General features: G+C 43.8%; 1 protein-coding gene across 1 annotated transcript; it reads right to left on the reverse strand.

Annotated features, from left to right (window-relative positions):
* Window positions 1-2,090: 2,090 nt before the first annotated feature.
* On the reverse strand, window positions 2,091-269,603 carry LOC126335382 (transforming growth factor-beta-induced protein ig-h3). Its single transcript, XM_049998601.1, has 7 exons — window positions 269,265-269,603; window positions 35,296-35,496; window positions 26,599-26,904; window positions 20,788-20,997; window positions 18,315-18,602; window positions 8,585-8,788; window positions 2,091-3,122 (listed from the first exon to the last, which is right to left on the reverse strand). Exons 1-7 carry the CDS (start codon window positions 269,461-269,463, stop codon window positions 2,731-2,733), a joined length of 1,800 nt encoding a protein of 599 aa, XP_049854558.1. The 5' UTR covers window positions 269,464-269,603; the 3' UTR covers window positions 2,091-2,730.
* Window positions 269,604-576,716: the final 307,113 nt, after the last annotated feature.

The raw sequence follows: 576,716 nt of genomic DNA on the forward strand, positions 1-576,716 counted from the left end.
CTGGAACAGATTCGTTTGCCACGAAGGCCTAGGTTGTAGGGAAGGGACATGTGACCCACATTTCAAGTAAGCTAAGCAAAATATCTCAGGAACACAATATTACTGTCATGTAGCAGAAAACTCACACCACCTATGTTTCTATAATCCATCAGTGTTTTAATACTACAGACACCTGCCCATAACACAACCTTTCTGACATAGGTAATAATTGAATTATATATTAAAAACAAAGAGTCCAAGACTTACCAAGCGGGAAAGTGCCGGAAGACAGGCGCACACACACACACACACACACACACACACACACACACACACACACACAAACACACACACACACACACACACACACATAATATGTCTTTCCGCTCCCTTTCCGCTCCCGGGATTGGAATGACTCCTTACCCTCTCCCTTAAAACCCACATCTTTCCTTTTCCTTCCCTCTTTCCTGACGAAGCAGCTGCCGGTTGCGAAAGCTCGAAATTTTGTGTGTGTGTGTGTGTGTGTGTGTGTGTGTGTGTGTGTGTGTGTGTGTGTGTGTGTGTGTTATTTTATTGTGCCTGTCTGCCGGCGCTTTCCCGCTTGGTAAGTCTTGGAATCTTTGTTTTTAATATATTTTTCCCATGTGGAAGTTTCTTTCTATTTTATTTACATAATTAATAATTGAATTACTGAGATATGGGAAATTTTTCCGTTTAATTTTAATGTTAAGACACAGATACCCCAAATCAGAATAACATGTTTGTGGGGTATAGACTGGCTGGTTCTAGTTACCCCAGATTTTAAGGTAAATGGGTCAATATGAATAGAATTTTTTTTTATTTGTATTTTTCCTTACCTCTAACATTCAGAGAGCTTTTCAAATGGAGCGTTTCAAATAGAAAATTTCATTCTGTAGAAAAAACTATTTTAAAGGTTATCTTTAATAAAACAAACAGTAGGATTTAAATAAAAAGGATTAAGTTCATTGGTGTAAAATTGTGACCCAGTTACCCCACACTTTCTTAACTATTATCTTTCCAAGCTAATTATCTTTCCAGCTATCTGATAAAGAGTCTAATAGGACTACTTATCTATGTCTCCCTTCCAAATTTCAAAAAATAATTTATGAGCACTTAGATTTTTTGTGGACGGGTTGGTGTACTTTAGGTCTAAGTGTAACAGTGTGCTGAAGCTGAAGGCTTGGCTATGCTGCTTTTGAACACATGGAGGAAGAGCCAGTATAGTCTTATCTGCAAATATTCATCAGTTTGTTTTCTTTTCCAAACTTTTCATTTTACTGTTGGTGTAGCCATTTCATTCTTGTGCTTTGATCAATGTTTGCTTTCTTTGAAAGTGAAGCTTATGAGTTAAGTATATATTTACAAATTTAATTAGACATTACATCTATAAGTTTCTTAATCCAACCTTTTTCACCAAGGATTCTACATTTGCAGAAATGGCTTTAATACCGATTTCAGTTTACTTGCAAATCTTTTTGGAGGCACTTACAGTAATTCAGCTGTAAGATCCCATAAATAACTGTCCTCTAAAATGCATACAACTGATGTTGGCATTTCTAGTTTTGACAAATTATTTTTCAAGGCTGCACTAGCAATTATATTTTTCTGTATCTTTGGGAAACTTATGATACTGGTAGCTTAATATTACTACTTTTAATATTTTTTATTATAGTTTTAACACACAGCCATAGCATGTTAGGCATCGTTAGTGCAAAACAGAATTAGGAAACACAACAAGAAAGTAAAGAACAGCATACAAAATTTACTTTCTTCAACACACAAAAGTGCAAGAGCTGAACTTTATCAATGACAAAGTATACACAATGGATAAAACTGTCAATTCTGCCAATACCTTGTTCCCTTCCCCATATGAACTACCACTCACTAAACAATATACTGTAGTAATTTATGCTTATTTTGTGTAAAATTGACTTTGTTTGATTTTCTTTGAAGTATGAAGTAAGAAGTCCTATGCAATAGGTGGGATGAAGCATTATTTGTCAGTAAAAATTTTTTAAGAGCATAAGTGCAGTAGAATAATTGTACTCTTGGAAATGGTTTGAGGAGAGTTTTAAATAAATAAATTATGGTTTATTAAAAACTGTATATATTTAAATCTTAAATAGTTTAAATATTTTAAAATCAGTACATTTTGTAGAATAGACATCAATAAATTATATGTAATACATTATTTTGGACGATTTTTTTTTACAAAAGAAATTATGTAGTATTGTATCTGCTTGATAAAATGCCATTGAAAATATCTATGATGCACATATTCTTTGTATAAATGATGATTCAGATCAGAAATGAGAAATGAGTGTTTATGACATTAGATTGCTGGCTAATCTGAAGTATGGGATAAAGTAACAATGATATGCTAATATATGTATTGTTGACACTTATTACTTACACTTATATTTAACTATCTCTATATGGATATATTTGTTTCCTGTGCAGTTTAGAACAGTTCCATTTACATCATACTGGACACATTTTCTATTCAGTCAACGTACGTCACTTCAGTCTATCAGCCACATGGCTACGTTCTCCCCAAAATGAAAGGGAACATTCATTCATTGCAAACTGTCCTGTTTATCCATTCTTCAGTACAAATGTTACAACTAATTCGTTGTTTGATGCACTCAAGACATGACACTGGTATCTCAGTTATAACCCAAATTTGTACTTAAAGTCTCAGTACATGCCACAACTGTGTTTCCTACATATTTAGTGTTGTGGTTCAGCTGAACTTTTGTTTTGCAGTGACACACTTCCACTAGTAGTTGCATCACTGTTCAAAGTATTCTTCAGACTAGAACCCATTTCAGTATCCAGCAAATCATTACTTTCTGATGTGGCAGGTGTGTCTAACTCTTCCAATAAAATGTCAGTGAGATTTCCATTCTCTTCCACTAACTCACTGGGAACACTTTCAACATCTGTGGAATATTCTGTAGTTGATGTGACTGTTACATCATCAGTAGTTGTTGACAAATCTGTTGTTGTAGGAATATCAGCTTTTGTTAGGAACAGCACATGGTCAATGTAGTACATTGTTCCCAAATTGTAAACAAATACTTCACTTTCCACAATATTTGCATCATTCACAGTGATGTTATCTGCAATAAAAAGATTTAAGTGTATTTCAAAAACATTGCTTTGAGTAATGTAGTACAACAATAATGAAACATGATAGCTGACAAAGAAAGGGCATATAACTACAAATAGTGTACTGAAGTTCCACAAAAATGGAAATGTGTTGATAAATGAGATATGTAATAGGTAGTTACCAAAAACCAAGTGCAAAAAATGTCCAAAAAATGCAATTGAGCAAAGGGCAGTGGGGCATTCATTCAGTATTATCTTCTTTCAGTAGCAAAGATCCACCTGACATCCTGGACTACCAAAATAAGTAGATATTAAAATAAAATTGATATATGAGTTTATTCTACTGACAGACTACTAAGAAATACATGTATTTATAAATACATGGAGAGTGACTCAAAATTTAGTAGTTTGTTTAATGGGCTATTTTGGTATGCAAACACCATGTGGAGAAATTTTTATTTTTCTTCTCAGTTACACAAAAAGAACTTTTCCCAGTGTACTACTTTGCAAACATGAACAGCATTTCCAATTTTTTTTGATTAATATTCATTCTATTTTTTCACATTTTAGTTTATGTAATACAGATATTAATTTTAAATTCATTAAGGCTCTACCTTATAATAAACTTTGAAGAATCTAACAAATAATTCAAGTAGGTACCTATAAGGTAGGTAGTACTTTGAACTCTCTCACTGGCTCAGCCATTAGACAATCATATTAAAAAAATACATTAACTTCATTGGTTAGAAGATCAGTTTTTTGTATACCAATCAATAGCTCCTTGCTGATTACTTGTACACCTTTCATTATTTATATTCTATCCAGGACTTTTCCCTGCCACTTTATCTTGCTTTTAGAAACTTAAAAATATATTTCAGTGGCTTCTCTACCTGATATGATCATGGCTGAAGTTTCTTTCAAGATATCAAACAATATTGTCCTTAGAGAAGATCAGAATGTGAACACACACACACACACACACACACACACACACACACACACACACACACACACACACACACACGAATACTATGTGCTGCAAAAACTGTTAATTAATCACCAGCCTTATTGGCTTTGTACTATTAGTTATCTAATTTTTGTATGTATTCTGTTGTACATTAAATAAACATTCTAGGCACGAGAGAATCTTTTGTACAAACATTAAGTAACTATGAAAGTTTTAAAATTAAAGTAAAAACTTTGCAAACAGCAAATTAAAGAGAAAATATTGTGCTGCCAAGAATGGAATAATGTGAAATTATGTGTACTTGGCATAAAACTGAACAAAAACTATACATCTTATCTTGTTAGTCATTGTGCATGTCAGAGTGCTGTGTTGAAATAGTTTTGTTACTTTAACTACATATATTGCACTGAATACTATCTCTGGACTCTTAAACCAGCAGCTGGATTATTATTAACTTTCAAAGAAAAATAGGCCAAAAGACTAAGATCATAAATACATATGATGGCACAAAAGTGAATATTTCTTCTTGCTGGTACCACAGTCTATTCTAAATATGAAAATGTTTCATTCATCAGTTCAAGTAGTTGTATCCAACACATCTAGTACATCCTTTACCACAACAAAAATTAAATTAGTAATAACAAACAGACTGCCAAAATCTTCAATTAATATTTTCAATGTGTGTCTTAACAGATAGGCTGCAGATCAGACCTGCAAGAAGTGATGGACATTCTGAAACAGGAAGCTCCAGTTACTTTTTGATGAAATAATGTTACCTCCTACAACCACCAGAGAACAAAAGAACAGCACTGTCTTATTAAAAATTAAACAAGCTACTGAAACACTGCTACAGTAAAATGTGTAGAATACTGAGCTACATACTCAACTCAGCAGTGTGCCAAGGTATATTCTCAGAGAGTATGAAATATGCTACAGTAAATTCTCTTCAAATAAGGGGAGATATCTTACATGTGAGTAATTACAAACTAATTTAACTTCTTACAGAGTTTTCAAAAGTATTTGAAAAGTAGATACATGTTAGAATTGTCAAAGATCTTGAAGCATTCAGTATTTTAAGTCAAAGAGAATTAGGTTTCCAAAAGTATATAATGACTAAACGGGTAACATCCACATTTGTGGAAGTTATCTTTTAGTCCCCAAACAATAACAGTTCACCAGTGGATATCTTCTGTGATCTGACTAAAGCACTGGACTGTATGGGTCACCAATTGCTATTAGAGAAAACACACTAGACTGGCATTAGGTGCCCATTAGTTGACATGTTAAAATTCTATCTTACTAAAAAGAAGCAGAAAGTGATTTTGGGAGCTTCTGATTGCAGATTGAGAGTATGTGTCACATCAGACTGGGGTGTTAGTGATCACAGAGTCCTGCAGGGTTCACTCTGCATCCTTTACTGTTTCTGATTTGTGTTAATGATCTTCCTGCAGCTGTGAATATCATTGAGTGGAAATTTACCTCATTTGCAGAAGGCATGAGCATTGTAATGTAAAATTGCCAAACAGTCACCAACAATAATGTATCTAACATCTTTACTCAAGTTAATATCAATTCCCTTTATGCCAACATAATTTTCAGGCAGCTCTTAGATCATGTCACAAAAACCCAGAGGAATAATAAGACACCTGCAGTTTTAGAGAGTTGATAGTGCAAAGTCCCTGGGCACTCAGACTGCAAACTAGAACATCATATCCATTAAACTGTGAGGAGATTGAGCTCAGCAGCTCTTAAATTAAGAATCCTCCCACATATTGGAAACCAAACAATTTATAGGCAGCTTATTTTGCTCGTGTGCACCCTGTCATGTCATATGGATTTATCTTCGCGCGGGGGGGGGGACTCTCCTCTCATTCAGAAAATCATTGGTCAGGATAGAGTGATTAGTGTCATCTGTATATCTGTAGAGTAAGTTCAAGAACCTCCCTTTGTAAATTATAAAGGGCAGTCAAATGAAAATGAGACAGATGGAAAAAGTAAGTAAACTATTTATTATTTCAAGACATCACTATAACTGTTAACACATTTATCCCAGTGTGAGACAAGATGGTGAAAGCCTTTATGAGAAAATGTTTGCAGTTGCCTAGAACCAGGATTACAACCAAGCATGAACCTCTTCATCTGAAGCAAATTGATGGCCATAAATGTCCTTCAGGGCTCCAAAAATATGGAAGTCATATGGGGAGAGTGAGACTGTATGGAGGAGTGTAAGGGCTTCCCAGCAGAACTTCTGCTGCATGCTCAAAACATCCTTGGCAAAATGTGTGCCATCATTTTGTTGGCAGGTTGTTTTGACTATGCTGAAGAAGCTTCACTGGGAAGCCCTTACATATCCTCCACACCAGTCTTATCTCTCCCAGTGCTATTTCCACATTTTTGGAGACCCAAAAAAAAGATACTCGTGTCCATCGATTTGCTTTGGATAAAGTGGTACACTGCTGTGTTGAATCATTGTTCCACAGACAACTACAATCTTTTTCCAGGAAGGTACTGTCTCATAGTGGGATAAATGTGATAACATTTATGGTGATTTATTTTGAAATAGTAAATTGTTTACTTTTTTCCAATGTTCTCATTTTCATTTTACTTCTCCCTTATATTTATCTAACTAGTAGCATTCGCAACTATTTCAACATATCTTTCTCTAATATATTTTATAACACAGTATTCCACTCTTTTTGAAAACTCTGCATTTCCAATGTGTGACACTACGCATAGAAATGACAAACACATTGTCAATTAAGAACTCTGTCCCTGGTGCCGAGAGGTGCTTAGTATGCCAGTGCAAAAATTATCAGTCTTCTTCCATTTGATCACAAAAAATTCAGAAATAGTTAACCCCTTTTCACAACTAAACTACATCATTTTCTTTCGAATCACTGAATCTACTCTGCTGATGAATTTGTGAATAAGAGCCTATTAGATAAAACATAGGGAAAAAACTTCACAATTTTCAAATGTTAACACAAGTGTTCCATGTAGGTTAGGTTATTCTCTTTCAGTCATTGTGTAGTGACAGTTGTTGTTGTTGTTGTCATCAGTCCTGAGACTGGTTTGATGCAGCTCTCCATGCTACTCTATCCTGTGCAAGCTGCTTCATCTCCCAGTACCTACTGCAACCCACATCCTTCTGAATCTGCTTAGTGTACTCATCTCTCGGTCTCCCTCTACGATTTTTACCCTCCACGCTGCCCTCCAATGCTAAATTTGTGATCCCTTCATGCCTCAAAACATGTCCTACCAACCGATCCCTTCTTCTAGTCAAGTTGTGCCACAAACTTCTCTTCTCCCCAATCCTATTCAATACGTCCTCATTAGTTACGTGATCTATCCACCTTATCTTCAGTATTCTTCTGTAGCACCACATTTCGAAAGCTTCTATTCTCTTCTTGTCCAAACTAGTTATCGTCCATGTTTCACTTCCATGCATGGCTACACTCCAAACAAATACTTTCAGAAACGACTTCCTTATACATAAATCTATATTCGATGTTAACAAATTTCTCTTCTTCAGAAACGCTTTCCTTGCCATTGCCAGTCTTCATTTTATATCCTCTCTACTTCGACCATCATCAGTTATTTTACTTCCTAAATAGCAAAACTCCTTTACTACTTTAAGTGTCTCATTTCCTAATCTAATTCCCTCAGCATCACCCGATTTAATTTGACTACATTCCATTATCCTCGTTTTGCTTTTGTTAATGTTCATCTTATATCCTCCTTTCAAAACACTGTCCATTCCGTTCAACTGCTCTTCCAAGTCCTTTGCCGTCTCTGACAGAATTACAATGTCGTCGGCGAACCTCAAAGTTTTTAATTCGTCTCCATGAATTTTAATACCTACTCCAAATTTTTCTTTTGTTTCCTTTACTGCTTGCTCAGTATACAGATTGAATAACATCGGGGAGAGGCTACAACCCTGTCTCACTCCTTTCCCAACCACTGCTTCCCTTTCATGCCCCTCGACTCTTATTACTGCCATCTGGTTTCTGTACAAATTATAAATAGCCTTTCGCTCCCTGTATTTTACCCCTGCCACCTTTAGAATTTGAAAAAGAGTATTCCAGTCAACATTGTCAAAAGCTTTCTCTAAGTCTACAAATGCTAGAAACGTAGGTTTGCCTTTTCTTAATCTTTCTTCTAAGATAAGTCGTAAGGTCAGTATTGCCTCACGTGTTCCAACATTTCGACGGAATCCAAACTGATCCTCCCCGAGGTCTGCATCTACCAGTTTTTCCATTCGTCTGTAAAGAATTCGCGTTAGTATTTTGCAGCCGTGGCTTATTAAACTGATAGTTCGGTAATTTTCACATCTGTCAGCACAGTGACAGTATGTCTTTTTATTGTATATGTACTGCTGAAATGATTTGGGCCATAGTATGGCAACAACTATCCCTGTTCTAAACAAATAATTATTGAAGAGTGAAGATGAGAATGATCTGTTGTTTTATTTGTTATACTATAGTATTTTTAATATGCACAATTTACCTTCATGTCTTCTGATGTGCAGTGTCTTATTCCCCAACGTAAGGAACTGTTTACCATCAGTGAGATCTCTTTTGTAAAGTCTGCCCTTTACGAAGTGATTGAGCAGAACCTGAAATCCATCTCCAGTTGAAAGGTAGTTGTTTGGCATTTTATCAATTCCCAGACGTTCAAATGCTTCATCAGTTGGTACAAAGAATGTGTATCCTGAAAAAATAAATAAAATTTTCATGCACTGATAACTGAAAATTTTCACTTATTTTGATTTCAGTTTTTTGTGTTATTCATGCATTTGAGGCATCTGTTCTGTAGTGGCAAATATTTAGTACATCAAGAAATCTGTACCTGGACACCTGAAACAATAATGTCCTACAGAATGAGATTTTCACTCTGCAGTGGAGTGTGCGCTGATATGAAACTTACTGACAGATAAAAACTGTGTGCCCGACCGAGACTTGAACTCCTTTCTTTCAGGAGTGCTAGTTCTGCAAGTTTCGCAGGAGAGCTTCTGTAAAGTTTGGAAGGTAGGAGACGAGGTACTTGCAGAAGTAAAGCTGTGAGTACTGGGCGTGAGTCATGCTTCGGTAGCTCAGTTGGTAGAGCACTTGCCCGCGAAAGGCAAAGATCCCGAGTTCGAGTCTCGGTCGGGCACACAGTTTTAATCTGCCAGGAAGTTTCAGTAATGTCATACCTAATTTCCATAAACATTCATTTAAAAAAAATAGATTAAAAAGTAAACCTCAAAATATTTCTGACAGAAGCAGCACTTGTTTAAGTGGGAACAATTCAATGTTGATTGCACTGAAGCATTGTATGTAGTTTCCTTTACAGTTGTGACATACTTTCTCCAGGACCATTTTATGTAGGTTTAAAGAAAGCTTCGTTTCATCAGACCAAGTGGAAATACTGTCTTGAGCCAGTCACCTTTTCTCCATCATCCATCTAACAATAATCTTTCAGATATATTCAGCTGCATCTTCTATTTTCAAGATCTCTGGCGTGATTAGAGTGAGCTGTATTTCACCCAAATGGATTTTCTTGAACCTGTGCTGACCTGCTGAGGAAAGATACTTTTGTCTCTTCTTCTGTTCCTTTAATATCTCCTTAGATCCTGCAACATCCTGTACATTTGTTTTTAATGCATTTTTGTAAATAGGAGTGAATTCATCTTTTGCAGTTATGTGGAAAAAGTGCGAAATACCAGGGCATCCAGATGAATGAGAAGCTGCGATGGCACCCAAACATGAATAAATAAACCAAAAATTTCAGTTGTGGCTATTTTCTGCTGTAATTGTCACACGGTGTTGGCCCTTGGACAAAACTGTTAGCACACGAACACCCAATACAGTCAAATGGAATAATTATCTGTGACAGTGCCACTAAAGTCAGAAACTATTTATTTGGCTGAAATTTGCTGCAACAGTAATGCATTAAATCCAAAAATTAACATTCTGCTCAAGTCTTTTCAGTGACCTAAGGATTCCTATATTCAAGTTCAAATACATTTTCTTGTCCTCTAATGGTATCAGCTACGGTTTTCTATAGAACTTTTTGTTCATGTGTAAAATGTTTTATAGGTTACCAGCATGAAAATAAAAAAGTACCTCACTATAGTCAAGATGGCATAAGAAGGTCCCCAACAGCTTGCAGTGCTGAAACATCCTGGCAGATTAAAACTGTGTGCTGGACTGAGACTCGAACTCAGGACCTTTGCCTTTCACGGGCAAGTGCTCTACCACTTGCCCGCTAAAGGTAAAGGTCTCGAGTTCGAGTCTCGGTCTGGCACACAGTTTTAATCTGCCAGGAAGTTTCATATCAGTACACACTTCGCTGCAGAGTGAAAATCTCATTCTACCTTGCAATGCTGTTGCAAACTTTCACCTATGAAGTACTAATGCCTGCAGGCAAAGGCAGCAGCCATCTTAGAGATCTGTGACAACACTGCAGCATTGCCATAAACACATTTACTAACTTGTGTTACGTTATTGTTAATGTAGGCCAGAAAAGCTGCTGCATGCAGCCACTGCAACTGTCAGGGATCAACTTACACCAAATAAACTATAGTCAATAGTTCTATAATTTAGTTTTATGTACAAGTTGAAAACAGCATTGGAGTTTTGTTAGATGAAGAGCAGTGGCATTTTTCAAAGTTTCTGCTTTTCTGCTAATACCAGCATATACATTAAATTAGTAAGATGGACAAGAAAGAAGTCTATCACCCAATGGCACTACACACAGCTGAGCACAATGAGCAACAAGCTCAATTTCAGTTGCCGTTTCACAACCTGGGCCATCTGGATCCTCCTCTCCATCACCAATTTGTCTGAACTACACAGATGGGAATTATCCCTACAACTCATCCTTCACTCCTGTAACCCTGCTGATCTCAATCTCTTAACTGAATGCCTACATATTCCCCACCCAAATGTATCCCCTTCCTCTGTCCAATCACCTCTACCCAATTCATGTCTCCACATCACTTTCATCATGCACTTCTTATCACTTGCTGCAGTATCTGGGCATCACATAACTAGCATGTACACCTGCCACCCCTTCCTCCCACATTCCTAGCCAGCAAACCATTTCCACCCTTTGAGCCACTAACTACTGACCCCCAACCCCCCCTCCTGCCTTTCCCACCATCTACCCTCAATATCCAACCTGATAACCCACACCCCAACCACTCCACCCACCAAACTACAATTATAATGTAGTGTTGTCCAGCCAGCACTATGTAAGGGCATACGTATGTGCGTGCACATGCATTTTTACTCTAGAGAAAGCAATGATTCCCAAAAGCTACCAAGTTTTCTCTCACTTTTTTGTGTGCCTGTCAATGATTCAACACTGTGGTACTTGGTGAGAAGTCTCCTTCACTTCTGAAATGTACAACCTTGATGATTTGGTGTGTTTAAATAGAAATTAAGTTGAAATGTAGATTTTCACTACACTGTCCAGCCATCTAGTACCTGATTGGCCCTTCCTTCTGGTGGAACACAATCTGACTTTCATTAATCATTTCGACATCCTGTCATCTGTCATTCTCTCCATATGTCCTGATCTACGAGGGTCGGTCAAAAAGTAATGCCTCCCATTTTTTTTCTACTTAAAAAAATTAAGTTAAGTGAAAAATTTGAATTTGGCGCCATTTCTCAAACCTTCTTCTGCAATCCACTGCAGTAGTAACTATCTGTGTCAACAGGTGGCAGCACAGCAGAAGTTTGTAAGATGGCCGACATCGATGTTCGTTTGAGACAGCGTTGTGTGATTGAATTCTTGAATGCAGAAGGTGAAACGCCCATACGCATTCATGAAAGACTGAAGAAGGTGTACGGTGTTGTGACAGTGGATGTCAGCACTGTTAGACGATGGGTTCGTCGTTGTAAGGAAGCTGAAGGGCAAACACCGTTGACTGACGAAAAGCGGAGCGGCACGCCGGTGAGTGCAGTGACTCCACACAACATTCAGCAAGTTGATGACATCATTCGTGGTGACCGTCGGGTGACTGCAGATGAAGTGTGTCGCATTATTTCTCTTAGTAAAGACAGTGTGATCACGATTATTAAACAATTGGGGTACTCAAAAGTTTGTGCACGGTGGGTTCCAAGAATGTTAACCGATCAGAATAAAGAGGCAAGGAAAACAATACCTCCCAACACTTGCAGCGCTTCCGTTTGGAGGGAGATGAGTTTCTGAAAAAAATTGTGACCAGGGACGAAACATGGGTGCATTTTTTTGAACCCGAATCAAAGAGGCAGTCAATGGAGTGGCGTCAAACAAGCTCGCCGAGGAAGAAAAAATTCAAAACTGTGCGATCGGCAGGGAAAGTTATGGCAACAGTTTTCTGGGATACAGAGGGTGTGATTCTGGTTGATTTTTTGGAGCAGGGATGCACAATAAATTCTGTTCAATACGTCACAACCCTCAAAAAACTTAAAGCACGTCTTCAGCGAGTTCGCCCAACAAAATCAATGGCAGATGTTCTTCTTTTGCATGACAATGCAAGACCACACACCAGTCGTCACACCTCTGACGAGATTGTCAAAATTGGATGGGAAGTTTTGCCTCATCCCCCATACAGCTCTGACCTGGCACCATCAGACTTCCATCTGTTCGGGCCACTAAAAGAAGCTCATCGTGGGATTCATTTTGAAGATGAGGAGGCCGTCAAAACATCCGTGCATCAATGGCTTAGGAAGCAGAGCTGTGATTTTTACCGTGCTGGGATACATGCCCTTGTTCAAAGATGGACCAAAACTGTAGAGATGGGCGGAGATTACATTGAAAAATGACAAAATGATCCTCAATGTTGTGGTTTTCAACCTATGTAATTGCATTTAAATTTCCTGACAATCAAACGTAGATAAAAAAATAGGAGGCATTACTTTTTGACTGACCCTCGTACATATTCTTTGAGATTTAATAAATTTCGCTATATCTTTCACTTGTATAAGCTGCCTTAGTTCATTATTTTACCTTTCTCTCCAATCCTCTGCCTCTCTCATACACCAATAAATTTTTTGCAGGGTTTTCCTTTCAAATACAGTTAGGTGGTTCATGGTGTGGGTTCCTGTAGTCATGTCCTAGTTCATGAACCGCGGGCAACATATGAGTGGCCAAGTAAGTGGTCCCAACAGTCAGGATACCATTACTTTGGAATAAGGCAGGGCATCTCGGACATATTCTGAGTCGTGGCCACCTTTGTGCTCATACGGCAAAGACTACCAAATTCACCGGTTAGTCCCTCAACCGTTAGGGGTAATACTCAATGGGACTCGGGGCAAGTAAGGCTAACAACCTGCTTCCCTGGTACTTTAAATATGATGCTGGCAACAATCAGAGCAAAGTGCCTCAGACCTTTGGAGGTGACGGAGTCCCACCTCTAACTGACTAACCAGGGACTCCTAAGGTACGACTTGGCAAACAAATGGTAATGAGATGGGGAGCTATTAATATCAATGGGGGCTACTCTGGGAAGAAGGTAGAGCTGGCAGAGGCTGCAAGTAAGATGGGACTAGACGTTTTAGCTGTTAGTGACATTCGGGTAAGGGGTGAGAAAGAAGAGGAAGTGGGAGAATACAAGGTCTACCTGTCAGGAGTCAAAGCAGGAATAGCACAATGGGGTGTAGGGCTTTACATCAGGAAAGAAATGGATCCCAGCGTAGTTGCAATAAGGTATGTAAACGAATGACTGATGTGGATAGATTTGACAGTGTCTAGCAAGAAAATTAGGATTGTGTCAGTATATTCACATTGTGAAGGGACAGATCAAGATAAGATGGATAGTTTTTATGAGGCACTCAGTGATGTAGTTGTTAGAGTAAAGGACAATTACAGTGTTCTGCTCATGGGTGATTTTAACTCCAGGATTGGAAATCGAACAGAAGGGTATGAAAAGGTTATGGGTAAATTTGGAGAGGATATGGAGGCCAACAGGAATGGGAAACAATTCTTGGATTTCTGTGCCAGTAGTGGCTTAGTAATCACAAACTCCTTTTTTAAACATAAGAACATTCAGCGGTATACTTGGGAAGGCAGGGGAACCAGATCTGTCATTGACTATATAATAACAGAACAGGAATTCAGGAAGGCTGTGAGGGACATACGTGTATTCAGGAGATTCTTTGATGAGACTGATCATTATTTAATCTGCAGCGAAATTGGGATCGTGAGGCCGAAGGTGCAGGAGGTCAGGTCCATATGTAGGAGGATAAGAGTGGAGAAACTTCAGGATAAGGAAATCAGGCACAAGTACATAGCAGCGATCTCAGAAAGGTACCAGTTAGTTGAATGTAGTCAATTACAGTCAGTGGAAAAGGAATGGACAAGGTACAGGGACACAATACTAGAAGTGGCTGAAGAATGTCTTGGAACATTAGTGTGTAAAAGTAGGATGAAGCAAACAGCTTGGTGGAATGACACAGTCAAGGCAGCCTGTAAAAGGAAAAAGAAGCCATATCAAAAATGGCTACATACTAGAACTCAGGTAGACAGAGAAAGTTATGTTGAAGAAAGAAACAAAGCTAAACAGATAATTGCAGCATCCAAGAAGAAATCTTGGGAAGACTTTGGAAACAGGTTGGAGACCTTGGGTCAACCTGCTGGAAAACCATTCTGGAGTGTAATTAGCAGTCTTTGAAAGGGGGGTAAGAAGGAAATGACAAGTATTTTGGACAGGTCAGGAAAACTGCTGGTGAATCCTGTGGATGCCTTGGGCAGATGGAGGGAATATTTTGAAGAGTTGCTCAATGTAGGTGAAAATACGATCAGTAATGTTTCAGATTTTGAGGTAGGAAGGGATAGGAATCATGATGGAAATAGGATCACATTTAAGGAAGTGGAGAAAATGGTCAATAGAATGCAGTGCAATAAATCAGCTGGGGTGGATGAAATTAAGTCGGAACTCATCAAATACAGTAGAATGTCAGGTCTTCTGAAATGGCCTGGGAGTCGGGACAGGTTCCACCAGACTGGACAAAAGCAGTAATCACACCAATCTATAAACATGGAAACAGGAAAGATTGTAACAGCTACAGAGGTAGCTCTTTAATAAGTGTTGTGGGTAAAATCTTCTCAGGTATTGTTGAAAGGAAAGTGAGAGTATTAGTTGAGGACCAATTGGATGAAAATCAGTGTGGGTTTAGCCTCTTAGAGGTTGTCAGGACCAGATCTTTAGCTTACAGCAAATAATGGAGAAGTGTTACTAGTGGAACAGGGAATTGTATCTATGCTTCATAGATCTAGAAAAGGCATATGACCGGGTTCCTAGGAGGAAGTTATTGTCTGTTCTATGAGATTATGGAATAGGAGACAAACTTGTGCAAGCAATTAAAGGTCTTTACATTGATAGTCAGGCAGCAGTTAGAGTTGATGGTAAATTGAGTTCATGGTTCAGAGTAGTTTCAGGGGTAAGACAAGGCTGCAACCTGTCTCCAGTGTTGTTCATACTATTTATGGATCACTTGTCGAAAGCAATAGACTGGCTGAGTGAGATTAAGATTTGTGAACACAAAATAAGCAGTCTTGCATATGCGGACGACTTAGTTGTGATGGCAGATTCGATTGAAAGTTTGCAAAGTAATATTTCAGAGCTAGATCACAAATGTAAGGACTATGGTATGAAGATTAGCATTTCCAAAACGAAAGTAATGTCAGTGGGAAAGAAATATAAACGGATTGAGTGCCAAATAGGAGGAACAAAGTTATAACAGGTGGATGGTTTCAAGTACTTAGGATGTGTGTTCTCACAGGATGGCAACATGGTGAAAGAACTGGAAGCAAGGTGTAGCAAAGCTAATGCAGTGAGCACTCAGCTACGATCTACTCTCTTCTGCATGAAGGAAGTCAGTACCAAGACTAAGTTATCTGTGCACCGTTCAATCTTTCGACCAACTTTGTTGTATGGGAGCGAAAGCTGGGTGGATTCACATTACCTTATCAACAAGGTTGAGGTTACGGATATGAAAGTAGCTAAGATGACTGCAGGTACTAGTAGATGGGAACAATGGCAGGAGGGTGTCCACAATGAGGAAATCAAAGAAAAACTAGGAATGAATTCTACAGATGTAGCGGTCAGGGCGAACAGGCTTAGATGGTGGGGTCATGTTACACACATGGGAGAAACAAGGTTACTCAAGAGACTCATGGGTTCAGCAGTAGAGGGTAGGAGGAGTCGGGGCAGACCAAGGAGAAGGTACCTGGATTCGGTTATGAATGATTTTGAAGTAATAGTTTTAACATCAGAAGAGACACCAATGTTAGCACTGAATAGGGGATCGTGGAGGAATTTTATAAGGGGGCTATGCTCCAGACTGAACGCTGAAAGGCATAATCAGTCTTAAATGATGATGATGATGATGATGATGATGATGATGATGATGATGATACAGTTAGGTTGCTCATATTTGCTTTTGTCATTGTCCACATTTCTGACTCATATACAATAACTGGTTGCACAAGAGAACAGTTTACTTTTTTGGCTTTTCTTGTAATCAGAGAAATCTTGAACAACTAAGTTTGTGGAACAGACTGTTTCTTGCTTGTATCCTTTCTTTAATAAACTATCTCTTAATATTATGACTGTTTAAGAGTACACCTAAATAATGGAAGCAGTTGACAGCTTTAAAACGTTTATTACATGGCTTCAAGCCATACGGTGGTGAACTTGTCTGAGAAATGGACATTACCATGTTTTTGGTCTTGTCCTCATACTTTAAGTCCACTTTTTGCTCCTTTTGCTTACACTGTTTTAGTAGCTTTTATCATTATTGTTCCTCTCTTGTCTGTCTTCTGTGTCAGACTATGCAATGCTAAGTTGAACAGGACTGCACAGAGAGCACCACCCTGTTTCACTTCGTCTATAAAGTTAAAGCTCTTGGAACCTTTTTTGACAATTACTTTTGCCTTTTTGTCCTTTATTGTTAACTTTACTAATCTTCTTAGCTTGTCAGAGACACCCAGTTTTTTATTACTTTATACAATGCTGACCTATTGACACTGTGAAGCACTTGCTTAGAATCAACAAACAGGAAGTGGAGATCTGGTCAGAACTACTACTATTTTGGCAGGGAACCACACTGGTATTCTCTCTTTCTTATTTATAGAGCACATTATTCCAATTTTCCAGTCCTCGTGCATACGTTATTTAGTAGTGCATGTATTTAAGATATTTGAGGATGACTCCCAGCTATTTTTTGTTTATATATCACTGATTCCACCTCCTGCATTGTTGGTCTGTTCCCTTCTTCTCTTCCATCTTCGCTTACCTCTTTATTCTCCTCCTGTTCTTGTAGATTTCTTGATACCTGGTATGAGTTTGTACTAAGCGCATCATCAAAATATGCTGCCCTTCTCTGCAGTATTTTTTGATCATTTCTGATCATCTTACAATTTCTATTTTTACAAGAATTTGCTGTTGGTGGAAAATTTCCAGACTTAATTTTCATGTTTCATTCTGTTCCTTGGAATTTTGTATTCAGCCATTCCTTTTTCTTTTTCTTGCATACCCTATGGGCATTAGACATTAATTTAAAAAAAGTGTGAGATTTAAAGACTGTCAAGAAATGTAGTCAATTGTAAGCGTCTATACATAGGTGTCAGTGTTCATGCCAGCCAGCTAGTACGAGTTAGGTTGCAATTCATTACATTGCTATTTTATGATCCTATGACTGGGATACCCTCTTCCATTGAGTTGAAAATGCCTCCCAGGACACAAACTGTGCACATGTTTGCTATGTTTAACTCCCACAGTACTGGTTTCCTAAGAGCGATTCATGCAAAAGATCTGAGCTGATTACAGCTTCAGGTGTATCATATCATATCCCCTGTTTCTGCCTGGATGTCAAACAACAACCACTGGTTGAGCAAGGTAAGTGTAGCCTGGTACCTCTGTCTCTGTTTCAATATCATAATAAGAGCAGCTGTTTAGCTCTGAAATGTGTTTGGAACAACAGGGGACTGTTCTACAACTACTTGTTCAGCACAATTAGCAGCTGTCATAAATCTGGTCAACACATGGCAATAAAGTTTCCAGCAGTCCAGGAACAGCAATCATCTCCTCTAAGATCCTACAACAGTGAGAATCCCTAGCAGTATTTACTGATGAGAGCCAGAAGGGAGCTTGCAGTGACAAAAATAAATAATTAAGCACATTAATAAACTAGATGCTGAATTATTATTATTATTATTATTATTATTATTATTATTAGCCTCTAATGTTATAAAATGACATTACCTGAACCAGTGATGTGTGGAGCCAGATCAGCCAAATTTACAAATCTGGTAATGTGTGTAAATTGCTCTTTTTCCTCCAGTGCAAGAAATGCATGTGACAAAAACTGGGAGCCAAACCATGGGAAGGCAAGGAGAGGTGGTGTTTCTTTATCCCTATTTTCCATGTGAAGTCGCTGCACTACTCCATCATTAACAAATAAAACTTCTCCAATGAACATTATATTTCCACCAGACACAGGAGTATCGCCATTTACAATAGCTGCTCCATTCACAGAAAGTCCAGAATTTGCTGAAAGAAAGTAAATCATATGTAAATATCATAATATACATTAACAAATTGCTGACATACATAATGTCTCTCTCTCTCTCTCTCTCTCTCTCTCTCTCTCTCTTTCTCTCAGGGAACAATTAACACTAGCTGTACATCAGCTTAAGAAATGAAAGTCATCTGTACCAGAATGCATGAAGCCAGAAGTGGTTAAGCACTGGAGGGCAAGACTGCACCTTACTTGGCAAATATGTTGCAATGGATGACAACATATCAATGGAAATAAGCAAAGGTCCTCACCCTTAAGAAAGGGTGTGGTAAGGATTCCACATTGGTGATGTCCTACCAAACAACATGCATTTTGATTAACCTGGAAAAGTGCAAGAGAAATTGCTGACCAAGAGACTGAAGTAGCTAAGGGAAGAGAGGGGGGGTTCAATGAAAATTATTATGAGTTTCAGGAAGAGAAATTGATGGAAGTGTGATCAATAAAGCATTGAATATTATAAAAGATACAACATATATGTACATTGAGGGAGCATGTGTACTCTGTACACTGGTGGGAGTCACAGGTGCATTTGGTAATCCACAGTGGCCTGCCTCATTCTCACAGCTGTGTGGCTTGCAACAGTTTAAGGTACTGTTTCAGGAATGGCCAAGTCAGACTTAATTTCACAGGTAATATTATATGGTCCACTAAATATTTGGTCATAGACCATACATAGCATATCTGAAAAGGATTAAACAATGAAACAGTGGGTGTGACTACAGACAGCTTGGATCAACAGAGCATATCACCACCGTGTGCAATGCACAGATATATAAAAAAAAATGAAAAAGTGTATCTTTGGGAACAAAGAAATTGATGAAAGAATATTTTCAGATATGTTCAACAATATGAGCCAGAAAGTGTAATCACAGTAGTTAGAATTTTATGTCAGAGACACGTGGAAACAATCCAGATGGAACTCAGCTGATGTTACAAGAATAAAAGAGAGAGGGGAGACAGAATGAACTGACATAACGGGGCAGAAGAGCAGCTGAAGAACAAGGAAACAAGGAAGGATCAGTATAGATAATAGAATGCTAATATGAGTGCAACAAATGCAATCTAAGAAATTTGTGGCGTATGCATGAAGTCACAGGAGCAGAACAAATAATAGACTAAATTATTTTCAAGGTTAAGAGAATCTAGTGATGGATGTTGACAAAAAGTATTTTTTTGATCCAGCATTACTTGCATATCCCAGGAAATCTTGTGTGGTGTAAATTGTCAGAATTCCTTCAAAAGATAACCTTAAGTTACTCAAAGAACAGAGTTCCCATGCAAGATTGCTCTAGGTTTAGATATAGTATCAATTTAGATTAATATAAACAATTTATAATGTGCCTCTTCAAGTGAATAACCAATACAGTTTGCCACAGTTTATCTAACAGCAGAGAATTAATTCTAAAATTACAATATAGCATTCTTTTACTTTAGTAGTTAGCAAGATTTGCCATAGCCACTCATTAGAAAACATTTCATGTGCACATGTAATTCCTTGCTTTTTATTAACAGTAATTAGGAGTAAGACAAATTATTTGACAGTGTATTGTATAAATGTTGAGAGATCTCATATACTGGCAATGATATGTATGAGAGTAAGTTTAACAGATTACTGTATCATCTTATCATTCACCTGCATTTTAACTGCCTTTGAAGTGATCAAACTGGCATGCACTGCAGTAAAGCTAAATGGATGAATCATTATTGCATTTAGTGGTAACTGGTGCATTTTTTAGTAGTTTTGTAAGATTTGTTGGCTACATTAATCATCTAACAACAGGTGGTTCCTAAGTAGTGACTGTTAAATTTGCTATGAAACATTTTTATAAGACCACAGTAGAATCAGCTAAGAGGTTACAATCCTTATACTTCTTCATGGTAGTGGCAAACAAAGTTTCTCTTACATTAATTCATGTAGAGGCCAATGTCAGTGACCATGATGCTGCTGCAACATAAGTGAAAGGATGAATAAAATGGCTTTGGCAAGGAGAAATTCCTACAATATGTAGTTTATTTTTAAACAATTGTATAATTACAAACATCATTTTCATAAGTATTATTTGTAAAAAGTGTTACCAAAAGTGATACATTTATAAACTAGTTGTTTGTAAAAAAAATGAATAAAGAAGGAAGAAGAAAGAAAAATAATTTACTTACGTTCTTTAGAAAAGTGAATTTCACGCCCTCCCAATGTTACTGCCGTTTGCCCATCTTTTATCTTATTTTGACGTAGGTTCCCTTTCACAAAGTGGTTGATCATGATACTTTCTGTGAATTCTGGCACAGAGAAGGGATAAAACCCCCAGTCAATAGGATGCCACCTTTGGAAAGCATTGTCGATTGGCACAAACACTGTGTACTCTTCACCTGTAATGGACAGTGTGTTAAGAACAACTGACATGTGTATTTACAAATTATTACTCGTAATTATGATTTATGCAAAAACTGCCATTTTGTTGACTGTATGTAAGACACAAAACAATGAAATTTAAATACTGATGGACTATAAAACGATTTGTGCACTACTTCCTTTACTTAGTATCATAGCAATATTATTATTTCTGTGTGATGTGGGTCTTACTTTCTAGACCAAGTGCAGAACAGGCCTAGTGACTGACAAATTCCCAATATTTGTGAGCTACATACACAAGACAACAATGAATAAAAGCTTAGTAATATTCCTATTATGATTGGTTGATTGGATGATCAAAGGGACCACACTACTAGGTTATCAGTCCTTTTCTCCTCAGACAGACAGGTCTACATGACCATAGATCAGACAAGGTCTACCACAAAAACTGAGGGGAAGAAAACCCCAAGGTCTACCAATGGTCAATGAAGGCTAGACAAGGAACAAAAAAGAAGAAAGAGGGGATATAGGAAGAAAGGCAGGCAAGGTGCCCCATCTAGGAAGCAGCTGAAAGCCCCAAGAAGTAGAATGCAATGATGAGATATACATCCCCTACTTGCAGGCCTCCCCCCCCCTTTCCACCCCTGCCCATCACATACCAGAGGTAACCCACTCAGAAACTGCTTAGGAAAGACTGGCAACACATACAGGGAAAGAGAAGCACAGATAGATGTAAGATGAACAAACTGAACAGACCATCCGAGAGAGGCAAGAAGAGTAAAAGAGCAGACAGGGTGAGGTGGAGCTGGGTCACCAAGACAGTTGCAGCCTGGTCTGGGCAGAGGAGGTTAGTTAGTTAGTGTTTAACGTACTGTCGACAACGAGGTCATTAGAGACGGAGCGCAAGCTCGGATTAGGGAAGGATTGGGAAGGAAATCGGCAGTGCCCTTTTGACGAAACCATCCCGGCATTTGCCTGAAACGATTTAGGGAAATCACGGAAAACCTGAATCAGGATGGCCGGAGACGGGATTGAACCGTCGTCCTCCCGAATGCGAGTCCAGTGTGCTAACCACTGCGCCACCTCGCTCGGTGCAGAGGAGGTACCAGAGTGTTGTGCCAACCCCTCAGTGGGCTGGCAAGATGAAGTGGGCCTCCATTAAAGAGAGTGTTAAAAGCCCCATCATGAATGAAATGTAATACTAAGTCAGCCACTGAGGCATCACCTCATAAAACTAGGAGCAGCAACTCTGGGAGATAAGACTCCACTAGAGGATGGCTGAGTTGTGACAGTTTACAAAATGTTAACCACCACCATACAAGAAGCACAATGACAGTCGAGTGGGTCCTTGTGAAGGATGAGATGACCATGGGTCAGCCAAGTATGACCGATGTGGAGCCAGCAATATCCCTGGTGTCCACAAAGGGCCTGGGTCCACTTTGCTGGAAACAAAGTCTCCTGAAGGGCAAAGCAGGAGGCCATGAAGGGACCAACGAGGCAGATTATGCCCTATGGTCACATGCTGCCAATAGTTGAGGGGTTATGGCATCAACACACACAGGTTATGGGTTCCATTATGTGGTATGATCCAGGGTCTCAGAAGGTCCATGAATTGAAATAGCAAATTAGCTCAGCTGTTTTAAGTGTGTGTGATTCTTATGCTCTGTGTACACCACTCCTTCACAGTCCAGATAATCTGACCAATGTATGACATGCCACACCTGCAAAGGCATGTGACAGACACCTGCCTTACACAGAACAAAATAGTCATTAGTAGAACCTATAAGGACCATAATCTTAGGTGGAGGTCAGAGACCACATTTCCCATGTGTATTTTCACAAAATATAACCAATCTTGTTGGAAATAATTTCTGCAGAAAGGCTGTAGACCTTGGTGCCAACTCTATTATCATGACTCACCCTGTGCACGATTAGTTAATAGCGCAACACATGTACGATTTGTTTTTCACTATATCTATCCTGACGAAAGGTGACTTAACTGAACATTGAACATGCTGGGAGAAATACAGGTAATTGCTGCTGTTGTTTTACACCCATACTTTTTCAGTGATGGACACTAAGCAGACATGCTGTCTATTTTTCCGAAAACCATTTCGGTAGTCCTTTAATGTTCTCAATATAGGAGGGTGAGTCTTTGCAATCTTATACAAGAGAGTCCTTTGTATACTGTGACTAGTAGGTAAATTCCACTAATTCCTACAGTGCCGTGTATCTTCTCTATTGTGTTTAGAGACAAAGATTGATTCCTTCCATTCACCAGCACTTTCTCATCTCACCTAATTTTAAGAATAGGATGAAACATTAACTTCATTATTGCATATTTCAGCAGTTTCACTGGTATTCTTTCAGTTCTAGCCACTTTGTGGTTTTTCAGTTTCTTCAGACTGCTCGTAACTACTTTGTGTATTGGGTTATGTATGTATGTATGTATGTATGTATGTATGTATGTAGATGTAGATGTAGACGATTTATACGTAACAAGAGCAACAGCAGGCCTGGTATTGGTTTCTGTTGCACACCTGCAATGATTTTACCTTTTGTGAAGGTTTCATTGTGAACACTTCCTGAGTTTCTCAATGCAACAGTCTGCATCGTTTTATCGTTGCAGTCACGAACGACTACAGCCGAGTTATGCTTGCCCTGCACAACTACGTCATGCGTTCTCTGACAGCCAATGAGCGTTCAGCAGTGTTCTGACAAGGGAACCTCCCCATTGCACCCCCCTCAGATTTAGTTATAAGTTGGCACAGTGGATAGGCCTTGAAAAACCGAACACAGATCAATCAAGAAAACACGAAGAAGTTGTATGGAAATATGAAAAAAATAAGCAAAATGTACTAACTGAGGTTGGTTAGTTAGTTAGTTAGTTATATTACTTGTTCCATGGATCATGAACACGATTCTTTCGTAATGATGTGGAACGTGTCAAAGTACACAAGATTCATTTATCCCAAATAATCATTGTTAGTCTTATATACGGTACAATTGTTAATGCTTACTGTATTTCTTTGGCCTATGTCTAAAAATTCATCTATGGAGTAGAAGGAGTTGTCATTCAGGAATTCCCTTAACTTACTTTTGAATGCCGATTGGTTGCTGTCAGACTTTTGATATTGTTTGGCAATTGACCAAAAATCTTTGTGGCAGTATAATTCACCCCCTTTTGTGCCAATGTCAAATTCAATGAACGGTAGTGAAGGTCACCCTGTCTCCTAGTATTGTAGCTGTGGACTGTGCTATTAATTCTGAAGTGATCTGGGTTACTAACAACAAATTTCATTAGGCTGTATATATATTGTGAAGCTACTGGCAATATCCCTAATTCTTTAAATAATTGTCTACAAGATGATCTTGGATGAGCCCCAGACATTATTCTGATAACACGTTTTTGTGCAATAAATACCTTCTTTCTTAGTGATGAATTGCCCCAAAAGATGATTCCGTAAGAAAGCAACGAATGAAAATATGCATGGTAAGCTAACTTACTGATGTGCTTGTCTCCAAAATTTGCAGTGACACTAATAGCATAGGTAGCTGAGCTCAATCGTTTCAGTAGATTGTCAATGTGTCTTCCAGTTTAAATTCTGATCAATACAGACACCCAGAAATTTTGAACAATCTGCTTTAGCTAAAGATTTTCCCCCACACTCTATATTTATTTCCAGTGTTATGCCTTTCCCTGTACTGAACTGTATGTACAGTGGTTTTTCAAAGTTCAATGAAAGTCCATTTGCGGAAAACCACCTAATAACTCTTTGAAAAACATTATTTGCATTTTCCTCAGCTGATTCTTGCTTTTAGGCTTGATTACAATACTTGTGTCATCTGCAAAGAGAACCAAGTTTGCATCTTCATGAATATAATTAGGAAAGTCATTAACATATATTAAAAACAATAAAGGTCCAAGACAGAACCCTGTGGTACCCCATTCTTGATACATCCCCAGTCTGAATAATCTGATGCCCTTTGTGTACTATGTGGGTTTACTGTTTCAACCTTCTGCATTCTACCAGTTAAATATGAAGTGAACCATCTGTGTACTGAACCATTCATTCCATAGTACTTCAGCTTATCTAAGAGGATTTCATGATCCACAGAATCAAAAGCCTTAGGAGTCCATGGGCAAGATAGGCAACATCAAGGATGTTGTTATGTGAGCAGCTGCGCAAGGAGAGGTCCTTGGTTCAAGTCTTGCCTCGAGTAAAAAGTTTATTATTTTATTTTCGCAAAGTTATGATCTGTCTGTTCGTTCATTGACGCCTTTGTTCACTGTAATAAGTTTAGTGTCTGTGTTTTGCGACCGCACCGCAAAAGAGTGCGATTAGTAGACGGAAGGACGTGCCTCTCCAATCAGAACCGAAAACATTTGATCGCAAGGTCATAAGTCAACCGATTCCTCCACAGGAAAACAACGTCTGATATATTCTATACGACAATGGCGACAGCATGCGAGTCACATGACAGGAATATGTTGTCGACCCACCTATCTTGTACACTTGGCGAATGGGTAAAAACATTCTTCTACCTTGCCCTATTTAGGTTTTCTTGTGGATGTGATAATCACTCCCAGAAAGTGATGAAAACATAAGAGTTTCTCACATAAACTGCAACAAATGAATGCAACAGTTTCACAGTCGCACAGTTTTCCCTCTGTTCTGTCAAAACATATGTTTTTAACGTTTTCAAATTTTTCCGTTTAGGTGTAGCGTCCGCATACTACGGCGCAATTACCTCGCATCGGAGGAGATAATAATTGTCTGAAAATAAAAAATTAAACTTCTCACTCGAGAGTAGACTTGAACCAACGACCTCTCGTTCCGCAACTGCTCACGCTAACCACGGGACCACGGCGCTCCTGAGCTCACATTACCCTTGATGTTGCACATATTGCGCACGGACTACTCAGTTTGTATATTTTGCTTATTTTTTCATAGTCCCACACAACTACTTCCTGTTTTCTCGATCGATCTGTGTTCAGTTTTTCATGGCCTATCCACTGTGCCAACTTATAACTAAATCTGAGGGGGGTGCGATGGGGAGGTTCCCTTGTGAGCGTTCTGCTATGAATGCTGTATGCAATACGACCATGTAATGTGATCATAGCGAGTTATTTAGAGAATTTTTGTTCCACTTGTTGCGAGTTGTCATGTCTGTTGGTGGTGGTAAGCGGCAGATTCTACACACGCAAGCGAGAAACAATCTGCGGGAAACACGCTTTCATCAAGCGCAAAGCACGTTTATGCGCGTACCGCAGCAGTCACTTCGTACCGACAGCATTGCCATCTCTGTACGTTTTCTCGACCATCACAAACCGCCATCGTTCGTGGAGCGGAGTATAGTTGGATATGAAAATCAGTTACCAACAGGATCTCTCATACATCTGTAGGAGAATGCTGCAAACTGCACAATCAAATGCTTTATCTAAGTCACAGAAAATACTAGTTGGCAATATTCCCTCGCTTAAAGTTTGTAGAATACGCTTCAGGAACTGAAAAAAAAAAAAGAATATATGGAGGGAGCTTTGAAATTCAAACCGAAATTAATGAATAATATGATTTTGAGATACGTGTGATTTGGTTCTCGCACACTGCACTTACCTTCTTTGAGCAGCTGGGAGACGTTGGAGCGCGAGAGGAAGTCCCTGAAGACACGGACGCCGCTCTTGAGGAAGGAAAGCACGTGGCTGACGTTCTCGAGGAAGGTGGAGTTGGCGTCGTGGCCGGGCGCCGGCGCAGTGGGGGCTGCCGGGGGCGCCGTCACCTTGACGAGCGACTGCGCCGCTGGCGGCGCCGCCTCCGCCTCCAGATCTTCAGGGAACAGGTAGCCGTCCACCACCACCAGGATCCCGCCGGGCACGTCCACGCGCTCCAGCACCACTCGCGCGCCGTTCGCGTACTGGGTGCCTGTGTACAGTTACTTTACATTAATCCTACTCCATGGCTCCCGTCCGGAATCTAATCAAGATGTACATTTCATCCACATCCAATGGAAGGAAATGACCTATCGCAATGGAAGACTGTCGTCTTACAGCCCTAATGTTAATTATAGAAGAAGATAGCGAACCAAGTTCTTTACTACATATGTATGTGGTGTGTTTTTTCGGACATGGTCACAGCAATAGACATCCCTTCCCCCCACTCCCCCCCCCCCCCCCCCCACACACACACACACTGAAAAGCCAAAGGAACTTGCCTAATATCGTATAGGGCCCCCACGCGCACGCCCAAGTGCCGCAACACGACGTGGCATGGACTAACGTCTGAAGTAGTGCAGGAGGGAATCGACAGCTTGTGGATGACATCGGAAGTTCACTGAGGCTTTTTGCAGATGATGCTGTGGTGTATCGAGAGGTTGTAACAATGGAAAATTGTACTGAAATGCTGGAGGATCTGCAGCGAATTGACGCATGGTGCAGGGATTGGCAATTCAATCTCAATGTAGACAAGTGTAATGTGCTGCAAATACATAGATAGATCCCTTATCATTTAGCTACAAAATAGCGGGTCAGCAACTGGAAGCAGTTAATTCCATAAATTATCTGGGAGTACGCATTAGGAGTGATTTAAAATGGAATGATTAAATAAAGTTGATCGTCGGTAAAGCAGATGCCAGACTGAGATTCACTGGAAGAATCCTAAGGAAATGCAATCCGAAAACAAAGAAAGTAGTTTACAGAACGCTTGTTCGCCCACTGCTTGAATACTGCTCAGCAGGTTGGGGTCCGTACCAGATAGAGTTGATAGAAGAGAGAGAGAGAAGATCTAACGGAGAGCAGCGCGCTTCGTTACAGGATCATTTAGTAATCGCGAAAGCGTTACGGAGATGATAAACTCCAGTGGAAGACTGCAGGAGGGACGCTAAGTAGCTCGGTACGGGTTTTTGTTAAAGTTTCGAGAACATACCTTCACCGAGGAGTCAAGCAGTATATTGGTCCATCCTACATATATCCCGCAAAGAGACAATGATAAGATCAGAGAGATTACAGCCCACACAGAGGCATACCGACAATCTTTCTTCCCACGAACAATACGAGACTGGAATAGAAGGGAGAACCGATAGAGGTACTCAAGATACACACCGCCACAAACCGTCAGGTGGCTTGCGGAGTATGGGTGTAGATGTAGATAATGTTCATGTCCAGAGAGTTCAGTGGCCAGCGGAAGTGTTTAAACCCAGAAGAATTTTCCTGGAGCAATTCTGGACGTGTGAGGTGTCGCATTCTCCTGCTGGAATTTCCAAAGTCCGTCGGAATGCACAATGGACATGAATGGATGCAGGTGATCAGACAGGAAGCTCACGAACGTGACACCTGTCAGAGTCTTATCTAGACTGGTCAGGGGTCCCTTATCACTCCCACTGCACACGCCCTATACCATTACAGAACCTCCTCCAGCTAGAACAATGCCCTGCTGACATGCAGGGTGCATGGATTCGTGAGTTTGTCACCATATACATACACGTCCATCCGCTCGATAAAATTTGAAACGAGGCTCGTCCGATTAGGCAACGTGTTTCTAGTCACCAACATTCCAATGTCGGTGTTGACGGGCTCAGGCGAGGCATAAGACTGTGTCATGCAGTCATCAAGGGTACATGAGTGGTTCTTCGCCTCCGAATGCCTACATTGGTAATGGTTCGTTGAATGGTTCGCAAGCTCACAGTTGTTGATGGCCCAGCAATGAAATCTGCAGAAGTCTTTCTGCAACAGATGGCAGGCTGTGACAGAGAGCAGTTCTGTGCTCTGCTAGCTGGTGATGTTTTCAGAAGATACGTAGTCACTATCACAGCAAAATGACAGATGCTTCAAACATCTCAAGCACCTTCGCAACTTCAGGAAATATATGAGAGACAATTGTGCAACTGAACAGCTTTATCCTTTGGCTACAGACAGCAATGGATTTTGGCAATAACCGATTAATGATTCCAGCCCAAATGACGTTTCGTTAATTATATGAAACGGTTTGTTTCTGGTGACTAATATCCTGTGGCTTGTGACTGTTTCTCTTAACCTTGTTAACACATTTGATTGCCCTCCTATTGTTAATGATGAAACCTTATGGATGCATTTCTATGACTGCTTAACACTGCAAGAATGTAGTTTTAATGGCAACAGACTTTTAAAACATTTGTGTCGTGAACGCCATTTTGGAGAATTTTATTTTTGTGTGGCTTATAAATGTATCTCAGGGAAATTTTGAGACCATTTTGCTCTTCATATTACAGCTTGAAATACGTAAAAGGAATGAAGAATCACCTGAAAAAAAAAACAAAGTCTTCACGGAACAGATAACTAAATATTGATCAGTCTTTTTTGTTTTTAGTGAGTAAAAAACAACTAGGGTCACAAGCGCCCCTGTCAGAACTGTAATATACGAAGACAAAGAGAGGAGATAAAAACGACTACACGTTAATCCCAACCGATGGAAGAAGACAGCTAAAAACAGGGACGTGGAGAAAGGTCTATAAAATACGCCACACAGAAACGGAGGTCCTGAACTAAAGACTAAATGTCGGATAAAATATAAAACGCGGTCGACAGCCCGCTCGTCGTTCGCTGAAATGGCCGATAACTCAGACGGCAAACACGACAGAGAACGTAAGTGATTAAAAAAGGGGCATTCCGTCAAGAAATGGCGGACCATCAATGGTTGAGCGCAATGAGCCCAAAGTGGTGGGGGAACACCACGTAACAATTGTCGATGGGTAAAAAGACAGTGCCCTATACAATTGAAATGATCTCACTGCAAGAGGATCGAGAGGTGATCGTTCAAGCCACTGGGGAGGACCAGTGGTGACGCCAAAATGACACCAGCTGCTGACAGACGGCAACGCAGACATCATCGGAGGTGACTTAAGAAATAGCGGGTTGAGGTACGAGGGCTGCAGCCTTGGCAGCAGCATCGGCTGTCTCGTTTCCTGTCAGACCGACGTGACCAGGAAACCACATGAAAGTAACAGAGGCTCCATCAAGACTGAGCAAGTGACAACTTTCCTGGACTTCTTGCACTAAGAGATGGACAGTGTACAGCAGACGGCCTGTGTCGACGCATGTACTGAGTGGCCTGATGCAGGGCAAAGAGCGCTGCTGTAAGTACTAAGCAGTGTTTCGGAGGCTGATACCAATAAACGTTGGTGCCAATGACAAAGGCACACCACGGTGAGTCCGAGAACCACCACTGTACACAAAGGCACTATCGCGAAGTTCCGTGCGAAGGTCGTGAAACTGAAGGCAATAGAGCGAATGAAGGCCAAGGTGAACACGGACCGCCGCACGAAGCCAATGTGGTGAAGTGTTCAGAACCCATCGGGAAAGTGGCAGGTAGCTGCCGGATCAAGAGGTAAAAGCGAACTCCAGGAGGTAACAGAGAAGAGGGAGTCGCCCCATACTGGTGATCAAAGGAGTCATAAGACGGGTGACAATGAATGGCAGACAGTCGGCGAGTTTATCTGCTGAGAAGAAAGTCACGGCGGTAGGACAGCAGTAGTTTGCCAGCTTTCGCATACAGACTCTCAACCGGAAGTAACAGGCGCCAGTGGTCAAACGGATGCCACGATGGTGGATAGTATTGTGACGGCGCAAGAGGGACGGACGGGCAGATGTATAAACGAAATACCCATAGTCTAGTTTCGAACAGGCAAGGGACTGATACAAATGGAGGATGGTTCGATCTGTTCCCCAGGAAGTACCACTGAGGAGTCGTAGGATATTGATGGACCGCATACAGCGGGCCATCAAGTAAGACACTTGGGAGGACCAAGAAAGTTCTACCGAGTATGAGCCCCAGGAATTTCTTAGTTTCAGCGAACGGAAGAGCAACAGGCCTAAGATGAACAGACGCTGGAAGAAACCAACTGCGCCGCCAAAAATTAATGCAAACTGTTTTGTCAGTGGGGAAATGAAAGCCATTGTTGATTGTCTATGAGTAAAGACGATCGAGACAGGGCTGAAGACGCCGCTCAATGAGACAGGCCCTTTAAGAACTGCAATAGATGGCATAATAGTCAAGGAAAACTGAGCTGAAGATGTCAGGTGGGAGAAGGCCACAATGGGGTTACTGGCCAAAGAGGACGACGCTCAGGACGGAAGGCTGAGGCACACCGTTTTCCTGAAGAAAGGTGTCCGACAAGGCAGAACCGACATGTACAATGAAAACTCGGTCTTTTAAAAATTCCTGAAGGAAACGAGGCATGCAGCCATGGATGTCCCCATGTAGAGACTACGGAGGATACCACTCTTCCAGCATATGTCGTAGAATTTCGCCGAACTGAAAACTGGGATTCATGACTTTGGTGGACAAAGTAACGACATAGTCAACTCTAGAACGGCGCGCTCGAAATTCACACTGTGCAGTGGTTAGTTAAATGTGAGACTCGAGCCTCCATACCATCCGGGCATGAATCATGTATTCCGTCACTTTGCAACCACAGCTGGTGAGAGCATTCCATCACTTTGCAACCATAGTTGGTGAAAGAAATGGGGCGGTAGCTAGAAGGAAGGTGTTTGTCCTTACCAGGCTTAGGTAGGGATATGACAGTGGCTTCACGCCAGCGTCTGGGAAACGTGCCCTCTGCCCAGATGCGGTCGTGCATATGAAGGAGAAAGTGCTTGCCCAGAAGAGAAAGGTGCTGCAACATCTGAATGAGAACATCTCTGGCCATGGGGCGGAGGATCTGGATGAAGTGAGAGCTTTATCTAGCTCCCTCATAGTAAAGGCGGCACCGTAACACTCATGGTACTGAGAAGTGAGGGGTATCACCTGAGCCGCCTCCGCTCATTGCCCGTGGAATAAGGCAGGGTGATAGTGGGAGGAACTCGAAATCTCCGCAAAATGACTGTCAAAGATGTTGGATATAACAATACGGTTCACCAAGACATCGTCTGCTACTGCCAGGCCGGAAATTGGGGACTGGATCTTGGTCCCAGTGAGACATTGGAGGTTGACTCACACGATGGATGAGGGAGTGGAACTGTTATAAGAACTAGTGAATGAAATCCGGCTAGATTTTTTGCTATTCCGAAGAACGCGACGACATTGTGCATGCAACTGTTTACAATGAATGCAGTGTGCCATTGTAGGGTGACTGTTTAAAACGTGGAGAGCATATCTCCGCGTGCGAACTGCGTCGCAGCACGCCTCAGTCCACCAAGGGACTGGGACACGCCGATGTAAAGAGGAAGTGCGAGGAATGGAACATTCTGCGGCGGAAAGAATAACGTTTCCAAGATATTCTACTTGGTCACACAATTGGGGAAATGTTCGTCGATGGTCGCCTGGAGGTGTAAAATCTCCAGTCGACCAATTGGGTATGCATGTAGGTGAGGTAGGAATCAGCAGACGAATAGCTCACAGGAAATGGTCGCTCGAGTAATTGTCAGTGAGAAGGGACCCCTCGAGACGACGGGCAAGCTGAACATTGCAGAAGGATAGGTCCAAATGGGAATACTTGTGCGTGGAGTCTGAAACGAACGTGGGTGCTCCATTGTTAAGGCTCATTGAGAAGGTCAGCCAAGGGAGCGCCTCTGACAGGTTCTGGGAGAACCCGAAAGGGGATGGTGGTCATTAAAGACATTGAGCAGTAGAAAGAAGTGAGGTAGCTGCCAAATAAGCTGGAGGAAGTCTGCCCTGGTGACATCGAATGATGGTACAAAGGGTAACGATCAAGTGAGGAAGGAAAAGGTGAACTGCAACAGCTTGAAGGCGTGTAGTCAGGGAGATGGTCTGACTATGAACGTCATACCATATAAGCAGCGTGAGGACAGACATGCAGCACTGAAGGCTGGGGTGCCACGGTAGTCAAGCACGAACCCCCAAAGAGTGGCGAGCCCCCTGGGTAGTACTTCCAGCAGTGCTAGTCCTGAAGTTTCACAGGAGAACTTCTGTGAAGTCTGGAAGGCAGGGGAAAGGGTACTGGCACAAGTAAAGCTGTGAGGATGGATCGTGAGTCATGCTTGACTGGATCAGTTGGTAGAGCACTTCCCGGACTCGAGTCTTGGACGACACGAATTTTAATCTGCTAGCAATTTCTACAGTCCAGATTCTGGACATAATCCCATGTGGTATTGCGGTTGTGGAATGATGATAGGCATTGGACATATGAAGAGGGATACAAAGAACTCCAGTGACTAAGCAACTGATCATGTACACAGAGTGTGAAAATCATCCACTCGTATCCAAACTGAGTACAAGGAGGACTGACGCAATGTTTTTATCAAAAGCTAGGACCAGAAACATTACTGAGTCTCCCAAGCACAGACGTGTCCATCACTATCAACGTAGGTCGACTGTTTATGTCAAAAATAGACGGGGCAGTGGAGAAAACGTCAGAAAGATAACGAACATTCAAAGATTCTTGAACTATCTCCGAGGTGTATTTTTGTACTTCTCATTAATTTATTCAGATGGAGTCGGGCCTGGTCTTCTAGCAGTAAAGCACTTGACTGGAAACCAAGAGGGTCGTGGGATCGAATCCCTGTCGGACCACTGATTTTTCAGTTTGTGATTTACCCTAGCTTCCATCTCTCAGTGGTGTGTGGAGTCGCCAGAAACGACAAATGGTTGGGACTTGACATTAAGCTTGAGGTTCCTGTCCCCGAATGAATAACTACGGTAGGTTAGGGAGATGGAAGTCGCCGAAGTCGCGTCCAAATGAAAGACGACCAGGCCAGTGAGGCACACGAAATAATAAAAATAATAAAGAATACTCCAGAAGACATGACAATGCAGCAAAAATAATACATCAACAACTTGCCATATAAAATAATCTAATCAAACAACACGTTTCCACATACAAGTATGCATCACAAAATGTACTGAAGAATGATAAATACAAATTCTACTGGAACAGACCCAATATAACAGATAAAAGAACACCACTTAACAAACCTGACGTCATACTCACCAATAAAAAGAAGAAATTAACACAACAAATCGAAATATCCATAAGTAATACAACAAATATACAGAAGAAACCAGGGGAAGAAATTGAAAAATACATCCAACTGGCTGAGGAAGTCAAGGGAGATGTGGCATCAGGATAAAGTTGACATTATATGAATTATACTATCAACTACAAAAGTCATACCACACAATATCAACCAGTACATCAACGCAATACAGCTACATCCAAACGTATATATACAACTACAGAAACCTGTAATTATTTATACATGTTCCATTATCCTAAAGTTCGTAAATGCAATGTAACATATACAGTAGAGTTAAAAGGAAGTCACGCTTGATCAAGGTCCGCGTCACTTTCCATTTTTGACCAGACATAACGTCTGAGAAAAGAAAGAATAATAATATCAGGCGAGTTTTCTATATTTGTCCCTGATGATTTGAAATACGGAAGCATCCCATTCCGCCCGTCTGCTTTGACCCGTGACGTCACAAATATGGCAGAAACGACCATAAACCACGATTCCAATATGGCGCATATAGAGTCGGTACGGACACATGAGGACGAAAATACATCGAAAAACAAACATACACTTTCCACAAAAAGCCTAATGACACTAACGGGACAAGCTCGGGAAATGGGGTGTTTTTGGGTGGGGGCAAACTAAATATAAACAAATTTAGACACACACCCCAATACAAAACCACACAAAACGACGAAAAAACCGACATCACAAAACTCCCAAAATACCACTAAACACAATATCATCTGGAATCGGACACTTTCCTTGACGTATATAGCTCAACAGCAGCTCCCGATCCCATAAATTAGGATCAAATACTTCCCTTGGCCTATATAGCTCAAAAACATCTCCCGATACCAATACCAACATGCACAGCCACACATTGGGATCGAACACTTCCCTTGACTTGCGCACTGTTAATTTCATCCGAAATATCCATTCCCGAACAGTAACAACAACCGATTACTTTTAGTAAAATTACCACACAATGTACAGCGAACAACACTAAATTAACCTTCACACAAAATCGTTAACTCGCTGAAATTTAGTATGATTCCACTGCAAACACAACCAACACTAACAGCTCGGGATAATAAGCAAAAGCAAACTGAGCCCATTACACCACACAAACGAAAACCTTGAACATACCACCAGAGAGCACAACAAGCCACGACATAAACAAACACGCCACACCCACAAACCAAACTCCGCGCCGTCATGACGTCACACACGACAACAGCCTTACGTAACGGGTCAAAGCCGACGCGTGGGATCGGACGCTTCTGTCGACCCTGGAATACCTCTTTTTGGCGGATCTCTAATTCAACCTGAGGAGATTTTTTTGTGAGTGATGGAAACTGCGGAGACTTACCGTTGATCCTGCGCACGTGGATGGTCCTGCCGCCGAGCGCGGTCACGTGGATCGCAGAGCTGAGACTGAGCTCGAGCCGCACGCCCAGCACGATGTGGTCCAGCAGGAGACGCTTCAGCTGCGCCGGCTGCGACAGCAGGCGCTCCGCCGCCGGCTGAGTGTCGTTGTTGTTCAGCGGGGTGAAGATGGTGAACGGCTCCTCTGGAACAGCAACAGAGCCGCCTGTCAGCCGAGCGTCACACCAGTCACTGCTGCAGGCTCTCACAGCTAATCACGGGGACAAGTCTTAAGTAAACGTTTTTTACTGCTTCGTAGCTGTTGCATTGACAGAACAATGACATTGTTCTTTGTGGTGATTCCGGGCTAGATTTCGCAAAACTGGTGCTGCCATACTGACTATGAGGTCGCTCTGCGACAAGTGTCATGCCAAGTATTTTGGGGCGCCTATACTGAAAATCCCGATGTGTCTCCTGGATGCAGAGTATGTCACAACCACTCCGCTGGCAAGGAATAATATCGTACGGATACTAAGGGAAATTAACTGGGGCAAACAACCAGCCGCTATCTGGACTCCTGCGTTGTGCTATTCTGCGGGCGAATGTGCAGTGCTTGTCTGACATAATTCTTGACATGCTGGGCAGGTGGACACTGTTCTGAATGAGACGTGTCGCATAATCACTGGATGCCTGAGCCAAACTAATTTGGAGGAGCTGCATGTACCAGCAGGCATAACTCCGCCTGACATGAAGTGTGAAGCAGGTACCCAAGCAAAAGGAGTAGAGGTTTGACCTCTGATACTCACCCACTGTTTGGTATCTCGCTAGTGGACCCTAAACCTGTGAATGTGGGGAGGAGCAGATATTGTTTCACCAACCCAATCGCCATTTGTGAAGGTCATTATACACCGAAGATGATTAATTCTGGCCGTTAATGCCTTGAACGTAGTCTGTATCTGGGCGAATTTTTTTTAATATTTGTTAATTCGTCTACCCTTAAATGTATTTACGAGTGTTTACTCAGGTACAGATACTTACAACTGTATGCCAACTCTTATGCCTTGGACTTGGTCCAGTTGTTGGTTAAATTTATTTAATTACTGTCATGTTTCTCTGTTTCCATGTTTAAATGCATTAATGCCTAAAGGTCAATTCTCACTTGTGTGTAAGTGTTAAGTTTTTCGTTAACTTCCTTGTAACTGATACCTCTGACACGAATTGAAGACATGGGGGCGTGTAGCCAAATGTGAGATGAGATGTCATCCCTGCCTCCCTCCACAAAAAAAGTTTGAAGCGTTTATGTTCTTACATCATTAATTTCCAAACTTGACGACTAACTTTCGCAGAATAAAATAGCGTTAAAATTTAAGAGTTTCGAAGAGAAATTAGAAGTTACGCTAAAAAAGGACACTTCATTTGCTCAAGTGATGGCTCGCCCACGTGAATGGGCTCAACGCCGGACAGTTCATGCCTAACTTCAACTAGATGCGTGACCTAGCTAAGTATTATCGAATTCTTCACTGCAATAAATACTCCGCTACTATTGGCGATTAACCTATCCTTACTGCAGGTAATCCAAACTGAACTTAGGATTTCGTTAGTATTCACTTCCGGTTTCAACCAACGTTTTGTTCCTAATATTAGCTGGGCCTTAGAATCTTCAATAAGCGATACTAATTCTGGGTTCTTTCCGTGGAAGCTCCTGCAATTAACTAACATCATATTAACCGTTCCTAAATCCTAGCTTCGAGGACGAGCATTCTCTGAAAATATTGTGGCTGATTTAACTTCGATTTCGGCAGGCAATCCGTCTCTAATCCCAAGAGGAGTTTTCTCTAATATTTATCTATATGTGCGTGCCTCACAACTCCGCTACTCTTGTAGCCGCTTCCTGCGTGTGGCGCACACCTGACCTTTTTGGGGGTCACCAGATAGCGGACGTTGAGAAATTCCATCCGATACCTTCACCGAGTCGTCTGAGCCTCTGATTTAGACCTTTCACTCTGCCCGAAACCAGAGGACCATGATCAACCCTGGGTACAATGCTACAAATACTCAGCTTAGTCTGACCACGTTCTTTGTTAGTTGTCTTCACCAAACCAGCCATCCGCCGATAGGAACTGAGGATGGACTCATAACCCAATCAGCAGGCGTCTTTCGTGCCACTATTTGCAGGGGGTTGCACCCAGTGCAGACTATAGTCGCTGGGATGGCCCCTTCTACGTCACGGAAAGGGACCACCCGGCATACATACCGAGTCTACACGGCCATTCCTTCCCGTCCTGCGTTTTATTTCCCTAAGGGGCTCCATTACACTCCTAACGCTGGCGCTCTCAATGGTTAGCAAACCTGCCCTATTCACTTATCCGGTCTGGACAGGAAAATAGGACGCTGGCCCAACACAAGTGGCATCCCATCGTGGCTCACAAGTGTTATCAACACTGGGTAGCACCTCGTCGTAGTTGTTGAAGCCTAACGACCAGCCGTGCAACCCGCTCCTTTTTCTGTCTTCCGCCCAGTGACACACGAATCCACCACTGTCTGCCATTCACTCTCGAGTGAAGACGAAGCAGTCAGATAGTGCGTATTAGAAGATACAGCGATAACCCGGTCACCTGGGTCGTCAGCTGAGCCCTGTTACCGTCGTTGCCTCGAGCAGTAGCCAGAAGAATGTCGACCGTGGCCAACTCAGCCTCCAGCTGTTTATGGACAGCAGCCAATTTCCCTGGTGCCTGCTCATAACAAACACGGTCCCTATCCATACCGCACTGTCTAAATAAACGCTGAATAGTATCTCAAAAATGCAAACAAAATGTTGGGAGTAACTGAGGAAGTACAAACAGAACCTTGCAAAAAGAGATAATTACCCGACTGTGGCGCTACTGAGGCAAAATAGTGAATAGCGGCAATTACTGAGAAAACTCCAACCCACAATGAAAGCTTGCAAAAGGTTTGGTTTGCTTTAGGGTGACGCCCTAAAAAACAATCCAGTACACTAATAATATTGGTTTTGAGCAGCGCGAGGACGCACCGTACAGTCCTGAACTAGCTACTAGTTGTTTTCAAAAAGTAGTCCGATGGAGGAACACCTGAGTGCATCCAAGTATTTGTGGAAAATGTGGTTTTGGAGGTGGTGCAAGAGTGAGTGTTTGTGGTGCCATAAAACTGCTTCGAAAACACATTTAGGAAGCGTATCAAGAGGCGGACCAAGTGCCTGGTGCAGGCCTGAACAAGATTTGCTCTCAAAGACTGCACTCCAGTGTACCCAGCACCGCTGCTAACCCCTCCACGCCGGCCTTAGTGGCCGAGCGATTCTAGGCGCTTCAGTCTGTAACCGCGCGATCGCTACGTCGCAGGTTCGAATCCTGCCTCGGGCATGTATGTGTGTGATGTCCTTAGGTTAGTTAGGTTTACGTAGTTCTAGGGGACTGATGACAACAGAAGTTAAGTCCCATAGTGCTCAGAGCCATTTGAACCATAACCGCTCCACTGTAATGTTCCGAGCATCCGTGTGCGACGGAGCAAGCTTACGAAAACGTGTTTGCAGCACAGTGCAACTGCTTATAAGGAGTGAATACTGCAGCATACTTCTGTAAGCAGGAATTTATGAAGTATGTTTATTTTCAAATTTTTATTTTACTGTCAATGCTTTTATTACTTAGATAAGTAGTATATTACATAGTGCTAATATATGTCCGCCCCTGGTAGCTGAGTGGTCAGCGCGACGGAATGTCATACCTATCGGCCCGGGTTCGATTCCCGGTTGGGTTGGAGATTTTCTCCGCTCAGGGACTGGGTGTTGTGTTGTCCTTATCATTTCATCCCCATCGACACGTAAGTCACCGAAGTGGCTTCTACTCGAAAGACTTGCACCAGGCGAACGGTATACCCGACGGAAGGCCCTAACCACACGGCATTTACATTTACAGTGTTAATATGGTGAGTAGCTTTACATACAGGCATTTAACTTTAAGTTATGATGCTTATATATTTAAACCCACTTCTATTTCAGAATACATAATATATCTGGAACTATGGTTCGTAATAGAGTCAAACACGGGGACTTAAGCAGATTAAGATCTGTTAAACCCGGAAGTTGTTGGGACTAAGTCACTTTCATAACAGAAAAAAGAAAGAAAACCGTTCGCTCACGTGTTGAACCAAACTTCGAAATAACTTCAATTGTCTGTCTGTGCAGTCCATGATATTGCTCTTAGAGTAGCATTTTATCATAGTCTTGTAAATTCCTGGATTGCACAAACAGACCGCTGAGCTGAGTGTTTTACTGTACATGTCAGCTCAGGTTTGAAGTAATGAGGTACATTAGCAGCCAAATGCGAGAATGATGTGAAAAATCGAATTCCGTCTTCAGTTGTGCAACGTCTTGGAATCTCCTCGAGAGTTGATGGTGAAATGTTTCAATTGCTGAAACATAGCTATGTCTGGTCCACAAGGAACTGTCACGAGTTACGGGAAATGTTCCACGTTATGAGCCTCAACCTAGTCTTTCTGTAGGATTACTATTTAGTTTGATAGCATCAATCTTGACCGCTTTGTCTGTTACCAGATGATTCTCTCTTTCCATTAATACAGACAGTTCAGATATTGTGTGATGCCAAGGATAAAAGATTTTGTCACGACTCTACTTATCCTTAATTCAGTTTATCTGATGGCCGCTTTCCGTACAGCTAGCAGTTGCTGTCGTTCGTCAGACAAGTGCATCATATCGTCTCTTTGGCTGGTGTTGTAATGACGTTCGAAAAAGAATTTTTCCATCTCATAACAGTGCGATGGCATAGTAAGCACTTTGCAAGGCTCATTAAGAACCGAACGATGTGGCTTTTCCACTTTATTGGCAAGTGCGTATTTCCAATGCAGACCATTAATCTAACGCAAGTAGTGTTGCTAGAAAACTGCTTGGTTTCTGCCAAGACGACTGTCTCCTTAGCGGTTTCCGGGTGCAGCCTTCATTTTCCAGTTCCTCTTCGCCCCTGAGCTCCATCCACCACAGAACTCTGAGCGCTAGGCTAGGCAGGAGCACAGTGCTCGCGCTCACGGAGCACGGTTTGGCCAGGCCTGGCATGGAGGTTGTAAGACGTTCTTTAGAGTAATTACGTTACTTGAAAAGTTGCTTCCACAACAAAAGTTAATTTAAAAATGTGTCTAGTTTTTTGCTTCCTTTGCTGCTAATCGAAACATTGAGTGTATTTCATGAAGTTCTGGAAAGTCTTTCCAAGTTTGGCCAACCTGTTTGCAGGCAGAGGCAATCTGAAAGCAATTAAACCTAGGATTTGTACGATTGTGTGAGGGTCACTCACAAAGATATGCACAACTTTTTTTTCGAAAATGACACTTTTGTTCTACATCTTTGCTGTTCACAGCAATCACAGAAAGATTCTTCCAGTTGGTATTCAAATTTAATTCCATCTGCTTCTGCAAGTCGCGCTGTTGCAACACTTCGTCAAAATGGCTGCTGCACCTGTTCGTGTGTAGCAGTGTGCTGTTTTAGAGTTCCTGTATTGTGAGAATGCGACAGTAGAACAAGCATTGCCAGAGATGAAAGAAGTGGTAAGAGAGAAAAATCCTACGAATGTTTAGAGATGGAACCTGAGTAGTCTGGCATTTAATACTATGCCACAGCCACACCCTCCAACCTTACAATGGTCTGGCCTGCCAGTGATAGGGAGACCTACATTTTAACGTAAACTCCAAACCATGATGGAAATCAAATTAGTAGCAGATGGATAAAGCAGCCTACATCAAAAATGAGCAAGCACCACTTGAAAGTTAATTTCTAGATTGTATACTGTGTAACAGGAAGATAGCGATTTTTCTCCGTACATTATTTGGTACCATTGCACGTCGTTGTTGCACACTCATTTTGCACCTACCTACCCACTGACAAATTTCTCTAATCAAAATGTTTATTTTTCATTAATTTTGAACTGTAATGAGGCGACGGTACAGGCGAGGATCGAATATGTGTGTGTGTGTGTGTGTGTGTGTGTGTGTGTGTGTGTGTGTGTGTGTGTGTGTGTTAATTACTATACTGGTTAGAGGCCTAATCAAGCAATCCAATTTTATTGGAATAGCAACTATCATAAGAGAAGTATTAGTAAACGAGCATTAAGCAAGTAATCAGATTAATCATAAAACTGACTACACCAAATTAAACGACGAGATCCCGTTATTCCACAACCAATAACTTAGTCCAATGAAATCCGTATTTTCGGGGTATAAATTACTAGGGCTACATTTGGCATATTTATTGGTGCGTCAGTGCACCGCAGTTATAGCAAGCGGACACGAGCAGCTGTAACGGGACGGGACTGATTGCTGCCGACCCAATTATAGATGCGAATAGAGGCCGTTTGTGGCAACGTCTGAACTACTAGTTTCTGCATCTTCCGTTGTCATGGTGACTGTCTGCAGGTTCAATATAGGATCATACGGCTGAAATACATGAAGAGAGATGATCAGCTCACCACACAGCATGTATGTCCGAAGGAACAGGTACGGCTGCGACTCAGCATACATGCATGTCCGAAGAAAATTTGCATCCTAGTTCGGAACAACACAGGCACTGCAATATCGTATTTATCCCCCGTCACCGGGTAATCGACTTTCATGTAAAATGATTCCCCTGTACGGGAATATACAAAACGGTTGCATGAGTACAGGTTGTAGGCACATGGTTGACAACATATGGAAGTTTGGGTTTAGCCGTAAGTCGTGTACGGATAGCGAAATAGTAAGACGACCGCTTGCGATAAACAGGAAATTGAGTTCGAGTCCTGGTCAGGCACAAATTTTCACTGTAGTCACTCCATTATACAGATGATGGCAGTCCATATTCGCAATTGCGAATAAATTTCATGTACAGTACATCTGGAGGTTGTACTTTTATGTAGGAGTTACAGTTCTTGCATCCACGTAGCAGAAAATCTTCAAAATGGCTCTGAGCACTATGGGACTCAACATCTGAGGTCACCACTCCCCTAGACTTAGAACTACTTAAAACTAACTAACATACGGACATCATCACACACATCCATGCCCGAGGCGGGATTCGAACCTGCGACAGTAGCAGTCGCGCGGTTCCGGACTATAGCGCCTAGAACCGCTCGGCCACCGCGGCCGGCTTAATGCATTTCGCTCAACCTTATTTGTTTTTAACATTTCTTGGTTAGCTTTTGATGCAAAGAAGCAATCGTTCTTAAGTGATTCAATATCCTCTTCTGATGTGCCCATAACAGTCTATAATTCTAGAGAATTTTGCAAATCAATGAATAAATTACGGCAGTGATGTGAATGGGATTCCAAAAATATCTAAACTCGTACCTCAGTACCGAACACCTGGCAACCCAGGCGAGGGTCGCAGCTAGACATTCTTGAAACAAGTTATTCTCTGAGTCTTAAAAGAGGCGTCATTGGTGTCTATTACGAACACACATAGAAACTACAATTCTATACGTAGAATTTAACGGGCTACTAAGCGTTTTATTTTGGAATAACACGAATCTTAGTCGGAATGACTAACTTCTGTCGCCGAACAAAAAACGGATAGACTTAAATATACAAATAACCTAGAATAATGCAAGTTTAAGTTTCGCAATGTGGGACTCAATTCCTTCGATGCGTGCATTAAGCTAAGGAAAAATTAAATGTAGGAATTGAAAAGGTCTGAAGATACATCTATGTAACATATGCAATGTAGTTCCATTCACTTCTTAACATTACTGTCTTTTTTTTAAATAGCTACTTTAAGTTTCAAAATTTAGTTCCATGTGTTTTAATGTAACGTAATCGTTAAAATTCAATTTTATGCAATTCTTGTATACAAAATTCACACAATTATCTACTATGGATTAATCAAGAAGACACGTTTATTGTGATTCTACAAATATAAAATCGTGTCAGTGGTGGTTAAGGATAGGGATTACTGACGTCTGAAGCTGGTTCCTGATAATCACTTTAGCTTTTGAACTGTGTCTACTTGTCGAAAAGGTATTTAAGTAAATAAGCAGTGCGGAGAATGTGTCGACACCACGTGCAATGTTGTGGCCACATTTTCGACAACGTCGGATAAATTGTTTCCATCCCTCCGTCACACTGCACTTCGAAAAAGAAAGTGTCTTTTCGACTTTTAAAATAATTTTCTCCAGACCCTTAGCAGACATCGGAACAATGCCCTTTTTCACACCTCTTAGAAGTCACAGCTGCAAAATACTAACCCAATTTCTGAAGATGGCAGGGGTAAAATACAGGGAGCGAAAGGCTACTTACAATTTGTACAGAAACCAGAAGGCAGTTATGAGAGTCGAGGGGCATGAAAGGGAAGCAGTGGTTGGGAAGGGAGTGAGACAGGGTTGTAGCCTCTACCCGATGTTATTCAATCTGTATATTGAGCAAGCAGTAAAGGAAACAAAAGAAAAATTCGGAGTAGGTATTAAAATCCATGGAGAAGAAATAAAAACTTTGAGGTTCGCCAATGACATTGCAATTCTGTCAGAGGCAGCAAAGGACTTGGAAGAGCAGTTGAACGGAATGGACAGTGTCTTGAGAGGAGTATATAAGATGAACATCAACAAAAGCAAAACGAGGATAATGGAATGTAGTAGAATTAAGTCGGGTGATGCTGAGGGAATTAGATTCGGAAATGAGACACTTAAAGTAGTAAATGAGTTTTGCTATCTGGGGAGCAAAATAGCTGATGATGGTCGAAGTAGAGAGGATATAAAATGTAGACTGGCAATGGCAAGGAAAGAGTTTATGAAGAAGAGGAATTTGTTAACATTGAGTATAGATTTAAGTGTCAGGAAGTTGTTTCTGGAAGTATTTGTATCTAGTGTAGCCATGTATGGAAGTGAAACATGGACGATAAATAGTATGGACAAGAAGAGAATACAAGTTTTCTAAACGTGGAGCTACAGAAGAATGCTGAAGATTAGATGGGTAGATCACGTAACTGAATAGAATAGGGAAGAACAGGAGTTTGTGGCACAACTTGACACGAAGAAGGGACCGGTTGGTAGGGCATGTACTGAGGCATCAAGGGATCACAAATTTAGCATTGGAGGGCAGCGTGGAGGGTAAAAATCGTAGAGGGAACTCAAGAGATGAATACACTAAGCAGATTCAGAAGGATGTAGGCTGCAGTAAGTACTGGGAGATGAAGCTTGCACAGAATAGAGTAGCATGGAGAGCTGCATCAAACCAGTCACAGGACTGAAGACAACAACAACAACAACAACAACAGGTGTTTGTAACTTCCACAGGGCTACTGTTGCACAGTCGCCGTTCTTGTACAAGAGCTATACAAGAAGCGCGCGATCTTTCTTCGAGACAGCCATGCTGGACGTCTCGTACCCACACTGAGGAAGAGTTGACTGGTGCGCGTCTGTTGGTGTGCATATTCTAACGCTTACAGCGCCATGTATTGATCAAATTTTCCAGAGCAGTGGTTCTCTTTCTACAGCGTTTTGGAACTGGAAATTTGATGGACAATGCGGAGGTCAAATTTTTAGCTTTTTACATGTACTAAATTATTTGCAATATGGCCATAACTACAACAGTGGATTGTACAAATAAGCAATTTTACATCGAAAGGCAACAATGATGTCATTCACAAAATTTTGCATCACTGAACCCCAGCTATGAGAAGTAACTCATTTTGTTAGGAACTGAGTGTCTTCTTTTCGTCTCTCTCTCTCTCTCTCTCTCTCTCTCTCTCTCTCTCTCTCTCTCTCTCTCTCTCTCTCTCTCTCTCTCTCCCCCTCCCTCTCCCCCTCTCCCCCCCGCTCTCTCTCCCCCTCATGAAAGCCACCTGGGCGCAGTGAAACCCGGTTTCCGCGTCGACACCTCGCAGTGCACTGCCCGCAGCGGCGCCACCGCATTCCGGGCGATGACACACGGCCGGCCCTGGACCCGATTTCCTTCCCAGGAATCGGCTGACTAAGTGAACGCAGTCGCGACCGGACTGCCTTCGCGTTCCCACGAAAGGCGCACGTCGACCGCAGGTTTCTCCCGCTACTGGACGTGATCAAATCGAAAACAACCACAGAGCAGGGCTTCTCGGTTCCCAGCCGGAAGCAGCGCGCAGCATCAAGCGATAAACGGCGCTGACGTTTCGGTTCCTTCGAGCCAGTTACGTCGTCAAATGGTTCTGAGCACTATGGGACTTAACATTTGAGGTCATCAGTCCCCTAGAACTTAGAACTACTTAAACCTAACTAACCTAAGGACATTACACAAATCCATGCCCGAGGCAGGATGCAAACCTGCGGCCGTAGCGGTCGCGCGGTTCCAGACTGAAGCGCCTAGAACCCTCGGCCACACCGGCAGTTACGCCGTCAGGGCAGTCCTAAATACAGTTTCGGTAATAGCGTAATTCGCCGTCTATTTTCCCACTACAGGAACGATTGATTCCAAGCACTAAAGTTTCTTCTGAAAAATTGTCTTCACCTTGCAATTCTCGTTGTGTGGTGTGCCTACTCTAAGACCTTCGGTACACACACCATCAGATTATTTGACTTGTCACTCTATGTCTCGTGGTCTTATCGTGGCGTGTTTATCTTCTGCCGTTAGGTCAGACGATAGAAGTGCCACTTGCACGCTTAGAGTAGCAGATTGACTGAACAACTTTAAACAGAACTTTATTAATTTTCAAACATTTATTAAAATAATAACAAGCATAAAAATAACTAAACTTGGTTCTACGTTAGCAGCAATCTCATTGGCTGCGTCACATATTAATACGCGGATCGGCGAAAGCAGAATTTGGTCCGTCTATAAGGCAGCGCCATCTCAGTGTGGAGACGGACGAGCGCTGCGCCTGCGCTGTTGTGCTTAGCGGGGCGCGCTCTATTGGGAAAGATGTGTACGCGCTGACTACGCAGAACTATGTACACAACATGGTGTATATGGGCAGGCGCTTCATAACATCTGAATTTTCTTCTTCTTTATTTGTAGTGAAAACAGCAACGTCATACTATCTGGAACGGCGTGTTGGAAGCCACATGAGATCTGCAGATTACTGAAGACCCCTACACACGCACCAACCGACCGACCGATAAATTTGACGTGTGTAGGCGCTTTGGCCACCGAACGACCAAGTTTTCTTGTCGGGATGACTGTCGCGTAGGACTACCCAACAGACAACACCCCACCATTCCACCCACTTAACTGTGCTCTATGGCAAACCGCCCGGCAGAAGTTGGTCTTGTCACTCAGCACATGACTGTGCGAGCCGGACGAAACTTAGAGTTTCAGGAAAAATCTGAAGACTCAAAATGCTTGTGGGACACGTCGTGCGAGGAGTACAGCAATAGAGAAGTAAGAAACGAAGCACTTGTTTCATTTTTAACAAATGCATAATCGTTTCATGTGACGTACGGATCAGAAATATAGACAGTCAGTGAGCATTTGTTTATAAAATATACTTGCTTCATTGTTGTAAGTGTCGAAGTCCAGCCTATAACCAAGTCCTCTGCCAAGAAGACCAAACTTGTTTTCCTATTTTTTCAGTTCTAACAGTTTCTAAATTCATTTCTTATGCATCTGCTTTATTTATTAGATGATGTAGGCCCCCACATCTACAGTCTTCTAATTTAAAATGAGTTTTTTAAACTTACAGGTGCATTTAACATACTACATACATAAATTAATAAACCGTACAAGAAGATCTTTTGCTTGTTTTATTTTGCTTTACCATGATTTATTTCCTCTGGCAACTATAAATCACACTTCAGGTTTCAGGAAGCATTTCAGATAATTATGGAGCTACAACAGCACTGAATTTAACGTCCTCTCAAGTGCTGCCAGTGGCTAGAAACTGCAGTGTAGCTAACAGCCTCTCCTCGCAGCTTACAACCTCTCATGACTTTTTTCGTTAAGAATCATTTTATAACATTCAGCGCCTCCGAAATGCGTGTTTCGTCCATTCTTAGATAATTACGAAAAACATCGGCTCCTAGCTTCTTGCGTAACAGGGCTTGGGTGAATTGATTTCTTTGCATTAGCCACTTCCTTGCCCACAGATTTCTCTCGACTTTTCTTGGCCTTGTTGCCTCTAAAACAGCTAATGCAAACCCCAGTTATTATTTCTGTGTAAATCCAAGAAGGTTCTCGCAGAGTAAACTCAACGAACTTACGATAAATCACCACAACAAGGCAGCGCCGTAATAGCCGAGTGCAGTCAGTCGTGACATGTGTAGGCTGACAAAATTGGTCGGTCGACCGGTCGGTAAATTGGGAGTGTAGGGGCTGTCAGGTCACTAACTCAACGTTTTAGGGTTCAATCCTGAGACAGAGCTAGCATTTTTCTGTACCTTCTCTCTTCTTTGACAATGATTCGTTTATGCGGAAAATATTTATTTGCACTGTTGTTTGGAATCCACTTTGAAACCGTAGCACTACTTATATTTAGCTGAGTGAGTCCGTTCTGAAATCTGAGAAACGTAAATGCATAAAAACTCCAATAGTACGGTGTCTACAAAAAGTGCTGTTACACTCACCTTTCAATGGGCAATGTAACCGATTGTACCTGTTATTCTATTTGAACACCGCAGTGCCTTAGTCAACTCACCCCAAATTGTTGAGATAGCTCATTTCTGGGCTAAGAACATTCTTTAGGACTGCACAGATTCGCTTTAAAGCATTACTTCATTTCTGCATATTTTAAAAATATTGCAAGAAAATTCTGCGCATAAAAATGTACGAAATGCATACCATTCCAGTGTCTTTGATTTTCCATGACAACTAAAAAAAAGTTAAATCGCATGTGTAGTTTTTGTGAGAAACACACACTACGCTACCATGTCGTATCGACGGCACTACATTGCTCTGCAGCCAACGTGGTCTTGTTGGCAATAAAAGAGTGAGCTATGAGAAGCTGAACACTGTAGGACTGAACGTTCAAACATTAGTCAGTTATAAGAGGATACCCGTGCAGAAATATATATACTTCTGTGCAAAGCATTGTTTCGGTGTAAATTTGCGCACTAAATGTTTTTGAGCCCTTAAATTGCCCTGTCTCTCGAGAAACGGAAGGGAGTGCACGTCTTTTGATAGCTCTTGGCTCTTTAGACCTAAGTATAATCTGGCTGCGAAGGTGGGAAGGGAGTTTACGTAAAATCACAAGAAGCGCTATTTGTGAAAAATTCCAGTCACGCAATTAACTGGACACTGTCCAAACGTTCAAGAATATTTAACCCTTAGAGTCTCGACAAAACGAAAAAATAGAATTTTAAAATTTATCACATAATTATTATTATAGTAAGAAACAAATACAAGAAGAAAATGATAAAAGTAAACTATAAGTTGTTTTAAAGAGGTGGTTTCACCTTTATCCACTGAGAAATACAGTATTTAATTACCCATCATTTCGTATGATATATCTGAAAGCAAATTCGCATTTTTCCTCGAGAAAATCTCACTTCTCGAAACTTCCATGAACTCACAATATCTAAAACTAATTATAGTCCTACATAAAAAGGAAAAATTGGTCTAAATTTTAATAAACTTTGTATCACAACTACTTACTGTCCTTGTGTTTTCATTTCGATAATACTAATAAAAGCAGTAGTATAAAGTCAAATTTACGTTCAATAACTTAGATATACTTACTTTCAATGAACTCAGTACGGGCACAATCTCCTAAAATCACGTAGAACGATCTCCGCGCCGACTGTTACTTTGAAAGCTGTAACTACCTGCTGTAGTGCAGCATCTAGAAGTACCTCGAAATGTCTGTAGAAGTATCTGTATTGCAGTACCATCGGTGGTTTCATGCAAAAGGCACTGATACTTGAAAAAACAAATTAAAATAAATGGCGGTTTCAAGCAGAAACCACTGCTGCTCTAAGGGTTAAAGTAGTGGAAGACATTAAAGAGCAAAACTGTTCATACATCGGACTGACGTCGCAGGAGCATGCAGTCCAACTTTCCACACTAACCCACCATCGAAGCGCGACGACACTGCAGCCTAGAGCGTATTCAGGTGCATGTCAACTGCGATCCGATGTAGTTGACCATCAACAAGAGAGTAGATGTTTCCGGTAACGCTCCTACACACGCACCAACAGACCGACCGTCCGACAGAATTTCGATGTGTGTAGGCGTTTTGACCGACCGACCGACCGACGAACAATCCTTGTGAAGATGTCGGGCGGGTAAGACAGAGTGCGAGGAGGACGCAAGTTAAGAAGAGAATTTCAGGAGAAAATTAAAAACTGCAGATGTTTGTGGAACACGTCGTGTGAGTACAGCAATAAAGATCCAAGAAATGAAGTACTTTTTTTTCATTTTTAACGAATCCGAAATAGTTTCCTGTGGCATACAAAGAGAATAAAAGTCCATCAACATTCTGTATTCCTTTTTTATGTTTTATTTCCGACACTCATCGGAAATGAAATCTAGAAATCGAAATGTCGACATACAACTGACGTTAATTCGCAAAATGTACTTGCTTCATTGTCATAAGTTTTAAAACTGCCCAGCCAGTATCCAAGTCCTCTGCTGTAAAGAGAAAATTGTGGGATTTTTTAAATGTCTAACAGTTACTAAATGCTTCTTCGTTATGTACCGGCTGATCAAAAAGTCAGTATAAATTTGAAAACGTAATAAACCACGGAATAATGTAGATAGAGAGTTAAAAATTGACACACATCTACATCTACATGACTACATCTACATGACTACTCTGAAATTCACATTTAAGTGCTTGGCAGAGGGAACCACAATCATACTATCTCTCTACTATTCCACTCCCGAACAGCGAGCGGGAAAAACGAACACCTAAACCTTTCTGTTCGAGCTCTGATTTCTCTTAATTTATTTTGATGATCATTCCTACCTATGTAGGATGGGCTCAACAAAATATCTTCGCATTCGGAAGAGAAAGTTGGTGACTGAAATTTCGTAAAAAGGTCTCGCCGCGACGAAAAACGTCAATGCTGTAATGACTTCCATCCCAACTCGTGTATCATATCTGCCACACTCTCTCCCCTATAACGTGATAATACAAAACGAGCTGCCCTTTTTTGCACCCTTTCGATGTCCTCCGTCAATCCCACCTGGTAAGGATCCCACACCGCGCAGCAATATTCTAACAGAGGACGAACGAGTGTAGTGTAAGCTGTCTCTTTAGTGGACTTGTTGCATCTTCTAAGTGTCCTGCCAATGAAACGCAACCTTTGGCTCGCCTTCCCGACAATATTATCTATGTGGTCCTTCCAACTGAAGTTGTTCGTAATTTTAACACCCAGGTACTTAGTTGAATTGACAGCCTTGAGAATTGTACTATTTATCGAGTAATCGAATTCCAACGGATTTCTTTTGGAACTCATGTGGATCATCTCACACTTTTCGTTATTTAGCGTCAACTGCCACCTGACACACCATACAGCAATCTTTTCTAAATCGCTTTGCAACTGATACTGGTCTTCGGATGACCTTACTAGACGGTAAATTACAGCATCATCTACGAACAGTCTAAGAGAACTGCTCAGATTGTCACCCAGGTCATTTATATAGATCAGGAACAGTAGAGGTCCCAGGACGCTTCCCTGGGGAACACCTGATATCACTTCAGTTTTACTCGATGATTTGCCGTCTATTACTACTAACTGCGACCTTCCTGACAGGAAATCACGAATCCAGTCGCACAACTGAGACGATACCCCATAGCTCCACAGCTTGATTAGAAGTCGCTTGTGAGGAACGGTGTCAAAAGCTTTCCGGAAATCTAGAAATACGGAATCAACTTGAGATCCCCTGTCGATAGCGGCCATTACTTCGTGCGAATAAAGAGCTAGCTGCGATGCACAAGAGCGATGTTTTCTGAAGCCATGCTGATTACGTGTCAATAGATCGTTCCCTTCGAGGTGATTCATAATGTTTGAATACAGTATATGCTCCAAAACCCTACAGCAAACCGACGTCAATGATATAGGTCTGTAGTTAAATGGATTACTCCTACTACCCTTCTTGAACACTGGTGCGACCTGCGCAATTTTCCAATCTGTAGGTACAGAATTATCGGTGAGCGAGCGGTTGTATATGAGTGCTAAGTAGGGAGCTATAGTATCAGCGTAATCTGAAAGGAACCTAATCGGTATACAATCTGGACCTGAAGACTTGCCCGTATCAAGCGATTTGAGTTGCTTCGCAACCCCTAAGGTATCTACTTCTAAGAGACTCATGCTAGCAGATGTTCGTGTTTCAAATTCACCCCTGGTGAAGGAATTTCGGAAAACTGCGTTCAATAACTCCGCTTTAGCGGCACAGTCGTCGATAACAGTACCATCGGCACTGCGCACCGAAGGTATTGACTGCGTCTTGCCGCTTTTGTACTTTACATACGACCAGAATTTCTTCGGATTTTCTACCAAATTTCGAGACAATGTTTCGTTGTGGAACCTATTAAAGGCATCTCGCATCGAAGTACGTGCCAAATTTCGCGCGTCTGTAAATTTTAGCCCATCTTCGGGATATCGCGTTCTTCTGAACTTCGCATGCTTTTTCCGTTGCCTCTGCAACAGCGTTCGGACCTTTTTTGTGTACCACATACTTAGAATGACATGGGTTTTTATTAGAACCACCCCATATTGCCAGACACGTGAAAGATCTCTTGCGAGCGTCGTTTGGTGATGATCGTGTGCTCAGCCGCCACTTTCGTCATGCTTGGCCTCCCAGGTCCCCAGACCTCAGTTTGTGCGATTATTGGCTTTGGGGTTACCTGAAGTCGCAATTGTATCGTGATCGACCGACATCTCTAGGGGTGCTGAAAGACAACATCCGACGCCAATGCCTCACCATAACTCTGGACATGCTTTTCAGTGCTGTTCACAACATTATCCCTCGACTACAGCTATTGTTGAGGAATGATGGTGGACATATTGAGAATTTCCTGAAAATAACATCATATTTGCTTTGTCTTACTTTGTTATGCTTATTATTGCTATTCTGATCAGATGAAGCGCTATCTGTCAGACATTTTTTGAACTTTTGTATTTGTTTGGTTCTAATAAAACCCCGCATCATTCCAAGTATGTGTGTCAATTTGTATCTCTCTATCTAGATTATTCCGTGATTTATTCAGTTTTCAAATTTATACTGACTTTTTGATCACCCGGTATTTCTTGTTATATTTTTAGATGATGTGCGCCACCACCATGTGTGGTCTTTCTTCTTCGAATCTGAAATGGGTTTCTCAAATTTACATGCCATCTCTTATGTTACATACATAAATAAATTAATAACGTTTACATGAACATCTTCCGTTTTACTTATTTTGCCTTACCATGATCTATTTCCTCAGTGAACTGTAAATCATGTTACAGGTTCCAGGAATCATTTTAACTGATAATTATGGGAATGCAACAGCACTGAATTTGAGATCCTCTTAGCTTATGCCAGTGGCTAGAAGTCATAACGTAACTAACAACCTCTCTCATGACCATATTCTCTTACGTTAAGAATGGTCTGATGATGTTGAGCACCTTCAAAATGTTTGATTCATTCATTCGTAGATAATTATGAAAATGTCGGATCCATCTGATTATGTAACAGAATATGAGTAAATTTCTCTCCTTGCAGTAGCTACGTCTTTACCCACATTCTTCTCTTTGCTTTTGGCCTTGTTAACTCTAAAACAGCCAAGGAAAACCCCTGTTTTTGTTTCTGTGTAAAGCCAAGCGCAATCTCGTATTACATAAACGCAATGAACTCAAGATAAACAAAGCAAATGACTGGAAGAGGCTGTAATAGCTTAGTGCACTGGCTCAGGACTTGTGTAGACTGCCACGAAATTGGTCGGTCGGTAGGCCGATTAATTGGTGCGTGAGTAGGGACCTATAGATGGCGCAAGCTATCAAGTGCCAACACCGAAGCTTCAGACTTCCGTATATGAGGTTATGCTGAGATGTGTACAGTTTGCCGCATGGTGTAACCAGTGGCTCCTAAAAATCAATCCTTCCAAGACCTAGGCAATCATTGTAGGTCGTACCACTCGCTCCTTCCGGCTCCTGGATTTCTCCCTTACCGTCTGCACCCGTCCTGTCCGACTCACCCCCACCCTCACATACCTTGGCCTCACCATTGGATGTCACCTCACCTGGATCCCTCATCTCCGCTCCATCCAATCCAAAGCCCACAACCGCCTCTGACTCCTCAAACTCCTCTCTGGCCAGACATGGGGGTTGCACCCCTCTACCATCCTCCACACCTACAAATCCTTAATCTGTCCCATCCTCTGTTATGCCAGTCGTGCCTGGACGTCTGCTCCCCCCCCCCCCCCCAAATTCTATAAGTCCCTCGAGATCCTTGAGCGTCATGCACTCCGCCTCGCCTTCCATATAAGCCTCCCGTCCCCCACGCGGATCCTCTATGACCTCATTCCGTTCCCCCATCTGCTCCTCTTCCTCGAACATATCCGCATACTCTACATCTCCAGCCGCCTTGATCCCCCTCACCCCTAGTTGCTCCTCTCCTCCCGCATCCCCATCCCATGCCACATTTTCACTGTTGTGTCCCCTCTATGCTCCATCTCTCCACTCTTCATCTCCTTTCCCAAGGTGGCTTCCATCAACTTCCCCTCCCGGATGATGCCCTCTCTCCCTCCATTTATCCCTGCTATCAACTCTGGTCCTCACCCCCCCTCCTTTCCTCCGTCCTTTTCCTGGGCTCCCTCTCCCCCCTTCCATCCTCTTTCTTCCCCACCTACCCTCTCTCTGCTCCTCTTCTCTCCCTCGAGTCCTTTTGGATTTCCCTCCTCTGCCTTTTCCCATTCCCTCTCGCGTCTGCCCTGCCCCTCCCCCCCTTATGAGTCCTCTCCCTCCTTTGGTTCCCCACCCTTTCGTTTTTCCTCTCCTCCCTCCTTGTTTTCCCCCCTCATCTGTCCAGGTCCACCCACCATCTGCCCTTGGCTATGGTGTGTGCTCCTTGTGCCGACATTTTAGTGCAGTGTTTACAGTGAGTGTTCAGTGTTGTGTGTCTTTTCTGAAGTGTTGCGAATGGACATCATACTGTCACTGGGTGTGATTTTTTATATCTCTTGCGAACAGCAACCAGACTGTCGCCATGTTTTTTTAATTGTCTGTCTACTATGTTACCATGTCTGCTTCCTGTGTATTTTATTCGCTTTGCCAACCCTTTGCTTTATGTTTTAACTTTCCACACTTTCCCGCCGTTTTTACAATTTAAGTCACCGTTTTATCGCCTGCTTTTATCGTTTCTCATCTCCTTTCTTACGTTTTAAGAAGTATGTAGGCTGCAGAGCAGCGTAATAAGCTGCTACCAGCCCGCCTCCTTCCGAGGGAATCGAAATACAATAAAGGAAAAAAAAAATGTGTACAGTTCAGTGCCAGCGAGTATGTAGCCTCACGAAGTCGTTCAATAATACCTAGTTACCGAGTATAAAATACTAATGGGGAGTTAAATGTGATAATCATTGCGTGCGGCGTCCCCTTTTTAGGCCCTAATAGTAAACTGAGTTCATCCATAAGAAAGAAATTGTACTGGTGACTGAGCGCGAGACCATTGCCCGCCGTCGGGTGGCCGCTACTGCGGAGGAGTAGCCAGATGTATTTCTTGCGCATTACTTTAAAGCTTATTAGAGCCTCCGCTGGCGTGAAGAAGACAAATGGTGACGCCAGAACGCTAATCCAGCGGAAAAGAACTTCTCGGTAATTAGCAGCCGAGGCAGAAGCGATGGCAAGCAAGTAGTTCAGGAGGAAAATTTGTCTTGCAGAGACACGGCAGATATTCGCGCATTTTCGCAAGAGTGCTCCTTCGGCTGGGGAGGGAGAGAGCGATGGACACCCTCTGTTGAAATTAACGGTTATTGTGTTTCTTTCTCGTTCAGCTTTTTGCGAAGATGTTGCCATATAACGTTATGAAATTGACAACAGAAAAAATGCATAACAATACTTCACACCAAAAGTCAACGTGCTTCTTGACACATTAAAGACAGAAACCGTATATAAAGGCTGTGTGTGACAGCATGTGGTGGATATAGTCCTGTTAGGCGCCTCACAATATACGCGCCCATAAAACTGAAAATTTCGTAAATTAAAGTCAGTGATAGCTGTTAATATACAGTGTGTGAGGTCATAATCCACAAGCCGTTACAGAACTTTATAACCAACTCCGGCCACACAAAAAACAATGCAGCGGCAACTAATACCTTAAGAGTAAAAGCCGTGTTTCTCGTATTGCGACAACGTTTTAGTAGTAGTAGTATATTTACTTCCATCCACCGCACGACGTGAGACCCACGTTAGATAACAGTAGGAAGCATTATGGGCGGACTCTGAATTGAACTACTTAATGTTACACCGTGTCACACACACAAAGCGCAAGTGAAAGAACAGGAAATACGCTCCACTGGCTGATATTTTTGAACAGCAAACAATAAGTTGCTAATTAAGTTACTAATTAACATTTTTCTGCTACATAGTTTAGTAGGTTTACGGTAGAGACCGCAAGTGGGAGGTAAATAATCAACTACATGATAAGACACGAAACTATGTAAGGGTTGTGACAGCCTTATTATCATCATCTGTGTGGTACTACGTTAAACGAGAGAGGAAAAGAGAATTCGGGAACTGACATAATTGCTTAACAGGGTTTTCAGGACTAATACATACCAGTTAGCAGCTACATTTACACCTAACGTACTTTGTCTGTTATTTTAAATTCATTACAGCTTGCGAATAGCAAATTTTATCGTTAATGTTTTGTCTCTCTATCGCTTAGCTTTATCTTCGAGAATGAAGAGAAACTTAAATACATTTTGTAGTTAATTATTTTGACGTTTAACTTTCTTTCCTCTCAACAGAATGGACAGAGGAGAACGTGTGTGGTGATACAAACTGCACTTGGACAAAAACGAGCAAATCGTTACCTTGCTACGAAAGCCATCTCTAAGCAGAATATTAAAAAACCGTGAACGTCTAAGTCAGCGCTACAGTGGATTTCTTACATGGCTCGTGTGTGTGTGTGTGTGTGTGTGTGTGTGTGTGTGTGTGTGGGTGGGTGTGTGAGTGAGGGAGAGAGAGAGGGGGGGGGGCACAGAATAGAGAGACAAAGAGACAAACACAAATATTTCCAGCACAGGATCTTCATGGGGCTCTCCAACGCCTACGCAGAGAGCCTACTACACAAACTGCTTCGATGCTTTAATTAAGCAACTGAGCGGGGAAATATAATTCATTGTGGCATCGTACAGTTAATTTGCGTAAGCGACGTCCTCTCTCTGCAGCAGTTTCACTTAACACTAATTGAGCGTAAGCTATGTAATTATAGCAATATAGTCTGAATAAAGTGAAATAGGAGTGTCACAGTTTCCGCCACCACTTCTGCTGACATGTCTGCATGATGTCTAGACAGCTGCTTGTGAAAATCGGAGAGACAGTAGCGTCACATTAAAACGGTGAGAATTATATACTGAAATCTCATGAAGTTGCATTGGAAACGTCATGGTTCACGTGGTCGCGAAGCGTCGCTCTTTGTCCTATCTAAGTACAGGGGGAAAATACAATTAGTGAAAGGAGATCTCACAGACATGTAATGCGTTCTCCTGTTCCCTTACAATGGCACACTCCGCACCGGAATTACCGGAAGTTGCGATTCTACCCATCCGCTTTGACATACGACGTCTTCAGAATGGATGACATTTTTTCAAAAGTATACAATACGACGACCGTGAAGTCTCTCATTACGCAGATGACTGGGTGTCATCAAAATGGTGACATTGGGCTGAGCAACGGTTGGGAATTTGTACGGGCGCTGATGACAGCGCAGTTGAGCGCCACACAAACCAATCATCATCATCATCATCGTCATCATCATCATCTCATCACGCCGACAAACAAACATAAGTAACACGCGAAATATTGAACACCAGCAATACAATGAAACTAACGGGACAACCGCAGGAACTTGAGGGTTTCAGGCGGGGACACACTAAATATACGACAATAAGAATAACACCACTCAAAAACAAATATTAGCCTAACCCAAAAACGCACACGAAATTCTCATCATTCAGTACATCCATAAAATACAAAAACGAAAACCGTTGGTGTCGTAAATTTTGCTTGATCTACATAGCTCAAACGGAACCCTCGACACCAGGACCTCACAAAAAACTGGAAAACCTAGTGTCGCAAATTTCGCTTGACCCGCCATACCTACCATTATAAACTACTGTTCAGTCATCAACAACAGCCAAAAATTCATAAAATACTGAAACACTACCCCAACATAAATTTCGATGCCCTCATCTCAAAGAAAATTAAGCACATAAACAAATACAAAAACCTGTTATATACAGGGTAGAGAAAAATTGTGCCACGAAATTTAAACCCTGGATAGCTGACACCAGTATGAACCAAAATTACTAATTTTGTGTAGGTCGACAACGCGCCATTTTTAAACTACAGAAAATTGGCGCCATGCCCTTCGGTTGGCCGTGGGATATATATATTGTGTGTGTGTATCCACCTTTGCCCCCCCCCCCCCCCACACACACACACACTAAAAAAAAAACATAATAAAAATTACTGAAATCCACTGGAAACATCACCACATATAAGAAAGAGTCTCTAGTTTGGGAAGCTGGGACTTCGCTCCATTTCCTAAATTCCACGCATTACAGACACTTCACACATTCCGCCGACACTAGAGAAATTTACTTATAGCAGCAACCAAACGAACGACAGGTTAATACCATCGTAAGATACGTAACTATTAAAATAACTCACTGCCAAAACAAAAAAAACAAGCTCGCAAAATACCGAGTAACACACAGCACTAAGACCAGTGCCACACTAACATTACTCACAAACGACTTATAAACACACAAATGCCACACTAAACACTGCTTAAATTTTAAATTAAAATCCGACATAAGAAGTCGCCTTCGTTCTGCCAACGGTAGGGTGGGGGAGCAGACAGAGGTTCAGGGCACTCACTTGCCCCTTAGGGTGAGTAACTGCCCCTATAAGGCGGATGTATCAGCAATGATCAATGGCATGAGGATGCAGAAGACAATGGATAACACTGCTTTAAAGACGTACAAGATGCATCCATAAAACAAGTGGCATGTAATTCGACAAGTATCACGAAGATCTCTCCGTTAGCAAAACGTTCCGCTTTAGTCTCCTATTCGGATCTCCGGGAGGGGACTGCCAAGCGGGAGGTGACCCTGAGAAAAATATGAAATAACCAACGAAAGGATAAAATTCTACAAGTCAGAAGGCGGAGTCTCAGAAGTTTGAACGTGGCAGGAGAGCTAGAAAATCTGAAAAGGAAAGGTGCAAAGGCTCGATCTAGATATAGTGGGAGTCAGTAAAGTGAAATGGAAAGAAGATAAGGATTTATGGTCAGACGAATATACTGTAGTTTAAACAGAAAGCATTCAGCAGACGATGGGATAGTGGGAAAAGGATTCGTTTCAAATAGGAAAGTAAGGGAGGGAGCGAGCTACTCTGAACAGATCAGTGATAGGATTGTACCCATCAGATTCGACAGAAAACCAACGCCGAAACCGAAAGTGCAAGTATAAACGCCGACGTCGCAAGCAGAAGATAAAGAGACAGAGAAAATGTATGAGGATACTGAGCGCGTCCTTCAGTATGTAAAGGGAAATGGAAATTTAGTAATCATAGCAAACTGGAACGCGACTATAAGGGAAGTAACACAAGAAAGGTTTACGGGAGAATATGGGCTTGGCAGAAGGAATGAGAAAGGATGTGGACTAACTGAGTTCTGCAATAAATTTTAGATATGTTCTACAATAAATTTCAGATGGTAATAACGAACACTCTGGTCAAGATCACAAGAAGAAGATATGTACTGGAAAAGAACCGGAGACGCGGGAAGTTTCCAGCTGGATCACATCATGGCCAGACAGAGATTCCGAAATGAGATACTGGATTATAAGGTATACTCATGTGCAGATATAGACTCAGAAGACAATTTAGTAATGATAAAGAGTAAGCTGAAGTTTAAGAGAAGCGTCCAGAATAGTAAGTGTAGATTGGAAGTAGGATACTGAAGTAGTGAGGAAGGATGGCATGAGTTTGAAGTTCGCTAATGATTTGGATACTGCGTTGAGCAACGCCAGAGTAAGCAGTTAGGCTGAAGGGGAGTGGGAATGTTTAAAAAGCATTGTCACAGATGTTGGAGAGAGAAACATAGGCGCGAGGAAGAAACCTTGGGTAACAGAAGAATTACTTTAGCTGATCGATGAAAGAAGGAAATGCTAAAACGTTCAGGGAAAGACAGGAATACAGCTATATAAATCCCTTTGAAATTAAATAAACAGGAACTGCAAGGCAGATAAGGCGATATGGATTCTCGAAGAACGTGAACAAACTGAAAAAGAAATGGCTGTCGACAAGACTCCCTCAACGTTTACAAAAGTCAAAACAGCCTTCTGTGAAATGAAATGCAAGGTTAGTAACTTTAAGAGTGCAATGGGAATTCCACTATAAAATTAGGACGAGAGAGCGATTAGGTGGAAAGAGTACATTGAAGGCCTTTGTGAGTGAGAGCACTTGTCTGATGGCGTCACAGAATAAGAAATGGATTCGATATGGAAGGCATGTGGTATCCAGTATTTAAAATGCTCTGGAAGACTTGAGATCAAATAAAGCAGAAGGCATAGACAACATTCCATCGAAGTTTCTAAAATCATTGGGGGAAGTGGCACCAAACGATTGTTCAAGTTGGTGTGTAAAATCTATGACACTGGCTAAGTTCCATCAAACTTTTAGAAAAACATCATCGACACAATTCCCAAGAGGGCAAGGCAAAACAGGCGCGGAAACTGTCCCACGATCAGCTTAACAACTCATGTATCCCAGCTGCTACCAAGAATAATATACAGGTCAATGAAAAGAAAACTGATGATCTGTTAGATGACGATCAGTTTGGCTTTAGTAAAGGAAAAGGTACCAGAGCGGCAGTACTGACGTTGTGCTTGGTAATGGAAGCAAGACCGAGGAAAGATCAAGACATGCTTATAGCATTTGTCGGCATGGATAATCGTTCGATAACGTAAAAAATGGTGCAAGATATTCGAAATTCTGAGAAAAGTAGAAGTAAGCTATAGGGAAACTGGATAATATACAGCACGTAAACGGACCACGAGGAGACAATACGACTGGAAGACTAAGAACGAAGTCCTCAGATTTAGAAGGATGGAAGGCAGAGATGCAATCTTTCGCCACTGCCGTTCAATCTATACATTGAGAAAACAATGAAGGAAATGAAAGAAACGTTCAAGAGCGAGAGTGAAACTCAGCGTGATAGAACATCAGTGGTGAGTTTCGCTTGCCACTTTTCAATCTTGAGTGAAAGTGAAAGAAGGATTGTTGAATGGAATGAACGTCTAACGAATACAGAACATGGACTAAGAGTAAATCGGAGAAAAACAAAAATTATGAGAAGTAGCAGCAATGGGAACAGAGAGAATCTTAACATCGGAGTTGGTGGTCACGAAGTAAACAAAGTTAAGTAATTATGCTACCCATGACAGACGAAGGAAGGATTAAAAAAGCAAACTAGCGCAGACAAAGTGAACATTCCTGGACAAGAGAAGTCTACTGGTATGAAACATAGACCTTAATCTGAATAAGAAATTTCAGAGAACGTACGTCTGGAACACAGATTGTATGATATTGAACCCGGCGTGACGTTACATTTGAGATGTGTTACGACCTGTGGCTCTACCCTTCATTCGATACCTGCGAAACCGTACAATTCAGCAGGATAATGCACGACCGCATGTTGCAGGTCCTGTACGGGCATTTCAGGATACAGAAAATGTTCGACTGCTGCCCTAGCCGTGCGTTCTCCAGATCTCTCACCGATTGAAAACGTCTAGTCAATGGTGGCCGAGTAACTGGCTCGTTACAATACGCCAGTCACTACTCTTGATGAACTGTGGTATCGTGTTGACGCTGCATGGGCAGCTGCACCTGTACGCGCCATCCAAGCTCTGTTTGACTCAATGCCTAGGCGTATCAAGGCCGTTATTACGGCCAGAGGTGGTTGTTCTGGGTAGTGATTTTTCAGGATCTATGCACCCAAATTGCGTGAAAATGTAATCACACGTCAGTACTAGTATAATATATTTGTGCAATTTATCATCTGCATTTCTTCTTGGTGTAGCAATTTTAACGGCCAGTAGTGTATTACAAACCCCTCTGCCGTGTCTCGTGGAGTGAGTGCACATCGCTGATTGAATTAGTGACCTTAGTGACCACAATGTCGTTATAGTCAGACTGAATACCGTCACAGCGAAATACAGTAAAAATAAACGCAGTTTATATCTGTAAAGGGTGGTCAAAAAGTTTCCATTCGAAGGCCGTATTGTCCAGGATCTCTATGCCAGTTAGCAAAATCGCCGTGAGCATTGAGGAAATCATCCCGCGCCGCACCAGGTCGAAGATATCCGTTTGGCAAAACACCGTGTCCTTCTGCGCGAGGAAGTACGTAGCTGCCTGCTGCACATCCTCGTGCTACAGGCGGCATCGACCCTTCATGGCCTTTGTTAAGGGACCGAAAGCATGATAATCGCAAGGAGAGACATCACGAATTAAGGGCGAGTGTTCGAGTGTCTCGCACCTGAGTTGGAGCAACTTCTACGTTACGACATTTGCCACATGGGGCCGTGCTTTATCATGAACTTTGAACAACATTCCACTTCGACAGACGTGCTGCCCCATACACATTCTTTGTTCAACGTTGGCTGTCTGCTGGTGTTTGTCCTTCGGCAGCCATTAAAAGAATAGCAGCATGTTGGTCCTGTTCGGACAGGTTTAGTAATAACGTCGTCCTACTTCGCATGTCAGCATCTAGCACACGCACGTCGGAAAGACGCGAATGTCATACCTATCTCTATCTTACATATCGGTGCTTATATATCCGCATCAGTATCGCGAAACGTTTCATATATGCTGCAGCAGCCTCCTCAAACAGAAACTTTTTGATCGACCCTTATACTTACAAAAGCATATAAAGACACCTGCCCCCTTCCTAAGAGACAGTCCCTATTCGTTTCAAACTATGTAAGCATAGACCAGACGTGGCTTAAATTCAAAGAATTAGTATTGACCGCAGTTCAGAAGCGTTTCGATGAACCTTCTATCAAGCACTTACGTGAGAGTCTTCTATACCACGAAATCTCAAACGCTTCGTTTCTTTTGTTTCGCGGCAGCAATGTCGCCGTACCATAAACCGCAATCGCGATAGGCACAATCCGACCTTTATCAAAGTCGGAAACGTGATGGTACGCGTTTCTCCTCCTTACACGAGGCATCTCAACAACGTTTCACCAGGCAATGCCGGTCAACTGCTGTTTATGTATGGCCGGCCGCGGTGGTCTCGCGGTTCTAGGGGCGCAGTCCGGAACCGTGCGACTGCTACGGTCGCAGGTTTGAATCCTGCCTCGGGCATGGATGTGTCTGATGTCCTTAGGTTAGTTAGGTTTAAGTAGTTCTAAGTTCTAGGGGACTAATGACCACAACAGTTGAGTCCCATAGTACTCAGAGCCATTTGAACCTTTTTTTTTTTTGTGTGGCCGTTACCGGCCCGAACCTTGTGTGAATGCTCTGCAAAGCTAGTCACTTGCATATCACAGCATCTTCTTCCTGTCGGTTAAATTTCGCGTCTGTACCACGTCATCTTCGTGGTGTAGCAATCTTAATGGCCAGTAGTGTACTAGTGGGCTCCCTGCAACAGTGTGTGTCATCCCTCACCACTGGTCGGAGACTAGCAGCAGCTGGACTAGAGAACTATCGCCCCATTAGTAGACTGCCGTTCACATCACAACACAAACTGCTGTGTTTGGAGCACTACCATGACCAGGAAACATCGACTGCTCGTGGATGGCGTGGCACGTGTTCAGCTATGAACCACAGCTTGACTGCCCTCGGCAAGTATGACGGCGACGTGGAGAGAGGTGCCATTCTTCCAGTCTTTTCGTGGGATCGTGGGTTGAGAGCCATTGGGTAATGGTGGCTGCTAGTGTCTGAGGGAAATGACTGCATAGCGGCGAATCACGTACGCCTTTCTCATGCGACAGCATCGCGATGCCAACAGGTCAGTGTTCGTCCAAGCGTGCCATGTGTCTCTCTGAACTGTCCGCGTGATGTTGAAATACTTCCGTGGCCAGCAAGATCCCCAGATCTGTCGCCAAAAGAAGTTGCACCTCCGTGTCCTTCACAGTAATCGCTGAAAATCTAACGCTGTTTACGCACTTTATATACTCGGGCAGGCATGATAACCACAGTAATGTACTTTGATCGCCGTTCTACCTGTCACAGAGAATTGCTATACTTATCATTTACATAGTAGCGTGAGCGAAATTTCACTGACATCCCACCATGTCTTCTTGATGCTTCATTTTTTCGTCATATGTTGCATCGCCTGTTGCTGTTTTGAAGAACCATTTCGCTAGTCACCTGAAGAGATGAAGAAAACTGGGGAAATTTAAGTAAGAGCGATTAGACGGTAAATCGAACTCCGCTATTCGTGAATATCTGTTCCGACTGTAACCCCCCTCCTCGTCCCCCCATCTCTATCTTTCCATATAGTGTATTTGCTGAAGCCTATCGCAGAACTCTGCAAGCCTTTCTCCTCTGTCGTTTCTTTCCTGTGTGACCCTGACGAAACCTGCCCCGCACTGACGTACGAATGTGAATTATAGTATGACGTCACTGCACTCCTGTTCAATTAATCACTGCGACGAATGGCACTGCCAATAAAAAGAAATATATACTTCTCAAATTGTGCTAACTATTGTTATCTAATATTAAATAGGAAACAATTTCCTGATGCTCCACATACTAGTATTTACTTGAATTCAAACCAGTTTTCGGCTTTTACGCCGTCGTCAGGTGACAGCTCATCCTCAGGTTCAAGAAAGAGCTCCACCTTTACTGACCTAGACGTTTCTTCCTTCTCAAAATTGGCACAAAGTATTTCTCTTGTAACATCAATAGCAGAATGAGTTGCAGTAGTAGAAGCAGCAGTAGTAGTAGAAGGAGGAGGAGGACAAGGAGGAAGAGGAGGAGAGGAACAATAAGAAGCAGAAGATGACTAAGATAGAGAAGATGGATAAGCAGCAGAAGACTATGAAGAAGCAGAAGCAGGAGATGGCGAAGAAGCGGAAGATGGCGAAGAAGTGGAAGATGGCGAAGAAGCGGAAGATGGCGAAGAAGCTGAAGATGGCGAAGAAGCTGAAGATGGCGAAGAAGCGGAAGATGACAATGAAGTACAAGATGACGAAGAAGTAGAGGATGACAATAAGTAGGACTAGGAAGAGAATGAAAGGCAATTGGAGAAGGCGGAGGGGGATGGACGAAGAGGAGGCATCAATGTTTTACGTCCTATTTACATGGTAGTCGTTAGAGACAGAGCACTATCTAAGCTGGACTAGAATGTTGCAACAGTCGGTCGTGCTAAAACAATCATCTAGGCGTTTGTCTGAGTTGATCTTAGGGAAACAAATAAAAACGTAAATCAGGCGAGCGTCGTGGTCGTATTTGAGGCTGCTCTCCTCTTATAGCAACACAGTTTTGTCATCAGTTGCAGCTGGTAAACGAACTGTGAAATAAAACTTCAGATTCAAACCATCTACACAGGCAGTCTCTTTTTGTGGCACTAATATTGCATGGAGAACTGGAATGACACTCTGTAAGGATATCAAATGATTGAGATTTTTTAATGCTGATAACCACAGTTCTCACACCAGAATTCTTATTCGACGGTAAATAATCAAAACAGAGTCTTCAATGTCACTACTGCTCGTGGGAGTGATCTTGTCTCACAAAACAACTATGGCATGAAGGGCTCACCTCAGAAAAAATGATTACCTTGTAAATGTAACAGACATCGAGACAATGCAAATAAATGTAAATTAGAAACAGCGAAAGAAAGAGAATGGCACTATTTAGCACACACTGATCGCTCTACGTTTACAATACCTGCTCTTTAGTTCTCTTCCGAATTTGTTACAGATTTATCGGCCTTTTCTCGCATCTTATTTCCTAAACAACTATGTCTTCCAAAGCTCTACTTGAATTCTTCTTCGATTCATTAATAAAGTCCACTATAAATCTATTAAATCAAAAAATTTTAGAGGTTATGACAAAATGTGAAACAAGTTAATTAAAGTGTGTGCTTCTTAGTTTACTAACATACTACGTTATTTTATTACCAATCATTTATTACACGGCCATGGGTTCGAGTTCCGGTCGGGGCACACACTTTCAACTGTCCCCGTGGACTTATATCAACGCCTGTATGCAGCTAGAGGTATTCATTTCACTGTAATATATCCTTTTGTACAAGCATTACCGTTTTTATTTGCTCATTAGTCTTGCACTGTAAACGCAAGATTAAATACTTGTCCAAACAAAATGATCTTCGTGACTGCTTAGTCGATCTCTCCGTGTCACTGTCCAAGTACACTGCCTAACGAAGAGAGTGAAGCCTCCTGAATGGGAGGAGGAAAAGGAATGAAACTTAACAAGATGAGAGAGTTTGTGATGCTATTTCCATGATTAAAAAATCGAGTCAAATTTACAAACTGCTCGGCAGCATGAGTCTACTTATCAGTATGGTTTTGCACACTTATTGGCATGGATGCATGAACTGATTCGGTTGGTAAGGCTGTTATATAGCCGTTGTATCCTCTACTAAGCCAAGATGGCCCACGGCTGTTGTCAACTGGTCCCTCATATCCTGAATACGATGCTGGGACGGAGTCGTCGTTAGAACTGGTCCCACACGTGTTCTAACAGAGGCAAATCTGGGGTTCTTGCTGGTCACAGGGGTACTTCAGTATCTCTCAGACAGTTGATGGAGACACGTGCCATGTGCGGACGAGCACCGTGCTGTTGAAAAACGCCACCGCGATTCCGTTGCGTGAGAAGTAATACGTGAAGGCGCGGAACATCCGTGACGTCTCATTGTACCGTCTGAGTTTACTCAGTCACTGTCATCCGTGATCTGAAGTGCTACACGGTGACTCCCCTCACAAAGATGCCAGGAGAGACTGTCCAAAACATCGGAAGTGTGAAAGCCTCCGCACGTAGCCGTCATAGTCGCCGACGATTGTCACTTGGGGTAATGGAGAACCACGTTTAGTCGGTCAGCACAATGCGGTGCCATCATCAACCGTCCATGCTTCCCGGTCACTCCACCGCTCCGACCGTAGCCGGTTGTGCTACGATGCTAGCAGTAGTCTGCACTTGGGATGGTACTTCCTTTGTCCGGCTGCTGCTAGTCTGCAGCCAATGTGACGAGATAACAGAGAATGCTGCAGGAAGTCCATTACTTTGTTCTCGGATTCCTAGTGCAAATGTGAAGGGATCACGATGTGCCTGGAGCACAATACAGCGGTCCTTCTGTTTGGTTGTACAGGAAACTCGAGCTCCAGTGCTGATTCCTCACGTTCCCCTGCAGTCCAAAATCACGCCAATGTCACATCCGGGAGTCCCTCAAATCTTGATACTGCACGATTCGACCACCCGGCCAATTGGAGACCCGCACTGTGGCCAGTTTCAAGCTCTAGCAGGTGCTGATAACGCTGTCTCACACGAGTACGCTGCATCACAGTAATCGATCAACTTCTGACGGTGTTTATACCCCTTATACAGGGTGGTCCATTGATCGTCACTGGGCCAAATATCTCACGAAATAAGCGTCAAACGAAAAAACTACATAGAACGAAACTTGTCTAGCTTGAAGGGGGAAACCAGATGGCGCTATGGTTGGCCCGCTAGATGGCGCTGCCATAGGTCAAACGGATATCAGCTGCATTTTTCAAAATAGGAAGCCCCATTTTTATTACATATTCGTGTAGTACGTAATGAAATATGAATGTTTTAGTTGGACCACTTTTTTCGCTTTGTGACAGAAGGCGCTGTAATAGTCATTAATATAGGGCTCACAATTTTAGACAAACAGTTGGTAACAGTTGTTTTTTTTAAATTTAAATACAGATCGTAGGTACGTTTGAACATTTTATTTCGGTTGTTCCAATGTGATACTTGTACCTTTGTAAACTTATCATTTCTGAGAACGCATGCTGTTACAGCGTGATTACCTGTAAATACCACATTACTGCGATAAATATTCAAAATGATGTCCGACACCCTCAATGCATTTTGCAATACGTGTAACGACATTCCTCTCAACAGCGAGTAGTTCGCCTCCCGTAAAGTTCGCAAATGCATTGACAATGGACCGACGCATGTTGTCAGGCTTTGTCGGTGGATCACGATAGCAAATATCCTTCAACTTTCTCCACAGAAAGAAATCCGGGGACGTCAGATACGGTGAACGTGCGGGCCATGGTAAGGTACTTCGACGACCAATCCACCTGTCATGAAATATGCTATTCCATACCGCTTCAACCGCACGCGAGTTTCGTGACGGACATCCATCATGTTGGAAGTACATCGCCATTCTGTCATGCAGTGAAACATCTTGTAGTAACATCGGTAGAACATTACGCAGGAAATCAACATACATTGCACCATTTAGATTGCCATTGATAATATGGTGGACAATTATCCTTCCTCCCATAATGATGCACCATACATTAACCCGCCAAGGTCGCTGATCTTCCACTTGTCGCAGCCATCGCGGATTTTCCATTGTCCAATAGTGCATATTATGCCGGTTTACGCTACCGCTGTTGGTGAATGACGCTTCGTCGCTAAATAGAACGCGTGCAAAAAATCTGTCATCGTCCCGTAATTTCGCTTGTGCCCAGTGGCAGAACTGTACACGACGTTCAAAGTCGTCGCCATGCAATTCCTGGTGCATAGAAATATGGTACGGGTGCAATCGATGTCGATGTAGCATTCTCAACACCGACGTTTTTGAGATTCCCGATTCTTGCGCAATTTGTCTGCTACTGATGTGCGGATTAGCCGCGACGGCAGCTGAAACACCTACTTGGGCATCATCATTTGTTGCACGTCGTGGTTGACGTTTCACATGTGGCTGAACACTTCCTGTTTCCTTAAATAACGTAACTACCTGGCGAACGGTCCGGACACTTGGATGATGTCGTCCAGGATACCGAGCAGCATAAATAGCACACGCCCGTTGGGCATTTTGATGACAATAGCCATACATCAATACGATATCGACTTTTTCCGTTATTGGTAAACGGTCCATTTTAACATGGGTAATATATCACGAAGCAAATACCGTCCGCACTGGAGGAATGCTACGTGATACCACGTACTTATACGTTTGTGACTATTACAGCCCCATCTATCACAAAGCAAATAAACTAGTCCAACTAAAACTTTCATTTTTTTTACGTACTACACGAATATGTAATACGAGGTGCATTCAAGTTCTAAGGCCTCCGATTATTTTTCTAAGTAACTACTCACCTGAAATCGATGAAACTGGCGTAACTTCTCGACGTAATCGCCCTGCAGACGTACACATTTTTCACAACGCTGACGCCATGATTCCATGGTAGCGGCGAAGGCTTCTTTAGCTGAGGCAATAGCAGCAAGGCTGGTGAATGTGCGGCCACGGAGAGTATCTTTCATTGTTGGAAAAAGCCAAAAGTCACTAGGAGCCAGGTCAGGTGAGCAGGGAGCATGAGGAATCACTTCAAAGTTGTTATCACGAAGAAACTGTTGCGAAACGTTAGCTCGATGTGCGGGTGCGTTGTCTAGGTGAAACAGCACACGCGCAGCCCTTCCCGGACGTTTTTGTTGCAGTGCAGGAAGGAATTTGTTGTTCAAAACATTTTCGTAGGATGCACCTGTTACCGTAGTGCCCTTTGGTACGCAAGGGTAAGGATTACGCCCTCGCTGTCCCAGAACATGGACACCATCATTTTTTCAGCACTGGCGGTTACCCAAAATTTTTTTGGTGGTGGTGAATCTGTGTGCTTCCATAGAGCTGATGGGCCCTTTGTTTCTGGATTGAAAAATGGCATCCACGTCTCGTCCATTGTCAAAACCGACGAAAAGAAAGTCCCATTCATGCTGTCGTTGCGCGTCAACATTGCTTGGCAACATACCACACGGGCAGCCAAGTGGTCGTCCGTCAGCATTCGTGGCACCCACCTGGATGACACTTTTCACATTTTCAGGTCGTCATGCAAGATTGTGTGCACAGAACCCACAGAAATGCCAACTCTGGAGGCGATCTGTTCAACAGTCACTCGGCGATCCCCCAAAACAGTTCTCTCCACTTTCTCGATCATGTCGCCAGACCGGCTTGTGCGAGCCCGAGGTTGTTTCGGCTTGTTGTCACACAATGTTCTGCCTTCATTAAACAGTCGCACCCACGAACGCACTTTCGGGACATCCATAACTCCATCACCACATGTCTCCTTCAACTGTCGATGAATTTCAGTTGGTTTCACACGACACAAATTAAGAAAACGAATGATTGCACACTGTTCAAGTAAGGAAAACGTCGCCATTTTAAGTATTTAAAACAGTTCTGATTCTCGTCGCTGGCGGTAAAATTCCATCTGCCGTACGGTGCTGCCATCTCTGGGACGTATTGACAATGAACGCGGCCTCATTTTAAAACAATGCGCATGTTTCTACCTCTTTCCAGTCCGGAGAAAAAAAAAATCGGAGGCCTTAGAACTTGAATGCACCTCGTAAAAATTGGGGGTTCCTATTAAAAAAAAAAAAAAAAAAAAAAAAAAAAAAAAAAAAAAAAAAAAAACGCGGTTGTGATCCGTTTGACCTATGGCAGCGTCATCTAGCGGGCCAACCATAGCGCCATCTGGTTTCCCCCTTCAAGCTAGACGAGTTTCGGTGTTTGTAAGTTTTTCGGTTGATGCTTATTTCGTGAGATATTTGGCCCAGTGACTATCAATGGACCACCCTGTATACGTCTGGCAAGTAGACTAAACACGATCACCACTAATGCACTCTAGTTGTCGTTCTATCTGTCAGAGAGAATTGTACCTGCCGATAATGTGTACCTGTTCGAAGCCACATTGTAATTTGACCATGTTTTCTGCGTGCTCCACTTTTTTTGCATTCAGTGCGGATGTCTTGATAGCGATTTATCGGAGTGAGCTGCTGCTCATTGCTGTTTCGCCAGTAAGTGTCCCGGTAGTTGTTTTCGGGAGGAGACACTACGGTTAGGAGGTCAGAGTGCGAGACGAGACCTTGGCCTCAGACCGCTGCCTGGAACGGTGAGATGCGTGCAGAGCCGTGTGGGTGCGGGAGGGGAGGGTGGGGGAACGTGCGACCCGAATCCGCGCCAACTCTCACTTGTCTCCGCGGGCGCCCAGACGTGGCCGCCGCCTCTGTTCTCCGGTTACCGGCCTCACAGCGCCCTCGAAGTCTCCACGCCCTGCTGCGGACGACAGATCGCCCTTTTCTTTGCGCACTCGAGCCCGATTGACAAACAATCATATATGTGCTATGAAATATCCGTCTTATATTCTTTAGAATGATACTTCCCGAGCTTTCTCTTGTGAATCGAACATGCACTCGCAAGGTAAAAAAAGACAAGCTTTCCACTCACTAGCCGAAACATTCTGAATAGCACGAAAACAATACAGCAGACGATTCTGAGTAAAATGGATTCGACAAGTCCTCAGCACGTTTGCGCAGGTACGTGGCACCAGACGTTTACACACAGATCACACCCCTGTGGTCGGTGAACGCGGAGATGCTGTCTGATAGATAGCTCCCAGATACGTGCCTTCGGTTTCAGATCAGGCGAATATGGTGCGCAAGATATCACCCAGAGTTAACTACGAAGTTCCCCAAACCACTGTAGCACGATTCCGGTCTTGTGACACAGACGGTTATACTGTTGAAAGATGCCATCGCCACCTGCGGCGACGCGGTTCCTTCCGTCCCTTTACGACGGACCTGCACCTACCTGTGAACATTGTCTCAGAATATCAGTAGGAAAGCCGAGTGAAACCTTCGACGTGAACCGCGCTGCAATTTAAGTCACTAATCTACGTTTCGGGAGAAAGTTTTCACACAAATGAAAGTTTGGAAATTTTGTCCTCAATTAATATATTCTGAAGAAGTATCACTGCCAAGCCCGTGCTAGTCTTAACACAGTCACTCATAACCCCTTTCACTCACGTTAGCAAGTTTATGGTGTTGCATTTCCCGAAAACGTAATAGCTACAAAAATACTGATTGTTTTTGATTGATAATGCTCGCCAAATATTAAGTCTATCGGTACCAAATGCAGTCACAGCTTTTAGCCACCGACCTGCTCAATACGCCACGTGGAATACATGTCTTTTCTAGTCACAAAATTCACTTAAAAATTCCGAAATTTCTACACACACATCGGAATAATTATGCTGTCACTTTCCAACACTTTTGATGTGTGAAACACTGCTAGATCCGGCAACTTATCGTTTCCATCGGAACTACTACTACACACGTCCGATCTGTTTCATGGCTAGGCTTCCACTCTTCTCTAGACTACTCTAAGTCTTCTCTACCAGCAGAGAAAGGCGCACGAAGAATATTGCTTTACCATTGGTCAGTTCACTCGACAGCCAATAGCAAAACAACATTCTCCATCGTCAAATCGCGCTTTTCATCAATAGCCAATCGCAAAATAGTAAACCTAACGACTGCACTTTTTACCGACGTAATTATCTAATATGGTGACATTTCGCTTATGCATAAAGTTATTTACTATTGTTATTTATGCCTGAATTAACATTCCTTTTACCATAAACTTACTTTACAAATCTGTTCTACAAAAATCCCCTTTGTCCATATCCATACTTCTTCTAAATGTTCCCACACTAAATCCTACTACATATCTCGTTAAACAATTATCTTCGTATTAACCTTAAATCACACTCACACATCATTCATACTGCTGATACATAAACTACATGCCCGTCCAGTCTCGCATCACCATCTGTCACTATCCAGCTCTCAGACACATCTCCCACTTAAGCGCCTGTAAGGCAGGATCGTTATACGGCGCTACGCCTCACACCGAGGAGGACATCAAGAATGAAGGAATCCAAGTTGATTACAACAACGTCCACATAATCCACAGTTGTCATGGCGCGTTCAGTTATTGCCCCAGGTCCCATGCAAGTTCAGGTAAATATCTCCCATAAGGTAATACTGCATGGTGAGGTGTATGTTTCGAAAAGCGGTTCGTCTGGATAACAACGTATCCGACACACGATTATCGACCAGCTGCGACAAGAAATGTACATCCGACCAGGTGACTCTTTTCTATCGATGCATCGTCCAATCTCAATAATTCCGTGCCCAGTGCAATTGCTATTGCCTGTGTCGTTGAGTCAACAATGCAGAACACAAGGGTCACAGGCTGCGGGGTTCCTTTGCTACGCTCAACGGTGTACTCCCTAAACATTTGAGCCTGCACCAGTATTCTATTATGTCGTACGTTCTGACATATATCGCCGCATATCCTGCTTTACAGAGTAGGAAAGCACGTTCTGTGATCAGACGCCTACGTCCAACACCTTATCGTATACTCCGTGGTTTAACGGTCCATCAACCATTTTCCATACTAAAAAAAAAATGGTTCATTAAGGGACTTAACAGCTGATGTCATCAGTCCCCTAAAACGTAGAACTATTTAAACTTAACCAACCTAAGGCCAGCACACACATCCATGCCCGAGGCAGGATTCGAACCTGAGACCGTAGCGATCGCGAGGTTCCAGACTGAAACTCCTAGAACCGCTTGGCTACACAGGCCGGCTCAAAGTCGCTCGTGTCAGCGGAATTACCAAAAACGGCCCATATAGTCGTTACTTTATTCTATATCCCTCTCCGCTCTGCTTATCGGGTTGTTCAATAATTCAGTGCCCAATATGATAAATCTTACGACGGAGCTAGCGACAAATATATTTCGCTAAGCAAGCAGATGTCGGAAACATACACTGGGTCTTTGCATCAAACGTCTAAGGGTGATACATAACGTCATTGGGAACAACTTTTGCTAGACACAAAATGCAGCTGACTCTTCCCAAAGGCGCTAGACGTTTCTCTGTATTCGCCAGCTCTGGGATGAAGAGATTTCACCGAATTAGCGGGCTCTACTAACCACGTGTGCTACATACTGTCTGCCTCAGTAAACTGATACAATGATTTTCAACAAGAAAATCGTAAGAATGGATATCTATAAGCAGAGAAAGATATTTTTGAAGCTAATGAAGGACTTCAGTTTTGCCCGGCCTACCGCCTTTCACGCAGAACAGATGACTGGATCATAAGCAACACACATTGCATGTGAACGCCATAGAGTGACTACGCCCTACAGCTCATTTATCGCTGACGTTTCAAGTTTACCTGTTCAAAATTAAATCCTGCCGAACTATACGTTTGCGTACTGGCTGTGTGTATCTTCAGCAGTAAGCACATGGCGGAAATTTGAGTTTAATGACTTTCGCATGTTCCGAGCAATCGTTTGTTTCACATGTAGCAGTAGTTAGTGTACTCCAAATGCATACCATATGTTGCGAAGTTTGCGAATGTCCTATTACCTAGATCGTCTAAAATCACTCACAGGAGGTTAAATTGCAGCTTAGTTCTCCTCTATAGTCAAAGTAAACTGCTCTGTCCATGTTTTTAGACTAGCTTTTGCATTTCAGTTCTGGCCTACATTTTAGCAGTAAATGTACGCCGTTCAGCGCAAGCAAATTTACAGTTACCACGAAGTATCTCCTCCTTTTTTACTACCATAAAAACTGGTAATATCTTATGTATTAGATACCTGAATCAGTATTGCAGAAGCCACTGTTTGGTGTAAGGTAAATGTGAAATAGTACAGCGTCCCCAGTTTTATCTCCTTTTCATTACATTTGGGAATAGCTCGCGGAAATAACGTCTTGTGGTGCAGGCCTGTCTTAGTCTGAGTTTCGGTAATTTTATAAGCATGGTCATTACGTGAGACATATGATCAAGAAACTGATAATATTATTCACGCTGAGAAGTTTGTCAATTTAATAACAAGAATGTTTTGCGAAACAAACTCGAATAAAAATACTATCCCATAGCATCACCATCTAAATGTATGGGCTGTGTTTACATGGAATGGGCTGAGTCTTCAGTTCCAAAAAAAATGGTTCAAATGGCTCTAAGCACTATGGGACTTAACATCTGAGGTCATAAGTCCCCTAGACTTAGAATTACTTAAACCTAACTAACCTAAGGACATCACACACATCCATGCCCGAGGCAGGATTCGAACCTGCGACCGTAACAGCAGCGCGGTTCCGGACTGAAGCGCCTAGAACCGCTCGGCCACAGCGGCCGGCAGTCTTCCGTCCCAAATGAACCGATCATTGACTGGAAATGATTATGTTCGACTACCTGGAGACCATTTGCACTGAGGGACTTCATGGTCCCAAACGACGACAAAATTTTTATGCATGACAATGCGCAATGTCTCCGATCCACAGTTGTTCGCGACTGGTTTGAAGAACAGTCTGGACAATTTGAGCGAATAACTTGGCCACCCAGACCGCCCAACACGAATCTCATCGAACATTTATGGGACATAATCGAGAGGTCAGTTGTGCACAAAATCCTGCACCGGCAACACTTCCGGAATTATGGACGGCTATAGAGGTAGGACCAACAGAATGAAATGAAGATTTCGCTGAGCAGTGGATGTGGACTAAGAGCAAACGAAAGAATGACGGAGCAAATTTAGCATTAATAATGGGGAGATCGTAGTAGACGAAGTCAAAGACTTCTGCTATCCTGGGAACAAAGTAACGCGTGACGGACGAAACAAACAGAATATCTACATCTACATATATACTCCGCTAGCTACCAAGCCGTGTGCGGCGGAGGGCACTATTCGAGTTTAAGCCACATCCCCCCCCCCCCCCCCCATTCCACTCGCGGAACGCACGAGGAAAAACGACTGTCTGAACGCCTCAGTACGAGGTCTAATTTCCCTTATCTTTGAATGGTGATCATTGCGCGATTTGAAAGTTGGTGGTAATAATATATGCTCTACAACCTGGGTGAAGATCGGATTTCGGAATTTAGTGAGCAGCCCCTTCCGTTTAACGCGCCGTCTATCTGCAAGTGTGTCCCATTTGAAACTTTGTATGAGATCTGTAACGCTCTGGCGATGGCTAAATGTATCAGTCACGAATCATGCCTCTCTTCTTTGGACCTTCTCAATCTCTTGAATCAGACTCAACTGGTGAGGGTCTCATACAGACAGACAATACTCCAAGACCGGACGAACTAACGTATTGTAAGCTATTTCCTTGGTTAAAGGACTGCATCGCTTCAGGATTCTACCAATAAACCACAATCTAGAGTTCGCCTTACCCGTTACTTTGTAATCTGATCATTCCACTTGAGATTATTTCGAATCGTCACACCCAGCTACTTGACGGATGTTACCGCTTCCAAAGACTGGGCATTTATTTTGTACGCGTACATTAATGGGGATTTTTCGCTTTGTTATACACACTTCCTAATATTGAGAGATAACTGCCAGTCATTACACCACGCATTAATTTTCTGCAAATCCTCACTGATTTGTTCACAACTTTAGTGTGATACTACGTTCCTGCAGACTACAGCGTCATCGGCAAACAGTCTAATGACGCTGTCAATATCATCAACCAGATCGTTTATGTAAATCGTAAAAAGCAGCGCACCTATTACGCTGCCCTGGGGCACACCTGAAGTTACGCTTGTTTCTGTTGAAGCCATCCTGTTCAGGACGACATACTGCTCCCTGTCTGTTAGAAAACTTTCTATCCAACCGCATATGTCATCGGACAGGCCGTAGGCGCACACTTTTTTGAGAAAGCGATTGTGCGGAACTGAGTCTAACGCCATTCGCAAGTCGAGGAATATGTCATCAACCTGGGAGCCGGTATCTAGAGCTTGTTGCATATCATGCACAAAGAGGACCAGCTGTGTCTCGCATGGCCGCTGTTTCCTAAAACCGTGCTGGTTTCTGCAGATGAGCTGCTCAGAGTCTAGAAAGGTCATTATGTCTGAACACAAAATATGTTCCATGATTCTACAACAAACCGATGTCAGTGAAATTGGCCGGTAATTATGTGCATCCGATTTTCTACCCTTTTTATAGATTGCTAAGACCAGGGCTTTCTTCCAGTTCCGTGGATCTTTCCGCTGTTCCATTGATCTCTAGCAGACAATGGATACGAATGGTGCTGCATTTGTAGCATAGTCAACATATAATCTTACGGGGATACCGTCTGGGCCAGATGCCTTCCTGGCGTCTAAGGATCTTAACTGTTTTACAGACCCAGATATGAGATGCAGACTAGTACAAGCGAAGGTCGTATTTCTCTTTAAAGGAAGTCGACTAATATATAGGCATTAAATCGAAGAATAACGTTTCGAGCATGAACGTCTGGAGCACAGCGTTGTACGGAAGTGAATCATGGGCTGTAAGAAAACCTGAATATTTGAGGAGCGTTTTAAATGTGATTTTACAGAAGGATGCTGAAAATGAAGCGTACTGATAAAAGAAAAAATGAGGATGTTATCTGTGGAGTCGGGGAAGAAAGATGTGGAAAAAACAGACTAAATGAGTGGTAGGACATGTGTACTAGAGGAAGCCGCAGAGAGTAAAAAAAAATGTGGGGAAAGACAGGGATTGGAATGCATCCAACAAATATTCGAAAACTTTGGGCGCAAGTGCTATGTGAGGTGAAGCTATCAGCACAGGAGAGGAAGTTGTGTTGTGCTGCTTCAAACCAGTCATAAGACGGATAACTCTCCTACAAAAAAAGGAGAGAACACTGATGTCTTCCACAACTTTGCGTTCTCCGGACAGCCGCGGTGGTCTCGCGGTTCTATGCGCGCAGTCCGGAACCGTGCGACTGCTACGGTCGCAGGTTCGAATCCTGCCTCGGGCATGGATGTGTGTGATGTCCTTAGGTTAGTTAGGTTTAAGTAGTTCTAAGTTCTAGGGGACTGATGACCACAGCAGTTGAGTCCCATAGTGCTCAGAGCCGTTCTCCGGACAATACAATGCATGGAAGCGCCCCCGCTCCCCCCCCCCCCCCCCCCCCTCCGTGTCCGCACGGCTGTCCAAGACTAATTATTATACGGCCCCGTGGCCGCTCTCTGCAGCAGTAAATTTCATCTGCGTTGCTGCAGCTAAGCAAACTCATCCCACCAGAAAGAGCCGAGCTACGAAGATTTCCCAGAGGTTCCTGCATTTTTCATTTCGATCCTTCTTGGTGAGCTGATTATGTACTGTAATTACTTAAGAGTCCTCCTCAGAACACTCAACAAGTGTAGTAGACGAATTAGGTAGCTGATTCAAATGGCGATGATCATCTGGGCAACAGCTTGGGAAATACTCAGAGACCGGTCAGTTCCAGGCTACATAATAACTTAGGAGGCAATAAACGGGACACTGGCAGCTGACGGAAGTCAATCGATTTTGACATGTTTACTGAAGTCCAGTGATGATGTACTTGATAAAGCGGTTGGTGCCATAGCCGGAAAAAGAGCGGGAAGAATATGAAATGGAATTATAAACTAGAAAGGGAAAAGAGATGGCATGTGTAGTTCCAAATCGCTGCGCGGAGTAGCTGCGCCTTCTATGGGCATCTTATCACGGTCCACGCGACGTCCCTCGTCGGAGGTTCAAGTCCTCCCTCGGGCATGGGTGTGCGTGTGTCGTCCTAAGCGTAAGTTAGTTTAAGTTAGAGTAAGTAGTGCGTAGGCTTAGGGATCGACGACCTCGGCAGTTTGGTCTCATAAGTTGTTACCACAAATTTCCAAAGTCTCAAATCAACATCCTGGGTTAACGCACAAATACTGCGTAGTACCGAATGGAGGAAGAGAATAGAATGTTTTTGGCGATTCGTGTGACTGACAGAGACATGTAGTTTGGAAACTCTCTTGATTTATTTACCACAATCGATGTCCTACTACACACTTCTCCACTAGTGATATATCTCTGATAATCACGCTGCCAACAGGACGATACGCTTGTAAGTAGGCTGTTTAGGTTTTTATATTGGTAACGTCACGTAGCGCTCTGTATGAAAATCACTGGCTGTGCTGTGTGCAGTCTGCGGCTGGGTGGCATTGTTGTAATATTCGCTATTGTAGTGTTGGGCTGTTGGTTGTTAACAGCGCGTACCGTTGCGCAGTTGGAGGTGAGCCGCCAGCAGTGGTGGATGTGGGGAAGTGAGATGGCGGATTTTTGAGAACGGATGATCTGGACGTGTGCCCATCAGAAACAGTACATTTGTAAGAATGAATGTCATGAACTGATATATATATATATTATGAATTTTGAACACTATTAATGTAAATACATTGTTTGTTCTCTATCAAAATCTTTCATTTGCTAACTATGCCTATCAGTAGTTAGTGCCTTCAGTAGTTTGAATCTTTTATTTAGCTGGCAGTAGTGGTGCTCGCTGTATTGCAGTAGTTCAAGTAACGAAGAATTTTGTGAGGTAAGTGATTTGTGAAACGTATAGGTTATTGTCAGTCAGGGCCATTCTTCTGTAGGGGTTATTGAAAGTCAGATTGCGTTGCGCTAAAAAATATTATGTGTCAGTTTAGTGTTGATCAGAATAGGTAAAGAGCGAAATGTCTGAGTACGTTCAGTTTTGCTCACCTGTTTGAAAATCAAATAATGTAAGAGATTTATCAGCACAGTAATTCAATAAATTTTCTAAGGGGACGTTACAAGCTATAATCTTCCTCCTTTCTTTCGCTAAGCTAGATGTTGCTTTGTTAGTTTTTCGTATATAACACCCGATGCTTCAAACAGATTCGTTCGGTTACACAAGAGTATATCTTCATGAATGAAGATAGAAGGCCGGCCGGGGTGGCCGAGCTGTTCTAGGCGCTACAGTCTGGAACCACACGACCGCTACGGTCGAAGGTTCGAATCTTGCCTCGGGCATGGATGTGTGTAACGTCCTTAGGTTCGTTAGGTTTAAGCAGTTCTAAGTTCAAGGGGACTAATGACCTCAGCAGTTAAGTCCCCTAGTGTTCAGAGCTATTTGAACCATTTCAAGATAGAAGCTTAGAGTAAATTTTAACTTAACGTGGGATTGCAGAGTTTTGATTTTCACAAAGAGCGACCGATTTTACAAGGGTATATCTTTCACATGCATATACACAGACCTTGGGATACTTTTTATAATTACTTCTGAAAACATTGTGGCAAATTAACAGCGATCTGATAGATAATTAAAATACTTATCAGTCTTGACTGCAAGTTTATTAAAAACTGAAAATCACACCTCATATGGTAACCGGTTTCGATGTGATCAACAATCATCTTCGGACCATGCCTCATTGGGTAGTGAGCATGGTAAACGGCGGAGAATTGGTAAATTTGGATTTGTCCTCCGACACGTACCAATGCTCCGCTGTTAACTATGCTCATCATCCAGTGAGACATGATTGGCAGAATCGAAACTGGTAACCATATGACGTGTGATTTTTAATTTTTTATAAATCCTTGCGATCAATACTGATGAGTACTTTAATTTTTCGTAATTACGCTGAGGTTGATGTTTCACAAATGTTCAATGTGCCCTCCACCAGACGTATGATGTACATCCACACAATACGATTAGTGCAATGCTACTGCAAGCATGTTTGGAGGTACTATCGTGCTGTTCGACGTAGCAGTTTACCCGAAATTATTGGGAGTTTACCCGAAGGTATTGGGTGGTGGGGAACATAGACGGAATCGTCCAGAAACCCTATAAGAAAATCTCACCGTAAGATAAAGCGACCTTGGAGGCCAAGGGTGCAATGCGAGACCCTTACGGGCTTTTCATCGAAGGGGTGCAGTGCTGTACTGTACTGTCGACAAAAATCTCACCACACAGTTTTAACAGAAGTGCACCTGCCAGCGTTCTGCATTCAAGAGTGTGGAGTTGACATCTGTTTTAATGAGAATAAATAACAAGGAAGTGAAGGAACTACACAGAATACCCTCCGTGCTGGTCTCTATGTGTATGTTTGTTGTAAACTTGATTTGGGAGTAGACAGTACTGGTACTTTAGCTGAAGGTAACGTTAGATAACAGCAGTAGTAGTGGGATGTACAGCTGCTTCACTGCCTGGCCTTGAGAGTTTTAATGAAAGACATGTTACTGTGTATATGACATGTCACTTCTCAGAGTTTGCGAACAGAGATGTGCGAAAGTCTACGTATACTAGTGAAAATGCGCTTATCTTGTGCTGACTGGTGATGTAAAATTTTACTATCGCTATTAATAAAATAATTCACCTACCTATACCACGAATTAATAAAAAAGACTGGTCAGTATATTCAGTTGTTGCGCGCAGTCTGTGTTGGCATATCAGGGTACATAACGATGACTTTCAACGCCAAGCGTTTTCTGTATGAAATAAGGGCATAGTGCTCTGTGAAACTGATAACTACTGCATTAAGAGCAAAGCAAAGGTAGGTACACACTAAAAGTGTTCTGTGTCTCTCCTCCACTACTTCTTCCTCTTTGCCTTTTTCCTGCTTGTACAGGGTCGCCTACACATGTAGATCATTAAATACAGAGCACAAGGCCGGATTAAGGATGGATGGGGAAGGAAATTAGCTGTGTTCTTTCAAAAGAAACACACAGGAATTTGCCTTAAGCGATTTAGGAAGATAATGGAAAACCTAACTCTGGATAGTCGGACTGTGGTTTGAACAGACGTCTTGTCGAATGTGAACCCAGCCTCATAACCACTGCGCCACTCCTCTCGGTCGTTTCCGTGCGGCATTGTGGCGCAGTTTTTGTGACGGACGAAAAAAAAAAAAGAGAAAAGACCAAACAAAACAGAAAGAGATAGGGAGAAGTAGGAGGAGGAGGTGGTGAGGGGGGGGGGGGAGGAGAGAAGAAAAAGAAGAAGGAAGGGAACGGATTGGTGGGGATGGAGTTGGTAGGGCGTGGGCACCTTGTGGAGATTCCAATTGGTTTGTGTTGAGCAGCAGTTATGTAAGACCTACTTTGTTTCTTGTTTTCGACTACTAGATGGAGCCACTCTCGATATCCTGAATGAACAAACTACGAAACAGGGGCGATTCTGAAAGTCGGGGGGGGGGGGGGGGGGGCTAATGGGGGGAGGAGGGAGGCGGTTTGGAGAATGGAATATGGCTTAACAAAAGGAGAGTTGGAGTCCTCTCCCGACAAACTGATAAAATTTGGTGTTGCTGAAAGCAGTTTTTGGCAACTGTTTTGAAGTTCAGGGTAAAAAATGTGTATTAATAAATAATAAGGCGCATATTTTAAGTTAAATGATATTTATTGGTTTAGGTAGTAAGCTATTTGCCGCTCTTATTCTTTTGTTAAAATGTGTTTGAAATATATTGAACCTATATTGCTACACAATTGTAAAAAAAAAGATTGAATCTGTTAGAGTAATATATTCGCTGATTTCTGAAGTCATTTTATCCAGTGTAATATGATACTCCATGGGAGGGGGGGGGGGGGGGTCGGCTATAGCCCTCATAGGCCCCCCTTGCCACCACCCCTGCTACGAAAATGGAAAGAGTATGGTATTTTAATTTGTCATTTTACTTGCCACAGTTTTGCTTTGATCGGGAGCAAAACATAGAGAAAGCAATCTCCTTATAATTTTCTGTTTACTTGTGTTCACAATCCTGTAATATTTTAGAAATGACATTTTCCAGCCGGAATGCTCTTAAATATACTCACGACAGAGGTTTCGGCCTACTATACCATTCTCAAGTGACAGCTCACTATGAAGTGCGTCACTGCATTGTCGTTTCTTTTACGAGGATACTGTCGTCGTGTCAACCATGTTTACATACTCCATATGCATAGCAGGACAGGAGTCTCCGTCGTTTATGTAAAAGGACGTAGCACTTGTGACACCTGACAAGGAATAACGGAGGCCCCTGTCTTGTTATGCTTATGGAATATGTAAATATAGATGACACGAGGACAGTGTGCCCTTAGAAGGAACGACCAGGGATTGGCATACTTCATAGTGAATTCTCACTTTAGAATGACAAAACTGTCTGAAAGCGCTTTCGTGGTGAATAAATACATTTACAAACAATCGGGCTGGAAACACTCACGTCTAAAATCACGTTGTTGCGAGCGAGGCGGCTTAGCGCTGTGTGTTGCTCCATTTTTTGAATCGTACCGCACAAAAAAGGATACTGCTGAAATGTGTAACTTTTCCTTCAATGAAATTCACCTCGAACTCAAAATGGAGAGATGGAGGCGCGGGGGAGGGGGGGGGGGGGGGTGAAAGTGATCCCGCATAGTCTATGTTTGTCCTGGGTGTCAGTAATCCTACCTACGGTTCGACTGCTAGTGATGTTCGACAATAATCGATGGTTCTTCGTCATTTAAACGCATCTTTTTTCGTTTTGTTTTGAACATGCCATATGACGTCACCAACATCTGCGACTTGTTAAACGTGGTGGTGAGGAGCAATATGTACATGGTGTTTCCAAACTACACCCACAAAATTCGAGGGGATGTAGAAGGTGTCTTGAGGAACACAACGCTACACAGCGCCGGGTTACAGGCGCCTGCGCCTTTATACGTACTGTATGAACATATTGCGTGAGTCTGTGATGGTGTTACAAACTTTTAGGTGGAGAATGATAAATGTATCAAGCTGAAATAAGGGACTCTGGTCTGGAAACGAACAAGTCGAATCTTACAAGCGAAAACAGTTCTGGTACTTCTAAAAGTGGAATACATGCACAGGTACTGCTGTTACTTAGACAGTAGGGTAGTCAACTTTCAAAGGTGGTAGTATGGACCAAAACCAGAAAAACATGGCCTCTAAGATACATACCTTAAGATCTGTGAGCACTTGCTCAACAGAGGAGATGTATTTCACGGCAGCGAAGATGAACAAATGCTCATAGCATGTGAGGTATGCATTTTCCAGTCAATGTATTCTAGACACTTTTTTTCTTGTTTTGGTCCATAGTGCAACCTCTGCAAGTTGCCCACCACACCGTCTGAGCAACAACGACATCGGTACGTGTATTCCATGTCGGAGGACTTAGAAAGATTTTCGCTTATAACTTTCGACACTTTCGTTTCCGGATCAGGGTCTCTTACCTCAGATTGATATATTTATTGATTTATGGAGTGAACGTTATTAGCAAAAGAAACTAATTATTTCAAAACTGGAACGGAAGTTGACCTACCATCACGCTCAGTTATTATTCGAAAGAGTGCTATCTAGATCTTAAACAAGATCTATTAGAACTTACATTTACCGAGAAGGAATACACATGAAACTCAAAACTGCGTTTCCTACCAAGAAATGGAACTGTACAATAAACTGTCACAGGTGATCAAAGAAATTTCTAAAACAAACGTATTCAAAAAGTCAATTAAAATCTACCTGTTAAGCAATTCATTATATGCATTGAAGGGTTACTCAGATTTCTCAGAGTAGGGATTTGGTAAAAAAATGTAGCACAAATAAGTAATAAGAACTATAATAATATATCTGTCGTTCCACATAACACTTTCACACTACATTTTTCCTTCTGTTTTTATCTCCTAGAAAAACTTACTCTGAAAAGTAAACAGTATATAACACTAACAGCTTATACTCTTTCCGAGCTCAACATCTTGCTCGTTACAAAGTGAACGCTGACTCACTTTTTCAGGCTAGCGAAGGAGAAGCCACTGAGAATGAGAACTGAATTATAAACATTGAAATTACAAAATAACTTTTTAGTAAAACAGTATTGTACTCTAAGGACCACCCGATTGAGGTAGCGTTGTTTCAAGTAGATTGCCCTTGTTTTCGGGCATTTCGTGGCTACAATCTTCATCCAGTCATGCTGATTTAGGTTCTCCATGATTTTCCTAAATTACTGCAGGCAAATACCGGCATGATTCCCAGAACAAGGCCACAGCCGTCCATCTGTCCCATCCTTGCCACACTAGCCCTGCAAGTATGTAAATATCTTTATAAGTGTATAACTTTATTTTTGTCGATGTTAAATTGCAATACCTAAATAATATCCGGTATCCTTGTAAATTGATCCACGGTTAAATAAAATTACTACTCCCCACTCCTGTTACTAATACTGAGTATGGAATCACATATCGGTACTACCAAAAAGACACCTGTGCTTCAAGTATTTGAGCTGTATAACAACTTTTCAAAGGCTGCTCTCAAAACCATGTTACGCTCTCTGACAACAGCGTAGTACAGTGTACGAGAAATTTTTCTCATAACTGTTGTCTTCACAATCAGAGGAGAAAACATGGAATATGGTGATCGTAATTGTTGGTGTACTTATTGATTAATAAGTACGATATTATATGTATCTGTATGTTGTTTTTTGCGCCACTCTAGAAATCCGCAATTTAACATCGATGTTTTGCGGTCGATTATTAACGGCCATCAACGTTCAGACGTCGATGACGAAATGGAAATCTGGGTGGATGGTTTGCCAACATCGCACATCTCAGTTTCAGCAATGCACCTACGTAAAGCAGAAAAATACAAGTCGTCAATGACGATTGCTTTGTAATAAAAAGAGCCACATTAGGGGCAACGATAACAGTAGTCATTCGCTTAAGAAAAGGCGGGAATCGTAAAGATAACAAGGTAACAAACAACAACGAAGGAATCGACTGTAGAGATATGGCAGAAAAGCTTTATCCTATTAAGTGAGCTCTCATGTGGAACGCTTTAGTGCAGAGTAGAACACTCTTCATTCCATTATCAAGGATTTTGCATTTCCATACTGGGAGATACTTTCAACTCTTTGCCAAAGAAATTGAATCCCCTGACTTGTGGCTTCGTTGGTTGTCGGAGGAAGTCGGCCTCGTCAGGGATATGAATACCATCGAGGAACCGAGTCGGTGAACTTTATGGACTCGGAATAGGAGGCGTAAAGTTGGGCACTCACTCACGGGGGAAAGAAGCTCACGATTTGTCACCAGTGATTACTGCCGGAGTAGCTCGTTCGCTGGAGCGCCGCGAGCAGCGCTGTGATCGCGGGACGCCGGAATATCAGCGGCACTGTTTTCTTTACGGCGGCGATCCCCCCGCCCTAATTCTGTCCATAAACTCGGGGGAATTCCCGCCCCGTCGGGATTGGCTCCGATTTCGCGAAACGGCAGAAGCCTCTCGCAAATAAGACCGCGGCGGTGGCTGGGAGGAGGAAGTGGGTTAGAAGCGCGGGTTGTTGCCGTGGAAACGGCAGCCCAGCGCAGAAGCACGCCCTGGAATACGACCCGGCAACCCGGCAAGTGTCTGCACGCCTCCTGCTCATCAGGGCCCCCTCCGCTCCACGAGCCGTGTTTGGGCGCCTCTTATCTCGGGAATTTACGTCGCGTATTTTGCCCACTGTTTCATTAGCGGTTTGGAGCTCTCCCAAAGTTGTTGGCGGGATTGAGGAACAAGAAATGTCTTTAATTATTACCTCTAGGGCTATAGGCGCTGCAACAGCAAGATCTTTTTGTTATGTTGGCAGAAGAGCCAACACCGTGTTACTAGTGGAGGCCGAAATGCACGCGTTTTAGCTCACGCAGGCTGGCGTGAGGAGGGAAGAACTATACTGACGTGAGGTCTGGAACATGACAAGGAATTAGAATGCAAAAAGCGGACGTAATTAGTTTGATACTTAACTTTAATCCATTAATGATGAACGTCGCTCTTGACGGTACATGATTCACAATATTATCTGTTCAGAAGACATAGTAACTGAAGATGGCGTCTTGCTAGGCCGTAGCAAATGACGTAGCTGAAGGCTATGCTAAACTGTCGTCTCTGCAATTGAGAGCGTATGTAGACAGTGAACCATCGCTTGCAAAGTCGGCTGTACAACTGGGGCGAGTGCTAGGGAGTATCTAGACTAGACCTGCCGTGTGGCGACGCTCGGTCTGCAATCACTGACAGTGGTGACACGCGGGTCCGACGTATACTAACGGACCTCGGCCGATTTAAAGGCTACCACCAAGCAAGTGTGGTGCCTGGCGGTGACACCACACTTTTGATTAACTTCTGAGGTCATCAGTCGCCCTAGAACTTAGAACGAATTAAACCTAACTAACCTAAGGACATCACACACACCATGCCCGAGGCAGGATTCGAACCTGCGACCGTAGCGGTCGTTCGGCTCCAGACTGTAGCGCCTAGAACCGCACGGCCACTCCAGCTGACGGACGAGTATCTCCAACAATCAAAATATTATGTTGGTGCATAACATCCTAGCGTTTTAATTTTGCATGCCGATGTTTTGTGACGTTCAGAAGTGATTAAAACAAGTCATTCTGTCAACAAAGTGTCCAGTGCACTTCCTCATCACTCGTAGACGTTATCCGGCATATCTGTACCATACTGGGCAGAGATTAAAATCTGGTTATAAATATAGGATGCGAGAAGAAACTCTTGATCATGTAATGTTCCAGTTTGCCAAACAAGTGGTCACTTTGATGAGGAACGCGTAAAACACAAGAAGTATATCATACATAATTACAGACATGTGGGTGACATCTAAGAATTTAGCAGTGCTAATGATAGGAGAAAAGGATCCACGATAAAGGTATGCGGCAAGGCTCTCCTCATTATTCCACATCGCTTGACCCAAGTGTGTCAACGACTGCCTTTTCTCGCTATATGATTGAGTCCATTTGGTTCATCGGTGGTTACCCACGCGGGATTAGCAGAGCGGTCTGTGGCGCTGCAATCATGGACTGTGCGGTTGGTCCCGGCGGAGGTTCGAGTCCTCCCTCGGGCATGGGTGTGTTTTTGTCCTTAGGATAATTTAGGTTAAGTAGTGTGTAAGCTTAGGGACCGATGACCTTAGCAGTTAGGTCCCATAAGATTTCACACACATTTGAACATTTTTGTTCATCGGTGGTTGCGTTTACTTCATCCTGCATTTCCTTCTCTCCTGTATTTGTCTACTCTCCAAGACACAAATAACGAAGCACCACGAACGGAAATCGGTAGATGTGATGTACATGTGGTCTGATGTACGTCTCACTAAATGATACCGAGCGAAGTGGCGCAGTAGCTAGCACACTGGATTCGCATTCGGGAGGACGTCGGTTCAATCCCGCGTCCGGCCATCTTGATTTAGGTTTTCCGCGATTTCCTTAGATCACTTCAGGCAAATGCCGGGATGGTTCCTTTGCAGGGTCACGGTCGATTTCCTTCCCCACCGTTCCCTAATCCGAGGTTGTGCTCCGTCTCTAATGACCTCTTGTCGACGGGACGTGAAACACTGATCTCCTCTTCCACTAAATGATACGTATGTCTGGAGGCCACTATGACGTTAGTAAAAACTAGAATTATTTTATGTGCTTGTACAGTCCATATTGCAACTCATTGCGCAATAAATTCTACATGGTGTCCATTCCACGATCGCACTCTGTCATCTGAGGGAAAAAAGAAAACAGGCTAACGTTAATCGTCGCACAATCACGGAAAGGAATTTCTAGTTAGTCAGACACCGAAAACTAATTTATACGAGAAGACGGCGTTATAGATTCAAGATATAGAAGACATACTTAAACATACTATTCTCAATGCAGTTACAACGGTGGAGTACTATTGGGATCAGATGTTCCTATTAATAAAGAAAGAATTATTTATCACTTATCACGGCATTGTCTCCTTCAATGATAACAGAGATTCCACACAGAGTTACCAAGTCGAATAGATTCTGTTGGTTCCTGAATAGAAGTACTTTTATTTATTTTCGCCTTAGACGTTAATTAGTTTGTAACTGCCGCAAGTCCGTCGATTTAACCCTTCTCGATAAACGCGCAGAGTAATTTATTTCCTGGAAAATATGCTCGAGGGAGAAATGTCGCCCAGGGATCTTATCGGAAAGTCATTAATTGTAAAGAAAGAATTGGCCAGGAATCTCTGCTACAGAAGAAGCTGAGTAATGTGCATCGTATTCTGGCTTCCAAGGTTTTTTATCTTTTCTAACTGAACAAGAAGCAGAGACTTCCAGTGTTCTAACTTTTCTTTTTATGTTCTCGCACCCTTTTCGCCTATAATCGGAACGTCTGAAGGAAAGTATTGGAGAAATCGGAAGCTGAGCTTACTTCGACATTTACGCAGTCATTATGAAAGTTGTTTTCCTTCGTTAACGGGGAGAAATATCGACGTGCAACCCGCAGAACTACTTTGGCACTGTCAGAGGGTATTTTGGGGATGAGTGGAGGAAGACGCTGCCAACATGAGAAGTGTGACGTAAATTTTACGCACCGAACACTCAGAGACGTGTAAAGTTACTGAACGTTTAAATGGTTTACGTGATCTAAGCTGAAAGCTCCTTCAAGAATGATTTGTGACTTGCACTTTCGATGGACAACCACTGCTTCATGACTATTTTTTGTATAAAATATTCGAACAACAAGATGAATACTGCCTGCAGCTTTGGTACTAAAGTTCTTATTGCAAGAGAGTATGGTCAGTGTTAAAGAGAATTATAACCCAACACGGTAGATGTGCACATTTTTTACCCTTATGGGGTAGGCAACCATCCTCGGCTTGTGAATGCGGGTAATCACAGACAATCAGAAACACCACAGGAGAATGCCCCACAAGATCATACGATGACAGACCAGAAGACTTCCTGCTGGCGACTGCAATGTCGATAGATTACGTAAATGCTCTAGATGTTTGTAAGATTTTACATTACAAATATTGTGCTCTACACTCTATTTTTGCCACTGTGTCAAGAGGCCATGCGATAAGGAAATTGTTCAAATGGCTCTGAGCACTATGCGATTTAACTTCTGAGGTCATCAGTCGCCTAGAACTTAGAACTAATTAAACCTAACTAACCTAAGGACACTACACACATTCATGCCCGAGGCAGGACTCGAACCTGCGACCGCAGCGGTCGCTCGGCTCCAGACTGTAGCGCCTAGAACCGCACGGCCACTCGGGCCGGCACAAGTAAATAAGCCAAGTTTGATTACATTGATTTCCAAAAGCACCCATGATCCGAAGACTAGGGAAATGGGCAGTAACGGCAAGCAATAAAATGAAGTCGAACATGTTTGGGCTACCGTGAGATGACCATTTCGGAGACCTAACAACTGCTTTTGTGCCGTTCCTTTCGTCTGTGACTCAGAGCTACTGTAGCATCGCACCAAGCCCCATTTGCCACCGTGGCCAGAAGTCGTACACTCTTTATGTTAGAAGCCCGATTATTGCTTTTATTATTTTATTTTAACTTTTTCATTTATGTACCCACTTCCGTAGAGTGTTACTACACGAATGTTTCTTATCAAATTAGGCGATACACGAGTGTTATGTTAATTATAAAATTATAACTGGATTAGCACGGTAAATGTCACACATTTATGTATAATACATGTGTGTACGGTATGCTGAGTGGCTACGATCTTTTTAAATTCCCATCTTCTGATATTTTATTCACATGTTTATTTTTCAGGAAGATTTGTTGCATTCCCTTAGATGAAAAGGATCACAGAAACGTTCGAATCACAGATATTCGGAACACCACAAGCACCACGGGAAGACATAGTGGTATTTCTTCGTATGATTGTCACTAGGGAAAGAAACGTCGTTAACATTGTTGAATATTTTGCAATTTTGTAATAATTTTGCCGCAAACCATGCATAACGGATCACTTTTCCGAAAACTGCCACTTGCAGTTGATTATGGATCATGATACACTACAGGAATTTCAGCGAAAAGAATTTCAATTATCTTCTCATCGCCGGCCGCGGTGGTCTCGCGGTTCTAGGCGCGCAGTCAGGAACCACGCGACTGCTACGGTCGCAGGTTCGAATCCTGCCTCGGGCATGGATGTGTGTGATGTTCTTAGGTTAGTTAGGTTTCAGTAGTTCTAAGTTCTAGGGGTATGATGACCACAGCAGTTGAGTCCCATAGTGCTCAGAGCCATTTGATCCATATCTTCTCATCCTTTTCTTTAATTTATTCATCGGACATTGTCAATAGCCTGTTTGTATGTTGGCAGCGCTATAGACTGTGTTAATATCGCTGACAGCACTCTGATCCCTCGGCAAGAGATTCTGTGGTTGGACGGACTAGCAGTTAATGTATGGATATGATATTCTTAGTTGAGACTCTGTGTGGTAGGACATGCATTGTAAAGTGAGATGAAATGGTATGTTTATAAGAAAATACGCAAGGAAATGTATGATGGTGGATGTTTGGCTGATAATATTTGGGGAGTGGAATTATTGACAACTATATAATTTTTGGAACTGGATGTCACAATAAGGTAAAATTTTCTAAATATATTGTTTGCTCTTCATCAAAATCTTTCTTTCGCTAACCATATGCCTCCTAGTAGTTACAGTCTATAGTAGTTGGAATCTTTTTATGTAGCTGGCTGTAGTTGCGACTTGCTGTAATTGCTGTAGTTCGTGTTGTGAAGATCTTCTGTGAGGTAAGTGACTTGTGAAAAAGAATGGGGTTTGCACTGTTGGGATTCGTGACTGAAACGTGTTTAGGCAATTAAGAGTTGGAGGTAGTTTCATACTTCTTCAATTTCATTTTTTTTATTTGTATTATTGTTAGGATCTCTTGTAATTCAGGGCGATTCTTATGTGTTAATTATTGGAAGCCATGTTGTCAATGTATAGCAGTCAGATTGCGTTGGGCTTGTATATTGCGAATAACTAATAGGTTAAGTCTGAGTTGTCTTTGTCAGGGAAACTTCTGTAGGTCAGTGTTTGATAATAAATAATTAAAGAGGAAGTTTCAACATAACAATTAGTAGACGAATAAGGACAACGGTCTATGAATATACACTGGAAAATATTCGTGTAGTAATGTTCTACAGACATAGGTATATACGTGAAAAACAAAAATCAAAGCAATAATCGGATTTCGAACACGTGGCACGAAATCAACCACGGTGCTACCTCTGCGTCTGAGATTAACGCGCGTCAAAAGTCACATAAGGTACCCGGAAAGTACCTTTAAAGCTTTGACAATTGTTTTCTCAGAGCGGTCGAGTATCTACGGATAAGCCGAGACGGTGTTTGCTTATTTTGACACCTTTGCACTGAGCGAAGTTTCTGGAAAATCTGTTCTCGTTAGCAAAGTGCGGCGCGCAGGACAAGTTACGCGACTTACTGCTCCACAAATTTAATCGGAAACGTTTACTCTCTACCTGGATTAACTGCCTCCTCTACCACTCCATTCAGTCAATCTAACTATGGTTACTAGCCTCGCTGTGACCAATGAGATGGGGTTAATATTCTCACCATCCCAAAGTAAATAATTGAAAGCCTTGTAGCAATACAACCACCTTCAGAAGGATCCCCAGATCCAGCTACTGGATTGGAATATGTATACTGTTAACAATTTATTGAGCACCTCCATCTGGCTCGTAGCCACTACTTCTGATAATCTCAACAACAAAATTGCAATGGTGTTCAGAATTTTATGTTTGCAATGATCGCGGTATTAACAGAACCATTAAGAGAAGAGTACATCGGCGACATAGCTGGAAGTACCAGTACAGATGACAGCGAAAAGTTTGACAGAACACAGCAGTTGGAGTATTGTCATGGCGTCAGAAGTGTTAACGAAGTAGCTAATGAAAATCAGACGGCGGGGTCGAAGGCTACAGGCTTTAAAGCACAGTTTCATATTGAGGGTTATTTTCTCCGATCCTGTAAACGGCCTATGCACACAGTTACAGTCTACGTTTTAACATAGAATGAAAACAATTGTGCATTTTTTTACATACAAAAGAGGGCAAAGCATACAAGTAACGAGAAGCATAGTAAAAAGGTAGATTTGAACCCCATGCCTCAAGCTTAGTACTATTGCGTTTACCTATGTAGCTTCAAGTGCACCGTGTAATTAATTATTATCAAACAACCGGAAATGAAGTTTATTGGAGGTCAGTAGGTATTTTACTGCCTGAATGAATAATAAAGAGCAGAAAGAGAAAGTAGGATGTTAAAGTACAAAGACAATATGCAGAGCAAGTGGAAAGAGAGGCAAGAAGGGAAACAGCAGGGGACTTCCATGCAGCAGCGCTGCCCAGTCGCTACTGGTATACTCGTTATTCTTTCGTATTAGTGTTCCTTTTAATACACATCGATAAAAATAATAAAAAAAATGATTCAAATGACTCTGAGCACTACGGGACATAACATCTATGGTCATCAGTCTCCTAGAACTTAGAACTACTTAAACCTAACTATCCTAAGGACATCACACAACACCCAGTCATCACGAGGCAGAGAAAATCCCTGACCCCGACAGGAATCGAACCCGGGCGCGGGAAGCGAGAACGCACCCGCACGACCACGAGCTGCGGACTAAAAATAATATCGTAGTAGGCTAATTTGGGATCGCTCTATCCAATGGACACATACGCTACTGGCCATTAAAACTGCTACACCAAAAATAAATGCAGATGATAAACGGGTATTCATTGGACAAATGTATTATACTAGAACTGACATGTGATTACATTTTCACGCAATTTGGGTTCATAGATCCTGAGAAATCAGTACCCAGAACAACCACCTCTGGCCGTAATAACGGCCTTGATAAGCCTCGGCATTGAGACAAACAGAGCTTGGATGGCGTGTACAGGTACAGCTGCCAATGCAGCTTCAACACGACACCACAGTTCATCAAGAGTAGTGACTGGCGTATTGTGACGAACCAGTTGCTCAGCCACCATTGACCAGACGTTTTCAATTGGTGAGAGATCTGGAGAATGTGCTGGCCAGGACAGCAGTCGAACATTTTCTGTATCCAGAAAAGCCCGTATAGGACCTGTAACATGCGGTCCTGCATTATCCCGCTGAAATGTAGGGTTTTGCAGGGATCTAATGAAGAGTAGAGCCGTGGGTCGTAACACATCTGAAATGTAACGTCCACTGTTCAAAGTGCCGTCCAAGTGAACAACAGGTGACCGAGACGTGTAACCAATAGCAGACCATACCATCACGCCAGGTAATACGCCAGTATGGTGATGACGAATGTACGCTTCCAATGTGCGTTCACCGCGATGTCGCCAAACATGGATGCGACCATCACGATGCTGTAAACAGAATCTGGATTCATCCGAAAAAATGACGTTTTGCCATTCGTGCTCCCAGGTTCGCCGTTGAGTACGCCATCGCAGGTGCTCCTGACTGTGAAGCAGCGTCGAGGGTAACCGCAGACATGATCTCCGAGTTGCTAGTCCATGCTGCTGCAAACATCGTCGAACTGTTCGTGCAGATGGTTGTTGTCTTGCAAACTTCCCCATCTGTTGACTCAGGGACCGAGACATGGGTGCAAGATCCGTTACAGCCATGCGGATAAGATGCCTGTCATCTCGACTGCTAGTGATACGAGACCGTTGGGATCCAGCACGGCGTTCCATACTACCCTCCTGAATCCACCGATTTCATATTCTGCTAACAGTCATTGGATCTCGACCAACGCGAGCAGCAAATTCGCGATACGATAAGCCGCAATCGCGATAGGCTACAATCCGCCCTTTATCCAAGTCGGAAACGTGACGTTACGCATTTCTCCTTCTTACACGAGGCATCGCAACAACGTTTCACCAGGCAACGCCGGTCAACTGCTGTTTGAGTATGAGAAATCGTTTGGAAACTTTCCACATGTCAGCACGTTGTAGGTGTCGCCATGGGCGCTAACCTTATGTGAACGCTCTGAAAACCTAATCATTTGCATATCACAGCATCTTCTTCATGTCGGTTAGATTTCGCGTCTGTAGCACGTCTCTTCGTGGTGTTGCAATTTTAATGGCCAGTAGTGTACTATTCCGCTTTAAAATAATTTTATTTGTAATGGGAGACAGACAGATGCTTCCCGTCGACACTGGACGTCGCATGAAAGATGTGATGAGCAGTATTTATTCCGGCTGACTCCAGATACACAAAGGAGAAACGAAATTTCAAAAATCTGCCGCAACATCAGACATCGCCTGACGACTCTTAGAGAGGATATCCGGCATGTATAGCACATGAGCGAGCCTGATGTCCACACTAGACATGTTTGCTAACAGCTTTCGAAGGCTTTTCGAGGAACTAAGCTGCTGTCATCGATGTTGGGGGCACTCGCTTTTCAAGGCCAGCGGTGACAGGACTTGTCACTTTGCGTCCCCGCCGTGACCTTCCTCACGCTTCCCGGAGATAGCACGAGTGCCGTGTGATTAAGTGACGCAGCAGTGTGCTGTGCTTTCCCGCTGTTTTAGCGTGTTCTCATGGCGTGTTGAAAGCCTAACTGGTGCACGTTGCATAAGCACCTGAGTCACACATTCCTCGTGAGTAATGCGATCTCTCCCACGGACGAGGAAACGTTAATATGCAGGAACTTGTAAGGTGTGACGCGGAACTGTGTTACGACCGGCGCCTGTCCTTAATGCGCAGTCTGCTCAGGTAAGGATTACAGCGTGCAATAGCGTAATGTCAATCAACAGCCCCGCCATTGCACCAGTGATGCAAGTGAAGCAGCAAGATGAAATCGTAAGTGATTAACTGCCATATAAAAGCCTTTCACATCATTTTCGTAACATGTAACTGATGCAGATCTATCTGCATCCTATACAGGCTGTGGTATCATACATAGTCAACCACAAGGAATAAAGCCAGCAGAAGACATCACTGATTTCGATTTCTAACCATACACTGGCCACTCACCTCCTCCCCCCGAATACCACACCAGTCTTTACAGTAACAAACAATGGACAAAGAGTTCTGGATTAATCTAGTTTAAGACTATTGCTTTTTAAGTAACACTTCTCTGTATGTATGTATAAACGCCTGAAGATGAACAGAACATGTTCGAAACGTGTTGTATTATGTTAGATTAAACATAAAATAAAAAAGTGACTGGTAGTAGAAATTAGAAATCAATAACGTTAGTGCATCCTCACAGAATGTTTCACGTAACATGTTTTTGTCTGTAACTTACAAAATACACTCTAAGAACGAATCAAGATGAAGAGCTTCGCAAATTGAGCAAGTAAATACGAGGGTCGGTCAAAAAGTAATGCCTCCCATTTTTTTTTCTACTTAAAAAAATTAAGTTAAGTGAAAAATTTGAATTTGGCGCCATTCCTCAAACCTTCTTCTGCAATCCACTGCAGTAGTAACTTTCTGTGTCAACAGGTGGCAGCACAGCAGAAGTTTGTAAGATGGCCCACATCGATGTTCGTTTGAGACAGCGTTGTGTGATTGAATTCATGAATGCAGAAGGTGAAACGCCCATACGCATTCATGAAAGACTGAAGAAGGTGTATGGTGTTGTGACAGTGGATGTCAGCACTGTTAGACGATGGGTTCGTCGTTGTAAGGAAGCTGAAGGGCAAACACCGTTGACTGACGAAAAGCGGAGCGGCAGGCCGGTGAGTGCATTGACTCCACACAACATTCAGCAAGTTGATGACATCATTCGTGGTGACCGTCGGGTGACTGCAGATGAAGTGTGTCGCATTATTTCTCTTAGTAAAGGCAGTGTGATCACGATTATTAAACAATTGGGGTACTCAAAAGTTTGTGCACGGTGGGTTCCAAGAAGGTTAACCGATCAGAATAAAGAGGCAAGGAAAACAATACCTCCCAACACTTGCAGCGCTTCCGTTTGGAGGGAGATGAGTTTCTGAAAAAAATTGTGACCGGGGACGAAACATGGGTGCATTTTTTTGAACCCGAATCAAAGAGGCAGTCAATGGAGTGGCGTCACACAAGCTCGCCGAGGAAGAAAAAATTCAAAACTGTGCGATCGGCAGGGAAAGTTATGGCAACAGTTTTCTGGGATACAGAGGGTGTGATTCTGGTTGATTTTTTGGAGCAGGGATGCACAATAAATTCTGTTCAATACGTCACAACCCTCAAAAAACTTAAAGCACGTCTTCAGCGAGTTCGCCCAACAAAATCAATGGCAGATGTTCTTCTTTTGCATGACAATGCAAGACCACACACCAGTCGTCACACCTCTGACGAGATTGTCAAAATTGGATGGGAAGTTTTGCCTCATCCCCCATACAGCCCTGACCTGGCACCATCAGACTTCCATCTGTTCGGGCCACTAAAAGAAGCTCATCGTGGGATTCATTTTGAAGATGAGGAGGCCGTCAAAACATCCGTGCATCAATGGCTTAGGAAGCAGAGCTGTGATTTTTACCGTGCTGGGATACATGCCCTTGTTCAAAGATGGACCAAAACTGTAGAGATGGGCGGAGATTACATTGAAAAATGACAAAATGATCCTCAATGTTGTGGTTTTCAACCTATGTAATTGCATTTAAATTTCCTGACAATTAAACGTAGAAAAAAAAATAGTAGGCATTACTTTTTGACTGACCCTCGTAACATACTGGGCTACCTCTGGCCCACATGCAAGTAGTTATTCCGTTTGGCGTTGATTGACACAGTTGTTGGATGTCCTCCTAAAGGATATCGTGCAAAATTCTGTTTAATTGGCCCGTCAGAGCGTCAATATCCCCAGCTGGTTACAGGGCCCTACCCACAGTGCTCAAACGTCCTCAACTGGGGAGAGGTCCGGCGATTTTGCTGGCCAACGTAGGGTTTGGTAAGCACAAAGACAAGCAGTAGAAACATTCGCCGTATGTAAATTGGGCACGATTTTGTTGAAATGTGAGTCCAGGATGGCTTGCTGAGATGGGCAACAAAACAGGGGGTAGAATACTGTATACGTATCACTGTGTTGTAACGGTGCCGCGGTTGCCGACCAAAGGAGCCTTGCTGTGAAGTGAAACGGTACACCGCACCATCAGTCACCTGCAACACAGGCCAACGGCGGAAAAACTTTTTTGCTGAAAATACCTTATTTTATGTTTTTAGGGATGTTGTTGTTGTGGTCTTCAGTCCTGAGACTGGTCTGATGCATCTCTCCATGCTACTCTATCCTGTGCAACCTTCATCATCTCCCAGTACCTACTGCAGCCTACATTCTTCTGAATCTGCTTAGTGTATTCATCTCTTGGTCTCCCTTTACGATTTTTACCCTCCATGTTGCCCTCCTATACTAAACTGGTGATCCCTTGATGCCTCAGAACATGTCCTACCAACCAATCCCTTCTTCTGGTCAAGTTGTGCCGCAAACTCCTCTTCTTCCCAATTCTGTTCAATACCTCCTCATTAGTTATGTGTTCTACCCATCTAATCTTCAGCAGTCTTCTGTAGCACCACATTTCGAAAGCTTCTATTCTCTTCTTGTCCAAACAATTTACCGTCCATGTTTCACTTCCATACAAATACTTTCAGAAACGACTTCCTGACATTTAAATCTATACTCGATGTTAACAAATTTCTCTTCTTCAGAAACGCTTTCCTTGCCATTGCCAGTCTACATTTTATATCCTCTCTACTTCGGCCATTATGAGTTATTTTGCTCCCCAAATAGCAAAACTGCTTTACTACTTTAAGTGTCTCATTTCCTAATCTAATTCCCGCAGCATCACCCGACTTAATTCGACTACATTCCATTATCTTCGTTTTGATTTTATTGATGTTCATCTTATATGCTCCTTTCAAGACACTATCCATTCCGTTCAACTGCTCTTCCAAGTCCTTTGCTGTCTCTAACAGAATTACAGTGTCATCGGCGAACCTCAATGTTTTTATTTCTTCTCCATGGATTTTAATACCTACTCCGAATTTTTCTTTTGTTTCCTTCACTGCTTGCTCAATATACAGATTGAATAACACCAGGGAGAGGGTACAACCCGAGGGTGGGAAATCCAACTACGATACTTAAAAAAACTGTCACCCACCATTTCTTCACATTTTACAGTTAAATTTATTAAATTAAATTATTTTTAAAGAGTTTAACAGCTTTTAAATGGTTAAAATAATTTAAAAACGAGGTGTAATGAATGTAGATGACGCTGGTAGCACTGCTGAAAATCATTTGCTGGCCAAAAAGGTCTATTCTATTTCTGTGTTAACAGATGGTGTTTTGTTTACTGTCAACCTAACCTCACTTTCCCATTTCCTGTACATGTGCTCAGTGCAAAATCTAATCGTGGTTGGAAAAATTCTGCTGACAGTTTTTGTTATATCTGTGGTGAATTTGTGATTAAAAACCACCAAAGAAACATTACAGACTTTGTGAAAAAGGTTTATCTATTATACTTTGAACCTAAACTTGGTGATCAAGATAAATCGTGGACGCCACGTAAGGTATGTTATGTGTGTGTTGAACATCTGAGAAAATAGTCCAAAAAGGAGAAAAAAGCCTTTAGATTTGCTGTTCCTATGATATGGAGAGAGCCATAAAATCATTCTGATGATTGCTACTTTTGCAGTGTTGATATTACTGGACATAATTCGAAAAACAAGGTCATAAGCTACCCTAACCTTCTGTCCGCCATCCAACAAGTAGGGCATGGTGTAGATTTGCCGGTTCCTGAACCACCAGATGATTTAAATTCTATTCCAACAAAAGTATTTTCTGATGTACATTCTGATTTAGATGAACCAGATGATGATGAATTCCATTGTAATACAGGAAGTCTAGAGCCCAAATTGTTTACTCAGACCGAGATTAACGATTTGGTTAGGGATCTGGTCTTAACGAAAGAAAAGGCTAAATTGCTTGGCTCTAAATTAATAGAAAAGAACTTATTGGCAGTTAGAACCAGCATATACATGTATAGAAAGAGATAGCAGCAATTTTACAAGTTTTTTTCAGCAAGAAGGTGATTTAGTGTACTGCTCAGACATTCAGCTTCGATGGAAAAAGAGAAAGAAAATACAAACCAATTCTAGCTGACAAGTGAAACCTCTGTTAACACATATCATTGTTTTAAGTAGCTTACTGTAAATACAAACCATGCTTATGTTGTATCAAAGCGTTTCATCAATTTCCCCATTTACCGTATAGCATAGGATTTTTATACTATATAACAAAAAGCATATTGCTCGAAAACTATGGGTGATACAAAAAAACTAAAGCTACATTTGGATTCAACTCATAAAAATCTACAAAGATCAGCTATGAAAGTAAAAAAAAAGTTCAAAAAACTTTTTTCGTTGGCCTGTGAATCTGGCAAATAATTTTCTTCATGGCTGGTTTGCAGATGGCATGATGTCAAAAAAACGACGTAGTGCAGCACTAAATCCGATACAGTTCAGTTACCGATGTAATTTTAAGGTGAGTGTCTAAATAAAACAAAGCGAATTGCACATATCGTAATTTGTAGACCTACAGCAGTTAAATTATTATAAATGTGATACTGTACTTTACAGAAATAAAAATTTGACCCACATAAGAAGACACATTGGTGTCGAAACATGTCTGGGAAAATATAAAAATAAACTAATTGTGTTTGCATATGGCTGATTTTCAAAACAACCCAGTTTTTAAATCGCAAACACGGAAGAACGAAAAGAGGAGCTTCAAACCTTAGTAAAAAGACTAGCCCATAGCATGTATCTTTACACGACCAGGCAGAAGGCAGGTCGAAATATACGAGGGTCGGAACATTTAATAGTGGAAACTATTTATCAAAATAGATACGTGTTTCAAAGTTTTACTGATCTTCGGAGTAGTCACCAACACTGTGTATAGCCCGTTGTCAGCGATGTGGAAGTCGTAGGATACTCTTAGCAGTGCCGTTGTGTTGACAGTCCGTGCGGCGCGGTCTATTGCCCGACGAATTTGATGCAGTTCTGAAGCGAATGACGTGAAGTGTTTCCTTCAGTTTAGAAATCGAGTTGAGCTCACAAGGACTTAAGTTAGGGGAGTACAATAGGTGGTATAGCACTTAGCAGCCCCATCAGTCGAACAAATCAGTAACAGCTTGCACTGACGTGCTTGAGCATTGTCCTGCAAAATGATGGTCAGGTCCTGCAGAAAGTGTCATCCCTTCTGTCTCTAAGCTGATCGTAGGTTGTGTTCCAAAATTGAACAGCATAGAGACAGAAGTGATGACACTTTCTGCAGGACCGGACCATCATTTTGCAGGACAATACTCAAGCACGCCAGTGCAAGCTGTTACTGATTTGTTTGACTGATGGGGCTGCTAAGTGCTATACCACCTATTGTACTCCCCCTAACTTAAGCCCTCGTAAGTTCAACTCGATTTCTCAACTGAAGGAAACACTTCACTTCACGGCATCGATTCAGAACTGCTTCAAATTCGGCGGGCAATAGACCGCGCCGCACGAACTGTCAACACAACTGGCACTGCTAAGAGTATCCTACAATCACTGGCAACGGGTTATACACAATACTGGTGACTACTTTTAAGGCCAGTAAAACTTTGAAACACGTATCTATTTTGTACGAGCCGTAAATAAACAGTTGCTACTATTAAAGTTCCAACCCTCGTACATACAAACGAGGTTCTAGCTGCCTACATACAAACGAGGTTCTAGCTGCCACGAGTACCAACGTCGAATAAACGTGGCATACGTATCCAACGAGTACGTTGAAATGTTGCTGATGATCGGCGAATCGAAACGCGATGACAATGACTCAGCTACTGGTCGAAGAGCTGCACCAGCCATTACGTTCTCACCTGCTGAGCAACGACTTAGAGAAAAAAGTAACTTGAGACAGCGTGGCGATAACTGCACGAAGACCAGAAGACGTGAGAATATGAAAGTGTTACTTTTTTTTATCTGCAATACATCACGTCCTCATGTCAGCTAACGAGAAATTGGTGAAGTTACTGGTATGTTTTTGGCGAATAGTGCACGATCACAAGTTTTACCTGTAATAACTGTCACCGACAAAGGAGCTGCACGTAAACGGCTTCAGTTAGATAAGTACTTTCCGCGAAATGGCCAGCGTTGAGCTGGCAGAGAGGAAGACCAACCTAGGGGCGTCTTAAACACCATTTCTCGACTTGATCTTTACGTAATTTGCAGATATCCGTCTAAAACTAGTAGTCTACAGATATAGCGTTGGCTAATGCTGAGATTAGTGGACGTTTTTATTTTGTGCCACGTCATGCAACTGCGAATATGTGGGCTGAAATTTTTATTATGGTCGATGCAAGTGGCTGGGTTGCTTCTAAAAGAAAGCCTCTTGAAAAAGTTTGCACTAAAACCCATCTTCCGCTCTTAGATTTTAGTTCCCCCCCCCCCCCCCCTCCCCGCATCCAAAAAAGCACTCAGTGTTGTAAGTGAGGTATTTGGTATTTGTTATGGAATATCTACAATCGGACTGGAGATCTGGCTACAGCGTATTACACTAGCCAGTTATCAAGAGACACAAAGACCACTTGATGTGTATCACATGTGATTATTATAGGAGCATCATTGTCTGTGCTCTGTTTTTATTACATGTGAGACAATGTCGTGAGCGACCGCAAACTTTCCATTGCTACCGAGCGAGGTAGCGTAGTGATTAAGAAGCTGGTTATGTATTCGGAAAGAATTGAGTTCAGATGTTTATCTGCTCATCAAGAGTTTTTCTTATAATCTACCTAAATGTTTGCAGACGAGTGATGGGCTTATTTCTTCAAGGAGCCGGTCACTATTTTCTTTCCATCAGTGGGAAATGAGTTTGATCTTGATCTCTAATGATGTCAACTTAAACGATGTTCTGACGCTTAGTAATAAATATAAACCGTTAATGATGTGATATTATCTAATAAATACAAAAACGAAAAAAGTATGTCTCCTATCCGACTTCCTCCCTTCCTTGAATAAAATTACAATATGGCAAAACTCTCGGTTCCGTGGGATTCACACCAAATGCGACTAACAGAGACTATTGAACGAATATAAAGAATGGTAGCCCGAAAGGTCGCAGGTCTGCTTGACCCACTGCAGAGCGTCACTGAGATTCTGACGAATCTTAACTACAGGGTGGTTATAATTAAAATGCAGTTATTCACGGAGGTGTAGTGAGGGCTATAAGTATCGTACAGCAGCTAAACCAGGTAAAAATGCTAATTCGTTATTCCGGAACCGATTTATGCTGGAATAAATTAGTTCCAATTTTGGCCAACAGGTGAAAATCTGGCTCTGTGAATGCAAGAAAGACGTACAGAAATGTTTCCGCATGTAATAGATGAGGGAAAGGGACGTGGACAAAAAAGGTTAAACAAATGTGGAAGGCATAATGTTGATTTTTATTATTAACCATCTTGCATGAAAACAGTGGTTTCCACACATTTGTGTCTTCCAAAGCAGGAAGTACAAGCTGTACAAGGGGGTCTCAGTGCAGACGTCACAGTACACATGACAAGCCATTTGGGTGTATTCTCCTCAAAGACGAACGGCCCGAGAGTAAAGGTGCTTGGCAATCCACAATACACGGTCACGTACGGCAAGTGCAATAACTCTTCGTGCGCAATATGTGCTTCAACAGTGATCCGAATCCGGCAGTTCAATGTATTTACTGCACTCTGTAGTGTAAAATGTGCTTCGTCGCTCCATTGAATATTGCCCGCCTACGTGTCACTAGCTTCGATACCTGCCAGAAAACGAAGAACAAATTTGGAACATGTGCGGATCATGAGTTTTCGGTTGCTGCACCGTCTGGATTTTGTACGGATGCCAGTGTAATATAGACCGCAAAACTTTCCGTGCTGTTGGCCATGCGATAGACAGTTCTGGTGATACTGCACGAGCACTAGCATTTCCCGGGGCTTGTGTTGCATGATCAGTTATAGCAACAACCACCTCGTCAATAACTTCCAACGGGTAGGATGCCTTCCTCTTCCACGTGCCACACCAAGCTCACTCGTGGTTTCGAATTTCACTATCATCTTCTTTGAACCATTTAATGGCATCGGGCCTCTTCTCTGGCCTTTCAGTCTGCGATACTCTCTCAATGCAGCACTATAACTGCTTGTCGTTCATCTACATTTACATCGACATAATTACTCTGCAATTCACATTTAAGTGCTTGGAAGAGGCTTCATCGAACCACAATCATACTATCTCTCTACCATTCCACTCCCGGACAGCGCGCGGGGAAAACGAACACCTAAACCTTTCTGTTTGAGCTCTGATTTCTCTTATTTTATTTTGATGATCATTCCTACCTATGTAGGTTGGGCTCAACAAAATGTTTTCGCATTCGGAAGAGAACGTTGGTGACTGAAATTTCGTAAATAGATCTCGCCGCGACGAAAAACGTCTTTGCTTTAATGACTTCCATCCCAACTCGCGTATCATATCTGCCACACTCTCTCCCCTATAACGTGATAATACAAAACGAGCTGCCCTTTTTTGCACCCTTTCGATGTCCTCCGTCAGTCCCACCTGGTAAGGATCCCACACCGCGTAGCAATATTCTAACAGAGGACGAACGAGTGTAGTGTAAGAGGATTTGTTGCATCTTCTAAGTGTCCTGCCAATGAAACGCAACCTTTGGCTCGCCTTCCCCACAATATTATCTATGTGATCTTTCCAACTGAAGTTGTTCGTAATTTTTACACCCAGGTACTTAGTTGAATTGAGAGCCTTGAGAATTGTACTATTTATCGAGTAATCGAATTCCAACGGATTTCTTTTGGAACTCATGTGGATCACCTCACACTTTTCGTTATTCTTAAATTGCTTTGCAACTCATACTGGTCTTCGGATGACCTTACTAGACGGTAAATTACAGCATCATCTGTGAACAACCTAAGAGAATTGCTCAGATTGTCACTCAGGTCATTTATATAGATCGGAACAGCAGAGGTCCCAGGACGGTTCCCTGGGGAACACCTGATATCACTTCACTTTTACTCGATGATTTTCCATCTATTACTACGAACTGCGACCTTTCTGACAGGAAATCACAATCCAGTCGCACAACTGAGACGATACCCCGTAGGCCCGCAGCTTGATTAGAAGTCGCTTGTGAGGAACGGTGTCAAAAGCTTTCCGGAAGTCTAGAAATACGGAATCAACTTGAGATCCCCTGTCGATAGCGGCCATTACTTCGTGCGAATAAAGAGCTAGCTGCGTTGCACAAGAACAATGTTTATGCTCCAAAACCCTACTGCAAATGATGTAGGTCTGTAGTTCGATGGGTTACTCCTACTACCCTTCTTAAACACATCAAAGAGCTTCTCTGACAGAGCATGGTCTCTCTTCTAATGACAGAGTGGATGTCATACCGTCACACAAACAGTGTACAGCGCCACATTTGCTCCTGTTGTTTTTTTTTTTTTTTTTTTCCAGCGCAAGTTGCTTCTGCATCGCCGCATTTGCATACACACCAAGTTTAACTGTCATACAATAATTACAGCCTACACTGGCCCTGCGTGTGTAGCTGTACTTTAATTATAATCACTCGGTAGTAAATACTTTAAGAGATACAAGCTACCCAACGAAAACATACTTACAAAGTTTCAAGATCGAGCATTAAGTGAGAAATCCAGGAATACACTACAACTTCTACATATCGTTCACGTAGGTACCGGGAATACATAGGTAGCTTAATTGCAGCGCGCATAGAGTGGTTCAAGCAATCATTCTTACTGCGCTACATATGCGAATCGATCGGGACGAAACCTTAATCCGTTGTATAATGGGAAGTACTCTGTCTCACGCACTTCTCAATGGTTGCAGAGTATATGTGTAAATGTACGCGTAGATATTGTACATTTTCAGTGAAAATATTTCAACAATATGGCAAATGTGATGCACAAGGAATTTGTAATGTCTCGAAGAACCGGAGGGATATCCTAAAAGAGCAGTTTTTTGTGAAGTTTTCTTCAACGGTAAGTCTGATTCCTTCGCGTACACTTGGTTTGTTCACCGCCTTCAATTATGAAATTGTTTGCTGACAGCTTTTGCTGTCTGCTGACAAGATTAGTGCTAGCGTTGAAGTAAAACGAAAAGTATACTAGCCTCTAGGAAACACATAGATATTCCGCTTCTTTCTGCTGCTAAATAACTACTCTTCTCTTTCCCCTTGTTCGCTACGCTCGTGGCTATGATGGACAGAGTGGCACATGTTTGTTTTCCTGTCCACCTTGTCATCCGTCTTTGGCCCAAACTTCCATCCATTAATCTTGTTTTCCCATTTGCGTTATCTTTGCTTGGGGCACGTGACACGAAAGATGCATTCGCCTTACCACGATGCCCCTGTCTGTGTGAGCGAGCGCCAGATAGAGGCGGTGGGAAGAGAACGGACAAAGTAGGCAGAGTTCGCAGTGAAATTTTTAGGCTGTTAGTAAAACTCTTTGCAGTTTATCTGTCTGCTCAAATTACAATACACCGCGTAGTAGGGAAAACTTGAATTTCCTTAGTTTTCGCCGCAGACTCCATATTTAACAAATAATGATAGGGTGTCATTTTATGATCAAAATTATTTGATACATTAAAACAGTCTACATCTTTACTTTAAAGACTGTTGTTCAAAGAAAATTGCAGCGATTAACCATTATTTTAGTTTTATTGCTGGCCGAAGTGGCCGTATGGTTCTAGGCGCTGCAGTCTGGAACAGCGAGACTGCTACGGTCGCAGGTTCGAATCCTGCCTCGGGCATGGATGTGTGTGATGTCCTTAGGTTGGTTAGGTTTAACTAGTTCTAGGGGACTGATGACCTCAGAAGTTGAGCCCCATAGTGCTCAGAGCCATTTGAACCAGTTTTCTTATAACGGTTTCCTCAGATTTATGAAATATTATATAAACTGGAGAAGGAGGGGGAGAAAGGAAAGTAAATGGAAGGAACTAATGAGATCAACTTATAATTATTCTTCTCTGGTTTATAACGGAAGTTTTCTCTAAGTCTTTCGGAGAGAAGTATTATTATAACGACGAGCCTTTGAAATACAGAAACCGACACTCATTAGCCTAATGGGGTGAGGCTAGATTGTCCATCTGATGCGAAAGCTGGAAAGATAAGAAATAGGTTAGGATAAAATAGCTACAAACATTTTAGTAAACATGAATATTTAATTTCAACGAGTGTATTGTCCTAAAATCTAAAACCATGAAAAAATACTGCGCCTCTTAATTACAGCGTGGGCCCACCAGACGACAAGAAAAGAGAAAGTATGTGAAAGAAACTAGTATAATTTGTTTCACAGATTACGTTTAAGTTCTACAACGTAGTATCATTCCATTTGAGGAATTGTCGATTGTCTAATCAATTAAAAAAAGAGGAGTATTAGAAGCTGCATCGGGGCTTTATGCGGAATCAGCGGCAACGAGTGAAAATGTGTGCCTGACCAGGACTCGAACCTGGGACCTCCTGCTTATTAAGCACAGCACTACCCGGACACTGTCTTAATCAAAGTGTATAGACTATCCAGGCACGCTGCCCGGCTCACCCACAATCCCACCTAGCGCCACCTATCCATAATCCCTGTCCATTTCCCATTAGAGGTCGAACGTAAATGAAATGTGCATCCCCACTGAAGGTTGTGGATTCATTGACCATCGAAGTGAATGAATTATACGAATGTGTGGTGTTTTTTTTTTTTTTTTTTTTTTTTTTTTTGGACATGTCCGAAAGAACAGACACCACACATTCACATAAATTATGAAACAGCGGAAGGTTTCAGTTGGATAATTTAACAAAGTTATAAATACCTAAATTCGTGTATTTCTTTACACTATGGAACAACTTGGAAAGTGTAGACCACAAGATGTTCCTTTGTAGCGTACGAAAAGATGTGGTGTAGTAATAGAGTTACTAAACTCGTATTCGGCTGAGGGCAGTTCAAAGTCCCGGTACGGCCTTTCAGATTTAGATTGTGGCTCCTTGGAAAGTGCACGTCCGATTCCCTCTTCCTCGTCCCTCATCAGCCCCAGCTTGTGCTCCGCCCATAATGAAACATCGTCGACGACACGTTAAATCCAAATCTTCTTCCTTTTGCGATTGCTCTGCTCTAATATTATACTCAGTCACTGAAGGGACTCTAATTTGCCTTCTGTTGGGTATTCCGAAATCTTGCGTGTTCGATCTTAGAGAATCTATCAACGAAGACATTTCATCACTTCCATAATTTGTCGCACTGATTTTCTTTGTACATATCCAGTATACTGTACTGATTGAGGGTGATATTGATGTCAGAGACTCTTGAAATCTTGCGCTTGTTTTATTGTTATTCTCAGTCACTTCATGGTGTCATTCTGTTAGACTGTGTCTGATACCTTTAGTCTAACGTTACTCCGTTCGTCTATTTGATAACGTCGTTCTACAATAGAGCCCACATCCAATGTCAATATAATGGAACATTCTAGATTCTACAAAACTTCCTCTTACGTTTTCGTAAGGAGGCCATTGCTTCTCGGAGGATCTACCACATTTCCATAATTTCTAACACGGTTTTTTTTATATGCTTTGTATTCTTTATGTACTTCGTGCAAATTGTTTGTATTTAACAGTGGAAACGTGGCGGTAGATCCGAATTTAGTGGTGAGTAATAAAAAAGGTCGTAGTAAAATATTAGTAAACTAAACTACACAACAAACTAACTTCTATACAAAACTATACGTTCTTTAATACTTTGCACAGAACTCATCAATGGAAGCGCGCTCATTGTAAACGTATATGTGATCTTATTACTGGAAATGAAAGCTACAGTTAACTCCATAACGGTATAAAGTTGTTAATTCTGCAGTGATCTTGAAGGTTACATATGTAATCCACTTGTAGAAATTAAAAACAAAATCTGTGTAGTTTAGTAGAGATTGTTGACCGAGCGCCGGTTTCGTGGAGTTGTGTTTCAGGAGTTTCACAAAAACGGCACTCTACCTTTGTAATCCACCCAACCAATTAGCATAAAAGAGTATTTTTGGAACAGTTTTTTCTCAGTGAATTTTCCACTTTGATTGTTAGGATATGTTTATTATATTGAACAAGTATTGTTTTCGAAAGCATACGTCGTGGCTGCAGGAGAGACGAAGAAGATATTCCTGAGTCCAATTCTAGCGATAAAACACGTTCTGGAATTCATTTTGTGTTACTTACAGCATTATTTGTTAGCTTGATGATGAAGTGCCCATCATTTCAAAAATGGCTCTGAGCATTATGGGACTTAACTTCTGAGTCCATCAGTCCCCTAGGACTTAGAACTACTGAAATTCAACTACCCTAAGGACATCACACACATCCATGCCCGAGGCAGGATTCGAACTTGCGACCGTAGCGGTCGCACGGGGTGCCAGACTGTAGCGCCTAGAACCGCTCGGCCACTCGGGCCGGCACCCATCATTTCGTTAACGGTCATAGTTACTATGACATGTGCAAGTACGACATAGCGCGAAATTCGAAACAGATTGTAATGAAAAATAGGGGTCGCTATGATTTTGTGTTTCATGTATATTACATAATATTTTGCTGCGTACGAAAGTTAGCTAACATATTGAATGGAATTTTTTTTTATACATCTAGTTCGAGGTCTATCTGACGCCAATCCCGAGAAAACTGATTTTATGTAGCTCATTCATTTGTGATCATACGTGTCAGCGATCAAGTCAAATCGAGTTATCCATAATATTCCTTGCATCTCATGAACAGCTTAAGATACTGAAACAACAGCACGCAAGAGGAGAGTATTTTCCCATATGGCAATTATGCACAACTTCCTTATCTAGCCCATTATTTCAGTAACTACAGACTTTCTACATGAAAGAATGTAATTTTTAAGGACCAACTATAGCTGGTGAAAGTAGAAATGCTGTGGGTTTTTGAAGAATGTAAGTGAATACATTACTTGTTTATTTTTATGCTGAGGACGTGATTTTTCATGGCGGGCCATGGCCCATAGAACACAGGCCGGTGTGAGGTGGAGCGTACACCATTAAGTTAAGTCGTGGTTTTGACTTTGTACATATGTACTGTTTGTGTTTTCCTTTTTTTCATTTATAAATGTATAGCTATGGTGTTCTTTTAATCATTGACATAGGTCTTCTTAGGCACTTGTGGGTTTTATTGTTGTTCTGAAGAAGATGTAGGTATCTACGCCGAAACCTAGGTCAACACTAGCTGCTTTTTTCGCAATCGAGGCGTGTTTTTAGATTTTTAATATAGTAACCAACGATTGCTGACGCGCCGCGATGTTGAAGGTTCTTTTTCATGAGCTATTGACCTTACTTGTCTTCAGTTCCTCAGTTAATAAACTTACTGAAACACTGTTTCCGAATTATGCCGCAATTGCATCTGGACAACCTGTCAGTGAGGCGACATTGTGTACACTCCGCTTTCTTTGGGAAAAGAAGCAAATATTAACAAGGCAGCAAGACAACTATAAGTTTTACTCGAAATCCGCCACTCCTAATGTTTCTCAAATAAGTTACAAGTGGTTAAAAAGTCGGGCGAAAATAAAACGCTGCTTTTGTTGAGTTTTCAGCAGAATCCTTTTTAGATATTACCGAAAACAGAGGTGACAGAGTATCTTTTTGGATGGTCGCCATGCAAATCTGTGGAGATGATGTGTGATGAGGTCCCATACTCAGAGGAGCGTAGGGGACGATGCAGGAAACCCGCACCGCCGTACTAGGCAAGGTATTAGCGGTTTGTCGTTGCCTTCCTCCGACCGTAATGGGGATGAATGATGATGATGATGATGATGATGATGAAGACGACGACACAACAACAACCAGTCATCTCGAGCCAGGGAAAATCTCTGACCCCGCCGGGAATCGAACCAGGGACCCCGTGCGCGGGAAGCGAGAACGCTAACCGCAAGACCACGAACTTCGGACAGTGTGTGGACAGGCCCTGCTTAATATTTAAAAAATGTATGAGCGTAGACTTCAGTTTAGTACCGCACTTCCCCTGCAGCTCTCGACATTTCCCCGAGAACACTGGCAACCTGTACACAATCCCCATCACTACTGCACATTTTATTCTGTGTGGACTTTATTAAGGCCTGAACGCATTGTAAGTCCTACAGATAGTGACAGTTGCAGACTATGTTGTGCAGTACACGGTCGTTTGGCGCGCCACCTATCTGATGAGAAGGGTCATCATCCTTGGAAAGTGTTCCAACCATACGTCCATACGACATTTTTTTCTTCCTCGTCTCTGAGGAATCTTTTCCTGCAGTTTGTACCAATTTAGCGAAATCACCCTGTATAATTTGAAAAAAAAAGTAATGCGGTCATTGTGTAAACATTTATGTGTGTTTCTGTGATAGAAAAAGCGGCACCAGATTTACATTTTCCGTGGGAAATACAATAAAAGCTATTCCCATTTCACTCAGAGCGCGGATTATACCTTAGCCTGGCACGCCTTCCTGCTAAGCTACAGTGCTCAATGCTTTCCGCTACGTGAACAGGTTTTCTAACTATCTCCTGCGACCGTAGTAATTCCAGAGGTACTGAGTTAGTGTGGCGTGAACAGAAAATCGATTCTAGAGAACTCAAGAATTACAGAGCGAAGAGGTTCAGCGTGGCTGCAAAACCCAGCAAGCCATTAGCAGAACTCAGGCCGCAGTTCTTAATTCAATAAAGACAGCTTTCAGTCCGCGGTTGCAGAAGAAGCGTTACTCGACAGCGACAGGATGCGATTCGCCGCGCGGCGAGTTGTTTGGGATTGGCGCGCTCGTTTTTTGTCGCAGGCCGTTTGCACGCAGTGCGCCGGGCGCGCTTTCCCTGGGGCTCAGAGTTTCCAGAGGCGTAAGTAACGCCTGTCGACTGCAGCGGCTTCCTGAATCAATGCCAGCCGCTGGCGAGGAGTTGGCCGGGCAGCCGGCTGGAAGCCCCAGCCGTGCTCGCGACGTCCGCACCGGCTCCGCTCTGCTCCTTAACGGCTAACCACTCTACTGCACCGCCCCACCGCTGGGCTTACTGTCACCAACACCCCACTTGATACTGTCTCAGGGACGCAACCGACCAATACACACGCCAACAAAAGTATTCCATCACTCCGAAATGTCGTTCACGTGCGTTGCTACTGTGACTTTCCTGCACCGATCGAAAAGTCACCTCTGACGTTGTTTGTAAACATACACACAGTCATCACGAGACCTACCTAAGCCCGGCCGCCGTGGCCGAGCGGTTCTAGGCGCTTCAGTCCGGAACCGCGCGACTGCTACGGTCGCAGGTTCGAATCCTCCAGCCCGCATCTCGTGGTAGCGTTCTCGCTTCCCACGCCCGGGTTCCCGGGTTCGATTCCCGGCGGGGTCAGGGATTTTCTCTACCTCGTGATGGCTGGGTGTTGTGTGATGTCCTTAGGTTAGTTAGGTTTAAGTAGTTCTAAGTTCTAGGGGACTGATGACCTTAGGTTTAAGTAGTTCTAAGTTCTAGGGGACTGATGACCATAGATGTTAAGTCCCATAGTGCTCAGAGCCATTTGAACCATTTTCGAATCCTCCCTCGGGCATGGATGTGTGGGATCTCCTTAGGTTGGTTAGGTTTAAGTAGTTCTAAGTTTATGATACTGATGACCTCAGATGTTAAGTTTCATCGTCCTTAGAGTCATCTGAACCTACGTACAGGTAGAAAGCCACACTCGAATGGACTCCGGCTTTTCAGTTGAAAGTACCAGATGTACCGGTATGAAATGAGCGTTTTTTTGTGAAAATGAAACACTAATTTTGAATTGAAAAGTACTGACCATTTGCTTTCTATACATTTTGACCACCTTTCTGGCAATTTTTGGACACCACACCAATAGAAATGTTCGTCTTTTGGAGCAAGCCAATCAGACACCTAACTTTCGACTTCTTCGTAAGAATCGAAGTGTTCCTCAGCCAATGCGTGTCCCATTGATGAAAACAAATGCTAGTCGTAAGGGGCCAAGTCTGGCGAATACGGCGGGTGGGGTAGCAGCACCCAGCCAAGTGTTTTGATTCTATCCTGAACCAGTTTTGCTTTGTGTGCAATTGCATTGTCGTGTAAAAACATTACTTTGCCATGTCTTCTGGACCACTCTGGTCTTTTTTCGATCAATGCATAGTTCAAATTGATCATTTGTTGTCTGTAGCGATTGGTATTCACAGTTTCACCGGGTTTTGGAAGCTATGATACACCACACCTTTCTGATCCCACCAAACACAGAGCATTGTCTTCTTGAGGAATCGATCTGGTTTTGCAGTCGATGTTGATGGTTGTCCCAGATTAACCCATGATTTTTCCCGTTCAGGATTCTTAAAAACATCGATTTTTCATCGCCAGTAACAATTCGATGCAAAATTGATTTTCTTCCATCTCTTTGAAGCGAAATTTGGCAAATGGTTTTTCGTTTTTCCATCTGTCTTTCATTCAATTCATGTGGCACCCATTTTCCACGCTCAGAAATTGTTTGTTGTGCAACATTTAGCATTTCTGCCATTTGCTTCTGACTCAAAGTATCATTTTCATCCAATATTGCTTGCATTTCGGCATCTTCGAACTTTTTTGGTGGTAAATACATGCTGTCGGGAGGGCGTTGGCGGTATGTTGCTTGTTGGCGTGACTCAGGCCTCTCTTCCGATAGGCGCTCTTGATCCAGTATCTACTATCGATATTCGTGGCACATCTTTGCCGACCGGTGTGCTGGCGACAGCTTATGCCAGCACATCCTGATAATCAGAGACAACATGCTTGGAGGCAACCTGCGTAATATGGAATTCATCCAACACAGTTTCCACATGTGCAGCAACATGGCGGTGGAGTGATGTTTTAGGGTGGCATAAAATGAGGTCACCTTACTCCTCTCTTGGTTGTTCAGGGCATTCTCACTGTTCTACGCTGCCGAAAGATTTTGCAACCAATAGTGGGACTGTATGGTCAACGTTTTTATGTCAGTTTCACCTTGATAGATGATAACTCGCGTACTCATCGTGCTGTTCTAGTGAAAATGTTCCTTCAGCATGCTAGAATCACCAGAAAGGAGTGGCCTACCTGTTCGACGGACATGGGCCTATCGAACACGAGTGTTATAAAACTTCCTGGCAGATTAAAACTGTGTGCCGGACCGAGACTCAAACACGGGACCTTTACCTTTCGCGGGCAAGTGCTCTACCAAAGTGCGTGGTATAGATCGAGACGAGCTCTCGACGCCGAACGCGGGGTAGTCGCGGGCATGGATGTGTGTGTTGTCCTTAGCGTACGTTAGTTTAAGTAGTGTGTAACTCTAGTGACCGATGACCTCAGAAGTTTGGTCCCACACGAACGTACCACAAATTTACAAATTTCCGTGATCGTGACTTACAGAATGTCACCTCTGAGGAGTGGGTCTCCTTGAACTAGGACTGTCTTTTGGATCTCATGAATGGTATGCCACGACTGATACAAGCCAACATCCAAGCAAGAGGAAGCTCCAGCACGTGTTGAAGTTGCTAAAGCGTAGTGTGAACCTCCCCACTCTCTCCCCTCCCCCTTCCCCAACCCATTGGAAATGCCGGTCGATGTGGCCAAGCGGTTCCAGGCGCTTCAGTCTGGAACCGCGCAAATGGCTCTGAGCACTATGGGACTTAACTCCTGAGGTTAACAGTCCCATAGAACTTAGAACTACTTAAGCCTAACTAACCTAAGGCCATCACATGCCCGAGGCAGGATTCGAACCACCGTAGCAGTCGCGCGGTTCCGGACTGAAGAGCCTAGAACCACTCGGCCACTCCGGCGGGCCATGTTTTTCTTTCCCATCATCTTGTACAGGAGTTTGGTTACTGTCCTAGTGGGCTGGCGACCGTTAATTATTTCCTTTTCGTTCATTAGTGTAACTTTTCGATTCATGATCAGTGGTACCCTTTTTCTGTCCGGTGGTGTTCGTGAGTGAAAGCACAAAATAATTGTAATTTTTCCAAATTACAGCCCTGTTCGGTGTAATTACTTTTAATTTTAGTAGACTTTTCCGTCGGAAGGGTCGGTTGTACGGTTTCCTCCTACTTATCGGTATCAATTCTTCGGGAAAAATAGCCTTATACAATTAGAAAATATCCATTAGGCATACACGCGATACACGATCATATTTTATATCGCAAGCTGGATAGGCCGATTATTAAGAGGGAAGTTACAGCAGGACGCCGATTTGAGCCGGCTGCAGTGACCTAGCGGTTCTAGGCGATATAGTCTGAAACCGCGCGACTGCTACGGTCGCGACTCGGCCAGGAATGTGTGTGATGTCCTTAAGTTAGTTAGGTTTAAGTAGTTCTAAGTTCTACGGGACTGTTGACCTCAGATGTTAAGTCCCATAGTGCTCAGAGCCAGTTGAACGCCGGTTTGAGCTGTTGTCCTCCCGAATGCGACTGCTAACCACTGCGACGCCTCGCGCGGTGCCGTCGACTTGTAGGGCCAGGAGAATATGGGAACTCCCTCGGAGTCTTGAGCGACGAGAGGCAGCCCCCATCATCGTGTGAAAGCACAGTAGATGTACTGCAGGGACGTAAAAGAAGTGTATCGAGCAATATGCCAGGAGAAGGGAGTGAAGGGCGGTGTGTACCGCCGGCCCCGGCGGCCCGCGTCGTGGGTGCCGTCGACCCTCGGCGGCCCTGCGGCGTCCCGGCCGCCCGGCTGGCGTCGTTTTGCTTGCAGCGTGGCTAAGAATAGCGCGGCCCGGCGCCTCTGGCTGCTGGCTGCTGCTGCAGCGCGCGGTGCACCGCCGAGGCGCCCACACCCTGTCAATGCCCTATCGCGGGCTATCGACCTGCCTCCGCTCCGCCACGGCGGCCCTGAGGCCGTCAGCGCCGAATGCCGGCCGCGGCTTTCACCCCGCGGCTTTCACGCCATCGAAGGTGAAAGCTGTTCCCCGCCCTAGGGCCACTCAGGTCTGTGCGGGCGGCGTAGGTGCAGCGGCCTCAGACACTGCACCACGAAGGGCTCCTGGGAGCCTGCGCCGTGAGAGATGGTCGGGTTGGAGTTGGGTTGTTTGGGGGAAGAGACCAAACAGCGAGGTCATCGGTCTCATCGGATTAGGGAAGGACGGGGAAGGAAGTCGGCCGTGCCCTTTCAAAGGAACCATCCCGGCATTTGCCTGGAGCGATTTAGGGAAATCACGGAAAACCTAAATCAGGATGGTCGGACGCGGGATTGAACCGTCGTCCTCCCGGATGCGAGTCCAGTGTGAGAGGTGGTCGATGCGGGACAAATGGGTGAGAGAATGTATAAACGCTTCTTTTTCATATCGGGCGAAAGTGATGTCGTGCACCTCTCCTGCATTGAAGAGCCAAAGAAACTGGTACACTTGCCTAATATCGTGTAGGGCCCCCGCGAGCACGCATAAGTGCCATACCACGACGCCGCACTGACTCGACTAATGTCTGAAGTAGTGTTGGAGGGAACTGACACCATGAATCCTGCAGGGCTGTCCATAAGAACCTAAGAGTACGGCGGGCTGCAGATCTTTTCTGAACAGCACATTACAAGCCATCTCAGATATTCTCAGTAATGGTCATGTCGGAGGAAAAAATGGTTCAAATGGCTCTGAGCACTATGGAACTTAACATCTGAGGTCATCAGTCCCCTAGAACTTAGAACTACTTAAACCTAACTAACCTAAGGACATCACACACATCCATGCCCGAGGCAGGATTCGGGCCTGCGAAGCGCCTAGAACCGCTCGGCCACCACGTCCGGCTCATGTCAGGGGCGTTTGGTGGCCAGCGGAATTGTTTAAAATCAGAGGAGTGTTCTTGGAGCTACGCTGTTGCAATTATGGATGTGTGGGGTGTCGCAGTGTCCTGCTGGAATTGCCCAAGCCCGTCGGAATGCACAATGGACACGAATGGATGCAGGTGATCAGACGGGATGCTTACGTACGTGCCACCTGTCAGAGTCGTATCTAGACATATCAGGAGTCCCATATCACTCCAAACACACACGACCCACACCATTGACCGGCCGGAGTGGCCGAGCGGTTCTAGGCGCTACCGTCTGGAACCGCGCTGCTGCTGCAGTCGCAGGTTCGAATCCTGCCTCGGGCATGGATATTTGTGATGTCCCTAGTTAAGTTAGGTTTAAGAGTTCTAAGTCCTAGGGGACTGATGAGCTCAGCAGTTAAGTCCAATAGTGCTGAGGAGGGCCCAAATTGCTGCAGATTCGAATGGCGTTCCACCAGCAAGTGTCAGTGCGCGAAACATAACATTAAAAGAAACATAATTGATATGGGCTTTCGGAGCCGAAGACCCCCTCATGTGTACAGTTGATGACTGGACGACACAAAGCACGCCTCTCCTCGGCCCGTCAACGCCAACGCTGGACTGTTGATGACTGGAAACATAGTGCCTGGTCGGAAGAGTCTCACACATACATTCGAACGTGCGACCGTAGCGGTCGCGCAGTTCCTGACGGAAGCGCCTAGAACCGCTCGGCCACACTGGCCGGCCGCCTGGCTGTACCAGTTTCTTTGGCGCTTCAGTGTAGGAATGTGAATCCCCTCAGAAACTAATAAATCAAGCCGCACATTCTCATGATGAGTATATTAATACAAGCAGGCAGTATCAGAGAAAACAGTGGACTAAAAAGGCAACAAAACAGTTTCCTACGTCTAAGCAACCCTACTAAAACTCTCTCGTCCAGACTTACGTTTCGAATAATTAATTTCAATATGGGTACGATATTCATGTAGTTTACTACTCTATATAATCTTGTAATTACGTGTATTTAATTGAAGTACCTTTCTTCCAGAAACAGTTGACCACGGCAGTCGACAACGGCCAATTGCAATCGCGCATTAAAAACATGTGACGTTACGCCAGTGTGCGGAAGCACGCGAAAGCGGAATATTCCTGTAGTCAGGAGTGATCCAGGGTGTGGATCGGACATTCGAAGAAGCTACAATCCCCCCTTGAAACTGAATGACATCTGGATTTCGATGCTCAAGAAGGTGTATACCAGTCTTCCACCATGGAATGACAGCAACAACGATCCCAACTGAAAATGTCCTGCGCAGACGGGGACGAAACGTTGGATTTTAGGGTGAAATCCATTCGACCACGAAATAATAGCCCGGAACATTTTATTAATTATGTCCCACTGATATAAATCGGTGCCCACCGGTAGCTGATGTCGTATGCTTCTCATATTAGCAGCACAACTTTTTTGCAAAACGGGTTTTATTTTAAGACTCATCATAATACCTCAAAAATCTGTGATGCTAAGTGAACGAATGCATAGTATATGCGCAGCAAGTTCCAGGTAGACATATAAGAAATCAGGGCACTAAATATTTAAAAAAAGATCAGAGCCTATTGTACAGCTTCTTCCTAAACGGCTAGCTATAACTTCGATCTTTATAGACGATGAATACATACTGGAAAGATTAAAGAGAAAAATTGTAGATTCGTTATTTAGGAAATTGTTCCGATACTGAAAGTAAACTCTTCTTGGTTGTTAGGCCACGTCGTCTTTCTTCTATGCGATCGACGTTTCGCCGCGCGGGATTAGCCGAGCGGTCTGAGGCGCTGCAGTGACGGACTGTGCGTCTCGTCCCGGCGGAGGTTCGAGTTCTCCCTCGGGCATGGGTGCGGTTGTCCTTAGGATAATTTAGATTAAGTAGTGTGTAAGCTTGGGAACTGATAACCTTAGCAGTTAAGTCCCATAAGATTTAACACATATTTGAACTTTTTTCGATCGACGTTTCGGCCCTTCTGCTAGGATTCTCCTCAGGATCTTGTGATGCCTACGGTTAGCTCAACACTGATGAAGCCGTGTCGCGTGAAATTCCTGTGCCTACTGTTGGTAGTCCATCGTCAGCGGCGAGGAAGGGAGTCCTGCCGCGCTTATGCTGGAGAAGAGTTATTGGTTAACCCAGCTTCTTCAGCACAAACGTGGGGAAACAGTCTTTTTATCCACTGATGATGGCTCACAAATAGTAGCAAAGACATTTTACCCCGTATCCACAGTTCTTCGGCATAACCGCAGGAAAACTCCATTCCTTAAGAAAACGGGACACTAGCAGTGTCCAGCTAAGCGTTGAAACCAGAAGATCCTGAGGAAGATCCCAACAAAGGGGTCGAAACGTCGATCGTGTTGACGAAATATGATGCGGCCTAACAACCCAGAAGATTTTACCTTCAGTGACAAGGGCCAGGAAGTTAGGAAGTTCTGTAGACTTGTATGTCCCGGCACTGCCTAGCGAGGCTGAGCAATCGTGGGAAAGAAAGAATCGTACAGAAGAGATCAAAGGTTCAGCCTCCTAATTGGAAAGGGTCTTCCTACGTGAAATTCGCCACTCTCTTCAAGTTGTCTGGGAGTTACGTCTTAAGTGCATCTCTTGAACGCTGGAAACTGAGATGGGCATGTGCATATGTTGTATGACGAGGAAAGAAGGAAGAGAGAGAAACCCGACGCAGCACAATCCCTGCTTCTCGCAAACAGCACCAAGGGCACCATCCGAATAGACGTCTTATGTAACGTCCCCTTAGATAAATTATGAATGACTGTGCTAGTAAACTTCTACTTTATTTGATTTTCAAACAGCTGAGCACAACTCGACCTACTCTAATAGTTTTCTCTTTGCTTATTCTGATCATCACTAAACTGACACACAATATTTTTAGGGCAACGCAGTCTGACTTTCAAAACTCCCTACAAAAGAATGGCCCTGACTAAGAAAATCTATACCTTTCATGAATCACTTACCTCACAAAAATCTTCGTTACTCAGCGAGCGCCAAAAGTGCCAGCTAAATAAAAGATTCTTACTACTGAAGGCACTAACTACTGTTAGGCATAGTAAGCAAACAAACGAATTTGATAGAGAACAAACAATGCATTTATCTTAATAATGTTCTATATATATATATCAACCTCTAAAAACTCAGGCATCTCTCCACACCCACCACTGCTGGCGGCTCACCTCCAAGTGCCCAACGCTACGCGCTGTTCACTTCCAAATGCCTAACACTACACTAGCGAATATTCCAACGATGCCAACCACCCACAGACTGTACACAGCACAGTCAGTGATTTTCATACAGAGCACTACGTTACCAACATAAAAACCTAAACAGCCTACTTACAGCCTCCATCCAACGAACGCATCAGCAACAACAGAGTCATGTGACCACGCTCCATGTGACACCGCCGGCCGCTGTAGCCGAGCGGTTCGAGGCGCTTTAGTCCGGAACCGAGCTGCTGCTACGCTCTCAGGTTCGAATCCTGCCTCGGGCATGGATGTGTGTGCTGTCCTTAGGTTAGTTAGGTTTACATAGTTCTAAGGCTAGGGGACTGATGACATCAGATGTTAAGTCCCATAGTGCTTAGAGCCATTTGAACCATGTGACACTGTGGAGATATTTGCCGCTTCATTCGGGACACTAACGCAGACTCTGGTAATCATGAACTTTTCACAACCACCTCTCTTCCTCGCGGTGGCCAAATACTGGTGGCCGAGCACCACCGCAAATGCGTGCATTGGTGTGGAGACGCATATCACACAACTGAAACATGCGTGCACAGTGTACACACCTCAGTTCCAGGCACCTACGCTTAACAGATACACTTGAGTAACACCTCTAGTACACCGCTTACAAATGGACCGATATGCGCAGAAGAAGGAAACCGTTTCCGCCGAAGCGGCTTAACCACCCTCGGGATCACCAAGCCACCAACACCATGCGCATCTTTCTTTCCTTCTTCTTTCTTTAAATATCCATTTTGTTCGAAATCGTTTCTACTGTGATGTAACTTGGTCTTAGGACATACGTACTAGGCGCATTCGATGGTTTGCGCTGTGATTATCGAGTTACTAGCCTACCTACAGCTCGCTTGTCAAAAATTCCAGCGAACTACATTGTTGTGCTACTGTATCATCTTCACTTATCTCAGTGGGGGCAATCTGATCTTCAGTGTTTGAAGTATGCACTCCTCTACCAGTAAAAGTGTCTAGCTGATGGGATGGGTGAGTTGAACGGCATTTAAATTGTATTCCTGTAGTAATAATAATCAGTAAGTTTTGAAGCAGTTCTTGACTCATACCCTTTGGTATGTGCAGCAGCTCTGCGATACTGGCTCCACACATGGTCTGAAATTTGTAATGTTTGGCTGAAACCGGTATCAGAATAAGTAAATACTAGTTGCATTCTATACTGAATATTTTTTTATTATACCAATAATAATCAGTCATTCACTATGAATAAAATAATCTCGGGCTTCTAGTCTCTTCAAGTGGTTAAAATGCCACGAGTTCTCGGCCAAGTACATCTTCGCTATTGTCAAGTGGTATGACTGCCGATAGGCTGCTGGTACGTACTTACGTACATTAGCTGCCGGCTATGACGTCAATGGTGCCCACGGCATCGCTATATATAGGCATTCATTCACTCTGCGTTTCATGCACCCGCTTCAGTCTTGCGATTGGTGGACCCCCGTCACGATGATCTGCAGGCCGCTCACTCTATTAAGTGTGTTGTTGCTGATTTTTATTTCGATGATTTCTTTAATTACACAGTTCTAGAAGCGATTAGAGCCAGCCACGACAGAGGTTTCGTCAAATTTTATCCAGCAACCATTTTACAGAGCATAGCGTAGGCGAGAAAACGTCTCATCTATTGATCTGCAGTACGCACTGTTTATACTACCTAAGACTGAACACACTCGCAAGGCATCCCGTAGACTCCAGGTGTTCTGCGCCCGTTGCATCTTTAATTGGCCTCAGTTACTGCCTGATATTTGTCGGAGGCCTGCAGATCGTTTTGATTGTGTGTCTTTCCAGCAACCGGCTTATCTTGCCCAACAAGGAGCCACAGAACGGCAAAAATGATAGTTTCTTTTCCTGCTCCTCGTCGGTGGTCTTATTTTGATTCTTGCTTCAGATAACTTCATTTATTTGACTATCGTTGTAGCCATTATTGCAGATGACCTTTCGTGGATGGTTCAGCTCTTGGGGCAGCTTATCGGCGACTGATATCGTTCTCGTACTGATATTTGTCACATGTGTGACGTGTGGTGGTGACAGATAGTGTACGTAGGTTTTGTCTAGACGCTGTGGGCCAAGCCATCCATTTCGTTTCCGGCGAACGACTACGTCGAGGCGCACAATGCATCACCTTTATCTACTTTCATGGTTAACTGGACTTTACTGTACATGTTGTTGAAATGTTCAAGGACTCGTTACGTATTGCACGTCCCTAGTGCCAAATGGCGAAACAGCTAGGCATTAAAGGAGCCACGTGTAAGGCAATGTCCTCCAGTTCTCAATAAAGAGGTTTGCAAAAGGTGGAACTAACTGGCTTTCCCATAAGCTGAACCATCTACGCACGGTTTTCTGCAACAGACGCTGTAAAGATCGCCAAATAAATGACGTGATCTCAAGCAAGAATCGAAAGACCACTGACGAGGAGCAAGTAAAGAAACTTGGTTTTTACTGTCCTGCGTTTCCGTGTCGAGAAGTTAAGCTGCGTACCGAAAAAGACACAAAATCAAGTCGATCTTCAGGCCCCTGACAACATTCTGGCAATTACTGAGAGCAGTTAAAGACCCGCTGGGTCTCGAAACGCCTGGGGTCTACAAAATCTCTTGCAAGTGTGGCCAGTCTTACGTCGGACAAATAGTGCGTCCTGTAGAACAACGCAGGAAGCAGCATGAGAATTTTTATCGCTTCCGCTACCCCGAAAAATCTGCTTTAGCTGATCATGCTCTTGGAAACGGTCACTGGATCAAATCTGACGAAACCTGTTTTGTGGCTCGTTATGATGGCTTGTGGGACTGTATAACTAAAGAAGCGATCGGAACAGGAATCACCGATAATGTTCTTACACTACTGGCCATTAAAATTGCTACGCCAAGAAGAAATGCAGATGATAAACGGGTATTCATCGGACAAATATATTATACCAGAACTGACATTTGATTACATTTTCACGCAATTTGGGTGCATACAACAATCACATCTGGCCGTAATAACGGCCTTGATACGCCTCAGCATTGAGTCAAACAGAGCTTGGATGGCGTGCACAGGTACAGCTGCCCATGCAGCTTCAACACGATACCACAGTTCGTCAAGAGTAGTGACTGGCGTATTGTGACGAGCCAGTTGCTCAACCACCATTCACCAGACGTTTTCAGTTGGTGAGAGATCTGGAGAATGTGCTGGCGAGGGCAGCAGTTGAACGTTTTCTGTATCCAGAAAGGCCCGTACAGGACCTGCAACATGCGGTCGTGCGTTATCCTACTGAAATGTAGAGTTTCGCAGGGATCGAATGAAGGGTAGAGCCACGGGTCGTAACACATCTGAAATCTAACGTCCACTATTCAACGTGCCGTCAATGCGAACAAGAGGTGACCGAGACGTGTAACCAATGGCACCCCATACCGTCACGTCGGGTGATACGCCAGTATGGCGATGACGAATACACGCTTGCAATGTGCGTTCACCGCGATGTCGCCAAACATGGATTCGACCATCATGGTGCTATAAACAGAACCCGGATTCATCCGAAAAAGTGACGTATTGCCATTCGTGCACCCAGGTTCGTCGTTGAGTACACCATCGCAGGCGCTCCTGTCTGTGATGCAGCGTCATGGGTAACCACAGCCACGGTCTCTGAGCTGATAGTCCATGCTGCTGCAAACGTCGTCGAACTGTTCGTGCAGATGGTTGTTGTCTTGCAAACGCCCCCATCTGTTGACTCAGCGATCGAGACGCGGCTGTAAGATCCGTTACAGCCATGCCGTTAAGATGCCTGTCATCTCGACTGCTAGTGACACGAGGCCGTTGGGATCCAGCACGGCGTTCCGTATTACCCTCCTGAACCCACCGATTCCATATTCTGCTAACAATAATTGGATCTCGACCAACGCGAGCAGCAATGTCGCGATACGATAAACCGCAATCGCGATAGGCTACAAGCCGACCTTTATCATAGTCGGGAACGTGATGGTACGCATTGCTCCTCCTTACACTAGGCATCACAACAACGTTTCACCAGGCAACGCTGGTCAACTGCTGTTTGTGTACGAGAAATCGGTTGGAAACTTTCCTGATGTCAGCACGTTGTAGGTGTCGCCACCGGCGCCAACCTTGTGTGAATGCTCTGAGGCGCGTATCATTTGCATATCACAGCATCTTCTTCCCGTCGGCTAAATTTCGCGTCTGTAGCACGTCATCTTCGTGGTGTAGCAATTTTAATGGCCAGTAGTGTAACAGAGAGAGCGGCCTGCAGATCAGCGCGGCGGGGGTTGAAGCGGGCGCATAGAACACAGAGTCAACGTAAGCCTATATATGAGCATGGCGTGAGGACGAGGCCCACGGGAAAGACAGGTCGCGGCACGCACGTCACGAAGGCACGCCTACCCAGCTCGGCAGACTAAACGCGTTTCTAACTCTGTTACCTCGCAGCTGGACGTGTACGTAGTAACGAGAATTCCATCTTCTGCTGGAATCCGCTATTATGTAGTCATTCTGATTAACAAAATGGTTCAAATGGCTCTGAGCACAAGGGGACTTAACATCTATGGTCATCAGTCCCGTAGAACTTAGAACTACTTAAACCTAAGTAACCCAAGGACAACACACAACACTCAGCCACCACGAGGCAGAGAAAATCCCTGACCCCGCCGGGAATCGAACCCGGGAACCCGGACGTGGGAAGCGAGAACGCTACCGCACGACCACGAGATGCGGCCTCTGATTAACAGTACTAGAACAAAATGTAATTTTAGATCAACACTCGACATAAATTGTATAACGGCTTGTTGACAGCGATTAGTCTGTTATGCTTAACAGTCCTCATTTCATACAAGAAGTGGCGCCTTATGCAAGTGGTAATCATTTTAGAATGATTTTAATTTTATTCTCCACCAATACAGCTGTAAAAAATGTTCAAATGTGTGTGAAATCTTATGGGACTTAACTGCTAAGGTCATCAGTCCCTAAGCTTACACACTACTTAGCCTAAATTATCCTAAGGACAAACACACACGCACACCCATGGCCGAGGCAGGACTCGAACGTCCGCCGGCACCAGCCGTATAGTCCATGACTGAAGCGCCTGCGCCTGAGGTCGCTCGGCTAATCCCGCACGGCATTACAGCCGTAACAAATTGTAAGTAGGCCTATGGACTTTCGATCATCGTGGGACTAAGAACAGTGAGACTCCACAATGGCGGATTCTAGCAGAAGATGCAATTCTCGTTTGTACGTACACAACTAGTTACGAGTTAACAGGTGTAGAAACGTAGTTTGTCTGCCGAGGCCGGAAGATGGGGCCGAGCGGTTCTAGGCGCTACAGTCTGGAGCCGTGCGACCGCTACGGTCGCAGGTTCGAATCCTACCTCGGGCATGGATGTGTGTGATGTCCTTAGGTTAGTTAGGTTTAAGTAGTTCTAAGTTTTAGGGGACTGATGACCTCAGAAGTTAAGTCTCATAGTGCTCAGAGCCAACTGAATTGTCTGCCGAGCTGAGCGAGCGGGCTCAGGCCTACGTTCGTGACGTACGCGCTGCGGTCTGTCTTTCTCACAGGCTTCGCGTGAGCACCAGTGACGTCACAGCAGGCAGCTAATGGCATATAATGACGTACGAACAGCCCATCGGCACCCGCTCAGCGCTCCAAAGAGACCAGTGTGTTCCGGTAAGGGGGTAACTAATATTTTGTGCGACAATCTTAAGGTCCAAAGAAGAGCTGCGCGTTTCGTCGCAGGGTTATTTGGTAAGCGTAATAGCGTTACGAAGATGTTTAGCAAACTCGAGTGACAGACTCTGCAAGAGAGGCGCTCTGCATCGCGGTGTAGCTTGCTGCCCAGGTTTCGAGAGGGTGCGTTTGTGGATGAGGTATCGAATATATTGCTTCCTCCTACTTATACCTACCGAGGAGATCGCGAATGTAAAATTAGAGAGATTCGAGCGCGCAGTCGTTCTTCCCGCGAACCATACATGACTGAAACAGGAAAGGGAGGTAATGACAATGGCAAGTAAAGTGCCCTCCGCCACACACCGTTGGGTGGGTTCTGGAATATAAATGTAGATGTAGATGAAATGGGAGCCGCGGTTTGAGGACCACTTCTTGCTTCCTGTCTGCCCTCCACGAGAAGATTTGGATTTGTACTCTGTTAACGCCCAACCAAATTAACATGTATTCCTGCCACATCTGTTGGCTATTAATTTTGAATTTTATGTAATTCAGATGGTTCAGAAACACGAGAAATTTTAAATTTTCTATAGGAACACGTGGACCGTTGTTGGCGCTGAGTAACATTTGGACATGCTACCTGTCATTAGTTAACATGGATGTAGTAGTACTTTTGCCATCAAAGCTTTTTATGAAAGCAATTGACAGCGTGAAAACTGCACGTAGAGTGTGCCTCCATTACTTTAATTTAAGGCACCACTATATCGTTCCAGAAACAGATGTAATGAATCCGTGGATACGTAATTTTGTGGAAACAGGTTCACGATGAAAAAGAAACGCTGAGGCCTTGATTGAACGGTTCCTCCAGACAGTTTTGGAAGCTGTTCGAACTGGCGTGATAAGAAAACTACATCGTTCAATCCGTCGTCATGCATCGTCTTTATAGTCGCATAGTTCAAACGTTCGAAAAGTATTACAACAGGACTTACGCTATCGTTCATACAAGTTGCAGATAGTTCAAGAAACATAGATATCACCTAATTCCACAACAATTCTGTGAACGGAAACTTTTAAAGACCAACGCGACAATGAGTTTGTTAACAACTGACCAATGTCGTACGAATCGTATTTCCATCGTAATGGATTAGGTAATAAACAAAATTTTCGTTATGAGCACAAGAAAATCCCACTGTGCAACACCGAAGTTACCGTGTGACGCGGTGTTTGATCGTATGGCAAAACAAGTTTTATCTTTGAGGACAAGAACGGCCTAGCTACTACATTCACATCGTATCGGTAAGTCGACATGCTCGAAACCGTTTTTGCGCAAAAACTGTACACATGCCCACTAATTATTGATAACGGCTGGTTTTAGCGAGACGTATCAACCCCCCACACACAGCAAGAATATCGATGGCTGCTGTACCCCAATGGCTTGTCAACGGTATAATTTCGAGAAACGGTGACATTCCACCGCCTCACAGATGTCCCGGTTTGTCAGTGTGCGTTTTCTTTTTTTGTGTCACCTCAAAAGCAAACTGTATCGCTGTCGATCTTCTGCAACAGAAGAACTGAAAGCTATGATCCGAGAAGCATTTGCCGAAATTCCTATTGAAATGTTACTCCGAACCAAGCACAGTTTATCTAAAAGACTGCAGGAATGTTGATACATAAACGGAGCTCACTGGCAAGATGTCATCTTCAAGAAATAAATGAATTTTATGTATTCTTAAATTACAAATTGTTATTATTACATTTACATAAATACACTACTGGCCATTAAAATTGCTACACCACGAAGATGAAGTGCTAAAGACGCGAAATTTAACCGACAGGAAGACGATGCTGTGATACGCAAATGATTAGCTTTTCAGAGCATTCACACAAGGTTGGCGCCGGTGGCGACACCTACAACGTGCTGACATCAGGAAAGTTTCCAACCGATTTCTCATACACAAACAGCATTTGACCGGCGTTGCCTGGTGAAACATTGTTGTGATGTAAGGAGGAGAAATGCGTACCATCACGTTTCCGACATTGATAAAGGTCGGATTGTAGCCTATCGCGATTGAGGGTTATCATATCGCGACATTGCTGCTCGCGTTGGCTGAGATCCAATTACTGTTAGCAGAATAGGGAATCAGTGAGTTCAGGAGGTTAATACGGAACGCCGTGCTGGATCCGAACGGCCTCGTATTACTAGCAATCGAGATGACAGGCATCTTATCGGCATGGCTGTAACGGATCGGGCAGCCACGTCTCCATCCCTGAGTCAACATATGGGAACGTTTGCAAAACAACAACAATCTGCGCCAACAGTTGGACGACATTTGCAGCAGCATGGTCTATCAGCTCGGAGACAATGGCTGCGGTTACCCTTGACGCTACATCACAGACAGTAGCGTCTGCGATGGTGTACTCAACGACGAACCTGGGTGCACGAATGGCAAAACGTCGTTTTTTCGGATGAATCCGGGTTCTGTTTAGAGCATCATGATGGTCGCATCCGTGTTTGGCGACACAGCGGTAAACGCACATTGGATGCGTGTATTCGTCATCGCCATACTGACATATCACCCGGCGTGATAGTATGGGATGCCATTGGTTACACGTCTCGGTCACCTCTTGTTCGCATAGACGGCAATTGGAACAGTGGACGTTACATTTCAGATGTGTTACGACCCGTGGCTCTACCGTTCATTCGATCCCTGCGAAAACCTACATTTCAGCAGGATAATGCACGACCGTATGTTGGAGGTCCTGTACGGGTCTTTCTGGACACAGAAAATGTTCGACTGCTGCCCTGGCCAGCACATTCTCCAGATCTCTCACCAATTTTAAACGTCTGGTCAATGGTGGCCGAGCAACTGGCTTGTCACAATGCGCCAGTCACAACGCTTGATGAACTGTAGTATCGTGTTGTAGCTGCATGGGCAGCTGTACCTGTACACGCCATCCAAGCTCCGTTTGACTCAATGCCGAGGCGTATCAAGGCCGTTATTACGGCTAGAGGTGGTTGTTCTGGGTACTGATTTGTCAGGATCTATGCACCCAAATTGCGTTAAAATTTAATCGCATGTCGGTTCCAGTATAATATATTTGTCCACTGAATACACGTTTATCATCTGCATTTCTTCTTGGTGTAGCAATTTTAATGGCCAGTAGTGTAGGAATGCAAATATTAGTTTCTTCAAAATCGTGTCTCTCCCAAAGTTCATGACCGATTTTCCTGAACTTTTGACACAACGTAGCATTCTAATACATGCGTGCCTTTAGGTACCTTTTTATTTAATACATCATTTATATATACTTTCTGAGATTTTTATAACAGCGTTTCCCTATCATCAAATTTATAAAAATTATATATTACATGTATTGAAAAAGAAGGTATGTAAAAACAAGCCTATTGCAATGCAACTTTGACTCGAAATTTCAAAGCATTCGGTCAAAAATTTTCGGGATTTTGGGATTAGATACTTTTACAATTTTTATGTAAATACAAAAGTAGATAATCGTTTCTTCAAAATCTCAGATCTCCGACAGTTGTTCACGGATTGCTTTGGAATTCTCACAAAACATTGTATCCGAATATTCGCTTCTTTTTATATACCTACTGGTACTCCATCTGGAGTATATGCGATTTAAAGGGAAACGTTGTTAAAATTTAAATGTTGGTTTGTTCAAAATCGTTAATCTGAGAAAGTTCGCGACCAACAACTTTGAACCTTTGACACAACGCTGAATTCTATTACAGGTGTGTACGCAGTTCTTCAATATATGATGTATAATAACATATATGTAAGTTTTTGAGATTTTTTTTGTAGCCATGTTTCCCTATTACTAAATTTATGAAAATTTATGTACCACATGTAATTAAAAAAAGATAAATAAAAACACACAGGTATATCAATGGAATGTTGTGTTAAAATTTAAGAGCAGTCGGTCAAAAACTTTCGGAGATTTGCGATTATGTATATCTACATTTTCTATATAAGTATAAACGTAGACATTCGTTTCGACAAAATCTCAAATCCCCAAAAATTCTTTATGATTTGCTTTGAAATTTTGACAACTGGTAAACGAGCGTTTTCATCTGTTTATTTTTTGAATATGTGAAATACATTAATTGACATAAATTTAATAAATGGCTCTAAGCAGTAAGGGACTTAACATCTGAAGTCATCATTCCCCTAGACTTATAAATTACGTCAACCTAACTAACCTAAAGACATAACACACATCCATGCCCGAGGCAGGATTCGAACCTGCGACAGTACCAGTCGCGCGGTTCCGGACTGAATCTCCAAGAACCGCTCGGCCACCGCGGCCGGCTTTAATAACAAGGGAACGATATAAAACATACAATAGTGACACGCTCTTAACAAACAGGAAAGTTGTAATAACAGCTTATTGATATATGATAAGAATACCACTAGGAAAGTTGTAATAACAGCTTATTGATATATGATAAGAATACCACTACAAAATCTGATTTTGCAGTAACTATAAATAAGGCCGAAGGGCAGAGAGAAATTTGAAAGGAGAAGGACAGATTGATGGGAGGATATGGACACCGGGAAGAAGGAGATGGACAGAGAGGGAAGACAGGAGGAGATGGGGGGAGACAGGGAGGGTGGGGGACAGAGAGAGAGAGAGAGAGAGAGAGAGAGAGAGAGAGAGAGAGAGAGAGAGAGAGAGAGAGAGAGAGCGAAAGGCGATGGCCACAAAAGTGGGTGGAGGGGATGATGAACTGTGCGAGGGGAAAAGAGAGGGGCAGGAGAAGATGGACAGTTAGGGGGGAAGGAAGAGGGGACAGAAAAAGAAACGGAATCCAGACTAGTCCAGCAGAGAAGAGCAAAGTTTTCATCACAGTCTAAGCCGGCCGGTGTAGCCGAGCGGTTCTAGGCGCTTCAGTCTGGAACCGCGCGACCGCTACGGTCGCAGGTTCGAATCTTGCCTCGGGCATGGACGTGTAACCAGTGGCACCCCATACAATTACGCCAGGTGATACGCCAGTATGGGAATGACGAATATACGCTTCTAATGTGCGATCACCGCGATGTCGCTAAACACGGATGCGGCCATCATGATGCTGTAAGCAGAACATGAATCGTCCGAAAAAATAACGTTTTACCATTCGTGCACCCATGTTCGTCGTCGAGTACACCATCGCAGACGATCCTGTCTGTGATGCAATGTCAAGGGTAAACGCAGCCATGGTCTGCGAGCTGATAGTCCATGCTGCTACAAACTTCGCCGAACTGTTCGTGCAGATGGTTGTTGTCTTGCAAACTCCCCCATCTGTTGACTCAAGGGGTCGAGATGTGGCTGCACGATCCGTTACAGCCATGCGGATAAGATGCCCGTCATCTCGACTGCTAGTGATACGAGTCCGTTGGGATCCAGCACGGCGTTCCGTATTACCCTTCTGAACCCACCGATTCCATATTCTGCTAACAATCATTGGATCTCGACCAACGCGACCAGCAATGTCGCCACACGATTAACCGCAATCGCGATGGGCTACAAGCCGACCTTTATCAAAGTCGGAAACATGATGGTATGCATTTCTCCTCTTTACACGAGGCATCACAACAATGTTTCACCAGGCAAGGCCAGTCAACAGCTGTTTGTGTATGAGAAATCGGTTGGAAACTTTCCTCATGTGAGCACGTTGTAGGTGTCACCACCGGCGCCAACCTTGTGTGAATGCTCTGGAGAGCTAATCATTTGCGTATCACAGCATCTTCTTCCTGTCGGTTAGATTTCACGTCTGTAGCACGTCATCTTCGTGGTGTAGCAATTTAATGGCCAGTAGTGTAATATATATTTTTTGGGACGTTACCAGGGGGAGGGAGATGCGGCAGTGAGTGCGTGTGGTGTGGTGTGTGAGACCGTGGCTGAGGCTGCAGTTAGCGCCGTATCGATCAGCGGGCCGCAAGCGACGCCGGCGGCCACCGTGCAGCGGCGAGCCCAGCTTTGACGTCGCGGACCTCCTGCCGGGCGCCGGGCAGCCGCCGTCTCGGCCGCCGCAGCTCCACGCCCACAGCATCCCGACAGCCCGTAGCACCGCAACGCACAGTGTTTGACTGCCCCGAGTGCAGCACTTCAGGAGCTGTGACTTTACGACCGAAAACAGTCTGCGGCTGTGTTTACACATCACTTATATCTTCCCATCGATTAACGCAGACTTACAGAAGGCATATACGATGGACATCGTAGGTTTATCGGCTAAGACACAAGCGGCGCAACTACGCCACGTGACCCCCAGCCGACCAAGTCTGGGAAACGGCGATGCAACTGGCGGCAGACCAAGCGGATGTGAGTTTTCTTTTGGCTGCGGACTCAAATCACCGCCAGCCGCGCGACGCAACCGTTTCCTCTCAATGCATCTGGACTGTGATTTTGGTTCAAATGACTCTGAGCACTATGGGACTTAACTTCTAAGGTCATCAGTCCCTTGGAACTTAGAACTACTTAAACCTACCTAACCTAAGGACATCACACACATCCATGCCCGAGGCGGGATTCGAACCTGCGACCGTAGCGGTCGCGCGCTGCCAGACTGTAGCGCCTAGAACCGCTCGGCCACTCTGGCCTGTATAGTAGACGAAGTTGAGACTCATATGTCTCAAGGAAAATTTTGTTATGTGAGATCTATGGATCACCTATGCATGGGGGTTCGGGCAGGATTTTCCCATTACGTACAAAACTGGCATGCTATTCCAGTACCGTAGAAACTCAGATTTAAATAGGGGAAGATAGGCTGAAGGTGTGAATTGAAGTTTAAGTTAGGGAGGGCACTGGACTATGGTTGTCCGTGCTACTTTCTTACTTACACTGCTAAGGTGGTGTAATGGCTAACACATCCGCCTAGCAAGCTGGAGACCCGAGCTCAAGTCCCGGCAATGGCACAAATTTTAATTCATTTCTTCAACTTCTATCATTCCGAAACTTCCTGGCAGATTAAAACTGTGTACCGGACCGAGACTCGAACTCGGAACCTTTGCCTTTCGCTGGCAAGTGATCTACCATCTAAGCTACCCAAGCAGGACTCACGACACACACCTCCTCACAGCTTTAATTCCGCCAGTACCTTGTCTCCTACCTTCCAATTTTCACAGAAGCTCTCCTGCACACCTCTTGGAACCATTAAAGTGTCAATTTTGCACTGTACGTTTCACAATTTACCATTAAAGCCGGAGGAGAACAATGAGCAAATTGTGGGACGCAGTAACCAAGTACAATCACACTTCAGAAGAAGAAATTACAGCAGAACCTGTCTCACTGTTAGCCACAGGCTGGGGGATGTTTCCAGAATGAAATTGTCACCCTGCAGCGGAGTGTGAGCTGATATGAAACTTCTATCATTATTGTAGATAAAGCTGTAACTCACGTGTCTCAAGGAATATTTAATGATATGAGAACTTTAATTTTTCTCAGATACAAGGATCCGGCGACTTAAGTTGATTGTCAGTAAATACCGGAACCATTAAAGCGTCAATTTTGCACTGTAGGTTTCACAATTTACCATTCAAGCCGGAGGAGAACAATGAGCAAATTGTGGGACGCAATAACGATGTACCATTACACTTCGGAAGAAGAGATCAGAGCAGCACTTGTCTCAGTGTTGCTTTGAGCGACGCACAAGATAAAATATTTCGGCAGGGAAATTGGCTGTTGGCGATGCTACGCGTGTCCGGAATTAACCTAAATCGTCACGAATTACGAACCGTATTAAAAAATGCAGAAAGGCACTTGGGGATACACGCAACAGCAGTCTGCACGAAAGTGTCAGTGACGCTTCATTCACTACAGACGTATAAAAAAAATTATTTCGTCTCGAGCATAAAAAGAAACTCAGAGGCTCACTAATGGTGCCCTTACTTGCTTATTGTGATTTTATTCTTCAAGGACTTTCGTATGACTACTCACGCTGGCTGGAAGCGGTGTTGAACGTTATGTGCGATACCTTCGTGACGTTCGCTATTTCAACCATAGCATTCCTGTCTACGAACGCTTGTCATGGCTACGTGCCGGTAAGTTTTAAGATTATCACACCACTGTTAGCTCTACCATCTTCTCGGTCGTTGCGGTCCCTTTTATTTATCTTCATCTCTTATACTACAATTGAACAGTACAAAGAATTAAAATCCTGGCTATACGACAACATTACGTAACCATACTCTCAAAATCATTTTCCTTGTCAAGTGCCCGACTTTGTAGCGACCTTCCTCCAAATAACAGAGAAATTAAACTATTTTCAACCTTCAAAAGACAGATAATGGTCCAGCTATCACAATAGCTATCTCTTCCATGTACTTAACTGCAGGCTACTCTCGTCCAATCCAAACTCCCTTCGCCCCCCCCCCCTCCTGCTGTCTACAGTGTTCCCTATTGAGTCTATTGTCGCCGTCATTTCAGTCTCCTCCTTCTTCGTCTTCTCTTCTGTTTCTGATGGTGCTAAACACTACTTCGATTTTGTATTGTTACTCTTAACCCCTTTATTATTATTATTATTATTATTATTATTATTACTATTGATGCCAATTATTTTTAGCACTGTCTGTTATAATTTTTTAGGTAATTATAATTGTTCTCATAATAACTTCTCAGGCGTAGATAATTGAACCAGGTGTATGCAACGTCTTTCAGCATTGTTGTTCCTCGTCTGATGTAAGAGAGAGGCTTACGGCCTTAATCTAGTCAGGCGAAATAAACATTAAATAAATATTTGTATAGCAATTTGTATTGTCGGAAATAAAATGAGGGAGCACTTTGGCTACGACATGGGGCTCATGAACAGAGCAATGTGGATCAGAGTCCCTTCTCTCCATTCTGATTTTCTGTATCTATTCGGACGAATGCTGCGTTTATTCCTTGAATAGGGCACGGTCGTTTCGCCCCAGTTAAGCTATTTTTACATACCCAATATGACTTCGTCGCAGAAGACGCTTTCATCTTGAAGTCCTTGTCCCGAATCTCTTGTTGTGCTAAGGCGGTTCAGCATGCGAATGAATAGCTGCACTTTGCTAGCATAGTTGCAGTATCTTTAACTTGGGAGAGACCTAGCAGACATCTGAACTAACTGGGAAAAAAATTTCCCTATATGAGGATACCACCGCCGGTCTGAGCGGCACGCTGATTTTTCGATTTATTTCTATCTTGCCAGCTTCGCAAACCAACATCAGCCAGAACTCATTAGTGCAACCTCACGTGTGACCACTGACATTTTCTTGCAGCTGTGTGAATTTCTACGGTGTGCATTTTGTGCAGGCAGTACTTTGGAACTAGAACTTATGTACAGGTTCACCTCGGTAGCTGCGCGGTCAACCTGGCGGACTGCTAAATAAAGGGGCCAAGGTTTGATTCCACGCCGAGTCGGAAATTTTTCTCTGGTCGGGGACTAGACGTTGTATTATCCTAAAGTTCGTATCGTGCGACTGACATTACTATTGAGATGTTTCTATCGTGATTAAAAAAAATGGTCCACTCTTAACGTAAAATTTGACAGCACTATCCTCCTGTACCTCCAAATTCTGACGATTTCTCTACACCAGGCCTTTTAACTGATGTAAGTCACTAAATGAGTGGTTATCTCTGATTTTCTTTCATAGGTCTGTTTTCAAGTTTCAGTTCAATCTGACATCCAAACGTTCAAGTAGCATTTGAAAAATGTTTTATAAATTTTTGTACACTCTCTTTTGCAGCTGAGCTGCAGTCTCTTACAAATGAAGCAAAATGCTGGGAGGAGGAGGAGGAGGAGGAGGAGGAGGAGACTTGCGTTTAACGTTCCGTCGACGACGGCGTCATTAGAGACGGAGCACAAGCTCTGGTTAGGGAAGGCCGAAGAAAGAAAGTGACCGTGGCATTTTGAAGGAACCATCCTGGCATTTGCCTTAAGCGATTTAGGAAAATCACGGAAAACCTAAACGAGGATGGCCGGACACGGACTTGAACCGACATCCTCCGAAATATGAGTCCCCTCACTGTCACGCTACTAGATGTCCTGCATAAGTTTCAGGCTGCGTAATCAATTTATTTCATGTGCTCTTCTATGTTTCTAAGTGCTAGTTAACGGGATGATAACATATGATTGGTTAACTAAAAATTTTGCCGGAAAGCATGTTGCGGTATTGTACCGCTGTTAGGAAAAATAGACACAGCGGGTGCGTTTGAGACCTGATCGAGTAGCGAAAGGGGGTAAAAAATTTCACTGTGAGCTTCCGTATGCATAAAAGGTTGGCTAAAGTCACGGATTTATTTAAAGTTCTTCTGTGCGTTTCAGTCTTTAGTCCACGGTCATTGACGATGTGAAGTACAACTAATATGAGAGGTTAACATTGATAATCATTGTTAATAAAAATAAAGAAGTTGGGGTCATCGTAAGTCCTAAGGAAGACTTTTAAGAAAACAAATTACGACCAAGTATGGAACTGGAAAACTCACAAAACTCTTTAAGAAAAAAAGAAAGAGTTTCTATGGGCCCTTCAAAACAAAGGTCCAGGAGACAAGAGCCAAATTAAGCGGCTGAAAGAACTAATGAAGAATGTAGCAGAAATTAACGTCAGACTGGAGGCAGTAAACAAGAGAATAGTTCACAAGAATACCATCCATGAAATAAACAGGGTTGTGTGCGTCCTCTGGTTTGGTATTCATTTGGCTCATCTCACTGGAGTCTGTAATGAATTATCATCAACAGGCTTGGACTGATGAAGATTTAAGATGAAAAATACGCGCATTTGTTCATGGCTTTATGATATTTACTGTTTTACCTCAGTTTTTAGGACCACTTTCGTGCTTTTGAATGGTCGAACAAATATTGACAAGCAAAGGTTGGCAGAGATTCGTGCGTCTGTGAAAGGATCTAGGCGAGAAGTATACTACTACCACCGTCATACCTTAGCAAAAGATCAGGCAGAGAAACCGAGAAAGTTCTGGTCCCATGTAAAATTGCTAAGCGAGTCTAAAGATTCAACTGAGTCCCCTGTTTACTAATCTAGTGTGGCAGTTGAAGATAGCAAAACGAAAGCCGAAGTTTAAAATTTCGCGTTCAAGGACTCGTTCGCACACAAGAATCGTATAAACGTCCCAATATATGACCACCGGACAAACTCCAGCAAAGATGACTTAGCAATGAGCATACCTGGAGCAGTGAAACAGCCGAAAGATTTGATAATGGTTAAATCACGATATCTGAATGAAATCCCAATTCGGCTTAGTAATGAGTATTCTACGGCGCTGGCCACTTACGAAGCTCTCATTTATCACGACTTTCTCACCCAGCGCGACAGTAAAAGAGGATAGGTGAATCCCATATATAAGAAGGGTGAAACAACGGACCCGCAAAATTTCAGACCAATATCCCCAACTTCTGTTAGCTGCAGGATCGTTGAACATATTCCCAGTTCGAATATAACAAATTTTCTTGAGACTGAGAGGTCTGCGTCCACGAATCAGCATGGTTTTAGCAAGCATCACTCATACGAAATTCAGCTTTGCTTTTTCTCACACAATACAGTGCGAGCTATGGAGAAAGGGCACATTTCTAGACTTCAGGAAAGCACTTGACACTGCGCTCCATTGCAGGCTGTTAACGAAAGTACAAGCATATGGAATAAGTTCCTAGATACGGGAGTGGCTCGAAGACTTCTCAAGTAATAGAACCCAGTATCTTTCCCTCGTCGGCGAGTGTTCATCAGAGACAAGGGTATTGTCAGGTGTGCTTCAGAGAACTGTGACAGGACGGCTGTTTTTCTCTATGTAAATAAATGATTTGGCGGACTGGGTGGGCAGCAATCTGTAGTTGTATGCTGATGTTGCTGCGATGTATAAAAAGGTGTCGCAGTTGAGTGAGTGCAGGAATGTGCAAAATGACTCAGACCAAAATTTCTAGTTGGTTTGATGAATGGCTGCTAGCCCTAAATGTGGAAAAATGTAAGTTAAAGCGGGTGAGTAGAAAAAACAAACCTCTAATGCTCGTATACACCTTTAGTAGTGTACTGCTTGACACAGTCATGTTGTTTAACTATCCGAGCGTAGCGCTGCAAAGCGATATGAAATGGAACGAGCATGTGAAGACTGTGGTACGGAAGGCGAATAGTCGACTTCGGTTTATTGGAAAAACTTTGGGAAAGTATGGTTCATCTGAGTGTTTGGGATCCGTAACAGGTAGGCCTGCTAGATTAGTTACCGGCCGGGGTGGCAGAGCGGTTCTAGACTCTACAGTCTGGAGCCGCGCGGCCGCTATGGTTGCAGGTTCGAATCCTACCTCGGGCATGGATGTGTGTGATGTCCTTAGGTTAGTTAGGTTTAAGTACTTCTAAGTTCTAGGGGACTGATGACCTCAGATGTTAAGTCCCATAGTGCTCAGAGCCATTTGAAACGGTAGGTTCGAAAAACGCGGATTTGTTACGGGGGTGAGTCTTGAACTCAAATGGGTATCCGTGGAGGGAAGCCGACGTTATTTCCGAGGAACATTATTGACAAAATTTAGAGAACCGGCATTTGAAGCTGACTGTCTAATGATTCTACTGCCGTGAACAAAATTACGCCTAAGGACCACGAAGATAAGATATGAGAAATTAGGGGTCACACAGAGGCATATAGACAGTCATTTCTCTCTCACTTTATTTGAAAGTGGAACAGGAAAGGGAATGAATAGTAGTGGTACAGGGTACACTCCGCTACGTACCGTACGGTAGCTTGCGGGGTATCTATGTGCATGTAGGAATAGGTGTTGTAGAAATTGTACATCTGATTTTCAGCATAAGAATCACATCGCCAACCGGTTACAAATGACTTTACTACACTGACCTAGGTTTTGACACCTGGAAGGATGTCTTCATCAGAATGAAGTTTTAAGAAACTGTAGAATTACGTGGCTAGAAAGTAATGGTCAAAGTTTCGAGCAGATATGCTCAAGTCAAAAATTAAAGTTAAACAAATTCAAGCCTTCGATACGTCTGCTCGAAACTTTGACTACAGCTACCTAGGAGTGAAATCTTACGGTTTGATAAAATTTCATTATGATGAAGACATCCTTAGAGGTGTCGAAAAGTAGGTCAAAGTACCCAACAGTTATTTGCAAAGTGCTGGATGTGTGATTCCCATGCTGAAACTTATATACGCTTGGTGAGAGAGAGCTATGTTTGAAACTGGTGTACGTCTGACGTCAACAAATACTATATTTTATATGACGAACCGTCCTCCAGGTCATGCTGGTAATACGAGGGTACTTCAGAAAGTAAATTACACATTGTTATAGCAAGACAGTTTCACTGAACGCTGCACTACGCATCAAAATGACACATGAAAATGAACATAACTACCAAGTCCCTGTAAACAAAAGTCGGAACGTTCTAACAAGCGCTCAATTCCTCGACGACAGAAATCCGCTACATGGTCACGGACCCATGAGAGAACAGCTGTGTAAAAATCCTCATCATCAGTAAATCTTTCAGGCAAATTTTTCTTTCCTGCCTGCCGAAAAGATTTCTTGGACAGTCGTCTGTGGTCGATATCGATGGCCTTTCTCCCAGATCAGCTCCGCCCACATCTTTTCGGTCTTTGTAAAATTATTGGCAAAATTTCGATACTGCTGGATGTGATACTGCATTTGGTCCATGCAGCACCAGAATTTTTCACGGTGAATCTGTGTCCAATTTAGACGTATTGCCTACAAGAATCGTGTTGTCCCGCGTTCTTCAATTTTGGAGTACGTTCCAGCCATTTCACTCGCTCACTTTCACGCACCTGTTATTCGTGTTGCAGCAGAGTTGTGTCTGCAGGAAACCGGGAATCTGTACTCCGTTCTAACAAGGCGCCACTCAGTTTGCGTGATAGTCTCGTGGGACGACACGTGTACCTTACCTTCTGAAGTCCCTACGTGCTTATTCATTTGATGGTGGTAAGATCGAAATTAATCGAAAGCAATGATTCTTAATTTAACAGTTTTTGTCTATTTTAAGATGTCTTTTCTGGAAACAGAGTTTCAGAGGCCGAGAACACTGCAAGAAGACGACAGTTATATAGTCGCAATATCTTACAGATGCTCATTGTGAAAAAAATGAAGAAATACTAAAGTGAATGCAAGAAGAGATACAAGGAATGAGAAATGTTTATCGTAATTCATAGTTGGAACAAAATTTTATAAAGTCTATCGGTTTCTCATTCCATCTTAACGAAACACTGTCTGTATGGGCCAGTGAAGTGAAAGGGTGTACCGGTTGTATTGTGACAACCGGTAGTGTCGCCCAAGCCGGGCAGGGCTTCACAGAGTATCCAGACGAAGTGTGTCTCTCAACGTCCTGTCTTGGTATTCTTTCCTTTTTTCCTCGCTGTTATAGTGTGGCAACAGACCATCTTTTATTGAGACAGCGGAAGATCCTTGGTAAGCAGGACAACATTGATCCACATAGCCTTCTCTACGGAGGATTGAACAGCGTTCTGTATTCGAGGTGTAGGTAAGCTTTCTAAGGCAACAAAATTTTCTCGAGGATCCCCCTCATCGAGCACGATTGGTACCTTGTCATATCACAGTATCAAGTGCCTAAAAAAGCCAAATTAAGAGTCTTTTTATACGTTTCCTATTTTTGGTACTTACAAAAAACATTGACATATTCATTATTGAAGAAATATTGAGCTTAAAACCGCTCATGCAGGAAGGGGCCAAAACAAAAAATCTGTTATCATACCAAATATATTTAATATATTTTTTATTCTAATAGCATCTTGCGGACCACCTGTTGGGAACCACTGCTCTAAGGGATAAGGCCCTGAAATAAAACCTTGGCAAGTGTCTATCCCATGAGGTGGCAGCCCCACAATTCGGAGGGCTGTGGGCCGACAACCCGCCCCCCTCCCCCTCCGCCCCCCCACAAACACACACAAAACTCAGATGACACAGCTAAGGAGAAATAACCGGATGGGTCCTAAGAATATGACATTTGGGCTGGAAAAAAAAAACTGATTTTATATTCGCCGATTACAGACAATCAGAGTAAATGTGAAACATGACAGATGTACCACGTAAGAAATTTGTTGTTTTTAGACTAGACTATGAACGTTTATGCCATTCTGGCGAACACCGTACTAAATGAATAAAAGGCGTACTTCAAACATTTACACCATTTGTGGTCATAAGAAACGTATAAGTGATCGATGCGTCTAAACTGAAACATTCTACTCAGACCCTGATAGACAGTTTCTTCCCTTTCTGTTTAGTCTATCGGACCATGGTTTCCATCGTTGCTCTACAGCTTGAGAATCACCGTGTGGTCGTGTCACTCGCCGGGTGCCAGAGCGATAGCTACGGGGCGGGAAGGCTGTTTCTTTCAGAGCCTCGATACCTTGGCGGTATTCCAAAAGCGGCCACTTCGATCTGCAGGCAGGCGCCTCGTCACCAGAAGAGCGGACCTGCGCTTGACCCTGATCGAGAGCGAAAGGTCGATGCTCCAGGCAGGCAGGCGGGCCCTCGGGCTGCGCCGGCGCCGGAAATGCCTTCGTATGCCGAGACCGCAGTGTGCCAACGGCAGCGCTAGCGGTACGCCGTGACGTAGCCGCGCCGGGCTCCGCTAAACCACCACAAACATTTCCTCCACACAGGGGAAATACTGTACTGCGGGGGCTCGCAAACTTTTCCACTGACGGAACACTTTCAGAATCCTGGAACTTTGATTAAACACCTTGTTTACTTTTAAGGCTAAAATTTTGTTTAAAAAATGACTAAGCGCGAGTAGGATTCACGCACCGAGGGTTCCGTAAAATCTTAATTGCGAGAAAGAAAATGGCTCTAAGCAGTATGGGACCTAACATCTGAGGTCATCAGTTCCCTAGACTTCGAATTACGTAAACATCACTAACCATATGCATGCCCGAAGCAGTATTCGAACCTGCTACCGTAGCAGCCGCGTGGTTCCGGACTGAAGCGTCTAGAGCCGCTCGGCCTCAGCTGCCGGCAAAAAACGTAATTACGTACACAGAGTGAACATTAATAAAACCGACAAACTGCAGGGCCAGATTCATGATGGAGAGAAGAAAGCTCTACGAAAATGTGTCCCGAAATGCATCGTCACGATAGATGGCGCTGGCGAATTATTCTGACCACGAGTCGTGTTTGTAGCCGGCACATGACGGTTATACGGACTAATGAGGCCAGTTCTGGTAAAGGTTGCTTCGTCGTTAAACAGGACCGATAACAGAAATCCCATGATTGTGATGGTCTGGCGCAAAACCCATCGACAAAGCCCTTCCCATAGAGAGAATAATACTTGCACTAGTTGCAGGTGATATACACTATTGGCCATTAAAATTGCGACACCACGAAGAAATGCAGATGATAAACGGGTATTCAGTGGACTAATATATTATACTAGAAGGACATGTGATTACTTTTCCACGCTATTTGGGTGCGTACCCACAGCAACCACCTCTGGCCGTAATAACGGCCTTGATACGCCTGGGCATTGAGTGAAACAGAGCTTGGATGGCGTGTACAGGTACAGCTGCCCATGCAGCTTCAACACGATACCACAGTTCATCAAGAGTAGTGACTGGCATATTGTGACGAGCCAGTTGCTCGGCCACCATAGACCAGACGTTTTCAGTTGGTGAGAGATCTGGAGAATGTGCTGGCCAGGGCAGCAGTCTAACATTCTCTGTATCCAGAAAGGCCCGTACAGGACCTGCAACATGCGGTCGTGCATTATCCTGCTGAAATGTAGGGTTTCGCAGGGATCGAATGAAGGGTAGAGCCACGGGTCGTAACACATCTGAAATGTAACGTCCACCGTTCAAAGTGCCGTCAATGCGAACAAAAGGTGAGCGAGACGTGTAACCAATGGCACCCCATACCATCACGTCGGGTGATACGCCAGTATGGCGATGACGGATACACGCTCCAATGTGCGTTCACCACGATGTCGCCAAACACGGATGCGACCATCATGATGCTGTAAACAGAACCTGGATTCATCCGAAAAAACGACGTTTTGCCATTCGTGCGCCCAGGTTCGTCGTTGAGTACACCATCGCAGGCGCTCCTGTGTGTGATGCAGCGTCACGGGTAACCGCAGCCATGGTCTCCGAGCTGATAGTCCATGCTGCTGCAAACGTCGTCGAACTGTTCGTGCAGATAGTTGTTGTCTTGCAAATGTCCCCATCTGTTGACTCAGGGATGAAGACGTGGCTGCACGATCCGTTACAGCCATGCGGATAAGATGCCTCTCGTCTCGACTGCTAGTGATACGAGGCCGTTGGGATCCAGTACGGAGTTCCGTATTACCCTCCTGAACCCACCGATTCCATATTCTGCTAAGAGTCATTGGATCTCGACTAACGTGAGCAGCAATGTCGCGATACGATAAACCGCAATCACGATAGGCTACAATCCGACCTTCATCGAAGTCTGAAACGTGATGGTATGCATTTCTCATCCTTACACGAGGCATCACAGCAACGTTTCACCAGGCAACGCTGGTCAACTGCTGTTTGTGTATGAGAAATCGGTTGGAAATTTTCCTCATGTGAGCACGTTGTAGGTGTCGCCACCGGCGCCAACCTTGTGTGAATGCTCTGAAAAGCTAATCATTTGCATATCACAGCATCTCCTTCCTGTCGGTTATATTTCACGTCTGTAGCACGTCATCTTCGTGGCGTAGCAATTTTTATGGCCAGTTGTGTAGCAGTGGTTGCCATGTAGGATGTGCATACTCGTACTTACACTATGTTAGCCCCGTCCTCCAAATCTGGCGTAAGCATAGTCTGCCGCCTACATGATCTTTTGACTTTCTGAAAGGATCCATCGTCACAAAACGCTCAAAAAGGACATGCAGTGTCTGATGTGTTGGTGTCTATGACAGTAGTTGTTCTGGTATGGTTATGCTGCCTCTCGACCGTTTCCATCTGTTTGGCCGTACCCAGACACCAACCCTGCTTTTTCCCAACATGAATACCGAACCATTCTGCTGCTTACAGTACAGTGCGTCAATGACACAGCCTGCGACACACAAGGATCACGTGGCATGCGATCAGAAGAACTGTCATTCGTCAGCGACATATACAATAGCAACAATGCATTTCTGGACACAAGTTTATAGGACGCTTTTTTCTCCATTTCCAGTCAGGAATCCGTCTCTGCAGTTGTTCGGTTTTATTAATGTTCACCCCGTATATGTAGTTCATCCACCCTGTGAATAGAGAATCTTAACAATTTTTCCCTGTTATCGATACTGGCAAGATATTAGTCCGGGGAATTCCATGGCAGCATCAGAACCGAGAGAGGTGGTTAGCACACTGGACTCACATTGGGGAGGACGATAGTTCAAACCCGCTTCCCGCCATCCTGATTTAGGTTTTCAGTGATTTAGGTAAATCTCTACATGCAAATTCCGGGATGGTTCCTTTCAAAGGGCACAGTCGACTTCCTTCCCCATCCTTCCCTAATTCTGTAGGACCGATGATCACGTAGTTTTGTCCCCTCCCCCGAATCAACCAACCAACAGCATCAGAACCTCTACATTAGTTCGACTAGCCCGGACATACAAAGAGAGGCGAGCAGGGAACTTCATTTCATACATGTGGAGGGAGAAGATTTAATAAATCATTTTATTCAGTTGCTAAAACATGATTATGACTTGCATTTCATTTTTGCATGCAGTATGCTTCTGACAGATGAAAGCGATATATGGTCAAATGACAAAATTATTTTTATGTTATATGATTACAGTATAACAAGTTTTGTTTTTTTAATCTATTTGTACTGTAAAAATGGCGTGTGACCGTCGGGTAGGCCGTTCGTCTGGTGCAAGTCTTCGATTTGACGCCACGTCGGCGACTTCCGCGTCGATGGGGATGAAATGATGATTGATGATGATTAGGACAACACAACCCCCAGTCCGTGAGCGGAGAAAATTTCAGACCCAGCCGGGAATCGAACCCGGGCCCTTAGGACTGACATTCTGTCGCGTTGAACATTTTTAATTTTTTTTTAAATCTCATTTTGTTCGTTTACGCTCGTTGCATATGCACGGGGCGAACGTCGTCAGACCTCCGTTTAAGTTCGTCATTCATCCATGAACCCAGTTTTTTTTTTTTATTATTATTACAGACGGCTGTTAACCCTCTGACCGAACACGCTGAGCTACCGTGCCGGCTTACCATTCAGCTACCGGGGACGGACTATTTGTACTGTGATACCTTGCTTCTTGATGTATTTTATGATTCTAGATCAACTGAAAGTGCCCTATAGGTTTCCTTGAGTGAGTTTGCGGCTTTCAAAACATGTGAATCAAATGTCCCAATCTATAGACTGCACTGACTTAGAAGATTTTTTTTTTTTACACCGCTAAGGGATCATTAACTTTCATATGTGACATAAATCTGAACTTACAGAGAAAAAGGAGTCTTAAAAGACAGACAGACAGACAGACAGATGAAAAATTACAAAAAATATTTTCTGTGTGATATAGCTAAAAATCTGCGATTTTTAAATTTTTTCCTTTACAGTGAAACCTTGCTTAGCTTAAAAATTCAAGATTCTAAGTCAACAGGAAGCGCCCTTTAGGTTTTGATGAGTGAGTTTTCGAGTATCAAAATATGTCACATAAATAGCTGTATTTTTAGATTTAAGAGCTTAAAATTTTTACTCCTTTAGGGGTCAACAGACCTGAATATGTGACATAAATTTGAACCGGATACGTTTACCCGTTCCGTAGAAACATGATCCTTAACAGTGGGACAGACAGACAGACAGACGGACAACAAACTGATCCTATAAGGGTGCCATTTCTACATATTGAGGCAAGAAACCCTAAAAATAAAAAACAACTTGTTTTATTCAGTGATTGCTTCAATTTTCGATCATAAGTAATAACACAGAAATCATAATAAAATTTTAAAAAATTAGTATCGTCAAAATCTCGAAAGAAAACGCCATGTTTTTTCACGGGCAACTTATTTACTTCCAAGTGTCCCATGGAACACAGACTCCCAAACCCTGCTTTACAGCAAGGAAGAATTATCTATTCTAGCGTCATTATTCATCTGGTATTGGTCCAACTACAAAGAACGTAGATTGCAATTCGGTTAAGATTCCAGTGGAAGGCAGAAGATAGTATCTTATTCACGACAGGAGCGCTATCAATAGGAGCAGGAACACTTTTGGATGTACTACATTTCTACCATAGTTCCTTTTTAAATGTAAATAACATGGTGAATGACATTAAATGTAATTTCATACTTGTAGGTTGGGAAATGTAAAAATCTTTTTATTGTCGATGTCGGTGATTTTTCTTTTACCAATTATATTATTTCCTGGCGACTTATTTATCAAGTATCATCTGTTCTTTATTTTTCTCATATTTTGTAATGTTTGAGTGTTACGTTGAAAATATACCTATCAATTTACGTAGATTCAAAGCTTAATATTTCTCGAATACTCGTCGGTTTTGGTAAGATATGATGCGCAAAAATGACGCCTAATGCTACGTAGTTGAATAAAACTAAATTGGCATAAAATTAGTTGGGAATAGGATATTTTCGTCTAGCGTCACACCAAGGGCATTAATTATTTACTTGGAGAATGGACAAATACTTGAAAGTTGTATGAGAACTTCAAGCACGAGAAAAAAGTGAAGACCTACTGTCACTGTTAAATAACTATCAACTACTAACATTAGTGCACTTAGATACTGGTGCCCTTAGGTTCTCGAAATTCTTACACGGAATGAGGAAAATTTCGAATCATGCGATATTTCATTAAATCAGTCGATTTCCCTTTCCGTCATTAAAACCACCGAGTACGGACTATTTTCTCGTTATGTCCTTTCTTATTACAAATGACGTAATACAGATAGGAGGAAAGGTAATCTCGGAAAACAATCAAAGGAAAGTCACGCGCACGAGATTCCAGTCATAGCTTACTATGAGAATCATCAGTGCAAAATTACATAAGTTAGATTTTAGAACCCACCATCGTTCGTATTCTTTATTGATAGTTTTATTGGCGTGATTTATATATCGCAGGAGAAAATCTAAGTGTGCACGTAGGAGTTCCCAAATTTTCAGGGAGTGCTTTGATGGAACAGTTACGGTAATGGAATCGCGTTCTGTACGAGTTGGTCCAGATGTTCCTAAATCGCTTTAGATAAATGCCAGAATGAATCCTAGGACACTGACACAGTCGATTTCCGTTCTCATCCTTGTACAATCCTGGTTCGTGATCTGTCTCTACCCGCCTTTTCGCCGACGCAAAGCTATCACTATATTATCGCGTATAGCTCGTTCACTTCAAAATTTTAAAAATTGTGTCAGAGTTCTTCATATGGTAAATCCCTCACTTCCTTTCTATTTCAGACGTGATGGGCTGAAAATCTCCTTCGTCTTCTTTCCTATTGCCTTCTTCTGTTCGTCTACGGGGTCGGCATTGTTATTCACCGATTTTGGCCGGCTCACCGGCCCACGTTGTTAATCCGCGAGGTGGATCGCTTGGCTCGTAAATATCTGGACTATTTCAGCGTTCCGAGATTATCGTTGAAACAAAGTCTGGATAAACCAGAGCTAATATGCAGCGTGAACCCAACTCCACTGACCATATTTCGGAGCTTGTCGAGGGATACTTTCTGAGTATGAGGCATATTCAGAAAGTTAAGTGTACTGTGATCTTTTGTTTTCTGAGGGTTGGCAACACAGTTGTAGCGGGAAGGGGGGTGGGGTGGGGGGAATCCCCTGACCAGAGCGAGCATCGTAGGGACACAGTAGTATGCAAACTCACTTTGTAGTAACCTGTTGCACGAAAAATGTCAGTAAGAAATCCCGCCAAATGTGAGACACGTGCTGTAATCCGCTTCCTACACAACGGGGGAAAAATCGAGGAAACTGTTCGACAAAGAACGGCGATTTACAGTGGGTGAAATTTCTGCGATGTTTACACAACTCTCCAGAACTCTCTTTTTTGAGGTATTAACAGAAAGGCTGGGATACCAGAAACTGTGCGTAAGACGGGAGCACAAGAAAAATATTGTCAATAGCGCTCGCAAGATTCTTGTGCAACATGAATGTGAAGGTGAGGATTTTCTCAGCTGTGTTGTCACTGGAGTGGCTCATTACGCGCCTAAGCCAAAAAGAAAAGACAGGTCTCACGGTAGCGTCACACCAATTCCCCATCTGCCGAAGGATTCAAAACAAGAAAAATCGTGGTCTTCATGTTTTTGGACCGAGAAGGCATCATTTGGTAGAATTTCTGCCTTGGGAGGGGGCGGGGGGGGGGGGGGCGAGGAGGGAATGATATTGTGGGACCCAGAAGAGTCTCAAAAGGAGCATTCACAACAAAAGGAGGGGAATACTGACGAGAGGAGCGTACTTGTGGCACGACAACACCCGTACACATATAGCCTTTGTCACTAAGGGGCTCATGGACTCATTTATTTGGTATGTTTTGAACGATGCCCCCCGTTTTCCCCTGACCTGACGTCTTCAGATTACCATCTTTTCACCTTCCTGACGGTACGCATCAACGGAATTAAATTTTCTACCGACAAGCAGGTGCAGAAAGTGGTTCTGAAGTGGGGGAAGGAGCTGGCGGGAGAGTTCTCCACGCGGAGCTGTATATAATAATTAAGTGATAATAGTTATCGGATTAATAATTCAGTATTCTCACATCCTGACATACTGTTACAGGTTTCCGAAGTCTCCAGCAAATAATGATAGATCTTTGACGAACCAGTGAATGAGGCTGTGGGGTGAGTAAGTCACAGAATATTCAGACGAGAAAGAGTTAGTTGTTTCCCATAATTACAACTATTTTAGTATTCTACTACCGCACAACTGATGATTGAGCAGTGGAATGTGTACTACACTCATACTCATAAATTATGGATAATTGCAGAATGTGGTGCCACACGACGTGGCACTACACAAAACTGTTGCTAATGGCATAGGCACATAGGGAACACACACAACACAGATCTGTAAGTCCACAGAATTGGTGATAAGCTGAGAAAACCGTCCCGAAACACATGTGCTACAAAACGCCACTGTTTCCTGCGCATGTATCCCGACATCAGTATGGGATAGGATCACAATGCACACGTACACAGGCCGCACAACGGATTGGCATACTCTGGATCAGGTGGTCGAGCAACTGCTGGGGTATAGCCTCCCTTTCTTGCACCAATGCCTGTCGGAGCTCCTGAAGTGTCGTAGGGGTTTGAAGACGTGCAGCGATTCGTCGACCGAGAGCATCCTAGACGTGCTCGATGGGGTTTAGGTCTGGAGAACAGGCAGGACACTCAATTCACCTGGTATCTTCTGTTTCAAGGCACTCCTCCACGATGTTAGCTTGGTGGGGCCGTGCGTTATCATCCATCAGGAGGGAGGTGTGACCCACTGCACCCCTGAAAAGGCGCACATACTAGTGCAAAATGACGTCCCGATGCACCTGACCTGTTACATTCCTCTGACAAAGTCATGCAGGGGTGTACGTGAACCAATTATAATCCCACTCCACACCATCAAACCACGACCAAGTCCCTTTCAAGGACATTAAGGGGTTGGTATCTGGTTCCTGGTTCGCGCCAGATGAAAATCTGGCGAGAATCACTGTTCAGACTATACCTGGGCTCGTCCGTGAACATAACCTGGGACCACTGTTCCAATGACCATGTACTGTGTTCTTGACACCAGGTTTCACGAGCTCTCCTGTGACCAGGGATCAGTGGAATGCACCTTGCAGGTGTCTGGGCGAATAAACCACGTCTGTTCAGTCGTCTGTAGACTGTGTCTGGAGACAACTGTTCCAGTGGCTGCGATAAGGTCCCGAGCAAGGCTACCTGAGTACTCCATGACCGTTTGAGGGCTCTGATGGTGAGATACTGGTCTTCTTGTGGTGTTGTACAGTGTGGACGTCCCGTACTGTAGCGCCTGGACACGTTTCCTGTCTGCTGGAATCGTTGCCATAATCACACTTTGTGGCACAAGGGGAGCCCGTGCTACTATCTGCTGTGTTTGACCAGCCTCCAGTGGCCCTAGTATTCTACCCCTCATAATGTCATCAATATGTGTTGTTTGAGCCATTTTAACACAGTTACCATTACCACGTCTGAAAACGTTTGCACACTTAAGCTCTGCACCGTACTCTGACATGCACGAACACACCTCTGCGTATGTGGACTGCTGCCAGCGCTACCGTGCGACGACCGCAGGTCAAATGCACCGCATGGTCGTACCCCTAGGTGATTTAAACCCCCAAACCGTCCACCAGAGCATTTTTTCACCATGAATGAGCATTATCCTTAATTTATGAGCATGAGTGTATTTTAAAACTTCCTAGCTGATTAAAACTATGTGCTGTCAGATGGGACACGAACCTGGAACCTGGAGCTTCTGTGAAGTTTGGAAAGTATGTGAGAGGTCTTATAGTTGCGAGGCTATGCTCACGGGTCTTTTATTATTATTATTATTATTGTTGTTGTTGTTTGAATAGCTCAGTCGGTGACAGAATTACACACAAAAGAAAGGCTTCCACGTTAAAGCTAATAAAAAGCAATCTAAATTTATGCACACAATTTTTCCTGCCTATTTATACGTCTTGTAAATAGTCGACATATAAATACGAGCTAGGACCCTTGAGCTTCTTTACAACTTAACCTGTGCAGCTACAATTGCAAAAAATTTGATGCCTTCATACTATCACTGGCAGAACAACTTACAGTTGAAAATGGTGTCTTACGAAAGTATTCTCCGCCATTGGGTTCTTGACCATTTGTCTCTGTAGCATCGTACCTGTAACAGAAAGAACAGATTTCAATTGTTTGTTGTCTTTTTTTTTGACATCGGTGAATGGTTTGTGACAAAACAATCGTATTAACGAGATTAGACTTTGGTAAATTTCTAAAATATTGGGAAAATACAAACGCTCTTCAAAGGAGAGCGCATTCAAAGCACCCGTCCCACACGTCCTAGAATATTGCTCGAACTTTTTGGACCCACATCAGATGTAACACTCTCTCTCTCTCTCTCTCTCTCTCTCTGTGTGTGTGTGTGTGCGTGTGTGTGTGTGTGTGTGTGTGTGTGTGTGTGTGTGTGTGTGTGTGTGTGTGCGCGCGCGTTTGGACCTTACGGATGCTCAACGCCTAGATTATCAGCGCCCAGGTAGAACTAGCAGGTGGCATAGAAGACAGCAGCAGTAGTCGCAGACTTGTCTGAGGAGCGCCACCGAAATGCCGAAAAACTTGAACTGACAGACGCTACAAGATAGATTCCATCTATCCCGCGAAAGCCTACTGACAGTTTTCAGATTCAGTGTAAAGTGACGAATCTAGGATTATGCTACATCCCTTTATGTATCCTACACGTGGAACAGCGAACACAATATCTGACTAATTACAGCGCTCACAGAGGCGTTTAAGAAAACATTCAACACGCGAATGGAATGAAAAGAAACTCTGGTAAGTGTTACAATGAAAAATAACCTCCACCACGCACTCCACGGTGGTATGCAGATCGTGGATGCAGAAGTAAGTGCACAATAAATTCGTGGACCCACCGATTTGACGTTTCAGCTCAGAAATAATGAAACTTCCCCGAGATCTGCGCTTTTACACGAGCCAGATCCCAGATCAAGTAACATGTGATCTGGGCCCAGCAAAAAATCAACATCTCACTTGCAACATTTCTCCTAGAATTTTTCACATATTATCTAGATTTAATCTAGTCTTCTAAGGGCACTTAAATAAAACAAAAGTTTTTATTCCGGTGAGGTATCGCCGTAGCGATGAATCTCTACTCTGCGAAGAGCAGAAGCTTACTGGGCGGAGGAAAATTCGTTAGGACGAAATTAAGCACGTAACGAAGGCAAATTCGGTTACTTGTGATCCAGTTGTTTTTTGTTTGTCTGTGAGAAGCTAATGGATGGCGTCAGGCGTCTGCTTTAAGTGGTGCGTGTGAAGGTAAGCTCACGTTGACACGCCTCCGTACACTGTGTCTGATAATTTCATCTTTTAGGTGATAGATCGAGTCAATAACGACAGTATTAAAAAGTTGAGTAAGCTGAGCTATAAGCAAAACGGTGGCACAGTTAAAGAATAATAGAATTTGTTATGAGGATGTGGCCGAGCGGTTCTAGGCGCTTCAGTCTGTAACCGCGCGATCGCTACGGTCGCAGGTTCGAATCCTGCCTCGGGCATGGATGTGTGTGATGTCCTTAGGCTAGTTAGGTTTAAGTAGTTCTGATGACCTCAGATGTTAAGTCCCACAGTGCTCAGAGCCATTTTTTGTTATGAGGAAAATACCGAGAAAAGTAAACTACTTCTGTCACGAATAACTTCATCCCGTTACATATATGCATGCCACGTACCTATGCGGAAGTGCTAAAGCGCGGAATAGATTGATAATTATTTTGGTAGCGGATACTGTAGAGAACAGTTGAAAATATTTGGAAGGACGTTGTGTTAAGCAAGTTTTTATAGAGTACGATCTGCCTTTTATAAAGGTAAGCTACTTTATCATTAACCATCATTTGCTCATGGAGATAAGGTGGCTCACGAAGTGAGAAATAGACAATATTTGCATTTATTGTGTCTGAAGACAGTTTTTCTTAGGCAGAAATAACGCTGTGCGTTTCTCGGTCTGGCAAAGATAGTACACCACGTGGTTCGAACAGAAACAGGTTTTGAGAAACTACTTCACTACCCAAATTTCCAAAATATAGGTTTACAGTACACGGAATACAGAGAGAAGGATAAATTACAAAGACGAAGAGCGGTTATCAGATTTCCTCTAGAATAATCTCTAAGAAAACTGGTTTGGTTAGAAAGCTGATTTTATGATATGTGATATGGTCAAACAATAGGCAGCCTTTACACCAAGTCTTTCTTTATCGCCAGAGCACTACGTTTTCGTTAAATGGAATCATTTCTGAGCGTCAATAGCTTGTCTTAAATGGGCTACAAACGCGGTTCTAGGCGCTACAGTCTGGAACCGCGCGACCGCTACGGTCGCAGGTTCGAATCCTGCCTCGGGCATGGATGTGTGTGATGTCCTTAGGTTAGTTAGGTTTAAGCAGTTCTAAGTTGTAGGGGACTGATGACCTCAGAAGTTAAGTCCCATAGTGCTCAGAGCCATTTGATTTTGATTTGGGCTACAAACGATTAAATAACTAATGTCTGTAAATCGAACTAACAAAACTAACAAAGAAATATTATATTAAAATCCTCTGATAAAAGACAGAGGGGGGAAAAAATAATGAAATCTGAAGTCAAAGAAGAAAATGTTTATTGCTCACAAAATCTCATAGCCCAAAAATAATTGTGCAAGTGAACATGGCAGCGTCAGTACGAGCGTTATGAAGTCCAAGTTAGTGTTGTTAGTAAAATACCTGAAGTTTGGAAAAGATTAAAGAAGTATATGAAATAGCGAATTAAAATATACAGTACAATAAAATAATTAAATAATTTGTGTATAAAAATTAAGTGACCATGAACGTAAAATCGTTCAGTTAATATCAGTCTAAAACAAAAATATCATTTACAACAACTGAAAGTAATGTTACACAAGTATATTTATTAAAATTAGAGTCATGTGGTACAGAATAAGGAGTACATTATACGTAAAAAGGATATATATGTTGCAGTCTTCGTACAATTCACTTCATACACATGAAAATTACGTCGAAACTGACAGAAGGCACTAGGCAGCAATTTTTGCAATACTACGAACAATACATGGAAATACGAACTATGCGAAAACTGCACGGGTTTTGACAGTGTAGAACTAGACTTCAAGATGGGCTGGGTACCAGACAGCGAGGTCATCGGTCTCATTGGATTAGGGAAGGACGGGGAAGGAAGTCGGCCGTGTCCTTTCAAAGGAACCATCCCGTCATTTGCCTGGTGCGATTTAGGGAAATCACGAAAAACCTAAATCAGGATGGCCCGACAGACTTTAAGACTAGCAATGAAACTCCGATCAAAGAAAGAAGAAGAAAAAAGGTACTTGTGGGACGCATGGGAATTTTTTTCTCCGATTCATTGTCTAATTGTGAAGAAAGTACCCAATGTCATACGTTATCAGTAATCTCTATATTTCAAATCAGTTACATATTCCTTCCATGTTACTTCCAATATATACATAAAACTAGTATTTGCTTAGAAGCTGTCACAATGCACGTGTCGGTTCAATGTTACATGGCACAGGTGTACACGTTATTGAACTGCTACAAATCAACATAGATTTCGCAACTTCTCGCTAAAAACTCGTAATCATATTTCAGATTAGTTAGAGTGCGTGGGAGTCGTACACAAAGCTCCCTGAAAATGTTAGCCTGGTGCAGCATTAATTTTGAACTAATTGCGGGCGGAATATTCTGAACAGGACATATTAGTACGCAGCATAGAAGGCCGTTTACCGTCAGGCTCTGCGGCGACATTAACGCTCCGTATCGCAAATGCTGCTAACCGTAAACGTTTGCAACGTACTGCCGTAGTAATGCTGAAGTTTAGGGGGCAAGCTGAGATCGAGTCGCAGAATTGGAGACATCAGAAATCGGGAACTCATTTACAGCTCCAGTATTACGACTTCGATTAAGGCTATACAACTCGTCAGTCGTAAACTGATATGATCGTATGAAACTCAGATCTCGTATATATGAACGTTCCAGACGCCTATATATACGACGGTGGGGGAATTGCGTGTTCATTGTTTTGTAATCGGGTGGAGCCATTCCTTGCTGTAGTTTAGTAACTGGTTACGTAGCTGCGGAATATCCGATCAGATGTGCGTCTCTTCTGAAGCTTTCGTGTGATGAGAGTTCAACATAACGTTCGAGATAGTAACTCAACATAGTAAATCAACGTATCACTCTACAATGCGGAACGTAGAGCCGGCAAAAGCGGGAATTTAACAGCCACGTGCCTGCTTCCAACGTACAACCACGATTCAGTTCGAAGTACAGCCAGCTGTTACCTCGCAGTGCAATCAAGGAACGTGATGCGAAACGCCTTAGTTTGGAGTCCCGCCGGCTTCTTCTTAACTTCATTAAATTTAATGACAGTGTGAGACGTAGCCAGGTGAGAGAGCTCGTCTTGCTTCTACTCCTTAAATAAATAATAGTTTTTTTATCTTACACATGTAATACGTATACCGTATGTACACAACATTGCAAATCTCTTATCCACCCAGTGACAATAGTACAACATTTAATTGAAAGAAGTGCTAATAATTTACGTCGAATTTCAATACTGCTGAAAATTTTTTGTTTTAAGATATACATTGCTTATTTTGTTTTCTAAAATGTTTCAGTCTCAAACTGTAATTCTTTAAAGGGTTCAGTATTACAATTTAGTAGCTCTGATTTCTCTGTTTCTAAAAATGTATTCTTTTACTAAAATAACTTATTAGTTTTTTAATTATTCAAATTAGGAACTTTCACTCTCAGGAAAATTCGTGGCAAATTTTGGGAATCCTCGTGCGTACTAAAACTTCCCCGTTAATAAAACAGAACCTATTGTTTCGTCATTTTTAGTTATACAGCTTCTAGTTCTTTGCCTATTGTGTCTTTGTATTTTGTTTTTGTCATACGTTAATCACCAACACGAAAAAAACCTGTATTTCAACATTTTATTTTTTCTATACTACGTGTCTCTCTCAACAAGGGTCGCTTACGAAACATGAGTCAGTTGGGGCAAGGATTCATTACGTAGACAGCATGTAGTTCTCCTAAGTTGTGACCAAACAGTTTTAGTTACCATGCGTCAGTCCGTGTCTGGTACTGCAACGTTAAATTCTGTGTAATTCAGTGCTTACAATTAATAAAATGTTTGGGGATACTACGCCGTGGTCGAATTCATTCCACTTTAAAACTCAACGTTTCTTCTCCATCTGCAGAGGACATTTTCAAGAGCGATCGTAGCTTCATTGAATGTCCGATTCACACCCTGGCTCGCTACTATAGCAGGGTGTGAATCGGACATTCAAAGAAGCTACGATCCCCCTTGAAAATGTCCTCTGCAGATGGGGACAAAACGTTGAGTTTTAAGATAAAATCCGTTCGCCCACGGCACAACAGTCCGGACATTTTATTAATTGTGACATTTCCGGCCGTGAGAGTTTACATTTTACAATTCAGTGCTTGTTAGTTAAAAGTGAGAACGCCCATGTCAGTCACTAACTGTCAACCACTTGAAACTCTTTTTATTTACTGTATCTTACTAATAGAGTTGAAGCGTTGAGGGTACTACTTTTCACAAGGTTGATCATCGAAATGAAACTTAGTGTCAATCAGTGTGAGGAGATCGAAATATAATACCTGCAGTGTTGTAAACATCATTCAACACGTGCTTATCAAATCTAGTCATCGCAGGAGGACGATCAGGCAGAAATGCCAAAGGATTTATAAGATAAAAAATCATGTCGGTCACACTACGAAAACATTCAAACATAATGTTAAAGCTCAGTAAGTCGATGGAGCGCAAATTATGGCAGCAGGCACACGAAGCTGAACGGAATGGGACCCAAGTATCAAACCAAAATATAAAGCAAAAATAAATATCTCTATGACGACTTGTAGAAAAGCGACACTAGGCAGCAATTTTTACGATGTTATGAACATTGCATTGAAATACCAACTGTGCGAAAGGTGACAGGTTCTGACGGCGTAGAACTGTACTTCAAGACTAGCTAGGAAACTCTGATAAAGAAACGATACTGTTTGTCTATCTAATATGCTATTGAAGGAAGTGCCAAATAAAAGGAGTCATCATCTGCAAACAGGGTGACAGTTACAAAAAAGACAAACTACGTTACGTTCTTGCCCAAAAATTAGCATTAATACCAAGAGTGTCGCGAATTCGCATCATACCAATGCTGTGCTAATGACTGAAACGTTTTGAACGTCAGTAACTGTAGACGCTGATTCTTCATGAAGCTAGCAACGCTTCTGACAAGTGCTGCATTCTCCTGAGTGTTTCTGGTACCTCTAAAGCACTATGATTTTTGATTTTTATCTTACATCCAGAAATTTATTCAGACATTAAGGAATTAAAGCAGTCAATGGCTTAACAAGGAGTGTCAAAGGAAAGTACTGGTCAGTGTTTAATACGTAGCGCATTAGTGCATATACAGGGTGTTAGAAAAAGGTACGGCCAAACTTTCAGGAAACATTCCTCATACACAAAGAAAGAAAATATGTTATGCGGACATGTGTCCGGAAACGCTTACTTTCCATGTTAGAGCTCATTTTATTACTTATCTTCAAATCACATTAATCATGGAATGGAAACACACAGCAACAGAACGTACCAGCGTGACTTCAAACACTTTGTTACAGGAAATGTTCAAAATGTCCTCAGTTAACGAGGTTACATGCATCCACCCACAGTCGCATGGAATCCCTGATGCGCTGATGCAGCCCTGGAGAATGGCGTATTGTATCACAGCCGTCCACAATACGAGCACTAAGAGTCTCTACATTTGGTATCGGGGTTGAGTAAACAAGAGCTTTCAAATGCCCCCATAAATGAAAGTCAAGAGGGTTGAGGTCAGGAGAGCGTGGAGGCCACGGAATTGGTCCGCCTCTACCAATCCATCGGTCACCGAATCTGTTGTTGAGAATCGTACGAACACTACGACTGAAATGTGCAGGAGCTCCTTCGTGCATGAACCACATCTTGTGTCGTACTTGTAAAGGCACACGTTATAGCAGCACAGGTAGAGTATCCCGTATGAAATCATTATAACGTGCTCCACTGAGCGTAGGTGGAAGAACATGGGGCCCAATCGAGACATCGCCAACAATGCCTGCCCAAACGTTCACAGAAAATCTGTGTCGATGACGTGATTGCACAATTGCGTGCGGATTCTCGTCAGCCCACACATGTTGATTGTGAAAATTTACAATTTGATCACGTTGGAATGAAGCCTCATCCGTAAAGAGAAAATTTGCACAGAAATGAGGATTGACACATTGTTGGACACATTCGCAGAAGTGTACCCGTGGAGGCCAATCAGCTACTGATAGTGCCTGCACACGCTGTACGTGGTACGGAAACAACTGGTTCTCCCATAGCACTCTCCGTACAGTGACATGGTCAACGTTAACTTGTACAGCAGCAACTTCTCTGACGCTGACATTTGGGTTATCGTCAACTGCATGAAGAATTGCCTCGTCCATTGCAGGTGTCCTCGTTGTTCTAGGTCTTCCCCAGTCGCAAGTCATAGGCTGGAATGTTCCGTGCTCCCTAAGACGCCGATCAATTGCTTCGAACGTCTTCCTGTCGGGACACCTTCGTTCTGGAAATCTGTCTCGATACAAACGTACCGCTATTGCCCCGTGCTAAACCATACATCAAATGGGCATCTGCCAACACCGCATTTGTAAACATTGCACTGACTGCAAAACCACGTTCGTGATGAACACTGCCCTGTTGATGCTACGTACTGATGTGCTTGATGCTAGTACTGTAGAGCAATGAGTTGCATGTCAACACAAGCACCGAAGTCAACATTACCTTCCTTCAATTGGGCCAACAGGCGGTGAATCGAGGAAGTACAGTACATACTGACGAAACTAAAATGAGCTGTAACATGGAAATTAAGCGTTTCCGGACACATGTCCACATAACATCTTTTCTTTATTTGTGTGTGAGGAATGTTCCCTGAACCTTTTTGTAACACCCTGTATGTGTAGGGTGCAACAGCGCTCCACATGCAACAACACTAGAGTACGCGATCTTACTTCTTCCCACCCCGTCTCTCGCGCCAAACCTCGACGGCGGTGCCACCCCGGTCGTATCTTCAGTTCACTACGCTGGATTACACCTTACAAGCTGGTTACCCTGTTACTTATCATACCCCAGCCCCTCCTCTTTGATCGTCGATCCGTCCGTGCAAAAAATAGTAAAATGACCTGTTTCTACCTATCTGTATAGGAAGATGAAATCTGAGAACATAATGAAACTTGGAAATGATATCTGCATGTTTAATTCCTTATGAAAGGATATCAATAGTCGGACGTTGTGGCCGAGCGGTTCTAGGCGCTTCTGTCCGGAACCGCGCTGCTGCTACGGTCGCAGGTTCGAATCCTGCCTCGGGCATGGATGTGTGTGATGTCCTTTGGTTTAAGTAGTTCTAAGTCTAGGGGACTGATAACCTCAGACGTTGAGTCCCACAATGCTTAGAGCCATTTGAACCATTTTCTGGATACCAATAAACACTTGATTCTGTGGATGTGTGTGATGTCCTTTGGTTTAAGTAGTTCTAAGTCTAGGGGACTGATAACCTCAGACGTTGAGTCCCACAATGCTTAGAGCCATTTGAACCATTTTTTGGATACCAATAAACACTTGATTCTGCGGATGTGTGTGATGTCCTTTGGTTTAAGTAGTTCTAAGTCTAGGGGACTGATAACCTCAGACGTTTGAGTCCCACAATGCTTAGAACCGTTTGAACCATTTTTGGATACCAGTAAACACTTGATTCTGTGGATGTGTGTGATGTCCTTTGGTTTAAGTAGTTCTAAGTCTAGGGGACTGATAACCTCAGACGTTGAGTCCCACAATGCTTAGAGCAATTTGAACCATTTTTTGGATACCAATAAACACTTGATTCTTCAAAGAATCGAACTCCCATATTCGAACTCGTGTTTATTTTACATTTGAGTTAATGTGTTAAATGGTGACCTTAAGTACGTAAGCTAGAAACACCACAAGAAAGGTTTGAAATTATACACAAAGTTCGTTGGAAGTCGCCAACTGCCCTCATTTTCAAATACTGGTTCAATATGCAACTTTCTGGCAAATTAAAACTGTGTGTCAGCCCGAGACTCAGGCTCGGGACCTTTGCGTTACATGGGCAAGTGCAATTCCGACTATACTGCCCAAGCACGGCTCACGACCCTTCCCTACTCCTTTACTTCCGTCAAGACCTCATCACCTACCTTCCAAACTTCACAGAAGCTCCCCTGCGAAACTTTTTAAGACTAGCACTCTTGGCAGGAAGGATACTGCCGAGACATGGCTTTACCATTGCCTGGAGGATGTTTCCGGACTGAAATTTTCAATCTGCAACTGAATGTGCCCTAACATGAAACTTCCTGGCAGATTAAAACTGTGTGCTGGGACGGGACTCACACTCGGGACTTTCACCTTTCGCGGGCAAGTGTCCCATTTCATTATGGAAACATACCCCAGGCTGTGGTTAAGCCAAGTCTACGCAACAGCCTTTCCGCCAGGAGTGCAGGTCTTGTTAGGAGACGAGGTGTGGCGGAAGTAAAGCTGTAAGGACGGATCGTGATCGTGTTTGGGTTGCTCAGTCGGAAGAACACTTCCTCGCGAAAGGCAAAGATACGAAGTTCGACGCGGTTCTAGGCGCTCAGTCCGGAATCGCGCGACTGCTACGGTCGCAGGTTCGAGTCCTGCCTCGGGCATGGATGTGTGTGATGTGCTTAGGTTAGTTAGGTTTAAGCAGTTCTAAGTTCTAGGGGACTGATGACCACAGATGTTAAGTCCCATAGTGCTCAGAGCCATTTGAACCATTTTTTTGAACCAAGTTCGAGTCTCGGTCCAGCGCACAGTTTTAATCTGTCATCAAATTTCATTTAGGGCACACTCCGCCGCAAAGTGAAAATTTCATATTGCATCAGCATACTGTGCGTGTATGCGTGCTGTGAGTTATGCTTCCTTCAGTATTGAAAACCAAATTTTTGATGGTCCTGGAAGCCATTAGATAGCCAATTGGCAACTGGGACGGGGTCACCATGCACTGGGTTGGTCGTTTAACAATGTTTACGTAGTTTCAATTGTTTCCACTGTTTCCCACAAGATTCAGCGCAACTGTGTTCGCCCTATAAATCCAGCACTAATGACAATCACTTTCGACTAGTTTTGCTTACCGGCGCCTCTCCACTATTACCGCAGCGGCTTGGGGGGCCTTATCACACTTTTTTGTTTGAGTTAGTAAATAATGTGTGAACCTAAATGGGTTACATTGCTTCAGACACTCGAGAGCTATACTAATTTTTACATATCCGTCTCTACTCATCTTCATTCCTTCACCTAGAGGTGCTAGTGGTCTATTAATCCCACAGGTTTCTCCCGTTCAGACAGTAAATCATATGAGTAGCAAGTTTGATTGAAATAGCTCTAGGGTTTTCAAAGTTACGCTTTGATATGCATATACTCAGCAACATAAATCTATTAGATGAACTTTATAGTTAAACTGAGGACCATACGCCCTTAGTGTAGTGCGTGAACTTTTTAATGAGTCGAGATCCCTAAATATTTTTTGCAGTGCATGCATTTTTCACGTAATGAAGTAGAATCAAGATATAGCATCACCAGTTTTTGACTGTTAACGGCATAGATTCTTACGTGCAGTGAATCGTCTACATCGTCGTCCGGGAAGATATCAGACATGATAGATGGTCTGCTGTAATGGTACCTTCCGTTCCTACCACAGATCCCATCGAAGCCCATTTCAGCCCCCCCCCCCCTCCCTCCGCTCAGCAACATACTGCTCCCACCACCATCGTGCGTTCGTGGCGTTGTGTATGTTTGGAACAGCTGTGGATCTGTTTGATGGCCTATCAGGACACGACCATCGACCTGATGTAACAGGAAACGTGATTAATCCGATCAGGTGACAAGTTTATATAGATCCACGGTCCAGTTTCGGTGACTCCGGGACTACTGCAATCGTAATTGACGACGTCATAGGGTCAAGATGGCAACACATAGTGATCACCTGTTGCGGAGTAACATGTTCAACAATCTGCGTTCAACAGTGTGTTCCGAAACTCTTAAAGCGGGCACAAGCATTGTATTCGATCTTCAGATCTGCCACAGCTCGCCGCTTGTGCGCAGCTTGTGGTCTAGTCGCTAACATTGCTACCTCTGGATCACGGGGTCCCGGGTTCGATTCCCGGCCTGGTTGGGGATTTTCTCCACCCGGGGACTGGGTGTTTGTGTTGCCCTCATCATACCATCATCATTCATGAAAGTGGCTAAATTGGATGGTTTAGAGATTGGGAATGTGTACGGGCGCTGATGACCGCGCAGTTGAGCTCCCCGCAAACCAAACATCATCATCAGATCGCCGCTTGTCCTGCTATACAGAACGAGTAACCTGCACACTTTGCGATGAGGCGCAGACGGTCGTTGTTTAGTTGTTTAGCGGTTAAGGGACTAAACAGTGAGATCATCAGTCGCGAGACGTGGACGTCCAATAGTTTGTCGCCCACTAGTGGTTTCACCACCCTTCAATCACTTTCCATAGACAAAAAAAGTGTTCAAATGTGTGTGAAATCTTATGGGACTTAACTGCTAAAGTCATTAGTCCCTACGCTTACACACTACTTAACCTAAACTATCCTAAGGGCAAACACACAGACAGATGCCCGAGGGAGGACTCGAATCTCCATCGGGACCAGTCGCACAGTCCACGACTGCAGCGCCTCAGACCGCTCGGCTAATCCCGGCGGCTTCCATAGGCACGACAGAAATACGCTTCCAGCCTACCAGCTTCTGCCTTTCCAAGATGCTATTCACAGCTCCCCTCCGTCATAGTCACTTATGTCCGTGGATTTCCCCACTTGCGTCCCGTATCATCTCTAGAATGATTCTCCATTGAGGTAGGCGACCTGTGTTCAGAGGGCCCATCTTAAGGAGATAATAGGAAAAAAATGACATTTCTGTGTGCGGTTTTATTTACACTAGTTAAATGAAAATACTATCACTGACACAATGAACGTAATATTTGTACTGCATCTTACGGAATGTGCTGAGACTGACGGCCATCACTCTTAATGCAAGCAAGATATCTGCGAACAAGATCCTGGAAAATATCCCTGATACGTTTCGAATCACATCACAAGCAGTGAAAATTCTGGTACGTAATTCCATCTCCGTATCCACTGGGGTCTCTTACACGAGGTCATAATCAAGGGGATTTAGATCAGGTGTCCTGGCAGGCCATTGAACAGGACCTCCGCTTCCAATTCAGCGAACAGGAAATACTGTAGCGGTACTGGCTCCATCGTATCGCACTGTACGTCTATCAGTAGCACAGGGTAGTGAATGGGTCTGTCATTGATTCACAGCACGCTCTGTCATGGGACAATGTAAATGCGCCACAACAGAGCAACCTTACGGACAAGTAAAGTAAACAAAACCTGCGCCATGACGTCCTGGTAATCAGGCTCGTCCCTCTTGTTTCCCTGCAGGAAATAATGTACATGTAAATAAAGAGCACATTACGTGTAAACATTTACGCATGTAGGTTGCAAATAAGGAGGAAAACAACAATGCTAGACAAAGCGGTAACAACTTTACTTTCATATCTTCTTAAACTGGCTTCTCCGCCCCCATGTTTCCCTGTCTCAAATTGATCAGATCGCATGACGTGACAACGCCAGGCGGCGGTCATCAATCTCGCGGTGGGCAGAGATCATTATGAAAATGGTTCAAATGGCTCTGAGCACTATGGGACTTAACATCTATGGCCATCAGTCCCCTAGAACTTAGAACTACTTAAACCCAACTAACTTAAGGACAAAACACAACACCCAGCCATCACGAAGCAGAGAAAATCCCTGACCCCGCCGGGAATCGAACCCGGGAACCCGGGCGCGGGAAGCGAGAACGCTACCGCACGACCACAAGATGCGGGCAGATCATAATGTTTCGGCTCATCAATATACACTACTGGCCATTAAAATTGCTACACCAAGAAAAAATGCAGATGATAAACAGGTATTCATTGAGCAAATATATTATACTAAGACTGACATGTGATTACATTTTCACGCAAATTGGGTGCATACATCCTCAGAAATCAGTACCCAGAACAACCACATCTGACCGTAATAACGGCCTTGATACGTCTGGGCATTGAGTCAAACTGAGCTTGGATGGCGTGTACAGGTACAGCTGTCCATGCAGCTTCAAAAATGGTTCAAATGGCTCTCAGCACTATGGGACTTAACTGCTGAGGTCATCAGTCCCCTAGAACTCAGAACTACTTAAACCTAACTAACCTAAGGATATTACACACATCCATGCCCGAGGCAGGATTCGAACCTGCGACCGTAGCTGTCACGCGGTTTCAGACTGAAGCACCTAGAACCGCTCGGCCACTCTGGCCGGCCATGCAGCTTCAACACGATACCACAGTTCATCAAGAGTAGTGACTGGCGTACTGTAACGAGCCAGTTGATCGTCCACCATTGACCAGACGTTTTCAACTGGTGAGAGATCTGGAGAATGTGCTGGCCAGGGCAGCAGTCGAACATTTTCTGTGTTCAGAAAGGCCCATACAGGACCTCCAACGTGCGGTCGTGCATTATCCTGCTGAAATGTAGGGTTTCGCAGGGATCGAATGAAGGGTAGAGCCACGGGTTGTAGCACATCTGAAATATAACGCCCGTTGTTCAAAGTGCCGTCAATGCGAACACGCCGGGTAATACGCCGGTATGGCGATGACGAATACACGCTCCATTGTGTGTTCACCGCGTTGTCGCCAAACACGTATGCGACCATCATGATGCTGTAAACAGAACCTGGATTCATCCGAAAAATGACGTTTTGCCATTCGTGCACCCAGGTTTGTCGTTAAGTGCACCTTCGCAGGCGCTCCTGTCTGTGATGTAGCGTCAATGGTAACCTGAGCCATGGTCTCCGAGATGATAGTCCCTGCTGCTGAAAACGTCTTCGAACTATTCGTTCAGATTGTTGTTGTATTGCAAACGTCCCCATCTGTTGACTCAGGGATCGAGAGGTGGCTGCACGATCCGTTACAGCAATGTAGATAAGATGCCTGCCATCTCGACTGCTAGTGATACCAGGCCGTTGGGATCCAGCATGGCGTTCCGTATTACCCTCCTGAACCCACCGATCATTGGATCTCGACCAACGCGAGCAACAGTGTTGCGATACGATAAACCGCAATCGCGATAAGGTACTATCCGACCTTTATCAAAGTCGGAAACGTGATGGTACGCATTTCTCCTCCTTCAACGACGCATCACAACAACGTTTCACCAGGTAATGTCGGTTAACTGACTTTTGTGTATGAGAAATCAGTTGGAAACATTCCTCATGTCAGCACTTTGTAGGTGTTGACACCGGCGCCAAAGCTTGCGTGAATGCTCTGAAAAGCTAATCATTTCCATATCATAGCATCTTATTCCTGTCGGTTAAATTTCGCGCCTGTAGCACGTTATCTTCGTGGTGAAGCAATCTTAATGGTCAGTAGTGTATTTTGCGAAGTATTCAATCTTCTGCCATAGACCAGTGGTGCACTGTTGCAGAACAGCTTCCGCCTCATGTATTAGCAATGTGGGTCAGTGAAGTGGGCGTTTTGAAGGAGGGCACCGGGTGGTGCCTGAATAGTTTGGTGATGACAAGTGTTCAAATGGTTCAAATTGCTCTGAGCTGTTTAGGACTTAACATGTGAGGTCATCAGTCCCCTAGAACTTAGAACTACTTAAACCTAAGTAACCTAAGGGCATCACACACATCCATGCCCGAGGCAGGATTCGAACCTGCGACCGGAGCAGTGGCGCGGTTCCGGACTGAAGCGCCTAGAACCGCTCGGCCACCGGTGCCGGCAATGACAAGTGTAAGGAGCAACGCCGGGAGCGACGAATGTGGCAGGGGGTCGGTGGGAAGCCTCGCGTTCGGAGTCATTGACTCTGGCAGCCGGAGCTGCGGCCGCGTCAGCTGGGCGCTGGGGCGCCGTGCGCGTGCCGGCACCTCCCCCTTGGAATCGGCGAGTCTCCAGCCCGTAACGGCACACGCGCCGCAAAGACTCAGCCACCGCCGCTGCGACGGCCGAGTCGCCGCTAATCTGATAAATCGTTTGTATACAGGGTGAATCCCCTATCCCCCATCATCATTTAATCATACAGTAAAGCTGCCTGCCCTCGGGAAAAATTACGGCCGTAGTTTCCCCTTGCTTTCAGCCGTTCGCAGTACCAGCACAGCAAGGCCGTTTTGGTTATTGTTACAAGGCCAGATCAGTCAATCATCCAGACTGTTTCCCCTGCAACTACTGAAAAGGCTGCTGCCCCTCTTCAGGAACCACACGTTTGTCTGGCCTCTCAACAGATACCCTTCCGTTGTGGTTGAACCTACGGTACGGCTATCTGTATCGCTGAGGCACGAAAGCCTCCCCACCAACGGCAAGGTCCATGGTTCATGGAGGGGGGGGGGGGGTAATTTTATCGTATAGTTACAAATTATCAAGTATATTGTGGCGCTAGCAGACTGTCACCCTTGTATTATGCACCACTCATAAAAGTAACTGAAATGGCGGTCATACTATCCACAGAAAACTAACCGAAGGACAAATTTCCCAAGAGAAACGGTAATTACAGGATCATCTTACAATGATGTAACAATGTGTTTTAAATGGTTTCCCTCTGCCTGGAGCTACTTGTTAACCCACGCTTAGTATCTGCCTCTTCAGTTAGTTCTCGACGTTATTGTGTCGTATAAAGTTCTGTGCCTTTCAGGTTATGAATGCCTCCATAGTGGTTCAATGAATACCGCCCCTCGCATAATAATATGAGGTCTGTTCGGTTTGCAAGTAAATACGTTTTCTATGGTAGTATGAGTGCTATTTCAGTTATTTTCGTGAGTGGCTCATAGTACATGTATGACAGCTAATTAGCACCACGATACATTTGATAACGAGCAAATTTACGCTTTACATGAAAGAGAGTGGCTTTCACTTCAGAACTAGAATTGTTTTTACACATATGATCTGACTGTTGTACATTCTATATAAAAAATGCACCCCTCTACTAGTGTGTGTTCTGATTTCCGATAGTTTCACGCATTTGATTGGTTAATATCACACGTCGTACATTTTGAAGATTCTGTTAGATGTCTTTTATGTGTTACTTTATTGATGCCAACCAGTCTGTGAACACGTTCTGTTATAGTGTGGTTTGTGTGCACATTTAAGTCTTCATTTCCTTTTATGTTACATTCTGTTCAGTTAACCACCTTTTCAGGTCTTTCTTTGTATATGTTGTAATATCTTGTGTTATACCCAGATGTGCACTCCATTTTATACCTGTTAAAGTCGAAATGTGCAAGGGCCTGAAGGTGGCACCAGTGAAGTGCTGAAACTGGTAGCTTAAACAAAAATAAGTAAGAATTGACTGAAACACGGCTGTTGTTCGATTTTTCTTCTGCCTGTAGATAACCACCTCATTTCTTATCAGTACACTTCATTTTCAGCATCCTTCTTTGACACCACATCTCAAATGCTTCGACTCTCTTCTTTTCTAGTTTCCCACAGTCAATGAATCACTTTCAGTAGTGCCCCCAGACGAACATTAGTAGAAATTTCTTCTTCAAATTAAGGTCTATGGTCAGCAAAGCAGCTCTGAAATCTCTACCACCCCTGCAACGAAATAAAGGCTCCTTGCAAAATGGTGATGGTGATGGTGATGTTGATGTTAGTTTGTGGGACGCTCAACATCATGATCATCAGCGCCCGTGCAAGTTTCCAATCTTTCCAGTTCCAATCTCGCTACTCCCAGAATGATGATGAGATAATGAGGACAACACAAACAGCCAGTCTCAGGGCGTAGAAATTCCCCGACCCGGCCGGGTATCGATCCCGGGACCCCGTGATCCAGAGATAGCAGCGCTAGGCACTAGACCACGAGCTGCGGACTGCAGAATGATGCAAAACCCCTTTGCACTAGAGAATAACAACAAGGTAAGCCTGCCGTGAATCCTTGATCACCCAGGAATCAGTGGCAATGAAAAAGATGGTAGTTTGGCCAGGACAGGAGCGACGACACCATTTGATGGAGCGGAACGTGTCCTGACTATCACTAAGGCTATGGTTAAATCAGAACTACGAAGCTGGATCAGAAGGCAGCGTGCAGAATATTGGATAATGATCCAAAAATATGGCATTATGAGGTTAATTTTATCGCTAAACTCATTTCTGCTACTCCTCATTACTTCCGTCTTTCTCTCGCTGTTACCAAAAATGTTCAAATGTGTGTGGAATCTTATGGGACTTAACTGCTAAGGTCATCAGTCCCTAAGCTTACACTCAACCTAAATTATCCTAAGAACACACACACACACACACACACACACACACACACACACACACACACATGCCCGAGGGAGGACTCGAACCTCCACCAGGATCAGCCGCTCAGTCCACGACCGCTGTTACCGGGCAGTCTTCAGTATAATATACTACGTTCTATTACCCATATGTTCATCGAGTCAATCACATATCTGCGAAGACATTCCGTGTGATGGTGGCTTAGTAGCTGATTAAAGGGTACAGTGCCTAAGGCTTTTAGGAAAGGTAGGAAGGCAGAAGCTGTCTGTTCAGGTTTATCTATAGTTTACGAAAAGCTGTGTGTGAATGATGCCATCAGTCCTCCAGACGAGTAGTTTGTCCCAAATCCGAGCTCATTCTTTGAGAGAACCTTGTTTTACACCAGGAACGCCTCAATGTTTCAGCTCGTGGCTAAAAACGCATCACTACGTTGCAGGAACTGCAGGAGGCAGGACGTAAATTTTGGTCAATACCGATACCTTTTTGAGTGGACATCCCAGAAGGGACTGAACCAACTGGACTGTGAATTGCACGTTCACTGATGAAAAAATTGCCGAGTAACAGCTGGAGGAGAGAGAGCCATACTAGGCCCATTAAGAATGGGAAAGCTTATCAGTTCAGGTTAAATACAGCTCCATGTTTAAAGAAATCATGCCCGGCGTCGTATTCTCCATAGCCTTCACAATTGCTGGGTGTCTTATGTGCAACAGGAGTTTCGAGCAGTGCTATCTGCAACAGGCCACGTGAGATTCTGTACAAGTTTTGATTCGTCGCAAGTTATTATTGTAGTACCTAATTTTCGGTTTTCAGACTTTTCCTTGTGTTTAGGATCATAGATTCCCTTACCACATTGTGATATACGACAGCGATATCTGCAATAATTACGTTGGCTTGACATTTTGTCAATGACAGACTGCTATTTGTTGTATCTTTCTGACTGATGACACTCATTCGCCGCGTTGGTAGCCCACTCCTTTCGTGAACAGAGCTCTACTGTAACAGAACACATCACAGACCGACTCAGTTCCTGCCCGTCAATACCTCTAAAATTAATCTCCGCCCGAACAGGCCATGAAGGTCCAACGATACAGGTGGGGTGCACTTCTGAGGCAAACTGAGGAGTTACTTCATTGAGAAGTAACGGCTCCGGTTTCGTAACCTGATATACGTACGGGAGAGCCGTGTGCTGACCACATACCCCTCCATATACGCATCCAATGACGCCTGTGGAGTGAGGATGACACGGCGGCCGGTCGGTACCGTTGAGTCAGTACTTCTCTTAATTTTCCAAACCCTGGAGCAGCCTCACGGGAGTTTGATTACCTACAGGTCCCTGTGGCGGGAATTAATTGCAAGGTCAAATTTTATACCGAAACTTTATCTGTGACCCGAATTACAGTTACCATTTTTCTCTGAAATATGATAAAAAAAGAAATTTTAAATCGCTAGCAATAACTCTGTTTCATAAGCTGATATCAAGTGCACCGTGCCTGTTTTTGATTCACGACTACATCATTTATTGTTGAAATATTGCAGTACAGCGTAACAGCTGCAATGAATGACTGTACACCTTTGTCTTTAACAACAAACCGTAATTTATTGCATTGCGTCAGCTCTGCCTTATTTTAACCCATTTGAAAGCTGTAACAGCACATGTGGCTTGACCTAGAACATACATAATGATGTACACGTTAACGGGAAGTGGACGAAAACCACCCTTTTTTAAATAAATTTCATCACGTTGTACTTCATCCCCCGGAGCGTGGGGGAGGAACAAGAAGATAAAACGCGCGTTCTCCTTTATTAAATATTCATTCATGCTCCCGGCGATTAAAAGAGAATTTTCGAATTCGCTCTGCGCTCTTTTTAATTAATACACTAGTCCATATAGCAAAAAAGAAGGGAAAAACAACGCGTATTTAATTACGGCGACCCGCCCCGTAGGGAACGGTTAGCGACGCTAAAGTTCGTCAGAAGCCATTAAACTCCAGAATTAATTTAAGGTGCGCAGCTGATGCAAAGCAGGGAACGTGCCGCTACGCTGGCTGAGTCGGGCGCAGGCAACTCGGCAGGAGCAGCTGGCGGCGGAGAAGACGAAACCGGCGCGAAGTGACGGCCTCCGGAAGTTCTACTCTGACATGCCAAATAAATGATGATCTGCATTTTTACACCTAAGGAGATATTGCCAAAAACGGAATAAGACTATTCGCATTGCTAAATACTAAGCTCACTGGGCAAAAAACATTAGCCATTTCCTTAGAAGAGCAAACTGGTGACTTTGGAGAGGTGCAGCGTATTTGCAACATAGCACACCACCGATACGGGTATACACGGTAAGATAATAAAAAAGGAAAAGGAACAGCGCACCACGAAGGAATTATCTCAATAGGACAGAAATTGGTATATGTGATGTACATGTGCCGACAAACATATAGTTACTATTACAGAACCACTGGATAATGTATTCAAGAGAAAGAAACTACAAATTGAACAAGTCATTAACGCGTTGGTTGACCTCTGGCTCTTATACAAGCAGTTTTTCAGCCTCGCATTGATTGAAACAGATGTTTGTCACTAAATCAGAACAGTAAATTATCATAAATAAATATGGAAGACACATGACCCGCCAGGGTAGCCGAGAGCGCTAACGCGCTGCTTCCTGGACTCGGGTAGGCAAGCCGGCCCCGGATCGAATCCGCCCAGCGGATTAACGACGACGGCCGGTGTGCCGGCCAGCCTGAATGTGGTTTTTAGGCGGTTTTCCACATCCTACTAGGTGAATACCGGGCTGGTCCCCACGTCCCGCCTCAGTTACACGACTCTCAAGACATTTGAAACACATTCACACTATTTCACGATTTACACTAAACGCAGACAGCTGGGGTACACTACTTCGGTCCCGGGGGGTATGGTATGGCGGCAGGAAGGGTATCCGGCCACCCCTTAACATTAACCATGCCAATTCTGTACTTAACCCAGCAGACCCTGCGCTCAATGCAGGATAAAAGCAGTAGCAAAAGAAAGAAAGAATTGACTGAAAGAGTTGTTGGAGGTTCTACTGAGGGATATAGAGCCAAATTCTGTTCAACTGGCGTGTTAGATCGTAAAAATTCCAGGGTGGTTGGAAGGCCCTCCCACAATGCTCCAAACGCTCTCATTTAGGGAGAAATCCACTACCATGCTGGGCGAGGTAGTGTTTGGCAAACACGAAGACAGGCAGTAGAAACCCTGGTCGTGGGTGGGCGGGCATTATCTTGCTGACATGTAAGGCCATGTTGGCTTGACAGATGGGCAACAAAACGAGGCGTACAATGTCGTCTACGTATCACTGTGTTGTAAGGGCGCCGCACATGACAACCAAAGGGGTCCTGATATGAAAAGAGATGGCACCCCAGACCAACACTCCTGGTTGTCGGGCTGTATGGGAGGCGTCGGTGAGGTTGGTATCCCACGCCTGTTCAGGGCGTCTCCACACACGTCTTCACCTGTCGTCTGGGCTCAGTTCGAAGCGAAACTCATCACTAAAGACAATTCTACTCAAATCGACTAGATTCTAGACGATCTAGAGAGGAATGGTGCTTCCGGAGTATTCTCAGCTTTCCTCGTGCTATACAGGTGTTTTGTACGTCTTGCACCGCCGAAAGGAAAGTAGTAGATTCCCCTTCCCGATATGGATCGCAGTAACATCAGTGACAAATCGGGAACTGTTTCACAAAGAAACACTCGGCCCAATAAAGATGTCACATTCCTATGACACTACGTCGGACAATTTGAAGCTTTCCGGCACTTTAAACCCGTGTGCCTGACCGAGATTCAAATACAGAACTACCAGTTCACACTGCCTCAATTCTGCAAGTGTATCTCTCCTTCTTTCGAAGCTTCACAGAAACTCTCAAGCATACCTAACTGAACAGCACTCCTGGACTAAGGATACTGCGAAGCTCAGCAAGTAAATCAACTGCCCGCGAAAGGCTAATTTAGGGTTAGAGCTCCGATGAGACACACAGGTTTACTCTGCCAGAAAGTTTCAAAAGGGGGCACACTCTGCTGAAGAATGAAAAATTTACTCTCTTCACACAGTATTGTTTGATTGTCAATTTCAGCAGCTATCAGGGGCAAATCACTAGCGACTAGAGGTCTCCCTGTTTCTACGGATTCACAACTAGGAGGCAGAGCGATTAATAAACAGTGGAACAGTGAACAGGTGGTGTACACTCGACTCTCACTTTTCGGTTTGAAGGATACGCCGAACTGAAACAATATTTGTTCGACGTGGGAATCTCCAGCATATTACTATTTAAATCCAGAGGATCACTGCAACTACATTACTAACGTAATTACGATAGGAAGACTGGTACTTAGCATTCCAGCGACAGCAAGGTCATTCGAGATGATTCATAATTCGGACTAAGTGCTGATGTTAAAAAGTAAGCCATGAGCAGAAGGCGCGATTTTTAAGAATATCCACTACTACCATTTAGCCATTTATTTTTATGACCCACATATAAATAAACTGCGCTCATAAGAAAAACCAAATTTTGCAGGCATGTCATTATTTTAATGTATTTCCGTCGCTCTATTGTGATACTTCGTGGAGCTGGCGCATTTGTTTGATGGCTGGCAGTACTCAAGAGTTGACAAAATTGTCCTTCAGAGGACATGTGCAGGGTGATCCATTTTCCCCTTTGGCAACAAGGATGACGAAAAAGTAGTGCATCGGTCATTGTTCATGGAGAAACTGACAGTCCATGTCATACGTTGTATTTTACAGCGAGCTGTTCTGAGCTCCTTTGTCAAATTTATTTAAAGAAGTTCCAGACATGCGAGCGAATGATGTAGCTGAATACGAGAGGTATCTGTCGAGAGATAGGATGGTGTTTATTTGTTGACTGTTAATATTAATGGGGGATGAAGCATGGTTGGTTGCTTGATTTGAGAGAGGGGAACAAACAGTGAGGCCATCGGTCCCATCAGATTAAGGAATAATAGGGAAGGAAGTCGGCAGCGCCCTTTCAGAGGAACCATCCCGTCATTTGCCTGAAGCGATTTAGGGAAATCACCGAAAATGTAAATCAGGACGGCCAGATGTGGGTTTGAACCGTCGTCCTCCAGAATACGAAACCAGTCTGCTAGGATGAAGCTTAATAGTATCATGTAAATACCGCCAAAAACAATATTTTTCGGGGAAAGTCGCAATAAAACAAATTAGTGCAAAATTACGCATATTTTGTCCCAGGTGTGTAATCGATTTTAACATCGAGCTTGCATTGTTAGGGTGGTGGAAGGCCGAAATGCAGACATTGTTACGTGTTAGAAGTTTAAATGGAAATTACAACGTGACTGGATAGTTGGCCCATTTGATCTCCTAGGACGGATTTTGCGTGGAAGAAATTATGTACTTTTGCCTGTTGGATTTCCACCATCATTTCATGAAGGGTGCTATCATTTCATGAAGGGTGCTAATACGAGAAGTGGAATTCAGTGCGAAGGTTTACATTTTGCTGGCAAGAAGCAATAAACGCAATGCAACAGCCAGCAGATGCGCCGAGGAGCAATCTCAGTTGCGTAAGAAATGTTCACAAAACATGCTAGTTTTCTCTTGAAATACAATTATCAGATACTATTTTTGAGAGTCACTCTGAAAGCTAAGAACGTTAGATGATACTTTATCTACAGCAGCACAGTAAGTATATATCAACATTTTATAGTTATTTATACCAATGTGCGAATAGATGATATTACATCGCTGCCATCTGTTTGCCATGATTCATAATGTGACGATTTGAAGTCACGGTCAGCACTGATTACAGACGCTAAACTGTTTAGCATTAGCAAATATCTGCGCCCGACATTCATCTTTTTTCGACAGCCGCTTTTTATGTAAATTCTGTGATCTGTATGAAACCGTCTCCTGATTTTACCTTCCATTAAGCACTGACAATGTGTTTATGTTGTTCGCGTTTAAGGAAAAGTTACACTGGTTCGTTTTAAACTCTTTAGTCGAACATCCAAAGATGATAAACAATTGGTGAGATAAGTAAATGCAGTTTGACATACAGTCAAATCGCTTGCTGATGGAGCCTGGGCAGAGAAGATATTAAACTTTAATGTGAAAATAGTAGTATCACGGTAGTGTGTTGCCATACATATTGCGAAGTAGACGTAGTGAGTACATACTAAATTTTCTGTAATTTCCAAGAATGATTGCCTATCGAAATCGGGGGGCCAAACGATACATATCGAACGTGCGATCGTATTTCAATCATGCGACTCCGGTGGCGGGTGTTGTGATCAATTATTTGTGATCGTCATTTTTGTCTGTTTCTCGTTGTTCCCGTAGTTGCTCTAAATTACATACCTCCGCGAATTATTTATGAGTTGCTAGGGAAACCAGACGATGTATGTCGTTAGTGAGTGGGATGTCTGGTGTTCTTGATGTTTCTTTGGCGGATTCTCTCACATGGAAAAATGTAATTCCATGTTTATTCAGTGTAGAAAATTGTTTGACTTTTTGTCGCAAATATGGAGTACTATCGTACGAGGAAAGAAGGGACTGTGTAGACTGTGTTGGTGTGAAGTGTGCAAAACTTCGTAAGAATAATTTCGATGTTGGAGTACCGTTACAATTTCATTGCGGACAGTGCGGAAAACGAACGAGTATACATGGTTCGACTCTTCCAAATTATCCATCCAGACCACCGTAATGGACTTTAACATGACAACACCGACGTCGAGTAAGGTAAGTCGTCTCCTTCGCAATTACAAGTGTTTTTTCAACGCACTTCTTTTGTCATAGCTGTAGTGACCACCGTAAACATACACATAACGACCGCCACCAGAGTTGCATGATCGATTTATGATCGCGCGTTCGATATGTACCGTTTGGACCCCGCGACTTCGATAGGCAATCATTCTTGGAAATTATCAAATTTTCTTACTTTGATATAATTCTTGAACAATAATGTTTTTAAGAAATGACTGTGATATATAATTGCCGCATTTAACTATTACAATAACCTATTAAAACAATGTAAAAGTCATTGGAATAGGTATCTGCATTCGGCTGAAGATCTCCCATTCAGTGTTCAGGCTCCAAGTATATTAACCTTATTTTACGAAAACATAATTGACGGATTTCTGTGTTGACTTGGATACTTTTTGGTGGATGTAATAATTTAAAAGATTCACTTACTCTGAAGTTTAGGTGTGCTTTCTCTTCTGTGTATAAATTAGTCTCTTGAGGTGATTGTAAGTGTAGCTCAGTTAAAAGTACGGTACTATATTTTTTTAGTACATTCAAATTACTTTGATTTCAGACTAGTCTGAATTCTTTGCATAATAGTTTTCCGTGCATGCTTGTTGATCACATTAGATACTGAATAACTTAAACGTGAAACTGGCTGATATGAAAGTGTTTTGTGGTGACCATATTTTTTATGCATTTTTATTCTGCAAGTATATTACCGATTACAGCAGTAGTGGTGTTTGGAAAACAGTAGCTATCTAGCTTTTAGCTTTCCGTTTTACGCAAACCCCCAAACATTTTAAAACTGATTTCTTTCTTTCATAATATTGAAAGCTATCGTGCCATTTCATCGTCAGCGACTATTAACAGTAAATTAACATTCGAGTTAAATTGCAAGGGTTTCGCTGGTACGATGCGTAAATCTCACAACTGTAAAAAAAAAAAAAGCGCAGGTGACGTCTGTATATAAGAAGGGTAGAAGGACGGATCCTCAAAATTACAGACCAATATCCTTAACATCTGTTTCTTGCAGGATTCTCGAACATATTCTCAGCCGGCCGCGGTGGTCTCGCGGTTAAGGCGCTCAGTCCGGAACCACGTGACTGCTACGGTCGCAGGTTCGAATCCTGCCTCGGGCAGGGATGTGTGTGATGTCCTTAGGTTAGTTAGGTTTAAGTAGTTCTAAGTTCTAGGGGACTGATGACCACAGATGTTAAGTCCCATAGTGCTCAGAGCCATTTGAACCATATTCTCAGTTCGAATATAATGAATTTTCTTGAGACAGAGAAGTTGCTGTCCATGCATCAGCACGGCTTTAGAAAGCATCGCTGCTGCGAAACGCAACTCGCCCTTTTTTCACATGATATCTTGCGAACCATTGATGAAGGGTATCAGACGGATGCCATATTCCTTGACTTCCGGAAAGCGTTAGACTCGGTGCCCCACTGCAGACTCCTAACTAAGGTACGAGCATATGCGATTGGTCCCCAAATATGTGAGTGGCTCGAAGATTTCTTAAGTAATAGAACCGAATACGTTGTCCTCGGTGGTGAGTGTTCATCGGAGGTGAGGGTATCATCCGGAGTGCCCCAGCGAAGTGTGGTAGGTCCGCTGTTGTTTTCTATCTACATAAATGATCTTTTGGATAGGGTGGATAGCAATGTGCGGCTGCTTGCTGGTGATGCTGTGGTGTACGGGAAAGTGTCGTCGTTGAGTGACTGTAGGAGGATACAAGATGACTTGGACAGTATCTGTGATTGGTGTAAAGAATGGCAGTTAACTCTAAATATAGATAAATGTAAATTAATGCAGATGAATAGGACAAAGAATCCTGTAATGTTTGAATACTCCATTAGTAGTGTTGCGCTTGACACAGTCAGGTCGATTAAATATTTGGGCGTAACATTGCAGAGCGATATGAAGTGGGACAAGCATGTAATGGCAGTTGTGGGGAAGGCGTATAGTCGTCTTCGGTTCATTGGTAGAATTTTGGGAAGATGTGGTTCATCTGTAAAGGAGACGCTTATAAACCACTAATACGACCTATTCTTGAGTATTGCTCGAGCGTTTGGGATCCCTATCATGTCGGATTGAGGGAGGACATAGTAGCAATTCAGAGGCGAGCTGCTAAATTTGTTACTGGTAGGTTTGATCATCACGCGAGTGTGACGGAAATGCTTTGGAAACTCGGGTGGGAGTCTCTAGAGGAAAGGAGGCGTTCTTTTCGTGAATCGCTACTGAGGACATTTAGAGAACCAGCATTTGATGCTGACTGCAGTACAATTTTACTGCCGCCAACTTACATTTCGCGGAATGACCACAAAGATAAAATAAGAGAAATTAGGGCTCGTACAGAGGGATATAGGCAGTCATTTTTCCCTCGTTCTGTTTGGGAGTGGAACAGGGAGAGAAGATGCTAGTTGTGGTAGTAGGTACCCTCCGCCACGTACCGTATGGTGGATTGCGGAGTATGTATGTAGATGTAGAACTAGCTAAAATAAGCACCATGCTGTTCCAATAAATGTTCGTGAAAAAAAGTCCACATCAGATCAAAATGGCTCTGAGCACTATGGGACTTAACTTCTGTGGTCATCAGTCCCCTAGAACGTAGAACTACTTAAACCTAACTAACCTAAGGCCATCACACACTTCAGATCCAGACGAGTTTCTGTGTGAGCTGATCTTGCTGCAGGTGACTGTAAGACGACTTTCTGAAAATTTTTTAATTTTTTCGACTACCTCCACTTTACAAATGATGTGTATTTACAGGTATTTAATATTTTTACGCGCCTTAGAATATAGGGCAGTTTTATGTTGATGTTGGCTGCAGGCAGAGGAAAGTGTGAAACAAAGAAATGCATAACGCGACACTGGCTTTGCTGTCTGCTTTGTGTCAGGTTTAGAAACTGTCAATCACGTGTGCCCATCGAACATGAGATACAGCGACTTGTTTTCCGTGGCACTTCTGCGATGAAAGAGGGCAGGAAACCACAGCCGGTGATAAAACAAGGCCATGAAACGAAAGCTTGCGGTAGGCTGCTGATAAAACGTCCAGCGTCTGGCGGCTCAGATGTTGACTCAACGTGCACAGGGAAACGAACAATGATTTCTATTTACAAGGCGCAGTTGCTGGGTCTATTTTTTCAGAACTTGTGTTTGTAAGCTGTGAACTGAAGTATCCTCAGCTACAACAAATGTATAAATGTGTTCCTGACTACTGGGCATATCGAGGAATCTGAGTAGCACCATGAGCTATACTGCCTCCGTCGGGTGGTGTGATAATGTCGGCTCAATTTTTGCCGAAGTATACTGTCCTCCACATTCCACTACCCAAAAAAATTGAGCACCAGGTTATTCAAAAAGAATGGTGCCCAGGTAGACCTTATTTATTATTTATTGAAATAACGTACACTATTTACGGTGGTGTCCATGTCCGTCTACGTACATACTCCGAAAGCCACCGTATGGTGCGTGGCGGAGGAGGGAAAGACGACTATCTATATGCCTCCGTATGAGCCCTAATCTCTTTATTCTTATCTGCAAGGTCCTTACACGAAATTTACGTTGGCGGCAGCAGATTCGTTATGCAGTCAGTTTCAAATGCCGGTTCTCTAAATTCTCTCAATAGTGCTCCTCGAAAAGCACGTCGCCTTCTTTCTAATGATTCCCATTTGAGTTCCCGAAGCAAATCTGTGGCAGTTGTGCGTTTTTCGAACCTACCGGTAAGAAATTTAACAACCCGCCTCTGAAATACTTCCATGTCTTTCTTTAATTAGACTTGGTACAGATCCCAAACCGTTTAAAAGTCCGGCACACAGTTTTAATCTGCCAGGAAGTTTCATATCAGCGCACACTCCGCTGCAGAGTGAAAATCTCATTCTGGCGTTTAAAAGTATTCAACAATATGTCGCATTAGTGTCTTATGAGGTATGCCACCTCCTTTACAGACGAGACACACTTCCATAACATTCTGCCAATAAAAAGAAGTCGACCATTCGCCTTTCGTACTACTTACATGCGCTTTGCCACGATTCGCGCGGCACCCCCCCCCCCCCCCCCCCCCGTCCCCCGTCGGAAGTTAGATATTTTTATTCCAGTCTTTGATCACAATAGCAATTGTTTAGACGATAGCTGGTTTCAGTCCGTAATAACCATCCTCAGACCTTCTTTACACCATGTCCTAAACTGATAAAGCCATAGTGGCATCGTCAAAACATATAAATATAATCAGCACAGTATCGTCACATATGTCTAAAATAAAGTGTATCAGCACAGCATCGTCACTTAGATCTAAAATAAGGTGTATTTTAGATCTATCTGACGATGCTGTGCTGATTATATGTTTTGGCGATGCCATTATGGCCTTATCACTTTAGGACTTGGTGTAAAAAAGATCTGAGGATGGTCATTGCGAACTGACACCGGTCATCTCTAAACAATTGATATTGTGATCAAAGACTGGAATAAGAAACATTTGACAGTATTGAACCACTGTTTGTATACGCGACCATGTCGCAGTTGATGAGATTAAGTAGTGTGTAGGCCTAGGACCGATGACCTGAACAGTTTGGTCCCACAGAACTTACCACAAAATTCCAATTTTGCAAATGTTACGTCTGCTTTGTCAAGCACCACAGTACAAATACTGTAATCGAAAATTATAGGTTTAGTTTACCTACTCATCTGCATTAATTTACATTTTTCTACGTTCAGAGATAACTGCCATTCATCACGCTAACTAGAAATTTTGCATAAGTCATCTTGTACCTCCCACAGTCACTCAACTTCGATACCTAACCCTACACCACAGTATCATCAGCAAACAACCGCAGATTGCTGCCCACCCTGTCCGCCAAATCATTTATGTATAGAGAGAACATCAGTGGTCCTATCACACTTCCCTGGGGCGCTCCTGACGATACCTTTGTCTCTGATGAACACTCGTCGTCGTGGACAACATACTGGGTTCTGTTACTTAAGAAGTCTTCGACCGACTCACGTACCTGGGAACCTATTCCGTATGCTTGTACCTTCGTTAACAGCTGGCTGTTGGCATCGTTTCAAATGCTGTACGGAAATCTAAGAGTAAGGATTCCGCCTCTTGCCCTTCATTCATTGTTCACGGGATCTCATGTGAGAACAGGGCAAGCTGAGTTTCCCATGAGCGATGCTTTCTAAAACCGCGTTGATCTGTGGACATAAAACTCTTCCGTCTCAGAAAAATTATTATACTCGAACTCCCAATACGTCTGCAACAAACCTATATTAGAGTTACTGGCGTGTAATTCTGTGGGCCCGTTCTTTTACCGTTCGTATATATAGGAGTAACTTGCACTTGTTCCAGTGGCTTGGGTCTTAACACTGCGCGATATGTAGCTTTGTAAGGCGCCGCTGCCGTAGAGTAGTCTTTGGCAACCGAACTGAGACTCCATTAATACTTCCATTGAGTTTGTCATCTACAATTTTTTGCATATGTAGTTCGCGCTGTTACGGTTGTATGTAAAGCACAATGTGTAAGGGAATTACCACGGGAATAGATTAAACTAAGAGTGCAGACACAGTTTCGAGATCAATTTAGTAAGCCCCCTTCCTCCGCTCCATGGAAGGCCATCTGCCGTTGTGGGTTCAAATGGTTCAAATGGCTCTGAGCACGATGCGACTTAACTTCTGAGGTCATCAGTCGCCTAGAACTTGGAACTACTTGAACCTAACTAACCTAAGGACATCAAACATATCCATGCCCGAGGCAGGATTCGAACCTGCGACCGTAGCGGTCGCTCGGCTCCAGACTGTAGCGCCTAGAACCGCAAGGCCACTCCGGCCGGCTGCCGTTGTGGGTATATGTAGTTTTTTTAAATGTATTTCAGTGCATGTACGATACTGTAAGGTTCCCTCTATCTGTACGTATTTTCTTCCAGAGTCTGAAGATAATCCTTAAGTATTGAAACCGGCCACTCCAAATAAAATAAATTTGGGATCAAGACTGTTTTTAACTATATATTTAATTATATTATATAAGATCGCTGATAATGTTTTGAACATTTTTATTATTGAGCGTGTCTGGGATGCCTTGCAACGTGGTGTTCAGAAGCGATCTCCACCCCCTCGTATTCTTACGGATTTATAGAGAGCCCTGCAGGATTTATGGTGTCAGTTCCCTCCAGCACTACTTCAGACATCAGTCGACCCTATTCACGTCGTGTTGCGGCATATCTGCGTGCTCGCGGGGACCCTGCACGATATCAGGCAAGTGTACTAGTTCCTTTGGCTCTTCAGTGCACATTCTCCAGCATTAAATGACATGAGACTTCTAGCATTATGAAACCAGTGTCTTGCCTATCGCCAATAGTGACATGGGGCAGACTAATCTAGCATGTAAATGGAAGAAAGCAAGGAAGGCGGCTTGCAACCTTTCACCGTGTTTGTTGTGGGTTATGCTATCACTGGCTCGCTCTTGTCAATTTCGCCGTCATGGCGTGGCCCGTGTAAACACTTGTGATCCGGAAACGTACTGCCGTAAACATTGCCGGGCAATAGTGGTCGGTATTTGTGCCCATCATGTTGCCACAGTTGATGCGGCCGACGATGTTGAGTGACAATATTGCTGGGCTATACTGTTGGCAATATGAAATTTCTCTGGCCCGTGTGAACGCCCCTTCAGACTGCGTAACGCAGTGCAGGAGCATTAGCGAGCGCCAGCAGCCTGGGGGTAAAGTGGGCCACACGGCCGGTAAGCCCGTCAGCCGGCCATTGCGAGCCGCGGGCCTGCGGGCTACGCGCTGATACCGTATGCCGGGCGGCGGAGTCTGCGCCACGGCCTCCCTGCAAACGGCCGCATTGCCGGCTTTGTCCGCGTGTCCGGTCCGCCGGTTTCGTACACCGCTGGCCGTCCCCAAGGACGGGACGGCTGCGTTAGCAGTAAACAATAGCGTAATGGCCCGGATTGACGGTTCGCTTCTGGAGGGGTATCAGTCTGTTAGTCTCTTCTCGTATTACCAGATCCAATACGCAGAAAATCGGGACTTAACCCTAGCAATAACAACGCATTTTCAGTAACTTCTGTAACCAAGAAGGGTGGTTAGGGCGTACTTGCGTCCACCCAAAAGAGATTATAAAAAAAAAAAATTCGTTAATTGTTATTACACGCGACATGCTTGTAAGGAGTTACGTGTAAGTAGGATCTTGACAGTCATGTCTGCTACTATGACTTAACATTTTGGATTAGCCGGCCGCTGTGGCCGAGTGATTCTAGGCGCTTTAGACCGGAACCGCGCTGCTGCTATGATCGCAGGTTCGAATCCTGCCTCGGGCATGGATGTGTGTGAGATCCTTAGGTTAGTTAGGTTTAAGTAGTTCTAAGTTCCAGGAGACTGATGACCACAGATGTTATGTCCCATAGTGCTCAGATCCATTAGACCCATTTTTGGATAAAAAACTGGACTAAAAAATTTGAAACACGCAGAGAATCTGATGGAAGACTTCATTAAAAACAACAAATAGTTTTCCAAAATTTTGAAGTATAGCGTGTCCTGACTAGATTACGTTCTTTTAAGAGATTAAATACTGATGAGATAAAAAAAATCGGCGGGATAAGGACCTAAAAGTACCTATTTTTTCTAAAAAAAAGACGCAAAATTTCAATGATCAGATAAATATTTCCATCGGGTTAGGGAAGGATGGGGAATGAAGTCGGCCGTGCCGTTTCAAAGGAACCATGCCGGCATATGATTGAAGCGATTTAGTGAAATGACAGAAAATCTAAAGCAGGATGGCCGGATGCGGATTTGAACCGTCCTCCCGAATACGGATCCAACGTGCTAACCACTGCGCCACTACCCTAGGTATGACTTCCGTACACGTCAGTGCAAATAAAGATTACGCAGTGGCTTTCTCATTCAGAAGTCGAATTTGAATGGCTCTGAGCACTATGGGACTTAACATCTATGGTCATCAGTCCCCTAGAACTTAGAACTACTTAAGCCTATCTAACCTAAGGACGTCACACAACACCCAGCCATCACGAGGCAGAGAAAATCCCTGACCCCGCCGGGAATCGAACCCGGGAACCCGAGCGTGGGAAGCGAGAACGCTACCGCACGACCACGAGATGAAGGCGAATTTGAATGCCTGTTGTTTGTGACGAGGGCGTGTTATGTGTCGTCTAAAAAGTAGAAACGTCTGCCAGCATGTCTCGGAATTCAATAACGATTTTCTCGTGGCCTATCGAAGTGGCATTTTATCGTTCCGCGTAATTCTTACTCTTAGTGATACATATCTCGCGGCTGTCATTCTACAGTACTGGCCATTAAAATTGCTACACCACGAAAATGACGCGCTACAGACGCGAAATTTAACCGACAAGAAGAAGATGCTGTGATATGAAAATGATTAGCTTTTCAGAGCATTCACACAAGGCACGAAAATGACGCGCTACAGACGCGAAATTTAACCGACAAGAAGAAGATGCTGTGATATGAAAATGATTAGCTTTTCAGAGCATTCACACAAGGCTGGCGCCGGTGGCGACACCTAAAGCGTACTGACATGAGGAATGTTTCCAACCGATTTCTCATACACAAAAAGCAGTTGACTGGCGTTGCCTGGTGAAACGTTGTTGTGATGCCTCGTGTAAGGAGCATAAATGCGTACCATCACGTTTCTGACTTTAATAAAGGTCGGATTGTAGCCTATCGCGGCTACGGTTTATCGTATCTCCACATTGCTGGTCGCGTTGGTCGAGATCCAACGACTGTTAGCAAAATATGGAATCGGTGGGTTCAGGAGGGTAATACGGAACGCACTGCTGGATCCCAGCGGCCTCGTATCACTTGCAGTCGAGATGACAGGCATCTTATCCGCATGGCTGTAACGGATCGTGCAGCCACGTCTCGATTCCTGAGTCAACAGATGGGGCTGTTTGTAAGACAAGAACCATCTGCACGAACAGTACGACGACGTTTGCAGCAGCATGGAATATCAGCTCGGAGACCATGCTGCTATTACCCTTGATGCTGCATGACAGACAGGAGCGCCTGCGATGGTGTACCCAACGACGAACCTGGGTGCACGAATGTCAAAACCTCACTTTTTTGGATGAAGGCAGGTTCTGTTTACAGCATCATGATGGTCGCATCCGTGTTTGACAAAATCGCGGCGAACACGCATTGCAAGCGTGTATTCGTCATCGCCATACTGGCGTATCACTCGGCGTGGTTACAGGTCTCGGTCACCTCTTGTTCGCATTGACGGCACTTTGAATAGTGGACGATACATTTCAGATGTGTTACGACCCGTGGCTCTACCATTCATTCGATCCCTGCGATTTCAGAAGGAAAATGCACGACCACATGTTGCAGGTCCTGTACAGGCCTTTCTGGATGCAGAAAATGTTCGACTGATGTCCTAGCCAGCACATTCTCTAGATCCCTCACCAACTGAAAACGTTTGGTCAATGGTGGCCGAGCAACTGGCTCGTCACAATACGCCAGTCACTGCTCCTGATGAACTGTGGTATCGTGTTGAGGCTGCACGAGCAGCTGTACCTGTGCACGTCATCCAAGCTCTGTTTGACTAAATGCCCAGGCGTATCGAGGCCGTTATTACGGCCAGAGGCGGTTGTTCTGGGTACTGGTTTCTCAGGATCTATGCACCCAAATTGCGTGAAAATGTAATCACATGTCAGTTCTAGTATAATATATTGGTCCAACGAATACCCGTTTATCATCTGCATTTCTTCTTGGTATAGCAAGATAAGGTGGATAGATCACGTAACTAATGAGGAGGTATTGAATAGGATTGGGGAGAAGAGAGTGGCACAACTTGACTAGAAGAAGGGATCGGTTGGTAGGACATGTTTTGAGGCATCAAGGGATCACAAATTTAGCATTGGAGGGCAGTGTGGAGGGTAAAAATCGTAGAGGGAGACCGAGAGATGAGTACACTAAGCAGATTCAGAAGGATGTAGGTTGCAGTAGGTACTGGGAGATGAAGAAGCTTGCACAGGATAGAGTAGCATGGAGAGCTGCATCAAACCAGTCTCAGGACTGAAGACCACAACAACAACAACAATAGCAATTTTTATGGCCAGTAGTGTAAGACGTTTACATCATCCTGAATCTGATCCACCGAGCCTCCTTTCCGACCACTCGTGCAGGCACCTCTACAGGGGCGGACACTTGTTTGCGAGGAAGTGGAACCTGTTGCACGATGATTAAACTGAAGCCGCCGAAGGGCCGGGGGAGTGTCCCTTGCTGCGAGGACAGGTAGTTTCCGTGGGAGGAGCCAGCGCCGTGCAATTGCCGGAGCCGCGGAGCGCACGCGCCTCCGGAATAACACCGGAACACAGCTCGGCCACAGCGCAGCCGTACTCGTAAATCAATATTGCCGCCATTGACACAAAGGCCGGCGGCGACGCCCAGCCAGCCAGCGCGCCGTCCCAGGACGCCCGTCCGTCTCCACCGGCAGCTGGAGCAGCAAGTGTTTCATACACCCCGCGCAACAGAACTGAAGTATCACGTTTTCGAAATATCGTAATTCTCACCCACTGCGACGCTTAAGTTTGAAATTTGGCTCAAAGATGCATATAATCTACTGGTATAAACGCATAGCGGCCTGCGACACCACCCTCAGGCTCTAGCACGCTTCAAACAGGAAAGTATCGACACACGCGAAAAAAAAAGACCAAAAATTCATATGAGGCATAAGGTGGGTTAATGATATATCATTGGCACCAGATTTCTCCACAATTCTGCCCAGCGCCACTGTGGGCGGTCGCCGTACCCGCTCTTACCCACAGTTTACCCATTCATTTGACGCCTCTGCAATGGAGGTTAGAACTGCGACGCACAACGTTGAAATCACGCAGATTTCTTATGAGTGGTCGAAGAAAATATTTCAGACTCACCACCGCTCTTAATCTGCAGGAAAGGCCTTAGAGGGGAGGCATAAACGACCTATATGAAACCACCCCTTTCCCTGGGGCATTTTGCGTTCGAGTCCGACATTTCGCAGTGCAATGGAGAAGATGTTCTTGACAGCCTATTACACTGCCGGCAACCTCGTAAGTTTCAACCCTTCTCTAAGAATATTTTTGCGCTGCATCTCCATAAAGCGCGATCTGACACTTTTGGAGCTCAGCACAACCAGAGTTTGCCGGCCTGAGTGGCCGAGTGGCTCTAGGCGCTACTGTCTGGAACCGCGCGACCGCTACGGTCGCAGATTCGAATCAAGCCTCGGGCATGGATGTGTGTGATGTCCTTAGGTTAGTTAGGTTTAAGTAGTCCTAACTTCTACGGAATGATGACCTCAGAAGTTAAGTCCCATAGTGCTCAGAGCCATTTTTTTGAACAACTACATTTTTGCTCTTATGTACAGGATGGAACCACTAGCGATTGTTCAACATTATTCGCAGAAATTTGAACGTGACCCGAAGTAGCAAAAGGCTATTTTGCATTTTTATCACTCCTATTTCGAGTCCTCCAGTGGCGTGATCATAGGGGGAAGACGGCGAGGAGGGGGGAGGGGGGGGGGGGGTGCGACATTGACACATGAGCGAATATAACGGCAAAGGGTCCTTTTAAGACCTCTGAGTCCGGCGAAACCTCACCCACCTGACTTTGTTGGATACCTTAGAAATGTAACTGTACAGACAGGGTGGGACAAGACTGCCAGGCACCTGCGCTGTTGGCCTTCCGCCACTGTGTTACTGTTCTTGCGCCTGATTGTAGGCCATCTCGAATAGGCGAGTGTCGACGGGGTTGCCGATCTGCAAGCGCCTAGGACTTAGTCTGGGGTTCTGCCTGTACAGGTGTTGTGGTCTCCAGTCCAAATGCTGGTTTGATGGAGCTCTCCATGGTACCCTATACTGTCTAAGCCTCTTCATTTCCGAATAACTACTGCAATCTATATCTTTCTGAATTTGCATACTGTATTCATCTCTTGGTTTCCCTATATGATTTTTACCCTTCACGCTTTCCTCCAGTCCTAAATTGGTGATCCGTTGATGCCTCAGAACGTGTCCTACCAACCGATCCCTTCTTCTAGTCACGTTGTGCCACAAGTTCCTCTTTTTCCCAATTCTGTTCCGTACCTCCTCAGTAGTTACGTTCTTCTGTAGCGTCACATTTCAAAAGTTTCTATTCTCTTCTTGTCTGCACTGTTTGTCGTCCATGTTTCACATCTATACATGGATACACTCCACACAAATACATACAGAAACGACTTCCTGACATTTAAATTTACAAATTTCTCTTCTTCAGAAATGCTTTCCTTGCCATTGCCAGTCAACATTTTATATCCTCTCTACTTCGACCATCATCAGTTATTTAGCTGTCCAAATAGCAAAACTCATCCACTACGTTAAGTGTCCCATTTCCCAATCTAACTGCTTTAGCATTACCTGATTTAATTCGACTACATTCCATTATCCTCGTTTTGCTTTTGTTGATGTTCATCTTGTATCCTTCTTTCAAGACACTGTCCATTCCATTCAACTGCTCTTCCAGGTCCTTTTCTGTCTCTGACAGAATTACAATGTCATCGGCGAACATCAAAGTTTTTATTTCTTCTCTCTGCATTTTAACTCCTACTCTTAATCTTTCTTTGGTTTCCTTTACTGCTTGTTCTATGTACAGATCGAATAACATGGGGAATAGGCTACAACCCTGTCTCATTCCCTTCTCAACCATTGCTTCCCTTTCGTGCCCTTCTGGTTTCTGTACAGATTGTAAATAGTCTTTCACTCCCTGTATTTTACCCCTGCCACCTTTAGAATTTGAGAGAGAGTATTCCAGTCAACAATGTAAAAACTTCTCTTAAGAAACTTCCTGGCAGATTAAAACTGTGAGCCCGACCGAGACTCGAACTCGGGACCTTTGCCTTTCGCGGTGTGCTCTAGAGCACTTGCCCGCGAAAGGCAAAGGTCCCGAGTTCGAGTCATGGTTGACTCTCCCAAGGCTATCAGTAACTCTAACGAAATGTTGCCTACTCTCGGGGCCTTGTTTCTACTTAGGTCTTTCAGTGTTCTGTCAAATTCTTCACGGGGTGTCATATCTCCCATCTCATCCTCATCTACGCCCTCTTCCATTTCCATACTACTGCCCTCAAGTACATCGCCCTTCTACAGATCCTCTGTATACTCCTTCCACCGTTCTGCTTTCCCTTCTTTGCTTAGGACTGGTTTCCCACCTGAGCTCTTGATATTCATACAGGTGTTCCTCTTTTCTCCAAAGATCTCTCTAATTTTTCTGTAGGTGGCATCTATTTTACACCTAGAGATATATGCTTCTACATCCATAAATTTGCTCTCTAGCAATTCCTGCTTACCCGTTTTGCACTTCCTGTCGATCTCGTTTTTGAGACGTTTGTATTCCTTTGCGCCTGCTTCATTTACTGCGTTTTTATATTTTCCGTACAAGTATAATTTCGAAATTCTCACTGAAAGTGAGCCGGTGTTACCGAGGGTTTTGCCAATCTGGAGGGTCGTAGAGGGACCCTTTACCGTTTTAGTGTCACTGTCGCATCAACCGTAAGTCGCAGGAGAACGCGGAATCGGAGGGATGAAAAACCGGAAGTACTCTCACCTGCTTCTGATCACGTTCAAATTTCGTCGAATTGTTTTGAACAGTCCTTAGTGATTCCAACTCATTAACGAGAGCAAAAAGTTGCGGTCGCGCCAAGCTCCAAACGGGTGCCATGACGTTCGAGAGGTACGCATCCCCACAATGTCCTTAGAGAAGGGTTGAAACGCCCGAGGATGTCAGCAGAGTCAAAAGTTGTCGGGAACTCTTCCTGTTGCTCTTCGCACAGCGTACTGTCGTTTTCGGCCGCGAAATGTGTGGGAATCAACGCACCTTGGAAAGGGGTGGTTTAATTGATGTCCATTATGCCCCCCCCCCCTCCAGGCTCTTTCTAGGCTACTCTGGACGGTGGTGTGTCTGGAATGTTTCCGTCGGCCACTCATAAGAAAACCGCGTGATATCAACATGGACGTCGAGGATCTGACCTCCAACGCAGAGGCGTGAAAAGAAGGGGTGAAATGTGGGTAAGAGGGGCGGTGACGACGTTCTCATTGTGTGGCATGTAGACGGTGGCATCGGGGAGAAAAATCTGGTGCCAATGTGACGTCATTAACCCACCATATACACCACATGAACTTCTGAACTGTGGCCTGTTTTCGCTGTTTGAAGCGACGTCAAGACGGAGGGTGACGTCACAGGGCGCCATGCTCTTGCATCATTATAGAGGAAGTTTGTTCACATCTTTGGGCAAAATTTCAAACTTACGCGTCACAATAGTGGGAATTACGGTGTTTCGAGAAAACGATTCTTTAATTCTATTGCGCAGTGTATTCAGAGGTAACATGTCTCCGGGTACAGATTGCTGATCCTCCGCAGATAACTAACCCTCTAATTATGCGAGAGCTACGCTAAAATTAACCGCTGACAGTTTATAAAGAAATTACTGGAGTCCAACGCATACGAGGCAAACTGGTTCTTGACCGCCTTGTCAACGATTATTTTAAATGTTATATTTCTGTCTCGCTTCGCACAAATCTTATCATTACCTACTTCTACTTCTTAGCAATTCATCACTAGATGATCTGTTTCAAAAGGAGGAAAAGTAGTAAAATACCGGGAACCTAAATTACAAACTAAACTGACATATACATAACTATAAGTACGCCAGCAAGGAACACACTAATTCATCAACTGTGACACGCCCGTGAAAGCGCTCGAAAGTAAAGGTCACAGTGTTCTGAGAGTTGCAACTGAAGACTGTAATTTCCTGCGCAATAGTATAAAGCTCGTAATTCTTAACACGTAAATATACCATTAAAAATATTTACGATATAAAAATGATTGTAACAGGACGTCTCCTCAGATAGAAAACGTCAAAAAAAAAAAAAGTTCAAATGGCTCTGAGCACTATGGGACTCAACTTCTGAGGTCATCAATCCCCTAGAACTTAGAACTAATTAAACCTAACCTAACCTAAGGACATCACACAAACCCATGCCCGAGGCAGGATTCGAAACTGCGACCGTAGCGGTCGCGCGGTTCCAGACTGTAGCGCCTTGAACCGCTCGGCCACACCGACCGGTAGGAAAAAAGGGTTTTAACTATTGATGTAGACAAGCTAGACGCACAATAGAAACGGTATAGATGAGGTCCGTCTGCAGGCGCGATCCGCATATAGCTATGTAAAGCAGCTGGTCGTCCCAACTGTGCTAGTTCTGTAGTGTACACGTGCGGCGCCCAGCTGCGTACATGAACCTCCTCAGTAATTCCAGCGCGTCGTTTTCCTCTTCTTCTCAACGTACCAACTCCCGTTATGGAATCTGCGAGGAGTATTCTTGACACCGCAGGTGTTTGAGCAGCTGGTAAGCCACAAACTGGAATATGTAGCGTAAAATGAGTGAAGCGAATAAATGAAGTATCTACATACCAATATTGGTATAGACAGTGAAGTTACAAAGGACTTCATCAAACCAGTCGAAAAATAAAAACTATATAAACATACAGCCCATCCCCCCATTCAGTTAATGAAATGGCTCTGAGCACTATGGGACTTAACATCTGAGGTCATCAGTCCCCTAGTCTTAAAACTACTTAAATCTAACTAACCTAAGGACATCACACTCATCCATGCCCGAGGCAGGATTCGAACCTGCGACCGTAGCGGTCGCGCGGTTCCAAAGTGAAGCGCCTAGAACCGCTCGGCCACAGCGACAGGCAATATTCTGCAAACATTCGTTATTTAAGTAAACTGTTTCAGTCGTTAGGTTATCAAGTACACAAATAGATACACTGTATTACGGATGTAAGTGCAGATATTTCTATTGGTGACTGAGTATGGTGTGCGGAACGCCATTACCTCAGTATTTACGTCATTTGCAGATTAATAATTATAGTTACTACAAGTCTTACTTTTTTAGGTTGAGTAGAACCGCCACGTACATGTGGCAAGAGCAAGCAGTTAATGCTTCCTTTCACTTGGGCATCAGGCCAGGTTTTGAGGTGTGGGTTCGTGGGCGCAAAACGTGTAGTCTATGCTGACATATGTAGTCGACTTACGGTTGCAGTTACGACTATGCAGAAAACATCACATCGTAAAGTTTGTGAAGTGTTTGTGAGAAGACTGTTCGACGCAGGGAAAAACAACGAACACGCTGATGTGTGTACTTGTTGAAGTACCACATATAAAAATATCTGCATTTATATTCGTTACATACTGTATATTTGACTGTGATTTTTGTAATAACAAAGATTTTGAGCTAGGTGCATCAAAAGGGTCGCTCAGTGACCTACTAGGTTGGCAAGAAGGTCATGCATTTTTAATATTACACTTGTGCAAGACAATGTTATCTTGTTTGCTGTCATAGATGACCCTCGTTAACGTTGGACATTAGACTAAAGTGAGAAGAATTATTTCGATAAAAATATACTGAAGCTTTTTAGCTTACGTAAAATATGTAAGATATTGAGTTTATGAACTGCATGAAAGTTTAAAACTATTGTTTGGAGACGAAAAATAAACTGAGCAAAATATAATAAACTTTGATGACGTGTTCAAAAGCACTGAATAAGACAACATTGTCTTTAAAAAACTTTAATATTACAGATCAGACACATGATGGGAGTAAAGTGGTACGTGATTAAGAGTTTTTTTGTATGCACCTAATTTAAACTGTCTGCGCCGTGCGAGGTAACCGCGAGATCAAGGGCGCCTTGCCACGGTCCGCGCGGCTCCCCCGTCTTAGGTTCGAGTCCTACCTCGGGCATGGGTGTGGTTTGTCGTTAGGGTAAGTTAGTTTAAGTCGTACGTAATCTAAGAATTTTTAGCATATTGCAGCCCCGTCAGCAACTGTGATAGACTAATATTTTGATGAATCAGCCTCAGTGGCGTAAATTTTTCTGGTATTTGCCAGGTTTCGGCGAAATTAATCTAGCCTTCTTCAGAAGCACAAAATTAATATAACATGGCTGAGCAAGGAACAGTCAACATTAAAATTAATTCCGCGTGCAACGGTCAGTGCCAACGTACTTACCACTGCCAACCGACCGCGTGGTGAAGAGACGCAGGAGCTGGACTTCAGTTAAGTAGCTTTCATTCGACATAGTACAATAGTACTATAGGTTTTAATTGTAATGTGTGCCTTGCACAGGGATGTTATAGTAATTTTATGCCTCTGAAGGAGGCTAGATTAATTTAGCCGAAAATTAATTTAGTCTGGTAAAGGCCAGAAAATTTGCGCAACTGAGGCTGATTCTTCAAAACATTGGTATGTAAGCACAGGGACCGATGACCTCAGCAGTTTGGTCCCATAGGAACTTACCACCACCATAAACTGTTTGTTCTCATAAGATCACAGCCACAGATATTTACCTCTACAAGTGATGATTTTCCCAACAACCGTAAACCGATTACTTAAATGTTCAAATGTGTGTGAAATCTTACAGGATCTAACTGCTAAGGTCATCAGTCCCTAAGCTTACACACAACTTAAACTAAATTATCCTAAAGACAAACACACACACACACACACACACACACACACACCCACACCCATGCCCGAGGGAGGACTCGAACCTCCGCTCGTACCAGCCGCACAGTCCATGACTGCAGCGCCTTAGACCGCTCGGATTAGTTAAACGTTAAGTATTTTAGGGTGTTACAAAAGTGTTGTAAGTTTTTCATTCACAGTGTATAAAATATTCTATCTACAGCCAATGGAACGCCAGTTAATGAAATGAGAGTCGTAAAACAAAGGACCATGACGTAGCTACCTCGTCCCTGCCCATTCCTCTGAAGAAATTCAGGATGTAGAACAAGCCTACTCACCTGTGTAATTGTGCACTGTTCGTTCTGGATCCGAATCCTGAAGTGGTATGGAAACTAGAGTCCTTCGAGTAAAGTGAAGTACCTTGACAGACATCCTGTCACAGCCCACTCACCTGAAGCAGTTCAAGATGGCAGATGTAACTCAATTTTCGTCACGTCCGTGATTGTACCTTGGAAGTCGTGAGTTCGATTCCTGGACAGGGTAGTTTATTTTTAACCGAATTTCGGGATTCGAACCCAGGACCTTCAGAGCACAGATAAGACGCGTTCTGGATCCAAATTCTGAAGTGGGATGGAAACTAGAGTACTTCGAGTAAAGTGAAGTGACTTGACAAAGACATGCTGTCACAGCCCACTCGCCGGCCGGGGTGACCGAGCGGTTCTAGGCGCTACGGTCTGGAACCGGGCGACCGCTACGGTCGCAGGTTCGAATCCTGCCTCGGGCATGGATGTGTGTGATGTCCTTAGGTTAGTTAGGTTTGAGTAATTCTAAGTTCTAGGGGACTGATGACCTTAGAAGTTAAGTCCCATAGTGCTCAGAGCCATTTGAAACATTTTTGAACAGCCCACTCACCTGAAGCAGTTCAAGATGGCAGATGTAACTCAATTCTCATCACGTCCGCGATTGTATCCTGAAAGTTGTGAGTTCGATTCCTGGAGAGGGCAGTTTATTTTTAACCGAATTTCGGGATTCGAAACCAGGACCTTCAGAGCAGAGATACAGAAGCGAGGACACTTTAGCTACAGCTGCCATTTTGAATTTATTCCGAAACGTTGGAAGTACTTTCTTCTGAAACTTGGAAAACGTCCGCTTGCACAAGTAGCCGAGTGCGATCGCAGCGGCCAGCGGCCGCAGTAGGGGGGCGGCGCCCAGCCTAGGCTGCTGCGCGGCGCAGCTGGCTGCTCTTTCGCAGAGAGCCGTCCTTCCGTTCCTGGCAAGGTCGGCGCGTCGCTGCGTCCTTGTTTACTCACAATGCCACGAGCGGAGCCGCCGACAGCCGACCTCTGCTCTGCTCGCTCGAGCATTACAGGCCGGCGTGACGGCATTCGCCCGCCAGCCGGTCTGGCGGGTCTGCTCCACAAAGGAAGGCTGCGCGGGCTATCGCTTTTCCTGCTTCCACACCTGTCCGATTCAGTCTCTGCAGCTGCTTGCAACACCATTGTAGACGGGGGCGTGGCAATAGACTTCTCTCTCTACAGAAATCCAAATACTATTATTACCTTGCTTAACATGTACATACACACTCCACAATCCACGGTTCAGTCCGAGGTGGAGGATATTTCGCAGCATGATTGATTTTCTATCAAAAATGTGTGTGTGAATTCCTAAGGGAGAAAACTGCTGAGATCATAGGTCCCTACACTTACACAGTACTTAAGCTAACTTATGCTAAGAACAACACACTCCCATGCCCGAGGGAGGAGTAGAACTTCCGGCGGGAGGTACCGCTCAATCCGTGACATGGCGCCTCTAACCGAGCGGCCACTCCGCGCGGCGATTTTCAGTCCTATTCAGAAATAATGCGTCCTAATTTCTCTATTTTATGATCGGTACGCGAGATATGCAATGGCGTCAGCAGAAAGGTCGTATAGTTTCCTTCAAATTTACCTACCAGGGCCGGCCGTGGTGGCCGAGTGGTTCATGGCGGTACAGTCTGGAATCGCGCGACTGCTAGCGTGACTGCTACTATCGTAGGTTCGAATCCTGCCTCGGGCATGGACGTGTGTGATGTCCTTAGGTTAGTTAGGGTTAAGTAGTTGTAAGTTCTAGGGGACTGATGAGCTTAGAAGTTGAGTCTCATCGTGCTCAAAGCCATTTGAACCTAGCAGGGTTTGCGAGAACTACATCTTCTTCCTAAAAAAAAAAAAAAAAAAAAAAAAAAAAAAAAAAAAAAAAAAAAAAAAACTCTGAGCACTATGGGACTTAACATCTGAGGTCATCAGTTACTTAGAACTAATTAAACCTAACTAACCTAAGGACATCACACACATCCATGCCCGAGGCAGGATTCGAACCTGCGACCGTAGCGGTCGCGCGGTTCCAGACTGAAGCGCCCAGAACCGATCGGACACTCAGGCCAGTCCGACCGGCCTTCCTTCCAAGTATTTCCATTTAATTTCCCCGAGCGTTTCAGTAATATTTTCATGTAGGCTATATCGATCTGTCACAGCGCGCCTGATTCCGTCAACGTCTGTTATCATGCACACTTGAGAACAACTCCAAACATCGACCGAGGTGGCAAAAGTTATGAGATACCTCCTAATATCGTGCCTCACCTCCTTTTTCCCGGCCTAGTGCAGCAGCTTAACGTGGCACGAACTCAACAGGTCGCTGGAAGTACCCTGCAGAAATACTGAGCCATGTTACTTCTATAGGCGTCCATAATCGCGAAAGTGTTGCCGGTGCATGATTTTGTGCGCGAACTGACCTCTCAGTTATGTCCCATAATTCTTCGATGGAATTCATGTCGGGCGATCTGGGTTGCCAGGTCATTGGCTCTAACTGTCCACAATGATTTTCAAACCAGTCGCGAACAATTGTGGCTCGATGACATAGTGCATTGTCATCCATAAACAGTTCATCATTGTTTGGGAACGTGTAGTCCATGAATGGCTGCAAACGGTCTCCAAGTAGCCGAACATATCTATTTGAAGTCAATGAACGGTTCAGTTGGGCCAGAGGACCCAGTCCATTCCATGTAACACAACCCATACCATCGTGCAGTCACCACCAGCTTGCACAGTGCCTTGTTGACAATCTGGGTTTGTTGCCTCGTGGAGTCTAAACCACACTTGAACCCTAACATCAGCTCATATTAGGACTAATCTCACCAGGCCACGGGGTTAATAGTCTTGGGTACAACGATATGATCACGAGCCCAGAGAGGTGCTGCAGGCGATGTCGTGCTGTTAGCAAAGGCACTCGCGTCGGTCTACTGCTGTCATAGCCCGTTAACGCTAAATTTCGCTGCACTGTCCTAGCGGATACGTTCGCCGTACATCCTACACTGATTTCGGCGGTTATTTCACGCAGTGTTGCTTGTCTGTTAGCACTGACAACTCTCCAGAAAAGGCGCTCCTCTCGGTCGTTAAGTGAAGACGGTCGACCACTGCTGTGTCCTTGATGACTTAACGCCTGCAATTTGGTATTCTCGGCACACTCTTGACAGTTGGATCTAGAAATATTGAATTCGCTAACGAGTCCCGAAATAGAATGCCTCATGCGTCTAGATCCAACTACCATTCCGTTGAAAATCTATTAATTCCCGTCGTGCGGCCATAATCACCTGAGTACAAAAATAACAGCTCCGCCAATGCTCTCCCCCCCTTTATGCCTTGTGTATATCGCTATCCCACCACTTTTGTCACCTGAGTGTACACGCTACAAGCGACGGTACAATCCGTGTTGGAGAATAGTTCTAGCATTATTCTCCATTTCCTATCCTATTCCAAAATAACGCGCCCTAATTTCTTTATTTTATGATCTGCACGCGAGATATTCTGCGATATCAGCGGAAAAGTCAAATAGTTTCGTTTAAATACGTGATCTCTAAACTTATGCAACAGGGTTCGCGAAAACTGCGTGTTCTCCCGTTCCATTTAATTGTCCCGAGTACTACGGTAACATTTACGTCTGGGCTATACCTGTATGTCCCAGTCCTAGGACCGTGTCTCTGACTCCTGTCGATGTCTGTTGTCATGCGCACTTGAGAAGAACTGGATACATATGAGGTATCTTTTAGAAATGCATTGAATTACTCCTGAAACCTTCCAACAAAATGAAAGCCTTCACAGAGACTACATTTCCGAACGTCCTGCTAAGCTAACACCTAGTAATTTTCTTATACTGGCTCACTCCATGCACTTTGGTTATTGTCGCTTGCAGCGCCTTACGAGGCGAAATACTGTGCACAAGAACAGAATCCTCACAGTGATCGGAAGCCACAACTTATCTCGGATTTTAATGCTGATTAACTGTTGGATACACTCATGTACACAGACTGCCCCACAGTACACTGCATAATACATCAGTTACAAACTGTGTTAGCTGGCCGTTCGGATCCTGCCTCGGGCATGGATGTGTGTGATGTTCTTAGGTTAGTTAGGTTTAAGTAGTTCTAAGTTCTAGGGGACTGATGACATGAGAAGTTAAGTCCCATAGTGCTCAGAGCCATTTTTCGCCAAACTGTGTTTCATTGTTTTCTAGCCAAATATACGCATTTATGTGTCATTGACTGAACAGTAAAATTTAAAGAGGTACGACGAACTGAATGACCTCCGTGCCAACCAGCACGGATTCTGGAAACATCGAACGGGAGAGACCCAACATGGCACTTTCTTCTATGACAGTCTGAAAGTCATGAATCAAAACACTTCGGGTAGACGCAGGTATTTCTTGACTTCCGAGAAACATTTGACTCAGTACCACGTCTACGATTATTAATACTGAATGCCCTGTACCATGCATGTAGATGCAGACATAGCATAAACAGGAAAGAATATTTACAAAAGTAAACTCTGAAAAATGTGACGGTGTAACACAAAACAAGTCGATAACGATCATGCCGAAGCAGATAATACTTAAACAAAAAAATGAACCAAATGTTCTGTAAGCGGCCTGTTCTTCTGTATACTTCCGACCAGTCTCAACCTGACATCTGCCTTTACCACAGCTACATGTAAGTGGTCATTTTGTCTCACATTGTTTCAGGCAGGTATTCCGCGATAGTTGTCACTGAGACCAGCGTCAAACTGTAAAGGGTCTTCACAACTATTTACGCTCACTCACTATATTACCTTGTTGAGTGTCAGTTACGTCTTCTGTACCCAACAGCCTTCTTACCCTATTATTGTTAACTGCTGCATTACATTATGATTAGTAAAAATTTTGTGTGGAAACAATTTTCAAAACTATCCACTCTTAATGGGACGAAAAGGACAGATGTTCAAGTCACTTTGGGGAAATCCTAAGCGAGTGTTATCGGGGTGTTTGCAGTATTCAGAAAGATTCATTTAAACTTCTCATGTAAGGCATTTCCTTACCGTTTAACACATCGTAATTACATTTTCATTAAAAAAAATTGTGAAGAAGTCCTCACTAAATGACATATCCTCTCTTTCCATACATACAGAGTGATTCAGGAGAAATGTCACATAGCTTTTGAGGTGAGTCTCTTGTCAAAATAAACCGAAAAAATTCTATGAACATGTGCCCTATTTTCGATCGTTACAGAACTGGTGCAGGCTGAAAATTGCACACATTCATAATGAATATGAAGACAAATGTCAATACTACTATGAATATGAAACAAGTGTGGATATTACTCACTGAAATGCTGTGTAGGTGCCGTGGTGGAAGGAGTAATGGTGGGACAGATGATGATCCATCCTAAAAGAGGTTTAAGGGTTCTCTAGCAGATGGCAGCACTGTGACGTCGCACCAAGGCAACAGATGAAGGGTACCCAGTGTGCAGTCTTGGGTGGATCAGCGAGCACTTGTGAGGCCATGTGCGTGTCGTGCTTGAGTGTGGTTTAATTGAGTATGTCCATTGTGTCCATGAATACTAACATACTGCATACGTTTACCCATGCAGAATATGCAAACATGGTGTCTGTGTATGGGTAGTGTAATGACACTGCTCATGCAGCTGTGACCGAATACCAGAGACGTTTCCCTGATTGACGAACCTCCTGTGCCAGGGTATTTCCCAAGGTTTTTCAAATAGTACGTGAATCTAGAACACTACCCAGCGTACACGTAACATCAGAACGTTAAGGCGTCCAGTCCGTTGAGGAAAGGGAAGACATTTTTGCAATGGTACGATAGAATCCCACCACCAGGATGCGCCACACTAGCCATCAGCTTGATAATCCACAAACGCGAATGTATTGTACGTTGTATACCGAGGGCTTGTACCCATTCCATGTGCAGCCTGTGCAACATTTGCATCCAGGTGACTCAGTAAGCAGACAACAAGGTTGTGAATGGTTGGCTGCACACTAAGGCCTTATACAATACTCTGTATTTACAGATGAGGCTATATTTACGTGCAATCGTATCATGATCACTTGCAATTCTCATACGTGGAGAGACCACATCACACTAGGAAACAAGATTCCAACTTAGGTTCTCTGATGACCTACGTTGAAACTTCCTGGTAGAGTGAAAATCTTATTCTGATGACCTATGTTCCTGCCAAATCGCATGACAGCCGCAGCACATGAACATTTCTTTATAGAAGATCTACCTGCACTTTTTGAAGACGCGACATTAGAGCAACATGGTAGATGTGCCTGTAACTTGATGGATCAGCTACTCACTGTACCAGACAACTATCCCAGTATCTGAATAAAACATTTCCTCTGCAGTACAATGGCCGTGGCAGACCCATTAAATGGCCCGAGTTAACCCCATCAGACTTCTGTTAATGGGGCTGGTTAAAGGGAGATGTGTACGCTACAAAGGTGGTTACACGTGAAGAACTTGTTCCCTGCATTAAACCGCGCCTAGACGATGTTCGACGTGCAACAGAACAAACCCTTCAACGCCTTGACAAGTGTATTGAGATAGGTGGGAGGACTTTTTGAACACCGCTGCAGAAGGGATCAGTCATCTGTCCCACCATTAACAGCACCTATACAGCATTCCGGTAAGCAATATTCGCAACCGGTTTCATAATGATTCAGGGATGTATGTAGTCTTCAAGCCGCTCCAGTTTCATAACGATCGAAAATCGGACATATATTCATAAAAATTTTTCCTTTTATTTTCACATGTAGAATCACCTAACACAGTGGTTCACAAAAGGTGGTCCGAGGACCCCCAGGGGCCCGCGAGCTATGCCAGAGGGTTCCGCAAGATGCTATTAGAATAAAAAATATATTAAATATATTTCGTATGATAAGAGATTTTTTTGTTTTGGCCGCACAATATTTTTTCAATAATGAATATGTCAATGTTTTTCTAAGAACCAAAAATGGAAAAATGGAAAACGTATAAAAAGACTCTTAATTTGGCTTTTTTTAGGTACTTGATACTGTGATATGACATGGTACCAATCATGCTCGATGTGGGGGTTCGCGAGAAAGTTTTGTTGGGAACCCCTGACCTAACAAATTATGTGACATTCCTCTTGAATCAGTCTCTATATTAACTACAGAGATATCAGTACCAACTTCGATTCTTCAGTTGTAGTAATTTGTGCAGTTACTAACTCAGTGCTAAAAAAGTCTAATTCAACGGCGTTTCACTCTTCAAAATGTGATTAGTAGGTTCGGAAAATTTACAGTATTTGAAACTTAAGATTTATCTAGTTTGAACATGAAAGCGATTACTGTGGTCATAAGACTACCTTAAAATTCCATTCATCTCATCAAGTGTTCGAAGCGCCCAGCTTATAACTACAATACACATTTCAATCGATGGTGCAAGAAATTATGGACAGACGGAAGAGGTTATTTCGATATCATTGTACGTGCTGTAACAGTGTGATGTTCTAAATCCTTTTGGGTCGTCGTAACTTCAGTGTACCCAGAGAAAAAAATCTCTCAGCATCAAATTAGACGAACGTCAGGCCAACTGATAACGTAGTTGGTGATGAGTCTTCGGGGCCGTACGGCCGTGGTCGACGAAACTTTTCGGTTCATGAAGTTTCGTCCAGAGCTGAGCTGGACGTCTTCGGAGGTGCTACTGGAGACGCTGAGTCTTGCCACTGACGAGTCGGACGTCGAAGAGCGATATAAAAACTGTGCAAAGTAGGCGTGGTCGAGTTTACACGTGATCAGCAGACATAATCTCTGTCTGAGGTGAAACTTAACTATGGCTTGTCGCCTGACTTGAATAAAAAATTACCTATCGATTCTGCAGAAACACTGTCCATTTGTCATCGAGTTTCAAGGTGGCTTCTTTTCCGTTCGAACTATCGCTAAGCATGTATGTTTCGGCGCCTTCTCTCTATTGTCGTAGATATTAGTTTTAAATTTTTTTTACTGAAGAGCATGTCTATGCTACAGCTAATTTTTCTGTTTTCCGTAGTCGGCAAATACTTATATGTTCTTTCAGTCTTGTATTCAAGCTTCTCTCGGTAGTTCCAGTGTAGATGTTCCCACAAGTGCACAGAACTTACCTGTTTCCTTATTTAGTCTAAAAACCGCTCTGATGTCATGTTTCTGTAAAATATTGTTCACCTGACCAGTTACTTTTTGATAAAAGCGAGGGAAACCCCGTTCTTCCATAGCAGCGTTTTGTCGTTGTTTTTCCTGCTGTTATTCGAGGACCACCAACGCAGCTCTGGACGAAACGTCAGGAACCGTAAAGTTTCTTCGATCGTCGCCATATAGCCAGGAAGACTCATCATCAACTATGACATCCGATCGTGAAAGCCTTCTTTGTATGATCAAATGATAACACGGTCACCTCATGTCCAGCGACCACGAAGAGCTGAGCGAGGTCTTTCCTAGACACAAGCGAATAGTGAGCTGGGCATCCGTCGTGCTGGTACGATGTACATCTAAGCATTTGACGTGCTGCTTCCACTAAGACAGCTGGTAGCGCTTCGGTGGGAAATTGTGCGTTTCTTCTAACCGCTAAGGCTTCTTCAAGGGAGTAAGGATCAATCACGTAGCCTTCAATAATCCCGCATCAAACATTCACACTCCACTGCCTCTGATATTCATCCTGCCTCTGCCCGTACGGATCCTCAGCGTCCCATTACTACATATTTCTTACATTTATTTTTCTATGATTTGCAAAGGGGGATTCATCGATAGTAAAAATTATCTGAAGAAGGAACATATTATCCTAATGTCACGTCAGAATCGAGAGCTAGAATCCATGCCTCTTCTGCAGTCCCGTAGTTGATCTGCTGATGAAGTTACACATGATATGGATATGAGCTGTTTACGCGAAAAAATACAAGCTTTCACGATATATTTTTAATTACTATAGCTTCGAATTTGTCTATACATCGTTTAGTTATGACTTTCTTAAAATTCATCTGGGTGAAAACAGAAATATGATATCTTAAACGTTTTCGTAAACATTTGAGGTGACGCACTGAGCTGAAACACATAAATTATTTAGTGAATAAGTCAGGGACGCTGTTCCGGGACGAAGCTATTTACAGGAAGATTGCAGTGTAAGAAGACTGTAGGGAAATGCAGGTAGACGTGTACTGGATACGACGATTGGTGCAGCAACTGGCAGTTATTATCCGGAATTACCTGCTCGGAGCGCCGTAATGTGGAATGACCGCAGCAGAACTAGTTGTGGGAAAGGTGGATGGCAGGTTGAGAATCAGTGGAAGGATCTTACGGAAATATAATCCGTCCACACTAGAAATGGCTTACAAAACCACTCGTTCCACCGACTCTTGAGTATTGCCCATGGTCTGAGAACTTACCAAGTTAAATTAATAGAAGAGATAGAAGAAATCCAAGACAGAGCAGCATTTCGTCAAGGGTTCGTTTATTAAACGCGAGAGCGTATACGGAGATTCCCAACATACTTGAGTGGCATAAACTACAAGAGAGGCGCTGTACATCACAGAGAGGTATACTGTTAAAATACTAAGAAGAGTCGGGCAGCATATTAGTTCCTCCGACGTACGTATCGCGAAGTTGCTATAATGAGAAAATAAAAAAAATCAGAGTTCATGCGGAGAGTTAACGACAATCGTACTTCCCACACATCATGCAAATGTATCGATTACTGAACGAATCACAACTGTAACTTTGACTAAAGGAGGTCAGCGCTCTGTATATCATGTCGCTTCAAGTATTTCCAGTATATTGGGAAAAATTTGTACATCGTTTCAATTGCTGTATAGCAGCAATCAATGCAATAAAAATTTTGCGGGTGTTCGAAAACTACAAATGGACGTTCTATTACGAAGAGGAAGGAAGAAATGGAAGTTAGTTTACATCGATACAAAGTCGAGGTCATTCCGACAGCAGCACTAGGTCATTTGGCGAAAGGTGAGTGAAGTATAATGCAGATGAGTAGGGGAACCGATAAAACCCATATAAGGATGGTGGGACTATGATTCGACCCAAGTACTTCCAAATTTGAGTTTTGAGTCTTGACAACTACGCCACCTTGCCAGATACCGTGCAAATGTTAACTAGGTGTTCACGTATCAGATCACACACACACACACACACACACACACACACACACACACACACATACATAAAACCGGTAGAATTGCGACTCCGTTATTTTATCCTACAGGAGACGGGGATAGTAGAGCAGGCTGAGATGAAAATTCTGTTTCTGTTTTTAATGATCACGGTAGTTTGTCTTCCCATGGGACTGTAGGTGTCAAGGGAGTGAAACGAATCGGGCAGCGCATAAACAAACAACGTCACATATACGTAAGCGAATAATACCCCTTCGCTTGAAGTTCTTCCTGAAGTTTTTACAGACGAGGTGGCCAGTATTTCTTTAAGAAACATGTTGTCGCCGAGCCAGATGGGCAAGTTCCATGGTTAAGCGTTGACATTCTTGTATTTATGACAAACTGATGATGGAAAGTGGCTTAATAAGAAGATAGTACTGGCAACAACCGGCATTCGTTATGACACCGACTAATCAAAGAGAACTTTGTCAGGTGATGTGCGTAGGGTATTAATATAAATAATTGATTTCGGTTGCAGTGGGATCAACAATTCACTTTCATCAAATACATCAGTTCCTAAGTCGCAGGCCTCTTGTATATAATTTGCTCCTCACGCACCTGCGAGTTTCGTAAGGTAGCTGGTGAGCATAAATTTGAATCTTAGCCATGTGTGGCTCCATGTTCTCCAACGCCAGATTAAGTAAAATTTACCCAGTATATTTCTTTGGCTATCTTCCGAAATAGGTGTTATATGACAATGTTCTTATTGCTTCGTTCTATATGTTTTTAAGGCAGTTTTTTCCCTATTTGACAGCAGAGATTGTACTCGAACAACGGTAATGGAGGCATGCAAACAAGTTTTTTTCAACTAGAGTACCTACGAGGAAAGAACCTGTTGTCTTCAAAATAAGCAAAAATAAGCAACGAATTCCGCAAGTAAACTGTACTTGACATTCACAAGCGAAACAATTTTAAAAATCTATAGGAATCAGTATGGCTGTATAAGTAGACGCGTCTCATGTATGCAGTCTTTACACAACCTCCGCTCATGATGTTTGGTGAATAAAGACGAAATGTCACTCTCTTGAAGTCCTGGTTTCACAAAATTAAGGCAAATAAAAAGAGTATAAGTTTCATAATCCGCATGAGATTTAAACTTGGATTATTCCCCAGCCACGTTCACTGAGTATAATCAATTTTTTTCCGAATGTATGCTAGCCTGCTAATTAATTTCTTCCAGTTGTTAATCAAGATCTAATCAACCGTTACCAACTAAATATAGCAGCTCTCCTTCAGCAAAATAATATAAAAAGTTTAACACTAATTATAAAATTTTTGAATAAATCTAGCATTTCCGTGGAAATGTCTAGAAAATGTCTAAAACATTAAGAGATGGCTGTACGGCTTTCAGAAACGGTGTCTCAAAATAGAAATTGGAAGGTTGATTTATTCGTACCTAGCTATTGAAAGAATGTTTTTAAGATAGAGATTTTTCATTTCTTGAGTATTTACAGCAACTTTTATCAGGAACCTCGTGTATGCGCTGTGCTTACCACGAGGTTCTTTCGTAAATCTACCTTTGTGTTTATTCAACGCAGACTTGCTGGCCCCCGTCCGTTATATTGTCTCTAAAGGAGTTACGACCAGAGTTGCTCCTAGCTGCTATGAACTGAGCCATCCCACGACCTGCTGTTTCCCGTAAACCTGTTTATGGCTATTTCTTGACTGTCTTATCTGAGCTCCTAATGAAGACTAACGATCAGCCGCTTAGCGGCGAACTATTCAGAAGCACGTTAACTCTCCCCGAAGAACCTAAAACAGATCCTCCTACTTTATTTTCTCAGCAACAGGGAACGGGACTGAATACACTACGTGATCAAAAGTATCCGGACACCCACAAAAACATACGTTTCTCATATTAGGTGCATTCTGTTCAAAAATGGTTCAAATGCTCTGAGCGCTATGGGACTTAACATCTGAGGTCATCAGTCCCCTAGAACATAGAACTACACTCCTGGAAATGGAAAAAAAGAACACATTGACACCGGTGTGTCAGACCCACCATACTTGCTCCGGACACTGCGAGAGGGCTGTACAAGCAATGATCACACGCACGGCACAGCGGACACACCAGGAACCGCGGTGTTGGCCGTCGAATGGCGCTAGCTGCGCAACATTTGTGCACCGCCGTCGTCAGTGTCAGCCAGTTTGCCGTGGCATACGGAGCTCCATCGCAGTCTTTAACACTGGTAGCATGCCGCGACAGCGTGGACGTGAACCGTATGTGCAGTTGACGGACTTTGAGCGAGGGTGTGTAGTGGGCATGCGGGAGGCCGGGTGAACGTACCGCCGAATTGCTCAACACGTGGGGCGTGAGGTCTCCACAGTACATCGATGTTGTCGCCAGTGGTCGGCGGAAGGTGCACGTGCCCGTCGACCTGGGACCGGACCGCAGCGACGCACGGATGCACGCCAAGACCGTAGGGTTCTACGCAGTGCCGTAGGGGACCGCACCGCCACTTCCCAGCAAATTAGGGACACTGTTGCTCCTGGGGTATCGGCGAGGACCATTCGCAACCGTCTCCATGAAGCTGGGCTACGGTCCCGCACACCGTTAGGCCGTCTTCCGCTCACGCCCCAACATCGTGCAGCCCGCCTCCAGTGGAGTCGCGACAGGCGTGAATGGAGGGACGAATGGAGACGTGTCGTCTTCAGCGATGAGAGTCGCTTCTGCCTTGGTGCCAATGATGGTCGTATGCGTGTTTGGCGCCGAGCAGGTGAGCGCCACAATCAGGACTGCATACGACCGAGGCACACAGGGCCAACACCCGGCATCATGGTGTGGGGAGCGATCTCCTACACTGGCCGTACACCTGTGGTGATCGTCGAGGGGACACTGAATAGTGCACGGTACATCCAAACCGTCATCGAACCCATCGTTCTACCATTCCTAGACCGGCAAGGGAACTTGCTGTTCCAACAGGACAATGTACGTCCGCATGTATCCCGTGCCACCCAACGTGCTCTAGAAGGTGTAAGTCAACTACCCTAGCCAGCAAGATCTCCGGATCTGTCCTCCATTGAGCATGTTTGGGACTGGATGAAGCGTCGTCTCACGCGGTCTGCACGTCCAGCACGAACGCTGGTCCAACTGAGGCGCCAGGTGGAAATGGCATGGCAAGCCGTTCCACAGGACTACATCCAGCATCTCTACGATCGTCTCCATGGGAGAATAGCAGCCTGCATTGCTGCGAAAGGTGGATATACACTGTAGTAGTGCCGACATTGTGCATGCTCTGTTGCCTGTGTCTATGTGCGTGTTGTTCTGTCAGTGTGATCATGTGATATATCTGACCCCAGGAATGTGTCAATAAAGTTTCCCCTTCCTGGGACAATGAATTCACGGTGTTCTTATTTCAATTTCCAGGAGTGTACTTAAACCTAACTAACCTAAGGACATCACATACATCCATGCCCGAGGCAGGATTCGAACCTGCGTTGTGTTGCCACCTACTGCCAGGTACTACGTATCAGCGACGTCAGTAGTTATTAGACGTCGTAGGAGAGCAGAATGGGGCGCATCGAGGAACACCAGGAGCTAGAACGTGGTCAGGGGTTTCTGTGTCACTTGTGTCATATATCTGTACGCGAGATTATCGTACTCCTAAACATCCCTAGGTCCACTGTTTGTGATGTGATAGTGAAGTGGAAACGTGAAGGGACCGTAGAGCACAAAAGCGTACAGGCCGACCTAGTCTGTTGACTGACAGAGACCGCAGAAGAGTTGAAGAGGGTCGTAAAGTGTAGTAGGCAGACATCTATCCAGCCCATCACACAGGCATTCCAAACTGTATCGGGATCGACTGCAAGTACTATGGCAGGAGGGAGGTGAGAAAACTTTGATTTCATGGTCGAGCGGCTGCTCGCAAGCCCCACATCACGCCTGTAAATGCCAAACGACGCCTCGCTTGATGTAAGAAGCGTAAACATTGGGCGATTGAACAGTGGAGAAACGTTGTGTGGAGTGACGAATCACGGTACACAATGTGGCGATCCGATGGCAGGGTTGTGGGTATATCGAATGCCAGGTGAAGTGCCAACAGTAAAATGCTGAGACGGTGGTGTTATTGTGTGGTCGTGTTTTTCATGGAGGGGGCTTGCACCCATTGTTGTTTTGCGTGGCACTATCACAGCACAGGCCTACATTGGTGTTTTAAGCACCTTCTTGCTTCCCATTGTTGAAGAGCAATTCAGGGATGGCGATCGAGCACCTGTTTATAATGAATGGCCTATGGCGGAGTGGCTACAGAACAATATCATCCCAGGGAGGGCTCGAACTTGGCGGGAGGGGCCGCGTTCAATCCGTGACATGGCGCCTCTAACCGCGCAGCCCCTCCGCGCGGCGATTTTATGTCCTATTCAAAAATAACGCGTCCTAATTTCTCTAGTTTATGATCGGTACGCGAGATATGCAACGGCGTCAGCAGAAAGGTCGTATAGTTTCCTTCAAATGCGTGATCTCAAAACTTACGCAGCAGGGTTCGCGAGAGCTACATCATCTTTCTTCCAAAGTATTTCCATTCTATTTCCACCAAGCATTTCAGTAAGATTTTCATGTAGGCTATACCGATCTGTCACAATGCCAGCAGCGCTTCTGATTCCGTCGACGTGTGCTGTTATGCACACTTGAGAACAAAAAATGGTTCAAATGGCTCTGAGCACTATGGGACTTAACTACTGTGGTCATCAGTCCCCTAGAACTTAGAACTACTTAAACCTAACTAACCTAAGGACATCACACACATCCATGCCCGAGGCAGGATTCGAACCTGCGACCGCAGCAGTCCGGCGGTTCCGGACTGCGCGCCTAGAACCGCTAGACCACCGCGGCCGGCACTTGAGAACAACTCCAAACATGCATCGAGGTGGCAAAAGTTATGAGCTACCTCCTAATATCCTGCCTGACCTTTTTCCCGGCCTAGTGCAGCATCTTAACGTGGCACGAACTCAACAGGTCGCTGGAAGTACCCTGCAGAAATACTGAGCCATGTTACTTCTATAGGCGTCCATAATCGCGAAAGTGTTGCCGGTGCATGGTTTTGTGCGCGAACTGACCTCTCAGTTATGTCCCATAATTCTTCGATGGAATTCATGTCGGGCGATCTGGGTTGCCAGGTCATTCGCTCTAACTGTCCACAATGATTTTCAAACCAGTCGCGAACAATTGTGGCTCGATGACATAGTGCATTGTCATCCATAAACAATTCTTCGTTGTTTCGGAACGAGTAGTCCATGAATGGCTGCCAATGGTCTCAAAGTAGCCGAACATATCTGTCTGAAGTCAATGATCGATTCATTTTGACCAGAGGACCAAGTACATCCCATGTAACACAAACCACGCCATTGTAGAGCCACCGCCAGCTTGCACAGTGCCTAGTTGGCAACCTGGGTTTGTTGCTTCGTGGAGTTTAAGCCACACTCGAACCCTAACATCAGCTCTTATCAGAACTCATCTCACCAGGCCACAGTGTTCTAGTCGTCTAGGGTACAACGATATGGTTACGAGCCCAGAGAGATGCTGCAGGCGATGTCGTGCTGTTCGCAAAGGCACTCGCGTCGGTCTTCTGCTGCCATAGCCCGTTAACGCTAAATTTCGCTGCACTGTCCTAATGGATACGTTCGTCGTGCATCCTACACTGATCTGCGGTTATTTCACGCAGTGTTGCTTGTCTGTCAGCACTGACTGCGATGATCGGGCCCTATTTTAGTGTCGTAAAGTGGAGGCGCTAGTAGAATTTTACCCACCTCTCAACCATCACTGACGTCTACAGATCAACTTCACTGATGACGATGACTATGATGATGGTGATGGTGGCTAACGTATTATTTATTGTAGCTATACTAGCGATCTGTCCCGCACGGTTAGCATTAGGTGTCTACGGAGGGATGACTTGTGTGGCGTAGCGTATTTTGTTCGCGGGAGACTGTGGACAGTTATGAGTAAATTTAAGTAACTGAATATAATTACTTTCGTGTAAATTACGTGATGTAAGAAGCGAACGATAGCAAGGTTGCCTGGGGGCACGAACTTCGTGTGTTCCAGGCTGAATTGACATTTGGAGTGACATCTCATGCCAATGATGGAAGCATGTCGTGATGTAAGTAATACGTTCACAACCATTGTAAATACTGTACGCGAATCATGGGCGTATGCCTGTGTGAGCGATTCAGTATTTATTGGAGGCTGGCTGAGGTGACACGAACACGAAAGAAAAAAAACGAGAAATACTACGCATGATGCACATGTTCAGCTCGTGTTACAGCACGCCTCTTGTGAAGCTTAGTATGCATTGCGATGCACTGTTGAGATGAATTGCCGCAATTCTTTGTCGTGGATTCTTTATTTCATACTTCTTCGCTGTGCCACGCAAAGAATCTGTCCGCATCTAGGTCTGATTAAAAAAAACTCCAAATTAAGGCAACTGCAGAGCTGCCGAAAGAACGTACTGCGTACTCTGAGTAAACGAAGCAAAGTTGACAAAGTAGTTTTTCGGAGAAGGTTTCGCTTGCAGCAAAAAATAAAACAGCACATGTCTGGGATTGCTACGCCTTTTTCGTTACTCAATTGTTCTCAATCGATTGCAGTGTAACTATTGGTTAAAAATATTTCTGTCAGATTGTCTCACATCGCAGCCTGATCATGTGGTTATATTTTCGTCACTGGTCCTATTTATTACGATATTTAAAAATTAATTAACTCACTGCCCGTTGTTCGAAGAGCCTGCAGTGAAATGAAGAGTGCACATTGGGGTTGATGATCCGAGGGAAGCACAAATTGGCAGTATGAAATCGTCGTCATATATCGAAATGCGTATTTCCACATCACTGATAGGTGATTGTTGGGTTAAAAGGCAGAATGACAGGAAGTTGTTCAGCCAGGATTCGATCGCACAACCTTCCGATTTCCGGTCACACACTCTACTGCTAGACCACCACACCACATGCAAATTAGATCGAACTTTTTGCATTGTCAAGGCTCTGTTGGTCTCTCGAGTTAGGCGGCTGCTCGATAGGTGGTAAAGGCATCGTTTTGACAACTTAACTGTAATTCATCATAATTCACACAATTGCCACGAAATATTTATAAATTATGTATAAAAAAACTTCTTTCTGAATCAGCGTATCTATTAGTCAACAATGGATCGAAGTCCCTATTACAGAAGTTCTTAACCGATGACCTCAGCAGTTTGGTCCCATAAAACCTTACCTTACAGCAGTTCTTACAGCGCTGTGCAAAACTTAAGGACGAAAGTAACTTTCGCATAATATGCCATTACCAAACAACATGGCTCGATGGAACTTGGATCATATACAGAAAGAACTGCTAAACTATAATACAGAAGGAAACTGAAAGAAATCGTAGTGCGATAAAGAGAAATGGCACGGTCACAAGAAGGAGGTGATTTACCTTTTAAAATAAGGTGTAGTAATGAAACATCCAGGCAGATTAAAACTGTGTGCCGGACCGAGACTCGAACTCGGGACCTTTGCCTTTCGCGGTCAAGTGCTCTACCATCTGAGCTACCCAAGCACGACTCACGCCCCGTCCTCACAGCTTTACTTCTGCCAGTACCTCGTCTCCTACCTTCAAACTTTACAGAAGCTCTCCTGCGAACCTTGCAGAACTAACACTCCTGAAAGAAAGGATATTGCGGAGACATGGTTAAGTCACAGCCTGGGGGATGTTTCCAGAATACGATTTTCACTCTGCAGCGGAGTGTGCGCTGATATGAAACCTTCTGGCAGATTAAAACTGTGTGCCGGAGCGAGACTCGAACTCGGGACCTATGCCTTTCCCGGGCAAGTGCTCTACCATCTGAGCTACCCAAGCACGACTCACGCCCCGTCCTCACAGCTCCTCCGAGCTTTTGTAAAGTTTGGAAGGTAGGAGGCGAGGTACACGCAGAAGTAAAGCTGTGAGAACGAGTCGTGCTTGGGTGGCTCAGATGGTAGAGCACTTGCCCGCGAAAAGCAAAGGTCTCGAGTTTTATTTTATTTATTTATTTATTGTTTCGTGGGACCAAATTAAGGAGAAGTTTCCATGATTATGGAACGTGTCAATACATGAAATTATAACACGGTAGTAGAAAAAGATAAAATGAAATACAAGAAACGTATTCAGGCGACCATTCGTAAATTTAAATAAAGAAAATCAACAATGTAACACTGGAATTTGCTTAATTTTTCAGCTCTTCCAGGAGCTCCTCGACAGAATAGAAGGAGTGAGCCATGAGGAAACTCTTCAGTTTATACTTAAAAGCGTTTGGGCTACTGCTAAGATTTTTGAGTTCTTGTGGTAACTTACTGAAAATGGCTGCAGCAGAGTAGTGCACTCCTTTCTGCACAAGAGTCAAGGAAGTGCATTCCACATGCAGATTTGATTTCTGCCTAGTATTAACTGAGTGAAAGCTGCTAACTCTTGGGAATAAGCCAATATTGCTAACCACAAACGACATTAAAGAAAATATATACTGAGTTCGAGTCTCGGTCCGGCACACAGTTTTAATTTGCAAGGAAGTTTCATATGAGCGCACACTCCGCTGCAGAGTGAAAACACCATTCAGGTGTAGTACTGTTTCGCTAAACGAACTACTCTTTCGGTGGGACTATTTTCAAATCCCTGTCTGCTCATCCAAATTTAGGTTTTCCGCGATTTCCCTAAAGCCCTTCAGGCAACTCCCGGGATGGTTCCTTTGAAATGGTAGGATCTGCCTCGGGCATGGATGTGTGTGATGTCCTTAGGTTAGTTAGGTTTAACTACATCTACATCCTTACTCCGCAAGCCACCTGACGGTGTGTGGCGGAGGGTATCCTGAGTACCCCTATCGGTTCTCCCTTCTATTCCAGTCTCGTATTGTTCGTGGAAAGAAGGATTGTCGGTATGCTTCTGTGTGGGCTCTAATCTCTCTGGTTTTATCCTCATGGTCTCTTCGCGATATATACGTAGGAGGGAGCAATATACTGCTAGACTCTTCGGTGAAGGTATGTTCTCGAAACTTTAACAAAAGCCCGTACCGAGCTACTTAGCGTCTCTCCTGCAGAGTCTTCCACTGGAGTTTATCTATCATCTCCGTAACGCTTTCGCGATTACTAAATGATCCTGTAACGAAGCGCGCTGCTCTCCGTTGGATCTTCTCCATCTCTTCTATCAACCCTATCTGGTACGAATCCCACACTGCTGAGCAGTATTCAAGCAGTGGGCGAACAAGCGTACTATAACCTACTTCTTTTGTTTTCGGATTGCATTTCCTTAGGATTCTTCCAATGAATCTCAGTCTGGCATCTGCTTTACCGACGATCAACTTTATATGATCATTCCATTTTAAATCACTCCTAATGCGTACTCCCAGATAATTTATGGAATTAACTGCTTCCAGTTGCGGACCTGCTATTTTGTAGCTACATGATAAGTGATCTATCTTTCTATGTATTCGCACCACATTACACTTGTCTACATTGAGATTCAGTTGCCATTCCCAGCACCATGCGTCAATTCGCTGCAGATCCTCATGCATTTCAGTACAATTTTCCATTGTTACAACCTCTCGATACACCACAGCATCATCTGCAAAAAGTCTCAGTTAACATCCTATGTCATCCACCAGGTCATTTACGTATATTGTGAATAGCAACGGTCCTACGACACTCCCCTGCGGCACACCTGAAATCACTCTTACTTCGGAAGACGTCCCTCCATTGAGAATGACATGCTGCGTTCTGTTATCTAGGAACCCCTCAATCCAATCACACAATTGATCTGATAGTCCATATGCTCTTACTTTGTTTATTAAACGACTGCGGGGAACTGTATCGAACGCCTTGCGGAAGTCAAGAAACACGGCATCTACCTGGGAACCCGTGTCTAAGGCCCTCTGAGTCCCGTGGACGAATAGCGCGAGCTGGGTTTCACGCGACCACCTTTTTCGAAACCCATGCTGATTCCTACAGAGTAGATTTCTAGTCTCCAGAAAAGTCATTATACTCGAACATAATACGTGTTCCAAAATTCCACAACTGATCGACGTTAGAGATATAGTTCTATAGTTCTGCACATCTTCTAAGTTCTTCTAAGTTCTTGGGGACTAATGATCTCAGAAGTTGAGTCCCATGGTGCTCAGAGCCAATTGAACCAAATGGTACAAATGATAGGATCGAATTTCATCGCCATGTTTGACACAGCCCGAGCCTGTGCTGTGTTTGTAAAGACATTGATGTCGACGAGACCTTAAATCAAAGTCTTCCTTCGTGCAGAAGATATTCGGACATGTAGGATGCCGTGATCTGAGTAGCCTTCGTCAGTGTGCGTCAGGACCACTGACCTGGTATTCTCTTTACTGTTTGACCATCCCGCTCGCTGTGACTCGTAGAAGTAACGTAGCATTGTACTGGACGCGCACTGAGGAGGAATGGGAGCAGTGAGGAAGGAGCAGTAAATTGGTGGCTGAGAAGTAAGCGCCGGTGCAGTTCCGCGTGAGCTGAAAGGTGTATAATGAGAGAGCCGAGCGCAGGCTGCAGGCAGGAACGGGTTCTCTAAATAGGAGGAACAGGTTGGCGAGGAATGCAGGCATGCGTCCGCAGTTGGAGATCTCGGCGGTCGCCCGCCGCTCCACATGGCGCCTCGCCAGCCGCCTGAGTGGCGCCGGCCGGCCTGCAGAAACTGGAAGCGCCGCTGCAGCCAGCGGCACGACGTTAATTTCGCCTTCGCATCTCGACGCCTCTCACCCCGGAGAAGTGCAGCTTCTATGAGAAAACAAGTGGCTCAGGTTTCTATCATCCACGCTGGTTCGTCATTAGACTTTCAATACCACGAATGCGGCGTGCAAGAAAGGTCAAACTGGCTCGGAAACGCAAATGATTAGCATCTTACAAGGGAACCTCCCCATCGCACCCCCACCCCCCCCTCAGATTTAGTTATAAGTTGGCACAGTGGATAGGCCTTGAAAAATTGAACACAGATCAATCAAGAAAACAGGCAGAAGTTGTGTGGAACTATGAAAAAATAAACAAAATGTACAAACTGAGTAGTCCATGCGTATGATAGGCAACATCAAGGATAATGTGGGCTTTGTAGCGCTGTGGTCCCGTGGTTAGCGTGAGCAGCTGCGGAACGAGAGGTCTTTGGTTCAAGTCTTCCCTCGAGTGAAAATGTTTACTTTGTTTATTTTCGCAAAGTTATGATCTGTCCGTTCGTTCATTGACGTCTCTGTTCACTGTAATAAGTTTACTGTCTGTGTTTTGCGACCGCACCGCAAAATCGTGCGATTAGTAGACGAAACGACATGCCTCTCCACTGGGAACCGAGAACATTTGATAGCAAGGTCATAGGTCAACCAATTCCTCCACAGGAAAACATTTCCGATATATTCTATACGACACTGGTGGCGGCATGTGCGTCACATGACAGGAATATGTTGTCGATCCACCTAAATTGTACGCTTGGCGAATGGGTAAAAAGATTCTTCTGCCTTGCCCAATTTAGGTTTTCTTGTGGATGTGATAATCATTCCCAAAAAAGTGATGCAAACATAAGAGTTTGTCACATAAACTGCAACAAATGAATCCAACAGTTTCTTCACAGTCGCACAGTTTTCCCTGTGCTCTGTCAAATCACATGTTTTTAACGTTTTCAATTTTTTCCGTGTGTAGACCGTCAAATACTGCATATGTCCAAGCAAATGTCCTGGAATTTTGGAGAGCGAAGTTGATTGTGTGTGAGTGCCTGAACTTTGATCATTGTCTGAAAATAAAAAACTGATTTTTTTCACTCGAGGGAAGACTTGAACCAAGGACCTTTCGTACTGCAGCTGCTCACGCTAACCACGGGACCACGGCACTCCTGAGCTCAGAATATCTTTGATGTGCCTATCTTGCAGATGGACTGCTCAGTTTGTATATTTTGCTTATTTTTTTCATAGTTCCACCCAACTTCTTCCTGTTTTCTCGATTGATCTGTGTTCAGCTTTTCAAGGCCTATCCACTGTGCCAACTTATAACTAAACCTGAGGGGGGTGCGATGGTGAGGTTCCCTTGTTAGTGGCAGGTGGGAGTTGGAAATTGGAAATTTGTGGTAAGGTCTTATGGGACCAAAGTGCTGAGGTCATCGGTCCCTAAGCCTTCACACTGCTTAATCTACCTTGAACTAACTTACGCTATGCATAACACACACATCCATGCCCGAGGGAGGACTAGAACCTCCGACAGGGGGAGGGGGGGAGGAGCAGTACGGACCGTGACAAGGCGCCCCAGACCAAGCGGCTACCCCGCGTGGCACAGTTAGGATGATGATGATGATGATAATGTTTGGATTGTGGGGCGCTCAACTACGCGGTTATCAGCGCCCGTACAAATTCCCAATCTTTTGTCAATCCAATCTTGCCACTTGTATGAATGATGATGAAATGACGAGGACAACACAAACACCCAGTCATCTCGAGGCAGGTGAAAATCCCTGACCCCGCCGGGAATCGAACCCGGAACCCCGTGCTCGGGAAGCGAGAACGCGACCGCGAGACCAAGAGCTGTGGACGGCACAGTTAGGAGTAATACCATCTACATTCGATATATATACGAGGTTACAAAAGTCGTGGGATATCTGCTAATATCGTGTCGGGCCTCCTATTCAAAAAAATGGTTCAAATGGCTCTGAGCACTATGGGACTCAACATCTGTGGTCATAAGTCCCCTAGAACTTAGAACTACTTAAACCTAACTAACGTAAGGACATCACACACATCCATGCCCGAGGCAGGATTCGAACCTGCGACCGTAGCAGTCGCGCGGTTCCTGACTGAGCGCCAAGAACCGCTAGACCACCGCGGCCGGCGGGCCTCCTTTTGCAGCATATAGACGTGGCATGGACTCAACAAGTCGTTGGAAGTCCCCTGCAGAAGTATCGAGCTACGCTGCCTCTATAGCCGTCCATAGTTGCCAAGTTTCTGCCGGTGCAGGATTTTGCAAACCGACGTCTCGGTTATGTGCAAGATTATGTCGGACCACTTGGGTAGCCAAACAATTCGCTCAAATACTCCAGAATGTTCTTCAAACCTATCACAAGCAATTGTGGCCCGGTCACATGACGTAAATCTTGGATAAAAATTTCATCGATGTTTGGGAACATGAAGTCCATGACTGACTGCAAATCGTCAATCATCAGTTCAACTGGACCGGAGGATCCAGTCCATTCCAGGTAAACACCGCCCACACTATTATGGAGCCACCACCAGCTTACAAAGTCCCTTTTTGACAACCTGGGTCCATGGCTTCGTGGGATCTGCACTACACTCCAACCCTACCATCACCTCTTACCAACTGAAATCGGGACTCATCTGACTGGGCCACGGTTTTCCAGTCGTCTATGGTGTAACTGATATAGCCTCAGGTGCTGCAGGCGATGTCGTACCTGCCCGCATCTCGTGATCGTGCGGTAGGGTTCTCGCTTCCCACGCCCGGGTTCCCGGGTTCGATTCCCGGCGGGGTCAGGGATTTTCTCTGTCTCGTGTAGGCTGGGTGTTGTTTGATGTCCTTAGGTTTAAGTAGTTCTAAGTTCTAGGGGACTGATGACCATAGACGTTAAGTCCCATAGTGCTCAGAGCCATTTGAACCATTTGATGTCGCACCGTTAGCAAACACACTCTCTTCGGTCGTCTGCTGTTATAGCCCGCCAACGAAAAATTCCATCACACTGTGCTAACGCATACGTTCGTCGTACGCCCCACATTGATTTCTGCTGTTATATCACGCAGTGTTGCTTGTCTGTTAGCGCTGACAACACTACGCAAACGACGGTCCTCTAGGTCGATAAATGAAGGCCGTCGGCCACTGCGTTGTTCGTGCTGAGAGGTAACGCCTGAAATTTAGTATTCTCGGCAAACACTTGACACTCTGGATATCGGAATATGGAATTCCCTAACGATTTTCAAAAAGGAATGTCCCATTCCTCTAGCTCCAACTACCGTTCCGCGTTCAAGCTCTGTTACCTTCCGTCGTGTGGCCATAATTACGTCGAACATCTTATCATATGAATCACCTCAGAACAATTGACAGCTCCGCCAACGCACTGCCCTTTTATACCTTGTGTACGCGATACTACCGCAATGTGTATACGTGCATATCGCTATCCGACGACTTTCGTTGTTGGTTGGCTGGTTGATTCAGGCGACGGGACCAAACAGCGACGTCATTGGTTCCATCTGGTTAGGGAAGGATGGGGAAGGAACTCGGCCGTGCCCTTTCAAAGGAGCCATCCCGGAATTTGCCTGAAGCGATTTAGGGAAATGACGAAAAACCTAAATCACGATGGCCGGACGCGCATTTGAACCGTCGTCCTCCTGAATGCGAGTCCAACGTGATAACCACTGTACCACTTCGCTCGGTATGTCTTCCGTCACGTCAGTGTAAAGGAAGATTACACAGCGGGTTTCTCATTCAGAAGCCGAATTTGAATGTCTTGTTGTTTGTGACGAGGGCGTGTTGTGTGTAGTCAAAAAAGTAGAAACATCTGCCAGCACGTCTCGGAATTCAACAACGGCTGTGTCGTGGCCTATCGAAGCGGCATCTTATCGTTCTGCGCCATTCTTGTTCGTAGTGATATATATCTCATGGCTGTCATTCTAGCTGGGAATCGATGAGGGCGATACTCAACGCCATCCAGGATCTCAGCAACCCAAACGACTAGCGCCCGAGAGGAAAGACATTTTTTCTCTCCGTCGTGCAGGATCGTACGGCCACTTCAGGTACTGTCAGTGAGAAAATGGGCTTCTTTGTAGCAGGACTCATATCCACACGGTCAGTGCGACGAAGTCTGGGGCACGAAGGACTGGCAGCACAGAGACCGTCGTTGCAACTTCCCTTGACGCGGAAGCAGAGAGAAGTGCTTCGACAGTGGAACGCACAACGATAACAGTGTACAAAAGGATGGCACCAAGTCTTTTTTCAGAAGTCCTTGTTCTGTGTGTAGCATCGCTGTGAACGCACATTCGTGTCTCGAGGCTCCGAGGTGAACGAAGATTGCCAAATTGCATTAGTCATAGTCATACAGGCCCAGCACAAGATCTGACAGCATCGGGTGTAACTGGGTACTCAATACGATCACGCCGGCCTTTGTGGCCGAGCGGTTCTAGGCACTTTAGTTCGGAACCGCGAGACCGCTACGGTCGCAGGTTCTAATCCTGCCTCAGGCATGGATGTGTGTGATGTCTTAGGTTGGTTAGGTTTAAGTAGTTCTAAGTTCTCGGGGACTGATGACCTCAGATGTTAAGTCCCATAGTGCTCAGAGCCATTTGAACCAATTTTTTTCGGGTGTGCGTAATTCTGTGAGGCCTTGCGTTGTCACGGAAAAGCACTTCGTTTGTATTTTTGTGGCGACGAACACGTTGAAGTCGTTTCTTCAATTTCCCGCGGTTAGCACGTTACACTTCAGAGTTATCGTTGCACCACGAGGGACAACATGACCAGAACAACTCCTTCGGATTCCAACAAGACTGTCGTCGTGACTTTACCAGTTGGGAGTGCGGCTTTGAACCGTTTTTTCGGAGGAGAGATGATGTGACTCCACTCCATGAATTGTCGTTCCTTTCCGGGTTAGGAGTGATGAACCCAAAATCGACAAAGAATTGTCAAGGTCAGCCTCATAGCGCACAAGCAACTCCGCAGAGACTGCCCTTCGTTGTTCTTTATGATCTTCTGTTAGGCGGAGAGGATCCCATCGCGCGCACGCGTTTGAGAACCCCAACTGATCGACAGTGTATCAGCGCTGCCAACCGAGACGCCCAGTTGAGCCGCGAGGTATTTTATTGTTATCTGTCGGTCACCTCGAATAACAGTGTCTACACGTTCCAACACTGCAAGTGTCACAGCTTTGTACGGCTGACCGGTGCGCGGGAGATCGAAAAGGTTTGCGAGAGCTTGTTGCGATGAGAAATACCTCGTCCAACGACTCACCGTGCTTTTGTTCACTACCACGTCTCCGTAGAGCTTCTGTAAGCATCTGTGAATGCTCTACCAAAAGAAATTCAATGGTAGCTGTCTGGTTGAATAGACCACCGTTACAGACAACTGATTACCTTTTAAAATAAAATTGTTACATGCGGTCTAAACTTTATTATATAAGAATTGTAATCGTTATAAGGCATTACACGAAAACTGAATTGGTCTGATGTCATACATTAAGGGTATACGGAACGCTCTATGCTTACTATGTTAAATTGAGCTAAAAGTTAGGAACATTTTCTCATTTGTTATGTAGACGATACTCTTCATTTTTTTTCACAGAAAGCAAAGATATGTTCTGCTTTTATGCTGAATTATCAATTTTGAAAAAAATAATATATAGTTTTTCAGATATTTTATTTTTTGTAAATGTTAAAAAAAATTACACATTTTAACAAGTATTTTAAAATTTACACCCATTAATACAAAATAATTCCACATATCTTTTAATTTAGGTATATTAGAAGGTCTTAAGGAACAATTACAGAAAATTTCATCTTTCTACTATAAATAGGCCCTGAGAAAATGTACCTTATACACAAAAAAACTAAAGTTACGGGAAATTAGCTTCAAAGTTTTTACTTCACTACAAGCCTGCTCCATAGCTTGTATCATCAGAATCGTCCCACAGCTTCCTCTTGATGGCTCTGCTATGCTGTCTAGCCATCTTCAAATATACTTTTATGGCATTATCTGAAGACCTGAGCCGTTCCTTGTCCAAACAAAGCATATCTGCGGCAGTTCGTAGTCCTAAACAGAGCCCCAACTTCTGCAGAACTTTGCACTTTGTTATATTGCCCGGATTGAATGATGAAACTGCATCATAAACGCCAAAGTGAAGTGTGTTTATACCCACAAACACAGTTTTAGGTAGTCTATTCCATATTACATGCTTCACACACTCATTTGGATTTTGAGTCCGGCCATGAAGACATTTCTTTAGTAGACTAATATCTGCGAGGTCTCGGAATATTGGTTTTATTTCATCCATTATGGCAGGTGATGAGGGTGATTGTATTGTTTCCATTTGCCTCTGTTGTACTTGCACCAACTATCGTCTCCTTTTGGACATAGCCCATGTTGGGGATTCTCATTGTTTGAAGCTGTATGAAAAAACAGAGCCCAGACTGCTCTTCTCATTAATTCTGCATCTGCTGTATTCTGTCTTGTTGCTAGACCATAGCGCTTCTGAATATGATCTATTGTAGCATCTGTCAGTCTATTTTTCCCATCTAAAGTTTTTCCGTCGCTCAATTTCTTGCCTTTCATGCTAGCCTTGAGCCGTCGAAGTCTTGATCCCATCCTTTTCTGAACATGGCCAACACACTCCAGTTTGGAAATTTTCACATCGTTACCATAGGGTCTCAGTTCCTCAATTTCTCTGAAAGCCTTTGAGTCACCATCTCCAAGATAACTTATGTATCTAACGTCGTACCATTTTACTGAGCGTTGATAAATACTTCTTACACCAGCAACTTCCATACCACCACTTGACCCATAGTAATTTGCCATGCACTCCTCTTCATGTTTAGTTTTCATTTTCTCCTTGCATCTGCAATGCTTGGAAAGTATTGCCGCATCAACTACCTTGCCAGTGTCCACACTTGTAGCTGTTACTACACCATTCAGAGATGTGTGGCCTCTCTTTTGCCAGCTTCCATCAAAAGCTATGGACAAGTCTATGCTATTATTATTTTCAACAACTGCTTCCTCAACAGCATCTTTCATGTTTTCCTGTGCCACATCTTCTACAGCAGAGCCTATTGCAATTATGTGTTTGTTAAATTTTGAAGGTGGAGGAGTGAGGTTCATCACACCACGCAACATGGCACCTGCAGCCCTGTCATTTCCTATACACGGTAATCCATAAACCAGTCTAATGTTTATATCGTATAGTTTACCTGTATCTGCAGTAACATGTGAGGAATTGAAGAAAGTAACACTGTGTTTGAAATAACTGCACATCAACTCTAATTCACAAGCAAGTCCTACATGTGTTTTCAATGAAACACCACATTTTCCACATTGTTTGCAGCACACATTCTTCTCCAAAACCTCTGATAATAAAGAGACGTTAATTACCTTATATATTGTAGTCCCAGCATTTAGTTTCTTGTATCCTTCTTCAATTCTTCTTGAAGCACTTTCTGGTGTAGTGGCAGCAGCATCACTCAATGTATCACTACCAGTGTTGAGGTTAGTCGCTACTGGGACATCAGATACTGATGAAGATGAATCGGACGAATTTTTAGTACACTTTACTTTCTTGCGCCAATGTACACGCTTTCTAAATACCTTCAGACTAGGTCTTAGCATGTTGAAGGAAAGAAAACTCAATGACTTTTCCACATACGACTTTCACAACAATGACATGGATGTACTCACAAAGGAAACAATACAAATGGTGCAGAATCTATTGCCAACTGTCTAGCAGTGTAGCCAACAGAAAAGCTAACTCTCTTGTGCTCAATTATATCTCTGGCAAGGCTGTCTATATCGGGTATATATTCGCGTCTCATATACAAGGTGCGGAACATCGTGTGTCGAAATTATTTAAAAAAATTATTTAAAATAGTTCTATTCACGTCATCCAAATATTTTATACATGGTATTAAACGGGAGAGTCTAAATTTTTCGAAAATGCACTTACCCAAGAATAGATTTTTTTATCGAAAAACTCATTCCGTATACCCTTAGAAGGGAGAAGGTGGGGTATTTCTAGGAACGTCCTTGTCAAGCTTGTAGCGATAATCCGAAGTACGTTTACAAGTATAACATATGGGAACTTGGCTTTTATATAGATCTGCCACAGCAAATAAATGGTAATAATATTACGTTTCAGTAGTTTTCTGCTTATTTGTAGTAATGTCCAGTACAGAACATACTACTACCGGAAGAGTGGGGGTAAAACGTTACTGTCACGGTTGTTCACTCAAAAATCGTTATTTTACCGTAGCTAAAAATTTAAATCGTGTGAATATAGCGGTCGAGTACACGACGATTTAGAAGTGTTACTAATAGTTCTGAACTCATTGAAAGATTCTACAATTATTGGATTGATGATAAGAATTCTACGACGTTGCTTTACAACAAGGGGCATTATAAACAATTTGGCTATCTATGCTTTTAATACATATCAGTGACACACAAGTCCTCAAGAATGCGCACAAAACAAAAAGTTTACATGTTCAGCTAACATCCTGCTTAACCTGCTTGCTTAACTTCAGCCAATGAGAACCATTCCTATCCGCAAGGTATAGATGGCCAATTGTAGGAATGAGGGTGAAGAAAACCGATAGGTACTCCTCAACGTTACTTACGTCTACAGTTGCCACCGCGTCATGCCTATTATTCAAAGATTGGTGAGCATATAACGATACGTACACGTCTGCTACGGCAATCGGAATGTACTCGGTCACCTACACTTATATACTCGTAAGCCATACTCTGGTACTACAAAACTTTCCTCGTTACAGTATTTACTCCTAGGAGAATATTTTAAAGTTACCAGCGCTGTGTTTACGGACACGAAAGAGATGATAGCAGAATGACTAGTTAGTTACACACGAGGCCTAAAGCAGGGCCGCAGAGCTCAATTCGAAGAGCATAAAGTCAGATTTGAATCGGGGATATAATTTCATTAAAAGGCTAATTTTGGTGCACGCAACACAGAGATTCCTTTCTCTCATCACCTTCCCACACCCACCTGCAAAATTCTGCTTCTCAAATGACTCACGAGGATTTTTTTTGCTAGAGTGGTACGGTAGCTGATTTTGATGTAAAATAAGAAGCCAGATTGCAGTTATAGTAGGAACAACTCTTGGTAGATATTTAGGGCACATGTGAGCTGCAGAGTTCTAGGATCAAAGGGGAAACGAAGAGGGCTCGGCGCTAACTAGAAGCGTGCAACAAAACCACCTGCGAACAGCGGTCGAAACGCTAGACTTCAGAATTCTACGGCTACCTCTATCAAACGCTCCACGAATAGTATTCCCAGAATTTTTTTTAGTTGACTCAAGAGTATTAGTGAACTATTATCGGAATGCGGAAATGACTACAGGAGTTCCTTCAGTTGACGGTAGGGTCTCAGATTTCGAAGAATTAAATGTTCAAAATCAGACACTTTTGGCGTTTATTGTGTGAAATCGTTCGTTTCACCTACCTTGTATACCTGAGTACACTGCTGTGCCAAACGTAAGGACGAGATGGATAAAGTAACATAAGATACACTCCTGGAAATTGAAATAAGAACACCGTGAATTCATTGTCCCAGGAAGGGGAAACTTTATTGACACATTCCTGGGGTCAGATACATCACATGATCACACTGACAGAACCACAGACACATAGACACAGGCAACAGAGCATGCACAATGTCGGCACTAGTACAGTGTATATCCACCTTTCGCAGCAATGCAGGCTGCTATTCTCCCATGGAGACGATCGTAGAGATGCTGGATGTAGTCCTGTGGAACGGCTTGCCATGCCATTTCCACCTGGCGCCTCAGTTGGACCAGCGTTCGTGCTGGACGTGCAGACCGCGTGAGACGACGCTTCATCCAGTCCCAAACATGCTCAATGGGGGACAGATCCGGAGATCTTGCTGGCCAGGGTAGTTGACTTACACTTTCTAGAGCACGTTGGGTGGCACGGGATACATGCGGACGTGCATTGTCCTGTTGGAACAGCAAGTTCTCTTGCCGGTCTAGGAATGGTAGAACGATGGGTTCGATGACGGTTTGGATGTACCGTGCACTATTCAGTGTCCCCTCGACGATCACCAGAGGTGTACGGCCAGTGTAGGAGATCGCTCCCCACATCATGATGCCGGGTGTTGGCCCTGTGTGCCTCGGTCGTATGCAGTCCTGATTGTGGCGCTCACCTGCACGGCGCCAAACACGCATACGACCATCATTGGCACCAAGGCAGAAGCGACTCTCATCGCTGAAGACGACACGCCTCCATTCGTCCCTCCATTCACGCCTGTCGCGACACCACTGGAGGCGGGCTGCACGATGTTGGGGCGTGAGCGGAAGACGGCCTAACGGTGTGCGGGACCGTAGCCCAGCTTCATGGAGACGGTTGCGAATGGTCCTCGCCGATACCCCAGGGGCAACAGTGTCCCTAATTTGCTGGGAAGTGGCGGTGCGGTCCCCTACGGCACTGCGTAGTATCCTACGGTCTTGGCGTGCATCGTGCGTCGTTGCGGTCCGGTCCCAGGTCGCCGGGCACGTGCACCTTCCGCCGACCACTGGCGACAACATCGATGTACTGTGGAGACCTCACGCCCCAAGTGTTGAGCAATTCGGCGGTACGTCCACCCGGCCTCCCGCATGCCCACTATACGCCCTCGCTCAAAGTCCGTCAACTGCACATACGGTTCACGTCCACGCTGTCGCGGCATGCTACCAGTGTTAAAGACTGCGATGGAGCTCCGTATGCCACGTCAAACTGGCTGACACTGACGGCGGCGGTGCACAAATGCTGCGTAGGTAGCGCCATTCGACGGCCAACACCGCGGTTCCTGGTTGTGTCCGCTGTGCCGTGCGTGTGATCATTGCTTGTACAGCCCTCTCGCAGTGTCCGGAGCAAGTATGGTGGGTCTGACACACCGGTGTCAATGTGTTCTTTTTTCCATTTCCAGGAGTGTATAAACTGCTCGGTGGAAATGAATGAAAACGGCCGGTCGCTGTGGCCGAGCGGTTCTAGGCGCTTCAGTCCGGAACCGCGCTGCTGCTACGGTCGCAGGTTCGAATCCTGCCTCTTGCATGGATGTGTGTGACTTCCTTAGGTTAGTTAGGTTTACGTATTTCTACGTCTAGGGGGCTGATGACCTCCGATGTTAAGTCCCATAGCGCTTAGAGCCATTTGAATCATATGAACCCGGGACCTCGTGCGCGGGAAGCGAGACGCTAACGCAAGACCGCAAGCTGCGGACTTAAGTATTGTAGGGAAACCTAAATTTGGATGTTCCTAGGGGGATCTGATCCGCCATACTCCCAAATGAGAGTCCACTACCTCAGCTCGGACTGAATAAAGAGCTTGAACAGGACGACTGTTTTCCAGAATACCTAAAAGGAACCCGCTACGTTATTCTAGGTCGCGAACGCTCGTCTTTGCGTTGGCGTTCGCCTCAGGGTTAGCACGTTCGAATTCTATCTATGGACGACATTTTCACTGCCAGTGTTTGCAGGCTGTGGGAGGAGAAGGTTACTGATCGCTAGATTTGGCACCTCTCCTGTCAGAGAGGAGTAGGCTATGTGAGGCATGGGATTCCACCATCTCCCATCATCATATAACATGAACATGACACTACACGATACGATACACACAGCCACTAGTCTTCTGCACGTATCACATACACTTAGCACACAAGTAAACTTCTTCCCGCCAGGAATGCCAATTTCGCCTGTGCTAGACTGCTTTTAATGTCCTCATTTCTTCCTCCGTTGCTTTTTATGTCCTCATTTCTTCCTCCGTTGCGTCATTTCCCTTCAAAGGATAACAGAATTCTATTACTTCATCCACTTCTTGGTCTCCAGTTTTGATGTTAGGTTTATCGCTAATCTCGATTTCGCAATTACATTCGGTTGTCTTCGCTTTACCCACAATCCATACTCTGAACTCATTAGTATCTTCATTCCACTTAACAGGTATCGTAATTCTTCTTCAATTCCACTGAAGATGGCAATGTCGCCAGCGAATCTTGTCACTGATAGCCTTGGATCCTGAACCGAGAGAGGTGGCGCAGTGGCTAGCACACTGGACTCGCATTCGTGAGGGCGACGGTTCAATCCCGCGTTCAGTCATCCTGATTTAGGTTTTCCGTGATTTCCCTAAATCGCTCCGGGCAAATGCCGGGATGGTTCCTATGAAAAGGCACGGCGGACTTCCTTCCTCTTCCTTCCCTAATCCGATGAGACCGATGACCTCGCTGTCTGGTCTCCTCCTCCTAAAACAACCAACTTTCATCCTGAATTTTAATTTTCTCTCTCTTCTGTTCTTACCCTTTCCTCTTGGAACATTTTGTAAATTATCCGCCTTTACCTATAGCTTACAACTGTTTTCCTGACTGTTTCGAACATTCTGCAGCATTTTAATTGTCGAACGCTTTATCTTGGTCAACAAATCCTATGAACGATTCTTGATTTTTCTTAAGTCTTGCTTCCATTACTAAGTGCAACGTGCGAGCTGCCTCTCTGACGCCTTTCCAACTGATCGTCGTCTAACAGATCCCTCAATTTTCTTTTCCATTCTTCTATACATTATTGTTGTCAGTAGCCTTAACCCATGAGCTGTTAAGTTGGCTGGGTGATAGTTCTCGCACTATCTGCCCTTACTATCTTCGTTACTGTGTGGATGACATTTTTCCGAATGTCTGATGGTACATCGCAAGTCTCATATATTCTAAACAGCAACCTGAATAGTTTTAGCACACCAATAAACGTTCGGTAGCCATTTCCCCCAACACTTTTAGAAATTCCAATAGAATGTCATCCATCCCTTATTTGATCTCCAGTTTTTCAAAGCTCTGTGAAAATCTAACTCTAATACTGGATCCCCTTTGGCTTTCATATCGACACCCATTTCTTCCATAACTTCGACAGACCAATCCTTCGCCGGCCGCGGTGGTCTCGCGGTTCGAGGCGCTAAGCCCGGAACCGCGCGACTGCTACGGTCGCAGGTTCGAATCCTGCCTCGGGCATGGATGTGTGTGATGTCCTTAGGTTAGTTAGGTTTAAGTAGTTCTAAGTTCTAGGGGACTGATGACCACAGATGTTAAGTCCCATAGTGCTTAGAGCCATTTGAACCATTTTTGAACCAGTCCTTCCCTTCGTACAGGCTTTCGCTGTCCCCTTTCCACCTCTCAGCTCTCTGCTCTGCGTTTAACATCGGAATTCCCGTTGCACTCTTAATGTTGATGCCCTTACTTTTAATGTAATCGTAGGTTATTTTGACTTTTCTATGTGCTGAATCTGTCCTTACGACGTCCATTTCGTTTCCGATTTTGTCACTTTTTTTTCAAACATTTCGCTTTAGCGTTCCTGCGCTTCTAATTTATTTCATGATAATTACTTAATGTAGTAGTGATTCCAAGGAAACATGTAAACAAATTATTGGAATCTGCTGAACGCATTTGTCAATTAAGAAAACCCACCTCTGAAAGCAAATGTTGATAAATCATTATATTCAACAGTTTCTAATCAGCGCAGCATGGAATGGGTGGAATTTTCGTAGTGACTGGCCTGACAGAAAAACAGATGGACGATTAATTTTTAATTTTTTTTAAACTGTTGAACTGCATGAGTGGTACTAATTGCTTGCGCCTAAAACTATTAATATCAATCACTACTGCCATTCACAAATGCAGCCGCAGATAAAACGCTTTCTGGAAGCATTCGCACAATAAATCGACGATTCAATAAATCGAACCGACGGAGATAAATGAACGCTGTCTCCCAATTCCGGCTGACAGGAAGCTTAACGAGAGCCTGATAAATGCGGCAGTATATTTGCTTTTCTACGGTGGCCCACTTCTAACTGCTGACAATTAGTACAGGGAAAATACTGGAAGCGGACAGTCTGATATGGAGAATGCCTTTAGTTAACACGGCAACCGCTGAAATCCTGTGATACAGGTCAATGTAAAATTTTGGTTTTAAATACCTGAATTATTGTCAAAATTACTTATGGAAAGACAGTCTAGGGCAGTGGTAGGATTTGTTTTTTTCTTTTTTATGAGAGTATGATTTTGCTATTTTATTGATCATGTTCCACTGTGTGAGACTTTTGCTGTCAAGTAAAATTTGATTTTACTTGTTTTCTTATTTGTTCTTCAGTGGTATAATGGCAGGACACAAGATAATTGCCAGCTTATCAGCAATCGACATATTTCCTCTACAAAGACTAAATACAGATTTAAAAAATCTTCCTGTGTCAGAAACCATTCTATATATCAACAGGATCGTATACCTTCCTAGACGACAATCATTTCTTTTCTTCTACTAAATCAAGCAATATTTATCGAAAACCTCACTATTAGTAGGCAATTGGAGCTCATCATGATCGGCTATCTGGAAATGATTATAATGACCATAGATTAGAAACTTTATCGGAAGGTGGAAGTATTTGTCGCTTAGCAGCTCTCATTCCAACATGAAAATTACGAACTAAGCGACCAAAACTCGCGAGAAGGTTGTCCCATTTGAAGATGTGTCTCCACTATACTCTACTATTTGGGCTAGAATTTGAGTACGGCGCGAGTGCAGACCCGATATCTGAGCAGTCTAAAAAATGGCTCTGAACACTATGGGACTTCACTTCTGAGGTCATCAGCCCCCTAGAACTTAGAACTACTTAAAACTAACTAACCTAAGGACATCACACACGTCCATGCCCGAGGCAGAATTCGAACCTGCGACCGTAGCGGTTGCGCGGTTCCACACTGTAGCGTCTAGAACCGCTCGGCCACCTCGGCCGGCTCTGAGCAGTCTGTTACAGATAGGCGAGCAGTCGAAGTGGCAACACGTTGAGAGTTAACATACATGGGGCGTTCAGTAAGTAATGCAACACAAACTTCTGCTTAAAAAATATGTGGCATTACTTGTGGGACATCGTGGAATACCCCCTTCCCTTCAGCCCCTACGGTTTCGTGACGTTCGGGTAGGTGACGCCGCTACACGTCAAAATGGCGTCTGCAACGGGAGTGCATTCCTTGCAGAGAGCTGTCATTGAGTTTCTTTTGGCAGATATTCATAATCGCTTGCAGAATGTCTAAGGACACCTGGCGGTGAACCAAAGCACGGCGAGTCGTTGGGCGAAGAGTCTGTCATCATCGCAACAAGATCTCACAATCCTGTCCGATCTTTGGGATTAACCGAGCGGTCTAAAGGCGCTGCAGTCATGGACTGTGCGACTGGTCCCAGCAGAGGCTCGAGTCCTCCTTCGGGCATGGGTGTGTGTGTGTGTGTGTGTGTGTGTGTGTGTGTGTGTGTGTGTGTGTGTGTGTGTTTGTCCTTAGGATAATTTAGGTTAAGTAGTGTGTAAGCTTAGGGACTGATGACCTTAGGAGTTAAGTCCCATAAGATTTTTGGTCCGTTCTCCCACGTGCCGGCCCGCCGAACGCAGCTGTAACTTCCTCAATGTTGGAACGTGCGGACAGTCTCATTCGAGGTGGCCGATGGACCACAAACACACACCTCGCTGCCCAACTGTACGCCTCTGTTCGTTGTGCTGACACACTCGTCGACCAATTGGGGAACTTAAAGATGTGTGTGTGCTGGGTTCCTTGCCACCCAACACAAGACCACAAAGAACAACAAAGTACCACCTGTGAGGAATTGCTTGCAAGTTACGAGGCTGACCATGACGATTTGCTGGACTGTTTTTCCTCATACACCCAACAGCCAGAATGCCACACCATTCGACTTCCATCTCTTTGGCCCAATAAAGGATGCACTCCGCGGGAAGCAGTACGTGGATAATGGGTAGGTTACTGATGATATTGGCTCCGACGTCGACCAGAACAGTAGTAGCATGTGGGTATACAGGACCTCCCAGTAAGGTGGCGTAAGACCGTAGCACTGAAAAGAGATATGTTGAAAAACAGGGTTTTGTAATCAAGAGAGTGGGAAATAATATGGTGTACTGGACACCCCAGGTCGGGCAAAAGTGTTCAGCAAACGGACATATGGGGCGATCGACATCTGCTGATAACTGGCCGCTACTGACTGGTATGTGAGGTGCAGGCGAGTCATTTCTACCAGGACTGTGCGTAGACAAATCCATCGCCACCGACCGAATCATTAGACAAACACCAAGCCTTCATCCTACTGACAGACCGCCATCCGCGTCATCACATGGCCCCGATGCGGTAATGCAGAGAGATTTGGCATTAAACCGAAGACATTTTCTCTTATAAGCTCATCTTTTAGTTACACACAATAGCTTACAGTTTTTGCCCTCTACAGCTCCCTCTAGAGCTGTGGCAGTCATTCCCTGATGTCTTAGCAGATGTCGTATCATCCTGTCCCTTCTCCTTGGCCGACCGGTGTGGCCGACCAGTTCTAGGCGCTACAGTCTGGAACCGCACGACCGCTACAGCCGCAGGTTCGAATCCTGCCTCGGGCATGGATGTGTGTGATGTCTTTATGTTAGTTAGGTTTAAGTAGTTCTAAGTTCTAGGGGACTCATGACCTCAGCAGTTAAGTCCCATAGTGCTCAGAGCCATTTGAACCATTTTTGAACCTTCTCCTTGTCAGTGTTTACCACATATTCCTTTCCTCTCCGATTCTGCGCAGAACTTCATCAAACCTTACCTAGTCAGAAAAGCCTATGTTTCAACATTCTTCTGTAGCACCACATCTCAAATGCTTCGATTCTCTTGTGTTCTTGTTGTCCCATAGTCCATGTTCCAAACGTACATTCTCAGAAATTTCGTCCTCAAATAAGGGCTTCCGTCGTTGGTTATTTTGCTGCCTAGGTAGTAGAATTCCTTAACTTCATCTACTTCGTGACCATCAATCCTGATTTTAAATTTCTCGCTGTTCTAATTTTTGCATCTTTTCAGTACTTCGCTCTTTCTTCGATTTACTCTTAATCCATATTCTGTACTCATTAGATTGTTCATTTCATTCAGCAGATCATGTAATTCTTACTCACTTTCGCTCAGGACAGCACTATCATTAGTGAAGCGAATCATTGATATCCTTTCACCCTGAATCTTAAAGCCACTCCTGAATCTTTCTTTTATTTCCATCATTGCTTCTTCGATGTACAAACTGAACAGAAGGAGTGAAAGCCTACACCCTTTTTAATCCGAGCAATTCGTACTTGGTTGTCCACTCTTACTATTCCCTCTTGGCTCTTATACATACTGCATGTTACCCGTCTCTCCCTATAGCTTACCCCTATTTTTTTTCAGAATTTCGAACTTCTTGCACCATTTTACACTGTCGAAGGCCTTTTCCAGGTCGACAAATCCTATGAACGTGCCTTGATTTTTCTTTAGTCTTGCTTCCATTAACAACCGCAACGTCAGAATTGCTTCTCTGGTGCCTTTAATTTTGCTAAAGCCAAACTGATCGTCATTTAACACAAAGTTACTGCTGAGTTAAAAACAAATAAGTTTACCAGGTCTTGAATACAGCGGAGCATTATCAAAAGCGGGTAAATGCTGACGAACGGAAGAAGAGTTGAGCCACTTCTAAGGAGGGTAAGGTGGATTTGGAGCGAAAAGAGGGATAAAATCGATAAACCAGACAAGCGCTTTAACATACAACACAGTTTACCAAGCACGTCTTAGAATCCAGGTATGGAATGACTAAGAACTGAATGTCCGATAGGAAGATTTAACAGACGGCGTCATGTCGGATGAGGTGTTCTACTGGTTCAAATGGCTCCGAGCACTATGGGACATCTGAGGTCATCAGTCCCCTAGACTTACAACTACTTAAACCTAACTAACCTATGGACATCAGACACATCCATGCCCGAGGCGTTGGTCTCGCGGTTCTAGGCGCTCAGTCCGGAACCGCGCGACTGCTACGGTCGCAGGTTCGAATCCTGCCTCGGGCATGGATGTGTGTGATGTCCTTAGGTTAGTTAGGTTTAATTAGTTCTATGTTCTAGGTGACTGATGACCACAGATGTTAAGTCGCATAGTGCTCAGAGCCATTTGAACCGGACTGAAGCGCGTAGAACCTCTCGACCACAGCGGCCGGCTGTTCTACCGGTAAGCCGTGCTCTGTAGGCAGGAAGACGTACCGGCAGGCCTCTTGATTTCCGACCAGCAACTCCAGCGAAGTGGAGGTCCTTGACATCTGGGAAAACTGACTGTGCGTGCTCAGAGGCGAGGACTCATCCGCCCAGTTCCCTATGTTTATTGCCGTAAACTCCTCGCTTACGGCAGCTTTCACGTAATTAAGGACGTGCCGCTTATGGTCCCTTGAACTTTGGAAAGGTTAATGCGAGTTTCTCTCAGAAGTGAGTCACACACTCTCCTGTGTGCAGACTTGACGAGAGCGTGGGCGGGCAAATTCCCGTCTGACTGACGGTGCGTGCACCTCGATGTTGCGTGCGTACGCACGTGAGTGCGCGCGGGGTGCGGGGGCAGAGGTGGGCGTGGCGAAGCTGGAGTGAATCGGGTGGAGTCTCTCTGGCTTACTGAAAACGCCTGTGTGTCGACGGCTTTAGAGGCGTCGCTGTTATTAGTCAAACAGTATCGTGAATGAAATACCACTATGGCGCGCCGCCCTCACAAGCCACGCATTACATATTTCCAACAATATGTGCCTCTTTTTGTTGAGGTTAGGAGGATGAACATGTTTTTCTTTTAAATTTTGTAAATAAAAAGAAACTGGCCAAGTACAAGGCTACAAATACAGGTGACCAAGGTTTAAACCCGGAGATTCTTTCATTTGTTAACGTTAAAAATCCCAGGTTTCTCCCATGGTTCGGAATACCAGTTAAACTGTAGGACCCACTATAACTAGGTGAGTGTTTCGCTGATTGGGGGAAGGTACCTGCCGACCACTTTCACTAGAATCGTAACTAGTTAAGTACCGCGTTGTTATATCACCTTCTGGACGAGAACAGTTTTACATAGTCACTGTTAACTGTGATTCTAATATCTCATAAGCTTCAGTGTATGATTGTGACATTAACAAACTTATAAAACATCCTTCGAAGACTGCTGTACAAGTATAAAAGCATTTTGCGTTACAGATATCTTCTTTCAGTTACAACAGTTTCAAAGTAATTTCCAGGGAATTCGGGATAGATCTTAATCACTTATCCCTTTCCTGTAGTCTTTATCTTCATTCATACCAGAATACGGCTGATATCCATGTTGATTTGTAGCTTCAGTTTCCCCTTAAGCAGTATTACATTCTTTTCGATAGCAACTATGATTAACGGGATCGCTTTTATATTGTATATGTGGAAGTATGGAGACTCTACATCTATTCTCGGAAAGAAGAAGCGTCTTCTGGCGTTGTTTGAGTCAATTATTCCACAGTCAATAACTTAAAACTGTGTTAGTATGACAATAAACGTACTTATTTTGCGAAGGAAACACAGACATATATTCCAAAAATACGTAAGAAGATAAAGACAGCGTGTTACATGACGTTAGTCCTTTTTTTCCTATAAAGTATTATACCCATATTTGTTTTTTTTCCCTTTTTCAGCTATAGGTTCTCTCATTTGCAAAGGTCCTAGTGTTCAGCAAAACATCGTGTAGCTATGTTCTTTCGAAGTTTGTACTATTCAGTCATTTGCTTGATCGTCTAGCGATAAATACATAATGAATCTAAGATGTCTCAACATCGACGCAAGTGTACTCTCATTGGTACCAAATACAGTGGACAAATAGCTCTTGGATTTTCATTTACATCAAGTGTTTGCAGTCACACCAAGATAGCGCGTGTCCAAAACGAAGCCCTGTGGACTTACAGACCCGTGATACTGGACCACAAGCGTAAGAAGTTGATGTGTGCTGTTCTGTACCCCTTTCACGCACACATGGTTCAGTGCTTCGTACATCGTAGTGGAGCGGTAACGTGAGTGGACGTATTAAAACCAGAATGATCAATTTTGGTCTCACAGTTTGATCTCCATAGTACGCCTGGTGTCGAAGATAGGCGTTGAGAGAAACCAGTATTCATTTACTGTCACTGTCAGCGACTAAGTTCACAGTATCAGCATGAACCCACACTGGGTTGTGCGGACTGAAGTGAAGATATTTTGCATGCACCAATTGGCAACTTGCCATAAAGCGCGTTTGAGAACAAGGAATGAAATTTGAAATTTTACGTGTTGCATTATGTAGTGTGTGTGTGTGTGTGTGTGTGTGTGTGTGTGTGTGTGTGTGTGTGTGTCTTTGGGTAGCGAAATGACAAATGAATAGCTTTTCAATAGATGACGTTTTTTAAACTAACACCTTTAGGATGTGTACAATTATTTACTATTCAACCGGTTCTCATAACCAGTCCATGATCACAAATTTTGCTTGTACTAATGACTTCCAAGTTAGTTTCATATACACTGCCTACCCAACTTGAATGTGATTGTATCAGTGCAAAATTCTTATAATGGGCAGGTTCCGAACACCGGACGAACAGCAAACAATTTGTAGGCAGCTTAAACGTGTTATTTCTCAAGTAAATGGAAGCTGCGAAGCGCATCGCATCCGAAATTTTCATTCCAGTGGGTGTTTTACCGAAAAACTTAGTGGATAACAACTACCGTTGTACACACGCAAAGCGAAAAACCTAGTGGATAACAACAACCGCTGTATACAGGCAGATTGAGAAGAAAATGTAACATTCATAGCTCAAAATATATTTCACAGAAGATAGACTGGTGACTTCAACTTTTACAAGTCCATACCTTTAATTTCCCAACTTTTTGCAATTTCTTCAGTTTTAATCTGTAGTTCATAGCCAATAAATGATGGTCAGAGTCTATATCTGCCCCTGGAAACGTCTTACAGTTTGAAACCTAGTTTCTAAATCTCTCAGTGTGAAACGTTTCAAGTCTCTTCCACGTATACAGACTTCTTACGTGATTCGATTGCCAAGTGTTAATGATGATTAAATTATGCTCTGCGCAAAATTCTACCAGGTGCCTTCGTCTTTCATTACCTGAGAAACAATTACTGCTGAATGGAGGATTTAGAGTTTGGGAGTGCTGACAGAAATATGGAAAAAGGAGAGGCCATACTACTTGTGTAAGTTTATGAATGTAATGACATCGAACGAAAGAGGATATAAATGAGGATTTGTCTCCATGAGCGACGTTTTAGCAGGATGAGCAGGCCGGGGAAGCAAAGGTTTATATCGATTAGAAAAAATTATAAACATTCATTTGAATACGGAACCAAGAACAAGTGAAGGGAGAGTACCACTTTGAATGTTCCTGATGCTTGGTCATTGCTGACAATTTTCATGATGCGAAGTAAGTGCATTATATCTTATAGTGCACCAGATAAGAGAGGCAGATGTTCACCCTATATATCGCAACATACGCAGATATCGGGAGATGGTATTCATCTCTTTAGCGCCTTCAGCATAAGCAGGCCAATTACGCCGATAAATATCGGGGAAGACGATTTGTTGCTCGTCATCTCGAGCGTTGTGTGTCTTTTCTCTGATGCCAGTGTTAATCTGTCTAAAACAACACGCGCTTGCAGGACATGAAGATGCAGACGTTGGCCAGCTGCATTAACGCACACATTCAGTCATGTATCAGTGCTCTAATATCGCGCCAATATTCTTTACGAACTCACTATTCACAGTCATCGTCATGCGGACAGATCATCTGTAAACCAACAGCGACGTCACATTTCGCCGACCACTGCCACCGCAACAACTTCATTCGGGTTTCTTCGACCTCCACATCTGCGCCACTTCAGTTGCATTAGCTGCTATCAGGCTCCAGTTTAATGACACGACAAATTACATTCACGCAGACCTTTAATTCGCTCCCATTTAATCTCCTCGCTTCATTCTATCGCGCAATTTTCGTCCATGAAGTCCATGAAGTGTATTGGTCTCTCATACAGCACTGATAACTGGCAACCGATGATTCGCAATATTCAACTATCAGGTACTGCCGTTTATATACGGACCTAATACGGCCTTTCAGAGAGCGCTACCCCATAATTCTAACTATCAGGTACTGCCGTTTATATACGGACCTAATACGGCCTTTTAGAGAGCGCTACCCCATAATTCTAAACTTTGAACATCATACCAAACTTCGAATGCTCTTGCTTAGTTTCTATGTACAGGTTCGTAACACACACATCGAAAATCTGAGAAGACTTTTTTTTCCTCAACACAAATCATAAGCACATTATGTTACTAACAACTTAAAAAGAAAGTTTTGAAGTTACGATATCTGATTTTTATTGTTCGTACGTAGTTGAAGAACACAGAGGCTTCACCGACCGAAAGTTGCTTAGGTATGTCAAGAGAGATTGCTGTTACGTTCCGATGGGTATTTATACGATAATTTGTTTCCTCTTTCGACGGCACTTCTAATTTACTGCAACGAAGTGACGAGGAAAAGGCTTGAAAGTGAAGACCAGTTTATAAGAGGAGAAACAGTCACTGAAAAATTACTTCAATAGTCTAAGGTTTACAACAAAGTCAAGAAAATAAATATGGAAAGAAGGGTAATGGTTGCATTAATAATAAACAGGGTAATGAGGAAAAAATTGTAGTGGACCTCAAGCTACAACCGGTAGTCAAATTGTATGCCAGTGATCCACGAAAGAGCAAGCGTTCCAGTGATCCACGAAAGAGCAAGCGTTTTAGAAGAATTAAATTAACATTACTATCGAGGATAAAGTTTTGTTAAATATTTTTAATCAAATGGCTCTGAGCACTATGGGACTTAACAGCTGTGGTCATCATAAGTCCCCTAGAACTTAGAACTACTTAAACCTAACTAACCTAAGGACATCACACACATCCATGCCCGAGGCAGGATTCGAACCTGCAACCGTAGCGGTCACGCGGTTCCAGACTGAAGCGCCTAGAACCGCACTGCCACACCGGCCGGCCTATTATTAATCACATTCGACAAGAACGTAATGGAGAAACTGCTTAACAGAATGTAAAAAAGACGGACATTTCAGATTTCTCTCTATTCATTTCTGTATTATTATTATTATTATTATTATTATTATTATTATTATTATTCTTTCGATGCATCCTAGCTTAGGGTACGATTAATTCTACAAATTTCTAGTGTTCTGTGCCTTTCTATTAGCCAAGTATTATTTCATTCTTCCTGCGCTTGCTTTCCTTTCTACTACAGAGAGTTGGATTGTTTGTTTGGTTTTCATTTTGCATTTTGACTCGGAACCTCTCTTTTTTGTCTCTTTTTTTCGGTGTTTGGTAAATAATTTCATTTTTGATGCGAATTAATTTGTTGTGAAATATGAGGCCAACAATTTTTCTTAATATCTCCCTTTCTCTGATCTCCAGCTTTTGAACTGGGCCATGGTTGGTGGTTGACAATGTTTCGGCTGCATGCAAACCTTCCGCTTTGGTAACTGTATTCCATGAGAGGGACCTTTTGTTGCGTGTGTTTGGTGAGTTAGGCCAGTTCAATGTTACTACTTCTAGATTCCATTGTTTTAGTATAATTGTTATTACACTCCCGGAAAAAAATTTGTGCACCTGGAAAGACGACGTTGATTTTGCTCCGATGACGGCGTATCCCACCTGGGGGGGGGGGGAAGTAGATGTACTGATAATGGTTTCAACGTCACCCACCAATAGATAGTATAGTGGCTCAGCTACCGGAGCGCCATCTGTGTCTGCCCTTTAATAGGGAACGCTCACAGCCAGAAGGCTCCGTCTGGTGTAAACGTGTGAAGCAAGCAGGCGACAATGCCACAGAGACTCACTCGTGGTTCCTACAACGAACTGAACGAGTTTGAAACGGGTGATATTGTGGCCTTTCGAATGGAGATTGGCCCTCTCGGAGAACTGCCCCAAAATCTAGACGTACTGCGTCAGTTGTCAGTTGTGCAACGACATTAGTATCAGCGCTCACGAGAACGTTGTCACATCCGTAGTCGAGGTTCTGGACGCCCACTCAGCGGAGACGCCTGTCAGGATCGTCATATTGTACGGGCAGCAGTGGCAGATCGTACAGCTAACGCTGCGCAGATCGGCTTGTGAGCCCACACATTTCAACACGAACTGTTGTGAACCGGTTATTAGCTGTGGGATTACCTGCAAGCACACCTCTAGCCGACCTTCCACTCGCGCAACAGCGTCGACGTACATGGCTCGGCTGATGCCGTCAGATGATCACTTGGAAGATGGAATGGCCCGTCATAGTCTTCAGCGACGAAAGCAGATTCTGCCTGCATGCGAGTGATGGTCATTCGGGAGTACGACGTGGACCTCGTCGAGTGCATTCGTCCCAGACACATTGGCCGCACCCCATGATCTGGGATGCGATATGCTACAAACGTCGTGCACCTTTGGTGTTTATGGAGGGGACGCTAACCAGCGCTCGGTGGCATACGTAATGTTGTTAGATCCATTCTTCCGACAGGAGGGTGATGTATTGTTCCAACAGCTTATAGGTTGCTCACATACTGCCGGTTAAACTCAATGTGTCTACAAGACGTGCAGCGACTTTCCTGGCCAGCATGGTATCCAGGCTTGTCTCCAATCGACCACGTGTGTTATATGAAGGGACGAGGACTGACTCTTGCGACTCGTCGACCAAATAGGTCGAGCAGGCATGGCATAAGATATCTCAGGACAATATCCACCATTTGTACGACCTACTGGATGACAGAGTCAGCGCCTGGATAGCTGGTTAGGAGGCTACACCACGTACTAATACGGCTGTTCCAGCGTGGGTCGCCGGCCGGGGAGGCCGAGCGGTTCTAGGCGCTACAGTCTGGAACAGCGCGACCGCTACGGTCGCAGGTTCGAATCCTGCCTCGGGCATGGATGTGTGTGATGTCCTTAGGTTAATTAGGTTTAAGTAGTTCTAGGGGACTGATGACCTCAGAAGTTAAGTCCCATAGTGCTGAGAGCCATTTGAACCATTTTGAACCAGCGTGGGTCGATATCTCCTAAGAACCGCTTGTGATATTGACCTGTAAATCTGTAAATGTATTTGTTTCATGTACTCAATATGCACTCTTGCAACGATAAAGCTTGAGTGATTTAGAAACCTCTAAAAGTGTGTACTAATTCTTTTCCGGCAGTTTATTATTGTTATTATTATTACTGTCATTATGTATCGATCATGTACAACGCATATTGTAATGATGTCCCAATAAGGATGTAGTATTAGACGTGACAGGGCCTGAAGATCCTGAACTTGCCACGTGGCATACTTGCATCAATAAATAGTGGCATGGCACTGAGTTATCCGGGAAAGTCAGTGGGCACGATGCCCGATAAGTGGATTTGAGAAACTATACCGTTCCATTGACACCGAATGTGTTGGCGTAAATGTAAACCTTTTCTAGACGATGTGTGTTTGGTAAATTTTTCTCCACCGAGAGAAGTATCACGAGGTGCTTTTACAAGGGCGCTGAATTTTGGGCGATGCGCCTCAGAGGCAGGGATATGGGAGGAAGGAGGACTCATTTTACAACACAAGAGCTCTCCACACTCACCTTTAAACGAAAGGTGTACCTATTTCGTCACTCGATAAGTCAATTAACTAGTTGTACGTCAGACACGAGCGATACCAGCGCAATACAATTTAACGGGAAATGGCTAATGACTGTACACGTATCGTATGACATCAGGGTAATGCAGACCTGTGCCTACAAACAAACCAAAATGTAATTACGTAACTTCTTTTTTTTTCGAGCTGTTAATCAAAACTTTATAACTCCCTCGTATTTGCCACTTCATGTGCTGTGCTGTAATATGACGGTGCTGTTGGCGCAGTAGAGACGGGAAAAACCTACCGGTTAAATTCTATGACGACATTGTAGTTGCCGGTATTTGTTTGGCCTCGCTTATAACGAGCATTTCCATTTTTTACTGATAACTGGGTATGATACCAATATATCAATTTGTCGTAGCAGTGGTGTCATTTTTTTCCTTTTAAATAAAACTATTTTAAAAAAATTGTTAGGACGTTGTGTGGTATCTGAAACATTGGTATTGCCTATATGTGATACTGTTTCTGATGACAGAAATCGACTTACAGATCGACGCATTATTGAAAGAGTGTTTATTAACATACTGGACTAATAATAGAGAATTTTAAGTAGTGTCACACAAATTTTCCTGGTAAATGTTGTATATTTGCCTATTACCTAAATTGTTCATTTTTATTTTTTGAAGAAACATTTTTGATTTTGTCGGCAACATATCAGTTGTATTTAAATTAACGTTAAAAACAAAGATATATATTTGAGTAAAAAAAGTTTCTCATTCGAAATAAATGAAGAAAATTAAAATTACAAAGTTTACACAAAAGCTTATTATTCGTCTGACATTTCTAGGAAATAATAAAAGAGAAAGGGAGTTATAGCAGCAGTAATAAATGCAATGCTTAGCGATTCATTCAAACTTTTTAATAAAAATGTAAAGTAGGTGATCTTCTGGCTGTGTCTACATAAGATGAATTTTTCTTATTGCAGCATTTTTTATGACAGAAAACAGAATTCTTCAACCTCAGCTGCCACTCTTTTGCACAGGTTATTCATAATCCCCGAATAGTGGTATGATGCTCCATTACAAATTGGTTTTTCAGCACAGATTTAAAAGATTAGAATCAGTCGAAGAATACTGGTGAATTTTTTTGAAGTGTTGAAGTGCTGTTAATTTCCGAGAAAAGCAACGAACAGTGGACAGAGTAAGTTTTATTTTGTTTACCTGTATTATTTGATATTTTGATTCTACGTATTTTGAAATGTATATGTGATACAAAAGTCTGAGGGAGTCTTCGAATTTTTGTTCAAATGTGTGTGAAATCTTATGGGGCTTAACTACTAAGGTCATCAGTCCCTAAGCTTACACACTACTTAACCTAAATTATTCTAAAGACAAACAGACACACCCACGCCCGATAGAGGACTCGAACCTCCGCCGGGACCAGCCGCACAGTCCATGACTGCAGCGCCTCAGACCGCTCGGTTAATACCGGCTGCTTAGATTTTTTTAACCTTCGTTCGATATCTACGTTCATTTCTGGAAGTAACAGCAACAAAAAACCGTAAAGCGGTTATTTAAGGAACCGGTTATTTTGAGCGGGTTTAATAGTCAGGTGAAACTGGCGATGGAAAAAAAACTGGTAAAACTGAAAACCGGTTGTTTCGGCGATAACCGCCATCCCTACGGCGCTCGGTTTGACGGCGGTGTACCTGTGGCAGTCGCCGCTGCTCGCACGGGGACGCGTGTAACGGGCGTAGGTCAGGGCTCTGCCACGTCACGCGCGCTGGATGCGCCAGACGCGCTGGCACGCGGGCGCCACGCCGCGCTAATGGGCGCTGGACGACGCCCTCCTGCATAATGGCCTCCACACGCCGCGTCCCACGGGACGGCAGCGAGGCAGCCCGAGCGGAATGAGTTCACCAACACACGAGGCGCACCTACAACTCCGACGTCCAGTGGCGAATAGGACCATATGCCGCAGACGAACTGCTCGCTCAACACCGAAAAAATCGAATTAAGCCTACAGTGTTGTTTCTAAAACTCCATTCTACACCCTGCCAAAATGAGCAAACTCATTTGGAACATTACTGTGTTTCAACTAGATGAAATACGTCGCAATAAACGACTCACGCGGATTCGGAAATGCAATCACGTCCGAAGAAACAGGCACTGCGGCGATTACAGCCGCTGTGGAATACGTACGATGTATTCGCAGTTCCTGACATCATCAGCTCTATATTGGAATAGCCAGAACGAACATTTGTGCCGCGGCGGGACTCCTTACCGTGCTTGAATGGCCCAAGTAATATTGCACCGTAATTCTGAACAACATAGGCACTGCAATATCGTACGTATCCGCCGACACCGGGCAAGCGACTTTCAATGAAAATGTCTCTCCTGTATGGGAATACATATAATGGTTGTACGAGTACAGGTTGTCGACACATGGTTAACGCCATATGGAAGTTTGGGCTAGCCGTGAAGCTTACTCGGATATGCTAATGTACGCATACCGCTCTCGATAAACGGCAAATCTGGGTTCGAGTCCTGGTGCGACAGAAATTTTCACTGTTGTTATTCCATTATACAGCTGATGGCTGTCCATATTCGCAACTGTGTAACACAGCAGGCTCTTTATCCGCACTAAGTAACTAGTGCTGTCGACATGGGGTTTATTTACCATTAATTGCTTATATACCTTCCTTCTGCCCAGGATCATCTTACAGTGATATAAGAGTTGCCACGTTGGTGCAGTTCAAATGGCTCTGAGCACTATGGGACTTCTGAGGTCTTCAGTCCCCTAGAACTTAGAACTAATTAAACCTAACTACATCTACATTCATACTCCGCAAGCCACCCAAAGGTGTGTGGCAGAAGGTACTTTACGTGCCACTGTCATTACCTCCCTTTTCTGTTCCAGTCAAGTATGGTTCGCGGGAAGAACGACAGTCTGAAAGCGCTCGAATCTCTCTAATTTTAGATTCGTGATCTCCACGGGAGGTATAAGTAGGGGGAAGCAGTATATTCGATGCTTCCTCCAGAAACGCACCCTCTCGAAACCTGGCAAGCAAGCTACACCGCGATGCAGAGCGCCTCTCTTGCAGAGTCTGCCACTTGAGCTTGCTAAACATCTCCGTAACGCTATCACGGTTACCAAATAACCCTGTGACAAAACGCGCCGCTCTTCTTTGGATCTTCTCTATCTCCTCCGTCAACCCGATCTGGTACGGATCCCACACTGATGAGCAATACTCAAGTATAGGTCGAACGAGTGTTTTGTAAGACACCTCCTTTGTTGATGGACTACATTTTCTAAGGACTCTCCCAATGAATCTCAACCTGGTACCCGCCTTACCAACAATTAATTTTATATGATCATTCCATTTCAAATCGTTCCGCACGCATACTCCCAGATATTTAACAGAAGTAACTGCTACCAGTGTTTGTTCCGCTATCATATAATCATACAATCATACAATCTACGTACATCACACACATCCATGCCCGAGGCAGGATTCGAACCTGCGACGGTGCAGTACAAATCAATACATCAAATTATGCATACGGACGCAACACAAACATACTTTACGGAAATAGGAATGACAGATAAACTTCAAGTTCAGTCAATACTTCTGGATTTCCAGAAGCCTGCAGAAACGGCTTCTAACCAAACTGCGTATCTATGAAGTACCGCCTCAGCTGTGTGACTGGATTCATGATTTTCTGCCAAAGTTCACTGTTTGTAGTAAGTGACAGGAAGGTATCTACTGAAACAAAAGCCATAGCTAGGGTTTCTGAAAAAATATTATAGTCCCTCTGTTGATCTTAAATAATATAAAGGATTTAGGAGACAAAATCTGAGCAGCTCTATTAGATTGTTTACACGTGACGCTGTTCTTTGCCGTGTAGTACAGTAATTACAGATTCAGATGGCTCTAAGCACTTGGGACTTAACATCTGACGTCATCAGTCCCCTAGGCTGAGAACTACTTAAACCTAACTAACCTAAGGACATCACACATATCCATGCCCGAGGCAGGATTCGAACCTGCGACCGTAGCAGCAGCGCGGTTCCGGAATGAAGCGCCTAGAACCGCTCGGCCACAACGGCCGGGAGTAATCATAGGGTCAAAACAAATTACAAAATGTTTTAGACAAGATGTGATGCGAAAAGTAGCAGTTGACTCTAAATAATGAAGAGTGTGATGTCCTCCATAAGAGTTGCTGTTGTGGTCTTCGTCCTGAGACTGGTTTGATGCATCTCTCCATGCTACTCTCTATCCTGTGCAAGCTTCTTCGTCTCCCAGCACCTACTGCAACCTACATCTCCTGAATCTGCTTAGTGTATTCATCTCTTGGTCTCCCTCTACGATTTTTACCCACCACGCTGCCCTCCAATACTAAATTGGTGATCCCTCGATGTCTCAGAACATGTCCTACCAACCGATCCCTTCTTCTTGTCAAGTTGTGCCACAAGCTCTTCTTTTCCCCAATTCTATTCAATACCTCCTCATTAGTTATGTGATCTACCCATCTAATCTTCAGCATACTTCTGTAGCACCAGATTTCGAAAGCTTCTATTCTCTTCTTGTCTAAACTACTTATCGTCCACGTTTCACTTCCATACATGGCAACACTCCATACAAATACTTTCAGAAACCACTTCCTGACACTTAAATCTACACTCGATGTTAACAAATTGTTCTTCTTCGTAAATGCTTTCCTTGCCATTGCCAATCTACATTTTAAATCTTCTCTACTTCGACCATCATCAGTTATTTTGCTCCCCAAATAGCAAAACTCCTTTACTACTTTAAGTGTCTCATTTCCTAATCTAATTCCCTCAGCATCACCCGACTTAATTCGACAACAATCCATTATCATCATTTTGATTTTGTTGATGTTCATCTTATACCCTCCATAAGAGTACGAAAAGGAATCCGTTAAATTTTGGTTACACGTTAAATCACGCAAATTTAAGTGTTAACGATTCAGCGAAACACCTAACAATTACAAATACGAGCAAGTTAAATAGAAACCATCAGAGCAAACGTTGTGGTCAACGCGAAAGCAAGATTACATTTTATTGGCAGAACACTTAGAAAATACAACAAATTTCCGTTACGTTTATCCCCTTTGAGATTCTTAATTGATAGGACTGATGGAGGACATTGAAACAGTTTAAATAAGGGCAGCTCGATCAGTATCATAGTGAAATGGGGGAGAGAGTGTCACGGATATAATATGCGGGATGGGGGTGGCAATCATTAAGACTTCTCTCGTTGGAGCGAGATCCTTTTCATTAAATTTACGTCACCAATTTTCTCCCTTGAACGTGAATATTTTGTCGACTTTGACCTACATAGGAAAAAAATTACCTTCGTAATGAAATAAGAGAAATCAGAAATCGCACGGAAAAATTGAAGTAATGAGGTAGTTCGGGTGGTCTGCCTCTCTCTCCCTCTAACACCCAAGAGGCTTCGTCTCCATCTGCAGTTTTTGCCCACTCTCCCGCCACACACACACACACACACATTTTCCTCCATTACTAAATTGATGATTCCTTCTTTGATGCCTCAGGATGCGCGACATCAACTGATCCCTTCTTTTAGGCAAGCTGTGTCATTAATTTCATTCTCCCCAGTTAGACTCAGTACAAATTTCCCTATCCAACTTGGGGTAAACCGCCACACCGCGCAGCAGCAGCAACTACAGTAACTCCACACATTCTCGCGAAAGTATGTTGCGAGTTTGGCTATCGCATGGTTTTTAGCATGCTTGCGGTAGAGATACATGGTGCATTTGTGAGACGTAAATGAAAAGTTTGATTCCAAACATAATGATATAAAAAACACCGCAATGTAGCATGAGTGTGTGTTGTTAAAGATATACTCATAAAGTTGTATGAAACTTTTCGAAATAAAAACTGTATTTTTATACATAATTTAACTGTACCCTAGGTAACTGTCATGAATGAATCATGCATTAGAGAGTCTTGTAAAATTTGTAAGGTTTCTACAGTGAAGAGCCAAAGAAGCTGGCAAACCTCCCCAATATCGTGTAGTGCCCCCGCGAACAACGGAAATGCAGCAACACATGGCATGGACTCGACCAATGTCTAAAGTAGCAGTGGAGGGAGCTGACACCCTGAATCCTGCGGGGTTGTCCATAAATCCGTAAAAGTACGAATGAATGGAGATCTCTTCCGGAACAGTACGTTGCAAGGCATTCCAGATAACTCAATAATGTTCATGTCTGGGGAGTTTGCTGGTCAGCGTAAGTGTTTAAACTCAGAAGAGTGTTCCTGGAGCCTCTCTGTAGCAATTCTGGACATGTGGGGTGTCGCATTGTCCTGCTAGAATTTCCCAAGACCTTGGGAATGCGCAGTAGAGATGGATGGATGGATGGATGCAGGTGATCAGATAGGATACTCACGTACGTGTCGCTTCTCACAGTCGTATCTAGACTAACAGGAGTCCCATATCACTTCAACTGCACACGCCCCACATGATTACAGAGCCTTCACCAGCTTGAACAGCCGCTGCTGACATGCAGGGTCCATGGATTGATGAGGTTGTCTCCATACCCGTACACGTACATCCGCTCGATACAATCTGAAACGAGACTCGTCCGATCAGGCAACATGTTTCCAGTCATCAACAGTCCAATGTCGGCATTGACGGGACCAGGCGAGGTGTAAAGCTTTGTGTCGTGCATTCATCAAGGGTAAAAGAGTGGGCCTTCCGAAACCCCGTATCGACGATGTTTCGTTGACTGGTTCGCGGGCAGACACCTGTTTATGGTCAAGCATTGAAATCTGCAGCAATTTGCGGAAGGGTTGCACTTCTGTCACGTTGAACGATTCTCTCCAGTCGTCGTTAGTTCCGTTCTTGAAATATCTTTTTTCTGGCCGCAGCGACGTCGGAGATTTGACGTTTTACCAGATTCCTGTTATTCAGGGTACAGTCGTGAAATGGTCGCACGGGAAAATTCCCACTTCATTGCTAGCTCGGAGATGCTGTGCACCACCGCTCGTGCACCGGCTATGACACCACGTTCAGTCACTTAAATCTTGATGACCTGCCATTGTAGCAGCAGTAACCGATCTAACAACTGCGCCGAACACTTGTCTTATGTAGGCGTTGTAGACAGCAATACCGTATTCTGCCTATTTACATATCTGTATATTTGAATACGCATGCCTGTACCAGTTTCTTTGGTGTTTTCGTGTAGTTTATTTGTGGCATTCAAGGAAAGTGATGGAAGCTCTATTTTTCACTAGATGTGTCAGACATATCTGCATACTGGACTTTTTCAGACTGAGGTTTTCAACAGTTGGTAAGTTACACCACAAGGGTTCTGAGTACAATCAGTGTGATCCTTGGTTGCTAATAACCTTGACGTTGCTGTAGCATTCTGTGCGAAGTAAGTGAGTGAGCCGGGCGTTGGTCATGCTATTGGGCGGTCTGGAAATAGCTTGCAGAGCACAGAGACAAAGATGCGAAGGACGATGGAGTTACAAACTGGATGAATCTTTGTGAAACACAGCCTGTACTTATCCTGATCCAGAAAATGTTGCGAACGTCTTATAGGCTGTCTAAACAAAGCGACCGAAGGGATACATTTGAGTTAAGATTTCAGTAGTGTTGCGAAAGTAATATTGGATTGATGATTTCAGTTTTACTGGAACCAGAGATTCATTGCTAAAATACATGCGCGCTGTATGAGTCGATGTGTAGCCTCGGTGTGACCTCGGCGCCATCTGCTATTCCTCTTACGCGCCTACGTAAAGATCAAGGCTCAGTGCGTCTTCAGAATTCGAGATTGTACGTCCATGCATTCATTCACTGCCTAACGCCCGAGGAATCCACCGAAAATCCTCCGAGCGCATATAAATGTTTCCTTCCTGCTGTATTGCGAGACGGGTCGCAAGTGATGAAAATGGTCCTAGCTTTCCACAATTGCGTGCACAGAATGTAAAGTTAGGAAACAAATCTCTTTCTTAATAAAAATACCTGGACAACTTGTTTCTCAAGATAGGGATATACAACACTCTTAGCGAAACCACAGATGGTGCAGCTTCGACCGGGATTCAAATACCCCACTTGGGCTTCCAGATTTAGGTTTCCGTAGTTGCCTTAAATCACTGAAGATAAATGCCGCGACAATACATTAGATAGCATTACGGCCAATTCCTTCTCCCATAGTTTTCTCACGTAGGCGCAATTGTGGATGAGACATAACACCATAATATTTGTTCCCTATTTTTCGTTGAGAAACTTTGTGTGTTGCCAGCTTTCATATGCGGAGTATAAACCGAAGTGAACGCAAGTGTAGTTTCAGACTCGCTAAGGTGATTATTCAATCAGCCAAAGGACTGGAAGTTCGACTGTAGTTGAGGTCTTGGGTATGTACACACGGCACCAAGAAGGAATTATGCGACATGAACGGAAGTTGGTAATGTTTCTACAACTGAAAGATTATTTCGTTTCAAATTTCGCGCCAACTGCATAGGAGTGTCGCTTGCAGCGCCACTATGAGGATGCAAGTCAGGCTTGCTCTAAATACACTCACGCTCATTAATTAAGGATAATTGCAGTATGTGGTGCCACACAACGTGGCACTACAGAAAACTGGCGCTAATAGCATAGGCACAAAGGGAAACATACGACACAGATGTGTAAGTCCACGGTATTGGTGATAAGTTGAGAAAACCGTCCCGAAACACCTGTGCTACAAAACGTTACTGTTTTCTGCGCATGTACCCCGACAACGATATGGGATATGATCACCATGCACACGTACACAGGCCGCACAGCGGGTTGGCGTACTCTGGATCAGGTGGTCGTGCAGCTGCTGGGGTGTAGCCTCCCATTCTTGCACCAGTGCCTGTCGAAGCTCCTGAAGTGTCGTAGGGGTTTGAAGGCGTGCAGCGATACGTCGACCGAGAGCATCCTAGACGTGCTCGATGGGGTTTAGGTCTGGAGAACAGGCAGGCCACTCCATTCACCTGATATCTACTGTTTCAAGGTACTCTTCCACGATGGCAGCTCGGTGGGCCGTGCATTATCATCCATCAGGAGGAAGGTGGGACCCACTGCACCCCTGAAAAGGCGGACATACTGGTGCAAAACGACGTCCCGATACATTTGACCTGTTGCAGTTCCTCTGTCAAAGACATGCAGGGGTGTTTGTGCACCAACCATAATCCCACCCCACCCCATACCATCAAACCTGGGACAACTGTTCCAATGACCATGTACTGTGTTCTCGACACCAGGTCTTACGGGATCTCCTGTGACCAGGGGTCAGTGCAAAGCACCTTGCAGGTCTCCGGGCGAATAAACAATGTCTTTTCAGTCGTCCGTAGACGGCGTGCCTGGAGACAACTATTGCAGTGGCTGCGGTAAGGTCCCGAGCAATGCTACCTGCAGTACTCCGTGGCAGTCTGCGGGCACTGATGGTGAGATATCGGTCTTCTTGTGGTGTTTTACACCGTGAACGTCCCGTGCTGTAGCGCCTGGACACGTTTCCTGTCTGCTGGAATCGTTGCTATAATCTTGAGATCACACTTTGTTACACACGGAGTGCTGCTGTGTTTGACCAGCCTCCAGCCGCCCTAGTATTCTACCCCTCATAACGTCATCAATATGTGTTCTTTGAGCCATTTTCAACGCACAGTCACCATTAGCACGTCTGAAAACGTCTGCACACTTAGTAGCTGCACCGTACTTTCACATGCACCAACACACCTCAGCGTAAGTGGACAGCTGCCAGCGCCACCGTGCTACGACCGCAGGTAAAATGCACCGTATGGTCATACCCCGAGGTGATTTAAAAGCGCAAACCGCCCACCAGAGCGTTGTTTCACCATGTATCAGCATTATGCTTAACGTATGAGCATGAGTGTAGTTACCTTTGAGATTGGCCGTGGTGAGTTAATACCAGTCAAGAATGCCTTTAAGATGACAAAGAAGCCACTATCAAGGCACCACTGAGTTTCAACGAGGTCGTATAGTTATGATATGACAAGCTGAATGTTCCTTCTGCGATACTGCTGAAAAGCTTGGCAGGAATGTAACCACTGTACATGATTCCTGGCAGAGGTGGTCACGAGAATGTACAGTCGCATGAAGACCGGTCTTTGGTCGACCACGTGGCATTACCGAGATGGAAGACCACAGTATAGCTCCGGTACATCGTTCTGCATCTGCAGTAGCGATTTGAGCGGCACTTGGCACCACAGTGACACAACGAACTGTTGCAAATCGTTTACTTCAAGGGCAGCTCCATGCCAGGCGCCGTGTAGCGCGCATTGTACTGGCCCCAAACCATGGCCATTTGCAACTTCAGTGGTGTCAGTCGAGAGTTCACTGGGGACAGGGTCGATATCTGTTACGTTTTCTGATGAAAGTTGGTTCTGCCTCGGTGCCAGTGATGGTCTCGTGTTGGTTAGATAAAGGCCAATTGAAGGTCTGCAACCAACCTGTCTGCGTGCTAGACACACTAAACCTACGCCTGGAGTGATGGTCTGAGGTGCGATTTCGTGTGACAGCAGGAGCACTCTCGTGGTTATCCCACGCACCTGACTGAAAATTTGTACATCAGTCTGGTGATTCGACCTGTTGTGCTGCCATTCATGTGCAGCATTCCGGAGAGTGTTTTCCAACAGGATAACGCTTCCCCACATACCGCTGTTGTAACCCAACATGCGCTACAGAGCGTCGACACGTTGTCTTGGCCTGCTCTGTCATCAGATCTGTCTCCAGTCGAGCATATATGGGACGTTATCGGAGAAACAGCGTTAACCGTCCATGTACTGACCGACCAAGCGCAACAGGCATACAACTCCATCTCACAAACTGACGTCTGGCACCTGTACAACACAATGCATCCGCAACTACATGGTTGCATTTAACATTATGGTGGTTATACCGGTTACTAATGCACCAGAATTTCACATTTGCAATGACTTTTATCGCGCTTACATTAAACTGTGATCTTGCAATATTAATTAGTTAAATATGTTACCTAGATAAATGTATTTCCAAAATTTCATTACTCTACATTGATTTTTTTGTATGTTGCGATTTTTTCCCGCCAGTGTATTTTAATCTATTTGTTGCTCATTTGTTCTTGGCTTCCTGTACAGACGGCTATGCGCGGAAGCTTGTTGGCTATATTATCCTAAAACCAGACTAATGTTTGCGCATGTAATATGGCCTTAAGGAAATTAGCTCTTCAACGCGGTGGGAAGAAAAGGGGAAACGGTTAAAGTAAGAGAACGTTAATGGATATAGAGCTTTGCGGTTTTGTAAGGTGGTGCAGTTGGTGGATGGTAATTATAGAAATATTTTTATAAAATGCTTTTTTTTTGACCAAGTTTAAACAAGACGAGAAAGCTGGCATAATTAGGCTGCATCGTGATGCTGGTGCTGTCGCCTAGGAGCTAAGTCGTTTGTTATTCCTCCCGTGATTGGTAGTATTACGCAGCAAACATTAGTTGGTATAGTTTAATCGTTATAGTTTCCTCGTGCTGCGTATGGGACGTTCGTGTAACATTACGCGGTTAAGGAAAAAATATGGGCAACTATGTGGTCTCTTTTTGTGATCTAATTATTTATATACCAATCTGTCATTTGAGTTCCTGCTTATACGTAAATGCATTTTCACTTGTAGGAGAGATACAGTAAAATACGTGCGGAGTACGGATTCAGTCTGGCAAGAGTTCGTCCGTGAAATTTTTCAGCAGTAGTCACGTAGAGAACGTACTACATCTTCATAATCCGTACAACCTGCTTTCCACCATTCATTATATTTATTATATTATGTTCAGTCGCCACAAATGCACCCTTGGCGAATGTATTTTTTAACGCAGCTATGAACAATTTCCTTTTCGCAGAAAGAGTTTTTTCTGTTCTAGAAGATGGTTTCCTTCCTCCCCATCCCCACCCCCACCACCCTTCTTTCTGTTTCTGTTCGAGAACATTGTTCACAGTGTGGAAGAGAGTATTTTATATTTTTGACTCCCCAGTTTACTTTTATCAACAGACGACAATTTTTGCTGAGTGCATATCAGAAATGCGCGAGTGGCCTAGCTGCTACCACATCGACAACGGAGCAGTTCGCTGTAGACTCACGGGCCAATGCAATAATGTGAACTGCAGTGATTCGTTAACACCGCCTAACCCTTTGGCTACCATCGGGACGTGACTTATAGTCTCACACTTACAGATCGCACCTGTAGGTTACGCTATCCTCGAGTTAACCCTCGGTTCCTTATTGTCGCATCGAATTAGTTCGCGCCTGCAGACAGGCAACCCAGTTAGGCGATATGCAAAGCGGGCTATCGTCGCAGCTCCAGGACATATCTTCTGAAGGAACTACATCCTTGTATTGACGCTTGCGTCACAAAAAAACTGTAACATGAGTGATAAAACTTGAAGAGTGGCTCCGTCCACTGATGTGTGTGTGTTTTCTGTATGTTTCATAGTTTTTGCACAATCGTCTTATGAAAACCAGAAGGTACATATGAATAAAACTGTTTGTCCTGTCTCTCCCGTTGATGGAAAATGACAGGACGGAAAATATTAGTTTTATATTGTTCCTTCTGACTACGACATTAATAAGAATACACAACGCCCTTGAAAAAAAAAAGAAAGTAGTCAACGGGTTACATTAAGAGGTGCGTATCTTACTATAGATTCTAACAAAAACTTACTTAAACACCATAGAAAACCATAGCAAACATCTGGTCCTTATGACTGCTATGATAGCTACCAGCCAGCTTCTTGCCAAGTCCTGCTAACACAGAAATAAAATGCATACTCTTAGACGATGTGTTCTTTTCACCGAACTTCGCTAATACCAGATGTGGCTATAAAATATGGGTCTATTGCCATAAAACATGTTATTTCAAAACCAAACATATTTAGTTACTTCCACCCTCAATATACTTCCTTCTTCTATCCCGACAACGCTTATGTGAATTTTCCACTGATGGAAACAGTGATGGAGGTCTTCCACTGTGAGCTCCTTGATGACGCTCGATACTTTTTCTTTCATTGCTTGAACCGACTGAAACCTTATTCCTTTTAATGCATATGTGAACTCGGGGAATAGATAAAAGTGATACGATGCTAGGTCAGGCGAACAAGATTGTTGGTCTAACGCTGGGATGCTGCAGTTCGCTAGAAGCCTCTTACCAGACAACGCAGTATGATCCGGTACAGCGTCTCGATGCGGAACCCACGACTTTTTCTTCCACAATTCGGATCGCTTTTTTAATGCTCTCACTGAGTTGAGCAAGAAGCTCAAGGTGGTATTACTGATATTAAAAGTTTACTTCATAAACCCACTGAAAATACACAATTCCACGAATATTGAAAAAAAATGTTCATCACTTTGAATCTTGATTTGCTCATTCGAGCTTTTCCCGCTCTCGGTGAAGTTAGGCCCTTCCAGTGCATGGACTGACGCTTTATTTCTAGATTATTTGTAAAAAACCAAGATTCGTCACGCATTATCACTCTTTCGAAGAAATGAGGGTCATTTTCAATGGTATTCAAAGTGTCGGTACGAACTTTTTCACGATTTTCTTTTTACTCGATCGTGAGAATTTTCGTCCCAGGTTCGTACAACTTTTCTCATGTTAAATTAGTTAATTAAACATTACTAACGCTTCTTAGTCAATTCCTACAGTTTCAGCAATGGATCGTATACTCAGCCGACAGTCGGGTCGACTCAGATAACCTACTCTTTCGATATTATCATCAGTTTTTGATGCTGAAGGGCGTCCCGGGCGTGAGTCATCTTCAACGTCTTCCCGGCCACCTTGGAAACACTTTAACCCATCAATAACTCGCGTACATGATAAAACAGCGCCGCACGGCATTAGCCGAGCGGTCCAAGGCGCTGCAGTCATGGATTGTGCGGCTGGTCCCGGTGGAGGTTCGAGTCTTCCCTCGGGCATGGGTGTGCGTGTTTGTCCTTAGGATAATTTAGGTTAAGTGGTGTGTAAGCTTAGGGACTGAGGACCGTAGCAGTGAAGTCCATAAGATTTCATACACATTTGAACATTTTGATAAAACAGCTCGACGCCACTCACTTCTTTCAGCAGCAGTTTTTCCAAGTTTCACGTAAAACTTCACGAGAATTCGTTGCTCTATTATTACATTGTCATTTTTTTTCAGGAAAACAAAACAATAGCTGTTGCACAAACGATGGCCACGGCCGCAGTGATTTGTCTACAGACACCAGAGATGCCGCGTTTTACTGGAGACTTCACAGCTGTTGGTCGTTCACCTTTGGCGCATGTGTACTTACTCTGGAATAGCATCATTCGCGTTATTTTATAGTTATATCTACTCTATATTTTTGTGAGGAGGTAAATGGCTCCGCGAGTAGGAACTGTAGCGCGTGACAGAATTATGAGAGTAAAAGGAAAGCTTGAGCGGTGTAAATGTGTAACAGACGCCTTACGGTGCTTCTGCTGATGAAACGGAACGCTTTCCTCGCACGCGCCGGTTTGGCATGTATTCTGGCCTGCTGTGAGAGTGTGTAAATACTCCTCTTGCGTTTGTGTTTATGGAGCTAGGTGAAGGTGGTGTGTGAAACCAATACACAGTGCACGTCATTGAGTAGGCGTCAAGATGGGGCTAGCCTGAACATGATAGCGACATCACGCCGGAATAGGCGTTCGTTAATCTAGTTGCGAAAAGATTTATTCTTTTACATTATTTCATTTTTTCCGCTTTCCCCATACCAAGTGATTCATCGACCAAGTGCTGGGTTCGGATGCTGAAAACGATTTTGCGCAGAATGCTGTATTTATATATCAGTATTGCGCTACCGTCAGTCAAGGCATCTCGGTGGAAATGATACAATAGTTTAACAGGATTAAGTGCGAATTTGAAGTCTCATTGTGCGCCTCAGTTGGAACGAAGAAATAAAAGCTAAGTATTCGTGTCCCGTGGCACACAGCTAACTGGGAGTGACTTGTACCGTGGTTTTCATGTTGCTGATGTTCTTCTGCAGTGATGCAAAGGAAAGACCCGAAATCGTTATCGTCTAATGCAGGGGATCCCAAATGTTTCCTCTGGCGGAACACTTTGAGAATCCTGGTACTCTGATGGAACATCTTGTTTATTTGGAAGATTGATAAAAAATTTTAAAATGAGAAGAGCTTGAAACTTCCTGGCAGATTAAAACTGTGCGCCGGGTCGAGACTCAAACTCGGGAGGTAGGAGACGAGGTACTGGCAGAAGTGAAGCTGTGAGGACGGATCGTGAGTCGTGCTTGGGTAGCTCAGTTGGCAGAGCACTTGCCCGTGGAAGGCAAAGGTCCCGAGTTCGAGTCTCGGTCCGGCACACAGTTTTAATCTGCCAAGAAGTTTCGTATCAGCGCACACTCCGCTGCAGAGTGAAAATCTCATTAAGAGAAAAACTTGTTTTAGCCAGTGATTGCTCTAATTGTACACCATAACTAATAACAGAGATCCTACTAAAATTAAAAAAGTAGTTAACGTCGTCAAAGTGTCGAAAAAAAGAAAACGACATGTGATTTACATATTTTCGTAGAGCACTTTTTCATTGCCATGGAGCATGCCTTAGGAATCCCTGGTCTAATGATACGTCTTTAATGAGGCGTCCTGTTGTAGCTTAACTAAAGTCAGGCCTTGTAATGGTCGCGTTTCCATCAAAGAACTGCTTTCGATTTTGTAATACGTCCATGTTACTTGGCGTACAACGGATTTTTTAAGTGTGGACAGCTTACAGAGACAAGTAAGAGTACAGGTTTTCTGATTTGTAGACAACGTGCACCAGAAAGTATATACGCACTTTGCAGAAGTCGAAAATGTGAACTGAATGCAGTAGTAACCGAGTAATTCTTTATTTCAGTCTCGTGTGTGAACAAATGATGTATTCCATGGAGAGGCTCTTGGTTGGGACGAGCAATAAAATTACGTTGGGCGCATGCAGTCTTAAGCTATATAAAATATTGTAGTGCAAACTCTGTATTTAACGCGAAATCCTTTACAACAACGAAACTCAGTAGTTAGTCGATGCACTGAGTGACGTTGTAGTACACAGGAAGCAGAAGTTGCTCCGTATCTCTTGTTACTCAGGTAGTTCAAATGGCTCTGAGCACTATGGGACTTAACATCTGAGGTCATCAGTCCCCTAGAATTTAGAACTACTCTAACCTAACTAAGCTAAGGACATCAGACACATCCATGCCCGAGGCAGGATTCGAACTTGCGACCGTAGCGGTCGCGCGATTCCAGACTGAAGCGCCTAGAACCGCTCGGCCACACCGGCAGGCTCTTATTACTATAATTAGACGAAACATCGGAGTAAAATATGGTGAACAAGTGATATGCGATTATAGCGTGGTTCGTCTCTTTACCTTGAAGATTAGGTACGACGATGAACATTGCTTTCATTAAGTTACTTTGCTGCGGGCAGGCACCACAGTCGTAGAAAATCTGTGGAATGGTAACGTTTTCCACTACTGACTGTATCAGCTATTACGTCATTTTCAAGCGGTAGTGTAAAGGCCTAAGCAAAAACCTCCAAGGCATCCAGCCACCAGCATGTGGCAGGCATACTTAAAATTTGCAAGGAGTCATGTGTACAGTCGGTATAAAAACAATCGCAGATAAAACGGGGAAACCACCCATTGTGAGTAAACTCTCATAAAACAAGCTGTCATAGCACCGGAAACCGTCTGGCAGGCAGTAACACCAGCAATTAAGTGCACGTTAGGGCGCTGCTGTAGTTCGTGTGAACACGAAGACTACTGTCACAAAGGTGGGAATTGACAGCTCGGAAATGGTCATCTGTCTCACTACTTTCGGAGTCAACGAGAATTTTCTTAATAGTCCGTTGTGCAAAAATGGTTCAAATGGCTCTGAGCATATGGGACTTAACTTCTGAGGTCATCAGTCCCCTAGAACTTAGAACTACTTAAACCTAACTAACATAAGGACATCACATACACCCATGCCCGAGGCAGGATTCGAACCTGCGACCGTAGCGGTCTCGCGGTTCCAGACTGTAGCGCCTGGAATCGCTCGGCCACCCCGGCCGGCCCGTTGTTCAAGCGCGGACATTATCGTTGATGTATACAAAGAAGTTACTTAAGTGTCTGTAGAGTAAGCAGATAGCAGAAACCATCACAAAGACGCTAATATTGTATTATATTCATTCCACATGCTGTTTCATACCACTTGAAAATGGCATGTTAGCCGAAACTGGCCAATAGTGGAAATAAATAGAAATAACCACTTCACGCTTTAGTTAACGACACTCGAGCCATCTGCCTTGGAATCAAGCGGCGGGTGCAATTCGTAGGCACAGTGGGGACCCACATTTTGCTTAGGAAAAACAGATTTTGAAAACTCGATGACGCAATCTCTTCTGGCGTATTATAGAAAGATCCGTGTAAATCAGCTAGCTGGTGCCGTATGACGCCTCTAGGCACAAGGAAGACCACACACCGTTACGAAACGTTGGAAAATACGCCAGGCCCTTTCTGTTTCCTTCGGGTCTCTCAAGGACACTTCTCGCTGATTATAGAATCAGTATTTTGAAATTCGAAACAGTTTGATTATACGACATTAAGTCATATTTTCTAATAGCTTTTCCTAATTATATATCTTTTTAGCAGTCTCTCTGTATAATTTCTTATCGTTTTATTACAATACGCGCAGTTTTATCGCAGAACAGCTCGTGTGTAGCCGAAACGTTCAGTTGGTTTTGTGTATCTCCAAGTGGCTACTATTTCATCATGTTGTCGTTCTCCAGAAAAATATCTTAGAGACACTGCTTGATGCGAAATCTACTACTGCAGATCAGAAAGTTCCGTTTTTCATGCGGGTCGCTGGTGGGGCGACTCCAGAATGAAACAGAGAAGCTTAGGCCGGTGGCCCTGTGTTCACGGTTGGAGACCGGTTTCGCATTATTTTAAGTCGGTTCTCAAAGCGCAAACAATCCAGAGTATAACTTTGGTTACATCACAAACAATGTGATAACACCTCTCAGTCCAGGTAGCTACGTTTGCTTCAGAATGATGCTGCATGTATTCACATAACGTTTACCACTGAGTAGCCGGCCTAGGTGGTCGAGCGGTTGTAGGCGCTACAGTCTGGAACCCGTGACCACTACTACGCAGGTTCGAATCCTGCCTCTGGCGTGGATGTGTGTGATGTCCTTCGGTTAGTTAGGTTGAAGTAGTTCTAAGTTCTAGGGGACTGATGACCTCAGAAGTTAAATCCCACAGTTTCAGAGCAATTTGAACCATTTTTACCACTGGGTAAAGCCTCAAAGTTACTATCACCACGCTACATACAAGAATTGCCCAAATCATGAAATTTGGCGTTATTCTCCCATGTGCGTGCTGTTTTTCCCCCTTAGTCCTCATTTCCGATCGCGTTGCTCTTTACTATTAGTTACATCTACATCTACATCTACATCCGTACTCCGCAAGCCACCTGACGGTGTGTGGCGAAGGGTACCCTGAGTACCTCTATCGGTTCTCCCTTCTATTCCAGTCTCGTATTGTACGTGGAAAGAAGGATTGTCGGTATGCTTCTGTGTGGGCTCTAATCTCTTTGATTTTATCCTCATGGTCTCTTCGCGAGATATACGTAGGAGGGAGCAATATACTGCTTGACTCTTCGGTGAAGGTATGTTCTCGAAACTTTAACAAAAGCCCGTACCGAGCTACTGAGCGTCTCTCCTGCAGAGTCTTCCACTGGAGTTTATCTATCATCTCCGTAACACTTTCGCAATTACTAAATGATCCTGTAACGAAGCGCGCTGCTCTCCGTTGGATCTTCTCTATCTCTTCTATCAACCCTACCTGGTGCGGATCCCACACTGCTGAGCAGTATTCAAGCATTGGGCGAACAAGCGTACTGTAACCAACTTCCTTTGTTGTCGGATTGCATTTCCTTAGGATTCTTCCAATGAATCTCAGTCTGGCATCTGCTTTACCGACGATCAACTTTATATGATCATTCCATTTTAAATCACTCCTAATGCGTACTCCCAGATAATTTATGGAATTAACTGCTTCCAATTGCTGACCTGCTATTTTGTAGCTAAATGATAAGGGACCTATCTTTCTATGTATTCGCATCACATTACACTTCGCTACATTGAGATTCAATTGCCATTCCGTGCACCATGCGTCAATTCGCTGCAGATCCTCCTGCATTTCAGTACAATTTTCCATTGTTGCAACCTCTCGATACACCACAGCATCATCTGCAAAAAGCCTCAGTGAACTTCCGATGTCATCCACCAGGTCATTTATGTATATTGTGAATAGCAACTGTCCTATGACACTCCCCTGCGGCACACCTGAAATCACTCTTACTTCGGAAGACTTCTCTCCATTGAGAATGACGTGCTGCGTTCTGTTATCTAGGAACTCCTCAATCCAATCACACAATTGATCTGATAGTCCGTATGCTCTTACTTTGTTCATTAAACGACTGTGGGGAACTGTGTCAAACGCCTTGCGGAAGTCAAGAAACACGGCATCTACCTGTGAACCCGTGTCTAAGGCCCTCTGAGTCTCGTGGACGAATAGCGCGAGCTGGGTTTCACACGATCGTCTTTTTCGAAACCCATGCTGATTCCTACAGAGTAGATTTCTAGTCTCCAGAAAAGACATTATACTCGAACATAATACGTGTTCCAAAATTCTACAACTGATCGACGTTAGAGATATAGGTCTATAGTTCTGCACATCTGTTCGACGTCCCTTCTTGAGAACGGGGATGACCTGTGCCCTTTTCCAATCCTTTGGAACGCTTCGCTCTTCTAGAGACCTACGGTACACCGCTGCAAGAAGGGGGGCAAGTTCCTTCGCGTACTCTGTGTAAAATCGAACTGGTATCCCATCAGGACCAGCGGCCTTTCCTCTTTTGAGCGATTTTAATTGTTTCTCTATCCCTCTGTCGTCTACTTCGATATCTACCATTTTGTCAACTGTGCGACAATCTAGAGAAGGAAGCACAGTGCAGTCTTCCTCTGTGAAACAGCTTTGGAAGAAGACATTTAGTATTTCGGCCTTTAGTCTGTCATCCTCTGTTTCAGTACTATTTTGGTCACAGAGTGTCTGGACATTTTGTTTTGATCCACCTACCGCTTTGACATAGGACCAAAATTTCTTAGGATTTTCTGCCAAGTCAGTACATAGAACTTTACTTTCGAATTCATTGAAAGCCTCTCGCATAGCGCTCCTCACACTACATTTCGCTTCGCGTAATTTTTGTTTGTTTTTGTTACTGCCATTTGATTTACCATTTTCCAGTACTCAGACAGATGGCTTCTATCACCCGTCTCTACTAAAGCACTATAAACTGGCATCGTCATCAACAAAGTTTTCAGAAAGAAAGCGAGCAAGATAGCAAAGAGGTTAAGGCATTGGACTAAATTTCGGGCGAGTAAAGTGACGATCAGAAATATTGACTGTGACGTTTAGCAGGAATTGCAACAGTTGACCTTCTTCCTCCTCAAAACCACTCTACATGAACAATTTATTAAGTATTTTAATGATACGTTCATCTGTAGCACGTAAAAAGTCTGGGTTTTCCTGTTGCTAGAAGTCATCCTGGAAAACCCAACGGAAGTTTCAGAACTTGTTCGTGGCAGGTAAAACAAACACATGAAAGTGATCCACCTGCCTCTCCTGAAAATAATACTAATAGACGAGACTTATCCAACGAAACATTCCACTACTGAAAACTAGATCATTCTTATTCAACTTCAATGACGTGTCTTCTTTTGGAGGAAACTGCCACGTCCCTCATGTCTGTCTTTATATTTCGTATTTCTCCGTTATCTACAGTGTAGTGTAGTGCAAATGATACAGGCGCGATTACAGTTGTTCCTTCACAGAGTTTCACTCGAAAAAGCACTTATATGAATCAGAAATCTGACACTACCTCTCCCTCTTCTCTTTTTTCTTCCCCTATTCCTCAGCCTCCTCCACCTGAATGTTGGTAGGCTCTGTTTCTGCCTCTGAAGTCCGACACAAGCTTGTAAGTACGAGTTTGCTGGAGAGCTGTTATCAGTGACTGAAAGGAGTACTTCTGTCGGAGGAGAGTGATACTCGGAAAATTACTCTTTGAAAACTAAACTCAAACAGACTTTTATAGACATTAAATGTCACTCTGCGCGTCTGACACCGTTTTGATTTCTTCCACTTATGGTTGTTAAGTAAGATCGTTTTTTTTTTTTTTTTTTTTTTTTTTTTTTTTTTTTTTTTTTTTGACATGACTAATGTTAAGCCTACGCCATTACGTTTGCGCTTCACTCTGGAACCGCGCGACCGCTACGGTCGCAGGTTCGAATCCTGCATCGGGCATGGATGTGTGTGATGTCCTTAGGTTAGTTAGGTTTAAGTACTTGTAAGTTCTAGGGGACTGATGACCTGAGATGACAAGTCCCATAGTGCTCAGAGCCATTTCAACTATGACGTTCGTGAGTAAAAGATGGTGACACTTGTTATAGTACTCTGTAATATCTCTACAATCTTTGGTAATAGGTGTAGACAACTGTGGCAGGAATTGGTTAGGGTTCTGGATATATGAGTCATCAGTGCCTAGTTACCCATGTCGCAAGACTTTCGAAAGGGTAGCCAGGCTGCGCGTTGTCACACTTGATTCGAAATCTACTACGCGCATTTCAACTCCAGGGGCTGGGTGCGCTATTACAGATTACGAATTCTGAGCTACCTTTACTGCAAGCAGTAACAGGTTTATCCCAGTAGAGCTACCACAGCGGGAGACTGTTCATGTTGTTGCGGTCCTCGTTAAAATTAGACAAACAAAATAATCTGGTTTTCTAGCAGCTTTGTTTATATGTTCAAATCCAAAGTATCTGCGCCGTTTATCCAAAGACCCATTTCCATGTTCTTAAGGAACCTCCGAACAACGTATCTCCTCGAACAGTTTTTTTCCTTTCTACTGGAAGCTATTGTGCTGGCTACGATGAACGCCACACGACACGTTGTTCACTTACAACCAAGTATGTGTCATTGGTGTGACCAGATAAGTCCATTCCAGTTCTCTATGTCGCACTGTTGGTGCCACTTCGCCCACTGTAATTGGGTGACAGCGTCGGCAGGAATGAGCTAGGGTCTGTTGCACAAATTTCTACTTCAGTTATCTGCGTGACACAAATATCTCCAGAATACGCATTGAGAAACGGGGCGATGGAAACCAGTGATGTGATACTGTAGCAGTTTCTATTTATCGAGGAAGGAATTTTGTGGGCATTATTTGGGGAGCAAAATAACTGATGATGGTCGAAGTAGAGAGGATATAAATGTAGACTGGCAATAGCAAGGAAAGCGTTTCTGAAGAAGAGAAATTTGTTAACATCGAGTATAGATTTAAGTGTCAGGAAGTCGTTTCTGAAAGTATTTGTATGGAGTGTAGCCATGTATGGAAGTGAAACATGGACGATAAATAGTTTAGAGAAGGAGAATAGAAGCTTTCGAAATGTGGTGCTACAGAAGAATGCTGAAGACTAGACGAGTAGATCACATTACAACTTGACTAGAAGAAGGGATCGGTTGGTAGGACATGTTCTGAGGCATCAAGGGATCACCAATTTAGTACTGGAGGGCAGCTTGGAGGGTAAAAATCGTAGAGGGAGACCGAGAGATGAATGCACTAAACAGATTCAGAAGGATGTAGGCTGCAGTAGGTACTGGGAGGTGAAGAGGCTTGCACAGGATAGAGTAGCATGGAGAGCTGCATCAAACCAGTCTCAGGACTGAAGACCACAACAACAACAACATTCTTGACACACTTCGGCGGTTGCCAGACCGTTATGATAGTCTTTCCCCCGCAGTGCTGACGTGAATTTCTTGCTGATGACGGAGTTTGCCGCTACCCGTTAACTGGATTGATACGCACGGCGCAAAAAAGCAGAATTTCCTACTTAACTCACTTGATGAGTTTTGGGAGACCGAAGCCAATAAGTCGCTTCTCACACTCCGCCATACGGCATTTGTCCTCGCATTCAACGCGATGAATGGAACAGACGCTACACTCAAATCCTTATGGCCATTATGTACACTAACGTCCATTTCCCAAAAAGCTCCACTCTGTGTCACAGAATGTGCAGACCAGTCATTGCTCAGGAGTTGTAGGTCGGTTTGGTGAAAACTTAAGTCAGACAAACACTAGAGCAAGAGATATACGATCACCTGCGCTCTAAAGGTCAATTCACAGTGGAACTTTAGGGAACCGGAGGGAAACATCAACATCAAATAGCGGCGAGTTCACACTAGACAGAACGTCAACATAACGTCACGTCACTTTGCCCGGTACTGAATCGTGAAAGTGGCGTTACGAGACTCCGACCATCTAGCAAAAATTGAATATACGGGGTGTCCCCGGAGGAATGGTCAGTATTCAGGGATAAGACAGGAACGAATGTTCGGTGCAAAAAGGTCTAGCAAACATGTGCTGTAAAACGCATACTTTCAGAGCTACGAGTACTTCTTCATTTTCTGCAGTGTGAAACAAATCCTTTCTAGTGCAAGCTCTTTTCCTTTTCGATATTTAGAGAGGTGGTGGAAACAAGAAAAATATACGTAGTACACATTGGCTCTAAAGGCATTACTTAAGAACTACGAGCATTTGTTCAGTGGAAGAGATGTGTTGCTTCTGAATACTGACCATTCTTCCTAGAACACCCTGTACAGAACTACGGAAGTTATTGGGATTTTGAATCGACGATAGGATTTCTAAGGTGACTGGTAATGATAGTTTACTAGTCCACAGCGTATGAAGATGACTTTCCGCTGTTCGAAAGTCTTTATTAACGAAATTTTTTTCATCTTTGTCCTTATTTTATACACTACTGGGCATTAAAATTGCTACATCAAGAAGAAATGCAGATGATAAACGGGTATTCATTGGACAAATATATTATACTAGAACTGACATGTGATTACATTTTCATGCACTTTGGGTGCATAGATCCTGAGAAATCAGTACCCAGAACAACCACCTCTGGCCGTAATAGTCCGCAGCTCGTGGTCGTGTGGTAGCGTTCTCGCTTCCCACGCCCGGTTTCCCGGGTTCGATTCCCGGCGGGGTCAGGGATTTTCTCTGCCTCGTGATGACTGGGTGTTGTGTGATGTCCTTAGGTTAGTTAGGTTTAAGTAGTTCTAAGTTCTAGGAGACTGATGACCGTAGATGTTAAGTCTTATAGTGCTCAGAGCCATTTGAACCATTTTTTTCTGGACGTAATAACGGCCTTCATACGCATGGGCACTGAGTCGAACAGAGCTTGGCAGGCGTGTACAGGTACAGCTGCCCATGCAGCTTTAACACGATACCACAAGAGTAGTGACTGGCGTATTATGAGGAGCCAGTTGCTCGGCCACCATTGAACCGACGGTTCCAGTTGGTGAGAGATCTGGAGAATATGCTGGCCAGGGCAACAGTCGAACATTTTCTGTATCCAGAAAGGCCTGTACAGGACCTGCAACATGCGGTCGTGCATTATCCTGCTGAAATGTAGGGTTTGGCAGGGATTGAAAGAAGGGTAGACCCACGGATCGTAAGACATATGAAATGTAACGTCCACTGTTCAAAGTACCGTCAACGCGAACAAGACGTGACCGAGACGTGTAACCAACGGCACCCCATAACATCAGGGTGATACGCCAGTATGGCGATGACGAATACACGGTCTAAGGCGCTGCAGTCATGGACTGTTTGGCTGGTCCCGGCGGAGGTTCGATACCTCCCTCGGGCATGGGTGTGTGTGTTTGTCCTTAGGATAATTTAGGTTAAGTAGTGTGTAAGCTTAGGGACTGATGAGCCCATAAGATTTCACACACATTTGAACGAATACACGCTTCGAATGTGCGTTCACCGCGATGCCGCTAAACACGGATGCGACCATGATGCTGTAAACAAAACCTGGACTCATCCGAAAAATGACGTTTTGCCATTCGTGCACCCAGGTTCGTCGTTGAGTACACCATCGCAGGCGCTCCTGTCTGTGTGGCAGCGCCAAGGGTGGTCTCCGAGCAAACAGCAGTTGACCGGCGTTGCCTGGTGAAACGTTGTTGTGATACCTCGTGTAAGGAGGAGAAATGCGTAGTATCACGTTATCGACTTTGATAAAGGTCGGATTGTAGCCCATCGCAATTGCGATTTATCGTATCGCGACATTGCTGCTTGCTTTGGTCGAGATCCAATGACTGTTAGCAGAACATGGAATCGGAGGGCTCAGGAGGGTAATACGGAACGCCGTGCTGCATCCCAACGGCCTCGTATCACTAGCAGGCGAGATGACAGGCATCTTATCCGCATGGCTAGAACGGATCGTGCAGCCACGTCTCGATCCCTGAGTCAACAGATGGGGACGTTTGCAAGACAACAACCATCTGCACGAACAGTTAGACGACGTTTGCAGCAGCATGGACTATCAGCTCGGAGACCATGGTTGCGGTTACCCTTGACGCTGCATCACAGACAGGGCGCCTGTGATGGTGTACTCAACGACGAACGTGAGTGCACGAATGGCAAAACGTCATTTTTCGGATGAATCCAGGTTACAGAATCATGATGGTCGCATCCGTGTTTGGCGACATCGCGGTGAACGCACATTGGAAGCGTATATTCTTCATCGCCATACTGGCGCATCACCCGGCGTGATGGTATGGGGTGCCATTCCTTACACGTCTGTCACCTCTTGTTCGCATTGACGGCAAGTTGAACAGTGGACGTTACATTTCAGATGTGTTACGACCCGTGGCTCTACCGTTCATTCGATCCCTGCGAAACCCTACATTTCAGCAGGATCATGCACGACCACATGTTGCAGGTCCTGTACGGGCTTTTCTGGATACAGAAAATGTTCGACTGCTGCCCTGGCCAGCACATTCTCCAGATCTCTCACCAATTGGAACCGTCTCGTCAACGATGGCCGAGCAACTGGCTCGTCACAATACGTCAGTTACTACTCTTGATGCAGTGTGGTATCGTGTTGAAGCTGCATGGGCAGCTGTACCTGTACACGCCATCCAAGCTCTGTTTGACTCAAAACCCAGGGCTATGAAGGCCGTTATTACGGCCAGAAATGGTTGTTCTGGGTACTGATTTGTCAGGAGCTATGCACCTAAATTGGGTGAAAATGTAATCACATGTCAGTTGTAGTATAATATATTTGTGCAATGAATACCCGTTTATCACCTGCATTTTTTCTTCGTGTAACAACTTTAAAGGCCAGTAGTGTAAATAAAATGCAGACTGTTAACTGCGGATCGTCAATGGCCCGTATCTCAACCAGTATTGGTTTCCGGAGATATAATGACAGAAACATTTCTTCAAGTGTGCTACAAGGATCACTGGCGCAATGTATCTTAACGTTAGGTAATTAACTTCATTTGTATTTAAATATGGGTGAACGCTGACCCTTAGAAATAAGTTCATGTAACAGAAAATCATATTTAGTATAACAGTGGAAATATGTAATGTTTTTCAGCATTTTACAGTAAATAAGCTACAAGTGCCTAAGTAATGGTTTCTGATGTGGAGAGTGGAAATTAACCCTGAATTCTCCTCACAGGGAACCGCCGGCAACCACACTGAAGCGTTTAACGTAGTTGCTGTGACTTTAATTTGTTGCAAAATTCTGTTGGTGTCCATCAGTTTAGTCCGGAGGTAATGTTTGTGCATGAGTGCAGAACTACAGGAATTCTCATGGAATGCCAGTAACAGACCATACCGACAGTGGAATGCGAAGCATACAAAAAGGAAGGCGGCGGAAGAAGTAGCAATTTTTGTTGTAGCAGACATTCATTTCTGTCCACTCTGATGTTGTTGTTGTTGTTGCTGTTGCTGTGGTGGTCTTCAGTCAGAAGACTGGTTTGTTCCTCTGTTCCTCGTGCAAGTCTCTTCGTCTCCATATAACTTCTGCAACCCACTTCCATTCGAACCTAGTTAGTGTACTCGTGTGCTGGTCTCCGTCTGCAATTTTTGCCCCCCCCCCCTTACACACACACACACACACACACACACACACACACACACACACACACACACACACACACACACACACACACACTTCTGTATAATACTAAATGGACGATTCCTCAACGCCGCACAATGTGTGCACAAATTTCTCTCGCCAATTCTACTCAGTACCTCCTCATTAGTTATGTGATTTATCCATCTAATCCTCAGCATTCTTCTGTAGCGCCACATTCTAAAATCTTCTAATCTCATCTTGTCTGAATACCTTCCCGTCAACGTTCCACTTCTGTACAATGCTCACTCAAGACGAATGCTTTCAGAAAGGAATTCCAAACACTTAAATTTATATTCGCTGTTAACAAATTTCTCTTCTTCAGAAAGGCTGTTCTTGCAATTGCCATTCTACATTTTATATCCTTTCTGCTTCAGCCATAAGTTGTTTTGCTACTACTTCTGGTGTCTCATTTCCTAATCTAATTCCCTCAGCATCGACTGATTTCATTCACCTACATTTCATTACCTTTTTTTTTACTTTTGTTAATGTGTCCTTTCTATTGGTGACCTAAAATTAATACGCCGTAGCTCTCTATCACACTCTGGCATTCGGTGAATAAGTCCAAACATATGTGACGAGACTTATTTATTTTCCTGCACAATCACCACAATTTCAAAAAGAAATTACGCGTTTCGGACGCCAATGGCCATCTTCAAGTTATAAAACAGCTGCCGTGTTTCATTCTAGCCACTGAGAAAACCAGTGACAACATATGTGAGTGACGTCTGTGCAGAATGTGTATATAGGACTGCAGAATATATGTAATTAATTGAAAAAACTACGGTACGTAGTATGCTTTCTGCTTAATGACCAAGTGTTCAAAGATATTCTACTACTTCCATTAGCTCCAAACTGTAATAGCAGATCATTTTGTACGTCAGGAAGAATAAAACTTTAAGCAGATTTAAGGGCACTTAACTGGAAATAAACAAAAATTGTATATATACATAAAACGAACAGAGCTGCGTCCACTAGGTTCTTTCTGGCCACTGTAAATACAAGTACATTTTAAGATCCGACTTTTTTTCGTAACGTTAACTGGCACGCTGCAGTAGACACCTTCATTCTACCGAGCCCACATTACTAGATTATTGGGCAACATGGACTGGTCTATGAACGTAAAAACTTTGTTTGACATTCATTCACAGACAACAGGGAAACAATGTTAAAGTCTCAAATTTAATTTGTTTCGTGTCTTGTATGAATTTTGAAGTCACAGATAAGAGGGTTGGACTAACATCTGGAAGCACCATGAGAAATGCATGCTTGAACATAAATATAGATACTAGTTAAGGCTACAGGCTGCACTGATGTATTTATCACGAATGGCACATGTGCAATTATCTCCATACGTTGTAAATGTCTGTCGTGGTCAGTTCTGTGTAGTTGTCACTGCATTTATCGGTGCTCATTGTTTTTGAAACTGGGCAGATTGTTAGTAATCGTATTGAGGGTACATCTGTAATTAAGGTAGCCGCAGTGTTTGGTATTTCAAGAGGCTCCGTATCGAAGATTTAATTCGTATACAGCGAAAACGGTAAACCTTCCTCCTATAAGTGAAAGTGTTTGTTGAGTGGCCGTGACCGAACGCTCATTGAAGAGGACTGTGACGGAAAGTCACTGCAGAACTGAACGTCGCACTCGCGAACCTTGTCAGCACCAAAGTAACACGAAGGGGGCTCTCCGCACACAGGGAACTGCGGAACGAGCTGCAATTCCAACGCCACTCAACAGTGGTGCTAATACTCGTAACAGGATGACGTGGTCCCGAAGAGTCTTGCTTCACGCTGTTCCCAAGAGTGAAAAATGGCGCGCGTTCGGTGACTATTTGGGCAGAAATACCGTGGTATTCCATAGTTAATCTGGAAGGTTGCACTAGAGCCAAGAATCATAAGATCATTTTGGTAGATTAGGTACATCCCATGGCATTGTGGTGTTGCGTTCCATCGCTGCAGGATCGCTGATCACAGAGCTCGCGTAATCCAGGGCTGGTTCTATCGGCACGGGGTGAATTGTCGCATCTCGCCTGGACACCAGTCACCAGATCTCTATATTATTCAGCCTTTGTGGTCTGCTTCGGAGAGAATGGAGCGTCATCGCTACCCACCTCTACCATCGTTAACTGAAGGTGCTGCTATTTTGCAGGAAAAGAGGTATAAAGTTGTCTTGAAAATCATACAGGACCTGTTTTTAACCGTTTAGAAACGTTTGAAAGCTGATTTGATACCATCGGTTTTCCTACATCGCTCAAAATGGTTCAAATGGCTCTGAGCACATTGGGACTTGTTCGGAGGTTCCTTAAGAACGTGGAAATGGGTCTTTGCGTAAACGGCACAGATACTTTGGATTTTAACATATAAACAAAGCTGCTAGAAAACCAGATTATTTTGTCTGTCTAATTTTAACGAGGACCGCAACAACATGAACAGTCTCCCGCTGTGGCAGCTCTACTGCCCATTGGGATAAATCTGTTACTGCTTGCAGCAAAGCTAGCTCAGAATTCGTAATCTGTAATAGCGGACCCAGCCCCTGGAGTTGAAATGCGCGTAGTAGATTGCGCATCAAGTGTGACAACGCGGAACCTGGCTACCCTTTCGAAAGTCTTGCTACATGGGTAACTAGGCACTGATGACATATATCCAGAACCCTAACCAATTCCTGCCACAGTGGGATACACCTATTACCAAAAATTGTAGAGATATTACAGAGTACCATAACAAGGGTCGCCATCTTTTTCTCACGAACGTAATAGTTGAAATGGCTCTGACCACTATGGGACTTAACATCTGAGGTCATCAGTCCCCTAGAACTTAGAACTACTTAAACCTAACTAACCTAAGGACATCACACACATTCATGCCCGAGGCAGGATTCGAACCTGCGACCGTAGCGGTCGCGAGGTTCCGGACTGAAGTGCCTAGAACCGCTCGGCCACAGCGGCCGGCGACTTCCTGACAGATTAGAAATGCGTATCGAACTGGAAGTCGAGGCCAGATCTTTGCCTTTCGCTTTCCGGGTGTGTCTGGAAGTTTCAAAACACCCCGCTGCAGAGCGGAACATCTGTTCTCCATCGACTGTTTAAGCCGTGTGCGAGAGATTGATAAGACGTGTCACTGTCATAGATAGTAGATATCTTTCCAACACACCTCAGCGCAATAGCCTTCTAGACGTTCAGTGTTTCTACCACATAATTTCAATCAGACGTTTCGCTTCACAAGAAATCTGTCATTTTGGGTGTTGTCACCGGGAAGTATTGTTTTTTACAGCAGCTGTTGTAGTGTTGAAATGTCGAAAGCCGATGCAGCTCGGTAAATAATTTTGTAACTTATTTCAATACACACAGTCGTGATCGCATTTAAGTTGTGTATTTTTATTTGTAGATGACCAGTATCGATCTTTTAAGAGGTCATCTTCCTCCACGCTTGCACAGATGGGGCTGCTCCTCACCAACGGCTCCTACGGTCGTCAGGGACTGTAAGATCTGAAGAAGATGTCTTGGAGGATCGAAACCGGTCATCTAAAAATAAAAATAAACAACTTAAATGCCATCACGACTGTGTGTACTGAAGTAAGTTGTAGTATTATAAAGACTGCTGTTTTTCCTGGAATAATAATAAAAAAAATTAAATAATTTTGCGCTTTGCAACCACAACATTTGTGAAAATGTTCTTTTAAGTGGTTTTATTATATAGTTTATGTACATTGGTGGCTGACAGATAATGTTCTTTATGGAAACAGGCTACTGACATTCTTCTGTACCACTGTTTTGGCATTTGATCTGTAAGTGCATCCAAATGATGGTGAAACGTTTTAATGCAGACGCTTTTAATGCAGAGTGTGATAGTGCTTCCACCTTTCCCCTCCCTAGAAATCTTGGTTGTGGTGACAGACTGATTAGTAGCGTAAACTAAGGGTCTAGACAATGGTGGAATGTTAGAATTTCGTCTTGAGTTGGCAAGACAGTATATGCGAAAGCGAAACAGAAGTTGTGGTAACAGTTTACCGTAGCTCGATGTATACACGAGCGCCATATTTCACGCACTTCTCATGCTAAAAGTTAAGGTAATTGCAGCAAAGCTGTGTTAGTTAACATACTGCCGAGTAGTTTGGTGCGTATTCTATACACATATCGTATATTTACTACGAAAAACGAAATAATACAATCTTTTTTTTTCAAATTTTGTGTGTAGTGTGCCTGAAGATGAATTTATAAGTAAGTGTGTGTGTCTCTGTGTGTGTGTGTGTGTGTATGTGTATGTGTGTGTGTGTGTGTGTGTGTGTGTGTTTGTGTGTTTGTGAGAGCCAGAGAGCGCGCGCGCGCCATTGGTCAGTTCCTGTTTTAATAAATAAATATGCTCTCAGAGTTAATGTTTTGGGTATTTCATAAAAGCCCAAAACGTACGTCGAACGTCTTCATCGTATATATTCAGGAATGGTGCTTACCGGCTCGTAATAAGTTAATACTTGTACCGAAACACTGAGTAGTAGTTCGGTGCGAGTAGCTGTTGCGGAAGCCATCAGGAATGCAGACGGAACAGGTGTGTGCTAGAATGGAATCTGCATCGCCGCCGCCACTCACCTGACATGTGCACGTTGTCGTCATTGTTGAAGACGAGCCACAGCGAGAAGAACCCGTCGACGCCGTAGCTGGCAGTCAGCTCGCCAGTGATGCCCGACGTATCGGGCAGTCGCTGCGGCTCGGCGTCTGCAGCGGCCGCTGCCGCCAACCACGCCGCGCCCAGCAGCAGCGCCGTCACCTTCGCAGACCACATGCCCATCGCAGTCGCCCCTGTACGGTTCCCGCTAGCCCTTTCCTCTGCCAAAGCCCTGCGTGCCAACCGATCGCCTGCCAACCCACGACTGAGCGGCCCGAGCGCGTCCCACTAAGTGCTCGGCCGGCCGCGGGCTCGCCAGCGCCGCCACGCGGACCGAGGCGGCAACTAGCGCGGCTGCCGGCAACAATCGATAGCGTGTCGGCTCTCTCGACCGCGACCCGCGCCGCCGCTGTTGTAACCGGAGCCAGCAGCACGCTGCCGGCTGCATGCCGCTTTCACCTGTCAGCCGCGCGTGATTTCACAGGCCGTCACACGCGTATTCGCGCCACGCCACGCCGCGCCGCGGAACAGCACAGCCTATTCTCACCGCGCTTTCTTAAGTGGCCTACGCACTTCGAGCTTTGAATCAAGGCAGTAAAGCAGATGCAGTATTTCTTAAATTCCGAACAGCATCCGACTCACAAGACAAACTCCCTGTCGCACTCACCCTCAGATTTAGTGGTAAGAGCCGGCCGGTGTGGCCGAGGGGTTCGAGGAGCAACTGTCTGGAACCGCGCGACCGCTACGGTCGCAGGTTTGACACCTGCCTCGGGCATGGTTGTGTATGACGTGCTTAGATTAGTTAGGTTTAAGTAGTTCTAAGTTCTAGGGGACTGATGACCTCAGATGTTAACTCCCATAGTGCTCAGAGCTATTTGAACCATTTGTTTGTTGTTGAAGATGCTACTTCTCTACTTCAACTTGTGGCAGAAAACGGCGGACAGCATATTAAATGTGGCTTGCGTCAGTCTCACGACAGCTTGAAACCGATATCATTTTGATTTGTATGCTGTTTTGGATCTCAGGACACTTAAAACTCGATTTTCCCATCCAATGCGGACGACCTTACCGAGGTGGACGGGTTTACCTAACAGTGCCACAACTATTGACTGCCAAACTTGTTCAGTAATGTATATTAAACGGAATGATTTGCGTAATGTGCAACTCAAGCCACAGCCATCGTAGTGCAGTTTACCTGATATTTGTAGTCGACCCCATTTACGTCAAGAAGCTTACAACACCATCTACTGGTAAAATTTTCATGCAATTTTGCTTATTCCACGACGTTTCCCTCTGGGTCGATAATATACTATTCTACTTTGACGTCATTTCTGAGCAGGGGTTTACTTTCTACAGAATTTTGAGACTAGAACTCTAATTATGGGCCGGCCGCGGTGGTCTAGCGGTTCAGGCGCTCAGTCAGGAACCGCGGGACTGCTACGGTCGCAGGTTCGAATCCTGCCTCGGGCATGGATGTGTGTGATGTCCTTAGGTTAGTTAGGTTTAAGTAGTTCTAAGTTCTAGGGGACTGATGACCACAGATGTTAAGTCCCAAAGTGCTCAGAGCCATTTGAACCATTTTTTCTAATTATGGACACGCTGCACATAAATACTCCCCAAGTTACTGTGAAGTACATAATGAGAGGCTGCGTCGTGCCAATATTATCGATTTACTTTCCCAATCCACTGATATAAGGAACGAGGCAAAAATGCCTGCCTAAATGCTGGCGTGCGCTACTTAATCTGTGTTATCGTCTTATTCTGATCTTTACGCAAGATTTACACTCGCGAAAAAGGATCACAACATCAACATAACCCGAAGTTGGAAGACGTGTTTCTACATCTGGAAGATGACGTCTGTTCACATTTCTCGCCAGTCGCACAATGGTGGCGCTATTAGTGGCACTATGAGGATGCAAATCAGGTTTGCATTAAATGAAGCTGTAATGATCGTAAGAGTTACTTATCTTTGAAACTGGACGTGGTGAGTTGATGTCAGTTAAGAATGCCTTCAAGGTGACAAAGAGCCATTATCAACACCTGACTGCGGTTGAACAAGGTCGTGCAACAGGGCTACGAGAAGCTGATGTTCCTTCTGCGGTACTGCAGAATGACTTGGCAGGAATGTAGCCACTGTCGATGACTGCTGGCAGCGCTTGTCACGAGAATATACAGTCGCAAAGAGACCGGGCACCGGACGACTAAGTGATACTACCGAGAGGGAAGATCATCGTGTTCGGCGTATGGCTCTGGAGAATCGTCCTGCATCTACGGCAGCAACTGAAGCAGCAGTTTTACAAAGCGGTTACTTCAAGGACCGCTCCGATCCAGATGCCCTTTAGAGTGCATTCCACTGACTCCATACTGTAACACCCCACCCGTCACTTAGCTGGTTTTGGCGTGTGTTCACCCCAACTAATTGACCAACAGATCAACACAGAGTGCAAAACTGCCGCGATATCGGATAACGCAAGAAAGTAATATGGCCCTGTGACTCGTGATTGAACTGCGGTGGCAGTGTTGAACTTGACTTATTCAGAATTGATCACTTTTAATTAAAAAGGGGTGCACATTGATGTTATATTCAGCTATTGAACACCAGATGCAAATGTTGAACATAAAATTAATTAAGAAAGTGGCTTCGATTTAAACTACTTGATTGAAAACAGATGCAGTCGATTAGCACAAATTTATTTTAACTCCCAACCTTCAATCATAACATTACAAGACTCTCCTATCAGGCAGTGGTAATAAATTGCGTTGGCGTGGAGTAAAGCGCGATAACTCAAAAGTAATTCCTATAGACTGACCCAGGCGTAATGCGAAGTGCGAGAAGAATTCTACAATACACGGCCCATGAAACCCTCGTGGAAACTTTGCCGACGTGATCCAACAAATTAATCAGTGGCCGGAGCGGGCGCAATATCACCGAATTAACCGTGGCGGAGCGGCGTCGTTGTGTGGACATCGGCAGAGCTCGTGGTGCTGCAGGGCTGCGGTCGTCTATTCACTCCTAGCTATTATCTTGCTCAGTACATAGCTGAACCAAACCTTTCTATCTCCAAGCTCAATCGTTCCATTTGCTAAGTCCTAAACTGCAGAGATGCTCACTCTTTTTCAGGCTAGCTGAGTAAAGAACGCCACGTCCGCACTCTAGGCAAGCTGGGAACGGAAGACCTCTACAGAGACTTCTCCCAGTCCGCTCTTCGCCTTGGTTTCCCCTCCAGCAAAATAACTTAGGCCAATTGCAGCGCAAGTCGCGTTAATTATGCATCGCTTCCTAGCGCCGACCAATGCCTGCTCTGGGAAGTGACCAAATTCCCACAAAATTTCCATTCCTCTCAGCTTCTGTTATTTAGATACTCCCAGGCCACCCATCCATGTTAGCGTCTGCACAACGTCAAGTTTTCCGCAATTCTGACTCCCAGGAGAGTACTTCAAATTACTCAGTCCTACGTTCCCTTTGGAGGCCAGCGTATTTCATTCTGTCGCTCTTCACCTGATTTGCTTCAGACTCTGTGGACCGTGAATTCAGTGTGAAGTTGCTACAGTCACGAACACGCATATTTTTACCTCTGTTGACTGCTCCATCATAGCTTTGCACGGCTTACTCGCATGTTTCACAGAAAATGGGACGACGGACGTTTATCAACAGGCGTACAAGTTCTCCGTCTGTGTGCCGGTACACCAGCATGGAGTCGGCGTTAACCACCCACTCACTGTCACTCATCTTAAGGCGGCTGGAGGCCGCGCCGGTTACCGCTTTCTCAGAGCTTGAGCCGCCCTAAGCTGCTTATTGTCGCTTCCCTTTGCTGCTACCCAGCTGGCCACTGTCAACTTGAATACTTCCCTGTGGTAAGCTAGCGTCCAGTAAATCGACTCGTTTCCACAAAGTTTTCATGTCGTATGAATTACCTTAAAACCATCACCCGACATTAATTATTCCAATATGTCCATACGATGCACTCTACAAGATGCATTGTGCCTTGTCAGTCATTATTGTTCAGCCCTACTGTTCGCTCAACGTGAGTTAGGTGACCTTTAATGACTTCATGTAAGAGGCATGGTTCTTGCCATCTTACAATAACACCACAACTTCAGTGGTGTCAAGCGAGAGCTCAATGGAGGTGGGGGATGCAGATCTGTCGTGTCTTCTGATGAAAGCTGGTTCTGCCTCGGTGCCAGTGACGACCGTGTGTGTTGGTTAGGAGGAGGCCAATTAAGGGCCTGCAACCAGCCTGTCTGTGCCCTAGACACACCGAACCTACACCTGGAGTTATGGTCTGGGGGGTTGAGATACTTTATGGCATCAGAAACACTCTTGTGGTGATCCCACGCAACCTGACTGCAAAACTGTGCGTCTATCTTGTGATTCGGCCGGCTGCACTGCCATTCTTGAAAACCATTCCAGGGTGTTTTCCAACAGGATAACGCTCGCCCACGTACCATTGTTGTAACCCAATATACTCTACAGAGTATCGACATGTTGCCTCGGCCTGCTCCATCACGACATCTGTCTCCAAACGAGCACGTAGTATGGGACGTCATCTGACGACAACTCTAGCGCCATTCACAACCGGCTGTATTGACCTACCAAGTGCAACAGCCATGGAACCCTATCGCACGATCTGACATCCGGCACCTATACAATACAATCCCTAAACATTTGCATGATTGCATTCAACATTTTTACGGTTACCCCGGCTGTAAATGTACCAGCATTTTGCATTTGCAATGGTTTTTCTCGCGCTTGCATTAACCTTTGATTTGCAAAGTTAATCACTTAGATATGTTACCTATTTACAATTTGTACAGAAACCAGAAGACAGTTATAAGAGTCGAGGGGCAGAAAGGGAAACAGTGGTTGGGAAGAGAGTGAGACAGGGCTGTAGCCTCTCCCCGATGTTATTCAATCTGTATATTGAGCAAGCAGTAAAGGAAACAAGAAAAATTCGGAGTAGGTATTAAAATCCATGGAGAAGAAATAAAAACTTTGAGGTTCGCCGATGGCATTGTAATTCTGTCAGAGACAGCAAAGGACTTGGAAGAGCAGTTAAACGGAATGGACAGTGTCTTGAAAGGAGGATATAGATAAACATCAACAAAACCAAAACGAGGATAATGGAATGTAGTCGAATTAAATCGGGTGATGCTGAGGGAATTAGATTAGGAAATGAGACACTTACAATAGTAAAGGATTTTTGCTATTTGGGGAGCAAAGTAACTGATGATGGTCGAAGTAGAGAAGATATAAAATGTAGACTGGCAATGACAAGGAAACCGTTTCTGAAGAAGAGAAATTTTTTAACATAGAGTATAGATTTAAGTGTCAGGCTGTAGTTTCTTAAAATATTTGTATGGAGTGTAGCCATGTATGGAAGTTAAACATGGACGATAAATAGTTTGGACAAGAAGAGAATAGAAGCTTTTGAAATGTGGTGCTACAGAAGAATGCTGAAGATTAGATGGGTAGATCACATAACTAATGAGGAAGTATTGAATAGGATTGGGGAGAAAAGAAGTTTGTGGCACAACTTGACCAGAGGAAGGGATCGGTTGGTAGTACATCTTCTGAGGCATCAAGGTATCACCAATTTAGTATTGGAGGGCAGCGTGGAGGGTAAAAATCGTAGAGGGAGACCAAGAGATGAATACGCTAAACAGATACAGAAGGATGTAGGTTACAGTAGGTACTGGAAGATGTAGAAGCTTGCACAGGATGGAGTAGCATGGAGAGCTGCATCAAACCAATCTCAGGACTGAAGACCACAACAACAACAACATGTTACCTACACAAATGTATTCCCGAAATTTCATGCCGGCCGGTGTAGTCGAGCGATTCTGGGCGCTTCAGCCTGGAACCGCGCGACCGCTACGGTCGCAGGTTCGAATCCTGCCTGGGGCGTGGATGTGTGTGATGTCCTTAGGTTAGTTAGGTTTAAGTAGTTCTAAGTCTAGGGGACTGATGACCTCAGATGTTAAGTCCCATAGTGCTCAGACCCATTTGAACCGAAATTTCATTATTCTGCATTAATTATTTTTTTCCGTCAGTGCAGAAACATGGTCACGGAGTCATCGCCGTTGGTGGTAGAATAATGGCCCCACACTCATCTACGATAAACAAGTTCTTAAGATTTATCGAACTACATCGTCTTTATTCCAAGGGTTCCTGTTCAAATTCTTTGAGCATTTCTGTTACACTTTCCTATTGTCTGAATGATCCTAGCAGCACAGAATTTGTTCGTTGCCTGTTGTCATATATACTTGATAAGGACTCCAAACTCTGAAGCAATGTTCTAGAACTGATCGTACTAGCTTCTTGGGTGCGATTTCGTTTGCAGATGATCCACTGGGTCCATTATACTTATCCGGGCTGTTATGCCGTGGTCGGTTGATGAATTTTGTCTCAATTCCCAACGTTTCGTCTCCGACTGCGGGAGACATATTCAAGGGGGTCCGTAGGTCGATAGAAGGTCCAACACACACACAGTCAGTAGCGAGCCAGTGGGTGTGTTGGACCTTCTATCGACCTACGGACCCCCTTGAAGATGTCTCCCGCAGTCGGAGACGAAACGTTGGGAACTGAGACAAAATTCATCAACCGACCACGGCATAACAGCCCGGATAAGTATAATGGACATGATATTTCAGGCCGTGAAAGTCTACATTTTAGAATCAGATGATCCACTGTTGCCCAGGACGCTCATCGTAAATCTAAGCCATGCATTCGACTTTCCTAATACTGATTTTACATGATCGTCCCAGTTCATATCAGTTCTAAATACTTATTCTATGTAACGTGCTGAATATATTCACCACTCTTTTGTAATCAGACGGTATGAGGTGCTTCCTCTTTATTTTAGGCAATATCTTCATCTAAAGATAACTGCCTTCATTACTTTTCTTTACTTTGCATGTGGCAACGACCCTATTGACCATAATGTCACGTCACCGTTTTTCCGGAAACAGTCACAAAACGTATGCAGATCCATAATGGAAGACCCATTTGATTGGAGCAGGATAAACAACAGTACCAGTGACTATCGGTAACTGACTAATGCAACCTTAGTATTATTTTACTCTTAATTCGAATTTGCATGATTTATAGAAGTAAGAAAACAATGGAAGGATTCCGAATGTTGGGAAGGCAAGTGGAACAGTAGAGTCGACTGCTCCTTATATCCAGTTCGTTAAAGCCACGTCGAAGGAGAGCTGGGGACCAATCGACCACTGGCCATCGACAATTTCTTGTGGCGTCACTCTAGGGCCCCCAGCCTTGCGTACGAATATTGCATCTCCCGTGGAGCAAAACGCTCAGCATAAACATTTTACGACCTGTGAGTGGAGTGAGAAAGTCCGCTTTGTAGCAGAAGGCACAATTGTGCTCAGAATGTAGAAAGCTGGCCGTTTCTCCAGAAAGCATTGAAAGCTATAGATAAGCATCTCGAAGATATAATGGGATCCACAGAACTGACCTTTTGAAAGCGTGAGGCATCAATGAAAGTTTTGAACTAGTAAAAAAACAAATGTTTACAACTATGTAAAAACCATCCGCATTGGCTAACATAAATAAACTAAAAGTCAGAAAGAGAAACGAAATGGGGTCGATGTAGACCGCCTCATTGGTTGCAGAGAGAGAGAGTGATGAGCCTTTTTTCTGTGGAGGACGGTAGGATGCAAGATATTGATTAACCACGCAACGAAAGCGAACTAATGTTTTCTAAGGAGCAGTTTTATCGGTCGGCGCTAGAAAGATTTGGAGGCCAGGCTATCAGATTCATTGAGAGGTGCCTAAGGCGGTAATACGAAGCCTCCTTTTAATTAAAATTCGGTCCGACTTCAATTATCACCAGGGGTCGCCGTCGCCAGATTTCCATGCTACATCGTCTACTCCATCGACCTGCAATGTCATGTCATCTGAGCTGATTTAGGAAAATTTCGATATGATCTGCACTTGTTGGGGTCGTTGGTTCCGTCAACGACTGGTTTTTAGCCACTTCAAACTCCACTTGCAATACTGTAGTAAGATCGAGCCGCAACCACAACACGATGTATTTGGACATAATAGTCATTTTGTAGTAATTCGACTCTGAACACTTGTATTTTAAAGTCAGTGAACAGTTTGCTTTCAGCTCCAACCACAGGTGTGACGGTGTGACGCATTTACTGATGAAGTCCTATCTGCTTTTAATTAACATCACAACAATTACTGGACATTTTGTGATTATAATTAATTCACTTGATTGTTAGCATTCCCCTACCCCTTTGTTAGATATGCCAGTGCCTTACTATGTTAATGTTGTCATTCTTTATAATTTGTTTTGTCAATAATTTTGTCGGGATAAATGGAAGTAAGTGTGATTAATGTCTCATTCAGTAGTCATAAGTATCATGAGTCATTTATATTTTGTGAAAGTATCCTTTCATTATGCCTACTCTACGAGCCTCTTCCATTCCTTTCCGTCAAGTTCACTGTTTATCCAATTGATGTTGTTGTTAATTGCAGCTGTTTCCTCCAGGATCTTATATCGCCACCTTATTCTGGGTCTTCCTCTTCCTCTCGTTCCATCTTTTGTCCTGCGGAATGCTATTGTAGAAAGTCTTTACTCCACCATTCTTGCTATATGACCACCCAGTTCAGCCTTCTCCTCTTTAGCACTTTGACGATGTTACGGTGTTTGTACAGCTCCCGTAACTCTTCAATTTTTCTTAGCCTCCATTCCATGTTACTTTCACTACATACTGGTCCAAAAGTTTACCTTGTATTTTTCTTTCAAATATTAACAGGTTTTCTTCATCTTTCTGTCTAAATATTAATTCTTCACCTCCATAAGAAACTACTGTCGATTGGTTGGTTGGTTGGTTGTTTGGGGAAGGAGACCAGACAGCGTGGTCATCGGCCGCATCGGTGTACGGAAGGATGGGGAAGGAAGTCGGCCGTGCCCTTTCAGAGGAACCATCCCGGCATTTGCCTGCAGCGATTTAGGGAAATCACGGAAAACCTAAATCAGGATGGCCGGAAGCGGGATTGAACCGTCGTCCTCCCGTGTCGATTGCTACAAGCGAATTTTGAAGTTAGTGTGGAGTTACATTTGCCTTAAAATTTTGCTCACTGTTGCTCGTATATTCGTTCTACAGTTGTTACTAAAGACACTTTCTACGTACATGAAATGGTCGACTGTCTTGAAAGTAAATCCATCTGCAGCCAAAGGTGCATGACTTTGGATTTTCTTGCTCTCCTTCATTAATAAATAGTCCTGTTTGTTTCAGCTGTTCTATAATTTTGCATGACTCTCAATAATTTTGTTCGGTATTTATCAGCGCTACAATACCTGCTTAGGCAAGTCATCTCCTGAAGTTGGGTCCCTCGTGGATTAGTTTTAGCAAATTCTCGGCCGATATTCTCCAAGACTAGGTTAAATAAAATGGGTTAAATGACGTCTCCTTGTCTCGGTCCAGTATGTACCATTTATTACACCAAGGATAAATCTCGTCCAAGCGTTTCTCCAATCCCTTAGGACGATAATGTCCTACATCGTCAGTGAACATCTTATAGTGATGCTGACACTATCTGATGATTCCTTTGTGTATATCGATGTTGTTATGGTCTTCAGTCCTGAGACTGGTTTGATGCAGCTCTCCATGCTACTCTATCCTGTGCAAGCTTCTTCATCTCCCAGTACCTACCGCAGCCTACATCCATCTGTATCAGCTTAGTATATTCATCTCTTGGTCTCCCTCTACGATTTTTACCCTCCACGCTGCCCTCCAATACTATATTGGAGATCCCTTGATGTCTCAGAACACGTCCTACCAACCGATCCCTCCTTCTAGTCAAGTTGTGCCACAAGCTCCTCTTGTCCCCAATTCTATTCAATACCTCCTCATTAGTTATGTGATCTAATCTTCAGCATTCTTCCGTACCACCACATTTCGAAAGCTTCTATTCTCTTCTGTCCAAACTATTTATCGTCCACGTTACACTTCCATACATGGCTACACTCCAAACAAATACTTTCAGAAACGACTTTCTGACATTTGAATCTATACTCGAGGTTAACAAATTTTTCTTCTTCAGAAACGCTTTCCTTGCCATTGCCAGTCTACATTTTATATCTTCTCTACTTCGACCATCATCAGTTATTTTGCTCCCCAAACAGCAAAACTCCTTTACTATTTTAAGTGTCTCATTTCCTAATCTAATTCCCTCAGCATCACCCGACTTAATTCGACTACATTCCATTATCCTCGTTTTGCTTTTGTTGATGTTCATCTTATACCCTCCTTTCGAGACACTGTTCATTCCGTTGAACTGCTCTTCCAAGTCCTTTGCTGTCTCTGACAGAATTACAATGTCATCGGCGAAAATTTTATTTCTTCCCCATGGATTTAATACCTACTCCGAACTTTTCTTTTGTAACCTTTATTGCTTGCGCAATATACAGATTGAATAACATCAGGGATAGGTTACAACCCTGTCTCACTCCCTTCCCAACCACTGCTTCCCTTTCATGTACCTCGACTCTTATAACTGCCATCTGCTTTCTGTACAAATTGTAAATAGCCTTTCGCTCCCTGTATTTCAAAACTGCTACCTTCAGAATTTGAAAGAGAGTATTCCAGTCAACATTGTCAAAAGCTTTCTCTAAGTCTACAAATGCTAGAAACGTAGGTTTGCCTTTCCTTAATCTAGCTTCTAAGATACGTCGTAGGGTCAGTATTGCCTCACGTGTTCCAACATTTCTACGGAATCCAAACTGATTTTCCCCGAGGTCGGCTTCATTCAGTTTTTCCATTCGTCTGTAAAGAATTCGCGTTAGTTTTTTGCAGCTGTGACTTATTAAACTGATAGATCGGTAATTTTCACATCTGTCGACACCTGTTTTCTTTGGGACTGGAATTATTATATTCTTCTTGAAGCCTGAGGGTATTTCGCCCTTCTCATACATCTTGCTTCTAAGATACGTCGTAGGGTCAGTATTGCCTCACGTGTTCCAACATTTCTACGGAATCCAAACTGATCTTCCCCGAGGTCGGCTTCTATCAGTTTTTCCATTCGTCTGTAAAGAATTCGCGTTAGTTTTTTGCAACTGTGACTTATTAAACTGATAGATCGGTAATTTTCAACACCTGTTTTCTTTGGGACTGGAATTATTATATTCTTCTTGAAGTCTGAGGGTATTTCGCCCTTCTCATACATCTTGCTCACCAGATGGTAGAGTTCTGTCAGGACTGGCTCTCCCAAGGCTGTCAGCAGTTCTAATGGAATGTTCGGGGGCCTTGTTTTGACTCAGGTCTTTCAGTGCTCTGTCAAACTCTTCACGCAGTATCATATCTCCCATTTCATCTTCCTCTACATCCTCTTCCATTTCCATAATATTGTCCTCAAGTACATCGCCCTTGTATAGACCCTCTATATACTCCTTCCACCTTTCAGCTTTCCCTTCTTTGCTTAGAACTGGGTTTCCATCAAAGCTCTTGATATTCATGCAAGTGGTTCTTCTTTCTCCAAAGGTCTCTTTAATTTTCCTGTAGACAGTATCTATCTTACCCCTAGTGAGATACGCCTCTACATCCTTACATTTGTTCTCTAGCCATCGCTACTTAGCCATTTTGCACTTCCTGTCGATTTCATTTTTGAGACGTTTGTTTTCCTTTTTGCCTGCTTCATTTACTGCATTTTTATATTTTCTCCTTTCATCAATTAAATTCAATATTTCTTCTGTTACCCAATGGTTTCTACTAGCCCTCGTCTTTTTGCCTATTTGATCCTCTGCTGCCTTCGCTATTTCATCCCTCGAAACTACCCATTCTTCTTCTTCTCTATTTCTTTCCCCCATTCCTGTCAATTGTTCCCTTATGCTCTCCCTGAAACTCTGTACAACCTCTGGTTCTTTCAGTTTATCCAGGTGCCATCTCCTTAAATTCCCGCCTTTTTGCAGTTTCTTCAGTTTTAATCTACAGTTCATAACCAATAGTTTGTGGACAGAGTCCACATCTGCCCCTGGAAATGTCTTACAATTTAAAACCTGGTTCCTAAATCTCTGTCTTACCATTATAAAATCTATCTGATACCTTTTAGTATCTCCACGGTTCTTCCATGTATACAACCTTCTTTCATGGTTCTTAAACCAAGTGTTAGCTATGATTAAGTGATGCTCGGCAGAAAATTCTACCAGGCGGCTTCCTCTTTCATTTCTTAGCCGCAATCCATATTCACCTACTATGTTTCCTTCTCTCCCTTTTCCTACTCTTGGATTCCAGTCACCCATGACTATTAAATTTTCGTCTCCCTCCACTACCTGAATAATTTCTTTTATCTCATCATACATTTCATCAATTTCTTCGTCATCTGCAGAGCTAGTTGGCATATAAACTTGTACTATTGTAGTAGGCGTGGGCTTCGTGACTATCTTGGCCACAGTAATGCGTTCACTATGCTGTTTGTAGTAGCTTACCCGTACTCCTATTTTTTTATTCATTATTAAACCTACTCCTGCATTATCCCTATTTGATTTTTTGTTTATAACCCTGTAGTCACCTGACCAGAAGTCTTGTTCCTCCTGCCACCGAACTTCACTAATTCCCACTATATCTAACTTTAACCTATGCATTTCCCTTTTTAAATTTTCTAACCTACCTGCCCGATTAAGGGATCTGACATTCCACGCTCAGGTCCGCAGAACGCCAGTTTTCTTTCTCCTGATAACGGCATCCTCTTGAGTAGTCCCCGCCCGGAGATCCGTTGTGGTTGCACCTACGGTACGGCTATCTGTATCGTTGAGGCACGCAAGCCTCCCCACCAACGGCAAGTTCCATGGTTCATGGGGGAGGGGGCATATTTCGATAACATTCGAAATGCTGAAATCTTGTTTGGGACACATCTGTTGTTAATTTCGTTTCTATGGATCGTGCGCCGTCCAGTATACCTTACTGGTTTCTATTAATCAAAAATTCCTCGAGTCAGTCAGATATTTGCGAAGACACTTCGTATGATAGTGTCTCGAGTACTAGTACACGATGCAGTACAGTGTTAAACACCTTAGGTAAATCTAGGAATACGCAGCCTACATATTCACTTGATTCTGATGTCATGTGTGAATAATGCAAGCTGTGTTGCACAAGAGTGGATTTTTTTCTGAACACGTTTCTGAGAAGCCTGGATTCCCCCAGGAAAGCTGCAGGTGTGTTTCCTCTTTCTACACAAAAAGCGGATCTAAAGTTAATTATTTTCTTCACTACACTATCACTGTAGTATTTTTGTTAGAGAATGGTCATCTTTCATAGATGAAGAACTGAGAACTGCTATTTATCGGGCGAAAAGTAACAAAGCTGCAGGCTTCGATGGCACGAGCTCAGAGCAAATAAAGAACTTGAGCCCTGTAACTATCAACTGTATCTTGAACATGACGAACAGTTATTGCTAGAATGACAATCTCAAAGATCTGACGAAAGGCGTAAGTCGTGGCACTGCTTAAAACAGGCAAAGAACTGAACAACCCCAAGAATTTCAGACCTATAGCATTTCTGTGGTACATGTTTAAAGTTCTGGAGAGGATGGTTTCGAATCGAATTTGTGGCTTTGTCGACAGAAACATGATTAAAGAACAGTGAGGTTTCAGACCAGGGAAGTAGTGCGATAGTCAGATAGTCTAACCCGGCACATCGAGGAAAGGTATTAAAGAAGCAGACTACAGGACTAGACCTTATAGATCTTAAAACTGCTTATAACACCGTAAATCATAAGAAACTAACGAAAGAGGCTGTACAAATTAAGGACTACCGACCGACGCACTTTAATCAGTGTCTATTGCAGAACACACGATTTCTCGTCACTCTACATTTACACAAAGAGTCGATGGAGAGTGCAGAAGAATGGCCTTCCAGAGGGATGTGTGCTGACTCCAGTATTTTATAACATATATACCAATGATTAGCCACTCAACACTGGAACCCGGTCTTTCATCTGTACAGATGTCGCAGCTGTCGTATGGAGGGAAGGGACATTTGAAGAAGCAAAATTCAAGCTAACATCTGCTCTCGAGAAAATTGCTGTCTACTGTAACAACAAACGCTTGAAACCAAATCGGGATAAAACTCAAGTGCGTACGCTCTAACATCTCAAAGGAAAGAAGACTGGGTTTGACGTCTCGTAGACATCGAGGTCATTAGAGATGACTTATGTGAACGACTGGGAAGGAAATGGGCCGTGCCCTTTCAAAGGAACCATTGTGGCATTCGCCTGGAGCGATTTAGGGAAATCACGGGAAATCTAAATCTGGGTGGCCGGACCCGGTTTGAACAGTCATCCTCCCAAATGCGAGTCCAGAGTGCTAACCACTGCGCCACCTCGATCGGTCCGCCTACGAAATTAGGAGGTAAGAAGAGGCTGAAAGTCACTTGGAAAGGAAGCAATCTAAATCACTTTGTCCTCCCCCGGAAACCTAGTGTTAGAGCTAGATCGTGCCTTAAGCTACAAACAACAAACATTCTGCAAACACCAGACAGAAGGTATGCACCAAGAACAATCTTATCCGCAAACTGCTAACACTACAATGGGAGCGCAGCTCAACGCCCTCCGCACACCCACCCTTGCTCTGTGTTTCTCTGCTGCGGAGTGCGCCACACCAGTCTAGAGGAACGCTGCACACTCCAACAAAGCTGACACGGCTCATCATAGGACAAGGTACACAGCCACCGAGTGCCTAAGACCAACACCGGTCAATATGATATTTTCACTCATGGTAGTAGCATCTCCAAATGTAAGAAAACAAGTAGTAGTAAAGAATAAAAACAAGGTAGCATTACAGGCCCTCTGCTATTCTTCATCTATATGAACAATTTGGAGGACTAATTGAGCAGCCATCTTAAATTATTTGCAGACGATCCCCTTGTTTACTGTCTAGTAAATTCATCAGAAGATCGAAACCAATTGCAAAACGATTTAGATATATCTGTGTGGTGCACAAATCGGCAGTTGGCCGTAAATAATGAAAAGTCTGGGGTCATCCACATGACTGCTAAAAGAATCCATTAGACTTGGGTTACGCGATAAATCAATTAAATCTAAAGACCGTAAATTCAACTAAATACCTAAGAATTACGATTACGAACGACTTAAATTGGAAAGAACACATAGAAAATGTTGTGGGGAAGGCGAAACAAAGAATGAGTTTTCTTGGCAGGACACTTAGGACATGCAACAGCTATACTAAAGAGACTGTCTATACTACGCTTGTCCATTCTTTTGCCGGCCGCTGTGGTCTCGCGGTTAAGGCGCTCAGTCCCGAACCGCGAGACTGCTGCGGTCGCAGGTTCGAATCCTGCCTCGGGCATGGATGTGTGTGATGTCCTTAGGTTAGTTAGGTTTAAGTAGTTCTAAGTTCTAGGGGACTGATGACCATAGATGTTGAGTCCCATAGTGCTCAGAGCCATTTGAACCATTTTTTTTTTTGGTCCATTCTTTTTCGGTGTACTGATGTGCGTTGTGGGATCCTTGCCAGATAGGATTAACGGAGTACATCGACAAGAGTTCAAAGAAGTGCAGCACGTTTTACATTACCGAGAAATAGAGGAGAGTATTTCACGGACAAGATAGAGGATTTGGGGTGGGCCTCATTAAAACAAAGGCGCTCGTCGCGATGGGATCTTCTCTTGAAATTTCAATCACCAACTTTCTCTTCCGAATACGAAAATATTTTGTTGATTCGGATCTACATAGGGAGAAACGATCATCATGAGAAAGTAAGGGAAATCAGAGAAAGATAAAGGTGCTCGTTTTTTCCGCGCGCTATTCGAGAGTGGAATCATAGAGATTTATTGTGAAGGTGGTTCCATAAACCCTCTGCCAGGCATTTAAATGTGATCTGCAGAGTATCGATGTAGATGTAGATGTAGTTGTATAAGCAAGAAACAAATCCAAGGCATCCTTTGTTCGGAACTCACGCTTAACCATCACGACTGCAATCCAGAAAAAGCCTCTTAGTTACAAAAGTACCAGTTCCAACTTCAGCACAAGCCCGCCAAACTGAGCTGTGGAGAACAATGTCCCCTTTAGGATTATGGAGAGCAAAAGCGAAGATACCATCGGGCTGCCATCTCCAATACGGGACCTGGGAGACCCTCAACAGGTTGAGAATAGGATGACTTGATGGAAGACTAATTTGAAAAAGTGATGTATCAGGGATGATAAATTTTGTGAATGTGAGGGAAGGCAGGACTATGAACCCTGGCCGGCCGTGGTGGCCGAGCGGTTCTAGGCGCTTCAGTCCGGAACCGCGCTACAGCTACGGCCGCAGGTTCCAATCCTGCCTCGGGCAGGGATGAGTGTGATGTCTTAGATTAGTTAGATTTAAGTAGTTCTAAGACTAGTGGACTGATGACGTCAGATGTTAAGTCCCGTAGTGCTCAGAGCCATTTGAACCAATTTGAACGCTGTAACATGGAAGACTTGTTTGGGGCATATGACTGCGTCATCCTCTCTGCTGAACATTGTACCCATGAAGTGCGAAATTCTCTGCATGTAATATTATATTGCAGTTTTAAATTATATTGTGTTTCGGTGTTCTCTGGATCCCGATAAATGAAATAAAAGCACTACACTATCACGAGTCACATCTGACTCCAGAAGTTCCAGTTTTTCTATTGAAACATCTACGCAGACGCTTCTTCTCAGGATTGGAATCTGAAGCACATTCTGTATGCCAAAGATCGAGATTCCGGTACCCCTCAATAGAAGTCAGAAAGGCCCCATTCCCTCTCTTTCTGTTCCCGTGCACGTTATGAGAGCAACAGGATGACATTCAGGTTTGCGGCAACGACAAGACGGTGCGAGCTGTACGATTGCGGGAGAGAACTGCGCAGGTCATTGTCACAAAAAACGTATGTCTCGCGCAAGTGAACGGCATGTCTGAACTGCGCAGTTCTATCCGGTACTTATACAGTTTATCGTTCAGACAGGACATCTGATAAGCTGCGCAGTTTAACTGAACGTATTGTCGAGTAAAACGCACGGTTACTCCAGTGGCGTGCTAGTGAAAACATGAGCTGCTATGTACTTGCATTGGCATCAAGAGAAATTCATCCAAGAGGAGGGGGACTTTGGGTGAAGGGTGGGAGGGGGGGGGAGGGGTGCAAATTTAAATGCACAACTTTTTGTAAAAGATGTGTCATTATTAACAGTGATCACTAAGACGGGTATAAAAGTAGGTGGTATGGCACTGTTGGCTGGGAGACCTCGAAAGGCAGGTTCAATCGCGTAATTGAGGAAGGTCTGTCGGTCTTTCGTGCACAGTGGCACCTTTCTATTGTAAAGTGTGAGATCGTGTGTTTAAGCGTTTCCGATTAGTGTAGGTGGCTGTAACGGGTTAGCGTAGTGCGGTGTCATGTTTGTGTTGTGTAATGACGGGAGAAGGGAGAGGCTGACATCCGGTGCCGGCTCACAGTCGACTCTACTCTAATACCACCAAGGGCACCGCCGAGCTTGACATTCCGAATCGACGGACGGAACACCATCGTGCCTGCCTGACCTCACTCCACGTGACACCGCACAGGGGTCTGAAACTTAATCCAGGACACTGGCGCAAAGTCTGACGACCACACCTCCTCCCCTTTGTCATAAAGGCAAAGGGAAATGAGTGAATAGCAGCTGACCACATCCGCTGTTGCTAAACTTCGGTTATCTCACGAGAACCGCTGTTCTCATCCGAACAGGCCTCGGACGGCCCAACGGTCCCACCGACCGCCTCTTCACCCTCAGCCGGTTTGGTGAGCAGAGTAAAAATACAGAAAGCCGTATCGTTTCAGTAATCATGGACTCTCAAAAGAACCGTTTGGCAGATAATTGCACGTGTGTGATTAAGAGTGACAACTGACTTCAGTATGAAATACTGTGCTACGAGATGTTATCCAGTAGTCCCCGAAACCAGAATTTTGTGCACAAATGGTTACGAGTACGGTGAAATGCCGCTTGGCGTCTTCCCACACATCATTCTTGAAAGAGTGCGACAAGTGGCTGCGACACGAGTGGTTTAGTTGGTATTCCAATTGTCGTGTTTCCGTCAGTCTGGGGCTTATCGATCACTGACCTAAAAAAAGGCAGTGTGCCTGTATTAAGTTTTGTTTCAAACAGGGGAAAACCGCTATTGAAACTCACCAAATGCTGAAGAAAGCTTTAGGTTAGACACAGTACGACTGGTGTAAGGGTTTCAAACACTGACCAACAACGATTGGTAACGACGACTGTTCCGGTTGACCGTCAAATGGCGGCACACCAGAAAGTATTCAGAAAATGAGAGACCTGAGTGGGCAATACTGCTGAGAGACCATCCACGTCCGCTGCAACACCCTGGGAATAAGGTATGGTACATGGGAACGTATTCTGTCAGAAGAACTGAACATGAGACGGATTGCAGTGAAGTCTCTGGCATCCCTTTTTCAAGGTATGCAGCGAATCTGAACAACTCTTTCAAAGCGGTCTAAATTTTCTTTCAAAGACTGTCATTATTGGCATAGATGGTTTTATGCCTATGACCCTGAAACTAACCAGCGACCGTCGCATTTCTTCGCCTCAGACATAAAAAGCTCGAGAAGTCAAGAGCCCTGGTTGATCTGTTTAATGTACTGAAGGGATTGTTAATAATGTGTTCGCTGCTCCTGTTCTAAGACGTTAGAGAGAGGACCCGAGGAGGAAACGTCTAGATAACTGGCGTTGAAACGACTGAGTACTTCATCATGATAATAAACGACCGCATGTGGACTGTTACAACATTATCATTGTTTTTTTGACTTTATTAAAATCTGCGTGTGTGCAACAAATTGATCAAAAATTTGAAACTAAAGGAAAAGGATAATGAGGAATGACGTTCTTATTCAATACCAACAACGTTTAATTGGCCGTAAAAATTAAAAAAAAAGTTTAATAGAGAAACATCGGAGCAGTTGCAGTAACTCTAATGGACATAACAAATAACCAGTTATAAAGTACCACTGCCTAACACTGAGAAGTGGAGAAGTAGGAACTAAAAACGTACATGTCATCTACAGGGGCTATCAGAAATACTGTTACAAACTTTGGGACGTAATTTTCATACCAAAACGTGAAAAAATATCAGATAAGCATTCATGAAATTTTGCTCCATTTTAGAGCTACGATGGAGGTTTGTGGTCAATGCAATCAAGGTCGAAATCTACAACTGACCTTTCTAATCATTAACTGAAATTCATTTTGTGTTACTAACGATACGAGCCAATCTGCTGATGTAGTTATTGTGTTTGTGTGGGAACATGTTTGCGTTTGACGCGTGGTTTCACTTAAGGTCAGTGAGTCACCTAATTAAGTGTTCTAGTTAACAGTGGCATGCTGTACATATTGTGAGCAAGGAAATGTGATTTTTGTGTAAGGTGAAGCTAATGGTAATAGACATTTCCCAGACAGAAGAGAGTAGTGTCATTTGATCTTTACTACTATGTATCGCCGCGTTATGAGACAGGATTCGTAGTCATGGCGAAGCTAACAGTATTTACGAGTACGGTCGGCAACATAATTTCAGACTAAATATAATCTGTGTGATGTCACCGCCAGACACCACACTTGCTAGGTGGTAGCCTTTAAATCGGCCGCGGTCCGTTAGTATACTTCACACCCGCGTGTCGCCACTATCAATGATTGAAAAACTAGCGCCGCCACACGGCAGGTCTAGAAAGACTTCCTAGCACTCGCCCCAGTTGTACAGCCGACGTTGTTAGCGATGGTTCACTGACAAAGTACGCTCTCATTTGCCGAGACGATAGTTAGCATAGCCTTCAGCTACGTCATTTGCTACGACCTAGCAAGGCGCCAGTATCCGTACTATTGATATTGTGAATCATGTACCATAAAGAGCGACGTTCTCCGTTAATGGATTGAAGTTAAGTATTCCACCAGCTACGTCCGTTTTTCTCAATTCTAATTCCCATGTCATGTTCCAGACCTCACGCCAGCCTGCGTGGGCTAAAACGCGTGCATTTCGGCCTCCTTTAACCATACGGTTGGCTCTCCTGCCAACCACAACAATCTGCACTTTAGAAGAATCCCAAACAATAATTAATAGAAACGGATGAGGATTCCAAAGTAAATAAAATCTGTATGTTCCATATTTCGCGGCAAGTGCCCCTTCCGATTCACCCTCTTCAATCATCTAATTGCATTTGATCATGCGAAGAAATATTTTAAAATCTGTAATTCGGGAAAAGATGAGGACGATTGAGCTTTAAAGTACAGATGACGACGGGGGTATTAGAGGTGGAGCACAAGTTCCAATGGGCAAATCTGTAAAAGGAAAACGGCCGTTTTCTATAAAAGAAACCACTCTGGCATTTGCTCTAAGCCAGTTAGGGTAGCCGCGGGAAAACTAAATCTGAATGGTCGGACAGGGATTTCAACCCGCCATTATCCCGAAGGCGACTTCACTGTGGCAACCACTTCAGTTCCTCGCTTGGTAATATAATTCAATAAGTGTCGGTGGTAGCGCGAAATGATATTCACAGCAATACATATGAAGGTCATATTGATACAAAATCCTGTTTGAGACTTCAAGAACAACTTCTCGATAGGCGAACACAACTAGCTGTTCTTCATCTACATCTATATTTACGTGGCTACTCTGCAAATCACACTTAAGTGCCTGGCAGAGGTTGCATAGAACGTTTTTCACAGTGATTCTCTGTTATTCCACTCACGAACAGCGCGCGGGAAGAACGAACACCTATACAATGAACACCCAGAACCTGCTGTCGATATGGACCCGCCAAGGCGACAGTAGTTTCACCGGGCGAGAAATGACTACTAGTCAGACACGCACGATGCATGTAGTATCAGAGAGAGCGCTGTCCGTGTCTCGAACGGGGAAGGCGCGCGATCTATCTGAGTTTGAAAAGAGAGGATTGTGATGGCACGGAGGCTCAGCACGAGCATTTCGGAACACACACGGCTTGTCGGATGTTCGAGGAGCGCTGTGGTGAATTTTTTCAACACGTGGCCAAACCAAGGCGAAACCATGTCAAGACGTCGAGGGATTGGGAGGCCACCCCTCATCACAGATGTCGGACGTCGTAGGCTTTGTACACTGGTAATACAGAAAAGGCGGCGAAGTGTGGTGAAATAAACGTCAGACTCTAATGCTGGGCAGTGCACAACTGTGTTCGAACACACAGTGCACCGAACACAGCTAACGATGGTCCTGCACAGCCGATGACCCACGCATGCGCCGAAGTTAACATCACGGCATCGGCAACGACGACTGAAGGGCACGTGAAAATGGGCACTGGAAATTGGTGCAGTGGTATTGCGTTGCATGATCTGATGAATTCTGATACCTTCTACATCATTCCAATGGGAAGACGCGAATCTGTCATCTTCCAGTGGAATAGCTCCTTGACACCTGTACTGCGGGATGGAAACGAGCTGGCGGCGGCTCCACTATGGTCTGGGGAGCATGCACGTGGGCAGCCATGGGTCCAGTGGAGTTCGTGCAAGGTACAATGACGGCCAAGGAGTATAGTACAGTGGTTGCAGACCACACACACACCTTCATGACGATAATGTCTCCCGACGGCAATGGTATTTTTCATCATGGTAATGCGCCGTCTCATAAGGCCAGGAGCTTGATAGAGTGGTTGGAGGGACACAGTGCAGAGTTCCAATTGATGTGCTTGCTGGACCCCAGCTCGCCAGATTTGAACCCGATCGAACACATCTGGGGTGTGATTGAATGGATGTCAGAGCTCATCACCACCCTCCTCGGAATTTACAGGAATTAGATGACCAGTGTATGCAGATGTGGTGCCAACACCCTCCAGCAACCTACCAAAGCCTCACTGCTTCCATGCCACGACATGTCGCCGCTGTTGTACGTGCCTAAAGTGGACATAGATACGTGGTCGTAATGCTTTGGCTAGCCAGTGTATTTTTCAGTGCGATCTCTGATTTTCCTTACTTTATTATGATTAGCATTTCTCCCTATGTGCCGGCCGAAGTGGCCGTGCGGTTCTAGGCGCTACAGTCTGGAAACGCGTGACCGCTACGGTCGCAGGTTCGAATCCTGCCTCGCGTATGGATGTGTGTGATGTCCTTAGGTTAGTTAGGTTTAAGTAGTTCTAAGTTCTAGGGGAATGATGACCTCAGAAGTTAAGTCCCATAGTGCTCAGAGCCATTTGAACCATTCTCCCTATGTAGGTCGACGTCAACAAAATATTTTCGCATTCGGAGGAGAAAGTTTGTGACTGATATCTCGTGACAAGATTCCGCCTTTTTTTTAATGGTGTCCATCCAAAATCCTGCATAATTTCAGTGACACTGTCTCCCCTACTTCTAGATAATACAAAACGTGCTCCTTTCTTTGAACTTTCTAGATGTACTCTGTTAATCTTATCTGCTAAGGATTCCACAACGCGAGCCGTACTCCAAAAGAGGACGGACAAGCGTAATGTAGGCAGTCTAGTAGATCTACTGCATCTTCTTAGTGTTCTGCCAATAAAACGTAGTCTATTTGTTCACCAACCCCACAATATTTTGTGTGTTCTTTTCAATTAAAGTTGTTCGTAATTGTAGTTCCTAGGTATTTAGTCGAATTTACGGCCATTAGATACGATTTAGTTATCGTGTAACCGACGTTTAACGGATTCCTTTTAGCGGTCATGTGGATGACTCCACACTTTTCATTATTTAGAGTCAATTGCCGATTTTCGCATCGTGCAGACATCTTATCTAAATCATTTTGCAATTGTGTTTGATCCTCCGATGAATTTACTGGGCGATAGAAAACGGTATCATCTGCAAACAACGTAAGACGGCTGCTCCGATTATCTCCTAAGTCGTTAATACAAATGAGAAACAACAACTTAATAAACACTTACTTGGGGAAAGCCGGAAATCACTTCTGTTCTATTTAATGACTTTCCGTCAGTTACTACAAACTGCGAGCTTTCTGACAGGAAATAACGAATCCAGTCATATAATTGAGACATTCCATAAGCACGCAATTTGATTACAAGTCGCTTGTGAGGCACGGTGTCAAAAGCTTGCTGGATATCTAGAAATATGGACTCAATTTGAAATCGTTTCTCGATAGCACTCAACACTTCGTGTGAGTAACGAGCTAGTTGTTTTCAAAAGAACGACGTTCTCTAAATCCGTGTTGACAACGTGTCAATAGACCGTTCTCTTCGAGGTAATTCATAATGTTCACACACAATATATGTTCCAAGTTCGTGTTGCATCCCGACGTTAATGACATGGGCCTTTAACTTAGTGCATTAATCCTATTGCCTTCCTTGAATATTGGTGTGACCTCTGCAAGTTTCCTGTCTTTCGGTACGGATCTTTCGTCGTGCGAGCTGTATGTAGTTGTTAAGTACGGAACTATTGCATCAGCATACTCTGAAATGTACGTAATTGGTATACAATCTTTACCGGAAGACTTGCTTTTATTATATGATTTAAGTTGCATCACTGCTCCCTGGATATCCACTTCTAAGTTACTCACGTTGGCAGCTGTCCTTGATTCGAATTCGGAAATATTTATTTCTTCTTCTTTTGTGAAGGAATTTCGGAAGCTGTATTTAGTGACTCTGCTTTAGCACCATAGCTATCGATATTATTTCCATTGCTACTGCCCAGAGAAGGCATTAATTGTGTCTTGCCGCTAGCATACCTTCCATACGACCAAAATCTCTTTGGATTTTCTGCAGGTTTCGACACAAAGTTTTGTTGTGGAGGCTATTACAAGCATCACGCATTGAAGTCCGATCTAAATTTCGGGCTTCTGTATAAGACAGCAAATCTTGGGGGTTTTGCGTTCGGTTGAATTTGGGATGCCTTTTTCGTTGTTCCTGCAACACTGTTCTGACCTATTTTGTGTGCTATGGGGGATAAGCTTTGTTAATTTATTTGGTATTAATCTCTCAATTGCTGTCGATATTATTTCTTTGAATTCAAGCCACATTTGGTCTACACTTAAATCGTTAATTTGGAACGAATGGAGATTGTCTCTCAGGAAGGGGTCAAGTAAATTTTTATCTGCATTTTTGAAGAGATATATTTTTGTTTATCTTTGGTGGATTCGGAAGTTACGGTATTCAGTCTCGCTACGACAGTCCTGTGTTCATTAATCGTTGTATCTGTTTTGATGCTTTCGCGCAGGATTATTTGTAGCTAAAAGGTCAAGCGTTTTTTTCACAACCGTTTACTATTCGAGTGGGTTCATGAATGAACAGTTCGAAATAATTTTCAGAGAATGCCCAGTTTCAGATGATGTTTTATACACACCTCCGGACTTAAACACATATTTTCTTCAACATATCGAGAGTAAACTGAAATCACCACCAACTATATTTGTATGAGTCGGGTACGTGTTTGAAAAGGAAATATGTACTTCAATTTCGCTACAAGATAAACTACTTCTAACAGCAACAAACTCTCTACCGGCAACTGTAATTAGCCTGTCGTTTCTGAACACGGATAGGTTCTTCGCAAAAAATCTGCTGAACTTGTCTGCGGCTTTAGCCAGCTTTCAGTGCCTATAACGATTTGAGCAGCAGTGCTTTCTATTAGCGCTTGGAGCTCTGGAACTTTCCTAACACAGCTATGACATTTTACAACAGTTGTACCGATAGTTCCTAGATCTATGGTCTTCCACTGTTTGACCTGCACTCCTTGAGACTGAAGCCCTTTCTGTTTCCCCGAGGGCCTATAACCTTAAAAACCGCCCAGTCCATTCCACATAGCCCTGTCTCCGGCGAGTAACGGATACCTGACCTTTTAAGTAGTTCTAAGTCTAGGGGACTGATGACCTCCGATGTGAAAAGGAACTAAAAAAATGTTGTAATTTAATCTCAAAGGTACAAGAAGGAAATTTGTTCGACTGTCATACCAGAGGAATACTCTAAAAACCTTTTTTATCATTGAGAGACAAAGGCCTAATTTCGAGATTCTTTTATTTTTTCTAGTATTAACTACCTTTTTGTTCTGATGTGCTGGCGTAAAGACGTACTGTATAGTTACATGTCTATGTGCGTGTTAAATGAAGGTGTTATTTTATGAAAAATGTGTTTTATAATTTCTGTCAAGATCAAGCCTAAATCCCATACCAATGGAGTACAAATTATTCTGTTAATTCGAGAAGGCGAATGTTAGATGGAGACGACGATCTTTACGAGAGCGCTGCTCAACAATAGAGGTACGTGATTGTGCTCACTATTTTCCTTTGGTGGCCGCAAAGATCAATTTCGATGTGTTTTTGCCGAGACATGCAGAACCTGCAATCTTCCTTTTCGTATAAAAATAGAAGTCCGATTGAAAAAGAAATATTCTTAAATTTAAATAATTGCAATTCTTTTTCCCAGGCCACAGGGAATGATAGAAAGTACGTGCTTCTACCCCGATTGTATGTTCGCAATATCCGAGTGCGTTACCATGTAATTATTTTACACAAAAAAATTAAGATAGATCTGTCTCATCAGATCACAACCACTCGTACGCAAATGTACGGACCCTCTGAATGTGTCTAGTCATTCGTGCACATTGTTCTAAAGCTTTTCTGTTAATATTCTGTGGATTGCATCTCCGCAATTAATTTTTGTTTATGCCGCAAATCGCACTTCACGCGAAGTATCTATTACGCAAGTTTCAGGCTCCATTTAATGTCAAAAAATGCCGAAGTACGGCTGACTAAGAAAACAGCTACAATAATTTCATATCTCCACAACTATAATAACAAAAAACAATAACAAAAAACAAAAACAATAACAGAGAGGGTACGCTACAGTGGCGACCGAGTGCCATGACGATTATTTCAGAAAAAAATCTGTAGAAATTTTAGTTGAAATATTTAAGCCATTTTTGCCATCCATTATTGCTATTACAACTCATTGTTTCTGTTGCATGTTACGCGAGCTGCGTACCAAAAAAGAAAAAACCCACAGTAATTACCAACTTTGAGAGAAAAGTGTTGGACCATTTAATGTTAATTCTTCTGACTACAAAACCGGCCGAAAAAAACACGTAAGGTAAGAGCAGCAGCACTACTACGCTTTAGTTGAAAGTAAATGTGGGATTTTTTTTTTTAGTTTTTCGACACCCACTGCGTAGAACGCATCAGTTCCTTTTTTCCAAATTCTCGTTCATTTTTTTACGAAAAAATTGCAATAGTTCATTTGCTATTATATGTAAGGGGGTGCATCACAAGATATCGGAAAAAATTTATTAACTGCGCGCGAAAAAGAAAAAGAGCCATTTATCAGTCTTCTGTTTTGCCAGAGACATATTTTACTACGTGAATTTCCACGGGCGAGCGCAAAGCCATCTGTGATTTATTTACGTGTAGTACGAGCTGTAGTGATAGTGAAGTTCGGCTGCACGCTGTTCTGAGTTGTGAATCGGCATGGTGAAACTCAGATCTCAAACCAAAACCATGGATAGTTCGTCAGATGAGGAAACCATAGTCCAGCCTTTACATAACCTTGAGACAGAAACTACTGCGAATACTGAAAGCACAGTTGCAGCGACCGGCAGTGCTCAGTCGCAAGCGACGGGCGACAACATGTCGACTACAGGAACAGACACGAATACTGACAATAAACAAGACCCAGTAGAACCAGACCTCATGCGCATGTTTAGAGAGACGCAGACGAATTTAATGACACAGTTTGCAGCTCACGTCACAGCTCAGATAGCGACTGTTAACACACGTGTAGAAAATGTTGCAGCACAAATGCACGGTCCCACAGAAAATGTTACAGTACAAATGCACGCTCACATAGAAAATGTCACCACGCAGATAGATAATGTTGCAGCACAAATAGGTACTGTAAATATTCGTGTAGAAAATATTACGACACAAATGGACAAAATAGAAAATGACGTAAAGAACCTGACCGACATGCAAAACAACCTGACGACTTAACTGACCGAGTTAAGAAGAGAGGTAGCGGATCAAGCGATAGAGGTAGTACGCGAAGATTTAAATTACATGAGCCAATACATTGAGAACTGAAAGTCCACAGTTAAGGATATGCCAGAACAGATCCGTACCTTAACCGCGTTTACAGCAGACCGAGCTTAGTGTCAAAATGCAGGAGGCTGTAGACCAAGTTGATGACACGACGAAACAACAAAAACAGCAGTTTGACAAATTTTTAGAGGAAAAAGGAAAACATATCAACCATACTTTAGAGACAGAATTTAAAAAAAGTAATAACTCATACTGTAGAACAGGTGTACACTACCCAGAACACGTCCGTAACTAAACTACAAACTGACCTAGCTCAGTTACAAAAGACTCTGACACAGGACTTACCTGGCTGGAAAAAACATGTAGACGAGCAACTAAAGAGGAAACACCCTACACAGAACGAGAGAGAACAACAGCCAGAAGAGGAATTTGATGACAGACGGACGGGTAAGAGTGACGATGCGGCAAACAGTTATCTCTATCCCGATGTACCCGTGTTTTCACCTAACCAAGGTCGTAAGGGTAACCGACATTACCGCGACGAACGAGAGAGACACCAGACAACCGAACCAACTTTGTCGGCTGTTCTGTTAGAGGAAAGCCTTATAAAACACAGGCAGTTCCAAGTGTTTATCCCAGAAAAAATCCGTCCACCCGGTAATTTTTATAAAGTCATTTAAGAATGTGTTGCCTAAGACCTGGTCTGAAAAGCAAAAAATACAGTATGTAACTGGATATATACAAGGCGATGGTGCCCTATGGGCAATGGAAATTTCGGAAAATAAAGGTGCATTTTTATCTAAGTATTGGTCACAAGGTGTACAAGAGACATTAAGGAAAGCTTTGTTCAACCCGGAGAAATACAATCCAAAATTTGGATCACTCCGGAAGTATTTTGAAAAATACTTAAATAAAACGAGGTTCTGGTAGGAGCCCGTCACACTCACAGACGTACTGCGCATCCTGAAGGCAAAATTAGCGTTCAGTATCCGAGACAAATTAGTACAAGTACCAGAGAGTAATCTCGAATATTTCCTACCCGTATTAGATTCTATCGATTTAACTAATGAGGATGCCAGGCAAAATCAAGCCCACCAAAACAATTTTCGTGGCAGCGGTTAGCAACCAGTCTGCGCAGCGCCAGCCGCATTTCGGCGTCAACTATGTAGCGTGCGCGGCTGAGTTGCGACCGGCTTTTGTCGATCGCGCCCCGAAGCACAGACGCCAGGCCCGAGTTCGGGAGGAAATTACGGCAACAGCTACAACCAGACCTCCCATCCACAGTACAATAGGAAAAAAAACGGTGATGAGAATTTTTCTGGTTATTCCGATGACCGAAAACGTAACTGGAACGGAAATGGCAATAGGAACCAGTGTTGTTGTTGTTGTCTTCAGTCCTGAGACTGGTTTGATTCAGCTCTCCATGCTATTCTGTCCTGTGCAAGCTTTATCATCTCCCGGTACCTAATGCAACCTACCTCCTTCTGAATCTGCTTAGTGTATTCATCTCTTTGTCTCCCTCTACGATTTTTACCCTCCACGCTGCCCTCCAATGCTAAATTTGTGATCCCTTGATGCCTCAGAACATGTCCTACCAACCGATCTCTTCTTCTCGTCAAGTTGTGCCATAAACTTCTCTTCTCCCCAATCCTATTCAATACCTCCTCATTAGTTACGTGATCTATCCACCTTATCTTCAGCATTCTTCTGTAGCACCACATTTCGAAAGCTTCTATTCTCTTCTTGTCCAAACTAGTTATCGTCCATATTTCACTTCCATATATGGCTACACTCCATACAAATACTTTCAGAAACGACTTCCTGATACATAAATCTATATTCGATGTTAACAAATTTCTCTTCTTCTTCTAGGAACCAGTGGGAAACAGTTAAAATAATTTCCAACCTGAATTTAGCCGCAACCACACGGGGCATCATCAAAGTAGGCAGTGGCAATATCCAGTTAACAGCCAAGCCTATCAATCTCAAACTGCCGCTAAACTCAGGGCAAAACCACGACAGGAATACTCAGCTAAGGAACAACACGTCAGGGATGGATATAATTGAAGTCGCGAACGAAACACAAACAGATGTGAACCCCGGAGCGTTAAACTAAGCATGGCCTCATTATGCTCCACAATGTTGGCCATAGATAGTCATGGGGGCGATCCATACTGTCATGATAGTAAATTGCTCAGGTACCAAGATGAAACGTACATGCGTGTTTTATTGACCAAGGAGGAAGAACCACAGTCATGTGAAGGTGATGGTATAGTACAAGCTAGTTTACAGGCCGTAGTAGGAAAAGTACCTACGCATATCCTTGTGGATACTGGTGCGAAAATTAGTGTGATGTCCAAGGCACTATTTAAAGAGATTAACATTCACACACCTTTACCGACCTATCCAGTACAAAATTGTAGGATATTAGGAGCCATAGGCGGTAAATCCAAGCTAATTAAAATGCAAACCATGGTCGACGTGCAGATTGAAGACATGGTTTTTCAGTCAATTTTTTTAGTAGTAGAAGGATTGACAGAACGGTGCATTTTCGGCATGGATTTCTTAAGGGAAAAGTGTGCTAAAATTGACTTGGAATCTGGAAAGTGTCATTTGTATATTAACGGGAAGAATTGTTGTGTGGATTTAATAAAAGTCAAGAGTAGAAACGACAAATCTTGTCGAACTATACACATCCTAATCCTAAAGGTCAGTACTTCACGATGTAGCGACTCAAGTGAACTGTGATGTCAGCAGGTAGAGCAGCATGAGATTGAACAGAAAATATCTGAATGCTCGGAAATATCACAACAGAAGGGTGATCTTAGAAGTGTATTGTTAGACTATGCTCGTGTGTTTGATAAATGGCCCGGAGTCATTAGGACGTATCAGAGTAGCATGGATGTCCAGCCCCACGACACATTCTGTAAGAACACCTATTCTATACCTTGATCACAAAGAGAGGCAGTGGCTCAAGAAATAAAGAGAATGCTCTCGTGGAATATCATAGAAACTTCATTATCGCCTTATTGCAGTCCGCTACTAGCGGTCAATAAAGCCGACAATTCGGCGAGACTCGTTATCGACGCCAGGGAGATTATATAGTTCAGTAACCACCTGACCTGAAAACCTGGAAGAACAGCTGCAGCGTTTTCATGGGGTGCAGTATTTAACTAGTGTAGACCTTCGTAGTTCCTACTGGCAAATCACACTATCACCTGATAGTAGGAAGTATACAGCATTCATATTTGCAGGTAGGTCCTACCAGAATTGTGTTCTGCCGTTCGATTGAACATGACTGCCGACGTTTTCATAACTGCGCCCGGCACTGTTCTAGGACCTGACCTCCCTGACAAACTCGCAGTTTATATAGGTGACATATTGATAGCAACACCTATGTGGGACGAACATATAGACCTTTTGGAAAGTATGATACAGAGATTTCAGCGGCTGGTGTCACAGCTAACCTTAAGAAATCCAAATTTGTGAGAAAAAAACATAAAATTTCTGGGTCACATAATTTCACCTGCAGGGATAAGATCCGACCCAGAAAAACTGTTAGCCATAAAAGTGGTGGTGGTGTGTTGGGGCTTATGGTGTTATCCATAAAAAAAACTTCCCCGCTCCATGCACAAAACGACAGCTAAAGGCATTTGTGGGTTTGTGGTCTTTCTTTCGCCGGTTCCTACCGAACCAGTTGCTCAATAGCCAATCATTACGGGGCCTATTAAAGAAGGGCAAACAGTGCATCTGGACGCCTCAATGCCAGACCAATTTTGATAAAATAAAACACGCTTTGGTTAATTCTAATATCCTAGAACATCCTGACATGAGCAAAGATTTTTGTATAGCGGCGGATGCTTCATTTTCTGGACTAGGACCCTGTCTATTTCAGCTGGACGAAGGCGCTAGCTACGACAATGTTAAGATAATTAGTTTTGCTAGCCGTACTCTATCAGAATGCGAGCGCAGGTATTCTACAACAGAATTAGAAGCCCTTTCTATTGTGTGGGCCTTTAAGAAGTTCAACTATTATCTCTTCAGCAAGTCTACAGTGACCATCAGGCATTAAGCTTTTTGCTCACTTGTAGGCTGCTACACAATCGCCTTGCGCGGTGGACGTTATTTTTTACAGTCTCATGGCTTTGAAATTATATATGTGAATGGCAAAGATAACGTAATCGCCGACGCACTGTCAAGATTACCACAAGGATTACCTGAGTTTGAAGAATTGGTAGAAGAGACCACTGAATTTAATGTTATGCTCATCAAGGACACCAAATTTAAGAAATATTTTTTGGATATGTGCAATAATATGGCCAAATTACAGGAAGAAGATGACCGCTGGAGGAAAGTCAGATCCCCCCCTTTATCTATAAAACAGCATTACAGGTTACATAATGATGTATTATTCTACAGGAGAAACATGGACAGCGATACATGGTGCGTTTGTGTACCCGAAGTTTAATTTGGCATACTCACTATGCTTGGGGGCACTACGGCGCCCGCAAGTGCTGTAAGAAATTAAATATGTACTGCTACTTTCCCAATATGCTTCGACGCACACAACAAATATTAAAAACTTTTATTATTTGTCAGAAGGTTAAGCCTGTCAATCTGAACTGCGAGACAGAGTTGCATCCTATTTTACCAAAACCCCGCTAGAGCTAGTATGCATAGATGCTATGGGTCCTTTACCCTCTGCCAGGGGAGGTGTAAAATACGTCATTGGACTATATGATGTATTTTCAAAGTATGTGAAATTGTATGCCACGAAAACAACTGCAGCTAAGCCTATTATCAGGCGTTTGCTAAACTACTACTTCCCGTCTGTTGGGAAACCACAGGCGATCCTACCAGATAACGCAACCAATTTTACATGCCATGCTTGGATACTATTTCTGAAAGAACGACAGATTAAACAAATATGGATATCCAAGTATAGCCCGCAATCCAACCCAATTGAAAGAATACTCCGTGAATTGAATAAGTCTATGAGGACATATGTAGCCAACAAGCAATCTAAGTGGGCTGAATATTTAAACGTTTTTGAACTGGTGGTAAACAATCTCCCAGTATACGATACTGCACTTACACCGTCTGATCTGATACGCAATAAAAATGAGAATAACGAATGGGTAAACCCTATCACGTCTGTTATTAGACAACCTGTAGACCTAAATGAAAAAGTAAGGCAAGTATTAATCTCTATCACACAAGCCCAACGCCGAAAGAAGCATTATGATAAACAGCTACATGGTGTTACGAGATTTACAATCAGAGAAAAGGTGTTACTCAAAACTCATGTGAAATCTTTCTTGTTAGCTAAGAAAAACGTTAAGTGGCAAATAAAATATACTGGTCCGTACGTAATTGTACATATTGCGCACGACGGATGTTATTTACTTGCGTACCCTCACAATGGCAAGATCAAAGGACTGTATGCACACAGAGACTTAAGAAAATTCTACTATAATTAAGAATCACACGCCATATCTAGTAATACATTAAATAATGGCTCTGAGCACTATGGGACTTAACATCTGTGGTCATCAGACCCCTAGAACTTAGAACTACTTAAACCTAACTAACCTAAGGACATCACACACATCCACGCCCGAGGCAAAGTTACTGTGAAAAAGAGAACGAACACGATTAAGATACAGAATGTACATCTTACGCAGCTAAGTGAATAAGATCTTTTCACTATTATTGTTTACATTTGTCAGTGAAAGTGGACGCGAGACACGGGTAAGCTAAGACATACGCGTCAGTTGGTGACTAGCGATGTTTAACACGAAGTGTACTTGTAAGTTTTGACGGAATGTTTTTGTTTGGTCACAGCGGTATTTTAGTTTTAAGTTTATATACGGAGGTATCTGGAGCGAACAATTAGCACAGACCTCTGAACAATTTAGATGTAAGTTTTTTTATGCCATTTGTGTATCAAAGCAATAAGGTACAGGGTAAGTTAGAGAAAAATATTGGACTCCCTAAGGTACAAAGGATAAATGTGTGACGCAAGTACACTATAGGTTGCTAAGAAAGTATTGTGTGTTTTTGACGTATCCACACCACGAGGTTTTATCTATAAATGTATCGCATGGAAAATGATGTTAATTTTTTTGGATGCTGCAATTATAAAAATGATTTCTGCCTGTTAATGGAAGTTTAGCGTACTATATATCATACGCACAGTGACCTAATCTAAGGAAAGTGCACCTAAAGATAGGATTCATGAATAACAACTTGTGTGATCTTACTGTGATACAGATTATTTCTTTTTTCAAGTTTATATACGTGTTTGAATGCAAGTAAGATGTTGAGATACGATTAGTGAATGTTAACTGAGGCAAACATAACACCGTCTCTTATAACAAAATAAAGGAGTATGTACAAGGTAAGTTACAGTAAACCAACTAGCCGAAAAAAATGAGGTAACGCCGAAACAAAGAATTATTTACAGGTGACGCTCGGCGAGGTACTGCGAGACTTCAATCGGCGGAGAAAAGCCACTAAGTTCCATTAATGTCACTATGACTGACGACTGACGTAATAAAAAATTACCAAGATCACTGAGAATTACACTACGCGACACTAAGTAACGCCAGAGGATTTTAATAATCTATTTTTTGAGTATAAAAACACCAAGGATGTATGCTGACTTTAGAGGGATGCAGTACACTTATTTTTTGGCTATGTTTATAATATTTTGTCCAATCTGAGCATAAGATATTTGATGGAAGGAAAAAGTAACACAAACATGAACACAAAGAAACACCATACACGCAAGCACAGACTTTAGAGGCAGTAGCGCACATCAGCCAAGCTTCATTATTAATCTGTTGTTTGTACTACCTAGCAATTTAAGTATAGTGATGTATTTATGTATGTATTTTCTTATTTTTTAAATTATTTGTTTGTTTATGATGTGTGTACCATGCCTTGATACAAACTTGAGGGACGAAAGTATGAAAAAAAAAATCCCCCCCCCCACTTAGTAACTCGTGGTTAGAAAATGAACAGATTTTGCCTCATTTGGAGACTACTTCTAAAAAACGCTTATAGTTCGTTCATGTCCTAGTGTTGTCACTTCAATACGTAAGTGCATCAGTAATTCGACATAAACGTAGACAGTGCTGCTGTTCTCAAGCGTGTTCTATGCTCTATGAGATGTCAGGCAGTGTCGCGACCGCGAAATGTAGTATTAGAGGCACGTACTCTCTGAGAACACAATCACCTACCAATTTATGTAATAAAATGTTGTGAGCAAACAGTAAGCCGACATAGTTCCGTATAGAAGCACAAGAAAAAATAACGAACGAGGGCCTTTATACTAAAAGACAAGCTAGTGGTATCATGAGCTACAGTTTTGTTTCTCAACGAACTGTATAATGAACAGGACAGTGTATATTTACCCAGTGACAATGAGTTATTCAGTGTCAGTGACTTGTGAGCTATACGCAAATAGACAAGTGAAAATACGTTTCATATCACAAACCTTTTTCTTCGAGGTAAAAGAGATATAGTGAATCGAGGAAGCGTGCTACGGTACGAGTGTTTGTGCACTATATAGACCAGTGTGCCGTTGCAAGTCAAATAGTGAAGTGCAGTACTTATCTTTTGTGCAATAAACTTAGAAGGCACCCAGTGGTCACTTCCCACAGCCAAGGTGTACGCCAAGTTGAAACAAGTGCGGTTGGTTTTTCGCAAACTCTGCGAACACTGCACGAGACACTGAAAAGTATGGACCGGGACGCGCGGCATCGCTTTACGGCGGTGGGCTTACGCAACTGCTCAGCTCCAAACGGCGCGCAGCGCGCCATCAAACTGATTGTTGCATCTGCAGTTATGCGCTTCTGACGCATTATTGGCTAACGGCGTAACATAGGCGGACAATTTAAATGCAAAGCAATATCTACGTTTAAATGGACACCCAACAAAGTGCCAAGACATGTAGAAAAACAGTTCCCTGACACACTAAATAAAGTCTGACTACCACAGCTCATCCCCACACCCTAGATTCGTACACTCCAGTAAATATGTAACTTCCCTGTATATGTTTTTCTTACTCAAGAGGCAAAGACTTATGAAAAACGAATTTTATTGTCAACATGTGAACGAGAAGGCTGTTTATACGGCGATATATTATGTATAAAACAATGTAATACCCTTGTATAATACAATGTACAAAGAAATAATAAAATAATTTTGTGTATACTGTACTACATAAAAAAAGAAAAAAAGAAGAGAAAGAAGGTAACAATTCTGTGTACAATTATCCAGATGCGATGATTTTATATGAAATATGTAAAGTCTTTATATGTAAAGACAATGTAAACGATTTTTTTTGTATAGTATGGAAGTTTGTGTGTTTTACGTGTGTTCTGCATATCCTAATGTATATGTTTTGTCCTCATTGCCTTGTGTCAGAACTGGCATCAAAACCATGTTTGTAGAATGAAGATATGGGAAGAAAGACACTGACAGTGGAGTCCATTACGTGTGTATAACAGTCAAGTGTTAAGTGTTTGGGCTCATTGCCCGGAAAATTGACATTTCTTCGGACAAGTTGCCCAAGGGGGGCGATGAAAAGGAACTAAAAAAATGTTGTAATTTAATCTCAAAGGTACAAGAAGAAAATTTTTTCGACTGTCATACCTGAGGAATACTCTAAAAAACTTTTTATCATTGAAAGACAAAGGACTAATTTCGAGATTCTTTTATTACTTTTAGTATTAACTACCTTTTTGTTCTGATGTGCTGGCGTGAAGACGTACTGTATAGTTTCATGTCAATGTGTGTGTTAAATGAAGGTGTTATATGATGAAAAACGTGTTTTATAATTTCTGTCAAGATCAAGCCTAAATCCCATACCAATGGAGTACAAATTATTCTGTTAATTCGAGAAGGCGAATTTTAGATGGAGACGACGATCTTTTTATGACTGCGCTGCTCAACAATACAGTTACGTGATTGTGCTCACTATTTTCCTTTGGTGGCCGCAAAGATTAATTTCGATGTGTTTTTACCGAGACATTCAGAACCTGCAGTCTTCCTTTTCGTATAAAAATAGGAGTCCGATTGAAAATCAAATGCCGTCCTCGGTGGTCTTGCGGTTCTAGGCACTGCAGTCCGGAACCGCGGGACTCCTACGGTCGCAGGTTCGAATCCTGCCTCGGGCATGGATGTGTGTGATGTCCATAGGCTAGTTAGGTTTAAGTAGTTCTAAGTTCTAGGGGACTGATGACCTAAGATGTTAAGTCCCATAGTGCTCAGACCATTTGAACCGTTTTTTGGAAAAACAAATATTCTTAAATTGAAATAATTGCAATTCTTTTTCCCAGGCCACGAGGAGTGATAGAAAGTACGTGCCTCTACCCTGATTGTACGTTCGCAATCTCCGAGTGTGTTACGACGTAATTATTTTACACAAAAAAATTAAGATAGATCTTTCTTATCAGATCGCAACCACTCATACGCGAATGTACGTACCCTCTGAATGTGTCTAGTTATTCGTGCGTATTGTTCTAAAGTTTTTCTGTTAATATTCTGTGGATTGCATCACCGCAATTAATTTTTGTTTATGCCGTAAATCGCACTTCACGCGAAGTATTTATTACGCAAGTTTCAGGCTCCATTTAATGTCAAAAAATTCCGACGTACGGCTGACTAAGCAAACCGCTACAATAATTTCATATCTCTACAACTACAATAACAAAAAACAATAACAAAAACCAAAAACAATAATAACAGAGAGGGTACGCTACAGATGTTAACGGACCACCCTTGACAGAATGTTATCCACGGAGATACTATTAACTTCGGGTGTGCATCAATATCGTGTGATCCTGAAAAAAAAACGATATTTATATCCTATATCTTCATGTAAAGAAATCGTGCCTGACAGTAGCAGCTGAATACCCGTTTGATGGCTCAGAAGTAGTGCCCCTTTCATATGAGAGTAGCGCGTGCAACCTACAGTTATTTGCTGAAAGTATGCAATTCTCTGTCTTCCTCTACAGTTTTTACCTTCCCAGCTCTCTCTAGTAACATGGAAGTTATGATGTCTTAACATATGTCCTATCATCCTGTCCCTTCTTCTTTTCACTGTTTTCTATATAGTCTTTCCCTCACCAATTCTGCGGAGAACCTCCTCATTTCTTACCTTACCAGTTCATCAAATTTTCAACATTCGTCTGTAGCAACACATCTCAAATGCTGCGACTCTCTTCCGTTCCGGTTTTCTCAAAGTCCATGTCTCACTACTACACAATGCTATGCTCCATACGTACATTTTCAGAAATTTTTTCTTCAAATTAAGACCAATCTTTGGCGCTAGTAGAATTCTCTTGGCCAGTGCTAGCCTGCTTTTTACGTCCTCCTTGCTCCTTCCGTCATGGGTCCTTTTGCTGCTTAGGTATTAGAATTCCTTGACTTCATCTACTCTGTGATCACCAGTTCTGATGGTTTGTCCTCACTGTTCTCATTTCTGCTGCTTCTCTTTACTTTCGTCCGTCTTCGGTTTACTCTTAGTTCATATCATGTACTCATTAGAGTGTTCATTCCATTCAGCAAATCCTGTAATTCTTCTTCACTTTCACTAAAAATAACAATGTCATCAACGATTCTTATCACCGATGTCCTTTCACCCTGAATCTTAATCCCACTCTTGAACCATCTTTTATTTCCGTTATAGCTTCTTCGATATGTAGATTGAACAGTAGAGGCGAAAGACTGCACTCCTGTCTCACACCTGTTTTAATCCGAGCACTTCATTCATCGCCTTCCACTCTTATTATTCCCTTTTCGTTCTTGTGCAGATTGCATATTACCCGTCTTTCCCTACAAGCTTACACCATTTTGCTCAGAATTTCGAACACCTTGTACCATCGGACATTTCGAAGGCTTTTAGCAGGTCGACAAATCCTATGAACGTGTCTTGATTTTTCTTCAGTCTTGCTCCCATTTTAAACCGTCACAACCCATCAGTACTACCTGTTGCTAGCTTTACCTTTCCCAGGGCTAAACTGAATGTCATGTAACAGATCGTTAATTTTCTTCTGTATATTATTCTAACCAGTAACTTGGATGCATGACGTGTTAAGCTGATTGTGCGATAATTATCACACTTGTCGTCTCTTGCTATGTTCAGAATTGTGTGGATAATGTATTTCCGAAAGTCTGAAGCGTATCGTCAGTCTCATACATTCTACACACCAACGTGCACAGTCGTTTTGTTACCTCTCCCCAATGATTTTAGAAATTCCGATGGAATGTTATCTATCCCTTCTGACTTATTTGATCTTAATTCTTCCAAAGCTGTTTTAAATTCTGATTCTAATTCTGGATCCCCTATCTCTTCCCTAAGACCCTTGTTACTCCTTCTATCACGTCATGAGACAAGTCTTTTCCCCTCAGAGAGGCATTCAATGTACATTTTCCATTCATCCGCTCTATCATCAGCACTTAACAATGGAATTCCCACTGGACTCTTTACGTTACGCCCTTGCTTTTAATTTCACCGAAGGCTGTTTTGATTTTTCTTTACGCCGAGTCATTCCTTCCGACAACCATTTATTTTTCAATTTCTTCACATTTTCCATACAGCCATTTCGCCTTAGCTTCCCTGCACTTCCTGTTTATTTCATTTCTAAGTGAAATGTGGTTTTGTATTTCTGAATTTCCCTGTACGTTTTTATATTTCCATCTTTCGTCGATCACCTGAAGGATTTATTGTGTTACGCATAGTTTCTTCGCATGTAGTGAGAGGAGGTGACGATGAGAAAAATATTGAATAACCAATGAAAGTTATGGCGTGCAAATATCTGGCAAGAACAATACATGGATGCATGAAGTGGAACTATCGCATATAAGCTGTAAGTAAAGTAAATGGAAGCCTTCATTTTGTTACTGGCAACTACAGTTTTTCGACGACGGAGTGTTCAGAAATAGTCTGAAAAGCTTGTAAGGGTTCTGTAGAGTGGGTCGTGCCTGGAAAACATTGTTTAAGAAAAAAATCGATACGTTGCGCTGTTTCCGAGTCAATTAGCATTGAAATTAGTCAGGCCGCTGCGCGCGCAAATTCAAGCCGCCCGCCAGAGACGGTGCTGCCAAACGTGTTCTTCGTTTGGTTTCATAAAACCGAACAAGAAGTGATATAAAATTGGACATGGGACGGTAGTAAGGATCGAACTCGAGCCAAAGGCTGAACCGTCTCGTGCACTATCATCTACTTATAAGAGTAACTGAATCTGCGCGAGCAACGGTCTCATCGGTTAACTTCAATGCCAAATAACTTGGAAACGGCGCAACGTATCGAATTTTTTTTCTCAGCAATTATTTCTCAGCACAACCAACCCTGCAGCACCCTTGCAAGGTTTTCGGCTGTTTCTGACCACTTTTTACATCTACATTCCGCAAATCTCCTTACGATGTGCGGCGGTGGCCACGTCTGGTACCATTTAGTAATCGCGAAAACGTTACGCAGATGACAGATAAACTCCAGTGAAAGATTCTGCAGGAGAGACGCTCAGTAGCTCGGTACGGGCTTTTTTTGAAGTTTCGAGAACATACCTTCACCGAGGAATCATGCAGTATATTGCTCCCTCCTATGTATATCTCGCGAAGAGACCATGAGGATAAAATCAGAGAGATTAGAGCCCACACAGAGACATACCGACAATCTTTCGTTCCACGAACAATACGGGACTGGAATAGAAGGGAGAACCGATAGAGGTACTCAAACTACGCGCCGCCACACACCATCAGGTGGCTTGCGGAGTATGGATGTAGATGTAGATTATCTATCCCCCAATTCCTGTTCCATTAGCGAATGGTGTTTGAGAAGGACCATTGTCGATATATGATACCGGCTTCCTGAACCCGGGAAGAGTGTAATTTTAATGATGAAAAAATCAACTGGCCAACACTCCAAGAACAACTCTCGAGGAAACGACCTGTTTCCAGGGCGGAACCTACGAATACTCAGTACGCTACATATCGCGCCCGTGGGACCTTGGACAGGAAACTGACTGATGCCGAGCGGGATTAACCGAGCGGTCTAAGGCGCTGCAGTCATGGACTGTGCGGCTGGTCCCGGCGGATGTTCGAGTCCTCCCTCGGGCATGGGTGTGTGTGTTCGTCCTTAGGATAATTTAGTTTAAGTAGTGTGTAAGCTTAGGGACTGACGACCTTACCAGTTAAGTCCCATAAGATTTCACACACACACAAACTGACTGATAATAGCTGGTACACAGGAATATAAAAGGTCTGAATGCTCCTTCCGTTAATGGCCTACATGCACCTTTTTACTAGAAAGACCTAACAGACTGAATACCAGAAAGCCGTAGGAATGCACAGAATGTGACGTTAATAGCGATTCGCTCCTCCGCTAGACCTCAAAACTACAATAATTCGTCAAGGCATGGATTCCACGAATTGTAAAAATCGGCGTACACTGGTATCGATAGCTCGTTTGCATTAAAATATGGTGATCTGAGGAGCCAAGCCATGGTCGTGTATCAGTGGAAGGATCATCTAACCACCTGCATGCAATCAAAAAGCAGTGACATGTCGATTGTTCTGTAGTAAAATGTCATTTTCATCAAGCATCTCTAATCCAAAAAGGGATGCAGATAGCCTACAAGAATGTCTACGTGACATGTAATTTTCATTTGTCTCGGCACGTGGATGATGGTACCTAATTGCCACCGCATGTACACAGCCCAGAACATAATCACGCTACCCCCTGCGTGCACACGACCTGTTAACTTGCAGGATCTACAGCTTCATGGGGCATACACCACAACCCCATGAATCCATCATCTCGATACAGCCGAAACTGTGATTCATCAGAGTATCCTACTTGTTAGCATTGTTTGACGTCCCAGTGACCATTCTCGTGGATCCATGGCATTGTCTAAGATTTATGTCGATGTGTTAGCAAAGGGACTCGAGTCGGTCGTGGACTGCTGGAAGCTATACAACGCATTCATATCCATACTGTTCTGGTCGAAATGGGGTTTTTACCCTCTGCTTTCAAATCAGCGTTGATCTGACTTACAACAGACTGTCAATTGGTCCCATATATATTAGTGGTGGCCTGGTTGTCCCATGCAGCGGTTTACACATTTAAAAACGAAGTAAAAGATTTCTGCGTTCCCTTTGCCACCATCATTTCCAGTTTCTGTCTCACCCTTGAGTAACTCGACACTAACGATGGTGCCATGAACAGCTTTATGCATGACAAAAGGTTCTTCATTTGAGAATATTCTGCTACTGTAGTCACTGAAGGCTTCCCGTATTGCTCTCTTGCAAGCCAAACTAGTTTCATTCATCTCTCTATCTATAACACTATGCTCTGTTTTAAACCTATTGTGCTGTAGTCTCTGTTTCTCTAGAAGTGTCTTTACAGTGACTGATCCCTCCCATTATGAAACGTTCTAGTAGGTACACATCTATCCATTGCATGATCAACTATTCTTTTAAACTTGAGCCGTAATTCCTCTACTGTATACAAGCTACTGCTCTGTGCTGAAAGTTTTGAGCTACGACACTACTGCTTTTTTATCTAGTTTATTGAAAATATAAATCTTTTTACTTGTTTTAGTTGCCAAGTAGATTAAACTTGAGGCCTGAACAGAAACAGACAGTACTGCAGATTTATGGCTACATATCGAACAAATGTTATGTGACGTAGTAATCTGTTGCATCTTCGTAGTGCTTTAGTAGCATTGTTTCTATTGGAACTACTGGAAGATATTGCCCTGTGAGCCGTTGTGCACAATCTTATAAGGTATGGAGTGTCAAGTGTAAGAAAAAGGCTGGTGGTAATCCAACTAGAGAACACGCACACTGAGCCACCAAGCTACGCTCTACAAACGTTACCAGCAATAACGGTCTGATTCCGGAAATTAGTTGAAAATGAATCTAGTTAGTAGTGAAGACTGCATCCGAAAGGTCTTTCCGCCAGCGGTCTTGGCGCGATGTAACACGCATAGCCTGCACGAACGTTTACTGTGAGAGCTACACAAAGGATAGAGCTCAAGGGGATCTTTATGACGTCAGCCACCTCTGGAGGTCAAAGGTTACCCGCAGCGACTTCCCTAGACCAAGGAACCGGTAACAAGTTACGAAATTTTAAGATTCATCTGGAAATTCAAGTGGCAATTTTCGCTTTGTTTTGTGTATTCTGCAGTGAAGCAGTGCGTTAATGAAAAACGTAAATTCCTTGTGATGAAGGCTAGTGACAAATCTGTGCTCTAGTAAATGTTATTTTGTAAAAAGGCTCTTTATTATATTTTCCAGGGATCAGGGCCAAGAACTATCTACGTATACTGCACCATTTTCTTTCCCTGAATGCTTACATCCACAAAGTAACGAAATGTTCTATACGAAGCCCCACTGCACCATCTTATCGGTTATATCACAGAGTGACGTTAGAAAAATTTATGAATTACTGTCCTGGTAAACCCCTTACGTTATTTAATTTTCAAACAGCTGAGCAACACCGAACGTACTTAGACATTTCTATCTTTACTTATTCTGATCGTCACTAAACTGACAGTCGGGCGGAGTCGCCGAGCGGTTCTAGGCGCTTCAGTCTGGAACCGCGCGACCGCTACGGTCGCAGGTTCGAATCCTGCCTCGGGCATGGATGTGTGAGATGTCCTTATGTTAGTTAGGTTTAAGTAGTTCTAAGTTCTAGGGGACTGATGACCTCTGCAGGTAAGTCCCATAGTGCTCAGAGCCATTTGAACCATTTTTTGAACTAAACTGACACACAATATTTTTAGCGCAACGCAATCTGAAATGGCCGTGACTAACAATAGTTTATATCTTTCATGACTCACTTACCTCACAAAAATCTTCGTTACTCGAACTACTGCAATACAGCAAGCGCCAATACTGCCAGCTAAATAAAAGATTCTAACTACTGAATGCACTAACTACTGGTAGGCACAGTTAGAAAAAGAAAGATTTTTATAGAGAACAAACAATGTATTTACCTTAACAGTGTTCAAAAGTCATCATATATATATATATATATATATATATATATATATATATATATATATATATATATATATATATATATATATATATATATAATTTACTCTTTCTGATGGACACACGACAAGATCGTCCGCGCTCAAAATTCTGCCATCTTTCTCCCCACATCCACCACTGCTGGCGGCTCACCTCCAACTGCACAACGCTACACGATGTTCACATGTAACTGCCCAACACTACAACAGCAAATATTCCAACCATGCAAACCAGCCACAGACTTCACACAGCACAGTCAGTGATTTTCGTATAGAGCGCTACGTGGCGTTACCAACATAAAAACCTAAACAGCCTACTTACAATATTTTATCTTTTAAGATGGATGGTCATTTACATGTGTTCCTTATCAGCTGCAATATTTAACTTTTATACAGAGGTTTCTCATAACTGCGAAATAACCAGGGATTAGCCGAGCGGTTCTAGGTGCTTCAGTCCGGAACCAGGCTGCTGCTACGGTCGCAGGTTCGAATCCTGCTTCGGGTATGGATGTGTGTGCTGTCCTTATGTTAGTTAGGTTTAAGTAGTTTTAAGTCTAGGGGACTGATAACCTCAGATGTTAAGTGCGGTAGTGCTCACAGCTATTTGAACCATCAGGGTCTGAATGTAATAACGACCCATCGTATCAGAGTAGGAAGCTAATTTACAAAAGTCAGTTAATGAACTGAGCATAATAACAAAAAACATACAATTCTGAAATCTCTATATATATAAAACAGATCTGCAAGCACCTAGTAGGGAACACTTCACAATAATAAAACTATCAATGGGAGACAAACCTATTGAACAGTTTAATCTTTTTAAATATTTTGTTGAATGTTTAGGTTTGGACAGTTTCAGAGGTTTGACACCAACATTAAATCATTCTTTAGCTTACATGGTACAGTCAAAATTCCACAAGTAGCAGTGCCATTATTGAATCAATTAGAGTGTTTTATAGACTCACGGCAGTTCTAGAAAGTCTTTTGGAACAAACTGTTATACTGAGATAGAAAAATGAAAAGGAAAAATTTAGGAAGAGAATTGATGTTTCACGCTCGAATTTATTTATTTAACCTGACCTGATTTAGGGCTGATTAACAAAACCTGGGACTGATAGTTTCCCATCTGTATCATGAATATTTCAAAGGAGCTGGTTTTTACCTACAATGTCCATAGGTGCAGCACTATCGGTCGGTTGGGAGTAGTGTTCTATTTCGTAGACGCTCTTTGCATTTTGCATACCAGATAATGGAGGTGACGTGACAGGAGCAGTGCAGTGCAATAAAATGCTGTTTTTGTTTAAACCAAACAGCCACTGCAAATTACGAAATGCTGCAACAAGCGTACGGCGAAGCTGCACTACTTCGTGCAACAGTATTTATGTGCTTCAAGGACTTCAAAGAATGCAGACTTGTCTGTGCTATGTAAGGGGTACCTGGTGTTTCGGCTTCTGCTATGGCTGAAGTCAACAACAACACAGCTCCTGTGATTGTCGGTAAGAATCAGCGGATAACATTAAGTAACCGCAGTGAGGTGTTGAGAATTTCATACGGCAATGTCTTTACGATTACGCATGATCATCTCCATGTGACCGGTTTTTATCCCTGTTGGGTGCCACGACTGTTGACTCCCGAACAAAAGGCTGAGCGAGTTGAGACAAGCGTCTCTTTGCTGATGGACGGGATGCATTTTTGCAGAACATTATCGTCGGTGATGAAACAGTGCTGCATCGTTATAATATTGAAGGAAAACCAGCCAGCACAGTGTGAAAATCGCTAGGTTCTCCAACACCAAGAAACGTTTACAGTTATTCCATCTGTAGGAAAAGTGAAGGCGATCACATTTTTGGCCGGTCATGGAGTGCTCTACCAGCATGCAGTTCACTCTCGCACTACTGTTGCGGCATACTACTCGTCAGTATTGGCTACAATGAGGAAGCACAATGCATGGGAACAACCAGAACTTCCTCCGACTGGGTGGCTGTTCATCATGACAATACGTGGTCTCATGTCGCAGACCAAGTCGTGCAATTTCCGGTTCAATTCAGCACTGTCCGTGTACCCCATCCGCGTTATAGACCCGACCTTCCACCCTGTGATTTTTGTTTATTCTCATCACTAAACGCAAAGCTTTGGGGCATTCGATCTCAAAACTTTGAAACAATGCTGAATAAAAGAGAGGCGATTCTCAAGGACCTGACAAAGAATGGCCTACACCATGTGTTCAAGGACTGGCAGAAACGCTATAAAAGCTGGAAAAAGTTTATTCACGTAGGAGAGGAGTTATTTGAAAAATATAACGTAAAACTTGAACAGAATTTGGGAGAAGAGAAATTTGTGACACAACTTTACTACAAGAAGGGATCAGTTGGTAGGACATGTTCTGAGGCCTCAAAGGATCACCAATTTAGTATTGGAGGGCAACGTGGAGGGTAAAAATCGTAGATGGAGACTAAGAGATAAATACACTAAGAAGATTCAGAAGGATATAGTTTCCAGTAGGTACTGGGAGATGAAGGAGCTTGCAACGGATAGAGCAGCACGGAGAGCTGCATCAAACCAGTCTCTGACTGAAGAACACAACACCAACATAAACAATGAAATGGAGTAATAAACGTCTGTGAAAGGAATCAGACTCAATTTTTGTTGATCAGCCCTCGTACATTGAACCAATGTTTCAGCCGGCCGCGGTGGTCTAGCGGTTCTAGGCGCTCAGTCCGGAACCGCGCGACTGCTACGGTCACAGGTTCGAATCCTGCCTCGGGCATGGATGTGTGTGATGCCCTTAGCTTAGTTAGGTTTAAGTAGTTCTAGGGGACTGATGACCACAGATGTTAAGTCCCATAGTGCTCAGAGCCATTTTTTTTTGAACCAATGTTTCAATCATACAGTACCTTTTTTTACACAGAGCGAGATGGCGCAATTGGTAGCACAATGGACTCGCGTTCGGGAGAACGACGGTTCAAACCCGCGTCCGGCCATCCTGGTTTAGGTTTTCCGTGATTTCCCTAACTCGCTTTAGGCAAATAGCGGGATGGTTCCTTTGAAAGAGCACTGCAGATTTCCTTCCCCATTCTACCCTAATCCAATGGGACAAATGACCTCGGTGTTTGGTCCTCTCCCCCGAACCAGCCAACCGACATTTTTTACATCGTAATTACCTAAGAAGTAATAATTCTAATAAGACTATTAGTATTAAAATGATCTGAGTGTCTATGGAGGCAATGTGAGTAAATAATATTGACAATGAAGTAAAATTAATACTGGCAGTACTTCTACTACTACTGCTTCTGATAGTAAAAATAAAAGTAAGATAACAATAATAATGAGGATACTAACAAAAAAGGTAGTAGCAGATAAAAAAAGAATTTATAGGTGTACGAAATAGATCTTTCCTGGTATGGCGAGTTCTGGAGAAAGGAAATTTCAGGACATTGCACCTGCTAGGAGTACTCAGAAACGAGGAGGATCTGGTTGGAAAGAATGATGTACAGGCGGAATGAGTGCATACAGGGTCAATGGTGCTCAATATTGTTGGTTTAGTAGATATGTCATTAACTGTCTTCTGAAGCTGTCTCTAATATAATGCGGTAGGCCGTTCCTGAGACAGGTTCATGCTAGTGAGAAGGACTTCCAGAATGTGGCTGAACGGTGGAGTGAAACAGAAAGGATTTTTACTCTGATAAAAGCGTATGTTTGTGCTGTATTGTTCGCTAAGGACGAGGAGAGATATGAGGGACAGTGTACGTTGATAATACAGTATGGATGACAGAATGTATGGAAATCTCTGGGCTCGTCTATACGCACCTGGAATGGCTGTGCATCTTATGCTGAAATATGATCAAAGATCACAGATATAACGAACACAGGCTTTCGCAACCAACCCCAGGTGCCGTGAGATTTCCTGAGAAACACCTTGCAGGACAACAACCCTGTAATCAATAACTCAAAGTATAAGTGTTTCCACAAGTTTCTTTTTCAGCTCAAGAGAGAAGAGTTTTTTATATTTTCATAGGGCATGAAGAGATGATGATGCCTTACTGCACATTACAGTTACGTGCTCAGTTCAGTTCAGATTTTTACCTGCTATTACTCCTAGCCTCTTTGATGGGGGAGGGAACTTGATATTTGTCCGATTTACGATTAATTATGGTAGGGATTACCGATATTTCTGGCTACTGAGTCTTGAATAACCAATCAATACCGCTTTGGTTTTAGATGGGTTGAGTTTTAACCTTACGTTCTGCGCTAATTTTGGCAGTGCGCACCGGCCGGTATTGAGGTGCTTGATAGCCGTCTTCAGGTTTGTTGGTTTTGCACTTAGATACAACTGAAGGTCATCAGCCTACACGGGGTACTTGCTGTACGACAAAACTGATGCTACATCATTGACGTACGGTGGAAAAAGTATATGACGTCATACGGAAGGCTGGGGGGCAGGTGGTACTAACTACCTATCTCCACCGTGACTTCATTGTGCCGGACATGACGCATTGTTGGCGAGACGTCGGGTATGTGCGAAACCGCTGCACTGCCCTTCGCGAGAAATTTGGACTGTTAAGTTTGGGAAGTAAAATTTCGAAGTCCAATAATCACATGATAGTTGCCTCTCGTGCATCCAGGGGAAGCTTCAAGTCATCTGTTGCCTCTATTAAGGCGGACGATGTGCCGCGATGTTAAAGGAAATCTGATTGGTATTAGTTTAGTAGGTTGTTAGTACATAGGCAATTTGTTAGCTAGTCGTAGATTACATATTCTAAGACTTTGGACATTGTAGGAAGAATGCAGATAGGTCGGTAATCAGAGGGTGCGATGGCAACGTCCTTTCTAGGTGATGGCTTAACCAGTCGTGTCCAGTAGATGCTGATCTGTTATGCTTTATTGCTTTTTTGACGGTATTACAAGTAACATGCTTTAGATAGAATTTTTCGTGGCTACTATTGTTTGCCCCCAAGAAATAATCAATAAGTTTTTAATTTGTGGTTGACGGTAATGTGAAGTACCGGTTGGTATCAGCTGCAACTTTTACTTTGCCTATACCACGACCTCGCAGATTTTTCCATAGGGCAGACAGTCTGTTTCTTCTGTCGGTTAATGTATGGGCATGCTAAATTTAGCATTTCTCACATCTTGACTGACTCTATTGCGTTTCTGTTTGTAACAATATGATTTTCAGGTGGAGGGCGTAGTTTGTATGCCCGATGTGCACCGTCTCTGAGACTCATGTGAGTTGTTTTAGTTCTTCAGTTAGCCAAGGTGCAGGTTTCCTTCTTACAGCTCCGATCGTTAGTAAAAAAGCACTCCGTCGCCAGGCCACGAGTGGCCTGCCGGGACCATCCGACCGCCGTGTCATCCTCAGTGGAGGAGGCTGATAGGAGGGACGTGGGGTCAGCACACCGCTCTCCCGGTCGTTATGATGGTATTCTTGATCGAAGCCGCTACTATTCGGTCGAGTAGCTCCTCGACTGGCATCACGAGGCTGAGTGCACCCCGAAAAATGGCAACAGTGTACGGCGGCCTGAGTTGTCACCCATCCAAGTGCCGACCACGCCCGACAGCGCTTAACTTCGGTGATTCACGGGAACCGGTGTATCCACTGCGGCAAGGCCGTTGCCCATACTCTAGTAAAACTGGTAGTAAATCCATTCCTATTTCGTTCCCCAAACTATTTTTTGCACTTCAGTTGCAAGAACAGATACATGAATGAGTTTGAAGTCTGGGTATGCAGTCAGTGATGCTTCCTTTCCAGGATATTCTAGTGAGTAAGTAATGAAAATTATGTCATGGTGAGATATGCCATACATGTACGTGAGTGTGACTATTATTCGTATGATGGGTAGGAACAAATTGAAGTAGCGAAACATTTGAGGAAGAAAGTATCTGCTTTAATTTCACACTGGAGCGACTGTTGTATAGAAAATTTATGTCTGTGTACACCAACTATAATTATATGTTCGTATGTCGAGTCGAGACGTGAAAGAGCAGTTTCGATTCAGGCAAATCCGCCTACTTTCGGAGATTTATAGACGACACATATCAGGTATTTTATATTAAGGGATTTGATCTCTGTGAGCATACATTCTACTTCTTTATCTTCATTTTTGCTGGATATGTATGCCGCGCGGGGTAACCGAGCGGTCTATGGACGCCTTGTCACGGTCCGCGTGGCTCCCCCCGTCGGGGGGTTGGAATCGTCCCTCGGGCATGGGTGTGTGTGTTGTCCTTAGCGTAGGTTAGTTTGAGTTAGATTAAGTAATGCATAAGCTTAGGGACCGATGACCTCAGCAGTTTGGTCCCATTAGACCTTACCACCAATTGACAAAATTGTTGGACCCCCTATCTGTGACATCTGTCATGTCTTAGAAAGATGTGGCCGTCTAGATATATCAAAGTTGAGGGAATAATACTTGGTTTGAACCAGGTATCCGATAGAAGTGTTACAAGGATGTCTGTGTCCTGAAATATATGACGGAACTCGTCGAGATGAACTGGCAGAGTTTGGACATTTAATTTGGAGCGTTCAAGTGCATAACGTGCGAAGATGCTACTGATGGACACTTGCAACTATGCGTCAATGCCGAAAAAAAGTTACACCGAATAAATAGCATACGACATAGGTATAGAAATTGATTACATGTAGGATATATACTGGAAGACAGAGATCTGCACGAGATAAAATTGCTGAATCATGTTCAAAGAATGGCTGCCAATAGATAGCCAAAAACAGTGTACAAAAACAAATCTATAGGATATCGTAGTTACGATAGACTACATAAGAATTGGAAAAAACGATATTAAGATCCTAAAGATGGAGCAGCCTCAAAAAGCTGTCCTTGGTGCTCCTTGTTGATGACGAAGTTGGGTCCTGGGAGCGACATGCTACAAGGGTACATAAGTACGGCATTTTAGATGGTGACGCCTAGCTAATAGTTTGTGGCTGTACATTGTGACCCATTTTCATGGATGTTTCCAAGACATGCTGAAATAATGAATTAGATTTCTCCTTTCGTCAGCGTAGTGTGTCGATTGTGTCTGCTTCAAGTGAAAGCTGTGGAGAGTACCTGTGTAACAAAGCATCATTTTTATTTTGTTATAGATTATTTAGGAAAAAAGAACGTAACTTCAAATAACCTACTAGACGAATACCAGTAAGGTTTCCGTAAACATCAGAGCAAAACATTAGCCTTAATAAAGGCAACAGATGACTTGAAGCTTGCCATGCATGCATAAGGGGTGACTGTCATGTGCTTCTTACACTACATTAAAGCCTTTGGCACTGTCGACTTCGGCATTTTACTTGCCAAACTTAGCAGCTCAAATTTCTCGCCAAGTGCGGTGGTTTCGCCCATACCTGACGTCTCGCCAGCAACGCGATTTGTCCGGCACTATAAAACCACAGTAGAGGCAGATAGTATCAGGCGTCCCCAGGGTTCGGTGTCAGGTCCTGTACTCTTTTCACTGTATGTCAATGACGTGTCATCAATCTTGTCTGACTGCAAATATCACCTGTACACTGATTACCTCCAGCTGTGTCTTTTAAATCAAGTAAACCTGAAGACTGCTGTCAATAATCTTAATACCGACTTGCGTGCACTGTCAAAATGGGCATAGAATATAGGGTTAAAGCTCAACACATCCGAAACCCAAGCGGTACTGGCTGGCCATTCAAGGTTCATTAGGCAGAAATTTCGGGAATCCCAATCGTCTTTAATCCTAAGGGGGAAAACCAGGTCCGCCTATAACCTCTATTGAATAACGCTTAAGGAGCCACTCAGCATAAATTCAATAGTGCCACGTATCCTCACACCTCGAGAGACTGTGGAAAGGTTTGAGATTTAACTCAGGGCATTAGCGTAGAGCCTGACGGTCAGAAACTAGACGATCCCACCTGTCCACTTCTTGCCACCAAATACAGCGAATTAAAACGTATCGCTTTTGTGAACCGGCTGGTTATGGAGCATCTGCCTCCATAGCTCAGTGAGCAGCGTGTTTGTCTAGCCGGATTCAGTTCCCGGATCTGAGAAGTTTCTGGGTGCGAGGACTGATATGGGTTACCTCGTGATGCCAACTGAGGAGCCACAGGACTGAGAAGTGGGGGCTACAAGGTAAAGAGAGCCGACAGCGGTCGGGAGAGCGGTGTGCTGACCGGATGCCCCTTCATACCACATCCCAAAGCTGCAGCTGGCAGAGGATGATTCGGCGGTCGGTCGGTCGTCTGGGGCAGAACGTGGAGCCTTACCTAAGATACGGGTGCCGTCGCAATGGCGTGTGGCAGTGACCTCTGCTGCCGAGGCGGACTGGTGTTGTAAGGAACGAAAATTCACTTTTAACTCTCCGTCGACGGCGAGATCGTTAAGCCACCCATATACGTTGCGGTATCGCGGAGAGGTTTACGTGCATTGTTTATCTCCGCAGGTAAAACTCTGCGTGCGTGCCACCTACTATCGACGAAGCCGTAAAGGCGGCAATCGTTGTTCCGAGTTCCCAGCAAGAGTCGGGAAACGATTCTTTCTACTTGCGCTCGTGGTTACAATTGCAGTTGCGTGCGGCATATCCGACACCTGCACAGGACTCAGTTCAGGTGAAGTAGGGCCTGCGGAGTAGAGAGAGCCTTCCTTTATTTTGGGAAACCGTTCGTTTTGTTTTCGTTAAAATATTTATGTCCAAACCTTTCAAACCAGAAGTGAAATCTATTTATACAGAGAAAAGTTCATTGAGTTTTACAGTTACGGATTTAGTAGGTGGGCGTGAAGAGCAAGGAGTATCAGGATCGTGCAATGAGAGGTTCTGCTTATACAAAGTTACTGAGGAAGCGGAAGGAAACATCTACATACACGTGATTACTCTGCTATTCACAATAAAGTGCCTGGCAGAGGGTTCAATGACCCACCTTCAAGCTGTCTCTCTCGGCACGCGGGAAAAACTAGCACCTCAATTTTTCTGTGCGAGTGCTGACTTCTCTTATTTTATCGTGATGATTATTTATCCCTATGTTGGTGGGTGGCAACAGAATGTTCACGCAGTCGGAGGAGAAAACTGGTGATTGAAATATCACGAGAAGATCCCGTCGCAACGAAAAACGCCTTTATTTTAATAATTGCCACTCCAATTCACGTACCATGTCTGTGGCACTATGTCCCCTACTTCGTCATAACAAAAAATGAGCTGCCCTTCTTTGTACTTTCTCGATGTCATCTGTCAGTCCCATCTGATGCGGATGCCACACCACACAGCAATACTCCAGAATAGGGCGGACAAGCGTAGTGTTAGCTGTCTCTTTAGTGCACCTGTTGCGCCTTCTAAGTGTTCTGCCAATGAATCGCAGTTTTTGATTTGCTCTACCCACATCGTTCTCTATGTGATCGTTCCAATTTACGTTATTTGTTTGTATTTAGTTGAATTGACAGCCTTCAGATTTGTGTAATCGAAATTTATCGGATTTCTTTTAGTACTCACTTGAATAACTTCACACTTTTCTTTATTCAGGGTCAATTGTCACTTTTCGCACCATACAGATATCTTATCTGAGATATCTGAAGCTGATGCTGCCAAGGATTCAGTTGTAAAGACAGTTAATAATCTGAGGAGCTGAGGAGCAACTATCTTAAAGAGAAAAAACAGTTTGACGCGTGAAAGAAGTCTGGAGCAGCAAGAAACGACTTACAGAAGCCAACGCTCAGGTATTGCGATCTATTTGCTGTCCAAGCGGGTCCGGATAGCCCCGCAGCAGAATTTTCATATTTGGGTGGGGAGAAAAGAAGTGGTAGTGACGAAGTAAGTAAACAAAGAGTTAATTGTGTGTTTAATTACATTTATTTACACTTATGTGAAGTACACTAAGTATTAATACAACTTTAGTTCCAATCTTAAACAGTATTAAAATAAAAAATAAGCATAATGTTAATGTAAAAAATGTGGCACTTAAAAGTCTGTTTTTAAGAGCTTGTTTATCTTGTCAAAGTATTGTACCTTCACCCATAAGCTGCTTCATGAAATACTATACTCGCTGACTTTTTTAGTATTATGAGGGAGTTTTTTCTTTATATTCGATTGAAGACAATCATGTTGGACTGCGAAGTATCGCAGCCTGTACAAACAGTAGTCCCGTCTGCAGCATTTTCCTGTTACGAATTATTTCGAAGTCCTTAAGTTCAAATGGTTCATATGGCTCTGAGCACTATGGGACTTAACAGCTGTGGTCATCAGTCCCCTAGAACTTAGAACTACTTAAACCTAACTAACCTAAGGACAATACACACATCCATGCCCGAGGCAGGATTCGAAGCTGCGACCGTAGCGGTCGCGCGGTTCCAGACTGTAGTGCCTAGAACCGCTCGGCCACCAGGGCCGGCGGTCGGAAATACATATTTATTGTGTTACGGATATACACCGCATACACCACATAACAACAACATAGTTCATAGTAACTCTTCAAAGCGTCGACACCAGCCTCAATACATGCATTGCAACGGCTCATGCAGTCTTGCGGCACTCTCTCAAAGATCCCGGGTGTCTGTTATACACCGACACAGGCAGCGGGTGATAAACAGCGTACACCCCTGACCACCGGAGAGACATACTGCGCACGACTTAGCTCATAGCACGTGTCTCATCTGACGACCGCATGCTACGCATCGCACCGACGCATTAACTTGTGCTGCACGCACATCACCATCCCTGGTGTGACTTGTCCATTGCATCAGACAGCTTGTGATGTGTCCATGGTGAGGTGTTTTCGTGTGCAGTGGATGACGCGTAGTCAAAGACAGAAAGTTGCGCTTCACGAGAGTTGGCAGACAGGTATTTAATGTACAGGGTTGTAGGATGTAGTGCCCGTACAGCAGTACGAATGTACAGAGAACGCTTTCCCAAAAGGCGTCGTCCTAATTGGAATGCGTTTATCTCCGTGGATAACAAATTACGAGTAACATGGTTGTTTTGCGCCAAAGAGAACTGGCCAGGGTTCCCGCCAAAGACATGTCCAAAGACCTGACTTTAAGCTAGTTTAGGTTCGTATGGCTGATCACCGAGCGATATTAGTAAGCGCCCATCAATTTCACCGTGGAACGCGCACTTTGACGGATACAGTGTGGAGAATACTGTTCAACTGGTATTTAAACCGTGTCATAAGGGAAGGTGTGCAAGCAACGCCAACGGACAAGCCCCGCTTTCATTTCTGTCAGTGGGTTATCCACGGCCGTGCAACAGTGCCCAACTTCGTACAGGTCGTATTCTTCACGGACGAGGGCTGATTCAGCCGTGATGGAGTTTTCGACAGCTGCAGCAGCGATGTCTGGGGTGAGAACAATCCCCAAGCCACCCACATCGGTGGCCACCAGCAACCATTCTCTGACAACGCGTGGGCGACCACCGGGAATTGTCAAATGTCACCTAACAGGACTTTGTTGCCTCCCTTTTGACTGCTTCACGTCATCTGGTGTTTCTGCGAGATGTGCCGCCACAGTTCTTGGAGACTCTACCCCTTCTTGTCCTTGAAAGGATATCGTTTCAACACGATGGCGTACCAGCTCACCTCGTTGTTAATATCTGCGGGCATCTGAACAACACATACGCTCATTGTTGGACTGAAAAGGAGGCCCTGCCCCGTGGCCAGCGAATTCACCGGAACTCACCCCTCTGGTTTTCTTTCTATGGGGCTAGGTCAAGACGTTAGTGCAACCTATACAAACGGATGAACACCTGCTTGCTAGGGTCCAAGCCGCCTGTCTCTTGGTACAGCAGACCGGAGGAACCTTTGAGTGAGTGCGGCAGAACATCATGCGCCGTTGCTACGCATGCATTGAGACTGGCGGTCGTCACTTTGAACAGTTACTATGAGATAAGTTGTTGTTATGCGGCGTACACTGTGTATGGCCATGAGACAGTAAATATATATTTCCGGCCCCAAATATAATCAGTTGCGTTCCCATTATGACCCGTTCCAATTTGACCCAAAAGGCTTGAGACACGCTGTATACGAAAGTGAGAAGTAAGTATTCTAAAACCATTTTCCACAACTTCTTTTCCCCGAGACAGTCGGTAAAATATCTCTTTAACAGCTGAATTTAATTAAGCTTGTCAAAATGGTTGCAACATATATACACTCCTGGAAATTGAAATAAGAACACCGTGAATTCATTGTCACAGGAAGGGGAAACTTTATTGACACATTCCTGGGGTCAGATACATCACATGATCACACTGACAGAACCACAGGCAAATAGACACAGGCAACAGAGCATGCACAATGTCGCCACTAGTACAGTGTATATCCACCTTTCGCAGCAATGCAGGCTGCTATTCTCCCATGGAGACGATCGTAGAGATGCTGGATGTAGTCCTGCGGAACGGCTTGCCATGCCATTTCCACCTGGCGCCTCAGTTGGACCAGCGTTCGTGCTGGACGTGCAGACCGCGTGAGACGACGCTTCATCCAGTCCCAAACATGCTCAATGGGGGACAGATCCGGAGATCTTGCTGGCCAGGGTAGTTGACTTACACCTTCTAGAGCACGTTGGGTGGCACGGGATACATGCGGACGTGCATTGTCCTGTTGGAACAGCAAGTTCCCTTGCCGGTCTAGGAATGGTAGAACGATGGGTTCGATGACGGTTTGGATGTACCGTGCACTATTCAGTGTCCCCTCGACGATCACCAGAGGTGTACGGCCAGTGTAGGAGATCGCTCCCCACACCATGATGCCGGGTGTTGGCCCTGTGTGCCTCGGTCGTATGCAGTCCTGATTGTGGCGCTCACCTGCACGGCGCCAAACACGCATACGACCATCATTGGCACCAAGGCAGAAGCGACTCTCATCGCTGAAGACGACACGTCTCCATTCGTCCTTCCATTCACGCCTGTCGCGACACCACTGGAGGCGGGCTGCACGATGTTGGGGCGTGAGCGGAAGACGGCCTAACGGTGTGCGGGACCGTAGCCCAGCTTCATGGAGACGGTTTCGAATGGTCCTCGCCGATACCCCAGGAGCAACAGTGTCCCTTATTTGCTGGGAAGTGGCGGTGCGGTGCCCTACGGCACTGTGTAGGATCCTACGCTCTTGGTGTGCATCCGTGCGTCGCTGCGGTCCGGTCCCAGGTCGACGGGCACGTGCACCTTCCGCCGACCACTGGCGACAATATCGATGTACTGTGGAGACCACACGCCCCACGTGTTGAGCAATTCGGCGGTACGACCACCCGGCCTCCCGCATGACCACTATACGCCCTCGCTCCAAGTCCGTCAACTGCACATACGGTTCACGTCCACGCTGTCGCGGCATGCTACCAGCGTTAAAGACTGCGATGGAGCTCCGTATGCCACGGCAAAGTGGCTGACACTGACGGCGGCGGTGCACAAATGCTGCGCAGCTAGCGCCATTCGACGGCCAACTCCGCGGTTCCTGGTGTGTCCGCTGTGCCGTGCGTGTGATCATTGCTTGTACAGCCCTCCCGCAGTGTCCGGAGCAAGTATGGTGGGTCTGACACACCGGTGTCAATGTGTTCTTTTTTCCATTTCCAGGAGTGTAGTATAGGAGGAAAGACGTCATCACCAAAAGTGATTTTCGTGATTTCCTCGAAGACTGGTGGTATTTGGAATGTTTAGTTGACGATTCCGAAGTTTCTTAAAAAAACTTATTATTCTGTGCGATATATATATTAGAATGTCTATTAGAAATTCGACGATTATTTCCACAATGTACTAACAGAAATTTTCGGCATCACTAAGCAGGAGGACAGCAAAGCGTAGACGTGTGTTTATACATCTACATCTACATCTACATCCGTACTCCGCAAGCCACCTGACGGTGTGTGGCGGAGGGTACCCTGAGTACCTCTATCGGTTCTCCCTTCTATTCCAGTCTCGTATTGTACGTGGAAAGAAGGACTGTCGGTATGCTTCTGTGTGGGCTCTAATCTCTCTGATTTTGTCCTCATGGTCTCTTCGCGAGATATACGTAGGAGGGAGCAATATACTGCTCGACTCCTCGGTGAAGGCATGTTCTCGAAACTTCAACAAAAGCCCGTACCGAGCTACTGAGCGTCTCTCCTGCAGAGTCTTCCACTGGAGTTTATCTATCATCTCCGTAACGCTTTCGCAATCACCAAACGATCCCGTAACGAAGCGCGCTGCTCTCCGTTGGATCTTCTCTATCTCCTCTATCAACCCCACCTGGTGCGGATCCCACACTGCTGAGCAGTATTCAAGCATTGGGCGAACAAGCGTACTGTAACCTACAGTGTGTGTTGCTAATAATCTAGTCATCTGCTCCGTGAAAGGAAATAGGCAGAGCAAAATTAAAGTTCCTGATTCGCTGCTCAAACATCTTTTTCTACTTAAAGACACTGTTTCTTAAGCTTTCCTTGTTCAAAATCACTCTGTTAATTTAGTGCGGTAGGTAGGTAGCATGCAACACACCTGGTTAGCAGACCCCGCCAGTTTGGTGAAAGCCTGTCGTCCCAGCGCAAGGAAATATCAACAAACATTTTGTCTCGAACTGAAGTGGTTCCTCATGAGGTGATCTGTCACCCCTGGGCATTTGATGTAAAGGTTTCGAAACACTCGGTATGTCGGTTGCGCGAACGCTGTTTGGTAAATTCCAAAGGTTAATAAAATAATTTAGCCTATTCTTCCCATTTTGCTGCGGAATAAGGAAACTGAAACGAACACAGATAAATAGCTGAATTGTAATAAATCTTGGGAAAATTCTTAAATACACTTTTAAAATAACATGTACATTCTTTTCGGACAAATACAGTCCTTTTGTTCAGTACTATCAGCATAGAGGCCAGGAGGCTCCAGACTGCCAGATTTCGATAACGTGAATGAAGTCGTGCACTGTAGTCGACAAGCTTGAACGCCATTGACCCCAAAACAGCCCAAAAAAACATACAGGCTAACAAAATGAAAGTGAGGATTTGTCCAATGCTGTACTGCTCTCAGTTTGAATAATTCCAAAAAACCTCGAACACTGGAAGATAGCTATGATCACGCCAGTGTTTGATTGCTGCAAAAATGATAAATGACGTACTATTCAAAATAGAATTGTGCTTTGTTATTTCTTAGCACATCGATGAGACACAATGTCGGACAGATGGTTTATCAGTGAGGATTTTGATATAGCAGCAGTTTAGGATCTCCTAGGCGTATATAAGACAGTGTACCACGTGCAAGTCCCTCACCAATTTATTAATTTCAAAAATTTAAAATGGTGGGGGCCTTCTACCGTCTCTGTTGTACAAGAAATATGTGATCCAATTGAAGCGCAATTTCCGTGAAACATGTCTGCGTCTTATTTAAGTACATTTACATAATTCTTCACACTAAAATAAACAGTACATGTTTCAAATATATTCGAATAAAATATTTTGCCAGGACTTTGTATATGGCATCACACCTCTCTAGAGTTAAGCGACCAAGAGGTGGAGGTGATATGATAGTTTAATATTTTAGGTGCTGGTATGATCGCCCTGATGCAAGAAGACTCAAAGTGGCTGTTAGCCGTTCGTGCAGAGAAATGACATTTCTCATAATGGTATCATTCTTTATGATTAAAAGAGGCACCAATGAAATTAGTCACTGGCACACTGTTTTGTTCATCCTCAAGTAAATACAGCAGTCTGTTACTTCTATACACAACTATTTTATTTAAGTGACTCACGTTTTCCAAACACGCGTCAACAACCAGTCTTTACATGATATTTTATGGATTTTTTAAAATTATTTGCCAACACCAAATCTTCACCGTGATCACATCATTCAGGTGCCACAAACTCAACTGAAGGTAAAGCGGAACGTGTGTCTGCTTGTCATCTGCACAGGTATACCTGTGCAGTTTGCCTGCACAGATATCCCTAGGGTGTACATATATGCGCAGGCTTGAAGATGGAGCACAAGCCCGTGTTGACGATGTTGCGGAAGGGAACTGATCATGTCTGTTTTAAGAGAACAGCATCGGCAGCTGCCATTATCAGACAGCAGGGACTATCAACCCCCCGCCCCCCCCCCCCTCTTCGTCTCAAATGTAAATCGAGTGTGTAATTTATTTGTTCTAGCCTAATAATGAAACTTAAAATTTGTACATGCATTTTATACAAACAGTATTTAATTTTTCTGCACTTACTAAAAATGTTTGACTAAAGTTTGGTGCATAATTTCGCAGCGTTGTTGCTCTGCATGTTGGTAATTCGGCAAGTTTGAGCTTATTTACAGATTGCCATTTTTTATTTGTAGTTCGCTGTTGCTACTTGAGTTTACATATTGTCATTTTATCCATTTGTCGTTTAGAGATAGTAAGCTGTGGTCGGTAGAAAATGGAGTGTCAACTAGAGGAATCAGAACATATCCGACATACACTACCGGACATTAAAATTGCTACACCAACATGAAATGCAGATGATAAACGGGTATTCATTGGACAAATATATTATACTGGAACTGACATGTGATTACATTTTCACGCAATTTGGGTGCATAGATCCTGAGAAATCAGTACCTAAAACAACCACCTCTGGCAGTAATAACGGCCTTGATACGCCTAGGCATTGAGTCAAACAGAGCTTGGATGGCGTGTACAGGTACAGCTGCCCATGCAGCTTCAACACGATACCACAGTTCATCAAGGGTAGTGACTGGCGTATTGTGACGAGCCATTTGCTCGGCCACCATTGACCAGACGTTTTCAGTTGGTGAGAGATCTGGCCAGGGCAGCAGTCGAACATTTTCTGTATCCAGAAAGGCCTGTACTGGACCTGCAACATGCGGTCGTGCATTATACTGCTGAAACGTAGGGTTTCACAGGGATTGAATGAAGGGTAGAGCCACGAGTCGTCAGTGCGAACAAGAGGTGATCGAGACGTGTAACCAACATTATGCCGGGTAATACGCCAGTATGGCGATGACGAATACACGCTTTCAGGGTGTGGTCACCACGATGTCGTCAAACACGGATGCGACCATCATGGTGCTGTAAACGAAACCTGGATTCATCCGAAAAAATGACGTTTTGACATTCGTGCACCCAGGTTCGTCGTTGAGTACACCATCGCAGGCGCTCCTGTCTGTGATGCAGCGTGAAGGGTAACCGCAGCCACGGTCTCCGAGCAGACAGTCCACGCTGCTGCAAACGTCGTCGAACTGTTCGAGCAGATGGTTGTTATCTTGCAAACGTCCCCATCTGTTGACTCAGGGATCGAGACGTGGCTGCACGATGCGTTACAGCCATCAGATAAGATGCCTGTCATCTCGACTGCTACTGATACGAGGCCGTTGGGATCCAGCGCGGCGTTCCGTATTACCCTCCTGAACCCACCGATTCCATATTCTGCTAACAGTCGTTGGATTTCGACCAACGCGAGCAGCTATGTCGCGATACGATAAACCGCAATCGCGATAGGCTACAATCCAACCTTTATCAAAGTCGGAAACGTGATGGTACGAATTTCTCCTCTTTACACGAGGCATCATAACAACGTTTCACCAGGCAACGCCGGTCAACTGCTGTTTGTGTATGAGAAATCGGTTGGAAAGTTTCCTCATGTGAGCACGTTGTAGGTGTCGCCACCGGCGCCAACCTTGTGTGAATGCTCTGAAAAGCTAATCATTTGCATATCACCACATCTTCTTCCTGTTGGTTAAATTTCGCGTCTGTAGCACGTAATCTTTGTGGTGTAGCAATTTTAATGGCCAGTACTGTATTTTTTTGTTGAATAGAGTTCAGCCAAAAACGTTTACGTCTTGTATGGGGATAGTCTGATTGGACAGAGCGGGGAAAGAAAATGGTTTTCTCGTTTTAAGAAGGTTCATTTTGACACTAGTGACTCTCAATATTCAGGAAGACATTCAGGGTTTGATTACGGTCGTTTGAACGCATTAATACACAGTGGTCCACATCACTGTACTTGAGATCTGGCAAATGTGATCATTCTACCATCGTGCGACAATGGCATACAATGGAGAAGGTTCAAAAATCGGATGTATGGGTACCACGTGCTCTAAGACAAAATCACAATATTGAGAGGATGGCCATACGTGCATCTCTACTTGCTCATCATCAGTTGTCTCGTGAACAACACTGACCATTCCTATCCTGTATCGTTAGTGGTTACGAGGAATGGTTGTGAGCAATCATCACAGCAACTCCCCGTATAAAGCCCTGCGTGCATCCACAAAAGAAAATGCTAGGCAATAGCTTCAAGTTCTTGGGACTTACCCTGTGTATGGCCAGTCGCCCCTCTAGCAGCAACCCCTCTCACACGAGCGTCATGCGAGTTGTCTGTCTTGCTAAGGCACGGGGCGCACACCTCCACTCGACGGACGGAACACCTCACGCGCTCACTGGGCCAAAAGGCAAGAGCGCGAGCGTCATAAGAGGTCGCTGGCCCTCTGGACCTGCTTGCTTTTCGTGGTGTCACGTGCCTGCAGACATATCCAGCTGTATCCAGGTGCTGCCAGGCGATTTAGGCTAATGCTGAGCTTTGCCACGCCAGTTCTTTCCTTCGAGTTCTCTGGGCCAGGCGTCAACCAGAGTGATGGTTTATCAGCCAGAGCTCTCGCTCAGGAAATCATCAGAATCTCTGATGCCTTGCTATCTTCATTCACTACCGCACTTGGAACTGCCAGTGGCTACCTTAGGCATCACCACGAAGTAGTCGCTTCACTGGGAACTGCAGTGGACTTTGGTATTGGCCGTTGCCGTTACTTCGAGTTGTATATTCCAGCTCGAAACTGAACTCAGATTAGAGTTTGTCACTTTTGGGGCCGTCTGCCCTATTACGAATTTGTGTCATATCAGAGATAAAGACAATCTACCACAACCAGGACTTGTACATAACTCAGACAATTAGGAGCTTTTTTTCTTTTTGTGTGTTCTTTAATAAATTTGTTCTACATTGTTTGCATGGGCTGTGCTCTCTTTACGCCTCCACCGGAGTGAGATATCTCAGATTCATTATCTACAAGTTTCTTAAACTGTATATATGTTAAGGAACAGTTAGCAGGTTTCATCACTTGTTTACTTTTCTTCAAAGTTATGCAATAATTCCTTGCTTTACTTACTGATATTTATCTCTTCAACCTATATCTTCTTGATACTCGCTACTGTTTTCACCTTACAACCTTTCCCTATAAACTATGCCTTATGACTATTGTGTAAAACAAGTGACCCCAAATGTGGGGCAAGTATCAATGATTATACATACTATTTACAGATTTTACAACGCAACTAATTAACAAAATATGTATTGAACTTCAGTAAATTATTGCTAACGTTTCAGTGCCACGAAACAAATTAGTTAATTTACTCATGGAATTTTTGTATAAAATATAAAACAAAACTATCTTGTATGTAATATGACCACATTCTCTATTATAATATATGCAATATCTTGTTTCTGGATAGTTATAAATGAAATCACTGAATCCCCACGCCTCTAAATCACAAACTCAGCTGGCTAACACTTCGTCACGAAAATAATAAATGAACAGACCGATATCCCTGATAACAATGTAAATATCTTATAACAGTATCACCTCCCTCGACGGCTCGTGTCGTGTACACAGGGAAACTAACTAAGCACATCCTAAAATAAGTATATCACCTTTTGATCCCGTCGGAAACAGCTCAGAGATCACATTCCAGTGTTTGCTCGGAAAAGTGACGAAATTCTGTTTGACGTATGTAAGCATTGCTGCACCCTAGCGGTGAGAGAAGCGTTTAGAAAAGAATCTTTGATTAGAATGACTAAGCCAATTTACGTGTAGCTCTTTTAGGTTAAGTGGAATTCTGTAATGACGCAAGACATTCCGTGGCGGATGCTTTGAGCTGTAAATTTCCTCTTGAGTCTCCGGTTTACGCAAAGTTCACCTCGCGCTTCAGAGCGGCAGTTTTTTGCAAAGAAGAATAAAATGCTTCCCCCGCGCATGTTTAGATGACACAAAACAACAGGAATCTGCAAGCCTTTTCAGAGTCTTCTAGTGACTGAGTTTATTTTACCGAGAGTAATCAGCCGTGTTTTCACTTTGGAATACCACGTGAAAACTTGAGTATCTTCACATTTTCTAGCTTTACAACTGGGACAAAATCCGTTAGAATGGCAGAGCAATTAATAAAACTATTTTGGGACGGTTACATCCGTAACAGTAGTTCTCAGTTTTTTCCTCAACAACGTTGTAGAGGCAAATCTTATGTTCTCAGTGGTGCAAACCTTTTAGAACAGTAAAACTGACATTAAAATGGTAAGTGAATAAGGTAAACAGAGGAAAAAGACTAATTAAACTTGAACTATAGCCTTTTCCCTCAATAGAGACGCTGCAAATAACAATCCCAGATATATGCTGCATCTGAGCATTCTACAGGTTCTAAGAAGTTATTGTGTCTCTCAGAAACTTTTAACGAATGACAAAAGTGCATATAAGCATTGAAAATGTAAGTGTGAAAAAAACGGATCAATTAATCAGACAGAAAGAGCACGCTGACCAGATTACAGAGGGAAAAATGCGGGACACTTGTGTTCATCCTGAACTTCATTACTGCACTTACTCATTCATTTCTTGTCAGTTATTGTGATATTTTGAAACTGATAACAGGACTACGAGGATGAAGCAGCTGAACATTTTGTGAATTGGAAAGGAAAATGCAGGTTCATTGTAGGTACAATACACGTAAATAAAACTGTTTTCTTCAGAAATATACTGATATGTACTTTTTTATTGTAATAGTCTGGATATATTTTCTGTAATGTTTAGTCACTTGCTCCGTACTTAAGTACAATTCGTTAATCCTAAAAAATACGTAATGTTATTAATCAGTAATCACATACAAATCATATATTTCATATTACAATTTAAAATTTCAGATTGTTACGGCAAGCGTGCATACATGAGAAACAATATTCAATAAGTGACACTAACGCACGCTGCATCGCTCACAATTCTAGGCGCATCAGTCCGGAACCACACTGCTGCTACGGTCGCAGGTTCGAATCCTGCCTCGGGCATGGATGTGTGTGATGTTCTTAGGTTAGTTAGGTTTAAGTAGTTCTAAGTCTAGGGGACTGATGATCTCAGATGTTAAGTCCCATAATGCTCAGATCCATTTGAACCATCACTCACATTCTTCAAAAAATTAAATTCCATGTTACTGCAGTCGCATTAGGAGAAACAGTTTAAGTGATGCTCCTTCATACCTCCTTTGATTTTGTTTTTACTTGTCTTGAGAGAAATAAAATGAAAGGTTGGCAAGTTAGTGGCGGGGGGAAGGTAGTACCTGCTTTTCTTTTCAACATATCTCTTACTCTTTCTTTAGGCCTAAGCCAAATGTTGTAGGCTTTTATATTGTGAAAATATATACAGGGTGGCGCACGATAAGTCACCTGATTTGTTTCATGCATAACACATTTGTTGTTGACAAGATTTGAAATTTATTGATGTTGTTATTGTTGTTGTTGTTGTTGTTGTCAGTCCTGAGACTGGTTTGATGCAGCTCTCCATGCTACTCTATGCTGTGCAACCTTCTTTTCACCTCCTAGTACTTACTGCAACCTACATCCTTCTGAATCTGTTTAATGTATTCATCTCTTGGTCTCCCCCTACGATTTTTACCCTCCACGCTGTCCTCCAATGCTAAATTTGTGATCCGTTGATGCCTCAGAACATGTCCTACCAGAAGTAAGAAATACAGCTTGGAAATACAACATAATGAATCACATGTACAATGTGACTGCCGTTTTGGTTTAAAACTTCTTCAAGTCGCATACTTGCATTTGCGACGATTCTCTGACACAAATCTTCTGGAATGGCGCGGCAAAACTCCATATCGATGGCCGTAAGTTGCACTGCATTTTCTGGTTTTCTGTGGTACACCTTTTCTTTAAGGAACCCTCAAAAGAAGAAGTCACATGGGTTAATGTCCGGGCTGTGGGGCGGCCGCATTCCTCCTTCTACATAACTTTCTGGAAATCTGTTTGACAATACCCTGATGCCAAGTCTTTCGTGTAGGAAATCAAGCACTACGTTGGCAGTATGGGGACGTACTCCATCGTGCATGAACCAGTGTGTCCACATTGGCAGACATGCGGCGATGATTCGAGGAAAGAATTGGTTTCGCAGTATGTGTAAATAGCGTTCACCGGTTACTGAAGCATCGAAGAAGAATGGACCGGTGAGTCCAAGGCTTGACATCGCGACCCACACGCACACTTTCTCCCCATAAGCGTCTTTCGTGTGGATTATTGACGGAGGTTCACGTGCCCGGAATCGAACGTTCTGTTTGTTCACAACACCGTTCACTTAAAAATAAGTCTCGTCAGAAAACCATGTGTTGTGTAGCACTGCCTCTTTGTCTTGCTCGATTGATCACCTTGCAAACTGCAGTCGCCGCTCCTTATCTCACGCAGTAAGCTTATGCGCCACAGTCATCTTGTGTGGATACAAGCGAAGGTCGGACTGAATAATTCTTTGTACAGATGGGCGTGAAATTCCCAACTCCACACTGGCTCTTCCTGTTGATTTACTCGGACTACGGGTCAAAGCCATTCGAACTGCTTCAGTGTTTTGCAGTGAATCTACGTTACTTGCCTGTGGCCGCTGACACTCCAAAACAGTACCTTCAAATTTTTTATGTAACCTGCGTATTGTCTGTGGGCTGGGAGCCCACCGTGTGCTTAAATGAGCACGAAACCTTCTCTGTGTCAATGTAACGCTGTTTACCGCGGCGAACAGTAACTCAATCTTTCTCTTTCGTGCCACGGTCAACCGTCCTTTGTCCGCCATCGCTGCAAACTGAAATGGCGGACTCACAACGGAAGAGATGGACTCGCAACGACATCTGCCGTAATTTCCATGAACTGCGCGAAGTTGAGCATACAATTTGAAAACTATTGCCCCAATAGTATACTTGTAGGATCAAAATTCAATTTTTTTTTCATCTTTCATTCCTGCTCCTGATGGGAGGAGGCGGACACATGGAGAACCTAATGTTCTTTGGTGCCTTAGCTTATCTTATGTACTGCTGTTGGGGCACAGTTTATTATTTCAGTTGGGATTTTTCCTGTTTGATCTTATATTTTCTTTGCTAGTGAGTGAGAGGATGTTAAGACCCTGGCATTCGCCCAAGTGCAGGAGGGAAACCTCTCGAAAACCTCCGCAAGGGTCATTGTGTTGATGTTGTTCGATGTGTTTCTGCCTTTGTTGATTAATTGTGTCTTTAGTCTTCTGTCAGATGCTTTAGTATTTCAGTTGCGGTGTTTTGGGTGAATCCGTCTTCTATTGCCATGCACTCCTTGATTATTTTCGGTGGAAATGGGTGTTTCTGCTGTGGGTAATTAAATTCTGTGGGCTCGTAGTTTAAGAGGTCTGTTGTTAGAGTTTTGTTCGTTGTCCTGTTTTTGCCAATTCTTGCTGTCAGCGTGATCCATCTGCCTTTTATGGGGGTAATTTTGGTGGTTTGGTATACAGTTTCGTTTCTTGTTCGTCTGTTAAGCCGTCCTGCTATTCTTAAGATTTTCCTCTCTAGCGCTATTAGCCTCTGGGTGCTATTTTTGCTAGCTAACCAGACTGGAGCAGCGTATTCTAGTACTGGTCTTACGAATGCTTTGTACGTGTGAAGTAGGGTCTCATTGCTTGCCCCGTTTGCCCTGCCTCTTATTAGTTTAATTAGGTTTCATCTGTTGTTCGCTTTGTTTATTGTCTTTGTATGTGCGGTGTCCATGTCAGGGTTTTGTCTATGATTGTACCTAGGTAGGTGGCTGTATTTTTTGGTTTTATTGTTTCTCCCCATAGTCGTATGTTTGTTTGTGGTAGTGCTCGATTTGTTGTTTGAGAGAAATGCTTATGATTGCAGATAATCAGCTGGGTTTTCTGCGCATTTGGTTTGATTCTCCATTTTCGCAGCCACAGCTCCAGCTTGTTTATATAGGTGTTGGTCTTCCTGTTTATCTCGTTGATATCGTGCGCGTGACGCCAGTAGGCCGTGTCGTCGGCGTATAGGGCTAGCCCTTCGTTCCAGCCTGTGGGGTGCGGGATGTCGGAAGTGTATAGGCTATAGAGGAGGGGCGAGAGGATCGCTCCTTGCGGTACGCGTGCCTCTGGGTGGAAGGGTTCTGAGCGGCTTCCGTTAACATAGACTCTGGATGGTCTTTTATCGAGTATGTTTGACAGGAGTGTGGTCAGTTGGGTCGGTATTCCTAGCTCGTGTAGTTTATAATACAGTCCTTTGTGCCACACTCTGTCAAACGCCCCTTCTATGTTGAGGAAGAGGCCTGCAGCGTGGTTGGTCAGGTTTACTCCTTCTGTTAGTCCACTGCAGACCCTTAGAATGGGGTCGATCGTGGCATGGTGCTTGCGGAAGCCAGCCTGTGTTTTGGGTATTAATTGCTTCGTTTCGGCGAAGGTTAGTATTCTTTTATTTATGACCGATTCGAAGGTTTTTCCGATTACGGAGAGTAGCGTTATTGGTCGGTAGGATTTTGGATTGTTTGGGGCTTTCCCCGGCTTTAGGATCATTATAATTTTTGCCTCTTTCCATCTGTCTGGCACGGCTTGGAATCTGAGAGCGGCGTTGTAGAGGGTGCTGAGGCAGTCGATTAGTTGTTTTCTTGGGGCTAGTCGCAGTTGCCGTCGTGTTATGCTGTCTAGTCCTGGAGCATTGTTGGGACCTTTTTGTAATGATTCTTCTATTTCTTCTGGCGTGATGATATTCGTGAGTTTAGCCTCTTCTTCTGTTGGGACGTTTGGTGTCATGAGTGTTGCTGCTATGTTTTTGTTTACTTGTTCCTCATGGTCGGCGTCGAAGTATGCGTTTGTTGGGTGCTGGTATGTCTCTTCTAGGACTGATCTGAAGATATCTGCCTTTTCCTTGTCATTTGTTGTGATGGTATCTTTGTAAAGTAGAGGGGGCTCGGCCGTGTGTGTAAGGCCGCCAATCCGTTTAAAGGTTTGCCAGAATGTAGTGCCTTGTGTGTGGTTGAGGTATCGGCAGGCTAGTGTCCACCTTTCTGATCTATATTCTTGGAGCTGGCGTTTTACTAGGGCGTTCAGTTGATTCCATTCTTGTTTGTAATGGGTACAGCCTGTTCTCTTGAATAGTTTGTACATCTGTGTGACTTATCGTGGGCCACCCTATATTTATATAAGAATCTACTTCTAGGAAACTCTTCTTCCGCAGAAATTTAATTAAATGAAGAATATTATTGCACACATTTTGTTTCTCGATGAAAAACCGGGACGATTATATGGCTCCAATGATTTACTGGGGACACGAGAACATTTGTGTGAAAACCGGGACTTTCCCGACAAAATCGGACCTCTGGTTGGTATCCGTGAGTAATTTTTCAAATGGACGTGAAATTCCCAACTCCGCACTGGCTGCTGTTTGTTAATGGAATGAAAACGAACTTTTGGGGTCATAACAGCACGCCTTAGATTTCTTTGGGGAAGAAGTATAATTTTAGCCAGGGCACAAAGGTAACGTTTATATCTGTCTTGTTGGAAGATGTGTGCAGTAACGTAAGCCAAACATCAACTCGATGTGTGGAAATGTTTTGTCTTAGGTTTTTAAAATAGTCCTGTTGGTTGTGTTTAGGTCAAATGTTTAAACTGTATTACCATAACAACGTAGAATTTTTTCTCTGTAGTGGCAAATTGCCAATGGAAATTCATGCAAAGTTCGCCCTTAACTAAAGAGACGTGGTGTTTCAGACTGTACGAAAATTTCGAACTTCCTCTCCAACGTCAGTTCTGGCTGAATGCTTCTATACCCATCCAATCCACCTTAAATCGCCAATCCTACAATGTTTTGCTGTCTACATCTACATCCATACTCCGCAAGCAACCTGACGGTGTGTGACGAAGTGTACCTTGAGTATCTCTATCGGTTCTCCCTTCTATTCCAATCTCGTATTGTTCGTGGAAAGAAAGATTGTCGGTATGCCTCTGTGTGGGCTCTAATCTCTTTGATTTTATCCTCATGGTCTCTTCGCGAGATATACGTAGGAGGAAGCAATATACTGCTTGACTCCTCGGTGAAGGTATGTTTTCGAAACTTCACCAAAAGCCCGTACCGAGCTACTGAGCGTCTCTCTTGCAGAGTCTTCCACTGGAATTTACCTATCATCTCCGTAACGCTTTCGCGATTACTAAATGATCCTGTAACGAAGCCCGCTGCTCTCCGTTGGATCTTCTCTATCTCTTCATCAACCCTATCTGGTACATATCCCACACCGGTGAGCAGTATTCAAGCAGTGGGCGAACAAGTGTACTGTAACCTACTTCCTTTGTTTTCGGACTGCATTTCCTTAGGATTCTTCCAATGAATCTCAGTCTGGCATCTGCTTTACCGACCATTAATTTTATATGGGCTTTCCATTTTAAATCACTCCTAATGCCTACTCCCAGATAATGTATGGAATTAACTGCTTCCACTTGCTGACCTGCTATATTGTAGCTAAATGATAAAGGATCTTTCTTTCTATGTATTCGCAGAACATTACACTTGTCTACATTGAGATTCAGGTATCGCCTTTTTTGTTTGTTACTGTCACGGGTTACATTATTGGGGTCTCTTAGACAGCGCCTCGTGAAGTACGAGGGTGGTTTGAAAAGTTCTCGGAACGGAATAGAAAAAAAGTACTTACATCACTTAAACTTTTTTGTTTCTCAATTTATTCTCCTTGTAGATTAATGCACTTGGTCCAACGATGTTCCAGAGCCTTGATCCCATCTCGAAAATGAGTTTCCTCCAGGCGTGTAAAATAGTTGTAAACTCCGGCTATATATTCTTCGTTTGAAGTGAATCTTTTTTGCCGTATTCTATGAGAGCAGAGAAGACTGGAACGACGATGGAACGGAAGGTGGGCAGACGGACATAGCAACATGCAGGAGCAGCGTAGAAGCGTGTAAATATTGTCATAAAGCATGGAGATGTCTAATAAATACATCAGATAAAGAATGGAATGAAGATTAGGGTTTTCGCCGACCACGAGGTCATTAAAGACAGAACAAAAGCTCGGATTAGGGAAGAACAGGGAAAAATTCGGCTGTGTCCTTTCCCGAAGGAACCATCTAGACATTTGCCTTAAGTGATTTAGGAAAAACACGCGAAAATCTGAATCAGGATGAGTGTCCGAAGATTTGAACCACCGTGATACCAAATTTGAGTCCAATTTTTATAATCTTCCTGGCAAATTAAAAATGTGTGCTGCACTGGGACTCGAACTTGGGACCTTTTTCCTTTTTCAGGCAAGTGCTCTACTGAGTGGACTATCCAAGAACTAGCCACGAGCCTCCATCATTGTTTTACTTCCGCCAGTACTTCATCACCCGCCTTCCAAGCTCCACAGAAGTTCCCCTGCATGTCTCGCAGGACTCTCACTTCTTGAAGAAAGGATATGACAGGGTCACGGTTTAGCCATAGCCTGGACACTTGTTCCCAGAATGAACAGTTTTAATCTGTCACGAAGTTTCAAATCAGTGCACACTCCACTGCAGAGTGAAAATTAGTTCTTAATAAACCTTTTTATCACTGCCCGCGTTCACTGTAATACGAGGGTAATCCCAAAAGTAAGGTGTGCTATTTTTTTATAAGTACGTAGACTTATAGAGTTCTACAATGGTTTACATCAGTTTACAGCTTGAACATTTAGCTATTTTTCGACATAATCATCAATACCGTCGATGTATTTTTGTACACGCTGCGGCACTTTTTGTATGCCCGTATCATACCAGCTCGCAGCCATGCTGTTCAAAAAGTTATGAAACTCTGCTTTCACCTAGTCGTCGGAGCTGAATCGCTGGGACCACAATTAACGCTGACAGGTACTGTGAGACTCTGAAAAAACTCGAATGGGCCATTTAGAAATGGAGAAGAGGAATACTGGGCAGGAGCGTACACGTTCTCCACGACAACGCTCGTCCACACATCGCTTGGCAAACCGTTGCTCTCCTGCAGCAGTTTCGGTGGAACACAATCACCCTCCCATCTTATAGTCCCGACTTGGCGCCCAGTGACTATCATCAGCTTCCTAGGTTAAAAGAACATTTGGCAGGAAAGCGATTCAGCTCCGGCATGGGTGTGTGTGTTGTTCTTAGCATAAGTTAATTTAAGTAGTGTGTAAGTCTAGGGAACGATGACCTCAGCAGACTTGTCCCTTAGGAATTCACAAACGTTTGAACATTTTGATTCAGACAACCTCTTTTCAAAACAATATCCTTTTAGTCTAACTGCTCTCCTCAATCCATTTTTGCTATTGCCCATCATGGCAGTGGAAAACCTTGAAGTGTCTGTTATTAAATTTATTCTTTCTTAAACTCAGTTTCCTTGTCAAATTTGTCCTTGGTTTTCTTTGCTCGTTGCTCACTGCAGAGCTCTGTCTGAGACCCTTTTCAGCTACTTCTTCTCGTTCAGGTTCTTCAACTCTTATAACAGCTGCCATAGATAAGTTTTCGCTTCGTTTATTGAAGTATTCGCCCCCTCTTTTTTATCCCTGCTCCTTTCAGAATTTCAGAGTGTATTCCATTATATTTTTTCAAATGCTTCCATTAAAACCACAAATTCTATAAACATAGGTTTGCCTTTCTGTAGTCTATCATCTAATATAAATCGTAGGGTCAGTATGGCCTCAAGGATTCCTGCATTCCTCCGGAAACTAATCTTTCCTGAGATCAGATTCCTTCACTTGTTGAGTTCTTCATTAAATAATTGGTGTTGTTGTTTTGCAACCCTGACTTATTAAACTGGTGGCACAATAATATTATTTCTGAAGTCTGAAGGTATTCCGCCTACCACATACATCTTGCACACCAGATGAGATAGTTTCTTATGACTAGCTCTCCGAAGGTTTTCAAAAATTATGCGGGAATATCTTCTACTCCAGACACCTTGTATCCATTTCGGTATCTCAGTGCTCTGTCAGTTTCTTTTCACAGTATCTTCTAAATGATCTTCATCTACCTCTTTCGTTTCTATAATACTACCTTCAAGTTCGTTTCCCCTGTACAGTGCTTCTATACAGTATGTAGGAGAACTACGTACACAAAATTTTAGAGTGTTAGAGAAGATAAAAATAAACACTTTTTGTGACAAAAATGCGACAGGGGTACTGTTCCCCCGCGGGGGCGCCTGAAGATTTTGACACAAGTGGTGTTCAGAGACGGTGTCCACACTTTCGTGCTGTGAGTATTGTATTAGAAATGTTGCTACAAATGTCGTACGTTTACGTTAATGCGCAACTGGCCTCTGCATACTATTAACTGTCTAACATGCTCAAACCAACCAGGTGTTTCAGAAACACTGGCTGCAGCTTCAGCCAAACAGGGAACTACACTGAAAAGAAAAAGAAACTGGTACACGTGTAGGGTCCCCGCGAGCACACAGAAGTGCCGCAACACGACGTGGCATGGACTCGGCTAATGTCTGAAGTAGTCCTGGAGGGAATTAACACTATGAATCCTGCAGGGCTGTCCATAAATCAGTAACAGTACGAGAGGGTGGAGATCTCTTCTGAAAGTCGTATTGCAAGGCGTCCCAGATATGCTCAATAATGTTCGTGTCTGGACAATTTGCTGGCCAGCAGAAGTGTTTAAACTCAGAATAATGTTTCTGTAGCCACTCTATAGCAATTCTGGACTTGTGGGGTGTCGCATTGTTCTGCTGGAATTGCCAAAGTCCGTCGGAATGCACAATGGACATGAGTGGATTCAAGTGATCAGACAGGATGCTTAGATACGTGTCACCTGTCAGAGTCGTATCTAGATGTATCAAGGGTCTCATAAAATTCCAACTGCACACGCGCCTTACCATTACAGAACCTCCACCTGCTAGAACAGTCCCCTGCTGACATGCAGGGTCCAAGGATTCATGAGGTTGTCTCCATGCTCTTACACGTCCATCCGCTCGATACAATTCGAAACGAGACTCGTTCGGCCAGGAAACATGTTTCCAGTCATCAACCGTCCACTGTCGACGTTGAGGGGCCCAGGTGAGGCTTAAAGCTTTGTGTCACGCAGTCATCAGTGGCACACGATTAGGCATTCGGCTCCGAAAGCCCATTGCGCATTGCGCATACTACATGAAAAATGTTACGAATTTCGAATTAACATACACCAGGTTTATATCGACTTTAAATAAGCCTATATACCATCTCAAGAGTGGTATTGCGGAATGTAATGGAAAAGGCTGAAATACCTAGGAAGCTCATTAAACTTTCTATGATGACCCTCAGCGAAACCAACTATAAAGTAAAAATGCAGGGCGAAATCTCCAGAGAAGTGGAAGTGAAAAAGGGACTTAGACAGGGTGACAATATCTCGCCATTGCTATTATACCTTTGCCTAGAAAAAGTCATAAGTCAGATAGAGTTAAATAAAGGAGGAACCTACTTAAATCGTTCACTATAGTACCTAGTCTACGCTGACGATGCGGCATTACTCGCACGAAACACTGTTGTGGTAGACGAAGCGTATCAACAACTGGAGAAAGGTGCAAGGGAACTTGGCCTGATAGTCAACGTAGAAAAGACCAAGTATATGGTAATGGCCAACCAACAAAACCTACCAAATCCGAGGATAGCCGACAGGGAGCTTGAAAGGGTGAGACACTTCAAGTACCTTGGGTCGACTATCACTAAGACAAATGACATTGGCAGGGAGGTGAAGGCCAGAATAGCAGCAGGTAACAGATGCTACTTCGCCGGATTTCCCATGCTTAGGAGTTCGCTCCTATCACAAAAATCTTAAATCGTCATTTTCAAAAAAATTATAAGACCAGTTGTTATGTATGGTGCCGAAACGTGCACCATGACGGTAAATGAGGAAAGGATCCTTAGCATATGGGAGAGAAAGGTGCTACGTAAAATATATGGCCCAATATATGCTCAAGAAGGTTGGCGCATTAGTACGAATGCAGAACTACAACAATTTTTTGAAGAACCTGACATTGTTACAACCATTAAAATAAGATGACTGTGGTTGGCAGGGCACGTTGTCAGGATGGAAGAAGAGAGAGCATGTAAGAGGATTTTTTATGGCAAGGCTGGAGGCAGACGGCGTAGGGGTCACCCCAGAAAGAGGTGGAGTTGAAGAAGACATGAGAAAACTGGGTGTCAGAGGATGGAGAGGCAAAGTCATGGATCGGATAGAATGGCAGGATGTTGTGATGCAGGCTAAGGCGATTCAGGGGCTGTAGAGGCGAGGAGTAAGTAAGTAAGTAAGTCATCAAGGGTACACGATTAGGCCTTGGGCTCCGAAAGCCCATAACGATGATGTTTCGTTGAATGGTTCGCTGACTGACACTTGATGATGGTCCAGCATTGAAATCTGCAGCAATTTGCGGAAGGGTGGCACTTCTGTCAGGGTGGTCGTCGTTGGTTCCGTTCTTGCAGGATCTTTTCCCGACTGCAGCGATATCGGAGATTTGATGTTTTACCGGATTCCTGATACGGTACACTCGTGAAGTGGTCGTACGGGAAAACAGCCATTCCATCGCTTCCTCGGAGATGCTATGTCACATCGCTCGTGCGGTGACTATAACACCACGCTCAAACTCACTTAAACATTGTTAACCAGCCATTGTAGCAGCACTAAGCGATCTAAGAAAAGCGCCGGATACTTGTTGTCTTATATAGACGTTGCCGACTGCAGCGCCGTATTCTGCTTGTTTATATATCTCTGTATTTGAATACGTATGCCTGTATCAGTTTCATTGTCGCTTCAGTGTACCTCTTCCGCAGAGTCTATCGGTGTCTTGCGCACGAAACGCTTCATACCCTCCCCCCCCCCCCCATCCCAAACACACACACACACACACACACACACACACACACACACACACAAAGAGGGAGAGAGAGAGAGAGAGAGAGAGAGAGAGAGAGAGAGAATCTACAGGAGGTCAGCAACATATCTAAAACAATGCTCGCCACACAGTAACCTGAATACCGTCTCTGAACATCATTAGCAGCAAAATCTTCGTCACCCTTAGACGGAAAACGGAATATCAGCGACTTTTTCGTCTTATAAAATAGTTTGTTTCTATCTTCTGTAAACACTCCAAAATTTTTGTATATGTAGTTGTCTTGCGCCTTGCATATTCCTGCCACTTTCCAGTTAGTACTGGCTTGCAAAGTGAGCTCTTGATGTTCGTCGAGGTGCTTCTCTTTCCTCCGAAGGTATCTTTAATTTTCTACAGGAAGCATAATTTTTTTCCGTAGTGATGCACGTTTCTAAAACTTTGCCTTTCTTCTTTAGACATATCCACTTCGCTGTTTTGCACTCTCTGTCAATCACATATTTAGACCTCTGTGTTCTCTTTTATCTTAAATATCTTCAACATTTCGCTGCCCTGTCAGTAACTGTATAAATATTAAGTTTAATTTTAATAATGAACAGGCGGAGTTGCACCGTTACCTAGAGCTTACCTAGGTTTCAGTCGGGATAACCCAAGGTTCTTGAGAATAACAATATCTACCGTTTGGCCACAGTGGACATCTCAAGCTAAAACAACAAACCATAAATTATCGTCAAACTGTAAAACTTATCTGGCGCTGCCTCGGCCCCACTTCGCGACAGCGATACGGCAGCCACGAGTGCTGCACTGGAACTCTTTTATCTGCTTCATTTGCTGAAATTTTATATTCACTCCTTTCTCCAATTAAAACTGTTATCCCATGTACTATCGAAGGACCTTGTCTTTGTGCCTATTTGATCCTCTACTCTCTTCAACGTTTCCTCCTCTTGTTTCCGTCAGTTGTTATCTAATACTCCCTTTGAAACTTTCATCAGCCTCTGGTTCTTCTTATTTATCATGTCCCATTTCATTAATTTCGTATCTCTGCAGTTTCTTCAGTTTTAGTGTGATGTTCATAACCAGTAAGTTAGGTCCGAGTTCACATAACGTCTCTAGTTACGTTTTGCAGCTTAAAATCTGAATCTGAATTCTCTGGCTCACTATCATGTAAAATATCTTAAACCTTCCAGCGCCTCCAGATCTCCTCCACGTATAGAACTTTGTTTCTTGAGTCTTGAACAAAATTGGTTTAAGACTCAAGGCCAGTGACTAAATTATGCTTTGTGCAAAATTCTACCAAGCAACTTCACTTTATTTCCTTTCCCTCAGTCCACGTTCTATTTTCCTTCTCTTCACATTCACGGCATCAAATATCAGTCTCTCGTTGAAACTGGGTTTTCGTCTTCCTCTACTATTTGAATAATTTCTTTTATCACCTCATACGTGCTCAGAATATCTTCGTTATTTGCGGTGCTACTAGGCAGAATAACTCGTTCTGTTATGGGTGTTGGCTTTGTATCTAGACTCCTGGAAATTGAAATAAGAACACCGTGAATTCATTGTCCCAGGAAGGGGAAACTTTATTGACACATTCCTGGGGTCAGATAAATCACATGATCACACTGACAGAACCACAGGCACATAGACACAGGCAACAGAGCATGCACAATGTCGGCACTAGTACAGTGTATATCCACCTTTCGCAGCAATGCAGGCTGCTATTCTCCCATGGAGGCGATCGTAGAGATGCTGGATGTAGTCCTGTGGAACGGCTTGCCATGCCATTTCCACCTGGCGCCTCAGTTGGACCAGCGTTCGTGCTAGACGTGCAGACCGCGTGAGACGACGCTTCATCCAGTCCCAAACATGCTCAATGGGGGACAGATCCGGAGATCTTGCTGGCCAGGGTAGTTGACGTACACCTTCTAGAGCACGTTGGGTGGCACGGGATACATGCGGACGTGCATTGTCCTGTTGGAACAGCAAGTTCCCTTGCCGGTCTAGGAATGGTAGAACGATGGGTTCGATGACGGTTTGGATGTACCGTGCACTATTCAGTGTCCCCTCGACGATCACCAGAGACGTATGGCCAGTATAGGAGATCGCTCAGCACACCATGATGCCGGGTGTTGGCCCTGTGTGCCTCGGTCGTATGCAGTCCTGATTGTGGCGCTCACCTGCACGGCGCCAAACACGCATACGACCATCATTGGCACCAAGGCAGAAGCGACTCTCATCGCTGAAGACGACACGTCTCCATTCGTCCCTCCATTCACGCCTGTCGCGACACCACTGGAGGCGGGCTTCACGATGTTGGGGCGTGAGCGGAAAACGGCCTAACGGTGTGCGGGACCGTAGCCCAGCTTCATGGAGACGGTTGCGAATGGTCCTCGCCGATACCCCAGGAGCAACAGTGTCCCTAATTTGCTGGGAAGTGGCGGTGCGGTCCCCTACGGCACTGCGTAGGATCCTACGGTCCTGGCGTGCATCCGTGCGTCGCTGCGGGCGGTCCCAGGTCGACGGGCACGTGCACCTTCCGCCGACCACTGGCGACAACATCGATGTACTGTGGAGACCTCACGCCCCACGTGTTGAGGAATTCGGCGGTACGTCCACCCGGCCTCACGCATGCCCACTATACGCCCTCGCTCAAAGTCCGTCAACTGCACATACGGTTCACGTCCACGCTGTCGTGGCATGCTACCAGTGTTAAAGACTGCGATGGAGCTCCGTATGCCACGGCAAACTGGCTGACACTGATGGCGGCGGTGCACAAATGCTGCGCAGCTAGCGCCATTCGACGGCCAACACCGCGGTTCCTGGTGTGTCCGCTGTGCCGTGCGTGTGATCATTGCTTGTACAGCCCTCTCGCAGTGTCCGGAGCAAGTATGGTGGGTCTGACACACCGGTGTCAATGTGTTCTTTTTTCCATTTCCAGGAGTGTATCTTAGCTACATCAGTGTGTTCACAATGGTGTTCATAGTAGCCTACCCAAATTCCTACTTTGTTATTCATTATTAACCTACCCACTGCATTAGCCTGGACTGATTTTGTTTGATAATGCTGTACTCATTTGACCTTCAGATATGTCCTTCCTACCAATGCAATTCAATGGTTCCCACTTTGTCTGACTGCTACCTATCCATTTCCCTTTTTCATTTCTCTAAACTACTTAGTTATATTACTGACTCCAACATTTTGTGGTCTGAGCCGTCGAGTGCCGGTAGTGCTTTCCCTGACGACAACCTACTCCCGTCTATGAAGATTATAATTCTTCTGGGTGTTGTACCGCGTCACTGTAATAAACTTAAAACCTACGTTTCTACCGTGTTATAAAGGGCCCATTTAGGGCAAGCCTGACAGCTACTGGCTATTTCCCGCCCGCTGATCTGATACCTCCTATATATTTTACCCAAGATAATTCCATTATCACTCAACCATACAGTGGAGCTGCATGTCCTTGGGAGGTATAAAGGATTTTGTTTACTCAGGCTTCCAGTCGTTCGCTGTACCAATGTGGCAAGGCCATATTGGTTGTTGCAAGACCAGATTGATCATCGAGACTGTTGTCCCTGCAACAACTGCAAATGCTTTTTTTCCACTGACCCTCACCAAGAACCAGTCAATATCCACCCTATTTACCAGATTCGGTATCCTCTTACTTCTACTTGTGCCACATGTCAAGAAATTCTCCCCCTTGCTAGTCTCACATCTAACAAATTTGTGGTTCAAGAACCTTTCGAGTCCAGTGAAGAAGTTACGACAGCTATATGAGTCTGTTTTGTAGGCCTTAGAGATTTGCGTTTCACGAATCGAATCTACTCATCAAAAAGACTTTACACAAAGTACATTGGTTTAAAAGGATATGGTCCCGACAAATAATTGATTGTTGCAATAAAAGAATAGTCACTGAAACTGAAAGAAATAAATGTTACCCAAAAAATTTATGTGTTTGAGTTCGCATCTTTCTTACGTGATAAGATAATGTAGTGTTTACACTCATAGGCAGAAAATATTGTTGAATTAAAAAGAAGTTTGTGCTAAGGGGTGGTCTTTGTTATAAACGCATCCTAGCAAGTCAGTATTCTAAAAACAGCTCCGTTGAACTCTGATTCCCATTTAACAATTCTCATAAGGGTTCAATAACATCTATAAAATATACCAACTTTAATTAACTTGTCAAAATAATTCCTCAGTCGATCTTAAAAATCGAAAATTCTTCCAGAAAAGAATGCAGAACAATCGCGTATCAACAGCCCACATGGACGCCCGCAGGCATTTATCCAGGCAGGTACAATAAGCTAAATTTTCCTTTTTTAATACAAACTAATTGATCAGTTTCGAGACGTGTCATGTCACAAAAACTAAATTTCATAAATGACACAAAAACTTCTAATACCCCGGAGAATTTTGATGGTTATCCGTGGTGTATGAGGATTCTGTAATGAATGAAAACTCCGTACATCAGAGTCCAGAAAGCGTGCGGGGCGAAGACAAATGTCCCTCTTGCCTCCCCTCCCCCTTCCCTTAGCGACGTCATTGCTAGTCCACTAAGGGGTAACAAAACTTAGCCAGTCATCTAGAAACTTGGTCGACACGTATAGTTTTAGCGTAGTTTATAGGTGCAGTGCCAAAATCATGAAGGAAGCGATGGACACTAATAAGTCACATTTGTGTAAACTTGTGTTGAAGGATAAGAAGACAATGATAGTTCTCCCAATAATCGGTGGTAAATGTAGCGTGCACTATCCTAGATTTTCTTATCATACCTTTAGCGTGTGTATATCGTGAGTGCATTATTTAAATATCAATAATTACGGCATGTAGGCTGCAACAATTACATTATTTAGCCATCAGAATTACGGAGAAACTTGAATATTTTTTAACATACAAGTGGAAATGTTACTTTAATTTCATTAAACAATATTTCTTCATCATTAGCAAAAAAAGGAAAGGCTTATAAATAAGTTTTACTAAAAGAAAAAAGAGTCTTTAGTAATAGGTTTGTAGTCTCAATTCTGAGATAAAAACGTTTTTATAATAAACCATTGAAAATGATTGTTGCACCATCTCTATAGGTCTGTGATTAGATTTTATAATTCCTAATCAAAACAAATCTTATCAGACATCTAAGAACTGCGTTATCATTCTTTATTAGAAGACTAGTAATGTTTGTGGGATATGGTATGTTAAGTTTTCTCGCTTTTGAGAGAAATTGTTCTTTATTTTGGTGGAATTTGTGACAAGTGAAGATCTCCCACGTCTGAATTAATGTAACCACATGTATATGAATTTCTTTGTTTAAGCTTTACAAATGAAAAAGGAAGCTGCCGTGATTCAGTCTAATCCGAGTGATTTAGCTATTGCTTTTCTTTGGACTGAGTACTACAATGAACACGATCTACACCACCACAGCTACCAGCTTCCTTGCAGAGTTGATGCAAACTGCCCATTCTCCACGTTGCACATGAGTTTTCCACAGCTTCTTTCGTGCGGTTAGTCACTTCCTGTCGCTTCCATCAAGTTAGGCTTTCGACAGAGTCGGCACTGCTTGTTACTTTTTTTTCTGTTAATGTTGGAATCAACAAGAACCCGTTGTGCAGCGACCGTTGTATTTTCAGGAAGGAACAACAGTGATCAGACACGAACAATCTAATACTAAATTAAATTTCGACCACTTGGGTTTCACTGGCTGCATCTTTTGTAATCATTGCAGTATTTATTTCTGTATTCAAATTTTGACCTACAGACGCCTGAACTTTATGTCAATGTGATCACACTAGGTCTTTGATGCACTGATGATTACTATCATCTGGTTGAAACAAATCTGAAATAAAATTCAGACTGTACACAACTGGTCGCTTTTCCTCCTTCATGAATATTTTTATCTGTTTCTTTGTTGAACTCGTTCTGAATCTGTTTGTTACACAAGCAATTAGCAACTGTGTTCTAGTTTCGCATATATTAATTAATTAATTGATCCTATCATGTGTATCCGCAACCATTCCCACCAGTTTCTTTCATGTCCTTCACGATACAGAACATTGTTTCAGTTTGGGAATTGTTTGTTGATCTCTGAATCTGATATGGAGTACTATACCGTCTTTGATATCGAAGAACATAAGACTAAAGAAGACAATGCTTCTGATTCATATTACCTTGTGGTGAGTCTTAAGCGTGTACCTGTGTCTCAAGTTATTCCGAATAATCGAGAGACGAATGACGACGAAGAACGCATACCCACTCCATGTGGCAGGTGGAAAATTGCACTATAAGTCTAGCGATTAGTGTGCTTTGTTTTAATACGAAGGTCAGCTTATAAGTCATGGCAACTATCGTATATCTAGCGATGCTGCGACAACGTGGGAATTCTGCAGTGTGCATTGAACCAATAAGGCAGTGTGTATCTGAATGCCAACATGTTCCAGTACAGGAGGCCATTGCAAAAGTTGAAATGAGACCCACGCATTGGAAATCTGTGTAAATTTATTGAGCACAAGTACAGATAGAACAAAAATGGATCAAAATCAACTACTTGCCTCCACAATAGTCCCGCAGTGCACCCACACAGCTTGGGTTTTGAACGCCACTGGCATTGCCATCAATGTGAGTCACCTGTCGCCGAACTGTGGTGAGATATTCGCCCAGTTTGCAAAGCGCCTCCCACGCAACGGTTTCTTCGGCTGTGGAATGACGTCGAAGTCGCATGGAATGAGATCTGGTCAGGAGGATGGGTGCGGGAGGGCCCTCCTTGTAGCGCAGCCAAACTCACAGTCAATGTTTCAAGCGCTCGTACCGAACCATCTTCTCATACTGTAGCAACCTGGCCGTTAATTTCCATGTTTGCCGTGGGCTTGCGAATGCACTTACTGCCATTACGTTGGTGCTACGTATTCGCGCGATGTATCATAATACGGAATGACCCTCGTATGTAAGAAAATTTCAATTCACCACACACTCATCTCGAGAGCAAGAAACTGCTTCGTTGAAGGCGACAATACGTAGCTTTCTTTCCACTCCAGGCAAGACGCGTCAAGCCTAACGTAAGATTTGACATAGCTAAAGCAGTATAGCTGACAGTTATTAAGACCAGGTTCGGTCACTCCGTAATCAAGCATTTTGGCACCTAGTTTAATGTGCAGAAGATGTTGTTTTGATGAAGAGGTACAAAGAATTTTTAGCTTCCTTAATTTGGCATTAAATGGCTTCCACGGTTATTTAGCTTACATGAATTTGGAATTTAGTGATTTCTTCTACCTGGTTTTAAAGGTACTCCACAAATTGTAGGAGTGTGTACGTGGACAAGGAAAAAAAATATCGCGGATATTTCCCGGATTTCGCGGTTGAAATTACACTTTTTCCTCGATGAAAATACACTTACTCCGTGTTACGTGATAGTACACTTTCCATCCGGACCGTAAAACTTATCAATCCTAGTTAGTAAAGGTTTTATACACCGGCGTAGAACTTTCCGCCACTTTAGAGAGAGAGAGAGAGAGAGAGAGAGAGAGAGAGAGAGAGAACCGCTGCATATTTTACTCATATTTCCGTATTATGAAAGTATAAATTCGAATTCCACCAAACATAGCACATTTGTTTCCGAAGCATTGAAATCGAAATTGTGATGTGCCGTTGTAGGCCACTCGTAGCTCATGTCACGTGATCCCGCCAGTCGATAACAGCAGATATTCAGAGCTTAGGTCTATTGATGTATTCACGACAACTGTTAAGTATTGCGAACACAAATTGTAAACGTTTATGGTTTAAATTAATATACATAGTGTACATATACACTCCTGGAAATTGAAATAAGAACACCGTGAATTCATTGTCCCAGGAAGGGGAAACTTTATTGACACATTCCTGGGGTCAGATACATCACATGATCACACTGACAGAACCACAGGCACATAGACACAAGCAACAGAGCATGCACAATGTCGGCACTAGTACAGTGTATATCCACCTTTCGCAGCAATGCAGGCTGCTATTCTCCCATGGAGACCATCGTAGAGATGCTGGATGTAGTCCTGTGGAACGACTTGCCATGCCATTTCCACCTGGCGCCTCAGTTGGACCAGCGTTCGTGCTGGACGTGCAGACCGCGTGAGACGACGCTTCATCCAGTCCCAAACATGCTCAATGGGGGACAGATCCGGAGATCTTGCTGGCCAGGGTAGTTGACTTACACCTTCTAGAGCACGTTGGGTGGCACGGGATACATGCGGACGTGCATTGTCCTGTTGGAACAGCAAGTTCCCTTGCCGGTCTAGGAATTGTAGAACGATGGGTTCGATGACGGTTTGGATGTACCGTGCACTATTCAGTGTCCCCTCGACGATCACCTGAGGTGTACGGCCAGTGTAGGAGATCGCTCCCCACACCATGATGCCGGGTGTTGGCCCTGTGTGCCTCGGTCGTATGCAGTCCTGATTGTGGCGCTCACCTGCACGGCGCCAAACACGCATACGAGCATCATTGGCACCAAGGCAGAAGCGACTCTCATCGCTGAAGACGACACGTCTCCTTTCGTCCCTGCATACACGCCTGTCGCGACACCACTGGAGGAGGGCTGCACGATGTTGGGGCGTGAGCGGAAGAGCGGAAGACGGCCTAACGGTGTGCGGGACCGTAGCCCAGCTTCATGGAGACGGTTGCGAATGGTCCTCGCCGATACCCCAGGAGCAACAGTGTCCCTAATTTGCTGGGAAGTGGCGGTGCGGTCTCCTACGGCACTACGTAGGATCCTACGGTCTTGGCGTGCATCCGTGCGTCGCTGCGGTCCGGTCCCAGGTCGCCGGGCACGTGCACCTTCCGCCGACCACTGGCGACAACATCGATGTACTGTGGAGACCTCACGCCCCACGTGTTGAGCAATTCTGCGGTACGTCCACCCGGCCTCCCGCATGCCCACTATACGCCCTCGCTCAAAGTCCGTCAACTGCACATACGGTTTACGTCCACGCTGTCGCGGCATGCTACCAGTGTTAAAGACTGCGATGGAGGTCCGTATGCCACGGCAAACTGGCTGACACTGACAGCGGCGGTGTACAAATGCTGCGCAGCTAGCGCCATTCGACGGCCAACACCGCCGTTCCTGGTGTGTCCGCTGTGCCGTGCGTGTGATCATTGCTTGTACAGCCCTCTCGCAGTGTCCGGAGCAAGTATGGTGGGTCTGACACACCGGTGTCAATGTGTTCTTTTTTCCATTTCCAGGAGTGTAGTATGCATATAATATTGGTCATTTTTTCATGTGTTACACTTTAAGATACATCACATAAATGTACCAATAAAATTTTAAATAATGAATAAATGTCTGTTTTTCTGGGTGCGAAATTTTTCTGAGCGACTGTTCCTTAAAGTGTTAAGTTTCAAATGAGGGTCAAACGCTCTGAGACTAAAGAAATTCATCCAACAATCTCACACGTAACATAATTCATCTTGCGTAAAAGGAAATTTGCTTTGAAACTTTATTTTCCAGCGACCTGTTAGAAACTGGTTCGTTTCAGGAGCTTCCAGGGAGCGTCAGAAAAAGGCGTTACTGTGCGTGCGCAGCTATGATGACGTACGACTTACATTACGTCGTAAAGGAAACATGACATCAGAGGCTACTCCAAGAGCATCGGAATTTGGTAACTCATACTAAAGTCCATGACTCGGCTTAAAGTGCTCATTCGTATGTCCAGATACACAATGTAGTAGGCCCCACCCTGATATTAAGCTTTCCCTTGTGGTTTTCGGGACGTAAATTTTCTTGGAATAACACTATTGTATTTTCTCATGTTAGCTTCTTTATTATGGCTTAATGCCATACGTGACAGAAGATGAAAAAGTGCAGGTGAAATTCAGCGAACAGTTGAAACTAGCTAACAGATGGGACTGAAACACTTCGTTACATGTAAGTTGACTCCCTCTGCGGAAAAGATTAGTAAAAGCCAAATTTCTTTAGCAAACCGACAAGAATAACTTCATTGTTCTGGCAGGCGTTTAATGCTCGACAGCCAAAAACGTGGAAATAAAACCAGAAAACAAAATAATAACAATTTTAACCTTCCGTAATTAGGTGAACGTACTCAATTCACTTGCTAGCTGCCAGCCACAGAAAGCCGTTTTGTTTTCATTTGACGTGAGACCTTGAAACGAAGAGGAAACAGCAAAATCAGTAACAGCCACACTTCAAACAGCCAGAAGCTGGAGAAGGTACTACTCATACGTGACCCAACTACGCATGTGGTTGAGCCCGCTGGAAAGTGCTCAAACGAACCTAATGCAAACAATCGTACGCAATTTGTTGTTATGAAGTATTGCACAGTCTTCGTCCTAAGGCCTTTGACACATTTTGCTATTTACAGACGTTAGAGTATCAGTTTTTACGAGCCAAAATTACAAAAAGTTACGTGGAAAATAGAACATTGAAAAATTCCCGGAATTCTAAAAAATTCCCTGCTTTTTCTCGGTTTTCTCCCGGATGAAAAAATTCCTGGGTTTTGCCCGGACTTCACTGTTGTCCCGGGGCGTATACACAGTTAGTTATTCAAATTGAGGTTAAAGTTCACATTTTGGTGTCTGTGTTTACTTTCAAATAAACATGTTTTGGCGAAGGATTCTACCTTCAGGAAACAGAAAAAAGGTACTTTGTGTTTTCTGAAGGCAGAATGGTTTTACAAAACATTTGTACTGTGATTTATTACGTGTTATATTTACGTGTGTTTCTCAACACCTCACCATGATGCTGAGAATAAAAGGGCTTGCCGCACGAAAACGTGTCAAGTTCCCTGTACTCAATAATACACAAGTCGTCCTGAAAAATCGTCTACACCAAGCGTGAACTTTGCTGCTTCTCTCTTTTTAAAATTCGATAGGTCTAAAGTTGTGGTCTGATTTTGATGTGGAATGCGGCAATAGACTTAGAATTTTCTGCTACATCTTATTTTCTAAATAATGTTCTTACGAAAATTTGCATCCGGGAATAAGCGAGGGCAATGCACTGAAATAACACTGCAACGTCTCAAGCAGTCAGCGAGAACTTGACCGGTGGAGTGTGAGGGACAGACGGCCATCGAAGATTATGTTGAGAAATCGGATAAGTTATACCCTGAGCAATCTACCATGTTCACAACATGTTACAAGAAGAATGTAAGGCAAATGTAACTGTCTTAAATACTAAAGTCACAAAATAATTGGATGTAAGGTCCGCCTGTTATGTAAAACACCGTTTTTTCCAAGTTCCCAAACATATTTCAGCACCACTGTGCCATCATCAGTGGGTTTCTGTTTTATTTAAACAGATTGGTTGGTTGTTTTGGGGAAGGAGATCAGACAGCGAGGTCATCGGTCTCATCGGATTAGCGAAGGACGGGGAAGGAAGTCGGCCGTGCCCTTTGAAAGGAACCATCCCGGCATTTGCCTGGAGCGATTTAGGGAAACCACGGAAAACTTAAATCAGGATGGCCGAACGCGGGATTGAACCGTCGTCCTCCCGAATGCGAGTCCAGTGTCTAACCTCTGCGCCACCTCGCTCGGTTATTTAAACAGAAAACCACTCATGATGGCACAGTGGTGCTGAAACAAACTTCAGAAATGAACATAGGAGCCATGTTTCCCGTTGTTCTGAAGAGTGCGGGAAATAACAGCTTAATGGGACAAAGGCGATGGCCGACCGTATGGCGTAAGTTGCTGACGTCGGCAGAAGAAGTTCCACCTGGAGAGTTGCCAACGTCGCTTCTCGAACCTTTCTGTTTGAAGAGAAGTGAGGCGCAGTTTATGTGAAGGAAAACCCTTTAGATCAGGAGAGATGAACTTGTCACTTTCCCTGAGGTGGGGTGGATGCAAAATAGTGCGTGATGCATTGTAACAACGATGCCGGCCGCGGGAGCAGAGCGGTTCTAGGCGCTTCAGTCCGGAACCGCGCGACCGCTACGGTCGCAGCTTCGAATCCTGCCTCGGCATGGATGTGTGTGATGTCCTTAGGTTAGTTAGGTTTAAGTAGTTCTAAGTTCTAGGGGACTGATGACCACAGACGTTAAGTCCCATAGTGCTCAGAGCCATTTGAACCTTTTTTTTTTTTTTTTTTTTTTTTTTTTTTTTTTTTTTTTTTTTTTTTTTTTTTTTGAGCAAGCATTACGCGACTCGTAATGGAAGTTGCAAGGTTGTCAGATACATCGGAAGTCGCGGATTATAAATATTACAATGACAGATTGGGAATCGTTCTGAACCGCCTCGTTAAATTAGATGAGGATATTCATGAGTTGTTAGACGATGACCAGACAATTCTGCTCACCACCTCTAACGTGGACTCCTCAACTACCAAACGAATTCTCTGGATATTTGGTGGCATGGGCCGCCTTGGCTTACACGCCTTCCTGAATGCTGGCCTAATGATACTCCAACGATGGTACGACTTCCTCCCGAAGAAAAGAGGAAGAAAACCCAGAGCCAAGTTTGTTGGTAAGGCGGGTACCAGGTTGAGATTCATTGGGAGAGTCCTTAGAAAATGTAGTCCATCAACAAAGGAGGTGGCTTACAAAACACTCGTTCTACCTATACTTGAGTATTGCTCATCAGTGTGGGATCCGTACCAGGTCGGGTTGACAGAGGAGATAGAGAAGATCCAAAGAAGAGCGGCGCTTATCCTCACAGGGTTATTTGGTAAGCGCGATAGCGTTACGGAAATGTTTAGCAAACTCAAGTGGCAGACTCTGCAAGAGAGGCGCTCTGCATCGCGGCGTAACTTGCTGTCCAGGTTTCGAGAGTGTGTGTTTCTGGATGAGGTATCGAATATATTGCTTCCCCCTACTTATACCTTCCGAGGAGATCACGAACGTAAAATTAGAGAGATTCGAGCGCGCACGCTTTCCGACAGTCGTTCTTCCCGCGAACCATACGCAACTGGAACAGGAAAGGGAGGTAATGACAGTGGCACATAAAGTGCCCTCCGCCACACACCGTTGGGTGGCTTGAGGAGTATAAATGTAGATGTAGATGTAGATATCTACGCCAACCAGCCTTTTGAACTTAGTTAAATTCAGCTCGTACTGGAAGTTCATTCGTATCACAGCATTCACTCTCCGCTTCCTACACAACATTCGTCAGACGAATAAATCTTCAGGAGAGCTTTCAGCCACCGAATTATCAGCTGCCAAAATGTATTGGATCCGAGTGGGCCAGAGAGATTTCTTCCCCAGCGAATTACATGCACTTCAGAATAACTTACCACTGCCAAAAGAGTCAAAATCGCACGATACAATCCTTTCTTAGAAGATGGACTGATACTGCTAGGAGGTCGACTGCACTGCACTAGCCTAAGTAAGGGACAGAAACATCCTGTACTGCTTGACGGTTCCCACCACTTCACACAATTGGTTATTCGAGAGACACATATTCGCCTCTATCACTTTGGCGTTCATTCTGTGCTATCCGAACTGCGGACCGAATTTTGGATCCTTGGAGCTTGTCAGGCCATCAAAAGAATCCTACACTCACGCCTCGCATGCAAGATCTTGAAGAATCCATGAGGGCAGCAGATCTAAGCACCCCTGCCACCTGAACGAGTTTCGCCTGCCAAACCATTTGGTGTGACCAGAATAGACTCGAATGGCCCACTATTCATCAAAGTGGGGAAGGAAACGCACAAGTCATATATCACTCTTTTCACATGTGCTACCACACGAGCTTTACACCTCGAACTATGTACAGACTTGTCAACGGACAAGTTTCTTATGGCACTTCAGCGATTCGCCAGAAGAGGCGGACTACCCCACACTATATATACAGATAACGTGAAAACATTCCACGCCACGAATATAGAACTAGCCCAACTTTGGAAGACATTAACCACCACAAAAACGTATCAGTTCCTCGCCCACCACGGTATTACTTGGAAATTAATTGTCTCCCGGGCGGCTTAGTGGGGAGGATGGTGGGAAAGAATGGTGGGCACTATAAAGCGTTGCCTACGGAAGGTATTGGGACTCGCAAAGCTCACTGAGGACCAACTGAACACCACCCTGATCAGTATTGAAGCCGCGGTGAACTCCAGGCCCATCACACCAGGAGATGATTGTGATGCGCTCACACCTTCCCATTTTCGGACGGGAGAAAAACTTACGACTACTCCGACGGGACCAGAGCCTTCAGTGAGCACGAATTTAACAAAGGAATTCAGACTGAGACAGCAACTCCGTGACAGTTTTTGGAACCGTTGGGTTAAAGAATACCTATTGGAGCTACCATGAAGTTAAACGCCCATCGGGACGAGTCATCCCCTTTCGCCCTGGCGACATCGTGCTGATCCAAGAAGACCTTCGTCCGCGACATATGTGGAAGAAGGCCAGGATAGAAAAGGTTACCAGGAAGAGACGGCAGGGCAAGGACGATAATACTCCGGACACCAGAAGGTTGTAAGTAGGCTGTTTGGTAACGCGGCTGCCACATAGCGCTCTGTATGAAAATCACTGGCTGTGCCGTGTGCGGTCTGTGGCTGGTTTGCGTTGTTGTCTGCCACTGTAGTGTTGGGCAACGCCAGCTGGATGCTAACAGCGCGTAGCGTTGCGCAGTTGGAGGTGAGCCGCCAGCAGTGGTGGACGTGGGGAGAGAGATGGCGGAGTTTTGAAATTTGTGAGACTGGATGTCATGAACTGCTATATATATTATGACTATTGAGGTAAACACATTGTTTGTTCTCTATCAAAATCTTTCATTTCCTAACTATGCCTATAGTAGTTAGTGCGTTCAGTAGTTTGAATCTTTTATTTAGCTGGCAGTAGTGGTGCTCGCTGTATTGCAGTAGTTGGAGTAACGAAGATTTTTGGTGAGGTAAGTGATTTGTGAAAGGTATAGGTTAATGTTAGTCAGGGCCATTCTTTCGTAGGGATTTTTAAAAGTCAGATTGCGTTGCGCTAAAAAATATTGTGTGTCAGTTTAAGCACAGTCTTGTATAATTTTTCTAAGGGGACGTTTCTTTCATATGTCGACCCTTAGCCGAGGATACCTCACTGGAATCATCTGATTTTTTTCTTGCAGTTTGTGTAATTAGTGTAGATTTTGTTTATTGCTAGCGCGTAATTGTAGAGAGAATCTCCTTTTAGTTGTAGTCTTTCGTTGTTGTACAGTACAACAGTTGTGGCATGCATGTAGAGTTGCACCAAGTATTTCGCAGCTGCGCTTGCAATTAACTAGATATTATTTGCTATGTTAATGTGTTCTCTTATTTTTGTTCTTCAAATTGTGTTTTTCTGTGTTGTCGTGTGAAATATTGTGACAATAATGGCGTGTTAAAAACGTAATACTAGGCTCCAAAGTAAACTGAGAAGTGACAGTGAAGACGAAAGCAGTGTGTTAGCGCCACCATGTAATGAATTAACTAATGTTCAAAGTAGTAATTTGGTAATAGTGCACAGGGAAATGTAGCGGGCTGCAAATAATTGTGTAGGCAGTGAAACAATTAGTGAACAGGGAAGCATTATCGATCGATCGGTCGGCAACAGCTCGCGTCAGGAATCCAAAATGATAGGACACATTTTCTGCTTGTCAAAATGTGAAAATTGCCAGTGCAAATGCACTGCCGAAAAGCATAGAGGAACAGATTCCCGACACTAATACATTATTATTGCAATTAATGCAACAAATGGAACAAAATCAGAGACAAACACAGCAAAAGCTTCAAAAGGTAGACACAATGGAACAACACCAGAGACAAACACAGCTACAGTTGGACACAATGGAGCAAAATCTTCAGATGTTAGACACAATGGAACAAAATCTTCGGAAGTTAGACACCACACTTGAACAAATACGTGAAGATTTAACTACTGAGTTACAAAACGTTGAATCGAAATGTCAAAAAATCTGTAATGACGTAAAAACACAAATTTGTGAGCATTTTCAACCTATTTTTTCGTGGCATGAAAATGCATTACAGAATCACGAAGCAACCATAAAAGAACTGCAAACTATTGTTCGTGAAAATCACGACACCTTGCAAGCTAAAATGGACTCAGTTGCATCCACCGATTCGGTTACGCAACTTGCAAAAACTCAGGAAAACTTAAAGGACACAGTTGATTCGATTTCAATACAAATGGGCGCTCTGAAACTTGGTTCAGAAAAACACACTGAGGAAATGTGTTCACTATCGGAGAAAGTAGCCGAACTTTCGGATCAGTTCACTAATTTATCTGCAGAGGTAGATGATGATATGAATGACATAACACCTGTAGCCATCACTGACACAGAAGAGTATGAACAAATTGAGAAATTCAAACAAAATCAGAATCAAATTAATACGCAATACAATGGAGAAATCTGGGAAGTACAAGATCAGTTGACGCAGGTAATACAAAAATTACATATTTCAGAGAACACTCGCGCCCCAGTACAGGAAGAGGGACATAGAAATACAGAACAACCACAAAATAATGACACAGGACATTTCGGAAATCATGAAAGAAATTGGCAAGGTGCACCGAATTTTGAGATGGAACCGCCGACACGACATAACAATGACCGATATGCTACTCGCCGACACGATGATTTTGACTATAAGCTGTCCATTACTGCACGTAAATTCAAAACATTTAAGAATTCTGGCAACGACATTCATCCACAAGCGTGGATCCATCAATTCTCTCATTACTTTCCACCCAACTGGTCATTAGAGCACAGATTAGAATTTATGTGTGGCTACTTGGAGAATGAAGCAGCTGTGAGAATGCGATCGGTCATTCACGATTGCCACAGTGAAGGAGAATTTTATCATGCCTTCCTCTCAGCATATTGGTCTCAACCTACAAAAGACCGAGTAAAACATAGCATCATAATGATGAAACATTTCGAACAATCTGAATTCTCCAGTCTTGTGAAATATTCTGAAGACATGTTGCACAAGAATCAGTACCTGTCAAACCCATACAGCCCCTCAGAACTCATCCGCATTTGCTTAATCAAATTACCTGAACATTTACGACATATTATTTTGGCAGGACGTTGCAAAGACGACATTGAAGCTTTTGAGGGACTGTTACAAGAATTGGAAATTGACACTGACAATCGCGGAACGCGAAAACAGGGACACAACAATTACAGGTCACATCCGTCACAATTCCGTGACGACAGAAGCAATAACTGGACACAAGTCTATTCTTACAACGCAAACCGTGAACAAAACAGACACCACCCATATGACTACCACTGGCAGAGTAATAATAGTTACAGAAAAAGATCGCATTTCCGTAGTAATGAATATGACAGACATTACCATAGAAACAGACAATATGGGAACAAAAACAAGTATTATCAAGGGAGACAGAATAACTTCAGACGCAACAGTTCAGCGCGCAGTTACGATTCAGGAAGAAATTCCCCACCACGTGACCGGCAAGAAAGGAGCTATGGAATCAACCGACATGACGACAGATGATATAATCGTAACGACAGACCTGAATTGCATCAGAACTGGCGAGCTTCAAACAGGGCAGGGCCTTCTCGTCAAGGTGAATTTGTAAAAGTTAGGTCTCCTAATCCCAATAACGAAGCACGCCAACAAAGAAACAGACAATGACTCGCACCACGGGCAGCCACGTGCGCCGGCTGGCTCAGAGAAAAATAACATAGGTGCTAACCTTGAGAAAAATTCCAGTATTCTCTACCGACGTATATTGTATGATAACTGCATTCACGTTGAAACTCTGTGTACAAGGAACAGTAAAGGTTTACACCATATTTCACATGTAAAACCGTTTATTGAAAGATAATCTGCTTTTTAACATAGTGTTTGCCATAAAACTTTTCACTTCACGCTGCTAGTACAAATTATCACACTGAGAAACTGTTAACATGCAACTATGTTTTAAAGTTAGCTATCCAGTCAAAAACCTAGGGAACTTAGAAAAGTAATTAGGAATGCATTGTTATAGTGAACAGACGGTACAGTGTTGTTATTTGTACATTCTTCCTTGTTAGTTGTACGATTACGTAAGGAATATACGGCTTACATACTTAGAACATATATTGTTAATGAGATTTTAATGCAACATTTTGGTTTAGTTGAAAAGACATTCTTTATTTGAAGTACTTTCTGTGAGATTAAAGATGACTTAGTATTTGGTTTCTTTTACAGCTACACGATTATATTACGACGCTACTAATGTGTGACATAATTTACATTGTTGCTTTTGCGGTGTATCTGTTTTATATCTGCACAGCTTTTATGTATTATTCTGGAAAGTAAAACATGTTTTAGTAGTAACTTTTGTGGTATAGCTATAATGAGACAGACTTTTCTGTAGCACAACAATGTGTTTCAGTACAGTACTTTCTTCATCACGGTAATAACTAAGATAATTATATGCAAAGCATTTCACTTTTGTTTATCATGAGGTAAGTACATTGACTTCTGCAGAACTTAGCTTTCGGAGGACGATAACTACGACACTTCCACAGAGATTATCATACAACAAGACGCACAGTTTAGCGCTAAAATACACATATTTGAGTGATTAGTTTTCTACTTAGAACATTTATTTTTAAAGATTTTTGAATTACAATGATACAAAGGTTTTCCGTGATACATTTCATTTCATTGGGGTAATCTGTAACACCTGAGGGTGTAATTACATTAATCCTCAGGGGGGCGCAAGCTTACTTTGTGTATCATGTGTGTGGCAAGCACAAGGAGCCATAGCTAATATGGTATTTGCTTATACAACTTTACACATCAGTACCATATTTATCTAACACAGAATTACACACCTAACTGATCATTTAACTCGGAGAGACAAACATTTATTTTACTACGTCAGTGACAGATGCTTACGTAATTACACAGTTGAATAACTTCACACTTATGAAACTGTGTTTTGTCTGTACTTTGTGAACTGTTCATATTTTTTCGGAACCATTGTGATCCTAGGAGAGCTTTGAATGATGTATTTGGTAAGGGATCATGATTTTTGAAGTACATTTGAGATAGATGACTTTATTGAAGGTCTTGAAATTATTGAAAGAAGCTGCGACGTTTCTGAGATGTGATTGATCTGTTATGATGTTATTATTACGATGACGATGTGTATTGTGCTGTTGAGGTATGTTTATGATCAATAAGCTGAGAATCGTATTTTAAGAGTTATGAAATGTGTGTAAATGCGTGAATGTATCACAATGCAGGCGAAAATTTTTTGCACACTATTATATTCATAGGATTTTGTTTCTACAGATTTGCAACGCAAATTCTCGATCTGTGATATTATTATATGAGACTGTCACTGTAGCGGAAACTGCTGTCGTAAATATTTCAGTAAGATAGGTAAGTGACCTTGACGTAATGAGTTTTGGGCGGCTAGCTGAGATATAGTCGTCTGACAAAAAAAAGCCATTAGGTGGAGAAAAAAAAGGGGCCATTATCCTCGCTATTGACATTTCTTTGTCGAAAGCATCGCAAATACGACACGATCAAACTTGAAAATATACGCTTACACTGTAGGGCTCTTAATTTATGATATTTACTAAAATGCCTAATGAAATGATGAGAAACATTTTACATCTATTGTCTTTGCAGTTTAGAGATTCTCATTTTGTTTAATATCTAGTTTCTAGCTGCACTGTAGCATTGGTTAAAATAAAATTATAAATATTTTATGCCTACAGATCCAGTAAATAATAAATTTATAATCTACTTCAAAAAGACGAGGGAGCACAAAAAGACATTTCCCTTCACAGGAATTGCATACATAATTTTTGTCAGTGACTGGGTAACTTATTTAGCAGTGTAAGTTAGGGTGATGCATCACCCTAGTGTTAAGATGTGACATAGGTATTAAATATGGCTATTTTTACTGTAATATTTTTTCTGCTTGAGCTTTGCCATGTTTAGGTATAAGTTATTGCATTTGCTGCTGCTGTTTGCCAGGCATAATGTTACTGAATTTGACTTTGTATTACTCTGTTAAGCCAGTTTTACTACAGATTTATTTTCTTGTTTGCTGTACATTGCCTTATATTAGTTGTAATATTGCATTTGCTTTGCTATTTTATGCTGCTTGCTTTTCCAATTTGCATTTTTTATCATTGCTGTTTGTGTTAATGGTTTTGCACTGCTGTATTACCTCATCCCTTAGTTTAGCATCTGAGCTCAGTAGATTTAAGTTAGCTTAAGATGGAGTAGGCTATATAAGAGAACGAGTTGTGATGAACGGAAAGAAATGCATTGAGAAGCTATAAGAAAATGGTTTGGCCAAAAAAAGTATTTAAAAGAATATGTAAACAAAAAAGTTGGGTTTAGGGACAATAAGTTTAGGTAGGATTTTCTTGGAAATAAATGATTAGGTAATATAATGGAAAATAAATAATGAGGTAAGAAATATGTGTACATATAAATACAGAAAGCAGGCTTGGATAGGATTTTTTTGGTGGAAACAACTGTTGAAATAAGACGAAAGATCTATGGGATGAAGTTCTGGGTTGGACTGCAGTAACAAACGTTACACTGAAAACAAACCCTGTCCTGTATTTTTGTGTTGTTACACTATGTGAATTTGTGTTTTTCCTGTCTGTATGTGTTTAGCTAATAAGATTTATGTTGTAGAATTTTTCTGATAATATGTTATTTGCCTTCTAAATATGCTTAGACATTATTTATTTTGTTTTGTTTTAATGCTCATGTGTAAAGTTGATATTTCAAAAGTTATTCTGATCTTTTATGTATTTACTTATGTCATAATTCCTGTAACACTGATGTATATGTTAGTTCAACTCTTTTGTAAAGCCCATATTACTACAAATGTTATCTGTATTGTTATGTTCTTTAATGATATATTTTGTACCTTTGTTATTGTATTCTCATGTTATAAAATTGTAATTGTCACCAGTTCATCAAATTAAGTAACTTGTAAGTTACATTTCACTGCACACATTTCTGTTGGTCATAGTATATGGATAATATGTGTGAAGTTGGGAGTGTTAGTGTTTGCACATGTGTTAATAATTCAGCAAGGGACTGGATAACAGCATTGCTGGTATTAAGGACATTTCAAAAAAAAATTGTGATTGCACAAGTGGTGGTTCATGGACTTGCTATATTGTCCACAAGACTCTTCTATGGTGATTGTGCACCTGCACAGTCACAGCAGATGGCTGCTAGCCATCTCTACAAGGACTACAGTGGGTCTACATCTTTGATGACTCACCAATACCATTATTTCTACAAGGAATGCACTGGGTCTGCACCTCTGGTGGCCCACCAATACCGTAATCTCTACCAGGACTCCAGTTGGTCTGCTCTGTGATGACCTACCTTCCAATGTTCTTCAAAACTTCGACTGACTCTGCTGTGGGTTTGCTCTGTTGTGGCCCATTACCTGTCTGCATGTCAAGAGTCAGCACTGTCAACTTCTTCGAGACTGCATTGAAATCCACTACTTCCATGTGCATTTTCTTTTCCTGCTCAGACTTTGAGAAAAACACTGCTATTTTACTTTGATGAATGATCAGACCTGTCTTTATGGACTGTGAGAAAATTTTAACTTTTGACCAACATTGTATCAATAAGTGTGTGCATTGGATTTCTTTGTTATTGTAATTGTGAAAATTTTTTAACAAATATGTATAGGCCAGTTCCCAAAACAATTTGTAAAATTTTTTGTGGGGCGCATGGGTCTATGTAAGAAGGCTGTTTAGGTTTTTATATTGGTAACGCCATGTAGCGCTCTGTATGAAAATCACTGGCTGTGCTGTGTGCAGTCTGTGGCTAGTTTGCATTGTTGTCTGCCATTGTAGTGTTGGGCAGCTGTATGTTAACAGAACGTAGCGTTGCGCAGTTGGAGGTGAGCCGCCAGCAGTGGTGGATGTGTGGAGAGAAATGGCGGAGTTTTGAAATTTGTAAGACTGGATGTCATGAACTGCTATATATATTATGACTTTTGATGACTATTAAGGTAAATACATTGTTTGTTCTCTATCAAAATCTTTTATTTGCTAACTATGCATATCAGTAGTTAGTGCCTTCAGTAGTTTGAATCTTTTATTTAGGTGGCAATAGTGGCGCTCACTGTATTGCAGTAGTTCGGGCAACGATGATTTTTGTGAGGTAAGTGATTTGTGAAAGGTATAGGTTAATGTTAGTCAGAGCCATTCTTTTGTAGGGATTATTGAAAGTCAGATTGCGTTGCGCTAAAAAAATATTGTGTATCAGTTTAAACATAGTCATGTATAATTTTTCAAAGGGGACGTTTCAAAGTCTTTCGATTTGGCACCACTTCGTCGACTTGCACGTCGATGGGGATGAATTGATGATGATTAGGACAACACAACACCAGTCTTTGGGCGGAGAAAATCTCCAACCCAGCCTGGAATCGGGCCCGGGCTCTTAGGATTGACATTTTGTCGCTCTGACCACTCAGCTACCGGGGGTGGACACAAAAAAATACAATAGATAAACAAACCTGTAGCAACAGGAATGCCAACGTGGCAAAATAAAAATGCAGCGAACGTATGCACCAACCTAATAATTACAGAACATGGGGCCTCAGCAATATACTCTGCTTTCACTGCACTACTGATTTATGGGCTAACCATTGTCTGCTGTAGCCTATAATTTACACTGAAGCAACTAGACGTGCATCTGTGTCTGTAGCAGAGGTCGATAAGGCATATGTGCGCTAATATGCTCGACGCAGAGGTACGCCGGTTCGAATCCGGGCGGTGCCAATATTTGGTGGCCTAGAGGAGGAGAGGTGGTGGCGTGAAGCTTCTTATCACCAGTCTTTGCGCCAAGATCCTGGGTTAAATTTCAAATCTCTCATCAGCGATTCTTTAAACGAGGGCATGTGACACCGTTGACGCTAATCAGTTTATCGAATGGGGACGTTGAGCTCAACGGCCCCTTGGTGCTATTCGAGAGAGTTAGGCTACAAACTGACATCAGGTTTCACCCTTCCCTTCCGTTCATCCATAAGAACGCAAACCCAGCTCAAGACTGTAAAAACACTCAGCACAGCCATCCACACGACACAGATACACGTTTGACACTTCGTAACAGGTCAGAGGAAACCACCTCCACTAGGACCTTGCCTAGAATCGCTATGCAGGATTCCTGAATCTGCTCCGCTACGCTCACTCCATGGATAATGGAGTAGTTTCAGTTTCGAACAGATGTGCCACCAGAAGAAAATCAGAGTTGAATGAACTCGTGCAATAACGGGGGACCAACATGTTGCCAAGGTTATTTCGTCTACGCTGCAGAAGCATAGTTCAGAACACCTCACACATCCTCCATACAGTCTCGATCTTTCACTACGCGGTTTACATATTTTTGGAATCCTTAGGAAAGACATTCGTGGTCGTTGATTTCCTTAGGACAAAAAGGTGCGCACCTGGGTACGATCATCGTTCCATAGGCAACCACACAGATTTTTCCAAGGTGGAACTGACCTTCTAGTCTCACAACGGTGCAACTGTATTACGCTGTGATGATTCCTTTTGCAATAATAAGCAAAATACTTACCTTTCTCCATTCTCCCTTGTTTTCATTTGATTGCCTTATAAACACACAAGGTTGGTCGTGGAATTTCTGTGTCTCATGGCAGCTGTGATACAAGTATATGAGAACGGTGTCTGGAAAATGTGAAAATGCTTCGCCTCGGTCTTGGCACCCTGTCCCCCGTGCTGTAGTCTTATCGAATGTTTTCATGTATCAAAAGGCGTCGTCAATTATGTTCAGAGCTCGGTTATTAGTGGTTCGAATGTTTATGATGTGAATATCTGACTCAATGTTCCGTCCTTCTGAATCATAGGGACAGAATTTGAATTGAGAAACAATATTGAACAATTGTTCCTCGAGGACAGATTAGAACTTGTGAAACTTTCTGTGAACCTTTTTTGAATGCCACTGTGATGTTTATATTCCACGTGAAGTTTATTTTTGTGAATTTTGTTCAAATGTGTGTGAAATCTTATGGAACTTAACTGCTAAGGTCATGAGTCCCTACGCTTACACACTAGTTAACCTAAATCATCCTAAGGACAAACACACACACCCATGCCCGAGGGAGGACTCGAACCTCCGGCGGGACCATCCGCACAGGCCATGACTGCAGCGCCCCTAGACAGCTCGGCTAATCCCGCGCGGCTGTGAATTTTGAGTCGTAAATACTTTACTGAGTCAGTTCAAGGAACTCCTCTGTTAATAATCGTGATTTGATATACAGTATGGAGTCACGTATCTTGGAAGTAAACAGTATATTTTGACGTTTATCCAGATTAATACTGAATTTTCAGAGATTGTACCAATAAGTATTTTTTTTCGTGAAGAAATTTTCTCGTGATGGCTCTAAACAAATAAAGTAATGTAATTGTGGTTTAGTGTACTGTATATTGCACTACCGTCGGCATATATGTCCATTTCTTTGGTTCAAATGGCTCTGAGCACTATGGGACTTAACTGCTCAGGTCATCAGTCCCCTAGAACTTACCTAAGGTCATCACACACATCCATGCCCGAGGCATGATTCGAACCTGCGACCGTAGCGGTCGCGCGGTTCCACACTGTAGCGCCTGGACCTGCTCGGCCACTCTGGCAGGCTCCATTCCTTTGTCCTGGATTGTGGTCCATAGCTTGCGTACATTGAGTTCCCTGAGATGTAATAGTTATGAAGTCTGCACATTAATCCTTCGTGCCCAACACGATCAAATGTTTTTTTTATTGTCTAGTAATAATGTTTGTAATTCCTTCAAAAGTACTTAATGTTGCACCTACAGCCCGGCTGATGACACTCTAAGGAACAGGGAAAGGGGAAACCCTGGCCAAAAAGATAACTGTTGGTTCTCCTAAAACCGACAAACACAAGAAGTCATTTGTTTGGCTCTGCTGAGAAAGTCTTGTTTCCGTTCGATTCACGATAACAACAAATCACTCACGATTTGTTGATCTGTATACTATGAATCGTCTGCACCACCATCGCGTCAAATACTGGTAGTTTCTACTTCAATATCAGTCAGTTATTTACTAGCGCTGGGTGACTCGTGGCTGTTTCTTTCTTGCCTAACACCTTAAAGACTGGAAGCGTCACGTACTTCAATATTACTTTAACGAGAAGGGACTGATCTACTGACAGCCTCATTTTCAGCACCACGACTGACGAAAGCTGATGGCAAACGAATATTCGTTTTATTGTCCAGTGCCTGTTATTAAGAAGAATAGTTCATTGCACCCATTACATCTTTCCGAATGAGGAAAGAAAATCAGACCTTCAGGCACCTGCAAAAAAAGGTTCTGCCAATAATGATATCATTTGAGAAAGTTAATTGGATATTTACAGGCAGGATTTATTCTGCAATTTCAATACACTTCCTGTCCTGCGGTTCCCTTCGTCGAACCTCACTTCAGAGCGAACAGAAATAGCTCCTGACATAATAGCCCTGACAATCATCAGCGATGACGAGGTAGCTAATACCACTCCTGTGTCTTTTTTTCTGGCGTTATATTAAAAGCGTCTTTTCGTGCGCATATAGTTGATGAATCATGCAACAGACAACAATGTGTCGCAAATTTAGACGCTTAACGACTCAGATGCTGCAACAACAGACTGTTACAGTTGAAAAGCAAACAGTTTTTTAAAACTAAAAGATTTTTGGTTCTTTGAGAGCATCTTCAACTTTCAAACACTCATTACGGACCGATTGGAGTATATGAGTTCGTATGAGGTGGATAAGATATACATACATTCTTTTCGATAAGTCCGCCCCTATAGATGAATGATCAGCGTGACGGACTGCCGTCCTAAGGGGCCCAGCAATTTCCTGATGGGAGTAACGTTATCTGTAACACTATAGTTCTAACTTCGTAGTGTTGCGATTACACAGTTATTCAGCAGCTACCTGAGGTCGCCAATGTATGCTAGTTTGGTATCACTCGAAGAGAAGAACGCTGGTTCGAATCCAGGAGTATGGAGCATTCTGTCCAATTAGCGCATTAGATTGTCTAGATCCTGAGCTATTTGGAGGATCCTGCTCATAATGCTCCAAATGTTCTCAATTGGGAAAAGATCCCGCGACATTGCTGGCCAGGGTAGCGTTTGGGAGGCGCAAATACAACACGGAGAAGCTTTCGTCATGTGCGGGCGAGTTTTATCGTGCTGAAGTGTAAGCTCAGGATGACTTGCCAAGAAGGATAACGAAACGGGGCGTAGAATACCGTCGGCTTACCCCTATGCAGAGTCCCGCAGATGACAATCAAAGGGGTCCTGCTCTGAAAAGAAACAGTGTCCCAGACCATCGCTCGTGGTTGTCAGGCCGTACGGTGGTTCAAAATGGTTCAAATGGCTCTAAGCACCATGGGACCTAACATCTGAGGTCATCAGTCCTCTAGAACTTAGAACTACTTAAACCTAACTAACCTAAGGACATCACACACATCCTTGCCCTGAGGCAGGATCCGAACCTGCGACCGTAGCAGCCTAGTGGTTCCGGACTGTACGGTGGGAAACAATCGGGTTGATATCCTACCACTCTCTGGGGACACCTCTTCACTGGTCACGGGGGCTCAGTTCGAAGCGGGACACACCAGAACGTTCTACTCCAGTCAGTGAGATGCCCCAGACAGCGGTGGGAAATCAACATGACTGACGCCCGCCGTATAGCCCTACAGCCAGGATTGATGGCCTGGGGCGTCCTTTGTCTTCATAGCAGGACCCCTTTGGTTGTGATAGGCGACAAGCTTACAGCACAGCGGTACGTCGGCGTAGTTCTAGGCCCCATTTTGTTGCCCTTCATGGTGAACCAACCTGAGTTTACGTTTCAGGAAGATAATGCCCGTCACCACACGGCGATAGTTCCCACGCTTGTCTTCGTGCTTGCCAAACCGTACCTTGTCCAACAAAAAGTTCGCTGGATCTCTCCCAGACTGAGAGCGTTTGGAGCATTACGGGCAGGGCCCTCCAACCATCTCGAGATTTTGACGACGTAACGCGCCAAATGGACAGAATATGGCGCAATAGCCTTAAGGAGAACATCGATCAACTTCATCAATCAATGCGAAGCTGAGTAACTGCTTGTGTTGTTAACTTTCTCAGTTTGTGAAGCTCTTTCTTTCGAATAATTCATTCAAGTTTTTTTTAATTGTTATAATTTATTTGTCTGTAAGTGTAAGTCACATCAACCGAGTTCCGTCCCATTCGGATAGTTCCTTCAAGATGCATAGTTTTTTTTTCTTTTTTTCTTTTTTTGGGAGTGGATCCATAGTGAGGCAATGCGAGGTTCGGGGATGTCATGAATTGGTGCCGTTCCAGAGTAGTGGAACAACACCTTCGCTAATTTCAATTATCTCTTTCAGTTCTGTATTAATGCATAACAACGTAAATAAAAGACCACATTCTAGAATTCTCCATCTTACTCATTCACATACTTAGACTGGGGAAGAAGAGGGACCTTACTAGGAGCTAATATCTCTTTGTTACATTACTGTACGTAAAAAAAAGGTTGTTTGGGTACTAGACCATTCTACCAGCTCAAAATTTTTAAAGTTTCAGTCATATGTGGATATATCTACCAAACATCAACGTTTGTGGTGGCTGTCCACCTTGTTGCGTAGTCTTCATTTGAAAGCTTAATACACTCATGTGTGTGCTTTAATACAATTTCATTCTATCACTATAGAGAACACATGTATAACGGGACATTTAAAAGCCATTTTTTGGCCAAAGTGGGGTTCGAACCTGCTACCCCAACTGTACGAGGAAGCAATGCTAAATACGAGACTATGGAGCTGGAATGCTGATGCATTGGCAGACATGCATGAAAATGATGTCAGTAGTGTTCATGACCTCCTTCTCAAAATAACGAAGGATAATACAGACTGAAGTTCATGCATGCCAAGGCCGACATGCACAGCGTTGCTTTGCACAGACCGCTGGGGTGCTCCCTCAGCACTGCGGGGCCCTATGACGCTGACAGAGGTGAACGGAGCACTGTAGTGGAAACAAATAAATCGTCTGGAAAGTTCTCGCTGAGTTTTAACACGGCACCTCCTGGCACCCACCCACTACAAAACAAATGGAGAAGGGATTAAAATAGATGTGCGTCGTTAACAATTTGGCAAAATAGGACTTACGTTGGAATTATGTCTAAGGTTGCTTCTAAAATACACTTTGATCACAAGGCAGTCTGTCATAACAGTATAAATCTGACATGTGAAATGTATTGGGAAATTCTGTCCTCGTGCATAGGTATATGAACTGAGTGGTTTTTGTGATTCTGGCAAGCCGGTACTTATTTCAGATCGATGAGGCTGCAGACAGCGAAGTGCTGTAGTCAAACTCCCTGTCTGACGACTATTAACTCAGTTGAGTATATCAATGTCGTGTGTGTGTCTCACTCCATTTTTCATGGGTATGTCTAATCGCTTGGCATTTTCAGCTTTCTTGACAGATTGAGTCGCAGAAAATCAGTGAAGATCCAACTACGTATCAAACGCACATGAGCTTCAGTTAGGCGTTCTCTGAAACACTTTGGCCATAAACTGAGTGGAATTTATACACACAAACCAAAGTGACTAATGAAAATTTGTATCAAGCTCAGGTCAGTTGCTCACTAGAAAGATGCACTGATCACTACACCATTCCGGCACAGCGGCTTTGCACAACTGCATGGACTACTCTAGCACTCCTCATTTCTCAGTCCAAATTCCCATTCAAGCCTCAGCCCACTTAGTAATCCTCCTAAGCTCTAAGAGAGGTACAGAAGCTCTCCGACTGTACTGAAACATCGCCTTAGCATCGAACGAAATCGAGAAGCCTGCGTAAAATGCAGGCACAGTTGCCTCAACCAAATGAAATTATATTATTGCAGAGATCTTATCAAGTCTCAAACGTGAATGATGCAGACCGAAGCAACAAATCAGAATTTGTACCAAGACTGGTATTCTAACATGGGTTCCCTGTTCACCAGACAGATGAGCTAACCACTACGCCACCACAGCACAGTGTCTATACACAGCTGGATGCACTACCCTATCATGCTTCCCTCCTCAGTCCAGATCTCTATTCATGCCTCCGTTCACTTGCTATTGTCTCTGAACTCGAACATCGTGCCATGCTGAGGTGTCATTTCAATACAGTTGAAGGGCCTCCACAGCGCTGTTCGAGTTTAGAAGGAATACCAAGTCGGCAGAGGCGTGAATGGAAATTTGGATTGAGGAGGGAGGCGTGTTAGCATAGTCTGTACAGCTGTAAAAACCCTCTGTGCCAGTGTGGCATAAGGGTTAGTGTATCTGCCTCGTGAGTACAATATCAGGGCTGGACTCCTGGCCTTGGAACAAATTTTCATTCGTCGCTTTGGTCGGCATGTATACGCCATAGACGTTTGAGAGTTCAAAAGATCTCTTGAACCACACAGTTTCATTCGAATGGTATTTGCAATGATTTTATGAATGATTACGCTTCCTATCACCAGCCAGACAGGACAGTGTTCGCTTTTTAGGGTCAGCTCTATTTGGCTCTTAATGAAATGAAATGAAATGTCGTGTGACTAGGGTCTCCCGTTAGGTAGACCGCTCGCCAGGTGAAAGTCTTTCGATATGACGCCACTTCGGCGACTTGCGCGTCGATGGGGATGAAATGATGATGATTAGGACAACACAACACTCAGTCCCTGAGCAGAGAAAATCTCCCACCCAGCCGGGAATCGAACCCGGGCCCTTACGATTGACAGTCCGTCGCGCTGCCGGGGGCGGACGGCTATTAATGATTTTTGTAAACATAATCTGCTTTTATGAACTGAGTAAACGCTACGAATTGTTTTTCTGCTCAAAGTGGTTTTTTATGCTTTCAGTCACGCTGCTTACAAAAGGGTCCACACTATTTCAGTTTCTAAACTACGCTTTGCACCACTGGGGCGTCGGAGTATTCGTCGTTCAAATGGCTCTGAGCACTATGGGACTTAACTTCTGAGGTCATCAGTCCACTAGGACTTAGAACTACTTAAACCTAACTAACCTAAGGACATCACACACATCCATGCCCGTGGTAGGATTCGAACCTGCGACCGTAGCGGTCGCGCAGTTCCAGACTGTAGCGCCTAGAACCGCTGGCCACCCCTGCCAGCAGCATTGGACGCTTTACGTAATTTGAAAGGAGGCAAAATCGCTACTCGTAGGACCACACTACACGCCTCCAGCCATTTACTGTGCAGTTTCCGTTTTGTTTTGCTCAATGAAGATGTTTAGCTTTACATACGGGGGGCGTTCGATAAGTAATGCAACATATTTTTTTCATAGCAAATTTCGGTTTAAAAAATGCAGAATTTACTGTGGAACATCGATGAATGTTACCGTTTTAGCTTCTGTAGTTTCGTAAAATTCCTGTAGGTGGTGGCACTGTATACATAATGGGGGTGCATTTCAATCAAAAAGCTGTCATTGGGTTTCTTTTAGAGGAAAAGAATGTCTGCGGAGACCTGGGAGTGAACAAAAGCACGGTGAGTCATTGGGCGAGTCGTCTGTCAACATCGCAACAAGATCAAACAAACCTGTACAATGTCCCGCTTGCCACTGAGCTGTGAACGTCTGTGACGCTTGCAATTTTGGAACGTGCAAACACTCTCATTCGATGTGATCGACGGATCAAAATCAAACACCTCGTTGCGGAGCTGAACGTCACTGTTGGTAGAACTGACACACTCCGGGAGAAGCTCATGAAACTTCATTGGACAGTTCTTCCTCATCCACCCTACCGCTCCGATATCTCACATTCCGACTTCCATCTGTTCGGCCCAAGGAAGGAAGCACTCCGCGGGAAACAGTACGTAGATGATGGGAGGTTATTGATGCAGCAGAAACTTGATCCCGACGTCGAGCAGGAGAGTGGTACCATTCGGGCATACAGGCCCTCCCAATAAAGCGGCGTAAGGCCGTCTCACTGAACGGAGATTACGTTGGAAAAAAAAAGAGTTTTGTAGCCAAAAGAGTGGAGAATAATACCGTGTAATGGGATCCTGAAGAAAACTAATCTGCTTTCAGTAAAAATGTGTTGCGTTACTGACTGAACGTCTCTCGCAACATTATGATAAAAGGTGTGTTGCGAGATACTCGAGTCCAAACGTCAGTGACACGTAGTTCCGTTTTCCCGTGTTCGCTCGGGAACTGACTGAAATGGACTTGCATTCATTGAAAGTAAAAATTCCTGTATGTATTGAAAATGAATCACATTGACAAGGCGTGACATTCATTTCTAGTCCCTGACAGAACCGTTCTACAACCACTGTTCTTGCGCCGTGTTGCATTGCTGTCAGCAGTAAATCATTCCTTCTAGATAAGTTGGAGTACGAGTTGATACACTAACAAATTGGGCAACATCATGCACAGTGTGATCATGAGCACGGCCAGACACGATAGCTTCTCTCTAACACCGTCTCATGCCTCCGCGTCGAGCCACGTTCCTCATCATATTCACAGAACAGACTTGCCTATCAGGACCACTACAGTGCTATGACTGACGTCAGTGGTGGAGGTCCATATGGTTGCCTAATACCAGTACTACACCATCTATAGCGCTAAAAAGCGACAAGTGTGCTATTTTAAGACGCTGATTAACAATTTGCACGTTGCACTAATTGCTTTCAAAGTAACTATGGTTAAGACATTGTGCTCCTATTCAGAAACAGTGGGTTAACAGGATACGTTCGGAACGCTGATTTTACTTTTTCAAGATTCTCGAAATGGGTATACACTCCTGGAAATTGAAATAAGAACACCGTGAATTCATTGTCCCAGGAAGGGGAAACTTTATTGACACATTCCTGGGGTCAGATACATCACATGATCACACTGACAGAACCACAGGCACATAGACACAGGCAACAGAGCATGCACAATGTCGGCACTAGCACAGTGTATATCCACCTTTCGCAGCAATGCAGGCTGCTATTCTCCCATGGAGAGGATCGTAGAGATGCTGGATGTAGTCCTGTGGAACGGCTTGCCATGCCATTTCCACCTGCCGCCTCAGTTGGACCAGCGTTCGTGCTGGACGTGCAGACCGCGTGAGACGACGCTTCATCCAGTCCCAAACATGCTCAATGGGGGACAGATCCGGAGATCTTGCAGGCCAGGGTAGTTGACTTACACCTTCTAGAGCACGTTAGGTGGCATGGGATACATGCGGACGTGCATTGTCCTGTTGGAACAGCAAGTTCCCTTGCTGGTCTAGGAATGGTAGAACGATGGGTTCGATGACGGTTTGGATGTACCGTGCACTATTCAGTGTCCCCTCGACGATAACCAGAGGTGTACGGCCAGTGTAAGAGATCGCTCCCCACACCATGATGCTGGGTGTTGGCCCTGTGTGCCTCGGTCGTATGCAGTCCTGATTGTGGCGCTCTCCTGCACGGCGCCAAACACGTATACGACCATCATTGGCACCAAGGCAGAAGCGACTCTCATCGCTGAAGACGACACGTCTCCATTCGTCCCTCGATTGACCCCTGTCGCGACACCACTGGAGGCGAGCTACACGATGTTGGGGCGTGAGCGGAAGACGGCCTAACGGTGTGCGGGACCGTAGCCCAGCTTCATGGAGACGGTTGCGAATGGTCCTCGCCGATATCCCAGGAGCAACAGTGTCCCTAATTTGCTGGGAAGTGGCGGTGCGGTCCCCTACGGCACTGCGTAGGATCCTACGGTCTTGGCGTGCATCCGTGCGTCGCTGCGGTCCGGTCCCAGGTCGACGGGCACGTGCACCTTCCGCCGACCACTGGCGACAACATCGATGTACTGTGGTGACCTCACGCCCCACGCGTTGAGCAATTCGGCGGTACGTCCACCCGGCCTCCCGCATGCCCACTATATGCCCTCGCTCAAAGTCCGTCAACTGCACATACGGTTCACGTCCACGCTGTCGCGGCATGCTACCAGTGTTAAAGACTGTGATGGAGCTCCGTATGCCACGGCAAACTGGCTGACACTGACGGCGGCGGTGCACAAATGCTGCGCTGCTAGCGCCATTCGACGGCCAACACCGCGGTTCCTGGTGTGTCCGCTGTGCCGTGCGTGTGATCATTGCTTGTACAGTCCTCTCGTAGTGTCCGGAGCAAGTATGGTGGGTCTGACACACCGGTGTCAATGTGTTCTTTTTTCCATTTCCAGGAGTGTAGATCCGGTATATCTGCAGTACGTTCTGATTTGTTATTGTTGTGGTCTTCAGTCTGAAGACTGGTTTGATGCAGATCACCGTGCTTCTCTATCCTGTATAAGGCTCTTCATCTCCAATAACTACTTTAACCTACATCCTCCTCAATCTGCTTTCTGTATTCATATCTTAGTCTCTCTCTACGATTTTTACCCCTCACACTACCCTCCAATACTAAAAATGTGATCCATTGGTGTCTCAGAATGTATCCCTTCTTCTAGCCATATTGTGTCACAAATTTCTTTTCACATTAGTTCCATGTAGTATCTCATCGTTACTTACATGATCAACACCTCTACACTGATCAGCCAGAACATTATGACAGCCGGTAGGTTCACCTTTGGCATGGATACCAGTGGTGACGAGTCGTGACCTGTAAGCAGTTAGGCCTTGGTAGGTCGCTGGAACGAGCTGGCACTACATCTGCACACAAGTCAACCAATGCCCGTAAATTCCGGGGAGGCGGACGATGAGCTCTGACCCCGCCTGCAATCACATCCCAGACGTGTTCGATCGGGTTCAGATTTGGCGAGACGAGGATCCAGCACATCAACTGGAACTCGCCACTGTGTTCCTCCAACCACTCCATCAAACTCCTGGCCTTGAGACATGGCGCATTATCTTGTTGGAAAATACCACTGTCATCGGGAAACATGATCGTCATGAAGGAGTACATGTGGTCTGCAACCAGTGCACTATACCCCTTGGTCGTCATGGAGTCTTGCACGAGCTCCGCTGGACTCATGGATCCGCCACATGAATGTTCCCCTGAGCATAACGGAGACACCCCCAGCTTGTCCCCATCCCACAGTAAATGTGTCAGGGGCTGTTTCCTAGAAGACGACGAATTCGCGCCCTCTCATCGGCATGATGAAGAAGGTATCGGGATTCAACAGACCATGCAACGCTCTGCCACTGCGTCAATATCCAGTACCGATGGTCACGTGCCCTTTTCAATCGTAGCTGCCGATGTCGAGGTGCTTGGGTCATCGGCTTCGGTGGCCCATAGTTAGGTGTGCTCGGTGCACTGTGTGTTCGGACACACTTGTACTCTGCTCAGCATTAAAGTATGATGTTATTTCCACCACAGTTCGTCGCCTGCCCTACTTTGGCGGTCTGCTCGTTCGGCATTTGTAATGAGGGATGGGTGCCCAGCCCCGCGACACTGGACGTGGCTTCACCTTGGTTTCGCCATGTGTTGAAAACAGTCACCACGCACCCCTCGAACATTCGACAAGTCGTGCAGTTTCCGAAATGCTCGTGCCGAACAGCCGTCAAATTCAGATAGACCGCGTACGTTCCCCAGGCGGTTTTATATCGATAGTAGGTCTGTGGTCATAATGTTCTGGCTGATCAGTGTAATCTTCATCATTCTTCCTTAGCACTCCATGACAATAGCTTCTGTTCTCTTCTTATCTCATCTGTTTACCCTCCATGTTTCACTTCCATACATGATTACACTTATATTCGGTGTTGACAAATTTCTTTTCTTCAGAAACGCTTTTCTTGCGATTGCCAGTGTACATTTTATACCCTCTCTACTTCGGTCATAATCAGTTATTTTGCTACCCAAGTAACAAAACTCATCTCCAACTTTAAGTACCTCACGTCCAAATCTAATTCCCTCACTGTCACCTGATTTAATTGAACTACATTCCCGTATCGTTGCTCTGCTTTCGTTGACTTTCATCTTATATGCTTTTTTCGAGACACTCTCCATTCCGTTCAAGTGCTATCCCAAGTCGTTTGCTGTCTCTGACAGAATTACAATGTCTTCGGGAAATCTAAAATATTTATTTCTGCTCCCTGAACTCCTGACGTATCCGTACCAGACTGCTTGGTAGCCCTATGTGCAGTACTTCCTTACACTCTATATTGTCACCTATTTTGGTCTCGCTTACGCATCCTTAGCAGAATACGTACTGTACATTTGAGATATCCATGGTTTTATTTGTTTTGAGTTGGCATAGTTTCTGTCGTATGCAATGTCCCTTTTGTTTATGCATTTTGCACTGAGAAACGTCTCTTAATGTCTGCAGAACATTTTACAGCTTTTTTATAAACTGCACCTTAATATAAGTTTGAGTACACTATTTATAGCACTAAACTTTAAAACGTTCACACTCGGCTGAAGTGGAAATAATTCAACTTGCTTGTTGCTGCCCTATTCAAATATTTTTGCGACTTTGGTTTTAAAACACGCTCAACTGGCTTTTAGCTGCTGACCGCAATGAGAGCGTGTGACTTTTATGTCGGCGCTCAGCATCATACAAGTGAAAATGCCACTGCACTCATATTTCAAACTGGTTGCTGGTAAAAAGTTGTTGTGTGGGAGCATACGTCATTGAGGATTGCAACTACGATAATACCACATTACTGTCCTAGTCAAAACACGTTCGTTTCTATGACTGATCACTCTGCCATAACGTCACATTACTGTTCCAATCAAAACGCGCTCCCGTCTATTACTGATCACTGCTACATAGATGAGAGCCCACCAATATCGAAGTATCTACAGGCATTGTAAGAGCAGCAGATGTCTTATTAGGTTCATGCACATGACGGGAATATTTTAAAGATTTCTCTCGATAATTACCAGTTACCAATAGAGGAAACCCAGAGAATACACTTGCGTTATTAATATTCTCAAAGATGTTGGATGTTCCAGATTTAATTACGAATAAATTTTCTCTACAAAAAAAGATTTGATTTATATTTGTTCCCTCTAAACTGTTTATCTTCTACAAAGCGTATCCCTCACCCATGAACCATGGACCTCACGTGCCTCAGCGATGCAGATAGCCATACCGTAAGTTCAACCACGACGGAGGGGTATCTAGCGAGAGGCCAGACAAACGTGTGGTTCCTGAAGAGGGGTACCAACCTTTTCAGTAGTCTGAGTGATTGACTGATCTGGCCTTGTAACATCAACAGAAGCGCCTTTGCTCTGCTGTTACTGCGAATAGCTGAAAGCTAGGGGAAATTACAGCCGTAATTTTTCCCAAGAGCGTGCAGCTCTACTGTATTGTTAAATGATGATTGCATCCTCTTGGGTAAATTATTCCGGAGGTAAAATAGTCCCCCAACGGATCTTTGGGCGAGGACTACTCAGGAAGATCCTGGCATCACCGGAAACAAAACTGGCGATCTACGGATCGGAGTGTGGAATATTAGATCCTTTAATCGCGGAGGTAGGTTAGAAAATTTAAAAATGGAAACATATAGGTTAAAGTTAGAGGACGTGGGAGTTGTTGAAGTTCGGTGGCAGGAGGAACAGGACTTCTGGTCAGGTTATAAATGCAAAATAAAATAGAAGTAATGTAGGAGTAGATTTTATAATGAATAGGAAAACAGGAATACGAGTAAGCTACTATGAACGACAGTGAACACATTATTGCAGCCAAGGTAGACACAAAGCCAACACTCCAGACAGCTCCACAGATGCTGAAGAGATAGAAGAAATATGTGAGGAGGTAAAAGAAATTATTCAAATAGCTAAGGAAGACGAACATTTAATTGTGATGGAGGACTTTAATTCGACAGTAGGAAAAGGAAGAGAAGGAAAAATAGGTGAATATGGATTGGGGGAAGGAAATGAAAGATAAACCCACCTGGTAGAATTTCACAAAGCATTATTTAATCATAGTTGACATTTGGTTTAAGACTCATGAAAGATGGTTGTGTACGTGGAAGAGACCTGGACACTGGAAGATTTCAGATTGATTATACATACGGTAAGACAGAGATTTCGGAACCAGATTTTAAATTGTAAGACATTTTCAGGGGCAGATGCGGATGTTGACCACAATGTATTAATTATGAACTGTAAATTAAGCCTGAAGAAATTGCAAAAAGGTGGGAGATTAAGGAAATGGCACCTGGATAAGTTGAAAGAACTGGAGGTTGTTGAAACTTCCAAAGGGTGCATTAGGCAACGGAAGACTAGAACAGGGGAAAGGAACGCAGCAGGATACGAATGAGCAGCTTTAAGAGGTGAAATAGTGCAGGCAGTAGGGGATCAAGTAGGTGAAAAGACCAGACCTAGCACAAAACCTCGGATAATACAGGAGATACTGAATTTAACTAATGAACATTTAAAAATGCGGCAAATGAAGCAAGTGAAAAGGAATGCAAACGTCTCAAAAATGAGATCGACAGGAAGAGCAAAATGGCTAAGCAGGAATGGCAAGAGGACAAATGTAAGGATTTAGAAGCATATCCCACGAGGGGAAAGAGGGATACCGCCAACAGGAAGATTGCAGAGGTCTTTGCGGAAAAGAGGACCAGCTGTATGAACTCAAGAGCTCAGATGGAAAATCAGTGCTAAGTAAAGAAGGGAAAACTGAAAGGTGGAAGGAGGATCTAGAGGGTTTATACAAGGGAGATGACCTCGAATGCAATATTATCGAATGGGGAGGGGACGTAGATGAAGATGAGATAGGAGATTTGACATTGCGAGAAGAATCTGACAAGGCACTGAAAGAACTAAGTCGAAATGAGGCTTCAGGAGTAGACGACATAGCCTTGGGAGAGAAAGCCATGACAAAATTACTCCATTTGGTGTGCAAGGTGTATGAGACTGGCGAAATAACCTCAGACCTCGGGAAGAATGTAACACTGAAATTTCAACGAATGCAAGCGCTGATAGGTGTGGAAATTACCGAACTATCACTCCAATAAGTCGTGGTGGCGAAATACTAACACAAATTTTTTCAGAAGAATGGAAAAACTGGTAGCAATCGACCTCGGGGAGCATCAGTCTGAGTTTCGGAGAAATGTAGGAACACGAGAAGCGATACTGACACTGAGATGTGCTTTAGATACGTTAAGGGTATAGCGTTCATAGCGTTTGTAGACTTAGAGAACGCTTTTGACAGTTTTTACTAGCATACTGAAATTCTGAAGGTAGCAGGTGTAGAATACAGGGAGCGAAAGGCTATTTACAACTAATATAGCAACTAGGTGGCAGTTACAAGAGTTGAGGGCACGAAAGTAAAACAGTGGTTTAGAAGGGAGTGGGAGAGGGTTGTAATCTATCCCCGATGTTATTCAACTGTTATTCAGCAAACAGTAAAAGAAACCAAAGAAAAATCTAGAGTAGGAATTAAAGTTCAGCGAGAAGAAATAAAAACTTCAAGGTTTCTGATGACACCGTAATTCTGTCAGAGACAGCTAAAGACTTGGAAGAGCAGCTAAATGGAATGGTCAGTGTCTTGAAAGAAGGATATAAGATGAACATCAACAAAAGCAGGGCAAGGATAATGAAACGCAGTCGAATTAAATCAGATCATTCCAGACATGTGCCTCACGACCGCTGTGAGCGACCAGATTTAGGGGCTTCAGTCTGGAACTGCGCGACCGCTACGGTCGCAGGTTCGAATACTGCCTCGGGCTTGGATATGTGTGATGTCCTTAGGATAGTTAGGTTTAATTAGTTTTAAGTTCTGGGAGACTGAAGACCTCAGATGTTAAGTCCCATAGTGCTCAGAGCCATTTGAGCCATGTGCCTCAATCAGTCCTCTAAAAATTCCACGATCGATTTCCTGCCTGATACTCGTTCATTCCGAGATACAGCTCCATTTTAAATGTCCTCGTCGTCGGCGGCACATCAAAACGACGATGTGACTTTCATCAAATGGGATGACTGGACACCACAGTTGGTGTTTCCCACCCACTTCCGTTGGTTGACTTCGAACCACGGCACCTCGTGTTTGGTATGAAAAGACAGAGTTGGTGTGCAGGGGACGACCTCTTGAAATCGACAGTAAGCTATTCGCCGACACTGGACTGCGCACAACTTCAGCAGCTGTTATTATTCAGCTGATCTCTCTGTACTCGACTTGAGTATCGTATCTGTTAAACATATCCTCAATTTGGAAGTGGACTGTGGCTGGTGATCCCAAAAAATGCACTCAGTGTTGTTTAAACTGTACACTATAGACAATTAGCTATCCTAAATTTAAAATCTTCGCGGTTGGTAGGCCGCGTCATATTTCCACTAAAATAATCGACGTTTCGACCCCTCTACTGGGATCTTCTTCAGGATCTTCCGGTGGCCTATAGTCGTAGAACACTGCCAGAGACCAGTGTCGAGTTCTCTTATAAAGGGGAGTTTTCTGCGATTGAGCTGGAGAAGTAGTAGTAGTGGTTAAAATTCTCGAGGCTACCATTGGTGGGCCATCGTCATAGACTAATATTCCCGCAGTGATGCAAAAGTAGGGGCGTTATTGGCTGAATGTTTGTGGATACTATTGGTGACCCAGCGTCATCGGATAGAAAGACAGTATTCCACACTTAGGAAGGGTTATTGCTTGAAATTTCTCGTACTGCTATTGATTAGCAGTCATCACTGGCTAGATGTGAAACGGATGGAGCAAGACAGGGGGAATGTTTACCCAAAATATTATTGTCTGCCCAGGTGACTTGCAGCGCGTTGTTTATGTTGTTCGCACACCGCACCCGGATGTTCACTTCCTTGATGGCGGGGATCCACGATGCCGGAAGCCTATAGCTGTCCTATGATAATGAATACAGGCCGAAGCAGTATGTATTAAGGCCGGGATTAGAACCCGGGTCTCCTGTACACTAGGCAGATGTGCCTAGTTTCATGTGATTAATACATCACCTACGTCCGAGGGACGTGCAGGGGTGTCTCCATTTCGTTCAATGCTCATTTGCTATTGCATTGTTGGAGAGCCTCAGCTGTACTGATACGATTTAAGACGGGGAACATAAAAGATGGCTAAGGCTTGAATTGGAGTTTGTATTATGAACGGAGACGCACTAGGGCAATCCGTGCAGCTTTGTTAGCTGCAATGACAGGGTGGTGCAGTGGTTACTGCATCTGCTTAGTGAGCAGGGAACCCGGGTTTGAATCCTGGCCTTGGTATAAAATTTAATTCATTGCACTCGCCAGTATTCATTGTCGGTCGTATTTGTGATTGTTAATTGTCAACACAAACTTCCTGGTAATTAGATATTCGTAGGCGATTACTTACGTTGATCCGTAGCTGATGCTCACATCATGTGATGTATCCTCAGTTTGGGCACAGAGATCATCACGATACGCTCCTCATCGCAGAAAGATACAGCACCCGTTTTAAAACCATTTATCCACTCGTGAATTTTTCGCAGCTTTCACATGCTGCAGCTGCTTTGTTCATATAACTCCTCCGCCACTTTAGTCCAGTCAGAGTACAGAAAGCGAATCGCTTCCCTTATTTCTTTCTTTGTTCATACGCGTAACGGGCCACTAATAACAAAATGTTCTGAAATTTGTTCACAAACAGGAGCTCCCCAGTTTTGGATCGGCTGAAGCCGGAGGAAGTTGGTCGACTTCCGATCGAAAGTGTTTTGTGTCCGGCCTCTGCCAATATTAGTGCTCTAAAACTACAGTACCTGTCTTTAGCGTAGCCTTTACGATGTGATCATTGAGCCGTGCTGTTCCGAATCACTAGGCATATGCGTAGACCCAGAACAGCGCGAGGAAAGCGCATCTTGTTACTTCCCATCGCGCCTCTCTCTGTGGCTGTTCATGTCATGAGCTTTGCGGTAGGCTGAGCTTGCTTCCTCCTGTTCCCGCATCTCTTCAAAACTCGGTTAGAAATCAGTGAACAAATTTTATTCACCGAACCAACACTAATTACGCACAGCAAGAGAGAGGTTCGAACACGCCATTGTTGGGACAATACTGTCAAGCTATGGGCACAAAAAAAAAAAAAAAATACTCATTGAGTTGCCATTGAACATAGAGAAGCCAGAAGTTATTATTAGGTGAAAACAGTACCTGGGCACCGTAAGTAATAGGGAATTTAATACTAGATATCATGCCCACTGGAGTCGCACTCGGGAAGACGACGGTTCAACCTGCGTCCGGCCACCCTGATTTAGGTTTTCTGTGATATTTCCCTAAATCGCTTTGGGACAGATGATCTCCCTGTTTGGACCCTCCCCCCCCCCCCCCCTCCCTAAACCAAACCAACCAATCAACTAAACGTAATGAGAGGCGGCTCTCCCAGTATAAAATAAGGTGGGTAGTAGTTGGCTCTGAATGAAATTTTCACTCTGCAGGAGAGTGTGCGCTGATATGAAACTTCCTGGCAGATTAATGTTTGAAGACTCCATTAGTAGTGTAGCGCTTGACACAGTCACGTCTATTAAATATTTGGGCCTAACACTGCACAGCGATATGAAGTGGGACAAGCATGTAATGACAGTTGTGGGGAAGGCGGATAGTCGTCTTCGGTTCATTGGTAGAATTTGGGAAGATGGGAAGATGTGGTTCATCTGTAAAGGAGACCGCTTATAAAACACTAGCACGACCTATTCTTGAGTACTGATCGAGCGTTTGGGATCCCTTTCAGGTCGGATTGAGGCAGGACATAGAAGCATTTCGGAGGCGGGCGGCTAGATTTGTTACTGATAGGTTTGATCATCACGCGAGTGTTACGGAAATGCTTCAGGAGCTCGGGTGGGAGTCTCTAGAGGAAAGGAGGCATTCTTTTCGTGAATCCATATTGAGGAAATTTAGAGAACCAGCATTTGACGCTGATTGCAGTACAATTTTACTGCGGCCAACTTATATTTAGCGGAAAGACCACAAAGATAAGATAAGAGAGATTAGGGCTTGTACAGAGGCATATAGGCAGTCATTTTTCCCTCGTTCTGTTTGGGAGTGAAACAGGGAGAGAAGATGCTAGTTGTGGTACGAGGTATCCTCCGCCACGCACCGTATGGTGGACTGCTGAGTATGTATGTAGATGTAGATATAGAAAACTAAGTGCCGGACCGAGACACGAACTCGGGACCTTTGCCTTTCGCGGCCAAGTTCTCTTGCATCTGACCTACCCAAGCACGACTCACGACCCCTTCACAGAGCTTTAATTCCGCTACAGAGTGAAAATTTCATTCTGGAAACGTCCCCCAGGATGTGGCTAACCGATGTCTCCGAAATATCCTTTTTTCCAGGGGTGCCAGTTCTGCAATGTCTGCAGGACAGCTTCTGTCTATTTTGGAAGATAGGAGACGAGGTACTGGCGGAATTAAAGCAGTGAGGACGAGTCCTTAGTTGTGCTTGGTAAGCTCAGATGGTGGAGCACTTGCCCGCAAAAGGCAAAGGTTCCGAGTCGAGTCTCGGTTCAGCACACCGTTTTAACCTGCCAGAAAGTTTGGGAGTGGAGTGTTGTCAGCAGAAAAGCAGTAATAGCAGGACGGGACGGTCAAGAGAGCTCTGTGATTTTGAGAGTGGGTTAGTGGTACGGTGTTGTCTGAGTAACAAATCCTTTAAAAACATTTCAACCCTTCTGATGCTACCGAAGTCGGCTGTTGGTGATGTGACTGTGAAATGGAAACGTGAAGGAAAAATCACAGCTAAACCAAGACCAGATGGATCTCGTTTACTGACGGACAGGGACCGCTGTTCACTGCATAGGGTGGTTTTAAATATTCGTTTGAAATCACCGGAAGGAATCATTCTTGAATTCCCAAGTGTTACCAGCAGTCCAGCTAGAGCAGTGACTGTGGGTAAAGGGTTACAAAGAATGGGGCACAGTGGTCGAGGAGCTCTGATAAGCCAGCCATTTCTGTAGTGGATAACTGGAAACGAGTGTTTGGAATGGTGAATCACGCTATACCCTGTGGGCATTCGATGGGGGCGTTTGGGCTTGGCAAATGTTTTCGGAACGTTACCTACAGTCATATTGAGTTGGTTCAGATGGCTCCGAGCACTATGGGACTTAACATCTGAGGTCATCAGTCCCCTAGACTTAGAACTACTTAAATGTAACTAACCTAAGTACACCACACACATCCATGCCCGAGGCAGGATTCGAACCTGCGACCGTAGCAGCAGCGCGGTTCCGGACTGAAATGCCTAGAACCGAGTTATGTTGAATGCCAAAGTGACGTACAGAGGAGATTTTGTTAGGATATTGGGGGTGATTAGTGTGTGGCTCTCTTAGCGCGCTAAATGCTGGAGGATAAGAGCACAATTTACCGCACTGTGTACAGTGTGCGGAGGAGGAACTGTTCAGAGACGATGATTGGTTATGTCAGCATGACAGTGAACACTGTCATAAAGCAGCATCTGTGCAGCAATGGTCTGTGGACAATAACATTAGTGGAACGGGCGAGACTGACCAGAATATCGACCTCAACCCAACGTAACACCTTGGAATGAGTTATAATATGGACCACAATCATTTAATAATGGCAACCTGTGGAAACGCACACTTGAGGAACCTCATACAAGGGTCGGGGGAAAACAGGATAAGTAACGCAAGTACCGAGTGACTGTGCAAGGTGCCGGGGTGAAGAAGAGTTTGTATCTCTTTACTTCAGACGAATTTTGCATGACAACGAGACATGCTCTAGACCCCGTCCTTATCTACCAGGTAATAAATTATGCGCACGACGGTAACGGAAGAAAATGATGGTGGCCTCCGCTAGCTGGTAAAATAAGGAGCGTACACACAATAATTTAATAAAAATCGTAATCTACTCAGAACTGTATCGTAATAAACAACAGGAAATGGGATTCTGCATATATTTACGAAATAATATGCGGATGATAGTCCCCCATTCGGATCTCCGGGCGGGGACTACTCAAGAGGATGTCGTTATCAGGAGAAAGAAAACTGGCGTTCTACGGGTCGGAGCGTGGAATGTCAGATCCCTTAATCGGGCAGGTAGGTTAGAAAATTTAAAAAGGGAAATGGATAGGTTAAAGTTAGATATAGTGGGAATTTGTGAAGTTCGGTGGCAGGAGGAACAAGACTTCTGGTGAGCTGAATACAGGGTTACCAATACAAAATAAAATAGGGGTAATGCAGGAGTAGGTTTAATAATGAATAGGAAAATAGGAATGCGGGTAAGCTACTACAAACAGAATAGTGAACGCATTATTGTGGCCAAGATAGACACAAAGCCCATGCCTACTATACAATAGTACAAGTTTATATGCCAACTAGCTCTGCAGATGATGAGATAAAAGAAATTATTCAGGTAGTGAAGGGAGACGAAAATTTAATAGTCACGGGTGACTGGAATTCGCCAGTAGAAAAAGGGAGAGAAGGAAACATAGTGGGTGAATATGGATTGGGGCTAAGAAATGAAAGAGGAACCCGTCTGGTAGAATTTTGCACAGAGCATAACTTTATCGTAGCTAACACTTGGTTCAAGAATCATAAAAGAAGGTTATATATATGGAAGAATCCTAGAGATACTAAAAGTTATCAGATAGAATATATAATGGTAAGACAGAGATTTAGGAATCAGGTTTTAAGTTGTACGACATTTCCAGAAACTGCAAAAACGTGGGAATTTAAGGACATGGGATCTGGACAAGCTGAAAGAACAAGAGGTTGTACAGAGTTTCAAAGAGAGCATAAGGGAACAATTGACAGGAATGGGGGAAAGAAACACAGTAGAAGAAGAATGGGTAGCTCTGAGGGATGAAGTAGTGAAGGCAGCAGAGGATAAAGTAGGTAAAAAGACGAGGGCTGCTAGAAATCCTTGGGTAACAGAAGAAATATTGAATTTAATTGATGAAAAGAGAAAATATAAAAATGCAGTAAATGAAGCAGGCAAAAAGGAATACAAACGTCTCAAAAATGAGATCGACAGGAAGTGCAAAATGGCTAATCAGGGATGGCTAGAGGACAAATGTAAGGATATAGAGGCTTATCTCACTAGGGGTAAGATAGATACTGCCTACAGGAAAATTAAAGAGACCTTTGGAGAGAAGAGAACCACTTGTATGAATATCAAGAGCTCAGATGGCAACCCAGTTCTAAGCAAAGAAGGGAAGGCAGAAAGGTGGAAGGAGTATATAGAAGGTTTATACAAGGGCGATGTACTTGAGGACAATATTATTGAAAGGGAAGAGGATGTAGATGAAGACGAAATGAGAGATAAGATACTGCGTGAAGAGTTTGACAGAGCACTGAAAGACCTGAGTCGAAACAAGGCCCCGGCAGTAGACAACATTCCGTTAGAACTACTGACGGCCTTGGGAGAGCCAGTCATGACAAAACTCTACCAGCTGGTGAGAAAGAAGTATGAGACAGGTTAAATACCCTCAGACTTCAAGAAGAATATAATAATTCAAATCCCAAAGAAAACAGGTGTTGACAGATGTGAAAATTACCGAACTATCAGTTTAATAAGTCACAGCTGCAAAATATTAACGCGAATTCTATACAGACGAATGGAAAAACTGGTAGATGCGGATCTCGGGGAGGATCAGTTTGGATTCCGTAGAAATGTTGGAACACGTGAGGCAATACTGACCTTACGACGTATCTTAGAAGAAAGATTAAGAAAAGGGAAACCTACGTTCCTAGCATTTGTAGACTTGGAGAAAGCTTTTGACAATGTTGACTGGAATACTCTCTTTCAAATTCTGAAGGCGGCAGGGGTAAAATACAGGGAGCTAAAGGCTATTTACAATTTGTACAGAAACCAGATGGCAGTCATAAGAGTCGAGGGGCATGAAAGGGAAGCAGTGGCTGCGATAGGAGTGAGACAGAGTTGTAGCCTCTCCCCGATGTTATTCAATCTGTATATTGAGCAAGCAGTAAAGGAAACAAAAGAAAAATTCGGAGTAGGTATTAAAATTCATGGAGAAGAAGTAAAAACTTTGAGGTTCGCCGATGACATTTTAATTCTGTCAGAGACAGCAAAGGACCTGGAAGAGCAGTTGAACGGAATGGACAGTGTATTGAAACGAGGATATAAGATGAACATCAACAAAAGCAAAACGAGGATAATGGAATGTAGTCAAATTAAATCGGGTGATGCTGAGGGGATTAGATTAGGAAATGAGACACTTAAAGTAGTAAAGGAGTTTTGCTATTTGGGAAGTAAAATAACTGATGATGGTCGAGGTAGAGAGGATATAAAATGTAGACTGGCAATGGCAAGGAAAGCGTTTTTGAAGAAGAGAAATTTGTTAACATCGAGTATAGATTTATGTATCAGGAAGTCATTTCTGAAAGTATTTGTTTGGAGTGTAGCCATGTATGGAAGTGAAACATGGACGATAACTAGTTTGGACAAGAAGAGAATAGAAGCTTTCGAAATGCTGAAGATAAGTTGGATAGATCATGTAACTGATGAGGAGGTATTGAATAGGATTGGGGAGAAGAGAAGTTTGTGGCACAACTTGACTAGAAGAAGGGATCGGTTGGTAGGACATGTTTTGAGGTATCAAGGGATCACAAATTTAGCATTGGAGGGCAGCGTGGAGGGTAAAAATCGTAGAGAGAGACCAAGAGATGAATAGACTAAGCAGATTCAGAAGGATGTAGGTTGCAGTAGGTACTGGGAGATGAAGAAGCTTGCACAGGACAGAGTAGCATGGAAAGCTGCATCAAACCAGTCTCAGGACTGAAGACCACAACAACAACAACAACAAAAACATGTGGATTAAATATTACAATGAGATTTATTATACATCAGAACATAAATGCACATAATTATCGACAGAAACAGTAGGTTAAAAGATAGACACTGAAATAATATGAGAATAAGAGTTGGTTCAAGAACAAGGGTCTCCTACTCTCTGTGATGCAATACATTGACGATAATGACTGGAGGTCCTAATGAATCAAATATTAATCTCCCGACTATATAGCAGTATTGCAATTAGTAGTGAGAGCTCAAATGGGATCTCATGGAGAGACAAGAAAGGTGGACTTGTAACAAAGCGAGCGCGCGTGATGCTGAGGGATTGAACATAAAACTGATAAGGTCATACAATGCCGAAGCCGCAAAATACTGTACCAGTACCGAAATCTGCAGCACGTCGTCGGTAGGCAGCGTCCTGTTGATGTAGGCGCCGACTTCTGGTGTGCAGCAACTCTGTGTCAAACCCTGGCCGCGAAAGCTGCCCGAGAATTCTACGTTCTTCCAAAAACGAGTGACCAAGTCGCAAGACTGTCCAACTCCGAGGAAGAGCAGAGCCCGAATCCCATGCCCGCACAACTCAAGAGTGATGCCAACATTGCTCTACTCTCTACTCTCTACAGCGAATCAACATTAAATTCTGATTCCAAAATTCCCCCAACCTGTCTCAGAACATCATTCGCCCCAACAGCGACCGTTTCCTCCAATTTCGAGCAGGGCTTTATGATGTCAAGTAACCTCACTTTAAGTTGACCAATCATGCCTCTGCTATTCAGCTGAGGGTACTGAACTTGCCGCTTGACTGGCTATGAAAACAACCTGCCTAGACCAACGGCTATCTGGCGCCGGACAGTCTCACCCAGCAGGGCACGGTCCACAAGTATTCCCAGAATCAGTAGGACAACGCAGTCAGTTGGTGCCAGGAATCTTCGTTCCGGACGCGCCGAAACGGTAAATACATAAACTGCAGCGACACTCAGACGTCTCGCAGGTTGTTTCGTCCTGCATACAACAGGCGAAACTCGACTGACGTCAGTTGTTCCACCAGGCACTTAAGCCTATTGTACGAACCCCTCAGAATTCAGGGAAGTGCAGCCCTCAACCGGAAATGCCGTGTGCCTTGTCCTCCAATGCTTACCTCGCACAAGCCACCCAGGGAAGTAACCCAACATGTATAGGAATCAAGTAAAAAGTATTTTTTTGAGCTCTCAGTACAATTACTCTCATTACAATAACCTTATTCGGTCTGTTACTACCGTGCAATGACATAGAAAATTAATAAAATTGATGAAAATGAGAGGAGACATGCAAAAGAGGGCATGGAACCTCTCAACTGTTGTGAAACTGTAGCATAGATCATAATTACTGAAGATGATAGTAGAACTATTGAAGGTAATACGTAGAGTTATTGACATACAATTTTGTGGAGTTTGGAAGGAAACTGTTCATGACTTTTCAAGGCAAATCTTGAGTGTGGGATTAGTTAAATTGAAAAATTGACTTAAAATTCCGTACATTTCGCGCAATAGCGGTTCGGCCTCACCATAGTGCAGCTGTGACTGAAGTACTGCGACCTCAACCAGTGGCAGCGCCAGTGGCCCTCTCCTTTGGCTGAGTGTTGGATGGTCTGAAAATTGTCGAAGTCCACCAGATGCATCAAATCATCTGGTCGCTGAAGCTGATGAAGATGGTGGAGTAGTAGCAGTTCTCCAAGACAAGAGGTGAGTTGACAAGATCTAAAGTTGACCAACACGAAATAAAAGGTGTGAAATGATTCCTGTGCGAGGGCATCCGACAAGGAAACCTCGCGTTGTTGCATTTTTTCGATACATGCCGACATGAATGGTTGGGCTCTGAATCTTCCAAGCTCCGACTCATCAAAATGCTCCTCAGAAAGCACAGGACCTTTCTCTAGGCTATGTTTCACTTGGTTAACCAATGATTACTTTTCTTTCATTTTCCTCTGAAAAAGTCGTTCCTCGTCATTCCTCTCTCTCTCCTTAGCCAATGGGACGGATTCCACATGACACCGTTATGCTTCTTGGTCACTCTGGAAAAAGTACACGTGAACCAATGTCTGTAGGTCTTACGTACTTGACCGGCCGCTGTGGCCGAGCGGTTCTAGGAGCTCCAGTCTGGAACCGCGCTGCTGCTACGGTCGCAGGTTCGAATCCTGCCTCGAGCATGGATGTGTGTGATGTACTTAGGTTAGTTAGGTTTACGTAGTTCTAAGTCTAGGGAACTTACGACCACAGATGTTAAGTCCCACAGTGCTTAGAGCCATGTTTGATCTTACGTCGTTAAAATTTTTTCTTAGAGATATTATATCAGCGGCGTCTTATTGTTTTCAAAGACCTAGCTAGGGGCCTTCTTTTCACCTGCAAGAAAGCAGTCTCCGGCGTCCTTCCCAAAATAAGGCTTTCTACGGCTTTCTACGTTCAGCCACCGTGTTTTCAGAACATTCTATTACTTCCAACCAGCATGCATATCTGTTTTAGATAACCACAGAAATTGACGATCATTCGTACATTTAATATCAGTTCATTTCTCCTACATTGAAGAGCCAAAGAAACTGGTACACCTGCCTAATATCGTGTAGTATCCCCGCTAGCAGACATAAGTGTCGCAACACGACGTGCCAAGGACTGAACTAATATCTGAAGTAGCGCTGGAGGGAATTGACACCATGAATCGTGCAGGGCTGTTCATAAATCCGTAAGAGTACGAGGCGGTGGAGATCTCTTCTAAACAGCAAGTTGCAAGGCATCCCAGCTATGCTCAATAATGTTCAAGTCTGGGAAGTTTGGTGGCCAGAGGAAACGTTTAAACTCAGAACAGTGATTCTGGAGCCACTGTGTAGCAATTCTGGACGTGTGGGGTGTCCATTGTCCTGCTGGAGCGGTCCAAGTCCGTCGGAATGCACAACGGACATGAATGGACACAGGTGATCAAACAGGATGCTTATGTACGTGTCAACTGTCAGAGTCGTATCTAGACGTCCCTCAGGGGCCCCATATCACTCCAACTGCACACACCCCACGCCATTACAGATCCTCTTTCATCTTGAACAGTCACCCGCTGGAATTCAGGGTCCATGGATTCATGAGGTCGTCTCCATACCCGTACCCGTCCATCCGGTCAATACAAAATGAAACGAGACTCGTCCGACCAGGCAACATGAATCCCGTCATAAACAGTCCAATGTCAGTGTTGATGGGTCCAGGGCAGGCGTCAAGCCTTGTGTCGTGCAGTCATCAAGGGTAGAAGAGTGGGCCTTCGCCTGCGAAACCCCATATCGATGTCGTTTCTTTGAATGGCTCGCACGCTGACACTTGTTGATGGTTCAGTATTGAAATCTGCAGCAATTTTCGGAAGGGTTGTACTTCTGTCACGTTGAACGATTCTCTTCAGTCGTCGCTGATCTCGTAATTGCAGGATCTATCCCCGGCCGCAGCGATGTCGGAGGTTTGTTGTTTTACCGGATTCCTGATATTCACAGTACACTCGTGAAATGGTCGTACGGGAAAATCGCCACTTCATCGCTACCTCGGAGATGCTGTGTCCCATGGCTCGTGCGCAGACTATAACACAACGTTAGACCAACTTAAATCTTGACATGTGGAATAATCGGGTCTACTGCCAGATGTTTGTGTCGCTCTGGCAGAATATCTCGGCCCCGTAACTCGTTCCTTCTTCAGTTGCCACCTGAGACTGACGCATTGCCAGGCGGGCGCGGACCGCGAACGGAATGCCCGACACAGAACGGGCCTCAGAGAGCTGCGACAGATGGCGACGAAGTCGGGCGCGGACGTTCGAGGGAGCACTGGGGAAGAGACAACACCTTAGTAGCGACGCCAGGCGGGCGCGAGAGGCAAACGTAGCGCCCAGCGCCCTCTGGGCGTAAGTACTGGACAAGATCCTCCAATACGGCAGTCTCAGAAAGCACCTAAAGAAGGCAACGAGTTACGTGGTCGAAATATTGTGCCAGAGTGACACGAACATCCGGCAGTAGACCCAATTATTCCACATGTCAAGATCTCGCCGGGAAAACCTGAAGAGTTACACTTAAATCTTGATAACCTGCCATTGTAGCAGCAGTAACCGATGTAGCCACTGCGCCAGGCAGTCTTGTGTAGGCTTTGGCGGCCTCATCGCCATGTTCTGCCTGTTCACATATCTCTGTATTTGAATACGCATGCCTATAGCACTCTCTTTGGCGCTTCAGTGTGTTATAACTCATTATTCATTTCGAGGGTAGCTGTGTAACACGAGTTTATATGCTATATGACTGTTCAGGAAAACTGTCTCGCAACACCGGACATTCAGACATCTCATTGAAAGTGTCCTGAGATGAGTTGAAGACCTCATGAACCAGAAGAGTGCACACACCGCATATTAATGCTCAATTATAGCTGTCCAATACTTTTTATTAGATTGATTGTGGTAAATTGGAATGGTCATATCACACCAAAATTAATTTAACTCCTAGCGACAAGTATCGCCGTGTAGGCAATGATCTGTATTTGCAAAATAAAAATCCTGTGACATACCTGTTCTTATTTTTTCGTAGAGAACGAAGTAATAACTATGTGAAGGTCCGTTCTTTTCACGCCATGAAAGTGTGTCACGATAATACACTCCTGGAAATGGAAAAAAGAACACATTGACACCGCTGTGTCAGACCCACCATACTTGCTCCGGACACTGCGAGAAGGCTGTACAAGCAATGATCACACGCACGGCACAGCGGACACACCAGGAACCGCTGTGTAGGCCGTCGAATGGCGCTAGCTGCGCAGCATTTGTGCACCGCCGCCGTCAGTGTTAGCCAGTTTGCCGTGGCATACGGAGCTCCATCGCAGCCTTTAACACTGGTAGCATGCCGGAACAGCTTGAATGTGAACCGTATGTGCAGTTGACGGACTTTGAGCAAGGGCGTATAGTGGGCATGCGGGAGGCCGGGTGGACGTACCGCCGAATTGCTCAACACGTGGGGCGTGAGGTCTCCACAGTACATCGATGTTGTCGCCAGTGGTCGGCGGAAGGTGCACGTGCCCGTCGACCTGGGACCGGACCGCAGCGACGCACAGATGCATGCCAAGACCGTAGGATCCTACACAGTGCCGTAGGGGACCGCACCGCCACTTCCCAGCAAATTAGGGACACTGTTGCTCCTGGGGTATCGACGAGGGCCATTCGCAACCGTCTCCATGAAGCTGGGCTACGGTCCCGCACACCGTTAGGCCGTCTTCCGCTCACGCCCCAACATCGTGCAGCCCGCCTCCAGTGGTGTCGCGACAGGCGTGAATGGAGGGACGAATGGAGACGTGTCGTCTTCAGCGATGAGACTCGCTTCTGCCTTGGTGCCAATGATGGTCGTATGCGTGTTTGGCGCCGTGCAGGTGAGCGCCACAATCAGGACTGCATACGACCGAGGCACACAGGGCCAACACCCGGCATCATGGTGTGGGGAGCGATCTCCTACACTGGCCGTACACCTCTGGTTATCGTCGAGGGGACACTGAATAGTGCACGGTACATCCAAACCGTCATCGAACCCATCGTTCTACCATTCCTAGACCAGCAAGGGAACTTGCTGTTCCAACAGGACAATGCACGTCCGCATGTATCCCATGCCACCTAACGTGCTCTAGAAGGTGTAAGTCAACTACCCTGGCCTGCAAGATCTCCGGATCTGTCCCCCATTGAGCATGTTTGGGACTGGATGAAGCGTCGTCTCACGCGGTCTGCACGTCCAGCACGAACGCTGGTCCAACTGAGGCGGCAGGTGGAAATGGCATGGCAAGCCGTTCCACAGGACTACATCCAGCATCTCTACGATCCTCTCCATGGGAGAATAGCAGCCTGCATTGCTGCGAAAGGTGGATATACACTGTACTAGTGCCGACATTGTGCATGCTCTGTTGCCTGTGTCTATGTGCCTGTGGTTCTGTCAGTGTGATCATGTGATGTATCTGACCCCAGGAATGTGTCAATAAAGTTTCCCCTTCCTGGGACAATGAATTCACGGTGTTCTTATTTCAATTTCCAGGAGTGTATTTATGCAAAATGGTCTCATATCAGTGGCTGCAGAGGTTCTGCGACACACAAGGAGTACACTCGAGGAAGATGTGGACTGGCAGGATGCAGGCAAGGTTTACAGCGTAAATATACTTGTTGCCACACGGAGCGTCACACCGGTGGAGTAGGCCGGCTCTCCTTCATTTCCGTTGGCTGTTGCCTCGCCGATGGGCCGGAGCCGGGCGCCGGTAGGTAAACAGCTCCCGCCCCGCAGCTCGGCTTTTGAGGGGGTCGTTCGTTAGGCGGCGCCCGGGGCTAGGCGTGTTGCCTCGAGTGCTGTGCCAACACGGGCTGCTCAGGCAGACTGCGGCGCGGCTTTGATCAGCCCGATGGGGCGCCGACGGCAGGTGTCTCCGCGGGAGAGCCCTCTCACGGCGCCTTCCACACGCCGCGGGCTCGCCCTCGTCTCCGTCGCATTTTACGTCCCTTTGATGAGGAGGTGGTAAGGGCATAACTGTAATGCTGTCACGCTCTTCACATCAGGCTACGGCCTGCGAGAAAAGTGACAAGCTAGCGACGACGGGAGCACAAGCTCCGATTCGACAGTGAGGGGGAAGGAAATTCAAAGCAATCATCTCAGAATTCTACACCTTCATCTACAGATGATGGACAAAAATATGGGAACACCACGAGAAATGGATGCTAGCCGAGCCTGCAGGCTGCGAAGTTGTATTTCATCAGCAATACACTTACGCAATGTCGTCAATACGTTGCAAATGTCACTCGTTGTCTGAAAAATGGTCCGTGTAGGTGTGAGGGCTTTATGTCGGAGCTAAATGAATGCGAACAACGCAGCCGAAGAGTTTGGTGGTTCAAAAATGGTTCAAATGGCTCTGAGCACTATGGGAGTTAACATCGGAGGTCATCAGTCCCGCCGGCCGCTCTGACCGAGCGGTTCTAGGCGCTTCAGTCCGGAACCGCGCGACCGCTACGGTCGCAGGTTCGAATCCTGCCTAGGGCATGGATGTGTGTGATGTACTTAGGTTAGTTAGGTTTAAGTAGTTCTAAGTTCTAGGGGACTGATGACCTCAGCTGTTACGTCCCATAGTGCTCAGAGCCATTTGAACCATTTTATTTGTCATCAGGCCCTTAAAACTTAAAAACAAAAAAACACTCCGTCTTCAGGCCACGAGTGGTCTACCGGGACCATCCTCTCGCGAACCCTGTCAGCACCAAAACGAAACGAGCTCAATTAGCAGGGGACTGTAGGGCCAGCTTGAATTCCAGATCTGTTGATCACTGATGCTAAACCCCGTACCGTAGTGTAAAGATGATGCAGTAATTTTTGAAAGCGGTGCTGCCATTCAAGACAAGAAAAGTGGGTTAAAGCTGTCAGCTATCTGGGGAAGTTAACCTTGCATTACTGAGCAACTGTTTCACCAGGTATCCAGTCTAGCTTACCAAATTCCCAGCCAGACTAAGATTAATTATAATCTTTTAGCAGTCATCTTACGGTAACCGGTAATATACATATAAAGACAATTTAAATAAAAAGAAATAAATCAGTTTATATTTGGACATTTATTTTAACATTGATCATTGTTCCGTTAAAAATTTCAGCATATTAAACTTGAGTCATAACTAAACTGGTCCCTTATTTAGGATTGTGAAAATGTGAGTTTGTAATCTCATGGAACACATCAAATATGGAGTCAAGATTGGGAGACTGCATACAACACTGCATTCATAAAATAACACACGAAGAACGTTGAAACATATGCAAGAGGAAATTAACCACAAACAACCGATTCAATTTTCACCCAAAGAAGTTACGTTCATAGCGCAATCCTGCCCGTCATGAAATTACCACACACTGGTATACTAAATTCATACTAACTCTCTGTGAAATCTTCCCGAAAAGAATAGCTGAGGGCTACTTTTATGATTACACTACATGCTTCACGTGGTCTACTTGGCTTACCCACAGAGTGTAACTCCACAATAACTTTGATAATTAAATTACATAGAAAGACAAATTACAAAAGAAAAACCTCGGACTGGTTACTATCGTCTTACTATTAACCTGATGGGTCAAATAATTGTATAAGCACGTGGTACTGGTCTCACAAAGTACACCCCACGTGGGTCGAACATAAAGAAAAGTTGCTATATAGAAAAATATTGTCTAGACGAAGCGTTATAATCTCACGCACATTCGCATTTAAGATCGATGATCTTAGTTAGAGTTACGGATCATCCACACGTGTGTCCACTTTACTCACAAAGTAGTGACAAAGCAACTACTGGAAGATATTCTGAACTTCACACACGAATTACACTGCGTTGCAATTTGAGATAACATTAGATATTTTAGATCTAAACCTGAAATAAAGGTAATTACATTTTCAGTTAGGCTGAACTTAAGAAATCCATTGTCCTACGGACTTAGCAAACACGCGCTTAGCCGGAGATCTTACCACTTCAGACGCTCGCCACGGACAGACTGCCCTGCGCTCCTACCGAGCGTGCTTCACAGATACAAACGGAAGTGACCAGAGAGGCAGCTCCCTATACTAACATGACAAGGGACGAACAGGACCATACTAAGGATAGAAACCTCTTTGCATTTAGAAAACGTAGCTACCTGTTCCGTCGTTGGTCCTACTGTTCTCTAGCAGACAGACTTGTCTACAACCATCCAGGATGCAACTAGAAATACATTTGCTCATTCATTCTTTCACACAGAAGGGAAGCTGGATGACAGTATCTTACCACAGTAAATTCAGAAGAGGAATTTATGCCGTAAATGACAACATATTTAAGAAATTAACATGAAAAGAATCCAACAGAGACCTAACAGGAAAATGTGGTGCCAAGGCACAACACGTGGTCTATAGAGCAATGGAAGGAAGTTATTTGGTCGAATGAGTCTTGATCCACACTGTTTGCAACTTCTCGCCGAGTTTACATCCTAAGACTGAAACGGGGTAGGGTTCGGTGATCACATGGGCAGCCATATCGTGGTATTCGATGGACCTCATTATTACCCTGCAAGCTCATATTATGCCTCAGGATTAAGTGACGATTTTGGCTGATCAGGTCAAACACATGCTGCAGTTTTAGTCCTGTAGTTCTTGGAGAGCAGGTTGTGTGATCGCTGTCCACCTCCATCATCCTTACCTGAACGTGCCACTATTTGGCAGTAAGAATGGTGTAAGATTCCCTAGAAAACCATACGGACCTGTATTTATCCATCCCGAGACAACTGGAAGCGGTGCTGAATGAAAATTGTTTTCCTACACAGTATCAGACATTGAAAGGTGGCTACACTGAGTCACAGCGCCAGAGATTGCGCCAAAGAGTATTATTCAGCCGCCACCACTGGCAGTGCTTGTTCAGAAGTTGCGGTGGGCAGTTGTAGTTCTAAGGTAGGCGTAATCAGTGTTTGGTGAGACTATGTCGATAGAGTACTAGTTGTGAGCATGTCGTGTGCAGTTGTTCTGATGGGCTAGACAGCCGATGCTGTTCGATTGGGGATATTGTAATGATCAGAGTGTATTTTTCGTCAATATATATGAGGTAATTAAAGCATTTTTGTATTTTAAATTTCGTAAATAACAATGCCTCTTGCTCACAGGTTCAGTCAACAAAGCATCTGGCTTGTGTTCATGTATTAGAGTGTAATTGTAGTTTCTATGTGCAATCAAAGTACTTCTGGTTCTTTTTAATTACTTCATTGTAAATGGCGTTTAAAGCATCTTGTCGTATTGAGGAAGAACCGTGCCAGATGTGTACGTTGAATCACACTTCCACACACAGAACAGTTACACTTATGCTTTCTTCTTTCGTAGCTTTTATAGTTGCTGGGGACTTAATTAATTAATCTTGTCAACGGAAATTTCCTTTCATTCTTTGTTGTTATTCTATGCAGTCAGACTGCGTACTAATATTATTCAGGGCCAACCGGTTACGAGACTTCGTAATCGGACAAACAGCGACTAAAATTAAATTTATTAGCATTTTATTTAATTAAGCCCCCATGAACGTGGCGACCGCTGCTTCGGATATTCCTTGGAATTCTTTTGATTGTAAAAATAGCAGACAGTAGTATTGTTGTAGTAATTTGTAGTTTAGTAATTGTAGTCTATATTGAATGTGCAGATTTGGTAATTGAACATTTGTAGTTGTCTTGTCATTCTTCTAATGGTATTTTTGCAGAATTTAATTCTTGATGTCTTGTATAGGGGTTTGACAATTTTGTGCAATTATGAAGATTTCAATTGTTCGTTAATCGTGTTTGTCGGGAAGCATTTCGTGTGAATGGTATTGTTGGTGATAAAGTGTCATATTGTGTATAATTTTCGTATAGTGACGAGTTTAGTATGTTTTGTAAATGATTACGCGATCGATGAAAAAGGCAAAAATGATGGATAGTCAGAATGACGAAATTGTTAACATGGCGAACTCGCCAACACAGGAGAACAGTATGATGAATAATGAAGTAGAAAATAATTTAAAAAGCAGGGAAAATAGTCCGGAACCAGTTCAAAACGTTTTACAATCAAAAAATTTTCAGAATACGAGATTAACGACAGAAGATTCTGGAATAGTATCGAACACGGATAGCTTTACAGCTATGACGAAGGAAGTTGGTTTTGCGGGAAATGTTGGGGGCGTAAAGAATTCGAACCAGTTAATATGGAGCAGTTGATGTGCAATATTAAATTTGGGATCTGAATTAAAAACAGTGGCAACACGGTTAGAACCTGATATGGGAACAATGGAAACACGGTTAGAGTCACGAATAGGGACATGTTTCAAAAACATGAAAGATGAATTAAGGAAAGAAATTAGAGAAGAAGTACAACCGATTTTGAATTCTCACAATAATAGATTAATTTCAATAGAAATAAGACAAAAGGAACAGGATAGAGAACAGGAAGAAAGAGATCGCGTGATAGTACAAAAATTTTCAGAGTTAAATTTACAACGTGCACACGATAAGGAAGAAATACTTGAAAGAATCGAGGAATCCGTACCAAATGACAGAATAAATAACACAACACAACAATATAAACAGGTAACTACTAAATGTGTTAATACTGAAACCCGAAACGCGACACTTACGGAAGACGTAAATAAACAGAAAGAACAAATAGGTGACTCATCGGAAAGAGTTGAAGAGATTTCAGATAAATTGACAAGTCTTAGTTTAAATGGGGACAGATATTCAGATGATACAGCTCCATTGCCATTTGCAGAAACCGAAGAGTACCAGAACATAAATAAACATGTTGAAAATCGGGGAATTGGAGGCGTTACGAAAGCAAGTCAAACAAATTGAAAGCGAAATCGTAGGAAAAGATGGCAGAAGAAATTTAGGATCACAGATAGCAGAGGGCTTCGAAGAAAATAATTTATTTCATTTACGAGATGCAAGAGAGAGCGCCAGGCGCGCGAACTTGACAATGATCGACATTGGGACTGGGACAGAGACGGTAGGTCTTTGTCGCCACGAGGCGAAAACTTTGACTATAAACACTTCTTAACTGTTCGGAAATTTAAGATCTTTCGCAATTCTAAGAATGACATACATCCATGTTCATGGTTAGATCAATTTATGTACGCACTTCCACCAAATTGGCTACTAAGTCACAAACTGGAATTTATGTGTGGATATTTAGAAAACGAACCGGCGACGCGGATGCGCGCACTTATTAGATATTGTAATAATTTAAATGATTTTTATCATGCATTTCTATTGGCATATTGGTCCGAAAACACGCAAGACAGAGTCAAACATAGTCTTACTATGCAGCGTAATTTTAAACAGTCTGAGTTCCGCACGCCGGCAGAATACTTTGAAGACATGATTCGAAAGAATCAATTCCTTTCCAACCCTTATAGCCCGACTGAGTTAATTCGCATTTGCTTAACTAAGCTGCCACAATCCATAAGACAAATTGCTTTAGCCGGAAAATGTAAAGACGACATTGAGACCTTTAAGACTTTGCTACAAGAACTTGAGTATGACAACGACGACGGGACTTCTTGTAATTTTTTCAGTAACGGTAATCACAATAGATTTTCAGAGAGAAGAGATAATGATCGGAATGGACGTTATATGGGTAATTTCGAGAATGACAGACGAAACAGAAAGGACAATAGATACCAGCCTTATGACAATAACAGACGTTCTAACAAAAATTACACAGACAATTATAATAGCGGAATGATCAATCATACGGAAACAGTAATCGATATCATCAAGACAGAAATTATTCATACAATAATAGAAATTCTTGCCACTGAAATAACCAGGGTAGTAGATATAACAATAATTTCAGAAGTGACAGTCGAAATTACACAAGAAGCAGTCATGCAGATAGACAGGAAAATAGAAATTTTAATAACAGACAAACCAAGAATTTACATCTAACAGACAGGAGGGACATACTTGGCATCGTCCGCGTGATAGAAATTCCGAGAGACAAGTGCAAATCGTAGAAACTGATCCGCGAAATGACGCGAATAATCAAAGACGTGACGCAAACAATCGACAATGACTTGTTGCTTCGGCTTCTGGCAGCAATATAGACGGTTCAGAAAGTAATGACACTACGACTTTACACTACGTACGCCTGAAAGACATCAGAGACATTTTGCTAGACGAAAAGGAAAATAATGTAGACGCATTTTTACATCCTGTTATTGAAGTATGTGTGGGTAAGAATAAGTTCACTGCAGTTTTAGATTCTGGGAGCCCATTGAATGTTATTAGTGAATCAGTTTTTCGTATATGTGTAAGAACTATTGCTTGTGCTGTGTTACCTGTTTCTAAAATTACAATTCGATGAGCTATTTCTGGAAAAAGTGTGGAAGTCAAACAACAGACCAACTTAAATTTCATTTGTCAAGGATATGAATTTTCTGCTAATTTTATTATTGTTCCATTACTCAGTACACAAATTATAATAGGTATGGAGTTTCTTAACACACATAAGGCAGTTTTAAACTTTAAGGAAGGAAGTGTGAACTTGACTGTTGCCGGAATGCCGAGATGTTTGAAATTTTTCAAGTGTTAAACGAAATCTGAATCAGACACAAAATGTTTAAAGTTTCTTACTTCTGATGTTTTCGCTGAGTATTATGACGACAATGTGTTCATTCATGACAACGACAATAGGTACAGAGACGGGACGGATGATGTAATTAATAGTGAAGAATTAATTAATGAAAAGGTTAACAAAGCTGAGGTGCCAGATGACGTTGCAAGAGAAGAATTGCACCAAATTTTGACTTCACATGCTACAGTATTTAGTCATCACACAGGAACTATACAAGGTTTTCAATATTTATTTAAAGTAAAAGAACATACACCATTTCGAGGAAAAACGTACGCTATTCCTTTGGCTTACAGAGACAAGGTTAAGAGTGAGCTTCAATACATGTTAGATCAAGGCATTATTGAGCCAGCAGTCCTATAGCAGCCCATTACATGTCGTTCTTAAAAAGGATGGGTCAATTCGTTTGGTTCTGGATTCCAGACAGATAAATAATAACTGACCGTCCACAAAATTTAGATGAACGTCTTCAACATTTCCATGGAATTAAACTTTTATCCTCGATTGATATGCGCGCAAGTTTTTGGCAAATAGAACTTCACCCTGATTGTAGAAAATACACTGCCTTTTTAGCCTTTGGTAACTGTTATCAATTTCGGAAATTACCGTTTGGACTTACTATATCTTCAGCAGCATTCATTCGTAGTTTAAACGAAATTTTACTTGACGATATTCTTATTGCTAAATGTTCTTGGAGTGAGCACAACAAAATTTTGGATTCATTATTACGTATTTTTGCAAGAGCTGGCATTACAGTGAACTTGGAAAAATCTGAATTTGGTCGTTCTCAGGTGAAATTTCTTGGTCATATTATTTCTACAGAAGGTATTTTTCCTGATACAGAGAAACTAGACGCTATTCGTAATTATGCTGTTCCTACTACAAAACGTGATGTTCATAGTTTCCTTGGTGTTGTAATTTTCTTAGACGGTTTGTTAGATCGGATAATTTGGCCACTTCTCGTTTATGTGAACTATCTGGAAAGAATTCTAATTGGTGTTGGGATGAGGAACCTCAATCAGAATTTGAACAATTTCGTGATGCCTTAGTTGCTGCTCCACTTCTTTCACATCCGGATTTATCTAAAGATTTTTGTTTGGCGACGGACTCATCATACAAAGGCCTAGGTGCACACTTATTTCAAGAGATAGAAGAAAACGGCTTTGTAGTACAGAAAACTATTGCATTTGGAAGTCGTGTTCTCTCTAAATCTTTGTCTCACAAAGGAAAAGGCTTGTGTCGTAAATTTTTTCTGCTTTATAACGGTCCATATAGGGTTCGCAAAATTACTCATGATAACACTGTCGAAGTAGAAACTCTTAAATCACGCCGCTCTAAGGGAATACATCATATATCGAACGTTAAAATTTTTGTGGAATGACATACTTTTGAGAAACTAACAGTTATACGTAAACACGCAGAGAATACAAGGATACCGCGCCGTGTTCCGGCGGTGGCACGTACTCAAAGCAACCGTCAAGTCTGCGCGCCGCACAAGGCAGTCGTTGACCGCAAACAATTACTTCTTACGTCACGCGTACCTACAGCTGATCGAGCGCTCAGTGCGAATGCACTGACAGCCGTAAACAAATATGCAGTCTAATTTCTCTGATTCAATTCAGTATAAAGCTATAGTGACTTGATAAATTATGTTATTAATGTTCAGTTTTTTTCAGGATACAGTTGTATAAAATATTTAAGAACTTCAGGTAAATTCTGTGTGTGTCCGACGTTAAGAGGACTTGCTATCGAGAAAATTTCAGGAAGAATGTAATTTCGAAGAAGAAAGTAATAAACTAAGAAGGTAACTATTAATTGAGTTTATTTTTCAGGTAACATATTTCCACTTAGGTACGTACTTTAGACGTAATTTGCTGCTCCCGATTACGTGATTTATAATTTGTGTTAACTGATTTTGACAATGATTGATTAACGAACAGGGTTGTTAATTATGTATACTATGCATCGCTTGGCTGCACTGCTTTTTCGCTGATGTCACATTTTTTTATGATGTGCCTGCTGTGCTTATTTATTTAAATTATAATTGTCACCTGATTAGTTGTGCTGATATGGTTATGTATGTAAGTTACACTTTGTGATTTACCTGCTTGCGCCTTCATGTTTACTTTTTAAGATTACATATGAACATTTATTTGCTTATGCTGATATGAAGCTAATGACCTGTTTATTACGTAAAATATATATTTGCTGCTTTGCGTATGGATTGCATATTTACACATTTCTGTTTTGTTGTCATAACTACTCTGTAATTTGGTATATAGAAATGCTGATATTCGGTGTACGAACATGGAGTTTAGGTTACGCTATTGTATTAGTTATAAATTGTTCGCTTGGCAGAGCCTCGTTGTAGGGATTGTGCTACATCAACTTGTTGACATTCTGTTCTCTACTGGTATAGTTACTCGCTATTGCATGTTTTGCTTACGCTCAGTGCTTTAAATTTGAAGATAAGAAAATGAACTGCTACAATTCTACGAACTACATTGGTACAAGAAATTTCATTGAAGTCACATGAGCTGGAGGTTTTATGGAAGCTGTATAAATTCATGCTAATAGAAAGGAAGCTAACGACATGAAATACCAACACTAGCTTTAGACCATTGACAGTTATTACACTGCATTCTTCATAAGCCATTGAAATAGCAAGTGACACAAAGAAATACTCCACATGTTTGCTTCTGTTTTGCCATGATCCTTGAAGTGGTGTACACACTGTGAAATATTACGATTTATTCATTCAAAGTCTTATGTGATCATACATAATATTTACTCGCACCTACTTACGAAAAGTTATTCAAACTGAAGGCTGTTAGAGGTCATGTATGCATTTCTTTTATTTTATGATGTACAAGGTAACCAAAATGTATTTTATAATTCATATAGAGTAGAAGATTTGGCTCAGGTGGATTACACAGAGGTTGTGTGTGGACACTGTGTCTTCGGATTGTATGGGATGATGAAGTTTGCACTAGGATTTTATCTGTACTTGTTCGAGGAGACTGACTGGAGGAAAGTGTTGTTATGGAAGTGAAATGATACTGGTATCTGTATCGACGTATTGAAGAGGTATTATTGAAGTATTGAGATTGTGTAATGTTGATGATTATAGGAGTTTTGATGGATAAGAGGTAAGGTAAATGATATTAATGATAAGGTTTATATGTATCGACGTAAGAGGTATTACTGAAGTATTGAGATTATGTGATGCTGATGATTATAGGAGTTTTGGTGGATAAGAGGTAAAGTAAGTGTGGAGAATATTTTTTTGTTGGTTTATATTGAACAAGGAGGATGAAGATGGGAGACTAGAACACTCAAGTGGAAGGAAGATTGTCTACACACACACACTTTGTTAAATCAATAAGCAGTATATACTTTTTTTTTTTTTTTTGAGAGAGGAAGTATTTGCATGTCTTGGCACACTGACAGTTGTTCAGAAAACGTTAGCTTGGCAAACATTGGTCTTGACATGATGACTATGACGTTGATTAACTATTATTGACTGTTATACACTGTACCACTACTACTTGATACACATATTGAGCATCAAATTTTGACAGAATTGCATTTACACAGTTAACACTATTCAACTACACTGTAGTACTTAAATGTGGATGAAAGATGAGTGAGTGTGTTTTGTGTGTTTTCCTCTCCTAATCCCAAATAATTGGTACCGACCTATCTCCTAAATATTATTTTACTTGTTTGTTGTGGCTTGCACTGACACCCATAAATATTATAGGTTTACTGATACTTGTGTATTTGTAATAGTTAATATGACAATAATACGGTACCATGTGTGTGTTTATTATAATTTCTATGTGTAATGTAAGAGCATTGATAATAATTTTGTAGAAGCAATTGTGTGTGCTTTCAAACTGTTGTTCGTGCTTGAACCTGTTCAACATTGATGGGTGACACTTGGAACTGTTTAATTTCTGCTGATGAACTGTCTAATTAGTGATAGTGAATAGTTACCTGCACCTGTTCAACATTACTGGCTGCCACTGTTGGGACTGCTACTACTGATTATGTCACTTGTTGATGACTGCACCTGTTCAACATTGCTGGGTGCCACTAATGGAACTGCTTCTACTGAAATAATGTCACTTGTTGGTGTCTGCACCTGCTCAACATTGCTGGGTGCCACTGATGGAACTGTTTCTAATGAAATGATGTCACTTGTTGGTGTCCGCACCTGACCAACATTGGTGGGTGCCACTGATGGAACTGCTTCTACTGAAATAATGTCACTTGTTGGTGTCTCCACCTGCTCAACATTGCTGGGTGCCACTGATGGAACTGTTTCTAATGAAATGATGTCACTTGTTGGTGTCCGCACCTGATCAACATTGGTGGGTGCCACTGATGGAACTGCTTCTACTGAAATAATGTCACTTGTTGGTGTCTGCACCTGCTCAACATTGCTGGGTGCTACTGATGGAACTATTTCTAATGAAATGATGTCACTTGTTGGTGTCCGCACCTGATCAACATTGGTGGGTGCCACTGATGGAACTGCTTCTACTGAAATAATGTCACTTGTTGCTGTCTGCACCTGTTCAACATTGCTGGGTGCCACTGATGGAACTGCTTTTATTGAAATAATGTCACTTGTTGGTGTCTGAACCAGTTCAACATTGCTGGGTGTCTCTAATGGAACTGCTTCTACTGAGATAATGTCACTTGATGTTGTCTGTGCCTGCTCGCCATTTCTGGACGCCACTGTTGGAGCTGTTTAAATACTGCCGATGAAATGTTATGAGACTGATATTTCACCTGTTGACCATTGCTGGGTGATACTGTTGGAACTGTCAACTACTCTGAGGAGTACTACTTGTTTATTGAACTATTGAAAGGAGTTTATGTGAATATTTGTATAAACTGATTTTTTGTATGTTTACTGTTTATGAAATGTTATGAGACTCTTACCTACACCTATTAGTCATTGCTGGTGCCATTGATTGAATTATACTTGTGTAAACTATCGTGTACAATCACATGTCTGCAAGCATTTGTATTCCTTACTGTATTTTATATATTAGGTTACTGAAGGGTCAGTGCAAAGCCAAAATTCTAGCCCTTGGAGGAGGGGCATATGAAAGGTGGCTACACTGAGTCACAGCGCCAGAGATTGCGCCAAAGAGTATTATTCAGCCGCCTCCACTGGCAGTGCTTGTTCATAAGTTGCGTTGGGCAGTTGTAATTCTGAGGTAGGCGTGATCAGTGCTTGTTGAGACGATGTCGATGCTGTTCGATTAGGGATGTTGTAATAGTCAGAGTGTATTTTTCGTCAATATATATGAGGTAATTAAAGCATTTTTGTATTTTAAATTTCGTAAATAACAATGCCTCTTGCTCACAGGTTCAGTCAATAAATCATTTGGCTTGTGGTCATGTATTAGAGTGTAATTCTGGTTTCTATGTGCAATCAAAGTATTTCTGTTTTTTTTTTTAATTACTTCATTGTAAATGGCGTTCAAAGCATCTTGTCGTATTGAGGAAGAGCCGTGCCAGATGTGTACGTTGAATCACACTTCCACACACAGAACAGTTACACTTATGCTTTCTTGTTTCGTAGCTTTTATAGTTGCTGAGGACTTAATTAATTAATTGTGTTAACGGAAATTTCCTTTCATTCTTTGTTGTTATTCTATGCAGTCAGATTGCGTACTAATATTACTCAGGGCCAACCGGTTACGAGACTGCGTAATCTGACAAACAGCGACTAAAATTAAATTTATTAGCACTTTATTTAATTAAGCCACCATGCAACATGCTAATACATTGACGTGACAAAATTCATGGGACAGCGGTATGCACATGTACAGATGGTGGTGTTATCGCGTACACAAGGAATAGAAGGCCAGTGAATTGGCGGAGCTGTCATTTGTACTCAGGTGATTCGTGTGAAAAGGTTCCCGACGTGATTATGGCCGCACGATGGGAATTAACAGACTTTGAAATGGTAGGTGGAGCTAGACGTATCAGACGTTTCATTTCGGAAATCGTAAGGGAATTCAATATTCCAAGATCCGTACTGTCAAGAGTTCGCGAGAATACAAAATTTCGGGCACTAAGTCTTGTAACGTTCTTTAAAAAAATGAAATAATAAACACTATGATTACGTTGAATGAAGTCGGGAGTATCGAATGAGTACTGAACTCGAAGTGTGTAAGTGCAAGTGGTGTGCTTACTCTGTCTTATTGGTAGCAAAACTTCACACGAATCGATTGGGCAATGCAGCTCCCAATACCAAAAAAGAAATACAGTCACTGGAACATAAATTCAGCCCCTAAATCACTAAATCCTCTGGCGCTGAACAACTAATGAGTTTGGTACCTGTGACCGTAACAAATAAATTAAATTGTCGTACCTCTAGAGCAGCAACGGAGTAACGCGATGTATCCAGTTCTCTCATAAAAAATATGAATGTGCTAACTACAGTCTCAGCAGTGTGCAATGCTTGCCATAATAGTTGAAATGCACTTGAAATTCCTTTGGCTGATAAACGAGAACATTTAAGACAATTCAGCTTCTTTAAAAAAATGCATGACCTGTATCTCGTGTGACTAGGGCCTCCCGTAATGTAAACCGTTCGCCGGGTGCAAGTATTTGGATTTGACAGCACTTCGGCGACTTGCGCGTCGATGGAGATGATGATGATGATGGTGATGAGGACAACTCCACACCCAGTCCCTGAGCGGAGAAAATCTCCGACCCAGCAGGGAATTGAACCCGGGCCCTTAGTATTGACATTCTGTCGTGCTGGCCACTCAGTTACCAGTGGCGGACAGGCGGTACAGATGATGGTGAATTACTAACATTCAGTTTTTTAGCAAAAGTATATAGCAAGTAAAGTTTGTCTTTTCAAAAACATTTGACATTTGAAGCTACATTACCCACAATTGATTCACAAACAATGAGATTGGAACAGCATGTATTATTTAGCTTAATTAATCCAACATGAATGAAAATAAAGAAATTACACATATCTCTGGTAACAAATCTTAAAAGCACTACAAAAACGAGATATTTAACTATCCTCTTTCTCGAAATCGTTTGCGTACATTCTGGGGTTACTCAACAATTATAAATTACCAGCCAACTCATCTATACTAACGCACTGGAAAAAAACAGAAACCATAGTTATTCAAATCTTTACCTTATTTCCGTTAAGACTTGTGCTTCCATGTTCAACAATACTGATACACCTACATTAGCACAATGATATTTTCACTCTGCAGCGGTGTGTGCGCTGATAAGAAACTTTCTGGCAGATTAAACCTGTGTGCCGGACCGAGACTCGAACTCGGGACCTTTGCCTTTCGCGGGCAAGCTACCCAAGCACGACTCAACCCCGCCCCCCCCTCCCCCACCCCCCCCCACCCCAATCCCTCATAGCAGGTACTGGCAGAAGTAAAACAGTGAGGACGGGGCGTGAGTTGTGCTTGGGTAGCTAAGTTGGTAGAGCACTTGCCCGCGAAAGGCAACGGTCCCGAGTTCGAGTCTTGGTCCGGCACACAGTTTTAATCTGCCAGGAAGTTTCATACCTACATTAATCTAACTCTTGGTGGCTTCACACAGCATACCACATAAACTGCCTACTCCATCGTCTTTCCCTCTGCGACAGCTATCTACAACTGTGCGCCCAGTGCTCTCTTGCTCCAACAAAGCAGTACAGTATCTTTGGCTCTGTGATCGCGCACAGTCAGCGATCGACATTATCAAAATGGTTCAAATGGCTCTGAGCACTACGGAACTTAACATCTGAGGTCATCAGTGCCCTAGACTTAGAACTACTTAAACCTAACTAACCTAAGCACATCACACACGTCCATGCCCGAGGCAGGATTGGAACCTGCGACCGCAGCGGTCACGCGGTTCCAGACTGAAGCGCCTAGAACCGCTTTGCCACACCGGCTGGCTCCACATTATCGAGCCTATCAGAGACATTCGTCGTTTATAGTACACTAGTTTCATTTTAATTTATTAATATTCTCATCTTATTCTGGCGCCACATACAAGTGTGCCCCGTCCTTTCACTCTCACTACGGACAACGCGGTACGTGAGAGCCTTCACTTAACGACCGAGAGCAGCGGCGTTTGCGGAGCGTTGTCAGTGTTAACAGAGAAGCAAAACTGCCGGAAATAGCGGCAGAAATCAGTGCGGGACGTACGACGAAGCTTTCTGTTAAGACAGTGCGGCGAAATCTGGCGTTGATGGGCTACACCAGCAGACGACCGACGCGAGTGCCACTGCTAACAGCACATCGCCTGCAGCGCCTCTCCAAGGTCGTGACCGTATCGGTTGGAGTCTAGACGACTGGAAAACTGTGTCGTGGTCAGATGAGTCCCAATTTCAGTTGGGAAGGGCTAATGATGGGTTTAGAGCGTGGCGCACACCCCTCGACCTAAGTTGTCGCCCACGGAATTAGCTGAGCGGTCTTAGGCGCTGCAGTCATGGACTGTGCGGCTGGTCCCGGCGGAGGTTCGAGTCCTCCCTCGGGCAAAGGTGTGTGTGTTTGTCCTCAGGATAATTTACGTTAAGTAGTGTGTCAGCTTAGGCACTGATGACCTTAGCAGTTGAGTCCCATAAGATTTCACAAACATTTGAACCTAAGTTGTCAGCAAAGCATTTTACATGCTGGTAACTGCTCCATAATGGTGTGGGCTGTTTTCACATGGAATAAACTGGGTCCTCTGGATGTTCGGCTACTTGGAGACCACTTGCAGCCGATTATGGACGTCATGTTCCCAAACAACGATGGCATTTTTTATGAGTGACAATGAGCCGTGTCACCAGACAACAATTGTTCGCGACTGGTTTGAAGAACATTCTGGACAATTCGAGCCTGTGTTGTGGCCACCAAAATCGCCCGACATAAATCCCATCGAATTTTTATGGGACATAATTGAGAGGTCAGTTCGTACACAAAATCTTGCACTGGTAACAGTTTAGCTTTTATAAACAGCTATAGAAGCAGCATGGCTCAGTATTTCAGGAGGGGACTTCCAACGACTTGAGTTCATGATACACTACGCCAGGCAAAATGAGGTCTGACGCGATATTAGGAGGTATCTCATGACTTTTGTCACACCAGCGTATATTTTTTGTGTATTTTCGACCACCACCTGTATACTGAGGAGATCAATGTGGAGTGCATGGTAGAGAGTACTTCCCGAAGTTCCACTTTTTAGGATTTCTTCCCGTTACATTCGCGCGTGGACCGTGAGAAGAACGATTGCTTAAACGCTTGTGTGTGCGGCGCTCAGTAATTCAGGACCGCATCACGCGCAGGCTATGTAGTGGCTGCATCCTACGGTCCAATACCACAAAGAACTTCACACCAACAGAATTTAAAATAGTTAAAAGTGTCTTTGTTTTAACATTGTGTTGGGGGCGAAAGTCAGTCCTAAGCTTTAAAAAGAGAAAATTGCAGCCACCAGTGACAAAAGTGCCCGCTACGTACAGAGTAAGAAGTAAAGCGAAGTCTGTGCATAGGGGCCACCCTCATCACTGGTGGCTGCAGTTTCCCCTGTTTAAGGCTTGGCATTGACTTTTTGTTTCAATTTGTGACACATCTACCTGGCTAGCGAGTGTGACGATAGCATGCCGGGAGTAAGGGGCTACCTACATGTTTTAAGGTTGCGTTTGATACGATACGTTTGCCATTGTAGAGACAAAGTATTAGGTAAATGATTCTACGAGGGTAATCCCAAAAGTAAGGTCTCCTATTCTTTTTATAAGTAAATAGTCCTGTTTATTTCTACAGTGGTTTACATCAGTTTACAGCTTGAACATTTAGCTATTTATCGACATAATCACCATTTCTGTCGATGAATTTTTGTAGACGCTGTGGCAGTTTTTGCATGCCCATGTCGTACCAGCTCGCTGCCATGCTGGTCAGAAGTTCTCAACCTCTTCTTTCGCTGGCCGGTGATGGCCGTGCGGTTCTAGGCGTTTCAGTGTGGAACTGCGTGACCGCTACGGTCGCAGGTTCGAATCCTGCCTGGGGCATGGATGTGTGTGATGTCCTTAGGTTAGTTAGGTTTAAGTAGTTCTAAGCTCTAGGGGACTGATGACCTCAGATGTTAAGTCCCATAGTGCTCAGAGCCATTTTGAACCTCTTCTTTTACCTCCTCGTTGGAGTTGAATCGCTGGGACCACAATTAACGCTGACAGGTACTGTGACACTCTGAAAAAACTCAAACATGCAATACAGAACCGGAGAAGAGGAATGTAGAGCAAGGGCGTACACATTCTCCATGACAACGCACGCCCACACATCGTTCGGCAAACCGTTGCTCTCTTGCAACAGTTTCAGTGGAACATAATCACCCACCGACCCTATAGTCCTGACTTGGCACCCAGTGACTATCACCCGTTCCCTAGGTTAAAAGGACATTTGACCAGAAAGCGAATCAGCTCCGACGACGTGGTGAAAGAAGAGGTTCATAACTTCTGAACAGCATGGCGGCGAGCTGGTATGACATGGCCATACAAAACCTGCCACATCGTCTACAAAAATGCATCGACAGAAATGGCGATTATGTCGAAAAATAGCTAAGTGTTCAAGCTGTAAACTGATGTAAACCATTGTAGAGATAAACAGGTCTATGTACTTACAAAAAATGTTAGACCTTACTTTTGGGATTACCCTCGTAATACTATTACTTTAACAACGTATTCTGAATTTTTTATCTGACGACGCTACTACGTACCGAAAGCCTTAGCCAGAAAGCTAGATAAGGAAAAAATGCGAGTATAAACTAAAACATACCCTTTTTCCGAATATATTGGTCACTGTCCCAAACGACATTATTGGGAATACGTCATGTCTTCATTCCTGTGCATGTCTAAATAGCACTCCTCCTTACATAACGGGTAACGCAGTTATCTCTGCCATGTCAGTGGAAGCCAATTCGGTAGCGGTCCCTGTGAGTAACACCTCTGCCATACAGCTTTTCACACTACCTTGCGGGCAAGTCATGCGTGTATGAAGTGTAACTGAGATGGATTAATGCTTCTTGTACGTTTTGTCAGTTTTGTACATGAACGTTCACTTTGTACAATGTTTCCTCGTGTGTGTGGATTATTGTCAAATAAAGTAGCTAGTAAATGAGGTTCCTTTTGCTTCTATTTCTGTAGCTAGCTGCCTCTGCAGCAGTCGATAACTGGGAAATAGTTGACGCTGCAGAATTTTGTGCACAAACTGACCTCTCGAGTATGTCCCACAAATGTTCGACGGCTTCCATGTCGGGTGGTCTCGGTGCCAAAATCATTCTCTCGAATTGTTCAGAATGTTCTTCAAACCAATAGCGAAAAACTGTGGCCCAGCGCAATGTCATCCACAAAATTTCCTTTGTTGTTTGCTACATGATGTCCATGAATGTCCTCAAATGGTCCCCAAGTAGCCTAACATAACCATTTCCAGTCAATGGTCGGTCCAGTTGGAGCAGAGGACCCAAGCAATTCCATGTTAACAAAGCACACACCACTATGGAGCCACAACCAGCTTGACAGCGCCTTGTTAACTACTTGGGCCCGTGGCTTTGGGGATCTGCGCCACGCTCTAACCCTACTATCAGCTCTTACCAACTGAAATCGGGACTCGTGTGACCAGCTCACGGTATTCCAGCCGTCTGGAGTCCAACCGATATGGTCATTAGTGCAGGACAGGCGCTGCATTCGATGTGCTGTTAGCAAAACACTCGCGTCGGTTGTCTGCTGTCATAGCCCATTAACACCAAACACCGCAGCGCTGTCCTAACGGATACGTTCGACATTCGTCCCACATTGAGTTCTACTGTTCTTTCACGCCCTGACAACTCTACGCAAACGCTGCTGCTTTTGGTCGTTAAGTTAAGGCCGTCGGCCACTGCATTGTCCGTAGTGAAAGGTAACGCCTGAAATGTGATGTTCTCGACACACTCTTGACACTGTGTATCTTGGAATGTTTTTAACGATTATGGGTGGGGCCTTGTACACAGGAAAGTCGAAACGGTAGTATTGTGGGACATACCCGCATTTGGCTCGACCCTTTTCACGCGATTACACACGTTTCTTTCATCAGTAGCATCTTTTAATATAGTCTTCCAAGTAACAGACCACCTTTACAAGGCATGAGCTTCGTCTCTGGTCCATATGATTTAGGATACTTTTTTAACTACTGTTCTGCTACTGTTTTACACGGCTGCGACTGGTACCCGATTACTCGTAGACACTTTGTGCAGTTACGTTGATAGAACAACTCGGACAACTTTCGTTTCTGCCTAAACACGATAGCTCCTTTCTGTCATTCTGTCTCGTGTCCGCGGTGACCCATCTTACTGTGCTGATTCCATACAATTAGCTAGCACAGAGTACCATATTATTGCCATGACATACATTTTAGTTACCATTTATGCCCCGCTTTCGATGCTCCAGAGTGGCCACTGTGCTCTTTTAAGTGATACCCAAAAATTTAGCTTACCTTCTACTTTGCCGATTTCAGCAGAATTTTTAAACCACGTCTATCACATACAGATGTAGCAATGCCCTAAGTCTGAAGTCCTGGACCGAACTTTTTCTTGAATTTTTAATATTATTTTCATGGTTTTTTTTCTAAAAACGACTTTTGGGACTCAGACCTCAGTATTCACATTCCATATTTTTTTAGGAACATTTACAAGGTGTAGTTCAACACTTCTATGTGTTCATTGTGTGATAAATGTTATTAATTTACTTTCGGTATTTTCTTCAGGTTTGAAACTTAAATTTCCTTTAAGTATCGGTACATAATGTAATAATAAACCAGATACACTATATTTTCGATAATATTAATATCTAGAGGTAGGCAAGTACCTCAAGTACTAGTTCCTGCAAAACGTTCATTTAGATCGGTTAATATTTAGGATAAAATGCTTGTCACTGAACTTAGAGCATCAAACTTTTGGGAAAATAGATTCTAAAATTTTATTAAATGCTAAGACAATACACATACAAAGCCACTATAAGGCTTCTTGTTGTTGTAATTTCAAGTACAGGGTAGACTTTTTCTTTTCCCATGCAGCATTTTGTGGACTGTTTAATCCGTCGTTGATCTTTAGGTAAGCAGATCTTCTTCTGGTTAGGAGTTCTGGGACTCTTACTTTCTTCAGTCTTCAAACACCCCATATTGAACTGATTGTGAGAAACAGCTTCTGCAGACCGAGCGAGGTCGCACACTGGAGGACGAAGGTTCAATACCGCGTCCGGCCATCCTGATTTAGGTTTTCCGTGATTTCCCTAAATCGCTTCAGGCAAATGCCAGGGTGGTTCCTTTGAAAGAGCATTGCGGAATTCCTTCCCTAATCCGATGAGGCCGATGACCTCATTGTTTGGTCTCTTCCACCAAATCAGCCCAACCCAACAGCTTCTGCAGGATCAGAACAGAAGTTTTTTTTTTTCTTTTTGGGACTTTTGGACCAGATGTCACTGTGCAGACTTTCATTTGCATATTGTGTCTTGCCATCAGTGCATCTTGCCAGTAGTGCATGAGATGCAAGCCTCTGATAAATAGGTGTTATCTTGACCGCTTTGGCAGCATTCTGTATTTCAAATATTTCTCAGACATTCTTGTAAATAGAATACAGCCAAATAGTTTTGGAATCTAAGAGCAAACACTTCAAACATGTGGAGCAGCCATTAATTTTTTTTTTTAATTGAAGTTTTAGTAGCCGGCCGCGGTGGTCTCGCGGTTCTAGGCGCGCAGTCCGGAACCGTGCGACTGCTACGGTCGCAGGTTTGAATCTTGCCTCAGGCATGGATATATGTGATGTCCTTAGGTTAGTTGGGTTTAAGTAGTTCTAAGCTCTAGGGGACTGATGACCACAGCAGTTGAGTCCCATAGTGCTCAGAGCCATTTGAACCATTTTTTTGAAGTTTTAGGTTACAGTCTTCCCTTAAGGGTGTGACCAACAGTTCATCTGTAGAGCTGACTTTTCTGGAGACTAGAAATCTACTCTGTAGGAATCAGCATGGGTTTCGAAAAATGTGAAATCCAGCTCGCGCTATTCGTCCACGGGACTCAGAGGGCCATAGACACGGGTTCCCAGGTAGATGCCGCGTTTCTTGACTTCCGCAAGGCGTTTGATACAGTTCCCCACAGTTTAATGGACAAAGTAAGAGCATATGGACTATCAGACCAATTGTGTGATTGGACTGAAGTGTTATTTTATAACAGAACGCAACATGTCATTCTCAATGGAGACAAGTCTTCCGAAGTAAAAGTGATTTCAGGTGTGCCGCAGGGGAGTGTCGTAGGATCGTTGCTATTCACAATATATATAAATGACCTTGTGGATAACATTAGAAGTTCATTGAGGCTTTTTGCGGATTATGCTGTAGTATATCGAGAGGTTGTAACAATGGAAAATTGTACTGACATGCAGGAGGATCCGCAAAGAATTGACGCATGGTGTAGGGAATGCCAATTGAATCTCGATGTAGACAAGTGTAATGTGCTGCGAATACGTAGAAAGAAAGATCCCTTATCATTTAGTTACAATATAGCAGGTCAGCAACTGGAAGCAGTTAATTCCATAAATTATCTGGGAGTCCGCATTAGGAGTGATTTAAAATGGAATGATCATATAAAGTTGATCGTCGGTAAAGCAGATGCCAGACAGACTCATTGGAAGAATCCTGAGGAAATGCAATCCGAAAACAAAGAAAGTAGGTTACAGTACACTTGTTCGCCCACTGCTTGAATACTGCCCACCGGTGTGGGATCCGTACCAGATAGGGTTCATAGAAGAGATTGAGAAGATCCAACGGAGAGCAGCGCACTTTGTTAAGGGTCATTTAATAATCGCGAAAGCGTTACAGAGATGATAGATAAACTGCAGTGGAAGACTCTGCAAAGGAGACGCTTAGTTGCTCGGTACGGGCTTTTGTTGAAGTTTAGAGAACATTACCGAAGAGTCAAGCAGGATATCGCTCCCTCCTAGGTATGTCTCGCGTAGAGACCATGAGGATAAAATCAGAGAGATTAGAGCCCACACAGAGGCGTACCGACAGTCTTTCTGTCCACGAACTGGAATAGAAGGGAGAACCGATAGAGATACTCAGAGTACCCTCCGCCACACACCGTCAGGTGGCTTGCGGAGTATGGATGTAGATGTAGAATTAATTAAATAATGTAACCACACGCACACCCGAAGAGGGGGAGGGAGGGAGGGAGAGAGAGAGAGAGAGAGAGAGAGACAGAGAGAGGTGGGTGGGAGGTGAAAGGGAGAGAGCAGGACGATATTTGATATTTGGAAGCGAATGTTTAATTTAATTTATATGTGAAACTTCCTGGCAGATTAAAACTGTGTGCCCGACCGAGACTCGAACTCGGGACCTTTGCCTTTCGCGGGCAAGTGCTCTACCTTCTGAGCTACCGAAGCACGACTCACGACCGCTACTCACAGCTTTACTTCTGCCAGTATCCGTCTCCTACCTTCCAAACTTTACAGAAGCTCTTCTGCGAAACTTGCAGAACTAGCTCAGTTGGTAGAGCACTTGCCCGCGAAAGGCAAAGGTCCCGAGTTCGAGTCTCGGTCGGGCACACAGTTTTAATCTGCCAGGAAGTTTCATATCAGCGCACACTCCGCTGCAGAGTGAAAAATCTCATTCTGGTAATTTACATGTGTTAATTTTCGACTGAAGCTTGAAAAGTGTGCCTGTGTCAAAGGCTTGATCCTCCGGCCGTCGCTGGCTTATGCAGAACGCAGCCTGGTTCGCGCTGGAAAGGCCCTGGGACGTGCGGCGCAAGCGGCAGGCGCTCCCCACGTCATCTGAGGAACGGCACCAGCAACGCCGGCGGCAGCGTCAGCGCATCTCTCGCCGGCGGGGCGGGCCGCAAATTTCGAGGAGCGGCCGCGTTTTATACGGCTTCATAAGACGGCGGCGCCACGTCCCAGGGACGCGCTCGTAAACAGTCCGGGGCGCCTTGGCGGTGCGGCGAAATACGTGCGAGCCGCGAAACCGGTATGCGACGCTGCGGCGAGCGCTTTGCCGAGGACGTCGGCGCTACTGCACACGTGCCTGAGCTGCGGCGGTGTTAAGTCCCTGCCACTCCCTCCTGGAATTCGAGCGGCTTATCGCCAGCAGCGCGTTCCGAGATCTCTGAGGCATCGAGGATTTGTGTTTGGGAACAGAGCAGCGAAACAAGGAAAAAATGGTGTTTAACGGCCCACCCTGCAATGTGGCGCAGTTGTGAGACAGTGAACTCTTATTTAGGAAATCAGCCATCCAGATTTAGGTTCCCTTAAGGCGAACGGCGGAATGGTTCTTCCGAAAGAGCATCTACATCTACATTTACACTCCGCAAGCCACCCAACGGTGTGTGGCGGATGGCATTTAACGTGCCAGTGTCATTACCTCTCTTTCCTGTTCCAGTCTCGTATGGTTCGCGGGAAGAACGACTGTCTGAAAGTCTCCGTGCGCGCTCTAATCTCTGTAATTTTACAATCGTGATCTCCTCGGGAGGTATAAGTAGGGGCAAGCAATATATTCGATACCTCATCCACAAACGCACCCACTCGAAACCTGGCGAGCAAGCTACACCGCGATGCAGAGCGCCTCTCTTGCAGAGTCTGCCACTTGAGTTTGTTAAACACTATCACGGTTACCAAATAAGCCTGTGACGAAACGCGCCGCTTTTCTTTGGATCTTCTCTATCTCCTCCGTCAACCCGATCTGGTACGGATCCCACACTGATGAGCAATACTCAAGTATAGGTCGAACGAGTGTTTTGTAAGCCACCTCCTTTGTTGATGGACTACATTTTCTAAGGACTCTCCCAATGAATCTCAACCTGGTACCCGCCTTACCAACAGTTAATTGCATATGATCATTCCACTTCAAATCGATCCGCACGCATACTCCCAGATATTTTACAGAAGTAACTGCTACCAGTGTTTGTTCCGCTATCATATAATCATACAATAAAGGATCCTTCTTTCTATGTATTCGCAATACAGTAGATTTCCTTCCACATCATTTCCCCGTGCGAGCTCCTTCTCGTGTGGTACCATAGATCGATACCACCCTCACTCGTGTCTCACAGTTGGCAATGCAAACGCACTTTTCCGACAGACGCCGATAGCGGTCGCGCGGGGACTCAGCGTATCCAATGATGTGCGCCCGCTGGGCCACACGTCCAGGGGCGCCGACTACCAGCGTCCTGTGCTGCTACATTATAGGACGGCTGGTGGCAAGTTACACGCTCAGTCTCAGTAGCAGCCTTCGACAGTCTTCAGTCTTAGTCAGCCTTCCACAGTTCATGCACAAGTATCCCCTTCAATTCTCTTCTGGTAAGAGCTGGACTATATATATTGTTGTGGTCTTCAGTCCTGAGACTGGTTTGATGCAGCTCTCCATGCTACTCTATCCTGTGCTAGCTTCTTCATCTCCCAGTACCTACTGCAGCCTACATCCTTCTCAATCTGCGTAGTATAGTCATCTCTTGGTCTCCCTCTACGATTTTTACCCACCACGCTGCCCTCCAATACGAAATTGGTGATCCCTTGATGCCTCAGAACATGTCCTACCAACCAATCCCTTCTTCTGGTCAAGTTGTGCCACAAACTTCTCTTCTCCCCAATCCGATTCAATACTTCCTCATTAGTTATGCGATCTACCCATCTAATCTTCAGCATTCTTCTGTAGCACCACATTTCGGAAGCTTCTATTCTCTTCTTGTCCAAACTATTTATCGTCCATGATTCACTTCCATACATGGCTACACTCCATACAATTACTTTCAGAAATGACTTGTTGACACTTAAATCTATACTCGATGTTAACAAATTTCTCTTCTTCAGAAACGCTTTCCTTGCCATTGCCAGTCCACATTTTATATCCTCTCTTCTTCGACCATCATCAGTTATTTTGCTCCCCAGATAGCAAAACTCCTTTACTACTTTAAGTGTCTCATTTCCTAATCTAATTCCCTCAGCATCACCCGACTTAATTCGACTACATTCCATTATCCTCGTTTTTCTGTTGTTGATGTTCATCTTATATCCTCCTTTCAAGACAAGACAAGACTTTGACATATTACTCAGAAAAATGCAACAGCTTAATGTCTCTGATAGTGCAATGAGATGGTTTGAAAGCTACTTAAAAGAGAGACAGCAATGTGTTGTCTGCGCAAATGAAAAATCTTCCTGGAAACAAGTTTCTTCGGGAGTGCCACAAGGATCAGTTTTAGGATTACTTTTGTTTTCTTTATATGTCAACGATATTTCGTCGGTTTTGTCCTCCTGTAAACATCATTTCTATGCCGACGACCTCCAGCTCTACCTACGCGTCAGACCTGAAAACGTAAACACTGCAATCGCTCTGATGAATGATGATCTGTCTTCAGTAGTGACATGGGCGAAAAACCTGGGGCTTAAATTAAGTGCAAAAAAGACGCAAGTAATCTTAATAGCTCATCAGAAATTAATAAGTACAGATTTCCGCGAACGGCTACCTCCTATTCTGCTCGAAGGTACTCCAATACCATATCAGAAAACAGTGAAGAACTTGGGTGTAACTTTGGACGAGCATCTCAACTGGGCGGAGAATACAGTCGCAGTGTGCCGAAAGACGTCTGCTTGTCTCTATGCTCTCAAAAAGCTTCGGAACATATTCCCACAGGACTTGAAACGCCAGCTCGTGCAAGCACTCGTTCTACCGAACCTCCACTATTGTGATGTGATTCAACAAGGCTTGAGTAGTGAAAACAAAAGACGGCTAGAGCTAACCATGAATGCCTGTGTGCGTTACAGCTGCAGCATTCGCCGATATGATCATGTTAGTGCTTCATACTCCGAGCTAGGGTGGCTGCGGCCGGACAAACTGGGTGACTACCACACTCTATGTCTACTTCACAGACTCCTCATCGCGCAAGCACCCCAGTACCTAGCTTCAGAGATTAAAAACCTGTCATGCCATCATAATCGAAACACGAGGTCACTCTTATCTGGTATCCTAACTGTGCCCACTCACAAAACAAAAACTTTTGCAAACTCCTTCTCAGTTGCCGCTGTCCGCCTCTGGAACAAACTGGCCCTTACCTTGAGGAAAATTCAATCTCCTGTTGCTTTTAAGAAGAAGTTGAAGCATTTCCTACTATCATCCGCATAAAATTCTCCACAAAATTAATGTGCAAGGCCAATCCTCTCATCTGTCAAATAGCAAAGCTAGCGTCTCCTATCTTGCTCCTGAGATGCCTTCCTCTTCATCTATTCTCTATTAGCCACACAGTCTCCTTTTCCTTTATATTTTCCTTAATTATGTTTCATCATGTCTCTCTATTCTTCTCCTCCCTTCACCATGAGTCTCCCTCATACTCCCTGCTGCCAGCACTCCTATCTAAAATCTTTCTCTTCAATAATGTATTTTTCGAGGTGTACCTTTCTAATTGTTTATCTCACTTCTTGTATTAGATGTAGTTTAACATGCCTACTAAAACATATGACTGTAAAATAAGTAGAATGCCTGGTTAGATGTAAGAGAGGGCCTGATGGCCCTAATCTTGCCAGGTTAAATAAATAAATAAATAAATATCCATTCCGTTCAACTGCTCTTCCAAGCCTTTGCTGTCTGACAGAATTACGATGTCATCGGCGAACCTCAAAGTTTTTATTTCTTCTCCGTTAGTTAGGTTTAAGTAATTCTAAGTCCTAGGGGACTGATGACCTTAGAAGTTAAGTCCCATAGTGCTCAGAGCCATCTGACATCACACACATCCATGCCCGAGGCAGGATTCGAACCTGCGACTGTAGCAGCAGCGCGGTTCCGGACCGAAGCGCCTAGAACCGCTCGGCCACAGCGGCCGGCTATCCATACCATTCTATGCCAAGTAGTACATATCAGCTCCATCTCTGATGACCTCTTCATCAACGCTGAGCCGTGCGTCCTCCAGTTTTCTGTTGCACATCGAGTATCGACAGCTGCGGCCCTGCTGGTCATGTCTTCGGCCATTGTATGGAAACGACACCACATATCGTCCTGCAACGAGGCGTACCGGTGCACAGCCGAGCTCTGATTTCACCCGAGTGCTGGATGACTTGTGGAGGCAGCTGAGTTGACTGACTGGAGGCGGTCGCTGCTGTCGGCGAGACGCGTTGGCTGCAGCGTGTTATACAGCTGAATACAGTGGAAGTGGCCGCAGGCCTAGATTCGTTGTTGTCAGTCAGTGATGTGGATTCGACCAGTATAGCGCCTTACATCCTTGCAGACGGAATAACCTTATTTTCTCGAAGCGGTACAAATATTAATGATAAGCATCCACTTATGTCCGTTATGTAGAGGTTTCTGCCTGTTCCTCGAAGTTTTCTTGCTTTCCAGCTTCTTGATTAGTTGTGCCTTGTAGTGCGTGACTGTTTGGGTTCTGAAATGTTTTTCAGATGAACTTGTCGGAATCACATATTGTGATCCGTTTTGTGGCTATACTGAAATCTTAAATGTTAGGTTGAAATGAAATGCAACGGGCGGATGGCATCGTTGGCCGGGAGGCCCCCATCTGGGGAAGTTCAACCGCCAAGTGCAAGTCTTATTTAAGGCGACGCCACATTGAGTGACTTGCGCGCCGGTGATGAGTATGAAAGGACGATGAGGACAATAAACAACCAGTCAACGAGCCGAGAAAATCTCCAACCCGACCGGGAGTCGATCCTGGATCCGCTGCATGGGAAGCAAGCACGTTACCACCCAGCTACTCTTTTTTTCCGCCGGCACGGTAGCTCAGCGTGTTCGGACAGAGAGCCGGTTGACCTCTGTAATAAAAAACTGAGTGGAAGTATCAACCACCGAACTTGTACAGGATGTCTTGCGACGTCCGCAACGACCAAACACAACGATCAACAACGAACAAAATGAAAAAAAAGCCAAACAGACGGACAATGTTACGTTAAGTGCACTGAGTGACCAGCTATCATTATTTACGTAACGTATGATGTTTTTGACGCTTATTTCTGTGATGTGTCCACCGACAGCAACTTGTATTTAATTTCTACGTTTAAATCTTCTGTGTAGTTCACCATCCTCGCTGTTGTTATGCCCTAGGGTAGGTCTGGTTTGGCGTGTAGCAAGTGCTGTTCTTTCTCGTGGTGCCCTGCTCTGTTGTTTGATTCCCGTAAGTATTGTAAGTAGGCTGTTTAGTTTTTTATATTGGTAACGCCACGTAGCGCTCTGTATGAAAATCACTGGGTGTGCTGTGTGTAGTCTGTGGTTCGTTTGCATTGTTGTTGGCTATTGTAGTGTTGGGCTGTTGGCTGTTAACAGCGCGTAGCGTTGCGCAGTTGGTGGTGAGCTGCCAGCAGTGGTGGATGTGGGGAAGTGAGATGGCGCATTTTTGAGAGCGGATGATCTGGACGTGTGTCCATCAGAAACAGTACATTTGTAAGAATGGATGTCATGAACTGCCGTATACACTCCCGGAAATGGAAAAAAGAACACATTGACACCGGTGTGTCAGACCCACCATACTTGCTCCGGACACTGCGAGAGGGCTGTACAAGCAATGATCACACGCACGGCACAGCGGACACACCAGGAACCGCGGTGTTGGCCGTCGAATGGCGCTAGCTGCGCAGCATTTGTGCACCGCCGCCGTCAGTGTCAGCCAGTTTGCCGTGGCATACGGAGCTCCATCGCAGTCTTTAGCACTGGTAGCATTCCGCGAGAGCGTGGACGTGAACCGTATGTGCAGTTGACGGACTTTGAGCGAGGGCGTATAGTGGGAATGCGGGAGGCCGGGTGGACGTACCGCCGAATTGCTCAACACGTGGGGCGTGAGGTCTCCACAGTACATCGATGTTGTCGCCAGTGGTCGGCGGAAGGTGCACGTGCCCGTCGACCTGGGACCGGACCGCAGCGACGCACGGATGCACGCCAAGACCGTAGGATCCTACGCAGTGCTGTAGGGGACCGCACCGCCACTTCCCAGCAAATTAGGGACACTGTTGCACCTGGGGTATCGGCGAGGACCATTCGCAACCGTCTCCATGAAGCTGGGCTACGCTCCCGCACACCGTTAGGCCGTCTTCCGCTCACGCCCCAACATCGTGCAGCCCGCCTCCAGTGGTGTCGCGACAGGCGTGAATGGAGGGACGAATGGAGACGTGTCGTCTTCAGCGATGAGATTCGCTTCTGCCTTGGTGCCAATGATGGTCGTATGCGTGTTTGGCGCCGTGCAGGTGAGCGCCACAATCAGGACTGCATACGACCGAGGCACACAGGGCCAACACCCGGCATCATGGTGTGGGGAGCGATCTCCTACACTGGCCGTACACCTCTGGTGATCGTCGAGGGGACACTGAGTAGTGCACGGTACATCCAAACCGTCATCGAACCCATCGTTCTACCATTCCTAGACCGGCAAGGGAACTTGCTGTTCCAACAGGACAATGCACGTCCGCATGTATCCCGTGCCACCCAACGTGCTCTAGAAGGTGTAAGTCAACTACCCTGGCCAGCAAGATCTCCGGATCTGTCCCCCATTGAGCATGTTTGGGGCTGGATAAAGCGTCGTCTCACGCGGTCTGCACGTCCAGCACGAACGCTAGTCCAACTGAGGCGCCAGGTGGAACTGGCATGGCAAGCCGTTCCACAGGACTACATCCAGCATCTCTACGATCGTTTCCATGGGAGAATAGCAGCCTGCATTGCTGCGAAAGGTGGATATGCACTGTACTAGTGCTGACATTGTGCATGCTCTGTTGCCTGTGTCTATGTGCCTGTGGTTCTGTCAGTGTGATCATGTGATGTATCTGACCCCAGGAATGTGTCAATAAAGTTTCCCCTTCCTGGGACAATGAATTCACGGTGTTCTTATTTCAATTTCCAGGAGTGTATATATTATCATTTTTGAACACTATTGAGGTAAATACATTGTTTGTTCTCTATTTAAATCTTTCATTTGCTAACTATGCCTATCACTAGATTTTTGTGTGGTAAGTGATTTGTGAAACATATAGGTTAATGTTAATGTTAGTCAGGGCCATTCTTTTGTAGGGATTACTGAAAGTCAGATTGAGTTGCGCCAAAAATATTGTGTGTCAGTTTAAGCACAGTCTTGTACAATTTTTCTAAGGGGACGTTTCAGTATCAGCTCAATGGCTGGCTGTAATTTCCTATTTCGGGGTGCCGCCAAGCTGCTATTTACGCTAAGGACGTGTTGTATCCATATTCTCCTGTTCCGATTAATGCTTCTACAGAGCAGTTGTTAAGACCAGTGCCGGTAACTTCGAACGCTGGTTCTTTGTCATCAAACTTTTCAGTCGAAAAATCTGCTTCTTTTAGTTTTCATTTTTTCCTGTAGGCTCTGTATCTAATGTGTTACCCAAGCTTGTGTGTGTGGCAAGTGTATTAATGAATATGGAAGTACAGACTTTCTCGGCGAATTTCAATGACGAAGTCTTCTAGGTTTATCAGCTGAGTCTGAGGCAACGTTTGGATGAGTAGGAAACGTATCGAAACATTGTCGCAGAACGACGCCTTGACTTGGCTGACAACCCGAGAAGATTTCATCATTTTATTAATAAAGTTTATTATGTTGCAAGAAATACTTAGAATCATGATCATGAATGGACTGTATATGAATAGTATCATACCCTATCGTAGTATTATTCACGTTCAATAGCCATTTTTATGTTCTTCAAGGGACTGTAGCATTAGATACATTTGTAAAATATGAGTAAAATGGTATGGCTTATTATAATTTGGAGAGTGCTTGTTCTACTTCACCCATTTTGATTAAGTCGGTACTTGCTCCGTTAATTTGCCATTCTATTTGTTTCTGGTGTAAGCTTTTAGGCATTCCCATGTGTAACATTCTAAACTCGCTGTAGCTTTAAAGTACTAAGTTCCGTCTTACCATGCCTAATTGTGCTATCACTGCTTTACGAATTATACTATTCATTTTTTATTGCGCTTTATCGCTAAAATTTCATTTTTATTGGGCCTCATTAATGTAAAGATTTAGTATTCGCATTTTGTCATGGTTAATTCAAATAACTTTAAATGATTTTTTAAATGGTGATTGAAGTCTAAATTATGCAGATGTGTAATCGCAGAAACGATTGCTAACATGTACTTCCAAGCAATCCATGTCAGAAGCTGTTAATTTTAATTTCGTCTTGCACATTTATGGCGCCCTGTTCAAGTGATAACCGCAAATCCGATAAACTGCAGTCACTGTTGTTACTTGACACAAATAGTCCTTAAATGTTGTTGGGTGCGATGCGTCATTTGTTTAGTTGGAAGGTTAGTAAGTTTGTTGAACTGCGTAGTCATTTTCCGGATTGTCACTGAACTAGATATTCGAGGGTTAACAGTGTGCAAACATATTTTCGTCTCTGTACTTGACTTTAAGTAATTACACTACTGGCCATTAAAATTGCTACACCAAGAAGAAATGCAGACGATAAACGGGCATTCATTGGACAAATATGTTATACTAGAACTGACATGTGGCTACATTTTCACGCAATTTGGGTGCATAGATCCTGAGGAATCAGTACCCCAAACAACCACCTCTGGCCGTAATAACGGCATTAATACGCCTGGGCATTGAGTCAAGCAGAGCTTGGATGGCGTGTACAGGTACAGCTGCCCATGCAGCTTCAACATGATACCACAGTTCATCAAGAGTAGTGACTGGCGTGTTGTGACGAGCCAGTTGCTCGGCCACCATTGACCAGACGTTTTCAACTGGTGAGAGATCTGAAGAATGTGCTGGCCAGGACAGCAATCGAACATTTTCTGTATCCAGAAAGGCCCGTACAGGACCTCCAACATGCGGTCGTGCATTATCCTCCTGAAATATAGAGTTTCGCAGGGATCGAATGAAGGGTAGAGCCACGGGTCGTAACACATCTGAAATAAAACGTTCACTGTTCAACGTGCCGTCAGTGCGACCAAGAGGTGACCGAGAGGTGTAAGCAATGGCACACCATACCATCACGCTGGGTGATACGCCAGTATGGCGATGACGAATACACGCTTCCAATGTGCGTTCACCGCGATGTGGTCAAACACGAATGCGACCATCTTGATGCTGTAAAGAGATTCATCCGAAAAAATAACGTTTTGCCATTCGTGCACCCAGGTTCGTCGTTGAGCACAGCCGCGCAGGATTAGCCGAGCGGTCTGAGGCGCTGCACTCATGGACTGTGCGGCTGGTCCTGGCCGAGGTTCGAGTCCTCCCTCGGGCATAAGTGTGTGTGTTTGTCCTTAGGATAATTTAGGTTAAGTAGTGTGTAAGCTTAGGGACTGATGACCTTAGCAGTTACGTCCCATAAGATTTCACACACATTTGAACATTTTTCTTTGAGTACACCATCGCAGGCGCTCCTGTCTGTGATGCAGCGTCAAGGGTAACCGCAGCCATGGTCTCCGAGATGATAGTCCATGCTGCTGCAAACATCGTCGAACTGTTCATGCAGATGGTCCTTGTCTTACAAACGTCCCTATCTGATGACTAAAGGATCGAGACGTGGCTGCACGATCCGTTACAGCTATGCGGAAAAGAGCCTGTCATCTCGAGTGCTAGTGATACGAGGCCGTTGGGATCCAGCACGGCGTTCCGTATTACTCTCTTGAACCCACTGATTCTATATTCTGCTAACAGTCATTGGATCTCGACCAACGCGAGCAGCAATGTCGCGATACGATCAACGGCAATCGCGATAGGCTACAGTCCAAGTTTTATCAAAGTCGAACACGTGATGGTATGCATTTCTCCTCCTTACACGAGGCATCACAACAACGTTTCACCAGGCAACGCCTGTCAACTGCTGTTTGTGTATGAGAAATCGGTGGGAAACGTTCCTCATGTCAGCTCGTTGTAGATATCGCCACCGGCGCCAAACTTGTGTGAATGCTCTGAAAAGCTGATCACTTGTATATCACAGCATCTTCTTCCTGTCGGTTATATTTCGCGTCTGTAACACATCATCTTGGTGGTGTAGCAATTTTAATGGCCAGAAGTGTATTATTTGGGCTACCGCCATGTATTGTGTTTGCATTTTTACCACTTATTGGATCGTATTGTAACAAAGTCTGCTTGCTTAAAATTGTTGTAGTCTATGGCCCAGCTACTTCCCACTCCCCCAACTTGCTACCTGCCGTTACAGGGGTCGCACGGGGTAGCTGTGCGGTCTCAGGCGCCTTGTCACGGTCCTCGCGGCTCCCCCGTCGGAGTTTCGAGTCCTCCCTCGGGCACGGATGTGTGTTTGTTGTTTTGTTGTCCTTAGTGTAAGTTAGTTTAAGTTAAATTAAGTAGTGTGTACGCTTAGGGACCGATGGTCTCAGCAGTTTGGTCCCATAAGACCTTACCACAAATTTCCAAATCGCCGTTACAGGGATATTGAACACTAATCTTACCTCCCTCCACTTTTACGTCCCTTTTAAGACTTTGTCCCCCTTATCACTGACCGTTTCTTTTATCAGTGGCAACGCGTTGTGTACATGAAAAGTATCAATTTGTATCATGGTTCGCCGTGCGGGATTAGCCGAGCGGTCTACGGCGGAGGTTCGATTCCTCCCTCGTGGATGGGTGTGTGTTTGTCCTTAGGATAATTTAGAGCTTAGGGACTGATGACCTTAGTAGTTAAGTCCTATAAGATTTTCACACACATTTGACCTTTTTTTCTTTTTTTTTTTTTTTTTTTGTAATGGTTCAGAGCCCACATTCAAACGTAGCCATTTTATAACTGACTGCGTAAGGCAGCAAAAAGTTCTGAAGGATACAAGGGCGTATGACGATCAATAATACAATGTCTAGCAAATTATTATGGTGTTGTTCAGTTGTTTGTGAGAGAACACCTAGAGAACAGAGGTGGCGACCCGCTCCGGCTTCGCACGGGTAGATTGTGACTACGTGTGGACGACCTCTCTGGCATAGTGTTCGTTCACTTTGCTTACGAGCCACTACGTAGAGATATTAAAATTCAGAGAACAACGTTGGATAACTGGCTACAATCACTTTCAAATAAGTTAAACGATTAAACAGCGCACGCTAGGCAAGTTCCCAAGGGGCACGATTTAATCGACAATCATTACGATAATTCTGACGTACAGACTAAAAGAACCGCGGCGGACGACTTTAATTTATCATGGTTCAGCGGATTTGCACGAAATGTTTATAAACCGCATATACAAACATTTACTAGTGTACTAGTGAAAGCCGTATCAAAATACATAGCCGCGCGGGGTAGCCGTGCGGTCTGGGGGGCCTTGTCACGGTTCGCGCCTCTGCCCCCGTCGCAGGTTCGAGTCCTCCCTGGGGAATGGGTGTGTGTGCGTTGTTAGTGTAAGTTAGTTTAAATTAGATTAAGTAGTGTGTAAGCCTTGGGACCGATGACCTTAGCTGTTTGGTCCCATAGGAACTTACCACAAATGTCCAATATTTCAAAATACAGATTAGTCTTCACATGCAGACAGAAAAAGGCGCCGGAACACTTTAATTTATAATACATAATGACTACCACTTTACATATTATCGATTGCTTGCTGCTGAATTTTAAATTATTACTAACGCAACGGACAAGATGACTTTTCTACATTGTTGCGAAGATCTTCCCGGAAGAGAAGACTTTAAAATTTCACGCACAATGTCTCGCACATGTCCACTAACCTTTTCCAATTTCATTTACTGTGTCATCTCCATGTCTACCCACTACCCCTCTATCAGTGGCCACCCATATTTTTTCATTAAAATCTCCCATTAAAATTATTTCTTTGCGGGCGCTTACGCTCTCTGTCACACGTGCTAACTTTCCATAAAACTCACCTTTGATTTTGCAATCAGCGTCATTCGTAGGTGCATATGCCTCGGCAATGGCAACGTCTTGGTTACATTTTGAGATGTTTACGGCCATTACCTTCCTATCAGTTTCCTTCCTGTATTTGATATCTCTTCCGTGCTTCTTGTAGACGGCTATTGGTATTCCAATCTTGGCCCGTTCCTCCTTTTTAACCCCACTGTAGAATTGAATGTAATCTGCTATATTTTCACTCTTCAATGCGATGGATGACTCGGCGGAGACCTTGGTGCCAGAAATCTGAATTATTGACTGTCCACGAAACTTTCCACATACAAACCATCATTGCCAATGAGGGAATTAAGGACGAATTTTTGTAAGAAAGACGTCCGCATCCTTTTAAGTGGAAATATCCTGGAACTTACCTTAGCGTCTAAGCATGGGTGGGGTTTTGAGTTCCGGTACTTCTTGAACATTTCTGGGAACATTTTCGATGCGGTGGCTGAATGTCTGAAGGAATGGCAGGTCGCTCCCCTTCAAGAGCCGAAACCAGAGAAGGTAGCGATGTTGGACGCAGGGGGTCTGGAACGAGGTCAACGTACTAAGTCACCCAAAGGGGTTCTACCTGGTTCAAGTCGCGACTTTGAGTAGGCCAGTCCATTTCAGAAATATTATCGTCCACAAACGAATGCCTCACAGATACTCCGAACTGTTTCTCTATTGTTCTCAATACACAGTACTGTAAAACGTGTACATATTGAAAGGTCTCTGTTGGATTCCTTTCATGTTAATTTTTTAAAACTGTCATTTACGGCATACATTCCACTTCTTTATTTACTGTGGTGTTTCTGACTATCTGGGAGGAGACTGAGCAGTGGAACGTGTTACTTTTACACATAAACAAGAACGATCTGTCGCACTACTACACTTTAAAACACAGTTTATATGTAATTCATGACACACAGTCTCATACGGAACCTACATCAGTTTCTTTTATATACTGTGCATGATAAGATACTGTCATCCCCCTTCTCGTCTGTGTAAAAGGATGAATAAGCAAATTTATTTCTAGTTGCATGCTTGATGATAGCAGACAAGCCTGTCTGCTAGAGAACAGTAGGACCAACGTCGGAACAGGTAGCTACGCTTTCTAAAAGCAGAGAGGTTTCTATTTTTAGTATGGTCCTGTCCGTCTCTTGTCATGTTGATATAGGAAGCTGCCTCTCTGGTCACTTCCGTTTGTATCTGTGAAGCACCTTCGGTAGGGGCCCATGGCAGTCTGTCCGCGGTGAGCGTCTGAAGTGGTAAGATCTCTGGCTAAGCACGTCTCTGCTAAGTCCGTACGACAATGGATTTCTTAAGTTCAGCCTCTTGCATATGTTTCAACGTTCTTCGTGTGTTATTCTATGAATGCAGTGTTGTATGCAGTCTCCCAATCTTGGCTCCATATTTGATGTGTTCCGTAAGATTACAAACTTACATTTTCACAATCCTAAATAAGGCACCAGTTTAGTTATGAATCAAGTTTAACATGCTGAAATTTTAACGGAACAATGATCAATGTTAAAATAAATGTCCAAATATAAACTGATTTATTTCTTTTTATTTAAATTGTCTTTATATATTTGTACAGAAACCAGATGGCAGCTATGAAAGTCGAGGGGAATGAAAGGGAAGCAGTGGTTGGGAAGGGAGTGAGACAGGGTTGTAGCCTCTCCCCGATGTTATACAATCTGTATATTGAGCAGACAGTAAAGGAAACAAAAGAAAAATTCGGAGTAGGTATTAAAATACATGGAGAAGAAATAAAAACTTTGAGGTTCGCCGAAGACATTGTAATTCTGTCAGAGACGGCAAAGGACTTGGAAGAGCAGTTCAACGGATTGGACAGTGTCTTGAAAGGAGGATATAAGATGAACATCAACAAAAGCAAAACGAGGATAATGCAATGTAGTCGAATTAAGTCTGGTGATGCTGAGGGAATTAGATTAGGAAATGAGAAACTTAAAGTAGTAAAGGAGTTTTGCTATTTGGGGAGCAAAGTAACTGATGGTGGTCGAAGTAGAGAGGATATAAAGTGTAGCCTGGTAATGGGAAGGAAAGCGTTTCTGAAGAAGAGAAATTTGTTAACATCGAGTATAGATTATTTGTATGGTGTGTAGCCATGTATGGAAGTGAAACGTGGACGATAAATAGTTTGGACAAGAAGAGAGTCGAAGCTTTCGAAATGTGGTGCTACAAAAGAATGTTGAAGATTAGGTGGGTAGATCACATAACTAATGAAGAGGCATTGAATAGGATTGGGGAGAAGAGAAGTTTGTGGCACAACTTGACTAGAAGAAGGGATCGGTTGGTAGGACATGTTCTGAGGCATCAAGGGATCACAAATTTAGCATTGGAGGGCAGCGTGGAGGGTAAAAATCGTAGAGGGACACCAAGAGATGGATACACTAAGCAGATTCAGAAGAATGTAAGCTGCAGTAGGTACTGGGAGATGAAGGAGCTTGCACAGGATAGAGTAGCTTGGAGAGCTGCATCAAACCAGTCTCAGGACTGAAGACCTCAACAACAATAACTCGGTACATCCTAATATTTACCAACATCTCTTGATAAAAGTTTGAAATCTGTGCATATAGTAAGAAATTTCATATTTTTACCGCGCGAGCTTATCAGTGGCACTGGATACCTGGTGAAACAGTTGCTCAGTAATGCAAGGTTAACTTCCCCAGATAGCTCACAACTTTTAACCCGCTTTTATTGTCTTGAATATCAGCACCGCTTTGAGAACAAATTAGTGCATCAACATGACAATATCCTTCCAGATTTGCCGTTCTCTTTAGCGCAATAAGGGTACCACACACTAAAAACAAAAACACACCCCCATACCGTAACACTACCTTGTCGGTACTTCACTGTTGGCACAACACCTGACGGCAGATAAGGTTCTCCTGGCATTCGCCAAGCCCAAGCCGTTCCATCGGAATTTCGCAGATGACACTGTGATTTATTACTCGAAATCACTCGTTTCCAGTCGTCCAGTGCCCAGTGGCGCCGCTCTTCATGTCACCTCGAGCGTTGTTTCCCACTGACTACAGAAACGTGTGGCCTACGAGAAGCTTGACCACTGCACCACATTCTGTTTAACCCCCTACACACAGTGATTGTGTCAGCTGGATTAGTAGTAGCACTTTGGAACTCGCGAGTGACTCCTTCTGATAGATTCATGCTATTTTTGTAACCACCCTACTTAATGTTCGACGGTCCAGAAGACGTACCGCAACGAAAACGTCATCGACATTGAGGGCATTAGACACACTTCATTGGGAAGAAAGATGTCCTGGTCTTTTTAAAAGGAAATGTACCGGAATTCACTTTACGCGTTTTAACAATCAAGAATGGGGTGCCGCAAGGTTAGGTCTTGGATCCTCTGCTGTTCTTAATGTATATTAATGACTTGCCATTCTATATTCACGAAGATGCAAAGCTGTTACTTTTTGTCGATGATACAAGTATAGCTATCACAACCAACAGACAAGAATTAACTGATGAAATTGTAAACGATGTTTTTCAGAAAATCATTAAGTGGTTCTCTGCAGACGGGTTCTCATTAAACGTTGACAAAACACAGTATATACAGTTCCACCACACAGTAAATAGAATGGCACCATTAATAAATATAGACTTCGATCGTAAATCGGTAGCTAAGGCAGAATATTCAAAATTTCTAGGTGTATGAATTGATGAGAGGTTGAACTGAAAAAAAAAAAAACACTGAACATCTGCTGAAACGTTTGAGTTCAGCTACTTATGCTATTTTGGTCACTGCAAATTTTGGCAATATGCATCTCAGTAAATTAGCTTACCACGCCCATTCTCATCTTCTGCTGTCGTATGGCATCATATTCTGGGGTAACTCATCATTGAGTAAAAGAGTGTTCATTGCACAAAAGCGTGTAATAGAATAATTGCTGGAGCTCATCCAAGATCATCCTGCAGACACTTATTTAAAGAGCTAGCGATCTTTACTGTAGCCTCACAATATATATATATATATTCACTTATGAAATTTGTTATTAACAATCCGAACGAATTCCGAAGTAATAGCAGTGTACAATGCTACAACACTCGGAGGAAGGATGATCTTCACTACTCAAGGTTAAATCTAACTTTGGCTGAGAAGAGGGTAAATTATGCTGCCACAAAAGTCTTTGGTCACTTACCTAATAGCATCAAATGTCTGACAGATAGCCGTATAGCATTTAAAAGGAAATTAAAAGAACTTCTGAATGGCAACTCCTTCTACTCATTAGATGAATTATTGGATGTAGTAAGTGGGTAATTTCCCGACCTACACTAAAAAATATATTAAGTGTCATGTACTATTTTGTGTAATGTATTATCTTGTATAGACACCTTTTATTAACCTGACACGTTCCACATCATTATGAAGTGTTGCATTCATGCTCTATGGAACAAGTAGCAATCTAATCTAATCTATGGAAAACGAAAAAGCTAAATTCCTAGAGCAGAGTGGAGTTTTGAATTTCGTATTCCTGAACCAGAGCCAGCGACAGCGCACTCATGGCCGCTGCTCTTTATATAGTGGTGAGGTTTGTCTGGTCTAGCGTTTCACCTGTGACTGATAATAACACCGTTGTTCTTACATTCCGATCTACTTGACCGACCAGGAGAGAAAATCGAGGCCGCACCAGTGGCAGAACTGAAGGGTTTGGGCTATTGTGTCAGTGATTTGCTCGAAACACTGTTTGTGAGTAAGCGTGCCGTAGCCTTCTTTCCTCACAAGCAAATGGACGGCTACACATGGAACAGTCCTTCCAGAAGTATTCTCTCAACAATAGACTACATTACTAAGAATAAAAATTCCAGCATAAGACCTAATGAGGTCAGAGTCTACAGGGCTGCAGAATGTGACTCACATCAGTTCCTGTTAGGTGCAAATGTAATCGTACCATCCATGGACCTAAGGCAAATTAAAGAGGAAAATATTTCCACGAGGACAGTGAATACTATGAAATAAAACTTACAAGGGAACCTCCACATCGCACCCCCCTCAGATTTAGTTATATGTTGGCACTGTGGATAGGCCTTGAAAAACTGAACACAGATCACTCGAGAAAACAGAAAGAAGTTGTGTGGAACTATGAAAAAAATAAGCAAAATATACAAACTGAGTAGTCCATGCGCAAGATAAGCAACATCATGGAGAATGTGAGCTGAGGACCGCCGTCGTCTGGTGGTTAGCGTGAGTAGCTGCGGAGCGAGAGGTCCTTGGTTCAAGTCTTCCTCGAGTGAAAGAACTCAGAACTTCTTATTCCGCAGCTGCTCACGCTAACCACGGGACCACGGCGCTCCTGACCGCAGAGTGTCCTTGATGTTGCCTATCCTGCACATGGACTACTCAGTTTGTATATTTTGCTTATTTTTTCATAGTTCGACACAACTTCTTCCCGTTTTCTCGATTGATCTGTGTTCAGTTTTTCAAGGCCTATCCACTGTACCAACTTATAACTAAATCTGCGGGGGGTGCGATGGGGAGGTTCCCTTGTTAGATAGCTTAAAACAAAGAGTCATTTATAAATTACGGTTGTCAAATAAAGTGAGGCGCTTTGAATAGAGATCGGAGGAACATATGTACTAAGGAATTATGGTTCAAATGGCTCTGAGCACTATGAGACTTAACATCTATGGTCATCAGTCCCATAGAACTTAGAACTACTTAAACCTAACTAACCCAAGGACATCACACAACACCCAGCCATCACGAGGCAGAGAAAACCCCTGACCCCGCCGGGAATCGAACCCGGGAACCCAGGCGTGGGAAGCGAGAACTCTACCGCACGACCACGAGATGCGGGCACTAAGGAATTAAAAAAATGTATACATGAAGTAGCATTTGAAGCATTTTGCCAGCAAGAAGAAGAAAGAAAGTCGACCCCACGATGGTGGACACAACGCACTGAAGAAAAAGTAAACCTTAAAAGGAATGTTCTATAATAACTGGTTCAGAACATGGGACAAACATGATAGAATTAATAGTGAAATAAAAAAGGCAATGTCAAAAGGAAAAATGAGATTTGGGAGGATAAACATGAGTAAAGTGCAGGCGGTATCGAAAATTGTTGCGGGGTTGAGGAAAGAAGTAAGAGAAAGAGCAAACTTGCAGATTATCAGACTGATAAAGTGGGAGAAGCATTTAAAGGCCTGCTAACAGAATAAAGGACAGAGAAAGAAGAAATAAAGTGGAAGATATGGGAGAAGCAGGAGGGTGAAGAGATAGAGGTACTGAAGATGGCTACACAAATGAAAATTGGGAAGTCTCCAGGGCCTGGAAATGTGCCAATAGGATTAGTGAGGTAATGTCCTAACTTTCTGTATGAATAGCTAAGCTAGTTATTTGATAAATATATGTGGTACAGGGAAGAAATACCAGCAAAGTTGAACCTAGCGTATGTAAGTCCCTTACACGAAAAAGGAAGCAAGAAAGTGTGCTGCAATTATCATAAGTTCAGTTAGTAGGTTATACAGGACGATGTTAAAATCAAAAATGGAGAATGTAGTAAATGAAGTGGAAGAACAAAACGGCTTCAGAAGAGGTAGGTCACGTGTAGATAACATTTTTACCCTAAGACAGATCGTGGGAAGAGACAGGAAAGGAAACTAAGCAGTCATTTGGTGTTCATAGATCTTCAGGAAGTTTACGACATAATGTCACTAAATCTATTGTTCGAAGTGTTGTGGTTAGGGGAACTGCCCAAAAATTTATGTAAGAAATATCTTAAACACCTGTAAGTCGCCAGAATATGTCACTGAAGTGGGGAAAGAAATTTCTAGAGAGGCCTTCAGAATAACTAAGGGACTAAACAAAGGATGCTGTCTCCCACACTCTTTAACATGTATGAGCAGAAGGCTCTGGATTGAACTAGGGAAACAGTGTATGTTAACACTTTTCTTTGTTCATGATCAGGTCGCTGCAGCAAACGATGCAAATGCTATATCCTACATATTTAGGAAGTTGTTGAAAGAGTACCAAAAATGGGCTTTGGAAATTAATTTTGAGAGACGGAATATCAATGTTGCGGAGAAGAGGGAAGTAACGTGGACATTGATGGAGATATTATTTTGTGTAAAAATTGTTGTAAGTTGCTATTGGACCAAATTGCTGAGGTCATCGGTCCCTAGGCTTACACACTAACTTACGCTAAGGACAACACACACACACTCATGCACGAGGGAGAACTCGAACCTCCGACGGGGGGAGCCACGTGAACCGTGGCAGGACGCCTGAGACCGCGAGGCTACCTCGCGCGGCATTGTGTAATGAGTTTAAGTACCTGGGTAGCACCCTACCACATGATGGAAGATGTGACAGAAATATCGAACAACTCATCATGCAGGGTAGATCGGTTATCCGAAATTGAAATCCTGTACTTTGGTCCTCAAAAATGAGTGTAAAGATTGAAATATACTTCTACAAATCCTTCGTGGTGCCAATGATAAGCTGTAGGGTGAGTTTTGGGAACTCACGGAAACGAAAGAAGAGACTCAGAGCTTTAGAAATCATCACTTGAGAAGTGCATGAAGAATTTCCCGACTTGACCACATAAGAAACGAGGAACTAAGAAAAAAGACACAAAATAATTATAGTATTACTGATAAAACAAAAGAAAGACAACTAGGATGGTTTGGGCACCTCAAAAGAATGGATGAAGACAGATGGCCCAAGAGAGTACTTTCATGGCAAATTCCTGGAAGGATAAGAAGAGTAAAACCACGGAAAGTGTGGCTAAGTGGTATCCTAGAAGCGATGGAGAGAAGAGGAATAGAAGAGGATGAGTAAGAATGGAGAGATCGAGACGTTTGGAGACAAAGATGCGGGACGCGGCGAAAGCTGTAGGACGCCCGCACCACAAGAAGATTCAAGGGTGGATATTTAAACCAAAACAGCTACAGAAAACATAATTTAATACAATATATATACACATCATGTACAAAATATTTTAAATCACATTTATTTAAAATGTGAACATGACATTTAGCTCAAAAAAATAAAGGAAGAAACCAGCAACTTTTTATTAATTTTTTTAATGACAAAACGCTTTTAGAGCTTACCCCCATTTTAGTTGGTGTATTACATGTTTAATCTGCAGTCAGTACTTCTTTAAAACATCTACTGCAATTTGGATGCTGGAGCTGCCTGCAGAATTGCAGTAGTTGTTGTTATTGGTATTTTTAACGGTGTACTATAGCCGGAGTCACAAACGATGGCGGTCGAATTTAGGCTCATTCTGCGCACGCACGTGACCCGTTTTGCGACAGCCGATGAGCGTTCAGTAGTGTTCTGAGCGTTCTGCTATTAATGCCGTAAACAAAGCGAGAATTAAACGTGATCGTAGTGAGTTATTAAGAGAATTTTTTACATTTGTTTCAAGTTGGTATGGTAAGCAAAATATTTAACACAAGAAAGTGAGAGACATAATTTGCAGGATAGAGTTTTACATCAAGCGCAAAGTACGTGTTATGCGTGTACCACAACTGTAGCTTGGAACCGGCAACAATGCAGTCCCCCGCCCGTTTCTCCAACTGTGCCAGCCGCCATTCGTTCGTGGATCGGACTATAGCTGGAGATTAAACATGTATGACGCCAACTGAATATGGGAGAAATCCCGAAACGCATATTGGCATAAATATAAACACATAACAAAGTGGCTGGTTCCTTTATCTGTTAAAATTATATAATCCAAGGCCACGGAGCACAATAACCAGTAAAATGGATAAATTAATATCGACAATACATTAACAATGGCTCACGCTTTTGGTTTTACAGTCATACTGCAGCCGAATTTCGTAGGTAAACCTTTGCGTTAACCAATACTCGGATAACATATCGCTGCTGTGTCTTGCTTCTGGAACACGAGAATAATAAATGGCTGACGTCTCCGTCTCAAATGCATACATCGCGTAATGGAGTCCACCTGCTTAGCTGAGTGGTGAAGTGATTGCCTACAATGGAGCAGGCCCGGGTTCGATTCACGGCCGGGCTGGAGATTTTCTGGCTGGCTGTGAGTACTATGGGACTTAACTTCTAAGGTCATCAGTCCCCTATAACTTAGAGCTACTTAAAGCTAACTAACCTAAGGACATCACACACATCCATGCCCGAGGCAGGATTCGAACCTGCGACCGTAGCGGTCCCGCGGTTCCAGACTGTAGCGCCTTTAACCGCGCGGCCACACCGGCCGGCTGGAGAGATTTTCTCCACTCATGGACTGGGTGTTGTGTTGTCATCACCATCATCATCACCGACTCGCAAGCGCCCAATGTAGCGTCATCTGTAATAAGACCTGCATGCTGGTAGCTGAAATTCCCCGGATGGAGCCTCCGTGCTAACAATGCCACACACGCACCGAGCGAGGTGGCGCAGTGGGTAGCACACTGGACTCGCATTCGGGAGGGCGACGGTTCAATCCCGTCTCCGGCCATCCTGATTTACGTTTTCCGTGATTTCCCTAAATCGTTTCAGGCAAATGGCGGGCTGGTTCCTTTGAGAAGGGCACGGCCGATTTCCTTCCCAATCCTTCCCTAACCCGAGCTTGCGCTCCGTCTCTAATGACCTCGTTGTCGACGGGACGATAAACACTAACCACCACCACCACCAACAACAACAATAACACACAATCATTTCATCACGTAATGGAGATACCATCTATTCGTAGTAGGTGGGTTGGATATTTGGAACAGTTTCGGCGCATCGGCGTAACAGTTGTCATGAATGGCCTGCGTCTGTGCCATTCTATAAACAAAGTGGATAATTTTACTGTAGGTTGCAGCCGACCATAAACCAGTCTTGGTCGAATCCCACTGCGCCTGCCAGTCGTTTCTCGCTTTTTCATTGATTAAGAAAGTTTGTCATCTAGGATTGATTGTGTGCTTCGCTAATCTATCTGTTACTATAAAAGTAAGATAATTGGTGAATCCTAGAACTGACCGATGATTTACCATCTCGCTGTGGTAAAAGTCCGAAATTTCTCATTATATGCATTGATTTTGAAGTTTTACCAAGAGATATTGGTAACTCCTAAGGTAAAATTTTAGAATTTACCAATGCAAACTGCTAAAACCTGGATCGAAGATTCCCTCCTCCGTCGTGCAGGTTCAGACATGTTTCATTCTTGCCAATTATGTGTTCAGATAAGTTTCTTTGTTGGCAGTTTTGAGTTCTCAGTACGCACACCGCTGCGTGGTCTCAGTCAGTGCGTACGGTCATTTTTGCGACTCGTTTTAGTGATGTTTCTTCTGCAGCTTTGCATCAGAATGAGTGATGTTATGCGTAAGACATTTTACGAACATTTAAGTAAATCCGTAAATAAGAAGAAGGACAACAATTTTTATGTAACTGCTGAGCAACATAATATCCTGTTAAGTGAAGTAAAAATTCAAAAATAGTTCCAATGAAAATCTTTTCAAAATGGTTCAAACGGCTCTGAGCTCTATGGGACTTAACTGCTGAGGTCTAGAGTCCCCTAGAACTTAGAACTACTTAAACCTAACCAACCTAAGGACATCACACACATCCATGCCCGAGGCAGGATTCGAACCTGCGACGGCAGCGGTCGCGCGGTTCCAGACTGTAGCGCCTAGAACCACTCGGCCACCCGGCCGGCAAAATCTGTTCACTACAGACGTTTTAAGCGATATGATGTTCCCAACATCGCAGGTGAAGAGAAACTCATAGCAACGGTGTCTGCTGGAAAGGAGAAATTCTTTATTACGTTCGTTTAGAAGAACTGTTTAAGGTATGGCATGAGACCCACACTGCTATAGGCCGTGGAGGTAGAGCACGGATGATTGTGGAACAAGAAGTGTGGAAGTACAAAAACGTGATTGTTGAAACAATCGTTACTTATTTGAGATTATGTGAACCACGTCAGACAAAGCAAAAAACATTGAAAAGGGATGTTGTAGTGAAACCTATAATGCACAGTGAAATGAATTCACAATGTCAAATTGATTTCATCGACATGCAGGCAAACTGAGCCAATAAGTCGAAGTTTACACTTGTACACCAAGATCATCTGACAAAATTTGTTATCCGTGCACTAGCTTCAAAAAGGGATTATGAAGTAACATATCATCTTTTGGACATTTTTACCATCTTTGGAGCCCCAAGTATCCTTCATTCTGATAATGGCAGAGAGTTTTGTAAACAAGTCATTCAAAGTTAATGTGGGTGATATAAAGATAGTCCACTGGAAGCCGAGGCACAGTCATTCTCAGGGATCAGTCGAAAGAGCAAATAAGATATCGAAAATATGTTGTCAACGTGGTTGGAAACAAATGAAACTTCAAAACGGTCTGAAGGGCTAAGGTTTGTGCAAGCAATGAAAAACAGGGCTTATCATGGATGGATGGAGAGGGATGTTTGGGCACACTACGGCAAGGTCTTCAGCGCCCTCTCAGTAACAGATTGAGACGGGTGTCAAGAAAAGACTCAGAACAGTAAGATAAAACAGGACGTAAAACACAGGTAACAAGCTTGGAAAAATATGGGCCTACCCGCACCGAAGCATGGGACAAAGCACGGCGCCAGCAGTAAAACATGGACAACACAGGAAGAAAGTGGTAGAGGGAACTAAAACAATATAGCAGATGGAAGTGGCTGGCTGACCGCAAGGAAAAAGGAAGGAGCCAGACACTGTGCAATACACTAAAACATCCAGCCTAAAAGTTTAGGCCAGTGTCCAGACATCACAAAACTTTAAAACCCTAGACACACACGTCTTATCATTAGCTAAAACACCAGAAGGGATCAGATGTTCATCATATAAAGCCATATTTAGGGTTCCAATGAAAATGGGTATTGCGACCTCAGCTATTCCAAATGATCTAATAAAAAATATAAACACTGAAGAAGAATTGGAAACAATATTAAACTCCACTTCCAGTGACCCACAGGAAATTGGAAATGATGACCAAGGAATTGATGGCAGTGAATCAAGTACTGGAACAGAAGGAACGGAGGTAGAAGTACGGCTGCAGCAGGTGAGGAAGCACCAGAGACACAGTATTTCACGACCGTTAACAACGAGACACAGGCAGCAGCTGATGGTTGTGACGACAAGCTGACAGCTTCCAACAGTGTTAATAAAATGAAACGGATCCGAGAAGCTGCCAAAGAAGGTCTTCAATTGCACGCTAAAAGAATGAAAGCAGTCTCATGCAACAAAATTCGAAAACCTTCAGTTGGACACAATGTGAGGATTAATGTACTGGATAGGGCAAAAATTGATGCAAAACTCATAATATCAGTAGTGATAGATATCCAGGACGACAAATTTTTTCAACTTGGTACCAAAGCTGGTAAACTGAAGTCATTGTACGCTAGGAACCAATTTACATTGTGCAAGGCAAATCTTATCAACGTCGCAGAAGCGGCAAGAGAAAAAATAAGTCTGTGGGAAGTGGTTGCTAAACAATCTTTTGTTGGAGGACAAGGGTTCAAAAAGCGCAATTGCTTAAAAAAGTAATCGACTAAAAATGCTATTGTAAATCGTCTTCCGTATTATGTATCTCGAAATTCCACAATAGTAAGTCTCGTTGTGACACAAATTGACGTTCACAACGTAACATTTTTTATAACATTTTTCAACACCGTGGAATATTGCTAGTTATGACTGCACTGGAATGCAAGAATGTTTAAAATACATAAATTTACTATAAATACAAACTATTTCAATAAACTGATGAGTTGATTTATTTAATGATTACGGTTTCACTTGTTGGTATGGTACTTCCTCCCCCCCCTCCCCCCATGAACCAAGGACCTTGCCGCTGGTGGGGAGGCTTGTGTGCCTCAGCGATACAGATAGCCGTACCGTAGGTGCAACCACAACGGAGGGGTATCTGTTGAGAGGCCAGACAAACGTGCGGTTCCTGAAGAGAGGCAGCAGCTTTTTCAGTAGTTGCAGGGGCAACCGTCTGGATGATTGATCTGGCCTTGTAACACTAACCAAAACGGTCTTGCTGTGCTGGTACTACGAACGGCTAAAAGCAAGGGGAAACTACAGCCGTAATTTTTCCCGAGGGGATGCAGCTTTACTCTCTTTCAAATTCTGAAGGTGTCAGGGGTAAAATACAGGGAGCGTAAGGCTATTTATAATTTGTGCAGAAACCAGGTGGCAGTTATAATAGTCGAGGGGCATGAAAGAGAAGCAGTGGTTGGGAAGGGAGTGAGACAGGGTTGTAGCCTATCCCCGATGTTATTCAATCTGTATATTGAGCAAGCAGTAAAGGAAACAAATGAAAAATTGGGAGTAGGAATTAAAATCCATGGAGAAAAAAATAAAAACTAAGAGGATCGCCGATGACATTGTAATTCTGTCAGAGACAGAAAGAACGTGGAAGAGCAGCTGAACGGAATGGACTGTGTCTTGAAAGGAGGATATAAGATGAACATCAACAAAAGCGAAACGAGGAAAATGGAATGTAGTCGAATTAAATAGAGTGATACTGCGGGAATTAGATTAGGAAATGATGCACTTAAAGTAGCAAATGCGTTTTGCTATTTCGGGAGCAAAATAACTGATGATGGTCGAAGTTGAGAGGATATAAAATGAAGACTGGCAATGCCAAGGAAAGTGTTTCTGCAGAAGAGAAATTTATTAACATCGAGTATATGGGTTCAAATGCCTCTGAGCACTATGGGACTTAACTTCTAAGGTCATCAGTCCCCTAGAACTTAGAACTACTTAAACCTAACTAACCTAAGGACATCACAACATCAGTGCCCGAGGCAGGATTCGAACCTGCGACTGTAGCGGACGCGTGGTTCCAGACTGTACTGCCTAGAACCGACCGGCCACCCAGGCCGGGAACATCGAGTATAGATTTAAGTCGTTTCTGAAAGTATTTGTATGGAGTGTAGCCATCTATGGAAGTGAAACGTGAACGATAAATAGTTTAGACAGGGAGAGAATAGAAGCTTTCGAAATGTGATGCTTCAGAAGAATACTGAAGATTAGATGGGTAGATCACATAACTAATGAGGAGGAATTGAATAGAATTGGAGTGAAGAGAAATTTGTGGCACAATTTGACTAGAAGAAGGGATCCGCTGGTAGGGCATATTCCGAGGCATCACCAATTTAGTATTGGAGGGCAGCGTGGGGGGTAAAATAGGAGAGGGAGACCAAGAGATGAATACACTAAGCAGATTCAGAAGGATGTAGGTTGCAGTAGGTACTGGGAGATGAAGAAGCTTGCACAGGATAGAGTAGCATGGAGAGCTGCATCAAACCAGTCTCTGGACTGAAGACCTCAACAACAATAACACGGTACATCCTAATATTTACCAACGTCTCTTGATAAAAGTTTGAAATCTGTGCATATAGTAAGAAATTTCTTACTTTTACCAGACCTTGGTGGTCTTAGGTTTCACCAATTAATTCTAGGATTTACCAATCATCTTACTTTACCAGTAACGTATCTACTGTTCCGTTACGAAAGATGCCTCTGTAATCTGAAGATATGAAGACCAGGACCATAAGGAAGTTTCATGGTCGTAGCAGTTTGAAGTTTTCGAGATGGTAATAAAAACTTTACAACGAAATGAACAACCTTAGCTGCTTACAGGCGTTGACATACGTCAACGGGTACACATGAAAATGTGTACCCCGACTGGGAGTCGAACCCGGGATCTCCTGCTTGCATGGCAGATACTCTATCCATTTTTAAATCTCATTTTGTTCGTTTTCGTTCGTTGCATCTGCTCGGGGCGGACGTCGCTAGACACCCTTTTCAGTTCGTCGTTGATCCATGGCCTCAGTTTTTTTATCACAGAGAGCGAGCAGCCCTCTGACCGAACACGCTGAGCTACAGTGCCGGCGTCCAGCTGAGCCACCGAGGACACAGAGGATAGTGCGACTGCAGGGATTTATCTCTGGCACGCCTCCCAACAAACCCACATTCTCAACGTATTGTCCCGCACCACATTCGTAGTGCCCCGGCACATTATACTAATTAATCGCGGCACGTTGCCGATTCCCGTAAGAGTTCGGACACGGTTTGTGCATTCGCACAGAAGAAGGAGATGTTCAAATGGCCGGTGAGCCTTAACTATATATTTACTAAGATGGTATCTGTTCTTTCGGACATGTCCGAGACTTAACTATATATATGTCCGAAAGAACAGATACCATCTTAGTATATATATATATATATATATATATATATATATATATATATATATATATATATATATATATATAGTTAAGAATCACCGGCCATTTGACCATCTTCTTCTTCTGTGCGAATGCACAAACAATGCCCGAACTCTTACGGGAATCGGCAACGCGCCGCGATTAATGAGTATAATGTGCCGGGGCACTACGAATGTGGTGAGGGGCAATACGTTGAGAACGTGGGTTTGGCGGGAGGCGTGCCAGAAATAAATCCCTGCAGTCGCACTATCCTGTGTGTCCTCGGTGGCTCAGATGGATAGAGCGTGTGCCATGTGAGCAGGAGATGCCGGGTTCGAGTCGCGGTCGGGCCACACATTTTCATCTGTCCTCATCAAGGTCTATCAACAACACCTTTCGGCAGCAGAGGGTTTCAATGAATTATCATCACGATCATCAATGATATCTATTCTGTTGACGTATGTCAACGCCTGTAAGCAGCTAAGGGTGTTCATTTCATTCTAATTTCATTCGAACGTGCTTAGGAGATGTCCGAAAGAACAGACACCATATTAGTATATATAATAAAAACTTTACTATTTGTATGGTTCGAACTGGAGTGGTGATTCTGTGCGGTGGTGTTGGAGGAAACAGCAGCACGAGTTTGCGACAGAGAGCGCTGGAGCGGCAAATGCTGGCCTCTGGGCGCTACCAAGGAGCGAGTCGTCCGCGGGGCAGCCGAGCACAAAGCCGCCGCGTCCATTAGCGGCCAGCGCTGTGAGGGCAGGCGCCGCGGCGAGGCCGGCGTCCACAGGCGTCGCGGCGGCGGACGCCGCATCGGGCCGAGTTAATTAACGGTAGAGCAGGGCAGGCCGGAGCGGCGCTTCCCGGCTAATCCATCAGCTGGCCGCGCCGGCTCGTCCATCAGCCGCATGCGGCCTGTTGGTTATTCAGGGACGGCGGTCAGCCGCCATCTCGCTGATGGCTCCGCCCTCCTACCCGCCAGCTGGGAGGCTCGTCCGAGGTGCGCGCAACAGACAGACCTCTGGGGCCGGCGTGCAGGCGGATCCAACAAGCTCACTCTGTATGCGAAGCCTTATTTGCTTATTTCGATTCTGTTATCTCAAGAGGCAACTTCTGAAGATGCTGATGAGAGGCTCTTCCATGTTCTACAAACTCTACGCACTTATCAAAAGAACCAGCTGGCACCAAATCCACCACAGATATGCTAGGTGATCAAAAAGTCAGTATAAAGTTGAAAACTTAATAAACCACGGAATAATGTAGATAGAGAGGTACAAATTGACACACTTGCTTGGAATGAGATGAAGTTTTATTAGAAAAAAACAAACAAAGTGTAGTGTCACCGCCAGACACCACACTTGCTAGGTGGTAGCCTTTAAATCGGCCGCGATCCATTAGTATGCGTCGGACCCGCGAGTGCAGACCGACAGCCGCCATACGGCAGGTCTAGTCTAGAGAGATTTCCTAGCACTCGCCCCATTGTACAGCCGACTTCGCTAGCGATGGTTCACTGACTACTTACGCTCTCATTTGCAGAGACGACAGTTTAGCATAGGCTTCAGCTACGTCATTTGCTACGACCTAGCAAGGCGCCATGTTGAGTTACTATGTCTTCTGAACAGATAATATTGTGACTCATGTACCGCCAAGAGCCACGTTCATCATTAATGGATTAAAGTTAAGTATCCCACCAGCTACGTCCGCTTTCTGAATTCTAATTCCTTGTCATGTTCCAGGCCTCACGTCAATATAGTTCTTCCCTCCTCACGCCAGCCTGCGTGAGCTAAAACGCGTGCATATCGGCCTCCTCTAGAAAAAACGGGGTTGGATCCTCTGCCAACTACAACGCAAAGTTCACAAAATGTCCGACAGATAGCGTTCGACAGCAAAAAGTCAGTGACTCCGCATGACAATCGTGTATGAAAGGAGCTGTAATGAGAGAGAGAGAATCACATTCTCCGGCGGTAATTCGCTTGAATACCGCCCTTCGATTGTGCTGTTGCGGTACCAGTCGAAGCGATAGGTGTTCCAGGTGTCAGCCAGCCAGCCAGCCAGCCTGCCCGTCGACGTGCAGCGGTCGCAGCGAGCAGCGAGCAGCCAGCAGCGAGCAGCGAGCAGCCAGCAGCCAGCAGCCAGTAGCCAGCAGCGGTCCCCGCCAGCAGCCCGCCAGCGCCGGTCCCCGCCAGCCCTGGTCGCAGCCAGCAGCCAGCGGTGGTCCTAGCTGCCTCCAGCAGCAGCAGCAGCAGCGAAGGCGTCCCCGCCGGCCAGCCAGCCGGGTCGCCCCCACTGCCGGCGACAGCAGAGTGGGGCTTCGGCCCTAGTCTCCTTCGTCCTTCGTTGTTCTCCGTCACCTTCTACTCTATGTCTCTCATCGCCCTGCCCGTCTCTCGTTTGTTTCCTTGTCTTGTCCTGTGTTTTTCCTCTCATCATAATGTCTAACCCCACCACCTCTTCTACAGCCACCACCACTGCCATCGTCTACACCTCCCCCTCAGCTGCTGCCACCACTATCACATGGTGTGCCGCATCACTCCCCCCTCAGTCCATCCCCCCACTCCTCACTCTCCATCTCCCTCCCTATTTGTCGCTCCATCCTCGGCTCCTCCCTCCCGTGCCTCCTCTGATCCTTTCCCTGCTCTCCCTCCCCCTGCTCCTTCCGTTTCTGCGGCCCCCGCTAGGGTGGTTACCCGGAGAGCTACAGCTCACACTCAACTCTCCCCTTCGCCCTCATCGTTATCATCTTCACCGTCGCCTTCGCCATCACCCTCACCGTCTCCTGCGCCGACTCCAGCACCGGGACCTGTCACTCCCCGCGACATTCCAGTCGTTCCCGTCCCCCACACCTCCTCTGCTGCCGTCAAGCGCCCCAGTAGCACAGCTGCCTCCTCTACTCCCAAAAAGGCTCCGCCTCGTCCCCCTTCCCCAACTCATGATGCCATGGATGTCTCCCCGCCTGCCCCCCTCCTCCTCATCCTCCACCCCCTCCTACTGCTACCTCCTCTCCTGCCCTGATCCCTCCTTTCTTGAAGCCCGAAGCCTCACCCTCTTCCTTCGCCAGAATTTTCCTGGTGCCCCCATCTCCCTCCTCACCCCTCGCTGTGATTCGGTTCTCATCTCCTCCCTCAGCCCTACCCTCCACACGGACCTCCTTTCCCGCATCCCTGTCACCCTATTTGGCCCTAATGCCTCCCTCATCCCTGCTGCTTCCCCGTCTCCCTCCCGCCAACCACAACCCCCGCGTCACCCACCGACCCTCACTGCCATGATCACTCGGCTTAGTTTGGCATCACAAAGGAGGAGGTGTTGGCGGAGCTCAAGGCCCATCACCATCTGGAGGTGCGTACTGTTCTCTGCATCCATAACTCCGCCGGTCCCACCTGCATTATGCGGGTCTTTTCCGAGCATGCCCCCTCCATCGACCGTCTCCTGAAGGAGGGTGCCCTTCTCTTTCACCAATGCTACCCAGTTGACCCTTCCCGTTCCCCTCCTCAATCCCTCCGCTGCCAGAGGTGCTTGCAGTATAATGCGCACCCTACATCTGAGTGCCACGAGGCCCCCACATGCCCGCACTGTAGGCAAGCCCACTTTCTCAGGCAGTGCCCCAATCTCCAGTCCCCCCCTCCTGTAATACCTGTAAGCTCCCTCACCGCACTTACTCCCAGAAATGTAAAGCCCGACCCCCTCCTACTACTTCTGAGCTCACCGTTCCTGTCCGTCCTCTGGACGCCCCCACCCCTCTCGGAAATTCCCTTCGTCCACCCCCTACCACTGAGGACATCATCAGATTCCTCACCATCGTCCTTCAGAATGTTCATCCTTTTCAGCGCCCCCACACCCTCCAACAGGTATCCCTCGCCGCCCGTTCCGTTTTCCACCTGAAAATGTATGCCACCTATTCCAACAACCAGGCCCATTTCACCTTCTCTCGCCTTGACACCCTTGTCTAAATCCCTGTCATGGCGCGACAGCACCATATCCTTTTCAACAACATTCACTCCCTTCCTGCCAACAAAAACCTCTTCCTGCACACCCTTTCCACCCACCGCGTGGACGCCTTCCTCCTCAATGAAATCTTCCTCCAACCCCACCACACCGTCCACACTTCGCCATACCTCCTTCACCATTCTGATAATCCACTCTCGATTGCGCGTGGCGGAGTTGCCATTGGTTATCACCGCCAGATCCCTATTCGGCTCCAACCTCTCCTTCCCGACCTCACCGAACACCTGATCCTTAGTCTCCTCTACCCGGCCTTACCGTTACCTGCGTCACCATCTATGTCCGCCATAACGCCCCTATTCCCTTCGACTTCCTCTCCCATGTTGACCATACCTTCTCCTCCTACGTGATCGTCGCCGACCTCAACATCCACAGTCGTTCCGCCGCCCAGTTACGGCGGTGGCATCGGTTCCTCTCCTCCCTTCAAGGCGACCTCACCCCCATCCCCCAGCACACCCGTCCCGAATCCAACTCCACTCCTGATGTTGTCCTTTCCTCTGCCAACCTCCTTGGCCGCATAACGGTGGATGTCCTGGAAGCTATTGGTAGCGACCATCTCCCTGATCTCCTCACCATTTCAGAAGGTCGTCGCCCCCGCCCCGACCCTCGTCATGACCCTCCCCCTAAGTACGTCCATGACTAGTCCCGTGCCAACTGGAGTGCCTACCGGGATACCCTCTCCACCCAGGTCGATAGCCACCCCTTCACCTACCGTCACCCTGACGATGTAACCCATGCTGCCTCCTTTCTCCAGCAGAACTTGTCTGAGGCCGTGGAGGCCCACGTCCCTACTGTCGCTATCCACCCTCACCATCCTACCTTATCCCCACTCCCCGTCCTTCTCCTCCGTGAATCCCGCCGTCTCTACCATGCCTTCCTCCACACACGTGACCCGGACACACTAAGACGCCACCGGCAACACCAACGACACATTCCTAATTTGCTCACGGCCAAGAAACACTGGGACTGGCGACAGACATGCACCCGTTTAAATGCTACCCTACCTATCAACTCATCCAAGTTCTGGTCCGCCTTCCATTGCCTTACCGGAACTAAACCCTCCCCCTACTATCCTCTTCTCCATGATGATTACCCCTTCCCTAACACCCTTAGTAAGGCCAATCACTTTGCCTCCTACCTGTCTGATGTCTTTTCCATCCCCGATGATCCCCAGTTCGATAGTCCCTCTTCCCGGATGTCCACGATCGAACTGACACCTCTCTCCCTCCCCTCGCGCCTGGTTTTCAATACTTGGACAACATTACACACACGGAACTCAATGCCCCAATCACTACACAGGATCTCATTGCTACACTCTGCACAAAACGCAACACCACTCCTGGTCACGATCGTGTCACCTATCGTCACCTTCGTGAAGCTCCTGCCTCTTTCCTCTCCACCTTGGCCAGGGTCTACAATGTAGTCCTGTCCACCGGTTACTACCCCGACCTGTGGAAAACCTCCCATATCCTGTTGTTCCTTAAACCTGGCAAACCGCCGTCCGCCGTCTCTTCCTACCGTCCCATCAGCCTTACCTCGGTCTTCAGCAAGGTCCTGGAATCTATCCTATCCCGCCGCATCCACCAGCATCTCCAGAAGCACCACTCCTTCCGGTTACCCAGTGTGGCTTTCGGTCGTCCTTCGCTTCCGACGACCTTCTCCTTCACCTCACTCATCTCCTTTCCGACCAGCTTAATTCCCGTCGCTCCGCTATCTTCCTCTCCTTGGACTGCGAACGAGCTTATGACTGCATATGGCATTCCGGTCTCCTCTTCAGGCTCCAAACCTTCGTTCTTCCCATTAACTACGTCCGTCTGATTGGCTCCTTTCTCTCCCACCGTCCTTCCTACGTCACCATCCATAACACGGATTCCTACACCTTTTTTCCCTCCACCGGTGTGCCCCAAGGCTCCGCCCTCTCCCCCCTTCTGTACATTTTGTACACAGCGGACATGCCGCCGCTGTCATCCCCCGTCCACCTTCTCCAGTTTGCCGATGACACCGCCTTCCTTGCCCTTGCCCCCACCTTGCAGCGCTCCCAACACCTTCTACAATCCCATCTTGACTGGTTCACCACTTGGTGCAACCAGTGGTTGATCAAGGTCAATCCCTCCAAAACCCAGGCAATCATTGTAGGCAAAACCACCCCTTCCTTCCGTCTCCTTGATTTCTATGTCACCATCTATGGCCGTCCTATCGCCCTCACTCCCACCCTCAAGTACCTTGGCGTCACCCTCGACCATCGCCTCTCCTGGCCCCCCCATCTCCGGACAATCCAAGCCAAGGCACACTCCCGACTCCATCTCTTCAAGCTCCTTTCGGGCCGTATGTGGGGTCTGAAACCCTCTACCATCCTCCACGCCTATAAATCCCTCATCCGCCCTATCGTTTGCTACCCCCATCCGGCCTGGATCTCCGCCCCCCTACCTATTACAAATCTCTTCAAATCCTTGAACGCCATGCTCTCCGCCTCGCCTATCGCATCCGTCTCCCCTCCCCCACGCGGATTCTGTAGTATCTCATTCCTTTCCCCCACCTCCTCCTTTTCCTTGAAAGGATACGGATCCTGTACACCTCCCGCAAACTCGACCCTCCCCACCCGCTTGTCTCGCCCATCCTCTCCCACCCCCACCCGCTGCCGCACCTGTATTCCCACGTCACACCCGGTCTCCATTTCTCCACCCTCCTTACCCTCTCCCAAGGTGGCTTCCGCCAGCTCCCCCTCCCTGATGATGTCCTCCTCCCCTCCATCTACCCCTCCTATCAACTTTGATCCTCCCCACCCCCACTTCCTGTGTCCTCTCCTCTTGGCACCCTCCTTCCCTTCTCTTTCCTTTTCCCCTGTCCCCTTCCTCCACCCTTCTCCTCCCGGGCTCCCCCCTGTTCTCCCTTCCCCCTATCTCCCCTGCCCATGGCATCGTTTCTCCCCTCTCCTTCTCCTTCTACCTGTTCCACCCCTCCCCCCCTCCTCCCCTCTTGGCAGGTCCCTGGACTCGTACACGGTTAGTGAACATTCACGCGCCGGACATCGACGCCTTGTGTTTCTGTAAGTGCCGACGTTTTGTGCTTAAGTGTTTCAGTGGAATTCGTTTTGTGCACCTACGTTCACGTGTGACAATTTTCGTCTATGTCTGTGTCCAAGTGTCTGAACACCTTTTATCTTGGACTCTACGCCCGTGAACGGCTCCATGTATTTTAAAAAGTGTTTGTCTCCGTTTACATGTACACCATATTTTTTCCCTCACATTGTCATCTTTTGTATCTTGTATGTTTCTCTGCGGCCGAAGAGCGGCGTAGTATGCTGCTGCTGGCCTGCCTGTAAACAGGTTTGAAAATAACAATAAAGAAAAAAAAGAGAGAGAATCAGATGCGCCAGCAGTCGCAGCATGTTGCGTTACCTGAAAAGGCGCTTTTAGCGAAGCTGTATTATCAGAATGGGCAATGTGCTAGTTCAGCGTTATGATCCTATCGCCATAGGAAAGGGATTCGAACGGGTAAAGGTCGGTTGACAAATGCAGCTGTGGCGAGAATGATTTCGAAGTTCGAAGCCACGGGTTGTTTAGACGATAGACCCCGTAGTGGCAGACCGAGCACAAGGCGTAACGCTGCTGAGACAGTTCAGGAAGAAATGGAGACTGTAGCGGGTTCGTCTATGCACGGGGAAGTCAGCGCAGCGCAGTCGCACGTCGCACCGGCATTCCATACACTACTGATTGGTTGGCACTGAGGCACACCCTCCGATGCTATCCGTACAAAATCCATCGGCATCATGAACTGTTACCTGGCGATTTAGTGAAGCGGAGGGCATTTGCGGTGTGGGCGTTTCAAAAGATGGCGGAAGATGACGATTGGTTGAGTAACGTGTTGTGGACACACGAAGCTCATTTCACGCTCCCAGGGTCTGTCAACGCCCACAACTGTAGAATTTGGGCTACCGAAAGTCCGAGAACTGTCGTGGAAACTCCATTGCACGACGAGAAAGTCACGGTATGGGTTGGATTTACCACGTCTACTGTTATCGGGACTTTTTTTGTCGAGGAAATGCGTGATTCTGGTTTTGTAACTGCTACCGTGACAGGTGAGAGGTACCCCGATATGTTACAGAATCGCATCATCCCCAACCTGGCTGATAAACACCTGTTGGAACGTACGATGTTTATGCAGGATGGCGCTCCACCCCATATTGCTAGACGCGTGAAAGATCTCTTGCGCTAGTCGTTTGGTGATGATCGTGTGCTCAGCAGCCACTTTCGTCATGCTTGGCCTCCCAGGTCGCAAGAACTCAGTCCGTGCGATTATTGGCTTTGGGATTACCTGAAGTCGCAAGTGTATTATGATCGACCGACGTCTCTAGGGATGCTGAAAGACAACATCCGACGCCAATGCCTCACCATAACTCCGGACATGCTTTACAATGCTGTTTACAACTTTATTCCTCGACTACAGCTATTGAGCATTTCCTGTAAAGAACATCATTTTTGCTTTGTCTTACGTTGTTATGCTGCCGGCCGGAGTGGCCGAGCGTTTCTAGGCGATAAAGTCTGGAACCGCGCGACCGCTACGGTCGCAGGTTCGAATCCTGGCTCGGGCATGGATGTGTATGATGTCCTTAGGTTGGTTAGGTTTATGTAGTTCTAAGTTCTAGGGGACTGATGACCTGAGCAGTTAAGTCCCACAGTGCTCAGAGCCATTTGAACCATTTTGTTATGCTAATTATTGCTATTCTGATCAGATGAAACGCCATCTGTCAGATATTTTCTGAACTTTTGTATTTTTTTGGTTCTAATGAAACCCCATGTCATTCCAAGCAAGTGTGTCAATTTGTACCTCTCTATCTACGTTATTCCGCGATTTATTCAGTTTTTAAATTTATACTGACTTTTTGATCACCCGGTAAATCTGTGACTCCCTTCTTAAAAACTGATATGCAGCAAGGCAATTGGTGATCTGGAATGGCAAGCAACAAGAAGCGCGCGTGTCACCAGTACTAAATTGTTGTAAGGAGAGAGAGGGGGGGGGGGGGGACATGACTCAATAGATAGGGTATAGATTACAAGCGTATATAAACCGGAGATACTCGTGACAAAAGTTGAAAACATTACGACGAAAATCACTGTTTGGAGCAATCTGGATAACTCACACCATATACACTGATGAGGCAAGGAAACTGGTACACTTGCCTAATGCCGTGCAAGGTCCCCGTACGCAGGCAGAAGTGCCACAACACGACGTCGCATGGATTCGACTAATGTCTGAAGTAGTGCTGGAGGGAACTGAGACAATGAATGCTGCAGAACTGTCTATAAATCCGTAGCAGTACGAGAGGATAGAGATCTCTTCTGGACAGCATGTTGCAAGGGATCAGAGATATGCTCAATAATATTCATGTCGTGGGAGTTTGTATAGAAATTCTGGACGTGTGGAGTATCGCATTGTCCCACTGGAATTGCCCAAGTCCGTCGGAATGCACAATGGACACGAATCGATGAAGGTGATCAGACAATATGATTACGTACGTGTCACCTGTCAGAGTCGTATCTAGAAGTATCAGGGGTCCCATATCACTTCAACAGCAGACGCCCTACACCATGACAGAGCCTCCACCAGTTTGAACAATCCCCTGCTGACATGCACGGTCCACCGATTCATGAGGTTGTCTCCATACTCCTACACGACCATCCCCTCGACACAATCTGAAACTAGACTCGTCCGACCAGGCAAAAGGTTTCCAGTCATCAACAGTCCAATGTCGGTGCTGACGGCTCCAGGCGAGCTATAAAGCTTTGTGTCGTGCAGTCACCAAGTGTACACAAATGGGCCTTCTGCTCTGAAAGCCAATTCGATGGTGTTTCGTTGAATGGTTCGCACGCTGATACTTGTTGATGGCCCATTACTGAAATATGCAGCAATTTGCGGAAGGGTTGCACTACTGTCACATTGAAAGATTCTCATCAGTCATCGTTGGTCCCGTTCTTGCAGGATCTTTTTGCGGCCGCAGTGATGTCGGAGGTTTGATGTTGTACTGGAATCCTGATATTCACAGTAGACTCGTGAAATAGTCGTACGGGAAAATCCCCACTTCATCGCTGCCTCAGAGATGCAGTGTATCGCGGTTCGTGCGCTGACTATAACACCTCGTTGAAACTGACTTAAATCTTGATAACCTGCCATTTTAGCAACAGTAACCAATCCAACAACTATGCCAGACACTTGTCCTATATAGGAGTTGCCGACCGCTGCACCGTATTCTGCCTGTTTACATAGCTCTGTATTTGAATAGGCATGCCTATACGAGTGTCTTTGGCGTGTCAGTGTCTAATGGCACTTAAAAGTCCTAATGAATGCGACTTTAGGCCTGGATAAAAATTTGTTTTGCGATTATCGAGTTTAAAAAAGTTACATAATATTAAATTCATCGACAGTGTGCGTATGTTTATAGTGTATTATGTCCTACACAACGGTGAAAACTGCTTCAAACTCAATAGTTTTACAAACTAAATTCTGGTTGGTTCATCACTCGTAGATTTTCGGTACCTAACGGGTACTGATACTGAGTTGCTCTTCTAAATAGCATTCCATGCGAGCAAACCATTTGCGTCTTTATGTGCTTCTACTCGTACATTAGGTACTTGCAGCTAAGCGTGGCTCTGTTTGAAAAAGCATAGCTCGATGTAGTCATAGGGTCGAGCGGCACACGTCTGCTTTCATGCCGTGCAGCTCATTCACTGCACATACCACCATACAACGAATAGTAACTCATGGTCTTCCCGTCCTCAGTTCTGTAATACAAACAGAAAAAGTTGAAATAGTCCGAAGGTGGAGCACATTCAGATTTCTCGAAACATACCCTTCAAAAGTTAAAGCATGTTAGTGGCCGTTCACTGCCCAAAATCTATCACCCACCCGATTGAAAATCCACATGATACCACAGTCAGGTCTGCCTTCTTCTAGAATGAACATCCAAGTGTCCAGAATAGCTCTCTTGACCTTCTAGAGTTGACTCCTGTGGTGTTCTGTTACTGTCTCCTTTTCGATTGGCTAAAATCCATTCCCACCAAAAATACATCGTTCTTAAGCTGATTTGACTGAACATAATGACTTCCCAGACGAAACTAATACATAACAACAATATTTAAGTAAAGAAATGCTATAAACGTTCAGTCATACTCATATCACTAACAATAATTACAACTAAAGGTTGATTCACAAATAAATAAGTTAGTATTCTGCATGAGGCCACTCTCATTTAATGACAACGAATTGTCATTAAATTTTGTTTAAATAATTATTTATGCCTTCTTGACCGTAATGTCTTTTCATTCTCTTTTCAGCTGTGGTGTCTCTTAATACATCATTTTTAATAGCACTCACAATCAACATTTCAATAAAGTTACCGGCAAAATAGTAAACTGTTCATCAAATAAATACACATATATGACACATTATGAGGTTTTCATACTGTATTCGTTTGCTACGTAACAGTGGAGAATGCGATGTCCTGCCAAACATTTGGATAATGAAAAATATATGAAACATAAATCAATATATAAAATAGATGCATACGGGTGGCTTTTAGAGATGACAGCTACTACACAATGTTATCATGTTGAAAACGCATGAAGTGTTTAAAAGTTGCAAACTCGGACAATGGGTGTGAAAATGTTTATTCACTGCAAAATATTAACTTCTGTGGTTTTAAAGATGTCGCAGATACTGTTATGTGATTGGATGCGCCTCACTGAGATCGCAGATGTATTGAGATGTACGTTTATATTTCTAGCGCTGTAAGAAGCCATCTTTCAGCTTGCCTGATATTCCGCTATTGCTTCGTGCATTATTTGTCCTACACAACTGATAAGTGGGCAACAGCCATCTAAACTCCCAGCTGTGGCATTTACCCATTTCCAGCGACGTCCTCGTTTCTTTGCACCTGAGATCGCCTGTGGAGGCCGTGTGGCGTCCTCGTCGCATCGACTCGCACCCGGTCAGGCAAGCAAATTTAGCTCTCCTTGGCACCAGCCCTAGGTGGCCGAATAACTCATAGAGTTACATAGTCATATCAACACAATTTATCAAAACTTGGAATATTGTCTCTTTTGTGAATAACATGAGTGGATACGATATAATTTTATGTTAGTAAAACCTACAAATCCTTCATTCTTGTTGCACAAGAGCTTTTGGTACGTGCCTTTAGTTAAGCTTGGACATATCCCTTCAACACCATCATTTTCTTTCCACTAAGACTCAAAAAATTGAAATTACTTTTCAAAAAATATTGGGGGGCGGGGGGGGGGGGAGTAGACAAGCCGCCCCGACGGTGTCACTCATAAGTATCCAAGAGTCACTCTTTATCGTGCGCTCAACAACAGAACAGCAGAACACACGGCTTGAACACCAAATGTTGCCTTAAATGAGACCGACAGACGGATTACAGGTTTCTTAAGGTTTTCTCGGCGGATCGAATATTCCACCACTTTTCGGAAGTCCATATTATTAAATAGTATACCGATGTTTCGGCCTACAATCTTTCAGCCATTCTCAAGATTTTGATCGCGCTTTTCACTGTGGAGTAAATGCGTCAAAGATAATACTGTTGGTAGCAACAGCGTCACTCGTAGAATAAATTTGTACACCCATAAGAGTACAACAAAGCAAGCGCAGAGTCAGCGCAAGGCCGCCTAGTGACAAGGCCAGAAGACGGTATCGTGGCGCCATAATCAAGCGGCAGTCGTAGTACACAGCAGCCGATACCAAAAGAATTACTTGGCTCACAACATTAGAGATTTCTGAGTCGATATACTAATTTCGTGCACAGCATTCAACGTGACTAGGCATATGTAAACAAAATGACCGACAACAAAACTGTTTCCTCCAAAATAACAATAATTTTGGCATTCTAAGATATTGTTAACTGATAAGTTTCTTTGTACTCAATTAAATGATAATTATTCTGTTTTACTTCTACGGTAAATTCTCCATGACAAGTGGCGCATGGATACAATTATGCTTATCTTTCCGTGTGGCGCATGAATACCGTATCTAAGAATACAGATTTCTGGTGAAAGCAACTGGCATGAACAAATGATACGAGGGTAATCCCAAAAGTAAGGTCTCCTATTTTTTTTATAAGTACATAGACCTGTTTATTTCTAAAATGGTTTACATCAGTTTACAGCTTGAAAATTTAGCTGTTTTTCGACATAATCACAATTTCTGTCGAGGCATTTTTTGTAGTTACTGTGGCAGTTTTTGAATGCCCATGTCATACCAACTAACCGCCATGCTGTTCAAAACGTTATGAAAGTCTTCTTTCACCTCGTCGTCGGAGCTGAATTGCTGGGACCACAATCAACGCTTACAGGTACTGTGAGACTCTGGAAAACATCAAACGGTCAGTTGAGAACCGGAGAAGAGGAATGTTGAGCAAGGGCTTACACATTCTCCATGACAACGCTGGCCCACACATCGCTCGGCAAACCGTTGCCCTCCTGCAACAGTTCCGGTGGAACATAATCACTCACCCGCCTTATAGTCCTGATTTGGTGTCCAGTTCCCTAGGTTAAAAGAACTTTTGGCCCGAAAGCGATTCAGCTCCGACGACGAGCTGAAAGAAGAGGTTCATAACTTTCTGAACAGCATGGCGGCGAGCTGGTATGAGATGGGCATAAAAAGCGTCTACAAAAATGGATAGACAGAAATGGCGATTTTGTGGAAAAAGCTGTAAACTGATGCAAACCATTGTAGAAATACAGGTCTATGTACTTATAAAAAATAAGAGACCTTACTTTTGGGATTACCCTCGTATATGTGAGTTTTTTCACAGAGTCGCTAGGACGTCGTCGGCCACTACCCACAGACGTCACTGTAACGTTACAATCCGTTCGGAAATTTTTAGAGAAGACACTTGAACAACTCATTGTAGTGTCTGGCATTCACCGCATCCGGATTGTCTGCCCCACTTTTTCCCCAATGAAACATAAACTTTTATTTTGCACGAACGCATCTTCATTCTCAATGTGGCACATCATAATCCTTTTTCCAGAATCAGGCAGGGTTTGAATTCCTCCTTTCCACTCTCGAACAAAAAAAAAATGGTTCAAATGGCTCTGAGTACTATGGGACTTAACCTCTGAGGTCATCAGTCCCCTAGAACTTAGAACTACTTAAACCTAACTAACCTAAGGACATCACACACATCCATGCCCGAGGCAGGATTCGAACCTGCGACCGTAGCGGTGGCGCGGTTCCAGACTGAAGCGCCTAGAACCGCTCGGTCACAACGGCCGGCCCACTATCGAAAATATTCTCTCTGATAATCGTATACATTTTCTGATGCATAGCGAGGTTTTTTTTATTCTTACCCGAGGCAGGATTCGAACCTGCGACCGTAGCGGTGGCGCGGTTCCAGACTGAAGCGCCTAGAACCGCTCGGTCACAACGGCCGGCCCACTATCGAAAATATTCTCTCTGATAATCGTATACATTTTCTGATGCATAGCGAGGTTTTTTTATTCTTACCATCTAAACCTTCTGCAATGATTTGCGCCACATCAACTCTCATCAGTGTAATAAAGAGTTCATCCAGTATTTCGCAAATGCCTTATTTTAGTTAACACTGTGCTCCTTTTCCTGCTGCTCGGTTATTTTCCACGATTTTTTTGGGGGGGTTTTTCTTGAACTTCTTGTATCTGAAATCTAGTTTCCAAATGGTTGTTTCACTCATATCAGGAAAGTCTTCCCCCTAGGTTATCAGTGTATCAAATACGGCTGCTGGTAATTGCTTTTCCTCATAGAAGTTGTGGAACTTCCTTCTTATGACTCGCCGTGTAAACGCGTCCAGTGCAAACGTCTGTCGCCTGCCACAACTCTATTTTGATGACACGAGGCTTAACGTTTCTTATATCCTATCGAAATTAGCTTTACTTTTCCTTAATACCTACACATTCAGAAGTTTTCTTTACTGACTTCGATGCATACTTCACCATGGACTTTTCACACTCCCTGAATGATGCATGGGTTCACACAAGCACAAGGCAATGAATCACGAGGACTGCATCCTTCGCGTACACAACAACGAATGGCAGCACGATTGTTTTCTATCTGATGGGAGGCCCCGATGCAGACACTGCAACGATAAACAGTGAAATGGGAATACTATTCAGAAGTCTGACAACATAGTAGCCGCGAGCATGAGACGCATAAAGACGAAACAGAAAATAAATTAAAAATGTAATATTAGCACTTATGTAGACTATTTGCATAAAAATATAACACCTGTGAAAGACAAAGCAGGGATTGCATTTACATTTTTTATCTTGTTCATACGTATCACCACCCGGCGAACTGCATCCATCTGCTTCCGCCATTATTACGAGAAAATGACAAGTCGAAAAGCACAAAAATCCACCTGTAAGTAGAGAATCGTTGTATCTTTACATTGTCTAAAGGGAATTGTCAATTCTAGTCAAAAAAAGTCTGAAAAACATGCTTTCTCTTAGATATTACCGCGTATGTCACCTCCTTTTCAAATTCACAGATTGTTACGCTCCTCAAATAATTGTATACAATGGGATGAGCTCACGATGTTTCCAAGAATATGAAAGCAAACAAAGTGTTCATCCCGTAGCTTTTATGAAACAGTTCAAACATGCATTTCTAAAACAGAACAGAATAAATAAGATTCGTGGATCAGCCATCTTAAAGGTGAAGCACACATCTGAGGTATCAGTGTATCTCAAAATTATTCCACGTTCGAGGAGCTTGAAATTTGAAACAGTATTCCTGAATAAATATTGGTCTCGACCAAAACGTGGAACATAAAATCAAAAATGGTACTATGGGAGAGTGTACGCAGAAATATTGGAATGACAATTCCAAATTCAGCGACCCAGTTAAAGAGGAAGGATTAATGTTAACCGAAACACAAACGTAATCATTTGTGGTACGCGAAAAGTTGGCCCTCACGTCGTATTTGGATATGGAGCAGGTGTGCTTAATGATCAATCGAACTGAGATCCTCGAAGCAGGACGAGAACAATGGGAAAGAAATAATGACAAAAGTCAAAATCGCAATACTGATCCACAGCGAAGAGAATTTCGATTCGATCGGCGAGACATGGCATGTGAAACACGAACATATCCCACTGAATTGATTTAATCCAAAGGCCGGTCCGAGTGGCCGAGCGGTTCTAGGCACTACAGTTTGGAGCCGCGCGACCGCTACGGTGGCAGGTTCGAATCCTGCGTCGGGTGTTGATGTGTGTGATGTCCTTAGGTTAGTTAGGTTTAAGTAGTTCTACGTTCTAGGGGACTGATGACCTCAGAAGTTAAGTCCTATAGTGCTCAGAGCCATTTCATCGAAACCACCAATCAAATCGTCAGTAGCCGGAGGTCTTAGCGTTGTGGATTCTCGATCACGGGGGCCTGGATTCGATCCCCGGTCGGCTCGGAAATTTTATCCGCTAAGGAATGTGTGTTGTGATCATCATTTCATCATCATCGACACGCAAGTCGCCGAAGTGGCGTCAAATAAAAAGACTTGCACCATGTGGCCTAATTCTCCAAGACCGGTCTCCTAGCCAAATATACCTTATTCGTATTTCGTTTCATTGACCAAATTGACTACTGCTTGCAAAGGACAGAGTACAGAATCGGTCGCCGAAACGTGCAAGGAACAGCGATCGAATGTACGAGACCGTCTGCACGCAAGTTAAATAAGGTTTCGGAAATGGCTCGATTCGAATGTATCGGGAAACGGGTTTAAAATTACGATGAATGTCAATACGCGAACGTATGAAAGGCCTGAAGGCAGATATATACTGAGGGGAAGAAGAGGACAATAAAGATATTTTAATGTCCATTGTACAACTGGATGTATGTTTACTTTCGCAGAACTTAAGGACAAGATAGATAAAGTAATATAACGTATTAATTACTCCGTGGAAATAAATGAAACTGAGGGAGCACGGTGCCAGATCTCCCAGTTGTGCACAGGAAGTTGGAGGTCACGTGGAGAGAGGTCAACGTGACTTAGAGCCAAATGGGGCTGGCTTCACAACACGATGACCGGGGAAACACAGAGAGAGTCTATCAGCGGGCAAATACGGAGCACGGTGGCGGTGTTCTTCATTAAAACAATGGCCAGGAGAAGACATTAAAATGACGTAATTTGTGGAAGAACTATCAGGAAAGAGCAAAAAGGCCAAGTGTGAGGAGTATAATCCAAGAGTTTGGTAATCCTCACAGCAGTGTTGCACTTGCAGAGGGAATGTTCCAAACTGCATGCACTGCTGTCAAGTGGAGAGGGTGTGGTCGATCGTGGTCAACTACACCTGCAAATGACTGAAACACTGTGCAATAGGCAAGAAGGACCCACGTCAAGCAGCGGGTGCAATGGCAATCGCATTTAACAGGACTTCCAGGCACCCTATCTCACACTGCACTATACGCACGGCGACAGCAGAGGGGGGTCTCTTTGCCCGTCCAATAGTGCTCTGTGTTCCGCTGACAAACGTCCAGTGGAAGCAGCGTTTGCGATGATGCCGAGAGCGTAGAGGCTGAACCAACGAGGAGAGGGGTCGCGTGTTCTTCTCGAATGCGCTAAGATTCAATTTCAGTAGTGATTTTGGACGTTCCCTCATAGGGCGAGAGGTGGGAAAACGTAATGCACTCAGACACATGGTCAAATATGATCGTTAGGTGGTCCAGGTTGATATGTCCTCCGCTGGCGGCACAAGTAAACATCCTAGGCATGGAGAAAAACAAAAGTTTATTGTTCACATATTCCACAAAAATATTCTCCGCTATGAAACAAAAGAAAGGACCGTCTGCAATAAAAGAAATAAAATGGATTCTAGTACTTCAGTAAATGAAGCTTCATAAATAACGGAGCCACTGAAACCTCCAGAGACCAAAAGTACACAAATAAGTTTAGTTTCGTAATACTTGAAAGCGTTACACATGCTTCAGTGAACACGATCTTGAAATCCCAAGAACTTTAGGTTGTTGTTGTTGTGGTCTTCAGTCCAGAGACTGGTTTGATGCAGCTCTCCATGTTACTCTATCCTGTGCAAGCTTCTTCATCTCCCAGTACCTACTGCAACCTACATTCTTCTGAATCTGTTTAGTGTTTTCACCTTTTTGTCTCCCTCTACGATTTTTACCCTCCACGCTGCCCTCCAATACCAAATTCGTGATCCCTTGATGCCTCAGAACATGCCGTACCAACCAATCCGTTCTTCTAGTCAAGTTGTGCCACAAATTTATCTTCTCCCCACTTCTATTGAATACCGCCTCATTAGTTATGTCATCTACGCATCTTATCTTCAACATTCTTCTGTAGCACCACATTTCGAAATCTTCTATTCTCTTCTGGTCTAAACTATTTATCGTCCACGTTTCACTTCCATACATGGCTACACACCATACAAATAATTTCAGAAACGACTTCCTGACATTTAAATCTATACTCGATGTTAACAAATTTCTCTTCTTCAGAAACGCTTTCCTTGCCATTGCCAGTCTACATTTTATATCTTCTCTACTTCGACCATCATCAGTTATTTTGCTAGCCAAATAGCAAAACTCCTTTACTACTTTAAGTGTCTCATTTCCTAACCTAATTCCCTCAGCATCACCCGACTTAATTCGACTACATTCCATTAACCTCATTTTGCTTTTGTTGATGTTCATCTTATATCCTTCTTTGGAGACACTGTCCATTCCGTTCAACTGCTCCTCCAGGTCCTTTGTTGTCTCTGACAGAATTACAATGTCTTCGGCGAACCTCAAAGTTTTTATTTCTTCTCCATGGATTTTAATACCTACTCCGAATATTTCTTTTGTTTCCTTTACTACTTGCTCAGTGTACAGATATGAATAGCATCGGGGATACGCTACAACCCTGTCTCACTCCCTTCCCAACCACTGCTTCTCTTTCATGCCCCTCGACTCTTATAAGTGCCTTCTGGTTTCTGTACAAATTGTGAATAGCCTTTCACTCCATGTGTTTTACTCCTGTCACCTTCAGAATTTGACTTAACGTTAAAAGCTATGAATTAAGTTTCTGTAGTCACACGCTCTTTAATGAGTAGAGTCTTGAAGTCCTAATAGCTTTGCCGGCCGGGGTGGCCGAGCGGTTCTAGGCGCTACAGTCTGGAACCGTGCGAGTGCTACGGTCGCAGGTTCGAATACTGCCTCGGCCTTGGATGTGTGTGATGTCCTTAGGTTAGTTAGGTTTAAGTAGTTCTAAGTTCTAGGGGACTGATGACCTGAGAAGTTAAGTCCCATTGTGCTCAGAGCCATCTGAACCATTTTGAACCTAATGGCTTTAGGTTAAGAAGGAAAAATAAGTTTCGCTGTCCAGGTTTAAAACCAAGTCTAAATTCAAGCTTCATCCACGAAGAATGAACACTTAAGAACTCTTGTGGTGTACTTCACTGAAGCAGTATTGAGAGCCAACAGTAAAGAAATGTCAAAGTCCGACATGGATAGAAACTTCCATTCTAACACTTTCTTGTCGGCTAGAAGAACGGCAGTGCAGCTTAGTCAGGTCTCAACGAGAATGTCGCTGATCACTTTGAGTAACAGTTGAGGAGGCGTCGAGCTGCTCAGATGTCAGTGCCCCAGTCCTTGGCGCGGCATAGGGGAGATCTACAGGTTGTTGGCTGCGTTATAACTGCTGTCCAGAGCTCGTGTGTTGAGGTAAACAGCCGCCTCATGGCTGAATGTTTGTGGGCCTTTTGTCGGCACGTGATACAGCGGATGCAAGAAGAGGTGCAGTTTACCAACATCCTCCACTGCCGCCGTGTATGCGTCCTGGTAACCTGGGTGGAGTGATATTGACGCCCTCCGCTGGCCTGGCCGCGGAGTTTTCAGGTTGCAAAGTTCCATGTCGTCTGCTCTGCCGGGGTTGAACCAACACCGACTCAAAGGAAGGTCTCGGCGCTTGTTGGTGACGTCACGTCAGCTAAGCACGGCGAACGCCAGGTCTGTTGCAGGCAGAAACGCCTGGGCGTGCCTATCACTATAAATCTTTAATTTTTGGACAAAATGTTTAGTATTGTTTTGGATTATGCAGTTTTATTTATATGAAGGATTTTCGTACTATCGTAAAGATACGTATGAAGATCATAGTTCTGTATTACTGAATCCTGGCGAAACAAACGTAGATCAATATGAGAAGATGCTTTGCCCTCTTGCAAGCTTCGTAAATTTTACATTAAAGTAACTATATTTACTTGATCAATTTTGCTATCGAAACTTACCCCAACCCCCTTACAATGAACTGGTTTCTTTTATTTATTTATTTATTTTCGTTTGAAAAAAATGGCTCTGAGAACTATGGGACTTAACAGCTGTGGTTATCAGTCCCCTAGAACTTAGAACTACTTAAACCTAACTAACCTAAGGACATCACACACATCCATGCCCGAGACAGGATTCGAAACTGCGACCGTAGCAGTCGCGCGGTTCCGGACTGCGAGCCTAGAACCGCGAGACCACCGCGGCCGGTTGTTTTCGTTTGACATCGTCACTGGAAATGTGAACTAATTTACATATGTAAATGTCCAACTGTTGCCAGTCATTAGATTACAGTCGCTTTGAACGAAAGGAATTCTAAACAGGAAACAAAATAGCTTCATACATCGAAAATACTGCTGAGCTTAAAAAAAATGGCTCTGAGCACTATGGGACTTAACATCTGTGGTCATCAGTCCCCTAGAACTTAGAACTACTTAAACCTAACTAACCTAAGGATATCACACACATCCGTGCCCGAGGCAGGATTCGAACCTGCGACCGTAGCAGTCCCGCTGTTCCGGACTGAGCGTCTAGAACCGCGAGGCCACCGCGGCCGGCGCTTAGCTTAAACTTTTTTTTTTTAAACATGCACATTAGAAAAGATAAATATTTCCCTCTTGCAACTGAAAGGAGAAACTTAATAAGGTAAAAAAAAAATATTTGATAAAACAAGTATCTCTCTTTTGCCTCTTCTTGTGTCCCCCACCCCCTCCCCCATCGTGTACAATCGCAAGATATTTCATTAACATTCAGTGCTCCTCACCCCACAGTCAACCAAGATACCTAAAGAAGAGCACCAATATGTTCACAGTTTCTTGTAAAAGCAAATCCAGTACAAACTTAACTTCCTCAGACATACAAATAAGGTAAAGAAGCACGAATTCTGTTGTTGCTGGACCATGAAGTTGTTTTTGTATGTCAATCCTTAAAACAGGTGCTAATTTAAGTTCAGGAGTACACTATTTGTTAGGCAGTGTAATGAACTGCACAATTAATTGACTGCAGAAATCTCTCAGAACAATGTGTGTTGGTCAACTACTGCCAATAGTTTCACATTTTCCTGTATCAGAGAGGGAGACACAATCATTATGAGTACGCCTGCAACAGACCTGGCGTTCGCCGTGCCTGGCTGACGTGACGTCAGGAACAAGCGCCGAAGCCTTCCTTTGAGTCGGTGTTGGTTGAACTCGCTGCAAGCTGTGTGACGAATAAGTTGTGCATGCTGCCGTCGGTGCCTGGGGTCTAGGATATCACGGCACAGGTGTTATGGCGTGGAGAGGCATAATGTTGCTCCGGCATACTGACCTCCTAAATCTTTGAGAACAGTTTACTCATCAATCACCGTATTTGTTACACTATACGTCCTTAAGTTCGCTTTTTCAGGGGAGCATTCGGCTCTGACTCCATTTTTATGGTTGAGAATCAGCGACCGCACCGAAGAGCTCAGGAAGGGGAGCTCTTCAAACAAGAGAATACTCGGCGAATGGGTTGGCTTGACTGTACTCCAACTTAAATCCCATCCAGCACATGTGGAATGCGTTTCTGAGACGTGTTGCACCGTGTCCACAGGCACCGATGACAATCCAGCAGTTTTCAGCTGTTCTGGTGGGGGAATTGAACGCCCTACCACAAGAACCTCTTACTTATCTTGTTGCCAGGATGGGGGCACGTTGTAGACCATTCATTGCTGTCCGTGGTGTTGACACACCCTACCAACAACCAGGTCCCTCCTTTTGTAATTACCACAGGACCACCATAAATCTCGGTGACTTCAGTATTATTACTCTCTTTGAATAAATGTTTCATTTCTGTTCGTCTCATTGCGTACTTCCTTTAGTTACCTTGGATATTTTACTGTACAAGTTCTTTCCATATGTGGTCCAAATTTCATAGAGCTACATTATTTGATACTGAAACATCGTGCAAAAGTTACTTTCTTTAGGTCTTATGCATCAGTGTATGCGTGCCTTAGTGACTTCAGCGAGTGAGATGCGTGCTATCTCTGAAAATTTATTTTCTTGGTTGACGTATCTGGTTGTATTTCCAGGATTTTCTGCAAAATGACGTACGTATTGTTAGTGCTACAGGTAATCAAAGTAAATCTATCAACGTTCAGACACTATTAAAGTTCAGAATTCAAGAAGATGGGTAAAAGCAGAGTTCTCTCAACGTTGGCACAATTTTCGGTATTTACTCATTGACAGAGAAGAAATTAAAGAAAGGATTTTGAAGAGAATTTCACACGAAGTTAATCTTGGAGAGAAGGGAAGAAGATTTAAAGGTTTCGCCGGCAAACCTAAAGAGGTGCCGCGTGCATGAACGTGATATTAATGTGGTTCCGGCAAGAAGAGAGCACTACAGTTGTAAAGAATTCAGAAGAAGACACTGGACTACGAGAGGCTAATAATGATGAAGATGCTCTCACTAGTACTCGAAAAAGTATCAGACATTAGAGCCCTTCCTGAAGCTAAACAGGAAGAACTGATAGAAGTATTATTTTCAAAAACGTCTGGTATGATTCGGGAATGCAGCTGCGAAATTAAAGTTAAGGATCGTGAATCATTTCGCAATAAATATCAGCCGATACCTTTGGCCAAAAGAGAAGCAGTCAATAAAGAACTAAAAAGCAGACTTGACAATCATGTAATTGAACGATCAGATAGCGAGTATTTTGACCCACTATTGCTGTAACAAAGAAAGACAGAGCAATGCTTATAGTCATCGACACTTATGTAGTGAACAGCAACATTATGCTCAGTGTGGTCAACCGGAAAATTTGGAATGTGTTCTACTAAATTTTATAGGATTAAAATATTTAAGCAGCTTCGATCTAACGAGTAGTTACTGGCAACTATTGCTGCATGAAGATTTCAGAAAGAATACAAACTTTTTACATAACGAAAGATGTTACCAGTTTAAGAGAATATCTTTTGGACTTTCAGTATCTTCAACAACCTTTTTAAGAACACCACCTGAATTCTGGGAGAAGAATTATTGATGCATGTAACCCCCTATTCTAATTAGCACCACTTCATTTGAGAACACTTAGGCCTTCTGTCTTTAGTACTAAAGGCCTTTGGGGAAGGTGGTATTATGAGCAACTTAAACAAATTAGAATTTGCCAAGTCACAGATTTAAATCCTTGGACAAATAATATAATGTCTCCACGTGGATCCAATGAAAATGGGAGCAATACAAATTTTCCCATAGCAGAGTGCCGTAAAAATTCATAGTTTTCCTGTGATTTTGGGGTTTCTTCGGCCGATTTATTCCTTGATAACGTTATCTTCACCTGTCGCCACGGAACTTTCATGTAGAATGAAGTGTGTAAATGGGATGATTAATTTCATGAACAGTTTGAATGAATTGCGAAACAACAGTGTGAGGTGTCGATACTTAATTATCCTTATCTGAATGAAAGTTTCTATCTTGATATGGACTACAATGATTATGTCCCCGGTTCAGAAGTGTGTCAATTGAGTTAAATTAACGGGGTCATCAAACACCACACTATCGTTTTGGAAAATCGCACGCCTGCTAAGGGGTGAGGGGAGGGGGGGGGGGGTGAGAAAATACATTGTTATGGAAAGAGGAGCCTTGCTATCTTACGCAGTTTTGACAAGTTTAGCTTCTACATTGAAGGAAGACATTCTTTCGTTGCAGGCACTTTCATTCCTGCAAACTGCACGATGGGCAGTAGCAAGTTATTGTACCAGACGTCATTTGAAGACTACAAAAGGAAAGGAATACGTTTACTGCTATTGTTCATCTCAGGCAGAAATACACTTATCAGATAGAACATTATGACCACCAACCTGGTATCCACATAAACCCTTCCAGATGATATCAGCGTCACCTGGTGAGGAATGACTGCTAATCAGACACAAGCATTGTACTTATCAAATTAGCGAGCATGGTGCCTGTGTATAGAATGGGGAAGGCGCGCCATGGATCTGAGTTTGACCCAGGGCAGATTTTGATGGCCGGGGGCTCGGGACGAGCATTTCGCAAACTGGCCGACTTATCGGGTGTTCGAGGAGTTCTGTGGTGAGTGTCTTCAGCCCGCGGCGAACCAAGGTAAAACCACGTCCAGACGCCGTGGGTTTGGGCGGCCAACCCTCATTACAGATGTGTGACGTCGTAGGCTGGGCAGACTGGTAAAACAGGACAGGCGGCGAACTGTGGCGTAACTAACATGAGACTTTAATGCTGGTCAGAGAAGAAGTTTGTCTGAAAAGACACTTACAACGATGGGCCTCCGCAGCCGACGAACCATGCATGTACCAATGTTAACACCACGATATCGGCAACTACCACTGAGATTGGCACGTGACCATCGGCACTGGAGTTGGTGCAACATGTCAATTAGAGGGCGAGAATCCGCTGTCTTCTAGGGGAACAGCTCTTTGACACCTATATTGTCGGACGGAGATAAGCCGGTGGCGGCTCCATTATGCTCTTGGGAACAGTCACGTGGGCATTCTTAGTGCTGCTTGTGCAAGGCACTATGATTGCAGATGACATACACCTCTTCATGACGATCATGTTTCCCCGATGGCAGTGGCACTTTTCATCAAGATAATGCGTCATGCCACAAGGCCAGGAGTGCGATGGAGTGATTCGAGGAACACAGTGCCTAGTTCCAATTGTTGTGCTGGCCCCCTAACTCGTCAGATACACTCCCGATCGAACGCATCTGGGATCTGATTGAATGTGACCTCAGAGCTCATCCAACCCCTCCTCGGAATTTACAGGAAATAGGTACCTTGTGAGTGCAGATGTGGTGCCAACTCCCTCCAGCGACCTACCAAGGCCTCATTGCTTCCATGCCGCTGTGATGAGTCCCAAAGGTGGACATGCCGGCTATTAGACAGGTGGTCAAAATGTTCTGGCTGATCAGAGAACATCAAAATTCATTTTATCAGTATACGAGTGCACCGGCAGTGTTATAGGCCACTATCGTTGTGCGCAATACAGTTCGTAATTTGTTGGCTATACTCGTTTTTTTTTTTTGTGGAAGGGTTGATCGTGCACCGTCGCTTTAAAGCCTGTACATTTTATACAATATTAGTTCTCAGACGTTCCCTGGTAAGTAGGCGACTTAACGAGCGTCTTCACCGAGGATGTAGAGCATATATTATTACCACCAACTTTCAAATCGCGCTATGATCAACATTCAAAGATAAGAGAAATTAGAGCTCGTACTGAGGCGTTCAGACAGTCGTTTTTCCCACGCGCGATCCGCGAGTGGAACAGAGGGGGCGTTATATGACTTTGGCGCGAATTGTGTCCTCCGCCAGATACCGCTTGGTGGCTAGAGGAGTATATATGTAGATGTAGAATATTAAAAATGATTGGATATATCCTGTACGATTAATAACATTCATGAAACCAAATAGTTATAGTTTAAACCAAACAAATGTTTACTAAATTCTCATCATACATATGTGAATCGTGGACTCTCCTGAATTTCGGATTCAGAAACGAAGAAAGAAAACAGGTAAACCATAATTAATCTGTTTACTGGAAAAAGAGCATTGGATACATATGTTTCCGTTCGTTCTTCTTTTGAGGATCAGTTGAATTTCTATTGTTACCCTTGATTTCGACACGTTTACTCTACTTGTGTTTATATTCGTCTGTCCAACTTTTTAGATATGTCCATTCCTCATCTGCCGAACTGACTTTGTGAGATTCACTGTCACACTCTCTACAGGTCTCGAGAATTACAAACGCATCACATTATTTCTCAGCAATCCAGTGTATCACACTTATAGTCTTTGACTATTCTCTTGAACTTCAGTCTGTTCTTCATTTACTCATGTTACTAAATTAAAGTTCCCCTCCGCATTTTTCTGACTGTATGTGAATGTTAATCGTAGAAACTACTACAAGGAATTTAATACGGTTTACTCTAATAGACAGACTGATTCACGAATAATGTTTGTGTGTTTACATTGCCGGGAAAATGCATCTCACTCTAGAACAAACTCATTTTATTGGTAAGTGATGTGATAAGTAGATCTACATTGCAGGAGTATATGAAAACAAATTCAGACCAAATGAAAAACAAAACAAAAAAATGGTTCAAATGGGTCTGAGCACTATGGGACTTAATATAAGAGGCCATCAGACCCCCTCCCGCTCCCCCCACCTTTTTATTGTTCGTTGTATTTCGTCGCAGCGGACGTCATATGACATCCGGTGAAGTTCGTTGTTGATCTTTTCTCTCAGTTTTTTTTATTTTTTTTATTGCAGAGGCCAGCCATCTCTCTGGCCGAACACGCTGAGTTAGCGTACCGGCTCGGACATCACACACATCCATGCCCGAGGCAGGATTCGAATCTGCGACCGCAGCAGCAGCGCGGTTCCGGACTGAAGCGCCTAGAACCGCTCCGCAACACCGGCCGGCAATGAAAAACCACATGTTACAGTAAAGGTTGCCCTTATAACAGCATCAGCACACTGTATCCACCACTCCCTCTGACGGCAACGCAGGTTTGTACTTTCACATACACATGATCACTAAGGTGAAAAATGGCATCCTGGGGTTAATTGTCCCAAAATATCCCGCGTCTTTTATTGTAATTCGGCAATGGTTCTTGCAGGCCATGAAGAACGAGTTGTTTCCTGCTTCATGATGTCCCTCATGTGTTCAATTAGCGATGGATCTGGTGATCTTGCTGGCCAGCACCGTTGTTTCACATCGCAACGAGCATATGGAATCGCAGTAGCCATACTATGTGGACGTGCACTGTCCTGCTGAAAAAATACATCACCTTCCTGTTGAAGAAATAGCAGTATCACTGGGATACCAGCCCATGAAATCTGTCGGGCAGTGGTTGCCTTACCCTGCAAAAACACCGAATATGTCAGCGATTGAAACTGATGACCCCCAGCAATATCAAGCCTGCGATGGGATCTATGACTCGGCTCTGAGCACTATGGGACTTAACACCTATGGTCATCTGTCCCCTAGAACTTAGAACTACTTAAACCTAACCAACCTAAGTACATCACACAACACCCAGTCTACACGAGGCAGAGAAAATCCCTGACCCCGCCGGGAATCGAACCCGGGAACCCGGGCTTGGGAAGCGAGAACGCTACCCCAAGACCACGAGCTGCGGACTGGGATCTATGTGACATGGGTGAATGCACTCTTGAACAGGCAACTCACCTACACCATGACCGTGTACGTCCATCACATGCACACAGACAAAATGTACTCTCATCACTGACGACAACTGTCAGAGCACCATTCCAGTCTCCAGTCACCTCTTTCACGACACCAAAGTAGCCATGCTTCGTGATGTCATGGTGTCGGTGGTGGCCTGCCCAGAGGCACGTGTGATCCTAGTGCTACCGCAGGCGGTCCCTAAACAATGGTGGCCGTGGCACAACAGGTGAAACTCGTGCCCGGATTTCGTCCATGGATGATGTTTGATCGGCCATCGCTGCTCGATAACGCGTCTATACTGAAGTGCGGCTGTACTACGCAGACGTCCAGAACCTGGTCTACGGTTGTGGGTATGTTCCATATACCACTGCTAAAAGCAGCGAGACAGCACCGATTCATTGTGCCCAACATACGTCTATCCAGTTGCCTGAAGACCCACAATGTGGCCCAATTCAAATGACTGTTCAACAGGAGTACGTACTCGTCGGTGGGACCTAGTTGTACACTGGAATGGATGCTGCAATCACTGTTCACCTCTAAACTCAGCACAGATAGTGCCTGTAGAGCCGAAACAGATAGTGCACAGAAAGGCCTCCTAAGCGTCATCTGATCGCAGACGACCGTGACAAGTGAATCACTAACACTACAAACCCTCAGCGTAGGCATGTTATACCGGGGCTCCACCGAGCACAGTCCTTGAGGGTATTGCATATGTTTAGGGCAGTGTAACGTATTACCACCACGTTAGACAAATAGACTGACCGTAGGCACGTAGGGCTTTCCGTGTGAAACCGGAGCGGGACGCTGGCCATTACTAAACAGGGATCTATAACTGCTTCTGGGGATGCCTTAGAATGCACTATATGATTTCAAAATCTCTGTCTGCCATTACGTAATTCAGTAGGAACTCTTAGTGTCTCCAAGCTTTTCCATCCTCTTCTTGAGATTTTTAAACAGCGTACTCGCTATTTCAAGCTGAAATGTATTCCAGAACTCAATAAATAGTCTGTATCCTCCTCCATTCCTAGTACCGATCCCATATTCTCCCGTAGATGTCTGTTCCTTTCCCTACTACACCCAATATTATTAAATTTTCGTCTCCCTTTACATACTGAATTACGCGTTCAATATCCTCATATAATTTCTGTATTTCTTCCAAGTCTGCTTGTGAAGTTGACTTGTAGACGTGAACATTTCTTGTTGCCGTTGGTTTGCTGTCGATTTTGATAAGAGTAATCCTATTCATTGCACTGTTCACAATAACTTACTCTTTGGCCTACCTTCCTGTTTATCAGCGATTAGTATTGCCATATATTCGTTTGACCAGAAATCGTTATCTTCTGTTTCGCTTCTTTGACAACCATTATATCTGAACTGAGTCTTTGCATTTTCTGTTTCAGTTTGTCTATCTTTCCTATAACATTCAAACTTACGAAATTCCATGTTCTGAATCAAAGAATTTCACCCTTGCGTTGGTTCTTCAATCTTTTTTCTCATAGTCACTTTCAGCCTGGCAGTCCCCTCCTGCAGATCCGAAAGAGAGGAGTAGTAGGAGTAACCCATTTAACTACAGACCTATATCATTGACGTCGGTTTGCAGTAGGGTTTTGGAGCACATACTGTATTCAAACATTATGAATCACCTCGAAGGGAACGATCTATTGACACGTAATCAGCATGGCTTCAGAAAACATCGCTCTTGTGCAACGCAGCTAGCTCTTTATTCGCACGAAGTAATGGCCGCTATCGACAGGGGATCTCAAGTTGATTCCGTATTTCTAGATTTCCGGAGAGCGTTTGACACCGTTCCTCACAAGCGACTTCTAATCAAGCTGCGGAGCTATGGGGTGTCGTCTCAGTTGTGCGACTGGCTTCGTGATTTCCTGTCAGGAAGGTCGCAGTTCGTAGTAATAGACGGCAAATCATCGAGTAAAACTGAAGTGACATCAGGTGTTCCCCAGGGAAGTGTCCTGGGACCTCTACTGTTCCTGATCTATATAAATGACGTGGGTGACAATCTGAGCAGTTCTCTTAGACTGTTCGCAGATGATGCTGTAATTTACCGTCTAGTAAGGTCATCCGAAGACCAGTATCAGCTGCAAAGCGATTTAGAAAAGATTGCTGTATGGTGTGTCAGGTGGCAGTTGACGCTAAATAACGAAAAGTGTGAGATGATCCACATGAGTTCCAAAAGAAATCCGTTGGAATTCGATTACTCGATAAATAGTACAATTCTCAAGGCTGTCAATTCAACTAAGTACCTGGGTGTTAAAATTACGAACAACTTCAGTTGGAAGGACCACATAGATAATATTGTCGGGAAGGCGAGCCAAAGGTTGCGTTTCATTGGCAGGGCACTTAGAAGATGCAACAAGTCCACTAAAGAGACAGCTTACACTACACTCGTTCGTCCTCTGTTAGAATATTGCTGCGCGGTGTGGGATCCTTACCAGGTGGGATTGACGGAGGACATCGAAAGGGTGCAAAAAAGGGCAGCTCGTTTTGTATTATCGCGTTATAGGGGAGAGAGTGTGGCAGATATGATACACGAGTTGGGATGGAAGTCATTAAAGCATAGACGTTTTTCGTCGCGGCGAGACCTTTTTACGAAATTTCAGTCACCAACTTTCTCTTCCGAATGCGAAAATATTTTGTTCAACCCAACCTACATAGGTAGGAATGATCATCAAAATAAAATAAGAGAAATCAGAGCTCGAACAGAAAGGTTTAGGTGTTCGTTTTTCCCGCGCGCTGTTAGGGAGTGGAATAGTAGAGAGATAGTATGATTGTGGTTCGATGAACCCTCTGCCAAGCACTTAAATGTGAATTGCAGTGTAGTCATGTAGATGTAGAAGAGAGATTAACCTGGAATCTTTTGCCAATGGAGAAACCACCACGACACCTCATCAACTACAAGCCACAAGTGCTGTTGATACACTTTACGTGTCTTTGATGCAGTGGTTTCCATTGCCTTTTGCAGCAATATGCTGTTGATTCGTTCGCCTTTTTAGGGGCACTTTCCGACCAGAAAGGCAACAGTGTGCTCCGAACTTCTGTTTGCTTCTGTGTCCTATTTGAGAAGGCCACTGGCAGAACGAGGGTGACCTCTGTTGTCGGAAGCCAAACCCTGATGATTTTAATTTGAAAGTTGAAATAGTGGATGGGACTCTACCTGAAATCCCTGCAGTTTTCAATACAAATCAAAGACGCTACCCTGGAGCACGATGTTTTCCAATTTATCCCTATTCGTGCCAATATCCCTCTTGATGTTGCGAATTCAGCACAATCATTGCCTAAAAGCTGCTCTTTTTCTGTTCGATGAGTTTCGAATTACGTGATTCCAGTTTCATTAGAATACTTTGATTTGATGTGCTGAAAGACAGGCTCATCACACGCTTCTGTTAATTGTATTATCAGCAGAAGTCACAAAAGAATGTGAGATTCCTACAGTAAATGAAAGTAATGCGTCGACTACGACTTCAGAGCTGGCCATGTGCCTCTCTTCGTCACTGAAATCAGCAGTTTCTAAACTCTAGATGATAGTAATTTGTTTCCTGCATAATAAAATTAAATGGTTCAAATGGCTCTGAGCACTATGGGACTCAACTGCTGTGGTCATCAGTCCCCTAGAACGTAGAACTACTTAAACCTAACCAACCTAAGGACAACACACACATCCATGCCCGAGGCAGGATTCGAACCTGCGACCGTAGCAGTCGCACGGTTCCGGACTGCGCGCCTAGAACCGCGAGACCACCGCGGCCGGTTAATAAAATTACTTCTCGTTTGTATAAAGAGCATGAGTGATATACGACGTGACACACCTTTTATTTCCTGAACAGTTTCATATACTGAGATGAGGTTTTCTGCAATTGGTAATATGCTGCGGGGCAGGTAATTTGATGTACGGATAATGCTCCGTACTCTGATTTTAACCGAGATATTGAAACGGTTTTCTTTCTTTCTTTCTTTCTTTCTTTTTTAACGGAACCGTATACTTTTCATAATTGAATTCAGTAGCTCTTGGAAAGACAATTACAGTGATATAGCGCTTGTTAACATCGAAGTTGAGACCTTTCGCAAATGAGTCCGAGAAATGCACTGAAATTGGAAGGCAATACGGCCATAATCCGTTATTGCGGTGTAAACAACACGAAGCATAGCTCAGATTCTAGGCTCCGTCGTTACGTGCAATACGATAGGCTGGCGCTACGAAGATAAACCTCATTTCCTACACGAATACGTAGATACAGGGTCAGTTATGATCTTTGTATAAGGAACTACGACATGTACTAGATATGTTAGCTTCTGACGCGTCACGTGGGCTTGGAAAAACTATCTGAAATGTACGTTTCCAGGTTTTTGTGGAAAGAACAACAGTTTTTTCAGGATGTTTTCAGTTATTATTTTGACAGCATTCGTTTGACATTCAGTATATAAAAGCAGTATGTCTAACTTCTCCTCATTGGTGTACGCGCCTGATTGCAAGAAACGTTGAAACAAATATGACCTGCCGATAGACAAGCCTGCTCCTGATAATTCTGCAGTGAAGACAAGTAACAATCGAAAGCCTCGATACAACAAAGTAGCCTGGCATGAGCCTGTTTACAATGGAACATCCGATTTTGAGAGAAATGCTTTTCAAGTTAAAAATAATTCTCGGATTCTTTTGCAAAGTGTTTCGACCTCAAAATTGACGAGCATTATTACTCTGTACTCGTCTTTTCAAGCACTTTCGGATGCCATTAAGACAAGCATATCGTTCCATTTTAAAAAAAAGTCATACTCGCTTCAGTATTTTGATCTATACACGAGTTAAGATCTTTTATTAAATACCAAAGTATGTATCTCTTAGCGATCTATCATTTGCCGAAAACCATGTTAGGATATCTGAAATTGTTTACGAAATAAAAGGGATGTTACATTTTACGTGATTCACCCTGCATACACAGACTGATTCAGCTGGCCCTGTCTATGGGCTTAATGTAACCCAAAACGCCTTCAAACATCACGTGCAAGATTTTCGTATTCTTTCGATCGCTACACGCAAACTGTTGGTCTTACAGAAAAAAACGAACAGGACCTTCCTGTAGAAAATTTAATGTACGAGGGTTGAATGAAAAGTAATGCCTGAACCTTCGTTAATTGGGCTTGCATGAGAATATTTTAATAAATCAAACGCAGAAATAATCCTTAGCATGTGATCTTTAACTACCAATATTCATTTTTCCACGTAATCACAAGCCAAATGGATATATTTCTGACAACGATGAACAAGTTTTCTGAAGCCGTCACGGAAGAAGACGACACACTGTTCCCTCAATCACAGTCTCACTGTTCTCTCAGCGTCTTCATCAGAAGCATAATGATGTCCTGACACAATTGAATGGAGAAAGACGTCACCTTCATTCTCGTAACACGAGAGGAGTTCGTAGCAAATTTCAAGTCTGTGGGCTTTCATTTCAGGAGTCAGCATCTGGGATACCCATCGTGCACAGATCTTCTGATAGCCAAGCAAAGCAATAATGTGACCCACATGTTCTTGTGAAATGTCGATTGTGCTTGCAGTTTCTCTCTGAGTGATACGACGATCGTCCTTAATCAATCTGTCAACATTATGCTCGTGAAACTCGATGGTTGTTGTCACAGGTCGTCCAATTCTTTTTTTTTTTTTTTTGTCACACTAGTCAGATGTTCCCGCCTCAACATCTTTAAACCTACTGGCCCAACGAAGCACAGCACTCACATCAACACAATCACCATGAACTGCTGTCATTCTCTGATGAATCTCCTTTGGGGTGACACCTTCTGCTCTCAAGAACTCAATGACTGCATGGTGCTTAAATCACATTGACCGACTATTTTTGCAGGGTTCCATACTTTATACTGTAACAACACAACTGGAGCTGTAGAGAAGAGGCAACGGAACAAGCCAGTACCTGCCGTATACCAATGCTGCCAACTGTTGAAGAGTTACGAAGGTGGTAAGGCATTACTATTCAGCCACCCTCGTAGTTAAGATCTGTACTGGCATATGTTTTCGTCGGAGGGTACGGTTTTCGAATTATTCAAGAAAAACGCGTTTGAAGGTCACTTTTGTATGTTTGTCTTGAATAGTTCGAAAACTACAGCCTCTAGCGAAAACCGATAACAATACAAAATTTAACTACATTAAATTTCCTGCTAATTTTTTCTGCAGGAGCAATAGTTTGTGCAGAGCAGGCGAGAGAATATGAAAATTTGGTGTGTGCTTTTTCAAGGTATTGTAGGTTGTACAGAACTCATTGGTAAGGGTAGTTGTATCACCCTGTGTATATATACGTAAGATTATAAGAAACAATACTGTTACGCTCTGCACAAAGTCTCATAGGAAATAACCGGTAACCGGATTATAATTATAATTTTGAGGGTAATACATTCAATTATAATGATAACAAAGATGACGTATTCGCCTAAAAAAACGTGTTGGTAACAAAATAGTTATAAAACCGCAACTTCTGAATCTCACAACGAATTATACACCGAAAGTTTCGCAAATACATTTACATCCATACTGGACATGGTGCAGCGAGTGCAGGAAAAAGAGGAAATTGAGGAGATAAAGGATGCGTTTTGAAAATGAAGATAACAGGCTGGATATGTGGCAAATAAAGTGAAGCTACTATAACTCAAATGGAAATCAGCTTCACAAAAATCTATTTTATGGATACGGAATAGCTGACAGATTGAACGTAAATTGCATAATATTGCATTTATATGTAGTTAGAACTTCAGACGCGTTTTCGTCGAAGGGACGTTATATATATATATATATATATATATATATATATATATATATATATATATATATATATATATATATGTATATATATATATATATATTTCGCGCGGTTTGGTGACTATAAATCTACTGAACCGACTGGAATGATTCTTTGTTTCCGACGAAGCTAACTAAATTGTCTAGGAGTTGGACCACTTTTATTCCGATCCATCAACTATAAATATTTTTACTTGGCTGACGAGGTGGAAAAATCGGTGAAAAAATCCTATTTTTTTCAAATGGTTGCCATTTTGTTTCCTATGGTCCAAATAACTTAAGTGAAGTACAACTCCTAAAGAATCTTATGTACTTCGCTAACGTCAATTCAGTTTTGATATCAGACTAGGTGGCTGACCTGTGACATGCCGCGCGTAGAGGTCTACATCGAAATTTCGTTCCTACGGCACTTTCGCCTTTGCTTTTCGACATTTCCGGTCGAAAAAATTCCAGTTTGTAGAGGAAATATCAATAAAATTTTGACCAAATTTGACATTGATATCTCTAGCACATCCCGAGAAAATAATTCTCAAAGAACATGCTTTTTTCTGGCCAAAGGTAGTAAACCTCCCCATAAGTTGGGGCGTAGAGTAGTAGCTGGGAGATCTAGCGAACTGTTGAAAGTAAAACATTTTTCGATTGGATCTTACTTTCCGAATAGCATTGATATTCAACTCCCTCCCCCCCCCCCTCCCCCCTCCACAATATCTCACCGTTCCTGGGTGATCGTTTAGTTATTTTCATGTTTAAGCTGAAATCATAAACATGTATCATCAAAGAACTTTCGTCACGGAAAATACCGCCTTGCAGTATGGAGAAGGTATGTAGAAGCACAGTTAATAAATAAAAAAATAGTTTTTTTGGTAGGTTTCTTCCAGAGCAGTTAGTACGAGAGTAACCGTTAGTCTTCGAGAGAAGAACATTAGCGAACGTTCACCGTTCACCTTTTATGTCTGATAGAACACTTTCGCTCCGCGTGGAGTCGGTTTTGCGCTTTGTTACTGTACGTTCAGGCGAGTTCTACGGAGAGGCTGGTGATGCCATCGGTCAGTGGCTGCTCTCTCCAGGCCCGGCTGACACTTACTCGTCGGCAGGAGCGCGTACCGAGCTCGTCAGTGGCGTGAGCGGCAGCCTCCGGTACATTATTTTAACTGGCTCTTCCTGCTGCACCCCTGGTCGCGGCTCGCTAACTGCCTGCCTGAGTGCGACTCGCCAAATCTGTTACGCAACCAGCGGCCGCTCGCCGGGGTCCAACTGCATCTGTCAGCTCGAGCAGAAATCAAACCACGTGGCACCACATAAACGTACGTCAAGAATTATAATCGTGGTACACGCGAACGGCAGTGAATGGAATGATACGTGTACCAAAGTGCACTACTGGCCATTAAAAATGCTACACCAAGAAGAAATGCAAATGAAAAACGGGTATTCATTGGCCAAATATATTGTACTAGAACTGAGATGCGATTACACTTTCACGCAATTTGGGTGCATAGATCCTGAGAAATCAGTACCCAGAACAACCGCCTCTGGCCGTAATATTGACCTTGATACGCCTAGGCATTGAGTCAAACAGATCTTGGACGGCGTGTACAGGCACAGATGCCCATGCAGCTTCAACACGATACCACAGTTCATCAAGAGTAGTGACTGGCGTATTGTGACCAGCCAGTTGCTCGACCACCATTGACCAGACGTTTTCAATTGGTGAGAGATCTGGAGAATGTGCTGGCCAGGGCAGCAGTCGAACATTTTCTGTATCCAGAAAGGCCCGTACAGGACCTGCAACATGTGGTCGTGCATTATCCTTCTGAAATGTAGGGTTTCGCATGGATCGAATGAAGGGTAGAGCCACGGGTCGTAACATATCTGAAATGTAATGTCCACTGTTCAAAGTGACGTCTATGTGAACAAGAGGTGACCTAGACGTGTAAACAATGGCACCCCATACCGTCACGCCGGGTGATACGCCAGTATGGCGATGACGAATACACGCTTCCAATGTACGTATACCACGATGTTGCCAAACACGGATGCGACCATCCTGATGCTGTAAACAGAGCCTGGACTCATCCGAAAAATGACGTTTAGCCATTCGTGCACCCAGGTTCGTCGTTGAGTACACCCTCGCAGGCGATCCTCTCTGTGATGCAGCGTCAAGGGTAACATCAGCCATGGTCTCCGAGCCGGCTGTCCATGCTGCTGCAAACGTCGTCGAACTGTTCGTGCAGATGGTTGTTGTCTTGCAAACGTCCCCATCTGTTGCTTCAGGGACCGAGACGTGACTGCACGATCCGTTACAGCCATCAAATAAGATGCCTGTCATCTCGACTGCCAGTGGTACGAGGCCGTTGGGATCCAGCACGGCGTTCCGTATTACACTCCTGAACCCACCGATTCCATATTCTGCTAACAGTCATTGGATTTCGACTAAGGCGAGCAGCAATGTCGCGATACTATAAATCGCAATCGCGATAGACTACAATCCGACCTTTATCAAAGTCGGAAACGTGATAGTACGTATTTCTCCTCCTTACACGAGGCATCACAACAACGTTTCACCAGGCAACGCCGGTCAGCTGCTGTTTGTGTATGAGAAATCGATTGGAAACTTTCCTGATGTCAGCACGTTGAAGGTGTCGCCACCGGCGCCAACTTTGTGTTAATGCTATGAAAAGCTAATCATTTGCATATCACAGCATCTTCTTCCTGACGGTTAAATTTCGCATCTGTAGCACGTCATCTTGGTGGTGTAGCAATTTTAATGGCCAGTAGTGTACTAGCTATCTGTATCTCATGACACCTTCAAAATAGATAACATATACACTGCCGGAAAAAAATAGTACATCTGGGAAGACGACGTCGATTTTGATCTGATATCGGCATATGCCTCCTAGGTTACAGTAGATGTAATGATAATGGTTTCACCGTCGTCCGCCAACAGATAGCCTAGTGGTATAAGTTCAAGTGCCATCTGTGTCTACCCTTTAACAAGGAATACTCAAAGCCAGTGCGATGCAGAGGTGTCAAAGAAGCACGGAGAAGCGCTAGCTCTTCCTACATCAAACTAAGTAAGTTTGAAAGAGGTCAAATTGTGGCCTTCTAAGTGGCAGGATGGTCCTTCCAGAGAACTGAAGCATAAGTTGGGCGTGCTGGTCGGTTGTGCAGTAATGTTGGTATGAGTGGTCACGTGAACATTCTCACGCCCGTAGACAAGGTTCTAGATGTCCACGCACCTCAGACGGCCTCCAGGATCGTCGGATTGTAAGGGCAGCTGTGGCAGGTCGTACCGCTACCACAGCACAAATAGGAGGGCTTGTGAGTTCAGACGTGTCAACACGAACTGTTGCAAACCGATTATTACTAGTGGAGCTATGGATACGCAATCTCTTGCCCGATCTTCCACTCATCTTACAGTATCGACGTGCACAGCTCGAACGGTGCAGTCAGAGGATCACTTAGGATGGCGCGGCGTGCTCTTCCGCCATGAAAGCAGATTCTACCTGCATGCATTGAATGGCCTCTCCCCAGTATGACGTAGGCCTGGTGAGTGCTGTCACGTACAGTGCATTAGTCCAAGACACACAGGCTCTACCACAGGTCTTGTTACCGAGCGAGGTGGCGCAGTAGTCAGCACACTGGACTAGTATTCGGGAGGACGACGGTTCAAACCCACGTTCGGCCATCCAGGTTTAGTTTTGCCGCGATTTCCCTAAATCGCTCCAGGCAAATTCCGGAATTGTTCCTTTACAAGGGATCAAATGCCTCTGAGCACTATGGGACTTAATATCTGAGGTCATCAGTCCCCTAGAACTTAGAACCACTTAAACCTAACTAACCTGAGGACATCACACACATCCATGCCCAAGGCACGACTCGAACCTGCGACCCTAGCACACACTCGGTTCCGGACTGACGCGTCTAGAACCGCTCGGCCACCGCTGCCGGCTTTTGAAAGGGCATGGTGGATTTCCTTCCCCATACTTGGCGTGATCGAAGCTTGTGCCCCGTCTGTAATGACCTAGATGTCGACAGGAATTTAAACCCAATCTTCCTTTTCTTCCTACGCCTTAGTGTCTGACATGCAATAAGCCACAGCTCTCGTTTACCTTTGGTGTTTCTGGAGGGGCACGGCCGTTCTTTTGGCGTTCTTGCAAAAGGGAGGTGTAATTTATTCCAACAGGATACTGCCCTCCCAAACACTGTCCGTGAAACTCAACTTGCTCTGCGAGACGTGCAGCATCTTCCTTGACCAATACGTCGTCCGGAGTAGTCTCCAACGGAGAACGCGTGGGATATGATGGAACGAGAAGTGGCTCGTGTGACTCGTCAACCAAACAACTCTTGCAAGACTACACTCACGCTCGTTATTTATGGGTAATGCTGATACACGATGAAACAACGCTCTGGTAGGCGGTTTGCGGCTTTAAATCACCTCTAGGTATGACCATGCGGTACATTTGACCTGCGGTCGTCGCCCGGTGGCCCTGGCAGCAGTCCACATACGCAGAGGTGTGTTGGTGCATGTCAGAGTACAGTGCAGAGAGTAACTGTGCAGATGTTTTCAGACGTGCTAATGGTGACGTGTGTGTTAAAATGGCTGAAAGAACACATATTGATGTTCTGAGGGGTGGAATATTACGACGACTGGAGGCTGGTCAAACAGGGCAGGTCGTAGCACTGGCCATCCGTGTGCCACAAAGTGTGATCTCAAGATTATGATAGGAAACGTGTCCTTGCGCTACAGTACGGGACGTCCAAAATATACAACACCACAAGAAGACCGACATCTCACCATCAGTGCCACCAGACGGCCACGAAATACTGCAGGTAGCCTTGCTCGGGACCTTACTACAGCCACTGGATCAGTTGTCTCCAGGCACACAGTCAACAGACGACTGAACAGACATGGTTTATTCGCCCGGAGACCAGCAAGGTGCATTCCACTGACCCCTCGTCACAGGAGAGCCCGTAAAGCCTGGTGTCAAGGACACAGTACATGATCATTCGAACAGTGGTCCTAGGTTATGTTCACGGATGAGTCCAGCTATAACCTGAACAGTGATTCTCGATGGGTTTTCATCTGACGTGAATCAGGCACAATCAACCCCTTAATGTCCTTGAAAGGGACCCGTATGGATGTCGTGGTTTGATGGTGTGGGGTGGGATTATGATTGGTGCACGTACACCCCTGAATGTCGTTGACAGAGGAACTGTAACAGGTCAGGTGTATCGGGACGTCATTTTGCACCAGTATGTCTACCTTTTCAGGGGTGCAGTGGGTCCCACCTTCCTCCTGATGGATGATAACGCACGGCCCCGCCGAACTGCCATCGTGGAGGAGTACCTTGAAACAGAAGATATGAGGCGAATGCAGTGGTCTGCCTGTTCTCCAGACCTAAACCCCATCGAGTTCGTCTGGGAAGCTCCTGGTCGACGTATCACTGCACGTCGTCAAACCTTTAGGACACTTCAGGAGCTCCTACAGGCACTGGTGCAAGAACGGGAGGCTACCCCAGCAGCTGCTCGAACACCTGATCCAGAGGGCGCCAACCAGTTGTGCGGCCTGTGTACGTCTGCATGTTGATCATATCGCGTATTGATGTCGGGGTACATGCGCACGAAACAGTGGCGTTTTGTACCACATGTGTTTCTGGACGGTTTTCTCAATATCGTTGACTTACAGATCTGTGTCGTGTGTGTTCCCTATGTGCCTATGGTATCAGCGCTAGTTTTGTGAAGTGCCACGTTGTGTGGCACCACATTCTGCAATTATCCTTAATTTATGAGCATGAGTGTACATGAATAGGTCGAGCCGGCGTGGCATAACATCTGAGGACAGTAATCGCCATCTGTACGACTGCTTAGATGTCACTTTAATGCCTGCTTAGCGCCGATGGAGGTTACACCAAGTACTAATATGCGTGTTTCAGCATGCGTCTGTACCTGGTACCTCAGAACAGCTTGGGTGACACTGATATACACTCCTGGAAATTGAAATAAGAACACCGTGAATTCATTGTCCCAGGAAGGGGAAACTTCATTGACACATTCCTGGGGTCAGATACATCACATGATCACACTGACAGAACAACAGGCACATAGACACAGGTAACAGAGCATGCACAATGTCGGCACTAGTACAGTGTATATCCACCTTTCGCAGCAATGCAGGCTGCTATTCTCCCATGGAGACGATCGTAGAGATGCTGGATGTAGTCCTGTGGAACGACTTGCCATGCCATTTCCACCTGCCGCCTCAGTTGGACCAGCGTTCGTGCTGGACGTGCAGACCGCGTGAGACGACGCTTCATCCAGTCCCAAACATGCTCAATGGGGGACAGATCCGGAGATCTTCCTGGCCAGGGTAGTTGACTTACACCTTCTAGAGCACGTTTGGTGGTACGGGATACATGCGGACGTGCATTGTCCTGATGGAACAGCAAGTTCCCTTGCCGGTCTAGGAATGGTAGAACGATGGGTTCGATGACGGTTTGGATGTACCGTGCACTATTCAGTGTCCCCTCGACGATCACCAGAGGTGTACGGCCAGAGTAGGAGATCGCTCCCCACACCATGATGCCGGGTGTTGGCCCTGTGTGCCTCGGTCGTATGCAGTCCTGATTGTTGCGCTCACGTGCAAGGCGCCAAACACGCATACGACCATCATTGGCACCAAGGCAGAAGCGACTCTCATCGCTGAAGACGACACGTCTCCATTCGTCCCTCCATTCACGCCTGTCGCGACACCACTGGAGGCGGGCTGCAAGATATTGGGGCGTGAGCGGAAGACGGCCTAACGGTGTGCGAGACCGTAGCCCAGCTTCATGGAGACGGTTGCGAATGTTCCTCGCCGATACCCCAGGAGCAACAGTGTCCCTAATTTCCTGGGAAGTGGCGGTGCGGTCCCCTATGGCACTGCGTAGGATCCTACGGTCTTGGCGTGCATCCGTGCGTCGTTGCGGTCCGATCCCAGGTCGACGGGCACGTGCACCTTCCGCCGACCACTGGCGACAACATCGATGTACTGTGGAGACCTCACGCCCCACGTGTTGAGCAATTCGGCGGTACGTCCACCCGGCCTCCCGCATTCCCACTATACGCCCTCGCTCAAAGTCCGTCAACTGCACATACGGTTCACGTCCACGCTGTCGCGGCATGCTACCAGTGTTAAAGACTGCGATGGAGCTCCGTATGCCACGGCAAACTGGTTGACACTGACGGCGGCGGTGCACAAATGCTGCGCAGGTAGCGCCATTCGACGGCCAACACCGCGGTTCCTGGTGTGTCCGCTGTGCCGTGCGTGTGATCATTGCTTGTACAGCCCTCTTGTAGTGTCCGGAGCAAGTATGGTGGGTCTGACACTCCTGTGTCAATGTGTTCTTTTTTCCCTTTCCAGGAGTGTATAAATGTAATCATTTCATGCGCCCCAGACGCAGTATTGCAACACCAAATCTTAGTGTTTTGAAAACCTCTGAAAGGGTGTACCAATTTTTTTACGGCAGTGCATAAGAAGAACCAACGATTAAATGTATGTTCTACCCTCTGGGGCGTTATCACTTTCTGAGGAGGCGGTGAAACTTTCTGGGGTGGACAGAGTGGGGTGTTGTAAGAACAAAGGGGCACTGGCGGAATGGTTCCTCGTTCCGTGGGACGACGTGCTGTGTTTGCTGTTTTTCTGCTGCTAACATGAACTGGAGTACACTGTATATATTTATATATTTACATTTTAGCTGGAAAAAAATGGTTCTGAGCACTATGGGATTCAACATCTGAGGTCATCAGTCCCCTAGAACTTAGAACTACGTAAACCTAACTAACCTAAGGGCATCACACACATCCATGCCCGAGGCAGGATTCGAACCTGCAACCAGACTGATGCGCCTAGCACCGCACGGCCACACCGGCCAGCTTTACCTGAAACCAGTGCCGTTGATAAAATGTTTCTATTACCAGTCGCTTCAAAATATCAACAGAATAACTTAAAAAAGACATCAGAAACCCTTCGAAATGTATTTTTGTAGCAATTACACTTTATATTCGAGAAGCTGACGAAATATCACCAGGTTTTCTAGCTTGGAGTCTTTACAAGGCACGAAGTGAACGAATTCGAACTCAGAGGAAACTCTGATGAAGATATGCAGCGAACCGACTCGCATTGACCACCGCCCTAGCAGCAGCGAAGCGTCAGCTGAGACTGCTGAAGCTGTTTATGTGTTTTAGTATGTTGTGCTCGTATTCGGTGAAGTCATGGCGAAAATCTGTGGCGTCTAGTCAGTGATATAACACTGACATAAAAGCTCCTAAATGTGGTGTTACAGTAGAATGCTGAATATATGATTGGTTGATAGCATAAACGTTGTAGAGGCAGCGAGTTCAAGCCGAGGAGAAAATATCTTTGACACAGCATGACTGAAAGGTGTACGTTGATAAGATACATCCTGCGGAATCAAGGGATATTTAATTTGGTATTGGAGGGAAGTGTGTGTGTGTGTGTGTGTGTGTGTGTGTGTGTGTGTGTGTGTGTGTGTGTGTGTTTGTAGGCGGTGAAGGGGGGGAGGGCGGGTAAAGATTGAAGAGGAAGAGCAAGATTCGACTGTAGTAAAAAGGTTCAAAGGATGTAGGCTACAGTAGTTCTGCAGAGACAGCATGGACAACTGTATCAAGCCAGACTTCGGATTGATGACCCATTATCAAGAATAACTTATTCCTTGTTAATGGGTTCCTAGTCCATAACACATGATTTTTTCTGACAGAACAAGTTACTGTGCTTCTTTGCGTACACTGTGAGCTCAGACATGCCACCTTCAACCTAAAACGAAAGTCGAAAGTTGCTAAATCATGGGAGCTGTCTGAATATCGAACACTTCCTTCTTCCGCATCGAACTTCCAACAAATGTTTCAGTGTCATTGTATACTATTCTGTTGGGAAGAACGCTCCATATCTGAGGAGGTTGGATGGAAAATTGCAGCTTAAGTCTTGCATCTGATCCTTGAGTTAGTGCTCGTCCTTAGTGGTGGTGCTGGTGGTTAGTGTTTAACGTCCCGTCGACAACGAGGTCATTAGAGATGGAGCACAAGCTCGGGTTAGGGAAGGATTGGGAAGGAAATCGGCCGTGCCCTTTCAAAGGAACCATCCCGGCATTTGCCTGAAACGATTTAGGGAAATCACGGAAAACCTAAATCAGGATGGCCGGAGACGGGATTGAACCGTCGTCCTCCCGAATGCGCGTCCGCTCGTCCTTAGTCTGGGATCATTACCAAGTAGGATTAATAGGGGAGATAAACGAGGTCCAAAAACAGCAGCGTGATTCATCTTGGATTCGTTTAGTGAGTCAGAGACCGTAGCGGAGATGCTCATGAAACTCCAGGGACAGACGCTACTACATGCAGCGTTGTGCAATAAACAGAGAGGTTACTCTCAAAACATGGAAAGCATAGGTTTCAAGAAGAGTCCGGTAAAACTGTTACTTCTTTCGTCGTTCAATTTGTGCAAGATCATAACGGAGAAATCTGACAAATTCGAATTTACACTTAGGCTGACCAACCCGTTGACATGGAGGTCGTTAGACGTGTAGCGTAAATCTGGATAAAAGGAGAATGAGGAAGGATGATGGTCACGGCGTTTTCAGTGGAGCTAAGTAGACGTTTACTTCTGAGTGATGCAGGGAAACCATGGGTGAGTGAACAGGGAACTCTCATGAATGCGAGTCTGGCACACTAAGTACTGCGCCACTTTGCTCGGTGTCTGAAAAGAGCTTCTAACCAGACGGCTCAATGCTTTTTGCAAAGTGATACTATATCCTTCTTTTGTCCAGCTCCTTCAGAAATCATGTCTTCGCGGTACCTCTACCAGAATTATAGCCTAATCACATTATGCCAATTCAGACGCTCACTACACAAACCTCTCTCTTTCCTAGACTTTAACGCGACGTAAAGGGTCAGCTGTTTACATAAGAAGGAAGTCTATTTTATATTTGCATTGTGCCCGGATGTCGTTCCTGTCACCACATCTGGGAGTTAACCTAAGGGACAGAAGTCATGTGCGGCATTGGTCTGTATATTGTGTAAACTTACTTTCGTGTATTATCGTATTTTAACAGTTCACGTATCGTATTTTTTTAAACGTAAATGGGGATCAGTTCAGCAAATGCCTAAGGAAGCGTGGTAAACCGCTTAAAAATCTCATTCAAGCTGACCGGCGTGCCATTAATTCCCATGAAGCGCACTACACAAAGCTGTGACTATTCCATTACGCTTTAAAGTTTTTCAACAACGTAAAGAATCGAAGAATTCAAATGTTAGTGGCTGTCGGTAAATGCTTAAGGGCAAACTAAGAGTGAAACTGATACAGAGGCAGTTTTCTATTGTGTTCATTCTGCTGGTATGGTCCAGAGAGTAGAAAAATTGTGAGAACGTAGTGTTTCGTGATGACATTATTGGATATATGTTTCTCACTTTCCTTGCCGCGTCACATGTGTTTGCATACTCAAGCTTTCAACGAATTCCTCTTTCGTCACAGTCCTAATAGGGCGTATAGTATTTTCCTGTGTAGTTCGCTTGGTTGCCCAAATATCACAAATGAAACTAGTGGCTCCCTCACACGTATCTTTCAGAGTTTTGCCATGTCGCTGTTGGTCATTAGATCAAAAATAAGAGCAGCAGTAACTGAACATGTGGCCAAAAATATGGAAAGCAAAAAGTGTGATGTAGCTGTAAAAGATCATGGACTACCAGACCATTTCTGCTAAATCATAACCGTAAAGTCGGGTTTGGAAAAATTTCTTAAACTACAGACCTACAAAAGACATTTATCAAAAATCAGTACACAAGATTTTTCAAAGAAATTGGCAAACCAAAGCTGGGGTGAAGTGTATAGAGAAACCAATGCAGATGATAAATTCTCTAAATTCTTTACATTATTTAAATTGAACTTTGAAAAGAGATTTCAAAAGAACCCACATCAGTATCAATGTCTCACAAAAAGAAATGGATAACAGCAGGTACTAAGAAATCCTCGTCAACCTTTAAGTACCTCAGTTCCATGAAAAACAGTCATAATTAGTCAGGGTTCTTAAATTTCAGTCATGGCTACGTAAGAATTTATGGGAACGTACTGTCTGCTGCAGAAAAGTTATCTAATGACAAAACAGGATACAATGCAGAGAATAAAAGCAAAGCAGCCTGAGATGTCATAAAAAAGGAAACAGGGAGAGACAAATTTGCGAATGAGCATTTTCGAGTATTGCAGAGAAGTTACAACAAAAATTCCTCAACACAAATGTAAAACCTGAGAATAATTATGCACTAAGTACAATGATGTTACCACCAACCAAAGAGAGCGAGGTCGATTAAACTGTACAAAAAATAAAATGTAAGTAGGCTTAGATGAAGCATCATTGTGTGTACTGAAACAGTGTGTAGGGTGTACGCAAGCTTCCTTAACAAACATAACGTGTGAATCCTTCACATTAATAAAGTTTCCAAAGTGTTTAAAACAAGCAAGTGTTGGACCTCTGCTAAACAAAGAGAATGCAGAACACATGGAAGACATAGAAAATTACCAGCCCGTTTCCTTGCTGTCAACAGTCTCAAAATTACTTGAATGAATTATGAAAGACAGATTAGTGACTTACTTGCATAAATACAATCCTTTAAGTGAATAGTAGTTTGATTTCCGACTGGTGGAAGTACGGAATCAGCCACAGTAGACTTCACAAAGCGGTACTTGGTGCTCTTGTCAAAGATAAATGTGTGGCATTGCATATTTTTATATCTTCCTAAGACTTTTGATACTACTGATCATAAGATTATACCAAGCAACTAGAAGAATTAGGAATAAGAGGTGTAGCTAATGAGTGTTTCTGATCGCGCCAAGCAGATGGGGTACAAAGAGATGAGATTACACAACCTCAGATAAGTCTAAGCTTTTACTAAAACACTTGTCACAATAAAAATACTTTGATATATGAGTTACTCATAGTAGCACATCAGGACCAACACTGCTCCTGATGTACACCAATAACCTTCCCAGTAGTGTTAATCATGGAGGAAAAATTCTCTGTGCTGATGACAGCAATAGTGTGTTCAATGAGAAAAAAAAACTCTTTGTAGAGTAAGCAAATGAAACTCCCGGGGCAGTTTACAATTAGTCAGTAAGCAATAATGTGACACAGAACATAAAAAAAAAACGAATGACAGTAATTTCAGTTCGAAGAGGGAAAATGACATTTTTAAATTACATGTTGGCTGTGTAACAAATGCGAAATCTCTAGAAAAGAATACTGATTCTCACTTGAAATGATGTAGAGGAACAAGATAGTTATAAGCAGAATGTCATCAGCCTGTTATACCCTTAGAGTGATGCCATCAGTGTGTAGCATTCAGTGTTTTTTTAATTACATGCTATTCACGTGTACACCCATTTCCTAGATATGAAATTTTTATCTGGAGAAAAAATGCACCACGTATGAACACAGTTTTGAAACTGGAGAAAAAGACCATAGGAATAATAACAAACAAAAACAGTAATCGAGCTCACTGTAAGGATCTGTTCAAAACACTGTAGATTTTAACTGCACCGACTGAGTACATTTGCCAAACATTTGTATATAGCAAAAATAACTTTGATAATTATTGCACGGCGTCATGTCACGGACTGCACGGCCCCTCCCGCTGGAGGTTCGAGTCCTCCCTCGGGCAGGGGTGTGTGTGTTGTTGTTAGAATAAGTTAGTTTAAGTAGTGTGTGAGTCTAGGGGCCGGTGACCTAAGCAGTTTGGTCCCTTAGGAATTCACGCGCGTTTGAACATTTTGAATTATTGCACAAACAACGTGTCCGTGATCATAGAACAGGATCCAGACTGACTTACATTTACCAAGAAATAATTGACATAAAACTCAAAACAGAATTTTCTAGCAAGGAATAAAACTGTTGCCAAAGGCGATTAACGAAATTGCTAAAACAAACTTACAATGAGATGATAAAAGTCACAGGAAACCTAATCTAGTGGCGGAACTCCTTTTACTCGGTGCAGTGCAGCAACTCGATGTAACATGGACTCGAACAAGTCCCCTGTAGAAATCTTGGATGATGCTGCGTCTGTAGCCGTCCATAGTTGTGAGAGTGTTGCCAGTGCATGATTTTGTGCACTAACTGACTTCCCGATTATGTTCCATAAATGTTCGATGGGATTCATGTCGGGCGATCTGGATGGGCAGATAATTCGCTCTAACAGTTCAGAATGTTCTTCAAGCCAATCGCTGACAATTGACGCCTGGGGAAATTGCATGGTTGTTTGGGGACATGAAGTCAATGAACAGCTGAAAATGGTCTTCAAGTAGCCTACCGTAACTATTTCCAGTCAATGATCGGTTCAGTTGGAGCAGAGGACACACTTCATTCCATGTAAGCACAGTCCACTCCATTATGGAGCCAACACTAGCTAGCATACTGCCTTTTCGACAACTTGTGTCCATGGCTTAGTGGGGTCTTCGCCACACTCGTACCCTACCATCAGCTCCTACCAACTGGAATCGGGTCTCACCTGACAAGGCCACGTTTTTCCAGTCGTCTAGGGTCTAACAATATGGTCACGAGCCCATGAGAGGCGCTGCAGGCGATGTCGTGCTGTTAGCAAAGGAACTCGCGTCGGTCGTCTGCTGCCATAGCCCATTACCGGCAAATTTCGCATCACAGTCCTAATGGATACGTTTGTCATAAGTCCTACATAGATTTTTGCTGTTATTTCTCGCAGTGTTGCTTTTCTGTTAGCATCGACAACTCTACTCAAACAGCCGGCCGCGGTGGTCTCGCGGTTAAGGCGCTCAGTCCGGAACCGCGCGACTGCTACGGTCGCAGGTTCGAATCCTGCCTCGGGCATGGATGTGTGTGATGTCCTTAGGTTAGTTAGGTTTAAGTAGGTCTAAGTTCTAGGGGACTGATGACCACAGATGTTAAGTCCCATAGTGCTCAGAGCCATTTGAACCATTTGAACCATCTACTCAAGCACTGCTGCTCTTGGTCGTTAAGTGAAGGACATCGGTCACCGCGTCATCCCTGGTGAGAGGCAATGCCTGAAATTTGCTATTATCGGCGCCCTATTGACACTGTGGATCTCGGAATACTGAATTTCAGATGGTTAAAATGGCTCTGAGCACTATGGGGCTTAACATCTATGGTCATCAGTCCCCTAGAACTTAGAAGTACTTAAACCTAACTAACCTAAGGACATCACACAACACCCAGTCATCACGAGGCAGAGAAAATGCCTGAACCCGCCGGGAATCGAACCCGGGAACCCGGGCGCATGAATTTCCCAACGATTTGCAAAATGGAATGTCCCATGCATCTACCTCCAACTAACATTCCTTGTTCAGAGTCTGTTAATTTTCGTGGTGCGGCCATAATCACGTCGCAAACCTTTCCACATGAATCACCTGAGTACAAACGACATCTCCGCCGATGCTCTGCCCTTTCATACCTTACGCACGCGGGGTTACCGCCATCTGTATTTGTGCATATCGCTATCCCACGACTTTCGCAACCACATTGTACTTAAAAAGGCAATTAAAAAGCGCCTGTTAATCAATAAATTCTATACCTTGAAGGATTAGTTAGGTAGCACAGAGAAGGGATTTGCTAAAAAATGTAAGACAAATAAATAATAAAACATCTGTAATTCAACACAACACTTTCACACTATATCGTTTCCCTCTTTTTCTGGAAAAACGTACTTTCGAAGTTAAGCATGTTTCTGAACTTAACATTTCAATCGTTACTGAGGGATGGTGATTCAGTTATTCAGGATAGCAAATGGGATGTTGCGGTACACAAAATTGTTCTGTCGTCAGCTAACAGCGTATGAGGTGTTTGTAGTGTTATGAAACACTGTGTGCATAGTGTGTGCAGTGAGTAGGAGTGAGAGATGAATGAACAGTGTAGAACTATCTTTTCACATTACTAAATAACTCATTTTCAAAACAGTATTGTACACTAGGAGTAAACCGAAAGAGACATCATTGTTTAAAACAGAATGACCTTGTATCCTGGTAGCTGGAGGCTCCGATATTCATACATCCATCCTGACTCAGGGTTTCCATGCCTTCCCTAAATTAATTCAGGCAAATTCCAGGATAGTTTTTACTACAAGGCCACGACTGACGGCCTCGTCATACTAGAGCTGTAAGTATGTAAATTTTCATATATCTGATTTACTTTACTTTTGTTGTTCTTGAATTGTAATACCAAGATATGTGCAGTATTCTTAGGGAAGAGATCTACGGGTGAATAAAAGTACTACCACTTATTTAATTATTATTAACTATTTCATCACGAAATCACGGAACTTGCATATTCTACCATAAATTCTGTTAATGTCTGTGCTGGAGGAACGTTAGTAGCGATGCTGATTCGTTTAGGTGGTGGATAACTCAACTTATTTCTCTGTAGCTTGAAGCATCGAGCACCGTTTTCCATGTACCCTGCATATTTTTATCTCAACAATGTCTTTGACGGCAAATTCTAGTAGGTAGATGCGTGGGATAACATTTTCGCTCCATGAAACACAATTGTATTTTTATTTGCGAGGCCGTGCTCGGAAATGGCAGATTTCTCAAAACAACAGTATTTTTTGTGGCGTAGGTGCTTCCTACGTGTTGTAATATCGTAGGTGAAGACTGGTCAAAGTAGCTGCTACAGCAATCAAAAGAAATGAAACTCACCCTCCGCTGCAGAGTGAAAATCTCATTCTGGAATCAAAAGAAAGTTTATAAATTCCGGGAGAACTGTTACTATGACTCTCTAAGGTGATCGGAAAATAGATTGAATACCTAGTGCATCCAGAACCCTGTCTATTTTATCTGATGTAACTCCGAAGAAAGAAACGGGTGCTAAAGTCTGGACGTTTCGTGGTAACTGATTATCTCCGTGTTTACTTTCTCAGATACAGCTAACTTACATGTGTCGTTCAATATAACCGTTCTTCCGTAAAAACTTTTTCAAATATCTGATGGTCCTGGTCAGAAACAGTCTTAGCTCTTTATAACAGCATGATTAAAACTGCTGTCTTTTGAGCAGGGTGATGAATGCTACGGACGCTGAGAGAGGTCAGTATGTACTGTCTTGTTATAAACAGAACTGCAGAGCATGTCACCTAATTTTCATTCAAGGAAGACATCGAAATATGACAACTTATTTCGTATCTCTCTCTCACTATTAATGTTCTTTTATCATAGACGGCGACATAAAATACATCTACATAGGAAATTTCCGTGCTTCGGTGACGTCTCCATGACCTGATTCGGCCAGCTACTTACGAAATTACCAGACAGCCTATTATTGTGACCATTAATTCCTGACGATGTCGTAGAAAACTTGAGTATTCAAACAGATCTGATACGGAAAGAAAGCCGAGAAACTCTTATGCGAAAGGAAGAGTTAATTTGGAATATCGTGTAGAAAAATCTTTTATCAGCAGAATATTCAACGGGCAGAAAACAAAAATAACAGATCAATAGCATGTTTATTACAGTATGGAAAAACTGAAAAATTGAGTCTCCATTTTGGTAAATGTTATAAAAATTTAGTTCTGAAAGGGTTACTATTAATTAACCCTCTTCAGTAGGTTAGGTCTATGGAATGGCACTGTTCGCTGCTTCGTCTTCTGCCAGCGGTGTTTCAGAATGAAGACGAGTGTGTTTTCAAATGTTGTATACAATAAAGTGACGTCTTGTGTCATCTCTGAATACATTTAAATACCGAGAAGTAAATTATTCGGCAAAAAGCGGCTCTAGTTCACTCGAAAACGGAATGAATTGTCCACTTAAATACGAAAAAAATAATGGAGGAAAGGAAGATACTTCACTAGGACTACAAATACTTTTTGTTAAATTTCAGGAGACGATGTCACTGGCCGATTTTTACGTGCGAGATAAAAATTACAAATTATAAAAAGAGATATGAAGTTCTTCAGACGAATGAGGCACAGGAGATATGCAGTGACAAGATGACAGAAATAATTGCGAAAATATAGAACCGCGAAATGTTTCAGAGGGCGATTGAAACGTTGTAATACTTTCAAATACGACGCGTGCAGCTATAATGGTTATCAGGAAGAAGGAAGGGACAGGAAAGAGAAAGTGAAATGAGGAAAACTAGAAAGAACAGTGAAGACACGCTTTCAGTAAAAATAGGCAAATAATGTCACCGCGAGAGAAGCGCGAATCAACAAAAGACCTCGTATTGTATTTAATTCTATGCAAACTTGTAGCATGGGACATTAAAGACAATAAGATTGGTTGGTTGATTTTCGGGAGGGAACCAAAGAGCGAGGCCATCGGTCGCATCGAATTAGGGAAGGATGGGGAAGGGAATCGGCCGCGCCCTTTCACAGGAAAGATACCGGCATTTGCCTGAACCGATTTAGGGAAGTCACGGCAAACCTAAATCAGTATTTCCGAACGTGGGTTTGAACCGTCGTCCTCCCTAGGGCAAGACCAGTGTACTAACCAGTGCGACACCTCAATCGATAAAGACAATAAGAGAAGAAATGAGTAATTTGGTTGCTGTCGCGGAATTAAGCAGAAAGATTCACGAAACAGTAATTGTATACCAGCTAGGAGAATAATAGGAAGCTGGAAACAAGCCACTGTGTGCACAATATGATTAATGCATCATCGGTATTCGACAAGTAAGCAGTTCGGGGAAGCAATGAGGGTAAGTCATGACGCCAGGGGAAACTCAGCGCCAATGGAGTTTTTGAAACAGGCCTCATGTGGAGCGTGTCTGTATACAGCTTTACAGAAAGATCTGCCCTCATCTGTGCAGGTGGAACCCTGACTATTCCATTGTTATAACATGCGCATTAACGAAGTCGGAAAACTTTTCTCGTCCACTGACTTTCAGTTTCAGTCGACCATAAAGGGAAATGAATAAAGTGTACTTGCCTTCATTATGCATTAAGTTAATAATGTCACAATAACTAGCACCGTTCAATGAGGTAACGCTGGAATGAATATAAAAAGGAACTATTATTTAACTTAACTGACCTACTCGTTAAACGTAAAACGCGGCGTTCTAGATTGAAAGACAGAGAAGTGAATCAGACCTGGATCGAATCCGCGCATGGTGCACCGCGGGATGGTACACAAAATAGCCTGAGTGTCGTTTTTCGGTGGCTACTCACACTCGTATACGCAAATGCTGAACTGATCTCCAAATTCCACTCCAGACAGTGCGACACACAAACACAAGCAGTTAAGCCGCGAGGGGTAGCCGCGCGATCTAGGGCGTCTTGTCACGGTCCACGTGGCTTCCCCCCGTCGGAGATTCGAGTCCTCCCTCGGGCATGGGTGTGTGTGTTGACCTTAGCGTAGGTCAGGTTAACTTAGGTCAATTAGTGTGTAGGCCTAGGGACCGATGACCTCAGCAGTTTGGTCCCATAGTCCTTACCACAGACAGTTAACGTACGGTCACACACAGAACGAAGTTTACACAATTCACAGACAGTTGGTGCACACGACTTCCTAACCTTAGGTCACCTTGGCGACTGCGACGTTAAGAAGGGAGTTCCGCCACGAAGGGAAATAATAAAATGAAAATCTGTCAGCTCTTGAAACTGAGGATCCCGTACCTGGCCGGATAAAAGATTAGGGAAAAGAAAGAATGATTATTTTACTTAAAGGTGTAAGTGAGGTAAAATTTATACAGAGCGCAACCTCTCCTCTGGGATCACTTACCAGTCGTAGACAATTCCCATAGTGTCGTCAGAAGTCTTTATACACGCAAATTTAGACGCTAAGTGCAAGAAACTGTGAGTAGCTCTGTACTGGGTTTCACTCCAGACTCCTTCACAATATTTTACTTAGCACAATGGAGAATCAAAATATTGTGATCACCTGCTTAAAGCCTCGTAATTTGACAGATCACCACTTGGATGCAGCACAGCAGCGATTCTGCTTGTCTTGAATTCGACATTTCCTTTCAGTTTAGAAACCTGCGGCATTAGATATCAATGGTCAGGCCACGCGATTCCGTAAATTACAGGTCAATGCTTCGTAGACGCGAAGCTGGCGCCCGATAGCATTCCAGATGTGATCGAATGGATTCAGATAAGGCGAATTTGTTGACTAAGACATCAACGTGAATTCACTCAAGTCATTGTAGCACGATTCTGGTCCTGTAACACAGGCAGTTAGCCTGTTGAAAGATGCCATCACCACAGGGGAAAACATAATTCATGAACAGCTATAGGTGGTCGACAATAATGTTCAAGTAGTTCACAGATAGCGTAGTGCAATCGAATCCTCTACCACGGTTCCACTGGAAGGACAGGTGATTGTCTCTCATAGTATAGTACTGTTTCCACTTGACTGCGTCCGTGTCGCAGTCGATGTTTCCAACAGCTATTAGCCTGGATGACATGACGGCCTATCCTATCATGACAATCGACCTTCGACAAAAAAACTGCGACTCATCCAACCAGATGCCCAATGCCGTCGTAATCTACGATCTCGTTGGTTCAACATGGGAACACGTTGGGGTCGTCTACTGCGGTGGCCCATTTTCAAAAATGTGCGCTGAGCTGTGTACCCCGGAATACTTGTGCCTTCTCCAGCCGTGTACTTCATCGTCAAGTCTGCCACAGATCGCCTACTAACGTGCTTTACAGAGCAGGTAAGCCTCCGACATCCACCTTCTGTGATGAGGCATGGACGTTCTACACCTTGTTATCTACTCGTGGTTTCATCGTCCTTCAACCGCTTCTGCAGATACACATGACAGCAGCAAGCAAACAGCCGCAAACAGCTCACCAGCTTTACCGTTTTCGGTATGCTAATTCCCAGGCACTGGGCCATAACAATATGCCCTATGTCATTGTTGCTTATAACAATAGATTTCCCCCTTTCAGACCGAATCCATTATTTTTGCTTTATTGTTACTTCAACTCCCCACAAAGGGGCAGGTTGGCATAGGATAAAAACCGCTTTTCAGCCAAAGGCTATATATACTTAAGAGATGGTTGATAGATATAAAAAAGGTCACAATAACAGATTATTTTTGTAAAGAAAAATATTGTTGGAAAATACAGATGTTTTTAAAATCTTGTTTGGCGGTTTTATTTTACAGTTATAGTAAGTTCACTGATGACTGTGAATGATACTGGTGATACATGTGAATGTTAATGGTCATGATGAAAGTGGAATAAAGAGTACGGCTATTAGCCTTGCCGCCCGCAGTGACCGAGCGGTGTAGGTGCTTCAGTCTGGAACCGCTCTACCGCTACGGTCACAGGTTCGAATCCTGCCTCGGGCATGGATGTGTGTGATGTCCTTAGGTTAATTAGGTTTAAGTACTTCTAAGTTCTAGGGAACTGATGACCTCAGATGTTAAGTCCCATAGTCTTCAGAGCCATTAGCTATTGGCCTTGTACAACCGCAGGATGCGACTAAAAATCGGCAAGGTGGAGGAAGGGGGAAGGCGAAAACCGAAGGATGGTGTGAGTTTGGAGCGTTGTAATGAGGGTTGGAAAGAGGGGTGTATCTCGGAATGGATTTTACTGTTGGGGACTAGAAGTTAGTTGACAACCCGGTGGGGATGGATAAGTCATGAACCTGCATGGAAGGTGGATTATGGTCGTTCCTCAACACGCCACGTGCCTGGAACGTCACGAGGTAGCTTTTACTCTTGCGGTTGGCAGTGGCCCCTTCTCTTCGCTCACGATCAAATTGTTATTGCTGGTGATAAGGACAACGCAAGCAACATGAAGCTAAAACTGAAGAATAAGGACTGAAATTTAACGCGTAAAAGAAGTTAATATTTAGCAGTGGAAGAAAAAAAATGTAGAAGAAATTGACGTTACACAAATAAAAATCAAAGGATGTCATGCTTTCAGACACTTGGGAATGTCGCTGTCATCCAATGACAGAAGCATAGTTGACGTAAGTAACAGAACAGGCCCAGGAAACGTAGCAATAAGGCAATCCAACTCTGGTCTCTGGGACAGCAATATAACAAAACGGATGAAGCAGATCATCTGCAAATCCATGGCGGAGAGGAAGGTAAGTGCAGAGAAGAAATGGACTTCTGGATAAGAAGCTCTGGCATTTCTGGAAGGTACCATATGAATGACATCTACATCTACATTTATACTCCGCAAGCCACACAACGGTGTGTGGCGGAGGACAATTTACGTGCCACTGTCATTACCTCCCTTTCCTGTTCCAGTCGCGTATGGTTCGCGGGAAGAACGACTGCCGGAAAGCCTCCGTGCGCGCTCAAATATCTCTAATTTTACATTCGTGATCTCCTCGGGACGTATAAGGAGGGGGAAGCAATATATTTGATACCTCATCCAGAAACGCACCCTCTCGGAACCTGGACGGCAAGCTACATCGCGATGCAGAGCGCCTGTCTTGCAGAGTCTGCCACGTGAGTTTGCTAAACATCTCCATAGCGCTTACCAAATAACCCTGTGACGAGACGCGCCGCTCTTCTTTGGATCTTCTCTATCTCCTCTGTCAACCCAACCTGGTACGGATCCCACACTGATGAGCAATACTCAAGTATAGGTCGAACGAGTGTTTTGTAAGCCACCTCCTTTGTTGATGGCCTGCATTTTCTAAGGACTCTCCCAATGAATCTCAACCTGGCACCCCCCTTACCAACAATTAATTTTATATGATTATTCCATTTCAAATCGTTCCGTACGCATACTCCCAGATATTTTACAGAAGTAACTGCTACCAGTGCTTGTTCCGCTATCATACAATAAAGGATCCTTGTTTCTATGTACTCGGAACACATTACATTTGTCTATGTTAAGGGACAGTTGGCACTTCCTGCACCAAGTGCCTATCCGCTGCAGATCTTCCTGCATTTCGCTGCAATTTTCTAATGCTGCAACTTCTCTGTATGCTACAGCATCATCCGCGGAAAGCCGCATGGAACTTCCGACACTATCTACTAGGTCATTTATATATATTACGATAGCAAGAGAATCAGATAAATTATGAGAGCCAGCAAGCCGAAGCCATAAAAATAAAGCAGCTGTTGTAGCTCGGTCACCTAGAAGGATGGATGACGACAGGTAGGCAAATCAAATTTGGAAATTAAGTCAACAAGGGATAATGGAGAGAGGGTGCCTACAAAGAATGAGGAAGAAAAGTGTAGGACAGTGCCGATCGATGGCCTCCTGGAGAGCGACTGGCTGAATACAAAATGTGGAAAACAGTGCGAAAAGTGGCTGCTCGGGTAGTGATGATGATGACGATAATGAACTGAGATGCAACTGGAGAACCATTCAGTCACGCACTTAAGGGAGAAACGGCGATGCTTAAATGCGTATTCAGAGCTCTCCTGCGCAGCAGAGACCGCCGGCCATGAGGTAGGGCCAGCGAGGGCGGCGCGGGTGGGGTCAGTTAGGGCTCAGCTGTTGGTCCAGAGCGCGCGGCGCGGCGCGGATCGCATTAAGTAATTCGTGGCAATGCGGCCGCACTGACCTCCAGCCCAACGAGCCCAGATGGCTGGATGGATGGACGGAACGTACGGCGGGGGCCCACGCAGGGGCCACTCACTCACTGTCTGTAGCACTCTGCCCAACATCCCATCCCGAACTTTCCCATATTACAGGTCTCCCGAACAACAAGGAAGGGTCACAACCTGTCTCCTTAATCACATGTAGAGCCTTCTTTAGTCTTCCAACGTTCATCATCTGTATTGGTAGAAACATAACGTCCCTGAAAATTCAGTCCAGCTCCGCTGCATAATTGGGTGATAGTTTCCGGTGACCGCCTGGGTACGAATTGGGCTTTCAGTCTAGTTCTAGCTACACTTCTAGTGGTCGAGATGGCTGAAAGTACTGTTCTGCGTATATTCCACAAGCCACTGTACGATGCACTGCATACGATCGCCGTACCAGTATTATCAGTTTTGCACTGAAGCGCCAAAGAAACTGGTGTAGGGATGCGTATTCAGATACAGAGATATTTAAACAGGCAGAATACGGCGCTGAGATCGGCAACGCCTGTATAAGACAACAAGTGTCTGGCGCAGTTGTTAGATCGGTTGCTACTGCTAGAGTGGCAGGTTATCAAGTGAATTTGGACGTGGTGTTAAAGTCGGCGCACGAGCGATGGAACACAGCATCTCCGACGTACCGATAAAGTGGGGATATTCCCATACGACCATTTCACGAGTGTACCGTGAATATCAGGAGTCAGGCAAAATATCAAATCTCCGACGTCGCTCCGGCAGGAAAAAGATCCTGCAAGAACGGGACGAACGATGACTGAAGAGAATCGTTCAGTGTAACAGAAGTGCAACCCTTCTGCAGACTGCTGCAGATTCCAACGCTGGGCCATCAGCAAGTGTCATCCTGCGAACCATTCAACGAAACATCATCGACATAGGCTTTCAGCGCCGAAGACCCACTCGTGTACGCTTGATGACTGCACGACACAAAGCTTTACGCCTCGCCTCGGCCCGTCAACACCGACGTTGGACTGTTGATGACTGGACACATGTTGCCTGGTGGGACGAGTCTTGTTTCAAATTGTAGGGAGCAGATGGACGGATTCGAGTGTGGAGACAACCTCATAAATCCATGTCAGCAGGGGACTGATCAAGCTGGTGGAGGCTCTGTAAAGGTGCGGGGCGTGTGCAATTGGAGTGATAGTGGATCCATGGTACGTCTATATACGACTCTGACGGGTGCCACGTACGTAAGCATCCTGTCTGTCCTTTGTGCATACCCCCGGCCGGTGTGGCCGAGCGGTTCTAGGCGCTTCAGTCTGGAACCGCGCGACCGCTACGGTCGCAGGTTCGAATCTTGCCTCGGGCATGGATGTGTGTGATGTCCTTAGGTTAGTTAGGTTACAGTAGTTCTAAGTTCCAGGGGACTAATGACCTCAGAAGTTGAGTCCCATAGTGCTCAGAGCCATTTCAGCCATTGTGCATACCGACGGCGTCGGGCAATTCCAGCAGGACATTACGACACCCCACGCGTCCAGAATTGCTACACAATGGCACAATGAACACTCTTCTGAATTTAAACACTTCCGCTGGCCACCAAACTCCTCAGACATGAACATAATTGACCATATCTGGGATGCCTTGCAACGTGCTGTTCAGAAGAGATCTCCATCCCATCGTGCTGTTACGGATTTATGGACAACCCTGCAGGATTCATGGTGTCAGTTCCCTCCAGCACTACTCCAGACATTAGTCGAGTCAATGCCACGTCGTCTTGCGGCACTTTTGCGTGCTCTTGGGGCCCATACACGATATTAGTCAGGTGTACCAGTTTATTTGGCTCTTCAGTGTATATCGTATGCACTCCCTACGCGAAATACAGGATAACGACAGCACAAAGATCGCACAATCTTCTTCTAATAAAAGTTCTCGAACTTTATCCAACAGGGTTACACGAGAGTTCAATCGTGTTTCTTCCAAGGCTTCCCACTTATGTTTCCCGAGCATTTCTGTTACATTGTCGTATGAGTTCTACCGACTTGGTACGACCCTGGCAGCCTGTCTTTGAATTCGTTCGACGCCTGTTGTCAGGCTGTTTGATGAGCACTCCAAACACGGGAACAAAACTGTAAAATTGATCGTTATAGCCTCGTGCATGAGATTTCCTTCAGTTGCCCTGCGCTTTCCGAGAAACCGTCTCACAAATCAGAGGCTTCCCTAGTACTGATTTCACATGATCGTCCCATTTTATCGTTGCTCAAGATAACATACGATGTGATGTGGGCAAGATGTCTCCCACTAAATTGTAATGCTATGACACCGTTTCTCTTCCTTACAGGATTTAGCTTACATTTATCCACATTTAAAGCGAACTGTGATTCATAACACCAACAGGAAATTTTGTCTAGCATTACTGTTTTCCAGCTTGTTTACAGTTAACATGCGTGCCGGCTGAAGTGGCCGCGCGGTTCTGGGCGCTGCAGTCTAGGACCGCGTGACCGCTACGGTCGCAGGTTCGAATCCTGCCTCGGGCATGGATGTGTGAGATGTCCTTAGGTGAGTCAGGTTTAACTAGTTCTAAGTTCTAGGGGACTAATGACCTCAGAAGTTGAGTCTCATAGTGCTCAGAGCCAGCCAGTTAACATGCGTGGAAGTTTACACGTACTGTACTGTTTATTTAGATGTACATTCTTTATTTTCTGCAAGGAAGAGAGGAGGACGAGACTGGTTACGAGGAAGACATGGTGCAGGTTTTGTTTACTTTTCTTGTCCATAAGGTGGCTCTGTTGTATCGTATTTACATTGTCTCTCGACAGAACGTGTTTGAACGACAGACCCATTCGTTACTCAGAGCTATTTAGAGAAATACACTACAGTCAGATGGAGCAGTACCGGTACAGTTTCGCAGAACTCATTCATTCCGAAGAACTCAGTGACGTGCACCTTGTGTATGAGGAAGTACGTTGCAACGCTTTCGCCGAGAGGTTCTAGGCGCTCCAGTTTGGAACCGCGCGACCGCTACGGTCGCAGGTTCGAATCCTGCCCCGGGCATGGATGTGTGTGATGTCCTTGGGTTAGTTAAATTTAAGTAGTTCTAAGTTCTAGGGGACTGATGACCTCAGATGTTAAGTCCCTTAGTGCTCAGAGCCATTTGAACTATTTTGCAACCCTTTCGCTGGTGAAAGGCTACACAGGAAACGATTTCCTAACAGACATCATCCATCACGAAAGTGTTTTTTTCTCTCTCGATCGTCGAATGCGGGAGACAGGTTCATCGGATAGTACAAGCGAGGCACCTGGCAGCATGAGGGTCACACCAGGGATATTCGTCAGTGTGCTTCATAATCCTGTTCGTTGATGTCATGTTTGCAATGAGGTTGATGGACGTCAGTTTCAGCACATTTTGTAGGACACGGCACAAATAGTACGTTCATTGTGTCAATGATGGTATTTGAAGTTAACTGTGAATATCGTAAATAAAAAAGTACACAGCTACGTAATTTTATTTCTCTTATCTTCTAAAGATCGCGTCTCCGGCCCTGGTTCGCTACCTCAAACTGATCAGTGGAGCATCCTCTGTAACCTGGTATTGAAACACCCTGTCTTATAAATACGAGGGCTATTCGGAAAGTGAGGAACGATCGGTCGTAAAATCCAACGAGGCTTTTCACAGACGTTTTGGGCAGTGTCTCTAGTGTGCACGTCGATCGCATCAAGACGCTCTTTTCACCTGTGAGCGCGTAAAGGTGCCTAGAACAACAATGTCTCCCTCCAAGTAGGAGGGCCCGGTTAGAGGCTTCACCTTAATGAATGCAGCCCACCTAACACAACTGCCACGCACTTCATAGCAATTCTCAGCCGCACTCTGCAGAGGCAGTGAAGACGCTTCTGCTGCCTTTTCGATGAGAAGTGTTCGATCACCCACAACACAGCCCTAATTGGCTCGTCCTGAGTATCATCTCTGTTCACATGAAACGCTGGATACAAAGACAACACTTGGTAATGGTACTTTAGAAAGGCACTGGCCTTATCCTAATACTCGTGAGTACTGCTCGAGTTTTTGGAATCCTCAACAGGTCGGATTGAATGGAAACGTCGAAGCATTTCAGAGACGAGGTGCTAGATTTGTTACCAGTAGGTTGGATCAGCATGGTAATGTTACGGATACGCTTTGGGAGCTCAAATGAGAATCCCTAGAGGGAAGAAGATATTCATTTCGAAGAACGCTACTGAGAAAGTTTATAGAACCGGCATCTGAAGCTGACTGCAGACCAATCCTACTATCGCCAACATAAATTTCGCACAGGGACCACGAAGATAAGATACTACAAATTAGGACTCATACGGAGGTAAATAGATAGTCGTTTTTTTCTGCTCTATTTGCTAGTGCCAGTGGAACAGGAAAGGAAATCAGTAGTTGTGGCACAGGGTGACTTGCAGAGTATATATGTATATGTAGATGTAGATGTAGACTTTGCTGGTGGGGTAATAGCCCAATCAAGAGATTCAAAAATGGCGAATACGGGAAATAGTTCGTGTGTCCAGAAACGTTTGTGCAGTAGTAGATGGGAGTGCCACGAACAACATACTACAAATGCTGACTGGTGAGGAATGGATGTGGGGCGAAGATGCGTTTCAAGATCATTTTTGCACATTTTCGCATCCTGCGCAAACGTATCCGAATATAAAACTTAACTGGATTAAATTTCTTACAAAACTCATGTTTTTTTTTTTTTTTTACTGTAGGGCTAATAGTTTGCCCGTTGCGAGCGAGAGAATATGAAAATTTCGAGCGCGAAGGCCAGATGTAACATCGTAGGTTGCATAAAACGGCATCGGTAGGGGCAACTGAATCATCCAGGGTATCATTACTTCCTTGTCTGATTCCCTAAAGCAGGATGCGGTACGAATCGATAAATCTTTTTAAGTGTCTTACATGACGCTTCCGATTGGTAATAATCATTAATTGTTACTATTAGTTTTTCAACTATAAACAAACTTGACAGCCGGCCGCTGTGGTCGAGCAGTTCTAGGCACTTCAGACCGGAACCACGTGGCAGCTACGGTCGCAGGTTCGAATCCTGCCTCGGGCATGGATGTGTGTGATGTCCTTAGGTTAGTTAGGTTTAAGTAGTTCTAAGTCTAGGGGGCTGATGACCTCAGATGTTAAGTCCCATAGTGCTTAGAGCCATTTGAACCATTCGAACAAACTTGACTGAAGACAACATTCCACTTTTTTGCTGAGCTTTCTAATTACCAATTTCATTAAACCTGGAACCATTTCGCGCGGACAATTTCCGTGAGGGGAATTATCTGAAAGTCAAATTCTCCCGCCGCGCGGAGTCGCCGTGCGGTTTGAGGCGTCATGTCACGGACTGCGCGGCCCTCCCCGCCGAAGGTTCCAGTCCTCCCTCGGGCATGGGTGTGTGTGTTGTTCATAGCATAAGTTAGTTTAAGTAGTGTGTAAGTCTAGGGACCGATGATCTAAGCAGATTGCTCCCTTGGGAATTAACACACGTTTGAACATTTGAGCAGTTTCAAATTCTCGCTAGCGATCAGTACAATCATTTAATACGATACCTACGTCTACAATACGCTCCGCAAGCCACCTAATGGTGTGTAGCGGAGGATACTTCTGATACGGCTAACTCGTTTCCCCCTCAGCCACTTCCTCTGTTCCACTCGCGAATGGCGCCTGCGAAGAATGACTATCGCTAAGCCTCTGTATTGGCTCTAATTTCTTGAATTTTCTCGTCTTGCCCATTAAGCGAGATGTATGTGGGAGAAAGCAGAATGTTGTCCGACTCTTCCAGGAAAGAGCTCTCTCGAAATTTCACTAGTATCCTCTCCGTGATGCTTAAACCTTCTCTTGTAACTTCTGTCAATGGAGTGTGTTGATCATCTCCGTAATGCTATCGTGCCCACTAAACGATACCGTGACAAAACGCAGCGTTCTTCGTTGGATATTCTCTATCTATTTTATCAGTCAGAACTCGTAAGGATCCCATACTGATGAACAGGGCTCAAGAATCTGTTGAAAAATCGCCTTACAAACCACATCGTCAGTAAGTTACATTCCCTTAAGATCCTCCCTATGAATCTCTGGCATTTGCTTTTCCTACTATTTGTTTCATGCGGTGACTACACATATAATCGGCGACAACTCTGACTACGAAAACCCATTTCCCGTTGGGCTAAATGCAGGACAAAACCTATCCACTGTCGCTGTCAGTGATATACACTACTGGCCATTAAAATTGCTACACTACGAAGATGACTTGCTACAGACGCGAAATTTAACCGACAGGTAGAAGATGCTGTGATATGCAAATGATTAGCATTTCAGAGCATTCACACAAGGTTGGCGCCGGTGGCGACACCTACAACGTACTGACATGAGGAAAGTTTCCAACCGATTTCTCATACACAAACAGCAGTTGACCGGCGTTGCCTGGTGAAACGTTGTTGTGATATCTCGTGTGAGGAGGAGAAAAGCCTACCATCACGTTTCCGACTTTGATAAGGTCGGATTGTAGACTATTGCAATTGCGGTTTATCGTATCGCGACATTGCTGCTCCCGTTGGTCGAGATCCAATGAGTGTTAGCAGAATATGGAATCGGTGGGTTCAGGAGGGTAATACGGAACGCCGTGCTAGATCCCAACGGCCTCGTATCACTAGCAGTCGAGATGACAGCCATCTTATCCGCACGGCTGTAACGGATCGTGCAGCCACGTCTCGATCCCTGAGTCAACAGATGGGGACGTTTGCAAGATAACAACCATCTGCACGAACAGTTCGACGACGTTTGCAGCAGCGTGGACTGTCTGCTCGGAGACCATGGCTGAGGTTACCCTTGACGCTGCATCACAGACAGGAGCGCCTGCGATGGTGTACTCAACGACGAGCCTGGGTGCACGAATGGCAAAACGTCATTCTTTCGGATGAATCCAGGTTTTGTTTACAGCATCATGATGGTCACATCCGCGTTTGGCGACATCGCGGTGAACGCACGTTGGAAGCGTGTATGCGACGTCTCCATACTGGCGTATCACCCGGCGTGATGGTATGGGGTGCCATAGGTTACACGTCTCGGTCACCTCTTGTTCACACTGACGGCACTTTGAACACTGGACGTTATATTTTAGATGTGTTACTACCCGTGGCTTTACCCTTCATTCGATCTATGCGAAACCCTAATTTCATCAGGATAATGCACGACCGCATGTTGCAGGTCCTGTACGGCCTTTCTGGATACAGAAAATGTTCGACTGCTGCCCTGGCCAGCACGTTCTCCAGATCTCTCACCAATTGAAAACGACTGGCGAATGGTGGCGGAGCAACTGGCTCGTCACAACATGCCAGTCACTACTCTTGATGAACTGTGGTATCGTGTTGAAGCTGCATGGGCAGCTGTACCTGTACACGCCATCCAAGCTCTGTTTCACTCAATGCCCAGGCGTATCAAGGCCGTTATTACGTCCAGAGGTGGTTGTGCTGGGTACTGATTTCTCAGGACCTATGCACCCAAATTGCGTGAAAATGTAATCACATGTCAGTTCCAGTATAATATATTGGTCCAATGAATACCCGTTTATCATCTGCATTTCTTCTTGGTGCAGCAATTTTAATGGCCAGTAGTGTATTTTTACTATGCACATATCCACATTCGGACGAGCTGTGAGGACAGTAACCTTGCAACGGTCACCACAGCTTTGTGCTCGAGAGGATCCATAAGAGGCACACTATACTATAGGCTTCGCAACTCTTCGTATAGCTGAGCCGCATCGTCGCTGTCTGGAGGGCACAGACGGCGCTGGCTGTGTAGCGTCCTTGCAGTGTTGCGGCGGCAGTCGTTCAAGTTTCCTGCTGCTGCCGCACATAGTCGTGCTCGGGAGTATCATGTTGCACGCCTTGCCGTGATGTATGTACGTTGCAGTTCTTTCTACGAGTGCATGTCTGCAAGAAACGGCAACGCTTCAGACGTCCCTCTGGAGCGCAGGCTTTCGTAAAAGGACATTGCCTCGATTACACATATCGCACCCCATCGAGAAAAGTGACACTTAAAAAAAAAAGCAGCAATTTTTATTTTTTGCCACTGAAAAATTCGAGTGAAGTGACCCCAACGTGCACGATAAACGTCACATTCTACCTTGCAATTTGTACACTTCAGTAAAGTTGTGTCAGTTTCGTTACAGGCTATTTCATATGTCGCCGTGGTAAGAAGAGTGTCACTTCTGTGTTAGTACTGGCAGATGGGCAAAGGTCGTTCAAGAAGAGCGGTACATTCTGACTTGTGGAACTTTTCATATATCAGGTAAGATGAATATTATTTTTAATATCACTGATTACCACATTTTTTGGTTTGTTTGCATACAGTGTCTGTATCTTACAATAGTATCAGACACTGCTTTGACGATTACAGGAGCTGTAATTCGTACGTTGTAGCATACAAGAAAAATTTCTGCTATAAAGATAATTCACATTGAATACCTTTCTATATTATATAAGCCCATTTATGATGTTATATTTTAGTGAACTGTGTTCCTTAAATTGTACCTCACTGATGTTCCTTATTACATTGCACTAATTTTCGTAAATTACAATTTTGCGATTTTTAATTTGTTTAATACGACAATCTCAACTTGTTTTGCTTTTTTTTTAAACATAAGTACTTATTTCCCGCGATGGAGTTTCGAATGTCGTATTATATCACAGTAAGCACAAAATACTTTATTTGAGGTGGTAAATTGGCAAAAAAAATGGCTCTGAGCATTATGGGTCTTAACTTCTGAAGTCATCAGTCCCCTAGAACTTAGAACTACTCAAACCTAACTAACCTAAGGACATCACACACGTCCATGCCCGAGGCAGGATTCGAACCTGCGACCGTAGAGGTCGTGCGGTTCGAGACTGTAGCGCCCAGAACCGCTCGGTCACTTCGGCCGGCCGAAAATTGGCATAAATGTTACATGAGTGGTCGTAATAAAAACAAAAAATAAGCTTTTAGTAAATCAGGAAATGTGGCACGACTCACTGAATGAATTAATAATTAGTCGATAACACATATTCGACGAAAACAGAATTAATGTCCATCTTACTATTATACAGACTATAAGGGAATTTATTGCCAAAATTACTTACGTGAAATTTAGAAGTCGCGTATACTATTTCAGTATAAGTTTTATAGAGTTTTTTTTAAGTCGGTTTTTCTCAAGTAATGAATTTTTTAGTTGTGTCACTATTCAGAATAGAAATCTGCGCCGCAGCAGTGAAGAATGACGCCTTCTGGGGTTCCAGTCTCACCCACCACACACACAATTGCTATCAACTTTGCTGTGAACTCTGTTTAACTGTAATGGATAGGTCCATGCCCAGAGATGAAGTGAACCAGGCCTCTTGTTAGACTATGCCATCCCATTTTTCTCTTTAACGCCTGGCAAGGGAACGCACCATTGGCCTGTATTTGTACTCGTCCACATTCGTTGCGCGTGTGTGCCTCTCTATGTACCGTAGGCACCCTCAAGAGGTAGGGGGCGCGTGGGTGGTGGGGGTACAACTGGGGACTCTACCCCCCGCCCCCTTCGGCCCTGAAATCTGGTGCACAGAGATTTCATTTCTTACAGAATTCTCATATACCCGGATAACCATCAATTCACTGGAAAATATCTATAAAATTAGCTCTGTGGCATGATACGTCTCAAAACTGACCAAGTAATTTGAGTCAAGTATAGGAATTTTGGAGTATTGCCACTCCTCCCCCACCCCCTATACAGACTGAATAAATTTCTGTGGACGCCCATGTTCGGTACTACGTCTCCACTATCCCGTACCTCTGGCTAGCGCCAGCGCTTTCTCCATATTTCCTCTTTGTAGCTAGTACATAGCTCCTCGCATCCGTACCTCCAGATCTACGACATATTTCCCTACATTACAAGTAGGGGCTTGTAAGGATCCAAATCTTCTGCAGCAAGTGTTACATTATATTGTAGCAACAAATCAACCGAAAAGACAGTCAGCTTTAGGTAAAGTAAGGTGTATTGTATTATATGTAAAGAGGTATGTTGTGTGTTTCTTATCTACATCTACATGACTACTCTTCAATTCACATTTAAGTGCTTGGCAGAGGGTTCATCGAACCACAATCATACTATCTCTCCACTATTCCACTCCCTAACAGCGCTCGGGAAAAACGAACAGATAAACCTTTCTGTTCGAGCTCTGATTTATCTTATTTTATTTTGATGATCATTCCTACCTATGTAGGTTGGGTTGAACAAAATATTTTCGCATTCGGAAGAGACAGTTGGTGACAGAAATTTCGTAAAAAGGTCTCGCCGCGACGAAAAACGTCAATGCTGGAATGACTTCCATCCCAATTCGCGTATCATATCTGCCACACTCTCTCCCCTATTACGTGATAATACAAAACGAGCTGCCCTTTTTTGAACCCTTTCGATGTCCTTCGTCAATCCCACCTGGTAAGTATCCCACACCGCGCAGCAATATTCTAACAGAGGACGAACGAGTGTAGTGTAAGCTGTCTCTTTAATGGACTTGTTGCATCTTCTAAGTGTCCAGCCAATGAAACGCAACCTTTGGCTCGCCTTCCCCACAATATTATCTATGTGGTCTTTCCAACTGAAGTTGTTCGTAATTTTAACACCCAGGTACTTAGTTGAAATGACAGCCTTGAGAATTGTACTATTTATCGAGTAATCGAATTCCAACGGATTTCTTTTGGAACGCATGTGGATCACCTCACACTTTTCGTTATTTAGCGTCAACTGCCACCTGCCACACCATACAGCAATCTTTTCTAAATCGCTTTGCAAATGATACTTATATTTATTTGTCTGTTACGTGTTAGTAGTGGAGGCAAACGTAGTGGAATAGTATAATGGCGAAGAGGCGGTTGACAGCAAAGTAACACCCAGGATCGCTCGGTGTAAAACACCGAGCAGCTGTTCACGCCAGCACCTGCAGACAGAATGAGGATGTTAACTTAGATCGTTACTGGCGATGGGGAACGCTGTTCATTTGTTTGTAAAAATAGTTCATAATAAATTAACATGTTGCAGATAAATAGTCAGTATCGTTTTGAATTGACTGGAGATCTGTATCTTCTGGACTCGAGCTGAAGTCATTTCTCTCATGACTCGATCGGACTGCATACAGTAGTACGTTGTTCGCCGGACTTGCGCTAGTGTTCCAACGATTTGTAGCAAATTATATAACCTATCATTATAGGGTGACATACAGATTTCTTTTCGTGATGCTATTCACTCGGTTGAGTGACGTAAGTTTTAGCGTCGGGATCTTAGCCTACTGAAGATAAACGTGAAAGTAATTTCGTGAGATTTTTTTATGTAGCGATACTGGAGGTATCCGAGAAATCCGAGAAATCTGCTACTTAGAATCTTTAAGGTCTGTATATCAGGCAAAGATATTTAAAATTTATTCTTGAATAAAAGAAGTAATTACAATGCTCACGTGTGTTCAAAAGGAAGTATTAACTGTTTTGTGAAGAAAAAAATTATTCGAATGGCTCTAAGGACTACGAGACTTAACATCTGAGGTCATCAGTCCCCTAGACTTAAGAACTACTTAAGCCTAACTAACCTAAGGACATCACACACATCCATGCCCGAAGCAGGATTCGAACCTGAGACCATAGCAGTAGCGAGGTTCCGGACTGAAGCGCCTAGAACCGCTCGGCCACAGAGGCCGGCTGTGAAGAAAAATTCCGAAATATTTGGAGTTATACGATAAGGGAATCATGTTTCGAATAGTCAATATTGCGAAACATTTTCTTTGGTAGTAAATAAAGAGAGCGTTGATTGTCAGGAAGTCAAGGATAACTTCGTCGACGTGTAGTTACGTTCAACGCTGTCGTTCGAAGAAAGATTTACCCTCTCTGGACGAGAATGATTAGCATTGAATCGTCGTATAAATATTGTAATAAAATATTAGACTCACTTATTTAAAGAGCGTTACTGTATAGGAACCGGATTTTGTAAACGTATAATTCGTGTTTTGGTAAGTGTCAAGAACTGAACAACCAACGATATAATTCTGCGGCTTTAAAAAAGTACTTGCTACAACGTCATGTAATTGCAAATAATATTCTAAAGGGAAAAGATTTAATAGTTATTTTGATATTTAGTCCTAATACAGATGTTATGTATAAAACCCAATATTATTTCCACATATAGGTTTCATGTAATGACAGAAAAGTGCTTAAACGATTTACGATATTATTAAATAGTTACGTCTTCTGTTTGACGGAAGTAACTACTCGAGTAATATGTAACGGAGAATTTTGATTATAAAGAAAAGAATTTGTTACGAGTTGATTGAATTTTCACTCTTAAATTATTACTATCGAACACTGTTTTTCAAGTCATTAGACGAATTGATCATACGTCAGAGAGCTATAGGCCTCTAAACTGAAGGTTAAGGATAGCTGAGGTTAAAGGAGCGACGCTTATTGAAATTTATCCATTCTTCTCACAGAAAAGCTGTCAGTGTAGTGGCAGCGTGTCGCTCCTATGGTGACAAACTCGCACTGCATTTGAAGCTGGAGCGATTTGCACGCAGGTGCAGCATCGAGTGAGTACAGCTGCATCAATTAACACGATCCTCGAACGAATAAATCTCTCATCAAAAGAAGTAGAGTGTTATCTGTCATTACTATAGTTGATTTACTCACTTGGGTGAAAAGCAGTGACTTGCGTAAGACAAGGTACAACACGAGCTACCATCAGTCGTGTATGCGGAACTAAATCCGACAGGCGATTTGTGCGTTACATTATTTCTCAAAGGGTGTTGATGAGATGTGATACAAGCAGTGAACATTACACAGTATTGTACTCGGTAGAACTGCTATTCGACGATAAGTGATTATATCTAACAGAATACGTTGTACCTAGCGTGCTAGTGTATCGTTTTTGTCATTGCTTGTTAATTCACCAACACTGGAATCATTTAAAAAAAGGACAGCAGGTATTCATAGCGAATTATTCACAAAGGCCAGTGGTAGAAAGTTGTTCAGGCATATTTACGCGACGTATGCGAACATTGTTGCTTATGTCGATAGGAAGTGATATGTATGTCCCAAAAGTGGCACAGTACAGACGCTGCTAGCGTTGTTATGTTCGCAGTTGTCAGTCGTAAGCATAAAAGAACAATGCCTGACACATACTGTTTTAAACGTGATGACAGTGATGATGATAATGTGTTCCGGGCGCTAAACAGCAATGTCTTTAGAGCCCATGTTTCAGATCTCGTCAGAATACGCTGAACACATATTTACTTTCTAACACTTTCGCTTTAGGACCTCAGTCTGCTTCTCAGTATGTGCGTTGCGTAGGCAGCGTGTAAGCGTACAATAGCGCTCGACAAAAGCATATACTGTATTGTGCCAGCAAATTTGGCGACGGCTGACGGAGTATGCAACGCAAGCCGCAAGTAAACGCTGATGCTGGTGGCTGTGTCCATACAAAGAAGCGGAGCTGTTTTGAGTAAGGCAGTGTCCGTCACTGACGAAGTAACTGTCTCACGTATGGAAAACGGAATTGAAAACTTATCAGAATGCCTAGAAACTACACGCAGAAGCGGTATGCTTGGTACGATACCACTGAACATAGGTACAACACGCGTTGCAGGCCTCTAAACAGACAAGACACTGGTGAACAATACATCATGAGACTACTATTTTTATTTCTGAGATGAAACAACTAGCAGCAATAAGAACAAATATAATGAAGCAAAAATTACAAAAGTCTTAGTAGTCGACAGTGACAGTGTTATCAATTTCGTAACTTGATTACAAATATTTCTGTACCTCTTTGCTCTAATCTCTTTGATCGTAATTTCTGTATTCGAATGTAAACGCGTTGGATGCTGTGTGTTCAGATTTCGTCCACTGTTTATAGCATTTTAGGGGAATTTGTGGGTGAATAAAGAATATTTCTAATTATTACTTTGTAGTCAAATATGGAATTAACATTTGGATACTCGAGCTATTTGGAAGAACATTAGTGTATTCAATTCTTATCATTTTCCTGTTTTCCATGTTTTCACTTACATGTCATCAGTCGACATTCTAAAATTTGCCTTTTATGCCAAACTGTGAACTCCAGCACTGAGTGTGTAAAGACGAAACTGAATATAATGTAACACCCCACCCGTTGCTTGTCCGATTTTTGCGTGTGTTCGCCCCTGACAAACAACTTACAGAGAAATTAGGAGTGGAACTGTACGCAAAAATGGATAAAGCTAGATTTAAATGTGGCCCTGTCACCTCTAATTAATCTGCGGTTGTAGTGTTGACGATAAATCACACCTATTTTTTTACTTCCAAACATGAACGATCACGAATACTTAGGGTGTTCAATGACGTCAAACACATGCACAAAAATAAAATAAAGCAAAAGGGTGAATTCAGGATCAACTACTGAAAGTAAGGGCTCTACTCAATCACAATAATTTTGTTATAACCTTCAGATCAATGCTGAATAACACACAATGAACAGTTTACAAACAATCCTCCTAACTGGCATTGGCAGTAACTGCGTTAAAATCGGTCCAAAACGCGATCTCTTTTAAAATATATACGAAGAACCACTACACTCCAAAGTACTGAGAAACCTCTGTGGGAACAGCAATTGCAATTGATTCAACTATTTAACGTTACTCCTAACACAGAGCGAAGCGGGAGCGATCTCACCGTAATATTCCTGTTGTAGCGGCGGTCTCCGACGGCGACGGCGCGGCCGTGCGGTCGGTGTGTGGCGTCTCGCAAAGTACTATCCTACAGTATTCGAACACCGGACTGCTGTCCGTAAACTTCTCTAATTGCGACAATGTTTCCGTCAGCAATGAGCTGGCGCGGCTAACGTCCTCTCAGAACGAGAGACCAAGAGGGGAGACGACATGGCTAACGTCCTCTCAGTACGAGAGCCCCAGGACGGAAGACCTCTACCGAGAGCCCAGCAAGATCGCTCTTCACCTTTGTTTTCTCTCCTCAACTTTTACCGAGCAAATCACATTACTACAAGCTCTCAAAATACCCAGTTTGCCAGTGCCGACAAATGTACGGCCTGGGAATAGAACTCTTTTCCACAATTCTTTTATTTCTACAAAATGTCACAAGTAAGTTCCACCCTCGCAGGCTCGGAAGAGCCACAGCTGTGGGCAATAAAACGTATACTGGAAGTTTTCTCCCAAGAGACCACTCGAGATTCCCCGTCGTAGCGAACACGGATTCTTGCATTGAAAGTTTGTTATTCAGAACTCCTGGCATGCCCCACTGCAGTTATTCGAAGGCGTAAAATTAGTGGGACATAGGCGAGAGCACGCACAGGAAAGCCCATCCAGCTACCAACTGCTCTGTTTTGGTTAACACTTGAACACCTGCAGTCGCATGTCCTTCAGAGGCTGGCGACCGCTGTGGCCTCTCTAAACGGATTACAGAAATCCCCCCAGTTCACCATTCATACCGTTAGGCTGTGGCTTTCGGCGGCTAGGCGGGGACGTAGCCGAGCTCTGCCTCGCGTACTGCCTTTCCGCAAAATTTTATAATTACAAAACCGCGGAATTCTCGCGTGTCGATGCGTTTTCACATACATTTCCTACACCGTAAATTAGAGTATTACTCCAACAAAACCTGAAGTGTCACGTTAAATGGACTCATGTAAGGTGCAAGGCTGTTGCCACCTTACAATAATTACCTGAAGATGGGCATAAATGCGACACCGGATTTTTTTAAAAAAATGAACCTCTCCGTTTATAGGTGTCAGAGAATTTTCTTCAACGTCACCTTCAAAGGAACCGTCCCTGGGTTCAGTAGCTTTCATTATGGATGAAATTAAATACGAAATTTACTTTTCCATGATGAGTCTACCTGGCTATTCGTTTAGCGCAGTTTGCTATAAATAAGTCAGCATCTAATCACTTTATGATGTTAGTTTTTATTCAGCTTGACGATATCAGACTGAAGGTAGCGTGTGTCACATTCTGCCAGAGATGCCCGTTAGCAAAGGTACAGAAGTTTTTGTTACACAGGATGTATCGTTTTCGTTCAGAATTACTGACATCATAGCCGTTTTCTACAACTATTAATTTAACTCGTACAGAATGGCAGCTTCTGGTTAATTTCCTCGATTTGGTTATTTACAAATAACTGAAATAAAGTAATGAATGTCTCTGTGGGAAATTGTGTTCCACTGAAACGACTGTCAATTTCAAATCAAACTGAGATTCAATTTTTTCCTTTGTTGCTATTTCAGTTCTCCGCCAAGGGGCGTGCTCTTCAGCCGAAGGTTTTATGTACTTAACAAAAGATTTAAAAAACATATACGAATAATGTGTATCAAACTAAATGTTTCTTTAAATACAGTTTGCTTAACAATTTTCATGATTTTTAAAACTTTGTAGATGATCCTATGTTACGGTTAAAATATAATCTCAGATGATAAAATCAATGCTGTTGTGATATAATTGTGATTCTGAAGGTACATGAAAATGATCATACTGATGGTGGACTTGGAATGATGAATATGACTATGGGGTTTGAAAAAACTGTAGGAAGCAAATAAAAGTCATAGAGGGGGAAGAATTGGGATGAAGGAAAGCGGAAGGATAGTAAGAGGTGGAACACTGTGACTAAGGGTGGTATATTTCTATATCAATTTCATCGTTCGGTAGTGGGAGTTGTTTGAAGTTCCAGAGGAAGAAGAAGGATAATGCATGCAGATTGTAATGCATCCTGTGTGAAGACATATTTTTGTGACAGTAAGTGGGTATGGCCCTGAGTGTATGAAAAGTCATTCACTTTCCAGCTGTCTAGCTCCAGAAATACAAATAAATCTATAATAAATCTGTATCACACAATCGAACAAAAACGGCCGAGCGGTTCAAGGCGCTACAGCCTGGAATCGCTGGACCGCTACGATCGAAAGTTCGAATCCTGCCTCGGGCATGGATGTGTGTGACGTCCTTAGGTTAGTTAGGTTTAAGTTGTTCTACGTTCTAGGGGACTGATGACCTCAGAAGTTAAGTACCATAGTGCTCAGAGCCATTTGAACCAGTTTTCGATCATAAACACAACACCTTCTTAAATGAAATTCTGTTATTCACCGCAACAAATCACCACCTGAAGCCACACTGAACAATGTTGCTTTCCAGTAACATAGCCCTATCGTGGATAACTCAGTACCTTTGTATTAATAGGGCACACTACACCTTAATGAAATGTAAGGCAAGGAAACTGTCTACGTTACAAGGCATTTATTCGCAAGCGCGAATTCTCTCTGTACCTTCTGCTCAAGCTCTGTGTAGCCACGTATCCTTCTCAACCCCTAATTCTTGCAAGGGTAGATAAGTGCGAGAGCTATCGCACAATCAGCTTAACAGCTCATGAGTTCCAGCTGCTGACAAGATAATATACAGAAGAATGGAAAAGAAAACTGAGATATATTAGACGACGATCCGTTTGGTTTTAGGATACGTAAAGACGCCACAGAAGCAGTTCTGACGTTGCGGTTGATAACGGAAGCAAGACTGAAGAAAAACCAAGATACCTTCATTAGATATGTCGGCCTAGAAAAGCGTTCGACAGCGCAAAATGTTGCTATATGTTCGAAGTTTTTTAGAAAGATAGGAACAAGTTGTAGGGAAAGACGAGTAATGTTACAGTATATTCGAGAAACAAAAGGAAACTATAAGACTGGAAAAGCAAGGGCGAGGAACTTACATTAAAAAGGAAAATTTGGAAATTTGTGCTTAGTTCCTATGGGATCAAACTGCTGAGGTCATCGGTCCCTAGGTTTATACACTACTTAATCTAACTTAAACTAACTTACGCTAAGGACAACACAAAAACCCATGCCCGAGGCGTGACTCGAACCTCCGACGGGGTGAGCCGCCCGGGCGGTGACAAGGCATCTTAGATCGCGCGGCTACCCCACGCGACATTAAAAAGGCATGAAATGGATGCAGACCCTACGGTTCAGTCTATAAATCGAAGAAACACTGACGCAAGTACAGGTCAGGCTCAGGAGTGGGATGAAAATTCAGAGTGAAAGAATATCAGTGATAAGATACATTGATGATACTGCTACCCTCGTTGAAAGTGAAGACGAATTACAGGCTGTGTTGAAATAAATGAACAGACAAATGTGTACAGAATATGGATTGAGAGTGAACCAGAAAAAGACAAAACTAATGATAATTAGTAGGAATGACAATACCGAAAAGCTTAATATTGTTGATCACGAAGCAGATGAACATGAGAAATTCTGGTACCTAGAATCAAAATAATCTGTGACTGACGAAGCAAGGAAAACATCAAAAGCAGACTAGCAAATGTAACGGGGACATACCTGGAGAAGATACGTCTACTAGTGTCAACCAGTGTTGAAAATTAGGTGGACTAATAAGACAAGGTATGAGGAATTATCAGCAGAATCGGTGGAGAAAGAAACCTATGGAAAATACTGACAAGAAGAAGGGACAGGATGATGGAACATGTGGTAAGACATCAGGAGATCAGGGAATAACCTCCGTGGTACTAGAGCGTACTGTGGAGGGTCAAAATTGCGGAAAACAGAGACTGGAATACACCCAACAAATAATTTAGGGCATAGGTTGCAACTGGTACTCTGAGATGAAGAGCTTGACAGAGCTTTGATCCTTTGCAGAGTCAGAGTCTTTGCAGTCAAATAACAGGCGACCTGGTAGTGGGGATGAGGAAGTTTAGGTGTGAACACTTCAGAGGGGGTTTCCAGTCTCGTCATTTGCCTTACATCCGATGTTATTCCTCGAATGCTTCAAACGAGTTAGGTTTAACATTGGTTAACTCTTATTTGGAAGAAGCTGGCTTAGCAGCTCCATCCAGTCATTCTGATTTAAATTAACTTTCGTAACTCTGAGGCAAAACCGTGATGGTTCTTTCCATCTTGCCACAGTTGATTTTGTTTACCATTCCGAACTGCTGCTTCAAATGCATTTGCAATACTAATTAAGCGGTAAACTACATCCTTCCTTTTGCTTTACGACACATTAATGCATCGCACAGGAGAAAACTCAATTACAAGGGGTGTTCAAAAAGAACCGAGCCGGAGGCACAATTACAGAAACCAGTACCTGTATGTTAGAAGTATTCACCCTGGCTGTTGAGACACTTGTTCCACTGTGACACAAGGCGGTGAATGGCTGTCTCATAACATTCCCGGGGCTGCGATGTTAACCAGTTCCGCACGTACAGCTGTAATAGTTTGCCCGTCCTAGCCTTTTTAAGGGGACCAAAAATGGCATAAACACAGGGAAGGAGGTCCGGACTGTGTGGAGGGTGGCCGAGAACCTCCCATTTGAATTTCTGTAAGAGTGCTGCGACTATGTTGGCCGTATGAGGCTTTGCATTGTCATGGAGCAGAATGACCCCATGGGTGAGATTGCTTGATCGTTTTGATTTCATTACTTGGCGAGGGTGGTCAAGGTTGGAGAATCACTGCCGCCCGCGGTGGCCATGCGGTTCTAGGCGCTTCAGTCCGGAACCGCGGTACTGCTACGGTCGCAGGTTCGAATCATGCCTCAGGCATGGATGTGTGATGTCTTTAGGTTAGTTAGGTTTAAGTAGTTCTTCGTTCTAGGGGACTGATGACCTATGATGTTAAGTCCCATAGTGCTCAGAGCCATTTGAACCATTTTGGAGAATCACTGGGCATTCACTGTTGCCCTGTGCTGCAGGAAGTGCATCAGAAGGGGGCCATCTTGGTCAAAGACGAACGTCAGCATAACCTTTCCTGCACTCGTGTGGATGCCCTTGGTTTTTTGTGGTGGTAGTGACCATGGATGTACCACTGGAACCTCTGTCGTTTTGATCCTGGTTCGAAGTGATGACACGATGAATCATCCGCAGCCACCACTCGTGCCAGGAACACATTCCCTTCCCGAGCATAGCGCTGCAGATGAGCAAGACAGGGGGCCATTTGACATGCTTCCTGGTATGGTTGAAGACTGTGGGGTACCCATTGGGCACACACTTCGAGCATGTGCAGTCGTTTCTTCATTATGGTTCAAATGGCTCTGAGCACTATGGGACTTAAAATCTGAGGTCATTAATCCCCTAGAACTTAGAACTACTTAAACCTAACTAACCTAAGGACATCACACACATCCATACCCGAGGCAGGATTCGAACCTGCGCGGTTCCAAACTGTAGCGCCTAGAACCGCTCGGCTACTCCGGCCGGCTTTCTTCATTATGGTGTGAACACTTCCGATGCTCAATCCGACCACGGCGGCTATGGCTTTCACTGTCACTCGGTGGTCCTGGGTAATGAGGGCATCCACTAGCTGTACGATGTCATCGATAATGCAGTGTGGTGCTCTAGACCGTGCATCATTGACTAACGACACCCGTCCTTCCCTGAAGCGCTTTTGCCTCGCCTTGACCCTTGCAAGGGACATGCAGTGTTCGCCGTACACTTGTGACATTCGTCGATGACTGTCCGTTCCCCCTACTCCTTCTGATGTCAGAAAACGAACACCACCTCCTTGCTTGTCTTTTGAAGCCTCCATGTCACTCTTTGCAATGCGACTGGCGGAATTGGACGGTTGAAACATGCTGCTGCGGGCTCTGTATAGTCACGTGACGTGCGCGAGTGCGCTCTAGCGACGGGCTGTGGACTTCCACGCTCTGGTCGGAGCCACACCTCATTACGCACGCCACGATATTACCCTTCTGTCACCGGTTTTCGCATTCCAGACTCCTGCTCGTTTCTTTTTGAACGCCCCTTGTAATAACGTAGATGTGCCCTTCAATCAACTCGATACGTCGGCTTCTGGATAAAATAACTAGGCGTATAAATAAAGGCGACTCACATGATTGTTAGGATCACCCTGCCTGGTGCGATAACCTCTCAAACTGTGATGCGAGCACCCCCCACCCCTCTTATGGGTCCTCATCCTTCCATCGGCTCTTTTCCCCCCTCCCGCCTTCGCTTTTCCTCTCCTTCCCCCCTTTTTTACTTTTTCCATCATCTGTCCCGTTTTCCCCCCACCTGCTCTCGGCAGTGCTATGTCACATTTGCCAACTTTTTTAGTGCAGTGTTCCAGTGAATGTTCACTCTTGTTCGCCTTTCTAGTGTTGCGAACAGAAACCATGCTGTCGCTGGGTGTGATTTTTTATGTCTCTTGCGAACAGAAACCAGACTGTCGCCGTGTTTTTTAAATTGTTTGTCTATTATTTTACCTGTCTGCTTAGTATGTATGTTATTCGCATCATCACCCCTTTGTTCTATGTTTTAAGTTCCACCATTTTTTTTATCCCTGTTACTATTCTAGTCTCCAATTTTGTCGCCTGTTTTTATTATTTATTCTCTTCATATTATTCAAATAAAGTCTGTAGGCTGAAGAGCGGCATACTAAGCTGCTGCCAGCTCGCCCCCTTCGGGGGGAATCGAAATTCAATAAAGAAAAAAAAAAACTGTGATGCGTAGGATTGCGGAAGAATCTTGGTAGCCCATCATTCCTCATTACTCTGTCCCAGTAATTACTGATGAGCCACCGAGTGAGATACGAAACAGTCAGCACACTACAGGCCCGTGACGGAGAACCGGGCTTTAAATTCCCGACTACCTATGTAAATATAAGTTTCTCTGAATCGATTAATGCTAGCGCCAGGGTGGTTTTCAGGAAAAGAAGCCTGCCAATTTGCTTCCTTGTCATTGACCTAATCGAGCTTGTGCTCCGTTTCTGACACTGACAGCTGTGTGAGATTACGCCCTCTCTTCCCTCCATTTTCTTGTACCAGTTTTCCTAAAGTTTTACTAGTCTCGCGTTCACAGAAATACTAACAGCTTCGTACCTTTATAAGCTCCGCCGACAGAAAATTACTTACTCCCAAGAGAGATACGAGGTGCATTTAAGTCATAACACCTCTCGCAAACTAACACACGGAAACAGTGAAACTTGTCTCACTTCTTGTCGTAATCTCCCTGCAGCCGTAGACATTTTGCACAACGTCGACGACATGGTTCCATGAGCCCTACGAACACTTTTTTAAGAATCTGGTTTGACCAATAGAAAATTGCTGATGTACTAGCGACACGGCTAGTGAATGTGCTACCACGGAGACTACCTGCCATCGTTGGAAAAGCGAGACATCGCTAGTAGCCAGGTCAGGTGAGTAGGAAGCGTGAGAAATCACTTCAAAGCTGTTTTCACGGAGAAAAAAAATGTTCAAATGGCTCTCAGCACCATGGGACTTAACATCTAGGTCACCAGTCCCCTAGAACTTAGAACTACTTAAACCTAACTAACCTAAGGACATCACACGCATCCATGCTCGAGGCAGGATTCGAACCTGCGACCGTAGCGGTTTTCGCGGAGAAACTGCGGTGTTATGTTCGCCCGATGCTCTGGTGCTTTGTCTTGGTGAAAGTGCACACATAGAGCTTTTTCCGGCAGTTTTTCACGCAATATTGGAAACAGCTTGTTCTTTCGTTGTAGGTTTGTCACTTGTTACTGTGGTCGGTTACTCTCCCTGTTGCCACGGCCTCATCTTAAAGCAGAGGAGGAATTTTGTGTATGCCTTCTGTCTGCGAATCGTGGAACTTTACTATGCGTATTTCTGTCTTTGAGCTGTTAAGTGTTTATTTTTTGAACGTAGATCGCGAAATAACACGGCTTACCAAACGGGTTCCAAAATCTGCTAAAACCCACATGCAGACTGCCCAGTGCATCAGACCACCGGTCATTAAGGCGGCGCTCCTATTGGACTCGTCTGCTGAGTGAACACTCTGTGTTGTATTGTAACGTCGAACGTAGAACGTTGGCGCTTTTTTTCTGTCATTTCTTAAGTTGACCGTCCAATTTTTTAAATTTTTTCGTTGCTGTTCCGTTTTGTCCAATTTTGTCGTACTTGTGTTTTTCGATTCCATTTATAAGAAGTTTTCGACAGAACTACTTACCGAACAATAATGCTTAGTTACAGTATTACAGCTTTAAACATATATTACTTGTTGACGTTAATAACGGTTGTAGCGTTGTAGTATACCATGAGATGCTCCTAGGGTCTTGAAATTTCATAGCAGGCAATGACCGATCGCTTGGCGAAGCAGCTCACTTCCACGGTTAACATCAGACAGTGACGCTCTTGTTCTGAGAGTCTGTGTTCTTGAAACGGAAGAAAATGCTGCGAGTCATCTCTTCGCAGGTCTACGTCAGCTCTTGTACCAGATTTCACGGAGATTCAGTCGGTCTACTTTCTTTGTCTGGCTTCTTCTTGTTCCACACCCGTCAGCACGGGAAGAGGAGGTGTCACGAGTACGTAAAAAAGTGAGTTACACTGTCATAATTCCAGGGAACCATACCTTGCCTTTTTTGTTTGTTCTCCACAGTTACTGTTAGACGCCATTATAATCCAACACTCAGTTGCAACACTGAGATGAAGAGTTCAATAACGAGGCAAAACAGCACTCAGTTGTCACCATTTCTGTGTTCGTTTTGTCACACTGGAGAGCTAGAAGGGTTTTGATTGCCTGGAAGGTGGATGTAAGCAAACCTGACATTTAGAGGAGAGCGGCGTAACTTTATGCGTAACCTGTTACTTCACATAGAGGTGTGTGTAGCTAACACAGTGGATGCGTACTCAGTTGTCTGGAAACAGAAGGAGACATATTCTGCAGAAGAAGCGGAAAAACAACAATATATAATATTAATGACAAAACTAGTGAAACCAGTGGTTCATGGATTGTGTCTGTGCCTGTTGCAAGATTAGCCATAGCATCTAACCGTCTACGGAGAAGATATATCGTTTTTAGAATATGAGAGTGTGTAAATGCCACCAATTAAGCGTGATACGAGTAGCGTAATTGACACAAGCACCATAAATACGAGGGCGTGCTGCAAGGTAATGCCTCCGAATTCTTTTTTCTGCTCTCGATATAGGTTGAAGTGTTACGTATCACGCATATTATCTGGATATGTAACGAAGCTGTGGGGTGTAAAAATCCTTAGGTCGAGGAATTCGTGTTCGGTAAGTGTGTGTGAGCCTAACTGAAGTCGACGACGAAATTAGAAATGTGGGTCAGATGGTGATTGATGTGCCCTACTGGTGCTGGTGGCGTTATGGTCGCATGCATAAGAATTTCCAGCAAGCTGCGCGTAAGGGATTGGCTCCCATTCCACTGCTTGTGCATGGTCCACATGTACAAGGTTTCTGCTCAGAATCGTCCATTGACAAGGCCGAGGCCTCCCGCTCACGGAGGGAGGGTGAGCGGTTCGTAACGGACCTTAAAAAGCGTACCAGCTATAAGAAAGTATCCGAAGACAGCCTGAAGGCGGCATCCAATATTTGATGGCAGTGGGAGTAGACCATTCTGGACACCAAACGTTCATTGAGGTACTGGCTCCGTTGTAAAGAATCGAGTCGGCGGAGGAGATTTTGTCGCACCTCTATGCGGATAACTTGGAGTGTACACCGAAAATTGATGGCAGCATAGGTGAAAATGACACGAAGGTATCGCAGTTGCTGTACACATGGGAGAGGTGCTAAGTCATCATCTGAGAGGCCGCGTCAAATGGTCATCACCCAGCATTTTGCCACATTCATGTTACTGCCCACTGCAGTTCCGCACGTTGATGTCAAATCAAGCGCTGTTTGTGTTTCATTCCATGAGTGGACCAAGAGGAGGAGGTCGACCGCATATACATGACAGCGACAACTGTGCTGTCGCGAAGTGAGACCAGAAAGGTGGCTTGTCAGGCTCCCTATGAGTGGCTCAAGGTTTATGGCACAGAGTAGGGTCTACAGTGGGCAACCTTGTCTTATGGAATGCCGGATCGCTACTTGTCCCGCTGCATTGCCATTGGCCTGAATCAGCAATTCGCTGGTGCCGTACAGGCGCCAGATGACATAGATACAGGCGGGTGGAAAATCCATTCAGCACGCTACTGAGAACAGAAACGATGCCACATCTTGTCGAATGCGCTGTCCAAATCAACGGCAACCGCCGCCGCGAGGAGTCTGCACGCCGCTGCCAGGGCAATTCCCTGTGCTTGTGTGTATATCAACTGAGCCAGCCGGAGTTGTCTGTTCCAGGTATAGAACAGTATTGGGACAAGGGTGGTGCAGCCCCAAAATACCATTATCCAAGATGGGGGCGATGATGTCAACTGATGACGTCATCCAAGATGGCGGCCATAGCGTCGATCAAGATGGCGCATTTCAGAGGGATGTTTGAATTTGGGCGGGAAGATAGGTCAATTGGGTCACCTCCACTTACGTAACTCCCCTCCCCTCTCCTGGAAACCAGAGGAAATTTCAAATTCCATCAGGATAATGCAGCACACCCCTACTAACCTAAATTAAATGGCGGGAAGATAGGTGAATTGGACTGTCTCCACTAACCTAAGTCACCCGACCGCCACCTCATCCTAGGAAGTGGGGGGAGAGGGACTCGACCTGTGCTGGACATAAGTATTTTTTATTTTGCATGTACTATTCATTAAAACAATTTTATGCAGTACAGCCATCCAGGGTGTTCACCAAGAGGTCCAGAATCAAACTGACCTAGAACACAGTACTGCCACTAGTGTGTGCTGTCATCCATTCTGTGATGTAGTCCAAGATGACGGGGGAAATGGCGGGAAACAGTGTGGTTGCCATGGGGTCTGGAGTCCAGATGACCTAGTAGACAGAACTGCAACCAGAGGGTTCTGTTATGTAATCCAATATCGCGGGAAACAATGTGTTGACCACAATTTATGGACCTAGTACACAGTACTGTCACCAGAGGGCGTTGTCGTCCATTCCGTGACACAACCCAAGATGACCATCTGGTGAAAATGATTCAGCCTGCGCTGGGCTGCTGGAGAGAGGAAGGAGTGTAGTTTCTTTATCTTGCAACAATTAATTTAGGGATGGATTGAGATAGTATATTTATCACACTCATACAAAACATATGCTCTGACATCCATGGAGTCATGCCACACAGCCTTCAGACCTGTTAAATACTTCTAAATAATGCTCTCCAGACATGCAAACAACTCCAAAATTACCGAAATAATTTCAGTACACAGCACACAGACATTCAAACTCCTCCTAAATAATGCAGTACACTGGTGTGCAGACACGAAATCGACTCGTAACCTGTCCAAATAACGCATATGAAAGCCTACAGTCCTGGTCGCAAAATAATGCAACAGACAACATGCGAATGCACCACCCACTGTCCCCCTATCTACTGACCGCACAGGAAACTACCAGACACGCTCCCAGAAGTTGGGATGCAACGTTCTACCGCCTTTGATACCAACTTAAGTAATTAGTTATGTCCTCTCACCATACTCTAGTACACTTTTCGAATTTTACATGCTTTTGAATGCCATTTCTGGCACATTCTTCTTTGTCACCCCCCCCCCTTAAACCACTGAACTGTGTTTTACATAAAAATAATGCAAATTAATCTAGTGTTCTGCATTTAACATTTGGTTCTGCCCCATGTCACCCACTCACGCACACCCTCCCCTTAACTATTGTGCTGCTAACACCACGTTGATATAAAAATGTTTGCAAATTAATTAAATCGATATTTTTCACATGTATGGGGTAGTGTTTTTTTTAATTCACGGCATCTTATCGGTCACTGAAATCGATATAATACAGTTTAAACAAAAGGTTACTAACTAAAAATACATTCTCCCACTCGACGCCTGACGCCGTCCCTGCTGCACCCACTGCAGCTACCACTGTCCCCAGCTGCAGCCACCACAGCATCACTCTGGCGTCCATGGACCGACCTCCCTCAGAATACCAGGTTAGGGCTGCAGCAACCAGGCTGCTCGCAGCGGCCCAATTCCACAGTGTCTCCTCATCCTTCGTCACATCCTCGCCGATCACGTGAGTTACAGCACACACCCCCGTGCACCTCGCCACAGAACTCAAATGCGCCCACACTGATCCCATACACGAAGCGCCTCTGGGCAGCACGTGTGTTTATTGTTGCTGATGCTATACCTATGAATAATGAAGTCACAGATCGCGCTAAAGACATCTGTTCCAGAAGAGCACAGGCTGCATTCTCCCTAGCGATCCTAACGGAACATATGAGCTGTGTCCAGCCACGCTTAGCTGCCCCAGTGTGACTGACACCTCGCTGTCACCATCTAAAAGGTTCTCAATGTTGATCTGACATCACATGACTATGTAAAATACGAACTAAGTCTACCTCTCGGAGATTGTATAGTGTCCATAAATAGTTAATGGTCGGTTTTGTAGGAGCTTTTATGATGTCTCAGCTTGCCCGCATGGAAATTCTTGTCGTAACAGAACCTGTTTACGAAAATAGCGCGGAATAACTCCGAATGCATTCCTCCTGATGGTCCTAACATAGCACCCCATCTATCACGTCTTACCCTTCCTGCTTTAAACATACACAAACGTTCTCACTGCTATATAGAGACTCCTATATCCCAGCACAGAGGATGTCTGGTGAAATGAATGTAGCAGTGTGATTAGCTCTTATCGAATTTACCCTCTGAATAACTGATGCCGCTGATGTGGAAGCACCGTCCACCTTTCTTTTTCTTTCTGTAGACCAGGTTTTCAATGGTTATTTTACACAAATCGACATATTGCACTGGCAATTAAACCTTACAAACTACACTACATATCATGAAATATGGAAAGACTCTTACTCACTTACACTGCTCTCCCACCGAGGACAGGGTCTTGAATGTGCACAATGTATAAACCGCTGTTTGGTTTCAGATCCACATTCTACCACATCTGTTTTAGCATTCCAGTGTGGATCTGCATCCCAACACTGCTTTGTACATTGTGCGTGGTGGATCCACCTTCAAACCCTGTCCCATGTGCTGCATATTGTGGATCCGCATCCCAACATCATTCCGGATATAATGCATGGCAGATCCACATTTTAATGCTAACTCGGGTCTACTATGGGTCCTGGGAACCATCTGCGAACATGTATATACATAGACACACAGAAAACAGAGCAAACGCTCTCCAGCATTGAGGTGATTGGACACAATCGAGTACAGTGCTATACTACACCTCCCGATCAGTGGATTTGGGGTAGGTGTTGGCAGCTGTGCTATATTTACGAGCAATTTTAGAACACAGGAGGAGAAGTTATGTGGTGATCTCATGGATAGATCTGACATAAAGTAGACAGAATTGCGAGAAATGATAAGGGAATAGGTATAAATTAACCGAATATACACCAAAATGTGGGGAAATTGAGGAAGTGCTTGTGTATCTTCTGGTTCACATGGAACAATTTGTACATGGGAGCAAGTATGTGGCAGCAAGAGGAATCCAAGAAAATGTCGACATGGAAGAAGCGAAGGGAATAAGGGAAGCAGTTAATTTTTCTCTGTCGAGGCAGCATTATAGTGTATATCTATTGAGGTACCAGTGATACAAGCGAGTTGACTGCTGTATTTGACAGAGAACCATCTGCTTCTAAGCTTACATGTATCTGATTTAAAGGATAACAGAGAGTGGATGGCGTGATCGATTGAGATGGAGTTTAACGAGGTACGATTTAATGGTAGACTGATGAGGCCTTCTAGAGGGGGGAGGGGGGGGGGGGAGAAGCTGCTGCAGGTCAAATTTTCCAGTGTTCTGTCAGGATGCATCAGTCGCATGACATAGCCTGCGTTCTACTCGTATACAGCCACGTGCTCTGTATGTGGTTTAAAGCACTGTCTACCTGCGATCGTCAACGGTAAACCTGTCAGTCATCAGAGGACTTCCATCTGATGTGTGATGAATCGTGACACATTCCTCTAAACGAACCATGATTTATGTGATGTACTCCATCCCCCTGTCGCATCTTGGGTGTAAAATCAAGACTTCAGCTTCATAACTAAGTTGGCGATAAGTGCTTGTGAGGCACTGCAATCCCTGTGTATATATTTACCTGACAGATATGTTGTTTACAGTGTTAATGGAGGAATTACTTTTAATCTTTAGATGTTGGACGCTGCTGGTATGCGTTTATCTGTTTCCTTGTAAGAGGTGTTCCCCATTACTAACGATCATTTTATATAGGGCTGAGGCATGCATAATATAATTTCTGGATGGTGTTCGAATGTGAACACTGGACGCTATATACCTCCTGAAAGCTATATCGTGCTCGTATCACACAGAGCCGATGTTTTAAGGCAGTAGTTTTTTGTTTTATGGTTCGATAACATAGTTTATCGCAGAGAAACCGGGAAGAAGGGTGTTAGTCAGTTGCTTGTAATATATTTCTTACATTGGAATATTAACAGCGCCACTTACCATACGACTGATATCTAACATTATAGCCCGTTTTAAGTGCGGAACGTTGTAGCCTTAGGAGTGTATGTGTGTATGTTCTATCTTAACAATACCTTCCAGGTACTGATTCTAGACTCTGTAATAATGCTTTAAAATTGATAGCTTCGTTGATCTACGTAAAAATGCTTCGAACTCGATCCGTCTGGAGCTCCATCATGCATAAAAATCACTCTTTTCTTGTTCTTCTTAACCGTCTGCTATTACATCACAACAGTTTCAAATCTGTTACTATACATCGATAAAGAGTGCTAACATCCTCGACATGGACGCATCTCGAGAAATGTTGCACACTTGGATGGGCGATGATTCGGCAAGCTCCATTCATTCACGAGACAGTGTAGCGGCCAACTTCTGGTCGATTGCAGATTAAATCGGTAACGGTGCTGCAGGGCGGGATGGTCAATGACAGTGTGATGGGGTCTTTCAGTAACTAATTTTACCCTAAGACTTCAAGAATGCTCCAATCAGCAGAGAGATAGATAGTAAGTTAAGCACTATGCTCGAAGTGTTAGAAACATGTAGAGCGCTGTCTGATGGATGTGTTCGAGAATTAACAATGCATGGACATACTGCACAGTCATCTATCCTCATTCGTAACGATACTAGTGAAGTGGGGGAGAGGGTGTTTCAGCCACGATACTGAAATTGAGAAACATGCTGTCACATCATTGGTCTGTGTTGAAACTACTGTAAAATTGGTAAAATTGTTCACACAATCAACTGTAATACTTATTATTTCAGTACATCGGGGGTGTCTTTTCCATCCCATCTGTCCACTGGCACACTGTTGGTTACCACATAATGAATAAGTGACATTGCTTGTTTGAGTTGGAAAAGAGTTTTGGTGAAGCGACAACACCTTCTGGGGACGGATAGCACCAAAAACAGTGATTGCGTACATGACTGCAATATGGGGAATCAGTCGAAATGAAACGCTGGGCCATCAGCTATTCGGTCAATGTGACAGATAAGTTTAAATGTAATCTGGAAACCCACGCCAACGCCGTAAGACTCTTCCAGTTTCCTTATGTTGCAACTGTCTTTTATTTAAAATCATCCAGTGTGCGCGGCGTGTTGCGGTAGGTGCAGTAACAAAATTATTTACACTGTGTGACATCTAGTTTTCTGCGAGAGGCAATGCATCAGAGCATGCTAATGGCAGTTCAGAGCCTGATACAGACCTCGAAGTCGTGGTGGGAAAACAAAATGTATAGCAGTGTAGAAAGTGTATTACAGCACAATAACACAATGTTTCAAACAACAATACAGGGTCACAGGGAGTGTCTCTTGTGACTTACGGTATAGCCTGTGGGATACGGTCATCCACCTACAGTATAGGTGATGAAACTTTAAACTGGTCTTTGAAGTGGATCAGTACCTGTATATTTGATAGGTTCGTCACATGTGCTCAATGCCGGCAGCATGTGGTATTTGATTTCGACGAATTGGAGGAGAGAGATGCGGTAAAAATCTTATCGAGTTCTCTGTCACATGAAGTTAGTGGAGCTTTTATAGTTCGTAATTTTTCTCTGGCTGATGGAACAGAATAATTATGATAGAATGATGGGGTGACAGATGTGAATGGACCCTGAGGGACGAAGATCTGTAGTTCCTGATTGTAATCTGGGGAAGCACCACATTGCAGTAGCAAATTCCATGTCCTTCCCCCAGTACCCATACTGTATGTTATACTACCTCATGTTGCAGGAGTAGGCTTCGTTTCCATTGAATGGTCCAAACACAGTTCTGTCACAGTAACTCAGCTTCGCCTGTTTCTACACAGGTTGCCGAAGGTGGTAGATGCAGCTTTCTTTGACTTCTACTCAGTTCCGACTTACATTGGGACAGTCACGTGTGCAAAGCTGTAGGGATGGTAGTGCAGAGTCTGAATGGTAGTTGCGAGATACACAGGGGCTACCTAAAACCATGTTGGAATTTTACTGTAGCAGATAGGATCGAGAAAGGTGGCACGTTTCGAGATATGAGAGTGACATCGAGACAGAATGCGTTACAAATGCTGGAGAAATATCTAGTGGCAACGGCGTGAGGGGTTGCAAATATCTGTTTAAAACCGCGCTCCTTAGCAAAAGCACTTTCAAAATTAAATAATTTCATTATGAGGGTGCACCATCGGCGACGTGTAACCGCACTGCTGGTAGATAATATACTCTCCAGCGATCACTGTCTATACTCAGTGTCATGGTATTTGTCTGGAAAACCACGTCATTCATAGATAACGCCATATGTGGATTTATAACGCGGGTACATTTGTATACATGTAGAGCCAAGACTGCTTGTGACAGTAACATACAGTAGTTGTTGGGATCGGCTTTTTTAACATCTGGTGGTTTGTTAGACGATTAAATTCTATTTCTAAGACACGGTGGTGGCACTCACAAGAAAAACATGTGAGACATGTCTAACCGTAGTTGATTTTTTGTCAGTTATTGACGAAGTATATGTCCATTCGTAAGGAAGGTATGGATTTGATCTCGAGTACTGTGATAGCAAAGGGAAGAGTATGTCAAGTCATAAGAATGATACTGACATTTCTATTTGCAGAGCCACAGGCATCAACAGGGTGTATTTCCGATACTTCGCTTATTGTCAAATGGCGTTCAACTGAGACCGTGATCATAACATTTAGTTGTAAGTACAGGGATAAGATCTATACATGTGGCCGATTTCTTAGGATGATTGATTCTACCTGTGCGTGCTTGGCCTGCATCGCTGGCGACCTGTGTGGGGGTGATTCACGTCTCTCGTTAACTGTAGGAGCAGTCAGAACGGAGAGGCCTGTTGGAGTGTAGGAATGTAGATGAATTGACGGTGCTGTACTCTAGACGACCGAATAACGAAGAACTAATACTTTATATGTGTTGGATACCTTTCGTCATCGCGTGGAAATCTGAGAAGATTGAATATGGAGGTGCGTTTACGCTCTATTGTTATTCCCTCTCATGTAAATTGTTCAGTTGACTGCTTCTGCACATGCCGCACATTTATTTAGTTGAGAGAAGACCGATTGTGGTGTGTGCATCTAGCATATGGATGACACATTTACCGATTCTCTAGACATTAAAAACCTTAGTTGACCTTGTAAATTATAGGGATGATTTGGAATCTGCTACATCCCCGACATTGGTATTCATGAGAGGAAATATCAGTTTTCTCTATTGTTTTTCTGAGTAAATTTCTTCACGGACGTGGCAAGTTTCTAGTTAGTAGTTTACAGCATGCTCCACCTAACTAAAGTTTCAGGTTTCTAGAGAATAATTATCTTGGGGATTATATAGCGTGAGCGGTACTGCTATGCAAGCGATATTGATATGTTTTTGATAACGAGAAGTACCACGAAAATGGTATGATATTCTAGCAAGCCATGCGAAATTAGATATGTTCTTGTAATCCCAGAGTATGGAGATGGGTGTAGAAAAGCGAGCAAGCAAGAAAGCAGGTCTGGACCAGAAACAGTAACGTGTTAGTGCTGGTGGGGGGGGGGGGGGGGGGGGGAACGAGGCCGAATTGGTAGAGCAGTTCTGATTTCTGATAGTGCTTTCAATCCACTGAGGGTGCTCTGGTCACGCATTGGGGGTGGATCCCTGCTCAGTCTCGCAGTAAATATCTAGTGCCGCGAGTATACATACTGTGCTGTCTGTCCTTGCTGTATATGTACGAATTATGTAAAAGGGCTGACTTTTTATGGTGCAGGATATGAATTACATGTTTACTAGATCGATACGGTACAAGGTAATAAATTGATGGGTTAGAGATCGATGTCACATTCTAGTATTCAAGTTCCTGTCCTTGGTGATCGAGCAGTTTAATTGAGTAAGAGTCTTCCCATATTTGATGATATGTAGGGTACGCAGTGATATATTGATGGGTCGCAGGTCGGTTTCATGTTCTAATATTCCAGCTCCTGTCTGCGGTGGGAGAGAAGTGTAACTGAGTAAGAGTCTTTCCGTATTTGACAATATGTGGGGTAGGTTTGTAAGGTTTAATTACCAGTGCAATGTTTCGATCTGTGTAAAATAACCACTGAAAGCCTGGTCTGCAGAAAGGAACAGATAGATGGATGGTGCTTCCACACCGGCGGCATCAGTTATTCAGAGGGTAATTTCGATAAGAGTCAATAATACAGCTCCACTCATTTCGCAAGACATCCTGTGTGCTGGGTTATAGGAGTCTCTATATAGCAGTGAGAACGTTTGTGTATGTTGAAAGCAGGAAGGGTAAGACGTGATGGATGGGACGCTATGTTAGGACCATCAGGAGGAATGCATTCGGCGTTATTCTGCGCTATTTTCGTAAACAGGTTCTGTTAGGACAAGAATTTCCATGTGGGCAAGCTGAGACATCATAAAAGCACCTACAAAAGCGACCATTAACTATTTCTGGGACTCTATACAACTTCCGAGAGGTCGACTTGGCTCTTATTTTACATAGCCATTTGCCATGAGAAAAACACTGAGAACCTTTTAGGTGGTGAGTCACCACACGAACGTTTCACGGCGACGTGTCAGTTACGCTGGGAAAGCTAAGCACGGGTGGACGCAGCTCGTATGTTCCGTTAGGATCGCTAGGGAGAAAGCAGCCTGTGATATTCTGGAACAGATTTCTAAAGCGTGATCTTTGACGTCACTATCCATAGGTATAGTGTCAGCAACAATAGACACATGTGCTGCGCACATCGTTTCGTGTATGGGATCGATGTGAGCGCATTGGAGTTCTGTGGCAAGGTGGACAGGGGGGGGGGGGGGGGGGAGTGTGTGCTGTACCTCTCGTGATTGGCGAGGACGTGACGGAGGAGGAGGAGATGCTGCAGAATCGGGCCGCTGTGAGCAGCTTGGTTGCTGCAGCCCTAACCCGCTAGCCTGAGAGAGGGCGGCCCATGGACACCACAACGATGCTGTGGCAGCTGTAGCCTGGGTGGGGTTCGGCGCCAGAGGAAGCGGTGGCAGTGATAGCTGCGGCGGGGGCAGTGGTGGCTTTGGGAGTCGAGTGGCAGGATGTGATTTTTATTAGCGGTCTTTTGTTTATCGATTTCACTGTCCAATAGGATGTTGCGAATTAAAAAACTACCCCATACATGTGAAAAATATCGATTTAATTGATTTGCAAAATGTTTTTATATCAACGTGGTGTTAGCAATACAATAGTTAGGGGGAGGGTGTGCGCGAGTGGGTAACATGGAGCAGAACAGCAGGTTAAGTGCAGAACACCAGATTAATTTTCATATTGTTTATGTAAAATGTAGTAGAACAGTTTAAGAGAATGGGTGACAAAGAAGAATGTGACAGAAATGGCGTTCAAAAGCATGTAAAATTCGAAAAGTGTAGTAGAAAATGGTGGGAGGACACAACTAATTACTTAAGTTGGTTTCAAAGGTGGTAGAACATTGCATTCCGACTTCTAGGAGGGTGTCTGGTAGTCTCCTGTGCGGTCCAGTAGAGAGGGGGGCAGTGGGTGGTGCATTCGCATGTTGTCTGTTGCATTATTTTGCGATCAGGACTGTAAGCTTTCATATGCGTTATTTGGACAAGTTACAAATTGATTTCATGTCTGCACACCAGTGTACTGCATTATTTAGGAGGAATTTGAATGTCTGTGAGCTGTGTACTGAAATTATTTCGGTAATTCTGGAGTTGTTTGCGTGTCTGGAGAGCATTATTTAGAAGTATTTAACAGGTTTGTAGGCTGTGTCGCATGACTCCAAGCATGTCAGAGCATGTGTTTTGTATCAGTGTGATAAATATACTATCTCAATCCATCCCTAAAATAATTGTTCCTCGCCAGCAGCCCAGCGCAGGCTCAGTCATTTTCCCCTCCAGACAGTCATCTTGGATTATGTCATGGAACGGGTAACAGAACTGATGACAGCACCCTCTGGTGGCAGTTCTGTGTGCTAGGTCATCTTGACTCCGGACCCCATGGCATCTACACTGTTTCCCGCCATTTCCCCCTCTATTTTGGATTACGTCACAGAACGGACGATAGCACACTCTGGTGGCAGTACTGTATACTAGGTCAGTTGGAGTCTGGACCTCTCGGTGAACACTCTGGAAAGCTGTACTGCATTAAATTGTTTAAATAAATAGTACATGCAAAATAATAAAGACTTATGTGCAACACAGGTCGAGTCCTCTCTCTGCCATTTCCTAGTATAAGGTGGCGTTTGGGTGACTTAGGTTAGTGGAGATAGCCCAAATGACCTGTCTTACAGCCATTTTTTCTTAGGTTAGTAGGGTTGTGTTGCATTATCCTGATGGAATTTGAACTTACCGCCGGTTTCCAGGGGAGGGGAGGGGAGTTAGGGAAGTGGAGGTGGCCCAATTGACCTATTTGCCCACCAACATTCAAACTTCCCGCCAAAATCCGCCATTCTGATTGACGTCATGCTCGCCATCTGGATGATGTCATTAGCTGACTTCATTGGCGCTATCTTGGATAATGGTACTTTGGGGCTGCACCGCCCTTGCCCCAATAATTAGAATTCTAGGCAGGATCTTGTGGGATCGCATCACCAGGAGTTGTGTAAGAATTTTATAGTCCGTGGTAAGCGAAGTCAGGGGACGGTAATGGGCTGTCGTCATTCCTGGTATTGGTTTGTGGGTGGGTATAATAATTCCCGTGACAAAAGACGGCAGTATGGCGTTACAGATCGTCATCAGTTCATGAAACATCGTCGTCCACGGTGACGCCATTAGCGCGAGGAAAGCGCGATAAAATTTTAATCGACATTCCTCTGACACCAGGTGACTTATTCAGAGCACCTTTGTTGATAGCATCGTGGACTTCGCCAGCGTAACTGGCTCCATCAGCTCGTCTGCTTCGTTTCTGGCGAAGATGGGATTTACATGTGGTAACACAAACTCCTCAGCGCAGTTGTTGGTAGTCTCCTCCTAGTAAATTGTGCGGTAGTGGTCTACAAAGGCATTGACGATTTCGGCCTGGCATGTGACTTGTTGGGCGCGGCAGGTGTAGATCTCGGTGATGAGTCGTTGTCGTCGGTGTTTCCTATCGGAGGTGATATGATGCATGTTGGGATGTTCTTGTTCCGTCGAATCTTGACGCTGGGTCCACACCATGAAAATGTCATGGTGCACGACTGCGCCAGACCACCTTTTACGGGAGGAGAATGTTGCAGATGTAGGCACAGTGGTCCGAAAGAACAAGGGCCAAAGTTCTGCACCTTGGTTGGCGAGTGTGAGTTCCCGAGAGACGTAAATCCTATCAAGGCGGATTTCGGAGTGACTCGTCTGGTAAGTATGTCCAGGTGCGTCGCCGTGCCTAACTTCCGAAGCGTCGCGGAGCAACAGATTGCCGGCCGCTATGGCCAAGAGGTTCTAGGGGTTTCAGTCCTGAACCGAGCTGCTGCTACAGTCGCAGGTTCCAATCCTGCCTCGGGCATGGCTGTGTGTGATGTCCTTAGGCTAGTTAGTTTTAAGAACTTCAAAGTATGGTGACCTCAGATGTTAAGTCCCATAGTGGTTAGAGTCACTTGAACCATTTGAACAACAGATCACAGACGACAATGGGCAGCTCTTGACAAGTGTTGTAGTGAGGCATTTGATCCTTATGGTGCAAGACACAATTAAAATAACCCCCCCCCCCCCCTCAGCAAGTAATAGTCACAGCGTCCAAGAAACAAAGAGGTGTGCCCTGTTGTGTCTTCGAGTGGAGCTTGATGGCGCGTCCCCATGACGGTGATGGCAGATGGAAGGTACGTGATATCAGCCACCGCAATGCCTTCTAGGGCTAGATGACTACGCCACGTCCGAGGTGGTCACCAGGAGAAGGATGAGTGTTATATACCGTGATGTCAGGAAGTGTGTCTAAGTGTACTTCCTGTAGTAGTCGACGTCCGATGCAAATCATCTCTCGCAGCAGTTGAATTTTGACGGGTGAGCTAATGGTGTTAGTGTTGATCGTTGCTACTCGGCAGGTTTGGAGCCGTGCCCCGCCGTGGAGGGGAACTCCATCAGTGGAGGTGAAGAAGGGTGAGGCAACGTCGAGCCATGTCGGACGCCACCAGACTGCGTTATCAGGGACGCAACTAGGCTTCCGTCTGGAGTAACCCCGTCCCCAGCGTGTGGTTTGGGCGTTCGTCGATGTCGTTGCCATTGAAGGCGCTGTCGTTGTGATGTTTTTACGTTCCACTTAGTTCGCAGGAGCAGAGGACATCTCGACGGCAGTCGCAACAGTGGAGTCCATTGGTTCAGGTACACCTGGGAGAGCCAGCAGAGTAGCCACCGGCACAGCCACAGCCGGTGTCATGTTGTCGTCATTAGTGTCTTAGTGCAGGTTCTCCGAGGCCTCTGGAGCCTCAGGTGCGTCGTTCCGAGACCGTACAGTACCTTCTCTTGAGCCTTTTAGGTGAACGTTGTTTATGTGTTCGTCCCTCTGTGTCGGAAAACGGGAGGGAGTCGCGGTGGTCTGTGAGGAAGGCCGTCGCGGGAACGGTAAATGAAGGGCCATCCATATCATCAGCCCGGTGGGAATCGGAAGCCTTTGCCGAAGTAGCATCAGGTTGTGAGCGTGACGCGTCGACCCTGGCGATATCCGTAGCAGGAGGAATGGTCAACGGTACATGGTCCGACAGAAGGCGGCCGGTGCGAGGAGAAGAGAGCGCCAATGAGTAGATGATCGGTAAAACCGTCGTCGGTGTCGGAGGTGCCACGGAAGCGGCTGGCAATTGCGTGATTCGTCGCTGAAGACACTCAGACTTGAGGTGGCCTTCTTTGCCGTACACGGAACAGGTCTTAGGTTGGCCGTCCTATATGTCGACCGCTTCGCACCCGCTGATTTGCAGGTAAGATGGCACGTGGCGATGGAGATCGATTGTGATTTGTCGTACACCGTTAAGAACGGGGTACGTTTGGAATTACGCCCAGCGCTCGGCTATGTGGCCACGTACAGTACCATAGGGGCGGAAAACCGCGATAACGTCTTCTTCCGGGAGCTCGAAGGGAAATTCGGCAACTCGTATGGTGCGCATTCCCAAGGCTGCATGGTCGACAGTGACCGCACCGACATTTTCGTCGGTGTGCAAAGGCGCAGTCCGTGTTTGGTGTCACCGAAGTATTCTTTCGCACACCGCGTCATTGATGACTTTGACGTACACCGTACTGCTTAATATGGACAAATGGATGCCCAAGATGTCGGAAGCTGGGATCTTAACAACGTCGCCTAGAAATAGTTTCATTTCTAAGGTCTTTGATCGTGTGTAGTCGTTGAAGAAGCTGAATCGTAGTGTTGATTTTCTAAAACGATTGGACATGGTTCTGCTACACTTAAGTGACGGCCGCTGAAAAGCAAACAACAGCGAGCGCGCGTGCCCTGCAGGCGGAAACAAACAGCACGTCCGCACTGCACATCTGCAAAAGCGAGACTGAGCTGAGCAGGCGGACTTCAGCAAAGCAATGCGCCATGTCACAAGTCCAGGAGTGTGATGCAGTGGTTCGAGGAACACAGTGGCGAGTTCCAGTTGATGTGCTGGCCCCCCAACTCGCCAGATCTGAACATGATCGAACACACCTAGGACGTGATTGAACGTGCCGTCAGACTTCATCACTCCCCCCCCCCCCCCCCCCCCCCAGGAATTAAGGGGAATTACATGACTTGTGTGTGCGGATATGGTACCTACTCCTTCCAGCTACCTACCAAGGCCTCATTGTTCCCATGCCACGACACGTCGCCGCTGTTATCTGTGCTAAAGGTCGACATGCCAACTATTAGATAAGGGGTCATAATATTCTGGCTGATCAGTGTATAGGTTTGACGGCCAATCATGCTTCCTTTAGTGCAGATGCACATCACGTTTCGTTTCCTTTCGCGGTGCGAGCGAGGGATACGTGGAAGGAGATGCCACATTGGCGTATGAAGAGTTGGGTATTTGGGACTGCCAAGAATCGTGTTCGGATGGCCGAGGCGGTTAAGGCAACCATTCTAGAGAAGCGGAGCATGTAGATTCGAGTACAGGTGTGGCACCAATTTCCATCTGGCGCCACTGATCAATTTCAATGCTCTACTGCCACTGAAAAAACTTCGCCGAATGATGTATCACTAAACTTTCAGGTGCTCCAATTTTTCCCAAAACCCTGTCGTCGCTTCTTATGTTAAATCTCTAGAGATAAATAGGATAGTTGTACTGTGGGGCGGCGAAGAAGTTGTCGAATGAGTTGTTTGAATGTTCATTTCACGTAACAGACTATTGCCGATGCAACATATGTGGGACGGCGAAGAAGTCGTTGTTTAATGTTGAATGAAAGTTGAACATTGCCACCTTAAATCACGCGAGCCTGGCAACTAATTTGGTGGCCAGTCAGAAAGCGAAGGGAAACTTACTGACCTTAGTTCCCAGTCTGCACGGCCACATTCCTGTACAGCCCAGCTAAACGAAAAATATCCATAGTTCTTCACGGGATTAGGGCTGCTTCAATAAAATTTAAAGTTCCAAACAAGATTTTATTATCTTAAAGGCTCACACAAATTACTCGAAACTTCTGAAAATGCTAAAGACATTAAATATTGTTAATTCAGCCAATCGTTTAATAGTTCAGAGGCGACTTCTACAGCAAGTTCCTCCCGAATAGTTCATTACTCTAACTAACGGTGCTCTATTAATAGTTCGCAATAATGTTAAAAAAAAAGATTAATGCTCGCCTTAAAAGTGGAATTAGTCACCACTTGCCACGCAGAATTATACTTCACACGGACGGCACAATAACAGTTTGTTACCGAAGTCTAAACGATCCAGGACGGTGTACAGTCCTCGCGATTTTCAATGTCCGTTTACATTGCTAAGTACGCGCATGTTACAGCCCGCTATGACGTCACCCGAGGCGAGGCGCGATCGGACGTTAAGCTCGCGTGGACTAGGCGTTGGTCTAATGCGGAGTGAGCTTACTACTGCCTCTGCCGCTCTTTTTATATAGCTCCGGAGCGTACCGCCAAGAGAGCATCTGTTCTTTCCGTTCCTATGCAGATGCCTGTAGCCTCCAAATGATCGCTATCTCAGGCACATAATCTTAAATATCACATTTAATAATAGCTTTACAAACTTCTCAATTTTTGTATACATACATCTGAGCAGTACAGAAGCACGTAGAAAATCTCAGCCCGCTAAAATTAAAACTTTACTCTCTAGAATTTTTACAATGGAACTAACGGTAGATTGTTACCTCTGAACCATAGCTTTATTAAGACTTGTATCAGCTGTTAATTATGCTACAAGACTAAAACTTGGTGTAGCTTTGTTAATTGTCCTATCTGATCATTGGTCTTAAAGAATTTGTTTTATCATTAAAATTTAAAGTACTTAATCTATAATGCTTATGTACATTTTACTCACAAAAGTAGTTTTTACTAAATTACTAAAAAAACTAGAAGAGGTAACTGATTGTGGTATTTCCATTATTATTATTAGGGTGAACTGAAGCATCCTACCAATTTTCAATATTGTAGCTCTATTATTTCGCGCCTCTGATTTTTCCGAAAAACGCGGATTCTGGAGTCAATTTTAGTTTTATGGTTTTGGAAACCAGCACCACTCATTAATGACTTCTTACTGCACCTTCTCACCAAATTTTGGCTTCCTAGCGTCATTATTTAGCGCCTCCTATTTTTCTTTCAAAACGTGAATTTTACGTAAACTACTAATTTTATAACATTAAGATTTGTTACCTGAAACATTATTACATAGAACTATACTTTAACAAAGTTTTACACACAAATCTTAATTTTTACTTTTATGTTAAATGTGGTGCAATACTATATGCAGGCGCGTTACGATGACGTGACGCTACTAGCAGTGAACTAGGGTAAGTCCCGTGCACTCGCTCGCCTCTGTATCTTATACATGATACAGCGCTTGCTTTGCTTCAGTACGGTCCATGTCTCGTCAGCATATCAGTCATTCCTTTTGAAGGAACTTTCGCATATTCATTGACGTTCGATTGGAATCATGGTGAGGCGTTAAGAAGTCGTTAGTTTGGTAATGAAAGAAAGGGTAGAGGATAAAAACTCTAGAGGGAGACCAAGGCTTGAGTACAGTGAGCAGCTGCAAAAGGACGTGGGCTTCAGCAGTTATGCGGAGATGGTGAGAGTTGTAGAGGTAGATGAGAGTGGAGAGCTGCATCAAACCAGTCTTCGCACTGAAGGCCACAACAGCAATAATTGTCTAACATTCTTTCTGTAATAGTCAAATAGCGATTGTAAGACATGCGTGTGGAACACAAACACAATCATTCATTGGCGTGTGACAACGACACCCCTCATTCTCAAGAAATCATTTTGAGATTTCCGTGCTGTCTCCGAAAATCAGTAATGAGCGTTGGAGTGGCTCTGACTTTTGAGTATAGAAGAAATGAAACGATTCTGATGTGCAGGAGTAATCCAAGAACAAACTGGTCAAAGCGAGTGACATATTAGGAAAAGAATGGTGCCGAGAAAGCGCGGTTTTATCATCAAACAAAATCTATTGTGTCTAACATCAACATAAATTCGAGGGAAGCTTTCTCGAAACATTTGCAGAACAGAAATATTTAGAAGAAAAACGTGAAGGGCAGTGACTTTGGCAAAAAAAAAAAAATGGTTCAAATGGCTCTGAGTACTATGGGACTTAACATCCATGGTCGTCAGTCCCCTATAACTTAGAACTACTTAAACCTAACCAACCTAGGGACACCACACATACCCATGTCCGAGGCAGGATTCGAACCTGCGACCGTAGCAGTCACGCGGTTCCGGACTGAGTGCCTAGAACCGCGAGACCACCGCGGCCGGCTGACTTTGGCGATTAAGAAACTGGTAGCCTCTACGTGTAGGGTAACTACATGACGTTAATCATCCAGTACGCTGATAAGTAACCAATGGAATTCAATTAAGCAGAAATGGAGAAGAAAGAATTAAATTTTCTCTCTGCAGTGGACTGAGCGCTGGTACGAGACTTGGCATATTAAAACCGTTTGTCGGACATATACTCGAAATCGGGGCCTTTGCAGTTTTAAGCTGCCACGAAGTTTATCAGCACACACACCGCTTCAGAGTGTAAATTTCTTTCTAGAAACAGCTCCCTGGCTGCGGCTAAACCATGCCTCCGCAATACCCTTTCTTCCAGGAGGGCTGATCTTGCAAGTTTCGCAGGAGAGCTTTTGTGCAGTTTGGAAGGTATGAGATGAGGTACTGCTGGAAGTAAAGGAATGAGCAAGAGTCGTGAAAGGCAAAGGTTTCGATTTTGAGTCTCGGTCCGGCACACAGTTTTAAATTTGCCAGGAAGATTCTTTTCGGAAGGAAGATAGTCAAAAATAGAAGTGGTTAAAGACTGGAATGTTTCACATTGAGTACCGAGCATATTACATGTAACAAGTAATCGAAGACAGTAAAATTGGTGTCAGGGAAACGAAACAAATGAGGCGAAGCCATAGTGACTATAATTAATTTTCTTTAACGTCAATAGGCAACGTAATTATTGTAAACCACCACATCAGGATACTCTCCATCTGTCACATTCGAAATATACTGACTGACAAAAAATAGTGAAGCTATTGGAAAGGGAGGACGTGCCGAAATGAAACTTCACTAGTTGAAGGAATATGAAATGTTATTTCAGTGATTACAAACTCGAGTCAAATTTACAAAGAACTTATCAGTATGACGTCGCACCCCCTCTACAAAGATGCATGCACTGATTAGATTTCGCAGGGTGTCATATAGCTGTTTTATCCTCACCTGAGACAAGATGGCTCATCAACCGTTGAAACGGGTACTTGATATACTGGAGCTGGTACACAGTTGACATCCGATCCGGTCCCACACATGTCCTATTGGGGACAGCCCCTGGATGTTACTGACCATAGGAATACCTCAGCGTCACTCAGACACGTGCTATGTGTGGACGTGCATTCTCCCGCTGAAAAATGGCACTAAGATACCTTCGCATTAATGGTATCTCACGAGAATGCAGGATATTTGTGACGTGCCGTTATGCTGTCAGAGTTCCCTCCGTCACTACCAGCCTTCAGCTGAGGTCATATCCGACGGCCTGCGGCACGGCGGGATCGGTCGTCTGCATTCTCTTTTTCGCTTATGGAAAGTCCACCTACCTCGATATGCTTCTTTCCGACGTCCCTTCACTTTGTAGTAGCAGATACGTGCTAGGTACTGTAAAGCAGCGTTGATGAGAACACTAACTAATACCTACCACACAGAGGCCGCGTAACACGTGTTAAAAGTCAGTTCCTGAAAGTTCATTTTTAAAAAATCGGGCGTTCGGAAGGTGTAGTCTACTTCCAGAAAGCATTTAAAATTAGATTGAATCTACTTTTTATTCATACGGAAACACATGAAATGGCTATCAAGTCCGGATTTACTATGGTAATAATCAATCATTCAAAGTTTACTGTCTATACAGCAAAGTTTCACTCGAAAAACAGCCAGAATTTTAGCAAGTCCGACCCGATTAATTTTCACGTTCCAACAGTCACAGACCCACAAGTATATGCGAGTTAAACATTCGGTCGTTTCAGTGGTATTCTTACGAAGAAGTGCTCGCCAAAGTATTCCGTACAGAGCACGAAACATGCCACACGGAATTGTCACTACGACCAGAAAGTTCACACGCTCATAACTTTCAAACGATTTAATTTAGAAACACCAAAATTTCATTAAAATGTTCGTAACTGCAGTCGGTACAGTCACGAGGTCTTCGAACCGCAATTAACTCAGTATTTCTTCATTTTCCAGAGTATTATTACCGAGCTATTTAACATGGTGTTATCCGTAGGCCGGTTAGCAAGCGACTATCTCGAACTACTCTACTCACTGCCCACTCCACTATATTCGCGCGGGAACAGCTTAATTCTGTTTGGCTGTTGATCTAAACGATCAGTCAGAACGTTCCTTCCAGATCATTCTCGCGGCAAAACTTGCTTTCTCCAGTCAATAATCTGATAATAATTAACGTCATTAAAACTTAAATTTGTATTATATTACTCAATCAAAATAAGCGAAGTACGAATTATCCTCCAAATAGATAAATAAACTTATTCCGCCTCTAACTTTCATTCTGGCTGCTTTTATACAAAAGCAAGCTCACACAGACATACGTCATCTGAATCATTGTTGTACCATAACTTTCCCACGGTCTATTTGTAGAAGGTTTTATGACAACTGACATATTAAGTTTTAACGTATGTCTCACATACACTCTCTCAGTCATTCTCACGCATTCACACAACAAAATATAATCAAGTAATAATTTTGACCGATTTTTGTATTACGTAATGCACAGTAACTAAAGTGTTAAAAAAGAATATTCTAATTAATTGATTTTTATGCACTGGTAATTTTGTAATGGCTTCAAATGATAATGCAAGTCAATCTGTATTTATTCCTAAGATGGTTTTAAAAAACAAGCATTGGTTTTAGGACTTCTAGGTAATTTCTTTATCTCCGGCGCTATAATAAATAAAAATCTGAAATTTTGACAGCGTCATTGCATTAATAATAAAAGGCTGTGTACCAAATGTGAATAAATTGGATAATAACTAATATGGAATATTTAGATTCGTAGAGGGTATTAATCTTCGTATCGACTGAATGTTACGCCACACCAGGAGTAAGACCACTGTCAGGGGATAGACAAAATAATCTATATCTACATTTATACTCCCCAAGCCACCCAACGGTGTGTGGCGGAGGGCACTTTACGTGTCACTGTGATTATCTCCCTTTCCTGTTCCACTTGCCTATGGTTCTCGTGAAAAACGACTGCCGGATAGCATCCGTGCTGTGTTCAGTTTGCAAAAAACTCTTCAAACCAGCCACACAGCTGGTATGATAATCCGTAGACACTTACTTTGTTTATCAGGCGACAGTGCGGAACTGTATCGAACGCCTTCCGGAAGTCAAGGAAAATGGCATCTACCTGGGAGCCTGTATCTAATATTTTCTGGGTCTCATGAACAAATAAAGCGAGTTGGATCTCACACGATCGCTGTTTCCGGAATCCATGTTGATTCCTACAGAGTAGATTCTGGGTTTCCAGAAATGACATGATACGCGAGCAAAAAACATGTTCTAAAATTCTACAACAGATCGATGTCAGAGATATAGCCTATAGTTTTGCGCATCTGCTCGACGACCCTTCTTGAAAACTGGGACTACCTGTGCTCTTTTCCAATCATTTGGAACCTTCAGTTTCTCTAGAGACTTACGGTACACGGTTGTTAGAAGGGGGGCAAGTTCTTTCGCGTAATCTGTGTAGAATCGAATTGGTATCCCGTCAGGTCCAGTGGACTTCCCTCTGTTGAGTGATTTCAGTTGCTTTTCTATTCCTTGGACACTTATTTCGACGTCAGCCATTTTTTCGTTCGTGCTAGGATTTAGAGAAGGTACTGCTGGGCGGTCTTCCTCTGTGAAACAGCTTTGGAAAAAGGTGGTTAGTATTTCAGCATTACGCGTGTCATCCTCTGTTTCAATGCCATCACAATCCCAGAGTGTCTGGATATGCTGTTTCGATCCGCTTACTGATTTAACGTAAGACCAGAACTTCATAGGATTTTCTGTCAAGTCGGTACACCTGTACTTACTTGGGAATAGTTTATTAATAAGGAGTTGGACCCCCATTTACCCGCAATACAGCCGCTATTCTTCTTGGAATACTGGCATATAATGATTGTATAGTCTTTAGGGGACTGTTATGCAATTCTTTGATCAGAACCTTTTCGAACAGGGAGGCGGAAGTCTGCTCCGGAGTGTGCACTTCAGTACTGCCCGCATGGGTTCGATATTGTTCAAGTCTGGGGATTGTGCTAGCCAGGAAAGACGGTGCAGTTCAGTTGCGTGCTCTTCATATCACGATTGTAATGTCCCAGCTGTGTGAATGGGTGCATTATCGTCCTGAAATATGGCATCATTGTTTAGGAGCAACATTTGAATCATGGGATGCACCTGACCATTTAAAATGGTCACATAATCGTTGGCTGTTACACGGGACCAGCAGAATATCATGATGCGACTGTCCACATCATCACACTTCCACCTCCACGCTTAACCGTTGGAATAAAGCAATCAGGATTGTAGGCTTCCTTGGGCGTTCTCCAGGCGCAAACCGAGTCGGATGTTGGAAACAACGAAAACGTTGACTACTCGGACCATATGAAGTGTTTTCACTGATCTTCCGTCCAGGATTTATGCTCCTGGCACCATGTTTTACGCTTCTTTGCGTTGGTTGTCACTAATGGTTGCGGTATAGCACTTCGTCCATGGCTAATCCCTTTATAGAGTTCTCGGCGGACAGTGTCGATAGATAAGGGGTCTCGAAGATGGCTATTAAGCTCTGCAGTCACTTTAGCCGCCGTAGTTTAGTGTTGTTTTCACACAATTCGTGTGAGCCTACGACGATCTCTGTCATTTAGTTTTGATTTTCGCCCACTATTACGTTTACACGATGATGTCTTTCCATGTTTTGTGTAGGCTGCCATGGCTATTGAAACAGTTGCTCTTGAAACATTCAATAAGTTGCCTGTCTCGCGTCATGTCACGGATTGCGCAGCCCCTCCCGCCAGAGGTTCGAGTCCTCCCTCCGGCATGAGTGGGTGTTTTGTTCTTAGCATTAGTTGGTTTAAGTAGTGTGTAAATCTAGGGACCGATGACCTCGGCAGTTTGGTCCCAAAGGAATTCACACACATCTGAACGTTTCTTTTTTGCCTGTCTTGGTTACTGATGCGCCAGCTAATCGGGCCCTCACAATCTGCCCTCTTTGGAACATTGCACATAGATCTCGTAAACAACCTGCACTGATGCCTAGTCCGCACTGAACACGCACGGTCCAGCACGACACTTGCCTTAGCTGCGCTGTTGACCGTCAAACACAACCATCCCATTACTGTCACTGTTCACATTATTTTGCCTATCCCGTGTACCTCTCCAAAACACTGCAAGAGTGACACCTTTCCGTATGTCGCGGCCATATTCGCCGACAACTGTCATCTACGGTAGTGCAGAGCCACAATTCATCGCTCAATACAATACGAAGCCATTAACCTGTTTCTCATGCTTCCTGGTCACAGCAGCACATCAGACTATGGGACGATAATTCCTTAATCCAGCTACTGCTAGTCTGCAACCAATGGTGTTGGTTGACACACAAGCTGCAGGGAATCAATTAGTTGTTGTGGAATGGGAGGCGTAAATATGAAGGTGTTACGATGTTCTTGGTGCACAATACGGCGATCCACAATTATGGTGATCAGATGTCAATCGAACTTCCATGAGTAGTACAGCTGGCCTCAAGTTCCCATGCAGCCCGAATGATAACGCTATCTCATACAAGTACACGACATCTTTTTTAAAATTTTATTTTATATGTCATGTTCCGTAGGATCAGATTAGGGAGCAAATCTCTATGCTCATGGAACAAGTCGGTACATGAAATTACACTGAAGAGCCAAAGAAAGTCGTATAGGCTTGCGTATTCGAATAGTGATAAGCTACTCGGCAGAATAAGGCGCAGCGGTCGGCAGCGCCTATACAAGACAACAAGTGCCTGGCGCAGTTGTTAGATCTGTTACTGCTGCTACAATGGCAGGTTATCAAGATTTAAGTGAGTTTGAACTTGATGTTATAGTCAGCACACGAGCCAAGGGACACAGCCTCACCCCACTGCATCTCCCATACGAACATGTCACGAGTGTACCATGAATACTAGGAATCCGGTGAAACTTCAAATCTCCGACATCGGTGCAGCCGGAAAAAGATCCTGCAAGAATGGAACCAATGACGACTGAAGAGAATCGTTCAACGCGACAGAAGTACAACCCTTCCACAAATTGCGGCGGATTTCATTGCTGGGCTATCAACAAGTGTCAGCGTGCGAACCATTCAACGAAACATCACCCATATAGAGTTTCGGAGCCCAAGGCCCACTCGTATACCCTTGATGACGGCACGACACAAAGCTTTACGCCTTGAGTGTGCCCACCAACACCAACATTGAGCACTTGATGACTGGAAACGTGTTGCTTGGTCGGACGGGTCTCGTTTCAAATTGTATCGAGCGGATGAAAACAACCTCATGAATCCATGGACCCTGCATGTCACCAGGGACTACTCAAGCTGGTGGCGGCTCCGTAATGGTGTGGGGCGTGTGCAGTTGGAGTGATATGGGTCCCCTGGTACCCTATATACGACTCTGACAGGTGAAACGTACGTAAGTATCCTGTCTCATCACCTGCATCCATTCTTGTCCATTGTGCATTCTGACGGATTGGGCGATTCCAACAGGACAATGCGACACCCCACACGTCCAGAACTGCTATAGAGAGGCTGCAGGAACACTCCTCTGAGTTTAAAAACTTCCCATGGCCACCAAACTAGCTATACATGAACATTATGGAGCATATCTGGAATGCTTTGCAACGTTCTGTTCAGAAGAGATCTCCAACCCCTCGTAATCTTACGGATTTATGGACAGCCCTGCAGGATTCATGGTGTCGGTCCCCTCCAGCACTACTTCAGACATCAGTCAAGACCATGTCACGTCGTATTGTGGCACTTCAGCGTGCTCGCGCGGGCTCTACACGATATTAGACAGGTGTACCAATTTCTTTGGCGCTTCAGTATACAACAGAAGAATAGTAATAGATAAAATGGAAGGCATATGAATACTATGCAGACGACAAGCTCTAAGTTTAAAAAAAGATAATAAACGTGACACAGGAATTAATTAATTCTGTAGTTTGTCGAGGAGTTCGTATCCGGAATAGTCGGAGTGCGCCATGAGCAAACACTTCAGTTTAGAGCTGAAAGTGCGTGGATTACTGTTAACATTTCTGAATTATTGTGCCACCTTACTGAAAATGGATACAGCAGAATACTTCACGCCTGTGCGTTCCAAATGCAGATTGGATTTCTGCTTGAAATCAACTGCGTGAAAGCCGCTAACTCTTGGGAATAAGCTGATATTGTTAACAACAAACGACATTAAAGAAAATATGTATTGAGAGGCCAATGTCAGAATTCCCAGACTACTGAACAGGGGTCGACAAGATGTTCACGATCTTACATCACATATTGTCGGATCCGCCAGTTTCTGAGCCAAAAATACCCTTTTGAAATCAGAAGAGTTACCCAGAAAATAATATCGTAAGTCATAAGCGAATGAAGATAACCAAACTATACTATTTTTAGTGTTGAATTATTACTTATTTTAGTTACTGTTCTACCGAAAATAAAGCAGCATTTAGTTTTTGAATAAGATACTCAACATGGGCTTTCCACGACGGTTTACTATCTGCCTGAATGCCTACGAGTTTGAGCTGTTCAGTCTCTGTAACCATACCCCAATTCTGTGTAATCAAAATGTCAGGTTTTGTTTAAATGTGTGTGAGAAACTGCCAAAACTGAATATGACTGTGATTTACAATCCGTTTGTTTTCTACAAGCGATGAACTTATGTCTTGAACTGCATTATTTAATACTGTGTCAATATTGCACACAACGTCCTTCACTACCAAGCTGCTGTCATTAGTAAACAGAAATATTTTAGAATCTCCTGTAATTGTAGAATACATATCACATATAATGTATAAATAAGAAATAATAGTGGCCCCAGAAACGACCCTTGGGGCACCCCTTCTCACTTAACTGTGCCCCATTGGGACTGCACGTCGTAGCTATCCTCAGTACTCCGAAGAATTAACTTCTGCTGTCTGTTCTTAAAGGAAGAGGTGAACCAATTGTGAGCTTCTCCCCTTATTCCATAATGGTTCAACTCCTGCAGTAACATTTTGTGATCGACACAATCAAACGTCTTAGTTGACACAAAGAAGACACCTATCGTTCGCAACCTTTTACTTAATCCGTCCAGAGTCTCGCAGAGAAAAGAGAATACAGCATTTCCAGTTGTTGAAACACATCCAAAACCAAACTGTACATTTGAAAGCAGATTACGTGAATTGAAATGATCATTTACCCTTGTATATACAGTTTTTCAAAAACTTTAGGAAACACCTATGGCATAAAAATAGGTCTAAAATTATCTACATTATCCCTTCCTCCTTTTTTGTAATGTGGCTTCACTACTGTGTACTTTAATCGGTAACAAAACTGACCAATGCGAAAGGAAAAGTTACAGATGTGCCTAAGTACTGGGTTAACATACGTAGAACAGTACTTCAGCATTCTGCTAGAGACCCCGTCATGTTCATGAGAGTCCTTAGTCTCTAGTGATTTAATTATTGAATTATCCTCCCTCTTGTCAGTATCATAGAGAAGTATTTCAGATAACAGTCTCGAAAAGTTATCTTCCAACAGATTTATATTATTTCCTATAGGAAATAACCTTCTCTTTAGTTTAAATGCTATATTCAGAAAGTGATTGTTAAATATTGTACGTATACCTGACTTACCAGTAACTGAAACATTTCTGCTACGCAGTGACTCTATATCCTTAGGCTGGTGCTGCTGACCAGACACTTCCTTCACGACTGACCATATGGCTTCAATTTTGTACTGAGAATTTGCTATTCTATTTGCGTACCACATAACTTCTGCCTTTCTAATAACATTATTAAGCACCTTACAAACTGTTTGTAATAGGATGCGGAAGCTTGATTGTGAGTGATTCTAACATTTTAATATTATTCTCTCTTTGTTGTATATGATATTTCTATCCTCCTAGTCAGACACCTAGGCTGCCTGTTGGTGCCAGTACCCTGTTTTCAACGTTCTAACGGAAAGCAACATTCAAATTCGTGTCATTCACAGTGATCACTCAACATCTGACTCTGAATACGCCCAATATACACCCTACCAGGCCTGGTTACAGCACTAAACCCGAGCAACACAAATACAATCTGTTGAGCGGTCTACCTGTCACAGAGAATTGCTGCTCTGATCATTTACATGCGTGCCTATGGTGTGTTGTACGAAGTTAATTAGCATCCGACTATGTCTTCTGCGGTACTTCGCTTACTCTGCCAGGTAGTGTATATTATGAGGGAAACAACTGTAACTTTGATCACTGTAATTAGGTACCAACATGGAGCTTTAAACCAGACGCTTACCTTTCACGGTGCAAAAGTTCTGCCTTCTGGGTCCTCTCATTATTTCTTATGGATGAATTCAGACTTCTCTCCATTCGATCCAAGCTTCGATAAACCCAACATGTCCTTTGAGGAGAACAGAAGAACTTCATTCCAAAAAGTAAGTTTGTACAAACAGAAAAGTTTTGTCGTATTTCATAATGGCCTGGGACAGCATAGCACTTAACACTTTAAGTGGCACTCGTACATATATATACCACTAGTAAACAACTAGAATTTCCATGTAGAACTGTTTTCTCTTGCTTTATTACTAAGACTCGTTACCACCATATATCTCATGTTAGACTTAAAAATACATGATAAACTGAAGAGTTTTATTCGTTGTTATTCCTGAAGAGTACATGCTGACATGTGTTTCATTATTTTACTGGAAAAAAATCTTTTGTCAGTTACAATACTCCTAATACGTTTCACCTTTTTTCTAAATGAGAGCGAAAACGATGTCAGAGTATAATAATGTGTTGAAGTAAGAGAACATCTACACTGATTAATTTAATCTTAATCGATAAGTGAGTACAGAGTTGCTAAGTAATCTTTATAAATAAGTTTCTGTCACAAAAAATTCCAAGAAAGGTCAACTGGAGCCACTGAGGTTAACTGGTCTGACGTCCGACTCCGAATTCCGCGGTCTCGAGCAGATGGGCTGGTCGAATTTTATTGATTTTAATTCCCTCCAATGGACTTCTAAGCTGACAGAACCACTTGTTCAATTGAGCATTATGACTCTGCTCGGAAGCTAAACGTCATTATGAATGTAGTTCTTGGTCTCTATTGTCCCTCGACTACTGCGAACAATTACAAGGAGGAGGAAAGTTCTTGCTACATCTCGTCACTGTTCTGGCGTGTTTAGAATCTATATTATACAAATGGCAGAGCGAACAAAATTGAGTATTTTGAGATCAGAAAGCAACGGTTGCAAATAAATACACTGCCTGGCAAATAAAATGAAGCATCTGAAAGATGTGGGCGGATGTCGGTGTAACGTCGTTAGTGTACACACCATCAGCGGATATGTAAATGATTAGAGCTGAAATTCTCTGTGACAGGTAGTACACCACCAGAATGTGTTAGTGCTGCTCATGTTTATTGTTGTTACGAGCCCCGTCAGGGTGTATAAGGGTCGTGAACTGCGTCAGATGTCAGATAACGGGCTTATCAGCAGCTGGCAGAGCTAAAAAGGGGTCTGATTGTGGGTGTTTCCTCAAGGGACACACTTCTCAGCCGAATCAGTGCATGCACCTAAACCAGAGGGGATCCAACGTCATATTGATGAGTGGGCACATATTGCCAAGTTCTTTGTACATTTTATTCTATTTTGTAATCACCGAAATGACATCACATACCATATAAACCCGTAGAGCTTTATTTAGTTTCCTCGTAGAGCTTTATTTAGTTTCGTGCTTCCCTTCTGGTTGGTTCACCCTTTCGTCAGGCATTGTATTTCAGGTGGTAGGAATAACTGGGCATAAACAATGCGCCTGAGGCACGTATTTACAAACTATGTTTCACAACAGAAATATGTATTTAAATTGGAACATTTTAGATTACTCTTCACTGGGACTGTTACTGGTACCAGTTGAAACAACAAGTGTACTGTTACCTGTCGCAATTTATTTTTTTCCACTACGCGATTCAGATGTGTAAACCTCAATCATCAGGTGGATTTGTGTGAATTAATTGCACATGTATTTGTTGTGTTTATGACTTTGGAGTAACATGTGGCACAATCTCTAGGTTCCTTTTCCTGTCGTGTTTACATCTAATATAACATCAAACACACTTTGTAAATTGTGGATATGGTATTGAATGTGATGTAAAAATGACAGAGAAAGGGACCCATCAACACTGGCACAGTGCTACAGGTTACCCTAAAGTTGTTCATACAGAACTTGCATGTGGTAGTAATTGAGATCAGTCCACCTGATTATAGACATTTACAGTTCTGAAACGTTCTGTAAAAATAAAAAAATAAAATTGGAACTAGTAACTGTAAACCTGTAGTTTCAATTGAGAAAACTGTCTGCCGGAACGACTTTGAGCTGGCTGAACTGTGTTCGGTCATCTGCAATGCGTGAGCGGTGGAGTTTACTACTGCATACAGGTCACGACTGGTTGTCAGAAGTCGAACATTACTAATAACAAAACACTGCTGATTGCCTTTAGCGTACTTTGCAGTGGGCTGGAAAGCTGAGTAACTGTACAGACAAAAGTTTTCCTCGGCGTGTCATTGTAATTGGAAGATATGCATCGTGATAGGTGAACAAGCTTACGAGAATATGGATCGTTAGTGCCATAAAGAGCTGGCCAAGGTTCTCGACAAAGAACTATTGGTGCAGTACTCTCTGACGATATGGTATTGGTTCGTGTAGGAGAGGATTCGTCAATACGCAACCGTCCACTTGCCCTTGACATGGACACTTCGGAAAATACAGTTTAAATAGTACCGGTAGACCACTATCATAGACAACGTATGCAAGTAATGGGACCAAATTACCTTGACCACAGGGCTAATTTTTATAAGTGGATTATATTGAATTGCATGCATTGCTATCGGCGGTTGTAACTTTGTACAATTTCTTTAAAGGTAGGCTGTTGCCACAAGGTGTGAATTGTTCAAATCTAAATACAAGGCCTAAAAAAAAGAGATGCACTCATAAGGTGAAGTGAAGTGAGGTAAAACCACACAGACTCAAAGCGTATATGGTGTTACTTCAAAGATTACAACATTTATATGAGCCCACTTACCTGTACGAGTGTGCTCCCTGCCGCCGTTGGATAAGCAGCTGCAGCAGCAAGTCGTATAACCCTAGCTTACTTATTTGTTAGATAGTTTAATTAATTTCTTTGCGTGTTTTTGGGTACTTGCATTGTTTAATTCATATATTTCGGGCGTATTATAGTATTGGTCAGTTGTAGCATCTCGCTTTAGTGTTTACTTCGTAGATTCTTATTTAAATTGCGTGTGAGTTTCGTATAGGAGGTGCAATTTCGAGTTTTAGTTACTGTAATCGTAAATTCAGCAGATTGTAGCGCAGTCGATAGGTATTTGTACAGGTTAGTTGATACATTCTTTTCGTGTTCCGCTTGCGTTATCTAGGCACGGAGTCGTGTTTTGGTAACTGTTGTTAAACATCGATTAGAATGGACAGGGACTGCGATTGCTGTGTTCGGATGAGGGCTGACTTGGCATCCCTTCGCTCACAGCTGCAATCGGCGCTGACTTCGGTCGCGCAGCTTGAGGCTGTTGCCAATGGGCACCACTGTGGGGAGCCGGACTCGGGTATCACGGGGATGTCAACCTCGTCCCGTCTGTCCCCAGATCGGTCTGCCGCTGTGGTTGCCCCGGTTGCTGCCCGCAGTGGGGCTGAGCCCTCGCCTGTGGTTGATTGGGAGGTCGTTCCAAGGCGTGGCAGGCAGCCAAAGGCGTCCCCGGAGGCTGATCAGAAAGCCTCCCCGGTGTGTCTGACAAACCAGTTTCAGGCACTGTCTCTGGCTGAGCCAGATGCAGCTGCCTGTCCTGTTTCAGAGGATCATTCTCAGCCTTCAAGGTCCAGGCAATCGCAGAGGGTGGGCTTACTGGTAGTTGGGAGCTCCAATGTTAGGCGCGTAATGGGGCCCCTTAGGGATACTGCGGCTAAGGAGGGGAAGAAATCCAGTGTGCACTCCGTGTGCATTCCGGGAGGAGTCATTCCTGATGTGGAAAGGGTCCTTCCGGATGCCATGAAGAGCACAGGGTGCAGCCAGCTGCAGGTGGTGGCACATGTCGGCACTAATGACGTGTGTCGCTTTGGATCTGAGGAAATACTCTCTGGATTCCAGCGGCTATCTGATTTGGTGAAGGCTGCCGGTCTTGCTCACGAGATGAAGGCAGAGCTCACCATCTGCAGCATCGTTGACAGAACCGACTGCGGACCTTTGGTGCAGAGCCGGGTGGAGGGTCTGAATCAGAGGCTCAGACGGTTTTGCGACCGTATTGGCTGCAGATTCCTTGACTTGCGCCATAGGGTGGTGGGGTTTCGGGTTCCGCTGAATAGGTCAGGAGTTCACTACACTCAGCTGGCGGCTACACGGGTAGCGGAGGCTGTGTGGCGTGGACTGGGCGGTTTTTTAGGTTAGAAGGCCTCGGGAAAGTGCGGGATGGGCTGCAATGTCAAAGGGTGCTTGGCAATTACAGGACGTGCTTGGATCAAGGAACAGTCGGAATTATAGTTGTAAATTGTTGTAGTTGCGCTGGAAAAGTCCCTGAGCTTCAAGCGCTAATAGAAAGCACAGAAGCTGATATCGTTATAGGTACAGAAAGCTGGCTAAAGCCTGAAATAAGTTCTGCAGAAATTTTTACGAAGTCTCAGACGGTGTTCAGGAAAGATAGATTAGGCAGAATTGGTGGTGGAGTGTTTCTGTCTGTCAGTAGTGGTTTATCTTGTAGTGAAGTCGAAGTAGATACTCTGTGCGAATTGGTGTGGGTGGAGGTTATACTTAACAGCCGAATTAAGTTAATAATTGGCTCCTTCTACCGACCCCCAGACTCCGATGATACAGTTGCGGAACAGTTCAGAGAAAGTTTGAGTCTCGTAACAAATAAATACCCCACTCATACGGTTATAGTTGGTGGGGACTTCAACCTACCCTCGGTATGTTGGCAAAAATACTTGTTCAAAACCGGTGGTAGGCAGAAAACGTCTTCCGAGATTGTCCTAAATGCATTCTCCGAAAATTATTTCGAGCAGTTAGTCCACGAACCCACGCGAATTGTAAATGGTTGCGAAAACACACTTGACCTCTTGGCCACAAACAATCCAGAGCTGATAGAGAGCATCATGACTGATACAGGGATTAGTGATCACAAGGTCATTGTAGCTAGGCTCAATACCATTTCTTCCAAATCCATCAGAAACAAACGCAAAATAATTTTATTTAAAAAAGCGGAGAAAGTGCCACTAGAGGCCTTCCTAAAAGACAATTTCCATTCCTTCCGAACTGACTATGCGAATGTAGACGAGATGTGGCTCAAATTCAAAGATATAGTAGCACAGCAATTGAGAGATTCATACCTCATAAATTGATAAGAGATGGAACGGATCCCCCGTGGTACACAAAAAAGGTCCGAACGCTGTTGCAGAGGCAACGGAAAAAGCATGCGAAGTTCAGAAGAACGCGAAATCCCGAAGATGGGCTAAAATTTACAGACGCTCGAAATTTGGCACGTACTTTGATGCGAGATGCCTTTAATAGGTTCCACAACGAAACATTGTCTCGAAATTTGGTAGAAAATCCGAAGAAATTCTGGTCGTATGTAAAGTACACAAGCGGCAAGACGCAGTCAATACCTTCGCTGCGCAGTGCCGATGGTACTGTTATCGACGACTGTGCCGCTAAAGCGGAGTTATTGAACGCAGTTTTCCGAAATTCCTTCACCAGGGAAGACGAATGGAATATTCCAGAATTTGAAACACGAACATCTGCTAGCATGAGTTTCTTAGAAGTAGATACCTTAGGGGTTGCGAAGCAACTCAAATCGCTTGATACGGGCAAGTCTTCAGGTCCAGATTGTATACCGATTAGGTTCCTTTCAGATTACGCTGATACTATAGCTCCCTACTTAGCACTCATATACAACCGCTCGCTCACCGATAGATCTGTACCTACAGATTGGAAAATTGCGCAGGTCGCACCAGTGTTCAAGAAGGGTAGTAGGAGTAATCCATTTAACTACAGACCTATATCATTGACGTCGGTTTGCAGTAGGATTTTGGAGCATATACTGTATTCAAACATTATGAATCACCTCGAAGGGAACGATCTATTGACACGTAATCAGCATGGCTTCAGAAAACATCGCTCTTGTGCAACGCAGCTAGCTCTTTATTCGCACGAAGTAATGGCCGCTATCGACAGGGGATCTCAAGTTGATTCCGTATTTCTAGATTTCCGGAAAGCTTTTGACACCGTTCCTCACAAGCGACTTCTAATCAAGCTGCGGACCTATGGGGTATCGTCTCAGTTGTGCGACTGGATTCGTGATTTCCTGTCAGGAAGGTCGCAGTTCGTAGTAATAGACAGCAAATCATCGAGTAAAACTGAAGTGATATCAGGTGTTCCCCAGGGAAGCGTCCTGGGACCTCTACTGTTCCTGATCTATATAAATGACCTGGGTGACAATCTGAGCAGTTCTCTTAGACTGTTCGCAGATGATGCTGTAATTTACCGTCTAGTAAGGTCATCCGAAGACCAGTATCAGCTGCAAAGCGATTTAGAAAAGATTGCTGTATGGTGTGTCAGGTGGCAGTTGACGCTAAATAACGAAAAGTGTGAGATGATCCACATGAGTTCCAAAAGAAATCCGTTGGAATTCGATTACTCGATAAATAGTACAATTCTCAAGGCTGTCAATTCAATTAAGTACCTGGGTGTTAAAATTACGAACAACTTCAGTTGGAAGGACCACATAGATAATATTGTCGGGAAGGCGAGCCAAAGGTTGCGTTTCATTGGCAGGACACTTAGAAGATGCAACAAGTCCACTAAAGAGACAGCTTACACTACACTCGTTCGTCCTCTGTTAGAATATTGCTGCGCGGTGTGGGATCCTTACCAGGTGGGATTGACGGAGGACATCGAAAGGGTGCAAAAAAGGGCAGCTCGTTTTGTATTATCGCGTTATAGGGGAGAGAGTGTGGCAGATATGATACACGAGTTGGGATGGAAGTCATTACAGCATAGACGTTTTTCGTCGCGGCGAGACCTTTTTACGAAATTTCAGTCACCAACTTTCTCTTCCGAATGCGAAAATATTTTGTTGAGCCCAACCTACATAGGTAGGAATGATCATCAAAATAAAATAAGAGAAATCAGAGCTCGAACAGAAAGGTTTAGGTGTTCGTTTTTCCCGCTCGCTGTTCGGGAGTGGAATAGTAGAGAGATAGTATGATTGTGGTTCTATGAACCCTCTGCCAAGCACTTAAATGTGAATTGCAGAGTAGTCATGTAGATGTAGATGTACGTTGTTGCAACCACTCTGGCCTGGATGAATGCACTACATTGACATGGATGAAATGATTCGGTTCGAAAGGGTTTTGCAAAGCCGTTGTATCCTCTGCTGAGACAAGTTGGCACACAACTTTTTAACTGGTCCTCGATATGTTAGGTACTGACGGTGGCACGGATTTGACGTCATTGGTCATTCCACACACGTTCTGACGACAGATCTAAGGATCTTGCTGGTCACGAAGTACCTCAACATCGCACAGACAGTTCTTAGAGACACATGTTATGTGTAGAGGAGAATTATCCTGTTGCAAAATGGCATCACGATACTTCCGTATAAGAGGTAATCCATGAGGATGCAGGATGTCCGTGATGTATCGTTGTCCCGTGAGAGCTCCCTCAATTGCAACTAGTGACTAAAGTCATACCTGAAGGCTGCCCACACCATTACCGGGAAAGTGACACTGCCGTGCCCTCTGGAAGCATCGGACCTCTCACCACGATGACTCCCTAGTCGATGGCGGTGGTCATCCGGGGTCGTGGAGAACCGCGAGTTATTCTTGAACACATTCATCGACAGTCCACTCTTCCCAGCCACGGGTACACTCCAAACGCAGCCATCGTGTTGTCGCATGGGACGATAATTCCCGAGTGGAAGTTTATGAATAGGACGATAATACCCTGGTCTGGCTGCTGTTAGTCTCTGATCGATGGTGGGGGATGATACAGAAGTTGCACGGAGTCCATTGCTTGTTCCCGACCCTCCCGTGCGGTGGTCAGACGCGGTCGACTAAACATTGCAGTCCAACGTTGGACCACTGTCTCAGCCCAATGCTCCACTAAAATGGATACTGTACAGTTTGACCAGCAGACCAATTGGAGGCGCCTTTCAGACTCTGGCACGTGGTGATAAGGCTGTCTCATACGAGTACGGTGCATCTAGGTGTCCTTGACAGTGATCATTCAACATATGACGTTGTGGTGGCCATGCTATAAGGAAAGACCAAAGAGTTTGCATTTGAGGACTTTGCTGCAGCATATATGCAACCCAGAACGACTCCAATGTAGGAATATAACTATTCTGTAGGTAAAGGTAATGTTCAAATGGTTCAAATGGCTCGAAGCATTATGGGACTTAACATCTGAGGTCAGCTGTCCCCTAGACTTAGAACTACTTAAAGCTAACTAACCTAAGGACATCACACACATCCATGCCCGAGACAGGATTCGAACTTGCGACCGTAGCGGTCACGCGGTTCCAGACTGAAGCGCCTAGAGCCGCATGGCCACTCCGGCCGGCCAGATATCAGTAATAAGATTCGTTGATGACATTGCTATCCTCAGTGAAAATGAAAAAGAATTGTAGGAGCTGTTGAATGGAATGAATAGCTAATGAGAACAGAACATGGATTGAGAGTAAATCTTAGAAAGACGAGAGCACTGAGAAGTAGCAGGAATGAGGACAATAAGGAAATATAGACGAGAGTATTGAGAAACAGCAGAAATGAGAACAGTGAGAAACTTAACATCAGAATTCGGGATCACGCTGTAGCTGAAGTTACGGAATTATGCTATCTAGGCAGCAAAATAACCCTTAGTGGATGGAGCGAGGCTGACATAAAAATCAGACTAGCTCTGGCTAAAAGGGTATTCTTCAATAACATAAATCTGCTAGTATCAATCATAGACCTTAAACTGAGGAAGAAATTTCTGAGAATAATCGCTTGGAACACATCATTGTATGTAGTGCAACATGGACTGTGCTAAAACCGGAACAGAAGAGAATCGAAGCATTTGAGATGTAGTGCTACAAAAGAACGTCGAAAATTGTGTGGACTGATAAGGTATGCAGTGAGGAGGTTCTACACAGAATCAGTGAGAAAAGGATGTGTGGAGAGCACTGACAAGAAGAAGAGACAAAGTGGTAGGACATCTGAAAAGACATCACGGAATAACTCCCGTGTTACTGGAGGGAGCCGTAGAGGGTAAAAACTGAGAGGATGATAGAGACTGAACTACATCTAGCCAATAATTGAGGACATAGGTTGCAATTGTTACTCTAACACGAAAACGTTTGCACAGTAGAGGGATTCGTGGCAGCCCACATCAAACCAGACCCCCCCCCCCCCCCCGTCAAAAAAAAGAATGGATGGTCAGAATCCCGCCCTGTGTGGGTGGGCATTACCTTTCTGAAATGTAGCCCCAGGATGGCTTGCCATGAACGGTAACAGAACGGGGCGTAGATTATCGTTAGCGTACCGCTGTGCTGTAAGAGAGCCGCGGATGACAACCAAAGATATCCTGGCATGAAATGAAATGGCACCCCAGAGTATTGTTCCTGGTTGTCTGGCCGTATGGCGGACTACTATCAGTTTGGTATCCATTTTGTGTCCTAGAGGTCTCCAGACTTATCTTAGCTGGTCGTCGTGCTCAATTCGAAACGGCATTTATCACTGAAGACATTTCTACTCCAGTCAATGATAATCCAGATCGAATGGTGTAAGTTGGTTGTTTAGGTTTTTATATTGGTAAGGCCACGTTGCGCTCTGTGTGAAAATCTCTGGCTGTGCTGTGTGCAGTCTGTGGCTGGTTTGCATTGTTGTAATATTCGCTATTGTAGTTTTGGGCAGTTGGATGTAAACAGCGCGTAACGTTGCGCAGTTGGAGGTGAGCCACCAGCAGTGGTGGATGTGGGGAGTGAGATGGCGGAGTTTTGAGAGCGGATGATATTGGCGTGTGTCCATCAGAGAGAGTAAATTTGTAAGATTGTATGTCATGAACTGATATATATATTATGACTTTTGAACACTATTAAGGTAAATACATTGTTTGTTCTCTATCAAAGTCTTTCATATGCTAACTATGCCTATCAGTAGTTAGTGACTTTAGTAGTTTGAATCTTTTATTTAGCTGGCAGTAGTGGCGCCCGCTGTATTGCTGTAGTTCGAGTAACGAAGATTTTTGTGAGGTAAGTGATTCATGAAAGATATAGGTTATTGTTATTCAGGGCCATTCTTTTGTAGGGATTATTGATAGTCAGATTGCGTTGCGCTAAAAATATTGTGTGTCAGTTTATTGATGATTAGAATAAGTAAAGAGAGAAATATCAATGCACGTTCAGTTTTGTTCAGGTGTTTGAAAATCAAATAACGTAAGGGGTTTATTTTCTCAATCATTCATAAATTTTTCTAAGGGGAGGTTTCAATGGGCCACGTGTTGTGTATAGAGGTCAATGGCGGCCGGTTCAAGGGGACCGTGAGCTCAGCCTCGACTGTGTGAGCCACGTGCTAATGGTCCTTGTACTCACTGAGACACGAGTTGCACTTCGGAAAGGCTATAATTATTAATGAGGGGCTCTGAGTTACCTCTGATGATGGCTCGGTCCTCATTTGTGTCGTCTGTCTAGGTCGACAGCTTGCTTCTTGACGTTGTGTTCGGACATGGTTCACCCATTCTACCAATTACGTCAAACAGTGACCACAAGTCCTCCCTCAAATGCTAACATCTGCGTCTGTTGTTCACGCGCCTGTCTGACTGCGTACACGGTTTGAATTTAACAAAGACTTTATTACCTGGTATTGTCATGTCCTCTGTTTACTATCCTTGCCAGCTTTGGGATGAAATTGAGTTGCAGCGTCACACACTCATCCATCGGCCGCCAGAATTTACTGTTTTGCATTTTCCGTCGATACCTGTATGAATTTCAGTTTGTGACGAATTTGTTTAACTCCTTCGTGGTGTGTCGTTTTTCTTGTCTTACAGTGTGCACCGCGTAGTTGAAACCATTGGTTTCCGGACTTACGTATGTTAGTATTGTTTACTTGTTTCATTGTCCTCCATTCACCCCTGTCGTTTGTACCTGTCATAGTCACATAAGCTGTAGAGTTGTAGTCCACACTGTTGCCATGTTGTGTCTGATCCTTGCGTCCTTAGCTGCAGTTTTTTTTCTTTTTCTTTTTGGATTCATCTCTGGTCATACAAAGGCTGACCACGTCTTCTTCAGCCTCCAGTTGTTTTAGGGTTCTCATTTTCTGATCCTTTATTATCATCTGTATAATTTTGACGTGAAGCCTTGCAGAACACAGTATATCAGTACGTATAGTGCCAGGCCTTGATAAATTGATGTATGTTTTTGAATGTTTCTTGTTTTATAGAAATTATCGTGAATGGATTATGATCAGGTCATTTGAATACGGGACACTAAGAACTTCAGGATAGTTCAGTAACAACTTGCTCTTTCCGTTCTGAGGAGAATTGCCAAAAACGACATTCCCCACATTACAAAATCTTTTGCTGGTCCTGTTTTTCGAAGCCTACGCCGCATTATGTCCTGGGATGATATCGACGACTTTCGATCTCAGTGCTAAGAGGTTGAAACACCCGAAAAACCCAGCGTAGTGAGAACGTCCAAAAACGAGGCGAGTGTCGCTTCACAATGAGCACTCCAAGGCTACGTTTAGCATTCCTCCGGCTTTGCGTGAGCCGCTGAGACGATTCCAGACTGCAGCCACTGGCTCCAAGACGCACAGCGGAGGACGAACGTAAAAAGCGATAGTAAAACACTGCAGACTTCTTGCCCACGGATGTTCTCAACTTGCTACAGAAGAATAGGTGAGTCTGTTTCGCTTTCGAGACAGTCTTTGTACCTTTGTATATGCTATCGTTACCATGAAGCCCAGTCACCAAAGCAACAGGTATTGCACTGTGTTCAATGAGAGATCCGTTATTCATCGAAGAAGAACTGTCTGTCATGATGAAAAGAACCCTTAACGTTTCTTGCGACGTAATACATCTACATCTACATGGATACTCTGCAAATCACATTTTAGTGCCTGGCAGAGGGTTCATTGAACCACCTATATCTTTCCATACGAGCTCTGATTTCCCTCATTTTATAGTGGTGATCGTTACTCACTATGTAGTTCGGTGTCAACAAAATATTTTCGCATTCGGAGGAGAAAGTTGGTGATTGGAATTTCGTGAGAAGATTCCGACGCAAACAAAACGCCTTTCTTTTAATGATTTGCAGCCCAACTCCTGTATCATTTCTGTGATACTCTGTAACACCTCCGTTTTTTGTCCCGACCTGATCTGATCGAATAGCAGCCCAATATCTATTATTAACATGACCGTGAACCTAATGGGGCTGGTAATCGGAATTGACTGCTACGGAAGTTGTTACTTTCCAGTTCGTCCTGTTCAATACTATAATACTGAATGTATGGTAATAAGGAACAGCAACACAGTTTTACTAATTACGAACTTATATTCTTCTCAAAACACAAAGAGGAGACAGCCATTGCCTTCGTCATACATATCTAATTACGGCTAATCTCATCACAGCTGCCGGCCTGAGTGGCCGTGCGGTTCTAGGCGCTTCAGTCTGGAACAGCGTGACCGCTACGGTCGCAGGTTCGAATCCATCCTGGGACATGGATGTGTGTGATATCCTTAGGTTAGTTAGGTTTAAGTAGTTCTAAGTTCTAGCTGACTGATGACCTCAGATGTTGAGTCCCATAGTGCTCAGAGCCATTTGAACCATTTTTTCAGCACAGCTTTCTTCATTCGCCATTATCGTCACACGCTAATCCATCAATGCATCCAACACTGCAATCCAAGGTTAGGCCGGCGCGGTAGACGCGAAACTAAATGTCGGCACTACTAACGTCACTGATCACTTTCATGAAGATACTTCATCACTTTCCCGGTATTTATTTGTTATTTAGGGGTCTAACCACGGCGATGGTGACACCCTTCTCGGTTAAAGACCCTGTATTCCAATAATGGCCTCCACACACACACCATTCACGTCAACCACTGTGGCGCATCTCGACACTCGCTCTCGCAACACGTCACAATCGGTTGTTCGCCCTATCGACCTGTGCCGAGTGCAAAGTTATAGTAAGGGCCTACGGACCCCTTACAACTCTCTCCCATATTTCGCGATAGTACAAAACGTGCTGCCTTTCTTTGAACTTTTTCGATGTACTCCGTCAGTCCTGTCTGGTAAGGATCCCACACCGCGCAGCAGTATTCTAAAAGAGGACGGACAAGCGTAGTGTAGGCAGTCTCCTTAGTAGGTCTGTTACATTTTCAAGTGTCCTGCCAATAAAACGCAGCCTTGGGTTAGCCTTCCCCACAACATTTTCTATGTGCTCTTTCCAATTTAAGATGTTCGTAATTGTAATACCTAGGTATTTAGTTGAATTTACTGCTTTTAGATTAGACTGATTTATCGCGTAACCGAAGTTTAACGAGTTCCTTTTAGCACCATGTGGATGACCTCACATTTTTCGTTATTTAGGGTCAACTGCCACTTTTCGCACCATTCAGATATTTTTTCTAAATCGTTTTGCAATTTGGTTTGATCTTCTGATGACTTTATTAGTCAATAAACGACAGGATCATCTGCAAACAACCGAAGACGGCTGCTCAGATTGTCTCCCAAATCGTTTATATGGATGAGGAACAGCATAGGGCCTATAACACTACCTTGGGGAACGCCTGAAATCACTTCTATTTTACTCGATGACTTTCCGTTAGTTACTACGAACTCTGACCTCTCTGACAGCAAATCGCAAATCCAGTCACATAACTGAGACGATATTCCATAACCACGCAATTTCAATACGAGCCGCTTGTGTGTTACAGTGTCAAAAGCCTTCTGGAAATCCAGAAACACGTAATAGATCTGAAATCCCTTGTCAATAGCTCTCAACACTTCATGTGAATAAAGAGCTAGTTGTGTTTGACAGGAACGACGTTTTCTAAACCCATGTTGACTGTGTGTCATTAGACCGTTTTCTTCGAGGTAATTCATAATGTTCGAACACAATATATGTTCTAAAATCCTGCTGCATATCAACGTTAACGATATGGGCCTGTAATTTAGTGGATTACTCCTGCTAGCTTTCTTCAGTATTGGTATAACCTGTGCAACTTTCGAGTCTTTGGGTACGGATCTTTCGTCGAGCAAACGGTTGTATATGATTGTTAAGTATGGAGCTAATGCATCAGCATACTCCGAAAAGAACCTATTTGGTATACAGTCTGGACCAGAAGACTTGCTTTTAATAAGTGATATAAGTTGCTTCACTACTCCGAGGATATTTACTTCTACGTTACTCATGTTGGCAGGTGTCCTCGATTCGAATTCTGGAATATTTACATCGTCTTCTTTTGTGAAGGCATTTCGGAAGGCTGTGTTTAGTAAATCTGCTTTGGCAGCACTGTCTTCGATAGTACTTCCATTGTTATCAACAATCAAGATTGTGTAGGATGAGGAAAGCCGCTTTCGGCTCCATCAAAAAACGACGATTAGAGACATTAGAGACAGAGTGCAGAATCAGAATAAATCTGCCGAGTACTTTGTCAAAAGAACCATCCACATATTTGCCTTGACCGATTTAAGAAAACAACGGGAAACTTAAATCTGTATTATCAAAAGGTTAAGGAACCCTTACACTTCCACAGCTTCTCTGTACGGAGTTCTGAAAATTTCGGGTTCTCAGCTTGGTCCCTGGCTACTGAATTGGTTCTTGCTACCCTTCACATCCCGGAACGTTAAGTCCTTTGAGGTGCTGATAATACACTAATGAAAATAGCAATTATCGCTGTAGTTGTCTACGAGGACTTGACCGTGGTTGTAATAGAAGCAGTAGTCGATTTTCGACGGAAAGATAATATGTTGCCTAGCAACTAGCCACTGTCTGTACTGACGATTCATTTGTAGATAGAGACATCTTCAGTTTGGCGACTGTACTGTGTTGCGCGTAAGAATATGTGTACGCGGCCGCTGTCCAGCAGCTTCGAGCGCGTTATTGACGCGGATAATGGGATGCATACAGCCGTGTTCCAACAGTGTATTGTCTTTGGTTCACCAGTCTTCTGAGTACTTTGACGCGGACCACTATGACTTCCTCTCTTGTGTCAACCTTCTCATCTCACAGTAACACACACAGCAGCCTCAATTACTTCTTGTTGATATATTCCAGCACCCTGTCTTCAACTATAGTTTACGCACTCTACTTTCGTCTGTAGAGCAATGGAAATTATTTCACGATGAACAACAAGTTTGTTTGTGTGGCCATCCTCCGCAGCAAGCATATAAATACTTGTTTTGTAAATAAAACTGCCTTTTCCTGCTGCTAGTTACTTGATTTATTCCATACGCTTTTCACCTTCTACTGTTCTAAGGCATCACGATTTGATGATCTGCGTTTCCTCACATCTGGTCTGAAGGTCGCACTACCATGTTTATCACTACCACACAATCACATATTAGTGTTCTCGCCTTCCCCACACTGTTCACCATGTTTCTCACTCTTTTTTGTGGTGGACTATTTTTCTTTTGTCACTCGACCCAACTATTTGATGGTACACTACTTTTCACAGAAAATATTGCGAGTGCAGTATGTGTTTCATCTTATTTGGTATGTTTTCCTATTTGTTGCCAACCTCTCCTGACCACATACAGAAAACCAAACCAAAGGGGAAAATCCTGTTGAATGACCAAGTACACATGCCCACAATTCATTATTTACACTAATAGATAAAATAATAGAATAACGCTCGCAAAAAGTATTAATACTGTCCAATGTAGTAATAATAGGACCCAACATCTTTACACTCACTCATCCATAAACCTCTCCACATAAAAGTGAAACGAAAAGTCAAATCAGCTGCCACCAAAGTTTTCAACAACTCTAACAACTAGTAACCACCACCCCCCCCCCCCCCCCCCGCCCCCAAAAAAGACCTCGTCGGGTCTATCCTCCTCTCTCCCCCACTCATACACACACACACACACACGGTATAAGCATCATAAATAGAAGTTAGTCTCGAACATATACTTCGTTAGGTTGGAAACAAATAGAGAAACATACCAAAGAAGATGAAACACGTAATGGAGTCGCAATATTTACGCTGTGAAAAGTAGTGTACGATGAAATAGTTGTATCGAGTACACAAAAGAAAAATAGTCCACCACAAAAAAGAGTGAGAAACATGGTAAACAGTGTGGGGAAGGCGAGAACACAAATATGTGATTGTGTGGTAGTGATAAAAATGGTAGTGCGACCTCCAGACCAGATGTGATGAAACGCAGATCATCAAATCGTAAGTAATTAATTTTTTTTACAAAAAATCGCGAAGTGAACTATTTGATAATCTATAACTAACAAAACTGTATCGTTATAGATCCCAATGATGTAGCCTAAGAACAGGAGAAGGCGAAACGCGTATGAGATAAATAACGTAACTAGCAGCAGGAAAAGGCACTTTTATTCACAAAACAAGTATTTCACGGTGTCTTAACAGGTCCTGTCATCTTGTCCCCTTCTTTTATTTTTTCCACAAATTTCTGTTCACTACTTTTCCACGGAGGACCTCCTCATATCTTGTAAGTCAATTTAACTTTCCACGTCCTTCTGTAGCACCGTATCTTAATCGCTTGGAATCTCCTCCTTTCCGGTTTTCTCTCAGATCATGTTCACTTCCGTGTAATGCTATGCTCGAGTCGTACAGTCTCAGAATTCTCTTCTTAAAATTAAGGTCTATCTTTAATAACGGTAGAATTCTTTTATCGAGGTAACCCTCTTTCTCTGTGCAGGTCTGCTTCTTATAACTTTTTTGCTTTATCTGCCATACGTTATTTTGCTTTCAGGGTAGCAGAATTCCTGCACTTTGCCTATTACAGGGTGCGCAAAATAAATTTGTCACGAAAAATGCACTGCCGAAAGAAATTAGTACCCCCGTTTAGAGATTTCCAGTTCACTCAAGATTCATTGTTGCAGCAGTGCATATGGAGTACATGACGTGATAACATTTACAGACCGGTGGCACAGGCAGTTATGAGGTACCAGGTAAGCACCCCATGCTTAAACATCCGTATTGGTGGGTGGTGTAGCCTCTACAGGTTGTGACACCATTATCGACTGTGAGTAATTGATAAAGTGTAATTAAGTGAATGTAACTATGAAGTGTTTATTCTTTACGCTTTAAGTTCTTTGAATTGTTGTTGTTGTTGTCTTCAGTCCTGAGGCTGGTTTGATGCAGCTCTCCATGCTACTCTATCCTGTGCAATCTGCTTCATCTCCCAGTACCTACTGCAACCTACATCCTTCTGAATCTGCTTAGTGTATTCATCTCTTGGTCTCCCTCTACGATTTTTACCCTCCACGCTGCCCTCCAATGCTAAATTTGTGATCCCTTGATGCCTCAAAACATGTCCTACCAACCGATCCCTTCTTCTAGTCAAGTTGTGCCACAAACTTCTCTTCTCCCCAATCCTATTCAATACCTCCTCATTAGTTACGTGATCTACCCATCTAATCTTCAGCATTCTTCTGTAGCACCACATTTCGAAAGCTTCTATTCTCTTCTTGTCCAAACTAGTTATCGTCCATATTTCACTTCCATACATGGCTACACTCCAAACAAATACTTTCATAAACGACTTCCTGATACATAAATCTATATTCGATGTTAACAAATTTCTCTTCTTGAGAAACGCTTTCCTTGCCATTGCTCAAAGTTTTTATTTCTTCTCCATGAATTTTAATACCTACTCCAAATTTTTCTTTTGTTTCCTTTACTGCTTGCTCAATATACAGATTGAACAACATCGGGGAGAGGCTACAACCCTGTCTCACTCCTTTCCCAACCACTGCTTCCCTTTCATGCCCCTCGACTCTTATGACTGCCATCTGGTTTCTGTACAAATTGTAAATAGCCTTTCGCTCCCTGTATTTTACCCCTGCCACCTTCAGAATTTGAAAGAGAGTATTCCAGTCAACATTGTCAAAAGCTTTCTCTAAGTCTACAAATGCTAGAAACGTAGGTTTGCCTTTTCTTAATCTTTCTTCTAAGATAAATCGTAAGGTTAGTATTGCCTCACGTGTTCCAACATTTCGACGGAATCCAAACTGATCCTCCCCGAGGTCCGCATCTACCAGTTTTTCCATTCGTCTGTAAAGAGTTCGCGTTAGTATTTTGCAGCTGTGACTTATTAAACTGATAGTTCGGTAATTTTCACATCTGTCAGCACCTGCTTTCTTTGGGATTGGATTATTGGAGGGAAATTGAACTTTGTGATGCATACTTTATTTAACTTAACAGTGTGCCTAAATAATGGAATTTTATTCAATATGTCTGTTTGTTAAGATAAGATTGTATGTAAATAACTGGTTCATACTTATTAAAATTATATGTTGTAACTTAAAAGGCGTAGGCAACCCCTTCCATTACGGCAGGGGCTTGGCGCGCATGAAAAGGTGTAAGTGCCCTTCTATCTGGGTGGCAAGAGAGAGAGCACTTTAGGTAGTCAGTGGCCAGCAGTTGTGCATTCAACACCGCAGGTGCCAATTGAGGCATTCCGTAACCAGATCTGTAATGGTATGGCTTCGGGTGTGGTTCCGGCTGTAAAAAGGGTGCTCTCGTATTTGGAAAAGCTCTAAAGATGATGAATACGCCGCTAAGAAGAATTAAATAGAGCTTAAAACCGCCAGAAGGAGGCTTGATAGCCACCATGTGCTAGCCACCAATATTGCGCAACTGCTTCAACAACTTTGGAAAACAGATATGTATGTCAGTATGAACCAGTGTGCTTGAGTGTGTTTTTGCAATAATAATCAGTGTTGCAAAATACGTGTTTAAACTTTGAACTGCCCTTTTCGTGATACCAAGTAGGGTCCTATCCCAATAGTGCTAAAAACCGAGTATCCTAAATATGGAGAAATGCTAATTAGTTTCCATTTAAATGTGCCTAAGTTCAGTTTTATAGCATATATAGGTTGCTAGTTTAGTCATTTGTTTCACAGATAAAAAGAGAGGAACATAATATTTAACTGAAGAAATGTTTTAATTTGCAATGAACTGCTACAATTTGAAAGTGCCAAAGTTTTAGTACCAATGAACATAAAAGTGGTTAGTTGAAATCACTTACTTCATTAGTGGTGTTATGAAACACTTAAATTTGGTCCTATTTGAAACTTAACTTGAACTTGAATTTATTTCTAAAGTTTAATGAGAATATTGATAGCGTAAACTGTTTTAAAGCATTGAGGGCTAAATAATCTTAAGTGAAGTTGTAGTTCAACATTTACACGATGCAAAGTGTTTCTGAAGTGTGACCAAAGTTACTTATAAAGAAAGGGACAGTTTAAGGGCCCCCATTTTAATCTTTACTAGCAGGGGAAAGTCAATTTGAATCTGGATTTTGCAAATGAATCTGGAACATTGTCTCTGTGGTATGAATATGAAATGTGTTATTTCAGTGTCATAATATTGCATTTGTGATGTGTATATGTATATCAGTTAAACTTGATCTCTTCTCAGGTGCCACCTAGTCTCGTGTTGTTTTTTGAGAACATTTTCTGTGCTGAATTAGTTAATTGTTGAGGTGATGATTGTAGTTAACAGGGAGAAAGTCTCTTTTACATTTCTGTGATTCCTAACCTATACTGTTGATAATTACTGTTACCCACTGCGTAGTTCGTCTGGTCGTTATAGGTGTTCACTGCACTTTACTAAGAAAGAATTTACGAAAGTTACTTTTGCTAGAGTATATACAAATCCCTCAAGAATAATGTTTGCACATGATTGTGCATAACTAGACTAGCGACCGTTTTCTTTCTTTTTTTTGTTTCACTTACATAAATTTTCTCTACTTTCATTATTTTCTAAATTGTAGTATTTCTGCTTTTTGTTATCTTTATTTAAACATTAAAATATAACATGAACTTCGTACAGATTTTAACGACAACTTTGTTTCGTCCATGACACAAATAAAGTCTACAGAAAACAATAGAGTACACAGTAACATCGACTGTATCCGATGAGGTACAAAAACAGATTACGTACGCTACACTATACTGCACAGTATGCTACACATAATAATTCCATTCCGCACGTTTCACGACCATGCTTAGTTTCAGAGTCGGTACGTACACATATGGACAACGTTTGCATTAGAGAAGATGGCCAAAGCGACCCTTTTGCACTTGGAGAACGCTTTCGATTATGTAAAATGGAAAAACTTTTTTTTTTCTTACGTAGGGTGTGTCGCATCAGTTACAGGTGTCGAAGGGCAATCATGTTACTTTATCTGACACAAATCGTTCGTAAAAGCTTGCGACTGTAAAAACAATGATTTTTTTCTGCTCCCAGTCAAGGTTTCCTTTTGTTTATTTTTCGTACGACGCATTTCGGGAAACGATTCTTATTTTCAGTTGTGTTATCTATTGCATTATGGCATTTATGCGTGATGATTTCGATGTGTAGGATGCTGATTATTTGCGGCCTTTACTTAATATATAATCACGCTCGATTTTATAATTAATGAGGTCGTTTGCATGCAGTTAAAGGGGAATTTTAAAACATGTTTTTTTTCTTTTTTCTTATGCTTCTCTTACACAGCAACAGTTGAGTCGCATAGTGCTCAGAACCATTTGAACCTTTTTGAACTTCACGTATTTTGCCAGGTAGTGTAGTCAATGGAGGGTAATCCATTACATTCATGTGAAGCGGCCAACAGTAATCGTCACTGCTGGAATGTTGTTTTGATTAGAACAGCTCAGTGTCGGTTAGACTGTCAGTGAGAGAGCTTGCGAGTTCCTACTGCTAATGAGGCGAGTACACCGTTCGTTTGTTACATATTTTTACGAGCTTCAAACAGGAATTACTTATTTTCAGTTACCTGTGTAGTTACTAGTTTATTTTTGTAATTTCTGGTTTCTTTTAGTGTTGACTAGGCACAAACTTTTATTTTAATAACAGTGTAGCGTAGAGTACCGCCATTGTTATCGACCTTTGTCTAGACCCTCGTATCGTACAGGCCTTTGTTTGTTTTGGTTAGTGTAGTTCAGTGTCGGTTAGACCGTCAGTGAGAGAGCACTTCGAATTCCTGCTGCTAATGAGCCGAGAACACCGTCCGTTTATTACAAATTTTTGAGTTTCAATCAGGAGCTACTTCAGTAATTGATAGGAACTGTGAGTGCTGTGTACAGATGCGACCTGAGTTGTTGACCTTTCGCTCACAGCTCCAGGCTGTGTTGGCTTCTGTCACACAGCTTGAGGCTGCTGCCAAAGGGCACCACTGTGGGGGGTCGGACGCGGGTAATCGATAGACGTCGAGCACGTCCCACATGTCCCCCGATCGGTCCACTGCTGTGGCCGCCCCGGGTACTGCCTGCACTGAGACTGATCCCTCACCCGTGATCGAGTGGCAGACCATTTCAAAGTCTGGCACGCAGCAAAAGACTTTCTGAGGGGCTGATCGTAGACCCTTCGAGGTTCGTCTGACGAACAGGTTTCAGGTGTTATCTGTTGATGACTAAGTCTCTGAGCCGGATGCAGTCGTCCACCATGTTCCAGAGGAAGCTTCTCGGCAAAAAAAGTTTGGGCATTCACAGAGAGTGGGTTTGCTGGTAGTTGGGAGCTCCAACGTTGGCTCCAAAGGTGGGGAAGGAAGCCAGTGTGCACTCTGTGTGCATGCCGGGGGGAGTCATTCCAGATGTGGAAAGAGTGCTTCCGTATGCCATGAAGAATAAAGAGCGCAGTCAACTGCAGGTGGTGGTCCATGTTGGTACCTGTGATGTGTGTCGCTTTGGATAGGAGAAGATTCTCTCTGGTTTTGGGCGGTTAGCGCAAATGGTAAAGACTGCCACTCTTGCTTGCGAGATTA

Source organism: Schistocerca gregaria, chromosome 2 (assembly GCF_023897955.1).
Source record: "Schistocerca gregaria isolate iqSchGreg1 chromosome 2, iqSchGreg1.2, whole genome shotgun sequence".
Classification (NCBI taxonomy): domain Eukaryota; kingdom Metazoa; phylum Arthropoda; class Insecta; order Orthoptera; family Acrididae; genus Schistocerca; species Schistocerca gregaria.

Excerpts from the sequence above, each read along its gene's own strand:
- LOC126335382 (XM_049998601.1), bottom strand. The coding sequence starts at position 269,463 with ATGGGCATGTGGTCTGCGAAGGTGACGGCGCTGCTGCTGGGCGCGGCG. Across the intron at positions 18,603-20,787 it reads AATTCACTTTTCTAAAGAAC|CAAATTCTGGACTTTCTGTG; the intron begins GTAAGTAAATTA and ends ACTTTCTTTCAG. Across the intron at positions 8,789-18,314 it reads TCCACACATCACTGGTTCAG|GATACACATTCTTTGTACCA; the intron begins GTAATGTCATTT and ends TTATTTTTTCAG.